The sequence below is a fragment of the Homo sapiens genome, chromosome 2, assembly GCF_000001405.40.
Source record: "Homo sapiens chromosome 2, GRCh38.p14 Primary Assembly".
NCBI classification, from domain to species: domain Eukaryota; kingdom Metazoa; phylum Chordata; class Mammalia; order Primates; family Hominidae; genus Homo; species Homo sapiens.
The window spans coordinates 73130001-73617587 of record NC_000002.12 but is presented as its reverse complement, the minus strand read 5'-3'; the positions used below and the strand labels follow the sequence as shown (position 1 = coordinate 73617587).

Sequence of the window (487587 nt, the reverse complement as noted above, 5' to 3'; positions counted from 1 at the left end):
TACACCCCTTGGAAAGAGTGATCAGGTAAAAATGACAGGAGGCAAAAATAATATCAGGAATAAAAATGGAACATCATTACAGATCCTAGAACCTCCAGACATTAACAAAAGGATATTATAACATTGGATCAATCAATTTGTAACTATGAAATGGACAAATTCCTTGAAAAACAAAACTTGCCAAACCTTGGCATAAAAGGAAAACTGAAATCTGAATAGCTACTGAAAAAAATGATTTCCACAAAAGAAAGTTCAGGCCCAGATGGGTTTCACTGGTGAATTCTCCTAATCATTTAAGCAATAAACTACATTAAATTCTTCTAGAGAATAAAAAAGAAAAACCTCATCCCAACTCATTTTATGAGGCTTGCAGATGTATCCCTCTTTGCCAGGCAGCACCACTCACCACTCCCCTTCTGACTGGTGGCTGGCTTACTTCCCTCATGCCTCTGAGCAGCATATTCCCATAATGATCTGGCTGTTGTTGATCCCCATTATCACTGGGGTCACACTTTGGGTTGTGTTAGGACTGACACCTCAGTAGTCAATAGATTTGGTAGCTCAAGTTACCAGCATAACAAGTTCCCTGAGAGGGAACCCCAGAGTGGGATGGTTCCCACCCAGGCAGGTGTGTGATGGAGAGGGAGGTTTTGTTTGGGTCTATGTACCTCTTACAACTACTGATTTGTACAATGAGAAATCCAATATTAAAGGCTTACCAGTGAGCCCATGAGAGTTCAGAACTCTCAGAAGGGGAATATTCTTCACACATAACCTCACCTGGTCAGACATGCAGACCTTAATGGCAACTCTGCTCGTGGTGGAAAAGAAATCTACCATCACGGGCAAAGCTAAGGAAGAGGCAGACAAAATGTAGGCTGATAACATGGGCTACCAAATCTACTTGGCTGCTGAGGTGTCAGTCCCAACAGCCGACCCAAACTGGGACTCCAGTGATAACAGGGATCATTGTAGCAATATGCTACTCAGAGGCATGAGGGAAGTAAGCCAATCAATTGGGGAAAACTCCAGGAAACAGAACAAGACCCTAATGAAAATCCATCCCCATTCCTAGAGAGATGAGAAGTATGCCTCTGGGATTATCCCCCTTGGAACCATGACTGTGGACAATAAGGAGATAAGGCGTGCATAAGAAATATTACAGCTGTTACAGGTAGTACAGTTACCTAAAAGGTTAGTGGCGGTCCACTGCTGGGGACACCAGAGGGGAATTCTGAGGTTATAAAAGGAAATAACCTAGCAGACACAGCTGCTAAGAAGGCAGCATGAACAGTTCAAAGTTTGCAAATGACCCTGATCCCCAGATTTGTCACTCCACAAGTTTTGGCCCTACTACTCAGAAATTAGAAAAATCCAAATGGGAAAGGTATCTCCCACATTTGGATTTGGAAGGATGAGCTATCAATGACAAAGGAAGACTCCAGATTCCAGAAAACCTAGGCTGGGCTGTAATTAAATATGTCCATGAATCATCACATTTTGGTATCTGTTCTCACACTGCTGTAAAGAAATACTTGAGACTGGGTAATTTATAAAGGAAAGAGGTTTAATGGACTCACAGTTCCGCATGGCTGGGGAGGCCTCAGGAAACTTACAATCATGGCAGAAGGCAACCGGGAGGCAAGCTTAGGCTTTCTCACACGGCAGCGGCAGGAGAGAGAAGAGTGAGGAGCGAAGGGGAAAGAGCCCCTCATAAATCCATCAGATCTTGTGAGAATTCACTATCACGAGAACAGTATGGGAGAAACCTCCCCCATGATTCAATCATCTACACAGGTCTCTCCCTAGGCACGTGGGGATTACGAGGATTACAATTCAAGATGAGATTTGGGTGGGGACGCAAAGCCTAACCATATCAAAACCTTACACAATTGGTTGATGAGTGTAATAAAGGTACCCGATCCAAGTGGTCAAATAGACTAAATCTCTAACAAGTGCCACAAATATGTACAGAATAATGCTCAGACCAGGCTCTCTGTGCCTCAACTAAGGGGCGGAGGCGGGCATACCAGGAGAAGAATGGCAAATAGACTTTACAGTGATGCTCCAGGCACCTGGAAACCTCATGTACCAGCTGGTTTGTGTGGACACCTTTACTGGCTGGATAGAAGCCTTACCTTGTCACACAGAAAAGGCAAATGATGCCAGAGCTTTACTTAAAGACATCCTCTTGAAGTGTGGCTTACCTTGATTGATCCAGAGTGACAATGGAGCTGCCTTCATTTCCAAAGTTAGCCAGGGGGTATTCTCTGCCTTGGAAATCAAATGGAGACTACATGCAGACTGGAGGCCCCAGTCATCTGAAAAGGACAAAGATACTAATAGAACCATAAAGGTCACTTTAGCTAAACCATGCCAGGAAACTCATGAAAGCTGGCTGAAGTGCCTCTCCATCACACTAACATGACTTCAGCTGGCACCAAAAGGGAAAGTGAGACTTAGCCCTTTTGAATTACTATATGGAAGAGCTTACCCTGGCACAATGGAACCTTTGACATGCCCTGATGGTGAGACTGAGAGGGATGTAAAACATATTGTGTATTTAGGAAAACTAACACAAGCTCTCAATCTAATATGTGAACCTGTCTTCCAGTTCCCACTGATGTTAAGCTTCACCTATATCAACCTTGAGACTGAGGTCACCTTAAGACTTGGAAATCTAAATCACCTCAAGACCAGCTAAATCCTGTCTGGACTGGGCCCTACCCTGTGGTGATAACCACTCATTCTTCTCTTAAATTGCAGGGACTCACACCCTGGATCTGTCATTCCTGAATGAAGCCTGCACCAGCGCCCTCAGACCAGGCTTCATTAGATCCAACTTATTCCTATGAACTGGCCTCTGATCTTAAGCTCCTCTTCCAGAGAAAGGACATAGATAAGTAAAATGTGCCCTTGCAATGCTCTCGATGTATCAGGAATTTCTTCATTCTTAGAGGAATCTCTATGCTCTTTTACATTCTGTAAAAACTCTTAACTGGTGCTAAATCACCATGTAGTATATACAATGAACTTGGTCTCTCTCTACTGGTTAGTCCCTTTTATTACCATGGCCAGTGGTCTCCGGGAAGACAATACAATAGTCAGTTTTCCCCACATCACAGTGAAGGGAAATAGCCTGTTCCAATGCTGGATATGCTATAGGCACCCATGAACTTGGTCTGCCCAAGTGACAGAACTTGTGGCAATCTTCACATTTCACTTTCACCCACAGAACTGGAGCAAGCTCCCCTTCCCTGTGGTTACGCTCTTCCTGGAGAGTGGGGAAATCCCTTGCATCACCTTGACTAGCATCTCTATAGCAAATGCCACCTAGGTGTCAACCTTGCTAAATGGCTCAGCTATACAGCAAGTATGCAGAAGCTGTGCAATTCCTCCAGGGCAGACTTACTACACTGACACAGGACCAGACACAAAAGGGAGGTAACCGGTCTCCTTGAACACTACCTACCACCTGCCACCCCAATATTACTTACTGGTGTCCTGACATGAACATCACTAAAAAATATTGAGGACAGAGCAGTAAATGCAGTTCATGGTGAGGAATACCAAGCCCCAGTTTCTGGTACACCCAGGTAAACAGGCCAACACCTTATAAGAATAATGTCTCAGCTGACTGCAGGGACAGGGACCACCTGCGGGGTGGGCCGGTCTCCCTTTATGTAAAACTAATGGCACCTGGAGCCAAATAGCACCACTATTAAATGTCTTTTTTTTTTTTTTTTTTGAGACGGAGTCTTGCTCTGTCACCCAGGCTAGAGTGTAGAGGCGCAATCTCAGCTCACTGCAACCTCCGCCTCCTGGGTTCAAGCGATTCTCCTGTCTCAGCCTCCTGAGTAGCTGGGATTCCAGGTGCACACCACCACGCCTGGCTAATTTTTTTATTTTTAGTAGAGACGGGGTTTCACCATGTTGGCCAGGTTGGTCTCGAACTCCTGACCTCAAGTGATCTGCCTGCCTCGGCCTCCCCAAGTGCTGGGATTACAGGTATCAGCCACTGTGTACAGCTAAATATCTTTATCCCCAAATGAGTATGTGCCCCTCAGGGGGAATGTGTTCATCTGTGGGTCCCCCACAAATATCTACCCCACGCCTGTTTGCCTTGAGGTTCCTTCCCTTTACCCCACTTGACATCGCTCATCCCTGCACGGAGGACGTTTGGATGGAAGGACAATGTACAATTGGCCTGCGAGAGCCTCTGATATTGAGGCTGTTGAGGCGGGTCTACTACAAGTCAGGTCAAAAAGAGAAATGAGTTGGCGCTGGGCGCAGTGGCTCACGCCTGTAATCCCAGCACTTTGGGAGGCCAAAGTGGGCGGATCCCGAGGTCAGGAGATCGAGACCATCCTGGCTCGATCATGGTGAAACCCCGTCTCTACTAACAATACAAAAAATTAGCCGGGCATGGTGGTGGACGCCTGTGGTCCCAGCTACTCAGAAGGCTGAAGCAGGAGAATGGCGTGATCCCGGGAGGCAGAGCTTGCAGTGAGCTGAGATCCCGCCACTGCAATCCAGACAGGGTGACAGAGCGAGACTCCAACTCAAAAAAAAAAAAAGAGCAAGGAGTTTAATTTTGGGGGAGATGGGAGCAGCATCCAGGATGGCTGCTCTTTGGGGATTTGCTTATCATGAAACCACCGTAAAAAACTTGACTAGAAAACTTGAGTCTTTAGCATCCTCAGTTGACTCCTTGGTTACTGTGGTGCTAGGTAATGGTACAGTATTAGACAATCTTTTAGTGGAACAGGGAGGAGTGTGTGCAGTTACTAATTCCTCTTGCTGTCCCTGAGTAAACACCTCAGGGGAAATAGAAGTTGACATTAAGAAGGTCTATGCCCAAGCCTCTTGGTTACACGGCTTTTAATCCACAGGGCCATAGTTCTGACTATTTGGGAAGCTATCAAATGGGCAATACCAATTACTTGGTAATATTCTGCCCCTAGTAGAACTACTAACTTTATTGTTTGTACTACTGTTGTTTGGTCCCTGGATCTTAAATCTCTTGGTAAAATTTGTATCTTCCAGATTAGAAAAATTACAACTGCAGCTTCCAACAATACCAGCCTTTGCAGCCTATCTTGGGAGACCTCAAAACACATTTAGATTTAGTGTCTAGAGATTTTCACTCCCCTAATATCTCTGGACACGGCATCCCTAATCAGCATGAAGTTACAGAAGAAGGACCTCTCAAGAATGAGGAGTGACATATCTCCAGGGAAGGAAATTTGTAGGCCAACAGGGAGGGAATCCAGGGAGTATAGGAATTTTGTCAATTCAAGCAGTCAGCCTGTTTTACAGCCTCTTGCCTTGAAGCCAGTTTTATCCCAAACCCTGTGTGAAATGTGGTCACCTAGTTGGTTGGAACCAGCTCCTGAAAGACCCTGACAACTTACAGATGAACCCCAGTGAACTTTCCTCATGACCAAGCTAAAGCCTGCACCTCAGGAGACCTGTAGATTCATTACCATAACATGCAACCTATGTGCTGGCACCATGACTCACTGCATCTGTGCCACTGGGAACCCTCCTCTACATGCGATGATGCACCCTCTCCCCTCTCCAACACCACATAAAGTCCTCCTGTCATTTTCTCTCAGGAAACATTGCTTTGGAGAACACTCCCAGTGCCCTCCTTACTTGTGAGAAGTAATAAAACTCCTTTGGTCAAAACCTGCATTCTCATGGAAAGTCATTTGTTACTTGCCAGGGGTATAAATCCTGGTTTGTTTTTGTTTTGATAACATCCAGACAATGTTCCAAACAATCATTCATTTGATCATTCCAAACACTCATTGGGAACATACAAAACACATTGTGATTTACAGTTAAAAGACTGCTTTCTTCATATATTCTCTCCCCTGAAAATACTTGCACTGGTGGTCTTTGCTGGGAGGGGCTGAAACAGAAGCTGCCCTCAGGGAAGAGGACTGACTGAATAGGCCGGAGTCTCACCTCCAGGAGGGAAGAGGGCGGAGCTTCCCAGGTTAGGTATGATCTAGGCCTAGGATGAAGCAATTCAAAAGTGAATCCCACCACAGTTAAGAACCAGGGGCAATGATGCAGGCTCCGCTTGGGCTTCCCGCACCTGTGCAAGAACAAAAACCAAACCAAAACAAAATAAGAGGCTCAAGGTCCTCCCACACACAGGGAGGTCTGATGGCTGCAGGAGTGGCTGCACGAGGTAGTGACTCTGTGGTTTGTAGCAGGTGCTCTCAGCCCCCACAGAACTGTGCAGTGTGGGAAGCCATCCTGAGCTCTGGGGCAGAACGGACACTGAGGGAGTCCCTGGGATTGTGAGGTTGATGCCTGGATTCTTCAGCCTGCACTCAGCCAAAGGTCTCCTGGCATAGGACAAGCAGGTAGACTGCAGTTGTGAGACTCTCCACAATATGTCCCCTTCCTGCCACCTTCTGTGCGTTGACATTGCCTTGGGAACATGCCCATGGCTGGTGGCCTGGGGGAATACTGTTATAATGTGAAAGCAAGTCCATAGATTTCTGGTTTAAAGGAACCCAGTGAAGATGCTAACAAGTTCTCCTGAGGAGGTGCGCCCTGGCTGGGAATGGGAGGAGCTGGCTGGCACCTGCCACCTGGGCCTCCCAGGACCAAATCTAACTGCCCTTGGAAGGTGTCTGGATGCCACAGCCTTGGGCCTAGAGAGAATCATGCTCATCATTCCTCATCAGACTCCATCTTGCCCTGGGTTCTTTGCAGACCCAGGTTTGAGACAACAATTTGTTTCTATTCTGAATAATAATGTCTCACAAGAGGTGGAAATAGTCACATTGTTTTAGAGTTTATGTAAAGAGGGGCTTAGAGGTATTAACCCTCTCATTTTACAGGTAAATTGGCCAAAAGTGCTTCATTACCTTGCCCAGCAAGAAAGGGAAGAACTATGAGTTGACCTCATGCACCATGGGTTCTTTTCCCAGTGTCCTCTTCATGGCAGGGAGCCCAGGGGGCAGGATCTGAAAGCTCTGAACCGTGCTTGAGGGCAGGGCCTGCTCTTGGATCCAGCCTCCCAGGAAGCCTTCTCGGTGGATGACTGGCCCTTGCCAATCTTTGTACTGGGGTTTGCTGAACTTAGAGTGAGGCTGTTGAAAACCTTCCTCCATTACTTTGGGCCTTAGCTATAATTCCAGGCCACATGAAAAAAAAAAAAAAAATCCTGTTACATTCTGATCCAGTTACTGGGTTAAATGCTTTATCTCATTCATTGACTCATCTTTTTCACAAGTTGTCCTTTATGTTGTAAGTGTTGGTTTCACGTGTAATGATAAATGGTCTGAGGCTTTAATCCCAAAACCGAGTGTGGGTGGAGGAAGATCCATCAGCCAAGGCTAGTGGCCTTTCTCCCCAGCCTACACAGAGAGTCCCTGGGGGAGCTGGACTGGGGCTGAAAGGAGGCTCTGGACCCAAGACACCTCTCCTGCTGCAGTCTCTGGGTGCACCCGGTGGGCATCTAACCAGACACCGTCTCCTCAAAGCCCACAACAGTGCTCCCACTACAGCACATTGTGTTTCTAAAGATACAGGCTACATTTCCTTCTAAGAGCCCATTTCCCTCAACTGATGCATTTAGACACCTCGGTGGAGACAATGCATAGCTCCTTGCATCTCTCCAGATGGGAAAGAATTGTTTACTATGAGTTAATCTAAAGTTTTTATTTTCTAAAAGTATAAAAACACATACAAAAAGGGACTTATTCTTGAGAAATGATCATATCATTGTAACACACAGGCCATTGGACAAGGCCACTATGCAGAAAGTATTGCTCCCAAACCATTAGGAATTTTAATCACCACTTTGTTCCAGACTCTTTAGAAGTTACTATTTCTAAAATACACATGGACAAAGAATAAGCTTTATTCAACCAGACTCACAAAAGTAAGGATTCTGCTTCTCTAGGTTCATAAAATAGAATTCCAAGGCTCTGAGGAAAATAAACTTGTGTCAGTCCCAGGGAACTTTTCTCCCCAGAAGTTGATTGGTCACTCTCTGTAGAAGAAAAGAAAGGCAGGAAAGAAGTTAGATATTACTGCCATCAGAGGCAGATGCCTCTCCTCCCTGCATCCATGTCACCAAGGAGAATCAGTGTGGTCCTATTCAAATCTTGTTCATTTTACTCTGCTTCAGAAACTATGGTCGTCATATAAAAAATACTTCACGAAAGGTTCAGGAAAGAGGATCTGTAATCAATATCTATTATTTCTATAGAGACACAGATAATCCATCAGTTCCCACATACAGTAGCATAAGGAGAGGCCTGGCCCTGCGATGCTGACACACCAGACAGGTGGTGTGGTGCCTGGGGCCTCCACCTGAGGCACCCGCCTGGGTTCTGGGGCCTGCTCCAGAAGCAGCTCCCATCCCACATCAGTCTGGTGACTGACAGGGTGAGAAGGAAACAACTACAGTGAAGTATATGGCCCTTCAGGCATAGGAGCCGGTCTGGTTTCTCAGAGAATTAACTGGTAACACCAACCCTGCCCCGTGAGGTTCTTGGACTTGCAGCAACGCTGACTCTACTGGGACAATGGGCAGGGCATGGTGACAAGTTGGAGGCCTCTGACCATCCAAGTGGACAACTCTTATGCCGCAGTTACACATTTTCCAGTTTAACAGTTCTAAAGGTATCTGACTCACCAATGAGGGGCATGAAATCACCACCTGGGACTCTGGAATGGAAACCTGATAATTCTGGTATTTCTACCATGATATGTCAATGAACTCCTGTGTGTGAAATTTGGTTTCACTGCAAACGAATGCATGGAAAGGGCCTTACACCATTATGGATGGGGAGTTAAACCTGATTTGAAGTCTAATTACAGATGCCTTCTTCCAAATTTCAACACTGGTCCAGTGCATTCTAAGTTCATTCCTCAAATGCGGTTCATTCTGACTTCACACTCAACAGGCAACGTGTTTTCTCCATTTCTCTTTCCGCCAATAAACCTGATCCATCCCACTCTAGACAGAGGACCCACTGACCTTTTTATATAGCTGGGCTCGCAGCCGGTATGACTTATATTCTGATTTTCTCTTCTCTTCTTCTCTCTTTTTCTGTACTTCTGGAAGCTGCTCATAAATCCTTAGAAATGGCACCAGTGAAAGGACAGAAATCGGGGAGGTTACCAGGGTGCAGAGTCATGAGATCTCCTCTCATCATCCCTCCCTATACCTCCCACTCTCCAGGAGCTCATCCCTCTCAGAAAGGCCCTGGGCCCCGTTAGATACTCCAGCACAGAAAACCCTAGCCCGGGGCTCACAATCTGGAAGGGGAGATAAATACAAACACAATAAAATCCTAATAGTGCTTACATGTGGAAAGAAGTGGGATAAAGGGGGGAAAGGAGTGAGATAAATGAAGGAGAGCTGAACTTCTACTTTCTGCTCTACATGCAAAAATGGACTGTTTCAATATAAGATAATGAACAGCGTTACTATTGTGTTTGGAAACACAAGTGAAATTATGGAAAAGTACTAAAATGGTCACACCTATAAAATGTTCTAGAGGAGAAGAAACTTGGTCTGGTGGAAGGAGGTTCGGAAAGGCTCCAGAGAGGAAATTATAGGTAAGTTGGGTCTTAAGAATAGATAGGAGCGCTGGGTGCAGTGGCTGAAGCCTGTAAACCCAGCACTTTGGGAGGCTGAGGTGGGTGGATCACGAGGTCAGGAGTTCAAGAGCAGCCTGGCCAAGATGGTGAAAGCCCGTCTCTACTAAAACCACACACACCAAAAAAAAAAAAAAAAAATTAGGTGGGCATGGTGGCAGATGCCTGTAATCTCAGCTACTCAGGAGGCTGAGGCAGGAGAATCGCTTGAACCTGGGTGGCAGAGGTTGCACTGAGCCAAGATCAAGCCACTGCTGCACTACAGCTGGGTGATAAAGTGAGACTCCATCTCAAAAATAATAATAATAATAAAAAAATAATAATGATGGATAAGAGCAGAAAGGGAATGGGGAGAAGGACAGAAGACACTCAAGGTGGGGAAAATGAGTGTTGGTAAAAATGGACTCGAGGCTTCCCAAAAAGGAGCGTAAAGGAATAGGTGGGAAACAGATGGGGGTGAGGGTGAGGTGGGCTGCAGAGAGGATCTTGTGGCCATGTGAAAAACATGGGATCTGTTCTAGCAGGGGTTGGGTGGCAATGATTTTAAGTTGGGAGAAACACAAATGTGCATTTGATAAATGCACTCTCATTGTAAATACGTTTCCAACAAAACAACAGTTAAATAGATTATGAAGTATAATGGAATGTATATGTTACAAGTATGTTTCATGTATACCAAACAAAAGTTTCAGAATTTTTAGTGTCATAGGAAAGGTTCACAACATAATGTTGAATAAAATAAAGCAAGACACAAACCTGTATATGCAGTATGATTAACAATTTGAGGGAAAAAAGTGTGTGTTATGCAGGTCTCTGCAAAATTCCCACGCCTCCCACCAAAAATTCCCATCCTCCATTAGATGGAAGGATGATAAGTGATATTCATTTTCTTTTTTCTACTTTTCTCTATATTTCCTAAAGTTTTCTATAATCTGGAAAAAAAATCACTAGATTCATGGAGGGCTCTGCGGGAAACACATTAGAGAAGGTGAAGGTGTCTCCTGAAGGCCACTCTGGAACAAGTGCTTCCAAATAAAAGAGCTATGTTCTTTCCTCTTGAAATCTTTCCTTCTCACGGGAACCTTTAAATATCTTTGGTAGAGATAGGTGATAACAAAAGATGAGTAACACAGGCTCCAGAGACACAAATCCTTAATAGGACACAATTGAAGGCCAAACACCAGGCTCTAACTCCAGCTGTGACCCTAACTTGCTGGGTTACTTCCCCTCTCTGGGTTGTAGTTTCCTAAATATTAAGAGTTACTAGATGATATTGAAGATTCTCAGATGGAAACAGATCACTCCCTTGAAAAGAGGCCACACAAGAAATAAACATGAACAGAAGCAACCTAATGAAAATGTACCAGTTTAAAAACAGTTTAAAAAGTCTCTCCAGAAGATGGGCACTAAATCCACTCATATATTTCTCGTCGAAAGCATTGATACATTTTAGGAGATGTCCTGGCTGTCTTCCTGTAGGCAAGCTTCCTAGTCCCTTACAGCAGGGACTGCTCTTGCTGAGGTGAGAGTATTAGTAGCTGCCCCACAACAAACCCTGTATGATTTCCCCTAATTCCATTTTGTGACTGAGTTAGAATGAAGCAGTGGTTCAAAAATATTTTAGACTTAGGGCCCCCTTCACACTCCCAAATGCTGAAGATCCCAATGTAGGTTTTATCTATTGATACTGTATCAAAAATTAAAATTAAAAATTAAGCAAAACTTTATTTTTTTATTCACTTGAAATAACAATAAGCCTGTGACAGGCTAACATAAGAAACCTGTATTTTTAATGGGAAATAAAGACTTTTTGAAAACAAAAAAATGTTAGTGAGAAGAGTGGCACTGTTTACATTTTTTAGAAAACTCTTTAATGTCTGGTTTAATGGAAGACAGCTGGACTTGTATCTGCTTCTGTATTAAGTCTGCTGTCCCAACCTGCTCTGGTTAAAGTATACATTAAAAAATCCAGCTTACATATAGATTTTCCACGTACTTGGAAACGAGAGAAGTTACTGCAATACTCTTTTCAGGTAACTCTTGATCTTCTTTGATACTACACCCAAACTTGATAAGTGATAGTTTCTTTTCTTTCTTTTTTTTTTTTTGAGACAGAGTTTCGCACTTGTTGCCCAGGCTGGTGTGCAGTGGCGCGATCTTGGCTCACTGCAACCTCTGCCTCCCAGGCTCAGGCAATTCTCCTGCCTCAGCCTCCAGAGTAGCTGGGATTACAGGTACCCACCACCATGCCCAGCTAATTTTTGTAGTTTTAGTAGAGAAGTCTTTCACCATGTTGGCCAGGCTTGAACTCCTGACCTCAAGTGATCTGCCCACCTTGGACTCCCAAAGTGTTGGGATTATAGGCGTGAGCCACTGTGCCTGGCTGACAAGTGGTAGCTTCTTAAAAATTAGTTGCAAGGTGGAATCTGAAAACATGTCATAAACTTTTCCTATTCTGTTACATAAAAATCCATCAGTCTATCTTTCATTATTTGAATGAATCTTCTATCTATTCCCTGATTTTGTAACAAAAAGCAACAATCATTTGGAAAATCCTGGTCCAGGGAGTTGTGCAGATCTTCCAAATGTTGACAAATGTATTTAGATAACATGAAAAACATCACATTTGTTAATGCCACCGCTTATCTCGTCAGAAAGGTCTAAGTACTAAGAGGTCATCAAGCCCATGGAGGTGAATACAAGTTTTCTAGATTTCTATTGTTGGCTTGAAAACTCACATTTTCTTTGGCAACAGATACTGTCAGACATTTTCCTGAAGTCACAGACCCACTTCTTCATTTTCAAGAAAATGTCTGCTACAAACACAAGTCAGAATAATTGGTTTTCTGTCAGTTACTCTTTCAAGTAAAAGTCATGTTCCATGAAAAAGGCAGCTGGTTCAGCTCACGACACAAACCATGGCATAAGTGCTTTTCCTTAAAACAGTCATCATCCTTCACGGTGCAAAGGAAGTGCTTCCCGTGTACCTCCATTTACACTGCTTCCTTGTTCTTCCATCACACTCCTGGCGGGAGGCTGTGCAGGATACAATGCCTACTAGACTACTACAGTTTGGTGCCACTGTCTTGAATAGTGGTAAGACACCAGTGATTTTACTCCTCCCCATTTCTCTTGCATCATCAGTGCAAATAGCCAACACAGCAAAAAAGGCACAGAACATCCTGGTGTCATTCTGAAATTAGTTTTGAGCTTGCAAATTGCCTGAAAGGGTCTCAGCAACTTCCAGGACTCCACAGACCACTCTCTGAGAACCACTGGACTAAAGCATCCAAAGCATCCCTTTGGATTGCCTATAAGGGCTGACTAGATAGAGTAAAAACAAGATTTCAAGAGGAATGCTTAAAGTTCATGAGATAAATTATTTTAAAGTACCATTACTTCAGAAGCATTATGCCAACTAAGAAACTATTCTTATTAAAGCAAGTGTCCAATGAATGCCTAAAAAAGTCAACCTTATTCTCTGGCATTCTCATGATCAATATATGAATATCTGAAATGAATTAATTTTTAAAAATTGTATTTATTATTTTTTGAATACAGAGTTTCAGTCTGTTACCCAGGCCGGAGCGTAATGGTGTGATCACAGCTCACTGCAGTCTCAAATTCCTGGGCTTAAGAGATTCTCTCACCTAAGACTCCTGAGTAGGTAGGATTACAGAAATGTACCACCACATTCAACACTCAAATGAATTAATTAACGAGTAGCTAATGTTCGTTCATCATGGCACAAAATTCAAAAATTATAAAAAGTCAAAAAATCTACTGTTATCCTTTCCAAAGGCAATCAGTATTACCAGTTTTTTCTGTCTTCCAGAAATATTCTATGCATATAAAAGTACACACATCTACATAGGCACAAATACTTATTTTTAAAGACCACAAATGGAAACAGTGTTCACATGCTTCGAAATTTTAATCTTTTAAAAAAGTTTAACTTACTGTGTTCTGGAGAACACTGTTCTTTCTCACCCTATGGGATCAATTCCTAGAAATGGGATTGCTAGAATAAAAGATGTGGTCTAAATACATATTTAATTTTATTTCAAAATAATCTTTTTTTTTAATTTTTTTGAGATGGAGTCTCGTTCTGTCGCCCAGACTGGAGTACAGTGGCACCATCTAAGCTCACTGCAACCTCTGCCTCCCAGGTTCAAGAGATCCTCCCGGCTCAGCCTACTGAGTAGCTGGGATTACAGGCGTGTGCCTCCACACCCAGCTAATTTTTGTATTTTGAGTAGAGATGGAGTTTCACCATGTTGGCCAGGCTGGTCTCGAACTCCTAACCTCATGTGATCTGCACACCTCGGCCTCCCTAAGTGCTGGGATTACAGGCATGAGCCACCGTACCTGGCCTAAAATATTCTTTATTTACATTTAGGTTTCTAATAAAGAGGAGCCTAAGACATGCAAATTAGTGAGAAGTTTTTCATCTTTTGCATATGAGTCATTCATACCATGATGTGCTTTTTTTTTTTTCAGTGCCATAAGTGAGAAATGACTCTCACAACTTTCTCATAATGTTTAAACTTGAGTATAATACATTTATTCTGGGTGCAAGCCAGAGCTCCCGACCACTTGGTGGCCTGGTTTACACTTGTATACGTACTCTTGTTTTCTTGGTCTTACCGTTTGGACCTCTGAATCATTTCCTTCTTGCTGATAGGCTTGTTCTTCTGGATAGCCAGGAAGACTAGGCAAGAGAAGAAAGGGTTTTCAGTGGACAGTGACTTAACCCAGAGGGTGTGGTGCAAGAGCTGGGAGAGGGAGCTGCTAGGACTTGGTGCCCCTACCCTGAGCTGGCAAGACTGAGTGGGGAGCAATGACCAAGGCAAGCCAGTGTAAGACTAGGGTAACAGGGACAGCAGCCTAAGGCCCTAAGGACCTAACACTCTGTAGCAAAGACTAGGCTTTGAATTAAAAATCTGGCCGGTTTCTAAAGTTGGATAAAAGAATTAGGTAGTGCTTTGTAGTTTTCACAGCTTTCATTATTTTATCAAGATCTGCTTATCATAATTGTTAAGAATGCAGACTCCAGAGGAGCACACCTGGGTTCAAATCTTAGCTTTTACTTACTAGGTATGTCATCTTGGGAGAGGTACTTAATCTCCCTTTGATTCAGTTTTCTCACTATAAAGTAGATATATTAATAGTACCTACTGAGAGTGCTGTAAGCGCTAATGTGAACAGTGCCTGGGCAAGATGTAAGGACTATGTGTTTATTATTATTATTATTACCATCCTAAGAGGTAGGCAAGCCTGGAATCAGCCCCATCTTTTCAGGAAAAATCAATATACTTTTGGAACTAACTTGCTCACAGACACAGAGCTGGTTTACGATGCAGTGACAGGGCTTAGAGTAACTGGGCTTACTTGGATCATGAATGTGCTGACGGCTAAGTTGGGGAGATTCTGCTAGCTAAGAAGGTTTGAGTCTTGGCAAGCAAAAGGTCACTGTCTGCCCAGGTAACTGGCCTGGGCTGGCCTTTAGCAGGGCTCTGCAGCAGAGCAGCAGACCTTGCCTTCTCTATTCCACTCACAGGAAAGTGAACGGGCAGGGCGTACCTCTCTTGGGCAGCGGGCACATGCGATTCTGGTGGCCCTGCCGTTCCCTGTCAATGTTGAATAGTGCATCCCGCTCGGTCTGTAACATGCTCTGCAGCTTCCTCTCCTGGACTATTAACTTCAGGCGCTTTATCCGCTCCCCAGAGCGGGAGATGAAGTCAGGTCTGTGAAACTGAAGCGATTCCTAAAAGAAAAAAAAAAGAGAAAATGCCCAGCCTCAGATTAATGATGCAATCTACTCTCCATATGCCTGGAGACACACCACCTGCCCAAGAGGTTTGGGGAAGTCTGATTCAAATGCCGAGAAAGTATCTAGCGTTGAAGAATCCTCTGACATCTCTCTATGGGGGAGAGCTGCAGCTTGGAAACCGCAGGGATCAAAGACATGCCTTCAGCATAGGCCAGGAACTAAGACTATGGCGATTACAACTCTTTGAAATGTCAGTGCAATACAGCTCTTCCCACAGTGCTATTTTAAAGATCTATTCAGACAAATACATCATTAATAACATTTCCTTTATCCCCCAAGGGACACATCAGAAGAGACCTGGTTTCCTTTAAATCCGACATGGAGCAGAAACAGGAGCTACGGACATGGAGGAACACACATGAGGCCGCACAAGCGTCAGGCCTCCGGGCCCTCCACACACAGGGACCCACAGGCCCAATAAGCAGAGATGCAAATCCTCCCTCCTGCGGCCTTGTCCCCAGATCCCGACGGTGATGCACCATCTATGGTTAGGAGTAAGGCAGCCTTTGACAGATGATGAGAAACCCAACCCTCGTGCGTGAAAACAGGTGAACTGCGGAGGTGCTGGAAAAGAGCGTCTCAGGCCTACACCTCAGCTCACCAAGTCACAGAGCCAGCTTCTCTGCGCCTTGCCCTTCTTCTCCCTACACGTAGCATTAAAGTTAAGTCAACGTCACTGCACCTGAAGGGTTGCTCTCACAAATGGCCTCAGTAGGTCTCTGCCAGCCTCTCTGCCTGGGCCTGCCAGGTAGCCCCGACCGTCCAGGTGCTGCCCCTGACAGTTCTGCTCCCGCAGTGGCTCCCTCCAGGGTCTGGTCTTGGTTATTGGTTCAAACCAGGAGATGCCAGGGCCACAAGTGTTAGGCACGTTTTCCTTCTTTGATCTAGACTCCACATTTTCCACAGGAACAAACCAGGAAACTCCTACAGGAAACAGTTTTTAGAAGGAACACAGATTTTTCACTTTTTTACAGCCCCACCCAGCTCTTATCCAGGATATGCATATAATACAGGTTCTCAGGGGTCTCAGCTGTCAGAGGCCACAGGGTGCCCTTGAGTCTGGTTTTGCTGCAGGGATGACTGTGTAACTGCCATGCTGGACTCTGAAAACCTGACAAGGTTGTGGCTGGGGGTAGGTGGGGACCACATAGAGTCACTTGGAAACACAGAGTCAGCATCGCAGGGGACTTGAAATTCACTAGTTTCTCTACTACAAGATCTGGAATGAGAAACTGACCTTCATGGGAATTCTTCTTGTTCTTTTTTAACTTTCTGTCCTCAGGATAACCGGTAAAGAGCATTTTCTCTTCACGTTTTTCTTCTGACCAAGAAGTCACATCACTGTTCTCTTCCAATTTAGCCTCGCTGGAACTTGGAGTTGGGAAAGTTATCCCAACATCTCGAGTGTGTTTTTTGGCACCGTTCACAATCTCCAAGTTACCTGAGGGGAAGGATCATAGGTGTCTCTGGGAGTAACCTTGAGGCTGAGTTGACAGATTTATTCAAGTGAGTACGTGAACCCTTTTTAATGTTTCAAAAATACAATCCCTTTGTGTGGGATGGAGGGATGCGAAGAGAGAGGAAGAGAAAGAAGGACAGGGGAGAGTAGGAGGGAAAAAGAGGGCAAAGAAAAAAGAAAGGGTTTTATTTGTAACTCATTTTAGGTATGAGAGGGAAAGAAGAATGAATATGGGTTCAAAGGGTAAAGGATTTCAACTCTGATCCCAAGTTAGAAAGACAATAAATACTTAAGAGTCCTTTTGGTAGTCACGCAGGTAAGGAAGAGGCTGACAGAAGACAGGATTTGAGGGGAAGAAACAAATCAAGATGAAAGTTTATTTATTTTTATTTTATGAAACCAAAAGGTATAGAAAGGCAATAGCTAAAAATCCTCCTTCCCACTTCTGGTCTCCATTTATTCTGTTCACAACCCCATATGGTTCCAGAGAATTCGTTTTGCACATTTAAGCAATTCTCTTCCCTCCTTTCTTTCTTTTATTAAAAAAAATTCATATTGTAGTATGCTATACACTGTTCTGTACCTTTTCTTAAAATCAATTACATGCCTTGGAAATCTTTCCATGTTAGTACAGAGAGAGCTTCCTCATTCTATGTAGAATTTCATTCATTATCTAGACATACAATAATTTATGTAATCATTCAGCTACTGAGGAACACCTAAATTCACTTTAATCTCCTGCTATAAACAATGTTTTAGTGGTTAATTTTGTACACTATTTTGCACATATGCAAGTATATCTATAGGTTAAATTCCACATATTCATAGTATATCTATAGCAGACATTTCAAAAGTAAAAATGCTGAGTGAAAGTAATTTTGATAGGAACTTTCAAATTGCCTTTCACAGTGAATCAACTTCTACTCCCACTGAAATATACAAGGGAACCCGCTTCCCTACACTCTTGCCCACAAACTTGCCATCAAACTTGAATTTATGCCAATCTGACAAGATGAAAATTGGCAGTTGGATATAGTTTTATCTTCATGTCCTTTATTATGATTGAGGTTGAGTATCTTACATGTTTAAGAGCCATTTCAATGTATTTCAATGAAAAAGTTTAGATTCAAGTAATTACCTGCTTGTATGCCCTTGTTTAACATGTGTACATTCTGCTTGTTGCAAAAAGTAGAGTTTGAGCTCAGGAAACTACTGGCAGAAGAGGAAATAGAGTCAGAAGAAATCACATGGTTTGCTACCTAGAAAAATAAAAGAGATCTTGTTATTATTACCTGCAGTCAATGTCACAGTTATCCACAGGATAAGCAAGCCAACAAGTCCTCTTTCTAATCCAATTCAAACTGTTGAGATGCATTTGGAGGAAGCTTGAGATACTGTGAACTTGCTGCCTTGTATCTGTGATAGGGAGAATGTTGTAGGTGGATAGGACTTAAGCTGTTATAAGGTGGTAAGACAAAAAAAAGCCTGGCTATTTTCACTGGGCTTGGAAAAACTCTGAAGAGAATGCTAGCCAAACATTAGTCTGATGCATCTTCAGAATGAAATTCTGAAGTGACACCTGCACATAATTTTCATGTGAGATAAAGAGGCCTGGAGATAGCTAAAAAGAGTGATGAACTGAAGAGAGCGCTCTCCAATTAAGAGCTGACTCAAACACGTATACTAAGACAAACACCAAAGACCTACAAGGCTCGTGAGACGTCCTGATGAGTAGAGCATTGCAAAAAGTATTAGAGAGTCCCAAAGGCCTTTTAAATTACGTTCAGAGCAAGTAGAGCAATGAAGGCAATTTCAGGGATTGCAGCTGATGGTGGAATGTCGGTGGATGACAAAATGATTAACAAGATATAGCTGAACAAATACTATAGTGTAAAATAGTGCTTCTTAAACTTGTTCATTGTTAATATCTCCATCGTTAATAAGGACAGAGGGAGGCTAACCCAGAATAATGAATTGGAATCTCTAGGGGAGGGGTCTGGTAATCTATATTTTGAATAAATGTTAGGGAATTTTCTACTTAGGCAGGTCTGGTGGAGGTAAATTAAAGCCAGGGTAAGGATAGGAAACTGAGCATATCTGATCCCTTGAACTAGATAAACCATATTCCAGAGTCACAAAGAAACTTGTAACAGAATTTTGGGGAGGAAGATCTATGTTAGACACTTGAAGAAAGGAAATACTTTGATTTTCGGAAAGGTAGGCATTGCAAACTAGTGGGCTGAACACTGATGACATGTAAAATTTAGGATGCATCACGAATCAGATAATTTGCAAGGAACTGGTGAAAAAAAAGATGAGCAGATTTAAGCCAGGCTCAGTCAGGCAGGCAGAGCATGCCCTGCCAGGTTAGCCTTGTTTTCTCTAGTACATAAGGTCACTTTACTGGCTAACCAAAAGAATACATAGCATACCATACCTAGATTTGAACAAAATGCCAAAACATTTAATAGCATCTTTGAGGGCAAGATGGAGTTATATGGGTTGGATGATAATACAAGTTGATAGAATCATAACTGATTGAACCAACCTTATCCAAATATAATTTCAAAACAGATGTCTTTACTGAGTGGTACATCTTGCATTTGACAACAAATATTTACTAAGCAATTACTGTGTGCAATCACTGGGTTTGGTGCTGGCTATTCCTTCTTAAGATTTTAGACATAAATGTCTTAGATATGGAAAGCAGGAGAATTTACATACAATACTCATCAGAGAGAGGGCCTCTGTCAGGATCCCAAATAATAACAGGAATGATGGGCTAAATCAGAGCATGTTTAGTAGGGGCAATTGTAAAGTCCTGCTCATTAGGCAGGAGGAATGGCAGCAACTTTGATGCAGGGAAAAAAAAAAAAAAGCTCTGTGTCAGGATTCCAAACAGCTAGGCCAGTTTCAGGTCTTCCCTTTATTAGCGGTCTCTATTTAGGCAAGCCATAACCTCTTTGTGTCAGTTTCCCCATCTAGAAAAGGAAACGAAATCTGCATTTTAGAAATAACAGATGATTTAGATGGTAAAATATAAAACACTGATATAAAACTAGAGACTAAAATGATGTTAAAAAATATATTTTTATTTTCTCCTTAAAAAAGGGAACATAAAAAAGAAGTGACTGATATGAAATACATTATACCTTCTCTGCAGCTATAAAAAAGGGGAAGAAAGCATGTTAGGTACTAAAAAAGTATATGTAGGTGTTTGCTTTTTTATTTATAAAATGTCTCTGAAAGAAAAGAATCCAGATTGAAAGGAAGAGGTAAAACTGGTTTTATTTACAAATGACATGATTTTCTTTGTAGAAAATACTAAGGAATCCTCAAAGAACTAGAACTAATAACCAAGGTTACCCAGGTTGCAGAATATAAGATCAATAAGATAAAAAAATCAATTGTATATCTACATTCTAGCAAGTGACAACCTGAAAATAAAATTAAGAAAACTATCTCACTCACAATAGCATCAAAAAGAATAAAATATTTAGGAATAAAGTTAACAAAAGAAGTGCAAGGTTTGCACATTAAAAACTAGAAAACATTGCTGGGAGACATCAGAAGTCAATATAAATGGTGAGACACTCACCATACATGGATTGGAAGTCTCAAAATTGTTAGGATGGCAATAATCCCCAAATTAATCTGTTGATTCTACACAATCTCTATCAAAATTCCAGCAAGCATTTTTCAAGAAATCTACAAAATGATCTCAACTTTATATAGAAATGGCAAGGACCACAAGGGCCAAAGTTACTGAAAAAAAAAAAAGAAAAAAAAAAAAAAAAAAGAGGTAGAGGGCTTATATTTCCTGATTTCAAATCTTATAAAGTTACAGCAATCAAGGCATTGTGGCATTGATATAAGGACAGATCTAGATTGGCCAGGCACAGTGACTCATGCATGTAATCCCAGCACTTTGGGAGGCCAAGGCAGGCAGATGACAAACTCAGGAGTTCGAGACCAGCCTGGCCAATATGGTGAAACCCGGTCTCTACTAAAAATACAAAAATTAGCTGGGTGTGGTGGCACGCACCTGTAGTTCCAGCTACTCGGAAGGCTGAAGCAGAAGAATCGCTTGAACCCAGGAGGCAAAGGTTGCAGTGTGCCGAGATTGTGCCACTGCACTCCCGCCTTGATGACAGAGTGAGACTCCGTCTTAAGAAAAAAAAAAAAAAAAAGATACAGACATATCAATGGAACAGAATGAAAATTCCAAATGAAGCCTTACATATGTGATCAATTAGTGTTCAACAAAAGGGCCAAAGCAACTAATTGGAGAAAATAATACTCTTTTGAACAAATGATGCTGGGACAATTAAATATCCCTATGCAAAGAGATGAAGTTAGACAACACACCGTACACAAAAAATGCACTAAAAATGGATTTCAGACCTAAACATAATAATTAAAACAATAAACTTTTAATGAAAAACATAGGAGAATATCTCTATGACTTTGGTTAGGCAAACAGTTCTTGAATATAACACCCCAAGTACAATCCACAATCCATAAAAGACAAACAGTTTAAATGGGACTTCATCATTACTGTATTAAAACCATTTGCAATTCAAAAGCCACAGCCTGGGAGAAGTTACTTACAAAAAATACATCTGATAAAGGACTTGTAACCAGAGTATATAGAGAGCTCTTTCAACTCAGTAGGAAGATAACCTAATTTTAAAATGGGCAAAAAGATTTAAAAAGACACTTCATCAAAGAAGATGTAAGAGTGGCCAATAAGCACACAAAATGTTCAACATCATCAGTCATTAGGGAAATTCAAATTAAACTCACAATAAGATACCACTTCACACCCACTAGAATGGCTATAAATAAAAAGGTGGACAATAGCAAGTGTTGACAAGGAAGTGGAGAAACCGAAACCCTCACACATTGCAGGCGAGAATGTAAAATGATACAGCCACTCTGGAAAACACTTAGGCAATTTCTGATAAAGTTAAACATAAACCTATCATATGACCTACCAATTTCACTCCTGAGTAAAAACCCAGAAGAAATGAAAATGTATGCCCACACAAAACTTTTACAGAAGTATTAATAGCAGCATTCACATCCAAAAAAATCAAACAATCCAAATGTCCATCAACTGAAAGATAAGCAAAATGTGGTATATCCATAAAATGGAACACTATTCAGCAACAAAAAGGAACCACTGATGCATACTACAGCACGGATGAACCTTGAAATCATGATGTTAACAAAAAAAGGCAGATGCAAAAGACCACATCTGATGCTATATACATAAAATCTCCAGAAGAGACAGAAGGCAGATGAGAGGTTGCCTGGGGCTGGGAACAAGGATTGACTGCAAAGAGGTACAAGGGCACCTTTTGGTAACGACAGAAATGTTCTAAAACTGGATTTTGGTGATGATTGCAAAACTCTGTAAATTTACTAAAAGTTAACTGTACACTTAAAATGGATGAAATTTTATTGTATACCTCTGCGAAGGAGGGCTGGGTGCTGGGGAACAGGAGTAGGAAGGACACTCTTGATCAAATATTTTGTATCATGTGGTTGTACTGTATTACCAGTTCAAGAAATGAGAATAAACAAAAACTTGTGGGGAAGGGTGTGGCAGAAAAGATTTAAGGAGTTCAAAAGGAATAACATACGTTAGGCCACAGACATGGTCCAGTCACTGAATGGAAGGTGGTAAGTTGTGTTGGTCAATACGCTCTCACTACCTGAAGCACAACAAGCTTAGCTGAGAGGGACATATTTAAAAACAAGATACCAACAAACTTATACCCAGGAAAGCTGCCAAACTCAGAAAGGAGAGTAGATACCACAGCCCATGTGGAACGGTTCATGGAGTGAAGACCTGAGAAAAAACACATCAGGAAAGGAGGTGGGGGTCCGAGAGGCAGAGGGCTAGGTCTGTTTCCTGTGCCTTCAGAGAGCAGCTCTGGGAGCAGAGCCAGGTATTCCAATGCAAGGAGATATTGGATTTAAGTTAAAGCCTTTGATAACTGAAGCCTTAGGCAAATGGAACTGGCTGCCCCATAAGTAGCACGTGAGAGGTGGAGCTATTAGAGGGTGGCCTGTCATTTGGTGCAGATGCAGCAGAAGTGTTGATGGGAGTGGGTAGGATTCACAGGACTCCAGTGGTCCCTTCCAAGTCTGAGGTTCTGTGAACATCCTGCACTTCCAAAGGACACAAGTAGTCATGGTGTGCACCACAGGGTGTGAAAAAACACACAATTACACTGGATTATATGAGGAGCCTTGGAATGTTTCCGTTTTCATTTCAAATTCTTTTTCATTTAGTAATGCTTGCCTATAAAAAGGTAAACATTTAAAAATAGAAAAGTCTAAGAATAAATTCTCTCTCAACCCAATATAATTATCCAGCCCAGTAGGAAGATGACAATCAAAGACAGAGACAAAAACAACTGTTCACTAGGATGTGGAAAAATTGGAACCCTCACATACTGCTGGTGGGAATGTAAAATGGTGCAGTCATTTTGGAAAAGTCTGGCAGTTCCTCAAATGGTTAAACATAGAGTTGTCATATGATTAATTCCACTCCTAGGTATATACCCAAGAGAAATGAAAACATATGCCCTCAAAAAAACTTCTACATGAATATTCATAGCAGTTTTGTTCATAATAGACAAAAAACAGAAACAACACAAATGTCCATGAACTGATGAATAGATACAATGTGGTATATTCATAGAATGGAATGTCCTTTGGCCATTAAAAGGAATGAGCACATGCTATGAGGTGTACGAACCTTGAAAATACTATGTTAAGTGAATGAAGTCAGTCACGAAAGACTGTGATTCCATTTATATGAAAGGTCCAGAATAGGCAAATCCATAGAAACAGAAAGTCATTAGTGGTTGCCTGCAGGCTGTGGCAGAGGTGGGAGGCTGGGGAAATGAAGATTGATTGTTAATGTTTACAGGATTTTTTTGGAGGGTGTTTAAAATATTCTAAAATCAGAATACGGTGATGGTTGCACAATTCTGTGACTAAATCAAGACCCATTAAACTGTACACTTTAAACAGGTAAAGTTTACGGCATGGAAAATATGTCAAGAAAGGCATAAAATGCACTTATTTATTGTATGCCAACTGAAAAAAATGTGGACTATGAAGTCTTGTTTGGAGAAAAAAGGTTATACTCTATAGTTCTGCATCTCCTATGTTACCGAAATCAGAAAAAGATCAACCTTGGAAAGTGATAAACAGTGTTGCCTTCATGTAATAAACAACAAACAATCCTAAAAAAAGGTGGGCACTGGATGCTATAGGAGTGATGGAGCACTACTCTAAAGCTGGGCCAAGCACAAACTGTCAGAACCGTGCCATGTGATGTTGAATCCATCCACGGATTCACAATAATCACAATGCACACATCTGCACTCATGTCCCACAATTTGTGCTGAGGACCCATCATGGGATGGAACTTTTTTTTTTTTTTTTTCCTGAATCCATTTATATATGCGGTCAGTAAACCAAAACAGTTCACTTTCCTTAGTCCGTGGGAGAGTCCCACGCATCTCTAATGATCTCCTCATCCCTCAGGCTTGGGTGTGGAGTAGCCCACTGAGTCCTCTGCAATGGAGCTGACACATAAAGATTTAGGTGACTATATATTAAATGGCATTATCAGCCACCATGGGTTAGGCTTTCTCTTGTACACAATCTTGGAAGGAAATATATGCTGGCTGGCTGCTTCTGTTTTAATTTCCACTATGAGAGCAAACTCACCTGTTGCTGTCTTATACAAGAGTAACAATGGAAAGTAAATGTACCATCTCAGAGATGTTTCAGGGTTTTTGTAGTACTCTTTAGCTTAAGAACTAAATGAGACTCATTCCCGTATTTATTAAAGACATGAGACAGACCTAGAAATAAAAGCTTTTCAATTAAAAAATTACTTGTTAGGTGGAAACTGATCTTAGAAAAACATATCCAACATAGGAAAAGGGCCATGTTTTCTGATATGACCCTACACTGCTATTCTTCAGGCAGGAGGATTGGTACTGCTGGCCTTCAGCTAGCCAGGTGCCTGCTGGGAGATGCTTTTCCTTTAGAGGCATGGGTTTACGCTAATTCATTTATAATCACTCAGGCTTAGGACCAGAGACACACATTGATAAAACAGTCAGAGTCAAAATGAGAAATATAGTCTATGGCACCAAAAGACTGTCTTTTCTTGTGAAAAGTTTATAGAACTGTGTCAATCAAACAGCAAGTATATTTTCAATAAAATTTACTCATCACCAAGGGGTGACACAATGACCAAGTGTCTGTCCAAAAAATAATGCTGTGACATACATTTAATTCCTAGTGAAAAAAGGTTGCAGAAGCAGAAACTCAGGTGGTAACTATCTATTACTTACCTTTTGGAAATTAGAACTAGTTATCTATTTCTGCCAGTGTGGTTGATCAGAAAACTATGGAAAATCTTCCTCAGAAAATTAACAATGTACTGTGCCTGCATAACAGGTTCTTGAAAAATTTATTTTGGTATGTGAAGAAGTAAAGATTGCAGAGAACAAATAATTTTGAGTGAATCCAAAATTCAAACAATAGTTAAGAGAATGTATGGCTAAAATGCAGTGGAAATTATTACAGTCAATGATCATTACAACTAAGGTAAAAAAAACTCTAATGGGATAATAAAATTTCCCAGATAATGGTAGGGCTTTGGGTTGGACAGAAAGAAAATGAATCAAGAGCTAAAACACTCAATTAACTCACAGGAAAACCAGAAGGTTGACAAATGATCATACAATTTTGTAGAGGGTGATAGAGCGAGACAGCATGTTTCCCAAAGGTTTTTCTATCAGCTTTGAAAAACTACAGCCTGGAAGTAGCCCTATACATTTATTTATTCTTTGCATTCTCCCAAATATGTTTCCTCTTGGCTTTAATAACTATAAGAATTACCACCACCTTTACATGGATGACTCTAAAATCTTCATCTCACTCATGATATCCTCATGGGGTCAGATCCATCTAGCTTGTTAGATATTTTCACTTGGATGATCTGATCCAACTTCAAGTTTAATAAATAAAACTCCTTCATGTTTCAGTCAGAATTAATTTCCTCTTCAGGTCTGTCAATTTTTATAAGGTGTCCATATGTTATTTCAGTTGTTTTGAACGGAAATTTCAAAAGAACCATGCCAATTATTTACCAATTCTAACTGATTGGAGTCTAGCTTAACAAAAGAACATTAGATTTTTCTAATAAATTAATTTATTGACATTACTTTATTTAAAAATCTTTATTGGCAACTAGCTACCATTTGGAAATAAATTTATACCTATACACACAAAAATAAATTCCATGTAGATTAAAAGCTTAAGCTTAAATTAAAGCTTAAAGCTTCCATATCCCTCAAAAAGTATCAAAAGTAAAGCAGGATAATTTTTTAAAAACAAATCTTGAGGTTGGAAGATCTTTTTTAGCATGAACACAGAAATAAAGAAATACATAACAATATTATTTATTCCAATATTAACACAATGTAATTAAGCTTAAAAATCAATAGGAAGCCAGGCACAGTGGCACATGCCTGTAGTCCCAGCTACTCAGAAGGCTTAGGTGGGAAGATTGGTTGAGGCCAGGAGTTTGAGATCAGCCTGGGCAACATAGCAAGACCACATCTCTAAAAAAGAAAAAAAAGGGGCCGGGCGCGGTGGCTCACGCCTGTAATTCCAGCACTTTGGGAGGCTGTGGGCAGATCACAAGGTCAGGAGTTTCAGACCAGCCTGACCAACATGGTGAAACCCCGTCTCTACTAAAAATACAAAAAAATTAGTCAGGCGTGGTGGTGCGCACCTGTAATCCCAACTACTCAGGAGGCTGAGGCAGGAAAATCGCTTGAACCCGCAAGGTGGAGGTTGCAGTGAGCCGAGATCTTTCCACTGCACTCCAGCCTGGGTGACAGAGCGAGACATCTCAAAAAAAAAAAAAAAAAAAAAAGTAATAAAACAGAATTTAAAAAAACAGCAACTACAGTGGTCTCCAAATATGTTTACAAAAATGAATAGGAAAAAAACCTTCAGAGAAAAACAGGCAAAGGATACACAAAGGTAATTCTCAAAGTAAGAAATGTAAATGGCAAATCTGAAACCTAATAGAAATGCAATTTAAAGCATTAGCAAAATTAAAAATTATAGTTGTTAAGTTCAATTTTACTGCATTACAGTTACAGAATATGGGCTTACTTATAAAACTTCTGCTTTGAGAATTCATCAATATTTTGTCTAACGTACAATTAATTTTGTAAATATTCCATGGGTATTTGGAACAAATGTGGATGCTGTGTTTTGACAATGAAGTTTTACCAGATATTTAAATCAAGTTTTTAAATATTGTTATAAAAATTTTCCATATATTTTCTCACTCATATATATAAATCTGAGAAAAGCTTATTAAAGTATGTCACTCTGTGCTTTTGTCAATTCTATAATTATGTTTGGATGAATGAACAAACGAATGTATTCTGGTTGAAAGCACTGTAAATTATATGAAAAACTCTCTTCCCACGGAAATTAAAGAGATACTCTAGATGTTCAAGACAAGTATCATCTCATTAAAAAGAAAAAAAAAAAACACCTATCTTCCCATGGTATAGAAACTTGTTTTACTAGTGTTCTGATAAAAATTAGAAATAATTGGCAGAGAAGTAGAAATGGAAATTTTCATGCACTGCAGGTAGGAATATGAACTGGAAAGCAATTTGGTACTAATGTAGGAAATTAAGTATACGAGCCTGTAAGCCAAGAATTCCACTTCTGGGTATATATGCTAAAGACAGTTTCAGACAGACGCATAAGGGGACATGGACAAAGACAGCACTGCCATGTTCTGTGGTGCTGGGGAACTGACAGGAACCTGGGTGCTCCTGGGTGTTCATGCGTAAGTGGGTAGATGCACTCCATGGAGCATTATGTGATTAGATATACTTACAGCAATGTAGATATATACTTACAGCAATGTAGGCAGACTTTGAAAATACAAAACTTAGCCAACATAACAAAAATAATGGTACACCTTTTATATATGATGAAAGTTCATGCATACTTAAAAAATATGTATTTTGTAAGAACTCATGTAACCTGAAAGATATTTACATAAGACTGGTTTCCTATGGGGAGACAGAAATGAGGATGGCATATGGTGATAAAATTTTAAAAAGAGGGGTCATGAACTGAGGAGTACATTTAACTCAACCCTTGGCACTGGAAGTTAAAAGAAAACTGTACTTTATCATGACACAGAAACCATGTATACTAGTTCTCTAATCCTATTATTTCACTATACTTCTAGAAGGGTTCATTATGACTAGTTTGGGAAGCTCAAAATGGTCTTTTACACCCAAAATAGAAGTCAATGAGAAATTTGGGAATTCACCTTCTAAGCTTATAACTTTTTGTGTTTATCAATCTGGCTTACCTTATTCTATTATTGTTAAACAAAAACAACTTTTATGGTTTCTTATTAGAACATAATTCTTGTAAAAAATAGACAAAAATATAAAAGAAAAAATCATAATTCATATTTTTATAATAATTTCAGTTTTTTGTTCTATGTATGACATATATTTTGTTCCGGTGATACTGATATGTATACGTATATATATATACACATAGGTATGTATATTTGGATTATAATATGTATACATAGTTTTATATCTTAACTCTTTCTCTGTAAACGTATAAAAAAATTTACGCTTTGGATTTCAGGATGCTGCTTTTGAGTGTAATTTCTCTTCGTATATAGGCATGTAAAGTCTGATATGAACTCCATTTTACAAAAATATATGAAACATTAATAAACATTTAGTTGGACATAAAGCTCTCATTTTCTTTTCTCATGGAGGTCTCTCTGTTTGGTAGTTTGCTTGTGTTGTTTATTTGCCCACCTGCTGGAAACATGAGCTAATATAAATAAGGAGAGATCTAAAATACAGAGAAATCATTCACCATCTTCAGCTTTTTCTTCATAAAGGAAAACTACTGAATGACCTTTTTTCTTCACTTTTTGTACTGACAATAGTAAACTATCCCTTCTCCCCCACCAGAAGACAACCAGACACCAAGAAACAGAACTGCAGAAGGGAGACAGGAAAGAAAAAGAGTGAAAACACACAGAGAAAGCACAGAGACAAACATAGCAATAACATTAAAGAGATAAGGGTGGGGGAGGAAAGAGTAATCAGAAGAAGAATAGAGACACACAACAGACACAGTGGGAACCAGAGAGAACGAGGGTGGGGCATGTGGGGCACAAGTGCACGTGTGGGTGAGCAGAGGCAGACAGAACAGAGAAACAGACAGAGTGCAAAGAGATCATAGAGAGAGAAGAGGGCCTGGACTGCAGAGACTGCAGGGGAGACAGCACGGGGCAGAGAGAAACACAGAAAGAGCGAGTCAACAGTTTCTTTGTTATGTCCCTTCCTGGTTTTGGTATTAGGGTGATACTGGTTTCACATAATGATTTAAGGAGGATTCCCTCTTTATCTTTTGGAATTGTTTCAGTAGGATTTGTACCAATTCTTCTTTGAATGTCTGATAGAATTCAGCTGTGAATCCATCTGGTCCTGGACTTTTTTTTGTTAGCAGTTTTTTAAATTACTGTTTCAATCTCACTACTTGTTATTGGTCTGTTCGGAGTTCCTATTTCTTCCTGATTTAATATAGAAGGGTTGTATATTTCCAGGAATTTAATCATCTCCTCTAGATTTTCTAGTTTGTACATGTAAAGGTTTTCATAATAGCTTTGAATGATCTTTTGTATTTCTGTGGTATTGGTTGTAATATCTCCCATTTTGTTTCTAATTGAGTTTACTTGGATCTTCTCTCTTCTTTTCTTGGTTAATCTCACTAATGGTCTACCAATTTTGTTTATCTTTTCAAAGAACCAAAAGACCAATATCCCTGATGAACACAGATGCAAAAGTCCTCAACAAAATACCAGCTAACCAAATCCAACAGCATATCAAAAAGATAATCCACCATGGTCAAGTGGGTTTCATACCAGGGATGCAGGGATGGCTTAACATGCACAAGTCAATAAATGTGATACACCACATAAACAGAATTTAAAATAAAAATCACATGATCATCTCAAAAGATGCAGAAAAAGCATCTGGCAAAATTCAGCATCACTTTATAATTAAAACCCTCAGCAAAATCGGCATAGAAAGGACATACCTTAAGGTAATAAAAGCCATCTATGGCAAACCCACACCAAAATTATACTGAATGGGGAAAAGGTTAAAAGGATTTCCCCTGAGAACTGGAACAAGACAAGAATGCCCACTTTCATCCCTGCTATTCAACACTGTACTCGAAGTCCTAGCTAAAGCAATCAGACAAGAGAAAAAAATAAAGAGCACCCAAGCAGGTAAATAGGAAGTCAAACTGTCACTGTTCACCGATGATATGACTGTATACCTAGAAAATCCTAAAGACTCATTCAAAAAGTTCCTAGATCTGACACATGAATTCAGTAAAGTTACAGGATACAAAATCAATGTACACAAATCAGTAGCACTGCTATGCACCAACAAAGACCAAGCTGAGAAACAAATCAAGAACTCAATCCCTTTTACAACAACTGCAAAACAAACAAATAAACAAACAAACAAAAAAAAACACAAAACCTTAGGAATATACCTAACCAAGGAGGTGAAAGATCTCTACAAGGAAAATGAGAAACACACTGCTGAAAGAAATCATTGATGACACAAACAAATGGAAACCTATCCCATGCTCATGGATGGCTAGAATTAATATTGTGAAAATGACCATATTGCCAAAAGCAATCTACATATTCAATGCAATTTCCATCAAAATACCATCATCATTCTTTGCAGAACTAGAAAAAACAATCCTAAAATTCATATGGAACCAAAAAACAGCACACACAGCCGAAGCATGACTAAGCAAAAAGAACAAACCTGGAGGCCTCCTTATTACCTGACTTCAAACTATACTACAAGGGTATAGTTAACAAAACAGCATGGTACTGGTATAAAAATAGGCACCAAGACCAATGGAACAGAACACAGAACCCAGAAATAAAGCCAAATACTTACAGCCAACTGATCTTTGACAAAGCAAACAAAAATATAAAGTAAGGAAAGGACACCCTATTCAACAAATGGTCCTGGGATAATTAGCAAGCCACATATAGGAGAATGAAACTGGATCCTCATCTCTCACCCTTACAAAAAAATTAACTCAAGATGGATTAAAGACTTAAATCTAAGACCTGAAACCATAACAATTCTGTAAGATAACACTGGAAAAACTCTTGTAGACATTGACTTAGGCAAAGAGCTCACGACCAAGAACCCAAAAGTAAATGCAACAAAAAACAAAAATAAATAGATGGGCCCTGCACATCAAAAGAAATAATCAGCAAACAACCCACAAAATGGGAGAAACTATTTGCAAACCATGCATCCGACAACGGACTAATATGCAGAATCTACAAGGAACTCAAACAAATCAAGAAAAGAACAAATAATCCCAACAAAAAGTGGGCAAAGGACAAGAATAGACAATTCTCAAAAGAAGATATACAAATGGGCTAGGTGCGATGGTTCATGTCTGTAATCCCAGCATCTTGGGAGGCCGAGGCAGGTGGATCACTTGAGGTCAGGAGTTCAAGATCAGCCTGGCCAACATGGTGAAACCACTACTAAAATACAAAATACAAATACAAAAAATTAAATACTAAAAATACAAAAAATTGGCCAGGCGTGGTGGTAGGCACCTGTAATCCCGGCTACTCCAGAGGCTGAGGCAGAAGAACTGCTTGAACCCGGGATGCAGTGGTTGCAGTGAGTGGAGATTGTGCCATTGTACTCCAGCCAGGGCAACAAGAGCGAGACTCCGTCTCGGGGAAAAAAAAAAAAAAAGGCCAAGAAGTGTATGCAAAAATGATCATCATCGGCCAGGCGTGGTGGCTTATGCCTGTAATCCCAGCACTTTGGGAGGCTGAGGTAGGCAGATCACGAGGTCAGGAGATCAAGACCATCCTGGCTCAGACAGTGAAACCCCATCTCTACTAAAAATACAAAAAAATTAGCCAGACGTGGTGGCACCTGCCTGTAATCCCAGCTACTTGGGAGGCTGAGGCAGAAGAATCTCTTGAACCTGGGAAGCAGAGGTTGCAGTGAGCCAAGACCATGCCACTGCACTCTAGCCTGGGCAACAGAGTGAGACTCTGTCTCAAAAAAAAAAAAAAAAAAAGCTCATCATCATTAATTGTAAGGGAAATGCAAATTAAAACCACAATGAGATACCACATTACTCCTGCAAGAATGGCCATAAATAAAAAAATAAAAAATAAAAATAGATGTTGGTGTGGACGTGGTGAAAAGGGAATATTTTTACACTGCTGGTGGGAATGTAAACTAGTATAACCATTATGCAAAACAGTATGGAGATCCCTTAAAGAACTAAAAGTAGAACTACCATTTGATCCAGCAGTCCCACTACTGGGTATCTTCCCAGAGGAAAATATGTCATTATATGAAAAAGATACTTGCACATGCATGTTTATAGCAGCATGATTCGCAATTGCAAAAACATGGAAGCAGCCTAAATGCCTATCAACCAATGTGTAGATAAAGAAAATGTGGTACATATACACCATGGAATACTACTCAGCCATAAAAAGGAATAAAATAATGGCATTTGCAGCAATGTGGAGTTGGAGACCATTCTTCTAAGTGAGGTAACTCAGGAATGGAAAATCAAATATTGTATGTTCTCATTTATAACGGGGAGCTAAGTTATGAGGATACAAAGGAATAAGGATGATATAATGGATTTGGGAACTTAGGGGGGAAGGGTGGGAGCGGGGTGAGGAATAAAAGACTACACATTAGGTGCAGTGTATACTGCTCAGGTGATGGGTGCACCAAAATCTCAGAAATCACCAGTAAACAACTTATCCATGTAACCAAAAACCACCTGTTCCCTCCAAACTATGGAAATAATAAAGAAAGAAACAAAGCAAGCAAGCATATGAAACATTAAATACTGGTAATCCAGAAAAGAGGAGCAAAATTAACAGTTTTGAATTAAGAACTGTTAATCAAAACTTTTATATCCAACTCAGTTGTTGTTCTGGTACATAAAGGTAATAGTCTCAAATTTGCAAGAACATAAAAGATGATCACTCCTGAACATTTAACAGTCTAGTCAAACAACAGATTGAAATTAACAAACTCATAAATAGGTATGTGAAAAGACTCCTGGTAAATACTGACCCTATATTTAAATACAACTAATGTAAAATAACTCATGATCTTATAAAATGTAAGTAAAATGTTCTAATTCTTGAAACAGAAGCTAGTCAATATAGTAATACTACTACTATAAATGAGCTGAGACAAAATTCACAAAATATAACCACTATTGGTTAGTTGGGGAAAATTATGTGGGGGATAGGTGGGAAGAAGTAAAATCAGTTTCTTAATTTTTCATATAATAGAGCCAATAGATAGTTTCATATCTGACACTGACAGATTGAGAAAGTGGTTGAAGCATATTAGTTAATTAGATTACATAGTTGCTAAGTTATCAAAAAACCAACTCGAAGAAACATGCATTACATAGCAATCAACAAAAAAGATTGGAAATAGCAAGAAATCATTAAAAATGATAAGAAATCCTGAATAGCCAAAACAACTTTGAAAGACAAGAACAATGTTGGAGTATTCACACTTCCTGATTTGAAAACATATTACCAGAGGAACAGTAATCAAAATAGTGTGATATTAGTATAAAGACAAACAAGCAGACCAATGAAATAAGAAAACATGCCCAGAAATAAACTCTCGCATATATGTTCAAATGATTTTTGACGAGGGTGCCAAGACCACTCAGTGGGAAAAGGATAGCTTTCAAATGATGCTTGGATAACTGGATATCCACATGCAAAAGAATGAAATTGGACCCTTATCTTATACCATGTACAAAAATTAACTCAAAATGGGTTAAAGACCTAAATGTAAGACCTAAACCCATATAACTCTTACAGAAAAAGCTTCATGACATTCAATGTGGCAATAATTTTTTGAATATTACACCAAAATCACAGGCAACGAAAGCAAAAATAGACAAACAGGACCACACTAAACTTAAAAACTTGTACATCAGGGGACACAATCAACAGAGTGAAAGACAACCTATTGAATGGGAGAAAATATTTACAAATCATGTATCTGAGAAGGGGTTAACATACAGAAAATATAAAGCAGTCGCAACAACAACAACAAAAATCAAATACCTAACTAAAAGATGGGCAGGCCAGGTATGGTGGCTCATGCCTATAATCCCAGCACTTTCGGAGGTCAATGGGGAAAGACTGCTTGAGCCCAGGAGCTCGAGACCAGGATGGACAAAACAGTGAGACCCCACCTCTAAAAAAAAAAAAAAGTAAAAGTGGACTTGAATAGACATTTCTCTAAAGATGACATACAAATGGCCAAAAAGCATATAAAAAAATGCTCAGTATCACTAAGCATAAGAGCAATGCAAATCAAAACAGTATTACCTCACACCCATGAGGATGGCTACTATAAAAAAAAAAAACAAGTGTTGGTAAGGATGTAAAGAAATTAGAACCCTTGTACATTGTTGGTGGCATTGCAAAATGGCACAACCACTAGGGAAAACAGTGTTGAGGCTCCTCAAAAAGTTAAAAATAGAACTACTATATATGATCTGGCAATCCTTCTTCTGGGTATGTATCCCAAAGAATTGAAAGCAAGGTCTCAAAAAGACAGTTACATACCCATGTTCACAGCAGCACTATTTACCATAGCTAAAAGGTGGAAACAACCCAAATGTCCATCAATGAATAACAGAAAAACAAAATGTGGTATATGTAAACAGTAGAATATCATACAGAATTAAAAAGGGAGGAAATCCTATAACATGCTACATGGATTATATGGATGAATCTTTAAGATCTTATGCTAAGTGAAACAAGTCAGTCACAAAAAGACAAATCTGCATGATTACACTCATATGAGGTATCTAAGGTAATCATTCATAAACAGGAAGCAGAATAGTGGTTACCAGGAGCTGGGGGACGGGGACAAGGGCAGTTGTTGTTCAATGGGTATAGAGTTTCAGGTTTGCAATATGAAAAAGTTCTGGAGATTGGTTTCAACATAGTGTGAATACATTTAACATTATTGACTTGTACACTTAAGAACAGTTAAGAAGGGAATTTTTTGGTATGTGTTTTTTACCACGCACAAGAAATTCACCCCTCTCCTTACTTTGAAATGAAATTTAGTTGAACACACCTTTATTTAATAAATACATCAGAATGAAAAAAAGCCAAAATAATAAAATTTAAACCAAACATTTACAACAGTAAACTTAAATGGAATAAATTTGTTTCAAAAGAGAGACCTTCAGATTGGGTGGGAAAAAAGTTAAATTCAGATGTTACTAACACTTGAGTAAAGTGACTCAAAAGGCTAAAAGGATGGGCAAAGAGCAATAGTGCAAATGCAAATTTAAAAAAAACTGTACTGGATGAAGTAAAATCAAAGGCAAAGATATTAAAAATGTAACACAGGCTGGGCACAGTGGCTCACGCCTGTAATCCCAGCATTTTGGGAGGCCAAGGCGGACAGATCACGAGGTCAGGAGATCAAGACCATCCTGACCAACGTGGTGAAACCCTGTCTCTACTAAAATACAAAAATTAGCCAAGCATGGTGGTGCACACCTGTAGTCCCAGCTACTCGGTAGGCTGAGGCAGAAGAATCGCTTGAACCCAGGAGGCAGAGGTTGCAGTGAGCTGAGATTGTGCCACTGCACTCCAGGCTGGGCAATAGAGACTACGTCTCAAAAAAAAAAAAAAGAAAAAATAATTGATGTCACTCTAGTTATTTTGATGGTCAGAGGGACACACAACTCCACCTGGGAACGACAAGCAAAAATGGTAGAGTAGAGACCTCCAAGGGAGAAAGTGCCTTCTCTAGAAACACCAAAAAATACGGAAAACTGTCAAAGCCAACCTTATCTGAACTTTGGAAGATAGTCAAAGGTTTATAGTAACCAAGTGTTTGCTAAACCAGGAGAAAGGCCATCAGCACAAGGTAGAAGAACTTTGTAGCATTTTAACTTAGCCTTCTGCTATCCCCTTACCCAGCATGGTGGTCTTAAAGACGGCAGCCCTTGGTCCTGATGTAGGTACCTGCTCCCAAAGACAGCACGGAGTAGTACCTTGTTCCCAAGGAATTGTGTTTGTTTTGACATGTCTGAGTATTAGCCGTGGACTGACACAAGGGACCTGCCTTAGTTTCACCTAACATAACTCTCTTAGAGTGAAAAAGTAGTTTTATAGGGGAAGAATGTTCCTTGAAAATACTGAAAACCAAATGAACAAGGCACTACTGCCTGGAGCAAAAATTAACAGTTCAAGGGAAACAATAGACATACTAAAAGCAGGAAAGAAAAACTGAGAATCTTTGGGGCATAAGGGCTTGGAAAATTTCCCATGTATACCAGGGAAACTAGAAAGTGCATGCACAGAGCAAGATGCATGTTCAGAAAAGACCTGAGAAGACCAGACACTTTCACCACTGGTTGACCTTTAGGCTCAGTACAAGTAGGAAGCAAGGCTAAGGCAGAGAGTTGTGAATGGCCTGGCTAAGCATTGAAGGAGTGTCCGAATGCAGAAAATCTGCAAAGACTTGGGGAATTTTCTTTTTTCTTTTGCTTTTTTCGGCCCCAGGCATTTAAGAAAATCTCTATCAAACAAGTAGCCAGCTACTAAGCTAAAGGAACAGAAATATCACACAACAACAAAGAGTACAGTCGTTACAAACATAATTTAGAAAAGTCACTAAATAAACCAACAACTTTAACTTACAACAAGCAGTAACTACAAACCCTAGAGAAGGGGAGGAAAATCTGATGTCCAGAGTTATCACATCATAATATTCAAAATGTCAAAATTTTAACATAACATTATGAGGCATGAAAAGAAACAAGAAAGTATGGCCCATTCATGGGTTAGAGGAGAGAAATAAATAGAAATTGTCCCTTAGGAAGAACACACAGTAGACTTACTAGGCAAAAGCTTTAAATCAACTGTTTTAAATGTGCTCAAAGAGCTAAAGGAAACCATGGATAAAGAACTAAAGGAAATGAGAACAATGTCTCAACAAAGAGAATATCAATGAAGACAAAGAGGAATCAAATAGAAAATATGAAGCTGAAAAGTACAAGAGCTAAAATGAAAAATTCACTAGAGCAGTCCAATACCAGATTTGATCACACAGATGAAAGATCAGTGAACTTGAAGATAGGTGAAGATAGGTGAAATGAAATTACGTACTCTGAGGGACAGAAAGAAAACAGAATGAGATGAGTGTGGTGGTGCATGCCTTGTAGTCCCAGCTACTCGGAAAGCTGAGGCAGAAAGATTTCTTGAGCCCAGAGTTCGACGCCGCAGTGAGCTATGATTACATCACTGTACTCCAGTCTGGGATAGTGTGAAACCCTACTCTAAAAAAATAGAAAATGAAAGAAAACAGAATGAAGAAAAATGAACAGAGCTTAAGAGACTTGTAGGATACCATCAAACTTACCAACAGATGCATATTAGGAATCCCAAAAGAAGAGAGAAAGAAAGGGGCAGAAGGAATATTTGGAGAAATAATGGTTGGAAACTCCTCCAACTTGATAAGGGGAAAACATTAATCTAAACATCGAAGTAGCTCAATGAACTCTTAGTAGGATAAACTGAAAGAGAGCCACACTGAGACATGTTATAATGAAAATGTCAAAGCCAAAGACAGAGAATCTTGAAAGCAGTAAGAATAAGGGCGAGCACAGAAGGGATCCTCGGTAAAATTAATTGCTAATTTCTCACCAGAAACCATGGAAGACAATAGGCAGTGAAATGACATATTTGAAATGATGAAAGATAAAAAGTGTAAGACAAGAAATCTACCTCCAGCAAAACTTTAAGAATAAAGGAGACTTTGGGAGGCCGAGGTGGGTGGCTCACCTGAGGTCAGGAGTTCAAGACCAGCCTGGCCAACACGGTGAAACCACGTCTCTACTAAAATACAAAAATTAGCTGGGTGTGGTGGTGTGCACCTGTAATCCCAGCTACTCAGGAGGCTGAGGCAGAAGAATCACTTGAACCCGGGAGGTGGAGGTTGCAGTGAGCCAAGATCACGCCACTGTACTCCAGCCTGGGCGACAGAGTGAGACTCCATCTTAAAAAGAAAAAAAAAAGAAGGCCAGGTACAGTGGCTCATGCCTGTAATCCCAGCACTTTGGGAGGTCAAGGCAGGTGGATCACCTGAGGTCGTGAGTTTAAGACCAGCCTGGCCAACATGGTGAAACCCCATCTCTACTAAAAACACAAAAATTACCCAGGCATGGTGGCAGGCACCTGTAATCTCAGCTACTTGGGAGGTCGAGGCAGGAGAACTGCTGGAACCCGGGAGGTGGAGGTTGCAGTGAGCTTAGATTGTGCCATTGCACTACAGCCCAGGACGACTCCGTCTCAAAAAAAAAAATAAATAAAAAAAGAATAAAGGAGAAATTAAAGACATTCCCAGATAAACAAAAGTAAATTTGTTACAAGTAGACCTTCCCTATAAGGAATGATAAAGAGAGTACTCCAAGGTGAAATGAAAGGACATTTGACAATACCTTGAAGTATACATAGAAATAAGGCTTAAGGCATATACATAGAAATAAGGCATAAGAAATAAGGGTAAGACAATTACATAGGTAAAAATAAAGTCCCTATTATACTTCTGGTTTGTAACTCTTCCCTTTTCCCTTATCTGATTTAAAAAACGAATGCATAAAATAATTATAAATCTATTTTAGTGGGGACAAAATGAAGATGTAATCTGTGACTATAACAATTAAAGAGGAAGGGATGGAGATGTCTACCCACAGTTTTTGTGTATTATTAAAGTTAAGGGGAAGAATAGAGATGTATTAACAACAGTGTTTGTATATTATTGAAGCTAAGTTGGTTTTATTTCATATCAGGCTGTTACATGTTTAAGATATTAATTGTAATCCTCAATGTAACCCGTAAGAAAATAACTATGAAATGTTAAAAAAAAAATGAAAAGGGAATAAAACTGGTACACTACAAAAAATCAATTAGATACAAAGAAGGCAGTAGAAATGAAAAACAAAAAAGATATGACATAAAGAAAGCAAACAGCACGGGGAAAGTAAGTCCTTTCTTATGAAATTAAATGTAAATGGATTATACTCGCCAATTAAAAGGCAGAGAGGGCAGAATAGCTTATAAAAAATGACCATCTATGTTATGTCTAAAAGAGACTTACTTTACATCCAAAGACACAAAGAGTTAGAAATTAAAAGGATAAAAAAGGTATTCCATGCAAATAGTTACCCAAAAGAGAGCTGGGGTAGTTACCCTAATATCAGACAAAACAGACTTTACATTAAAAATTGTTACAAGAGACAAAAAGAGGATTTTGTACTGATAAAAGGATCAATCCATGAAGAGGATATAACAATTATGAACATACACACAACTGACAACAGAGCCCTAAAATATATGAAGCAAAAAACTGACAGATTTCAATGGAGAAATAGATAGTTCCACAGTAATAGCTGGAGACTTCAATAATCCACTTCTGATAGCCATAGAAAAACTGGACAAAAGACTGATAAGGAAATAGAGGACTTGAACAACATTATAAACCAGCTAGACCTAACACAATAGAGAACACTCCAAACAGCAACAGAATACACATTCGTCTTAAATGCACATAAAATTCTCAAGGACAGATCATATGCAAGGTCATAAATGAAGGATTGAAATAATACAAAATATATTCTCTGATCACAATGGAGTAAAACCAGAAATCAATAACAAAGAAAGGTGGGGAATTCACAAGTAGAAATTAAACAACACTGTCCTAAACAGTCAATGGTCAAAGAAGAAATCAGCAAACATTTTGAATGAAAAAGAAGACAAACATACCAAAACTTATGGCAAGCAATGAAGGCAGAACTTATCTACAAAAGCAAGGCTTAAAGAGACATTTATAGCTACAAATGCCTACATTAAAGAATAATCCCAAATGAATAACCTAACTTTGAATCATAAGAAATGAGAAGAAAAAAAAACATACTAAATCCAAAGCAAGCAGAATAATGTAGATTCAATGGAGATAAATGAAACAGACTTTAAAAAAAAAGATAAACAAATTTCTAGAAACACAAACTACAGAAACTGACTCAAGAAGAAACAAAATCTAAATAGACTTAAAAGACATTGAATCAGTAATGAAAAAAAATTTCCCCAAAGAAAAACACAGGGCCAGATGGCTTTACTGGTGAATTCTACCAACATTTAAAGAATTAACGTCAATCATTAACATTAATCCTTCTCAAACTCATTATCAAAAACCAAGAGGTGGGAAAACTTTCTCATTCTATAAGGCCAGTAGTACCCTGATATAAAGGCAGTAAAGATATCACAAAGAAACTATAGACAAATATTCCTTGTGAATATAGATGTAAAAAGTCCTCTTCAAATTCTAATAAACTGAATCCAGCAGCATATGAACAGAATTTTATGATCAAGTGGTATTTATCTCAGGAATGTAAAGTTGGTTCAAAATATGATTATCAATAAATATACACCATATTAACAGAATAAAAGAAAAAAACAGGCCAGGCACAATGGCTCATGCCTGTAATCCCAGCACTTTGGGGAGACTGAGGGGGGTGGATCACCTGAGGTCAGGGGTTCAAGACCAGCCTGGCCAACATGGTGAAACCCTGTCTCTACTAAAAATCCAAAAAAATAGCTGGGCATGGTGTCAGGCACCTGTAATCCCAGCTACTCGGGAGGCTGAAGCAGGAGAATTGGTTGAACCCAGGAGGCAGAGGTTGCAGTGAGCTGAGATCACGTCATTGCACTCCAGCCTGGGCAACAAGAGTGAAACTCTGTCTCAAAAAAAAAAAAAGAAAAAGAAAAAGAAAAAACTAGTAATCTCAATAGATGCTGAAGAATTTGGCAAACACCAAAATGCTTTGATGACAAAAACACTCATCAAAATAGAAAAAGAAGGGAACTTCCTCAACATGAAATCCTAGAGATCCTTAAAAATCCACACAAAAAAAGAGTTAATAAATTCAGCAAAGCTGCAAGATACAAGATCAGTATGTAAAAATTATTTATGTACCTATACATTAGCAATGAATAATCCAAAAATGAAATTAAGAAAGAAATTGCACATATGGTAGTATTAAAAACAATAAAATATTTACTAAAATTCATGAAATCTCAAGGGAAACCAAACAGCCAAAATAATTTTGAAAAAAGAACTAAGTTACAGGTTTCACACTACCTGCTTTCAAAACTCATTTTAAATACACAGTAAATCAAAACAGTGCAGTAGTGGCATAAAGAGAGATATATAGACTAACAGAATAGAGAGCCCAGATAAAAACCCTCACGTATATGGCTAAACGATTTTTGGCAAGAGTGCCAAGAACATTCAATGGGGAAAAAAAGTCTTTTCAACAAACGATGTTGAGAAAACGGGATATTCACATGCAGAAGAATGAAGGTGGACCCTTATCTTACACCATACACAAAAATTAACTCAAAATGGATCAAAGACCTAAAAGTAAAAGCTAAAATTATTAAACTCTTAAGAAGAAAACTTTCACGACACTGGATTTGGCAAATATTTCTAAGATATGACACCAAAAGCACAAAAAACAAAAAAAAAATAGCTAAATTGGACTACATCAAAATTTAAAACTTCTATATGTCAGAAGACACGGTCAGCAGAGTGACTGTGAAAGAGGCAACCTACAAAATGGGAGAAAATATTTGCAGATCATGTATCTAACAAGAGATCAATATCCAGAATATATAGAAAATCCCAACAACTCAAAAACCAAAAAATCAAACAGCCAGATTTAAAATGGCCAAATGACTTGAAAAGACATTTTTCAAAAGAAGATATACAAATGGTTAAATAAGCACATAAAAAGATGTGCAACATGAATAATCACTAGGGAAATGCAAATCAAAACCACAATGATACTAACTCACACCCAACAGGATGGTTAGTTTATATATTAAAAAATGGAAAATAAGTGTTGGCAAGGATGCAATAAAATTGAAACCCTTGTGAACTGCTGGTGCGAATATAAACTAAAGCAGTCGCTGTGGAAAAAAGGAGGAGGGTTGGAGGAACCCTTATACACTGCTGATGGGAATGCAAAATAGTGCAGGTACTATGGAATAGTCTGGCAGTTCCTCAATAAGCTAATCCACAGAATTACCATATGGCCCAGCATTTCCATTCCTAGATATATACCCAAAAGAATTGCAGACAGGTGTACACAAACGTTCTATATCAATTCTATTCACAATAACCAAAAAGTGGAAACAACCCAAATCAATAAATGAATGGATAAACAAAATGTGGTATATACATGCAACGGAATAATACTCAGCTATAAAAAGCAACGAAGTATTGATACATGTTATGTCATGGATGAATATTCAAAACACTGTGTCTAAGAGAGAGAAGCCTGATACCAAGGTCATATATTAAATGATTCCATTTATATGAAACAACCAGAATAGGAAAATCCTCAGAGACAGAAAATAGATTACTGGTTGCCGGGGGCTGGTGAGAAGAGGGAACAGAGAGTCACTGCTTAATGGGTACAGGGTTTCCACTGGGTTAATTAAAAATTTCTGGAAATAGATAGTGGTGATGGTTGTAAAACACTGTGAATATACTCAATGCCACAGAATTGTATACTTGAAAATGATCAAAACTGTAAACTTTATGTCATGTGTATTTTACTACACACACACAAACCCTCTCCTGGATCCATTTATCTATCTCCCCTATGGAACAAAAGCCTTACTCTGTACCATTCCCAATTCTTCACTTACTTTAGAAAAAAAGCATACTCTATTATTTATATATGTAAACACTGCCAAAAGCTCAATGAGGAGAAATAATATTTATAATAAATTGTCTGAACATCTCATGCCTCCCTTTCTCTAGACCAGTGGTCTCCAATTTCTTTTGATCATGTAATCTGACAAAAATTTTTTTAGCACAAGTTGTCAAAATAGATATTTATTTATATGTTATGTCACTACTGTACTCATAAAATATACACAAAAATATAAATTTTAAAAAGTTGGGGAAAATGAATATAAATTCAAATATTTTTCGTTCCATACTCCACTGAACCATTTTGCAAGCATCCTTCTTTGGAGAGCATGTCTAGTGATACTTGAAATTTTCCTCTTGGGTTAAAGCAATGGCCTACATTTATTGACCCCTTGAGATCTCCCTTATTAACACCCTAAACTAAGGAATGTGATAATGGCCTTATAGGAGGATACTCTTTGTTGCACTGTGGTGCCTTCTTTAAGAAGACAGATGAGAGAAATTTATTTTAGGTCTCTTATCAGAAATCTGTAATGTTTCTAAAAATTTTGTTCTCTTTTTATATTAAAAAGTGAATGTTATTGATCACAAAATTCTAGCAACACTAAGTGCTAGAAAACATAAAGCCAAATTTGTAGCTCTTTTCTAGCGACCACATCCACAAGGCTTATTTATCTTCCTCCTGGCTTTGACTTGTCTTTCCATTATTCACAATTCCTTATTTACTCATTTTTAAAAAATCATATTGTAGCTCACCCCAGCTTCAATTTTTCAAATCAACTCCATTCTTCAATTACAAAAAAAAAAACCCTGTATTATTTATGTGTTTGTCTGTGTGTGTGTGTTTAAAAGAACCTCAAATATATTTCCTGAAAGACAGAGAGGAATGAATTAAAAAAAAAAAACCCAAATAAACATAAACCCAGCAATATTGTTCAGGATAGAGATCATTCTAACCTCAAAGCTCCCCCATTTCAGGGGTAAACTTTGCAGACTGTGAAGGATCTAGCAGCAAAGCCCTTCATTCAAAAGGTAATTCGTAAATGAATGTTGATGAAAATAATGACAACTCACAATAGCACTGTACTACACTTTCTCACTCTTTTCCAGTTGGTAAGAAATGGTATAGAGAGGAAAGGGCAAATGGCTTGTTTTTTTCACCTGTGTGCAAAGCTTAACTAAAAAGTCCATGAAGAGGGCAGTCACATTGCCAGATGGAATCTGTAGCCATGTACCTGGATGTGTCTCCTTCTGGTGTGCTCAGAAGTCACTAGGGGATGACCTGTATTCAGCACTTTCTTGCTGTGTTTGCTCCGCTTCTCAAGGTATCTCCTCTGTTGGTTGGTGATGCTGCTATATAATTTAATTCGTCTGGGTGACAAGCATACTCTTTCATGGCCAAAAGCTTGAATCAGCCGGGCAGTGTCAATAGTGGAAACAGAGCTACTCCTTTCGTGCAGAGCCACCTCTCTATCTGTTTGGGTCAATATATCTGATTCGACAGTAGAAGTGGTGCCGGAAAGGATGTTGGTGGTAGTATCTGTGAGCAGCTCACTCTCCTCTGAGGGCCGACAATCCGAAGAAGTGTTGCTTATATAATTAAAACCTGGCTGTTTACTCAGAATATATTTATCAAATTTAATCTGTTCAATTTTAATTTGATTAGACCTCCCAGCTCGATGATGAGAAAGCACCTTGCTTTTTTTAAGCTCGCCTGTATTTTTATGGCTTTTCTCTAGGCTTTTAAACCGCTTCTTTTTCTGAAGCTTATTTCTCTGCTGTTGTCTACCACTCCATTCCTTCACACTTCGTTCCCCTCTGCTATCATCATGTGTACTTTCTGAGACCTGGAGAGAATGTGTGATTGGATTCTGAAGAATTTTAGCCAAACGATCAAGTCGGTCCACCAAGGACAGTTCTTTCCTGTCACCCAACTCAGGCTGTCTCTGTTGCCTCTGTCGCTCCCGATACTTGTTCCACAGTTCATTCAAACTCACAGTGTGCTGAGTTGTTTGCTCTGGGGTGACCTTCTGATCCCTTTGTGGATCACTAATTTGTCCATTATGTTTTGGATAATCTCTAACTTGACTTTTAGTAGTATCCATCACTTCTTTGTTTCCCAAATTCACATTGATGCTGAGGCTCTTTATTCTGGTATAATCTGTCTTAGTCTTGTCCATGTTTTGATAAGGAAGAGGAAGACACATGTGTTCTCTATGTTTGTCTGGATGATGCTGAAAGAAATCTTTCCAAGAATGTCTCATGAAAACACTCTTTCCCAAAGATTCATGGCAAATATCTTGATCACTTGGTAGGTGTACGGGATGATGAATGTAAAACTTTGCTGACCTGAAGACAGAACGGGTAGTATTTTCAAATTCTGAATGACATTCGGACTCTGAAAAGGAGAAAAAAAGATTTTGAAAGAACTTAAAAAATTAGCATTCTGTTTAGAAATACTATTCACAATTCTTTAGATACAGAACAAAGACTAAAGGAAAGAATAGTTTATATAAGGTATCAGAAAATTCACTGCCTGCACAAAAGACTGATGCCTTGTTCTTAGTAGCCTCGCTGGTACAGTAAAAGTTTAAGAGACATGAATTTTGGCCTGGGCTCTGCCACTGACCGGCTACGTGACCTGGAGGAAGGCACTTCAGTTCTCCAGATCATAAAAGCAACTGCTATATGTATTTACCACCTGTTCTGTGTAGGGTGTTATGACATATGCTCTGCATCTGTTTTTTTTTTAATTAATCCTGCTATTAAACCTGACAGATATTGGTAACCCCATATTCAGCTAAGAAACCTGACACTTCATTCTCATAGTCAGTAATTAAATGGATAAATTTTTTAAAAAACCCTTTTTACATGTTTTAGAGCCCTTTGAAATTCCTTTTCTGTGGACCATCTTGACTTTTTTTCCAAATTTTTTTTTATTGTGGTAAAAAACACATAAAATTTACCACTTTCTATCTTCATTTTTTGACATTTTTAGATGTAATATCTTACAATTTTCTATGGTTTGAATGTTTGCGTCCCTCTAAGATTCATGTTGAAACATAATCCCCAATATAATAGTATTAGGTAGGAGGTGATTAGGTCATGAAGGCTCCACCTTCATGAATGGGATTAGTGCCCTTTGGCCTGAAGGCTCCTGTTTGGCCTTTCCCTGCCTTCCACCACGTGAGGACAAAGCAACAAGACACCATTTTGGAAGCAGAGACTGGGCTCTCACCAGACACCCAATCTGCTGGTGCCTTGATCTTAGATCTGCAGAATTTTGTTACAGCAGCAGGAATGAGCTAAGACACAATCATAAACCCTAATTCTAATCTCTGATATGACATCAAAACACTGTTTTAGAGTTCTACATCATGGGCAGAAACAAAGATACACACATGCAATGATGGGATCCTTTTCACCCACACTATAGATTACTGGCAAGCAGAGTTTTCATGAAATACTCTAGGAATCCCTACGGACTTCCCCAGAGTAGAGTGGGACACACAGGGCCTGCATTTATACCTAAAGTATGTAGACTATACAATTTTAGAATTATCTAGCAACATTTAAAAATTGGGAGATTTCATTTAGATTCTACAGGTTCTTGAGATTGCAGCTTCTGCACTGAACAAATGCAAACAAATATATAATTCTAAATTAGGGGCTACAAAGAACAAAAACAAGCTGATATAAGAGAAATTTTACTGGGAAATGGTAGCTAGAGAAGAATTCTCTGAGGAGGATGAGATGTGAAGTAAAAATGAGAGCTAAACAAACAAACAGGAAGAAGAACATTCTGGGCTGAGGGATCACTTTCTGTGGATGTCCTGAGGCAGCTGCCACCTATGCCAATCCACCTGCTCCCATAACCTTTCTGGATACAGAGACAACACCACCTCTCCCATTCTTTTAAAGGCAAGTTCCTCCAATGCTGCTCTGGAACCCAACTCATCTTCCCTTCCAGACCTTGCTTCCTTTCCCTATCATATCTCTCTTCTATCTTTCAGGGTCATTTCCATTGGCTTGAAAACATCATTTAGTATGTATGTTTAGAAAATCCTCACATCTTCCTCCAGGTACTGGCCCACTTCTCTGCTCCTCTTCATAGCCAAGCTTCTAAAGAGGAACCTATTTTCCTCTCCTTTACCTCTCTCCCTACCCCAATTCCCTCTTCAAATTACTGCAGAGTACAGCCATACTTCTGGACTAAAAGTGCTCTTGCTAATATGATCAATGACCTCAATGTATGGCCAATTTCCAGGAAATGTTCTCAGTCTATATTCTCTTTCTAGGTAATCTCATCTCTCCCTGTGGCTTTTAGTACCATTTCCATGCTGTTACTTATTTTCAAATTTGCATTTCAAGCTACGATTTTTCTTGAGTTCCAACTATATACATGATATATCCACTTGGATGTCACAGCCATCTAACTGAGCTCTATTCTAGCCTCCTTGACAACTGTACCTTCCCTAGTCTTCCACATCTCTGTGAATGGCACATCATCCTACTGCCCAAGCCAAAATCTGGGAGTTATTCTTGATAGTTCCAACTCCCTCCTCTTCCTGTTCCTGTCATTAATCCTTCACCAAACAATCACACATCTATTTCTATTTCCTGTCACAATACTGCAAGTCTCTAATAGGTCTCCTGTCCCTTCTTGTACCTTTCCAATCTATTTGTCAAATAGTGGTCAAAGTAGTCTTTTTAAAATGTAAGCTGGACTTGTCATTTTCTATTTAGCAATTTTCAATGACCTTCTCTTACACTAAGAACAAAGCCCAAACTCCTTAACAAGAAGTACAAGTATACATAACTTTTCTTCCTCATTTTGTACCACTCTTCCTGATAACTATACTATAGTTGTGCTGGCCTTTCCCCTGCTTCATCAAATAGCATGAGCAAAAGCATAAAAGTAGGAAAGAACTGAGGCAATAAGGGAGAGTGCAAATATTCAGTATGTATGGCTTATTTCATTTATAAAGCAGAGGAAAGTAAGGTAGCAAAGGTTATTTGGGGCCAAATTCTACAGGGCCTGGAACACTAGGCCAAGGACTTTAAATTTTATTCTTAAAAGAAATGAAGAGCCAGTATACCATTTTGAACAGGCGAGTAACATAATTATGGCTGTATTTCAGGAAGGATACCTTGGCAACAGAATAAAGCAAAAATTTGAAGGCCTATCTAGAATTCATTAAAGCAGTAAGTAAAACAATAAGGAAATAGATAACATTGCTCTAAAATGTTTATTCCCTAATATCAGTATTTTCAATGAACATAGTCCTCCCAGCCTGGGAATGAAGTAAAATACAGAAAGGATAGTAGAAAATAAGCAAGCTGAAGGCTGGGCACGGTGGCTCAGGCCTGTAATCCCAGCACTTTGGAAGGCCAATGGGGGTGGCTTACTTGAGGTCAGGAGTTCAAGACCAGCCTGGCCAACATGGTGAAACCCCATCTCTACTAAAAATACAAAAATTAGCCAGGTGCGGTGGTGCACACGTGCAATCCCAGCTACTGTGGTGGCTGAGGAAGGAGAACTGCTTAAATCCAAAAGGTGGAGGTTGCAGTGAGTCAAGACCGTGCCACTGCACTCCAGCCTGGGCGACAGAGCGAGACTTCATCTCAAAAAAAAAAAAAAAAAAAAAAAAAAAAAAAAAAAAAGAAGCAGAAGCAGCAGCAAGCAAGCTGAATTCCTTAAGTATAAAGGGCTTTATAAAACAACAGGATTTGATAATCACCATCATCTCATGGCACTTTGTTAAGAGTAAAGGTCAAATAAGTTGAAGTAGTTATTTACTTCTGATAATGGAATTAATTTTACTCATAACATTTGCAAAATTCTCCCCGAATATATAAAAGTACATGAAAATATCATTTACTGCTTTTCATTTATTTTTAAATATTTCTTTCATACCTAGAACTGCAGACTTTTAAAAATTAAACATGCAAAATATTCAAATAATGCAGACAAATTTAATATGAACAGTAAAGTTCTCCCGGTTATCTCTGAACCTCCTAGTTCCACTTTCTGGTGATAACCAATATTAAACAAGTTTTCTTATAGAAAAATTCCTGCCAAGTAGAGTAAAACTACTTGTTCAAAGCAAGATTTTGTGCATCTACAAACATTTTATATTAAACTGATTTACTTTACCAAAATTTAACTAAATATTTAGGTTGTTTCCAATAGTTTATTCTTCCAAAGCATGCTGCAGTGAACATTTGTTTGTGCGTTTATGTGTAGCTTCATTTTATTTTTCTAGGTACAACTTTATCTGTGTATCTGTTATTCCCTTAAATGGAAGTCTGGGTGAAAAGGGAATATTTATTTCAACATTAGTTAGATATCATCCAATTGTTCCACACTTTCAAAAATGTTGCAACAAATTTGCACTTCTAATAATAGTCTTATAAGAGTACATGAATGTTTCCCCATGTACTCAACAATACTAAGGATAATCAAATCTTTTCATCTGTGCTATTGTGACAGGTAAAACAAAATTTGTGGCTTAGTACATTCTTTATTAAGACAGTTAAGTATTTCTTCATATCTTTAATGGCCATTTGCATTTCTTTTACTATAAGCTTTTTGTTCAGGTCCTTTGTTTTCCTTTTAGGCTGTCATTGATTTGTAAAAAGCTCTTTGCATAGTAAGAAAATTAGCCCCTTTTCTCAGTTTCTCAATTTTTTAAAATTGTTTTCCCATTATTCATTTATAAATTGATTTTGCATTATGATATTTTCTACCATGAAGACACTTTAATTTTAATATATACATTTATCAAATCTTTGGCTTTATGACTCCAAGATTTTGTCAGACCTTGAAAGCCTTCTTCTGCTCAAATTTATTAGAAAAGTCAGAAAACCAGAACTTTTATGATCTCTTTTTTATACTTGGATCTTTTATACTTGCATTTTGGTGACAGGAGTAAAGTAGGGCTACAACTTAAAATTCTCACGATACTCTAAATGGCTAGCAAAGCATCTTGGCATTATTTGTTGAGTAATCCATCTTTTTACAAATGGATCTGAAATGGCACCTTTATCATAGAGTAAGTGCCCACTGTATTTAAGTATTTTCACTGATGTATCAGTCTCTTGTCCCAGTAGCATCCTTTTACTATTATCACTGTATAATTCATTTAAATACCCTGTAAATTGTAATACTGTGATATAATAAATACATATTTTGCCTTAACCCTAGCTCCTGGCCAGAACTACTAAAACTCTTGTAATTTCCATTTAGGAAAACGGGATAACAGCAATAGGGGCATCTTTTATTATGACATTTGGTTTTTGTACTTGGTTCTTGAAACAGTTCAAGAGCGAGTGATAAAGGTTCAAGGAGGGTCTGTTATTCAAAACAAGTCACTTCTGATTGCACTTGAGTTTACATTAATGAGGTGAATTTTGGAAAGCCCCTTAGGATGGGGGGCCTGTTTACCAAGGGAACAACCATATGTTTAGAGGGCTGGAACTTCCAGCCCCAACCCCTGATCTCTGGGGAGGGGACAGGGACTGCAGGTTGAGCCAATCACCAATGGCCAATGATTTAATCAATATTGCCTATGTAATGGCACCTCCATAAAAACCCTAACAGACAGAGTTTGAAGAGCTTCACATCTGGTGAACACAGGAGAAGCTGGGAGGATGGCAGGCCCAGAGAGGACATGGAAGCTCTGTGCACCTTCCCTATACCTTGCCCATGTATCTCTTCATTTGGTTGTTCGTGCGTATCCTTTGAAATATCCTTCATAAAAAATCAGGAAATGTAAGAAAATGTTCCCTAAGTTTTCTGAGCCATTCGAGCAAATTACCAAACCTGAGGAGGGGGTCATGGGATTCTCCCCACCACCCCAATTTGGAGCTAGTTGGTCAGAAGTATAGGAGGCCAAGCCATGCAATTGGTATCTGAAGTGGTGGGCAGTCTTGTGGGACTGAACCCATAACCTGTGGGGACTGTGCTAAGTACAGGTTGTCAGTGTCAGAACTGCTTAACGTGAGGGGAAACCCCACACATTAGGTGTGAATACAGTAGTCCCCCTTATCTGTGGTTTTGCTTTCTAAGGTTTCATTTACCCATAGTCAACCATGGTCCAAAAATATTTAATGGAAAATTCCAGAAACAATTCATGATTTTTAAATTGCACGTCGTTGTGAGTAGTATGATGAAATCTCTTGTCATCCTGCTCCATCCCACCCTAGGATGTGAATCCTCCCTTTATCCAGCATGTCCGTACATTTACACTACCTGCCCCTTAGGCACTTCATAGCTGTCTGGGTTATCAGGGTGACTGTCATGATACTGCAGTGCCTGTGTTCAAGTAACCCTAACTGTAGTTAGTAATGGCCCCAAAGTGCAAGAGCAGTAACGCCAGCAAATTGGTTATGCCAAAGAGAAGCTGTAAAGTGTTTTCTTTAAGAAGATGAAATTTCTTATTTATCATTTATCTATCCACCTGTTTTAATGTCAGAATGCATTAATTTTTTAAAATAAACTTTTAATTTTAGAATAATTTGGATTTACAGAAAAACGGTGACAACAGTACAGATGATTACCTATACCCCATACCCAGTTTCCCCTATTAACACCTTACATTAATACAATATATTACCATGAATCAATCAATAAAGTTACATTATTATTAACCAAAGGCCATACTTTGTGTTGCCTTGTTTTGTACATACTGTTCTTTTTCTGTTCCAGGATTCTATCCAAGACACCACATTACATTTAATTATCATGTCTCCTTAGGCTTCTCTTAGGTCTGTGAGAATTTCTTAGGCATCCCTTGTTTTTCATGACTCTGACAGTTTTGAGAAGTACTGGTCAAGTATAAATGTCCTTCATTTGAGTTTGTCTCATGTTTTTCTCATTAGACTGGGGTTATGGGTTTTTGGGAAGAAGATTTCAAAGTTAAAATATATTTCTCATTACATATTAAGGGTACATACTATCAACATGACTTACCACTATTGATGATGATCTTGATGACCCGGCTGAGCCAGTGTTTGCCAGAATTCTTCACTATATAGTTATTCTTTTTCCCCCTTCCTATAAAAATACACTCTTTGGAAGGAAGTTAAGTTACTATGTGCAACCCATTAGTTAAGAGTGGGAGTTATGTTCCACCTCCCTGATGGTGGAATATCTACATACATTATTTAGAATTCTGCACAGATTTGTCATTTCCCCCCATTTATTTATTAAATCATTTACTTTTATCAGTACAGACTCATAGGTATTTATTTTATACTTTGGTTATGATCTAATACTATTGCTATACTACAGAAACTGTCCCAGCTTTAGCCACTGGGAAGTTTTTTACTTGGTCCCTGTGTTCCATTGACATATTCCCCATCCCTGTGCATTTTTTTTTCTTTACTTTCTGGCACCACAAAAGGGTTCAGGCTCATCTAATATATCTCCTGTCCCAGTCTGAGAATCAGGCATTTTGCCAAGGAATCCTGGACATTTGTAATTGTGGGTCTCATTTCTGTTTCTTGTTGTTGATACTGTTTCTACTAATAGTGCCTTGACTATGAGCTTGGTATTTTAGGGAATTTAGGGTATTTTAGGTCTGGGTTGAAGTTTCTTCAGAGAGATGTGCATTTGCATCCGAAAGGCATGTGAGTCTGCAATACCAACCTACTGCCATTGTTAAATTCTCGGCTTGAGATTTTTCAGAACACACCTGTAGTTTACTGCACTAATAAATTATACCAGTACAAAATTAATGACTGTAAATCTGTGTGAACACTAGTTTGTGGTTATAAATTCTGAGGATAAATTTTGTCTTCTTTCCCCAAACTCATTATCAAGGTTAAAACAGGCAGTTTTCTTACTGTCCCCTTCTACATGGACGTGTTTATCTTTTATTCTTATAGTAAGAGTGTAGCCCACTGGAGGCCTACTTTACATGGGAATTTCCTTTAACATTTTTCATTATGGGCGGGCCCTAAGTTTCATGTTATGTCCCCAACTTAATGGTCCCATTTGTATGAAAGTCCAGAATAGGGAAATCTACTGAGACAAAAAGTGGATCAGTATTTGCTTAAGTCTCAGGGTTTCTTTTTTGAAGTGAAGAAAATATTCTAAAATTGATTATGGTGATGGTTGATTGCACTTATCTGTGAATACAGTAAAAATCATTGAATTACATGTTTGATTTTTTTTTTTTTTTTTTTTTTGAGACGGAGTCTTGCTCTGTCGTTTGGACTGAAGTGCAGTGGCGCGATCTTGGCTCACTGTCGCCTCTGCCTCCCAGGTTCAAGTGATTCTCCTGCCTCAGCCTCCTGAATAGCTGGGATTATCGGCATGCACCGCCATGCCCGGCTATATTTTGTATTTTCAGTAGAGACGGGGTTTCGCCATGTTGACCATGCTGGTCTTGAACTCCTGATCTCAAGTGATCCACCCACCCTAGCTTCCCAAAGTGCTGGGATTATAGACATGAGCCACTGTGCCCAGCCTTACATATTTTAAATGGGTAAATTATATCTGAATAAAGCTGTATGAAAAAATTTTCTATGGTCTTTTGGAAAGGGTTTTTTTTTTAAGTTTAACCCATATAGGCTTATGCATGCATGCACACACACAGACACACACACACAGCCACACACACCCCACATCAACCTCATTACTTGTATTATTCCCAGGTGTTTTTAAACTTCACTTACAAAAAAAATTTTCATCTCCACGATCTGTCATAAGCTAATTATGTGTGTTCAAGCTCCCCAGTATTATTTTGTATTTGTCCATTTCTCTTTGAAGATTTCCTAGGGTTGTCTGTTTTATTTTTTTTCTCCCTACAAGCAAATTCCACCGTCCAATCCCCCTGTTAAGCACCTTTTGCCTCACAATCCATCCTAAGAGTTGTTTTCATATAATTCCATACCTTCATTTTTTATTTTTATTTTTTTTTTTTTTTTTTGAGATGGAGTCTCGCTCTGTCACCCAGGCTGGAGTGCAGTGGCGTGATCTCGGCTCACTGCAAGCTCTGCCGCCCAGGTTCATGCCATTCTCCTGCCTCAGCCTCCTGAGTAGCTGGGACTACAGGCGCCTGCCACCACGCCCGGCTAATTTTTTTGTATTTTTAGTAGAGACGGGGTTCCACCATGTTAGCCAGAATGGTCTTGATCTCCTGACCTCTTAATCCGCCCGCCTCAGCCTCCCAAAGTGTTGGAATTACAGGCGTGAGCCACCGCACCCTGCCCTCCTTCATTCTTTTTTAAGGCAACATAAATTTCCTTATTGATTGAGCTCCTGGTTTTCGTTTTATGAATTTTTTATGCTAAGTTATTTGATGTTTAAAGATTTATGCAAAATATCCTCATTGTGGATTGCAAATCAGTATAAAAATATACCTCTTCAATTCCTGCAAAACTTTTGGTGAATTTAACCTCATCTATATTAATGTCCCCAAATTTCTTTTTGATACATCTCTAAGTTTTCTTTTTGCTTTCCACCTTTCTCAGTAATTTTACTTTTGATATGTTTGTTATATAGCATGGAACTGGGTTTGTTTTTTAATATAATCCAAGAAGTTTTTTTTTTTTTAATATAGGTGAATTTAGTTTACTTATATATAGACTTGCATGCTTTGCTGTCTTTCATTTTATGGCAATTTTTTGTTTTTGTTACAAATTTACTGTTTTCTTTTTCCCTCCCTTTACCTCCAAGCTAACCTGTTTTTCTAAATATTTTGGATGTTTTATAGTTTAATTTTAACTCTTTTAGGGGTAAATTTTATAATTTTCTTTTTTTTTGAGATGGAGTTTCACTCTTGTTGCCCAGGTTGGAGTGCAATGGCATGATCTCAGCTCACTGCAACCTCTGTCTCCCGGAATCAAGCGCTTCTCCTGCCTCAGCCTTCTGAGTAGCTGGGATTACAGGCATGCACCACCATGCCCGGCTAATTTTGTATTTTTAATAGATATGGGGATCCTCCATGTTGGTCAGGCTGGTCTCAAACTCCTGACCTCAGGTGATCCACCCACCTCAGCCTCCCAAAGTGCTGGAATTACAGGCATGAGCCACCGCGTCTGGCCTATAATTTTCAACCCTATAATTACTTACACATGTATTTTTTGATTTTACAACTTTAAAGGTGAAGTTTGCTCATTTATACCTCCTTTAACCTCCCTGTCCTCTGCCTGTCCCCCTGTCTTTTAGCATTTTCTACTTGTTTTTTTCTGTATGGAGGCCTGCATGATTCATTCTTTTTCTTTAAAGTTCAGTACTATCGCAAACATACATCTCAGTATTGAACACTATATACAAAATTTTCCTAGGACTTGGTACGTCCTTTTAAATTACAGGTTCAAGCCAGGTGTGGTAGCATGTGCCTACAGTCCCAGCTACTCTACAGGCTGAGGTGGGAAGATCACTTGAGCCCAGGAGTTTGAGGCTACAGTTAGCTATGATCACACCACTGCACTCCAGCCTGGGCAACAGAATGAGACTCCATGTCTAAAAATACATACATACATACATACATACATACATACATACAATTGTAAGTTCCATTCTTCCTTATATCTTTATTTTTCTATTATCTTCTTTAGAGGCAACAACAGATATCATTGTGTTGGATTTTCACTGTCAGCCTTCAAATTCCATCATTTTTTTTTAATTGCTTTCATCTCTTTCTTCTAATTGGTACTTTTTTTTCATTTCATTTTGTTCTATCCCCTAAATCTCCCTTTTCATTTCATTATTCTATCAATTTTTATTTCATATACTTCATGTCTTCTAAAATTATTCAGAGTGTAAAACATTTAGAAAAATTTTTCTTATCTTCTAGAGTATGCTTTTACAGATTATATTTCCATCTTTCTTTTGCAAGCTATGTCTCCCACACTAACCCCTGCAAAGTTGCAATGTTATATTTCTTCATCTTATGTATTATTTTTGTGTGTGACAAATAGTATGACATTAAATTAACCACCTTAGCCATTTTTAAGTGTACAGTTCAGTAGTGTTAAGTATATTCACATTGTTGTGCAACAATCTCTAACTCTTTCATCTTGTAACACTGAAACCCTACACCTACTAAACACTAATTCTCTGTCCACCCTCTCACAAGCCTGGGCAATCACTATTCTACTTTCTGTTTCTATGATTTCAGCTACTTTAGATATTTCATACTGAGGTGGGAAATTAAAGAAAAATAAAATTAAAAAGAAAGAGAAATAAGTTTTCCTGCATTAGGCTGACTTGTCCCAGAGGCAGCAACAGGCACAGCCCAGACCCAGGAAAAGTCTTGATAATATTATGTAATGTGCTCTGGAGACTCTCCCAGCACTCCTTCAACACAGGGAGAAGAAAAAACAAATTTTCCTTTGTTTTATGGAATGAGTTTATAGATTCCTGTTCTCTGTAACTAGTGACTTCAAGTATTCTGTTTTATCTAAGAAGTACAATGAAGGTCATGAGAAGCCTGAGTAGGCCTGAACTACAGCTGCCTGGGCACCATAGTGAAGGTTATGGGATAAGCCCGTGCCTAGACAAACCTAGATAATGGACATCTGGGTTGCATAGCAACGGTTATGTGCAATCCTGAGTTATGAACCTGTTACAATTTGATTAACTGTCTTTGTCCTGCTTCTGTATTCCCGCTTTCACGCCACTGTAAGCTTGCTTCAAGCTAGCCCATCCCCTTTTGTGAAGTGTGTATAAAAGTCAAGTGCTGTCTTTGTTCTGGGCCCAGCCTTTGGACGTGAGTCTGCTGGGCCTGAGTGCACTCAATAAAAGACTCTCCTGTTTAAACCCAAGGTCTCTCTCATCCTCCTAAATCCCTCAACATTTGCGAGAAACCATATGGTATTTATCTTTTTGTGACTGATTTATTTTACTTAGTATAATGTTCTTGAGGTTCACCTACCTTGTAGTATGTGATAGGATTTCCTTCTTTCTTAAGGCTGCACAATACAAATATGTATGTAACATGCTTTCTTTATTGACAAATAATTCCCATTTTCTTAATACATTCATCTGTTGATGGACATGTGGGTTGCTTCCACCTCTTGATTATAAATAACGCTGCAATAAACATGAGTATACAGGTAGCTTTTTGAAGTCCTGTTTTGAATTCTTTAGGTTATATGCCCAGCAGTGGCAGTGGGATTGCGGGATCATATACTAATTCTTTTTTATTATTCTGAGGAACCTCCATAATATTTTCCATAATAGCTACATCATTTTACATTCCCACCAATGGTGAACAAGGGTTTCAATTTCCTTGCATCCTCACGAACATTTGCTATTTTTTCTTTTGATAGTGGTCATCCTAACAGGTGTGAGTGATATCTCATTGTGGTTTTGATTTGCATCTCTCTTATGATTAGAGAGATTGGGCATCTTTTTATATGCTTGATATGGCATTTGTATATCTTCTATTGTCTATTCAAGTCCTTTGCTCATTTTAAAATAAGTTACGTGTTTTTAAAAATAAGTTGTTTGGGTTTTTCTTGCTATTGAGTTGCATAAGTTCTTTATATATTCTGAATACTAATCCCTTATCAGATCCATGATTTGCAAATATCTTCTCTCATTCTGTAGAATGCCTATTCACACTCTTGTCTACTTTGTCATGCAGAAGTTTTCAAGTTTGATGTAGTTTCATTGGTCTATTTTTGCTTTTGTTGTCTGTGTTTTTGGTGTCACATCTGAGAAATCACTGCCAAGTTCAATGTCCTGAAGTGTTCCCCTTATGTTTTCTTCTGGGAGTTTTATGGTTTTAAGGTCTTACATGTATGTCACTAACCCTTTTTGAGTTAACTTTTGTATGTGGTGTAAAGAAAAGGTCCACCTTTATTCTTTTAAATGTGGATATCTAGTTTTCCCAACACCATTTGTTGAAGAGACTATCCTTTCCCCATTGTGTAGTCTTGGCTATTGTCAAAAAATCATTTATTTTGTATATTCTTGATGTAAGCAGTTGAACCCAGACTATTTCCAAAATCCAGTATGGGTAGTTTAGCTCCTTGACTCTTTTCTCTCCTTATGTAGGCTGTTCCATCTTCCTCTAAGAGGTAAAGCTTGATGGCTAGGTAGTAATGTCTTGTGTTCTATACGCTTTTATGTCAGAAAAAGAGACCCATGGACAAACAAAAATAAATGTGATTTTATTGTAATTTTTTAAAAGTTTGTATTGATGGTCTCACTATCTTTGCTATAGTCTTCTGGAAGGCCTTTAAGGTTGTCTCTGGGGACTGAGACAAGATACTTCACTTCTAAAACTATCAGCCTTAGGTATTTATTTATAATCCTGTTTCTAAGTTGCTAATATCTTTTCCAAAAAGTAACAATTACTTTTTGGAAATCTATATATATATATAGTAACCTAATAGTAGCATCAAAGTACTTTACACAAGAAAGTTTTAAAAAAAGAAAAGGAATTTTTGTTTAATCATGAGGCTATATTCTCATCAGAATGAAATGGAAACACTAACACTGACCCTCACATACACACAAAGACACACACACTCATACACAACCCAATCCCATTACCTTCAATATTGATCTGTAGGGATTCTTTATTGTTTGGCCAGGCTTCCTCGGGAACTGTCTTCTTCCTATGGATCTCCTCTTTCTGTGTAATGGCTTTAGTGTCTGGCAAGTTCTTCATTTCTGGGTCTCCTACTTGAGCTGAGTGCTCTGCAGCAGCAGCAGCACTGGAATCTACGAAAGGGAAATTAACACACTATACAGACAGGAACTTGACATAAAAGATTTTTAAATGTCTCTCAAGTACGTATTATGTGAAAGGCTTTGTTACTGATATTGAAGAAAAAAGATGACTCAGAAATGCGTTTAGAAAATAATTGAAAATTGGGGCAAAAAATCACATACGTAAACAGATATACTGTAAGAAACAGTCAGAAAAAGAGGTAGCGGTATTCAAAGAAAGAAAAACTAATTGCAGGTGGGAGTACCATAGAACTCTAGACAACTGATTTTGGCATTAGAAGAGAGCTAAGATGGGATACACATTAAGATGGAAAAAAAAGGTGACTACATAACACAAGAATGGTGTCAGGAAAGTAACTTAGCATCTAAGAAACAGAGCAAGTATATAGCATTTGATTATAGAATTTATAAGGAAAAGAGGTGAGAACTAGTGTTAGAAAGTTGTTTGAGAGTGGACTCTACAGTTCTAGAAGACAGTGCTAAAAGAGTTTAGATTTTATCCTTACAGGCAATGAAACACTAAAGTTTTTGATTAGGAGATTAACATGATCAAAACTGTTTTTGGAACATTCATTTAGTAATAGTAAAATGGGGTAAAATTCAGAAGTGTTGCCCAGAATACAATCTAACCTTTTTAAACAAGCAATACCTAAAGAAGAGAAGCAGCTAATCATGTTCTAAAATGTTTTAGTTTACAATTGTGGCAGAAACTATCAATACTATCTGTCCTCTAATATCCACTTTCCTTTTCCTCTAAACAGAACCCTAACTTTAGCTGGGCACATTGTTATTAGAATAACAACTCAATTTCCCAGCTTCCCTGGTACATGTGACCATGTGTCTAAGTCTGGCCAATAGAATGCAAAAGGAATGGTATATATAGCTTCTCAGAAGTATCCTTAAAGGAAGGAATGTGCTTTTTCCTTTCCTTTCTTCCTGCTGGTTGCAATATGGGCTGATGGCTACAGCTTAAGAATGAAGGCCAAAAATGTTAGAGTAACAAGAGAGCAACAGCTTTGTTCCGATACTCTGGAGTACCAGGTCAACTCTGGATGCTTACCTCTGGAGTTTTACAAAAAAGAGAAAGAGTTTTCTGTCTTCTTCAAGCCTATGTTATTTTGCTTTTGTTTTCCTCTCTGAGTCAAAACTAATCCTAACGTAAATACACTATTAGGGTTATTTAAATCAGCATAATCCCTTTGAAGTAAAGTAACTGATAGGTAGGAAGTAAACAAGCTGAATTCCTAAATAAAGGATTATGTACAAAAATGGTATTAGAGGGTCCGTGTCTCACAGAATTGAGAGATTTTATCAGCGGAGGTAAAAAGTCCATTAAATGAATTTCTGGAAATTAGATTAATTTGTTTACTATATTCAAAACCCTCCAGAAATATCACAAAGAACTTTAAATATGTTAATTTTACCTGCCAAAGTATATAAAAAATATAGCTAAACATACCTTAACTATTTCATATATACATGAGATAGAAGAGAGCTGAAGACAGCAAGAAGAAAATAGAGAATATATTTCTGTTTCTGTTCTTAAGGGAATAGTCTCATTTTAGAAGACCAGAAGAAAATAATACGCAGACAATCCAGTTTAGCTACCTGCAGTATCTTTCTGCAAAGATTCTTTTTCTTTAGCCTGGGCAGCCTCAGTCACTGCCCTTGTACTGTGAATCTCTTGCTGTTTTTTGTCTGAGAGGTTCTCATCCCCAGTGATTAGCACTTGAACTGAGGCATCTGGAATAACGACATCATTTGATTTCAGAAAAGGAAAGATAATAAACACAACAGACAAGTAATCCTCCCCCACAATTACAAACAAAACCCCAAACCCATTTACATATTAGGAAAAAAGTACCTCTTAGGCTCCACCTGTGTAAAAACTGTGACATGAATTGAAAAATTTTTCATACTTTACTGTGTACAACAACAGTTTAAATAAAATAACATTCTAAAGCCGGGCGGGGTGGCTCACACCTGTAATCCCAGCACTTTGGGAGGCTGAGGCGGGTGGATCACTTGGGGTCAGGAGTTCGAGACCAGCCTGGCCAACACGGTGAAACCCCAACTCTACTATAAATACAAAAACTAGCAGGCGTCGTGGTGCACGCCTGTAGTCCCAGCTACTCAGGAGGCTGATGCAGGAGAATCACTTGAACCCAGGAGGTGGAGGCTGCAGTGAGCTGAGACTGTGCCACTGCACTCCAGCCGGGGCGACAGTGAGACTCTGTCTCAAAAAAATAAAATAAAATAAAAACATTCTAAAAAAAATCTGTTCCTTGATGGTTTGATGCAACAGTAAAAAAAAAAACAAAAAAAAAAAGGAAAGATCAGGTATGTTTTTTCAAAGGAAAAAAGATGTGAACAATGCTTTCAAGTTCTTTGGCCTATTCAAAGTTTTTACCACTTATGGAGTCAATTTTTATATTTCATATAATCCAAGAAAAGCACTTTTATCATCTAGATTTTAAATACAGCATTCTCATACAATTTTTTAAAAATTTCATGCAGTTATAGCCTTTTAAACTTGTCTAATACTATTTCTCTTTTCTACTTTTTTGATCATTTTTGATTTTTTTATCTGTAAGTATATTTTTCAACAAAGAAATCAGAAAGGCAATAGAGATTGCTAAAAATGCAAAGAACCAGTTAACTCTTGCTACCTCTTTTAAATTCACACATTTTTCTTACTTCTTATTACTTCAATCCTCCTAATCTCTTTTCTCTAAATGTCTTCTGAAATTTTTAGATCATTAAAAAATGTTTTAATGTTAATAAAATATTTCAGGCATACCAAAAATATAGGCAACAAAATGAACACCCAAGTATTTACCATAGAGCTTAAGAAATAAAATATTACAAATATAATGTTTCTTGTGTAAAGTGTTCCCAATGATGCCATTCTCACTTCTCAGTAGCAGCCTTTACACCAAATTTACAGTTTATCAATATCAAGGATGTTTTGTAATTCTTTACCACATTGCATATATTAACCAACAGTGTACAGCATTGTTTTGCAAGTTTCTTTAAACCTTATACGAAGGGTACAATACTGTCTGTACCTTTACGCACCATGACTTTTTCACTCAATATTATGATTTTGAGAGTTAGTCAATTAATATATGTCTTTGATTCTGAACGTTATGTATTATTCTACTGTATTAATATATACGAATACACCTCTGTTGATCAACTTAAGGCTATTTCCTATTTTGAAAAGCACTGCAATGAACATTCCTGTGAAATGTCTTTGCAGGTGGTGTGCATTATAAATATCTTCTCCCAGGCTGTTTCATGTCTTTTAATTGTTTGATATCGTTTAGGCAAAAAGTTTTTCAGTTTAATAATGGCATATTTATTATATTTTCCCTTTAGGGTAGGTGCTTTGCGTGTCCTGATTAAGAAATCTTTTATTATCACATGGTCATAAGGACAGACCATCTAAATTCTAAAAACTTAGTTATCCCATTTACTTTTAATATGCCTGGTATACTATACATTTCTGTTTAGTGTGTGGCAGTGATTTATCTGATTTTATTTTTTCCAGATATATATTCATTGGTTCAAACTCTATTGAATAGTTCCTCTTCATCCTTTCTCCACAGATTGTTATGCCATCTCTGTGTATGTTAGGTTTCCACATTCATGGATATGTTTCTGGGTCACCATTCTGTTTCATTTTTCTTTCTGTTTATTCCTTTGTAAATGATGTCTTAAATAAGCTACACATGTAATAAGTCTTGATGTCTGGTATGGCAAGATCCCTTATCTTATTCTTTAAATATACGTTTTTTGATTTTCCATAAATATTTTAGAATCAGCCTGTCAAGTTCCACGAAAAATCCTACTGGAATTCTGAGTAGCAATGCATTTAATTTAGAAATTAATTTAGTGACATCTTTATTATTACAATTGTGTAATTTTCCAACTATTTAGGTCTTAATATATTTCAATGTAGTTTTATAATTTTCTCTTAAAATAGTTTTACATGCCCTTTAAGATTCATTCCTAAGTACCGTATTGTTTATCTTACAGACCCTTTTAGATTCATTTCTAAGTACCATATTGCTTTTTAAAATATCTTTTTAATTGTACAGTGGAAAATATGGGGGAAAACGTGCACATAAAGAGTTCAGTGAATTACAAAAAGCAAGTGTATATAACCTTACCCAGGTTAGGAAATAAAATCTGGCTAGAAACTTACACGCTCCCCTCATTCTTCCTTCCATCTCCCCCATGCTGAGGGTAACACCTGATTTTAAATACGACAGGCTGGAGTGCAGTGGCGTGATCTTGGCTCACTGCAAGCTCCGCCTCCCAGGTTCATGCCATTCTCCTACATCAGCCTCCTGAGTAGCTGGGACTACAGGCGCCCGCCACCACGCCCGGCTAATTTTTTTTTTTTTTGTATTTTTAGTAGAGACGGGGTTTCACCGTGTTAGCCAGGATGGTCTCGATCTCCTGACCTCGTGATCCACCCGCCTTGGCCCCCCAAACTGCTGGGATTTCAGGTATGAGCCACCACGCTCAGCCCTACTTTCTCTATTTCCTGGTCTTTCACATTTCTGAAATGTACTGTTGAATTTACCTACACATTCCTGTAATTTTTCCTGAATATATTTGAGAATATACATATAAGCTCACAATTTTATCTTTCCTGGTATATTTGACCCTTTTATTACTATGAGATAAACTCTTGTATCTACCTTTAATTTTTTTTTTTTTGTCCTGGAATTATATTTTGTCCATATCAACACTAGCTTTTCTTTAGTCAGTATTTGCCAAATGTATTTTTTTCTTCTTACTTTTTTGAGGTGAAGGACAATATAAATTCTGATTTAATAAAAATAACAATGTATATGTTTTAAAAGTCAAATAGTTTCACGAGGCTTACAAGAAAAGTCAGCAGTTCCCTCTCCTATCCACTACAGATCCCCAATTTCTAAAGGCTACCATTTTCAACTTCTTTAGCCATTTATTCTAGGATCAATATCCTTATTTCCTAATAACATGCTTTATACTACCATATCATTTTATGTTCCAGAAATTATCTATTGATTTCCTTCTAAGATCAATTACAATCTCACATCTTTCAGTTCTGGGATTTATTCTTATACTATATACTAAGATCTATGGATTTATCTCATTATAAAACCCTCCTACCCATATATATCCTTTCATCCTATCTTCTGAAAAGTTTTAGCCCTATATTAACATTCAGTGTTTATATGTCACATAAATAATGGTCTGAGTGATTAAATCAATATTCAATTAAGTTTATATTTAGTATTTACATATGATTGTTTATATAATTATTATTCACAGCTAAGCCAGCTAGTATACTGTAATTACATTTATTTTCTATTACAAACTTCTGCTTTCCTGAAGAGTTAATAACCGCTTTGTTTTTGCATTTTCTGAGTTTCTATGTGCCAATCCCTACTTCATCCTCATAGCTGCAAATAGAACTGAAAACCTCCTCTAAGTATAGTCAATCACATAAGGTATCCTACAAATTCGACTTTTTCCTTGCAGGCTTCAAACTGAATGGGTTCTAGGCCTTGTGTACCACCGCCACAGTGAGAATTCGTTTCCCATTTCCTGTGTTGGCCCCCTCCATTTCCTCAATCCCACCATGTTTTCTTTCTTTCCTTCTTTTGTAACTTAAATAAACTCCCTTGTTTTAGTGAAATAATTTTCTCTCAGAATTCTAAGGTATTACTCCTTTGGTTTCTAACTCTGTTTATCACTTTTGAGAAGTCTGATGCCAGTCTCATTTCCATTTCTTTATATGGAATGTATGTTTTCTTTTTGGAAGCTGTTAGAATCTCTTTTCAAATCAGTTTTAAAATGTCAAGGTCATGTGCCTCGGTGTGTATTTTTATGTACATGGTAGTCCCTTTTAGTATGAAAACTCACATCTTTCAGTTCTGAAATTTATTCCTATACTAGTCCTTTGGTTCTTTCTTTTTTGCCTTCTCTATTGTCTTTACAGAATACCTGCTTTGAATGTTGAAACTTTGGGGACAATCTTGAATTTTAAAAAATCTTTTCCCTTCTCTTTATGTTCTATTTTTGAAGAGATTTTCTCACTTTTATATTCCACCCCTTCCACTGAGAATTTTACTTATGATATGATATTTTATGAGCTCATTTAGCTATTACATAGGTCATTGTTCAGTTTCCCAGGCAGGCATTCTCTCCTCTATTCTTCTTTAATTCTCTAAGGCAAGAGGTTCTGAGGCTAGGCTTCTCTCAAGGTGAAATGGCTACTAAGGACTAAGCCAGGAGGAGGGCTTTTCCTTAGGATGCAAAGTCTGTAAGTAGACCAACAGATGGGAGATTGTAGAGGTCCTCAGATAACTGAGCCTGACTTTATTTCAAATGTATCATCCTTACCAAATGAAGCCTGGGAGTGAGGTAAAGCTGGTGAGTTCTTTGTGCAGACTTCTGACAGAGTTCACTTCTTTCCTGCCAATTTTTCCACATCTACACTCACCTGAAGTATCTGACACTGGGATCTTAGGCTTATCTGTTTCAACCAAACTGCCACTAGCATATGGATAGTGGAAAACACGTAACGGATTCCCTGGTGCAGAAGAGTTTTCATTTATGAACTATATTTTGTAAAATTATTTCTTTTTATTTACTTGGCAGTCTCAATGTTAGCTGGTAGATATGCTTCTCTTATTTCAAAAGGGATTTATAAAAAGACTTCACTGTGTTTTGAAGTAGAACGAAATTATCTAAAAAAATGGAGGGATAGCTTTAGGAGATATACCTAATGCTAAATGACGAGTTAATGGGTGCAGCACACCAGCATGGCACATGTATACATATGTAACTAACCTGCACATTGTGCACATGTACCCTAAAACTTAAAGTATAACAATAATAAAATAAAATAAAAAAAACCATGCAGATCTCATTTATTTTTCTCACAAAGGCACTGATGCTATCACACAAAGTCATTAACACTATGCCAAAACTAGAACATAGAGCCACCCTACATTTAAAAACTGCCCTGGGATCAGTAGCACCTATTTAGCTAATAGTTATACACAGGAATAAAAAAGTATAAATGTAACAAACACAGGCAATTATACACACAGAATTTTCAGTGGCTACTGGAGTTTTCATTTAATAAATATTATCATCTATCAGCTACAAAAGTATAATGGCAGGGGTGCAGAAGAAAAAAAGCTTTTATAAAACAGTGGGGGCCAGACACGGTGGCTCATGCCTGTAATCCCAGCACTTTGGGAGGCCGAGGCAGGCAGATCATCTGAGGTCTGGAGTTCAAGACCAGCCTGGCCAACATGGTGAAACCCCACCTCTACTAAAAATACAAAAAATTAGCTGGGTGTGGAGGCGGGTGCCTGTAAACCCAGCTACTCGAGGCTGAGGCAGGAGAATCGCTTGAACCCGGGAGGTGAAGGTTGCAGTGTGCCAAGATCGCGCCATCGCACTCCACCCTGGGCAACAAGATCGCAACTCCAACTCAAAAAAAAAAAAAAAAAAAAAAAAAAAAGATTGAAACTCAAATACCCACAGTGATCAGCAGACAGATAAGGTGGATGAATGAAGCAGACTGGGTCTCAGAGCTGTGGAGATGGAAGCAAACAAGAGAATGGATGTCCTGCCTGCAGGGGGACAGCCATGGCTCAGCTGCAGCTGATTACCACCATGAATGAATGCGAGCCAAAGGGCAGTCAGATTTTCTGATTTTTCAAGGAAAATCAAAAATCTTAGTTTTGAATGTTGGTGGAAAATTTTAAAAATTTTAAAACAACATGGGGGCTGGATGCGGTGGTTCATGCCTGTAATCTCAGCACTTTGAGAGTCTGAGGCTGGTAGACAGCTTGAGGCCAGGAATTCAAGACCAGCCCAGGCAACATAGCGAGACCCCCATCACTACAAAAAACCCCCCATCACTATAAAAAAATTATTAGCCAGGCATAGTGGTGTGTGCCTCTGGCCCCAGCTAGTCAGAAGGCTGAGGTGGGAGGATCACTGGAGTCCAGGAGTTCAACACTGCAGTGAGCTATAATTGCATCACTGCACTCCAGCCTGGGTGACAGAGTGAGACCCTGTCTTTAAAAAAATTAAAAAAAAAAAATCATGTCAGCTACATATCTCCCTACAGAATCCAGCCTATAAGACATTACTTTGTAATATCTGACAGAGATAAACTAATGTGGCATTTAATCAAGATTTTCTGTGGATCTTAGTATCTAAAACATACTTGATTGGGTATTATTTCATTTCAAAAGTTGTATCATATTTTATTATCCGTTGTGAAAATGAAGTTTATAATTTTCAAAAATCTCTGAAGCTTATGCTTCCTTTATTATTAAAGGATTTTATGAAATTTTGCCTTCTTGTATATGCTCAATATAACAGCAAGGAGAAAAGCTTGTATAACAAAACAGAAAAAAAGGATAAAGATTGGATAGTAATCTCATTTAGGATGAAAAGGGGAGAAAAAGCTACAAAGTATACAAAGCCAATCCAGTTACCTGCATTTTCATTCTGCAAGGGTTTTTCTCCCACTGGCAAGGATGCCTTAGTCACTACCCTCTTACTGTAGATTCCTTCTTTATGTTTAATGTTAACAGTGGCTGAGAGGTCATCATCTCTTGTGCCTAGCACCTGAGCTGGGAAGTCTGGAGCAATGGCATCATTGGATCCTACAGAAAAACGGGGAAGTAATACAAAACACAAATAGCGACATGAGATTGAGAAAGACTTTTTAAAAATTTGCCTCTTAGACCAATTCTATGAAAAAAGCACTACAGGCCAGGCACGATGGCTCATGCCTGTAATCCCAGCACTTTGGAAGGTGGAGGCAGGCGGATTGCCTGAGGTCAGGAGTTCAAGACCAGCCTGGCCAAGATGGTGAAACCCCATTTCTACTAAAAATACAAAAATTAGCCAGGCGTGGTGGCAGGTGCGTGTAATCCCAGCTACTTGGGAGGCTGAGGCAGGAGAATCGCTTGAACCTGGGAGGCAGAGGTTGCAGTGAGCAGAGATGTTGCCACCGCACTGCAGCTTGAGTGGCAGAGTGAGACTTGGTCTTAAAAAACAAACAAACAAACAAACGAACAAACAAAAAAACACTACACTACAATGGGTAGGATAATCAGAAGGAAACGTCAGTCAAACTGAAGTTGTAAGCCATGTAAAATAAATTCTAATAATACAAGGCAGAGATGCAAATGATATAAAAGAAGATGTAAAATGGAGAATCAGTTCAGGAGAGAGAATATTTCCAGCTCATGATGGTTTTGGAGGAAGGAGAAAATGGATTGTATCTTGGAAAAAAAGTAGTTTTTTGATATAGAGAGGAAGGAAGAAAGGCATTTTAGGCAGAAGTTATAGCATAAGCAAAGAAAAGAAGTATTTAAAAATAGTGGACACTTTATGGTCAGGTTGGATTGCAGAATACATTAAGGACAGTGGTAGAAGATATTAAAAAATAGTTGTTTGGGACAAAATTCACCAGTGCATGGGATCCCAAGCTGAAGAGTATAAACTTTATTGTATATAAAATGCAACATAACGGAAGATTTTTCAACAAAATAATAATATATTTAGCTATGTTTCCAGAAGATTAATCTGACAATACAAAAGACAAAACACTGAATGGAAAATGACAGATGATAAGTAAAAGATTTGAAAGTATTTAATTTTCTTTTAAAATATATTTCAATATTCCCACATTCCTTGATAAAATAAATTAATCTATAATCCATGCCACATCTAACAGGCAAAAGAACATTTCTGGACATATAAAGGCTTATACTAATCTCCTATGAGATGATTTTTCTAAGATCCTCTATTTCCTGAGCTCCTAGTATGTATATGGCAATAAGAGCTGGGTAAGTACCTGTATCATTAGTACAGTGCACAGTAAGCCCTGAAGAGTTTTGCAGGACAGACTGCAAGGAAAACACCAAGCCTTCTGGGCCAAATAGATTATATTGGGTTCTTCTCAACTTCTGTAACATCACTTTCTCTTATTTGCCTCTTACCTCTCCGGAAACTTATTTTTTATATTTTCTTCTACCAAATCTCTCAATGGTGGAGTTCCTTAAGGAGTCGGAACTGGCCTCTCTTCTCTTCCTAGGTAAACTTATCGACCACCAAGGTATATGCTGATGACCAACAAATAATGTACCATTGCCCAAGAGTACCTTTCTTCTGAGCATCCGACTCCAGCATTCAGGGACACGGCTAGCTCTTACAGCACTTTTATGGAAATTAGAAAAGATGTGTCTTCTTCAAATCAAAATGTTTAAGTTACTATATATTGTAGTACAACACAAACAACTGTAAATGGTGGTCATTCTTTTCACAAATTCTCCCAGGGAGTACACACCAGCAGCAGCATGTGCACGCACAGTCTGCACCACCACCCCTCGTTCTCCAAGAGAGATGACCCTTTCAAGTTCAGAGTCAGGTGAGGAACAATTACATCCCTGAGAGCAGTGGGTGAATAAGCAAGAGAATCAACCTCAGAGGAGGTGAGAGGCAGCTGAGAGAGTGCAGCCACACATGTGTGCGTGTCAGTGAATGTACATATACTTATTTTCCTGTACCTGTGCATAGCTATAGTATGTGCGAGTATAGATTTATGTTTGGGGCAGCACAAGAGTTAACATTATTGCTCCAGAACTCTAACTAAAGATCTGGAATATTCATGCCCATCTGTATGTTTTCATAAAAGTATATATTTATAATGTGAATAATGCCACCTTATATGTGGCACTATTACCTTAACATGTGTAAATTAACTCTGCCTACATTCAATTGTAGACCCAACATCTCTATGTGGATGTATAATAGGAATCTCATTTTTAACATGTCCAAAGCAGACATTTTGATCATCTTCCCCAAATCTGCTTTTTCCTCAATCTCCACCTCAGTAAATGGCACCTCTATTCACCTAGTTGCTCACGCCAGACATTTTTTTCACGCTCTTCTCCCTCACTCTCCATACTCCTATCACCAAATCTAGGAGAAACTATTTCTAAAAGGATGCTGACTGTCCATTTCTCCCTATCTCTATAGATAACACTGTGATACTCATGCTACCATCTCTGGTACTGTCTAAAGCAACAGCCTTCTAACTAACTGGTGTCTCTACTTGCACTCTAACCCGCCCCGCCATGGCTCTCCGCCTTCCCATCTATAAACCATTTCTCCATATAGTGGCAAGAATAAACTTTACAAGTATAAATCAAACCATAATTGCAGTAGTACTAGAATAAAATCCGAACACTTTAATACAGTTGATAAGATCCTGCATGATCTTGAACCCACCTATCTTTAACCATATCTACCCATCACTATGCTCTACCCTGTTAAATAAAATTTATGGGAGTCCATTGTTTTAGACTGAGCTCCTGCACTAAGCCCCAAGAGACCAAACCAAAATGTAGTCACTTGTACTAAATGCCATACAATCCAACTGAAACTTTAAGAAAGAAGGAAAGTTCCAAAATGGACCAGTTTTTTCTAAAAACAAGAGATTCACAGCAACTAACTGAAAAAGGGGCCAGTCACCCTGAGCTGGCGTAAAAAGGAACTTATCTCTGCTTTAATCTTTACCAGGTAAGTAACCTGATGTTAATCAATATGCTTTTTTTGGTATTACAGATGATCCACCACTTACAATGTAGTTATGTCCTGGTAAGTCCATCATAGGTTGAAAATACTGTTAGTCAAAAATGTATTTAATGCCCCTAACCTACCAAGCATCATAACCTAGCCCAGCCTACTTTAAACATAATCAGAACATTTACAATAGCCTACAGGTGGGCAGAATCATCTAACATGAAGTCTATTTTATAATACAGTATCAAATAGTTCATATAGTTTATTAAATACTGTACTGAAGTACGGTTTCTACTAAATGTGTATCATTTCCATACCATCATAAAGTCAAAAAATAGTTCAACGGAACCACTGTAAATTGGGGACTGTCTGTATTGTGTTTCCTTGTTCCTGGTCTGGCTACCTTACCAGAACCAACTCTCTCCCATGCCCAGTGCACCCTTTCCATATTATAGAATGGGATGTTGCCTGATTCATGAATCACTACAAAAACCAATCAGATCTTTAAATTTGTTGGAATTTCAACCCACGCTGCCTTCTTTCCATTTGTCAAATGCATCAAGCTCTTTTCTGCTTCAGGGGCTTTCCCCATCTTCTTCCCTCTCGCCGGAACATTCTCACACTCCACTCTCTGCCTACCTAATTCATTCCCATCCTCTAGAGTTCAGCTCAAAAGTTTCTTCCTGGAAAAGATCTTCATAAGTTCGTAAAACAAAACTGGGTCTACTTGTTTATCTTGGAACTCTTCTTATTTTCTTAGCATTTATCACTTGTAATTACGTACTTATTTATGGTTTATTTGTTTAATATCTGTCAACCAACGTGAACATAAACTCCATTATAGTTTATTTTGAGCAATACTGAAATTGTAACACCTACCACAGTGTATCTGCGTGGAACACAGTAACATCTTTAATACCTATTGTTTGAATAAACAAATGAACGTGAGCTGACAGCTTCCCATCATTAAAAACAAACAAACAAACAAAACAACCTGATCATTGTAGAAAATTCAGGAAAGTATGAAGGAAACAATAAAAGAAAACCCAACTAAACCTTGGTTATATATCCTACTAAGTGAACATTTACAGGGATCATACCATATACAGTCTCATTACTATTTTTTCACTAAAGTAGAGATACATTTTAAATGGAATTCAGGGTTTAAAGTCAGCATGTGAGGTGAAAACCTTGCTATAGAGGGTCAAAATCACCCTTGAAGGTACCTTAGGAAGGCATATGTTGAAATTGACATCGTGTCTGCTCAAGAAACCCATGAGGGTCCACTTTTTCCTCCAAGCTTGTAACATAGCACTGCACCTGAATCTGAGCACCTGATGAAGTATCTGATATTGTACCAAAAAGACATTTCTTCAAACTCTAGAATCATACCCAAATAAGCAAGATAAGATGCCTACACTACAAAAGGCAAACGAGGACTACAATTAATTTTGAGAATGAAGTTTCCCATCTTTCATTACATATTCTTCCGTAGTCATATGTTCATAAAGGGTAGAGTGCATGCACAAAACACCTGCACTTTTAAAATTCTTTCTCTCCTCTTTTGTTAAGTATATTTATTTGAACTTGCTTAAGTTAAATACATGCATGAGACAATATCAACATATGCTAAAATTATTTATCACAGCTAAAGACATCTCACCGAATTCCACTCATCTGATTTAACTGTTTATGCTATCTTAAAGTTTCCTGTATTTCTCGTTCTGTTACTTTGCTAATTTCGTATACTCAACCCTGATTTGGAACATAGACATCTACTTTTAAAATTCAATTAAGATTTTTGGTAACTTCTTAAGTTTTTTTAACTGTGGTAAAATATACATAAAATGTAACCATGACCACGTGCGGTGGCTCACGCCTATAGTCCCAGCACTTTGGGAGGCTGAGGCAGGAAGATCACTTGAGGTCAGGAGTTTGAGACCAGCCTGGCCAACATGGTGAAACCCCATCTCTGCTAAAAATACAAAAATTAGCTGGGCGTGGTGGTGGGTGCCTATAATCCCAGCTACTCAGGAGGCTAAGGCAGGAGAACTGCTTGAATCTGGGAGGCGGAGGCTGCAGTGAGCTGAGATTGTGCCACTGTACTCCAGCCTGGGTAACAAAGCAAGACTCTGTTTCAAAAAAAAAAAAAAAAACCACAAAAAATTAATCATTTTTAAGTGTACACTTCAGTGGCATTAAGTATATTCACACTGTTATGTAACCATCACTACCATCTATCTCCAGAACCTACTCATCTTCCCAGACTTAAACTCTGTACCCATTAAATAGTAACTTCCCACTCCCCCTAGCCCCAGCCCCTAGTAAACACAATTCTACTTTGTGTCTCCATGAATCTGACTTTTCTAGGTACCTCATATAAGCAGACTGGCTTATTTCAGTTGGCCTAATGTCTTCAGAGTTCATCCATGTTGTAGCATGTACCAGAATTTCATTCCTCTTTAAGGCTGAATAATACTCCATTACACATATATGTCACATTTTGTTATCCATTCATAGATCAATAGACATTGGGTTGTTTCCACCTCTTGGCCACTGTGAATAATGCTGTTATGAACATGGGTGTACAAATAGCTCTTGAAGATCCTACTTTCACTTTGTTGGGGTATATATTTAAAAGTGGAATTACTGGATCATACTATAATTCTATGTTTAATTTTTTGAGGAATAGCCACAATGTTTTCCGTAATGGCTATACCATTTTACATTCCCACCAGCAATAAGCAATGGTTCCAATTTCTCCATGTCCCTGACAACACTGATAATTTTCCATTCTTTGCTTTTTTATTTATTTATTTTTTTACTATACTTTAAGTTTTAGGGTACATGTGACAACGTGCAGGTTTGTTACATATGTATACATGTGCCATGTTGGTGTGCTGCACCCATTAACTCGTCATTTAACATTAGGTATATCTCCTAATGCTATCCCTCCCCGCTTCCCCCACCCCACAACAGGCCCCAGTGTGTGATGTTCCCTTCCTGTGTCCATGTGTTCTCATTGTTCAATTCCCACCTATGAGTGACAACATGCAGTGTTTGGTTTTTTGTCTTTGCAATAGTTTGCTGAGAATGATGGTTTCCAGCTTCATCCATGTCCCTACAAAGGACATGAACTCATCATTTTTTATGGCTGCATAGTATTCCATGGTGTATATGTGCCACATTTAATTAATCCAGTCTATCATTCTTGGACATTTGGGTTGGTTCCAAATCTTTGTTATTGTGAATAGTGCCGCAATAAACATACCTGTGCATGTGTCTTTATAGCAGCATGATTTATAATCCTTTGGGTATATACCCAGTTAATGGAATGGCTGGGTCAAATGGTATTTCTAGTTCTAGATCCCTGAGGAATCGCCACACTGACTTCAACAATGGTTGAACTAGTTTACAGTCCCACCAACAGTGTAAAAGTGTTCTTATTTCTCCACCTCCTCTCCAGCACCTATTGTTTCCTGACTTTTTAATGATCGCCATTCTAACTGGTGTAAGATGGTATCTCATTGTGGTTTTGATTTGCATTTCTCTGACGGCCAGTGATGATGAGCATTTTTTCATGTCTGTTGGCTGCATAAATGTCTTCTTTTGAGAAGTGTCTGTTCATATCCTTCGCCCACTTGTTGATGGGGTTGTTTGTTTCTTTCTTGTATATTTGTTGGAGTTCATTGTAGATTCTGGATATTAGCCCTTTATCAGATGGGTAGATAGCAAAATTTTTCTCCCATTCTGTAGGTTGCCTGTTCATTCTGATGGTAGTTTCTTTTACTGTGCAGAAGCTCTTTAGTTTAATTAGATCCCATTTGTCAATTTTGGCTTTTGTTGCCATTGCTTTTGGTGTTTTAGACATGAAGTCCTTGACCATGCCTGTGTCCTGAATGGTATTGCCTAGGTTTTCTTCTAGGGTTTTTATGGTTTTAGGTCTAACATGTAAGTCTTTAATCCATCTTGAATTAATTTTTGTATAAGGTATAAGGAAGGGATCCACTTTCAGCTTTCTACATATGGCTAGGCAGCTTTCCCAGCACCATTTATTAAATAGGGAATCCTTTCCCCATTGCTTGTTTTTCTCAGGTTTGTCAAAGATCAGATAGCTGTAGATATGCGGCATTATTTCTGAGGGCTCTGTTCTGTTCCGTTGGTCTATATCTCTGTTTTGGTACCAGTACCATGCTGTTTTGGTTACTGTAGCCTTGTAGTATAGTTTGAAGTCAGGTAGCGTCATGCCTCCAGCTTTGTCCTTTTGTCTTAGGATTGACGTGGCGATGCAGGCTCTTTTTTTGTTCCATATGAACTTTAAAAGTCGTTTTTTCCAATTCTGTGAAGAAAGTCATTGGTAGCTTGATGGGGATGGCACTGAATCTATAAATTACCTTGGGCAGTATGGCCATTTTCACAATATTGATTCTTCCTACCCATGAGCATGGAATGTTCTTCCATTTGTTTGTATCCTCTTTTATTTCATTGAGTAGTGGTTTGTAGTTCTCCTTGAAGAGGTCCTTCACATCCCTTGTAAGTTGGATTCCTAGGTATTTTATTCTCTTTGAAGCAATTGTGAATGGGAGTTCACTCATGATTTGGCTCTCGGTTTGTCTGCTATTGGTGTATAGGAATGCTTGTGATTTTTCTACACTGATTTTGTATCCTGTGACTTTGCTGAAGTTGCTTATCAGCTTAAGGAGATTTTGGGCTGAGACAATGGGGTTTTCTAGATATACAATCATGTCATCTGCAAACAGGGACAATTTGAGTTCCTCTTTTCCTAATTGAATACCCTTTATTTCCTTCCCCTGCCTGATTGCCCTGGCCAGAACTTCCAACACTGTGTTGAATAGGAGTGGTGAGAGAGGGCATCCCTGTCTTGTGCCAGTTTTCAATGCTTCCAGTTTTTTCCCATTCAGTAATGATATTGGCTGTGGGTTTGTCATAGATAGCTCTTATTATTTTGAGATATGTCCCATCAATACCTCATTTATTGAGAGTTTTTAGCATGAAGGGTTGTTGAATTTTGTCAAAGGCCTTTTCTGCATCTATTGAGATAATCATGTGGTTTTTGTCTTTGGTTCCGTTTATATGCTGGATTACATTTAGTGATTTACGAATGTTGAACCAGCCTTGCATCCCAGGGATGAAGCCCACTTCATCATGGTGAGTAAGCTTTTTGATGTGCTGCTGGATTCGGTTTTCCAGTATTTTATTGAGGATTTTTGCATCAATGTTTATCAGGGATATTGGTCTAAAATTCTGTTTTTTGGTTGTGTCTCTGCCAGGCTTTGGTATCAGGATGATGCTGGCCTCATAAAATGAGTTAGGGAGGATTCCCTCTTTTTCTATTGATTGGAATAGTTTCAGAAGGAATGGTACCAGCTCCTCCTTGTACCTCTGGTACAATTCGGCTGTGAATCCATCTGGTCCTGGACTTTTTTTGGTTGGTAAGCTATCGATTATTGCCTCAATTTCAGAGCCTGTTACTGGTCTATTCAGAGATTCAACTTCTTCCTGGTTTAGTCTTGGGAAGGTATATGTGTTGAGGAATTTATCCATTTCTTCTAGATTTTCTAGTTTATTCGCATAGAGGTGTTTGTAGTATTCTCTGATGGTAGTTTGTATTTCTGTGGGATCGGTGGTGATATCCCCTTTATCATTTTTTATTGCGTCTATTTGATTCTTCTCTCTTTTCTTCTTTATTAGTCTGGCCAGCAGTCTATCAATTTTGTTGATCTTTTCAAAAAACCAGCTCCTGGATTCAATGATTTTTTGAAGGGTATTTTGTGACTCTATTTCCTTCAGTTCTGCTCTTAGTTATTTCTTGCCTTCTGCTAGCTTTTGAATGTGTTTGCTCTTGCTTCTCTAGTTCTTTTAATTGTGATGTTAGGCTGTCAATTTTCGATCTTTCCTGCTTTCTCTTGTGGGCATTTAGTGCTATAAATTTCCCTCTACACACTGCTTTGAATGTGTTCCAGAGATTGTGGTATGTTGTATCTTTGTTCTCACTGGTTTCAAAGAACATCTTTATTTCTGCCTTCATTTCGTTATGTACCCAGTAGTCATTCAGGGGCAGGTTGTTCAGTTTCCATGTAGTCGAGCGGTTCTGAGTGAGTTTCTTAATCCTGAGTTCTAGTTTGATTGCACTGTGGTCTGAGAGACAGTTTGTTATAATTTCTGTTCTTTTACATTTGCTGAGGAGTGCTTTACTTCCAACTATGTGGTCACTTTTGGAATAGGTGTGGTATGGTACTGAGAAGACTGTATATTCTGTTGATTTGGGGTGGAGAGTTCTGTAGATGTCTGTTAGGTCTGCTTCATGCAGAGCTGAGTTCAATTCCTGGATAGCCTTGTTAACTTTCTGTCTCATTGATCTGTCTAATGTTGACAGTGGGGAGTTAAAGTCCTCACATTATTGTGTGGGAGTCTAAGTCTCTTTGTAGGTCTCTAAGGACTTGCTTTATCAATCTGGGTGCTCCTGTATTGGGTGCACACATATTTAGGATAGTTAGCTCTTCTTGTTGAATTGATCCCTTTACCATTATGTAATGGCCTTCTCTGCCTCTTTTGATCTTTGTTGGTTTAAAGTCTGTTTTATCAGAAACTAGGATTGCAACCCCTGCCTTTTTTTGTTTTCCATTTGCTTGGTAGATCTTCCTCTATCCCTTTATTTTGAGCCTATGTGTGACTCTGCACATGAGATGGGTTTCCTGAATACAGCACACGGATGGGTCTTGACTCTTTATCCAATTTGCCAGTCTGTGTCTTTTAATTGGGGCATTTAGTCCATTTACATTTAAGATTAATATTGTTATGTGTGAATTTGATCCTGTCATCGTGATGTTAGCTGGTTATTTTGCTCGTTAGTTGATTGATGAAGTTTCTTCCTAGCCTCAATGGTCTTTACAATTTGGCATGTTTTTGCAGTGGCTGGTACCAGTTGTTCCTTTCCATGTTTCGTGCTTCCTTCAGGAGCTCTTTTAGGGCAGGCCTAGTGGTGACAAAATCTCTCAGCATTTGCTTGTCTGTAAAGGATTTTATTTCTCCTTCACTTATGAAGCTTAGTTTGGCTGGATATGAAATTCTGGGTTGAAAATTCTTTTCTTTAAGAATGTTGAATACTGGCCCCCACTCTCTTCTGGATTGGAGTTTCTGCTGAGAGATCAGTTGTTAGTCTGATGGGCTTCCCTTTGTGGGTAACCCGACCTTTCTCTCTGGCTGCCCTTAACATTTTCTCCTTCATTTCAACTTTGGTGAATCTGACAATTATGTGTCTTGGAGTTGCTCTTCTCGAGGAGCATCTTTGTGGCATTCTCTGTATTTCCTGAATGTGAATGTTGGCCTGCCTTGCTAGATTGGGGAAGTTCTCCTGGATAATATCCTGCAGAGTATTTTCCAACTTGGTTCCATTCTCCCCGTCACTTTCAAGTACACCAATCAGACGTAGATTTGGTTGTTTCATATAGTCTCATATTTCTTGGAGGCTTTGTTTCTTTTTATTCTTTTTTCTCTAAACTTCTCTTCTCGCTTGATTTCATTCATCTGATCTTCCATCACTGATACCCTTTCTGCCAGTTGATCAAATCGGCTACTGAGGCTTGTACATTCGCCACGTAGTTCTCTTGCCATGGTTTTCAGCTTTATCAGGTCCTTTAAGGACTTCTCTGCATTGGTTATTCTAGTTAGCCATTCGTCTAATCTTTTTTCAAGGTTTTTAACTTCTTTGCCATGGGTTCGAACTTCCTCCTTTAGCTCGGAGTAGTTTGATCATCTGAAGCCTTCTTCTCTCAACTCGTCAAAGTCATTCTCCATCCAGCTTTGTTCCATTGCTGGTGAGGAGCTACGTTCCTTTGGAGGAGGAGAGGCGCTCCGATTTTTAGAATTTTCAGTTTTTCTGCTCTGTTTTTTCCCCATCTCTGTGGTTTTATCTACCTTTGGTCTTTGATGATGGTGACGTACAGATGGGGTTTTGGTGTGGATGTCCTTTCTGTTTGTTAGTAACAGTCAGGACCCTCAGCTGCAGGTCTGTTGGAGTTTGCTGGAGGTCCACTCCAGACCCTATTTGCCTGGGTATCAGCAGCAGAGGCTGCAGAACAGCGAATATTGGTGAACAGCAAATGTTGCCGCCTGATCGTTCCTCTGAAAGTTTTGTCTCAGAGAAGTACCCGGCCGTGTGAAGTGTCAGTCTGCCCCTCCTGGGGGGTGCCTCCCAGTTAGGCTACTCAGGGGTCAGGGTCCCACTTGAGGAGGTAATCTGTCCGTTCTCAGATCTCCAGCTGTGTGCTGGGAGAACCACTACTCTCTTCAAAGCTGTCAGACAGGGACATTTAAGTCTGCAGAGGTTTCTGCTGCCTTTTGTTTGGCTATGCCCTGCCCCCAGAGGTGGAGTCTACAGAGGCAGGCAGGCATCCTTGAGGTATGGTGGGCTCCACCCAGTTCGAGCTTCCCGGCCGCTTTGTTTACCTACTCAAGCCTCGGCAATGGAGGGCGCCCATCCCCCAGCCTCGCTGCCGCCTTGCAGTTTGATCTCAGACTGCTGTGCTAGCAATGAGCGAGGCTCCGTGGGCGTAGGATCCTCCGAGCCAGGTGCGGGATATAATCTCCTGGTGTGCCATTTTTTAAGCCCGTTGGAAAAGCGCAGTATTAGGGTGGGAGTGACCCGATTTTCCAGGTGCCTTCTGTCACTCCTTTCCTTGGCTAGCAAAGGGAATTCCATGACCCCTTGCGCTTCCCGGGTGAGGCGATGCCTTGCCCTGCTTCGGCTCACGCTCGGTGTGCTGCACCCACTGTCCTGCACCCACTGTCCTACAATCCCTAGTGAGATGAACCCAGTACCTCAGTTGGAAATGCAGAAATCATTCGTTTTCTGCATCGCTCACACTGGGAGCTGCAGACTGGAGCTCTTCCTATTCGGCCATCTTGGCTCTCTCCGCTTATTTTTTAAAATAACAGTGATTGTAATGGGTGTGAAGTGGTATCTTACTATGGTTTTGTTTGGTATTTCCCTCATGATTAATGATATAGAGAAGATTTTCAGGTGTTTATTGGCTATTTGCACGTCTTCCTTGGAGAAATGTCCATCAGATTCTGTGCCCATTTATGAATCAGATTGTTTGGGTTATTGTTGTTGAGTTGTAAGGGTTCCTTACATATTTTAGGTATTAATCTCTCAACAGATAAATGATTTGCAAATATTTTCTCCTATGCTGTGAGTCACCTTTTCATTCTTTTGACTGGGTTTTGTGTACAAAAGTTTTGAATTTTGATAAAGTCTCCCATATATATTTTTCTTTTGTTGCCTTTGTTTTTTTGTTTTTTTGTTCTTTGAGACATGGTCTCACTCTGTTGCCCAGAGTGGACTGCAGTGGCGCAATCATAGTTCACTGCAGCCTTAAACTCGAGGGTTCAAGTGATACTCATGCCTCAGCCTTCCGAGTAGCTGGGACTACAAGCGTAGGCCATCATGCTTGGCTGATTTTTAATTTTTTGTAGAGACAGGGTCTTACTACATTGCCCAGGCTGATCTCAAACTCCAGGGCTCAGGCAATCCTCCCATCTTGGCCTCCCAAAGTGCTGGCATTACAGGCATGAGCCACCGCACCCGGCCTGGACATTTAAGTAATACAATGCGCCAACTCTGGAAACCAGATTCTACTTCCATCTCAGGGTTTGGTGTTGTTGCTTTATGTTGTTTTAATAACTTCTCTGAATTAATTCTGTAAAGTCTATATTCTTTTTATATATGGCCACTGAAGTTACTACTCAATTAGCTTAATGGTCAGCTAATGCCTGAACAGGGATTTCCTTAAATGCCTAGAACCAATAAATCTCCCGGCCTTCATCAAATGGCTCCACACATATGTTGGGATGTACCTTCAACACTGACCTAGGCAGCTGTCAACTTTACCTTAGCCTTCCCTTTTCTTCTTGTACAGATCCTCAAGGTCAGCCAGAGATAAGACCTAGCGCCTTGGGTCTTTCCTGAGCATACACAGGCCTACGCATACATGGGGTCTCCCAGAGTCTTAGGAATATGTCAGCGCCTTTCAAAGAATCTATCAACATCTTATCCTCGGGTGTTACTTTTAAGCTTTCCAGTTAGTTTACTGTTTACCTCAACTGCTAGTCCACACCTCAGCCATTATGATATTAAAATACTTGTCTGTAAATGTTTTTGATAAACATCTTTCCCTCCCCTTCACCAGAGGCCTTTAGCACTGGATGGCTCCCAGTCAGGTCAAGTAAAGATAAGCCTTTTGTGTGGAATCTTCACGGAACCACTAGATAGGTCAAATATTAACAATTCTTTGGGAAGGAACTTTTAAAAGAGGCCCAGCTCCATTTTGCATCCTCTGGTCTTGGAAAAGAAAGCTATATTTCTGAAGGCTATCACTGAGCTGAGGTACTGGGAATGGGACTAGGGCAAGTTAAAATGCTAACGCTTACTGTGCTTAGTGGGATTTGGCCATTTTTCTTGAATAAATACTCCCTGGGTTGCTATTAAGACTGGTTTATTTGCAGACATTTATCTCTTTCTTTGGATGGCTGTTTCCTTTGCCCCAGTTTTTTGCCGTCGTTGTTTGCATCAGTTCTATTATTTACTGATTCTCAACTGAAGAACAGTTATTTGGCCCAAATATTTGCTAACAATGATGTATGTCTTGCTCTTGGCCCCAAACTCTAATTGGCTCCTCTCATAGCTATAGATGTACAACATATTCATAGATAACGGCTAGGAATTAGAACAATTTCTAGGCTTTCATCCAGTGTAGGTCTACTGGTCTAAGAAAGGATTATTTTCTATTCCCAACTTCCTCACTCTCAGAATAGATGAAAACATGAAAAAACAATCTCAAGTGTGTATGGCAACTAGATCTCTTTTTGTCGTACTGATGCATACAGTACTTTATTACAGAAACTATATTTATCAGGATACAGTGTGCCAGTCCTGAGTCATTTTCTTCTCCCATCACCTACACTGTTCAGTCTTTCTCTAAGTTAATCTCTCCAACCAGATGGAAGTGTTAGTGACGTATATCGATAGCAGGACACTGGAGGCCTCAGAAAGTACTGGCACATCTGACCAGGTTTCTACTGTTTACAGACATTCTGTCTTCTGAACTATGAGTAAGTGGGACAGAAGATTTTCCTACCTACAATCAATTAAGTGAGCTTGTTTTCTTTCTGGTAGCCATTAACAGTGTTTTTAAAACCATAGCCTTGCAAGGAGTAAACATTTCTTCATTTATGGCTATAAACTTAACAATCTTAACTTGTGGTGAGTATTTTTGTGGTTCTTTTTTTTCAATGCCATCATTGTGGGAAATCAGGCGAGGTTGTATCAGAGGCTTTAGTGCAGTTACTATCAGAAGCTAGTTTGGTTCTCTTTCATATCAAAGTAACAAAAATGTCTGCCTAAGACCAGGGGCAACTTCTCCTTTCTTTGTAATTTCTATATATATAATGACATTTATAGACAATCATGGAAAAAACAATTTGTCTAAAGTGAATCAAGTCATATCCCGTCGACAACTCAAAATACTGTCCCACCAATCAAAACCCTACACCACACTAACTCTGCACCCTTAACTTAAAATCTCCATAGGAAATATTTATCTAGTGCCTCCATGGGGTATTATTCATTTCCTAACTCTGCACCTCCTCTGTAGTGGATTCACAGGGATGCTGCAGGATAGTTTAAAATTCTAGGGAAAGGACAGTGATAAACTACTAGCTCAAGGTCAAAGTGTCAACATCAGATAGTGCTATGTTCTTTTCAATGCTGTTGTGCCTTGGCAAAAGCTGGATTTTTGGCAGCTGCTGTAATAAAAGGCAGAAAATAAGAGGGTCCAATCTCATCTCATGGTTTGGGAAGTTGCACAGTGTCCAACAGCTACACATATGTCATTAGTAAGTCATCATTGTTATTTATGAACAAATTTTTTTTTCAAAAACCAAAACCAAAAATAAATAACAAATTTGTTAAATTAGTTGTCAGAGGAAAACAATTAGTATTTATGTTCTAATTCCTTAGTTGCTATTTGAAAAAAATAATTGCTTATTATATATAAAGCGGAGAAAATAAATCAGTGAAACAACTAAGGGTACTGTGAACCAAGAAAGCTTAGAAACTTTGCCCTAGATGGAGCCCACTAACCCAAATAATGATCCATACAATTTCCTTCATCAAATATTTATAAATGCTTATGTGTATATATCTGATCAAATAACTCACCTATCTGAACCAGAGATCAAGGTATGAAAAGTTCCATATTTCACTGAAAAATTAAAGAGCACTGGACTTTTGTCACTCCAGAATCAACTAGCCAATACACAAATAAAATATCAAACAATAAAACTTCGAATAATTTCTGCATAATACCTGAATGGGAGCTTTCAACGGTGGTATCTGATTTGGAATCCGGAGATGGAGGAATTTGTCTTAATTGTGGAACATAATACATCTTGGTACTACCAGAAGGCTTATATGGCAATAATAAAGGCTGGCCTAAGGAGGTAAAAATCAGAACAATTAATATGAAAAACATTTGTTAATTCATTGAACAAATATGGAATGCCTTCTATGTTTCAGGCAGTGTTCATGACTTTTGGAATTTATGAGTAAACAAAGAGAAATGTATCTCTGCCTTCAAGAAGAATGAGAATTCTAGAGGAGGAAAATATACAGTAAATAATTAACATACTAAATGAGTAAATTATCTAGCATTTTAATACATTATAAGTGATACAGGGAAAATATAGAAATGCTGAAGGTAATTAAGAATACAGGAGAAATTGGGGTTTAAATGCAGGGGAAACAGTTTAAGTAGGATGGTAGGGATATGTTTCATTGAGATGACTTTTTAGCAATCCATTCCATATATAGATGACTCTAACTAAAAAACATGTTATCTTACATCGAACCCTAACCTGGTCATAATTAAGCCCTTATACTGGTCTTATTCTGCTTCCAGAGTCATAGAAAATAAGTCTAATTCTCATCTATGTGACAGGGCTTCAAAACATAGTTTCCACTGCAAGAGTATGAATTTTCAATATTAAGAAAATATATAAACGTAAAAATTACAAGGTCCTACCACTCAAGGATAATTATTGTTAACATTTTAATGTATAACTTACCCATCTTTTCCTGTTTTTTATTTGTTTACAAAGTTGTCTGCATATAGTATGCATAATTTGAAATTCAGCTTTTCTATTATTTATAATAAAAATATTCATTTTACTTCCTATTCTTCACATTTTTATGGTTATACCAGATTAAATATAGTCAACTCTTAGCCTAATGTTGAAAATGCAGGTTGTGTTAAAATGTTCAATTATAAAGAATTCTGTGAATAAAGATTTTCCTGTTTATACTTATTCTCCCCCATCACCCATCCAAGGTAAATTCTTTTTACAAAGTGAAAAATTACACCATTCATGAAGTTTTCAAAAAAGTACTGACTGCTAAATTGCTTATTAATATGTCTGCGACAATTTACTCTTCCTCCAACAGCACGTGTATAGTCATTAAGAAATGATTAATTGCTAATAGAGGTAAATGGAATCTCATTTTAAAAATATGCCCTCATCTTACTATTATGGACATTTTTTTTCTATATACTAGTTTTTCTTTCATGATTGGTAGAAACTGTCAAATATGACCTCGTGTCCAACTTCCCTACCTCCTTACACCTATACATCTATATACACTTCCAATCTCCCTTACAGCCATGTGTGAACATATGGGTAACTTTGTTCAGCCCATGGGAAGAGTGCAAGAATGTGTGAAACTTCCAGGCATTCCAGTAAAGGTATCCCATTAAAGCCCCCCACTTCCTAGATACTGCAGATCATGATAGCTGTAGCAGTTACTCTAGACCCAGAAATGGAAGTCACACTTCCAGAGATGGAAGGATGCCACAGCCACCAGATATGCAACTCAGCTATCTGCTCTAGACTACTTACCTGTAATTTAGGGTTTCTGTGATAAAATAGCATATACCATAGCCTAAAGCAATAAGAAACACAATTCCCAGGAAAGTCTTGGTGATGTGCTGGAATCAGAGCCAGCTGACTTGGGCGTATGCAACCTAGTAAGACACCAGCCAAAATGGCCAAGGGAAGCACTTGCACCACTCCATACCCAAACCTAGACAGCACAGCTTGCTCCAGGAGAGGGTCCTTCCTTTCACTTCGGAAGACGGAAGATTAAACAGACCTTTCTCTTGCAACCTGGATACTAGCTCAGCCACAGAATGATAGAGATGCCAGGCAGAGTCCTGAGGCCTCCATTCCATGACCTAGTTCCTGGACATTTCTAGACATACCCTGGGCCAGAAAGGAACTTGCTGCCTTGCAGGGAAGGACCCAGTCCTGGCAGGATTCATCACCTGCTGACTAAAGAGTACTTGGGTCCTGAATAGTGAGCAGTGGTAGCCAGGCAGTACTCACCTGGGTGAGACTCAGAGATGTGCTGGCTTCAGGTGTGACCCAGCACATTTCCCAGCTATGGTGGCTATGAGGAGAGACTCCCTTTGCTTGAGAAAAGGAGAGGGAAGATTAAATAGGACTTTGTTTTGCAGCTTAAGTGCCAGCTCAGCCACAGAGGGGTAGAGTACAAAGTAAGCTCCAGGAGTTCCTGATTCCAGGTGTTGGCTTATGGATGGCATTTCTGGACCTGCCCTGGGCCAGAAGGGAGGCCATTGCCCTGAAGTGAGAGTTCCAGGCCTAGAAGCATTCACCCAAGGTGACGAAAGAGCCCTTGGGCCTTGAATGAATATCAGTGGTAGGCAGCCAGCAGTCACCACAAGCCTGGGGCAGTGGTGGCCATGGGGAGTGACTCCTCTGTTTGTGGAAAAGAGGAAAGAATAAGAACTTTTTGTCTTGTGGCATGGATGCCAGTTCAGCCACAGCAGAATAAAGCACTAAGGTTTCTGACTTCAGGTCATGGCTCCCAGACAGCAATTCTGGACCTGCCTAGGGCCAGGGGGAAATCGCCACCCTGAAGGAAAGCACACAAGACTCCCTGGCTTTGCCACCTGCTGATTGTAGAGCCCCAGGGCCTTGAACAAACATAGGCAGTATCCAGCAAGTGGTTCCTGTAGACCTCAGGCGAGAACCAGTGTGTGCTGGCTTCAGGTCTAACCTAGAACAGTCCCACTGGTGGTGGCCACAGGGGTGCTTGTGTCACAGCAGCTCCAAGCAGCTCAGCACAGAGACAGACTCCATTTCTTTGGGAGAAAGTAAAGGAAAAGAACAAGAGTCTCTACCTGGTAATCCAGAGAATTCTTCTGGATCTTATCAGAAACTTCTGATATGGTTTGGCTCTGAGTACCCAACCAAATGTCATCTCAAATTGTAATCCCCATATGTTGAGGCAGAGACCTGGTGGGAGGTGATTAGATTATGAGTGTGGTTCCCACCTTGTTCTCACGATAGTGAGGGAGTTCTCAGGAGATCTTGATGGTTTAGAAGTGGCAGTTTCCCCTGAGCTCTCTTTCTCCTGCTGCCACGTAAGATGTGTCTTGCTTCCCCTTCACCTTCCGCCATGATTGTAAGTTTCCTGAGGCCTCCCCAACCATGTGGAACTGTTAGTCAATTAAACCTCTTTTACTTATAAATTACCAGTCTCAGGTAGTATCTTTAAAGCAGTGTGAAAATGAATACAAAGAATTGGTGCCAGAAGTGGGGCACTGCTATAAAGATAACCTGAACATGTGGAAGCAACTTGGGAACTGGGTAACAGGCAGAGATTGGAACAGGCTGGAGGGCTTAGAGGAAGACAGGAAGATGTGGGAAAGTCTGGAACATTCTAGAGGCTTACTGAAAGGTTTTGACCAAAAATGCTGACAGTGATATGGACAATGAAGTCCAGGTTGAGGTAGTCTCAGATGGAGATGAGAAACTTGTTGGGAACTGGCATAAAGGTCACTTTTGCTATGCATTAGCAAAGAGACTGGCAGCAATTTTCCCCTGCCCTGGAGATCTGAACTTGAAAGAGATGATTTAGGGTATCTGGCAGGAGAAATTTCTAAACAGCAAAGCATTCAAGAGGTTACCTGGCTTATTCTGAAAGCATTCAGTTATGTACATTCACAAAGAGAGGGTTTGAAATTGGAACTTATGTTTAAAAGGGAAGCAGGGCATAAAAATTTGAAAAATTTGCAGCCTGACTATGCAGTAGAAAAGAAAAACCCATTCAAGGAATTCAAGCTGGCTGCAGAAATTTGCATAAGTAACGAGGAGCCAAATGTTAATAGCCAAGACAATGGGGAAAATGTCTCCAGGGCATGTCAGAGATCTTAACGGGAGTCCCTTCCATCACAGGCCTGGAGGCCTAGGAGGGAAAAATGGTTTTGTGGGCCCCGCCTAGGGCCCAGCTGCTCTGTACAGCCTTGGGACTTGGTGCCCTGTGTCCCAGCTGCTCCAGCTCCACCTGTGGCTAAAAGGACAGCTCAGGACATTGCTTCAGAGGGTGCAAGCCCCAAGCTTTGACAGTTTCACGTGGTGTTGGGCCTACAGATGCACAGAAGACAAGAGTTGAACTTTGGGAGCCTCCACCTAGATTTCAGAGGATATATGAATGCCTAGATGTCCAGGAAGAAGTCTGCTGCAGGGGCAGAGCACTCATGGAGAACTTCTACTAGGGAAATGCAGACTGGTAATGTGAGTTGGAGCCCCCACTAATAGTCCCTACTTGGGCACTGCCTAGTGGAGCTGTGAGAAGAGGGCCACCATCCTCTAGACCTCAGAATGGTAGATCCACCAACAGCTTGCACTGTGCACCTGGAAAAGCCACAGGTACTAAACACCAGCTCATGACAGTAGCTGTGGGAGCTGTGCCCTGCAAAACCTCAGGGGTGGAGCTGCCCAAGGCTGTGGGAGCCAACCCCTTGCATCAGCATGCCCTGGATGTATGACATGGAGTCAAAGGAAATTTTGGAGCTTTAAGATTTAATGACTGCCCAGCCAGGTTTTCAACTTGCATGGGGCCTGTAATCCCTTTGTTTTAGCCAGCTTCTCCCGTTTGGAATGGGAACATTTATCCAATGCCTGTACCCCCACTGTATCTTGGAACTAACTAACTTGTTTTTTATTTTACAGGCTCACAGGCAGAAGGGACCTACCTGCCTTGTCTCACATGAGACTTTGGACTTGGACTTTTGGGTTAATGCTAGAATGAGTTGATTCTGGGGGACTATTGGGAAGGCATGATTGGTTTTTAAATGTGAAAAGGACATGAAATTTGGGAGGGGCCAGGAGTGGAATAATATGGTTTGGCTCTGTGTCCCTAGCCAAATCTCATCTCAAATTGTAATCCCCACATGTTGAGGGAGGGACCTGGTGGGAGGTGATTGGATCATGGGGGCAGTTTCTCTCATGCTGTTGTTGTGATAGTGAGGGAGTTCTCATGAGATCTTGATGGTTTTAACGTGGCAGTTATCCCTGAGATCTCACTCTCTCCTGCCCCCATGTAAGACGTGCCTTGCTTTCCCTTCACCTTCTGCCATGATTGTAAGTTTCCTGAGGCCTCCCCAGCCATGCAGAACTGAGTCAATTGAACTCCCTTTCTTTATAAATTAACCAGTCTCAGGTAGCATACTTCTAGGAGTTTGAAAATGGACTAATACAACCTCCACGGTGGTACCTCTACAAGTCTGCAAGAGCCACAGTGTTACTAGGCTTGAAGTGCCCCCTAATGGAGATATGGCTACAGTGACCAAAAACTCAGATCATAACACCCAACTCCCTTTGAATTCCTTGAAAGCACTCCCAAGAAGGATGGGTATAAACAAAGTCAGACTGTGAAGACTACAATAAATACCTAATTCTTCAATGCTCAGACACCAACAAATATCCACAAGCTTCTAGACCATCTATGAAAACATGACCTCACCAAATGAACTAAATATGACACTAAAAACCAATCCTGGAGAAACAGAGATGTGGAACCTTTCAGACAAAGAATTCAAAAATATCTGTTTTGGCTGGGTGCAGTGGCTCACGCCTGTAATTCCAACACTTTGGGAGGCCGAGGTGGGCAGATCACCTGAGGTCGGGAGTTCAAGACCAGCTTGGCCAACATGGTGAAACCCCGTCTCTACTAAAAATACAAAAATTAGCTGGGTGTGGTGGCGCACCCCTGTAGTTCCAGCTACTCGGGAGGGTGAGGCAGGAGAATTGCTTGAACCCAGGCGGCAGAGGCTGCAGTGAGCTGAGACTGCACCACTGTACTCCATCCTCAGCGACAGAGCAAGAGTCCATCTCAAAAAAAAAAAAAAAAAAAAAACTGCTTTGAGGAAACTCAAAGAAATTCAAGATGACACAGAGAAAGAACTCAGAATCCTATAAGACAAATTTAACAAAAAGACTGAAATAATTAAAAAGAAGCAGAAATACTGGAGTAGAAAAATACACCTGACACACTAAAGAATGCATCAGACTCTCTTAACAGCAAAATTGATTAAACACAGTGAGTTTGAAGACAGGCTATTTGAAAATACAGTCAGAGAAGACAAAAGAAAAAAAGGAATAAAAAAGAATAAAGCATGCCTACAGGATCTAGAAAATAGCCTCAAAAGGGCAAATCTAAAATAAAAAATAAAAAGCAGTAGACTAAATCCTCCTATCCAAAGACATACAGTGGTTGAATGAATGCAAAAAAAAACAAGACCCAACCATCTATTTCCTACAAGAAACACAATTAACCTATAAAGACCATGAATAGACTAAAAATAACAGGATGGAAAAAGATATCCCACGCAAATAGAAACCAAAAGAGAGGAAGAACAGCTATACTCATATCAGACAAAATAGACTTTAAGACAAAAATTATAAAAACAGACAAAGGTCATTATATAATGATAAAGAGGTCAATTCAGCAAGAGGATATAACAACTGTAAATATATATGGACCCAACGGTGGAGTACCCAGATATATAAAGCAAGTATTCTTACAGCTAAAGAGAGAGATAGAACCTAATACAATAACAGCTGTAAACTTCAACACCCCGCTTTCAGTATTGGACAGATCATCCAGACAGAAAAATCAACGAAGATACATTGAATGGACCTAATAGATATTTACAGAACATTTCATCCAACGGCTGCAGAATACACATTGTTCTCAGCACATGGATCATTCTCAAGGACAGGTCATATTTTAGGCCACAAAACAAGTGTTCAAAAATTCAAAAATAATTGTAATTATATCAAGTCATTTCTCTGATCACAATGAAATAAAACTAGAAATCAATAATGAAAGGAACTTTGGAAACTATACAAATGCATGGAAATGAAATAATGTTTCTGAATGACCAGTGGGTCAAGGAAGAAATCAAGAAAGAAATTTACAAATTTCTTGAGACAAATGATAATGGAAACACAACATACCAAAACCTACGGGATACAGCAAAACCAGTACTAAGAGGAAAGTTTATAGGTATAAGCACCTACATTAAAAAAACATAGAAAAACTTCAAATAAACAACCTAACAACGTATGCTAATGAACTAGAAAAGAGCAAATGAAATCCATAATTAGCAGAAAAAAAGAAATAAAGATCAGAGCAAAAATACATAAAATTGATATGAGAAAAACATCGCAAAATGAAACAAAAAGTTTGTTTGTTGAAAAGATAAACAAAATCGACAAACCTTTAGCCAGACTAAGAAAAATAGAAGACTCATGTAAATAAAATCAGAGATTAAGAAGGGAGACATTACAACCTATAGCACAGAAATTTAAAGGATGATGAGACACTACTATGAGCAACTTTACACCAATAAATTGAAAAAGCTAGAAAAAAATGGACAAATTCCTAGAAACATACAACCTATCAACCAGGAAGAAATCCAAAATTGAAAGAGACCAATAACAAGCAACAAGGTAAAAGTTGTAATAAAAAGTCTCCCAGCAAAGAAAAGCTGAGGACTCAATGGCTTAACTGCCGAATTGTACCAAATAGTTAAAGAAGAACTAATACTAATCCTACTCAAACTATTCCAAGAAATGGAAGAGGAGAGAATACATCCAAACTCCTTCTACAAGACCAGTAAACCAAAGACACATCCAAAAAAAAAAAAGAGAAAAAAGAAAAGAAAACTACAGGCCAATCTCCCTCATGAATATTGATGCAAAAATCCTCAACAAAATACTAGCAAACCAAATTCAACAACACATTAAAAAGATCATTCATCATGACCAAGAAGTATTCATCCCAGGGATGCAAGGATGGTTTAACATATGCTAATCAATCAATGTGATGCCTCATCAACAAAATGGAGGACAAAAACCACATGATCATTTCAATTGACGATGAAAAAACATTTCTTAAAATTCAACATCTCTTCGTGATAAAAACCCTGAAAAAACTAGGTATAGAGAACACATACCTCAACATAATAAAAGCCATATATGACAGACCCACAGCTAGTATCATACTGAATGGGGAAGAAACTGAAAGCCTTTCCTCTAAGATGTGGAACATGACAAGAATGCCTACTTTCAAAACCGTTATTCAACATAGCACTGGAAGTCCTAGCTCGAGCAATCAGACAAGAGAAAGATAGAAAGGAGATCCAGATTGGAAAGGAAGAAGTCAAATTATCCTTGTTTGCAAATGATACAATCTTATATTTGTAAAAACCTAGAGCCTCCACAATCAATAAATTCAGTAAAGTTGCAGAATACAAAAATGAACATACAAAAATCAGTTCACATTTCTATATGTCAACAGTGAACAATGTGAAAAGGAAATTTAAAAATAATCCCATTTACAATAGCCACACATAAAATCAAATACCTAGCAATTAACCAAAGAAGTGAAAGATCTCTATAAAGGAAACTATAAAACACTGATGAAGATAATTGAAGAGGACAACAAAAAAATGGAAAAATATTCCATGTTCATGAATTAGAAGAATCAATATTGTTAAAATGTCCATACTACCTAAAGCAGTGGGGTATTCCACTGAATCTGTATTCAAGGCAATCCCTATCAAAATACTAATGACATTCTTCACAGAAATAGAAAAAATCCTAAAATTTATATGGAACCACAAAAGACCCAGAATAGACAAAGCTATCTTAAGCATAAAGAACGAAACTGGAGGAATCACAATACCTAACTTCAAATTATACTACAATACTATAATAACCAAAACATCATGGTACTGGCTTAAAAACAGGCACATAAACCAATGAAACAGAACCAGAGAACCCAGAAACAAATCCACACACCTACAGTGAACTCATTTTCAACAAAGGTGCCAAGAACATACACTGGGAAAAAGACGGTCTCTTCAACAAATGGTGCTGGGAAAGCTGGTTATCTACATGCAGAAGAATAAAGCTAAACCTCTATCTTTCATCATATACAGAAATCAAATCAAAATGGATTAAAGACTTAAATCTAAGACCTCAAGCTATGAAACTACAGGAAGAAAACACTGAGAAAACTCTCTAGGACATTAAATATTGGCAAAGATTTCTTGAGTAATATCCCACATATACAGGCAACCAAAGCAAAAATGGACAAATGTGATCACATCAAGTTAAAAAGATTTCACACAGCAAAGGAAACAACACTGAAGAGACAAACCACCGAATAGGAGGAAACATTTGCAAACTATCCATCTGACAAGGGATTAGTAGCCATAATGTATAAAGAACTGAAACAACTCTATAGGAAAAAAAAAATCTAATAATCCAATTTAAAAACGGGCAAAAGATCTGAACAAACATTTCTCAAAAGAAGACATATAAATGGCAAACAGGCTTATGAAAAGGTGCTCAACATCAGTGATCATCAGAGAAATGCAAAGCAAAACTACAATGAGATACCATCTCACCCCAGTTAAAATGGTTTTATTCAAAAGATATACAACAACAAATGTTGGCAAGAATGTGGAGAAAAGGGAACTCTTGTACACTGTTGCTGGGAATGTAAATTAGTACAACACTATAGAGAACAGTTAGTTTGTAGATTCCTCAAAAAACTACAATTAGAGCTAACATATGATCCAGCAATCCCACTGCTAGGTATATAACCAAAATAAAGTAAGTCAGTATGTCAGCGATAAATCTGCACCCCATGTTTATTGCAACACTGTTCGCCATAGCCAAAATTTAGAAGCAACCTAAGTGTCCATCAATAGATTAATGGATAAATTAATCTATTACATATACACAATGTAGTACATATACACAAAGGCAGTACATGCACAATGGAATACTATTTAGCCAAAAAAAATAATGAGATCCTGTCATTTGCAGCAACATGGATGAAACTGGAGGTTATTATATAAAGTGAAATAAGCCAGGCATAGGAACAGAAACTTCACATGTTCTCACTTATTTGTGGGATCTAAAAATTAAAACAACTGAATTCATGGACACACATGAGAGAGAAAGATGGCTACCAGAGACTGGGAAGGGTAGTGAGCAGTGTGGGGGAAGTGAGGATTGTTAATGGGTATAAAAATATAGTCAGATATAATCAGTAAGATATAGTATTTGATAGCACAACAGGGTCTACAGTCAATAATTCACTGTACATTTTAAAATAACCAAAAGACAGCTAGGCATGGTGGCTCACATCTGTAATCCAGCACTTTGGGAGGCCAATGCAGGCAGATCACTTGAGATCAGGAGTTCGAGACCAGCCTGGCCAACATGGTGAAACCCTTTCTCTACTAAAAATACAAAAATTAGCCAGGCGTGGTGGCGGGTGCCTGTAATCCCAGCTACTCAGGAGGCTGAGGCAGAATTGCTTGAACCAAGGAGGCAGAGGTTGCAGTGAGCTGAGATCATGCCACTGTACTCCAGCCTGGGTGACAGAGCAAGACTCCATCTCAAAAAAAATAAATACTTAAAAAATAAAATAACCAAAATAATGTAACTGGATTGTTAACACAAAGAATGGATAAATGCTTGAGGTGATGGATATCCCATTTACCTTGATGGGATTATTATACACTGTATGCCTATATCAAAATAGCTCATGTACCTCATAAATATCTATGTCTACTATATACCCAGACAAATTAAAAATAAAAATAAATTCATAAAGATAAATTACACAGTTCAAAAGAACAGTTCCATTAGAACTTTGTGCAGAATTACTTTAGAGTATAAATTTATGTGGGAATAAATGATACCTTTACAATATTCAGCCTTCCATTCTAGAATCATACCTTTTAATTTAGTAAATTATTATTTTCTATCTTTACAAAAAGGATTAGTGTTTCCTGCATTAGGTCATTTAAAATTTTTGTTTAGGTTATTTCTGAGCATTTCATAGGGTTGTATTGCTCATATGATTATGAATTTTCAATGTAGCTACCATTTCTCATGGCCGAATGCCTCCAGCTCCTTCCGTTTATCTTTATTCTTATAGACCACGGTTTTCTCTTATATCCTGTAACCATTTCTAGATGGACTCCTAGTTGCTCATCTCTAGTTAATAAAACCCAAAATCCTCTAGACTGATTCTGATAGTCCTGGAGTAGAATGAGCTCTCCTCTGGAAACAATAATCTTTTTTTTTTTTTGGTGGGGAAGGGGGAAGGAGTCTCACTCTGTCGCCCAGGCTGGAGTGCACTGGCACGATCTCTGCTTACTGCAACCTCCACCTTCCGGGTTCAAGCAATTCTCCTGCCTCAGCCTCCCGAGTAGCTGGGATTACAGGCATGTGCCATCATGCCCGGCTAATTTTTGTATTTTTAGTACAGATGAGGTTTCACTATGTTGGCCAGGCTGGTCTCAAACTCCTGACCTCAGGTGATCCACCCTCCTCGGCCTCCCAAAGTGCTGGGATTATAGGTGTGAGCCACCACGCCTGGCCAGAAACAATAATCTTTATATTACTTAGAACTGTGTCACCATCTTTGGCAACTCTATCATTCTGATGACATTTTGGCAATGAATTCCACATTGTTAGTAGCCTGCTTCTAAGGAAGAAACTCACTTCCAAATGAAGGAAATGAGACAAAAGGTTGATGCCTAAAGGGATTTACTGTCCTTATCCATGCCTTATGGACCATAACTATGCTAAACCTAAAAAATAAATAAATAAATAAAGTGAGCAAGCTATTTACTGAAAAGTGTTATGGCATAAGCTGGGGAACACCACTTTCTGAGTCTACAATGCTTTCTTATGGGATTTGGGATATGCTCTGAACCATAGATGGTACTTGCCTATACCGAGTACCAGATAGAATGCATGCATTTGGGAACAAACAAGCTTTTTAAGAAGTTTTTGCTTTCAACCTTTGTGACTATGAGTGTTGTTAGATGGAAGATCTTAGAAATAAGAAAGGGACAATTCTACCAGGGACAGGAGCCACCTAGCTACTTAACATTTTTTATATCACTAAAGCAAAACATAGAGCAGCTTACAGAGTGCTGACTAAATCTATGATAGACCTGAATTATCCACAAGAAATAAGGTTACTTTTTAAAAGGAGTATGATTAACACCTAGAGGCATTAATTTCTATCACTGGGCATGGCAAAGTGACCTCTAAAGAAAGTCCAGTCAAGAAATTAATAAAAAATGACCTTGGCCAGGCGCAGTGGCTCACGCCTGTAATCCCAACACTTTGGGAGGCCAAGGTGGGCGGATCACAAGGTCAAGAGATCGAGATCATCCTGGCCAACATGGTGAAACTCCATCTCTACTAAAAATACAAAAATTAGTTGGGCGTGGTGGTGCGCGCCTGTAGTCCCAGCTACTTGGGAGGCTGAGGCAGGAGAATCCTTGAACCCGGAAGATGCAGGTTGCAGTGAGCCAAGATTGCACCACTGCACTCCAACCTGGAGATAGAGTGAGACTCCATCTCAAAAAAAAAAAAAAAAAAAAAGGACCTCAACCTTAGTCTGAGACAACTTAGGAATATTTGTACCACTCTATCAGGAAAAAAGGAAAAAGAAAAAGAAAAAAGCTGTAGCCTCCAATTCTATTTGGTCGTTCCCGTAGTTATTGTTAGAATACTGATTTATTAATTTTCTTTCTCCATCGGTATATATTAAGCTTGATAGCAATGGCTGAATATGCCATGCAGTTCACAGGTTGGAGAAAATTAACAGCAACGATTGGACAAAATTACAATGGACCCAGAGCAGAAATGACTATCACATGGCGATGGACCTGAGACAAATAAAGAATTTTTTGAAGTTCTCAAGAACTTTGTTTGGATGCAGTAGTCTTAAGGTTACACTGGACTGCCTGTCTAGGGGAAGAAGTGAATACATAGCAAATAATGGCTGCTTCCGGGAAAGGAAAAAAGCACTGGAGAGGGGTAGAGGAACTTGTTAATTCAGACTAATGGGTAAGCAGTCATGTAGTTAACATACGATTTTTTGTACCTTAAAATGTTTTGTACAAAAAACAAACAAACAAAAAAAAACACCTCATAAAATTTTACTTTTGACCCACAGTGTTGAAAATAACACTTATTACTAAACCAAATAATATCGATTCTTTGATAAAAAGTTTATATGAACCATAAATCATGGCCTCTATAAATTGATCCGTTTGATGACAGTAGAAGTTTAAAATATGCTTTTTTTTTGTTTTTGGAAACGGAGTCTCGCTGTGTCGCCCAGGCTGGAGTGCAGTGGCACGATCTCGGCTCACTGCAAGCTCCGCCTCCTGGGTTCATGCCATCCTCCTGCCTCAGCCTCCCAAGTAGCTGGGACTACAGGCACCCGCCACAGTGTCCGGCTATTTTTTTTTTTTTTTTTTTTTGTATTTTTAGTAGAGACGGGGTTTCATTGTGTTAGCCAGGACGGTCTCGATCTCCTGACCTCGTGATCTGCCCACCTTGGCCTCCCAAAGTGCTGGGATTACAGGCGTGAGCCACCGCGCACTGCTTTTATAGCTGTTTCCTCTCTTGTGTTTCTGCCACCACCATGAGAACACCACACTCTAGGATAGCTATTGACCCATTAGCCTGAGTCTCAGAAAGAAGTATCTGGAACAGACCCAAACCATTTCTGCAGCTTACAGCCAGCCCAGCCAAAGTCCAATTGACCCATAAGCCTGTGAGTAAGAAAAACAAATGTCTGCTGTTATAAACCATAGAGATTTTTTAGGTTGTTTGTTATACTGTACCACTGTAACAACAGGTAACCAACACATAAAGGTGTTCTTCGTGATAATTTATTAAACTATATATATATTTTTGGTATGCTTTAATTTCACAAGAAAAATGTTCAAGAATTATAACCATCTTAGTATATAAATGCACTTACTTAAATTCAATGCAATTTAAATGCTGAACTAAACAATTTTCTTTACATTTAGGTATATTCCATCTACGTGTGTAGGTGGACAAGTTTTTTGTATAAGTAGAGAAACTTAAGATGTACTTTGAGTAGACTTGTCCAAAATAGTAAATATTTTAAAAATTAGTAAAGTCTCCATCTTCATTTGGGGAAGAATGGAAACTTAATTGTTAATTTTCCTGCTACTTACTCAAAAAAAGAAAATAATTTACAATTTGGTCTAATTCTAAATGTTACATGGTAAAAGTACTATCAAAATATCACTGAAACTATAGCATATAAAACACTCTAAATGTTCACCTTATGGTAGAGACTGCTACCTATTCACCAAAATCCATTTCTTCTTCATTTTGGAAAACACAGCTAAACTACATTCCTGGCCAGTGGAAAGTGATTTGGGTTACTTCCAGACCTGACCTGTAAACATCTCCTATATGTGCTCCTCAATGCTTTTTGTTCCTTCCTGTTGACCATGAAGGTAAATCCAACATAACCTTGGGTTATATATTTTAAAGAAAACAGAGCAAGAAGACAACCTGGGTCTCTGGTGATTGCTTTATAAGTAAGAGATAAACTGCTATTGTGTTTGCACTATCACATGTTTATGCATCTATTTGTTATAGTATTTAGTATATACATACTCTCCCTATATACGCACTATATAGTAATAACATTACTGTTACTGTAATACAAGATAATTTATCCGCCATTTTAAAAGCAGACCTCAATTACTTTCAAGTTGTTATGAACTACTTGCATTTTTATTGCAAATATGATGAGACAAAACTAAGTTTTAACACAAACAGCATGAGTTCTACATGTTAACTGTGCTTGAAATTAAGATAAAATATAATAAATCATATTCTGTTGACAGCTATGCAAATAAAAGACAGATATAATCATATGGACCCTAATTCTTAAATTAAAATTAGGTTTTCTGACTAGAAAGACACAACCACAAATTTCTAAGATAACTACACAAAAGAGCTGGTCTAACAATCTAAAATGCAATCACATTCTCTTACCATCTGTGCCGCGAGAAAAAGTAACCTGTTGGACTGAAGATGATGAGGCAAACTTGACAGGAGCTTTGCGTAGCTTCTGGTTACCAGGCTCTATAATTTCATGTCCACGATCTTCAGCATTAATAAAAATCTCAGATGAAAATAGGGTCTTTTCTGGACTTTCTGTTGTTATCTGAGTGACTGCATCAGATGACAATTTTTCAGAGAAAGCAGAAAGTGGGGTCTTCATCTTCTCTGGTAATCTGACCAAAAAAGAGAAAGAATACAGCAGATTATATCCTTGGCCATTAGAGACTGAAATCTCTTTCCAAAAGTGGTTTCAAGGAATATTTAAGTAGCTATAGGAATATATTGTGGACACATCAATGTCAAACGTTATTAAGGTAAAATTTCAGCAGTACCCTTTATTTTGTTTGATACAATGTTATCACACATGTTTACTTTTATCTTAAAACCTACTTTTAATTTAGAATGTTAAATTATATAATTTAGTTGAGGAAATGCTATTTTTCAGCTGAATTGAAAATACATTTTTTTAAATTACTAGATGTCCACCATAAATTAGGGGACTGTGCTAAATACACACAGTGTACAAAGATAAACAAGAAACAGAGCATTCTGTCAAGGAGTTCTGGGAGAACTAGGAGTTTTCAAGGTTGCAGTTATATCTTGAGATCATAGGGAATTAATATTAAAACAGAGTGGAGCAAGTAAATAATTGAACACATAAATAATTGGAAAGAAGAAGCAAATTTTGCTTTAAGAAGAAGTCCAGATAACAGATGTGAATACCTCCCACCAAAGAAGGTTAAGCTTAACCTTCCCCTCCTCCTTTGTGTATGCACTGAACTAAGTGACTGGATTTCAAAAAACAGAGTATAAGAAGGAAGAAATAGTAACTTATTTCCATCTTGGAGACACCTAGCAAGCACTGCCTTATCCAAGTGATCAGTTAACATCACCAGTGATGATGTGGATACCACATATGCAACCTAGACAATACCATTCCAGACACAGAAACAGGCAATTTCACGACGAAGACACCAAAAGCAATTGCAACGAAAGCAAAAACTGACAAGTGGGATCTAATTAAACATAAGAGCTTCTGCACAGCAAAAGAAAAATTATCAACAGAGCAAACAGACAACCTATAGAATGGAAGAAAATATTTGCAAACTATGCATCTGATAAAGGTCTAGTATCCAGCATTTACAAGGAACTTAGTGGGCAAAGGACATGACAGACACTTTTTAAAAGAAGATATATATGCAGCCACCACGCATATGAAAAAAGCTCAATATCACTGATTACATAAATGCAAATCAAAACCACAATGAGATACCATTTCACATCAATCAGAATGGCTGTTATAAAAAAGTCAAAATATAACAGATGCTGTCAAGGTTGCAGAGAAAAGGGAGTGGTTATACACTGTTTGTGGGAGTGTAAATTAGTTCAACCATTGTAGAAAGCAGTGTGGCAATTCCTCATAGAGCTAAAACCAGATGCACCATTTGACTCAGCAATCCATTGCTGTGTACATACCCAAAGAAATATATGTCATTCTACCATAAAGACACGTGCACACAAATGTTCATTATAGTACTATTCACAATAACAAAGACATGAATCAACCTAAATGCCCCATAAATGACAGACTGGATAAAGAAAATGTGGTACACTTACACCATAGAATACTATGCAGCCATATAAAAGAACAAGATCATGTCTTTTGCAGAACATGGATGGAGCTGGAGGTCATTATCCTTAGCAAACTAATGCAGGAACAGAAAACCAAATACTGCATCCTCACATTTATAAGTGGGAGCTAAATGATGAGAACTCATGGACACAAAGAGGGGAACAACAGACACTGGGGCCTACTTGAGGGTGGAGGGACAGGGGAGACAAACAGAAAAAAAAAAAAAACTACTGGGTACCACGCTTAGTACCTGGGTGATGACATAATCTGTAAAACAAACCCCCATGACACAAGTTTACCTATAGAACAAATTGGAACATGTACCCCCTGAACCTAAAAGTTTAAAAATAAAAAATAGGTCAGGCGTGGTGGCTCACGCCTGTAATCCCAGTATTTTGGGAGGCTGAGGTGGGTGGATCACCTGAGGTCAAAAGTTCGAGACCAGCCTGGCCAACATGGTGAAACCCCATCTCTACTAATAATACAAAAATTAGCCAGGCGTGGTGGTGCATGCCTGTAATCCCAGCTACTCAGGAGGCTGAGGCAGGAGAATCACTTGAACCCAGCGGGCAGGGGTTGCAATGAACCGAGATTGCGCCATTGCACTCCAACTTGGGCAACAAGAGCAAAACTCTGTCTTCAAAAAAATAAAAATAAAAATAAAATGAAAAAAAAAGATGTTAACAACAGGAGAAGCTAGAAGAGTGGTATAAGGAACTCTACTATACGTGTTTCTTTTTTGTAACTCTAAAATTACTTGAAAATAAGGCCTGGCACAGTGCCTCACATCTGTGATCCCAGTTCTTTGGGAGGCTGAGGCAGGAGGATCACTTGAGCCAAGGAGTTAGAGGTCACCCTGGGCAATGCAGCAAGATCGTCTCTACAAAACATAAAAAAAATAGGCACAGTGGCATGCGCCTATAGTCCCAGCAACTGAGGAGGCTGAGGCAGGAGGACTGCTTGAGACCAAGAGTTCGAGGCAGCAGTGAGCCGTGACTGCACCACTGTACTCCAGAGCCTGGGTAACAGAGCAACACCTTGTCTCTATAAGAAAAAAAAAAAAAAAAAGACTAAAACTTTCAAAAAATCACTTGAAAATAAAGTTTCAAGAAAAGAGAATAATGTCATATTGTATTAGAGTAATATCTAGAATATATCACAAAAGTAGAACTTTTGAGTCTCTACCGTATGTCTACCATTCACTAATTGAAAAGGACAATTATGAGAAAAGAAAAAAAAGGTCAATTTCCCTTTTTTTGGTGGTATGGGAGGCTGGGGGCTGAGTCAGAGTAATAGACTGAAATCTCATTCATACTCATGGCACTATAAGAAACCAAGTCCCACTAGATGGAGAGGCCTGGGACAAACACACATCAGCTCTCCTCCTTAAAACATTTGCCAAATGTTGTACCTGCTTAAGGCAGGGGGCTTAATAACTAATGCTTGAGGGAGAGAACTTTTAAAGGTAAGGAATTAAAGACTCACTAGACTCTCAGTCAAAAGTCAGAAGGGCCAACCCCAATAAAGGGGCTGAGTCAGAAAAACAGTAAAATTATTTGCAAGAGTACTAATGAAATGAATTTCCCTTGAGAAAGTTTAACTGCAAGAAATGCATGACTGTTGTTCCCCTTACAACATTTACCATATTCTAAAGTTGTGAGGGCAAAGAGTCTAAAGAGCTGAGTTCAAACACCTGAAAGCCTCAACTGAGTTCTTACAATATTTAGTTGTTGAAAAACCAAAGATCTGTCAGGCTTAAAGCAAAAATTGTTTTTTGTATTCCATGTCTTTGCTATTGTGAATAGCAATAATATGATATTGATTATATGTGTTTTTTCAGTAGAATGATTTATTTTGTTTTGGGTATATACCCAGTAATGGGACTGCTGAGTTGAATGGTAGTTCTGTTTTAAGCTCTTTAAGGAATCTCCACAGTTTTCCCCAGTGGCTGAACTATGTTATGTTCCCACCAACAGTGTACAAGCCTTCCCTTTCTTCTGCAACCTCACCAACACCTGTTATTTTTTTTACTTTTTATTAATAGACATTCTGACTAACATGAGATGGTATCTCATTGTGGTTTTCATTTGCACTTCTTGAATGATTAGTAATGTGGAACATTTTTTCATATATTTGTTGGCTGCAAGTATGTCTTCTTTTGAGAAGCGTCTGTTCATGTCCTTTGCCCATTTTTTAAATAGGGTTGTTCTTTGCTTGTTGAACTGCTTAAGTTCCTTACAGATTCTGGATATTAGACCTTTGTTGGATGCACAGTTTGCAAATATTTTGTCCCATTCTGTACGTTGTTCATTTACTATGCTGACGGTTTCTTTTGTCGTGAAGAAGTTTTTTATTACTGACTCAATTTCAGAACTCATTATTGGTCTGTTCATGATTTCCATTTCTTCCTGGCTCAATCTTGGGAGATTGTATATTTCCAGGAATTTATCCATTTCTTCTAGGTTTCCTAGTTTGTGTGTGAATAGGTGTTCATAATAGTCTCTGAGTTTGTGTGTGTGTGTGTGTGTGTGTGTGTGTGTGTGTGTATTTCTGTGGAGTCAGTGATAATGTCACCTTTGTCATTTCTGATTGTACTTATTTTGTCTTCTTTTTTCTTTAACAATTTAGTTAGTGGTCTGTCAATCTTGTTTATTCTTTGGAAGAATCAACTTTTGGTTTAGTTAATCTTTTGTATGGATTTTCGCATCTCAATTTCATACAGTTCAGCTCTAATTTTCGTTATTTATTTTCTTCTGTTAGCTTTGGGGTTGGCTTGCTCTTGTTTTTCTAGTCCCTCTAGATGCAAATACCCTCAATCTCTATTATCCTCTTATTTACAATATCCAACACACAAAACATTATGTAACATATGAAGCAGGAAAAAATGATCAAAAATTGAGAGGAAAAAATAGACAAGAAAAACTGATTTACAGGGGATTTAGCTACTAGTTAGCACAAAAAGACTTCAAAATGGTTATTAATATATTGAGAGCAAAAGATAAAGGGAAATAGATAAAATATGGAAAATCTCAACAGAAAACTACAATCTATTAAAAAAAGAAATGAATATTTCAGAATAAAAATACATTATCTAAAATCTGATTCAACTGTAGTAGAAGCAAATAGACACTGTGTAAAAATAATTTGTAAATTCAAAAAGTCTACAGAAAACTGCCAAACATAAAAAGAACGAACGGATGACAGCATAAGAGACTCACGGGGCACAGTCATATAATCCAATACATGTGTAATCTTACTCCTAGGAGAAGAGGGAAGAGTGCAGAAACAATATTTATGAGTTAATGGGTAAGAATTTTCCAAAACAGGTAGAAGACTTAATCTACTGAGTTAAGAAGCTCAGTGAACACAAAGTAATACTAAGAAAAACCAACTCTTGGGGCATCAAAGCCAAACTGCTGAAAATCAAAGGTGCAAAAATAAGAACGACACTTGGCCTTTCAACAAAGATAGTAGCTCTTTAAAGTGCTGAAATAAAAACCTACAATTCTATAACCAACTGAAATACATTTCTTAAACCAAACAAATAAAAACTAAGATAATCCCCAGAAGACTTCAGGAAATACTAAAGGAAATTTTTTAGGCTGAAGGAAAATGATCCAACATAGTACAGAACTGCTAGAAAGAATGCAGAACACTTAAAGGATGTGTGTATGTAAATATATACATGTACATATACATACATACACTCTTGTGTATATATACATATTTTACGTTGCTTTATATTTCTTATATACATATATATGGAAAAGAATGTTGTTTGTTCAAAGCAACAATAATAATGTCCTGTGGGATTCAGAACATGTAGAACAGAAATATATGACAACAAAAGCACAAATAGGAGGAGTGAGTAAATAGAGTTCAACTGTCCTAAGATACTTTGCTGCTCATAAAGCGAAAAAAGTACTAATTTAAGGTAAACTATACAGTCAAGGAAGTATATTATAATCTCTAGAATAACCACTAAAAGAAAAAAAAGTAAAAGAAGCCAATAGAGAAAATAGCATGGAATAAAAATAATTAATTAATCTAAAATAATAGAGGATAGCAAAATCAACTAGCTCAATAATTATATTAAATGTAAATGAACTAAATATCTCAGTTATAAGATAAAGATTAACAGACAAGATTAAAAATGAATAACATTCAACCATATGACATTGACAAGTGATGCACTTTACTGTGAGGTCACAGATAGGTTGAAAGTAAAAGGAGAGAAAAGATATATTAATCACAAAGTAACAAAAAATAAGCTTCCTATTCTCTTTCCCCTCTCCTGTGTTTCTATTCTCCCTTTCTTTTATCTTTCCCATCCCAAACAATACAATCTTAAAACCATTAGGTAGGCAGAACAAGGCGGGAATCTGTAGCAAATGGAGTGACAACGGGCCAGAGCAAGGTATCAGAATCTCATTAGGGTAAGGAAGGTGCCCATGTAAAGAAGTGTCCTAGCACAGAGTATTAGAATTCAAGCAGGGCAAGAAGACAGTCTCTGCAGACGTGTGGCTTAGTGTGCAATAAAAGCACCAAATCAGGATATGGAGGGCTTCCATGAAGAGGGAGGTCCACCAGACATGTGGAGTTAGAGCCCAAGCAGAATGAGGTAGGTGTCTCCACACTGGGGTGGCCTTACATGGAGTGGCAGAGCTGCAGTAGAGAAGGAAAATACCTACACAGAGAGATAGCCTAGGCTGGGAAGTCAGATTTCCTGCAGGATGAGAAGGGTGTCATACAGGGTAAGGGCAGTGTGGTGAGTCACTACTCAAGCAGGGTGACAGGAGTCAGTCTGACCTTGAATGTCAGAACCTGAGTGAGGAGGCTGTCTAAATGGCGTAGCCTGACATCTTGAGTCAAATCCTAAACAAGATGAGGGCATCCAAGTAGAGGGAGACCAATGTGAGGTGTCATGAGCCTATGCAGCATGAGGAAGAAATCCATGTGAGGGGGTAGTTCAGCATGGGGAGTCAGAACCTACGTGGGGTGGGGAGAGTGTCCATACGTTGAGGGTGATGAGCATTCTGACACAGGGAAGTCAGAGACCAAGTAGGGAGGGGTGCTATACATGTTGAGGAGTGGTCTAGCATGGAATGCCAAAGCCCAAGCAGGGTGAAAAGAGCATCCACCCAAGGAGACAGACAATAAAGTGTTTGAATCCAAGTGGAGCGTTAGGGTCATCCTTGCTGGGGAGAGGTTGGCAAGAAATGAGAGAATTCGTTATATAAAGCACACTGGAAGTGAGGTTACTCACTATTAGATATGAAAGTTACAAAAACAAAGAAAAAAGTAAAAAATGAGATGAACATATGGTTTTTAATATATACAGATAGAGAAATAAATATTAATGTAAATAAGTGTAGGGCTGGGAGCAACACATATGCCTAGTGTTTAAATCCTAACCTCTAAATAGCACATTCCACTGGAAGAACAGGCTTCTTGGAGAAGTAGTTGATTCCAGAGCTGGAGAAAGAAAAGTATAAGATGAGCCTGAAATATCTTGTGCCAGAAAGCAAAGACATGATCAAAAGATGACGGGGACATACAAAAAGGATATAGAGCCAGCTTGAAGGGGCTGCCACCGGCCACCAAATCTGTATTTTGAGCATCAAAACAAATTACAATAGTAACAATAAATAGAATAAGAAAACTTGGTTTTGTACAATGTAAAAATTTGCAAGTCTGAAATCTAATAAAGAATTTGTATCCAGAATATATAAAGATTCTCTAAATTCAACAGTAAAAAAAATGCAATTAGAAAATGAGCAAAACAATTTTAATAGAAAACATATAGATAGTAAATGGGCATATTAAAAATGTTCATTGTCAGTAGTAGAGAAATGCAAATTAAAGCAATAATGAGATAACCCCTATATACCAATCAGGAAGGCTAAATTAAAAAAAAAAAAAATCTGACAGTGGACAGGCGTGGTAGCTTACGCCTGTAATCCCAGCACTTTGGGAGGCCAAGGTGGGCAGATCACAAGGTCAGGAGTTCAAGACCAGCCTCACCAATATGGTGAAACCCCATCTCTACTAAAAATATAAAAATTAGCTAGGCGTGGTGGTACGCACCTGTAGTCCCAGCTACTCGGGAGGCTGAGGCAGGAGAATCGCTTGAACCCGGGAGGCAGAGGTTGCAGTGAGCTGAGATCCTGCTACTGAGCTGAGATCATGCTACTGCACTCCAGCCTGGGTGACAGAGTGAGACTCCATCTCAAAAAAATAAAAATATAAAAAATACTGACAGTATAAATGCTGATGAGGATGTGGAGGAACTTGATCTCTCACACATTGTTATTGGAAATGCAAAATGTTATAACCACTCTGGAAAACACTCTGGCAGTTTCCTATAAAATTAAACATATACTTACGTACAACTCAATAATCACACTCCTGGGTCTTAATCCTAGTGCAGTTTCTCAACCTCAGCACTGACATTTTGAAACAATTCTTTGTTGTGGAGGACTGTCTTGTGCATTCTAGGATATTCCACAGCACCTCTATGTTTTATTTACTAGACACCAGTAGCATTTCTTTCCTAGTCATTACAATCAAAAATGTCTTCAGACATTTCCCATGTTCCCTGAGAGGTAAAATCACTCCTAGTTGAGACCCACTGTCATAGAGAAATAAAAAACTTATGGTCATGTAATAACAAGTACATGAGGGATTCCCGGGCAAGATGGCCAAATAGAACAGCTCCAGTCTGCAGCTCCCAGCAAGACCAACGCAGAAGGCAGGTGATTTCTGCATTTCCGACTAAGGTACCCAGTTCATCTCATTGAGACTGGTTAGACAGTGGGTGCAGCCCACAGAGGGTGAGCAGCAGCAGGGTGGGGGTGTCGCCTCATTCGGGAAGCACAACGGGTTGGGGAACTCCCTCCCCTAACCAAGGGAAGCCATGAGGACTGTTCCAGCCCAGATACTAGGCTTTTCCCACAGTCTTCGAAACCCACAGACCAGGAGATTCCCTTGGGTGCCTATACCACCAGGGCCCTGGTTTCAAGCACAAAACTGAGCGGCCATTTGGGCAGACACCGAGATAGTTGCAGGAGTTTTCTTTTCATACTCCAGTGGCGCCTGGAATGCCAGCAAGACAGAACCGTTCACTCCTCTGGAAAGGGGGCTGAAGCCAGGAAGGCAAGTGGTCTAGCTCAGTGGATCCCACCCCCAAGGAGTCCAGCAAGCTAAGATCGACTGGCCTGAAATTCTGACTGCCAGCAGAGCAGCCTGAAGTCGACCTAGGATATTCAAGCTTTGTGAGAGGAGGGGCATCCACCATTACTGAGGCTTGAGTAGGCAGTTTTCCCCTCACAGTGTAAACAAAGCCGCTGGGAATTTCCAACTGGGTGAAGCCCAGACTGCCTCTCTAGATTCCTCCTCTCTGGGCAGGGCATCTCTGAAAGAAAGGCAGCAGCCCCAGTCAGGGGCTTATAGATAAAACTCCCATCTCCCTGGGACAGAGCACCTGGGGGAAGGGGCAGCTGTGGGCACAGCTTCAGCAGACTTAAACGTTCCTGCCTGCCAGCTCTGAATAGAGCAGCAGATCTCCCAGGACAGCCCTCGAGCCCTGCTAAGGGACAGAATGCCTCCACAAGTGGGTCCCTGACCCCCGTGCCTCCTGGTGGGGAGACACCTACCAGCAGGGGTCGACAGACACCTCACACAGGAGAGCCCTGGCTGGCATCTGGCGGGTGCCCCTCTGGGACAAAACTTCAGAGGTAGGAGAAGGCAGCAAACTTTGCTGTTCTGCAGCCTTCATTGGTGATACCCAGGCAAACAGGGTCTGGAGTGGACCCCCAGTAAACTCCAGCAGACCTGCAGCAGAGGGGCCTGACTGTTAGAAGGAAAACTAACAAACAGAAAGCAAAAGCATCAACATCAACAAAAAGAACGACCACGCAAAAACTCCATCTGAAGTTCACCAACAGCAAAGACCAAAGGTAGATAAATCCACAAAGATGAGGAAAAACCAGTGCAAAAAGGCTGAAAATTCCAAAACCAGAATGCCTCTTCTCCTCCAAAGGATCACAACTCTCACCAGCAACAAAACTGGATGGAGAATAAGTTTGACAAATTGACAGAAGTAGGCTTCAGAAGGTGGGTAATAACAAACTTCTCCGAGCTAAAGGAACATGTTCTAACCCAATGCAAGGAAGCTAAGAACATTGATAAAAGGTTAGAGGAATTGCTAACTAGAATAACCAGTTTAGAGATGAACATAAATGACCTGCTGGAGCTGAAAAACACAGCATGAGAAATTCGAGAAGCATACATAAGTATCAATAGCTGAATCGACCAAGTGGAAGAAAGGATATCAGAGACTGAAGATCAACTTCATGAAATAAAGTGTGAAGACAAGAAATATGGGACTATGTGAAAAGACTAAACGTACGTTTGATTGGTGTACCTGAAAGTGACAGGGAGAATGGAACCAAGTTGGAAAACACTCTGCAGGATATTATCCAGGAGAACTTCCCCAACCTAGCAAGACTGACCAACATTCAAATTCAAGAAATACAGAGAACACCACAAAGATACTCCTCAAGAAGAGCAACCCCAAAACACATAATCGTCAGATTCACCAAGGTTGAAATGAAGGAAAAAATATTAAGGGCAGCCAGAGACAAAGGTCAGGTTACCCATAAAGGGAAGCCCATCAGACTAACAGCAGATCTCTTGGCAGAAACCCTACAAGCCAGAAGAGAGTGGGGGCCAACATTCAACATTCTTAAAGAAAAGAATTTTCAACCCAGAATTTCATATCCCGCCAAACTAAGCATCATAAGTGAAGGAGAAATAAAATCCTTTACAGACAGGTAAATGCTGAGGGATTTTGTCACCACCAGGCCTGCCTTACAAGACCTCCTGAAGGAAGCACTAAATATGGCAAGGAAAAACCAGTACCAGTCACTGCAAAAATAATAATAATAATAATAAAATGTAAAGACCATCAACACTATGAAGAAACTACATCAACTAATGGGCAAAATAACCAGCTAGCATCATAATGACAGGATCAAATTCACACCTAACAATAGTAACCTTAAATGTAAATGAGCTAAATGCCCCAATTAAAATGCACAGACTGGCAAACTGGATAAAGAGTCAAGACCCATTGGTGTGCTGTATTCAGGAGACGCATCTCATGTGCAAAGACACACATAGGCTCAAAATAAAGGGATGGAGGGAGATCTACCAAGCAAATGGAAAGCAAAAAATAACAACAACAACAAAACAACAAAAAAAAACAGGGGTTGAAATCCTAGTCTCTGATAAAACAGACTTTAAACCAACAAAGATCAAAAAAGACAAAGAAGAGCATTACATAATGGTAAACGGATCAATGCAACAAGAAGAGCTAACTATCCTAAATATATATGCACCCAATACAAGAGCACCCAGATTCATAAAGCAAGTTCTTAGCGACCTACAAAGAGACTTAGACTCCCACACGGTAATAGTGGGAGACTTTAAAGCCCCATTGTCAATATTAGACAAATCAACGAGACAGAAAATTAACAAGGATATTCAGGACTTGAACTCAGCTCAAGGATATTCAGGAATTGAACTCAGGTCTGGACCAAGCAGACCTAATAGACATCTACAGAACTCTACACCCCAAATCAACAGAATATACATTCTCCTCAGTACTACATAGCACTTATTCTAAAATTGACCACATAATTGGAAGTAAAACACTCCTCAGAAAATGCAGAAGAATGAAAATCATAACAAACAGTCCCTCAGACTACAGTGCAATCAAATTAGAACTCAGGATTAAGAAACTCACTCAGCCGGGTGCGGTGGCTCACATCTGTAACCCCAGCATTTTGGGAGGCCGAGGCGGGTGGATCACAAGGTCAGGAGATCGAGACCATCCTGACTAACACAGTGAAACCCTGTCTCTACTAAAAATACAAAAAGAAATTAGCCAGGCGTGGTGGCAGGCACCTGTAGTCCCAGCTACTTGGGAGGCAGAGGCAGGAGAATGGCGTGAACCCAGGAGGCAGAGCTTGCAGTAAGCCGAGATCGCGCCACTGCACTCCAGCCTGGGCAACAGAGTGAGACTCGGAAAAAAAAAAAAAAAAAGAAGAAGAAGAAAGGAGGGCAGGGTGGAAAGAAAAGAAAAGAAAGGAAAGGAAAGGAAAGGAAAGGGAAAGGGAAAGGAAAGGAAAAGAAAAGAGAAAAGAAAAGAGAAAAGAAAACTCAAAACCGCACAACTACATGGAAACTAAATAACCTGCTCCTGAATGACTACTGGCTAAATAACGAAATCAAGGCAGCAAGAAATAAATTCTGTGAAACCAATGAGAACAAAGGCACAACATACCAGAATCTCTGGGACACATTTAAAGCAGTGTGTAGAGGGAAATTTATAGCACTAAATGCCCACAGGAGAAAGCAGGAAAGATCTAAAATCGACACCCTAACATCACAATTAAAAGAACTAGAGAAGCGAGGGCAAACAAATTCAAAAGCTAGCAGAAGACAAGAAATAGCTAAGATCAGAGCAGAACTGAAGGAAATAGAGACACGAAAAACCCTTCCAAAAAAATCAACGAATTCAGGAGCTGGTTTTTCGAAAAGATTAACAAAATAGATAGACCACTAGCCAGACTAATAAAGAAGAAAAGAGAGAAGAATCAAATAGACACAATAAAAAATGATAAAGGGCAGATCACCACTGATCCCACAGAAATACAAACTACCATCAGAGAATACTGCAAACACCTCTACGCAAATAAACTAGAAAATCTAGAAGAAATGGATAAATTCCTCGACACATACACCCTCCCAAGACTAAACCAGGAAGAAGTCAAATCCCTGAACAGTCCAATGACAAGTTCTGAAATTGAGGCAATAATAGCCTACCAACCAAGAAAAGCCCAGGACCAGATGGATTCACAGCCGAATTCTACCAGAGGTACAAAGAGGAGCTGGTACCATTCCTTCTGAAACTATTCCAAACAATAGAAAAAGAGGGACTCCTCCCTAACTCATTTTATGAGGCCAGCATCATCATGATACCAAAACCTGGCAGAGACACAACAAAAAAGAAAATTTCAGGCCAATATACCTGATAAACATCGATGCAAAAATCCTCAATAAAATACTGGCAAACCTAATCCAGCAGCACATTCAAAAGCTTATCCACCAAGATCAAGTCAGCTTCATCCCTGGGATGTAAGGCTGGTTCAACATACACAAATCAATAAATGTAATCCATCACATAAACAGAACCAATAACAAAAAACCACATGATTATCTCAATAGATGCAGAAAAGGCCTTCGATAAAATTCAACACCCCTTCATGCTAAAAACACTCAATAAACTAGGTATTGATGGAACATGTCTCAAAAAAATAAGAGCTATTTGTGACAAACCCACAGCCAATATCATACTGAATGGGCAAAAGCTGGAAACATTCCCTTTGAAAACCGACACAATGCAAGGATGGCCTCTCACCACTGCTATTCAACACAGTATTGGAAGTTCTGGCCAGGGCAATCGGGCAAGGGAAAGAAATAAAGGGTATTCAAATAGGAAGAGAGGAAGTCAAATTATCTCTGTTTGCAGATGACACGATTGTATATTTAGAGAACCCCATCATCTCAGCCCAAAAACTCCTTAAGCTGATAGGCAACTTCAGCAAAGTCTCAGGATACAAAATCAATGTGCAAAAATCACAAGCATTCTTATACACCAATAATAGAGAGCCAAATCACGAGCAAACTCCCATTCACAATTGCTACAAAGAGAATAAAATACCTAGGAATACAACATTCAATGGATGTGAAGGATGTCTTCAAGGAGACCTACAAACCACTGCTCAAGGAAATAAGAGAGGACACAAACAAATGGAAAAACATTCCATGCTCATGGATAGGAAGAATCAATATTGTGAAATGGCCATACTGTCCAAAGTAATTTATAGATTCAATGCTATCCTCATCAAGCTACCATTGACTTTCTTCACAGAATTAGAAAAAACTACTTTAAAGTTCATATGGAACCAAAAAAGAGCCCGTATAGCCACAACAATCCTAAGCAAAAAGAACAAAGCTGGAGGCATCATGCTACCTGACTTCAAACTATACTACAAGGCTACGGGAACCAAAACAGCATGGTACTGGTACCAAAACAGATACATAGACCAATGGAACAGAGCAGGGGCTTCAGAAATAACACCACACATCTACAACCATCTGATCTTTGACAAACCTGACAAAAGCAATGGAGAAAGGATTCCCTATTTAATAAATAGTGCTGGGAAAACTGACTAGCCATATGCAGAAAAGTGAAACTGGATCCCTTCCTTACACCTTATACAAAAATTAACTCAAGATGGATTAAAGACTTAAATGTAAGACCTAAAACCATAAAAACCCTACAAAAAAACCTAGGCAATACCATTCAGGACATAGGCATGGGCAAAGGTTTCATGACTAAAACACCAAAAGCAATGGCAACAAAAGCCAAACTTGACAAATTAGATCTAATTAAACTAAAGAGCTTCTGCACAGCAAAAGAAACTATCATTAGAGTAAACAGGCAACCTCCAGAATGGTAGAAAATTTTGCAGTCTATCCATCTGAAAAAGGGCTGAGATCCACATAACTGGAAGTAAAACACTCCTCAGCAAATGCAAAAGAACAAAAATCAAGGAAACTTAATTTACTTAAGAATGAAAACAAGGAACTTAAACAAATGTACAAGAAAAAAACAAACAACCCCATCAAAAAGTGGGCGAAGGATATAAACAGACACTTTTCAAAAGAAGACATTTATGCAGCCAACAAACATGAAAAAAAGCTCATCATCACTGGTCATTAGAGAAATGCAAATCAAAACCACACTGAGATACCATCTCACACCAGTTAGAATGGCAATCATTAAAAAGTTGGGAAACAACAGATGCTGGAGAGGATGTGGAGAAACAAGAATGCTTTTATGCTGTTGGTGGAAGTGTAAATTAGTTCAACCATTGTGGAAGACAGTGTGGTGATTCCTCAAGGATTTAGAACTAGAATACCATTTGACCAGCAATCCCATTACTGGGTATATACCCCAACGATTATAAATCATTCTACTATAAAGACACATGCACATGTATGTTTACTGCAGCATTATTCACAATAACAAAGACTTAGAACCAACCCAAATCCCTATCAATATTAGACTGGATAAAGAAAATGTGGCACATATATACCATGGAATACTATGCAGCCATAAAAAAGAATGAGTTCATGTCCTTTGGAGGGACATGGATGAAGCTGGAAACCATCATTCTCAGCAAACTAACACAGGAATAGAAAACCAAACACTCCATGTTCTCACTCATAAGTGGGAGTTGAGAATATATGGGCACAGGGAGGGGAACATCACACACTGGGGCCTGTTGTGGGGTAGGAAGCAAGGGGAGAGATAACATTAGGAGAAATACGTAATGTAGATGACGAGTTGATGGGTGCAGCAAACCACCATGGCACATGTATACCTATGTAACAAACCTGAACATTCAGCACATGTATTCCAAAACTTAAAGTATAAAAAAAAAAGTACATGAATGTTCATAACAGCTTTATTAGTAATAAGCATTGGAAACAATGTCCTTCAACAGGTGAATGGATAAACATACTGTATAAATTCCAAATAATGGAATGCTGACCAATACAAAGAAATTAACTACTGATACACACAAGTTGAATGGATCTCCAGGTGAGTATGCTGAGTAAGAAGAACACATCTCAAAGTTTACATGTTATGTTCCATCTATGTAACATGTTGGATTCCATCTATATAACTTCTCAAAATGACAAAATTATACAGTAGAAAAACAGATCACTGGCTTTCAGGGGTTAAAGAAGGCTGGCTTGAGGGAACAGGGTGTGACTAGAAAAGGGAAGGCACAAGGGAATTCCTTCACAGTGACAGAGCACTTCTGTATCTTGATTATGATGGCGGTTACATAAAGCTATACATGTGTTTAAATTTTACAGAATTACACATATATGCATTAGAATAACTGAGTGCATGCAAAAACTTGTGAAATCTGATTAGCGTCTGTAGTCCACTTGACTGTATTGTGCCAATATCAATTTACTGGTTTTGATAATGCATTATAGTTATGTAAGGACATTATCAATGGGGAAGCTGAGTGGGGACCTCCCTTGGCTATTTTTGTAACCTCTTGTGAGTCACATATTTTTCTTGTGAGTCTATATGTATTTTCAAATAACAAGTTAAAAAGAAAAAAGGTAGAAATTGATCATAACTCACTGAATAAAATAAGGAAGATTCTGTACAGATACAAATTAATAAGTAAGTTTGCTGATGAATAAGATGTTTACATAATTTAAACATACCTTCCATAAAACACTTAATTACAAAAGGGAAAAGAGTATCTTGTTTGGGGTATTAAGGTGCCTAAGAGCTTTCATGCCTACTGTGGGATGAAAAGGTACCTAACAGCCACAACCTTATTGAGTTTTAAAATGATAAAGGCACCTAACAGCCACAACTTTATTGAGTTTTAAAGTGATAAAGAGGACATGGAAAAATAGGAACACTTTTACACTGTTGGTGGGACTGTAAACTAGTTCAACCATTGTGGAAGTCAGTGTGGCGATTCCTCAGGGATCTAGAACTAGAAATACCATTTGACCCAGCCATCCCATTACTGGCTATATACCCAAAGGATTATAAATCATTCTACTATAAAGACACATGCACACGTATGTTTATTGCGGCACTATTCACAACAGCAAAGACTTGGAACCAACCCAAATGTCCAACAACGATAGACTGGATTAAGAAAATGTGCCACATATACACCATGGAATACTATGCAGCCATAAAAAATGATGAGTTCATGTCCTTTGTAGGGACATGGATAAAATTGGAAATCATCATTCTCAGTAAACTATAGCAAGAACAAAAAACCAAACACTGCATATTCTCACTCATAGGTGGGAATTGAACAATGAGAACACATGGACACAGGAAGGGGAACATCACACTCTGGGGACTGTTGTGGGGTCGGGGAAGGGGGGAGGGATAGCATTAGGAGATATACCTAATGCTAAATGACGAGTTAATGGGTGCAGCACACCAGCATGGCACATGTATACACATGTAACTAACCTGCACATTGTGCACATGTACCCTAAAACTTAAAGTGTTATAAAAAAATAAAAATAAAAAAAAAGACATTACTGGGAGAACTGGAGAAATCTAAATAATGTCTGTAATGCACTAGTATGAATTTCCTAATTCTCATGGTTTTATTGTGGTCCTATAGGAGAATGTCCTTTTATAGGAAATGAGACTATATTACACGAAAGTGATTGTGCAGCAGGTCAACAACGTATTCCCAAATAACTAAGGAGAAAGAGAAGTTCCTTGTGCCATATTTACCTTTTCTATAACTTTGTTATTGTTCCCCTCCCCACAAAATACTCCAAAGAAGATCTAAAGGAGAAACAGAAAACACACAAACATAACTGGAGATGTATGCTGTTTTCAAATGCTGATTAAACAAGCAGATAAAAATTCAGTAAAGATGACAATTTCAACAATACAGTTGATCAACTGGACCAATGTAATTCACTACATCAGTAGAAAAAAGGAGAAAACATGTATGATCATATCCATAGATCAGGAAAAACATCTGAAAAATTAAACACCCATTCATGATAAAACTCACTTAGAAAACATCCTCAAGCTGATAAAAGGCACCCATTAAAAATCTACAGGTAATATTAAACTTAATGACAAAACACTACTCTACTCTCCTGCCCTCCAGGAATAGGGAACAGGGCAAGATGTCTGCTTTTACTACTTGTTTTGGTATCATATTCAATGTTCTAGCCAGTGCATTAAGCAAGAAAAAGAAATAAAAGGCATGAGAACTGCAAAGGAAGGAGTAAAACTGCTCTGTTCTCTGGTGAAATGATTATGTATGAAGAATAGACTTTATACCTGAGGATCCCAGTAAATTTAAAGAAGAAACTCTTGAAATCTTAGAGGAGTTACTGAACATAAAACAGAGAACAAATAGATATATGTCAACCACTGGAACTTTTGCCTTGTATAAATTCTCTACAGCACTCATTGCCCTAAAACATCCCACAGTAGGCATGAAAGCTCTGACCCAAAGAATAATAAATTAAAATTAAAATTAACTTGTTGGGACCTACAAATTGGCATGACAACAGTATTTCTATATATAAGCAATGAACAATGAGAAAACTTAAATTTTAAAATGCCATATACCATAGTATATTAACTACTTAGGAATATATTTAGTAGATGTGTAAAATCTACACAACGAAAATTACAATATGTCACCGGGGGACATTAAAGATGACTTAAATAAGTGGGGAAGAAAAATCTCACCATGTTCATGCATAGGAAGACTGAAAATTCAAATGTCAATCTACAAAATTGATCTACAGATTCCATACAATCCCCAAAAAAATCCCAGTATGCTTATTCTAAAATTTGTATGAAAATGCAAAGGACTTGAAATAGCAAAAATAATTTTGAAAACAAAAACAAGGTTGGAGGACATAACCTGATTTCAAGACTTACTATAAAGCTACAGTAATCAAGACATTGTGGTACTGGTGTAAAGATAAATAAAAAGAACAAAGAAACAGAGTAGAAACTCTAAAACTTACACATATAAGGCCAACTAATTTTGACCAAGGTTCCAACTAACTTCAATAAGGAAATAATCATTTTTGAAAAGTGGTGCTAGAATATTCCTAGGAAAGAAAATGATCCTCAACTGCATAACTTACACCACAAAGGAGAATTTGGAAACAGATCACAGACTTGATCACAAAGTTAAGACCATAACATTTCTACATGAAAATACAGGAGAAAACTTTTACAACACTTGATTAGGCAACATTTCTTAATCAGGACACAAAAAAGTACTAATCATTAAAAAAAAATTACCAAAGTGGAATTCATCAAAATTAAAGCTTTCTGTTCCCCAGAGACACCATTAAGAAAACAAAAATCACACCACAGACTATGAGAAAATATTCACAATACACAGAGGATTTGTATCTGGAATATATTATAAAAATTCCTATAATACTGAGACAAATAATCCAATGGATAAAAGTGAACAGATACTTCATAAATAAAATCATGCAAATGGGCAAGAGACACAGAAAAGATGCTCAGCATCATTAGTCATCATGGAAATACAAATTAAAATTACAATACCATACTGTTTCATACTCACATTTAGAATGAGTGAAATTAAAAATAACTGTTAATACCCAGTGTTGGCAAGGATGTGGAATAACTGAAACTCACATATGCAGTTAATGGGAACAAAAAACAGTAGAAGTGGTTCCAGTTCCAGGTTAGCGTATCTAATCCTAGATGAGATGAGCTATAAAACCTAGATAGACTACATGGAGCAGCTATTGGAAGACTGTGGAAAATAACAGAAGCAGGCAGATTGAAGATCATAAAATCTGAAATATCATCAAAATGGTAATGAGTTTGCCATCATTTTTGTTTCCTCTGTCATTCCTTGGCCTGAACTCAATATAGCCTGAAACCTAAAAGTGGATATTAGCATAGAGAGAAAGACTTCACAGCGAAGCCTTCTAGTTCAGGCTTCAGGAATGAAAGAAGGGTCTCCCAACACTCTATATAGAGTGTGGAATCCCCTTTTTCCTTATCTCTGTATATTAGTCATAGCATCCCAGTAATCTCATGGTGGCAATGGTACAAGCAGTAACAGAGGCTGGCAGGAGCCTAAAGTTCTGAAGAAGGGAAACCTTCAACTTACACCAAAGGAAATGTGGTCTCAAGAGTGACCACTCCTGGTTGGCTTTTTCTCCTTCTGTCCTGTGCCACTCAGCCCTGACACAATGTAGTCACAGAAAGTACATAGAAAAGGGATAAAAGTACCTAGAAAAGGGCCACTAGGCACACACACAGACAACAGATGTGAACAGCACTGCAAAATCTTTGAAAACTGAATGGACTTGGAACAACAACCTACAGAAGGCTGGCTGGAATTTTTAACCTGAAACTAGTTGGGTCATTGTCTGCTAAAACAAAAACATCAACATTCTCTATGGCATTTAAACAAGACTTGTCATTTCATAACACGTCATTATGAAATACAATCCAAAATTATTCATCATATTTAGAACCAGAAAAATCTCAGCTCAAATGGTGTCTTAGTCTGTTTGCACTGCTATTAAGGAATACTTGAGGCTGGGTAATTTACCAAGTAAAAAGGTTTGTTTGGCTCACAGTTCTGCAGGCTGTGTAAGAAGCATGGGACCAGCATCTGCTTCTGGTGAGGAACTCAGGAAGCTTCCAATCACAGCAGAAGTGTAAGGGGAGAGCCCACATCACACGGGAAGAGAAAAGAAGTGGAAGGTGGGGAGGAGGGGAGTCATTCTTTTTTAAACAACCAGCTCTTGGGTGAACTACGAGCCAGAACTCACTCATTACCACAGGGAGGTCACTGAGCCATTCATGAGGGATCTGCCCCCATAACCCAAACATCTCTCTTTAGGTCCCACCTCTAATGCTGGGGATCAAATTTCAATATGAGATTTTGAAGAGACAAATATAAAAACTAAATCACATGGGAACAGACACCAAGGCTAGGATAAAAGAGATATCAGAATTCCCTGACAAAAACTATAAAACAGCAGAAATAAATGAAAACTGGATACTTACATGCAGAAGAATGAAGCTAGAACTCTATATCTTTCGCCATATACAAAAATCAAATCAAAATGGATTAAAAACTTAAACCTAAGACCTCAAATCATGAAACTACTACAGAAAAACATGAGGGAAAATCTTTAGGATATTGGTCTGGGCAAAAATTTCTTGAGCAATACCCCACAAGCACAGGTAACCAAAGCGAAAATGGACAAATGGGATCACATCAAATTAAAAAGCTTCTTTACAGCAAAGGGTACAATCAATAAAGTGAAGAAGACAACCTACAGAATGGAAGAGAATATCTGCAAACTACCCATCTCACAAGGGATTAATAACCAGAATACATAAAGAGCTCAAACAATTCCATAGGAAAAAATCTAATAATCCAATCAAAACACTAAAACTAAAAACTACAATGAGATATCATCTCACCCCAGTTAAAATGGCTTATATGGAAAAGACAGGCAATAACAAATGCTGGTGAAGACGTGGAGAAAAGGGAACCCTTGTATACTATTGCTTGGAATGTAAATTAGTGCAATTGCTAAGGAGAATAGTTTGGAGGTTCCTTAAAAAAACTAAAAACTGAGCTACAATATGATCCAGCAATCCCACTGCTGAGTATATACCCAAAAGAAAGGAAATCAGTATATGGAAGACTGATTTTGTTACTCAAAAGCAATCTACAGTTTCAATGCAATCCCATGTTTGTTGCAGCAGTGTTTGTGGTAAGCTAAGATTCGGAAGCAGCCTATGTGTCCATCAATAGATGGGTAAGAAAATGTGGTACATATACACAGTGGAGTACTATTCAGACATAGAAAATGATGAGATCCAGTCATTTACAACAATATGGATGGAACTAGAGATCATTACGTTAAATGAAATAAACCAGGCATAAAAAGACAAACACTGCATGTTGTCACTTATTTGTGGAATCTAAAAATCCAAACAATTGAACTCATGGACATAGAGAGTAGAAGGATGGTTACCAGAGGCTGAGAAAGGTAGTGAGGGGTTTGGGGAGAGATGGGGATGGTTAATGGGCACACACACACACACACACAAAATAGAAAGAATGAATAAGACCTACTATGTAACACAAAAGGGTGACTATAGTAAATAATGACTGTACATTTTAAAATAACTTAGTGTAATTGCATTGTTTGCAACTCAATGGATAAAAATGCTTGAAGGGATGTACCCCATTCTTCACAATGTCCTTATTTCACACTGCATGCTTGTATCAAACATCTCATGTACCCATAAACATATACACCTACTATGTACCAATGAAAATTAAAAAGAAAAAAAAAAAGAAATTTCTACAGCCACCTCAATCTTTAGCAATCACCACCCAGAGCAGTTAGCAGCCACCAACATCAAGGTAAGACTGCCACCAGCAAAAAGTAACTCACTGAAGGTTCAAATAATTGTTAGCATTTTTAAACAATAAAGAATTTTTAAATTAAGGTATGTACTTTTTTTAGACATGACACTATTATACACTTAATAGAGTACAGTATAGTGTAAACATCACTTGTATTATCACTGGGAAACCAAAAAATTCATGTGATCGGCTTTATTGCAGTGGTCTGGAACTGAACCTGCAATATATCTGAGGTATGCCTGTAAACCTATAGGCTTAAAAAAACTCAGCAAACCCCAAACAAGATGTACCAAAGAAATCTATACCTAGAAAAAGAAGACATTAAAAAGACACGTGCACACACTTGTACAGCAGCACAATTTGCAACTGCAAAGACATAAAAACCTAAATGCCCATCAACCAATGAGTAGATAAAGAAAATGTGGTATATATACACCACGGAATACTACTCAGCCATAAAAAGGAATGAAATAATGTCTTTTGCAGTAACTTTGATGGAGCTGGAGGCCATTATTCTAAGTGAAGTAACTCATAAAAACCTAAGTGCCCATCAACCAACGACAATTTTTAAATTAAGGTAGGTACATTTTTTTAGACATAACGCTATTATACACTTCATAGAGTACAGTATAGTGTTAACATAACTTGTACATGCACTGGGAAGCCAAAAAATTTAGGTGACCGGCTTTATTGCAGTGGTCTGGAACTGAACCTGCAATATATCTGAGGTATGCCTGTAAACCTATGGGCTTAAAAAAACTACATATTGGGTATGGTGTGCATACTACTCGGGTGATGGGTGCACTAAAATCTCAGAAATCACCACTAAAGAACTTATCCATGTAACCAAAACAACCTTTATCCCAAAAACTACTGAAATGAAAATTTAAAAATTAAAAAAAAGAAGAAACCCATATCTAGAAGCATAATCAATGTGCTGGAAAAAAATTAAAATAATCAGAGAAAAATAACACATTGTTCTTACATAGAAAACAATGACTCAAATGACTATGAATTTTTTGCCAGAAACCATGGAATCCAGAAGGAAGGAGCATATTTTTTAAGTGCTGAAAGGAAAGTATTGCCAACCCAATCACACGATCCATTTAAAAATCAATTAATTGGACTTGATCAAAAGGAAACACCTTTGTTTTTTGAAAGCCTTTTTTAAGAGGATAAGAAGACAAGTCGCATACTGTGAAGAGATATTTGCAAATAACATATCCAGAAAAGACTCGTATCCAGAATATATTAAGAACTCTCAAAACTCACCAATAAGAAAGCAAACAACCCTATTTAAAAAGCACTTCACCGAAGAGGATGGCAAATAAGCTCTTGAAACGGTGTTCATAATAATTAGCCATTAAGGAAGGACATGCAAATTAAAACTATGTTGAGATACCACTGTACAACTATAAAAATGGCTAAAATATATTGACAATTTACACATCGGTGAGGATGTGGAGTAACTAGAATGCTCACCCATTGCTAGCAGGAATGCAAAATGATACAGACACTCTGAAAAACCAGTATTAGTTTAGCTCTGAATAATTCTTACAAAGTTAAATATACACCTGTACCATATAACTCAGGAATCCTCTTTCTTAGTATTTACTGTAGAGAAACAAAAACCTGTATATAAATGTTTACAGCAGTTCTAATTTTAATGGTCCCAAACTAGAAACAACTCAAATATCCTTCAGTGAGTGAATGGATAAACAAACTCAATTACAATAAAATATTACTGCATTTAATAAAGCAATAAAAAAGCACTACTGATCCACACAAGATGGATGTGTCAAATGCATTTTGCAAAGTAAAAAATTCAGACCCAAAAGGCTGTTACATATTTTATGATTCCATTTGTGTGACACTCTAGAAAGGCAAAACTCTAAGGAAGAATACAGACCAGGGACTGCCAGGGGTGAGGGATCAGAGGAAAGACTGTCTCCAAAGGAACGGCATAGGGGAATTTGGGGATTGATGGAACTGCTCATATGAAACTGTAGCAATGGATAGAATTGTAAAGCACAGAAAGTGAAATTTATAAGTACGGAAATTTTCAAAGGTGAACCAGGATATGAGGCAAAGATGGAATGCAGAATGTGACTAATGAATCTATATTATAAATGAATCACGTACTCATACTGAAGAATATGGGGAAGGGAGATGCTGACTTAAGAAACTTTAGCAAACAGCATTTTTGTCTAGATATTTTAATGATAACTTCGAAACTGCAGATAAACACTGTACTCTAGATGCAGAATTTGTTTTTCATGTGGGTAGGGGCTATGAATTCTGAAACTATTTATATATTAGGGTAAATATATTACAGATAATGAGAGCCAGTTTTATCGCTATTAGAGACAGAAGTTACAAATAAAGAAAGGGGAAAGGCTAGAATCAACCTTGTGGATCTGTACTAGAGTCAGAGGTATCAATATGGACACATGATTTAAAACACACACACACGTTAAAAGATACAGATATGAGTATACACATAAATTTACAAATCTACCTATATTTCTTAGCTTTATTCACTGAGAAAGGCTAGACACAGCAACATCCCACCAGCAATGAGCATGCCAGGTCCTTACATCTTGCTTTCTAAATACTGTACTCCTTCCTCCCTTCAAAAATAAGAGGGTTTTTTGGCTGGGCATGGTGGCTCACGTCTGTAATCACAGCATTTTGGGAGGCCGAGGTGGGCAGATCACCTGAGGTCAGGAGTTCAAGACCAGCCTGGCCAACATGGTGAAACCCTGTCTCTACTAAAAATACAGAAAATTAGCTGGGTTTGGTGGTGCAGACCTGTAATCCCAGCTACTCTGGAGGCTGAGGCAGGTGAATTGCTTGAACCCGGGAGGTGGAGGTTGCAGTGAGCCAAGATCACGCCACTGCACTCCAGCCTGGGTGACAGAGCAAGACTCCGGCTCAAAAAGAAAGAAAACAACAACAACAACAACAATAAAAAGAGGGATTTTTAATGAAACAGTTGATTCCAGCTCTGGGGCAGGGTACAGGAGCCAACCTAAAAGTGCTCTAAAGAGCTAAAAAGAGAACTTGAGCAACAAAACAGTAATGGTAGCATTGGATTATAATCCAAATAATGAAATAAACACTAATGAGTCTACAGTAATGTAAATAAATAACCTAGGGCGGAATAAATGAGGGAAGAACAATTCTCCTTACAGAAGAATTCCAATTAACAAATGTAAAAGAGATGACAGACATAAAAAAATTAAAACACCAGAGTAATAACTGCTACAGCCAAGATCCACTCATGAATGCTAAAATTAGTAGTCAAAGTTTAAGCAGAAACAGGTTATTTGTATAGTCTAACAAAATCTCCCTCAAATGTTTAGTATCTCCAAAGGAAAAACAATAACCTTACAGTGGAGAATCCTAGCAGATACCACTTTAGCCAAGTGATCAAGGTTAACATCACCAGTAATGTATATCAACATAATGTGCTCTCTGTTGTGACGTGTTGAGAATGCATAACCCTAATCTAACCTTGAACCATCAAACAATGCTAAATTGAAGAAGCTTCTTCAAAATAACTGATTAGCACTCTTCAAAGCGTCAAGGTCATGAAAGACAAAAAAAGACTGGGAAACTGTCATAGATTGGAGGAGTCTAAGACATGACAACTAAAATGCAAGACGGAATCCTGGGTTGGATCTGAAACAAAAAAGGTTCATTTGTGGAAAAACCTGGTGAAATCAATGTTAGACTATATAGTTTTACACCAATAATAATTTCTTATTTTGATAAATATTTTATGGTTATGATGTTACGGTAAGATGTTAACATAAATGGAAGCTTCAGTAAAGGTTACATGGACAACCTCTAACATATCCCCCAATGACATCTACCTCCTGGTATTCAGGACCTTGTGGAATTCCCAACCCTTGGGTGAGAGCTTTAGACAGTGACTCATTTCTACTGAAGAGAATGTGGCAGAGGTGACGAGATGACACATCCAAGGGTAGGTTACAAAAAGACTGTGGCTTTTGTTTTGGGCACCCTCTCTTGCCCTCTCACTGCCTCACTAAGGGAAGCTTAGGTGTCATATTATGAGTGCCTTATAGAATCAAAAAGCCCATGTCTCTGGCCAAAGCCATGGCCATGTGAGTGAGGCTGGAAGCATATCCTCTCAGGCAAGCCCTGTGATGAGACCACATTTGCAGCCAATACCTTGTTTGCAACGTTCTGAGACAACCTAAGCCAGAAGTACCCAAATAAGCTACATTTAGATTTCTGACCTACATAAATTTTCACGTTTATTAAGTTGCTATATTTCAGGGTAACATGATACACAGCAATAGATAATACAGAAACTCTCTGTGCTATTTCTGCAACTCCTAAGTCTAAAATTATCTCAAAATGAAAAAGTTTGAATATATTTTATACACATATACTTTATAAATATTTTATACATACATACTTTATAAATTTTTTTTTTGAGGCAGAGTCTCGCTTTGTTGCCAGGCTGGAGTGCAGTGGTGCAATCTTGGCTCACTGCAGCCTCCGCCTCCCAGGTTCAAGCGATTCTCCTGCCTTAGCCTCCTGAGTAGCTGGGATTACAAGCATGTGCCACCATGCCCAGCTAATTTTGTATTTTTAGTAGAGATGGGGCTTCTCCATGTTGATCATGCTGGTCTCAAATTCTCAACCTCAGGTGATCCGCCCACCTTGGCCTCCCAAAGTGCTGGGATTACAGGTGTGAGCCACCGCACCCAGCCCTTTATAAATATTTTATAAGGTATTATATATATATTTACTTATATATATATGTTTTATGCATCTGTGTGTGTGTGTGTGTGTGTGTGTGTGTGTAGTTTGCCTTATTTATGGACTGTGGAGTTTGATAAACCTAGGTTCAAATGCCACCTCCAATGCTCAATGGCCATGTGATCTTGGGCAAAATATTTTCTCTAAGTCTCAGGTTTTTTAAATCCACAACTGAGGTAATAATATCTATTTCTGATTATTACACTAAGTATAATATAAGCATCCACTACAAACGTACACCCTGAACAAATGGCATTATTGTTAGTTCATATATATAATCATCTATTACTTTCTTCTCATTCATAGCTTTATCTCATTTTTAAGGTATTCAGTACAATACCTTAGCATTTAACCTTTGAAGAGTTTAAAAATTGTATATGAAATTGTCAATGTTTTAATTTCTAAACTTTTTTTTTTTTTTTTAAGTATCAATACTGACCAGCCTTGCCAACATGGCAAAACCTCGTCTCTACTAAAAATACAAAAATTAGCCAGGCATGGTGGTGCACGCCTGTGGTCCCAGCTATTCAGGTGGCTGAGGCGGGACGGGAACCCAGGGGGCGGAGGTTTCAGTGAACCAAGATCACATCACTGTACTCTGGCCTGGGTGACAGAGCGAGACTCTGTCTCAAAGAAAAAAATTTTAAAGGTATCATTACTGATCTCTATGGCACTCTACTATTTTTAACATTGAAATCAGAGATTGACCTTGTTTTTTTGCCCCAATCTATTATCTCAATCCCTAACTTTTAGAGCTATAAGGGACTTTTCAGCATTCCAACCCTTTCCTTCTACATATGAGTGCCAAGGATATTAAATCAGTTGTCCAGCATCATGGTTGGAAGTGTTGGAATTAGGGTTCAAATTCTAGGACAGAGTACTGTGTAGAGGAACAAATCCTTACTCTGATTAAACAGAATGCATTTGAATGCTCTTTCTCTTGCCCACAAACAACATCTTTTGGCACAAAAGATTTCCCAGTAGGAAAATAGAGATATCATCACCTGCTTCATAGGATCATGATGAGAACTAAGTAGGATAGCATATCTAAGTTCCTTATTGCCATGACTACTACCACATGTAGATTATGAATAAACATTTCTTTCTTCCTCCTTTCCAAGCCTAGCGCTCTCCACTGTGGTACGATGCCTCTTCAACTATAAGGTAAAATACTAAACATACAGGTAGTTCTGCTTCACCATATCATAAGAGGCTCATTAAGTAAAACTGAATTAATGGCAATGTGCTAAAATTGGGCTGAATAATATAAATCTAACGAACTTATCCCTGAATTGGGTTTCCTTTCCTACAATACTCTATGAGGTGGGGCATCATATCAGGGAGCACATTATGTTGACAGATGTTTTACTGGCGATGCTAATCTTCATCATTTGACTAAACTGGTATCTGCCAGGATTTTCCACTGTAAAGCCACTTTCTTTGTAAATACTAAATATTTGAGGGAAGTCATGAAATGGAACCAGAGAGCTGGAGAAGAGAGAGAGAGAGGGAGAGCGGGAGAGAGAGTGACCAAGCACCCATGTATGTGTGTGCAACCTCCAAAGGAGATCTTCAGCATATGTCCAACACAGTAAATAAATTCGTAATTGTATCATTGGATGATCAAAGATTCTTTTCAAGGTCATTCAATTTTTAAAAACACTTGATGTCAAGTCTTGCCAAAAGCCCTCTGAAATATAAATGCATTACTGTCACATGTTCTCTCTTACTTAACACATTTATTCCTTGAAAGACTTCTAGTAATTAGCCAGACACAACCTCCACTCAGAGAAATCACACGGCCTTTCCCCCAAGAACCGATATCTACTTAAGTATTTGAAACCCTTTATTACAAAGTCCATCCAGCTTGCTTGTTATCACAATGAGACTCACCGATCTGCAAATACTGGGGTCCCCTCTGGATTGGAATGTCCTTCGAAATCTGAAATGTTCACTTGTATTTGCCTGGAGGTTACTATCTGGCTATTCTGAGAAGGTATGGTTTTCAAGTCCTGAGTAATAGTGTTACTGTCTGGAAGAGAAGGCTGTACGACTTGGAAATCCAGTGAAGATTTAGGTCCTAGAAAACCTAAAGATTCTTGATCCTGTGCTACAGGTTTACTGGTCAATAATTTGGAGGTTGGTTCCAGTGATCTCGAAGATACAGTATGTAAGTCAAAGTTAAACTCACTATTCATCCTCGCTTTAGAAGCAGCATCCAATGAATGGAATCTTTCATCTAAAGTTCCACTATCCAACTTGGAAGAAGTCTTGGGACAAAGAGTTATATGAACACAAGAAAGTGCTTTTCTATTTGAAGGAGGAGTAGATGCAGATGCTGCTAATGTACAGTGATTTGGGGCTGACTGGGAGACCACAGTATTGAACTTGGCTTCAACATTTATATTAGAAATGTGTGATTTAGGCTTATGTTGATTATTCTTTTCCACTACACAATCCTGACCTTGAGGAAGGGGAAAATGGTGTTTATTCATTTGGTCATCTACACCTGGCGCTTTGCTTTGGCATTGTTCAAGAGAAATGGGAGACGGAAGGTCTGAAGCTATAGAATCCTGACCTTGAGGAAGGGGAGAATGGTTTTCTCTCATTTGATGATCTACATATGGGGCTTTGCACTGTTCAAAGAGTTCTCGTTGTTCAAGAAAAATGCAAGAAGGAAGGTCTGGAGCTACATAATCCTGATGTTGAGGAGAGGGAGAATGGTGTTTCCTCACATGGTCATCTGCACGTGGGGCTTTGCTTTGTTCAAAGAGCTCTCGTTGTTCAAGAAAAATGCAAGAAGGAAGATCTGGAGTTATAGTTACATTCTTCTCTTTTACTCCTAGTCTGGAACTCGATCTGTTTACTCCTAGGGTGGAACTTGGTCTGCCCATGCTAATAAGGGTATGGTTATCAGAAATCTGAATTTCCTTGAAATTGCTACAATTTGCCCTGGTACTGGGCTCAGAATGACTGCCTGTAAAATCTGATCTTTCTAAGGGTTTTTCTTCTTGAAAAGAACGCTCAAAATCAACAGGTAATTTTTGGCTTTGCCTTCTACCTTCTGCTAAAATAGTCACTTCTTTATCTTGTGAATTACTATGCATTTTAAATGATGAAGGGGAAGAGGTTTTCTGTTTAAGATCTCTGGGAGGATTTTGTTCTTCAGTGAAATGAGAATTAAATACCCCCACAGATGCTCCAGTACACTGGCTACCTTCAGTAACACCAACCTTAACAACAGAGGAATTGGAAATGCATTTAGAATGTCGGTGAGATGAAAAAGTGATGGAGGTAGTAAACTTTTTCATGGGTTCTGGGGACGGCATTTGTGATGAAGAATGAAAATCCACTTCTTTAGGTGGCACAAAAGCAGGTTCTACTAATTCTGACAGCCAAGGGTCCATCTTTTCATCGAATGGCATTCGAAGACCTTTGCTGATTTTGAATTCATCAGGTATAAAGTTCTGAAATGGGGAATGACTTTTTAACTGCAAGGAATTCCAAACTTTGAAATGGGAGTTGTTCTGGTCTAAGGATGCAGAAAGGTTGACATGCTTGGCTCTGCATGATGATGGGTTCTGCCGTCCTCTGGTCATTTCTGAGGGTCCAGCAGATCTGAAAGCACAAGGGTGTCTATCTAGTTGTGGATGTTCAGAAGTTAGAGTCCGGAAACATCCCTTTTCATGGCTCTCAATAATAATGTGACTACATACAGCTTCTGGCTTGCATCCCATTCCCCGTGGACTCTGTAAACCCTAGAAGATACAAACAAACAGGTTCTTATTTGAAGTAGTCCAAGTAGTTATAAACAAATCAGTTTTATACAAATCAGTTTTATACCCACGCTAAGATTAGACCATGAAGGTCATGTCATTCTTTTATAATATAACAGGACAAAGAGCACAGCAAGCAAAAAAGACAGTTAACTACAGAATAAAATGGCTCACAATGATTAAGACCACTCAGAGAGTTCTTCTAAAAAATTTCCACTAAAGTAAACAGCAAAGATTACTATTGTCCACCAGTAAGTATTCTCACCTTTCTTTTAATAATAGAAATGCCTTACTCAAATTTTTGCTGGCCACATAGCCACCAAGTGGGAGACATTTCCTGTTTCTTCTGCAGCTAGTTGTAACCACATTACTAGACTGACACCAATGGGATATGAATGAAGGCATCAAGTACAACTTCTGCTTCCTGTCCTTAAAATCAAGTTCTTGACCTGCATGTTCCCCCAATATCACCACCACTATCATCACTATTTTTCTTGCCTCCTGAAAATGGTAATGCATGGAACAACCTTGGAAGTCATGTGTAAGACAGCTTAGTTGTCCAGCCAGCTTGGGTCCCTGGATGACATCAAGGAACAGAGCTCACTTTCCTAACATGAACAATGACGTGAAAAAATAAAATTCTATCTTATTTGAGCCACTCTATGTTTGGCTATTACAGAAGCTTGACCTACATCCTAATATTTTACCCCTAACAATGGGGGGAAAAAACCAAGACCTTGTTTCCTGGCGCATAGGATCAGTACTCAAAGCTACCATAAATATAACATTTCTTTGAGATTTCTGTATTTTACCTATACAGTCATTATAACTTGGCATTCTATTTGATGATATAGCAACATCTGATTTCAGATAAAAATATTTTAAATTATGCTGCATCTCCCCAGGTGATGGAGTAGATATATTTTTGATGGCAGCGGCATCCCATCTGGAGTGGCTGCTGCAATGATGCCAGCTGCAGTGGGGAAGGAACAGCTAGGGCTACTCGCTGTACTGAGGTGGTGGGAGCCAGGAACAGGCAGAAGCCCCACTCCCTTCTGAGTTGGAGGGGCAGGAACCCCACCCTCCTGGGCACAGCTGCAGCTGCCCAGTCACAGCTGTAGACCCAGGCACCACTGCACTTTCGGGGATCTGGGAACTCCCCCTGCCCCTGCAGGCTCAGAAGTGCCTGCTCCCACTGCCAGGCCTCTCCCCACTCCTGGTTCCCGCTCCAATTACACAGCAAAGTTGAGGCCAAGTCCAGGCACTGTTGCGACCCAGCCAGGTGTGCGCACACTTGGGACAGCACTGTCACACCAGCCCCCTGCCGCCCCTCCAGACACTGGGCACCCACAAGCACAGGAGGGAGGTTGCAGGGGCAGGGAGGGCTGAGGGCAGCTCAGAGTGGGCCTGCAGGCGCCCCCTGACATAAACAGCCTGGGTGTGCCATGGGTACCGTAGATGGCAGAGATGGCAGACAGGCTCCTGGGCAGAAAGGGGCAGGTCACCAGTGAAGCTCCACCTTTAAGCCAGGGATGGGTTGAAGGGCTGCCAGTTTCGCAGAAAGGAGAACTTATAGTGCTTTTTCCGGGCCTGCCCATGGACCAATTGGCATGCATCTCCTCCCCTTTGAAGCCCATAAAAACCCTGGACTCAGCCAGACTTGGAGAGACAATGGAATGACCTGCCTGCAGATAGGAGCTAGCCACTCCGGGTCTCTTCTCTGCTGAAAGATGCAGATTATGGGATGACCTGCATGCAGGTAGGAGCTACCCACTCTAGGTTCTCCTCTCCACTGACAGATGGACAGTCATCAGGATGACCTGCCTGCAGAAAGGAGCTACCCACTTTGGGTCTCCTGAAAACTGTTCTGCCACTCGATGAAACTCCTCTCCATCTTGCTCACCCTCCAGTTGTCCACATACCTCATTCTTCATGGATGCAGGACAAGAGCTCAGGATCCACCAAATGGTGGGACTAAAAGAGCTGTAACACAAACAGGGCTGAAACATGCCCCCTCCCCGCCTGCCATGTTGCAGGGAACAAGAAGAAGAGACAAGCTGTGGCCTTTCGGGAAGCCCAGACCTAGGGGGTCCCTGAGCCAGGACTATGACACCCTCTTTGGGGTTTTGTGGTTCCTGGTGTCTTCCAAGCTTCCAGTTGCCACCACCACATTTCCCTCACCCAGATGTGGGTGCCCACAGCAGAAGCCACGCACAGTACATCTGGTCCAGCTGCAGCCTTGCGTGGCGCCAGCACCAGTGCCAGCACTGGAGCTGCCTGCCCTACCACAGCCGTCAGCATGCCTGGCTGTGTACAGTGGCTAGACCCCACACTTGCTTGCCCACACACCCCTCACCACTCCACACCTGGCTCATGCTTGGCAGGTGTAAGACATAGCATAGTAGTGCGAGCCAAGCACAGCCTGCCAGGCCAAGTGCGGAGAATGTGCCCAGCAGTGTGAACAATACTCAGGCAGAAGGTGCTGCTGGCCACAGTGGTTTCCAGCTTGCAAACTGACACCCTGAGGATCCTGTGACATTTTTCTTTCTTTTCTCTTCTTCTTTGTTTAAGACAGGGTCTTGCTGTGTCACCCAGGCTGGAATGCTGTGGCACTATCACTGAAGCCACGACCTCCCAGGCTCAGGCGATCCTGCCACCTCAGCCTCCTGGATAGCTGGGACAACAGGCACATGCCACTACACCGGGCTAATTTTCTTATTTTTATTTTTGTAGAGACTGGGTCTCACTTTGTTGCCCAGGCTGGTCTCCAACTCCTGGATTCAAGGGATCCTCCTGCCTCAGCCTCCCCAAAGTGCTGGGATTACAGGCATGAGCCACTGCGCCTGGCCAGATGTACTTTTCCCTATTTCTCCTGCTAAGTATAATTCAGCCCACTGGAAAATATATATAAAACAAATGTAAGAAGAATCTGAAAGATGTAGAGAAGAACGTAGATTAGCTAGAGATCTAGGGACCTGAGGAATTATGCTGTGGTGCAATCACTGGGTTTTCTTTTTCTCTTGCATATACAGACTTGGAGCTGAAGAAGTCAGCTACCCAGGAACAATGGACACAGACAAAAAACCCTAACAAGAGCTTTTCTCACTAGCTAAAAACCCAGTAGAGGTGAAGCCTAGCAAAAGAGAGAACTTTTAAATAATAACCATTCTACTCCAGCCAACCATCACAGAAAAAACTAGACCCACTCACACCAACACCAGCAAAGGCCAAGTGAGGAACCCAGGACTTACTTTCATCTCTGCTGGCTGATAAAGTGCTATCCCTTCCTTGCGGCGTCAGTGAAAGTCTAGCGAAGCCTACCTAGACTATCCAGCAAAACAAAATGCCCCTCTCTCTCCCAGCTACAGGTTACAAGAAAATATTTGCAAACCTCATATCCAACAAAGGTCTTGTATCTGCTAGCCTTACATCTAACATATATACTAACATATATATACAATTCACAACAGTAAAAAGGGAAAAAAAAGACAATCCAATTAAAAAATGGGCAAAAGAGGGACAGGAGCCAAGATGGCCGAATAGGAACAGCTCCGGTCTACAGCTCCCAGCGTGAGCCACGCAGAAGACGGTGATTTCTGCACTTCCATCTGAGGTACTGGGTTCATCTAACTAGGGAGTGCCAGACAGTGGGCGCAGGTCAGTGGGTGCGCGCACCGTGTGCGAGACGAAGCAGGGCAAGGCATTGCCTCACTTGGGAAGCGCAAGGGGTCAGGGAGTTCCCTTTCCTAGTCAAAGAAAGGGGTGACGGACGCACCTGGAAAATCGGGTCACTCCCACCCGAATACTGCGCTTTTCCAACCGGCTTAAAAAACGGCGCACCACGAGATTATACCCCGCACCTGGCTCCGAGCGTCCTAGGCCCACGGAGTCTCGCTGATTGCTAGCACAGCAGTCTGAGATCAAACTGCAAGGTGGCAGCGAGGCTGGGGGAGGGGCGCCCGCCATTGCCCAGGCTTGCTTAGGTAAACAAAGCAGCCTGGAAGCTCGAACTGGGTGGAGCCCACCACAGCTCAAGGAGGCCTGCCTGCCTCTGTAGGCTACATCTCTGGAGGAAGGGCACAGACAAACAAAAAGCAGCAGTAACCTCTGCAGACTTAAATGTCCCTGTCTGACAGCTTTGAAGAGAGCAGTGGTTCTCCCAGCACACAGCTGGAGATCTGAGAACGGGCAGACTGCCTCCTCAAGTGGGTCCCTGACCCCTGACCCCTGAGCAGCCTAACAGGGAGGCACCTCCCAGCAGGGGCACACTGACACCTCACACGGCAGGGTATTCCAACAGACCTGCAGCGGAGGGTCCTGTCTGTTAGAAGGAAAATTAACAAATAGAAAGGACATCCACACCAAAAACCCATCTGTACATCACCATCATCAAAGACCAAAAGTAGATAAAACCACAAAGATGGGGAAAAAACAGAGCAGAAAAACTGGAAACTCTAAAAAGCAGAGCACCTCTCCTCCTCCAAAGGAACACAGTTCCTCACCAGCAATGGAACAAAGCTGGATGGAGAATGACTTTGACGAGCTGAGAGAAGAAGGCTTCAGACGATCAAATTACTCTGAGCTACGGGAGGACATTCAAACCAAAGGCAAAGAAGTTGAAAACTTTGAAAAAAATTTAGAAGAATGTGTAACTAGAATAACCAATACAGAGAAGTGCTTAAAGGAGCTGATGGAGCTGAAAAACAAGGCTCGAGAACTATGTGAAGAATGCAGAAGCCTCAAGAGCCGATGCCATCAACTGGAAGAAAGGGTATCAGCGATGGAAGAAGAAATGAATGAAATGAAGCGAGAAGGGAAGTTTAGAGAAAAAAGAATAAAAAGAAATGAGCAAAGCCTCCAAGAAATATGGGACTATGTGAAAAGAACAAATCTACGTCTGATTGGTGTACCTGAAAGTGATGGGGAGAATGGAACCAAGTTGGAAAACACTCTGCAGGATATTATCCAGGAGAACTTCCCCAATCTAGCAAGGCAGGCCAACATTCAGATTCAGGAAATACAGAGAACGCCACAAAGATACTCCTCGAGAAGAGCAACTCCAAGACACATTAATTGTCAGATTCACCAAAGTTGAAATGAAGGAAAAAATGTTAAGGACAGCCAGAGAGAAAGGTCGGATTACCCACAAAGGGAAGCCCATCAGACTAACAGCGGATCTCTCGGCAGAAACCCTATAAGCCAGAAGAGAGTGGGGGCCAATATTCAACATTCTTAAAGAAAAGAATTTTCAACCCAGAATTTCATATCCAGCCAAACTAAGCTTCATAAGTGAAGGAGAAATAAAATCCTTTACAGACAAGCAAATGCTGAGAGATTTTGTCACCACTAGGCCTGCCCTAAAAGAGCTCCTGAAGGAAGCACTAAACATGGAAAGGAACAACCAGTACCAGCCGCTGCAAAATCATGCCAAAATGTAAAGACCATCAAGACTAGGAAGAAACTGCATCAACTAATGAGCAAAATAACCAGCTAACATCATAATGACAGGATCAAATTCACACATAACAATATTAACTTTAAATATAAATGGACTAAATGCTCCAATTAAAAGGCAAAGACTGGCAAATTGGATAAAGAGTCAAGACCCATCAGTGTGCTGTATTCAGGAAACCCATCTCACATGCAGAGACACACATAGGCTCAAAATAAAAGGATGGAGGAAGATCTACCAAGCAAATGGAAAACAAAAAAAGGCAGGGGTTGCAATCCTAGTCTCTGATAAAACAGACTTTAAACCAACAAAGATCAAAAGAGACAAAGAAGGCCATTACATAATGGTAAAGGGATCAATTCAACAAGAAGAGCTAACTATCCTAAATATATATGCACCCAATACAGGAGCACCCAGATTCATAAAGCAAGTCCTGAGTGACCTACAAAGAGACTTAGACTCCCACACATTAATCATGGGAGACTTTAACACCCCACTGTCAACATTAGACAGATCAACGAGACAGAAAGTCAACAAGGATACCCAGGAACTGAACTCAGCTCTGCACCAAGTGGACCTAATAGACATCTACAGAACTCTCCACCCCAAATCAACAGAATATACATTTTTTTCAGCACCACACCACACCTATTCCAAAATTGACCACATACTTGGAACTAAAGCTCTCCTCAACAAATGTAAAAGAACAGAAATTATAACAAACTATCTCTCAGACCACAGTGCAATCAAACTAGAACTCAAGATTAAGAATCTCACTCAAAACCGCTCAACTACATGGAAACTGAACAACCTGCTCCTGAATGACTACTGGGTACATAACGAAATGAAGGCACAAATAAAGATGTTCTTTGAAACCAACGAGAACAAAGACACAACATACCAGAATCTCTGGGACACATTCAAAGCAGTGTGTAGAGGGAAATTTATAGCACTAAATGCCCACAAGAGAAAGCAGGAAAGATCCAAAATTGACACCCTAACATCACAATTAAAAGAACTAGAAAAGCAAGAGCAAACACATTCAAAAGCTAGCAGAAGGCAAGAAATAACTAAAATCAGAGCAGAACTGAAGGAAATAGAGACACAAAAAACCCTTCAAAAAATTAATGAATCCAGGAGCTGGTTTTTTGAAAGGATCAACAAAAGACTGCTAGCAAGACTAATAAAGAAAAAAAGAGAGAAGAATCAAATAGACACAATTAAAAATGATAAAGGGGATATCACCACCGATCCCACAGAAATACAAACTACCATCAGAGAATACTACAAACACCTCTATGCAAATAAACTAGAAAATCTAGAAGAAATGGATAAATTCCTCGACACATACACTCTCCCAAGACTAAACCAGGAAGAAGTTGAATCTCTGAATAGACCAATAACAGGATCTGAAATTGTGGCAATAATCAATAGCTTACCAACCAAAAAGAGTCCAGGACCAGATGGATTAACAGCCGAATTCTACCAGAGGTACAAGAAGGAACTGGTACCATTCCTTCTGAAACTATTCCAATCAATGGAAAAAGAGGGAATCCTCCCTAACTCTTTTTATGAGGCCAGCATCATTCTGATACCAAAGCCAGGCAGAGACACAACAAAAAAAGAGAATTTTAGACCAATATCCTTGATGAACATTGATGCAAAAATCCTCAATAAAATACTGGCAAACTGAATCCAGCAGCACACCGAAAAGCTTATCCACCATGATCAAGTGGGCTTCATCCCTGGGATGCAAGGCTGGTTCAATATATGCAAATCAATAAATGTAATCCAGCATATAAACAGAGCCAAAGACAAAAACCACATGATTTTCTCAATAGATGCAGAAAAAGCCTTTGACAAAATTCAACAACACTTCATGCTAAAAACTCTCAATAGATTAGGTATTGATGGGACGTATTTCAAAATAATAAGAGTTATCTATGACAAACCCACAGCCAATATCATACTGAATGCCCAAAAACTGGAAGCATTCCCTTTGAAAACCGGCACAAGACAGGGATGCCCTCTCTCACCACTCCTATTCAACATGGTGTTGGAAGTTCTGGCCAGGGCAATTAGGCAGGAGAAGGAAATAAAAGCTATTCAATTAGGAAAAGAGGAAGTCAAATTGTCCCTGTTTGCAGATGACATGATTGTATATCTAGAAAACCCCACTGTCTCAGCCCAAAATCTCCTTAAGCTGATAAGCAACTTCAGCAAAGTCTCAGGATACAAAATCAATGTACAAAAATCACAAGCATCCTTATACACCAACAACAGACAAACAGAGAGCCAAATCATGAGTGAACTCCCATTCACAATTGCTTCAAAGAGAATAAAATACCTAGGAATCCAACTTACAAGGGATGTGAAGGACCTCTTCAAGGAGAACTACAAACCACTACTCAAGGAAATAAAAGAGGATACAAACAAATGGAAGAACATTCCATGCTCATGGGTAGGAAGAATCAATATCGTGAAAATGGCCATACGGCCCAAGGTAACTTACAGATTCAATGCCATCCCCATCAAGCTACCAATGCCTTTCTTCACAGAATTGGAAAAAACTACTTTAAAGTTCATATGGAACCAAAAAAGAGCCTGCATCGCCAAGTCAATCCTAAGCCAAAAGAACAAACCTGGAGGCATCACGCTACCTGACTTCAAACTATACTACAAGGCTACAGTAACCAAAACAGCATGGTACTGGTACCAAAACAGAGATATAGATCAATGGAACAGAACAGAGCCCTCAGAAATAATGCAGCATATCTACAACTATCTGATCTTTGACAAACCTGAGAAAAACAAGCAATGGGGAAAGGATTCCCTGTTTAATAAATGGTGCTGGGAAAACTGGCTAGCCATATGTAGAAAGCTGAAACTGGATCCCTTCCTTACACCGTATACAAAAATTAATTCAAGATGGATTAAAGACTTACATGTTAGACTGAAAACCATAAAAACCCTAGAAGAAAACCTAGGCATTACCATTCAGGACATAGGTGTGGGCAAGGACTTCATGTCTAAAACACCAAAAGCAATGGCAACAAAAGACAAAATTGACAAATGGGATCTAATTAAACTAAAGAGCTTCTGCACAGCAAAAGAAACTACCATCAGAGTGAACAGGAAACCTACAAAATGGGAGAAAATTTTCGCAACCTACTCATCTGACAAAGGGCTAATATCCAGAATCTACAATGAACTCAAACAAATTTACAAGAAAAAAACAAACAACCCCATCAAAAAGTGGGCGAAGGACATGAACAGACACTTCTCAAAAGAAGACATTTATGCAGACAAAAAACACATGAAAAAATGCTCATCATCACTGGACATCAGAGAAATGCAAATCAAAACCACAATGAGATACCATCTCACACCAGTTAGAATGGCAATCATTAAAAAGTCAGGAAACAACAGGTGCTGGAGAGGATGTGGAGAAATAGGAACACTTTTACACTGTTGGTGGGACTGTAAACTAGTTCAACCATTGTGGAAGTCAATGTGGCGATTCCTCAGGGATCTAGAACTAGAAATACCATTTGACCCAGCCATCCCATTACTGGGTATATACCCAAAGGACTATAAATCATGCTGCTATAAAGACACATGCACACGTATGTTTATTGCGGCATTATTCACAATAGCAAAGACTTGGAACCAATCCAAATGTCCAAGAATTATAGACTGGATTAAGAAAATGTGGCACATATACACCATGGAATACTATGCAGCCATAAAAAATGATGAGTTCATGTCCTTTGTAGGGACATGGATGAAATTGGAAATCATCATTCTCAGTAAACTATCGCAAGAACAAAAAGCAAACACCGCATATTCTCACTCATAGGTGGGAATTGAACAATGAGATCACATGGACACAGGAAGGAGAATATCACACTCTGGGGACTGTGGTGGGGTGGGGGGAGTGGGGACGGATAGCATTAGGAGATATACCTAATGCTAGATGACAAGTTAGTGGGTGCAGCACACCAGCATGGCACATGTATACATATGTAACTAACCTGCACAATGTGCACATGTACCCTAAAACTTAAAGTATAATAATAAAAATAAATAAATAAAAATAAAAATAAAAAAAGAAAATGGGCAAAAGATACAGACATTTCACTTAACAGGAGAAAGAGACTGGAAACAGAAATATTAAAAAATGTGCAACATCAAAAACCATTAGGGAAATACACATTAAAAACTTAATAAGATACCACTACATACCTATTAGAATGACTAGAATAAAAATAGTGACAGTATCAAATGCTGGTGAGGATATGGAGTAGACGGATTACTCACACACTGCTGGTGGGAATGTAAATGATATAACCACCCTGGAAAAAGGTGTGGCCTGTCTTTCAAAAAACTAAACATGCAACTACCACATGACCCAGCAATTGCAATCCTGGGCATCTACCCCACAGAAACAAAGACATATTCACACAAAAACTTGCATATGAATGTTTACAGCAGCTGTACTGGTAAAGCCAAAAACTGGGAAACAACCAAGATGTCCTTCAATAGTGAATATTTAAACTGTGGTGCATTCATACTTTGGAATACTATACATCAATAAAAAAGAAAAACTACTGATACATAAAACAGTCTGGATGAATCTCCAGATAAGTATGCTGAGTGAAAAAAAGGCCAATACAATAAGGTTGCATACTATATGTTATCATTTATATGACATTCTTGAAATTACAAAGTTATAGAAACAAAGGAACAAATTAGTGGTTGCCAGGAGCTCAGTAAAAGGTGGGGCAGGAGAGAAGTGGAAGTAGCTATTATAAGGTATCATGAGGCACCTTTGTAGTGATGTAAATGTTCAGTATCTTGGCTGTATCAATATCAACGTTGTGGTTGTGATATATCACCACAGTTATGCAAGATGTTACCACTTGGGGAAATTGGGTGAAGGGTATATGTGATATCTCTATATTATTTATCACATGTGAAACTACAATTATTTCAAAACAAAATGTTGACTTAAAAAAAATTAAATACCACTGGACAAAACTAACACTTTAAAAATGCCACTTTTTGCCCATCAATGATAGACTGGATAAAGAAAATGTGGCACATATATACCATGGAATACTATGCAGCCATAAAAAAGAATAAGACCATGTCCTTTGCTGGGACATGGATGAAGCCGGAAGCCATCATTCTCAGCAAACTAACACAGGAACAGAAAACCAAACACCACGTGTTCTCACTCATAAATGGGAGTTGAACAATGAGAACACATGGACACAGGGAGGGGAACATCACACACCGGGGCCTGTCGGTGGGGTCAGGGGCAAGGGGAGGGAGAGCATTAGGACAAATACCTAACGTATGCAGGGCTTAAAACCTAAATGATGGGTTGATAGGTGCAGCAAACCACCATGGCACATGTATACCTGTGTAACAAACCTGCACGTTCTGCATATGTATCCTGGAACTTAAAGTAAAATAAATAAATAAATAAATAAATAAATAAACGAATAAATTACTAAATAAATAAAAATATTCGTCATTAGCTGATAAAAATAGATGTAAAAATTTTATTTGGGCAAAAAAAATGTTGTTTTTATTCTGTGGCTTCTTATTGCCTTGATACCTCCTGACATATCAGTGGGAAGCAAATATCCGAATTTGAGAAACATAAACCTATTCCAGCCTCTTAAAAGTATGCATGAGTAGATTTATACTCATCCCAAAATATATTTCTCTTCTTCCTTTCCAACAATTATATCTTACAAATTTTTTAACACTTCATGCTCTACCTCCTCCCATTGCATCTTTCAAGCTTTCATAATAACCTTTCCATTTTAAAAATTCTTGTAGCTTTAGTATTTGCCAAGTAAATTTCAGTATTTTCACATAACCATTTCCAAGTAATTTTACAACAAACCAACCACATGTCATTAGATATGTAACAGGCTCTTAAAAGCTACTGTTCAGTTCAACAAAACCCAATACGTTTTTGTGATAAAATTTCTCAGCAAACTAGGAATGGAAGGGATTTCTTTAACCAGATGAAGAGTACCTATGAAAGACTCAGCGCTAACATAATACCGAATAATGAAAAGCTAGATGCTTTCTCCCTACAATCAAGAACAAGACAAGTATGGCCATTCTTACCTCTTCTATTCAGTATCATATTGGATGTTACATATTGCCAGGGCAACCAGGTTAGAAATTAAAGACATCTAGATTGGAAAGAAAGAAGTACAACTATATCTATTTGCAGATGACATGAACTTCATACAGGAAATCCCAAGGAAACCAGGACAAACCAATTAAGACTAATAAGTTCAGCAAAGCTGCAGGATGCCAGTGCAATATACAAAAATCAACTGTATTTTAATACACTAGCAATTCACAATCCAAAAATAAATTTTTAAAAAAAATTCAATTTACAACAGCAAGAAAAAGAATTAAATACTTGAGAATATATTTAGCAAAATAAATATATGTCTAGTATACTAAAAAACATAGAATGAAATGGAAGAAAATCAAAATAACTAGAAAACTGGCTCATGTTTATGGACTGAAAGATTAATACTTCCTAAACTAATCTAGAGATTCAAGTGGTAATATTTCCCATAGTAATCTAGAGATTCAATGCAACTCTTATTAAAAGCCTAGCCTTTTTTTTTTCAGTAATTGACAAGCAGATCATAAACCCAGAACAGCCAAAATAATCTTGAAAATGACAAACATCGTTGGAGGACTCACTCTTTCCGATGTCAAAACTTACTCCAAAGCTACAATAATCAAGACAGCACAGTGCTGGCATAAGGACAGTCATGTAGATCAATGGCATAGAACCGACAGTCCAGAAATAAACACTAACATTTATGGTAAATTGATTTTCAGCAAAGAGGTCATGAAAATTCAACAGGGAAAGAAGAGTCTTTTCAACAGTGCTGAAACAACTCAATATCTATATGCAAAGACGAATTTGCATGCCATACATAAAAACTGACTCAAAGGAGAAAGGCAACAAAAGTAAAAGTTGATAAATTGGACTAAATCAAAATTTAAAACTTCTGTTCACCAAAGGACACCATCAACAGAGTGAAAAGGTAACCTAGAAAATGGGAGAAAATATTTGCAAATCATGTACAATAAGTCTTCACTTAACATCATCAATAGGTACTTAGAAATTGCACCTTTAAGTGAAACAATGTACTGAATACCATAGGAACTTAACTCTTGTTTTATCAATTAACTTATATCAGTTTGTTTTGCTATGCTATACGTCACTTCACTTACAGGTCAGTTTCCAAGAACTTAACAAAGATGTGAGGCAAAGACTCACTGTATCTGATGCAAGGTTAATATCCAGAACATATAAAGGACACTTACAACTCAGGAACAACAACAACAAAACCTGATTCAAAGATAGGCAAAAATAATAGACATTTCTCCAGAGAAGGTATACAACTGGCCAACCAAAAATGAAAAGAAGCTCAATATTACTAATCATAAGGGAAATGAAAATCACCACCACAATGAGACATCAATTCAGACCTGTTAGAATAGCCATTATTAAGAAGGAAAAAAAAAAACAAAAAAAAACAGAAAATAACAAGTATTGGCAAGGATGTGGAGAAATCAGTACCCTCGAATACTGCTGGTGGGAATGTAAACAGTGTAGCCCTTATGGAAAACAGTACGGAGCTTCCTCAAAAACTTAAAAGTAGAATGACTGTATGATCCAGGAATTCCACTTTTGGGTCTGTACCCAAAAGAAGTGAAAGCAGGACCTTGAAGAGATAATTATAACAAGCATGTTCACAGCAGCACTATTCACAATAGCCAAATGGCAGAAGCAACTCAAGTGTCTATCAACAGATGAATGGATAAACTTTTGTTTGTGGCATACACATACAATGGAATAATATAATCTCAAAAAAGAAGGAAATTCTGACATATAGTACAACATGGGTGAATTTTAAGAATATACTACTGAATGAAATAAACCAGTGGCAAAAAGACATATACTGTGTGATTCTGCTACTATAAGGTACCTAGAGTAGCCAAATTCATAGAGACAGAAAGTAGAATGGTGGTTGCTAGGGCCTAAGGGGAAGGGGAAAATGGGGAGTTGTTGTTTAATGGATATAGAGTTTCAGTATTACAAGATTTAAAAAGCTATAGAGATTGGTTAAACAACAATATGAATGTACTTAACGCCACTGAACCATATACTTAACAATGGTTAAGATGATAAATTTTATGTATATTTTATCACAATTAAAAAAATAAAAATTTTAATTGCCTCAAATAGAACCACAGATCTAAATATAAAAACTAAAACTAAATCTCTCAGAAGAAAACACTAAATCTTTGTGACCCTGGGTTATGCACTGATTTCTTAGATATGTCACCAAAAGTGCAAAGAATAAAAGTCTGATAAGTTAGAGTTCATCAGAATTTAAAACTTTTGCGTATCAAAGGTCACCATCAAGAAAGTAAAAAAGTCTACAGAATGGGAGAAAATATTGGTAAGTCCATAAATCTGCTAAAGGTCTAATATCCAGAATATAAAAAGAATGCTTGCAACTCAACAAATTTGTACAGTGATAAATTTATAAATGGGTAAAGAATTTGAATAGGTATTTCATCAGAAAAGATAAATGACCAATAAGCACATGAAAAGATGTTCAACACCATTAGTTGTTAGAAATAGGTAAAAAACACAATAAATACCCCTTAACACCCAACCAGGCTATAATCAAAAAGACAGAAAATGACAAATGTTGGAAAGGACGTGGAGAAACTGAAACCCTCATATACTGCTCATGGGAATGTAAATAGTGCAGCTACTTCAGAAAAAAGTTTAGAAGTTCCTCAACATGTTAAACATGGAGTTACTGTATGTCCCAGTAATTCTACTGTTAGGTATATAACCAAGAGAAATGAAACACCTACCCTAACACATAAACACTATGTTCATAGCAGCACTATTCACAATGGCCAGAGTGGAAAATCCAAATGTCTACCAACTAATGAGTAAACAAAGTATCTATACAATGAAATGTAATTTGGCAATAAAAAGGGATGAAGTACTGATTCACATTACAACATAACATGAATGACTCTTGAAAACACTATGCTAAGTAAAAGAAGGCAGTCACAAAAGATCATACATTACAATTCTGTTTATATAAAATGTCCAGAATTGGCAAAAAAGAATTGGGAGAGAAAGTGGACTGGTGTTTGCCTAGGGCTAGGGAATTGGGGGAGAGGGGCTAATGACAACAAAGTTCTAAAATTATGCTATTGTAAAATTCTATAAATAAACTATACACTTTAAATGGGCAAACCTTATGTATTATAGTAAATTATACTGAGATAAAGATGTTATGAAATTACTGGTTAGCTAAAATATGTCTTTTACTGATTTCCAGATGCTATTTCACAATTAAAATTATCTCTTCTCAAAAGATCTACATGAGTTTTATCAGGTTATATTATTCTCTCATCATCCAGCTTAATGACACATCAGCCAGGTGCAGTGGCTTAAGCCTGTAATACCAGCACTTTGAGAGACTGAGGTGGAAGGATAGCTTGAGCTCGGGAGGTGGACATTGCAGTGAGCTAAGATCCAGCCACTACACTCCAGCCTCGGTGACTGAGCAAGACCCTGTCACAAACAAACAAACAATGTCAAAGACTTCATGTAACAAACCAAAAAAGAAATAAGTAGTTCTTCACCGTCATGTAAACCAATAGACACACACACACACACACACACACACACACACACACACAGAGTCAACAAGCACTAAAAAGTAAAAATCTACTTTCTACAAATAAAAGAAACGTATTACCATGTGATACAAAACTTACTTAAAAATCAATAAGCTTTTGGAAACACTTGTTTTAAAAAAATTCTCAATTTTTTAAATATATAAATTACCACAGTATTTACGGCAGGAATAACTTTGTAAGAAGCTCATAGTTTTGTATTTTATGACTTCAAAACCAGATTTAAAAAAAAAATCTGTTAAAGCTGACTTCATTAAGGAAAGTATATTTCTACTAATAGAACCAACATCTATGCTAAATATTTAACAATTTGACTATAATGTGACATGGTGTGGGTCTCTTTGAGTTTAACCCATTTGAAATTCATTTTTCAACAAATTAGGGAAGTTTTCAACCATTATTTCTTCAAATATTATTACCGCCCCTTTCTCTCTCTCTCTCTCTCTCTCTCTCTTCCCTCTAAGAATCCCATAATGCATATGTTGGTATGCTTGGGGATGTCCCATAGCCCTGTTCATTTTCTTTATTCTTTTCTCTTTCTTCTCCTCGAATAAATAAATCATCTGACCTTTCTTCAAGTTCACTGATTCTTTGTTCAGACTACTCAGCTATTGAATCCTTCTAAAGAATTTTTGTTACTGTACTTTTCAGCTGCAGAATTTCTATTTGTTTCCTTTTTATAATTTCTCTTTGTCGATATTTCTTTTTGGTGGGAAATCCTTTTCTTGGTTTCCCTTAGTTCTTTGCTGATGGTATTGTTCAGCTCATTGAGTACATTTAAGGTGGGCTTCCTCAGGGATAGTTTCATTAATTTCTCTTTTTTCCTTTGAATGAGTCACACTTTTTTACTTCTTTGCATGCCTTATAATTTGTTGAAAACTGGACATATTGAATATTATAAAGTGACAACTCTGGATACTGGATTCTCCCCCTTCCCTGGAGTTTGCTGTTACTGCTTGTTGTAAGTGTTGTTTAGTGACTATTTCATAAAGCTTACATTCTTTGTTGTGCATGGAACTGAAGTCTGTGCTCACTTAGCTTCAGGGTCAACTACTATTTTGACAGGTTCCTTAAACACCTGCAGCCAAGGAAAGAAAAAAGGTAATAGGAAAGAAAAAAAACACTCCCAGTCTTTTTTGCTCTGTGTTGGGGCATTCCATCAACACTAAGCCAGGCTGTTTACAACTATATCTTAGCCTTCACATCCTACTTAGTTAGGCAGAGCCTGAAGGTCAGCTAGTGGTGAAAGCTTAGGGTCTTCTCAAGCCTTCTCTGAGGAGTTGTCCAATCCTAGGCATGTACGTAGCATTCTCAATTTCTCAGCATACAAAAAAGCATTTAAAAGTCCTTATACCACCCCGTATCTCCTTTTCAACCGTTCCTTCCTGGCTTTTTGTCTACCTATTCATTGTCCTAATTTTTATCCCCAGACTCAGGCTTCTACAGCTGATACTCTGGCTTTTAAATACTTTTGACACGTGATGACAGACAAGCCACCCCAGTCCCAGGAAAGCTCTGAGCTGTGTAAAACAAAAGGAAGCTCTATACTGGTCCTTCAGATACTTCAGACAGGTTAAAACGATCACAATTTTTTGAGAGCAAGATCTGTACTAATCCTTCTCGTGCTAACAGCCTGCACCATGAGTATAAGCTGCTGTCTTCAAAGTCATTGTTCATCTAGGCACAAGGAATGGTAGGTGAGCAATTTAAGGTGCCATAGTGTTCTGTTTCTGCAGCGCTACAGCTCCCTACTTTTCCTGGTTTTTAATGTTAACTAAATTCCAGAGTTCTACGAAAACTAATTCTGATAGTTTCTGGAAGCTTATTAGGTGTTTTTGCAAGAGCCCTAGAGTTCCCTACTCCACCATATTATATGACTTTTCTCACAAATGTTTTATATGCATAACAAAAGTATTTGACTTTGATTATGCTGATTGCAAATTTCAAATACATATTCTTTATCATATTTGAGGTATTATTCTACTATAAAGAAATATTCTACTCTAAAGAAATATTTTTAATTACAGATTTTATTTTTATTCCCAAATACTTTTTGGAGCTTAATGAAATAATCATTTCTCCATTAGATCTACTAATGTAAAAACTTGTTTATAAATTTCCCAATATTGAACTATCTGCTTTGCCTGTGATACCTACCTAACATCAATTCCCAATTTCCCCTTCCTCCCAGTCCTTGGCAATCACCATTCTACTCTCTGTTTTCTGAATTTGACTATTTTTAGATATTTCATATAAGTGAAATCATTCAGTATTTGTCCTTCTGTGACTGGATTCTTTCACATAGTGTAATGTCTTGCAGGGTCATCCATGTTGTCACATACAGCAGGACTTCCTTAAGGTGGAATAATATTCCATTGTATGTATATACCACATTTTCTTTATCCATTCATCTATAGATGTTTATACATCTTGTTTATATATCTTGGCTACTGTGATTAATGCTATTGTGAACATGGGATCTCCTCAAGATTCTGATTTCATTTCCTTTGGATATGTACCCAGAAGTGGGATCATATGGTAATTCTATTCTTATTTTTTAAGGAATCTCCATACTATTTTCCACAGCAGCTACACCATTTTACATGACCATCTACAGTGTACAGGGTTCTAATTTCTCCACATCCTCTCCAACACTTGTTACCATTTGTTTTGTTTTGATATCAGCCATCCTAACAGATATGAAGTGTTCAGTCATTGTGGTTTTGATTTGCATTTTCCTGATGATTAGCGATATTGAATATCTTTTCATATACAGCACCTTACACATTTGTATGTCTTAAGAAATGTTCATTCAAGTCCTTTACCCATGTTTTAACCAGGTTATTTGTTTTTTGTTTTGGGGATTTTTTTTTTTTTTTTTGGCTGTTGAGTTGCAGGTGTTCCTTATATACTTTGGATATTAACCCCTCATTAGATACATGGTTTGCAAATATTTTCTCCTATTCCATAGATTACCAGTTCAGTCTCTTAACTGTTTTCTTTGCTGTGCAAAAGCTTTTTAATTAGATGCAGTCCTGTTTGTCTATTTTTTTAAATTGCTTTCGCTGTAGCTATAAGTTGTTTTCTGTTAAGACTTTGGTAACCACAAAGAAAATACCTATAGAAGATACACGAAAGAAAAAAAAAAAAGGAAGGATCAAAGCAAAATCAACAAATCACAAAGGAAGACAGCAAGAGAGGACAAAAGGGACAAAACAACTACAAGAAAGAAACCAATTAACAAAATGGAACTAGTAAGTCTTTCCCTATCAATAATTACTTTAATGTAAATGGAGTAAACTCCCTAATCAAAAAACATATAGTGGCTGAATTAATTTTAAAAATAAGATCTAACTATATACTATCTAGAAGAGACTCACTTTAGATTTAAGGACACACAGGCTAAAAGTGAAGGAATAGGAAAATATATTCCATGCAGATAGCAACCAAAAGAGCACAGGTGTGGCCACACTATCAGACGATATAGACTTTAAATAAAAAACCATCCCAAGAGACAAAGAAGGTCATATGATAAAAGAGTCAATTCATTAGGAAGATATCACAAGTATAAACATATATACACCCAACATTAGAGTACCTAAATACATAAAGCAAACACTGACAGAACTGAAGGGAAAAATAGCAATTAGCAATACAGTAGAAGATGTCAGTACCCCATTTTCAATAATGAACAGAACACACATATACTGAATATTCCACCTAACAGTTGCAGAATACACAGTCTTCTCAACTGCACATAGAACATTCTCCAGGATAGATCACATATTAAGTCATAAAACAAGTCTGAACAAATTTAAGAAGACTGAAATGATACCAACCTTTTTTTCCCAAGCACAATAGACTAAAATTAGAAATCAGTAACAGAAGGAAAACTGGGAAAATCACAATTATGTGGGAATTAACAACACACTCTTAAAACAACCAGTGGATCAAAGATGAAATCAAGGAAAATTTTAAAAAAGACAAAAACACAACAAATGAACACTTACAGGATGAAGCAAAATCAGGACTAAGAGGGAAGTTTCTAATGATAATTGCCTATTTTTAAAGGAAGAAAGATCTCAAATAAGCAACTCAACTTTACATCTCAAGGAACTAGAAAAAAAAGAACAAAACTAAGCCCAAAGTTAGCAGAAAAAAGGAAAGAATAAAAATTAGAGCAGAAATAAAAAATAGAAAAACAGGAAGAAATCAACTAAATTGTTAGTTTTTGAAAAGGTAAAAACAATGTTAACAAACATTTAGCTAGACTAAGAAAAAACTAGAAGACTCAAATAAATAAAATCAGAAATAAAAGTGGAGACATCACACTGATGCAAAAGATTCATAATTTCAGGTATGTCTTCTGAGGTTTTTGTTAATGTCCTCAAGTAAATTAGGAAGTTTTTGTTAGTGTATTGGAACTGTTTATATGGCACAGGAGTTATCCATTACTTGATAGCTTGAGTCACCCATATAAACATCTAAGTCAGGCATTGTTTTTTTCTTTTTGTTAAGAGTATACCAAAAAGTTGATAGAATGTTAAAATAAACATGTGAATTCCTTCTATTTAGATTCAACAATTGTCGAACATTTTCCCCTATCCCTCCACAAAGCTTTATCCCTCCACAAAGACACTGATTTGACACTTCGACCCTAAATAATTCACCTATCATATAACCACAATGTCATTATCATGCCCAGGAAATACTTCATAATGTTACCTAATATTGAGCTAGGTCAGGTACTTTTCTTGGAAGCCAAATGTTTGATCAATAAAGTTTTTCTCTCTCATAATGTTTAATCTGTTACACGCTTCTGTTTAATTATATTATCTAAGAAAATCAGTCATTTCATGAAAATTTTATACCTAACGAGAGTTATATGTTATACATTATATTCTCCTATTATTTCAAATTTTCTAAGTGGTATATCTGGCATGCTCCTTTTCATTTACCACATTGTATGTTTTTCCTTCTCATCTTCTAGCTAGTCAGAACTTGTCTGCTGATTTGGAATTTTTCCAAGGTCCAAATCTAGATTTTAATGCTCAATTCTATCATTTTTCTGTTTTCTAGTTCATTAACTGATAGATTTTATTTTATAATTTCCTCCTTACTACTTTCGTAGTTTGGTTTGGTTTATTTTAGAGTATAAGTAAAGTTTACTTCATGGTTTTTTTTTCTAAACTTGTTGAGTTATTGGTCCATATACTAAATGATATAAAGTACTGACTTCAAACTTTTCTTCTCTTCATTACCAAACAGAAGAGAGAAGGAGAAGAGACAGTATTCTGCCGAGAGAAGTCAGTAAATCATTGGGTACAGTGTGGATCTCGTTCTCATAGCATGGAAGGGGCCAAAATGATCTCAACAGTTTTTGACAAGCAATCTAAGAGAGTTTCCTTTAGGAGCCTACAAATGTGATTTGTTGGCCTCTGCATTTCTGTGGGGTAGAGGACAGTTAAGATAAATCCTCATCGTGGTTTGGAATTGTATCTGAACATAAAATTTGTACCTTGATGTAGAAAACAAATAGAAAAAGGACAGAAGCAGGTTCCTCCTTATTGTTAATTACTTTAAAAGTAAATAAATTTAATCAATAGAGATTGGCAGAATGATCCAACTATATACTGTCTACAACAGACTCACTTTACAAAATTATAACATATGCTACAACATGGATGAACCACATGAGGCTAAGTGAAATAAGCCAGTCACAAAAAGACAAATATTGTATTATTCCATTTATAGGAAGTACTCAGAGTAATCAAAATCATATGAGACAAAAAGGAAAATGGTGGCTGCCTGGGGCAGATGGGAAGACAGAATGAGAAGTTATTATTTAATGGGTATAAGTTTCAGTTTTACAAGATGAAAAGAGTCTTGGAGACGGATGGTGGTGGTGGTTGCACAACAATATGAATGTACTTAACACCAGTAAACTGTACACTTAAAAACAGTTGAGGTAAATTTTGTGTTGTGTATTTTACCATGATAAAAAAAATTTAAAGAAACATCTGCCTTGATTCATTGAAGCAGTTTGTGCTAGGTGGATATAGAGTCTTATTAATAAATACAGTGTATTTCTCTATGTACTTAGGACTTCTACTAGCCTTTCAAAATAAATTTTACTATTCTCCAATAAAAGATCTCATAAATCTTGTTAGATTTATGCCTTGATGCTTTTTATAAAGTTTTTGCTATGATTAGAAATGGTTGCCTTCTTAAAGTTCCTTTTCTATGATTTCAATTGTATCTCTTGTTCAATGTTTCCTTTTAATTAATATATAATAAATCTTTAATAAGGTGTACAAATCTGAAGTCAGGTAGTTTATTTTTTATATGTGATGACAGCAATGTAAATGCTGCCCATATCCAGATATACAAAAACTTCCTATACCTGAGAAGACCTCTTGTGCGTCTTCCCAGTCAATACCACACACCTGACTCCACCAGAGGTAACCATTCTTATCACTTTTCTCACCATTGATTAGTTTTTGAATTTCATATGAATGGAATTATTCAGTATGACTCTTTGTGTCTGGCTTTTTTGCTAACCATAACGTGTGTGACAGCTTTCAAGGTTGTTGAGGCAGTAGTAGTTTGCTATCTTTTATGGCTACACAGGATTTCACTGGATGAATAAAGCATAATTGATTCATCTATTCTACTCTTGATATACATTTATGTAGTTTTCAGTTTGGGGCTATAATTATTATTGACCATGTCTTCTACTGAACATATGTACTGATAGTTCTTGAGTACGTACCTAAAAAGAAGTAGGAATGAAGTGTCCCAGGTAAGGCATGTTTACCATTATGAAATAACTATAAATTATTTTAAGAGTTGTGTACCAGTTTACCTTCCCATCAGCAATAAATGACTATTCCAGTTGCTTCATAACTTTACCAATATTTAGCATTGTTCTTTTTAATTTTAGCTACTCTGATATGAAGCAGTATCTCATTATGGTTAACTTGCATTACCAAACAGGCAGTGATATTGACAATGTTTTCAAATGCTTACTGTCCACTTGGATATCTTCATTTATGAGACACCTAGTGAAGTCTTTGGGTAGGAATAATTGATTTGCATGACTTCCTTATATATTCTGAATTTATGTCCTTTATCAAATATATGTATCCGAAATACCCTCTTCCACTGTGTAGCTTGACTTTTCACTCTTCATGCTGCCTTTTGATTACCATTCTTAACTTTCATGAAGAGCAATTTAGCAATCCTTTCTTTTATGAAGTGTATTTTTGTTCTTGTTTAAGAAACCTTTGCCTAACCCAACATCATGAAGAGATTTTCAAGAAACTTTATTTTACCTTTCAAAGTAAAGTCTATGATCCATCTCAAATTAATTTTGTAGTAAGGTATGATGTAGGGGACAGGGTTATTATAGAAATTATAACACATATAGTTATCAAGCTAAAGTAAATAACAGCTTTTTCCCAAACACTTAAGAAACTTGGAAAAAATTAACTCCATTTATGCAGCTTCTAACCTGTAAGATATTGTTGTCATATATTTTAAGTTTATAACATTTCATCTCAGTCATGAAGGTCCTAGTATTTTTGTTTCATATACTTAAGTATTTAGCTTTATTTATCCACATACTTAACACATCTTTTGCTCTTTAATATTTCCTACATCACAAATTTCCCATATTAGATTATTTCCGTTTAGTCTGAGGTAACCACTTAGAATTTTTTTATTTTATTATTATTATACTTTAAGTTTTAGGGTACATGTGCACAATGTGCAGGTTTGTTACATATGTATACAAGTGCCATGTTGGTGTGCTGCACCCATTAACTCGTCATTTAACATTAGGTATATCTCCAAATGCTATCCCTCCCCCCTCCCCCCTCCCCCCACCCCACAACAGGCCCCAGAGTGTGATGTTCCCCTTCCTGTGTCCATGTGTTCTCATTGTTCAATTCCCACCTATGAGTGAGAACATGTGGTGTTTGGTTTTTTGTCCTTGAGATAGCTTGCTGAGAATGATGGTTTCCAGTTTCATCCATGTCCCTACAAAGGACATGAACTCATCATTTTTTATGGCTGCATAGTATTCCATGGTGTATATGTGCCACATTTTCTTAATCCAGTCTATCATTCTTGGACATTTGGGTTGGTTCCAAGTATTTGCTATTGTGAATAGTGCCGCAATAAACGTACATGTGTATGTGTCTTTATAGCAGCACGATTTATAATCCTTTGGGTATATACCCAGAAATGGGATGGCTGGGTCAAATGGTATTTCCAGTTCTAGATCCCTGAGGAATCGACACACTGACTTCCACAGTGGTTGAACTAGTTTATAGTCCCACCAACAGTGTAAAGTGTTCCTATTTCTCCACATCCTCTCCAGCACCTGTTGTTTCCTGACTTTTTAATGATCGCCATTCTAACTGGTGTGAGATGGTATCTCATTGTGGTTTTGATTTGCATTTCTCTGATGTCCAGTGATGATGAGCATTTTTTCATGTGTTTTTTGCCTGCATAAATGTCTTCTTTTGAGAAGTGTCTGTTCATATCCTTCACCCACTTTTTGATGGGGTTGTTTTTTTCTTGTAAATTTGTTTGAGTTCATTGTAGATTCTGGATATTAGCCCTTTGTCAGATGAGTAGGTTGCGAAAATTTTCTCCCATTTTGTAGGTTTCCTCTTCACTCTGATGGTAGTTTCTTTTGCTGTGCAGAAACTCTTTAGTTTAATTAGATCCCATTTGTCAATTTTGGCTTTTGTTGCCATTGCTTTTGGTGTTTTAGACATGAAGTCTTTGCCCATGCCTATGTCCTGAATGGTATTGCCTAGGTTTTCTTCTAGGGTTTTCACAGTTTTCGGACTAACATGTAAGTCTTTAATCCATCTTGAATTAATTTTTGTATACGGTGTAAGGAAGGGATCCAGTTTCAGCTTTCTACATATGGCTAGCCAGTTTTCCCAGCACCATTTATTAAATAGGGAATCCTTTCCCCATTTCTTGTTTTTGTCAGGTTTGTCAAAGATCAGATGGTTGTAGATATGTGGCATTATTTCTGAGGGCTCTGTTCTGTTCCATTGATCTATATCTCTGTTTTGGTACCAGTACCATGCTGTTTTGGTTACTGTAGCCTTGTAGTATAGTTTGAAGTCAGGTAGTGTGATGCCTCCAGCTTTGTTCTTTTGGCTTAGGATTGACTTGGCGATGCAGGCTCTTTTTTGGTTCCATATGAACTTTAAAGTAGTTTCTTCCAATTCTGTGAAGAAAGTCACCGGTAGCTTGATGGGGATGGCATTGAATCTATAAATTACCACTGGTAGCTTGATGGGGATGGCATTGAATCTATAAATTACCTTGGGCAGTATGGCCATTTTCACGATATTGATTCTTCCTACCCATGAGCATGGAATGTTCTTCCATTTGTTTGTATCCTCTTTTATTTCATTGAGCAGTGGTTTGTAGTTCTCCTTGAAGAAGTCCTTCCATCCCTTGTAAGTTGGATTCCTAGGTATTTTACTCTCTTTGAAGCAACTGTGAATGGGAGTTCACTCATGATTTGGCTCGCTCTTTGTCTGCTGTTGGTGTATAAGAATGCTTGTGATTTTTGTACATTGATTTTGTATCCTGAGACTTTGCTGAAGTTGCTTATCAGCTTAAGGAGATTTTGGGCTGAGACAACGGGGTTTTCTAGATATACAATCATGTCATCTGCAAACAGGGACAATTTGAGTTCCTCTTTTCCTAATTGAATACCCTTTATTTCCTTCTCCTGCCTAACTGCCCTGGCCAGAACTTCCAACACTATGTTGAATAGGAGTGGTGAGAGAGGGCACCCCTGTCTTGTGCCTGTTTTCAAAGGGAATGCTTCCAGTTTTTGCCCATTCGGTATGATATTGGCTGTGGGTTTGTCATAGATAGCTCTTATTATTTTGAGATACATCCCATCAATACCTCATTTATTGAGAGTTTCTAGCATGAAGGGTTGTTGAATTTTGTCAAAGGCCTTTTCTGCATCTATTGAGATAATCATGTGGTTTTTGTCTTTGGTTCTGTGTATATGCTGGATTACGTTTATTGATTTGCATATGTTGAACCAGCCTTGCATCCCAGGGATGAAGCCCACTTGATCATGGTGGATAAGCTTTTTGATGTGCTGCTGGATTCAGTTTGCCAGTATTTTATTGAGGATTTTTGCATCAATGTTCATCAGGGATATTGGTCTAAAATTCTCTTTTTTGGTTGTGTCTCTGCCTGGCTTTGGTATCAGAATGATGCTGGCCTCATAAAATGAGTTAGGGAGGATTCCCTCTTTTTCTATTGATTGGAATAGTTTCAGAAGGAATGGTACCAGCTCCTCTTTGTACCTCTGGTAGAATTCAGTGTGATTCCATCTGGACCTGGACTTTTTTTGGTTGGTAAGCTATTGATTATTGCCTCAATTTCAGATCCTGTTATTGGTCTATTCAGAGAGTCAACTTCTTCCTGGTTTAGTCTTGGGAGGGTGTATGTGTCAAAGAATTTGTCCATTTCTTCTAGATTTTCTAGTTTATTTGCATAGAGGTGTTTGTAGTATTCTCTGATGGTAGTTTGTATTTCTGTGGGATCGGTGGTGATATCCCCTTTATCATTTTTAATTGTGTCTATTTGATTCTTCTCTCTTTTTTTCTTTATTAGTCTTGCTAGCGGTCTTTTGTTGATCCTTTCAAAAAACCAGCTCCTGGATTCATTAATTTTTTGAAGGGTTTTTTGTGTCTCTATTTCCTTCAGTTCTGCTCTGATTTTAGTTATTTCTTGCCTTCTGCTAGCTTTTGAATGTGTTTGCTCTTGCTTTTCTAGTTCTTTTAATTGTGATGTTAGGGTGTCAATTTTGGATCTTTCCTGCTTTCTCTTGTGGGCATTTAGTGCTATAAATTTCCCTCTACACACTGCTTTGAATGTGTCCCAGAGATTCTGGTATGTTGTGTCTTTGTTCTCGTTGGTTTCAAAGAACATCTTTATTTGTGCCTTCATTTCGTTATGTACCCAGTAGTCATTCAGGAGCAGGTTATTCAGTTTCCAGGTAGTTGAGCGGTTTTGAGTGAGATTCTGAATCCTGAGTTCCAATTTGATTGCACTGTGGTCTGAGAGATAGTTTGTTATAATTTCTTTTCTATTTGCTGAGAGTGCTTTACTTCCAACTACGTGGTCAGTTTTGGAATAGGTGCGGTGTGGTGCTGAGAAAAATGTATGTTCTGTTGATTTGGGGTGGAGAGTTCTGTAGATGTCTATTAGGTCTGCTTGGTGCAGAGCTGAATTCAATTGCTGGGTATCCTTGTTAACTTTCTGTCTCGTTGATCTGTCTAATGTTGACAGTGGGGTGTTAAAGTCTCCCATTGTTATTGTGTGGGAGTCTAAGTCTCTTTGTAGGTCACTAAGGACTTGCTTTATGAATCTGGGTGCTCCTGTATTGGGTGCATATATATTTAAGATAGTTAGTTCTTCTTGTTGAATTGATCCCTTTACCATTATGTAATGGCCTTCTTTGTCTCTTTTGATCTTTGTTGGTTTAAAGTTTGTTTTATCAGAGACTAGGATTGCAACCCCTGCCTTTTTTTGTTTTCCATTTGCTTGGTAGATCTTCCTCCATCTCTTTATTTTGAGCCTATGTGTGTCTCTGCACATGAGATGGGTTTCCTGAATACAGCACACTGATGGGTCTTGACTCTTTATCCAATTTGCCAGTCTTTGCCTTTTAATTGGAGCATTTAGTCCATTTACATTTAAAGTTAATATTGTTATGTGTGAATGTGGTCCTGTCATTATGATGTTAGCTGGTTATTTTGCTCATTAGTTGATGCAGTTTCTTCCTGGCCTTGACAGTCTTTACATTTTGGCATGTTTTTGCAGTGGCTGGTACCAGTTGTTCCTTTCCATGTTTAGCGCTTCCTTCAGGAGCTCTTTTAGGGCAGGCCTGGTGGTGACAAAATCTCTCAGCATTTGCTTGTCTGTAAAGGATTTTATTTCTCCTTCACTTATGAAGCTTAGTTTCGCTGGATATGAAATTCTGGGTTGAAAATTCTTTTCTTTAAGAATGTTGAATATTGGCCCCCACTCTCTTCTGGCTTATAGGGTTTCTGCCGAGAGATCCGCTGTTAGTCTGATGGGCTTCCCTTTGTGGGTAATCCGACCTTTCTCTCTGGCTGTCCTTAACATTTTTTCCTTCATTTCAACTTTGGTGAATCTGACAATTAATGTGTCTTGGAGTTGCTCTTCTCGAGGAGTATCTTTGTGGCGTTCTCTGTATTTCCTGAATCTGAATGTTGGCCTGCCTTGCTAGATTGGGGAAGTTCTCCCGGATAATATCCTGCAGAGTGTTTTCCAACTTGGTTCCATTCTCCCTGTCACTTTCAGGTACACCAATCAGACGTAGATTTGGTCTTTTCACATAGTCCCATATTTCTTGGAGGCTTTGTTCGTTTCTTTTTATTCTTTTTTCTCTAAACTTCCCTTCTCGCTTCATTTCATTCATTTCATCTTCCATCACTGATACCCTTTCTTCCAGTTGATCGCATCAGCTCCTGAGGCTTCTGCATTCTTCACATGGTTCTCGCGCCTTTGCTTTTAGCTCCATCAGCTCCTTTAAGGACTTCTCTGCATTGGTTATTCTAGGTATCCATTCGTCTAATTTTTTTGAAAGTTTTTAACTTCTTTGCCATTGGTTTGAATTTCCTCCTGTAGCTCGGAGTAGTTTGATCATCTGAAGCCTTCTTCTCTCAACTCTTCAAAGTCATTGTCCATCCAGCTTTGTTCCGTTGCTGCTGAGGAGCTGCGTTCCTTTGGAGGAGGAGAGGCGCTCTGCTTTTTAGAGTTTCCAGTTTTTCTGCTCTGTTTTTTCTGCATCTTTGTGGTTTTATCTACCTTTGGTCTTTGATGATGGTGACGTACAGATGGGTTTTTGGTGTGGATGTCCTTTCTGTTTGTTAGTTTTCCTTCTAACAGACAGGACCCTCAGCTGCAGGTCTGTTGGGAGTTTGCTAGAGGTCCACTCCAGACCCTGTTTGCCTGGGTATCAGCAGCGGTGGCTGCACAACAGCAGTGACTGTAGAACAGCGGATATTGGTGAACCGCAAATGCTGCTGCCTGATCATTCCTCTGGAAGTTTTGTCTCAGAGGAGTACCCGGTCGTGTGAGGTGTCAGTCTGCCCCTCCTGGGGGGTGCCTCCCAGTTAGGCTGCTTGGGGGTCAGGGACCCACTTGAGGAGGCAGTCTGCCCATTCTCACATCTCCAGCTGCGTGCTGGGAGAACCACTACTCTCTTCAAAGCTGTCAGACAGGGACATTTAAGTCTACAGAGGTTACTGCTGCCTTTTGTTTGGCTATGCCCTGCCCCCAGAGGTGGAGCCTACAGAGGCAGGCAGGCCTCCTTGAGCTGTAGTGGGCTCCACCCAGTTCGAGCTTCCAGGCTGCTTTGTTTACCTAATCAAGCCTGCACAATGGCAGGCGCCCCTCCCCCAGCCTCGCTGCTGCCTTGCAGTTTGATCTCAGACTGCTGTGCTAGCAATCAGCGAGACTCTGTGGGCGTAGGACCCTCCGAGCCATGTGCGGGATATAATCTCCTGGTGTGCCGTTTTTTAAGCCCGTCGGAAAAGCGCAGTATTAGTGTGGGAGTGATGCGATTTTCCAGGTGCCGTCTGTCACCCCTTTCTTTGACTAGGAAAGGGAACTCCCTGACCCCTTGCACTTCCCGAGTGAGGCAATGCCTCGCCCTGCTTCGGCTTGTGAATGGTGCGCTGCACCCACTGTCCTACACCCACTGTCTGGCACTCCCTAGTGAGATGAACCCGGTACCTCAGATGGAAATGCAGAAATCACCAGTCTTCTGCGTTGCTCACACTGGGAGCTGTAGACCGGAGCTGTTCCTATTTGGCCATCTTGGCTCCACCCGAATTTTTTAATGAGTGCTGAATGAACTGTTTTTGTCTAAAATCATTTTTATATTACCACATTCTTAAAACAGATTTTCACTGACATGCAATTCTAGATAGATATAATTTATTTTCTTTCAGCACACTGAAGGTATCATCCTAATATATCACCATTCATTGTTGAAAGAAATCATAATGGAAATTTAAAAATATCTGGAATGGTATAATAATAATTATATTACATATAAAACTTGTGGGTTGAAAGAGTTGGGGCTGGGAAAGAAATTCAATCTGTTGCAGGCATGAAGAGCAGTGGGGCTGAGGGAGAAACATACAAGGGAGTTTAAACAAGTAAATATATGGAGGATAATGGGAGCCAAGTTTCTTACTATCAGGGAAGTGAGTTACAAATAAAGAAAGAAAAAAAGGCTAGAATAACCCTGTAGTACTGGAATGGAATTGGATGTACTAGTATAAACTCAGCTCTCATTTTATAATAAAAGTAATAGATAAGGAAACAGGCCTACAGGGGAGAGGGGGGTGCGTGTAATTATGTACACACACATTGTCTGCTGAAAGGGCATAAAGGCAACAGCATCATAGTATCAATAAGCACACCAAGCATACAGATCTTAGTTTCTACATGCCACTCTCTGCTAAAAAGAACCAGCGCCCCTTGGAGAAATGGACAGCTCTAGGGTTGGTGAAAAGAAAATATAAGATATTCCTAGAGTGTCTTCCTAGCTCAGAAAGTGGGTGAATGCTCATGAAATGATGGGATCATAAGAACACACAGGAACCAGCTTAAAATGGTTCCAGTGGGCAAGTGTGGGATAATTTGAGTATCAAAATAAACAATGATAGTGATAGGTTGTGACCCTTTGAGTAAACGAAAAATCCAAGAGTCCATAATGATATAAATAAATAAATGGAGAAGGGACACTTTTAACTTACCACAGAACTCCAATGAAATGTTGAAGCAATGATGGAATTTTTTTCAATAACCAAATTAAAGCTATTTTATTAATAAATTATTCAGGCAAGTATAAACACTAGATCCTAAACTAGAGATATTTACAGTCTCAAAGAATCTCTCCCTAATATTTATTAACTTATTAATTAATATGTAAAACACACAAACCAGCAGATACCACCTTAACTAAGTGGTATGAGTTAACATTACAAGTATTGAGACAAATCAACATAATGTGCCTCCTGACAAGCATGAAAAGCACATCACTTCTGTGGCTTTCCTACATAAAAATCAAATCTGAATCAAATCATGATAAAACACCAGATAAATTCAATTTGAGGGAAATCTGCAAAGTAACTAGGTTGTACTCTTCAAAAATGTCAGTCATGAAAGAAAGAAAAAACAGAAGAAACACCCTATACTAAAAAAAAAATCATTTAAAACATGACAAACACTGAAGTAATTTATAACAGGTTTTTCATCAACATTAATATCTACAGGGACATTCAAAAGCTGTATGTGACAAGGGACAACTCTTCATTGTGTGGAACTGTCTTGTACATTATAGAAATAGTAACATACCTGACACCTATCTACTGCATTCCAGAAACAATCCCCAATTACAGTGATGACCCAAGAAAAATCACATAATTTTCCAAAATATCTCTTTGGGAGGCATTTACTACCCGTCAAGAACCACTGCCTTCCACAATCTAGTCTTCTCCCTTTCACTCTCACTCTCCAAACACACTGGCCTCCTCCCTTTCCTTTAACACTCCCTTTCCTTTCACACACTTTACCTCAGCAACTGTGTGCATGCTATTTCTGTCTGGAATGCTCTTGTCACTGTTAACTGCCTTACTTTCTCACCTTACTCAGATATTTAATTCAATACCTCTTTCTCAGGTTCTGTGTTGACCATTCTGCTTTGTCTCCCTGGCTCTTATCCCACCATCTGACATTTATTTTACTTGTTTGGTTGTTATTCATATACTCTTCCTTAATGTAAGCTCATGATGAAGAAATGTTTGTCTATTTTGTTCAGTGGTGTGTCCTCAGGCTATAGATGAGGATGGCGCATATCAGGCATTCAATATGTATTTTTGGAATGAATGAATAAATGTCCAACAGTAGGGTAGTGAATAAATTGTTATGTTCATACAATGGGATATTACATACCTGTGAAATTATGCTTTTAGAGAAGTTTTAAAGGGAAATCCTAATATATTTAAGTTAAAAAAATAAAAGGTCCAAAACCGTACACAGTGTGGCCAATATGGGTTCCCTAAGGACAAGGCATATCTAGACAAACACTATTTCGCAACTACTCAGTTAATAGACTGAAAAAAGTCAATCATAAGATGGTGAAACACAAGATGGTTGAATGACAGTATAGTGAAGTACTCAAAATAGGTGTGAGAGTAATCTTATTCAAAAGTTTTAGACCTTTTTTTTTTTTTTTTTTTTGAGACAAAGTCTCCCTCTGTCGCCTAGGCTGGAGTGCACTGGCACAATCTTCGGCTCACTACAATCTCCACCTCCCAGGTTCAAGCAATTCTCCTGCCTCAGCTTCCCGAGTAGCTAGGATTACAGGCATGCACCATGACACCCAGGTAATTTTTGTATTTTTAGTAGAGACGGGGTTTCACCACGTCGGCCAGGCTGGTCTCGAACTCCTGACCTCAAGTGATCCACCCACCTTGGCTTCCCAAAGTGCTAGGATTACAGGCATGAGCCACCGCGCCCAGCCAAAAGTTTTAGACTTTTTATCCATAGCCCTTAGTAAACATTTTTATTGCTAATTTGGATAAAAATACTTATCAAATATATAAATGGCACAAAGCTGAAAGGGATATTTTAATAAAATAAATGATCAAATTTGATTAAAAATCATTCCAATAGGCTTGAACACTGATATAAAAGCAATAAAAAGAAATACAGGAGAGTTAAAAAGTATTACATAGGGCGAGGCGTAATGGCCTGTAATCCCAGCATTTTGGGAGGCCGAGGCAGGCGGATCACTTGAGGTCAGGAGTTCAAGACCAGCCTGGCCAACATAGTGAAACCCCATCTCTACTAAAAATACAAAGATCAGCTGGATGTGGTGTCATGCGCCACTCACACAGCTGTAATCCCAGCTACCCGGGAGGCTGAGGCAGGAGAATCACTTGAACCTGGGATGTAGAAGTTGCAGTGAGCCAAGATCATGCCACTGCAGTCCAGCCTGGGCAATAAAGTGAGACTCTGTCTCAAAAATAAGAAGATTTTTAAAAAAGTATTATATAGATACAAGAAATGAGAATAGGAATCTTGGCAGCAGTTCATGGTTTTTGTTTGGTTTGTTTTGCTTTGCTTTTTTCCTACAGCTTTAAGTTTTGAAAGCAGTACATGGTTTTTTTTAATGCCCAATTATGCTGTGACCATTAAAGATCTCACAGTACATTGACAGAAAGAGAATTACTGAATATACTTCATGCTGGTCAGATCAGAAGTGAAATTGTGTTTCATCTAATTCAGGACACCTTATTTTAAGAAAAACACAGACAAACCAGAGTCTACCCAAAGGAAGGCAACTTGCTTGCTGAGGGATCTGGAAATATGAACGCAAGAAAATAATTTTTAAAAATAGGGAAACACAGATCACTGAGAAAACTATGTAATTTTAAACAAATGATGCTAGGATAGTGCTCACTTTGGCAGCATATATACAAATGGTGCTAAGACAACCAATTGCCCATTTTATTATTCTTATTATTTTGTCAATTTTGTTTTTCACAAGCATATACGTAAAACCTAAAATCCAATCTAATTTGTACTTTTCAAACTTTTCCAAAATTGAGATAATCCAAATAAACTATATCACTGGAGAATAGTTTTCTAAGAAACTTTGTATGAATCAGGCCATGAAATCCTTGCATGATAGCTATATCAATTCTTTCAGGATTAATAATAGTAATAATAGCTGCCAGTTACTGAGTACTAACTAGACATCACACGTTCTACTAAGCATTTTATAGGCATTATCTCACATAATCCACACCAAAACCCTCTACGATAGGCATTATTATACCCTATTACTATGCAAAATAGCAGACAAAATGCCTTATCCACAGGAGAAAGAATAAATTATCATGTAATCACACACTGGAATACTGTACAGTAATAAGGAACAAATGAAAACTCTGCACATCTACATAGAAGCAGCTCAAAACCCTAACACTGTGTGAAACACCTAGTTCTCAAAAGAATATGTATCATATTGATTCCATCTTAGAGTTCAAAACCATACTGAAGAGAAGGAAAATCATTATATATCAAAATAAGAAATAAAAAAGATATGACTGGGAAAGGAGAAACAAAGAACTTCAACAGTATTTGGTAATGTTCTATTTCTCAAGCTCGATAGTAAATATATGGGAATTATTTTTACTTGCTGCTATTCTTTACATAAATGATTCATATATGCTCTTTTCTACATATGAAATAGTTAATAGAAGGAAAATATGTACTATTAAAATGAAAGCCATTTATACATAAGCTATTATAGCTGTGTACTCAAGTATTTAAAATAAACATTTGAAAATAGCTGGATTTCAAGATACCACTTTCAAGAGAAAATAAGGGTGACATTTAGTCTTCTCTGTTCTTAAAAAAAAAATTGATAAAACAAGCAAATCAGTTCTTATTTTTCTAAGAAGATAAATTTTTCAAAATATGAATTTGGAATCAATAAAAACAACATATCTAGACTGTAAGAATCTAATACTTATATCTTAACTTTTGAAAAATTAAGATGCCTGCCTAGGCACAGTGGCTCATGCCTGTAATCCCAGCATTTTGGGAGGCCAAGGCAAGAGGATCGCTTGAATCCAAGCGTTCAAGACCAGCCTGGGCAACGTAGAGACCCTGTCTCTGCCAAAAATTTAAAAATTAGCCGAGCAGGGCGGTACACACATGTGGTCCCAGCTACCTGAGAGGCTGAGGTGGGAGGATTCCTTGAGTCTAAGAGTTCAGGGCTGCAGTGACCTGTGATTGCACTGCTGCACTTCAGCCTGGGCAACAGAGCAAGACTGTCTCAAAAACAAAACCAAAAAAGGCTTTAGCCAAATATTATCAGCAACTCAACTGATGCCCAAGTAAGAGATCCTAATTCCATCACCCATTCTTTCATATTTACTTTCTTCATTTCCAGATTTCTTTTATACCTTGGACAAGTCAGTTGTTCTTCCATGACCAAATAACTCTGCCTTGATCTCTTCTACTTTCCTCCTGTCATCTTCATTTAATTCTGAAATGGAGTATCCACAATCATGTGCTAAATTGAACTTCATATTCCAGGCTGGAGAGAAAGCATACACTTGAGATAATACAATGCAAAAGTGATAATTTGTCAACAATTGCAACACAGAAGATCATCAATATATGCAATTTAATACCCACTGCAATGCTTAGTATGTCTTCTTCTCAATTATGACAACCTATTAGAAATTCTTGACAGAGATCCTTTCACTGCAAAGTCTGATTTTCTTAAGTCATGCTCTATAGATAATTCTACAAAAAAGCCACTTTAAATCGGGTAATCAATCATATTTATCTTAATCCTCCTTTTAATCATGAGTTTCTTTACCTCTCCCTTTAGTTCCTGCTACAATTACTCATAATTCCATGACAGCTGATATTTAAAAGTAATAAATACAACTTGGAGGTTTTTTTGTAGAATAAAAATGTGCAGGGAACAGCGTAGGAAGTTAACCTCAAGGGACGATTTCTAGGTAGGCCTAAATTGCTTTTAAATTGCCTCCCAAAATATATTCCCCATATTGTCTTACAGATTTTTGTTTTTAATGGAATTCTATTAGAAATTAATGAGATTTGTAAATATTCTCTTTTAAACCTCTAACCCAAGTTTTAGTATAAAATACATTGATTTTTTTTTCAAATGTCTGAGATCAACACCAAGAGTTCTATTAGAAAAGGGAAAGAGAAAATATATGTAGTTTTAGGACAAAAAGCAATTTAGAGCACAGCAAATTGGAGGCTCTTTCTGCCTTCAGAATAAGGATACTATAATGGGAGGATTAGAGAAACGTGATAGCTTTAGGAGCTCAGGAGCCCAAGCGACCTCTTTACTCTCTGTCATACATCAGAATCTACTTCTCCTAAGAACAAGAACGTAAACTCAGGCTGGTACTATTAATACTGTAACTTAACTACATTATTGGTTAAATAGGCTTTTTATGGATTGTTAGAAGAAATATAGTCATTCTAACAATTCTATTGGAAAATACATTTAGAACTCCAAATATCTAACTTCATTTTTTTTCTTGATCTTGCTTGTATTTTTCATTGGCTAAGCTTCCTCAAAACATAAATATCTAACTTTAAACACATTATTAAACTATAACGTTTATAAGCCTGAAACTTTCTTCTTACCATGTGCTCGTACCCGGCTTTCCTCTTCCTCTGCATTTCTGAGTATTTCTTTAGCATGATTCAGTGAGGATTCACATTGCAGAAGGTTTTTCACATGTGCAGCCAGTGAATCTACACTGCTACCACCACCATCCTCACTCTCTGACACACCCTCTTCCTCCCTGCTATCTGTTATACTTGTCTTGGGTGAAACATATGGAAAGAAGTTTAGAAGAACATCAGAAACTGATTCCAAAGACTCTGGTAAATTACTGTCCCACGAGCAGGAACCATTTCCATCACTGGCATCACTACTTGAATCACTTTTTATGACAGTCATCATAGGGATAATAATTTTATTCCCAATGGTTCCACTACACCCTTCAGGTTCAGACCTCATTACAGATTTGGCTGCTTGATATTGCCTAAGAGTTTCTTCTAATGCCATACTGACTTTGCTCTCTGCTTCCTGTAGAGGACTTCTAACTGTAGTTGAACTAATAAACTCCCAATTTTCAATGCCTCTCCGGCATTTCAAATTCGTCTGTGTGCCAATATCCTTCTGTATGCACCTGCTGCTTGGGCTTTCCTCTGTGAATGGCTGTCTGTGAAGCAAATCACCATTAGATACACCCGTGGAAGAGGGTTCTTTGAAGCAAACCACCTTCTTAGATTGTATAAATGAAATATCACTAATATCTCTGAAACGGGCAAGGGGAGCAGGAAAATTGCATCGTTTCAGTGCCATATTTTCTGCCTCCATCAAAAGTGTCCGAATTTCCTTAAGAGTTTTAGCACTATTTTCTGCATCCTGGATTTCTTCAGAGCCAACATCTCTAAAACCTGCAGATTCTGGTTTATTTATTACAACTCTGTCATCAGCCTGAGAATTTAAAAGCACATTATTTGAGCTAACACTGGAGTCAGAAGAATTCAAATTATCTATTAGCCTTTGGACATGTTCTGAAACAAGCTTGTGATTCTCACCATGTGAGTAAGTACCAGAGGGAACTGTTTGTAATCCGGTAATTTGATCAGCTTGCCCAAGAGCACTTGAGATCTTTAGAGCATCTTCAGTTAGATGTCTATCTGGCAAATCCTTTTGATAGAAAATATCTGGTTTCTCTCGATGTGAAAAGGAACTAGGAAGAGCTGTTGGTAATACTGTTTTCTGGCCAGCTGGTCCAGGAATTGTTGAAACCTTCAGCACATCTTCAGTTACATGACTACCTGGCAATTCCTGTGGACTGAAAATATTCGATTTCTCTCTGTGAAAATAAGAACTAGAGAGAGATACTGGTTTTCCAGTATTCACATCAGTTAGTTCAGGGACAGCTGAAATCTTTAGAATACCTTTACTTTGATCTCTATCTGGCAACTGCTGTTGAAATAAAATATTGGGCTTTACTGTTTGAGAATAGGAACTATGAAAAGCTGTCTGGGATGGAGTCTTCTGGTCATTTGGTCCAATCACAGTTGAAATCTTGGGCTTCTCTATTTGTGAGTAGGAACTAAGGGTAGCTGCTGGAAACTCAGTTTTCTGGTCATCTGGTATATGCACAGTTGAAATCTTGAGTTTCTCTTTATGTGAATGTGAGTAGGAACTAGACAGTCCTATTGGTATCCCAGTCTTCTGCTCTGCTGGTATAGAAACAGGTGAAACTTTCAGAGCCTCTTCTGTGAGATGACTGTCTGGCAACTCCTGTTGAGAGATAACACTGGGCTTCTCTCTACGTGAGTAGTAACTTAAAGGTACTGTTGGTATCTCAGTCTTCCGGTCACCTTGTCCAGGAACAACAAAAACATTTAAAGCTTCTTCAGTAACATCTGGCAACTCCTGCTGATGAAAAATACTGGCCTTCTCTCTATTTGAGTAGGAACTAGAGGATGCTATTTGTATCCCAGTCTTCTGGTCAGCAGGCCCAGGAACCCCTATTGCTTTCAAAGTTACTTCAGTAAGATCTGGCAACTCCTGCTCATAAGAAATGACAGAGTGCTCTCTCTGTGGGTAGGAATTAGAGGGCAGGATGTTTATTCCAGTCTTCTGGTCAGCTGGTCCAGGAACTCTTAAAATTTTCAAACCTGCTTCAGTAAAATGCGGCAACTCTCGCTGGTAGGAAACAATGGGCTTCTCTCTGTGTGAGTAGGAAGTAGAGGTTACTGTTGATACCCCAGTCTTCTGGTCAGCTGGTCCAGGAACATTTGAAACTTTCAGAGCCTCTTCAGTTAGATGACTATCTGGCAACTCTTGCTGGTAAGAAATATTAGGCTTCTCTGTATGTGAATAGAAAGAGGAAGTTACAGTAGATAACCCAGTCTTCTGGTCAGCTGGTTGAGGAACAGCTGAAACTTTCAGAGCTTCTTGAGTTAGCTCACTGTCTGGCAGGGCCTGTTGGTAGAAGACAATGGGCTTCTCTCTATATGAGTATAAACTAGAGGATACTGATGGTGTCTCAGTCTTCTGGGCATCTGGTCCAGGAACAGGTGGAACTTTCAGAGCTTCTTCAGGTAAATGACTGTCTGATAGGGTCTGCTGGTAGAAAATGACAGGCTTCCCCCTATTTGAGTAGCTAGTAGAATGTACTGGTAATGTCTCAGTCTTCTGGTCAGCTGGTCCAGGAGCAGCTGAAACTTTCACAACCTCTTTATTTAGAGGACTGTCTAGCAGAGCCTGCCGGTAGAAAGTAATGGGCTTCTCTCCAAGTGCACTGGAACCTAAAGGTCCTGCTGGTATGTCAGTCTTTTTTTCAGTAGGTCCAGAAACAATGGAAACTTTCAGAGCCTCTTCAGGTAGATGACCATCTGGAAAGGCCTGTTTGTAGTTAACAATCGGCTTCTCTCCAAATGAGTAGGAAGTAGAGGTTATGGTTGGTATGCCAGTTGTCTGGTCAGCTGGTCCAGGAGCAGAAGAAACTCTGAGAGCCTCTTCAGGTATTTGACTACCTAGCAATGCCAGTTGGTAGAAACTGCCAGACTTTGCTCTATGTTGTGAGTAGGAAGGAGAGGTTATAGTTGGTGCGCCAGTTGTCTGGCCAACTGGTCCAGGAGCAACTGAAACTTTCAGAGACTCTTCAGGTAGATGACCCTCTGGAAAGGCCTGTTTGTAGATAACAATGGGCTTCTCTCCAAATGAGCTGGAAGGGGAGGTTACAGTTGGTGTGCCAATCGTCTGGTCAACTGGTCCAGGAGCAACTGAAACTTCCAAAGCCTCTTCAGGTAGATGACTATGTGGCAAGACCTGTTGGTAGAAACTACCAGGCTTCTCTGTGTGTGAGTAGAAAGTAGAGGGTAAAGTTGGTATCCCAGTCTTCCGGTCACCTGGTCCAGGAACCGCTGAAACGTTCTTAGCCTCTTCAGTTAGATGACTACCTGGCAACGACTGTTGGTAGAAAATACTCGGCTTCTCTGTATGTTGTGAGTAAGAAGTAGAGGTTACAGTTGGTGTGCCAGTTGTCTGGTCAACTGGTTCAGAGGCAACTGAAATTTTCAGAGCCTCTTCAGTTGGATGACTATGTGGCAAGACCTGTTGGTAGAAAACACCAGGCTTCTCTGTGTGTGAGTAGAAAGTAGAGGGTAAAATTGGTATCACAGTCTTCTGGTCAGCTGGTCCAGGAACCGCTGAAACATTCTTAGCCTCTTCAGTTAGATGACTACTTGGCAACGACTGTTGGTAGAAAATGCTGGGCTTCTCTCTATATTGTGAGTAGGAAGTAGAGGTTACAGCTGGTGTGCCAGTTGTCTGGTCAACTGGTTCAGAGGCAACTGAAATTTTCAGAGCCTCTTCAGTTGGATGATTATCTGGCAAGACCTGTTGGTAGAAAATACCAGGCTTCTCTGTGTGTGAGTAAGAAGCAGAGGTTGGAGTTGGTGTCCCAGTCTTCTGGTCAGCTGGTCCAAGAACAGGTGAAACTTTCTGTGCCTCTTCAGGTATGTGACTACCTGGCAAGGTCTGTTGATAGAAAATACCAGGTTTCTCTCTTTGTGAGTAGAAGGTAGAAAGTACTCTTGGTATCCAAGTCTTCTGGTTACCTGGTCCAGTAACAGCTGAAACTTTCTGAGCCTCTTCAGGTATATGAGTACCTGGCAAGGCCTGCTGGTGGAAAATGCTGGGCTTTTCTCTATGTTGTGAGTAGGAAGTTGAGGTTACAGTTGGTGTGCCAGTCTTCTGGTCTGCTAGTCCAGGAGCTACTGAAATTTTCAGAGCCTCTTTAGGCAGATGACTCTCTGGCAAGGTCTGTTGGTAGAAAATACCAGGCTTCTCTCTTTGTGAGTAGAAAGTAGACGGTACTGCTGGTGTGTCAGTCATCTGGTCAGCTGGTCCAGGGAAGGCTGAAACTTTCAGACTCTCTTCAGGTAGATGACTGTCTGATAACACCTGTGGGTACAAAACACTAGGCTTCTCCCTCTGTGGGTAAGAACTAGACTGTACTGCTGGTATCTCAGTCTTCTGGTCAGCTGGTCCAGGGCCAGTTGAAACTTTCAGAGCCTTTTCAGTTGCATAACTATCTGGCCACTCCTGTTGATAGAAAATACTGGGCTTCTCTCTATGTGAGAAGGAACCTGAAGGTACTGTTGGTGTTGGGACAGTCTTCTGGTCAGTCAGTCCAGGAATAGCAGACATTTTCAGAGATTCTCTAGGTAGATCACTGTCTGGCAACTCTTGCTGGTAGAAAACACTAGATTTCTCGCTATGTGAGTGAGAATTAGAGGACACTGTTGGTGTCCCAGTCTTCTGGGCAGCCAATACAGAAACAGCTGAAACCTTCAGAGCTTCTTCAGGGAAAAGAAAGTCTGGCAGGGTCTGCTGGGAAAAAATAATGGGCTTCTCTCTGTGTGAGTAGAAACTAGATGGTGCTGAGGGTATCCCAGTCTTCTGATCACCTGGTCCAGGAACAATTGATACTTTCAGAGCCTCTTCAGTTAGATGACTATTGGGTAAGGTCTGCTGATAGAAAGCACTGGGCTTTTCTCCAAGTGAAGAGGACGCAGAGGAAGTAGAGGTTACAGCTGGTGTCCCAGTCTTTCCGTCAGCTGGTCCAGAAACAGCTGAAACTTTCAGAGCCTCTTCGGGTAGATGGCTGTCCAGCAAGGCCTGTTGGTAGAAAACAAGGAGCTTCTCTCTGTGTGAGTATGCACTAGAGGGTACTGTTGGTAGGCCAGTCTTCTGGTCAGCTGGTCCAGCAACAGCTGAAACTTTCAGACCCTCTTCAGGTAGATGACTGTCTGCTAAGTCCTGTGGGTACAAAATACTAGGCTTTTCTCTTTGTGAGTAAGAACTAGACTGTACTGCTGGTATCTCAGTCTTCTGGTCAGCTGGTCCAGGAGTGGCTGAAACTTTAGTAAGAGTCTCTTCAGTTTGATGACTGTCTGCGAACTCTTGTTGGTAAAAAATACCAGGCTTCTCTCTATGTGAGTGGGGAGTAGAGAGTACTGTTGCTGTCCCAGTCTTCTGGTCAGCTGGTCCAGACACAGCTGAGACTTTCAGAGCCTGATCAGTTAGATGACCATCTGGCAAGGTCTGTCGATAGAAAAAGAGGAGGTCCTCTACATGTGAGTGGGATGTAGAGGATACTGTAGGTATTCCCGTCTTCTGCTCCACTGGGCCAGGAGCAGCTGAAACTTCCAAAGGCTCTTCGGTTAAGTTACTCTCTGGTAACTCTTGTTGGTAAAAAGTACCAGGCTTCTCTCTATGTGAGTAGGAAGTAGAGGTTAGAGTTGACATGCCAGTTGTCTGGTCAGCTAGTCCAGGAGCAGCTGAAACTTTCAAAGCCTCTTCAGTTAGATGACTGTCTGGCAAGCCCTGCTGGTAGAAAATGCTGGGCTTCCCCCTATGTGAGTGGGAACTAGAGAGTACTGTTGGTGTTGCAGTCTTCTGGTCAGCTGGTTCAGGAATAGCTGTGACTTTCAGAGTCTCTTCAGTTAGATGAGTATCTGCTAATGTCTTTTGGTTGAGAGTATCAGTGTGTTGACCAGTAGTAGTTTCTAGAGGAGAACTTACAGCCAACTGAGACAGGTCCTCAAGGGACAAGGATAAATGAGATCCAATGTCTGAATCAACAGGAGTGGTAGTGATGCCTGACTTCAAGTTGGATTGAGTAACTTTAGCTATGCCTCCTTTAGAAGTGTCTCCTAAAGAAAAAGAGATTTGTTAATAGTATATAAAATTTTCTATTTTAAAATTCTATGTGCTGGAAAAAAGCCAGCTTTGAGCCTTTAAAAAGCTTCTAGAAATGAATCCTAAGGAAACAGCCATCAAAGGAGATAAATATTTGCACACAAAGATATTAATTAGAAAACTAAAGTAAAAACATTTTAATCTTCAACAACAGAGTAATGGTTATAAACAACAGTATATCCAGTGGATGAAATATTATATGGATCTTACAACTTGGATTTTTAAGAGAATTTTCAATGAGATGGGATAATGCTATTGGGTCTAGGATTTGATTTCACCCTACTTACAATCTGTTATTGTGTCTTGCAGGCTGGCAGAAGACATAAGGTCTTCAGTCAGAGACAAAAGACTTCATGATCCCTGGTACAGCAAAGGCTCATCAGCTTATTTTCACGGGTTCCTCCTGCCCCCAAGTCCCACAGGGGCAGTACAATATGGCCTAGAGGGATGCTATGCGTGCAGTGAGTTTGAAGGACTCTCCCAACAAATGCACCCTGTATAATATATATATATTTAAGTACATAAAACTGAAAAAACTCTAAAGGTTACTCTGAAGAGTTTTAACTTAATTCTGTATAGCATGGCAAGTTGTTTACAGTTTTAAAGTTTTCAAGATGAGTGAGAAGGGAATGTAAAAATCTAGGTTGCACAATCCAACAAACATTTCTATAGAAATGTTCTATATTTGCACTAATACAATAATTCTAAATGAAAGCAGTTTTAAACAGCAGTGTAAAGTAAGTGACTGCAACAGAAATGACAGGATTTGACAAGCTGTCCCTTCATTCATTGTTCATTCAAAATACATGAATGCTTACTATGTTCCAGGCACTGTTCTACATACAGCAATAAACAGACAATAATCCCTACCTCACAGAGCTAATTTGTATTCTAGCAGGAGGAGGCTGACAATAAATTGGTAAAACATATGATGTGTCAGATGGTGTTAAGATGATTGATATATAGAGCAAGTATTATCTATTTTTTACGTATAGGGAAACCGAGTTGCAAAGATGACCATGTAACAGTGCTTCTCAATGTTGGGATCTTGTTAACTTGCAGATTCTGACTCAGTAGGTCTGGGTGGGACCTGAAATTCTGCATTTCTAACAAGCTCCCCAGGGATGCCCAATGTTATTGGTCCTCAGACCACATTTTAAGTGCAAAGATACATAGTTTTTCTAGAATTGTAGGTGGGTAAGTGACAAAAACTGGTACTTTAACCCTTAAACTCTAAATCCAAGTTCTGAGCTCTTTCCACTACAACTGACTGGCTTTCTATGGCCACTGACGAGCTTCAAAGGAGCTGAATATAGAATGAAATGGGTTGAGGAGTGAATTTCAAAGTAAAGAACTAGAAGTATCAAGTATTAACTCTTCAAGAAAAGTAAAAAATTTAAAAATGTAACATGCATTGTAACCTGAGAAGGAATATGAGTTACAAAATTTTGTGAGGTTCTTGCCTGCTGGGTCTAAAGAAAATAAGAAAAGTTTTTGTGAGGAAACAAAACAGGCTCAAGAAGCTAATAAACCAAAACAGATTAACAAAACAAAACCTTGTTTTTCTAAATGATTTCCTGATTTCTCAAAGTTTTTATATCCCTTTGGCCATTACAAATTATTAGTGACACCATGAATGGGGACAAATGAGATAAATAGCTAAGGAGTTAAGATGTACAGCCCAGGTCCTTGAAAGATCCAGGTTACATAAGATAAGGTCTTTTTAACCTCAGGGGTAAAGGAAAAGATTAGTAAAGAAAACTGGAAGAACGACTATAGGTTAAGCTGTTAAAAGCGAGGGAGGAGATGCACGATGTTAAAGAAGAATTCTTGTCAGTTCTATATAAAGTTAAGGACATATATGTCAAACTGTCAGAAGAATGGTGATCACAAATCCATTAACTATGATTTATAAAATGTGTCTATGTACATAAGGAGTTCATGATGAAAAATGGTATGTTTTTAGAGTCCTTATTATTCTCTCAGCCCTGGGAAAGAAGAATACACTAAGTGTGAGTGTTAACAATATTACTACATACTGATATAATCTTTGGAGATTCATTTTCAGAACTAGGGGTGAGTTGAAGAGGTAAGTTTCGACCAAGAAGAGGAAGATGGCTGCCAGAAAAGACTATACTACACCAAAGTTGTATATTGGGTGGGAACTGTATGCCTCTTAGAGATGACATTAAGACTAACAACCTGGGTACAATTTACTCAAGAACTCTTCTCCATACTAAGGTGCTTAGTAACACAGAAGGCTTCCTAGGTGACGAAGACAGCACGGTTTTATTTCCCCAAGTATATTCTGACATAAGAAGAATAAGCAAGCCCTTTATTTCTCACAGACAAAATGAGGTACAATTCCATACTTCCATTTTACATATGACTAAGAGCCTCTTACTAGTAATCGTTCCAAGTCAATTATTATGGGTTTTAATACTAGCACACACAAATAAATTACTATAGCTCTCATTTTGAGCCCTCTAATTCAGTCACTAATAAGTCTGTAACGGGGCTGGGAAGGTAGTGAGGAGGATGGTTAATGGGTACAAAAATGTAGTTAGAATGAATAAGCTCTAGAATATGATATAGTACAATACGGTGACTACAGTCAACAATTATTTATAACGCATTTTAAATTAAAAGAGTATAACTGGAATTTTCACAACATAAAGAAATAATGAATGCTTGAGGTGACAGATACTCCATTTACCTTGATGTGATTATTACACATCGTATGTTTGTGTCAAAATATCTCATGTACCCCATAAATATATACACCTACTATGTTCTCATAAATATTAAAAATAAAAAAGATTTTTTTTTAAAAAGTCTGGCAAAAGCACCTATTGTGTGTACAGAGAAGTAAACTCAAATTCATGTTTTTTTAAAAAGACACCAGTGATATTTTAAATGGGTCTTTGTCTTCATTGTTGTTATTCTTGCTTTCTAATTAATTACTATATCATTTTTATAAGTTCCTAATTATTAATTATTGATAACTAAATAATTATAATTGTGTTGTATTTCGTTAATCCCTCAGTTAACTCATAGATGTTTATCTCTACATTCATTATCTTAAACTATATTCTCTCATAACTAAACTTAACACAATATATCACAGTTCAAACAGGATTTTTGATACCCTTATTACCACAGTGGACGTAAATATAACCCTTCCAAAGTTCCTGCATACTGATAATTCATTAACGTTGTCCTGTTGATAAATGTATGCCATTTAAATAACTTGCAATACAAAATCAAGTTAAATGTAATAAAATTGCTTAGTTTCAAAAGATAATAGGGCACTGTTTTATAACACAAAAATCACATACACGAGCTAACATTATAGCCTGTAATTTAATTCCTAATTTTGTTGTTGCTATCACTAAGTTCTTTTTCAATGCGAAAGCAGGAATTGTTAGGTAAAGTGCGTTATAGACTCTTCCTCATTCCTAAGTGGGCAGAGGTTTCAAAAAGCTAATGAACTGCTGGTGTTGTGAAAAGTTCATGAACTCTGTACTCAAACATCAAATCCCAAACACTATTTCCTAACAGAATAACCCTGGGAAAGTTATAACCTGGTCATAGTAATACCCAGTCATCAAACCACCCTGATAGGTGCACCCCTACTCAAAGAAATTCCCTCTGGGACAGGAGAAGATGTAATTTCAGATCTTGCTTCCAGGCTCCTCATCTTTAAGAGAACCCTTCAAAGTCCTGCCCCAAACTAAAGTCCTCCCTTACTCTGAGCCACACGCAGGTTCCCTCCCTGCCCTGAGTAACTTGCATCTTCAAGGGAGAAGATATCCAACAAATAACAACCTAAGGTAGTAAGGTTAAACAAAAGACTGGGCGTCAATAAAAATTATGGCAGGAAAACTAAAAGATAAATCAATTAGGTTTAGAGGCAGGGAACATAAACCCCAATACCCACCAAAAAACATAAAGAAAGACATATAGGCCATTCAAGTCACAGAGACAGCCTCATGTTAACCAGAGATCAATAAAATAGTGATAAGACACTAATCCATAGGCCTTCATTACAACTGACATATAGTCAATGAAATATGATACTTACATTTATTTGATCCACTTTCTTGAGAACTGATCCCTGCCAAAATACAAAGCCTACCATCTTATTCTACCCCTCCCCCAGTCTACCCAGGCATGTTAATTCATTTAATATTCATCAATTCATAAAGTCATTCAACAGATATTTATTGAGTAGCTTTCACAGCCAGGTGCAAAAATATATATATTAGCAAAGCCCGAGCTCTACCCTCAAAGAGCTTAAAGTCCTGTGGGAGACAGAAACAAGTAAAAAAAAGCAATTACTAAATTCAGTGTAAGGGCAGTGATTAGGGAGGCTGTTTACAGGATACTATAGCAACATATGTAAGGAGTATCTGGCTCTTTCTTAAAGAGTCATGGTGAACAGTGAAAAACAGAAACATTTTCCTGAAAGACAGCAAAGCTCAGAATGAAAGGATAAAAACCAGAAATTAGGCAAAGATGGGCATATAAAAAATAGGGAAGCATTCCAAGTAGAGAAAATAGCATCTATGAGATCAAGGAGACAAGAGGGTCTAGCATCATGAAGAAATGAGAGTAGTTCACTATGAAAAAAGAGGCAAGTATAAGGCTAAGAAGGTAAGCAGGGACCTTCTACTATGTACTAAGGAGTTTAGAATTTACCCCAAGGTTAACAATGGAAAGCAAGAACTCCAAACTAGGAAGTGACATTATCAAGTCTGCCCTGTAAACAGACTATTTTGGCTTAATACTGAAAATAAGTGGCAGAGAAGATGATCAGTTTTCCATTACTAATGCAGTAATTCAGAAAAGAGAATGGGAGTCTGATAGAATCAACGAGATTAAGTGATTGGGCAGGGATGAGGGTGAAAGAAGAATACAAGTTTCTAGCTTGGCTAATAAGTAGACACTCATTCACTGAGAAGAAATAGAGAAGGAAGAGTAGGTTTAAAGAGATGATTGGCTCCATTTTTAAAGTTCTGACATTAAGATACCTATGGGACATCCAAATGAAGACATTTCATAGTAGTCAGATACAAACATTTGGAGTATGAGATATATCTAGATAGAGTCCTACAATTGGAACTCATCAGTCATAGGAAATAACTGAAGCCCTGGGTGTTGATATTACCTAGGAAGAAGTTAAAATCCTTTCTTGCACAAAGCATTGTTTCCTACTATGTCACTACCTGATGCTGTAAACAAGCTGAGGCAGCCAGTACTGTACCACTAACTGATGAACTCTTCAGTTAGCAAACAATCATCGAGACTCTTTCATGCCTTTATCATATGCCAAGATTAGTGTTAAGTATATAATAGAAATTAAATTGGTGCCCTCTCTGAGAAAGAATTTGGAAAAACTGATGGTGTGATATGTTTATGGTAAGGTTATAAAGGCATTTAAAACTTGAGAAACAGAGAGAACAATATGGAATGAAGCTATCAAAATCCTCTTAGAGAAAGTGGGACTTTGGGCAAGTCACTCTAAGTTTCATTTTGCTCAGATAGCAAATAGAATAATAGCAGTGCCCATCATCATAGGTCAGATTAAAAATATAAAACAATATGGCATAATAATAATATGATAAAAGAACATATTGTGCATACCTAATCCAAAAATCTGAAATCCAAAATGCTCTAATGAGTATTTCCTTTGAATATCATGTCAGCAGTCAAAAAGTTCCAGATTTTGGACCATTCTGGATTGTGGTTTTTCAGATTAGGGATGCTCAACCTGTATTATATAATATACATTATAATAATAATACATAAAATGCTTAGCAATGTGAACAAGCAATAAATGTCAGCTATTATTAATAGTTCAGGACACGGGCTGCAGATTTTAGAAAAGTTAGGAAAGTTTCATGGCATAGGTGTCCCCATCTTCTGTGGCTTGAGATCCCTGAGTTTATTCAATATTGCCTGAGAAAGATCTTTACCTCACTTCCCCCATATGATTATTTCTACCAACAACCAAAGACAATAGCACATCTAAGTCAAGTTTTCAAAACTCCAGTTGTCTTCTGGTCCCTGACAAAATGATATAAATTTGCTTTTCCCTCCACTTCCCTAGAAACCAAAAGACAAAAAAAAAACTGAAAGGTAGAAAGTGAAACGCAGACTAGCTAAGGACCTCCAGACTGGAGAACAACATGGCAATGACTTCCTTAGTTTTCTTTTTAACTCTCTTATATCTGAGGCTGGACCCTGGAGAGGCCTGCAGTGTGGAACTAAGACCAGAAATAGGAATAGGAATAGGAATAGTGGGAAGGAGAAAGGGAACAAAGGAGGGCAGAAAGAAGTCCAAGAAAAGCCTGCTGTCTGTGGGCCATGGACCAAGAAACGGGCAGCCCAGCAGACTTAGCAGACAGTCCCATCTCCCCACACCCTACTCCAACCCAGCAGCAACAGGTAGGCTTGCACCACCAGAACTGTAGTGCCAGCAAAAACCAGGCAGAGAGTCCCAACAGGTTTGGCATCTCCCTGTCCTCTAGCCAGTAACAAAAGAAGACCTAGGTCCACCATCTCCTAACTCTCCTGTGGTAAAAGACAGCTCAGGTAGGCACTTTCCTTCCCCAGTGGCACTGGCAAAAATTGAATGGGAAGTCCACCAGCATTGAGAAACCCAGAGAGTAGGTTCAAGGAAATGTTCTCCATCGCAGGGGCCCAGCATCCTACCTAGATGCATCAGGAGGCCTAGAAAAGCATTTTCTACCCCCATGAATGCCATCAACAAGAATCAAGTGGGTGACCCACTGACACCAGTTGGTCCAGGGGCAGGCCCAGGGAAATGTTCTCTACTCTGTGGGTTAGCATCTCCCCCTTCCCACACAGCACCAGCAGGCCTTGAGGAAGACCATTCCACCCACATAAGCATCACCAACAGGGACTGAGTGGGAGCCTCAATGGTACCACTGAAGTAGACCAGAATGCAACTCCCCTGAAAACTAAATTATCTTTGGGATCACAGCCACATAAATAGGCCAGAGCCTATATGGAAAACCTAAATAGAGCAACTGCCTGCTAAACAGAAGATTATAAATAGGAATCAAAGTCTCCTAACATAATATCCAAAATGTCCAGGATATAATCAAAATTCATTTTTACCACTAAGAACCAGGAAAATCACAAACTGAGAAAAGACAATCAAGGCTGGCTGTGGTTGCTCACGCCTATAATCCCAGCACTTTGGGAGGCTGAGGTGGGTGGATCACTTAAGGTCAGGAGTTCAAGACCAGCCTGGCCAACATGATGAAACCCCGTCTCTACTAAAAATACAAAAAATTAGCTGGGCGTGGTAGCACACGCCCATGATTCCAGCTACTCAGGAGGCTGAGACACGAGAATTGCCTGAACCCCGGAAGCAGAGGTTTCAGTGAGCCGAGAGAGAGAAAGAGACAGCAAGAGAGAGAGAGAGAGAAAGACAGCGAACGCGAGAGAGAGGGAGAAGACGATCAAATGATGCAAATAAGATGAGTCAAATTCAAAGAAACAAAGTCTGAAAACATCCCAAATTTGATGAGACATAAACTTACAGATTAAAGAAAGTAAGTCAGCTCCAAACAGGAAAACCCAAAGAAATCCACACCAAGGGCCGGGTGCATTGGCTCACGCCTGTAATACGAGCACTTTGGGAGACTGAGGCAGGTGGATCACTTGAGGTCAGGAGTTCGAAGCCAGCCTGGCCAACATGGTGAAACCCCGTCTTTACTAAAAATATAAAACAATTAGCCAGGCGTGATGGCACACACCTGTAATCCCAGCTACTTAGGAGGCTGAGGCAGGAGAATGGCGTGAACCCGGGAGGCGGAGCTTGCAGTGAGCCGAGATAGCACCACTGCACTCCAGCCTGGGCGACAGAGCGAGACTCTGTCTCAAAAATAAATAAATAATTTTTAAAAATTAAAGTGAAATTCTAAAGTATGTTCATGAAACCCATAGTAAGGCAAGACAAGAGAAACAGGAATAAAGTGAAAATAAATAATAAAATTGCAGACTTAAGGCATAATAGACCAATATTAACTTTAGGTATAAATTGTATAAATAAACAAACTACACCTGTAATCCCAGCACTTTGGGAGGCCAAGGCGGGTGGATCACAAGGTCAAGAGATGCAGACCATCCTGGCCAACATGGTGACACCCTGTCTCCACTAAAAATACAAAAATTAGCCTGGTATGGTGGTGTGCACCTATAGTCCCAGCTACTCAGGAGGCTGAGGCAGGAGAATCGCTTGAACCTGGGAGGTGGAGGTTGCAGTGAGCCGAGATCACACCACCGTACTCCAGCCTGGTGACAGAGCAAGACTCCATCTCAAAATAAATAAACAAACAAACTAAAATACAGATATTAGCAGACAGGATTTTTTTTAAATGACCCAATTATATGATGTCTACAAAAAATTCACTTCAAACATAATGACATAGTAAGGTTGAAACTAAAAGACAGATAAAAAGGCCGGGTACGGTGGCTCATGCCTGTAATCTCAGCACTTTGTGAAGTCAAGATGGGAGGATCAGGCTTTGAAAGGCCAGGAGCTGAAAACCAGCCTAGGCAACATAGCAAGACCTTGTCTCTACAAAAAAAAAAAGATTAGCTGGGCATATTAGTGTGCATTTATAGTCCTAGCTACTCAGAGAGTGAGGCAGAAGGACTGCTTGAGCCCAGGAATTCAAGGCTGTGGAGCTATGATCATATCACTGCACTCCAGCCTGGGCAACAGAGTGAGACTTTATCTTTATTTAAAAAAAAAAAAAAAGAGGAGGAGGAGGAGAAAAAGAAAGAAGAAAGAAGAAAAAAGAGGAAGAAAGAGGAGGAGCAGGAGGAAGAAGAAGAAGAAAAAAGAAGAAAAAAAGGAGGAGGAGGAGAGGAAGAAGAGGAAGAAGAAGAAAGAAAAGAACTATTCTATAGGAGTGGCTATATAAGATAATCTTCAGAACAAAGAAAATTACGAGGGACAAAGAGAATTCTTACATAATTGTAAAGGATCAATCCACCAAGAAGACAAAGCAATCCTAAATGTTCGTGCAACAAAATCCAGTGTGATATAGTAAAGGCACTAAGAAATTGGAATGGAAACTGAAGAGGTAAGAACTAAATCAGAGTAAGAATTTAAACAAAATATCTGTCTTTTTTGATATTTTCTATTGGCCTCTTTCTGCTATTGTATTCCATGAGGTACCATCCTTGACATTTTGCTTTTCTCTCTACCCATGCTCCTTCAGAAAGCTTAACTACTCTTACGGCATAATTTTAATCACAAATTATTTAAGATCTTCCAAATTTGTATTTCCTATTTCCCATTTGTTCAACTGGCTTTGAAGACACTTCAAACCAAATGATCTCCCGACAAATCAAACTCAGTATGTCCAAAACTAAATTCACTACCCTACTTTCTAATGGTGTCACCGATTCTTTTTCAATAATCCAGATCCAAACTTGTTTCCAATTTATCTTGTAATCTAAACTATTCAAATTATGTTAAGTGTGTCTACTTTACCTGATATGTAAATTATCTTGACTCATACTTTGGAGCCAATTTGAAATGAAGCTTGGCAGTTACTTTCTGCTTGTTATAAAATAGGACCCAGAGGTTTGCCAATAAAAAAATAAGAAATCAGGGCAACTAATATCAAGGGACCATTTCAATACAATATGAATCAAACATGGACACAAATATTTCTTTCTTTTGCCTCCTCTTCACCCTATTGATGAGGGAGGGATTGCTGCCTGATAGATCTGGATTGGCTAAATACAACACTGCACAGAGGAGACTGACGGTAGTTTATTAGTCACATATACTCACAGCTGGGGAAGACACAGGACATGCAGGGCCACACAGGGATTGTACATGGGAACAGAACGAGTAAACAGGAACCATAGGAGGCAGGCTTGTAGTAGCAAGAAAAGAGCGTGATTTTTTTTATTTCTGTAGGAGGGTGTGATTGGCTTGTTTGAATAATTTCACAGGTTAGCATGGGATGGAAATCTGAGGTTGAGTACCAGGTAGAATACAGTTGGTCTCGTTGATAGAAGAACTGGCTGTGTAGGAAGCCTCTCCACTGAGTAGAGGGCATATCTGGCAGGTAAACTTGTGGTTAGGCCCTTTGAGGACCTCGCAGTTTCAGATGTCAAGACTGTGCATAATATTAAATCTTTAATGTCAGCCCATACAGCACAATACTACTCTGAGAGATAAGTGAGGAGCTCAGGATCTTACTGGTAGAAATGAGATGTACCATTTTAACCAAATAATTAAAATGGTACAACTGGGTACATCAGTAGATACGATCCATAAAGTAACAAGGCAGAATGGAAGGGATGTCATGGGAGAAAGGCTGTAAAGAAAGAACACTGGCTGTTGATGTTAGCTAATAAGTGAAAAAGAAACAACACAAGAAGCAACCTACCTTCACCCAGTCCCCACTTATAGAGTGGAAGATTTATCCCAACCTGAGAATACCAAGCTCTAATCATCCCTACCCCCAGCTCACTTGTAGGTGGAGTGAGGGTCCACTCCAGGAGAGGCAATCCAAGAACAGGGACTAACTACTACCCCTTTCAGCATCACAATCATAGAGAAGGGGTGTGTTATTCCAAGAGAAGTAGACCAATGAACCTGCCCCCAGATACAGAGCAGTGCCACAAAGCTTCTGCCCAGCAGAGGCAAGCCATAAGAACAGAGAGCTCCACACATCTCCATAAGGAGAATGACTTTGTTTGAAACAGAGCATAAAAAGCTCAAGCCTAAGGACACTGACAAAAACAATGGAGATCTTGGTGGTGAGCAATTAAGAACTAATCCAAACCAGACACTAAATAACGAAACAACAAAAATATCAAACGTTACCAGCCCAGAGAAGGGATCAATATCCAGAGCTGCAACAAGATATTATCCAAAACGTCCAGTTTAGAACAATAACAGAAAAGTAAGATGTGCAAAAGAAAGTGTGACCCCTTCACAGGGGGAACAAAATAGGCAAATTTACCTTTCAGAGGGCACACACATTGGGCTTAGCCAGTAACAATTAAAAGCAGCTATTATAAACATATTCAAAGGGAAGAAAAGGATGCTTAAAGAATTAAAGATAGGTATGATGGCAAAGTCACATCAAATACAGAATGAAAGACAGAACTTAGAAAATAACAAAATGGAAATTCTAAGGCTGAAAAGTACAGTAACTGAAGTGAAAAATTCACTAGAGGCTCAACAGTAGATATGGACAAGACAGAAGAAAAAAATCAGCAAACATCAAGATAAATGAATAGAGACTATGCAAACTGAAGCAAAGAAAGAAGAAACAAAAACAAACAAAGGCTTAGAGACCAGTGAGACAAGATTAGGGGTGCTGATATATGTGGACTGTGATGCAAGAGATGATAACTGGGCAAAAAAGAGAAAGAAGCAGAAAAAATCCTCAAAGAAATGATGGCTGAAAACTTCCCAAATTAGACAAAAGATATTAACTATACATCTGACAAGTTCAGTGAGCTCAAAGTAGAATAAACACAGAGATTCACATAGAGACATATCATAATCAAGATACTGAAAGTGAAAGACAAAGAGCATATCTTGGAAGCAACAAGAGAAAACAAATTACATACAAGAGAACATGAATAAGATAACAGCTGACTTCTCATCCAAAACTATGAAGGCCAGAAGATAGTGAAGAGACATATTCAAAGTGCTGAAAAGAAAAAGACTGTCAACCAAGAATTCCAAGCCCAGCAAAACTATCTTTCAAAAAGATGAAATAAAAACACGCCAGATACATAAAACAGGGAACTTGCAGATCCATCTTACAAGAAATAACATAGGAAGTTCCAAAGGCTGAAAAACAAGTAACACCAGATAGTAGTAACATTTTCATAACAAAACAAATAGTGCTAGTAAAAATAACTACATCGGTAACTACAAAAAGACATACTTCATTTCCTGTATTCTGTTAACTGATTTAAAGAGCAATTTGAAAATATATAAAGCAGGCTGGCATGGTGGCTCACACGTGTAATCCCAGCACTTTAGGAGGCCAAGGTGGGAGGACTGCTTGAGCCCAGGAGTTCAAGACTAATAACATAGTGAGATCCCATCTCTACCAAAAAAATTTTTTGAAAAATTAGCTCAGTGTAGTGGTACACACCTGTGGGCCTCACAACAGAGGAGGCTGAGGCAGGAGGATCACTTGAGCTCAGGTTAGAGTGAGCTATGATCATGCCACTGCAATCCAACCTGGGCAACAGAGCAAGTCCCCGACTAAAAAAAAAAACAAAAACTTAAAGGCATTTATATACGTGTGTGAGTAGTATGTATAACAATAATAGCACCAAAAAAAAAGAGGGAATAGAGCTATACGGGAGTAAAGTTTCTGTACCATACTAGAATTAAGTTAGTATAAATTGAATCAGAAGTATATTCTGATAAGATAAATATTATAAGCCCCAGAGTAATCACTAAGAATATAACTTTAAAAAAAACTACCTAGAAAATCATTTTAAAAATTAAACTGAAAGTGTCATACTAGAAAATATTCACTTCATGCAATAATAAAAGGGGAACAGAAAAAGGACACAAGACACATGAAAAACCAAACGTAAGCCAGAAAATGTGAATCCAATCACATCAATAATGACATTAAATGCAAACAGATTAAATAATCACATCACAAGGCAAAAACAGATAGAATTTTAAAATTAAAAACTCAAGATTTAACTATATGCTCTTTACAGCAGATACATCATTTTTGATAATACAAATAGGTTGAAAGTAGAGGGATTTTAAAAGATAAACCATACAAACAGCAACCATAAGAGCTGAAGTGTCTATTCTAACCTAAGACAAAACAGACTTTAAAACAAAAAGTTACTCAAAATATGGAGGAACAATTTATAACAATTAAAAGGTCAATTCTAATTAATTGGGCATGGTGGGCACACGCCTATAGTCCCAGCTACTCAGGAGGCTGAGGCACGAGAGTCGCTGGAACCCAGAAGGTAGAGGTTGCAGTGAGCCACGCACTGCATTTCAGCCTGGGCAACAGAACAAGACTCTGTCTCCAAAAAAAGGTCAATTCATCAGGAATATATAACAATTATAAACATATATGGATCTAACATCATAATGTCAAAATATGTGAAGCAAATCTGAGAGAAAAAAGGGGAGAAATAGACAATTAAACAAAAAGAGTTGAAGACTTCAGTACCCTTCTTTTGAAAATGGAGAAAACAGCTAGTCAGAAGACCAACAAGGAAACAGAAAATTTGAACAGCTAAACCCACTAGAGCTGAAAGACATCTATAGAACACACCACCTAACAACAGCAGAATACACATTCTTCTCAAGTACAAACTGTACATTCTACAGAATAAACTACATGCTAAAACATAAAACGAGCCTCAATAAAACTTAAAGACAGAAATCATACAAAGTATGTTTTCCAACAAAAATTGAACCAGATGAAACATAATAACAGAAGGAAATTAAACAACACATTCCTAAATAACCAAAGGGTAAATGTAGAAAAATCACAATGTAAACTAGAAAATAAGTTTAGATGAACTAAAACAAAAATATAATAAACCAAAACTTAGGACATGCAGCTAACACAGTGCTTAGGAATTTATCAATTTGTATACATATTTGTAATAAGAAGAAGAAAGAGCTTAAATCAATAACCTAACTGTCCACCTTAAAAAACAGAATAAAAGCACAAACTAAACCCAAAGCAAATGGAAGGAAGGAAAAATAATGACTAGAATGAAAATAAATGAAACAAAAATCAGAAAAGAAAAATAAAGATTAGAAAAAAATAAAGAAACCAGTTTATTTGAAAAAATCAGCAAAATTGACAAAATTTAACTAGATTCACCAAAGGGAGAACAAAAGAAGGGAAAACTTAAGTTACTAAAATCAGGAATGAAAGAGAGGGCATTGTAACTAACCTTACTGAAATGAAAGAGATTACATGGGAATATTATGAACAGATATATGTAAACAGATAGCCTAGCTAAATGGACAAATTCTATTTAAGACACAAATTGCAAAAGCTGATTCATGAAAAATATAAAATCTAAATAGACTTATGGCAAGGAAAGAGATGAAATTAGCAATTTAAAAACTTCCTACAAAGAACAGCCCAGGTAGTTTCACAGTAAATTCTATTCAAAAACAATTAATACCAATCCTTTCCAGACTCTTCCAAGTGATCCTCCCACCTCAGCCTCCCAAAGTACTGAGATTACAAGCATAAGACACTGTACCTGACCCAAAATTTTATTTACTCCAGTAATTTTTATTCAATTTCTACCATCCAATCCCAGGGCTATTTAATGGATTTCATCACCCTTCAAACTGATCCTCATTTAAATCTACTTATTCAATCTGACCAAAATTACCTATTCTTCTAGTGCTCTCAGTAACTTATTCCCACCTCATCTAATCAACTTCATAAAGAAATCTCTGGTCCTTCTATTTTCTCCTAGAATAACAACTCTTCTGGCTTCTCTTTCCCTATGTAGGCTGAAACCAATAGGTGATCAACTCTTCTCTCTTTGACTGCTATCCTTCTACCATACCCATTCAATGTATTCCTGAACCAAGGATCAATACTGTAATTCATCATCTCCATTCCTGAGTGTTAGCAGGAAAAACAAATCAGAGATTCTATACAGGCTGACAATATTATAAAATCATTATCACTAACCTGAGCTGACTTCTCAGAACTGCCCTCCAATCCTTTTACTTTCCCTTGGTCAGCTCCATCTCAAATTCACTTCAACATAAACTGTAAGTCTTCACCAAACCACTCTCCTCAATGCCTCTAACCTAATTCCACCACTACTCACCTCCCTCAGCAGATAATCTTGCTTTTACCTCAAAACTGATTTCTCTCAATTTCCTCTCTACAAACTTATCTGCATCCACTCTTGTCATCTTGGGCTCAATCAATTCCTTTTTCCCTTCAAGTCACACAAAGGAATAAACAGATTCTAACATCAGACTCCTCCATATAATTCAGTTCTAAACACTGCCATGTAGAATGCGATGAAAAACCAAATGATTCCTCTAATAAAACATCAGGGGACTTGTGATGGTCTGAATGTTTGTGTCCCCCCTGAAAAGTATAGGTTGAAATCCTAATCCCCAAGGTGATGAAATTAAGGAGGTAAGGCTTTTGGAAAGCAATTAGATCATGAGGACACAGGCCACATGTTTGGGATTAGTGCCCATTACAAAAAACGACTCCAGAGAGACCCCCTGCCCCTTCCACCATGGGAGGGCACAGAGGAACATGTCATCTATGACAAACAGGCCCTCACAAGACACTGAATCTCCCAGCACTTGATCTTGGAACCAGCCTCTAGAACTGCAAGAAACAAATTTCTGTTGTTTATAAGCCATACTTAAAGTACTAAGATATTTTTGTAATAGCAGTCTAAAGAGACTAAGACAGGATTTATAAACACATCTAATCTGAAGTATAATTATTATAGATATTAAAAAATACAAAATTAGATAGACCTAACAAGATATTTTTTCACAAGGTATCCGTAAGTAGGACATTTACTATCTCCTTTTTCTACGTACCTGCTTTTAAATGTTTAGGAGCCTTTGGCACAGTGTCAGGAGACATCCTCAACATTCTGAGATCTGAAGAGTGATATTCCGACTCTCTTGTTGGCTTATGTGGAACAAATGAAGGCAATAAAAATGAAAAAGACTCATTAATGCCCAGATTAGAATGACCCACCTACGAAGAAATGAAGAAAATAAGATATTAATTTCAAACCTCATCTGCTAAAAATAATCCTTCATTTTTACAAAGAGGAACACTAAGAAGTTATACTAGTTACTTAAGATCATAATCTCAAACCTTCTGAATTCATATATAGGTCATATTTTATTGGGTCAACTCTAGAAGACTAAATCATCCTGAGGGCTTAGAAATCTGTCTAGATAAAATATTATAGATAGTATGCTTAGAAGTGTTCTGTTACTCAGAAGTTTGCTCCTTATGATCATCGCAGAATTTGAACCATGGGATTATTCTGGACAAGCTCAGGTATTTCTTTTTAAGGTAGAGAGGTGCACTGTGGACAAGAAACAGTAAGAAGGAAAAAGAAAACAGGAATATTTTCTAGAAACTCACAAATGTTTAGAAGAAAAATGAGAGTATCAAAGAACTATAACTGTGATCGGTTACCAACAAGCATAAGTCCTCAAACTTCTTAAAACAAAAGTAGTGGAAACTATAAATTGGTAGTGAAGTAAAGGGTAACTGCTCAAAAAGAAGTTCCTAATGTTTCATCAAGTCACAAGTTCTTGCTAGAAAAGAAATTAGAAACCAATATTGGTGACATTAATACCTAAACATGTACAACTTTTCACCAAATTCACAGTGCACCCTCACATAAAAATATATATCATTTTTAGATTGTCTTTATTTCCCTAAAAAGATTATTTCAGTCACATCTTCTCAGGATGAAGTCTAAAAATGTACATAAGCATGAATTTTTCTATCCTCTTTCATCAATTTTTCATTGTGTAGTAATGAACATTCTTAGGAAGCCATGTGAAGTGTGGAAATGAACATTCCATATCTATTTCTATATCTACATCTACTGCCCATACAGGTTTCTCTACTTTTCAACTTGTGAAGATTTTGTACCCATCAAGGGACATTTGACAATGCCTGGAAACATTTTTTGCTGTCATAACTTGTGAGGGGAGGGGATGTTACTAGTATCTAGTGAATAGAGGCCAGGGATGGATGATGCAAAACATCCTACAATACTCAGGAAACACGCCTCCCACCATAACAAAGAATTATCCAACTCAAAATGATAAGGCTGCTAAGAAGCCCTGCTCTCCACATAGCACAAAGTTCATAGTTTTCAATTACCTCACTCCTACAGGAAACTTCTCTGAAGTACAGGCTATATATATACACATATATACATACACATAAATATATATAAATATATATGCATATATATAATATGCAGTCATAGATCACTTAATGATGTGGGTATGTTCTGAGAAATGTGCTGTCAGGCAATTTTGTTGTTGTGCAAACATCACAGAGTGACTTACACAAACCTACAACTGTGTAGCCTACTACACACCTAGGCTATATGGTCTAGCCTACTGCTTCCAGGATACAAACCTATCAGCATGTTACTGTTCTAAATATTGTAGGCAACTGTAACACAGTGGCATTTGTGTATCTAAACATAGGAAAGGTACAGTAAAAATACAGTATTTTAATCTTATGGGACTACCATCATATATGCAGTCTGTCACTAACTGAAATATCATTATGTGGCATGACCATATATAATATATAGACACTTGTGAGAGACAGTGTGTGTTTATAGTTTACAGCAGTTTTTCTTCTACAGCTTTCAAACACAGAAAGAAAAATTTTTATTACAAGCTTGACGTCAAAAAAATTTCATTATGTTAAAGTTTCAAAATATAGAACTATTAAAGTAGGTAATACCGGCCAGGCACGTTGGTTCACGCCTGTAATCCCAGCACTCTGGGAGGCCGAGGCGGGCGGATCACGAAGTCAGGAGATCGAGACCATCCTGGCTAACACGGTGAAACCCCGTCTCTACTAAAAATACAAAAAATTAGCCGGGCATGGGGGCGGGCACCTGTAGTCCAAGCTACTCAGGAGGCTGAGGCAGGAGAATGGTGTGAACCCGGGAGGCGGAGCTTGCAGTGAGCTGAGACCGCACCACTGCATTCCAGCCTGGGCAACAGTGGGAGACTCTGTCTCAAAAAAAAAAAAAAAAAGTAGGTAATACAAAAGAAAATGTAAAATGAAAAATATGAGAAGTATTTATTTAAGAAACCAGCAGATCTTCATTGCTAATTGAAAATGGAAAGAACCAGGAGAAAACAGAAATCAAGATTCGTTTATCTTCCCAATGTTTAATCAATAATGAAGAAAGAATGAAAGATGACCAAGAAACCAGAAAAATACTAATACCTTTCATAAAAACTCAGGAACTCTACAAGTCAGTCTAATTTTAGGAAAAACATGAGTTATTTTGCTATAGAGCAAGTTGAATTTGGGGTGATGACAATGTTCACAAGAAAACATGCAAAATAAATTAGACAAATATTAGGGTATAAAAACAGAGGTGATAATCATCCACACAGAGACAGGCAACTAGGTCTCCAAAGGTGGGGGGATATGAAGGGGAGAGAAAAGAAATCTAAGGCTTAAACCTTAAATAATTTTTAGAGCTAAATGGCCAAAACAAGAGGTACTAAAATAGCATATTAGGCCAGGCACGGTGGCTCACGCCTGTAACCCCAGCACTTTGGGAGGCTGAGGCAGGTGGATCACCTGAGGTCAGGAATTCGAGACTAGCCTGTCCAACATGGTGAAACCCCGTCTCTACTAAAAAGACAAAAAATTAGCCAGGCATAGTGGCAGGCACCTGTAATCCCAGCTACTTGGGACGCTGCAGCAGGACAACTGCTTAAACCCAGGAGATGGAGGTTGCAGTGAGCTGAGATTGTGCCATTGCACTCCAGCCTGGATGACAAGAGCAAAACTCTGCCTCAAAAAAAAAAAAAAAAAAAAGCATATTAATTATGTGCTGCTACCAAGAAAAAGGAGAAAGAAAAACAAAATAATGATAGAAAGTAGGAAACCACCAGAGACTCTAGTAGTCTAGTTTCAGCAAAGTGAAGAGAACTAACAACCAGGCACTATATAAATGCTACATAACTTACCCCATTTAATAGTACGATGTATAAGGTTATTACTATTCCTATTTCCTTATGCAGATCAGGAAAGTGATCCTCCGAAGTCATTTGCTCAAGACACAAGGCTAACAAAGTAACTGAACTGGATTTTGACTCAAAATCTCTATGTTCTTTTCACAGTTCCAAGCTCCATCATACATACGTGGATACCCAAATAATCATTTATGAGGAGTAGATATAAAAGTGAACCAAGTAACTATGAATGACTCTTCTGTGACACAGATGAGGAGCATAAGGAAAAACCAAGGAGTAAGCAAGCCCCTGAAAGCAAGCTAAGCCATGCAGAAAAAGTACTACCACATCTGGCTCCTTGCTTTTCTGATATTGACATTAAATAACTCCTAGATCTAAGACTAAGACAGATAGAGCTACAACTGAAAGACAATACAGGGAATAATAGCATCTTCCTTAGATTGAAAGAATAATACTTCAGGCTATATTTAAGGACAGATTAAAATTTGGAGCAGTGGTCAAAGCTAGTCTCTGCACATTAACTGAACCTATATATCTTTATTTTTAAAATACATTTTATCTACATGAAAGGTTGATGTAAGTCACAAAAGTAGTATTAAAAATTTAGAACACTTTAAAAGTTGTTACTTTGTTTCTCATTGTTATTGAACTCAACTTTAGGCAATCTCCTTCAAAACCTCTACTCTTGCCAAAATAATGCAAAATCTTAACCTTAGTTTCACCAAGAATAGTTAAAAGGTGGGGGGAGGGGGAACAGTTTATGGTATGGTGGTTAAGTACACAGATATGGTTAGTTTCAAATACTGGTTCCCCCAATTGCTGAATAATTATGAGCAAGTTCCTAAATCCTCTAAGTGTCAATTGCAAAATAGGGATGATAATAATCTCTAACAATTCTATTTGATAGGATTGACAGAGGACAAAAACGAATTGATATATACATGTAACCTCTTAGCACAGTACTTGAGCACAAAGTGTTAACTATCATTTTCATCCCCAGTTATCAGATTAAAATTAAAAAATGCCTAGTTTGGAATACTGAAGAAAATAAACCTAGTGATTCTGTGTTAAAAAAACTTTAATAAATGTAATAAATTATAAATAAAAGTTCATCATAATATCTTTGTTCATTTTCTACCAACAATCTGAACCTAAAGGTCTAAATGTGGTTGTAACCCAAACTAATAGAGCTTTACAAAAACATACCAATCTTATACATAGGAAAAGAGAAGTAACATTAAGTACATCACTATTTTATCTAACTGTATTTAATGAATAACAGGATATAAGGCTATATCACAAGGAAGTAGGGCCCACCTTGGGACTTACAGTACCAGACAACAAAAGAGGATATTCATTCAACGGGACCAGAGGAACATTAATGCCAAGGGATCCAAGGATCCAAGCAAATAAAAGCCTTCTATAAAAGAATGACACAGGGAGGGGAACATCACACACCAGGGCCCGTCGCGGGGTAGGGGGTTAGGGGAGGGATAGCATTAGGAGAAATACCTAATGTAGATGACAGGTTGATAGGTGCAGCAAACCACCATGACACCTGTATACCTATGTAACAAACCTGCACGTTCTGCACATGTGCCCCAGAACTTAATTTAAAAAAAAAAGGCTGATATAAAATTTTTATGACATCCTAGAGTTGCCAGTTTCTAGTACACACACACACAATGGTAATAATGATATAAATAGAGAGAGGGAAGAGACATGTATATACATTAGTATGTTGCTCATTTGGGAAGGAGATACTTCCCTTTGAAGAGACACTGGCCAGTTTGGACGTTAAGCACTTCATTATCCTTCCTGGTCAAACATGGGTCTTACAATTTTCAAGACACCTCTGAAGTCAAGTCTTTCAAGAGCTTCTAAACAGAAATACTTAAATATTCCAGGGACTGTTTCAAGGCTTGTGCATTGAAGACCAGAGGGAAACATTCAAAGTACAAGCTTTTGGATGTTCCCATGAATAAGCCTAATCTTAACACTGTCTAAAGACTCTTGCTGGCACAACTAGGAAGAGTTAGGCTGCCTCAATATGAAAGGCCTGGAGCCCCATGGGATGCCTTTTCCAAGACACCACAGAACTAAGTCTTACAGTCTATGAAACATAAACATTTCTTTTATACCAACCTCTAATGGAACATATTCCTGGATATCAGATGAAGAACAGGTACAAGTTACAAGCTGGTACTGAAGGATATAATTTTTCAAATAAAGTATTTTCAAATAAAATTTGGAAATTTTTCAAATAAAACATTCCCTCCCCGCCCAGAAAAAAATGTCAAATAGAAAAACTTACAGGCTTTTCAAAATTGCTTTCCTTCTCAGATGGTAGTTGTAAAGTAGGCTGCCAGTGCAGGGAGCTGTCATGCATCTCTAGATCACCATGAAATTTCTCTAAAGCTGCTAGCTCAATGTACTCACCAGTCAAATGACATTGGTCATGTACCCAGGAAACAGTAAAAAGTAAAATAAAAACAAACAATACCATTTCCTGAAACAATACTGAAAAAGGCCACGTTTCTTACAACTATCATTTTATTGTGTCTCACCTTTCTTTGTAGTTCAGCAACTCTTTCACTGCATACAACAGCATTTTCATTTAGGCCATCCAGAGTAATGACGTCAGACTCAACCTTCCCCTGCAGGCCCTCTACAAAATAGGAGTCATTTTGCATAATTGTATGTATAGTAAAACTAGGCTCAGCTCCCACACACGAAGGACTTTCACCTTGGCCTATATCAGCTTTCAGCAATGTCTCTTGGGCGACTGCAATTAATGATGCATCACTGGTCAATGGTACAAGCACCTTGTGACTTTGCATCACATGCCACCAAGTTTGCTGAAAAGCTGCTTCCTACAGCTGCAGGTGGACCTTTAATGGCATTTCTACAGTTAACATCCTTACCCAAATTAAAGTTTGAGTAATCTGCAACTTCTTCAAAGGTTGGCTGCTTTAAATCTTGTAAAACCAAAGATTCTGAAGTTAATACTTTCACATGATAAATAACATCTGAAGATCCTACCTTCTCTGCAAGGTCAAGAGAAGGAACAGACTTTATCTTCCCAAAGGGAAGAAATGGTTCATTGCCTATATCACACTGAAATAAAGCTGACTGTGTTTTGCCAAGACCAACAGCCTGGTTGTAAGATTTTTCACTCAAAGAAGCAGATGACTTAAGCTCTGGAATAACACAAAGTGGCTTAATGAACATTTTCTGAAGAGCATTAGGGGGTAATTTTAAATTTGGATGCCAGTATAGGAAGCTATCATTATTACCCTTTTTATGCAACAATGGTTTTGAAGCTGCTGGTTCAAACACCCCAGGAGTAGACTGATAGCATGGATGTTTAAGCCTATCAAATAAAGAGGTTTCATCATTATAATTTAATGGAGAAAGATCTGGATTTTTTGGCTCTCTCTCGGCTGTCATCTGTTAAATATTTATTGATGTCAGCTTGGATTTCATTTACTGTACTCTCTTTCTTAGAAGGCTCAATAGAGGCAATAACTGCCTCAAAGGCTATATTTTCAGCAGCATCAATATTTTTCTCACCAAAAAGAGAAGTTCCCTTTTGGTTTCTTTCCTCTTGAAAATACAGTTGTTCTGATATCTCATCCAAGTTGGATATAACAATCCAACCAGAAGCCTCCATTTTAGAGGTATTATGTCCCCTGGAGAGTACATGTGCTTCTGAAACTTTTACAGAATTATCAGGAGCTATAACATTCCTAATATACTGTATTTCTAAGAATCTGGGTTGCACTTCTGAAGATACTAAATTATTTCTAGTCTCCGTTAGTTCAAAACATTGAGATGATTCTTTCTGTAAACCTTCTTCATTTCTTTCATAACCCTCCAAAGAATCCATCTTTTGTTTCACCTCAATCTCAGCTGGAGCCCTTAAATAAACATTCTCAAAATAATGACTATCAGAAGTCAAGGGAACCCCTTTTCCTCTTCTTTCCAACAAACAACACAAGAAAGAATATGACATTTTATGATGATGATGATGAGCAGCAACTTCACATGGAAAGGAAAAACAGTCCTTACTGATTACACACGTTTCTGGGTGGTGCAAAGTTCCCTCTTTGTTCCATGGCACATAGGAAAAGGGGACACTAAAATTGTTACTTCCCTTGGGAATTTTATTTTTATCAATTGTGTCAGATGAATCTGAAAAAGAATCAGGGTACTTACTGGTTAAATATGTTTCTGCCTGCTTAGATGAATCTTCCTGTGTCCAATACTGCCCATATGAACGAGCAGCATCAAAATGGTCACTTCTTTTAGTAGCTATGTTTTCATCAGTTATGTCAAATGAAGTTGCAACTGAAACTTGATCTTTATCAGCTAAATTGTTTTCAGGCCACTGTGTATCTTTTCGTGTCTTCCATGACATATATGAACAAAGATCATCATAACGATCACAGTCTTTGGGAATTTTCAGTTCATCAACAGACGAAATAGTCTCTTCATTATTCCCTTGTTCAGAAGGTAAAAAAGGGCACTGAGACCCAACAGCTGTGCTGCCTATAAGCGGGTGCTGAGATACACTAAAGCGACTGCTTGCTAAGTCTGAAGCTACTTCTGCAGTAGCCTGGAATAAAGCTTCACTAACTTCCGATGGTCGAGAAGACCATTCAGTATCTTCAGACTTATCAGGAATTCCCCTGAAAATATATAGTTAAAAATAAATAAATAAATAACATTAAAAACATTTAATTTTTAAGTACTAACACAAAAATACATATGTCACTGAAATCAAGTTTATTTGAAAAGTGTATTGAAAAACACAGCTCTCCTAATTTCAGACTCTTCTAAGATGGCTAATGACTGAGTAAAGCAAATTCTTTTTAACTAAAAGGTGAACTACCACCCTATAACCCTGATATTATCTCAGACTTCTCCTAAAACAATAGACACAGAATGTGATTTTCATAATGACGCCTACCATGATTTTTCATTTAACCTGCGTTAACTTTTTTACTAGTCATCATTTATTGTGCTCTTGAAACCATGCAAGGCCAGGCACAGTGGCTCACACCTATGATCCCAGCACTCTGGGAGGCTGAGGCAGGAGGATCACCTAAAGCCAGGAGTTCAAGACAAGCCTTGGCAATACGGCAAGACCCTATCTCTACAGAAAAATTAAAAATTGGCTGGGCATGGTGGCACATGCCTGTAGTACTAGCTGCTGTGGAGGCTAAGGCAGGAGGATTGCTTGAGCCCAGAAGTTAGAGGTCACAGTGAGCCATGATGGCACCACTGCACTCCAGCCTGGGCAACAGAGCAAGACTCCATCTAAAGAAAAAAAAAAGCAAACAAACAAAAAGAGAAAGAGAAAGAAACCACTTAAGAAGTGATCTATTCCCAAAACACAACAGTAACTTAATCATTAGTTGATGATCTAATGTGTATAGATCACTTTTCATAAAAGTGATATCAGGTAAATATATAGTATAAGGACAGAGGTTACTTTTTACTTTCTAAACATCTATAGTTTTTAATTTAAGGTGGGTTTTCAATTCTAAAAGAAGAAAACATATTCTTGAATAATTCCAAATATGTTTTGAAAATTCCAGACTTTTCTCCCATTATGACTATTCTAAAGGACATGAATTTGGAGTATCTGTTCATTTGGATATGTCTGTTCATAAAAATCTTCTTACTTCATATTGACACCTCCTATAAGGTAAGGAGAGCTAACTAGTCTCATTCAATAACAGCTGAACAAAATGAGAGTGCCAAACAAGTTAGTGAACAAGAAATAAATGCTTTTTGCAGAATAAGGGTGAGAGGGAGGAGAGAGATGATGGGCAGCAGATGGGGAGGTTTATAAGAAGGAAAATCCAGTGTGTCTTCTAAATTAAAATATGCCTGAAATGCCTGAATATATTAGGAATTATTTTTAAATAAACTACTGTCATCTGGTTCATCTCTACACATACGTTACTCTGCCAAATTAATATGCATCAAGTCTTAGTACAGGACTTTGTTACCTTCAGGGCGTGTCCTAAGAGTATCTAAGCCCCACCTCAAAGTCCCACCTTAGCCTGAAGTCACTAATATTAGTAAAAACATAGAACAAGAAGTGAGAAAGGTTACATGCAAATAAATCATCCTACCTCAGAGGTGCAAAACTTAGTTCACTTTGATGAAATAAAGAATCAGGCGCAAATTCTTGGTCTTGTGTCAAACAGGTCAGCAAAGGCAAATCAGGAGAAGCAAAGCTATCTTGTATGACTGTAAAGTTTCAAATATTAAATGCTGGGTAATGCTGAAAATTGATTATTTACTTACGTATATAATACTTTAAAGCACCTACATATGCTGCCATATGGAGAATTCTACAAGCATTAGAATAATAATATAAAAGCAACAGCAGTAGCAGCTACCATTTATTGAGAGTCTGACAAGGTCCAGGTGCTTAACACACAATATTTCATTTAATCCTCATGACAACCTTGAAAGATAGGTATTATTATATATATCTTATAGGTGAGGAAACATGATTACAAAACTTACAAAGCATTAAGTAACTTGTCCACATTCAAGTAGCTGAAATGCCAGAGTGAGATTTGAACCCAAGCATTTCAACTTTTAGCAAACGCTCTTAACTATTATGAGTGTTTCTTCCCATCTTACATAATATAGACTACACCCGTTATGTCAAAGCATAGCACAGGAGCTCCTGGGCCCTAAGACACTCTTAGGGGGTACCTAATGTCAAAATTTTATTCAAAATAATATTAAGATATCATATGCCTTATTCACTCCCATTCTCTCAAAAAGATACAGTGACATTTTCCAGAAGCTACAGAATATATGATACAGCAACAGATTGAATACAGAAACAGACATGAGAGTCTTGATGTTTTCTATTATGTCAGACATTATAGAATTGTTTAAGTAAAACATGGCCATACTTCTAAACATTTTTGTATTGGAAAAGTTATTTTTTATAAAATATGTACTTTTTCAATGAATTAATAAATACATTTTAAATGTTTCAGTTTTAATTTCTAATGTGGGAAATATCAATAACCCAAATAAACAAAAGCTCTTTGGAGTTGTCAGTAATTTTTAAAAGTGTAAAAGAATCCTGTTACCCAAAAAGTTTGAACTGCTGCTTTAATGAAAAAAAAATTCTTGTGATTTCCTGAATGTTGACTTAAATCATTCTTATTTTAATCAGTATACTTTCTTGATTTCAGAATGCCTGCAACACTGTGTACAAAGTGAGGACTCCTCTCTCACATTACTGTTCCCCCTGAAATTACTGCAAATCTAGAGTTCACAGAGCTCACCATGTTGTCATCTGTCCTTTACTTAGTCAAAACACATACTGTCACTGCTTATATACCCTGCATACCTTCCATATAATTCATCACCCTCTTGTTTTAATCTTCAGTCTATCCACTTCCCATCTAAATTGTCAACTGTGTCTACTTTATCCATAGCTATATCCTCAGTGCCTAGCAAAGTACCTGCTACACTTAAAAGGTACTCAAAAGAGAGTTATTTATTTACTGAATGAATTAATTAAAAATGAAAAACTGATATGTAACAATAACCTTTGCCACCAAGGAACAATTGGTACAGTTCCTCTTTGGTCTTGGCACAGAGAAGCAGTCTTAAACCTCCGTAACAGTCCTTCACCCCTCTAAAACTCATGAAGAGTTTTTAACAAAGTCCCCAAATACACTAGAGCTGATGCTACAAGGGGGACCTTTGGGCAAGTAAAGCAAATTTACTATTTCCAGTTAACTGCAGGCTGAGTATTTAAAGAATCTGACAGTCTTTTCTCAAAAAAAATTAGAGTTAACCCTAACTAGGTTTCAGAACCTACAGAAATCCTCAGTACCTAAAATAGCTATTTAAGTATAAGTAAGGAATAGTAAGTAACAAGTAAGTTACAAGCAGCATTTCAGCATCTCCTTAAATATTTAAGAATATCTCAGGGTGGAGTTGGACAGTTAAATCACATAAATAGGCAAATGTATTTGCTAAAGGAGCAGGCCAAAGCTGAAGAGTTAATGATTCTCAAGTGTACAACATTATCTGTGTGTGTGTGATGGGAAGGTGGTGTATTTTACTTGCCATGCCTTTTTCTTACAGCTTTCAACTGCTTCTTGTTTCCTCAAGTGTGGATATCTGTTACTGGCTTGCATCCCTCTTTTTTGAGGTATCTAACCATTCTGGCACCAGCCATCATCAATTACATTTGCCATTGGCGAGAGCCTATTTATCACAATGTTAGTACTTATGCGTAACAAAACAGCAATGATAAAATTTCCTCTGCCTATGAGATCCAGGAATCTACTCCAATAATTTAAAATGTTCTGCCCTAACTATAGTAAATGAGAAGCCAGAGTTATAAAACTTTACATTAGAAAACATTTTAGGTCACGAAGTACAATCTCCTCCCCAGTGCTAAAATCCTAATACAGAATTTTGCTAGACATTTTGCAGTGACATGAAGCTCACTTTTTGTTGTTGTTATATAGCCTTTTTTAGTATTAAATGGCTCTATTAGAAAGCTCTTTTTTACATCAATTTGAAAAATAGCTTCCCTTTAAGTTATGTATCCATTTTAAACTCTAGGAGTTAGCAAACCTTTTTTAATAAAGGGTCAGATGGTAAATATTTTCGGTTTTGTTGGTCATACATACTACTGTTGTTTGTTTTTACAATCCTTTAAAAATGCAAAAATCATTCTCAGCAGATGGACAGTACAAAATCAAGACTTGGCCTGTAAGCTATAGTTTGCAGACTCCTGCTCTACACCATTATAATACAAATCCCATGGTACTGTTATTTTCTGTTTACTGGATTGCCTTCCCAGAAGAGGAGGTAGCTTTCATCTATATACCCCTAGCATCAAACACATAGGAGGCACTTAGATATTTGTTACATGAATGAATAAAAAATAAGTTGCTTCCTTTTTAGCATAACAGCCCTTCAAATATTTGACCATAGCAAAGTCTTCTCTTTTGTCTATCAAAAGATAGTCCTCTCCTCCCACAAAGGTACTCTAATTTTGTCAACCTTTCTTAAAATGTGGACCTAAAATTGACTTTAATAATCCACATCATAGAAAACGTTGGCACTAATACCTTGATTTGGATAGCATTAGTTTATGTTGGCAAAGAACTTGCTGAATTAAGTTCTATTCATGCTTCTCTACAAAACTATAAAACCATCTTCATAATTGAATCCCTTAATGATTTTAAAAGTACTTAAAGTTTATCTTTTATAAAGAGCTAATAAATCAGTTCCATACTAAACAGAGGAAAGCAGCAAGATCTACCTCAGACAAGCCACTCAACCTCTTTATCTCAATTTTTGGTTTGAAAGCTAAGGATAATAACATATGCCTTAATTAATTCTAAAAATCAAAAAGGTAAATATGAACATTTGTTTTTTGTTTTTTGTGGGGGATCATGGAGTCTCCATTGCTGAGATAACCAAAGTATACTATTCATCCCAAAAACTCTGCAAATTCAAGACTGAGGAGGCACACACAGTAGACAGTTATCACCTTTCTGCCTTCTGTGAGCAACGGGAAGTGATAAAATGAGAGGCAACTGCACACTTAATATAATTAGATCAGCTAGCCAGTAAAAAACAAACAAACAAACAAAACAGAAATAAGCTAATCCCTCTGAGTAGGTCTCTACAGAGCTCCTTAACTCAAAAAGGGGAAAGTTACAAGACTTGCAGTCCCCGCAAAACTTACAAATGTGAGGTATTACTACTAGTTAAAATAAACAGGCATTACCTAGCAGTGGAGAACAGAAGAGATCTCTGTTGGGTTCCTTTACTTGATTTTCTGATTGCGTCAATATGCCCTCCTCCAGAGAGGGGAAGTCTGTCACTTCAGTATCTTCCGTTCTCACATTAAACCTAGTCTGGGATGTATCCAAGGTTTGGGAAGAGTCCATTTCTTGAGGAAGACAATGCCAAGATTCTGTTTTCTAGAAAAATGTTAAAGGAAAACATGCTAAGTCATTAACTGAGTTACCATACATATTAATATTTAGATGAAAATGTCCACTCATGTATTATATAGCTTCCTATTTAATGACATTCTCATCAAAGTATAGAAAATGTAAAGCTGTTGTTCTCACAATATTAACTACATTTTAGACCTCTTCCCATTACTACACATCTTTTTTTAACACAAAAAAACCTTTTATACTAAGTTGTATTGTACGCCGCTGCCAGTGTATATAAAACAATTACCCTTGTGAAATAGAAATTCATGAAAATTCAGAGAGGTAGATATTAAGGACTGACAAAAGTAGAAGTTTGTATATTATGGCACATGTGTTCCGGGGATAAGCTTTTGTACAGGCTTCAAATGTAGCTCTCTTTTGAATATTCACTGTATCATGAGAAGTGGCTTGGGAAACCTCTGAAAGATTCATTTTACTACAAAAAGGAACAGACTTTCTGGGGTATGAAGGAATTTGTACTTGAAGATACTCCAGTCAGCAGAGAGTCATGTTAAGCAATCTGCAGACAGAATTGTTTCAAGTCTGCAGCTGCCTGGGAAATTTTTACACAGTTGAGCCGGGCCTTCAGCCAAAGCTGTTGAGCCACTTTCTTCGTGGCGGCGATGCTAGAGGGGCCAAACTTGGTGCACGCAAGGGCTGGGCCGATTCATGGGACCTACTGAAGCATTCACTTCAGCTTTAGCTTGGGAATTCACTTGACTGAATTTTTATTAGCTCTACTAGTTTCTAAACGATCCCTGGCTCTTCTCAGTATATATAACATTATCATATCACCCATGAATGTGATACACTTGTCTCCTTCAAATATTTACTCTTAAATTAGTGGCAAGATCCAGAGAACTGCTTCTCAAACTACCTATAGGGAAGAACCAGTTTTTCCTACTTCCAAGTCATCACATACTGACACTTTACTAAAATGCTAACAAAAATTAATGAGAAATAAGCTAATTTTTAAAACCAGTAAAAATAACTAGAAAAATGAAATTAAAAGTCTTACTATAAGCCCAAGATATAAAACACAAGCCCAAATGTTTGATTTCTAGGTCTAAAAAAAGATAAAATTACTCTATCCAACTACTATAAAAGTTTCTAAACACTTCCTCTCAATTTCTATACTTACCTCTTGACAGACCAGTAACAAGCAAATCATGGACTGGCACCAATCTACAGATCACACTAAATAACAATGCTGAATTAAAGTCGTATTAAATACTAATGGTGACAAGTTTAAAAGGTATTTTCCTTTTGAATTTAATATTAGTTAATAATTAAGTATAGTCTATCATGATATGAAAGTATTTTCATTTTCAAATAATTTGATTAGAAATGAACACTAAATTAGCTCAAACTATGTTATAGCATCATTTTCCCCAATTAAACCTGATAAAGGATAGCAATAATTTTTTTTTTTTTAGACAGGTTCTTGCTATGTTGCCCAGGATGGACTCAAACTCTGGGCTAAAGCGCTTAATCCTCCCACCTCAGCCTCCCAAGTCACAAAATTTCTTTATATTGAAACATGTTCACATTTCTTACACAGTAGTGGTAGATCAGACGTTTAAATGTTTGCTAGCATATTCTTTAACATTTTCACACATATATGGTCACAACTAAGATTAATCAGTATTTTAGAATGCCCTCATTTTCTTGTTTCATAACGTTGTTCTGTATTTATTTAAGCAACTTCAATTTTCTTTAAAAATGTAAAAGATTTATCAGCAAATCTATTAGTTCCAAAAATCTTTTTGATAGCTGGTACTAACATAACTTTCTCAATTTCCTCCTCAGTAATCCTAGTCTACCTCTATGAAATACTCATAGTTTTGTAGAAAGTCTATTTCATTGAGATTTTTTTCGCAACTCTATTTACTAGGAATATATCTATTTTTTCTCTATTTCTTGAATTTAACAACTGTATTATATTTTATAACTTGTTTTTCTCTTTACCACGTTTCCTCTATTTGCAGTTTTTCTTTTTTTGTGTGTGTGAGACAGGCTTTTGCTCTGTTAACCAGGCCAGAATACAGTGGCACAATCTCAGCTCACTGCAACCTCTGCCTCCAGGCTCAAGTGATCCTGTCATCCTCAGTATCCTGAGTAGCTGGGACTACTGGCAGGCACTCAGTTAATTTTTTAAAAATTTTTGTAGAGACAGGGGTCTCACTATGTTGCCCAGGCTGGTCTGGACCTCCTAGACTCAAGCGATTCCCCTGTCTTGGCCTCCCAAAGTGCTGGGATTACAAGTTTTTGAGTCTTTATGTAAAATCTTTGGTTAAATAATTCATTCAATTTGCTTTATTTATTTAAATAAAAACATGAGAAAGTGGCATTATATTGACAGCAACTTTAGACATATAATGTATTTTCATTATTTTGTAAGTATTCCACTACTGGACTCTTCTTCCTTGATCAACTCAAATGTTTCTAAGAGAATATAGGTATCTTTTAATTCCCGGGTGGTACAGAATCCATAAAAAGAAGATGTATTACAATTTACAAATATTTTCGCAAACATTTTCCAGCAAGACTTTTGTCTTTGAAGAGACATTTCTAATATTTAAAATTCATTAACAAAATGTTCATATAGTAAGTTTAAGAAAAAAGATACCCACTATCCACTACATAATATCAGTTATACAAATACATGCAAAGAAAAAAATGTGGAGAGAAATATTCTAGAATATTAATGCTACATTTATGGAATAGCAGACTTTTGACATTCCAAAATACCTCAATCCCTTCTACACTGAATAAATTAATCAGATCTATAACATCAAATTGCTACTGGAAACATGCTTTTCACCTTTCTGATACTTGAAAATAAAAGGAATATGAGAATGATTAATTTTACATTTTTTCTTTAGAGGGCACTCCTTTCTATAGGGGACAGGTTAGTGAGCCAACAAAAGGTTTTAAAGCAGAATTCCAATCATCTTGTGACTCACTAAAGCAAAAATCACTGGTCCCGAGTCATCTCTTAGCCTCTCTGACCATGGTTTGAGCCTGTATCCCATAGTTCACTCCTCTCTAATAGTGACAGATGTATCCATTAGTCTTTCTGTCCATCCTCTGACCTCCACAGATCACTTACTCTCTAGTTCCTCTACTGCAATAATTTTTTAACTTCACGGAGACAACTATCCTATCACATTTATACTTTTCTTTATTCCTTTCTTATCTGTATTTCCTTCTTTGCCCCTCTGAGAGTTCAGAGCCATCCTTATAATCACTGCCTTGCAAACACCCTTAACTTTCTTGCGTTTTTCTCCCATTATCCTATTTGCTCAGCAAAAGCTAACACTGATGGAACCGTCTCCTTGCATGAATCCAATCAGCAGCACGTTGCTGGAGAAATCACACTCCCAAACTGACTGGCTTTTCTTTAAATTGATGTCACTAAACCTGAAGGGCACTCAATATTGCCTGGAAATCCTACTACATTTTCCTGGTGAGTTGAGATTTCATACCTTCCCTCCTCAGAACTATTGAACGCTCCTAATTTTCAACTGATGACCTTCAATAATTGTAGAGCAGGAGAGAGGAACTCCCTTGTCTTCAACCACCAGATCTACAATCCCCATTACCAGATTTCTATCTTATGACTTGAAAATAAAAAAAAGTCACTCTGCCTCTCAAAGGCCTTCCTATCTCATTCAAATTTTTTTCAGTGATTTCCTTCCTATGTGATTCTCCCACTTTCCTTCACCCATTTTTCTCTCATTACTGAATCATTCCTCTCCTATGCAAACATATTCTTATAATTTCCCATTATAAACTGAATTTTTAAAACAACCTCTGTTCAACCTTTTTTAACTTTCTGCATTATGTATTTTCTTGATACATTTCAATCATCAAATATTCTTTGTGTTATACCTTTTAAATCAATATAAAAAGGCCAACAAATCTCTAAATATTTTTGACAGATGTGGGGAGGGACAACATATAAGCATTCTGACAAATACAAACAAATTTTGAGGGAGAAAAAAAGTTTGAGATACATCTTTGGGATTTATCAGTATACAGATGTATTTAAAGTCCTGGATCTGGATGAGACCGCGAACATTCCAGCGTTTCAAGCAGAGGTTGAAAACTAAATGTGTATAGGGGTATGGGGGTAAGACAAATGAAGTAATCCAACCTGGAATTGGAGAGTAATGGGATTTGTGGCTAACTATGCATGTTCACTTTAAAGTATTCTATTTCAAAAGTGTTAAAACATTATGCCAAAAAAAATGGTTTTTGAAAACCACATTTGAGTCATACTTGGGTCCACAGCTTACAAATTCTGATTCTAAGGTTTAACAAAGGAAGATAAAGCAGCAAAGGATACTGAGAGAGAACAGCCAGATGAGTAGAAAAAAAACCAGAAGAACCCAAGAAAGGAAATAATTTAAAGAAGTTATGTAATGATTAATAATAGTGTCAAATGCTATTTATCGTACCTAAGAGGAGGACAGAAAAGTATTCACTGTATTCAGCTACATAAATATTGCTGGTGATACTTCCTTTCAAAGAATTGGGGTCAGAACACAAAGTAGATCAAGTAGAAGAATAGGCAGATCCTAGCCAGTGTAATAAAGCAAAAAAAAAACAAAAAAAAAAAAAAACGGAAAAAAAGAAATGACATATCTATTTAAAAGTAAAAAACAAAGCATAGTTAATATAACTCTGCATATAAAGTCCTAAAGGAAATATTTTTTTAAAAAAGCTACTAAAACTAGTAAGTGAGATTAGCAAGGTAATAGGACACAAGGTCAATATAAAAAGTCAATTATATTTCTATACACTTATAATGAATAATAGGAAATAGAAATTTCTAAAAATACCAGTAAGTCTAACAAAACGTGTAAGATTGGCACACTGAAGACAGCAAAACATTGATGAAGACATTAAAGAGAAATAATAAACTAAGAGAACTGTCATGTTTATGGATTAGAAAACTCAATATTGTTAAGATGTCAAAATTATTTTCAAATTGATTTATAGACTCAATGAAATCTTAATAAAAAATTCCAGCAGGCTTTTAAAATATAAATTGGGCGAGCTAATTCTAAAATTTATATAGAAATTCCAAGAATCTGAAATAATCAATTTTTAAAAAGAGGAACAAAGTGGGAAAAATCACACAACCTGATTTTAAGACAGTACAGTTATTAAGAGTGTAATATTGGCATGAGGATACATATGTAAATCAATGGAATAGTGTGCAGAAATAGACCCACATATACAAGGTCAATTAATTTTTTTACAAAGATGTCATGAAATCCACTGGAAAAAAAGATAGCAAATGGTGCTAGAATAACAATTACATATTCATATGTAAGAAAATACAGCTTGGATGCTTCCTTCACACCATATACAAAAACCAACTCAAAATGGATCTTAGACATAAATGTAAAACGTAAAACTACAAAACTTCTGAAAAAGCGGTTCTCAGTTGGGAGAGATTTTGACACGCCTCTCCCTTCAACCATGGAACATTTGGCAATGTCAGAAAGCATTCCGGATGGTTACAAATTGGGGGACTATTACTGGTATCTAGTGGGAAGAGGCCAGGAATGCTGTTAAACATTTTAGGACACACAGGACAGACCCCCACTATGAAGAATTATTCAACCCAAAATGTCAATAGTGCCAAGGCTGAGAAACCCTGGTCTAGAAGAAAACATAGAAGAAAAATCTCAGTGACATAGGATTAGGCCAAGATTTCTCAGATAGTACACAAGAAATATAAACCAAAAAAGGAAAAAAAATCAATAAACAAGTTTCATCAAAATTAAAACTTCTGCCTTTCAAAGACAGGAGAATACAAAAACATGCCACAGACTGTCTCTGCAAAAGAAACAACTGATAAAGGACTTGCATCTAGAGCTATGAAGAACTCCCAAAGCTCAAAAAATGAAACAAACCAGCCACAAAAAATCAGGCAGAGATTTTAACAGATCTCTCACTGAAGAAGAAACATGGAGGGCAAATAAGCACACAAAAAGATGCTATATATCATTAGTCATTAGAGAAATGAATGTTAAAATCACAGTGAGACACCAATAATACATCTCCTAGGGTGTCTAAAATTAAAAAAAAAAAAGAAAAAAAGAAAAAACTGATGATACCAACAGCTGCCAAGAATGCAGGGCAATCAGAACTCTCATATACTACTGGGATACAAAATGGTACAGCCACTTTGGAAAAACAGTTTGGTACTTTCTTATAAAGTTAAACATACAATTACCTTATCACTCAACAAACCCATTCCTAGGGTTTTGTTTTTTGTTTTTTGTTTTTGAGACAGAGTCTCATTCTGTCACCCAGGCCAGAGTGCACTGGCGCCATCCTGACTCACTGCAACCTCTGCCTCCCAGGTTCAAGCGATTCTCCTGCCTCAGCCTCCCGAGTAGCTGGGATTACAGACATGTGCCACCACACCTGGCTAATTTTTATATTTTTAGTAGAGACGGGGTTTCTACTACACCATATTGGCCAGGCTGGTCTCAAACTCCTGACCTCAAGTGATCCACCCACTTCGGCCTCCCAAAGTGCTGGGATTACAGGCGTGAGCCACCACGTCCAGCCATTCCTAGGTATTTGCCAAGAGAAATGAAGCAGTATGTCTACCGAAAAACCTACACACAAATGGAATACTACTCAGTAATAAAAATTAAAGTGGACAAATTATTGATACATGCAACAACATGGATAAATCTCAAAAGCTAAGCCAAGTGAAAGAAGTCAAATTCAAAAGTCTACACACCGTATTATTCTGAAAAGGTAAAACTAAAGAGAAAGAAATTGGATAAGTAGTTGCCAGGGACTAGGAGTTGGGGAAGTGACTGACTACAAAGGGGCACACAGGAACTTTTTGTGACGTTCCTTTTTGTGAAGGCAGTGCTGTCTATCTCAAATGTGGTGGTGACTGCATGACTGTATACGTATGTCAAAGCTCACTTGACAAACTGTACACCTAAGAGAGTAAATTTTGATATGTTTAACCTATACCTACAATAAACCTGACTTTTTAAAAATGAGCATAGGATATCAGGAAACAGAAACAGAAAATGTATAGACAACTCTTGAAAATTTCACTGTAACAGGGAGCAGAATATTGACCGAAGCAGTAGCCGGAAGGGAAGAGAGGACGAGACATTTGTAGTAAAGTAGCTGGTGATGACAAAGTCTAGATAGACTGTGATCATGGGATGAGTAACTACATACAGGTAGGAGAAGACTGGAAGGAGGTACGGAAGTAAAGATCACTGGAGATTAGATGAAATATATGAGAACTTCAGGCACTGAATGGGAAATGTATGCTGAAGTGAAAGAAACCAATAAAAGAGAGGAAGACAATGTAGCAAGAGCTAGTTTTCCATGAATAAATAAAGGTAACTCAGATGACAGTAACAAAGATGAACGACGAAAGAATAAGAAGGAAGTGAACTAGAAAGCGGCATAATATTCCAGCTATTCTGACGAACCCAGGCGTAAAGGATGAAATGAAGTGCTTTAGGGTCCATCATGGTTCGTATTGTGTGAAACAGGAAAAAAAGGAAGACATCAATTTTTGGACTGTGCTCTACCAAAAATATGCCCTCAGAGAATATTATTTAGAAATATGACCCGGTATTAGTTTCCTAGGGCTGCTATAACAAAGTGACACAAACTAAGTGGCTTAAAACAACAGAAATTTATTATCTCGCAGTTCTGGAGGCCAGAAGTCTGAAATCAAGGTGTTGGCAGGGTCATGCTCCCTCTGAAGCCCCTAGGGGAGGGTCCTTCCTTGCTACTTCTACCTTCTGGAAGCCCCAGGCATTCCCTGGATGTGGCAGCATAATTCCAATTTCTGCCTCCATCTTCACACGGCCATCTTCTCCTTGTATGTTTTTCTCCTCACATGGTGCTTTCCTCTTTCATAAGGACACCAGTTAGATTGGATTAAGAGCAAACCCTACTCCAGTGTGAGCTTAAATAATTACACCTGCAATCACCAATAAGGTCACATTCTGAGGTATTGGGGATTAGGACTGCAACATATAATTTGGGAGGGCACAATTCGACCCAAAACAATCCTCTTCCATTTAATGGCCCCAGGTACTATGTTTTTTATGGTCAGGGATTGTCTTAACTACTTTGCCTCAGTGATAGTGTATCTCCCTTCCTCCATATCTTGCATCTAACAGGTAATCACTGCAATTTAAAGAAAACTGAAGGTAATAGGAGAAATCTGATACTCAAGTTATTAATCAACCTTAAATATTTAACCATTATTAGTAACACTAATAACATTTTTCCTCCAATAACTCTACATGAGCTTTTTTCCTATCTGCTCATGATCGTTTCATTTCTTCAAAGTTTATAACTATGTTCTAGAAAAGTGGTTCTCAAAGTGTAGTCCAAAAATCCCTGAGGGTCACTGACACCCTTTCAGGGACTGAATGACAGCCTCCTTTCCCTAACTCCTTTTTCATCTATGTAAGGCAAGATTGTCTTCATATACTTCAACCAAAACAATACATCCCAACAAATGAAATGCAGAGCAGACTGAGAATCCAGCTATGATAGGTAATTTATGTATCAAAATGACTGGATCATGGAGTGTCCAGATACTTGGTTAAACACAATTTTGGATACGTCTGTGAGGTGTGTGTATGTGTGTGGTATTTTTTGTTTTGTTTTCTTGGGTTTTTTTGCTTTTTTTTGAGACAAGTCTTGCTCCATCGCCCAGGATGGAGTGCAGTGGCGCAACCTCAGCTCACTGCAACCTCCACCTCCTGGGTTCAAGCGATTCTCTTGCCTCAGCCTCCCAAGTAGCTGCAATTACAGGTGTGCACCACCACGCCTGGCTAATTTTTGTATTTTTAGTAGAGACAGTGTTTCACTATGTTGGCCAGGCTGGTCTTGAACTCCTGACCTCAGGTGATCCACCCACCTCAGCCTCCCAAAGTGCTGGGATTACAGGCGTTAGCCACTGTTCCTGGCCTGTGAGGTGTGTATGAATGAGATTAACATTTGAATCTGGAAACTAAGTAAAGCAGGTTACCCTCTCCAATGTGGGTAGGCCTGATCCAGTACCTTGAAGGCCTAAATACAACAAAAGGCTGAGCAAGAGAGAATGTGTTCTCTCTGCCTGATGGTCTTCCAGCTGGAGGGTATTCTACCTGCAGATTCAGATCAAAACTTACATCACTGGTGCTCCTGGTTCTCAAGCCTTTGGACTTGAATTGGAACTATACCATCAGCCCTCCTGGGGCTCCAGCTTGCAGATCTTGGGACTTCTCAGTCTTCATGATCACATAAGCCAATTCTATATAATAAATATCAATAAAGATATATATATACACATACACACAGATGTGTATAAATAGATAGATGTATCTATCTCCAACCTATTGGTTCTGTTTCTCTGGAGAACCCTGAATAATATACCAACTGAGTTCTAGTAAGCCGGAATTTAAACAATGCTATTCTTCCAACTAATTTTTTTGTTTTGGAAAACAGTCATTTTTTACTTTAAAATATACTATTTATGGTAATATGTAATAGGTTTGTTCTTTCAAAATAAATTTTAAAATAGTTTTAAATGTTTTAATTTCTTGTATGCTAAATATCTATATAGATAATCCACATAAACAAAAGCTCTTAAGAATACTTGTGAAGAATATAAAGAGTCCTGAGGACAGGCACAGTGGCTCATGCCTGTAATCTCATAGTTTTAGGAGGCCGAGGCAAGAGGATCACTTAAGGCCAGGAATGAGAGACCAGCCCAGTAAACACAGAGACTCCCATCTCTATAAAAAATTTTTAAACTAAAAATAAAAATAAGAGTCCTGAGACCCGCCTTCAAAAAAAGTGAACTGCTCTTCTACATATACATAAAGTTTACAACAATCTATTAGAAAAATAGAATATTTGGCCAAGAGTGGTGGCTCACTCCTGTAATCCTAGCACTTTGGGAGGCCAAGGCGAAGGATCATTTGAGGCCAAGAGCTCAAGACCAGCCTGGGCAACAAAGCGAGACTCCATCTATAAAAAATTTTTTAAAAATAATTAGGTGGGTTTGATGGTATATGTCTGTAGTCCCAGCTACTCAAGAGGCTCAGGCAGGAGGATCACTTGATCCTAGAAGTTGGAGGGTGCAGTAAGCTATGATCATGCCACTGCCCTCCAGCCTGGGTGACAGAGTGAGACCCTGTCTTAAAAAAAAAAAAAAAAAAAAAAAAAAGACAAGAAAACATAATATTAATGAATATTAATTTATTTTTCCATTCTTCATAGCTAAATCAGAATTTCTTGTGCTGCTTATCAAAAAAAAAAAGTTAGCCAGTTACAGAAGACATACCTGATCATCCCCAGAACCCCGCTGAGCTGTTGTTTCCAAACAGACCACATTAGTATCAGAAATTTGTGTTCTACTATTGCCTTGATATACTATCTGTTGCCATACATGACAGGTCAATGGAACAATCTGAAAATCAAAAGCAGGCTTAAATAGAGTAATAACACAATCACTATGATTATACAACAAAAATAAACTAATATTTAGACCATACTTCCCAGTTTATAAAGCCCTTTCACATATACGACATTTTGATTTCACAACCATTATACAAGCTATTATCCTTAAGGTTACTCAGTTAGGACACAGCATACTTTTGCATAAACCACAGCAGTTCCTTAACCTCCTTTACCCATAGAGGTAAAAGCAGCAAACAGAAACAAGCAAGTTGTCTATTTTTAAATCTTACTGGTTGAGACAGTTAAAAATCAACCCCAATAATAGGGACTGAAATCAACTCATAGCACAAGAAGTGGGAACAAAAGTCAGAATCATTTTGTGAAGTAAGGGGTTGGAGCAGCGCTCTCCTACTAGTGAAAGAAGGCAATAAACGTTGTGACCATAGCCAAAGGCTGAAGGAACACAAATGGACAGATTACAGGCAATAAAACAAAAATGACCTGGTCAAGCCACCCACTGGTTCAGGGACTGGTTCTTGAGATTTTTCCCAATAACCCTGAAGAATAAGAACCCAGAGCTTCCAATATAAGATTTCCTTCTAAAGAAGATGCCATAAAGGACAAAGCAGAAACAACCACAAAAAGAGCAGGTAGAGAAGAATGCACACAAAGAGAAAAAAAAAATAACCCTCTTACTAAAAATCCGATTACAAACTATACTTCCAAAGGACTTTAAAATAGTATCTCAGATCCTCGAACAGACAAAGAAAGATACAAGGTGCACAGTGGCTCACACCTGTAATCCCAGCACTTTGGGAGGCCAAGGCAGGAGGATTACCTGAGGTCAGGAGTTCCAGACCAGCCTGGCCAACATAGCAAAACCCCGTCTCTACTAAAAATACAAGAATTAGCTGGGCATGATGGCATGCACCTGTAAAAGGGAAAATTAAAACATTCACAAAAGCTGAGAGAGTTCATTACCACTAGACCTCACCTGGAAGAAATGCTAATGGCAGTCCTTCAAGCTGAAATTAAAGGATGCTAGATAGTAACTTTAAGCCATAGGAAAATATAAAGTTCTCTGGTAAAGGTAAATATATGGACAAATATAAAAACATTATTTTAATTCTGGTGAGTAACTCCACCTTAATTCTTTTATAGGATTTAAAAGACAAAAGCATAAAAATTAACTATAAATCTACATGCTATGATTTGAGTATCTGTCCCCTCTAAAACTCATGTTAAAACTTAATCCGCAATGTGGCAGTACTGAGAGGTAGAACCTTTCAGAGGTGACTGGGTCATCAGGGATCTGGGCTCTCATGAATGAATTAATCATGAGGGCAGATCTGAACGGCTTAATGACTTGATGGATTAATGGATTAATGGCTTATCATGAGAGTGGACTGGTAGCTTTATAAGAAGAGGAAGAGAGACCTGAGCTAGCATGCCCAACCCCCTCACCATGTGCCCTGCACCACCTCAGGATTCTGCAGAGTCCCCATCAGCAAGAAGGCCCTCATCAGGCCCTCACCCTTGACCTTGGATTTCTCAGCCTCCATAACTTTTTAAAATAAACTACCCAGTTTCAAGTATTGTTATAAGCAAGAGAAAACAAACTAAGAAAGTATGTTAATGGTTAAACAATATATAAACATGTTACTTGTGACACCAGTAAAATGTTGTTAACAGGGTACTAATAACTTTGGCCAGGTGCGGTGGCTCATGCCTGTAATCCAGCACTTTGGGAGGCAAGGCAAGTGGATCACTTGAGGTCAGGAGTTTGAGACCAGCCTGGCCAACAATGGCGAAACCCCATCTCTGCTAAAAATGTAAACATTAGTCAGGCATGGTGGCCTGTGCCTGTAGTCCCAGCTACTTGGGAGACTAAGACAGGAGAACCACTTGAACCCGGGAGGTGGAGGTTGGGGGGCAAAGCTATAAAGGACTAGAGTTTTTATATGTGATTGAAGTGAAGTTGTTACTAGTTTAAACAGGTTGTTATCCTCCTAAGGAGTTTTATGATATTCTCATGGTAACTACAATGAAAATAGCTACAGAATATACACAAAAGGAAATAAGAGAATCAAAATATATCCCTACCAAAAAAATTGACTAAACACAAAGAAAGAAGGGGAGGAAATGAAAAACAAGCTATGAAAGGACAAAGAAATTACCAAAAAAAAAAAAAAAAACCCATAGGATTAAAAAACAGGACCCAACTATATGCTGTTTAAAAGACACTTTGGAACTAAGGACACACACAGGCTCTAAGTAAAAAGATTCAAAAAGATATTCCATGCAAATGGTAACCAAAAGAGAGCAATAGCGGCAACACTAATATCAGAGAAAATACATTTTTAAACAAAACTGATACCATAGACAAAGGAGAACACTATGGGGTCAATGCACAAATAAGATATAATAATTATATATGTGTCAGACATTGGAGCTCCTAAATACTTAAAGCAAACATTGATAAAATTGAAGGGAGCTCTCCAAAAACAGTGAGAGACTTCAATAACCAACTTTCCATGATGGATAGAATGAGATCAATAAGGAAAGAAAAGACCTGAACAGCACTACAGACCAATTGGACCTAACATACATATACAGAACACTCCACCCAACAACAGCACAATATACATTCTTCTCAAGTGCACGTGAAACATTCCCCAGGATACACCACATGTTGGCCACAAAGTATTAGGTATCTTTTCTGATCACAACAGAATGAAACTAGAAGGTAGCTGCAGAAAGAAAAGTGGAAAATCAAGAAATTTATAGAAATTAAACAACAAACTCTTAAAAAGACAATGGGTCACGACAGAAGTAACAAAGGAAATAATACATTAAGACAAAAATTAAAGCACAAAATACCAAAGCTTATTGAATGTAGCAAAAGTAGGACTAAGAAGGTAATCTACAGTCGTAAATGCCTATATTTAAAAAAAAAAATTCATGTCAATAATCTAACATTACACCTTGAAGAACTAGAAAAAGAAACTAAACCCAAAGTGATCAGAAGGAAAAAATAAGATTAGAGCAAAGATAAAGAAAAGAGAATAGAAAAACAGTAGGAAAAAAATCAAGAAAACCAATAGTTATTTGAAAATATAAACAAAACTGACAAACCTTTAGCTAGACTGACTGAGAAAAAAAAAGGCCTCAAATAACTAAATTCAGAAATGAAAGAGGGGACATGACAACCAATGCCATAGAAATAAAAAGGATCATAGGAGAATACTATGAACAACTGTACTCCAACTAATTGGACAGCCTAGAAGAAACAGATCAATTCCTAGAAACACACAGCCTACCAAGACTGAGTAACATGAAAAAATAAGAAAATCTCAACAGACCAACAACAAGGAAATTGAATCAATAATCCAAAACCTCCCACAAAAGAAAAGCCCATGGCCAGGCGCAGTGGCTCACACCTGTAATCCCAGTACTTTGGGAGGCCAAGGCAGGAGAAATGCTTGAGCTCAGGAGTTAGAGACCAGCCTGGGCAACATGGTGAGATCCTGTCTCTACTAAAAATACAACGAAAATAGCTGGACATGGTGGTGCTTGCCTGTGGTAACAGTTACTTGGGAGGCTGAGGTAGGAGGACTGCTTGAGCCTGGAGGGCAGAGGTTGCAGTGAGCTGAGATTGCACCACTGCACTCCAGCCTGGGTGACAAAGTAAGACCCTGTCTCAAAAAAAAAAAAAAAAAAAAAAAAAAAAAAGGTCCAGGACAAGAAAGCTTCACTGGAGAATTCTACCATACATTTAAAGAAGAATTAACACCAATCCTCCTGAAACAATCCCAAAAAATTGCACAGGAGGGAACATTCCAAATCATTCTATGAGGCCAGCATTATCCTGATACCAAAGTCAGACAAAGACATTAGAAGACTATAAACCAGTATCCCCGACGACTATTGATGTAAAAATCCTCAACAAAATATTACCAATAAGAATTCAGCAGTACGTTAAAAGGATTACACACCATGACCAAGTGGAATTCGTGGAATACAAGGATGGTTCAACATACAAAAATTGATCAATGTAATACACCACATTAATGGAAGGACAAAAACCACATGATCATCTCAAATGAAACCGAAATAGCACTTCACAAAATTCAACACCCTTTCATTATTTAAAAAAAAAAAAAGTCAACAGACTATAAACAGAAGAAAACTACCTCAACATAATAAAAGCTGTATGTCCCACAGCTCATATCATACTCAATGGTGAAAAACTGAAAACATTTCCTCTAAGATCAGAAGCAAGACAAAGATGCTTGCTCTCACCCTTCTACTCAACATAGCACTGGAAATCCTACTAAAGCGATTAGGCAAGAAAAAGAAATATAAATTGAAAGGAAAAAGTCCTATATACTGAAAACCCCCAAAGACTAAAATCGACACTGTTAGAATGAATAGGCCAGGCACAGTGGCTCACACCTGTAATCCCAGCACTTTGGGAGGCCAAGGCGGGTGGATCACTTGAGGTCAGGAGTTTGAGACCACCCTGACCAGCAATGGTGAAACCCCATCTCTGCTAAAAATGTAAACATTAGCCAGGTGTGGCAGCGCGCCTGTAGTCCTAGCTATTTGCGAAGCTGAGGCAGGAGAATCACTTGAACCCAGGAGGTGGAGGTTGCAGTGAGCAGGGATCGAGCCACTGCACTCCACCCTGGGCAACAGAGTGAGACTCTGTCTCAAAAAGAAAAAAGAATAAACCCAGTAAAGCCGCAGGATACAAAATCAATATATGAAAATCAGTTGCACTTCTGTACACAAATAACTACTTATATGAAAAAGAAATCAAGAAAACCATCCCACTTATGATAGCATCAAAAAACAAAATAAAAAGACTTAGAAATAAATGTAACCAAGAAGGCAAAAGATCTGTCTACTGAAAACTACAATACTAATGAAAGAAATTAAGGACACAAATAAATAGAAAGATATTCCATGTTCACAGACTGAAATAATTAATATTGTTAAAATGTATGTACTATCCAAAGCAATACAAAGTCAACACAATCCTTATGAAAATGCCAATGGCATTTTTCACAAAAATAGAAAAAAAAATCTAAAATTCATATAGAACCACAAAAGACTCTAAAGAGCCAAAGTAATTCTGTAAGACAAAAACAAAGTTGGAGGAAGCACACTTCCTGGTTTCAAATTATATTACAAAGTTATAGTAACCCAAACAGTGTGGTACTGGCATAAAAAGTAGACATGTAAACCAATGGAACAGAATAGAGAGAGAAAAATAAACCCAAGCATATATGATTCGCTAATTTTTGACAAGGGCACCAAGAAGACACAATAGGGAATAGAAGATCTCTTCAAATAATGGTGCTGAGAAAATTAAATTTCCTCATGCAAAAGAATGAAATTGGACCTTTATCTTACACCACCAGCAAAAATCAACTCAAAGTTGATTAAAGAACTCAACATGAAGACTTAAAACCATAAACCTAGAAGAAAATATATGGGAAAAACTCCTTGACACTTGTCTTGGCAATGTTGTTTTGGATATCACAACAAAAGCTCAGGCTACAAAAGCAAAAATAAATAAATAGAACTAAATCAAGCTAAAGAGTTTCACATCTAAGTAAACAATCAACAAAATGAGAAGACAGTCTACTACAGATGAGAAAATATCTGCAAACCATATATCTGATAAGGAGTCAGTTTCCACAATATATAAAGAACTTGTGCAACTCAGTAGAAGAAAAACAAACAACCTAATTTTAGAATGGGCAACGGACCTGAACAAACATTTCTCCAAAACAGAAAAAAAGAAAAGAAAAATGGCCAATCAGCATATGAAAAGATATTCAATATTACTATCATCAGGGAAATGCAAATTAAAACCAAAATGAAATATCATCTCACACTTGTTAGGATGGCTATTATTTAAAAAACAAAAAGATTCAAGAGATAAGTGTTGGCAAGGGTGTGGAAAAAAGAGAACCCTTGTACACTGCTGGTGGCAATGTAAACCAGTGCAGCAATTGCGGAAAACAGTATAAAGTTTTCTAAAGTAATTAAAAATAGAACTACGACTGGGCGCGGTGGCTCGTGCCTGTAATCCAAACACGGTGGGAGGATCACTGAGGTTAGGAGTTTGAGACCAGCTTGGCCAACATGACGAAACCCCGCCTCTATTAAAAATACAAAAATTAACCAGGCAGGGTAGTGCACACCTGTAACCCCAGCTACTCAGGAGGCTGAGACACAAGAATCGCTTGAACTCGGGAGGCGGAGGTTGCAGTGAGTTGAGAACACACCGCTGTACTCCAGCCTGAGCAACAGAGCGAGATTCTGTCTTAAAAAAAAAAAAAAAAAAAAAGAGAGAGAGAAAGAAAGAAAAGAAAGAAAAGGACTACTTTTCTTGTATGACCTAGCAATTCCATTTCTGGGTAAAAACCTAAAGAAAATGAAACCACCACCTCATACAGATACCTGCACTCCCATGTTCACTGCAGCATTATCACAATAGCCACGAACACAACTACAGCATCCATTGATGAATGAATAAACTACAAGACACACACACATACACTCACACTCACACACACACACACATAACACACACACACATACACACGAGGAGGGGAAGGGGGAGGAATATTATTCAACCTTAAAAAGGAAGGTGATCCTGCCATTTGTCACATGAATAAACCTGGAAGATAGAAAAATACTGCATGATCTCACTTACATATGAAATCTATTTTTTAAAGTCAAGTACAAAGAAGTAGAAGTGAGGAACAGGGGAGGAAATGGGGAGATGCAGGTCAGAGGATTCAAAGTTGCAGGTATGATGGATCAGCAAGTTTAGCAATTCAACGTAAAATATAAGTACTATAGTTAATAATATTGTATTATATTTAGGATTCTTGCTAAAAGGATTTTAGAAGCTCTTGCCACAAAAAAAAAAAGGCAGTAACTATGTGAGATCACGAATATGTTAATTTGCTTGACTATGGCAACCATTTCACTAGGTATATGTATATCAAAACATCATGATGTATAAATATATACAATAAAGGAAAAAATAAACTAGAAATCAATAACAGAAAAATAGCTGGAAAATCCCAACATACTTAAGAGGTTAAACAGTGTATTTCTAAATAGCATGTGGGTCAAATAAAAACTCTCAAAAGAAATTTAAAAATATTTCAACTAAATGAAAGTAAGAATACAACTTATCAAAATTTGTGATGCAGCAAAAGTAGTGCTTACTGGGAAATTTATAACACCGAATGTATATATTAGGAAAAAAATCTGAAATCAATTATCAAAGCTTCCAACTTAGGAAACTAGAAAAAGAAGAATAAATCATATTTAAAGTGAGGAGAAGAAAATAAATAAAAAGTAGAGCAGAAATCAATGAAATTGAGAATAGCAAATAAAGAGAGAAAATCAGTAAAAGCTTAAATGCTGGTTCTTTTGAAAAGATCAATAAAATCAATAAACCTCTGGCCAGGCTAATAAAATAAGATAAAGGATGCAAATTATGAACATCAAAAATGAGGCCAGGTATGGTAGCTCACTCTTGTTATCCCAGCACTTTGGAAGGCCAGGGTGGGCAGATCACTTGAGGCCAGGAGTTTGAGACCAGCCTGGCCAAAGTGGCGAAACCCTAAATCTACTAAAAATGCAAAAATTAGCCGGGCATAGTGGCACACACCTATAATCCCAGCTACTCAGGTGGCTGAGGCACAAGAATCGCTTGAACCCAGGAGGCAGAGGTTGCAGTGAGGGAGACTGCGCCATTGCACTCCTGCCTCGGTGACACAGCAAGACTCTGTCTCAAAAAAAAGAAAAAAGAAAGAGAGGACATCACAACAGATCTCATGGACATTAAAAGGATAATAAAGGAACACTATAAACAACTCTATGCCCACAAATTTGATAGCCTAGATAAAATGAACGATTTCTTAAAAAAGATAATCTGTCAAATCTGACACAAAAATAGACAAAATGAAGAGGCCTATATCTATTCGAAACACTGAATCATAAATTAATAGCCTTCTAAAACAGAAAGCACCAGACCCAGACAGGTTCACTGGTAATGCTACCAAACCCTGAAGGAGGAAATTGTACCAGTTCTCTAAAATCTCTCAGAAGACAGAATCAGAGAGAATACTTCTTAATCATTCTATGAAGTCTGTATTACCCTACTGCCAATACCAGACAAACATATTACCAAAAAAGAAAACAACAGACCATTATCTCCCATGAATATCAATGTAAAAATTCTCAGCAAAATATTAGCAAATCAAATTTAACAATGTACAAAAGTATTGTACATCATGACAAGTGGGTTTATCCCACGTACGCAAACTTGATTCAACATTCAAAAGTCAGTTAAGGCTGGACACAGTGGCTCCCACCTGTAATTCCAGCACTTTGAGAGGCCAAGGTGAGCAGATCACTTGAGCTCAGGAGTTCGAGACCAGCCTGGGCAACAAAGTGAGACCCCCCTCTGCCACCTCTAAAAAAAATACAAAAATTAGCCTGGTATGGTGGCACATGCCTGTGGTCCCAGTTACTCAGGAGGGTGAAGTAGGAGGACGGCTTGAGCCTTGGAGGCAGAGGTTGCAGTGAGCCAAGATGGCAACACTGCACTCTAGCCTGGGTGACAACGCCAGACCCTGTCTCAAAAAAAAAAAAAAAAAAACAATTAATATAATCCATCATGTTGACAAGCTTTAGAAGAAAAACCACATGATCATATAACAGATGCAGAAAAAACATTTGACAACCTCTTCACGATATTCTCATTAAAATAGGAATAGAGGGGAATATTCTCAACTTGACATAGAGTATCTACAAAAAATCCTACAACTAATATCATACCTAATGAAACTCGAAGCTTTGCCTCTAAGATCAAGAACAAGGCAAGGATTCCCTCTCTGATATGATTTGGATATCTGTCCCTTTCAAATCTCATATTGAAATGTAATCCCCAGTGTTGGAGGTGGGGTCTGGTACAAGGTGACTGGATCATGGGGGCAGATCCTTCATGATTAGTTTAACACCATTCCCTTAGTGATAAGTGAGCGCTCACTCTAAGTTCACACAAGACCTGGTTGTTTAAAAGAGTGGCACCTCCTCCCTTGCTCTCTGGCTTCTGCTCTCGCCATGTGAGACGCCTGCCCCCACTTCACCTTCCACCATGATTGTAAGCTCACCAGAAGCAGATGCTGGCACCAAGCTTCTCATACTCTGCAGAACCATGAGCCAATTAAACTTCTTTTCATTGTAACTTACCCAGCCTCAGGTGTTTCTTCATAGCAACACAATGACGACATAATACACCCTCTCACCACTGTCCAACAGTGTATTGGAGGTCATAGCTAATGCAATAAGACAAGAAAAGGAAATAAAAGGTACACAGTCTGGGAAGGAGGAAATAAAACTCTGTTTGCAGATGACATGACTGTCTGTCTATACAGAAAATCCAGGCCAGGCGCAGTGGCTCACGCCTGTAATCCCAGCACTTTGGGAGGCTGAGAAGGGCAGATCACAAGGTCAGGAGTTTGAGACCAGCCTGGCCAACATAGTGAAACTCCATCTCTACTAAAAATACAAAAAAAACAAAAATTAGCCAGGCATGGTGGCAGGCGCCTGTAATCCCAGCTACTCAGAAGGCTGAGGCAGGAGAATCGCTTGAACCCGGGAGGCAGAGGTTGCAGTAAGCTGAGATCACACCACTGCACTCCAGCCCGGGTGACAGTGCCAGACTCCATCTCAAAAAAAAAGAAAATCCAAAAGAACTGACAAAACTTTCCTGGAATTAATAAGTAAAACTAGCAAAACTGCAGAATATAGGTTAATATATAAAAGTCAATCACTTCCTGTATACCAGCAATCAAGTGGAATTTGAAGTTAAAAGTACAATAATACCATTTACATTAACAACCCAAGAAATAAAATATTTAGGTATAAATCTAACTTAATACATGTAAGATCTATATGAGGAAAACTATAAAACTCGATGAATGAAATCAAAGAACTAAATAAATGAGAAGGTATTTCAACTTCATGAAATACTCAATATTGTCAAGATGTCAGTTCTTCCCAACTTGATCTATTAAGATCAACGCAATCCCAATCAAAATCCCAGCAATTTTTAATACACATCAATGAATTCAATCTAAAGTTTATATGGAGGGGCAAAAGACTCCGAATTGGAGGACTGACACTACCTAACTTCAAGACTTACCATAAAGCTACAGTAATAAAGACAGCATGTATCAACGAAATAGACACATTGATCAATAAAACAGAATTGAAGGCCCAGAAATAGACCCATATAAATGTATTCAATTGATTTTTTGACCAAAAAACGAAGGCAATACAATGGAGAAAGTCTTCTCAACAAATGGTGCTGGAACAACTGGACATTTACATGCAAAACAATGAACCCAGAAACAGATCTGACATCCTTCACACACAAAAATTAATTCAAAGTGCAAAAGTATAAAAAGACCTAAATGCAAAGTGCAAAAGTATAAAACTCCTAGAAGATAACATAGGAGAAAATCTAGATGTCCTTGGGTTTGGTGATGGCTTTTTGGATACAATACTAAAGGCATATAATCTATGAAAGAAATAATTGATAAGCTGGATTTAATTAAAAACTTATTCTGCTTTGTGAAAAACACTGTCAAAAGAATAAAAAGACAAGCTATAGACTGGAAGAAAATATTTGCAAAAGACACATCTCTGATTCAGGATGTTAACAGTGAGGGAGGCTATGGAGAGGGGCAGGGCACAGATGGGAACTCTGTATTGCCCATTCAATGTGGCTGTGAACCTAAAACTGCCCTAAAAGATAAAGTCTGTTTAAAAGCAAAACCGCACGCCTGTAATCCCAGCACTCTGGGAGGCCGAGGCAGGTGGATCACCTGAAGTCAGGAGATCGAGACCAGCCTAACATGGTGAAATCCCATCTCTACTGAATACAAGAAAAATAATTAGCTGAGCGTGGTGGCATATGCCTGTAAACCCAGCTACTCAGGAGGCTGAGGCAGGAGAATCACTTGAATCCGGGAGGCAGAGGTTGCAGTGAGCCAAGATAATGCCATTGCATTCCAGCCTAGGCAACAAGAGCGAAACACCATCTCAAAAACAAAACAAAACAAAAAAACCCCAAAACAGAGGTCTGGTGAAGCATATAAAGAGCTTGGAAGTAATCACTCCCATCCCCATCATAAAAAAAAAAAGCTGAACAAACTAAAAAATCAAAACTCTTCTTATATCCATCAGAGAACTGAGATGAAGGGCAAACTATTGTTCCAAAAATTGGAGAGGTACATACACAGAGAATCACAACTTACCAGAGCAGAATCCCAAGAACAGAAACCACTGTGGGAACTAACTAGTACTAGGGAAGAAAAATCTAGTGTAATTGACAAATTGCTGGAGGTGCAATGCGACAACTTTGAGAATTAAAAGCCGCAGGGAAACCAGTCTTATGAAGGGCCTCCATGCTTCTGTAAGTTTTATCTCCACAACCCCTAGCATGTTACCACAGTTAAGATGAGAGAAAAATACCTACCCCCCAGTTAGGGGGAGGGGGTTGGGGATAACCATTTTGAATATTCCCAGAGTATTTTGTTCTTCTTAGAAAACTTGCCCTCAAACTATTTTACCAGAGCCTAACCAGGCTGGGCGCGGTAGCTCAAGCCTGTAATCCTAGCACTTTGGGAGGCCGAGGAGGGTGGATCACGAGGTCAGGAGATCGAGACCATCCCGTCTAACACGGTTAAACCCCGTCTCTACTAAAAATACAAAAAATTAGCCAGGCGTGGTGGCAGGCGCCTGTAGTCCCAGCTACTTGGGAGGCTGAGGCAGAAGAATGGCATGAACCTGGGAGGCGGAGCTTGCAGTGAGCTGAGATCGCGCCACTGCACCCCCAGCCTGTGCGACAGAGCAAGACTCCGTCTCAAAAAAAAAAAAAAAGAATGGACAATCTGAATAGACCCATAAGAAGAAAAAAGAGTGATTTAGTAATTAAAATACTATGCCCCATCCTGCAAAAAAAAAAAAAAAAAAAAAGAGCTCAGACCCATTTGATGTAACCTATCGAACTTTCAAAGAATTAATGCCAGTCCTTCACAAACTCTTCCAAAACCAATAGGAATACTTTCAATTCACTTTATGAGGTCAATATTACCCTGATACCAAACCAGACAAAAGCATCAAAAGAAAACTACAGACCAATATATCTTACAAATATAGATGGAATAACTCTAAACAAAATACAAGCGTGTGTGTGTGTGTGTGTGTGTGTGTGTGTGTGTGTATTTCTATGACAGGCAACACATAAAATGTTTATACACTGTGACAAAGTGAGTTATTTTCACAAGGCTGGTTTAATAACCTAATATCAATTAATGTAATACATCGATTAATAATTTGACAAAATTATTATTAAAAACACTTAAGAAATTAGGGATAGAAACTTCATCAATATGATAAGGGCATCTATTAAAAACCCACAACTAACATCATACTCGGGGGTAAAAGACAGGATGCTTTCTCCCTAAGACAAGTTTGTCCAACCCACAGCCGAGGACCATGAATGTGGCCCAACACAAATTCGTAAACCTTCTTAAAACATTATATTTTTGCAATTTTTTTTAGCTCATCAGCTATTGTTAGTGTATTTTATGTGTGGCCCAAGACAATTCTTCCAATGTAGCCCAGAGAAGCCAAAAGATTGGACACCCCTGCCCTAAGATCAGGAATAAAAAAGCATATACACTCTTACCCCTCCTATTGAATATTTTACTAAAGGTTCTAGCCAGGGCAATTAGCCATAAATAAATACATAAAAGGCATCCAGATTGGAAAGAAAAAATAAAGCTATATATATTTGCCCTTGACATGATCTTTACAAGAAAATCATAGAGAACCCACAAATAATCTACTAGGATGAATAAACAAGTTCAGAAGAGATTCAGAAACAATATTAATATATATAAAAATCAAGTGTTTTTAAACATCTACAACGAATAACCCAAACATTCAATTAAGAAAAATAATTCCACTGACAATACCATTAAAAACAGTATTTTGAAGAATTTAAGAAAAAAAGTGCAATTCTGAAAACTATAAAACATTATTGAAATTTAAAGAAGATCTAATTACAGTTGTATGCCACATCAGAACATTTCCATCAACTACAGACCACATACATAATGGTGGTCCTATAAGATTATAATACCGGCCCAGCATGGTGGCTCACACCTCTAATCCCAGCACTTTGGGAGGCCAAGGTGGGCAGATCACTTGAGTCAGGAGTTCGGGACCAGCCTAGGCAACATGACAAAACCCCATCTCTACTAAAAATACAAAAATTAGCCAGGCATGGTGGCACACACCTGTAATCCCAGCTACTCAGGAGGCTGACATGAGAATCACTTGAGCCTGGGAAGCGGTGGTTGCAGTGGGCGGAGATTGTGTCACTGCACTCCAGCCTCGGTGACAGAGCGAGACTCTGTCTCAAAAAAAAAAAAAAAAAAAAATATATATATATATATATACACATATATATATATACACACACATATATATACACATATATATACACATATATATACACATATATATATACACATATATATGTAAAATACCATATTTTTACTATACCTTTTCTAAGTATTTGTGTTAGATACACAAACGTATCCAACACAAATACTTACCACAGTGTTACAACTGCCTACAGTATTCAGTACTGTAACATGCTGTACAGGTTTGTAGCCTAGGAGCAAACAGTTAGACTATATAGCCTAGGTGTGTAGTAGGCTATGCCATCTAGGTTTGTGTACGTACACTATATGATGTTTGCACAACAATGAAATACTGTAATGAAACATTTCTCAGAATGTATCCTCATCATTAATTGACACAACTATAAATGAAAGGATATCCCATGTTCATGAACCAGATGATTAGGCCAGGCACGGTGGCTCACGCCTGCAATCCCAGCACTTTGAGAGGCCAAGGCAGGTGGATCACTTGAAGTCAGGAGTTCGAGACCAGCCTGGTCAACATGGTGAAACCCCGTCTCCACTAAAAATACAAAAATAAACCAGGGATGGTGGTGTGCATCTGTAATCCCAGTTACTGGAGGCTGAGGCAGGAGAACTGCTTGAACCCAGGAGGCAGAGGTTTCAGTGAGCTGAGATTGCACCACTGCACTCCAGCCTGGGCAAGACACCATCTCAACAACAACAAAAAAAAGGACCAGATGATTTAATATCAAGATGACCATACTCCCAAATTGATCTACAGATTCATCACAATCTCTATCAAAATACTAGCTGGCTTCTTTGCAGAAACTGACAAGCTAATCTAAAATTCATATGGAATTGCAAGGGGCTCCAGAATGGCTAAAATATCTTGAAAAAGGAAAGCAAAGTTGGAGAACTCCCCCATTTCAAAACTTACTATAAAGCAATATTAATCAAAAGAGTGTCTCCTAGTCAGGCATGGTGGCTCACGCCTGTAATCCCAGCACATTGAGAGGCCGAGGTGGGCAGATGGCTTTAGCCCAAGAGTTTGAGACCAGCCTGGGCAACATGGTGAGATTCCATCCCTACAAAACCTACAAAAATTAGCCAGGCATGGTGGCATGTGCCTGTAGTTCCAGCTACTTGGTAGGCTGAGATAGGAGGTCCACTTGAGCCCAGGAGGTGGAGGTTGCAGTGAGCCGAGATTGCACCACTGCATGCACTCCAGCCTGGGCAACAAAGAGACACCTATCTCAGAAAAAAAAAAAAAAAAGTGTTTCCTGGAATAAGGTGGGCATATAGATCAATGAAATAGAATTGGGAATCCAGAAATAAACCCATATATCTATGGCTAACTGATTTTCTACAAGGGTACTAAGACCAATCAATGGGGAAAAGAACAGCCTCTTTAACAAATGGTGCTGCAGAAAGACAAACTGCCTATTCTTCCAAGTGGGAGCTAAACAACAAGTACATGTGGAAGCAGAGTATGGAATGACAGAGAGTGGAATCTTGGAAGGGTGGGGAGTGTGAGAGTGGGGTGGATGAAGAGAAATTACTTAATGAGTACAACGTAGGCTACTCCAGTGATGGATACACTAAAAGCCCTGACTTTACCGCTATGCAATATATCAATGTAACAAAATTATACTTGAACTCTATAAATTTACACAAATCAATAAAATTTAAAAAAAAAAACAGTGCTGGATAGTCACATACGAAAGAATAAAGTTTGAACCCTTTCTTCATATCGTATACAAAAATTAACTCAAAATGGATCAAAGACCTACATGTAATAGCAATACTATAAAATCTCAAAGAAAACATAGTAGGTCCTCATGACCTCACATTTGTCAAGGGACTGTATCTTGTCAATCCCTTGATTGATAAGGGATTATATATGTAATATGCATATATATAAAGAATTCTTACAATCCAATAGTAAATAGACAAATAACCCAATTAAAGAATGGGCAAAAGTTTGACCTGAATAGATATTTCTCCAAAGAAGACACACAAATGGCCAAGAAGCACATGAATAGATGCATGAACCATAAGGGAAATGCAAATCAAAACTACAAAAAAGTCAGGTAATAACAAGTGCTGATAAGGATGTGGAGAAACTGGAACTCTCATACACTGCTAATAGGAAGGCCACTTTGGAAAACAATCTGGCAGAAACTTAAAAGGTTAACAGAATTCCATATGTCCCAAAAATTCTACTCCTAGATATACATCCAAGAGAAATGAATCCATATGTCCACACATACACTTATATAAGAATGTCTACGGTAGCATTATACATAATAGCCAAAAAGGAGGAAAAAAAACATGTCCATCAACTGATGAATGGATATACAAAATATCACATATCCATATAATAAAATATTATTCAGCCATATAAAGTAATGAAGTACTGATACATGCCACATCACAGGTGAATCCTGAAACCATTAAGCTAAGTGAAAGAAGCCCAGTCACAAAAACACATATCATTCCATTTATATGAAATGCCCAAAATAGGTAAATCTATAGACAGAAGGTAGATTAATAGTTGCATATGGGGAATGGAAGACGGGGGATATCAGCTAAAGTGTATGGGGTTTCTTTTAGAAGTGATAAAATGTTCTAAAATTGACCGTGATCATGATGGCACATATCTATGAATATACAGAAAATGACTGAATTGTGCACTTTAAATTAAAGGTGAATTGTACAGTATATGAATGATATCTCAAAAAAGCTATTAAAATGTTTTTAAGTAAGTCAATTAAGCACTCAACACAAGGAAATACACACACACACACACACACACACACACACACACACATCAAAGTAAACCTAAGGAAATAGTAAAAGATGAAAACTGAACTTATTATTAAAATTAATAATTTTTAATAATTAAAAAATAAACAGCAACAGAAACTTAAATCAAGAGCTGTGTCCTTGAATGAAAAATAAATTAAATAAACCCCTACCTAGTCAAATCAGGAGAAAAATAAAGCATAATTACACAAAATTGGGAATGAGAAGTGAAAATAACCACAGAGGCAAATGAAAAAATAAAGAATACTGTGTAGCACTCCATTAAAATTAACTAGAAACCCTTACTGAAAAGAATGATTTCCTAGGAAAACCACCAAAATTAACCCAAGAAAGGAGAACATATATAGACTACAACCCTGAAAGGAATACAGAGATAGTTTAAATGGTGATATCTTTCAAACATACAAGAAAGAAAAATTCCTTTGTACTTACACTGTTCCAGAAAAACAAAAATCATCCAAGTACCTTTTATGAAAATGGCATAATATTGATGTCAAGTTTGATAAATACTGGCCAAGAAAACAAAAAACAAACAGAAAAACATTTAAAACCATTATCAAATATCTGCAAATAAAATCTAGCAGTTCCTCAAGAGAAAAGCACACTACGACTAAATAGTTTTTACCCTAGGAACACAAAACAGGATTAATATTAAGAATAAAACGTATACAAGGCCAGGCACGGTGGCTCAAGCCTGTAATCCCAGCACTTTGGGAGGCCGAGGCGGGTGTATCACGAGGTCAGGAGATGGAGACCATCCTGGCTAACACGGTGAAACCCCGTCTCTACTAAAAATACAAAATAATAGCCGGGCGTGGTGGCGGGCGCCTGTAGTCGCAGCTACTCGGGAGGCTGAGGCAGGAGAATGGCATGAACTCGGGAGGCTGAGTTTGCAGTGAGCCGAGATTGCGCCACTGCACTCCAGCCTGGGTGACAGAGCGAGACTCCGTCTCAAAAAAAAAAAAAAAAAGAATAAAACGTATATGAATAGGTTAAAAAAATAAATTGTGCACTGTAGATAAATTTGGAGATGGGGAGCAGAAACGGGAGAGGTTCAGCCTGTGTTCTCTTCTTTGAAACTGTAACCTGCTTATGGGGGGATGTTGAACTCTGGGTGGGAGACAGAAGTTAAGAGGGAAGATGGGGAAAGAAGCTGACAGAGAGGAAACTAAAGATTTCCAAACACTGTTGGGCCGGGCGCAGTGGCTCATCACATCTGTAATGCCAGCACTTTGGGAGGCCGAGGCGGGTGGATAACCTGAGGTCAAGAGATCAAGACCATCCTGGCCAACATGGTGAAACCCCATCTCTACTAAAAATACAAAAATTAGCTGGGCATGGTGGCGCGCATCTGTAGTCCCAGCTACTGCGGAGGCTGAGGCAGGAGAATCACTTGAACCCGGGAGGCGGAGGTTGCAGTTAGCCAAGATCGGGCCACTGCCACTCCAGCCTGGTGACAAAAGCGAGAGACTCCATCTTAAAAAGAAAAAAAAAAAAGATTTCCAAGCACTGTTGATGACCCAATTAAAAGTTGGAGACCAAGAATTTCTAGTGATGCCAACCCAGAGAACTGAATTATCTTCCCCAGCACAACTCAGAAATTCAGGTTAAGGAATTACAAGAAGTGCCTGAATGGTCTGTAGGACCAGCATAAAAACAACATAAGGCTCTGAATCACTCACTTCCCTCTTAAAAAGACTTAGTTATAAGACTGGTCATATTTTGCTTCAAATTTAAACAGTATCATAGTTTAACTCAGCCTTAGTAACAGGACTACAAACTTAATCACTGCCTTATATAACACCACTATAACTCCCTTATTATCTAGTGAGATATGAGAGTAAATTGAATAACACAATTTTGTCATTTAACTTGAGAGTAAACTGGATGAAATTAATGTTTCCTATTATTTGATCTCATCCTCTAAATACGCAGCATTAGATGTTATACAACACATCTAAGAATTTCATAGTTCATAAATTTCTAGCAAGAAACATACTAAGCATTTTTTCCTTAAACACTTTCCAACCTATGCCAGTAAGTTTCAATATGCCAGTGAACTAAAGGAAAAATTATCTGAACACTCCTTGTATCATTGTAAATCTACCTTTAATACAGAAAATCATCTATATATTCTATATATTATCATATATTCTCTCAGGTAAATAAGAAAATATCTAATTTTTCTCAGGGGAAAGAAAAAACTGTGGGGAGGAAAAAATACTCTGGGCTCTCAGAAGTAAGATTTTCTATTACCCATAGATAGTTCACGATTAGAGGCCGGGCGCGGTGGCTCATGCCTCTAATCCCAACACTTTGGGAGGCTGAGGCAGGCAGATCACAGGTCAGGAGTTCAAGACCAGCCTGGCCAACATGGTGAAACCCCATCTCTACTAAAACTACAAAAATTAGCCAGGCGTGGTGGTGGATACCTGTAATCCCAGCTACTCGGGAGGCTGAGGCAGGAGAATTGCTTGAACCCAGGAGGCAGAGGTTGCAGTGAACCAAGATCGTGACACTGCACTCCAGCCTGGGCAACAGAGCAAGACTTCATCTCGGCGGGGGAAAAAAAAGATAGTTCATTATTAAACAGGAAAATAATTTTCTCACATTGGCTGTAGTAAAAGAGGGTTAGCTTAAAAATTCCTCCTCTGGGTCCCTATCTCTCACCATATGCAAAGATTAACTCAAGATAGATTAAAGATTTAAATGTAAGGCCCGAAATTATAATAATCCTAAAGAATACTTAGGAAAAAAGTTTATGATTAAGACCTCAAAAGCAAATGCAACAAAAATAAAAACAGACAAATGGAACTTAATTAAACTAGAAGAGCTCCTGCACAGCAAAATAAACTACCAACAGAGTAAACAGACAACCTACAGGATGGGAGAAAATATCTGCAAACTATGCATCTGACAAAGGACTAATATCCAGCATCTATAAGGAACTCAAACAAATCAACAGGAAGAAAAAACAAATAACCCCACTAAAAAGCGGGCAAAAGACTGAACAGACACTTCTCAAAAGAAGACATACGAGCGGCCAAAAAACATGAAAAAATGCTCAACATCACTAAGCATCAGAGAAATGCAAATTAAAATCACAATGAGATACCATCTCACACCAGTCAGAATGGCTATTATTAAAAAGTCAAAAAACAGATGTTGGCAAGGATGAGAAGAAAAGGGAACACGTATACACTGTTGTTGGGAATGTAAATTGTTCAACTCCTATGGAAAGCAGTATGGAGATTTCTTGAAGAACTCAAAACAGAACTACCATTTGACCCAGCAATCCTACTACTGGGTATCTCTCCAAAGGAAATTAAATCATTTCATCAAAAAGACATCTGAGCCAGGCACACTGGCTCACACCTGTAATCCCAGCACTTTGGGAAGCCAAGGCGGAGTATCACTTGAGCCCAGGTGTTCTACACCAGCTAGACGCCATTAAAAAAAAAGAAAAAAATCTGTGCTCATATGTTTATCACAGCACCGTTCACAATAGCAAAGTCATGAAATCAACCTAAGTGTCCATCAACAACTGAATGGGTAAAGAAAATGTAGTATGTATTAATATACATTGTGGAATATTATGCAGCTATAAACAGAATGAAATCCTGTCCTTTGCAGCAACATGGATGGAGCCTGGAGGCTATTTATCAAGTGAAACAATTCAGAAACAGAAAATCAAATACCACATGCTCTCACTGGTAAGACAAGTGGGTACAATGGGTACACAGAGGCATAAAGATAAATGGGTACAATAAGTACCCACAGACATAAAGATGGAAATAAACAGACACTGGGGGCTCCAGAAGGAGGAGAGAAGGGCTGAAAAATTACCTATCAAGTACAATGTTACACTATCACGTACAAAGGTATATTATTTGGGTGAGAGGTTCACTAGAAGCCCAAACCTCACCATTATGCAATATATCCATGTTAATTACGTGCATATGTACCCCCAAATCTAAAATTAAATTAAAATTTTGTTTAAAAAACTCCTCCTCTAGGCTTCAAGATAAAGTTTGAATATTAATAGTTATTCAAGCAAGAAGTCACAGGACAAAATAAAAGTTAGAAGACCTAGTCAACAAGTGTGGCTTTAATTATGGTCTCTATGTAAATGACTTACAACTTGAAATCTCTAGCCCAGCCTTCTCCTTCAATCTTCAAAACCAAACTCATAATCTTAAGACTCACCCAACCAATTCCACCACCCACTCACAGCCACCACCTCCACCATAAATCTGGCCATATCTTAATATTGGCACAACCATTCAAACAATAACCTAACACCTGGCTACTTCACCTTTCACATCCCATCCGTTATTAAGTATGATGATTTTGCCTCTTAAATATCTCTCAAATCAGTCCACTTTTCCCTGTATCCACCAACACTTCCCTATTCCAAACTTTCATCATCTTTTGCCGGGCAATGCTGCAATGGTCTCCTAATTTATGCCCTTGACCTATGGCTACTGCTCCCCATCCCACCTTGCTATCACAGCTGTTCCACACTCTGCTATACACCTGACCTTTCTGAAACACCTAACTTATCATACATCCCCTCGTTTCAAATATTTTCTTCAACTCCCCAAAGCTCCAGAGATAAAGCCCCTAAATCCTTGGCATAGCACACAAAGCCTTGCAGTCTGTGCTCAAACCACGTTGGCTTCTGGGTCCTGGAAAATGCCATGCTCTCTCTCATCAACAGTACCTTTTCATGTGTTTTTCCCTCAGCTAGACGGCTCTTTCCCTCCCCTTTGCCTGATTAACCTTAAACTGTCTTCAGATATCAGCTCTATCATAACCTCCTCAAGAAGGCTTTCCCAACTTCACTGACAAGGCCAGATTATCTTACTTTATGCTTTCATAGAATATTAGCACATATATTAGTTTCACTTTATGTGATCATCTGAAATCTGTCTGCCTCCCTGTCTAGACCATGAACACAAGGAAGGCAGAGACCAAAAATGTTTGGGTTCACCAAGCTTTCCTTAGCACCCAGCACAATGTGTGGCACATGGTGAATTCTAATAATACATGTTCAATGAATTAAGTACCCCCTGGAATATTCACCAGACAAAACAACAACTACTGCTCATTAGTGACAAAACTCTACACCTTCACTGTCTGTGATGATGGAACTGTTCCATTATCTGCTCTGTCCAACATGGTAGCCACTAGCCTAGTGTGGCTGCTGAGCACTTGAAAACCGGTAAGAACAGACGCATGGAATTTTTCATTTAATTTATTTTTAACTCTTACTCAAAACTATAATAGTTTTCTCTTTAAGATGTAAAAAGCCACACGTGGCCAGTGGCTACTGTACTGAGCAGGGCAGGTCTTGCTCCTCGAAAAGCAGTAAGTTAAAAAAAGGGGGGTAAGGGCAGCAAATTAAATGGAGAGTTATTTTCAAAATGATCTTCGGGGGTCTACCATGAAATCGGCTTTCTCCATTGTGTATTATCTGTGCTTTGTAGTTTTGCAGACTGTTTGGAGCCGCATCACAAGCCTCCTGCATTCCAAGCCCCTCCTATCGGCTGGGGAACCCCTTTATTGCTACAAATGATGGTCCAGGGGAGGAAAACCCGCGGGGAGCCTCTCCAGACTAAGTGATCGCGCGGTGTACATTATCCACATTACTCCCTCAGGGGAGTCCTGCAATTCAGTCAAGCTCATCTGTTCACTGTCTCCCCAACAAGATGCTCCCCAGGCAACCACTCGCTCCGGTCCTACACCGCCTTTTCCCTCCTTCAAGGCTCGACACACCCGTGGTCCTCTCTCAGCGTTTCTCACGGGGAATGCAGGCTCCCCTGAACGTCTACGGGAGTTCAAAAGGCCCAGGACCCACCGAGGGGGAGGAAACGAGAAGTCTTTGCCACAAAGCCTGGGAGACGCGGAGCAGCCGGCCGGCACCTGGGCTGGAGTCTGGGCCGCCTACTAGCCTCAGCTGCGCGCGTTTTCTCCGTCAGGCGGCGTGACCTGCGGGCGGGCGGAGCGCTCGGGGCCCAGCCTCCACCCCCAACTCGCCGCGGCTCCACACCCCTCCCCGGCCCGCCTCACCTTCTCCAGGGAGGTCCGCTCGCCCTCCGAGTAGCGGTGCTGCGGGGGCGACAGCGGAGGCAAAATCCTGCCGGGGTGCGCCTGCAGCCAGGCCTTGGCCTCCTCGTCCTCCTCGTCGTCTATACTTTCCAGATGCTGGGGCCCGTAGTGAGAGTCGGAGTCCAACTCCCGCCCCGCCTCTTCCTCCACCTCCTCCACGACCACTACGTCGTCCACGTTCGCCGCCGCCGCCGCTGCAGCCTCCTCCTCTTCCTCCTCCTCCTCCTCCTCCTCCTCCTCCTCCTCCTCCAGCTCGCCCGGCCATGGCAGATCCTCGGGCTCCATGTTGGTGTCTCGCTCTGGGCGGCAGAGGAGGAGGAGGAGGGGGGGAGGGAGGGGAAGGGGAGAGCCCTGACTGGCGGTTGTGGCCCAGCTTAGGCGCAGTGCCGCCCGCCTGGGCGGGGCCGGAAGACCGCGCGCGCGTTGCTAGGGACGCCGCGCGAGGCCCGGCGGGAACGCCTTAGGGCGGAGGTTTGCTACAGGCGACGTTGCCGCCTCGCCGCCGTCACCGGCCGGGACCTTGCGAACTGTACTGTAAGCTCACAATAAACCGGGACTGGGCGCCTTCCGGGGCGCAGAGGGCCCCGCGCAAGGACAGTGTAGTTCTCGGCTGGGGTCGAGTTTCGCCCCTGCACAGAGAAGAGATCAAACTCTAGGACGTACCCGTTATAATCACACATGCAAATTATAAAGTTTTAAAGGTTGAGTATCTCCTAAAGTGTCAAGCTGTATGGTGGGCGCTTGAACCTAACCGTGGAAAAGTGTCACGGGTTGTTAGAGGGATTAAGAACTGGGCACTGGCATCAGAAAGATCGGAGTTTGAATCCTGGCATCACCACTTAAAGTGGTGTGACTTTGTGTTTATAAAACGATGATAATAGGCCATCGCATAGGATGGGTGTGATAATTAAAGGAAATAATCAATGTGAAGGACTTAGTGATAGGTTGGTTATTGTACAATAACTCATTAGATGCTCACGGTTCTGTGAGACAAGTATTACTATTTCATGTATGAAGAATCTGAGGCTAAAAAAATTAATTTGCCCAAAGTTTCTTACCTAGTAAGTGGCTGACTCAGTATGCCATCCCAGGTCCTCTGTTAGTGTAGGAATTGCCCTGGCCTAGACCAACCAGCTGTTAAAGGATAACAGAGCAAATATTTATACTGATAGTACATATGTTTTGGTGGTTCGTCAATGACTTTGGAGTGCTTTAAAAACAAAGATTTCCTGACCGCTTCAGGAACCTCTACGAAATGAATGGCAAATTAAAGTATCTTAAGATGCCATGTAACCAGACACCACCTGTACCCCCAATAACCTATGGGGAAAATTTTTAAATTAAAATTTTAAATAATAATTATAATCTTGAGATGCTTCACTGTTACCAAAGGAAATAGCCATAATTAAAGTGGAGTCCAGCAAAAAGTCTTCATGGTATTACCCACAATAGTAGAGATACATTGATAATGATGCTGAACCAATGTTGGTGGGGCAATTTTAGGGTTATTGCCAAGGATGTATGTCCTGCCTACCTGTCAATGACCCAATCCTGGCAAAACTTTAAGGGTAGAACATGAACTGGAGCCCAGTCTTGGAGTTCTGTTGAACACCTCTAAATGGACTATGAGTACATTAGGGTTATTTATTCTTAAGGGGTTTAGGGGTTCTCCTTGCCGGAGACCTATTACTGTAATAGTAGAAAAGAATTTATTAATTTTGTATTCCTGAATGTGAAATCTCAATGTTTATCTCCAGTAAGAGGACACACATTTCACTGATATTAAATAACTGTAAAGCTTTACCTTTTTAGAAACTCCGCTATCTTTTTGCATCCACAAATTTCAGGAAAGATAAAGAGAACTAATAGAATTCTAAAAAATAGCTTTCAAAGTTCTCTAACTTCCATCTAACTTCCAAAGCCCAAAGTACTTCTATTTGCCTTGATGGCAATAAGGTCAGTCCATTCTAAGGCCCATAAGTTATCTCCTTCTGAGTTAATAACAGGCTTCCTCATGTATTTGTGAATTACTTCCAATACTAGATGCTACTAATATAAGCTGTTATCACTAATTGCTGCAGGAGACTTCTAAGATTAACTCCTGCTTTATCAACAACAGATGGAAGCTGCATTCTCAAAGCACCCACCTAAGCAGCTTCTGAAGTTAGAGATTTGGTCTTCTGAAAAAGCATTAGAAAACAATTTCCCTTGAGCCTCAATGCAAGAAAAAAAAATGTCAGGTACTATCAACAACTGACCCAGGAGTAAAACTAGAAGACATTGATCCCTGGATTCATATTACACAACTAAAAAGACATGCATCATTTTCTCCTGGCTACCGGACATCCCATACTATTGGAAGACCTCAAACTGAAGATTCCTGGGACTTCCCCAGAAGCTGCTTACTGCAGAAATGGGCAGTTTATACCCAAGACAACAGGACAAGATTAATTTCTGATTCCTTGGCATCTCTTACCCTACCACTAATCTTGCTTATTGCATTTTGACACCCTTGATTAACTAACAAATTGATTTCTCGGGGAGATAACCCTTATCTTCATCCTGTTACTTTTGACTCCCTATGTTCTACTACTTAAAGTAAACATTATTTGGCCAGGTGCAGTGGGTCATACCTGTAATTCCAGCACTTTAGAAAGCCAAGGTGGGAAGATCACTTGAGACCAGGAGTCTAACTAACGTAGGCAATGTAGCAAGACCCCCATCTCTAAAAACAATAAAAAATTAGCTGGGCATGGTGGCACGTATCTGGAGTCCCAGCTACTCAGGAGGCTGAGGCAAGAGGGTCCTTGAAGCTCAGGAGTCCAAGACTGCAGTGAGCTGTGATCGTGCCAATGGGCAACAAAGTGAAACCCAATCTAAAAAAGAAAGAGAGAAAGGGAGAAGAGAGAAAGAGAAAGGAAAGGAAAGGAGGGGAAAGGGGAAAGGGAAAGAGAAAGGAAAGGGAAGGAAAAAAAGAAAAGAAAAGAGACACTTTCTGGAGTGTTTTTCTCAAACCGTAGCTACTGCTTTTAAGGAATTGTTGACAAAATTTAATAACTGTGCTTTCATAGACTTCATCAAGTAGATTTTCTTCTGTAGGTCACTTCTGGTACTTAAGCATTCCCCACAAAGTTCATCCCAAACCTCAGTCTTCTAAAAATTGGACCTTGACCTACACTTCAACAGAATGTTTCCCTGAAGTCATTACAATCCTATGAGAAAAACCTAGCCCTTCAGGAATAGAAACTAATATTGGGGCTATTCTTTATACACTACTCAGGTCATTCTCTTCCAAAACATTCCAGCCTGCTTTGGAGAAACCTGTTTAACTTCATCCAAGAAATCTGCTTATCCTGAGGGAAAGAAAGTTGGCTTGTCCCTGATGTGCTAAATAGCCCTTATCCTCCCAATGCAGTCTGTACTCCCCTAGGGTACTACTTATTTATGGGAACATCTGGCTTGCCCACTAACTTACCCTTTATATTGAAGCTAATTGTTAGAGACCCTCCAGTGCTTAAAATTACCACCCCTCCAGTAGACTGTGTTTCTTTGAAAAGAACACCCAGAAACCAACAAAATGAAGCAAGCACACAATCACAGACTACTTGGGAGAACTCCCAGGAGGGATAACTGACTCATTTTTCATGTGTACTCTGTGAATGAAATTCCTACAACAAAGATAATACAACAGAAAGAGATCAGATCCAAGAGAGGTATTTGACCTTAGCAGACCCCATAGATAGCAAAACTTCTGCTATAGCAGCTCAGAAAACCACTTAAATTTGAATTCCTTAGCCAGAGTTTTCATGGATAATTATATAACCCTTGATTTCTTCTTAGCTGGCCAAGGAGGAGTTTGTATTTAGCAACACTTGTCACCATACTCACATACTACTGGGCCAGTAGAACATACTACAGAGTCAGTAGAACATGAGTAAACTGAAAAGAGAAAATCCTCCTGGCTCCCTAAAAACAGACTCAGCTGGATTCTGGGGCATGTTTTCATTGCCAGGACTTTATAATCTGGGTCCCTGTCTTCAAGACTTTTTACAAAGATGGATAATCATTTTGTTTCTGGTAATTGCTTCTTTTGCACTTGGTCAACGTATCCTATCCACAGCCCTAGTTTCTGCACAGCCATTGTCATATCATATGATTCAACAAATCCTACAACAGAAGGCGGAATTAACCCAACTACAGACTGCATCCTCCAGATCAGCATAAATTTAGCAATAGTGAAAATCTGAATATCATAGATTAATGGTCCTGTGGCCTGACTTTGTCTACCCTTGACCAACTGGAGGACTCACTAAATAAATCTAGGGTGCCTGGGAACTGGTCTGACACAGGTAACTAAGCCTCAGGGTTGTCACATGCTGGCCTGGCATTCACCATCATCCCTCAATATTCTCCTGTTGAGCATAAATAATCTCACAGAACACCGACATCACACATGGTCTTTCTGTGACTGAAGAAACGAGACATGACAAGACCATTTCATAACCTTGCCTAAGCACAGACAAAAACAACGTTACTGTGCACATCAAACACCCTCCTTTTCCAGTTAATTTGATGGCTGTTTTTTTAAATCAATTATAGCTCTACCATCACTGTGGTTTGTTTTTTTTTTTTTTTTTGCTGTCACCTAGGCTGGAGTGCAGTGGCACGATCATGGCTTACTGCAGCCTCGACTTCACCAGCTCCAGTGATCCTCTCACCTCAGCCTCCTGAGTAGCTGGAACAACAGGTGTGTGCCACCGTGCTCAGCTAATTTTTTTTTTTTTGGTAGAGATGGAGTTTCGCCATGGTTCCCAGGCTGGTCCTGAACTCCTGGGCTCAAGCAGTCCACCCGCCTTGGCCTCCCAAAGTGCTGGGGTTACAGGCTTGAGCCACTGTGCCCAGCCCATCACTGTATTCTTTTCCTCTGAATAAAATTTATTAAGATGCCCAATCATAGAATTACTCCCTCATCTTGACAGCATCCAATACACAGAAAAGCACTGGCCTTTAAAACTTGCCCCCTAAAATCACCTAACACAAGGCAAATCCTATAACTCCTAGTAACATCCCAATATGGAGATCTCTCATGATCTCCCATGGTGTGCGTTCTCCCTTGTTGCAATGAATAGTGAAACCAACACTGGGTTGCTAGAGAACATTGACACATTAAACTAAAGGAAGCAATTATGTAAGTTCTAGTTCTACCCTGGTTTTAATTTTTTATCTTTTTTTAGGCATAAGGTCTTACTATTGCCCAGGCTGGACTCAAACTCTTAGGCTCAAGCAATCCTCCCACTCAGCCTCTTGAGTAGTTGGGACTACAGGCACATACCTACACACAGCTTGCCAGTTTTAAACTTCCCATGAGTGGAATGTATTCCTAGTTACCAGAATCCTGGTTTCTGTCCTGAAGCACAGTACCTCCTGATCAAAGGTTTACTGAGTACTTTCTAGGTTCCAGGCACTGTACTAGGAAACAGGAATGTTGCCTGCTGGTACCAACCTACTATGGCCAAGCAAGTGCTCCTAATGATGTTTCCCTCTAGTAGCAGCAGGTATTAAGATGCTGCTGCCAAAAGGAGCTGAGGGTCCTGAGAATGGGAAAAGATAGGTGGAGGCCCATATGGAACATGAGACCTACCCATATACTTTGAACAGAGGATCCTATACCTGGGACTCATGGTGCAGGTTCCTGGCTATCAATCCCCATAGCAGGACTGCACCAAATGAGTACATAAAAACGCCAGACAACTCAAAATGGAGCAGATTCCTGCTGCCCCACATCTAACTTGCCCACAGGCCCAAGAGACTGCTCAGACTAGAATTGCCTCTCTCGTGGTGCAGCCCTTTCTTCATCTAGGGGCCAAAAGGCAATGAAAGAAGGAGCAAGGGCAGCATGCCCTCCTTTCCCCCTCCTACATCCATTGTTATTGCTGCCACCTTCTTCTCCTCCTCCTCCTTTTGCTTCTCTTCCTCCCCTCCTTGTCTTTCTTCTTCTTTTCTCTCTGTTTCTGGATAAACAAAGATGATAGATGAAAAAACCTGTCAGTTATAGAAAAAAATCTTAATTGAGGTTTGAGAAGGCAAGCATAAGACAAAAGGCAGACGACAGGAAAAAGTGAAGGAACTGGTCATTAAAACCATAAAACACTGTAGCATGTGCACACTGCTACAGAGTCTGCATTTGCTATGTTCCCACATATCCCCCATTGCTCACGCTTTTATTTGATTAAGTTTCCTGATCAAATGTCAGAGGTCTTCTCTGATCATCCAGTCTAAGATATAAAACAGCAGACATACCCGACATACTCCATCATTCTCCAACCCATGACTCTGCTTTATTCCTACACCTATTATTAGCTGACATTACATATGTTTGTCTATATTCTGTCTCCACCCACTAGAATGTAAGTGTCATGAAAGCAGGGAGCCTGTCTTTTTCACTTTAGCTCTAACGCCTGGAATTATGCCTGATGTATAGTTGCCCTCAATGTTTGTCCAATGAATAAATACATAAATGCCCTTTTGGTACTCCTCTCATAAAAGAGATTTAAAGAGAAAAAGAGGCATTCTCCTCCCCCACTTTACCTTAAATGTCTGGAAAATCCAGGCACTTTGAGGGCTCTAAGACTTTGGTGGTGGTACCCAGAGATTTCCCAAGGCAGCTTGGACATCCACAGAAGAACATAAGGTCTGTCAGGCAAGAGCAGAAGCACCTGTAGAGGCTAATGGAGGAATTAGTGCTTCAGAGATAAAACCACACATGAGAAACCTCAGTCATGCCCAGCGGAGGCCAGTGTACCTGCAGGAGAGGCTGTCCACTGCTGGGCGGGTGGATCACCTGAGGTCAGGAGTACAAGACCAGCCTGGCCAACATGGCGAAACCCCATCTCTACTAAAAACACAAAAATTAGCCAGGTTTGGTGGCATGCACCTGTAGTCCCAGCTACTGGGGGGCTGAGGCAGGAGAATTGCTTGAACCCAGGAGGTGGAGGTTACAGTGAGCAGAGATCGCACCACTGCACTCCAGCCTGAGCAACAGAGCAAGACTCCATTCCAAAAACAAAACAAAAGAAAAACCTCATATGTGGAAGGCCTAACCCCCAGTGTAATGGTATTTGTAAGTGGGACCTTTGGGAGATAATTAGATATAAATGAGGTCATAAGGGTAGAGTCCCAGTGATGGGATTAGTGCCCTTTTAAGAAGAGGAGAGAGAGATTGCTCTCTCTTCACCATGTAAAGACATAGCAAGAGGGTAGCCCTCTACAAGCCAGGAAGAGGGCCCTCGCCAGACACTGAGTCTGCTAGTGCCCTGATCTTACACTTCCCAGCCTCTAGAGCTATGAGAAATAAATGTTTAAGCCACCCAGTCTAAGGAATTTTGTTATGGCAGCCTATGTTGAATACAACAAACTGACAACTCCCAGAAATATGTGAAGGCAGGTCTGACATTCATCTGGTGTGCACGAATGCTGTTCTGGTTGTTAAAATACTGAGATACTTTCATATTCATTGGTAAATAGCCAATGCCCCCAAGCACCCTTCCCCTCTTCACCCCCATTACCTTCTACCCAGACCTCCCCAGGATCCAAAAACTAAAGGGTTAATGCCTGGTACGGCTTGAGCCCCTGTTTTGATTGGTCCATGCACTTGTCATTCCAGGTGCTAAATATTTTTAATATCACCACTACCTGGAGTAAAGGAGAGATGAGGCCCTATTTGAAGAAGAACCAGAGCCAATGAACTGGAAGATTACTTTTATGTGTTTGTTTGTTTGTTTGTTTGTTTGAGACGGAGTCTCGCTCTGTCGTCCAGGCTGGAGTGCAGTAGCGCGATCTCGGCTCACTGCAAGCTCCGCCTCCCGGGTTCACCCCATTCTCCGGCCTTAGCCTCCCGAGTAGCTGGGACTACAGGCGCCCACCACCATGCCCGGCTAATTTTTGTATTTTTAGTAGAGACGGAGTTTCACTATGTTGGCCAGGCTGGTCTCAAACTCCTGACCTCATGATCTGCCTGCCTTGGCCTCCCAAAGTGCTAAGATTACAAGCATGAGCCACCGTGCCCGGCCGAGAGGTTACTATTAACATAGACTTACCTGAAGCCAAAGTGCAGGTTCTGGTGACATTTTTTAATTTGTAAAAACATTATGGGCTGGGCGCTGTGGGTCACGCCGGTAATCCCAACACTGTGGGAGGCCCAGGCGGGTGGATCACCTGAGGTCAGGCATTCAAGACGAGCCTGGTCAACATGGCAAAACCCCTCCTCTACTAAAAATACAAAAATTAGCAGGGCATGTGACATATGCCTATAATCCCAGCTACTCAGGAGGCTGAGGCAGGAGAATTGCTTGAACCCGGGAGGCGGAGGTTGCAGTGATCAGAGGTCGTGCCATTGCACTCCAGTCTGGGCAACAGAACAAGCCTGCATCTCAAAAAAAAAAATTATGAAACTCCAGCTTACTGGAGCTGTGCTAAGGGCAACCCAGGGAAGGAGTCTCTGAGGACCCTTGAACATGGACCAGCATGGCAGTGACAGGAGTCATCAAATTGAGCCTACTACCTGTGAAAGATGAAGCTCAGGGGGCCACTGGGAACTGCAGAGTCAGCTGGCTGTCTCTTGTCAAAAGATTCTGCTTTCAAACCCAAGCCTTGAAGGTTCAGGATTTTTTTTTTTTTTTGAATGGGAAAAGAGGGTGTAGAGGCAAATAACCTGAGAAAGTCAGGTTCCAACAGCTATCCAGATTACGTTTCTCCGTAACCCCTTTCCAATCCTAAGGTTCTGCCGTGTTACCATGGCGGGTCCAGGTCTGTCCTAAGTCTCCAAAGGCATTTACTTGTGAAAATAAATGAAGACTAATCAAATGAGAACAAGCAAAGTCTATTTATTCTGAACTTGCTGTAGCAAGGGAGTCAGCCACTGTTATTTGTGTTTTGGCAGACTCAAAGGCAGGCAGAGGAGTGGGAAAATCTTATAGTGGAAAAGAAAGGAAGGCTTCAGGTGTGCCCTGATTGGAGGCTGTTGGCACAGGAAGCTGTTGGAGGGCTAACTGGAAACTGGGCATCTTACAGGAGTTGTTTGGGGGGGAATATCTGGTTTTCTCTGGTTAGTCCTAAGTTGCAAGCAAAGACAAAACTTAGGGAAGCTGTCAAGTTATTAAAGTCCTAGCCATTTGGGGCTGATTATTATAAGGATTATTGTTTGGCTTCTTAGATTTTTATTAGAGACGGCAATCTGGCTTCCTACAAGTCTGGCATAGCAGGCTAGCTTCCTGGACTGGTTATTGTAGATATGGGTTGATTTCCTGGGAAGATTACTACTGGTTGTGGATCAAAGTTCTGCTTTTTTAAAATAGAGACAGGATCTTGCTCTGTTACCCAGGCTGGACTGCAGTGGCATGGTCATAGCTCACTGCAGCCCCAAACTCCTCGTCTCAAGCAATCCTCCCACCTTGACCTCCCAAAGGGCTGAGATTAAAAGCATGAGCCACCACATGCAGCTGAGGGTTCTATTCTTATATGTGATCTGGCTGTTATTAGTTTGTATATTCAGTCAAATATACAAATACTCAACAAATATTTATTAAGTAGCTACTAAATGCCAGTCACTTTGCCAGATGCTAGAGTAACAGAAATTAAATGACATCTTCCTGCTTTCAGGATTTACAGTCTCATGGGGAGACATAGACAGAGTTTCCCCTTAGAAATCAGTGACCAGGTTTGCTTACATTGGATTCCTAGAATATCTGCCTGGAGGCAACCCTGGGAATATTTTTCATGAAGCCAGTAGTAAAATTATTTTCTTAGCCTGTTCAGAGTGGTATAACAAAATACCATAGACTAGGTGGCTTATAAATGACAGATGTTTATTTCTCACAGTTCTGGAAGCTGGGAAGTCCAAGATCAAGGCACCAGCAGATTCAGTGTCTAACAAGGGCCCGCTTCTTCATAGACAGCCATCTTCTCACTCTACTCTTACATGGCAGAGGGAGGGAGGGAACTCTCTTAGGCTTTTTAAAATAAGGACACTAATCACTTTCTGATACAATCACCTTGGAGTTAGGATTTCAACATATGAATTTTGGAGGAATGCAAATATTCAAACCATAGTAATCATGAATTGAGGAATTTCAGCAATCCTTATAATAAAAACATCTTATGCCTGGTTATTAAAATGTCACTTTAATTGCTGCTGTTCTCTGTAGTGTATGAACCAAGATTGGGATTGGTGGATATGGCAGAGCCATTACTCTCATTGAATGAATTGTTTACCTGAGGTTCCTGCTGTGATTGGATGCAGGAATGACTTTATTCCAAGATAATTCTTCACCAAGGTATAAAGTTAGGTATAGGTAAGGTAGTAATTAGATCAACTGGTGCAGACAATCCCAGTGTCTACAGCTGAAAATACTTAAGCTGTCCAGCAGCTCTTATATTGCAAGTGGACAGTCTGAATGCCAAACTGATGTCTCCTGAGGCTTAGCCTTCCAGAGAGTAACCAGGAATCATTCTTAAAACACATCATCCTTTAAACAAATAGTTGTGTTTCTGAATTACATCAATATGTCACTATATGTCTTAACCCATCCTCCTTAGAAACCAAAGTACACAATGATGTGGAGGAGGACTCTGGTAGAGGAAGGGAGGTCAGAGTAAGGAGGTTGCAACCCCACTCAGATGATGAGTGACAGGAGTGGATAGTGGCACGGACAAGAAAGATGAAAACACAAACTGAAAAGAAACTGCCAGAGAGATAGGAAGAGAACACAAAAAGAGTGGTATTGTAGAATGTAGGTGTCTTAGTCTATTTTGTGCTGCTGTAACAGAATACCACAGACTAGGTTATTTAGAAAGAAAAGAGATTTATTTTGCTCACTATTGTAGAGGCTGGGAAGTCCGAGAGTATAGTGCTAGCACCTGGTGAGGGTCATCCCAAAGAGGATGGACGGAAGGCAGAAGCAAGTGCATGAGGCAGAGAGAGGAAATTAGGCTGAACTCATTGTTTTATCAGAAAGCCAGTCCCAAGATAACTAACTCACTCCTACAATAATGGCATTAATCCATTCGTGAGGTTCTGGAAGCTGGGAAGCCCAAGATCAAGGCACCAGCAGTTTCAGTGTCTAACGAGGGCCTGCTTCCTCATAGACAGCCACCTTCTCACTCCACTCTTACATGGCAGAAGGAGTGAAGGGTGAAGCCTAACCATCTCTTAAAGGTCCCACCTCTTAATACTGTTACTTTTTTATGTGTAAGAGATCTGAATATATTAGTATGCTGAGGAAATAGACCCAAAGGAAGGAAAGAGATTGAAGGTAGAAAACAGGGAGAATTAATAAAAACAGAGAAGATGATGAGTGATTCAGGTGGAGGGATTACTCTTAAATAGGAGAAGTATGTGGCTTTCTCATACAGCAGAAAAAAGAAAGGTGCCAGGCCACAAGCATCTCTCACCTGGACTACTGACACTCTCCTTGTTGGTCTCCTGCTTTCTATTCTTGCCCTTACAATCCGTTCTCCATTCAGTGGCCTAAGTGAGCTCTCAGAATATGTATGGATTCATCTGCTGTTACTTAAATAGCCTCCAATGCTCCCTGTTATGTTCAGAATAAAATCTAAATTTCTTAGCTTTCCCTGTTGCTTGGCCTTTGACTACTTCTCCACCCTAATTCAACACTTCCCTCCCTCTTGCTCAATAACCCTAGTCTCACTGGCCTCCTTTCTGTTTTTCAAGCCAAGACCTTCCCTGCCTCAAGACTTTGCATTTGGTCCCTCAGCCTTGAACATTTTTCTTTCAGCTATTCTCTGAGCTCATAATTCAGACTTCAGCTTGACTTATCTCATGTAAGCTGCCCCTAGTTACTCATCATGATATTCTCTTCATAGCACATTTAGCACCCTGGATTCATTAAACTTATTTTTTTATTTGAGAATGTCTGTTTTTTTCCACTAGAATATAAGCCACAAGAGGTAGAATCTTCATTATTCTTTTTTTTTTTTTTTTACCAAATTATCCCTGATGGCTGGCATATTATGGGAATTCAGAAAATATGTTTTAAATGAATGAATAAGTTGGTAAAAGTGATGAAGGTAGCCAGGGGATTGATCCAAGATCAGGAGTTGCAGAACAAGTGCAATAGCAGGACCAAGAGCAAGAGAAGGGTTAAAGTGATTTAATAGGGAGCCTGGATAGACATTTGTAATATTTTTAGCTGCTCTTCTTATTTCCCATTGAATAGCACTACTGGGATACAGTGCTCCCTGACCCATCACAGAAGGGTCATCCCTCTACCTGTCACCTAACAGTCAAGGCATGGACATGTGACCTAGATTCACCCATTTGAATATTCCCGTCTGTCTGGGGCCAGTAGCATTGGCATCACCTGGGAGCCTTAGAAATGCAGAATCTCAGGGCCCACCGAGATGTACTGAATCTGCATTTTAACAAGATCCCACATGATTCATACATATTAAAGTGTGAAAAGCACTGGCTTAGAACACATTCATACTGGTGGAATTGAGAGTCCAGCAGTAGCAACAGCCAAAGGAGCAAGGAGACATATCCTTATCAATTAGTTCTTATGGCATGCTTAGTCATGGGTCCTGCTCCCCGCCCATCCTTGGTTCTACCAGGACTACTTGGTTCACCAGCTACTCACACAATGCTGTGTAATAAACAATCATAAAATCTCAAGGACCTATAATAAAAAGCATTGTTTCTTGCTTATACACAAGCCAGTTACCTGGGGATATCTGTTTCAGGCTGCAGTGTACAAATTGGCTAGGATATCTTTACCAGTCTTTCATTCTTCTGGGACTAGCAGGTTACCCAGAGAATGCTTCTTTTATGATGGAGGTCCAAAGCTCTCAGGATGAGTGGAAACACAAATGCTTCTAAGGCTACAGGCATACTGTCTCTTCCTCCAATGCTTCAATGTCCAAAGAAAATCATGTGGGAAAATCCAGCATCGTATTTCTCCCATGGAGGTTGATGGAGGATAGGAAATAAATATTTACCGAATGACAAACCTAACACATGCCACCCCTTTTCCAAGCCTGGTTTCCAACTTTCCCACTGGTTCTTGAAACCCCTCAATATGCTTCCAGTAGGTTCCTTTTCTGCTGAAGTTAGCCAGAGTCAGTTTCTATCACTTGAACTCTAAAACTCTCGCTGATTCACAGGAGGAAGTCCAGGTCAAATAAGGAAGGAGGTAGAGCCCAGGGATGCAGCTGTCAGACCTTGGAGAAGGAGCACTTGGAGACTAGAGTGCACAAGATGGCTCAAAAGGGATTAAGGATGAATGGAGAGATGGGAGATTTTGACCAGAAACTAAAATACTGGAGTTTAAATGGCTCAAGGTATGGCTACAGGAATGAGTTCCTGAAACAAGTCTCCCATGTGGTTATGAAAACTCTTAGGATTCTCCAGCAATACACACCAATAGGCTATATAGATGTAGATATATGGATTTATGAGAGGAGATTTACTAGAATTGGCTCATGAGCTTATGGAGGCTGATGAGTTCCACAACAGACCACCTCCATGTTGGAGACCCTGGGATGCTGGTAGCATAGCTCAGTCCAAGTCTAAAGGCCTCAGAACTAGGGAAGCTGATGGTATACCTCTCAGTCTGAGGTGTAAGATCTGAGAACCTGGAGGACTGCTGGTATAAGTTCTGGAGTCCAAAGCTGGAAAACCTGGAGTTCTGTTGTCCAAGGACAGGAGCGGAAGAGTGTATACCCGCTGAAGCAGATAGATAGATACATTAGCCTTTCCTCTGTTTTTGTTCTCTCAGGTCCCCCGGCCAATTAGATGGTACCTGCCCACATTGAAGGCAGATCTCCACCTAGTCTACTCAGATTCATACTCTAATCATTTCTGGAAACACCCTCACAGATATACCCCCAGAATAATGCTTTACCAATTTTCTAGGCATTCCTTAATCTACTCAAAGTGACACCTAAGATTAACCATCACAAATGGGGATGAAGTCTGGATTAGCGAGGTGAGTCAAATGCCACATTCTACCTGCACACTATACAGATAAGTGACAAGAGGGTCATATGGTTATCAAAGGGACAGGAGGGAAGAGAAGAGTAAGGTTTTTTGAGTGCTAGGCACTATAATGGGTATTTTACAATCATCGCTTCCTGTAATCTTGACAAAAATTGTCCAATGTATTTTACAGGTGAGGAAACCAAGGCTCATATTAAGTTAAATAATTTGCCCAGTGTAACCCAGCCAGTAAAAGGGGGTGCAGTGGAGATTCAAGTCCAGCCTGACTACAAAGTCTGTGCAGCTTCCCATTAAACCAAACAGTGTAGAAGCTTCCAGTGGGTCAGTGGGAGCAGGCAAGTCTAAGTGCTGGTTCTGTTGTATAATAAGTAGAACATGGGAACATGTCAACCTGCCCTGCAGAGGTTGCAAGGACAGTTGTGTCCTCAGGGGAAAGAGAGGTGTCAGTTAAGGATGGGATAAGGTGAAAGGCTATTTAGGCAGGGAAGTTTGCCTACAATTGCAACACAAGTTTGGAGAAAGGAGGTCAGCAGTGGAAGATGAGCCCAAGAGAAAGACTTGCAGAAATAGGGAGATGAAAGCCTTTCAGTGAGAGGAAATGGGGGGAGCTTGCATTTTTATATGGCTGAAGATGAAGAAATGTAGAGGCATGGAATTGGTTTGCATCAAAGACCAAGACCATTCTCTACAGGGGAGCAAGAGTGATCCCACTAAATCATTAAACAGAGCATTTCATGTCTCTATTCAAAATGCTACAAGGGTTTTCAACCACACTCACAATAAAATTCAGAGTCCTAACCAAAGCCTACAGGAGCCTACATGATCTGGCTTCCATTGAAATACCTCCAGATCTAAACTCCTACTCATGCCCCTTGCTTACCCCACTCCAGCCATGCTGGCTTCCTCACTGTTCCTCAACGTGCAGAGCAAACTGCCGCCTCAGGGCCCTTGCATGGGCTGTTCTCACTGCCTAGAACATATTCCAGAGTCTCTGCCCTACTAGAGGCCTTCTCTGATAACCCAACATACCCATGCCCTTGCCCATGTCTTATTTTTTCTTTGCACTTATTACCACCCAAATTTATTTATTTAGTTATTGTTTGTCTCACTTCCCACCATGAGAATGCAAGCTCCATGAGAAGCGATTTTTGTCTTTTTGTTTGATTGTTTGTTTGTTTATTTTAGAAAATGATGTTTATTTTCCACCAGCCTTATTTCCATGTTGCTTAAGAGCCTGTGGAAGAACAGCTTTAAGCCCATTCAGTGGTTGTTCCTATGTATTCAGTGGCCTGAGCAGTGGGAGCTGCAGACCAGTCTTCCGTGGCAGGCTAAGCACTCTAGTCTTCAGTAGGCAACTTCTGAATAGGCACAGAGGGCAGCTGCATGCCTTCAGACCAGCCTGCAACCTCAGGCTGAGCAGCAGTGAACTCAGGAGCTAGAGCAGTCCATTCAACCTGAAATTCCTCATTGGTCACAGCTTTTTCAGCAGCAGCCTGCTCTTCCTTCTCAAACTCTTCAGGATCTCTGTAGAAGTAAAGATCAGGCATGACCTTCCATGGGTGTTCATGGGAGATGGTGTCACGCATGCTCAGAACTTCCTGGGCCAGCCTCCACCACATCAGACCCACTGAGTGAACTCTCTTGTTGCAAGGAATGCCATTGTCTACATAGTGCAAAGAAGAATGTGTTACACAGAACAATGATAGGCAGGTTAACATAAGATGCCTCTGAGAGGCTGGTGGTCAGCCCTAGGATCAGTAAACACCCGAAGATGTGGCTCCCGGAAGGCTGCCAGTGGATCTGGTTAGTGAAGGTTTCAGAAATGAAGTGGCCGGCAATTGGAATGGCTCCCGTGGCAGCAGCAAACTTCAGGATGGCCTGCTGGCCAGGATTCCTGGAGGATATGACACTGACATCAGTAGGGTTTTCAATGGCATGAGCTGCCAGCAGAAGCCTCTCCCAGGTCCTCTTCAGATTTATGATGTAGATGCCATCACTTTTCCTTTTATAGATGTGCTGTTCCATTTGGAAGTCAAGGTTGGTGCCACCTAAATGGGTTCCTGCTGCAAGGAACTTGATGACATCCTCCTCTTTCATTTGCAGAACATTAAGGACTCCAGACATTGTGAACATTTTCCTTTAAGTTATGATGGCAATCCAGAACAACACTGTATGGACCCCTCTCTAGGTAGTGTGAAAAGGGATTTGGTGTGTTTTTTGTATTACTGCATGCCTAGTCCCTAAAAAAGCCTCTGGCATATAAGGAGGTGCTTGGTTAACATTGTCGAAAGAAATAAATGGACTTCAAATTGAACTGGCTGATCAAAAGATTCTGAATAGAACACTGGAATAAATGTGGTTTCACTGGAGCTGATATAGATGTCTGCCTATTGGAGAACTTTTAATTTCCTCTCCCAGTTGGCTTCTGGGGGCATTAGGTGGGCAGAAAGTGAAGGGCATTTCCAGGTGCTTGAGTGGGTGGCAGGGAAACTGATTATAACCTGCCATTGACTCCTGGTGGCAAAGTCTTCCTTAGGATGAGTCATTTCCACTAAGGGCTAAGTTGATCCAATAATAGCTTCATTTTTATAATGATTTTATAATCAGAAAAAATTATAAAAGTTAATATATGGCATATGTAGAGAGAAATCTTGTGAGTTTTTTTGTTGGTTGGTTTGTTTGTTTTTTGAGATAGAGTCTCACTCTTATCTCCCAGGTTGGAGTGCAGTGGCACTATCCCAGCTCACTACAACCTCTGCCTCCCAGGTTCAAGTGATTCTCCTGCCTCAGCCTCCCAAGTAGCTGGGATTACAGGCACCTGCCACCACTCCCAGCTAATTTTTGTATTTTTAGTACAGACGGGGTTTCACCATGTTAGCCAGGCTGGTCTCGAACTCCCAACCTCAGGTGATCCGCCCGCCTCAGCCTCCCAAAGTGCTGGGATTACAGGTGTGAGCCAGGGATGTTGTTTTATATATCTATATGTGTATGTATATATTTGTGTATGTATAGCTAGATAGGCAGCTAGATAGACGTAATATATTTAGTATACAATGAACCAGTGAGCACAACATGAAATATGCAATAAGTTCCCATTCCTGTGAGTCCAAAATTGCTGTCTCATCCATGGTGTAATGGGACCCCATGATCTCAGCTCACTTATCTTCTCAAGGCGTTGTTGCTATCATCACTGGTTCACAGCTGGATGCTGTTGTCAGCAATTGTTATGTAACAGAGGTGGTAGTGAGCTCAAATTTAGTGAAAGGAAGTTCATAATTTTTAGTTCATATATAGTATCCATCCCTGCCACCAGGGCCACTTTGTTAAGGTGCCCATTTGAGCAGGCTCTGGGGTGTATTGTAGGCAACTGCTCCCAAGTTCCCTAGAAATTTTGGAATTTCTCCACCGGGTTCCATGAGCTATTCATTTCCTTGCCCCAGTTAGAAATTGGAGTGTAATTGCCTCTTGTCTTATCTTGGCCTGATAATCAATTCAAAATACACCATATTTCTTTGAGGGCCTTTTGCTTAGAACACACTCTCAGATACCAATTTCTGTTCCAATTAGTGTTCTTTGGTTGTAGGCAATAGAATTACTCCTCTGGTCAACTTAATTTTTTAAAAAATTTATTGGAAAGATGTACTCTAGCTCCCATGAGTACCCAGTAATCTCACAGAGTTGTGAAAGCTAATAAATTGTTGTTTTAACACATTAAATTTTCAGGTGGTTTGTTATACATCATCAGATAACAAAAACATCTGCCTTATATAAAATAGTGGAAGAAAGATACAAGGAATATTAAAATGCATAATTGAAAATAAATATTTAATATATATGTGTAATTACATATGCATATGCATAATTTGAGGAATCATAAGATAGCTCCTAAAGTCCTCATTTCTGCAGCTAGGCACAAGTTACAGAACATTACTGAAATGCTGTGATGTCAACATCATGTTCTCTTTTTCTCAGTCTGTGTCTCAGCCAGTTGAGCCATTTTATCCATGGGGTGATCCAAACCATAGGGGTACTGTAGCCTCCCACTAGATTTTATTACTGGATATTCCATTCTTACGGAGTGTTCTAGAGGCTCACCTGTGTTCAGATATATTTTTTCCTCACTCAGTTTTGTGGCAGTATTCCTATTTCCCTTTGATTATCTGGATCAATTACCCCAGCCAAATGGTAATCCCCTTTTGGGCCTGTTAATCCAGGTGCATGAGGAATACAAAATGATCAGGTGACAGTTTCAGTTTCCCATTCAGTGGAGCCCTTGCTTTGTCCCATGGTGGAAACATTAATTCTTTGGGTACAGAAACCTCTAAATCAATACAGCCAAAAATTGAAAGAACAGGAAGCAAACATTTGGTAAGTTGTCCTAGTCCATTTTTGCTGCTATAGCAGAATACCACATACAGGATAATTTATAAGGAAGAGAAATTTATTTGACTCATGGTTCTGGAGGCTGGGAAGTCCAAGAGCAAGGTGCCAGCATCTGGTGAGGGTCATCCTATGCTGGAAGGCATCATATGATGAGGAGACATGCATGCAAGAGGCAGAGAGGGATGGAGGCTGAACTTCATGTTTTTATTGGGAGCCCACTCTCATGATAATTAACCCTCTCCTGCAATAACAGCATTAATCCCTTAATGAGGGTAGAGCTTTCGTGGACTAATTGCCTCTTAAAGGCAACTGCCTAAATCACCTCTTTAATTGCTAAAACATATTTAACAATTAGATTTCCAGCTTGTGAACTTTTGGGGGACACATTTGAACCATAGCATGGGTCATTAGACATAATATTTTAAAATAACACTACCACTTTCACCCCCTTGGTTCCCAGATCCATGAGTTCTGACTGTAGGAGAAACAGCACCATATATTATTAATAGTTACTTGTTCAGACTTTTGAAGCACCCACTCCCCTCGCCTAACTTCCCCAGTTGTCTTCCAGCTGTCTCAGTACCTGAGTTTATTAGGCCATTTAACCATTCTATATACTCAGTTGTTTCTGGGTAATGAGGCACGTGATAAGATCAGCAATTTCTGCATGGGCCAGCCCATTGCCTTGCTTCTTTCTTAGCCAGAAACAATGTTGTACAGAATACCATGGCCAGGAATAAGGTATCCAGTAATTTCAAGGATGGCATTTTTAACAGAAGCATGTTCGTTAAGCAAGCAAGACAAATACATATTTAGAATAAATGTCTATTCTAGTATGGGCAATACATTGACAGGGATCCAATAAAATCAACCTGCCACCAGGTGGCTGGCTGATCTTCTTAGATTATGATACTATATTAGGTGCTTACCATTGGATTTTGCTGCTGAAAGATTGGGTGCTCAGCAAGTGGAAGCTAGGTCGGCCTTGATGATGAGAGACCATAGAATTGAGCACAAGCACAGCCTCTATCTCTGCTGTCATAGCCACTTAGTTCATAAACTCATTGTGCAAGCTGGGCAAAAAGGCTGACTGAAACCCAGAGCAGCTAATCTTGTCTGCTCAATTATTGAGAGTCTCATCCCCTGTGGAGGTTTTCTGGTGAGCATTCATGTTTTACACAAATATCCTCACATTCTGAAACCACACCTCTTTCTCAGACTCCCTTGTCCCCTGCCCTCTGGAGCTGTTTCTCCCAAGTCTCTTGTCTGGCTGGCCAGACAATTAATCACTACTTATTAACTGCTGTACATTCATACTTCTCCTTCCAGGCAAAGAGGAAATAGAATGTACTAATATAAGTTCTGCACATTGGGCAGATTTCTCTTCACCACTGTCTTGAAGGCCCACTCTGAGCAGGGCTCTAATGCTGCTGATTTCATTTCTCGCTACTGACAGAATATTGTCTGGTGCCAGCTATAAACTAGGCTAAGGGTTTTCCTCTTCAGTCAGCTGGCCACAAGGAACAACCCAAGAGTCCAAAGGTGTGGCTTGAGGGATAGGTGGATATGCAATAGAAGTAGAGAACTAGGTTAGTTACTCTGAAATGCATCCAAAAAGCAAGATGAATTTGTGGATACATACAGGAATGAACAGATAATGTGCAAAAATATATATATATATAAGAATATGGGCCAGGCACAGTGACTCACACCTGTAATCAGGAGGATCACCTGAGGTCAGGAGTTTGAGACCAGCCTGGCCAACATCTCTACTAAAAATACAAAAAATTAGATGGGCGTGGTGGCGAACACCTGTAATCCCAGGTATTTGGGAGGCTGAGACAAGAGAATCACTTGAACCCAGGAGGCAGAGGTTGCAGTGAGCCGAGATCGTGCTATTGCACTCCAGCCTCGGCAACAGAGCAAGACTTCATCTCTCTCTCTCTCTCTCTCTCTCTCTCTCTCTCTCTCTCTCTCTCTCTCTATATATATATATATATATATATATATGAATATGTTAATGGTAGAATCTACGTGGTAGGTATATGGATGCTCACTGGACAAGTCTTTTGTTCTGTATGTTTAAAAATTTCTATAGAATGTCAAAAATAAGAGCACTGTAAATACTGAACAACCCCTATTCATTCAACTGAATTGTGCCTCTTAGAGCTGTTCAAGCCCAATTTCATACATACTACTACTGCTTGATGATGAACTCCTGCTAGGCATACTCTATGTCAAGGCATGGTAAATCAGATAATACCCAGTTTATGCTGATAATTCAGATCTCATGGTCATTTAGTGTACTATATTCAGGTGCTCAGTCTCTATCAGCCTCTAGCAAGCCACAGCCTCGCAAGGAGAATAGTGATTTTCCTAATAGAATTTTATTTTGCTCCAAAATCCTAAGGGGCTATGCTGTGATTCTTCTATCTAGGCTTTTTGCAACCTTTATACATCACCCCAATCTGCCACAAATACTTCGAGGACTATTTCATACTTTGGATCATAAAAGCTGGGTGCCAAGCAGCTTCAACAAGCCAGAATTTCTCTTATTCTGCAGTTCATTGAAGTCTGGCCCCCTTACAGTTTACTTAGTCAACGGGCTAAAGTAAAGGTTACTCAGTAAATGCACCATATGTTGCCTCAAAAATCCAGAATAATCTGCCATGTGTTGTACCTTTTTCTTAAAGGTAGGAATGCAGGGTGTTTTTCATTTTACAACTTGTTTTTCATTTTGAAGGTGTCAGCTAATGTTCCCCAGGACATTAGATTCCCAAACATTTCCATGAGGGAACACATTGGAATTCTTGTGGGATTTCACAACCACCTTTCAGCAGGCATGTATCTCATCAGGGAATTGAGAATACCTACTATTTCCTGCTCTCAGTTCCTATCAGAATGAATGTCATCAATATATTGGCTCAAAGTAATATCCAGTAAGACAGTGAGACACTCATGCCCATAGGGACCAAAGTATGACCACCTTAAGCCAAGAAAATAGAGATAGATAAGTGACCCTTACAGGTAAAAGCAATTTCCTCTACTATTATCTGCTTATTAGGAGATAGAAAAAAAGACAATTTCACCTTCCAGGTATGAGGCTCTGGGTTAATTTTTCTCCAGTAAAGAGAATCAGCAACTCTAATTGAAATTACTACCTGATTAAGCTTATAGTAATCCAATAAAATTCTCAAAGACACACACCAAACAGGTGAGTGAAATGGAGATGTGGTAAGAATCACTACTTATAAGTATTTTAAGTGTTTGATGGTACCTCATCACCATAATTCCAAAGGGATATGATATTGTCTTTAGTTTATAACTTTGGTAGGGAGAGGAATCTCCATGTACTTACACTTGGCCCTTTCTACCATAATAGACATGATTCCATGGGTCAGAGAACAATCTTTATTTTTCTACCAGTAGCTGAATATTTCTACTTCCACTATGAACTCCAGAACTAGGAAAATAAACACGGTATGGATATAAGATTCACTGGGCCACTGTGAGAAGAATGCTAGCCCAAAATTCATCACTTAGCTCTCATAAATCCCACCCTGACTGGGGGACGACAGTGGAATTCAGTTTTCTCAGGGATTAAGCTTGCTTTGGACCCAGTAGCTAATCATTCCTGAGAGATCTGAATGTTTGTCTTCCCTGGGGCTCAGTTTCCATGGTAAATAGGCCTGAGTCTTCTTGGGAAACAGGAGGAATAAGAGTTATATATATCTAAGTTACCACAGGGTTCCTCCCCAGGGTTCCTGATCTCTCCTTCATTCAAGGGGTGCTGGGTCATTGAACTGACTCAGAAATGGAAAAAGGGTGAGAGGACATGACTCTTCATTGGGATAGCTTAAGTCAGGACTCTTTCCATACACGTAACAAATTTTTTTCTTCTAGTTTTACAGTTGAGTAGAATCTTAGTGGTCTGTCTATGTATTTTGGCCCTGAGTACCTCAGGTTAGCCACCATCAAAGTTTCCTATGGGTCAGACAATTCTGAGAACCACTCTATCACTGATACCTATTGTGTAGCCATGCTGCCTTTCTCCACTGGTTAAGTGCTACTTCATGGTCTCCGCCACTGTGGGATAGGATCATTTCACCAAAATCCAGGTATACATTTCTATAGCAAAATCCCTCATCCAAATTTTCCTTCTCCATTTCCACTTTTTTACATTTGTACTTTTCCATGTCATGGTGAAAGAAATATTCTCTGAGCCTTTTTGGGTAATTTAATTTGGAAGGGAGTGAGTGAATGACAAATCCACATTTGATAAATCCACTCCAAAATTTCAAAAACATGTCTTTTGATTTCCTTTTTTTTTTTTTTTCGAGACAGAGTTATGTTCTTGTTGCCCACACTGGAGTGCAGTGGCTCGATCTCAGCTCACTGCAACCTCTGCCTCCTGAGTTCAAGCGATTCTCCGGTCTCAGCCTCCTGAGTAGCTGGGATTACAGGCACCAGCCACCATGCCCAGCTAATTTTTTGTATTTTTAGTAGAGACAGGGTTTCACGATGTTGGCCAGGCTGGTCTCAGACTCCTGACCTCAGGTGATCCACCTGCCTCGGCCTCCCAAAGTGCTAGGATTACAGGCGTAAGCCACCACACCCAGCTGATTTCTTTATATCATACTTTGATGTGTTTCTGGTATGAGTTTCTGGAATCTCAATTTCCCATCACATAGGCCACACCAAGTTTTAATCAAACTAAAGAAGCAATTAGGTCCTCTAAAATTAAGTAAATTCAGGCCAATGTAAAAGTGTGTCCCTAATCTCTTAGACTCCATGTCCATATATATATTACCCATGTCTTGTTGAAATAAATTAGCAAAACTTTGCAATTATTTTGCTAAGGTTTAACTTTGTGATTGGTCCCCTGGGACACAGGACAATATGACTGCTTGTATGTTTCAGTACAATGAGCAGGGACAGGAGGGGGATAATGAGAATTGTCATCTGCTGACAAGAAAACTATCTTAGGTGAGATCACAAGAAGGGCTTAAAGTAGGACAGGAACAGGCATATAAGATGGGGTAGGGTAAGGGTGAGAGGGCTTCTGCTATCAAGAGAAACTCACTGGGGTTTGAGGTACTTGGTATCCTCAGATCTTCCCAAATTTCCCCAAATTCTCATGGTGCCATCCTTTCCCAATTGATGCCCTAAGTTTTTACCTAAAAGATCAGGGAGGACTATGAGTTCAACCTATATTAATCCAGCAAGCCAGTTAACCTCAGTCATGTAGGACTACATGGAGAGATTATTTCAGGGCAGTCATAGGAATTCCCTGGTTCTCTAACCATGTCTTCAGGCAAGAATTTAAAACCCTGAAGCTTTAATTTTCTTTCCTTAAGCAGTTAGAAATAGCCCACCCAAGTCACAACCTTTATATTCCTTATGGCCTTCACATCATCTGTCACAGCAGCTACTTTGACTGCCAAGGCATTATCTTCAATATGTACTTCACTCCAGGTATCCACAGATGATAGTTGAAGTAATCGTCCACCACTGTGTACCATGCACTGCCAGCAACCATTCTCTGATGTCAAACAGATTGTCACAGCTTTCAATTGCAACGAAGGCAGATAACCAATCCAACCTCCCCATTTCACTGAAGTACTGTTTACTGCAATCACAGCTGGTAGGGGTTAAGGGCACTTGTTTTAGCCAACAGAATCTACTGTAACATGTTTTAATGAACAGGATTTGTTACAGAATATTATCTTAATAATTTCCAGGCAATTTTGGGTGATGATGCAGCCAGGAGAAACACCCAATCCCACCATGGAGGGTCCCACACCACTACTTTTTACAGACATGAATGAGATTAAGGACAAGACAGTAGGGAGAAACTTCACTACACCTTCTGTGCAAAAAAGTCAAATGCTTCAGTGACTTATCACATAACTCACTTCTAGCAACTAAGTCCTGCACAAGTGCTATTTACTTGGCTGAACTAATTGGAGTCTGGGGTGTTGCTTTTTTAGCTTTACGCCCACTCTTCTTTGGGAAAGTGTGCTTTAAGGGGGATGCCATGGATGTTGAATGCCCCAATCTCCATTCCTGCAACAATCAGAAACACATTTTTCTCACTAAATATACTCCCAGAAGTCTCTCTCACAGAAACAAAAGCAATCACTTATAAGGATCTGTATAAGGGTGTTTATTACAGATGCATTTGTAGTGGCAAAAAATCTACAAAGACCAACACTAAGAACATGGTTGAACTAATCACAGATCATGCACATCTCTGAATATTATGAAAAAGAGGGAAATAGAGTTCTATGAGTTGGAGGGATTTCCGCAGGATGTTGTTGACAGAGAAAATCAAGATGAAGAAAAGTGTATACTATGTGATCTTTTGTTTAAAAAGAAAAAAAAAAAGAAAGAAGAGAAAAGAAAAAACAGGCCGGGCATGGTGGCTCATGCCTGTAATCCTAGCACTTTGGGAGGCCAAGGCGGACGGATCACCTGAGGTCAGGAGTCTGAGACCAGCCTGGCCAACATGATGAAACCCCATCTCTACTAAAAATACAAAAATTAGCTGGGCATGGTGATGCACACCTGTAGTCCCAGCTACTTGGGTGGCTGAGGCAGGAGAAACACTTGAACCCGGAGATGGAGGTTGCAGTGAGCTGAGAGTGCGCCACTGCACTCTAGCCTGGCCAACAGAGTGAGACTCTGTCCCCCAAAATTAAAATAATAATAATAATAATAAATTTAAAAAAAATTAAAAAACAGAAAACCATATGTAATGCTTATAGGCATGTATGATTAAATACATGTAATAAAAATTATAGAAAAATGCACACTAGGTTTAGAACATGGATTATCTGAGGAGATACAGGGTGAAATATGTGTAAGGGAAGCGAGAAGTACACCAAGGCGGTAAAAGAAAGGAAAGAAGATTACATTTGAAAATTATGTGGCATATTCTGGGAAAGTGGCAACAGCAGCAACCACATAGTTTTTCAATCTCTGCAAATCTCTACATAAAAACAGCAGAACTAGATTGCAAAACCAAAGCACATGGAAAATATTTACAACTAGTGTTGCCAGATGTAGCAAAGAAAAATACAGGATGTTCAGTTAAGTGCGAATTTTAAATAAACACTAAATAATTTTTTAGTGGATGTATGTCTCAGATATTACATGGAAATAGAAACGCTAGACCTAAATGGAGAGGGGAATGGAGCCAGAAAATCCCAGAAAGCAAACCACCATATTTTTGAACACTACACAAAAGCAACAGAAGAGGGAGCTCTGTGAAATTAGAAAAGCTCTGTGGAATTCCACCTTATTTTTTCAAAGTACAGGGAAACAGATTTCACACAAAAACAAAAACACAGTAGTATCAAGGTCAAATCACATGCAAAATTATAATAAGAAAAAAGAAAATGGGAAGCTAAATAACATCCCAAGGATAATGAAAGTATGCCAAAAAGACATGCCCACAAAAGAAAGAAAAATTGTAGCCTATTATTTCAAGATGAGCTAAGAGACATTAACAACAACCTAACTCAGAATCAGGAAGCCTCAGAAACAAGGTGACACAGCTCAAGAAAGAATAAGAATAAGAAGAGGAGAAAATCAGTTCATAAATGAATACTAAACCAGAAAGAATACAAGCAAGTAAATGCAACAAGTACCTGTAGAGAAATTTCTAGAAAGTGAAAAAGAGGAAAACTTTTTAAATCAAAAAGAAATGAAGAGAGATCAAAAGGAAAAGAGAAAGGTAAAGTAAATTAAACACACAGGTAATAGAAATTCCTATAAAAGAAAACCAAAGCAAGGGCATAGGACAAATATTAAACTGTATACATTTACTTTAAAAAAAAAAAACACTTTCCTGAAAATAAAAAAGATTCTTAATTGCATATTGAAAGAGCACACCACATAGCTGATAGTATTTTCCCAGAACAGTCAACACCACAGTATATTGCAATTTTAAATCCTACTGGAAACAATATCTGTGCACTTAAATATGTATGCTTATGTGTTTGCACCACATATGATAAAAAAAGTTTTCAAATACAATATTATGTAAAGAAGATAGAGAAACTAAAATTGATTGGTTACAAAATAAAATGTTATTGCTCTATTTATTCTGTGGGATGAAAATTAAGATCTTTCAAACATAGCTTAATCTCTACTTTTAGGAAAATATGAAATTACAAAAGTGGGATTTTACTTGTAAGATTTTCCTTTGCTTTGCTCTTTCTATTTGCAGCATCCACATAAATTCCCACAAGGATAACTGGCTTGAAATTTTAAACATTTATTTTCTTTTATAGAATTTTAGGTATTATAACACTTGCAAATTTAATCCAAGCATATGTTTTGTTGTTGTTTTGTTTGTTTTTTGACGCAGAGTCTCACTCTGTCACCCAGGCAGGAGTGCAGTGGCTCACTGCCACCTCCGCCTCCCAGATTCAAGAGATTCTCCTGCCTCAGCCTCCCAAGTAGCTGGGATTACAGGCGCGTGCCACCACACCCGGCTAATTTTTGTATTTTTAGTGGAGACAGGGTTTCACCATGTAGGCCAGGCTGGTCTTGAACTCCTGACTTCAGGTTATCCACCTGCCTCAGCCTCCCAAAGTGCTGGGATTACAGGCGTGAACCACCGCTCCCGGCCGCATATGTTTTTTAAACGAGGAAATTGACACTTGGGAAGTTTGTGATTTGAAAAATAAAAAGTTTTCCTGGATGGGTTTCACCAAACCTGTAATACCAGAACTTTGGGAGGCTCACACCTGTAATCCAAGCACTCTGGGAGGCCAAGGCAGGTGGATCACTTGAGCCCAGCCTGGCCAATAGAGTGAAACCCGGTCTCTACCAACAAGAAAATACAAAAATTAGCCAAGTGTAGTGGTGCATGACTGTGGTCCCAGCTACTCGGAAGGCTGAGGCATGAGAATTGCTTGAGCCTGGGAGGCAGAGGTTGCAGTGAGCCTAGATCACGAAACTGCCCTCCAGCCTGAGTGGCAGAGCGAGACTCTGTTTCCTGCCCCCCCGACTCCCAAAAAAAAAGTATTAAAAAAAGTTTCCTGTCTGAAAATAAATAAATAGACTTCAGAAAAAAGGGGCCGGGCACAGTGGCTTACGCCTGTAATCCCAGCACTTTGGGAGGCCGAGGCAGGCGGATCACCTGAGGTCAAGAGTTCGAGACAAACCTGGCCAATATGGAGAAACCCGGTCTCTACTAAACACAAAAATTAGCCAGGCGTGGTGGCGGGCGCTTGTAATCCCAGCTACTCAGGAGGCTGAGGCAGGAGAATCGCTTGAACCCCACAGGCAGAGGTTGCAGTGAGCCAAGATCGCGCCACTGCACTCCAGCCTGAGCGACAAAAGTGAAACTCTGTCTACAAAAAAAAAGAAAAGAAAAAGAAAAGAAAGAAAGAAACATTTTCTGGGCACCTAGAAAAAGGCTCATTTGACTCTTAGCGAATAGAAAATTGGATTATCATCAGAATTTTTGACAACAATGCATAATGCCAAAGAAAATAAAAAGAACTAACATATTTAAGACTTTCAAGGAAAGACACAATAATTTTATATCCAGCAAAAATAATTCGCAAGTATAAAGGATATAAACTGTTATCAACATGTAAAAACTCGGGAATATTGTTTTCATGAGCCTTCCTGAGAAATTTATCACAGAATTTCCAACCAGCAAAATAACCAGACTGACATAAATATATCAATATAAGGATACCTGATGGGCATTCTTTTTTTTTTTTTTTTTTTTGAGACATAGTCTCTATTGCCCAGGCTGGACTGCAGTGGCACAATCTCAGCTCACTGCACTGCAACCTCTGCCTCCTGGGTTCAAGCAATTCTTCTGCCTCAGGCTCCCGAGTAGCTGGGATTACAGCATGCGCCACCACGCCCAGCTAATTTTTGTATTTTTAGTAGAGATGGGGTTTCACCATGTTGGCCAGGCTGGTTTCGAACTCCTGACCTCAAATGATCCATCTGCCTCATCCTCCCAAGGTGCTGGGATTACAGGCATGAGCCACCGCACCTGGCCCATTCAATTATAATTACCTGTAGAACTACAAATAAATAAGGGCTAAGAGACAAAAAAAATTGAATATATATATATATATATGACTATGTGGTCTGACAAGACAAATGTAATACAACTTTTTAAAATTTTTTACTTTTTAAACACAGCTTTACTGATATATATTCCACATCATATAGTTTACCCATTTGAAGCATACAATTTAGTGGGTTCTCATATATTTAGAGAGTTGTGCATTAATCACTACAATCAATTTGAAAACATTTTCATGACCCCCAAAAGAAATCCCACACCCCCTAAACCCTTCACCCTTGCCCCCAGCCCTATGTAATCACTACTTTACTTTCTGTCTCTGTAGATTTGCCTACTGTGGATATTTCGTACAAAGGAAATCATATATTATGTGTTTTCTTTGTGGCTGGCTGCTTTCACTTAGCATAATGTTTTCAATATTTATTCATGTTGTAGCATGTATCAGCATTTCACTTTGTTTTTGTGGTTGGACAATATCCCATCATATGGATATACAGTGTTTATTGTTTATCCATTCATCAGTAGATGGGCATTTGGGTTTTTTCTACCTTTTGGCTATTGCAAATCACGCTGCTATAAACGTTTGTATACAAGTTTTTGTGTAGACACAAACATTTCATTTCTCTTGGGTAGATACCTAGGAGTGAAATTGCTGGATTGTAGGGTAAGTCTGTTTAACTTTTTGAAGAACTGCCAGACTATTTTTCAAAGCAGCTGCACCATTTAACATTCCCACCAGCACTGTGTGAAGTTTCCAATTTCTCTACATCCTTTTTTATTAGAGCCATCCTAGTAGGTGTGAAATAGCATCTCATTGTGGTTTTCATTTACATTTCTCTATTGGCTAATGATGTTGAACATTTTTATGTACTTACTGTCCTTTGTACACTTTCTTTCTTTCTCTCTTTCTTCCTTCCTTCCTTCCTTCCTTCCTTCCTTTCTTTCTTTTTCTTTTTTTTGAGATGAAGTCTTGCTCTGTTGCCCAGGCTGGAATGCAGTGGCGTGATCTTGACTCACTGCAACCTCTGCCTCCTGGGTTCAAGCAATTCTCCTGCCTCAGCCTCCCAAGTAGCTGAGATTACAGGCGCACACCACCATGACTGGCTACTTTTTATGTTTTTTTAGTAGAGATGGGGTTTCATCATGTTGGCCAGGCTGGTCTCAAACTCCTGACCTCAGGTGATCCACCTGCCTCGGCCTCCCAAAGTGCTGGGATTACAGGCGTGAGCCACTGCGCCTGGCTCTTTGTACATTTTCTTTCAAGAAATGTCTATTCAGATTTTTTGCCCATTTTTAAATTGGATTATTGTCTTTTATTATTGAGGTGTAATCGTTTCCTATATATTCTAGATATAAGTCCTTTATTAGAGGGATGACTTGCAAATATTTTTCCCATTCTGTGAGTTGCCATTTCATTTTGTTGATGGATGGTATCCTTTGAAGCATGAAAGTTTTTAATTTTAACTTTGCCCAGTTTGTCTATTTTTTCTTTTCTTGCTTGTGCTTTTGATGTCATATCTAAGAAACTGCTGCCTAATCTAAGGTCAAAAAGATTTGCACCTATGTGTTCTTTTAAGAGTTTTATTGTTTTAGCTCTTACATTTTTGTTTTTGATCCATGCTGAGCTAATTTTTGTCTAGGGTGTGAGGTAGGGATCCAACTGCATTCTTTTGCATGTGGGTATCTAGTTGTCCCAATAATACAACTATTTTTAAATGATGAGAGAGAACAGAGAAAATATATGCAAAGTTTAAAATGTTTTCAATAATTATGTCAGTGGGAGTATTAGCACTGTTATTCTGATACTCTTGGGTGGGTAATATGGGATAAAACAAATACACAATTACAACATATTCTAATTCTATCATCCTCAAGAACAAGTATTCTCAGTAGAAAAGAAAGAATACACAGGTATAATAGAGAAGGGGTTAAACAAAAGTCCTATTGATACAAAAACTATCTAACTGTAAATATTAAACTCATGGATTATTTCACTTTGTCCACTAAAAAAAGCATAAAGACAATAACTAATGATGTACCATTGAACATCTCTTAGCACCCAGATTGGGGCCTTGAAGTATTGTTTCTCACTAAAAGAAACCAGGACTTCTCAAGAAATGGGCGTGATACTATGATTTTATGTATATATATATAAAATCTATGTTTTCGTCCACAGTTCCTGTCTCATAACTCCCATAGCCCTTGTTACAGTCTTTTGTTATAATGTTGGGGTGCTTTAGGCCTCAGGAGCAGGCCTCAGGAAACAGAATCTCTCTCACCTTGTCCTGTCCTCCTTTTACCTGCCCAGTCAGGACTCTAATCTGATTAAGGGTCAAAAGGCCCTCAATCCAGAGAGGGTTTCGTCCCATACTTTACCAAGAGGCCAAGAAGAATCCGAACAAACAGACCTTACTGGATTTCCCCACTCAGTCTATTAGTATGAGATCATATCCTTTTTGTCCAATCACATTTCCACACAGTTGTCAATGTAATGAAGCCTCCATAAAAACCCAAAAGGAGAGGATTCAGAGAGCTTCTGGACAGCTGAACAAGTGGAGGTTCCTGGAGGGTGGCATGGCCAGGAAGGGCCTGGAAGCTCTACAACCCTTCAACCATACCTTGCCCTGCAAATCTCTTCATATGCTTCCTTTGTAATATCCTTTATAATAAACTGGTAAATGTGTTTCCCTGAGTTCTGTGAGCCACTCCAGCAAGTTAATCAAGCCCAAAGAGGGGGTCATGGGAACCCCAACTTGAAGCTGGTCAGTCAGAACTTTCAGAGGCCCAAACTTGCAACTAGTGTCTGAAGGAGGGGGCAATCTTGGGGTCTGAGCCCTCGACCTGTGGAATCCGATGTTATCTGCAGGTACATAGAGTCGGAGTTGAATTGGAAGACACCCAGCTGGTGTTCACTGCTTGTAGTTGGGGGAAAACCCCCATATATTTGGTCACAGAAGTCTTCTGTGTTGATTGTTGTGGTGTGAGAGCAGAGGAAAAGCATGGTTTAAGAGTTTACCCAAAGCAATAGTTGATCCCAAGTTTGGGGCAGGAAAAATACAAGATGAACCTGGAGTATCGTGTAATACCAGATTGCAAGCAAGCCATCAAAGACTACTAGAGTTATGTCAAAAGGACTCAGAGGCCAACCTGAGGAGGCTCCCATTGGCCATAGGTCAACAATTTGTTATTTGAATTCTCTTGGTGCAGTTCAGTGTGTTTCCCTAAACTCTGTATTTCCTGCAAATAGCTGATCCAGAGGTGAATTAGACATAGGTTCAATCCCTATGGCAAAACTATGGGTATTGTATGACAGGACTATAGTAGGCACACATTGTCCAGTTGTCACTGAAAAGCTTCAATAATTATAATAGCTGTAATAGCTTGAAACTCATCAAATGTGTCTAAATCTAAGATCAAAGTATCTGATATTTGTTTGAAAAAAGGAATTAGTCACCTTCAAAGGATGATAGGGAACCAATATTTTGCCTTGAAAACTGGTAAATATCTCATTGTGGTTTTGATTTGCATTTCTCTGATGGCCAGTGATGATGAGCATTTTTTCATGTGTCTGTTGGCTGCATAAATGTCTTCTTTTGAGAAGTGTCTGTTCATATCCTTTGCCCACTTTTTGATGGGGTTGTTTGTTTTTTTCTTGTAAATTTGTTTGAGTTCTTTGTAGATGAGTAGATTGCAAAAATTTTCCCCATTCTGTAGGTTGCCTGTTCACTCTGATGGTAGTTTCTTTTGCTGTGCAGAAGCTCTTTAGTTTAATTAGATCCCATTTGTCAATTTTGGCTTTTGTTGCCATTGCTTTTTGTGTTTTAGACATGAAGTTCTTGCCCATGCCTATGTCATCATTCTCAGCAAACTATTGCAAGGACAAAAAGCCAAACACCGCATGTTCTCACTCATAGGTGGGAATTGAACAATGAGAACACTTGGACACAGGAAGGGGAACATCACACACCGGGGCCTGTTGTGGGGTGCGGGGAGCGGGGAGGGAGAGCATTAGGAGATATACCTAATGTAAATGATGAGTTAATGGGTGCAGCACACCAACATGGCACATGTATACATATGTAACAAACCTGCACGTTGTGCACCTGTACCCTAGAACTTAAAGTATAATAAAATATATATATATATAAAAAAAAAGAAAACTGGTAAATAAAAGGAATAAATAGAACATTTATCCTGCTCTTTCAGTCCACTTGGGCTGCTATAACAAGACACTATAAACTGGGTGGCTAATAAACAATAGAAGGCCAGGCGCAGTAGCTCACGCCTGTAATCTCAACATTTTGGGAGGCCGAGGCAGGAGGATCGCTTGAGGCCAGAAGTTTGAGACCAACCTGGACAACCTGGTGAGACCCTATCTCTACAAACAAAGAAAACATTAGCTGAGAATGGTGGCCTCGGCCTGTAGTGCCAGCTACTTGGGAGGCTGAGGTGGGAGGATCACTTGAGCCCAGGAGTTCCAGGCTACAGTGAGCTATGGTTGTGCCACTGCACTTCAGCCTGGATGACAGAACGAGACTCTGTCTCTAAAAAATAAATAGGTCAGGCGTGGTGGCTCAGGTCTGCAATCCCAGCACTTTGGGAGGCTGAGGTGGGCAGATCACGAGGTCAGGAGTTCGAGACCAGCCTGGCCAACATGGTGAAACCCCATCTCTACTAAAAATACAAAAATTATCTGGGTGTGGTGGCGTGTGCCTATAGTCCCAGTTACTCAGGAGACTGAGGCAGGAGAATCACTTGAACCCGGGAGGCGGACATTGCAGTGAGCTGAGATTGTGCCACTGCACTCCAGCCTGGATGACAGAGAGAGACTCAGTCTCAAAAATAAATTAATTAATTAATTTAATTAAATAAAGAAATAAATAAACAACAGAATTTTATTTCTCACCATTCTAGAGTCTGGAAAGACCAAGATCAGGATGTCATCATGGTTGGATTCTGCTGAGGGCCCACCTCTGGATTCATAGAATGGCACCTTCTTGCTGTGTCCTCACATGGTCTAAGGGACTAAAAGCCCTCATGGCCTGACCACCTCCCAGTGGTCACACCTCCTAATACCATCACTTTGGGGGTTAGGATTTCAATATATGAATTCCGGGGAGACATAGACATTTAGACTATAGTACCTGCCTTTTCTATATGAACTTTACTCCTGGAAAACAAAACAGTAGATGAGAGAATGTGTGTTTTTATGAAAGTATTCCAACTCAAATAAAACAGAAATGATAGAATATCAGCAGTTGACAACTCTGCAGTGAATGATAGATACTGACACTTTGCAGCTATTAAGATCATTAAAAAATGACAACAGGACAATCTGTGCCTCCTACAGTCCTGCCATACAGTGTCCATAGTTTTGTCAAAGGGATCGAACCTGTATCTAATCCACCTCTGGATCACCTGTCTATTTACAGGAAATACAGAGGACAGAGAAACACATTGAACTGTACCAAGAGAATTCAAATAATGAAATCCAGACTGTGGGAGAGTACAGGTCACAAAGCTTGTATGCAAAATAAAGGGTGGAGGAGGAACCCACAGATTCAAAGATACTTAAAAAGATATATCTTCTAATGGGCAAGAGCAAACTACAGTGTCTATGGATGCACATTCCTGTCATAAAACTAAAGGAAAACTTCAAGGAAGCAATCACTATAAAAGTTAGGATGGCTGGGCACGGTGGCTCATACCTGCAGTCCCAGCACTTTAGGAGGCCAAAGCAGGAGGATCGCTTGAGGCCAGAAATATGAGACCAGCCTGGGCAACATAGCAATATCTCATCTCTAGAAAAAAATTAAAAATTAAAAATTAACCGAGGACCGGGCATGGTGGCTCATGCCTGTAATCCCAGCACTTTGGGAGGCTGAGGCGGATGGTTCATGTGAGATCAGAAGTTCGAGACCAGCCTGGCCAACATGGTGAAACCCCGTCTCTACTAAAAATACAAAAATTAGCCAGGCTTGGTGGCACATGCCTGTAATCCCAGCTACTTGAGAGGCTGAGGTAGGAGAATGCTTGAACCTGGGAGGCGGAGGTTGCAGTGAGCCAAGATCGTACCATTGCATTCCAGCCTGGGCAACAAGAGCGAAACTCCATCTCAAACAAACAAAAAAATTTAACTGAGAATGGTGGCATGGGCCTGTGGTCTTAGCTACTCAGGAGGCTGAGGCAGGAGGATCACTTTAGCCTAGGACGTGGAGGCTGCCGTGAGCCATGATCTTGCTATTGCGCTTCAGCCTGGGTGACAGAGAGAGACTCTGTGTCTAAAATAAATAAATAAATAAATAAATAAAACAAATCAGGATGTTATTTAGGGGAGGAGGAGAGATTGTGGTTGGGATGGGTTACACTGAAGGGGCTTTCAGAGTGGCTGGCAAAGTTCTATTTTTTAAAAAATCTGGGTGGTATTCACCTTAAAATAATTCATTAAACCAGGCATTTGATTTGTGTGATATTCTATTGTGATGTTTTATTTTATAATAAAAATTAAAATATTTATAATACAAATATCTTTAAAATATGTTTTATTAAAATGTTAAATCAAAATCAATTAAATCAAGTTCTCTGGAGGTGGGACCCAGGCATCAATATTCTTTAAAGCTCTCTGGTGATTCTAAAGTGCAGCCAAGTTTGAAAGCCAGCGTGTAAGAGAAATGGCACTTCACTGTGCTCCGTATCAGGGGATTGGGTTCTAGTCTTCACGTAGCCACCCATCCAGCTGTGTGACCAGGAACAGGGGGTTTAACCTCTCTGGCCCATAGTGGCCCATCTGTTACATGGTGAAAACAATTGATCTACCCAAAGTTGGGATTAGACAGGTTGACTTTTGAAGTCCCTGTGAGTTTCAGAACCTGGTAATCTAAGAAAAGGAAATAGAATTGTATTAGAATAATTCAATTGTATAAAACTTTTTAATAATTGTATGTATAATACGATCATGCGTATGCATCCACATGAAAAGTGTGTGTGTGTGTGTGTGTGTGTGTGTGTGTGTGTGTGTGTACGTCATTCAGGGTCCTGGCACCAAACAGAATTCACCATGTATGATCCAATTAAGAGATGTTATGAAGGAGCTGTGCACAGAGGTGTGGACAGGATTACTGTCAGAGCACACTGACTTGAAACAGTGAGAAACTGTTACCACCCCCTAAGCCTGAAAAGCAAGAGAAAGAAATGTGTTACTGAATCCCAGCAAGAGGTGAAGCTATGGAGGAGCCGCCCCACAGGCACTGTAGTTGCAGAGGAACACAGTCTCTTACACTGGATCCATTTATTTACGTGGCTGTGTAGATGAATACACCACAATACATTAGTCCATTCTACTGTTGAAGGACATTTGGGTTATTTTCAGATTTTTGTTCCAAAAAATATGTCACTAAGAATATTCTTATACATGCCTGTTGGTGTACATGTGGACACATTTCTGTTGGGTATGTACATACGAGTGGAATTTCTGAGTCATAGCATATATGAATCTTCATCATGTACTGCCAAACTGTTTTTCAAAGTATGTGTACCAATTTACATTCCACTAACAGTATATAAAAATTCCTTTTTCCCTTTAGTCTTATCAATACTTGCTGAAGAAAGAAAACAAGGTGGGATAACAGACATAATCAGATATCAATATTTATCATAAAACTATAGTAATTGAGGCAGGGTGGTCTGTGTGAAAAGATAGACAAATAAACCAATGGAGAAGAATAGAGAGTACAGAAACAGTCCCACACATAGGCAGATGCTCAATTAGTGACAAAGGTAGAATTTCAGAGCAGTAGAAAACAGGCATTCTCTTCATTAAATGGTATTGGATCAATGGAATATACACACCCAAAAATGAAATTTGACCCCACCTCACACCATACCTAAAAATCAATTCTAGGTGGATTGCAAATCTAAATGCAAAAGGTGAAACAACAGATTTAGAAGAAAACATGAGACTATCTTCATGACCTTGAGGTAGACAAAACTTTCTTAAATAGGACAAAAAAAAGCACTTATTTAAAAAGGAAAAGATTAATAAACTGGATTTCATTAAGATTAGGGACTACCGTTCACCAAAGGATACCACAAAGAGTGCAGTAGCATAAGTCACACACTGGCAAAGATATTTGCAACATATAACTGACAAAGGACTTACATCCAGACTGTACAAAGAACTGTTAGAATAAAAAAGACAGCAACCCAATGGAAAAATGATGAAGTCTTGAATGGGCACTTTACAAAAGAGATGTCCAAACATTCAATAACCATATTTAAAAGTGCTCAACCTCATGTAAAGTAAAACCATGAGATATAACCTCACATCCACCAGCACGGCTAAAACCAAAGTGACTGACACTATAGTATTGCAGAAAATATGGAACAATGTGAATTCTCACACATTGCTGGGGGGAGTTTAACTGATACTACTCCAGAAGTGAAAATAAATTGAAAGTTGAAAATATACTATGACTCAACAATCCTATCCTATACTCCAGAAATGTGTACATATGTGCACAAAAATAAATGTAGAAGAATGTTCACGAACAATATTTTTCTTAATAAATAAAAACTGGAAACAATCCAAATGTCCATTAACAATAAAAGTGGATGAATAAATTATGTTATACCTGTGCCATGAAATAATATACAGCAATGAAAATGAACAAACCAAAGCTACAATATCATGAATCAATCTCACACTTATAATGTTGAACAAAGGAAGCCAAGCACAAAATAATACATATCATAGAATTCCAAGTATATTAAGTACAAAACCAGGCAATAATAATCTATAGTGGTAGACAGAAATCAGAATAGTAGTTAAGACTAGGGAAGAGAAAAGGGGTAGTGATTGGGAGGGGCACAAAGGGAGCATCTGAGATGCTGGTATTGCTCTATCTCTTGAGTTGGGAGGTATTGCCTGGCTATATCTATTTTTCTATGACTTATCAAGCTATGTACTTATGATTTCTGTATTTTTGTATGTATATCTCAATTAAGGTTGTATTAATGAAAAATATGTACATACAGGAATGTTTATCATTGCATTGTACATAATGTCATTAGATTCATCAGTTACAGTATTAGTTAAATAAATTGGTTGTATCCATGAAATGAAATATTTTATCATATGAAATAAGGTCTATGGAAAACTTTCATAACATTTTGTTGAATGGAAACACCAGGTTACAAAATGGTATATTCGGTGCAAATTGATTTGTTTAAAAAGTGTATGGAGGCCGGATATGGTGACTCATGCCTGTAATCCCAGCACTTTGGGAGGCCAAGGTGGGCAGATCACCTGAGGTCAGGAGTTTGAAACCAGCCTGGCCAACATGGTGAAACCCCGTCTCTATTAAAAATACAAAAATTAGCCAGGCACGGTGGCGCTTACCTGTAATCCCAGCTACTCGGGAAGCTGAGGCAGGAGAATCGCTTGAACCCGGGAGGCAGAGGTTGCAGTGAGTGGAGATGGCGCCACTGCACTCCAGTCTGGATGACAGAGTGAGACTCTGTCTGAAAAAAAAAAAAAAAAAGTGTATGGGATATGTGTTTCTGGTGTGTGTGTGTGTGTGTGTGCATGCACGTGTGCATGAGCACACATTGAAATAAGTGTTAACTGAAAGGATTCACTACAAAATATTAATAATGGTTTTCTCTGAGTAGTGTGATTACAAGGTTGCTAAAGTTTTTGATGCTTTCTTCTTGTTCTTCTGAATTCTTCTATTTTTCTACAATAAACATGTTCTATTTATGTTTTTAAAAAGTTTAAAAAAAGAAAATCTATTCAGAGCTTTGTTAGCACTCCATTAAACACTCTTTTATGTATTCTCTGATTCTATCAAATTAATCTGTTATTCTCCCCATGGCATCTGAATCAGGCAGAATGGCAAAATCAATCCACTATGTAAAGCATTAAACTAAAACTCAAAAATGGCTTCAGTTCCCAGCTTTCCTGTTGTGTGATCTTGTTTCTCCCATCTGATCTCTCTGCACCTAATATTCTCTTCCCAGTGTCTTGCTGGAACTTGGATTTAAAATCATTCTGTTTCTCTGTATATTTTTTCCAGCATTTAGATTTCATTTTTCTGTCTACAAGAGACACAGCCACAAAATCTCCAGACATAAAGCAAGGTAGATACTTCTTTTTTTAAGTAATGATGATCAACTTGACCCCATGTATGAAGTACCTACTATTTGTCAGACATGATGCTAAATAACATTAGTTAATCCTCACAACCGCAAGAAGTAGGTGTTTTTATGTCCACTTTACAGATGAAGAAACTAAGGGACAGATTGGTTAAGCAACTTGGCCAAGGTCGCCGGGTTAGTAAGAGGCAAAGCAATATTTAACAGCAGGGAAGAGGCTGGGCGCGGTGGCTCTCGCCTGTAGTCCCAGGACTTTGGGAGGCCAAGGCAGGCAGATTACTTGAGGTCAGGAGTTCGAGACCAGCCTGGCCAACATGGAGAAATGCTCTCTACTAAAAATACAAAAATTAGCCAGGTGTGGTGGTGAGCACCTGTAATCTCAGCTACTTGGGAGGCTGAGGCAGGATAATTGCTTGAATCCGGGAGCCGGAGGTTGCAGTGAACCGAGATTGAGCCACTGCATTCCAGCCTGGGAGACAGAGTGAGACTCTGTCTCCTCTGAAAAGGGATTACCTGTAAAATTAACCAGGAGATAGATTCATGTAATAAGCACCTTGGCTGCACAAATTGTTGGCACCTCCCTTCTTAAGATAATCCAATATCGGGACAATGAAGATGAAAATGTCATGAATAAACCATCAAGAGAATCTGGCAATCTTCAGGAATCTCTGGTTGACTTTGACACTGGAGGATCCACTCCAAATCACCCCTTTTTCTCACTTCTTAGCTGGACAGAACAAGACCCCTGGAACTGTATCTTGAACTACCAGACACCGACTTCCCCAGATTTGTCCAGAGAAAGCACTTTAGCAGGCAGCAAGGATTGCGTGGAATACGTGACTACTGAGACATCAGTTTTGGTGAATGCATAAGGCTATCATCTGGATGAACTATGGACATTCAAAATGCTGACAATTAAGTGCCAAGAAAAATATCCAAAGCCCTACCTAAACTAAGTAGCATTGTGGCAAAGCCAAAATGGTCAAAGTCATCTAGCAGTTCATCTTTTAATCATTGCATTCCGAGATACTAGTTGGAAATACCCCAAGAAGTATCACCACATAAATAAAGACATTTTAATTGTGAGTTGAGAGCTAGAAGTCAAGAGACCTAAGGTAGTAGTTCTCAAACTTGAGCTTGCCTCAGAAGCACCTGGAGAGCTTATTAAAACACAGTTTGTTCAACCCTATCCCCAAAGTTTTTGATTCAGTAGTTCTGGGGTGGAGTCCAGTAATTTGCATTTTAACAAGTTCCCAGGTGATGCTGAGGTAGCTGGTCCAGGACCACAGTTTGAGAGTCATTGGCCTAAGAAATTGGTATAATTGGCCACAGCTTTATGGATTTTAAGATTGTAATGGGAGCCCTTTCCTTCATTGTCAGAGTGAGGAGGAAGGTTTTTACGGATGCTTAGTTGGTTCAAACAGGGGGAAGGAAAATCAGGACAGTGTGGTATGATAAAAACCAAAAAACCAGACCGGGCGCGGTGGCTCATGCCTGTAATCCCAGCATTTTGGGAGGCCGAGGCAGGCGGATCACGAGGTCAGGAGATCAAGACCATCCTGGCTAACACGGTGAAACCCAATCTCTACTAAAAATACAAAAAAATTAGCTGAGCGTGGTGGCACATGCTTGTAGTCCCAGCTACTCTGGAGGCTAAGGCAGGACAATGGCATGAACCTGGGCGGCAGAGCTTGCAGTGAGCCAAGATCGCCCCACTGTACTCCAGCCTGGGTGACAGAGCGAGACTCTGTCAAAAAAAAAAAAAAAAAAAGAGAGAATTTCAAGGAGGAATAAAGTAATAGAGAAGTCACATAAGAGAAGGAGAAGGAAAGATAATGGTCCATTGAATTTGGCATCCTGGAAGTAATGGATGATCTCAAGGAAGAGAGTTTCACCAGCATGGTGGGGACAGACACAGAGCTGCAGTGGTTTTTGAGTGAAGTAGTTCTTGCAGCTGACTCTTTCAAATAGCCTGGCTATTAAGTAATGGAGAGTTAGAGGATAGGAATGAGACAGGATTTGGCTTGAGCAAGTGCTGAAGGAAACGCAGCATGTATGAAAAGAGGCTGAAGATACAGAGGAGACAGGAGCTGTAGTGAGCAGATTCCTGAGAAGGTGAGAGGCATTCCAAGCCTAGATGGGAGAGAAATACCTTTCACTGAGGCAGGAGGAAAAGATAAGGGATGGGTCAAGAGGGAGGGTTTGGGGCCAGATGCAGTGGCTCACACCTGTAATCCAAGCACTTTAGGAGGCCAAGGCAGGAGGACTGCTTGAGGCCAGGAGTTTAAGACCAGCCTGAGCAATAGAGCAAGACCCTATCTCTACAAAAAAAAATATAAAAATTAGCCAGGCATGGTGGTACACGCCTATAGTCCCAGCTAGTCAGGAGGCTGAGGCAGGAGGATCACTTGAGCCTAGGAGGTTGAGGCTGCAGTGAGCCATGATTATGCCACTGCACTCTAGCCTGGGTGACAGAGTGAGATTCTGTCTCAAAAAGGAAGGAAGGAAGGAAGGAAGGAAGGAAGGAAGGAAGGAAGGAAGGAAGGAAGGAAGGGTGGGTTTAGTTTCTAGTTGGGAAAGTTCTTGCCTGATGGCCTCAATTTTCCCAGTGGAATAGGCAAGTCCTTACCCGAGAGGGAGTTAGTACGGGAGGGGATGTGAGAAAAAGGCAAAGAGGTTAGATGAACCACTGGAGAGATGGGTAACGGCATAATTTCTGACATACAGAAGGATTAATTAAGGAGCAGGTATGAGGGGCCAGGTGAAGCTGGAAACCATGATTGGAAATTACTCTTACATGAATATTTTCAGCAGCATTCGGCTGAGCAAGGGAATGCTTGAATCAACTGAGGCTTAAGGTTCTGGAGGCCAAGCACACTGGTGGGACAAGAGGCAAGAGGGTCTGGCGAAATGGAAAGGACAGAAGGGGGCATTCTGGGGGTCCAGATTCAATAGGAAAGAAATGACAGCATGAGGGTGTGGATTTCATTGGGAGAAAATGTAGTGGACAAGAGACGGAGGGTCCAATTGTGGCCAAAATGGGAATATAGTGGAGCTGCATCATTGGAGGGCCTGGATTCAAAATTTAGCCAGCACTTGGGGCATACATTTTAGGTGGTCAAATTTACCTTTGGAAATGCCTTAAATCACCCTTAATATATTATTTGCACTGACACCCAATATACTGTTTTCCAGTCAGAACTACATGGCCAGCATTAGCCCAGAACTCTGTCATTGGCTGAGCAGCCCATAAAGCAGTTGGCATGTGTTTAGAGGCCATATTGACAACAAGAGGAAGTGCTCTTTAAACACTGGAATCACAGTGAAGGCCGTGAGACAATCCCGCGATAAGAGGTACAAGGGAACTGAGGTCAACCTAGGAAACAGCAGACTCATGGCTCCCACCTCATCCTCACTCCCCAGCACACACTCTTGAAAGGAAAGTCAGTGAGGCAACTGTGCTATTTAAACTGTTCTGTCTTACCCGCTGTCATTTTTTCCCCAGACTGTAGAACCGAATTTAAATTAGTTAAAAACATGAATGATGTGATTCCACTATTTTAGGAATAAGAGAATGAGTGAGCTTAAATAGTTGGAGGCTGTGGTCTATATGAATCATGAGAGTTTAAGATTTCAAAGGTTCAGATGATCGATAAGGCCAAAGGACAAGTATCCAAATAGCTGTCATTATGGATCAATGTGCTGCCTCCAAATATCTCAATTTCAAGCATCTGTCTCTCTGACTGCCACCCATCCTTTTAGCTTCCTAATTCTAGTAGCCCCACTTCAGGCAATTTTTGACTGATTGAGACCTCCAATCCAGTGACTCTGGCCCTCTCCCACTCTCCCTCCCTCTTGTCTTACTCACAAACCTCTGTACCCACACTCCTCACTACACAGACTCATTTATAACCTTAATTCCTCAACCCTCTCTTCTTCCACTGCACTTCCTGGACAAGCTCGACTATCTGCATGTTTATGCACCTGAGGAATTGAAAATTATGGTTTAACCTGATTCTCCCCAATGTCTGCTGTCTTGCTGTTTGGGCTGGTTTCACTTTAAATTCATGAGTGCAAATCTAAAGTGGGATTGTAAATCCATACTGCCTGATAATCCTGTATCTCTCTACTGAGATGGGGGTACCTCTCCTAAAGAAGGCTACTTTAAAGCTTCTCCTATATCCTCAAAACTCCAACACCTTTTCCACCCCCTTTTCTCAGCTGATGACCTCAACTAATCATATATTACTAATCACTGTGACAGTCAAACAGGAATATTCTCCCCTTTCCACCACCAGATCTGCCGCCTCCTATCTATATCCATACACTGACTTCCTCCCTCTCACAGTGGGTGAATCCCTAAACCCATCTAAGTTCAACTCTTCCATTGAGCTCTCAATCCCAGCCCCTTTTGCCTTAAGAGCTTGCTCTTGAAACCATTCTCTTGTTCTCTTGCATTATTAATTTCTCCCTCTCTACTAAACTATTCTCATCAGCTTACAAGCATGTCTTATGATCTCCTATCTTTGAAAACCCTACCCTTGTTCCTATATCTTTCTCCAGCTATTGACCCAATGCTCTTTCTTCAGAATAAAACTTTTCAAACAAATTGCCTATATTCACCCTTAGCAGCCCCTCACCTCTTATTAACTCCTCATCCCTCTCACACCTGGTTCTTATTTCACTTCTCCATTCCACTGAAACTGATTTTTTTTTTTTTGGAGACGAAGTCTCGCTCTGTCACCCAGGCTGGAGTACAATGGCACAATCTCGGCTCACTGCAACCTCCGCCTCCTGGGTTCAAGCGATTCTTCTGCCTCAGCCTCCTGAGTAGCTGGGATTACAGGCTCCTGCCACTACGCAGAGCTAATTTTTTGTATTTTTAATAGAGATGGGGTTTCACCATGTTGGCCAGGTTGGTCTCGAACTTCTGACCTCAAGTGGTCCACCTGCCTTGGCCTCCCAAAATGCTGTGATTACAGGTGTGAGCCACCATGCCTGGCCTGAAACTGATTTTGTCAAGGTCACCAGTGACCTCCATGTGGCCACTTCTCTATCCTCATCTTACTGAACCCCGTATTAACATTCAATACAGATACGATTCCTTCCTTCTTGTCTATCGGGACACTACAGTTTCTCGGTTTCCCTTCAACCTCTCTGGTTAATCTTTCATCTCCTCTGATTGCTCCTCCTCCTCTGATCAACTGCTAAATGCTGGTGTACCCCAGTGTTCAATCTGGGCTCTCTTCCTTTTTGCCCTTCACTTTCTCTGTAGAGAGCTCATCTAGTTTCATGACTTTAAATGTCATCCTCTGATGACTCCCAAAATTATATTCTAGTTCTGTCTCTCCCTTAAGCTCCAGGGTTACATATCTAATTGCTTGCTTGACATCTCACTCAGATACCTCCTAGGAAGCTAAAATTTAACGTGGCTAAAACAGAACTTTTGATTCCGTACCACTTCTCCAACCAATTTCTCCCATGTTTCCAAAAATGCTCCCACCATCCAGGATGTATTAGTTATCTATTGCTACAGGACCAATTACCATAAACTTAGTGGCTTACAACAACACAAATTATTACCATACAGTTTCTGTAGCTCAGAAGCCTGGGCATGACTTAGCTGAGTTGCTCTGTCTCCAGGCCTCACCAGGCTACAATCCAGATGTCAGCTGAGGCTGCAGTCTCACTAGGAAAGGACCCACTGCCAAGCTCCCACAGGTTGTTGCAAGAACTCATTTCCTTGCAGCTGCAGGACTGAGGGTTTTGATTTCTTGCTGGGGGCTTCTCTCAGCTCCAAGAGGCTACCCAGAGTTTTTTGCCACATGTCAGCCTCCTTCTTCAGAACCAGTGACAGGGAGTCTGTCAGTGTGAGTTGGCTAGCAAGATGGAGTTTTACATAATATAATGTCACAAGTATGATATCCCATCATCTTTGCCATATTTTATTGGTTAGAAACAAGTCACAGGTCCCACCTACACTCAAGGGAGGTATTACAAAAAGTGTGGATACCTGAACAAGAAAATCATGGGAGTCTTAGAGTCTGTCCACCACATGGGGTGAGATGTAGCTATTCCTTTTTGTCTTCCGATGTCCGACAGGTAACTATTGATGAAACACACATACACACTCACATATATTTCCAAAGGGTAAGAACTAATTTCTTGGAGACAGCACAGTCCAAATTTATATTGCCAAAGAAAAGGTTGTCGTTAGTAGCACATAAATCTAATGACAGTCCCTAGTCACGGGAGAGAGAGCACCTGACACTATGCAGAACAGTGTGACTTCCTCCTGCTCACCTCACTCTCTCAATAGGTCTTCACTCCCTTCAAACCACTAGTGTTCTGGGCCCAAGATCAAGGCCCATTGTTAAACTATCTGGCTCTCAAGAACCACTGCTTAGCTACTCAAAGGACTGTCTTCACAGTTGCCCGTTCCCTTTACCCTCAGCCAAGTTCAATGATTAGCCAAGGCCTGCCCTCACTCCAATCTCTGACAGTGAAAGAGAGGATAAGAAAGGGTGTTTCCTCCTCCAATTACATAACCAATTCCCATGTGATTGACATTTTAATAATTTTGATTTCCTTTTCTAAATCTGTACTCTATTCTGTCATGAGAGTTTTGCTATTTCAATCCATCTTCAACTGGTTTTAGAAGTAGGTGAACCAAAGGAAATCAAGTAAAAATAAATAAACACGTAGACTCACAACTTCCCTGAGTCTTAGATGCTTTGGGTAAGAACTGAAGTGAAATCATGAAGCTGTTGTTCAATAATGAAAATCAATGAACTGAGATTTCAGGACAGTTAAAGAATTGCTGGGGCTGGGCGCAGTGACTCACCCCTGTAACCCTAGCACTTTGGGCAGCCGAGGCAGCAGGATCGTTTGAACCCGAGTTTGAGACTGCTGTGAGCTATGATCATGCCACTGCACTCTAGCCTGGGTGACAGTGAGGCCTTGTCTCTAAAAAAAAAAAAAAAAAAAAAAAAAAATTTAGGGCTGGGTGCGGTGGCTCACGCCTGTAATCCCAGCACTTTTGGAGGCCAAGGCAGGTGGATCACTTGAGGTCAGGAGTTCGAGACCAGCCTGGCCAATATGGTGAAACCCTGTCTCTACTAAAAATACAAAAATTAGCTGGGCATGGTGGCACGCCCCTGTAGTCCCAGCTGCTCAGGAGGCTGAGGCAGGAGAATCACTTGAACCTGGGAGGCGGAGGTTGCAGTGAGCCAAGATCACGCCACTGCACTCCAGCCTGGGTGACAGAGCAAGACTCCGTCTCAAAAAAAAAAAAAATTAACAATTAAAAATTTAAAAAAAAAAGGAATTGTTGGAATGGGTTACTAAAGCAAATGCACTGGAAGGATAGGAGGTGGTAATCAAAAAGAGGTATGCTTGAGGCCAGGCGTGGCGGCTCACACATGTAGTAATCCCAGCACTTGGGAAGCTGAAGTGGGCGGATCACTTGAAGTCAGGAGTTCCAGACCATCCTGGCCAACATGGTGAAACCCCGTCCTACTAAAAACATACAAAAATTAGCCGGGTGTTGGTGACGCATGCCTGTAATCCCAGCTACATGGGAGGCTGAGGCAGAAGAATCGCTTGAACCTGGGAGGTGGAGGTTGCAGTGAGCCGAGATCGTACCACTGCACTCCAGCCTGGGTGACAGAGTGAGACTCTGTCTCAAAAATAAAAACAAAAATAAAAAATAAAAAGAGATATGCTTGAAATCAAGATATTGGAGGTATGCAGAAATCAATGGTGACAGATGTTTAGACACTTGTCCTTTCACCTGTCATTGGCTACTAGCTCTTATTATTTTTGAAGCAAAGGAAATTTCTCAAAGCCTGCTCAGTTCCCTTTTGGTTTTACTGATTATCTTCATCTTGTTCCAGATACTCTGGTTACCAAGGCAAACTCTCTCTGGGATGGGTGGTTCAAAGAAATGGGTCTTTTCTTTGGGGAAAGGTTTATGGGGATTCTGTGGGTCTTCCCAGCTAACCTTTGTGAGAGGGAGGAATGTGGATGCAAGCCTTACGGTCAGGCAGTTGCTTTTCTCCTATCGCACCATGTGACTTCCTACTTCCCACACATCAGCCCTGTAGTGTGCTGGCACTGAAAATGTTCAGAACCATTATCATGGTTGTATAGGCACCTCTCATTGGGTCCTTAGGACAATTCAGGAAAAAGTGCCTGGAGGAAAATTAGAGCTCTAATTATGGCTTGGCCTGCTGAGATAATGTTTGCAGGCATACTTTTTTCCATGAATAAATCAGAGGCACACCACGGAAAGCAGATATTTCTGTTCTTGCCTCTTTGAAAGTAGCTTTTCTGTCAGTAAATTATCTGTCCCAACAGATCCTCTTTGAGTTCAGTAAAACTGTATCATGAGGAGTTGAGTTTTTTTTTAAATTTGAAAATTACTCAGCTTAGGTTAGGAGAACATAAAAATGAAGTTATGTTACTAATTGTAACCATGCTAATGAAATTTGCATTGCTTCAGCAAGCATGGGCACAGCAGACACAGCCACTGGAAACACAAAGTTTTTCTCCCCAAAATCGGCTCTACCTTCCACTGAACAGCCACTCCCCTTCCTTTAAGTTGTGAGACCTCTACACTCTGGATTCACTTGCCCCATTACTTCTTTGAAAACGATGACTTATTTTTATAAAAATTAATTCATGTTCCTTATTTTAAAATGTAAGTGATATATAAAAACAACAAATCACCTCAAATTGCATACATTTGGTGGACATTATTCTAGATACATTTCTCTGCATATGTGCAATTTTTAAATAACAGTTTTACTGAGATATAACTCACAGCCCATACAATTCACTCTTTCAAAGTGTACAACTCAGTCATTTTCAGTGTTTTCACAGAACTATGCAATCTTCACTATCGTCTAGTTTAGAGTGTTTTCATCACCCCAAAAAGAAACCCCACACCCATTAGCAGTCATTCTCCATTCTCCCCCGTCTGCAGGCCCTTGTAACCACAATCTACTGTCTCTATGGATTTGCCTATTCTAGTCATTTCATATAAATGGAATCATCCAATATGTGATCTTTCGTGACTGACTTCTTTCACATAGCATAATGTTTTCAAGATTCACCCATGTTATATCATGTATCAATACTTAATTCCTTTGTATTGCCAAGCAATATTCCAATGTATGGATATTCCACATTTTGCTTAGTTGATGAACATTTGGGCTGTTTCCACTTTTTAGTTATCATGAATAGAGCTGCTGTGAATATTCATGTACTTGTTTTTGTGTGGACATACGTTTTCATTTTTCTTGAGTAGATATCCACAATTGCCATTGGTGGGTCCTATGGAATTCTATGTTTAACTTTTTATTTAATTGTGGTAAAACATACATAACATAAAATTAGCCACTCTAACAAATTTTAAGTGTACAGTTCAGTGGCATCAAGTACATTCACACTGTCGTGGAAACATCACCAGCATCCATCTCCAGAACTTTTTTCTACTTGCAAAACTGAAACTCTCTACTCATTAAACGGTAACTTCCTGTTTTATCTGCCCCACCAACCCCTGGCAACGACCATTCTACTTTCTGTCTCTGTTAATTTAACTATGTTTAACTTTTTAAGATACTTCCAAACTGTCCCCCAAAGTGGCTGCATCATTTTGCAATCCCACCAGCAATGTATGAGGGTTTTACTTTTTCCACATCTTCATCAATGCTTTTCATTGTCTGTCTTTTTAATTTTAGCTCTCCTAGTGGGTGTGAAGTGGTGTCTAATTGTGGCTTTCATTTGCATTTCTCTGGTGGCTAATGATATTGAGCATATTTTTTTAAGATAGGGTCTCACTATGTTGTCCAGGCTGATCTCAAACTCCTGGCTCAAACAATCCTCCCACCATGGCCCTCCACAGTGTTGGGATTACAAGTGTGAGCCACAGTGTCCAGCTGATATTGAGCATCTTTGTATGTGTTTATTGGCCATTTGTACATCTTCTTTAGTGAAATGTCCACTCAAATCCTTTATTTAAATACAAGTAAATTGGGTTATTTGTATTTTCATTATTAAGTTGTAACCGTTATTTATATATTCTAAGTACAATTCTCTTCTCAGATATATGATTTGCAAATTTTTTTTTCCATTCTGTGGGTTGTCTTTTTACTTTCTTGATGGTGTCCTTTGAAGCACACAAGTTTTTAACTTTTGTGAAGTTCAATTTGTCTGCTTTTCTTTGGTTGGTTGTAGTTTTGGTGTCACATCTAATAAACCATTTCCTTAAAAGAGATTATATATTATGACCAAGAAGGATTTGTCCCAGGAAAACAAGGTTGGCTTAACATCCAAAAATCAACATTATACAGTATATCATGAGAATAAAGGGCAAAACCCCATGATCATCTCAATAGATGCAGAAAAACCATTTGATAAAATCCAATGTAATTTCATGATAGAAACACTCAACAAACTATGAATAGAAGGAAACTTATTTAACCTCATAAAGGATATCTATGAAAAATCCATGGATAATGGTGAAAGACTGGATGCTTTCCCCCTAAGATTTGGAACAAGACAAGGATGTCCACTCTTACCACTTATCTTCAACATTGTACTGGAGGTTCTGTCAGGTAATTAGGTAATTACAAACAGTAGTTAGGTACACAATGAAATAAGAGGCATCCAAATTGGACAGGAACAAGTAAGGTTATCTATTCACACATGACATAATTTTGTATACAGAAAATACTAGGTAATCCACTAAAAAAAAAATCACTAAAACTAATAAGTTCAGCAAAGTTGCAGAATACAACATGAATACATACAAATCAATTGCATTTCTGTACATTTGCAATGAATAATAAAAAAGAATTTAAGAAAACAATTTCATTTACAATAACTTCAAAAAGGGTAAGATCCTTAGGAATAGATTTAACAAAAGAAGTACAAACTTATATCCTGAAAACTACAAAACATTGTTTAAAGAAATTGAAGAAGATCTAAATAAATAGAAAGACATCCACGTTCATGGATGGGAAGACTTAATATGATTAAGATGGGAATATTCCCCAAATTTATCTATCTATTCGATGAAATCCCTATCAAAATCTCAGCTGGCTTCCTTATAGGAATTGACAAACTTACTAAAATTTATATGGAAATTTAATGTAGCTCTTACATTTAGGTCTATGATCCATTTCAAGTTGATTTTTGTATATATTGTGAGGTAGGGGTCCAACATCATTCTTTGCATGTGGACATACAGTTTTCCCAGCACCATTTTTTGGAAAGACCATTCTTTCTCCCATTGAATTATCTTGGTAGCCTTGTTGAAAGCAACTGGCCATAAATATGTAAGATTTCATTTCCAGACTCTCAATTCAATTCCACTAATCTATAAATGTTAATTGGCTAATTCCTTTTTTTTTTTTCAGACAGAGTCTTGCTCTGTTGCCCAGGCTGGAGGGCAATCATGCTCACTGCAACCTCAAACACCAGGGCTCAAGCAATCCTTCCTGCCTCAGCCTTCCAAGTAGCTGGGACTACAAGTGTGTGCCACCAGGCCTGGCTAATTTTTAAAAATTCTTTTAGAGGCTATGTCTTGCTATGTTGCCCAGGCTCATCTCAAATTCCTGGCCTTAAGTATTCCTCCTGCTATGATCCCAGCACAAATTGGCTAATATTTAATGTAATTTTTTTTCAAGTTTTTTTTTGTTTTTGTTTTTGTTTTTTTCAGACAAGGTCTCACTTTGTCACCCAGGCTGGAGTGCAGTGATGCAATCACGGCTCACTGCAGCCTTGACTTCCTGGGATCAAGTGATCCTCCCACCTCAGCCCCCTGGAGTAGCTGGGGTCCTCTTGCCTCAACACCCCGGAGTAGCTGGGACTACAGGTATGCACCACCATGCCCAGCTAATTTTTGTATTTTTTGTAGAGACAGGGTTTTGCTACATTGCCTAGGCTGGTCTAGATCTCCTGAGCTCCAGTGATCCACCAGAGTGCTGGGATTACAGGTGTGAGTCACTGTACCAGGCCCAATGTAATTATTGATATGGTTTGATTTAGCTTATTATTTTATTATTTGTTCTATGTTGTTCCTTCTGATTTTTGTTCCTCTGTTTCCCTTTAACTGTCTTTCACCTTCATTCCTGAAGAATATTTTTGCTGAATATAAAATTCTGGGTTGCCAAGCATGGTGGTTCATGCCTGTAATCCAGCATTTTAGGAAGCCAAGGCAAGAGGATCACTTGAGGCCAGAAGTTTAAGACCAGCCTGGTCAACATAGCAAGACCTTGTCTCTACAAAAAATGAAAATAAAAATTAGCTGGGCATGGTGGCATGTGGCTATAGTCCCAGCTATTCGGGAGGCTGGGGCTAGAGGACTGCTTGAGCCAAGGAGGTCAAGGCTGCAATGAGCTATGATCATGCCACTGCATTCCAGCCTGGGCAACAGAGTAAGAAACCCTGTATAAAAACAAACAAACAAACAAACAAAACAAACAAACAAACAAAAATTGGGTTGATGATTCCATTATGTTCACGCCTCCATAATTTCTAGTGAAAAACCTGTAAACATTCAAATCATTGTTCCTCTGTGGGTAAAGTGTTGTTTTTCTGGTTGGTTTCAAATATTTTCTTTAGTTTTTGGTTTTGAGTACTTTTATTATGAAGTTTCTAAGTGTGGTTTTCTCTAAGTTTATCTTGTCTAGGGTTTGCTAGGCTTCTTGAATTTGTAAATTTGTGTCTTTCATCAAACTTGGGACATTTTTGGCCATTATTTCTTCAAATAGCTTTACTGCAACAATCTCTTTTTCTTCTCCTTTTGGAACTCCAACTACACATATATCTTTTTATATTTTTTCACAGATCCCCAAGGCTCTGTTTATTTTTTTAATCTAGTTTTGATTGGTTCTTATTAGATAATTCTATTAATCTATCTTCAATTTCACTTATTCTTTCCTCTGTCTTGTCTATCCTACTATTGAGCCCATCCAGTGGTTTTATTGTTTGTTTCAGAGATTGTATTTTTCAGCTCTGAAATTTTTATTTGATTCTTTTTATAGTTTCTATTTCTTTGCTAACAATACCTCTCTTTTCATTCAAGTTTGTTTTTCCTTGCCTCATGGAGCATAGTTATAAAAGCTGTTTTAAAATTTCTATCTGATAATTCCACCATCTAGGTTATCTTCAGGTTGGCATTTGTTGATTACGTTTTCCCTAGATAATTATTCACATCTCCTAGTTTTTCTTTATGTTTAGTAATTTTGTATTGTATCTTGAAAATTGTGAATTTTGTATTGGATAGACTGGATCACGTCATCATTCTCTGGAGGATGTTTATGTTTTTGTTTTAGCAGGCAATCAACATTATTAAGCTCAGAATGTAATTTCTACCTTGCCTTCTGTGGTAGTTCAGTTTAGTTCTCTAAGGCTTTGTTATGCTGCTTCATGTCTATCTTGTTCATTTACACTTACAGGTTATTCTGAAAGTTGTGCAGGTGGTTCAAATCCTGCTTCAGTCCTCTAAGCCTTTGTCACCTTTGTTTGCATGTATCCTGCACATGTCCTCTTCAGCAGTTAGACACTCTAATATTTAATCATTTAGTTCAAATATTTGTATTTGTCCAAGCATCCATAGCTCAGGGCTTATGCTGAGACTGGTATGGGCTCATATGCCAAATTAGTGGATCCCCTTCTATGGTTCTCTCCTCTATCCCCTACTCTTAGGCCTGCAGGAGCTCATTTTCCTGGTTTACTTAGCCATAAACAATAGGTTTCTGTTTGAACTTTAGCCACAGATGTCTTTGCACTGCTCTACAACCACAGCTCAGCCTTGAGGCAAGGCCACAAGAGAAGAGGAGAAACAAAAGGAAGTTCACCTCCACATTGGTTGTTTGTTCAATTTTTGACTCCCCTCCATGATCTACCTGCCCCCCTGCCAACTTTTCAGAGTCCTTTGGTAGTGTTGTTTTTTTTTTTTATTTGTCTTGCAATTTTAGTTTTAATTGGCAAGAGAGATGGCCTGTAGAGGCTTACACCACCACGCTGGAACTCAAGTTCTGTTATAATGTTTTAAACATTGAATACTGATCTAAAACTCATGTTTATTCAGTTTGTATTCTAACATCACCACTTACTGGATATGAGCCCGTGGGCAGATTATTTGATTTATCTGAATCTCAGTTTCTCCATCTGTTAAGTGGGATTATACTGCCTGCTCTAGAAACTGTTTTGAAAATTAATTGGAATAACACATGTATAGCACCTGGCTTGTGGTATTTGCTCTATACATGTGAGATATCTTTCCCTATCCTAGGATAGCAAATAGATTTCAATACTCAAGCCAAATCTGTTTTTAAAAGAATCCTCAGGAAAATTTTATTTGCTATTGATGAACAATTTCAAGGTCTTTAATAGGGGCTTATTTTAGTCATTGGGTACAACAAAAGTAAATAAGTATAATAAATAAACGTACAGTTTAAGATTGGTGTTAAGCCTTTATGAAATTTTAAAATCTGAACATTTTTGTTTCTTATTGTTCACAGGGCTATGCATATTTGGGCAATATTTCCTTGACTGCAATGTAATAGGAGGAGCCAAATCAATTACATCAATTGATTATGTAGTTAAAATGAGATACAAATCATAGACAACAAATGCTTTTGCAAAAATAGCTATACCAAAAAAATTACCAAAAGATGAAATACAACATTATAATAATGTTTAAACTGTAATTATCAGACTATAACTGCTAAATGGGCAGCCAATTAAACATCAGTGCACTCAGAGACAAATGAGTACAAGTAGTTGAAAACACAGTACAGCTGGTCTGTAACATTCTGGACCTCAAATGTAGAGTTAATCATTCCCATCGGTTCCTGGCCATTATCATACTTGTTCTGGGCAAGGCATTTCTTGAGTTTGTTATTTTTTTTAGCCCTATTCCCCAAAGCCTGTTTTCCCACCCACACCACCACCCTGCCTGTGTAGACACAGGCAATAATTCTAATGAGTTTTAAGTGTATCCTTTAATTTATATATATCTCACAAAACACAGCCACACATATTCACTTATGTATTGTCTACAACTGATTTTGTGCTACAACTGCACAGTTCAGTAATTAAGGTAGACACTCACAAAACCAAAAATATTTACTATCTGGTCCTTTACAAAAAAACAAAAAAAATCCTGTATAATATTGATTCTGTAGAATTAATTGAGGTTTCCTTTGTTATTTAGTATATGGTAAATGTTTGTAAATATTACATGTGAACTAAAAAAAGAATGTATTCTCTGTTTAGTGTAGAATTCAATATATATTTAGCAGCTAGGTATTTTTTATTTTCTTGAGACATGGTCTTGCTCTGTCACCCATGCTGGAGTGCAGTGGCTCACTGCAGCCTCAACCTCCCACCTTGGCCTTCTAAAATGCTGGATTACAGGTGTGAGCCACTGTACCCAGCCTGGATATTATTAATAATATTATTCAGATTTTATATTTCTCTGCTTAGTTTTTATTTGCTGATATATCAGCTTGTAGTTAAAATCTCTATTATTGATAATTGATTCCCCTCTGAGTGCAGTCAGTTGTGATTTAATATATCTTGAGGCTATGTTTTTACTGTATATATATTCTTAATGACTATATGTTCTTGTTCTGTGGTTCCTTTTCTTAGCATATAACAATGCTTTTGTCTCTTGTTATGATTTTTGTCAAGGATCTGTTTCATCAGATAGAAAGACTGGTACCCAACTTTCTTTTTTTCTTTTTGTCCATATCTTTTTCTTTTTTTTTTTTAGACGGAGTTTTGCTCTTGTTGTCCAAGCTGGAGTGCAATGGCATGATCTTGGCTCACCACAACCTCTGCCTCCCGGGTTCAAGCGATTCTCCTGCCTCAGCCTCCCAAGTAGCTGGGATTACAGGCATGCACCACCACATCTGGCTAATTTTGTATTTTTAGCAGAGACGGGGTTTCTCCATGTTGGTCAGGCTGGTCTCGGACTCCTACCTCAGGTGATCCACCCACCTTGGCCTCCCAAAGTGCTGGGATTACAGGCTTGAGCCACCGCGACCGGCCTCTTTTTCTATTCTTTACTTTTCTTTTTTTAGAGAAAGAGTCTCACTCTGTCACCCAGGCTGGAGTGCGGTGGCTCACTGCAGCCTCAACTCCCACCTTAGCCTCCCAAAATGCTGAGATTACAGGCATGAGCCACTGCACCTGGCCTAATTTTCAACTTGTCATTTTACTTTGCTTTCAGTACATTTCATGTAGATGGCACATTGTTGGATCTTGTGTTTGGGTTTTTTTCCATTTTATTCAAGGGTGTCTAGAATTCATTGATCAATTTTACTCATTTAAAGTTATTAACATTTCTGGGACTTATTTTATATTATCTATGTATTGTACTTTATCTTTTTTCCTTTTCTGTTTTCACTGGATAGACAAAATTGAATGCTTTTGCTTTTCGTTATATAATTGCCCTTAAGTCCTATATTTATGTTCATTTACTACTATGAATTTATTTATCAACATATTACTCTTCAAGCAAAACAATAATTTTAACATATTTTTATGTCTATCATGACCATGAGCATTTTGATATTGTGCAGAAAATCAATTCCAGATTGTTATAGGTATACTTTCTCTCTTTTTTATTTTTGGTTATTAAGTTTTTAAACAATAATATTTGCTAAGTTACATAAATGCCCTCACATTTCCTAATACCTTGCAGCATCCTCTTGGTTTCCCTTCCTATTTGAATACTTCCCCTAGAGCATTTCCAAAGTGTTTTTTTATGTGGTAATTTTCCAAGGCCTTTGTGCCTGAGAACATCTTTATTAAGGTCTTACATTTAGGCTATACCTTTTGCATAAAAAATTTCTGGACTTGAAATTATTTTCTTTTCATGTTCTAAAATTATCACTCAACTGGCTTCTTGGATCCACTTTTTCTGTGGGAAAAGCAATGTCAGTATGGTTCTTGTGCCTTTTGCAGGTAATCTGCTCTGGAAGCTCCTTGTCTTTGATGTTTTCTGGATTTTAGAATTCTCTTTATCTTTGCCGTTCTTAACTTTCACCATAAAAGGTCTAAATGTGATTTTGTTCTTACCTATCCAGCTTCACATATAATGAGACTTTTCAGTTCTGGGAACTTTATCATCATTATCTCTTCAAACATTACTTTCCCATAATTTTATTCTTCTCTTATTCTGGGACTCCTGCTATCTGAATGTGAACATTTCAACTTCTATTATTCACATCTCTTAGCTTGTATTTTATATGTTACATTTTCTGATACCTTCTATGGGAATTTCTTAATCTTATCTTCTGATTGTTCTTTGGGTAAATACATCCTGCTGTTTATCCCATCTATTATTTCAACAATTATGGTTTTTATACCTAATACTTTCATTTCATTCTTTTTTATGACTTTTTTCTTTATTCATATTATTAAATAAACTTTTATTTTTCTCAGGCTTTCTCTCCTCATCTATTCTCCCTCTTTATTTGAGAATATGAACTTTATTGTCATTAAAAATAATGACTTCACTACAACTTAAAAAGTTCTGTTAAGACAGTGAAGAAAGAATAACATAATCCTTAAGCAAAATAGGTATGATCTTTTATTCCAAGTCAAGCTGTCATTCAAGTACACAGACAACAGATGAACAACTTTGAACCTAAAAGAATTCTGAGAATTCCAATGATTTGAATGGAGGAATCCATTAGAGGATAAACTTAGGCCTACCAAGAAGTGACTGGAAAAATTGCAACTAAAGAACTGGCAGAGAGCACTAAATTTATATTACGGAGACCAAGACAAAACTCATTGTATTAGTTCGTTTTCATGCCACTGATAAAGGCATATCCAAAATTGGGAACAAAAAGAGGTTTAATTGGACTTACAATTCCACATGGCTGGGTAGGCCTTAGAATCATGGTGGGAGGCCAAAAGCACTTCTTACATGGTGGCGGCAAGAGAAAATGAGGAAGAGGCGAAAGCAGAAACCCCTGATAAACCCATCAGATCTCATGAGACTCATTCACTATCACAAGAATAGCATGGGGGAAAGACCAGCCCCTATGATTCAGTTACTTCCCCCTGAGCCCCTTCCATAAAACGTGGGAAATCTGGGAGATACAATTCAAGTTGAGATTCAGGTGGGGACACAGCCAAACCATATCACTCATGCAGTGACTATGATGTAAGAACAGATTATGGATGACCTAAAACTGATATAACTGACAAAAATTCAGATGGGAAGAGAGAACAAAAGTAACATAAACTACAAACATGTTGTGGTATAAATGTGTTTCTTCATCTTTAATAGTTTAGGCTACAAAGCTGTCAAATCAAACGGGAGAAGGAAGTATACTTAGCAATACTAAGTTAAATTCTAAGCAAATAAGACTATCAATTAATATTAGGTGGGGGAAAAGGGAGAGTAGAGAAAAGGAGAAGGAAGTAGAAATATTCCAATTTCACCATTGCTCATAGTGGGTAATTAATAGACTCTCTCTAAAGAAATAGAGGATTAAGGTAGTTACATAAAATTACAAAGCTAAAAGCTAAAATAAAGAATAGAAATCTATCATCTCATCCTAGTTAGAGTGGCTATTATCAAAAAGACAGAAAACACATAAACAAAAACAAATTCAGGCAAGGAGGCAGAGAAAAGGGAACTGTTATACACTATTGGTGGGAATGTAAATCAGTACAACCACTATGGAAAACATTATGGAGGTTCCCGAAAAAATTAAAAATAGAACTATCATGTGATCCAGGAATCCCACTACTAGGTATATATCCAAAGGAAATGAAGTCAGTATGTTGAAGAGATATCTGCACTCCCATGTCTATTGCAGCAACATTCATAATAACCACAGTATGGAATCAACCTAAGTGTCCATCAATAGATGAATGTATAAAGTAAATGTGGTACATATAATCAGTGGAATATTACTGAGCCATAAAAAGGAATGAAGTCCTGTCATTCACAGCAATATTAATGAGCCTGGAGGACATTGAGTAAAATAAATCAGGCACAGAAAGATAAATGCCATATGTTCTCACTGATATGTGAAAGCTAAAAAAGTTGTTCTCATAGAAGCAGAGAGTAGAATAATGGTTACTAGAACCTGGGAAGGACTGGGGGAGGGGACAAAAGGAAAGCTTGGGTAATGGATACAAAATCACAGCTTTATAGGAGAAATACTTCTAGTGTTCTATAGCACTGTGGGGTAACTACAGTAAATAAACACTTACGTATTTTTTCCAATAGCTAGAAGAGAAAATTTTGAATGTTATCAACACAAAGACATGATGAAAGTTGGAGGTGATGGGTGTAATACTAATTACCCTGATTTGATCATTACACATTGTATACACGTATTAAAATGTCACACTGTACCCCATAAATATGTATGATTACTATGTGTTGATTTAAAAATAGAAATCTTCCAAATTATTGGAAGAAACACACACTCAAAACAAAGCAAACAACTAGGGAAATTTGATTAAAATAGATGTTTATATTCATGACAATATCTTGCTAATAATATTGTATTATAGCTTTGTAAAACATTACCACCAGGGAAAACTGAGTTCATAGGCTCTCTGTATTATTTCTTACAAGTACATGTGAATCTACAATTATCTCAATAAAAATTGCAATGAAAAAGAGACAACAGGCTGGGCATGGTGACTCATGCCTGTAATTCCAGCATTTTGGGAGGCCGAGGTAGGCGGATCACCTGAGGTCAGGAGTTCGAGACCAACCTGCCTAACATGGTGAAACCCCATCTCTATTAAAAATATAAAAATTAGCCGGGTGTGGTGGCACGTGCCTGTAATCCCAGTTACTCAAGAGGCTGAGGCAGGAGAATCACTTGAAATCGGGAGGCGGAGGTTGTAGTGAGCCGACATCATGCCACTGCCCTCCAGCCTGGGCGACAGAGTGAGACTTTGGGAAGCCAAGGCAGGAGGATCACTTGAGGCCAGGAGTGTGAGACTAGCCTGGGCAACATAGCAACACCCTGTCTCTACCAAAACTTAAAAATTAGGCTGGCATGGTGGCACAGACCTGTAGTCCCAGCTACAGGAGGCTGAGGTGGCAGGATTCTTGAGTCCAGGAGTTTGAGGCTGCAGTGAGCTATGATTGTGCCACTGCACCCCAGTCAGGGCCATACAGTGAGACCCTGTCTCTGAAAAAGAAAAAAAAAAGACACAGAGAGAGAGAGAGACAGTATAAAGCAATATATTACTGAAACAGAGCCAAACAAGTAATATTAATTAATGTAAATGAGCAAGATTTTTATTAAGTAAAAATCTTTTTGTATCAAGACAAAAAGATCTTCAGATTGGGTCACAAAGCAAACAAAGCAAAACCTAACTATATGCTGTATTCTAGAGACACACCTAAAACAAATTATCATTATAATACTTCCTCCTGTGTTCTGACTTTTTGTACATTTTATTTTCCATTGTCAAGGTTTATAACATAGACATTTCATTTTGTAACCTTGTTTCTTTAGTATTTATTTCTAGTTCTATGTTTAAATTGGCACTGCAAATAACCCTTACAAATATCATTTCTAGTTCTTATTTTGATTCTCTTCTTGATTCTATTTCTATTATTAGCATATTTTTTTCAAGAAAAGCTTATATAACAATAGTAACAACAACGATAGCAGTACAAAACATTTTCACATTGGTTCGGCTCTTGCTATGTACCGAGAACTCTGCCCAGGCACTTTAAGTCATCTCATTTAGCACTCAAAACAATCCTATATCTTGAACTGTTATTATTTCTATTTTATAGTTCATTTTTCCTTAAACACAGTAATTTTGCTTTCTTCTAGCTTCTACATCTAAAATGTATATCCCTTTCCCACCCCAGAATTAAATTCTTTTTTCCAATCTACAGAGGTGACAAGACCACCATTAAATTCTACCCTCAAGAATGTACAAAGTGTGCTAAGATTTCATAATTTAAAAAGGAACGTACAAGGTTATTATACTAAGAACAATGGCTTTATTTGAAGTCAGCAAACAAAAGACACCACCACCCTTAGAGTGAAGTGAAGGGTTAAAAATGATAGTAACATTTTGTTCTACCACACTTGGGAGTCCCACAGAATGAGCCATGAAAATTTGACTTCAGAAACCCTTATTTACTGAACAGTGAAAGGAGAAATTGGGGAGGAATGTTACAGCTGGGAGCAAGGTGTTTTCTTACATAAGTAGGATGTAAGTGTAGCCACAGGAAGAATTATATCATGACTCTAAAGTCCTCAAGGCCATGTGAGAAATGAACAAAAAGGATTACTTTATCTGAAATTATAATTCTGAAAAAAAATTCTGAATAAATATTGTTTTTAAAATTAATGGTTGTTGGAATCATCCCCAAATCCTGGAGGTTATATATTTCCCCAATTGTGGTAGTGACAGAGAAAAAAAAGACAAAATTCATTTGTGTGGATTACCATATTCATAATCAATTGCATATTCCTGTACTGCTTCTAGAGTATTTGAAGAATGAATACTTTCCCCTTTTTCTTTCCTTTAAAATACAAGTTGTGGTAAATTTTTTCCTCTTACTTGTTCTCACTTTTCACTATTGTAAGTGGGTGTGTAGGTGGTAGTTAAATTTATAATTCATTCCATAGGTTGAAGAAAATGAAATTATGATAGACTAGATGAGAAATGGGCATCGCTTGGAAATTGCAATCTCCAAGATCAACTGATGGCTCTGAAAATGAAAATAGTAAAGCATGGTGGTTAAGACCAATGAATTTGGGAGATACATGGCTTCAAATTCTAACTGCCACGTTACCTGTGTGCCCTTGTGAGGATCAAATGAGGTGATACACATAAAGTACTTAGAACAATGTCTGGTATGCAATATGTGCTCGAGAAAAATATATTAATGGTCCCATGCTTTCATTTCAAAGTGCTGAACATGACTTTTAGGGAGCTGTTCACGTTATCCCATGAATAAAGCAAGTTTTTGGAGCAGACATTTAAATGTGTTATGATTCTGCCTCCAGTATCCAAGAGTGTCCTTGAAACATTAATTTTCTTAATGACAAGGCACAAGGTGAAGCAACTTGCCTTTCATCTCGGGTGGAATATCCCAACATTTCCCAGATCTCTGCATATTCCATCCATCCAAGAACTTCTCTCAAATGGAAAACTTCTGCATTTTCACAGGATATATCCCTTTGCTCCCTTTACACAGGTTTTAACAAAGCACCCAGTGTACTTATGACTTTTAGTTCTCCAGAACCCTTAGTATGATGCCATCATTCTTGCAAAGAAGCATGTTCTCCTTTGAGATGAAGATGGGGTCAGGGATGCTGCAGCGTTCCAGAGCCCCATTTGGTCCTAGGGTCTCCCAGGCTCTGCTCCTGACTCATCACCCACCTGACTCGTCAGCCTCTGGCTTAGTTTTTCTGTTTGTGAAATTGAGCAAGGTTGGTATGTGGAAGGGGACAAGCAAAATGATGGCAAAAGACCTGAGATGCATGGAAAGTCACAACCAAATAGGCTATCCAGTGGTGAGTGGCAGAGTGATAAATGCCTTGGATGTCAGCTGCAGCACAAACAGGGTCCACGGTGTACTTAAAAACAGGCATTCTCAGCAGATTGAGTCTGTTTTCATTCTGTTTTTAAAAGTGGCAGTGAGGGTGGGGGTGGTAACGAACAACCAAATAGATGAAAAAGGAAAAAGCAACCATTTTATTCCCTTTTTTATGCAGCTTCTGGAACCCACTCAAGTGGCAAGACATCCTATTTCAAGGAAGAGAAATGCTATTTATTAGCCTCTATGTCAACATCCCAGACATCTCATGTAATGACAGGAGAGGGTGATCAACATTTACGGAGAAACATTTAAGAACTTTCATAAATTTGTGTTTCCTATGCAGAGCACTGACAATCCGGAGATGTAATGACGATAATGAAATCTGGGTTTAGGAATTCCTTTGAAACCATTCCAAGCTTGTCAGAGCCTTTGAAAAGCATATGGCTGAAGGCAGCAACGATAATAAAAACCCAAGGAGGCACAGCTCAATCACTCTGCTGCTTTTTCTCCCCCTCGCTGCCTTTGCTATCCGTCCATTATATGCTCTCCGGGCATTGGCAGGACGTCTGTAAATGCCAACGTGAGGCGTTTCTGGTGCATTATTCTAGAAGGCAACATTATTGTTTTTTTCTCCTTTAAAAAAGATTTTGGCAAGATACCTGAGACTCTGGAATGGGCCGCCAAATCTCAGTAGGATTCCAGATGGTTGAGATTCCGGCTCCTGATGCCCTGATGTCTCCCCTCCCTCCTCTCTTAGATATTTTCATTTGTGTTCTCCTCAGAGATAAATATTTTTATGTCAACGAGCCTCAATAGTGGTCACTATTTAACACTTCCAGATTAACATGGAGGTGAACAAGCTTGCTCACATATCCTTGTGAACTTCAGCCTTCACGTCACCCCTTTCCATACTCCTCTCACCCCTTTCAGCCTCCTCCTCTCCTCCCTCCCCTGCTGAGGTGTCCTGTGCAGACCTGACCTACTAATGCTCCCTCTTTCTTTTCCCCATTTAATGGGCTGCTCCCTAATAGGTCCTCAAGCATTCACAGAGCGATGTGTGAGCTTCTCTGTGATCCCCCTGACCTCTGCCTCCAGTAACTGCCATTCTCTGGGCTCCTAGGGCACCCCATGTTGTCCTCGACCGTAGGAATATCACGCAGTGGTTACACACGGACACTTTAGGCAGAACACTTGCTGCAACTCCCAACCCTGCCTCTTGCTAACTGAGTGACCTTGAGCAAGCTACTTAGCCTCTCTAAACTTAAGTTCCCTCATCTGAAAACTGGTAATACTAAAGTTACCTTATAGGATTATTGTGAGGATTGAACAAGATGAAGCCTGTGGTGTGCTGGGTGTAATACCTGTACCTAGTAAGTGTTCCCTGAACACTTAGCTATTGTCATTGTTATCAGAGCACTTCATTTCAACTGTTAGGCGGCTGTCTTCCGTTCTGGATGGTGTGTCTTTATTGTCTCTGATTCCCAATTTCTAGCATAGCAGGTATCAATATATCCTCATAGAGTATTTGCATGTTTAAGTGGGGAGGTTGGGAGGACTGTGCCCGAAATAAAAGCGGTCATTTTAAAAGGGGAAAATTCTGTTATGTGTAAGGCAGGGACCTTTCTCCCACTTTCCTTGTATGCCCATCTTTGCCTCTTGGGGAATAAACACCACATTACCAGTCCTCTCTCAGCTTGGAAGAGATGCTCAAAGCCAAGACTGTGTTTCCTGAGCAGTGTTTTACTGGTGGGCAGAGCAATTATATTTTATGAAAGGTGAGAGTTTAGGCTCCATTCGCTTTCACTCTCTGCCTCCATGCAGTGAGCAGAGCAGGCTTGGCCATCCTTCTAGTCAACCTCCCCTGTCCTAGCTTCTCTGCCTGGATCTGTGGGAGGAAGGGGAGTGGGTAGGCTCTGTAGACTCAACTAGCCTCTCAGAAGAAAGGGCATAGGAAGCATTTTCTAGGCTTTCACACCTAAGCCTTGTGCTCCAACTCAGAGAAGCCCTGCTTCTGGCAGGGAGCATCTACTTGTACACTATTAATAAAGTGATGCTGTGTTTCCCACTTTCATGCAGAGCTGAGGGAACCCTGAAGTGGAGAAGGAACAAGTGCTGGAATTCAGATACCAATATTCCACCCCAGTTGAAATAGAGGATGTGGCTGGGCACCAGTGGCCCATGCTTATAATCCCAGCACTTCGGGAGGCTGAGGCGGGCGGATCACTTGAGCCCAAGAGTTCAAGACCAGCCTGGCCAACATGGTGAAACCCCGTCTCTACAAAAAATTCAAAAATTAGCCAGGCATGGTGGCGAATGCGTGTGGTCCCAGGTACTCGGGTGGCTGAGGTGGGAGGATTGCTTGATCCCGGGAGGCAGAGGTTGCAGTGAGCCGAGATCGCACCACCGCACTCCAGCCTCGGCAACAGAACGAGACTCTATCTCAAAAGAAAAAAAGAATAGAAAATAAATAGAGGCTATGTGGGATAGACTGTGCCTCGGCCGTGCCGGGGACTATGGAAAGGATGGCAACTCTATGCAGACACACTCGAGACATTCCAAGAGGGTGCGTGAGATGGGCCAGAGCAGAGGAATCTTTCTTCTTACTCTCTCCCCTTCTTTTCAGATTAAATCATTTGTGATGACCATGTACTGCTTCCAGAGTTTAAAAAAAAAATCAGGCTTCTCTGATTGAAAGAAACAGAGGCATTAAGCCTGGCTTGGTGGGAGTGAAAAGAAGCCAGGGCAGGGCAACCACCTCTTCCTCCCTTCTCCTTTGAGCCTGAATTCAAGTGTCCTTTGTTTCCCATTCCGTTCCCCACACTGAGCCACACTGTCTTCTCCCAATACCCCCTCAATGTTATAAGTAAATATCCTTTGGCTGGAATTAAGGTGACCTAGATTCTTGCCCAGCTCTGCCCCTAAGTCAGCAGACTTGGGACCTTGGGTCCTTCTCCAAGAGTCAATTTCCCATCTGGAAAATGGCTAGAAATACTTGGCTCTTAAGAGACTGTCAGCTGGGCACAGTAGCTCATGCTTGTGATCCCAGTACTTTGGGAGGCCGAGATGGGCGGATCACTTGAGGTCAGGAGTTCAAGACCAGCCTGGCCAACATGGTGAAACCCTGTCTCTACTAAAAAAAAATACAAAAATTAGCTCAGTGTGGTGGCATGTGCCTGTAGTCCCAGCTACTCAGGAGGCTGAGGCATGAGAAGCATTTGAACCTGGGAGGCAGAGGTTGCAGTGAGCCAAGATCGTGCCTCTGCACTCCAGCCTGGGTGACAGAGTGAGACTCTGTTTCAAAAAAAAAAAGAGAGAGAGAGAGAGACTGTCAAGTTTTGGCGAGATAATATACGTAAAAGCTCTCTCCAAAGTGCACAGTGCTATAAACAATGTCCCAAAGGTTTGAAAAAGTCTTGAAACACTCAACATCCCATAGCCCAACCCCACAGAGTCAAGAGGAGAACAGAGCTAAGGAGTCAAAGACAATAAACACATTCCAATCTCAAGCAATAAGACTCGAATCTAGAAAGGGGACCAGGAAAAGCAGATTTAGCAACCAACTACCTCATGCTGTGACCCCTAGTAAATCACAAATCTACAATTCCACGATTTAGAGTGAGAAGAAATCTTAGTTTATACATTCCTGTCCCCTCACTCTATAGATGCAGAACCCAAGGCTCAGGAGGTCTAGTAATCTCTCCTGGTTCTCAGTCCAGTGCTCTCAACACTACACACACCTCTCTAGAAAATAAGCCTTCAATTCTCAGCTTCTGTAATGTGATAAAACTGTGACTTGGAGAAACTAAGTGAAATTCCCAGGGTTAGAGATCTTGGTGGCTGTAGACCCAGAGGAGAAGCCTGATCCCCCACCTGGTCCAGAGTTGGTGTTCCTGGTTGTCACTGCCGCAATGGGAAAATCCGAATTTCAGTCCCCGTATCCCCAGCTGAGCCCATGCCCATAAGGTGTTCAGTCTTGACAAGGGCTCTTTTGCTAAAAGCCATGACTTCTGAATGATATAACAGACTCAGGAGTATGCCAAGGAGGTCATGGAGTCCAAGCTATGAACCCTTGTGGGACACTAACAGCAAGTTTGGGGCTGTATGAACAGAGCAGGGTGGCGGTTTTTTGTTTGTTTGTTTGTTTGTTTGTTTGGGTTTTTTTTGAGATGGAATCTTGCTCTGTCACCAGACTGGAGTGCAGTGGCACGATCTCAGCTCACTGCAACCTCTGACTCCCTGGTTCAAGCGATTCTCCTGCCTCGGCCTCCCGAGTAGCTGGGATTACAGGCAAGCACCACCATGCTCAGCTAATTTTTATTTTTATTTTTAGTAGAGACGGGGTTTCACTATGTTGTTCAGAGGGTCTCAATCTCCTGACCTCGTGATCCACTCGCCTCGGCCTCCCAAAGTGCTGGGATTACACGCGGAGCCAACGTGCCCAACCCGGCCTTCTATATATCCAGGCCTACACCCTAAAATTCCACCATCCTTCTTAATTAGAAGACAACAGAGTAAGAAGAGGATTGCTGAGCTCCGGTGGCCATTTAGCATGGCACAGGCTTAGAAGTCACGGGTGTTTCTCTTTCTAATCTTTGGGACATTGCAGATTCTATTCAACAGCTGTCTACTGAGTGCTGATATTGTATCAACAGTTGGAGGCTCAGGAAAAAAGGAATCTGTGGAACAGCCCTCAGATAGGACATCAGACAGACTGGTTGGGGATGTGAGACTCAAACCATGAGAGGATGAACTAACAATCCAAGACAGTGTGAGTTTGTAGGCTAAAATTGTGAAGTAGACCATATGTTCTATGGAAACTAAAGGAGAAAGGGAAGCAATGAAGGCTGGAATGGTCCTGGGAAGCTATAGCAGACAGACAGGAGGTGGAGAGATGAAGATTATATCTTTAAAGTCGAAAATTAACAGAAACTATCCAGCTCCCCTGAGTAATCAAAGCTGCAGTAGAAGATGCTCTCAGACAGATCAGCATCACCCCTTACTAAGAACTAGTTGTATGGCCTGGCAGATAGATGTTCTTGTGCCCATATTACAGCAAGGCATGTAGAGAGATTGGCAGCTTCCCAGAGACTCATTACAAGGAAAAGGACAGAGCCACAAATGAAGTTCATGTAGTGCAACTGACTTCCACTTCACATCTATTTCACTCTCTCCGCATGAGGTGGAACTCTCCAATCTTCTGGGAGAATATCAGCTGTATCTGGCACAGAACATCTGGGACATCCACCATATATCTGGGATGCCTAGGGCCAGGGTTTGCCTTGAAGGGCATGGGCTCTAGAGCAAGGACAACACTGAGAGTCTTGCCTACTGCATACACAGACTAATCAAGTAGGTAAAATGCAATCTGAAAACACATACACATGAAATAGAATAGCATTTTGAGCTATTTAGATATGAAGTGACCATCCCAGGAAACATTATGCATATATTCACTCAAAGCAAGGTAAATAATCATATAAATCATATAATGTTCATATGGCAGACACTGTTGGTTGGATAACCCAGCAACCAATCCCAGTCTGTTCCTGTTTTGTCTTCTACACTGTAGAGGTGAGAAGCCTGGCACTCACTTTCCCAGCCTTCACTGCAGACAAAGGTGACTAAATAACTTAATTCCAACCAAAGAGACATAAGGAAAGTCTAAGGGGATGGCTGGAGTGAGAAAGATGCCGCTTGCCCGATAATAGGGTTAAGTGTGAAGGAAGGTTGTGCTGGGACCACCCTTTCCTCTCTTTGTCCTGCCTTGATTGAGGATGTAATGACTGGAATTGTGGCAGCCATTTTTGAAATAACAAGTATGAGAGAAGCTGGGCACGGTGGCTCATGCCTGTAACCCCAGCACTTTGGGAGGCTGAGCCAGGCAGATCGCTTGAGCCCAGGAGTTCAAGACCAGCCTGGGCAACATAGAGAGATCCCATCTCAATAAAATTTTTTTAAAAATTAGCTGAGTGAGGTGGCTCATGCCTGTGGTCCCAGGTACTTGGGAGGCTAGGGCGGGAGGATCGTTTGAGCCCAGGAGTTTGAGGCTGCACTGAGCTGTGATCGTGTCACTGCCCTCCAGCCTGGGTAACAGAGTGAGACCCTGTCTCAAAAAAGAAAAAAAGACCCCAGCAGACACTCAGAAGTAACTGACTGGAAGACAGAGATAGAGACTGTGAGACCGTTTCCTTGGTTTTGGCCTCACCAGAGTGCTGGATTATTCCAGTTGTCCAGAAACCATTAAAGTCCATAAATTTTGAACTTACAATCAGCCAGAAGATATCCTAGCATAAGGTTAACTTGGGGACTATGCACTTGCCATTTATTTGAGGAGAATGCGTCTACATATAACCCTTTAATTTCTTTTTTTTTAATGTTATTTTATTTCAGATTCATTTCCCTTTCAGCCCTTCCTTAGCCCAGGTTTCCTAGCAGAAAGCATGGGAGGCAAAGCTTCTGTGCTGGTGCTTTCCTGAGAGGGACAAGCCCCAGGTCAGCAAGAGGGAGGGAAGTGAGAAGTGAGGGAGGTGAGGAGGGGAAGCAAACCCAAGCTGGTATACAATCAAGTTGGCCACAGCTTCACAAGCAAGCATTGCTGTTACTCGGCCACACAGGATATCTGCCAGGTAGGACTCACCGGCTTCAGAATAATCCCTCAGCGGAAAGAGAAGAAAAAGATAGGACCTAGAAATCTGTGTTTTAACAAGGCCTTTGGGTGATTCTATTCACATTCAAGTTTGAAAACAAGGCAGGGCTCAGTGGCTCAAGCCTTTAATCCCAGTACTTTGGAAGGCCGAAGCGGGAGGATCACTTGAGCCTAGAGGGTGTTGAGGCTGCAGTGAGCTATGCTTGTGCCACTACACTCCCACCTGTGTGGCAGAGTGAGACCCTATCTCAGAGAGAAAGAAAAGAAAGAAAGAAAGAGAGGGAGAAGAAAGAAAGAGAGAAAGAAAGAAAAAGAAAGAAAGGAAGAAAAAAGAAAGAGAGGAGGAGAGGGGAGGGAAGGAAGGAAGGAAGGAAGGAAGGAAGGAAGGAAGGAAGGAAGGAAGGAAGGAAGGAAGGAGCACTGCTTTATGGAGATAGTCACTCACCTATGGACAAAACTTCCATAAGCTACAGTCACATTAAGAGCCAAACACTATGTAGGCAGCTGAAAACCTGTCACCTGGATCACAGAATTAAAAGCCAACTGCAGAAAAATTCCTTCTTTTTAAACCTCAACTACAGTACAAACCTCTAAGCCACACATCTGGCCCTACCAAAAAAATTTCCATATGAATATTTTTTCCTCTGCATCCCACTCTCAGGTTTTTATTTCTTAGTATTTCTGGCCAATGCACCAAATGTTGAAGTTTCTGAAACTGCACACTCCCAACTTCTAAGTTGAAGCCCACTCAAGGGGCAAGGCCCCTTCCCATATAAATCTAACGTCATGAGGGAGAACACTGAAGGGCACATGTCCCTGCTGCTGGCAGCTGTCTCCCAAGAGGAAAAGAAGTCAGAGCTGAGACGGGCACACCCAGCTCACCCTCCCTAACTTTACTGAACAGAGAAGAAACTTCATTTTCCCTGGAGAAAGGATAGGAATTTCAGTAATGGGTATCCCCGCTCATGGAGGAAAAAAAGCAGAAGTGGAGAAAAAGAATCCTCCCCAAAATGAAGGATGGTGGAGAAGAAAACTAAAAGGAGCCTGCATCTTTGACGGCATCCTATAGCTGCCACACCAGCCCTGAGACTTCTGCCTTCAGACTTCTTGACACATAAGCATTTGCTATGGGTAGAACCGTACACCCCAGGAAAAGATAGGTTGAAGTCCTGACCCACCGTACCTCAGAATGGGAATTTATTTGCGTCTTTAACAGAGGTAATCAAGTTAAAAAGAGGTCATGATGTTAGGGAAGCAGGAGCCCAGGAGAGCCACAGTGATATCATTTTAAAATCAACTCCATCTTAAACCTAGCAAGGCACATTCCTTGCCAGTCACAACCCATGGTGCTAAGATGTTTACAGCTGAGGAAGCAGCTTGGTAATGCCTGCAAGGACAAACTCCTACAACAACAGAAAGTCCAGATGTCCCAACACCCAAAACAACATATCCTTTCAAGATAATAATAGTTATGTTTTGATGTACTCACACACAAAAAAATGTCAAGGATCGTTTTCTTGAAATCAATAGGATGATACATTTTGTCATGCTGTCTGCTCACCTTCACGTAGTCATGGTTTAGTTTCGTCTTTATGTAGACAAGACCCCTATATAAGAAAAATAACTTAAAGACAGTGCATTCCTCTGCTTGTTTTGTGAGGACACCCTAGTCTGTAATGTAGTCATTTCTAATAAGCTTGCTTCTTTTACTGTGCTCTGTGGCTCATCTTGAATTCCTTCCTGCCTGAGATCCAAGAACCCTCTCTTGGAGTCTGGATGAAGACCCCTTTTTCTGGTAACAATTAGAGTGGGTCCTGATCCAATATGACTGTTGTCTTTATAAAAAGGAAAAATTTGGACCCGAGGACAGACAGATACATGCACAGATGGAAGATGATGTGAAGAGACACAGGGAGAAGACAGCCATCTACAAGACAAGGATGCCTGAGGCTACCAGGAGCTGCAAGAGAGACCTCAACAGATCCTCACCAAGTACCTGCAGAGGGATCATGGCCACCTGAACAGATCCTCACCAAGTACCTGCAGAGGGATCACAGCCCTGCCAACACCTAGATTTCAAAGGTCTAGGCTCTAGAACTGTGAGACAATAACTTTCTGTTGTTTGAGCCAACCAGTTTGTGACAGTTTGTTATGGCATTCCCAGGAAACTAATACACCTTGGATCTATATACATATCTGTTCCACTTATTTATTGCTGTATAACAAATTAGACCCAAAACGTAGCAGCTTAAAACAATAAACATTTATTATCTCACACAGTATCTGAGCTCAGTATCTGTGAGCCACAAATTCGGGAGCAGCTTCAGTGGATATTTCTGCCTCTCATGAAAGTCTCAGGAGGGTAAAGTCAAGATGTTGGCTGAAACATCCAGAAAGCCTGGCTGGGGCTGGAGGATCCGGGTCTAAGTTGGCTTACTCTTATGGCTGGTGCTGGATGACAGTGAGAAGCTCCAGTTCTTCTCCAGATGAGCCTCTCCAGAGGGCTGCTTGAGTGTGCTCATGACATGGCAGCTGCATTCCCCTAGAATGAGTGACCCAGGCAGAAGCTGGAATACCTTTCATAACCTAGGCTCAAAAGTCACACACCACCATTTCTACAACGTCCTGTCATCACACAGATTAGTCCAATCACTGTGAGAGGGGCACGAGCATCAGGAGGTCAGATAATTGGGAGCCATTCAATGACTTCTATGTCATTGAAGTGAATAATATACCATTTTAATGTTCTTGTTTATAATTTACCTTTCTAGACGTGGAAACTGGACATTCCTTTTTTTTTTATTTTTTTGAGACAGGGTCTCATTCTGTCACCCAGGCTGGAGTGTAATGGTGCAATCATAGCTCATTGCAGCCTTGACCTCCTAGGCTGAAGCCATCTTCTGCTCCAGCCTCTAGAGTACCTGGGAGAGTGCAGGAGGATGGAGGATAGCAAGAGGATAGAAATATAAATTTGGTCCCTAAATCCCAAATACCAAATGTGGCACATCAAGGGCTGGGCAGCAGGGTATGGCTAGAAAAATGAACAAAGCAATTCAAAGCAAATAAAAAGCAATCCTGTTGCACCCACTAAGACTGCAGAATTCATCTCTATGAAAGGCAATTCAAGCAGGAAAATCAATACAAGAAGGATGTATAGAAATTTAAAGATGATTAGCAAAATCACAAATTAATAAAGGAAAATGGAAATTTGGTGAGCGTGTCAGTTAAGATTTTCTTGGTTCTAGGCCGGGCGCAGTGGCTCACGCCTGTAATCCCAACACTTTGGGAGGCCAAGGTGGGCGGATCACAAGGTCAGGAGATGGAGACCATCCTGGCTAACACAGTGAAAGCCCGTCTCTACTAAAAAATACAAAAAAAAAGAGCCGGGCATGGTGGCTAGCACCTGTAATCCCAGCTACTCGGGAGGTTGAGTCAGGAGAATCACTCGAACCCGGGAGGCAGAGGTTGCAGTGAGCCAAGATCACACCATTGGAATCCAGCCTGGGTGACAGAGCGAGCCTCCGTCTAAAAAAAAAACAAAAAAAACAACAACCTGACTTGTACCAGTTTAAAGGGAACCTATTGGAAGAACACTGGGCACCTCACTGAATACAAGCCTCAAACATGCTAGGCCCCAGGCAGCTGTGAAGACCCCAGCAGGGGAGGATTGTGCAGCTTCCCTCTAGAACATTACCACTGATGGGACTCTGCTGTAGGGACTCCCAGCCCATGAGTCTCTTGATTCCATATTCCAGTTCCTCCCAGAAGAGAGAATATGGCTGGCCCAACCTGGACCAGTTCTCCTCCCCTGTACCAATTACCTGCCTTGGGGAAGATTTAAAGAGCACAGACCTGGCTGCTGTGATTTGGGGGCAGTTCTCAGGCAATTGTGAGCAAAGCATCACCCAGACAGCTCCCTACCACAGGGCCCATCGTAAGTCATTTCTTTTGGCACACATCTCAGGAGAGCTCTGGCCTGCAGTAGGCCAATCCACACCTTTGCTGGTGATTGTGAGCTCCCTTACATTACCCTGTTCTTATGTTCTATAACATCTTGACCAGAAAGAAAACAGTCTTTCCTGCGGCCAGCCACAATGACACCCAGAGCCCAGAGAATGATGTAAAGCCTGTCCTTACTTTTTGCTCAGTAAAGCCCTTCAGGCAATCCAGACAACCTCAGGTGGGAAAGTTCAAGTCCCACGTTCTTTCTTCCCCTAGTTCCCTCCCTCTTCTCTTTTCTACTCCTCTGTCTCTATCTATTCCTTCCTAGCCCTGTTCATCCTGCTCCCAGGCTCCAGATTCTGGGGTCCATTCTGACAGAGACCCTTGTGGACAATGTCTTGGAGACAATTCTCTCCGTGGCAGAGGGAGCCTCCTTATAGCACTCTAAGTCTGGATAACTGTGGGTCTTGTAGATTCTTCAGAGTAAAATATCTTAAAAGACAAACAGGCCTTTACCTTGCTAATTCAAATCACCTCCCAGAATACATTTTTAGTCTAAGAGACCCTCTCCACAACAAGGGTGAAGATGAACCAAGAGGGGTCCACAACATGGGTCTTTTTTTTTTTTTTTTTTTATGGAGTCTCACTCTGTCACTAGGTTGCTAGAGTGCAGTGGTGCGATCTCGACTCACTGCAACCTCCGCCTCCCGGGTTCAAACGATTCTCCTGCTTCAGCCTCCTGAGTAGCTGGGACTTCAGGTGCGCACGACCATGCCCGGCTAATTTTTGTATTTTTAGTAGAGACGGGGTTTTCACCATGTTGGCCAGGATGGTCTCGATGTCCTGACCTCGTGATCTGCCCACCTTGGCCTCCCAAAGTGCTGGGATTACAGGCGTGAGCCACCGCTCCCAGCCCCATGGGTCATTCTTTATATCCCCTCTTCCGTCTAGCTGTGTGTCTTACGACTCCTATTCGCTGTCTGTAACTGCTCAGAAACACAGATACAACTCAACACTGGGAGGAGTGAATAATGGCAGCGTGTGTCACTGCACCCAGCAGCCTCTAAATTATGAGACTAAAAGAAAAATGTCACTGAGGAGCCATTACCTCCCATGGCAGAAGCTGAGGGAAAAACACTAATCAGTACGGGCAGACAGTGTGGGATGCAGACCTCTTAGTCAGCTGCCCTGGTCCTGTCCTAGAATAAAGAACTTCTGGAATGCGACCAAGAAAGTTATATCCAAACTGGTGGGGTGACGCCTTCAAGGTGAATAGTATCTCAGCCATATTTGAGCTCCTCTTAAACACAGAAAATCATGCTATAAGAAGCAGCATTTAATCTGAGTTTTACTATCTGCCAAGGGAGGCCATTTAAAGATTTTTGTTTTAAAATTAAGCCTACCAAAGCAGATTCGTCCTATTGGTGACAGTGGGTGTAGATGAAAAGGTGATATAACAGGACAAGCCCTGGACTCTAAACCCGATTTGAATATAGTATGGAAAGTCACCCTGGGTGAGGGAAGGCAAAGAATGGGATGGGGACCATATAGTCAGATGTGGGTTACTGCCAAAAAGAGTCTACCTTTGTTTCGGGGTTGTTTATTAAATTATTAAATTAACTAAATAAAAGTAATTTATAAATGAAGGTGAGAAATGGGGCAGGAAAGTCAGTAAGCCCTTAGCGATTTTTATGTACCTATTTTTTAAATGAGATTTTGAAAAATGTTTAGAAAATACTAGATTCACAAAGAAGTAAACATCTGTATAACTCTATTATATTTTGAATGTTGAAATTATATATTTCTCCCACTAGCCCTCTAAGTCCCAAAGGTGATCTCAGTAAGTTTGGGGGAGTTGTGGTATGCACATCCTAACTTATGAAATGGCAATATCATAGAGAGCTCTTCAGCTTCTTCAACTCCCCACTCTGATCCACTTGGTAAAAATATCCCTTTAAATGTCCTCAAAAGTGTTCAGCCATCCCATTACTGGGTATATACCCAAAGGATTATAAATCACGCTGCTATAAAGACACATGCACACGTATGTTTATTGCGGCTCTATTCACAATAGCAAAGACTTGGAACCAACCCAAATGTCCAACAATGATAGACTGGATTAAGAAAATGTGGCACATATACACCATGGAATACTATGCAGCCATAAAAAATGATGAGTTCATGTCCTTTGTAGGGACATGGATGAAATTGGAAATCATCATTCTCAGTAAACTATTGCAAGAACAAAAAACCAAACACTGCATATTCTCACTCATAGGTGGGAATTGAACAATGAGAACACATGGACACAGGAGGGGGAACATCATACTCTGGAGACTGTTGTGGGGTGGGGGGAGGGGGGAGGGATAGCTTTAGGAGATATACCTAATGCTAAATGATGAGTTAATGGGTGCAGCACACCAGCATGGCACATGTATGCATATGTAACTAACCTGCACATTGTGCACATGTACCCTAAAACTTAAAGTATATTAAAAAAAAGTGTTTACCTACATATAGCTGCCCTGGTATGAGGCTAAGTGATGATCAATGCAAGGTGAATGGACCCAGATCCTGGAACTCCCATGAGCTTGCAATTTTGGGAATGATTAGGAATAACTGGAAGCACAAGTTATTAAATAAATACACAAATGTAAAGAAAGTGACTTTCACCCCAAATAGCCAGAGCAATTTTAAGCAAGAAGAAAAAAGCTGGTGGCATGACACTTCCTGATTTCAAAATGTCTTACAAAGCGACAGTAATCATAACAGGATAGTACTGGCATAAACACAGACATATAGACCAATGGAACAGAATAGGGAGTCCAGAAATAAATACATGCATGTGTGGTCAACTGATCTTTGACAAGGGTGCCAAAAACACAATGGGGAAAGCATAGTCTCTTCAGTAAATGATTCTGAGAAAACTGGATATCCACACACGGAAGAATGAATTTGGACCCCTAGCTCATGCCATATACAAAAATTAACTCAAAGTAGATTGAAGACTTAAATGTAAGACCTGAAACCATAAAACTACTAGAAGAAAACAGGGAAAAAGCCTCTTGATGTTGGTCTGGGCAACGATTTTTTGGATATGACATCTGAAGCACAGACAACAAAAGCAAAATAAACAAGTGGGATTGCATCAAACTAAAACGTTTCTGCACAGCAAAGGAAACACTCAACACAGTAAAAAGGCAACCTATAGAATGGGAGAAAATATCTGCACATCATATGTCTGCTGAGGGTTTAACCCCCCCCCATACACACACGTACACACACAAATAACCCAATTTAAAAATGGACAAAGAACCTGAAAAGACATTTCTCAGAAGAATGCCCAACAAGTATAGTACATGAAAAGGTGCTCAACATCATTACACATTAGGGAAATACAAATCAAAACCACAATGAGGTATCACCTCATACCTGTTAGGATGGCTCTTATTGAAAAGACAAAAGGTAACAAGTGTTGGTGAAGTTGCAGAAAAAAGGGAACCCTTGCACACCATAGTTGGGAATGTAAATAGGTACAGTCGTTAAGGAAAGCGATATGGAGGTTCCTCAAAAAATTAAAAATAGAACTCCCATATGATCCAGCAATCCCATTTCTGGGTATATATCTAAAGGAAATGAAATCAGAATCTCAAAGAGGTATCTGCACTCTCATGCTCACTGTAGCATTATTTGCAATAACCAAAATGCAGAAACAAATGTCTGTTGATGAATGAATGGATTTAAACATTGAGATAGATAGATAGATAGATAGATAGATAAAGGTGATATTTATTTACATAGATATAGCTTATTCAGTCTTTAACAAGAAGGAAATCCTGCCATTTGCAATGTGGATGAACCTGGAGGACATTATGCCAGGTGAAATAAGCCAGGTACAGAAAGACAAATACTGCATAATCTCACTTACATGTGGAATCTAAAACGGTAAAACGCATAGAAGCAGAGAGTAGTTGCCAGGGTGGTCACCAGGGCGAGGGGAAATAAGAAGATGTTGGTCAAAGGATCCAAAGTTTCAGTTACACAGAATGAATAAGTTCTGGAGACCTAATGCACAGCATGGTGACTATAGTTAGTAATATTGTATTAGATTCTTGAAATTTGCTAAGATCATAAGATCTTACGTGTTCTAACCCTAAGGAAAAAAAAAAAGAAAACGTTAACTATGTGAGGTGCTGGATATATTAATTAGCTTGATCATGGTGATTTTTTCACAGTGTATATGTATATCAGAACATCAAGTTGTATACCTTAAATATATACAATTTTTATTTGTCAGTTATACAATAATAAAGATGAAAAAATAAATTTTTTAGCATATCTCCCCAATTTAGTATTTGTGTTTATGTACAAGTTATATATCAGCACTAGTTTTCCAATATATTGTATATGTTATAAAACGTACATAAAATTTTGAGGGATGAGGTTTTAAATAATTATTATATAATAACATCTTAGTAGGAGTAAAGTGATAGAATAAGCTTCATTATTTTTGAAAAGTTTAGATACTGACCTGGGAATTCTACAATCATTAGGCAAATACTAGCAAATTAATAAGTGTTAATGTTATTTTGGCTTACAAATGTGATTTCTGATTTGTTAAAAAGTTTTGAAAAGCATATTTGTAAATAATCAAAGGAAATGTTCAAGTATTCATTTTGCAGAATTGTAATGTTTAATTAAAATTTGTTATGAAATGTATCATATATAAAAGTACACAAAGATAATCAGTTTAAAAGAAAAAAAGAAAGATTGTTTTCATTTGGTTCAAGCAAAAAATAATTGTAAAAAGGTAAAGGGTGTTTAACGGATAGTGAATAACTGTGGGGCCAGGAATAATCTGTACCCCGCTGGCAAGTCTCCTGGATAAATGTGCATTGCATCTAATGTATGTCAAGCCCTGGGTGCGGAAAAGATACAAAGATGAATAAGAGCTGATGCCTGCCCACAAGGAGCTTGGTGTCGAGTAGGGGAGATAGGTGTCTATACAAATAGCTAATTTATACAAAAACACAGAATTTGACCAAGGCTTAATAACAATAACCAAAAAAAGATACTGAGAGCACAGTGACAAGGGGAAGGACAAGTCTATTTGAGAATTTGAGTCACCTTGAGCAAGGCCTGGAGAAAAAGCCAGGAAAAGCCTCATTGGAGAAGACTGTGAACAAGGGACTTAGACAAAAGAGACTTGAAGGCTTAGGAAGGGTCGGTGAGAAGTAGTAGGGACAAGGGGCATGAGGAAGGGCAGTGTCTAAATCTGGGCCTTGCTCTTAGACTTCCCAGAAGGCCCAAGAGCCCCTAAGGATGAGGCTAATGTGGCCAAAGTGATAGGAAGGTTGGGCACAGATGCTGGGTCAGGTAGGGGCTCTTGAGGGAAATCTGGAGGGCAGCCTCAGCCCTAGACTCACCATCTGGGGAGCTGTCTCTGGAGGACCAGGTCTGCTGTGGGATAGGCGGCTTCCTGCCTGGATAGCCAAGTCAGGGGCTGGATCAGGAGACTGATAGGAAGGCAATGCGGCCGACGTGAGAAAGTAGAAGCAAGAGAGTAAAGTGGTTAGGGGCACAGTACCGGAACCCAACTTCTGAGTTTATGTCCCAGATCTCCACCTTCTAGCTTCTTAATCCTGGATCAAAACTTAAACTCTCTGTTCCTCAGATTCCTCTTCCATAAAATGTGGACAATAAAATCACCTACGTCATAGAGCTGCGGTGAGCAGCAGGAAAGGAGCTGACAAATAGAAACTGCTAGCACAGGGTTAGCACCCATCAGTGTTAGCTGGGAGTATTCTCTAGGCATTTGACCAGAGGGTCCTTCCATTTCTCTATCCCCACTGATTTTTTCAAAAATCCATTTCATTGTCATCGAGGGCCAATTCATTCAGTTGGTCAAAACGTGGACTACTGAGGCCAGTGGGTTGAGGCTCAGTCTCTCTATGGATCCATTAATGCTTCTTGGTTCCACATCAAAGATGGAGACTGCTTCCAGCATAGTCCCCAGGCTGGGGGGCCAGCCATCTCAAAATAGGTGCCCTTGGTTATGGGAGGGCCTATGGGAAAGCAGGGGTGGGCCAAGGACCCCATCCCCCATTGAACAATCAGTGTGGACCCCACCACTCCCATCCTTTAATTTTCTAAAACAAGGAGAGAGACAAAATAGTTTCAATCACAGGCTTCAATTCCTCTTTTTCCCAATCCTACTTCCCATATCCTCCAGCCCCTCCCACAAAGCTAACACCCCAATGAAGAGTCCTGGCATTCCTGATGCTCTGGAGAAAGGCTCAGCCTCTGATAACCAAGGGACATAAGGCTCTTAAAGGCAGTAGAACCACCACAGAGCCCAGGAGCTCCGAGGCAAAGGTGCTGGCAGCAGGCACCCAGCAGCCTATATATGGAGCTGCCAGGAAAGCGACTTGTTTCCAGGGTGAGCCGGCACAGGCTTTCAGGAAACTCGGAACCTAGCAACTCAGAACCTAGCAACGTAATTGAAGCCTGCCACGCTCACCTCTCAGCCCTCCACCTCCAGCCCAGCTCCTGCTCAGCGCGGAGCTGCTTTGGAGAACTTGCTGCTGGCGCCCAACAGCTGGGTGAATTCTGCTTACAGTGTTTTCCAAAGAGGCCTGTAGGACATCTGGGTCTTCCATGGTGGTGGGGGTTTTGGCCTCAACAACAAGGCTCTGGTGGCAGAAATGATAGCAACCCAGTGAAAAGAGAGGGACAAAAGGGTCAAAGGAGTCAGTGCAAAAGCACTGTCTGGGAAAGCGAATCAACCCAGATTGTCCCCTCGGGAAACATGGCATGTGCTTGGTGTGACAGCTGATTCTCCCCTTAATCACTGCCATGAAAACAAAATAACCATAAGAACAATGGCAGATTAGACAAGGGAAATTAAGGAACCCAAATACTGACAGGACGCATTTTTGAAGATACAGCAGACTCCTGGGTCCTTGTGACAACCTTCCCACACCAATTCTCAGACCACCTTCTACCCGAACCTGCACGGTGTCAAAATGGCCTCCACAAGAAGCAATCCAATGGGGCTCTGTTCTCTCCTTGCCAAGACCACGATGATAACGCAGTTGTGATGGCCACAGGACTAGGAAGGACCATGGATATAGGCAGCAAAGTCTAAGGAAATTTTCTTAGACAGAAGTCTGAAACTAGCATGGAGAATAAATGGTTAAGGAAAGAGAGAGAAAGAGAGACAGCGAGAGAGAGCGAGAGTGAGAGCGAAAGCGAGAGCGAGAGAGACAGATCAGAGATGGGACCTCCAAAGCCAGGATGTAGCAAGGTTACCAGCAGCAGCCCTGTAAGGTAAGTCTGGTCCCACAGGGCCTTTCAAGAGGGACTCCTCGTGTCTAGGGCCAGAAATGACTTCTAACTGGCTTCTGGTCATTTTTCCTTATTTTAACAAAGATCTATTTGATTTAATAGGCTTTTGTCTCAATGCTATTTGAACATACTTTGCTGACTCAATGAGGGCTGTTTTAACCATTCTTCTTATACTATCCTTACCCCTATTTCATTGCTTCTTTTCCTAATTTTCAGGCTTCCAGTTCTACCTTCTTTCTATTATTTTCCCTTACCTTTCCATCCTATGTATTAAACTTTATTCTTTTTAAAACTATTTGCTTCTATGTTTTAGCCTTTTTATTTAAGAAAAATTTAACCTTAAACAAATCTTCCTTCACTTATATTTCTTGTATATTCCTTTAAAATGTTGTTTAGATATTTACAGATTTAATGCTTGTATTAAATTAAATACTTGTATATTCCTTTAAAATATTATTTTGATATTTACAGATTTAATACTTTCTATTGTATTTAGTTTTAGTTCAACCTTTTATGCTTAAATTGTTGAGGGCTTTAAATCCTTGTTGTTAACTGTATCAGTCATGATTCAGAGCAGGCATGTGGCAGATTATACTTCCTAAAAATGGCTGCAATATTTCCATCCCACTTGCTCTTCCAGAATTTTGTCACTCCTCCATCAACAGGTGGAGTCTAAGTCCTCTCCCTTGAACCTAGATGAGTCTATATAACTGCCTTGACTACTAGAGTATGGCAGAAGGGATGCTATGGGACTTCTGAAGCTAAGCAATAAAGGTGATCTCTCTCCCTCTCTGTTTTTGTCTTTCTCTCTCTCTCAAAAAGCTCTCCCTTGTAACCCAGCAACTATGTTGTGAGGAAGCCCAGGTCGCCTGGAAAAGTCCACATGGACAGGAACCCAGGAACTCAGCTGACAGCCAGCACCAGCTGGCCCACCTGTATGCATGGGCCCTCTTGGAAGTAGACCCTCCAGCCTTCAGTAGAACCCCTCCAACTGATTCAATGTGATACAAAGATGAACCTTCCCTGCCAAGCCCTGCCCAAATTGCAGGTTTGTGGGCAAAATAAATTATTGTTGTTGTTGTAATCTACTAAATTCTGGATGGTTTGTTAGACAACAATAAGATAACTGAAACTAGGAAACAGAAACTATGTGTTTTAAAAAGGAAGAGGTTTACTAGAAGATATCAAATACTTACAAAATCTTTGGAAAGGCTAGAATTAATCTCAGAATATAAAATTATTAAACTCAAAAATATGCTATAGTACAGGGACCAGGAAGTCCCTGCTGGCCAACACACCCACTTTTCAACACCTAAAAAGCCAGGGAGTGGGCACTGGAGCACCGTTCATGTCCCTTGATATGGCTTGACAGCAGAAAAACCACCCAAAGAGACAGGGAGATGACTCTGCCCTGTGCCCACCTTCTAAGTCTCACACAAGGCATATGCTTGGTATTACTTAATTTGCATTCAAATTCTAGCTGTAAAGGAATCTGAGAACTGTAGTTTTCAGCTTTCCAGCCTCTGCAGTACAAGGAGGCCCTCAGAAGCAAGGAGAAATAGAGATTAAGCAAATCAGCCAAAAATATCCATGTCTACCTTCTGCCCAATTGATTATACCAACTACCATATTTTCAAACTGTTTTTATTTCATCTCCCCTTTTCCATATTTATTACTTCATTTTTCATGATTTGTTTTTATACTGGCTAGCAGAATTAGTGGGTGTAATGATGATAGCTTTGAGGAGACTGCACTCTACAAGCAGGGAAGTTTAAAACCTCTGTCTCCAGATGCACCTGTGGCATTCATCTGGTCTCGCCTAATAGATACCCAGTCCTTGAAGTTGGCTCCTTGTTGTGCCTAGCATACTGTCTTCCCTCAGTCTCACTCTGCAAAGGTTTCCAGGTTATTAGTCTGAAATGTATCCATCCAGCTCATTTTCTACACATTAACATTTTTATACTCACTATATCAAATTTAATGGACTAAAAATATATACTGTTCTGCAATTCATTTTTGTTATGTTACAATATATCAAAACAACTTTCTAACAGTATATATGGATCTATCTCATTTTAAACAGCTACAGTTTTTTCAATCACATAAATTACTATAATTATTTAACTAATCTCCTCTTGATGGATACATAGCCATTCTTTTCCAATATGGCTTCTGAGTTTTAGTTCATTCTTGCAAAGGCCTTCTTCATTCCAAAATTATAAAAATTACCTGATACATTTTTTGGTTATTTTATAGTTTGGGGTTTATTATTGTATTTTAATATGTCTGGAATTTACTTTTGAGTGTTGTGTAAAATATATATTCTACTTTTTCTTCCAGAGGTCTACCCAGTTCTCTTAATACCATTTATTCAATAATCAAATGTTTGCATTACTGTGAAAAGCTACTTATATTCTAAATTCCATATACATGTGGGTTGGTTTCTCAACTCTGTTCCACTGGTTCATTTGGGTATCCCTTGCACTAGCACTACATTATGTTAATAGGTTTTGATATTTGATAGAGCTTTAGACATCATTTTCAAAATTCTCTTGATTATTTTTTCCTATTCTTCCAAACATATTTTAGAACTAATTTGTCAAATTGCACTCCAATTGCACAAAAAAACCACAGATGTTATTGGAATCTTTACAGAAATTGCATGAAACTTACAGATTGATTTGGGGAACTGACTGTGGCAGCTATGGAGGTGTGGCCACTCAAGTCTCCCTTCAACAAAGGATTTGCCATTCAGCTGCAAGCAGTGCAGTTATCCATGAGCCTACAGCTGTTAGCACCTTTCAGGTTCACCTTAGCTTTCAGGCCAAGACCATGCTCTTTCCAGCTAGGCCTCTCACCAACGACTGAGAGCAAAGAGGGCATAGAGACTGGCCGCTTCTTCCCAATGCAGGATTCTTCTAATGGGTTATTTGCTCTGGAACTCGCCACTGGGTTGGCTGAGACTGTCAGATGCTCATTGCAGTGTGAGGCTCTTCTATCCAATCTTGCCTTTATCTCTCACATGTGTAACTCCCAAATAAACTCCCTGTAGCCTTCCCTCTCAATGTCTGCTTCACAGAGAACCCACCAACACTGACACTGACATATTCATAATATTGAGTCTTCCCATCCAATAAGACATATGTCCCCACCTAGTCTATTGTTCAATGCCCTTCAGAAAAAATTTTTATCATTTTCTTCATATTCATATTGCACATTCTTAAGTTTATGACTAGTAATTACTCAATTTTTTAAAGTTTTTTTTGCTGAAGTAAATGACATCTTTGAAGTGTGATAAAATATATCAATCACACTTTAAATTGATATATTTTAAAGGTATGTAGTAGGTCATAAGGGTTTATAACTGTTATGTCATCGCCTTGTCATTCATTTCTAAGTTGTCTTCCTTTTGACCTCCTGAAAACAAACATAGAATTAAACAACAACAATCTACTTCCATCAGTAGGAGAATGGATAAACAAATTGGTATATTTAAACAATGGAAAGTTAGTGACTGAGAAAAAAGGATTGATACATACAAAACATTTATTAATTGATACTGATGCATGAAAAACATGGAGTGGGTAAATCTTACAGAGATTATGTTGAGCAAAAGAAGCCAGACACAAAACAGTACGTACTGAATTATTCCATGTATATGAAGTTCAAGAGTAGGCAAAACTAATCTATAGTGATATACTGAGAAATATGGTTACCCGAAAGAGGGGGTATCTACTGACTGGAAAAAGGTACAAGGGAACTTTTTGGAGGATGTAAATGTTCTATATATTGATTTGTGTTAAAAAGTCATCAAATGGTAGATTCACTTAAGATTTGCTCCTTTCACTGTATATAAATTAAAGCTCCATAAATAAAACGTAGTGGGTCAGAGGAAGACTCTGTTTCTCCTACTGATTCTCCACCTAAATAAATGACCACTGGCCAGGCACGGTGGCTCATGCCTGTGATTTCAGCACTTTGGGAGGCTGAGACAGGAGAATTGCTTGAGCCCAGGAATTCAAGACCAGCCGGGGCAACACAGTGAGAGCCCCATCTTTACAAAAAAAAATTTTTTAATTAGCGGGGTGTGGTGGTGCGTGCCTGTGGTTCCAGCTACTTGGGAGGCTGAGGTGGGAGAATTGCCTGAGCTGGGGAAAGTTGAGGCTGCAGTGAGCCATGATCGTGCCACTGCACTCCAGTCTGGGCAACAGAGCATGAGAGCCTGTCTTGAAAAAGAAAAAAAAAAAAACGACTAACCCATGGTCAAAACTGAACCCAAGAGTCAACCTTGACTCCTTCCTCTCTCTTTTGCCCCAAGGGTAGCTATTCACCCTTGTGTGTGTGTTATAAAAGAGCTCCTAAATGGCTGCTGACTCTGAAAGCTTCTCCTTTCCTGTTGCCACCCACTGTTCACGTCTGAGGGCCCACTGTCAGTTGATTTGCCACAGTGGCCTCCTAACTGATCCCCGTTCCAGGTCACCTTCCACGCTGTATCAGAGCATGGAAGGTGGTCTTAGAACGCTGGTCATTCTAAGATAAAAATCGCATCGCCTGTACAGCTTAAATCTCTTCAATAGCATCGTATTACTCTAGGGATAAAGTCCAAATGCCTATGCATAGAAGCTTGTGATCAGATAGGTGGGGAAAAAAAAAAAAAAGTCCAAATGCCTATGCATAGAAGCTTGTGATCAGATAGGTGGGGGAAAAAAAAAAAAAAGTCCAAATGCCTAAACCTGCTTAAAAGGTCTTCTAGGATCCTGAGCTCACCAGTTTCTCCAGCCTGACCCCACTTGCCCTTCCTAGCCTCTTTCCCTCCTCACACTCCAGCCATCATGGGCTTCCGCCAGTTCCCTGAATCCTTTTCTCCTCCCTTGTCTTTTTTCTCTCACCTTCTGGCTTTTGTATATGCTGTCCCCTTTGCCCAGAACATTCTCCCCACTCAACCTTTCCCTTTTTCTGGCTAACTTTTACTTAACCTTCCAGTCTCCATTCAAATGTCACTTCCTTGGGGAAGCCTTCCCTGAATATCTTGTTGAGCTAACGACCTCCTGCTTCCTTCTATGATCTCAAACCATCCGGTCCTTCTCCCGCTGGCACATGCATCACACCTTTCTGTAATAAGTTGTTGAACTGGCTGATGTATTAAGTCCTCAACAAATATTTAGATGAATGAATAATGAATGAATGAGAGCAAGGATTGGAAGAAAACAACTAGTCATGAAATTCATGTCATAGTGACCAATTCCACCCACATACACATAGATGCCCAGAAAACACAGGGCACACATTTGGGGTAGGAAGAATTACTCATCATTTCTTAACTGCATATATTGTTTCTAACCTCGCCTTTTTTTTTTTTTTTTTTTTTTTTGTAGCAAGTGCCTGTGCTTCAACCACCACTTAATTTGTTAATTCTGACTCTTAATCCTGAGACTATAGGTAGAGAAGGTAACATACTCCCATTTCACAGGTGAGAATGCACAAGCACAGAAAGTATTTCGAATTTGTTCAAGGTCACAGAACAAACCAGTGGCAGAACTGGGTCAGACTCAGTTCCTCTGACTCCCTGGCTTGAGGTTTTACTCTATTGTCAGATTCTCTATGTCTCCTGCAGGCCATGTGTCCCTACCAAATGTAGGGATCACCGGTTTGGCCTTTGTGAGAGCAGGTGCTTAGAAATCCTGTTGAACTTTCTTCCTTCGCTACCTACCCTGTACCAGAAACCTGCTGCACAACATTGATAAAACCAGTTCTATTCTAGGCCCTGACTTGCTGCTGCCTGGGGAGGTGACCCCCAGGGCATTCCCCCTCATGCTTAACTGAATAAAACTCCCTGCTGAAGTCTTCACATGGCACACCGCATGAACATGTGGGACCCACTGGTTGCCAAGCCAAATGTGGCTCCAGATTATTCTAGGAAACAAATAAATTGTTTTGCTCTGGATTGAAGGAATTGCTAATTAGGGATTTTTATTTTGAGCAGTGTTCCTTGGAGCTGGCAGACAGATGGAGTAGGCGACTTGCTCCAGGGGCATTGTTAAGCAGAGGGAACTATTTCTGCCCCTGGTTATGAGAACGTGCCAGAGCTCATTGCTGCCCAGCTCTTGCCCTCAAGGACAAGGGAGGCTTCCTGGCTCACAGTTATTTCCTCTTCTCTGGGCCTGGCCCTCAAAGCACAAGCACAAGACCCTAGTGGTGGTGTCAACCGGATATTACCCTGCCTGCTAACCATATAATTGTCCTAAGGAGAAGAGGAGAGGTCTTTTCTAGGATTCCCTACCTGTAACTGGGAATGAGAATCCATTTATCACAGAAGCTGAGGTGTAGAACACACAGTCTGCTAAAGGCCAGGTTTTCAGTTATCAGGGAGAAAAAAAAAAAAGGAGCTGAGAGCATTCTGAAAACTCTTAGCCTCTGACACCCAGTGTGTCCCTGATGCCCTCACAGGTTGGTTGTTTGACACTTTTTTGGATTCCCCATTCCCTTGGATATGCTGATAATTTCTTCTTTCCTCCCCTCTTTCTTTCTTTCTCTTTCTTTTTTCTTTCTTTCTTTTTCTTTCTTTCTCTCTTTCTTTCTTTCTTTCTTTTTCTTCCTTTCTTTCTTTCGTTCGTTCTTCTCTAAGCTAATTGAGGTTGCATTTCTGTCATTTGCAACCAGAAGCCCAGCCTGATGATGATGGACAGGATTCAAGGACACACAGAGGACCCAGGCTATGGCTCAACAGACCTAGCTGTGGATAAATTGCCTGGGCATTTCAGAGTTATATTGTCCAATCTCAGTACGATGACCAATCTACATCAAAGAGGTTTAAAGAAAACTATGGCAAGATGGGGGAGGAGAGACGGTGAAAAGACAGTGAGATGAGCTCAGATAAGTGAAAATAGAAGGAGGCCAGAGAGAGAGAAACATGCCAGATAGATAGGTTAAGAAGGCTTGTTTCTAATTCCATTTCTGTTCTAGAGCTATAGGTCTCTCCGTCTGCTCACTAATCCTCCTTTTTAACTTCTTAACACATGAATTGGAAATTAGTGCTCTGAACACCATTACTTAATCAAATAAAAACATTTAACAAGATCCAAGTCCGTTATTACCCACAAAGGGATAACCAGGCTTAGATCCAAAGGGCTGATGGGAGGCCGATTCCAAATCACAGGGCAGTAGCAGTGTGAAGTCACTGTAACCGTCCACCTACCTCTGACCCTCCTAGAACCCACCCTAGTCACGCCTCTTCTGTGATCATCTACCTCTCGGCTCTGTCCAGTGTTGCCAAAGGAAGGCTATAGAATGGAAGATGAGAGAAAGAATAACCTCCCTCTCTCCTGTAGGAGAACAGCTCAGAAGCCAAGCCACCTTGGAAGAATCCACTTTTCCTAATGGCATGCAGCCACCTTGTTCTCCTTGCCACCTCTCCCCATGATCCAAAAGAGAAAGAACAGGCCCGGTGTGCTGGCTCACACCTGTAATCCTAGCGCTTTGGGAATTCATGGTGGGAGAATCACTTGAGCCCAGGAGTTAGAAACCAGCCTGGGCAACAGAGAGACCCCATCTCTACAAAAAATGAGTAAATAAAAATAGAAAGAATTCAAAATAGAAAGAACAAAAGTAAAGAGGGTACATAAGCCCCCTATGTACCTGTCCCCACCTAGTCCTCCCAGTCTATGCCACAGCAGAGCAGCCTCACTTTCAGTGCCCACTACAGGGATGTGAGGAGCATAAGGAAGGCTTCCACTCAAAAAAAGTCTTTGGGTGAGGAGGCCAAAGGTACGTGGGTCACTCAGGTCAGGAGTTCAAGACCAGCCTGACCAACATGGAGAAACCCCATCTCTACTAAAAATACAAAATTAGCAGGGCATGGTGGTGCATGCCTGTAACCCCAGCTACTTGGGAGGCTAAGGCAGGAGAATCACTTGAACCTGGGAGGCAGAGGTTGCGGTGAGCCAAGATCACACCATTGCACTCCAGCCTGGGCAACAAAAGTGAAACTGCATTTCAAAAAAAAAAAAAAAAAGTATTTGGGTGAGGTATTAAGCCTCTATATCACGGAAAAGGAAATACTAAGGCCCTGTGAAAAGATTCTCATCCTTACTGATAATTTTTACAATAAAAATTAAAATATCACTGGGATGCCTCTTTCTGCTTACCAGTTGGTCCTCATATACTGCTAGTTGGCCCAGAGATTGGAACAATCTTTTTAGAGAAATATTTAACAATATATATAATTTTAAGTGTTTGTACCTTTGTCCTAAAACCAGTTCTATTTGTCCTAAAAAATTTCACTTTTTTTAAGGACCATACTAATCTTCCCTGTATCATTCCAATTTTAGTATATGTGCTGCTGAAGTGAGCATGAAATTTCACTTTTTGTAATCTAGCCTATGGCTATAGTATGAGTTCAGATCCCGGCATCATCACTAACCTGGTAAGCTTGGGCAAATTTCTTAGTGTTCCATGCTCAATTTCTCCATCTGTAAAACAGAGATAATAATACTAATCAGGTTGTGGTGAGGATTAAATGATGAGTATAGGTAAAGCTCTCACTACCTGTCAGATAGTGCCCATAGTAAATAACGTGCAAATGTTAGCTAGAATACTGTAGTATTATTACCCCATCAATGCACCACGTATACATAAAAGACCATATATAGCCAGATCCTTTATAATAGTGAAAGACAGGAAACTATAAAGTTAAAAAATTATATTCATCTACACAATGAAATATGCTGGTGAAACTGTTACCAACACTATAGATCAACACTGTAGATGGGTATCATTATGGAAAAAATTTTAAAAAAAACAAGGTACAGTGTTAATTAGTTACAAGAGTACGTATAGTATGAAAATGATGTAAATAAGAATGATGATAATAATGTGATTGTTGACTAAATGGATGTTGACTAAATGGATGTTGCATGAATATGCATGAAAAAAATCTATAGGAATCAACCTAAAACGTGTTCGTGTGTGTGTGTACAGGATAGTGAAAGGTATTCTCGTTCTTTGCATTATAATTTTTAACATTTGTTTTTTTCAATAAGCCTGTTACTTTTGTGGGCATTAAAAATAATAGCCATACTCATAATCATAATAATGACCCAAACCACAAACTAATGATGGGCCATGAGCAGGGAAGAGAAAAGAGACGGAGAAGGACCCTGACAGTTGGCCTCTTGCCTCAGGGGCCGATGATCACACTACTTCTGCCCTACTGGCTGTGGAAGCCCGGGGGCACTGCAGAGGTCTTGGGAGTGGAGTTGGGCACTGCAGATGCTGCAACTGGATGCAGACTTCATCTCTGCTGCGGCTTCATTAGCCATGTTTTTTGTTACTCTGATGGCTGGCCCTGCCTCTGTCCCTGCTTTTAAATAAATCCTTTAGGAAGAAAAAAAAAAGAGGGAGTGGAGGGAAGGGGTAGGAGAGAAGAGAGGAGAGGAAAGGAAGGAGAAGAAAGAAGCAGAGAGGAAAGAGGAGTGAGAGATGCAGTGCCCCTGCATCTCCATGGCCCCAGGAAGTGGGACATGGAACTGTTCCTCAGCTCTCGCTGTCAGGAGTCGCCATGGAGACAGAGTGCTGGCCTCTTCATGATTAATACTCCCAGGCAGCTGTCTTCTTGGAGTCTTTTAAAATACACACACTATTATTTGAACACAATGATATTTAGAGCAGAAAGATCAAGGTAGGGTGTGGAGGAGGGAGCAGTAGCATAACCAGAACTATGACAGGGGCTGAGCCCTCCCCAGAAGAGAGAGCAGGGAGGCTGCCTCTACCCTCCCTCTGCCCCTCCCCACCTCCTTCCCTGGATTCAAAGCTTCCAGTCTCATGCACTGCAGCATCAGCATCTGAAGGGCCAACCCAGCACCTGGCACTGGGCTGTGCTCAATGAATATTTGATGAATGAATTTCTTCATTCATTAATTCATTCAGCAAATGTTTGTTCAGTGCTTGTCTAGAAAGTGATTCTCCTTTGCACCTTTTCCCATGGAAATAGAAAATTCGCTCTCACCTTCCCCAAGATCACACATACACACACACACACACACACACACACACCAACTTACACAACAGCTCCAAAGAACCTTATATGTGCTACTTCTCAGCACTAGTTGTGACCCACTGTTTTCCTATCCATGGCCATCACTCCAGGGAATTCTTGCAGGGATGGGCACCAGCCAGCTCAAGTTTGCACATCACATCCTATTTGAAAGCTACAGGGAGATCCTCCATCTAAAGCCATCCAACAGTGAATCCTTTTGTAAAATTAATTATCTTTTCCTAAATTGTCTTATAGAGTAGGCTAGCCTGGACTTGACTCTCAGCTCTACCACTGACTAGAAGTGTGGTGTCGATCACGTCATTTGACCTTTTTGAATCTGTTTCCTCATCTGTGAAATTGGTCTCCAATTCCTTACTCCATAGAACTTTTGTGGAGATTGAATGATAAAATATTTGTAAAATGCTCAATGTATGTGATTTCCCTTTTTTCCCTTGTGTACATTTGTGTTTTTATATTTGAAGTGTGATTTAAATGGAGCTCATAGATCTAAGCTCTTCTCTCTTCCTTCCCTTCCCAAAGACTTTTATTTTATCTGGGCCCAGAATCTCTTTGTAAGCTGTTAAAACGTAGGGAGAAGAAGGGACGAGCTGGGAAGAACTACAAAATGCTCAGCCCCCTTTATATTCCCTCCCAGTCTTCAGAGAGCCAAAGGCAGATGCAAATTGCCCTCCAGAGGTAGCCATCCTCTGTGCCTGTGAGTGTGTGTATGTGTGTCCATTGGAGGTAAGTAGCATAGACATGGGGGTGTGAGCCATCCCACACCCAGAGCACAAGCTGTCTCTTCCCTATCTCCTTTCCTAATCACTCCTACCCACCCCCGAGCCCTGCCCCCAGGTCTGGCCTCTAACACAAGAAACTTTGGTGACTTGGACCCTTGTCCTAACACAGACCTAGTCCAACAGCCCTTGGCAGAGAGAAGCAATGGCTTGGCAACTCACCAAGAGAGTAGGGGAATTATCTGTGACTAAGAAGGAGGAGGAATGCTGTGGCAGAGGGAAGAACAGCAGAAGGGATGGGCAACCTGGGGCTGACCAATCTGGCCCGACGGGGCGACCTGGGGAGACCTGGACACCAGCCCAGTCAAACTCCTCCCCTCCTCCTCCCTCTCAGGCAGTAGGATGCCAGAGTGGATTTGAGACATGTGTGCCCTGTGTGTCTGGTGTGGGCTCACCTGGCCTTGGCAATGCATTTGGATTAGAATCAAACCCTGGATCTGAAATAGAGTATAAGGAAAATCGTGCTTGGTGTGTCCAATCTTTACAGACATCTGCTGGGTTTCTGCATTTCCTACATGCTCATATATGTGCTACTAACACAGAACCATAGGTGTAGCCATTTAGTAAGACACACTGCAAGTGCATGACCCTGTGAGAACCTTTATATGATTTGTGGACTTCAGGAGAAGATGCATACAAGTGTGTCAGCATATGTTTTGCAGGTGATTGTGTGAAGGGACATATTCTGTGAAAACACTTAATAAGGTCACTGTGGGATGAGGAGTGGGCACCTAGTGCTGGAGATGGGGCTCAGGGTCCCAGCAGACATAAAACCAAAGTCTACCTTCTGGCCTGTAATAGGCACTTAAGAAATGAATACTGAATGAATGAACATTGAGAAACTGAATGGATGTTTGGATAATGGACATAGGGTGAAAGGACTGAGAATGTGGTGGGGTTTGGGCATTCTTGGGCTCTCTCTCTCTCTCTTGAAAAAGAGGGTACAGGGGTGGAAGAGAGGCTGGGAGCTATACTGCCCATGATGCTGAGTCCACCACCCCCAAAGGGCTTTGTTTCTATTTCAAAAAAGGAGAGAAGGAAGGAGGAGCCCTAAACCTGCCCACCTTACCCTCCAGCACACAGAGTCTCAGGAATTGATGCTCTTCATAAAGAAGAACATGCTATTCCATGTATTTATTTAATCCTTCCCCCCCATGTATTTATTTAATTTGGTTCCAGAAAGGAGTTAAGTGAGCTATAATACAAAATAAAATAAACATTTTAAAAAGAATGAGAGAATGAGACAGAGGGAAAACCACAGCAGAAGAGAGATGAGACTAGGAGAGTAGGCAAGCTTCTTTGCTGGAGTTGGCTCTGATGCTTCTGCAGCCAAGATTCACAGCCTCCTTAAGGCTAGGATTTTTTTTTTTTTTCTCAAAAGAAGCCCAATTATTTCAAGTACTGATTCCAGGGAGATATTTCCCACGGATTCCCTGTGTGTTGCTGGGATCAACATCCTTAGAGCGAAAGCCATTTGTATGAAGGCAGAAAAAATGTTCTGCAGAAGCATCTCATACCCTGTGGGTGAGGGAGGAGTGAGCAGGAATTGGCCCTACTTTTCTGGAAGACAATTTGCCAGTTGTCTATCAAAATTTTACATATACTTTGGCACACAATTACACTCGTTGGAATTTATCTCACAGACACATTCACATTTATATAGTCAAGGATGTTGACTCCAACAACATTGGTATAAGTAAAAAGTTGGAAACTGCCTACATGCTCATGGATAGGGGACAAATCGACTAACTCAAGGTCCTCCCTTACAATGGAGTACTATACAGCCTTGAAAAAGAATGACAAGATCTTTATGTCAGGACATGGCACAATCTCTAAGTTATTTCAAGTGAAAAAATAATAATAATAATAATATTGCAGAACAATGTGTATGGTTGGATATACATAAAATTCTTCTGAAAGAATACCCAAGAAACTTAAATGTGGCTACCTCAGGAGCTAGGAATGAAGGTAGGTGGAGAGGAGGGACTTTTACTTTTCAATTTAGAATATACCCTGTTGTGCTAGTTGACTTTCCTCCTACTGTTAACAAGTATTACAGTCCTTTTTAATTTAAATTATTTTTCCTAGCACAAATTTAAAAAAAAAAAACTTAAAATGGAAAAACACACAGGCGTGAGCAAAAGAAATGAATGGCAATAATCTCTGTGGTTTACTGAGTGCGCCTGGACATTTATGTGCTCTCAGTTTCTCTCCACAGGAAATGCACAGGTGAGAAACTGACGTTAAGGGGGACTGAGTGTCAAGCTAGTTAGTGGCAGAGGGCAGATTCAAACCCAACACGGTCCTCCCCTGCTGCCCCTCGGCCTCTGCCTCCAGGTGGGAAGCGCATCTACCGGACGGTCGGCCCGGTGAGGCGCAGCGCCCCAGACTGGCGCATCCGCGGCCCCAGCGCTCCACGCCTGGGGAGCGCGCGCGCACGCAGCGGCGCGAGCCTGGCGGCGGCGGCGACAACAACAACGTCACAGCTCGAGCTTTCCTTTTCGGGAGTCCCCGGCACACATCCTGTGTCCATGTTTGGGCATTTACGTCACGGCGGCAGGGCCGGGGCCTCCCAAAATGGCAGTGGCCCGGGGAGTCGGAAGCCCGGAGCCAGCGCCGCCGCAGCTATATAAGTGGGGGGGCTGTGGGCTGGGGGAGCCCGGCAGCGCTTTGGAGAGGCGAGGAGCCGCCGCCCGAGGCCGGTGCGGGCGAGCGAGGGCGCCGCGGCTCCCCGACTCCTTTCCCAGAGGTGAGTGCCCGAAGCCAGGAGCCCGGGCGCCTAGGTCTGTGCGCTGCGGGGAACCCCTACCGCCAGCCTCCCCGCCACCCGCGCGCCCCCAAGCCCAGCGGGCGAGGCCCCGGGCGCCCCACAGCCGGCGCCGCGCCATGCTCCACCTTAGCGAGTTTTCCGAACCCGACGCGCTCCTCGTCAAGTCCACTGAAGGCTGTTGCGCCGAACCCAGCGCTGAATTGCCCCGGCTGCCTGCCAGGGACGCTCCCGCGGCCACCGGCTACCCTGGAGGTAAGGAGGGCGAGCAGGGGTGCTCAGACGACGACGGCGCAGCGCGGGGGCGCACCATACCTGAGAACCAGGAGGGACTGGGACATTGGAGCTATGAGAATAGGGGCGATGGGAAGCTTAGGAGTCCTGGGGTGCGCACCCCCATTCCCACCCACACTGGGCCGCCAGCGCCTCCGCAGGAACCTGTGCGGTTATCGGAGCGCCCTTTTGCCTGTGCACGTGTGTTTTGCGTGTGCATGTTTCTATGTGCTCCTTGGGACGTATGCGGGCCCCTGCTGAATCAGAATGTGCAAAAGGCACTTTGTGTATATCCGTGGGCACCAAGAGTTTTGTAGGTAGGGGCTGTGGACTCAGGTGCACCCTTTGATGTGCCCAGAGCTGATTCCTGCTCCCTCCTCAGCAGGCGACTTCTTGAGCTGGGCTTTGAACAGCTGCGGCGCAAGTGGGGACTTAGCCGACTCCTGCTTCCTGGAGGGGCCTGCGCCCACACCCCCTCCCGGCCTCAGCTACAGCGGTAGCTTCTTCATTCAGGCAGTGCCCGAACACCCGCACGACCCGGAGGCACTCTTCAACCTCATGTCGGGCATCTTAGGCCTGGCACCCTTCCCCGGTCCAGAGGCAGCAGCGTCCAGATCCCCGCTGGATGCCCCTTTTCCTGCGGGGTCCGATGCCTTGCTGCCGGGTCCGCCGGACCTTTACTCCCCGGATCTGGGCGCTGCCCCTTTCCCAGAGGCGTTCTGGGAGGCCTCGCCTTGCGCGGGTGCCCCCTCGCAGTGCCTGTATGAGCCTCAGCTCTCCCCGCCCGACGTCAAGCCCGGCCTCCGGGCGCCTCCCGCCTCGCCAGCGCTGGACGCTGTCTCTGCCTTCAAGGGTCCCTACGCGCCCTGGGAGCTGCTTTCTGTGGGGGCCCCAGGGAACTGTGGGTCACAGGGAGACTACCAGGCCGCCCCGGAGGCTCGTTTTCCCGTAATAGGGACCAAGATTGAGGACTTGCTGTCCATCAGCTGCCCTGCGGAACTGCCGGCCGTCCCAGCCAACAGACTCTATCCCAGCGGGGCCTATGACGCTTTCCCGCTGGCCCCGGGTGACTTAGGGGAGGGGGCTGAGGGCCTCCCTGGGCTCCTGACCCCTCCTAGTGGGGAGGGAGGGAGTAGCGGCGACGGCGGAGAGTTTCTGGCCAGTACGCAGCCTCAGCTTTCCCCGCTGGGCCTTCGCAGCGCCGCCGCGGCGGACTTCCCTAAACCTCTGGTGGCGGACATCCCTGGAAGCAGTGGCGTGGCTGCACCACCCGTGCCGCCGCCGCCGCCCACCCCTTTCCCCCAGGCCAAGGCGCGACGCAAGGGGCGCCGCGGCGGCAAATGCAGCACGCGCTGCTTCTGCCCGCGGCCGCACGCCAAGGCCTTCGCTTGCCCGGTGGAGAGTTGTGTGCGGAGCTTTGCGCGCTCCGACGAGCTCAATCGCCACCTGCGCATCCACACGGGCCACAAACCCTTCCAGTGCCGCATCTGCCTCCGCAACTTCAGCCGCAGCGACCACCTCACCACGCACGTGCGCACCCACACCGGCGAGAAGCCTTTTGCTTGCGACGTGTGCGGCCGCCGCTTCGCGCGCAGCGATGAGAAGAAACGGCACAGCAAGGTGCACCTCAAGCAGAAGGCGCGCGCCGAGGAGCGGCTCAAGGGCCTCGGCTTTTACTCGCTGGGCCTCTCCTTCGCTTCTCTCTGAGCAAGAGATGGGTTTATGGGTTGGGGCGCCGCCGTTCGGCGCGCACGAGTTCCGGGCCGTTCCCCTCCCCGCTCTTCTTCCAACTCCTCCTCGCACGCCCGAGGGCCGGCCTCCGGTCCCGCTTCCAGTTTCCTTGAAGCGCCCGCCGCACACGCCCTATTCAGCACCAGCTCCGCGGACAGTTCCCGCGGTCCAGGCGCTGTCACCCTTGTCAGCCGCGCTTTGGGGGAAGTCTTCTGAGACCACCCAGTGAATAGGCACTACCCTGGGATTCAAGACAGTCTTTTGTAACTGGCACACGCCCCACGCCTTCCTCTATAACCCCCAGAGACAGGCTGGGGCAGCGCCAAGGCGGTCTCGCGCGGGACTTTGTACAGCAGTGTCTTATCCAGCAGCCATTGGATGTAACGTTTTGCTTTGGGTTTTTTTTCCTTTTGTTGTTGTTAATTTTTGTAAAGCAGACGCTACTCTCAAGCAGTTGACAAAACTGTTTATTTTTGCAATTAAAATTATTGTGCTAAAAGCTTACTGAATCTGCCATGTAAGCTCCTGACCCTTCCCCTTAGCTTCTCCCCCAGGACCATATGTGCCAGAAGATAAAGGAGATCCCCACGCTCATGGGATACAGACCCTGAACATATTACACACCCACTGTCAGGCACACCTGCCAGGAACTGCGGCACAGAGTAGGCATTCAGTAAATGTGTGTTGGGTTAATGAACGAATTTAATCACAGCTCACCTAAGGGCTGGAGGTGTTTCTGGAACTTCAAAGTGGTTAAAAGGCGTAGGTGTTCAACATTATGTATATATTATTCTCCTTAATCCTCGCATTCCCAAATAAAGCAGGCATATACCTCATTTCAAAGATGTGGAAGCAATGTAGATAGCTTGCTGGAACAATGTAGTTAACCCAGGCTAGGAACAGACAGGTCAAACAAATCTGTCCAACTTCAAAGCCAACCCTCATTTTCCAACCCCAGAATGGAGACACCTAAACTTAATAGCACTGATTGGAAAGGCTTCCTACCAGAAGGTGAGAAACAGGTTTGGCAGCTAGAGGGAGCTCCAGGCAGTAGCGACAACAGCAAAAGGCTGCAGTATTTTGGTGCTGTTTGTGAAAGCCCAGAGTGTTCAGTGTCACAGAGGCTCCAGACAGTATCTATGCATCTGTTCAAGAGTCACATGATGTCAGGACCCAAAGGGTCTCAGCATTTAGCTAGAGCACACCTGAATATAGCTGGGAGCAGGCACTTGCCAGAGACTGATGGTCACCTTAGTTGCTCTTCCCACAAAAAGGATCTTCTCCAGGTGGCATCAGCCTACTTACCATTCAGCCATGCGCCTGCCACAGCCACTTTTCTCCAGCTGTCCTTCCAAGTGAACTCTTCATGGCTTTGGGATCAGAGGAAGGCTAGGAGGGTGATGAGGAAAGCATGACCTTGTAATGGTGAAGGTGGCCCCTTTTTACTCTTTGAACTCCCCACCCAAAGCTTTTCCACTCTTTCTGGCCACCTTGGGCAGACCTTGGAGCATAAAAAGGCCGCTGTGCTCTCCATCTCTCTGCTCCAATGACCCCTCTCTGATAAGGAAGAAAGAAGGCCTGTGTCTGAGGACTTCATTGTTTTCTCTTCTGAGCTGAGCTGTTCTTGAATTAAGAGACCTTACAGCCCTATGATGCCAGATCAAACCAGCTTCTGATACTCTTGCTGCTTTCTTCACTCCTTCACTCTAAGATATGCTCACCCTCCACCCCACAGTCCAGCTGACCAGAGACAAAATGATCAACTCAGAGAATTCCATCCTTTTCTCTCCCTAGGTTTTAAGTGCTTTCATGTGGCCAAGTATCTTGTATCTAAGAAACTAATTTGTGGTAAAGGATTTAATATTACCTCTTCTAGGAGAATTAACATTTTAGAACAGTAGCCTGCAGAGGGCAATGTTTAACCCAATGAAGAGGCTCAAATTGTGGACTGTCAGGCACTGTGATAAGTGGTAGATTCATGGAGACACAAGATAATCATGACCCTCATTGTCTTACTATTTAAGTCACCACACCTTTCACTTATTAGGCATGGGCCACCTGACTTCACTTTTCATGAAGAGTAGGGCAAGAAAAGCATAATGGCCCATATTTCAAGCAACTGGTCCCAAAACACACAAGCTGAACAAAGGAGGAAACGCAGACAGTGGGTGGCTGGCCTCTGATCACCCCTATCTTGCCCTCTCCAGCAGCATTCCAGCAAGTGCCATCAGCTCTATTATTCTTATCCTCACACCCACCTAGGCCTAACATCACTGATGAGAAAATTGAACCCCAAAGAAGTGACTTAGTAGTAGTCCTGGTACCAGAGCCCAGTCTGGCTCTATAACTCCTAGCTGAGAAGTTCCTGCTATGTCCCAAGGGACACTGCTCCCATTTATTGGAGCTTCCCCTAGGGATTGTGAGGGATGAGAATATTAGACTAGAGATGGAAAGAATTAAAACCAAACAATGTGAAAATCCAAACCCAGGACCCAACCAGAATTGGAGACCAAAGAGCTCATTTTCCTTATTTGCTCCTCTTTTTCAACTGGTCCTCAAAACATGAGTGTTTTCCTGGACCAGTTCTTAGCTCTCTTCTTTCCTATTTCAACACTTTCCTTACAGAGTGCATTCATTGCCAGGCCTTCAGCTATTATTCCTACGTAGATGGCTTCTAAGTCAGACAGCCCCATGGTTCTAATGAATACCCCCATATGGATGTCCCACCACCATTCCAAATACAGTCTGTCTAAAATCAAATCACCCTTCCATATTTCTGGTAATAGCAACATTATTTGATTCCCTGGATTCATCTAAGTAACTACAGCTCTGTGGGATTCACTTTTGCTTCTTCCCACCCCACACATCCAGGCTGTCACTTAGACTTGTTGAATCTTATTGTAATTCTTCAGGGTCTTCTCTACTCTCATTCACGGTACATTGTTCCAGGTTACGTATTATAATCTTTAGCTTGTGAGCTCAACTTCAGTGGGGATTTACTTGGGCAGCAATACTCTGTGGCCTTGGGTGATGGTATGTTTCTCCTGAGCAGTTTCCTGTTTGCTTCTACCAGACACTCCAAGAGTATCACCTGATGGAGACCAATCTTTTGTTAATTTCTTGGTTTGAGGTTCTTGTAACATGCAGATGTTTTGAGTTCAAAGTCCAACTCAAGTAGTTATAAATTCTCAGAGACAGTTCCCACTTCTCTAACCAGGATCCAGGTCAGGACAAACAAGCAATATGCCTCCCTTCCCATACCTTCTGGGGTTAGTCACAGCACATCTCATGCTTATATTTCTTGGTCTCAGTCCCCCTATTTTGGTCCATGTAGATTTTTTTCCCTTTCTTGCAAGCTCAGCCAAGCATTTCAGGAGATGTCTGTTACATTTTATGAAGCAATCCACATATTTTGTAGCAAGAGAGTCTTTGGGCTATCTAGTCAACAATGTTGTTGAAAACTGAAGCCAGATGATATTAATTCTTCTATTAAAATATTTCCCACATTTATCCTCTCTGTGCCTATTGCCAGCACCTTAGTCCATGCCACTCCCTCCATATACACACATACCTTGGCTATGTCAATTTCATAGAATCACATAATAGCGTTGCAGTTGGAAGGAGTTTGTAAGAACATCCTGTCCAGGCCAGGAATGGTGGCTTACGCCTGTAATCCCAGTACTTTGGAAGGCCAAGGCGGGTAGGTGGCTTGAGTCCAGGAGTTCAAGACCAGCCTGGGCAACATGGCAAAACTCTGTCTCTATTTTTTTAAGTATTTTTTTAAAAAGAACATCCTGTCCAAACCCACACTCTATAGAAGAGAATACTGAAGCCCAAGATGTTGGGGATTTTCTGAAGGGCACACAGATAATAAGAGAATGAAATGGGCCTTGAACCTGGGCCTTCCAGTTCCAAGACCAGTGCATATCTAAATATCCACTCACTCCACAGATACTGAGTGCTACTACATGCTGGGCCAGTGATTCCCAACTATTTTACTTCCTGGGGCACCTGAGAAATTCGACACACACATCAGTAACAGAGGCTCACTCAAGTCCTGATTCTCACACCAGAAAGGTGGGAAAAAGTAATACAAATCTTGATGAGGTGGGATATGGGGGGGAAGTTTGAGAAAGCAACCCAGAATGTTTGCTATTTTCTCCCTCTTCACCCCAACTCCTGTACCCTATTTGAGACAAGCCTACACTATGCCAAACTGCGTCCTGTGGTCCCTCTGCCTCCATTATGCCTCTTTCATTCCACATTGCCCAGCATTAATGATGAAAATTTCCTAATACACCATTCACAACAAACAAGAGCTTCATCCCAAACTGACCAAGGTTTCCACCCTCCTATAAAAACAATACCTATTTTTCACCCTTGCTGTGAAAGCCCTCTATATCTGATCCAAATTCACCTTCCAACCTCCTCTGTCATCTCTCCCTTTGTGCTTTGCTCTGCCACCTCCCTTCCCCCACCAGTTATCCAAATGCTCCCACCTTTGAGCACCTTCAAGGGCAGAAACCTCATTTGATCCACATGTGTGGTCCCCATATCACCAAGTCTAACATGAAAGTGCTTAATTATTGTGTCAATTAGTTGAACAACAACAACAAAAAAAACCCAAAAGGAGAAGGGAAACAGAAAGGGGAAGGAGGAGGGAAGGAAGGTGGTTGGAGAGCATGAAGCTGGCAAAGAGAGAGGGAGGAGAAAGGATCAGGAGGGAAAGATGGGAAAAAGCAGGACTGAGGACCGAGTCTGCAGCAAGGGGCCCTGATAGGCACCATAGGCCTCATGAGTGGGTCTACACCTCTGGCTAGTCTGGGTCTTTCCAGCTCTTGCTGAGCCCACAATTCTTTGCCTCAGCTCTGGGACCCCAGAGGTGTCTCCGTCACTGAGCTCTCTCTCTCTTTTGGTTTCTCTGGTTCACATGGAGTGGGATTCAGTTTAACATTTTTAGAACTGTGGTTCCCATAACAACCAAGCAGGAACTGTTGTCTGTGAAATGTAGCATGGGCACACAGGCGCACAAATACACATGCATACATTCACAGACATATGCGCACACACATGCACACAGGTGCAAATACACATGCATGAACTCTTACCCACACATACATGCATGTGCTCACAGATACACACATGCACCTATGTACACTTGCATATGCACAAGTGTACACCTGCATACACACACACATCCACACACTCATGCACACATGCACAAAAGCACCCACATACATAGCCATGCATGTCCCAAATTGTTTTGACACATTCACAGGATGCACAGAGTGAGGAGAAACATCACAACAAAGGTGAAACCAAGACAATATATGGACATTTTTGGCCATCTGCAAGAGCAGATGGATTTGGGGAATCTGCATTTTGACATGTGAAGGTCCAGTGGACTGTATTATAGCAGAGAAGGCAGGAGGGCACTGTGGTTGAGCATAGACTTTGGAGTTTGATGACTTGAGTTCAAGTCTTGACTATGCCATGTGTTGAGCTCTGAATTTTAGCGTCTTCATCTGCAAAGTAGGGATAATAATAATATTAGGAAGAGCAAATGATATGCATAAAAATTATTAGCATGATGCTTGGTGCCTGGTTAATAGGAGCTGTTATCGTTTGGGTATTAGGAAAAGTGATTTCTCATTTGTCCAATCTCAGAAGACCTCCGCGAGGAGGAAAGAAATTCAGGAGCTACAGAGAGGAAGAGAAGATCGAGAGAGGGGGAATTCAACCTGATTGGCCACTGTACAGCCTCTGTCCTTATTAAGTTTGCCATTCCCCCAAAGCCACTGACAAGTTTACAAATTATCCTTCCTGATACTGAATGTCCCAATGCCTCTGCCTTCACAGGAATGGGATGGGGGTCAAAGAGAATTCCCATGAGCCCGAGTTACTGGAATCCTGGGACTAAGTTGGGTTTCTGCTCTCCTGCAACCAGATTGCCCCTCAAGGCACATGTGCACAGCCCTACCCAAGCACCACCCTCAGGCTGAAATAACACTTCCCCCTCAAGGCACATGTGCACAGCCCTACCCAAGCACCACCCTCAGGCTGAAATAACACTTCCCCCTTTTCTCATCCAAGCCTCAGCTCTGCTCTGGCCTTGGTTGCCTCCAAACCCTGTGTGGTTTCTCAGCCCCACTGCAGCCCTGTGGACTTCCTCCAAGCGTACGACAGCCAGATTGTTTCTGCCTCACCAGCTTGGTAGGCCTTAGGCCAAAGGTGGGGCCGTCTAGGTGCTCCAGTCCCAAGAAGCCTGGCTGCTATCTTAGCCAAATGGTGGGAGTGGGTAGGAGGGAACCAGGGACCTGGAGGCCTTTTCCTCCTCCTCTAGGTCCGGGATGGGATTTGTGATGGGTACACGTGTTCCTAGGCGGCTCTTTAAGAGCAGAATTGGGTCTCCGGATGGGGTCCAGCAGCAGTTCCGCGGGTTCCCTAGGAATGCCCAGAGGGGATCATCCCAGGCGGTCTCCGCGGAGACCAAGCATCTGACCCGAGGTCGCCGAGTGCACGACCCAGGCGCGCTGCCCATGAGGCCGCTTAGGGACCGTGGCGCATGTCTCAGGAGTAGCGCCTGCGCCCGCCCCCTTCCGGATTCACAGAACCACCCACCCCCGGATTTGCCCCCGCGTGGAAGCAGGCCCAAGCCAGAGTGCTAGGGTTAGGGCGGAGAGGCCCTGATTCAAGGTGGGCAACAGAAGCCACAGCTGGAGGTGCCCAGGGCGGGGAATGCACTGGGCGGTGCCGGGAGCCGGGAAGACTGGGACCCGGGAGGAGCGCGGCGCGAGCCATCCCTACACCCCTAGGGCGGCGCCGAAGACCCCTCCCCCATCGAAACCACCTTGAGCGGAAAACGTGGGGTCCCGGCGCAGCCGCTGCTGGGCGCATCTGCCGCTCCCCAGCTCACTGGAGAGCCCGCCCCGGAGGAGGGGCCGGCTCCGCCCCACCTCGGTGCTGCCTCCCTCCCCCTTCCCTTGCTTTCCTCGGCCCGCGCGCCCCCTCCTCCCCCTCCTCCTCCTCCTCCTCCTCCATCCTTCCTCCCGCCGGGTTCGTGCGCCCCTCCCGCTGCGACTGGCTGGGAGGTTCGGCCGCCCCCGCCCCGAGAGGGAGGCGGGGGCGCTAGCCGCGGCGGCCACCCAAGGCTGCGGAGGGGAACGAGATCCGAGGCCCCAAGGCGGCCCTGCGTCTGGACCGGGCACGCGGGGGCTCTTCTGCGTCCCCAGCCCTGGGCCGCTGGGCCTGGCCTCGCCGCGGGGTGGAGGAGGTAAGGGCGAGTCGCGGGCACGCTGCGGGACTGCTCCCGGAGAGGGAAGGAGGGAGGACCCCAGCCACTGTCCCTTCTTCCCCTTCCGGCTCCTTCACAGCCCTCCGGAGGCCCGCGAGGCCGCCCAACGGGGAGGGATTCTGGGCAGGCCAGACCAGAGGCAGGGAAGGGGTTAATTTAAGAAATTAAAATCAGAACGTTTCGAGACCAGGCTTCCCCTCCCCCCTCTCGCCTGTCGCTCCCTGAGCCAGGTTTTGGGGCGGGGGCGGGCTCCAGAACCCCACTGGGACTCTGGACCTTGGAGAACAGGGGCCAGAGGGAGGGGGGAGGGGAAGCGCCCTGAAACCCCAACCCTCCCTACCGGTTTCTGAGGGGCTGGGGGAGGGGCCTGGTGTTGAGGCCTGGCTGGGCACCTGTGCGGGTGTCTGTGCGTGCCGGTGTGCACGTGTGATAGTCTGGAGGTGTGCATGTGTGTGCACGCATGTGTCTGTCTCTTCACATCCAGTGCCTGTACTGGTGACAGTGCTCACAGTGTCTCTGAATGTGTGCGCCCCTCCGCATTGCCTTGCATGTGAGTGTGTGTGACACGGGGCCTGTGTGCACTGCCCACAGTCGGCCAGCGAGTACTGTGTGGGCCTGCTCTCTCCTTAGGTCTCTCTGCAGCGAGGGGCCCAGATGGTTTTCTGGGTATGGGATCCAGGTTCTGGAGCCTGTGTGTGACCTTGGGAGGTGTATGCCTGTTTGCAGGAGCAGGAGAGTAAGGCAGGGCTTAGAACAGAAAAAGCAGTGCCAGGGCTGCTAGAAGGCAGAGGACTGGATGCATTGACCCCTGAGGGTCTTCGCCAGGCTGGAGTGACTACTCTGGGAGGTATACATGTTGGGGCCACAGCCACAGGTGTGGAGAGCCAGAGCCCCAGCCTTCTTGGGGGACTCAGAGGGATTTATAGAGGCAGTGGACATTCCTTTACTCCCCACCCACAGGGGCCTAATAGGGGTATAATGGGGACAACTCCGGCTGCCTCCCCCATCCTTAGGATACCTCCACCTGCTGGCAGATGCCTCCTAAAAGTACCGAGCTTAGAGCTTCATTTCTTTGGCTTGTAAATCCATCTGTTAACATCCAAACCTTCCTTCCCCATTTCTGTAATTTCCACCTTCTCAGCCCCTTTTCTGCATGTGGATTTTATATGGAAAGAGAGGGAAAGAACTGTTGGGCCCTGAAGGCCAAGTGGGATGAAGAGAGAAGATGCCATGAATGTGATGGGGAGGTGGGGACCGGGAGGCAGGGCCACCAGAAAACAAACTCTATTACCTTCTCAATTTTGCCTGATCTGAATTTAACAGAGAAAGAGACAGACACAGAGAGGGAGTTTGGTGATATCCACACAGTTGTTTCTAGATTTAGGAATGCCTAAATGGCTTCATTTTTGTTTTTGTTTTGGAATATTTGTTTGTTTTAGACAGGCTCTTGCTCTGTCACGAAGGCTGGAGTGCGGTGGAGTGATCATGGCTCACTGCAGCCTTGACCTTCCGGGCCCAAGCAATCCTCCCACCTCAGTCTCCCAAGCAGCTGGGACCACAGGCATATGCCACCACACCTGCCTAATTTTTTTTCTTTTGGTAGAGACAGGGTCTCCCTATGTTGCCCAGTCTGGTCTCAAACTCCTGGGCTCAAGTCCTCCTGCCTCAGCCTCCTGAAGTGCTGGGATTATAGCCACTGTGCACAGCCTTGTTTTGGAATATTTGTAATGGGAAGGGGGTGATGGTTGTTGAAAAGTAATTACCATCCTGCCTTTGAATTCCCTAGATCTCTTTACCTCTCTAGTGGCCTATCATACCCTTTATCCATTCATTTAACAAATATTAGGCCAGGCACGGTGGCTCACGCCTGTAATCCCAGCACTTTGGGATGCTGAGGTGGGTGGATCACCTGAGGTCAGGAGTTCGAGACCAGCCTGACCAACATGGAGAAACCCCATCTCTACTAAAAATACAAAAACTAGCCAGTGTGGTGGTGCATGCCTGTAATCCCAGCTACTTAGGAGACTGAGGCAGGAGAATTGCTTGAACTTGTGAGGCAGAGGTTGGGGTGAGCCAAGATCATGCCACTGCACTCCAGCCTGGACAACAAGAGCAAAACTCCATCTCAAAAAAAAGAAATTTATTGCATGCTACCATGGGCCAACCTGTGTGTATTACACTGTTAGTATGATGTTCCACTCTCAATCAGAAGGAACACAATGTGGAGACCAAGGGCATGAGCTTTGGTAGTCAGGTAGTACTGGGTTCAAATCCTAGTTTATCATGGTTTTAGTTATTCATTAGGTTGTAACAGACCACCCCAGAATTTCTGGATTTAAAACAACAGCGATTTATTATTCCTTCATGGTCTGTGGGTCAGCTGTGACTGTGTCTGTGGCTGTGGGCCCTGCTGGTCTCACGTAGACTCTCACACAGCTGCATTATGTTGAGAGCCTAACAGGAGAGGGACATCAAAATAGCCTCTCATTCTTCAGGGTCTTAATACACATGGCATCTAATCATTTGCTAGTCTAGCCCAAGTTTCTTATGTGGCAGCTGGATCCCAAGAGGGAGTATTCCAAGAGGACAAGTCCTAAGTTACTGCTGATGGAGCCTCTGCCTGCATCAGGCTTGCAAATGTCCAGTTGGCCAAAGCAAGTCACATGGCCAATCCCTGAGTCAGTGTGGGAGGAGAGCACATAAGGACAGGAATACTGGGAGGCATGTCTCATTGGGAACCACCAAAGCAACAGTCCATTACAGGCCTTCCTTGGGCAAGTGATTTGGACACTGAGCCTCAGTTTCCTCATCCTAGTATGGAAGCAGTACCACCTACTTGGCAGCATTGTTGTGAGGACCAAGTGAATAGCATGATGTCTGACCAGAATCATTAGTAGATAAGTATTCACTGTTTTGATTGTTAAACTACAGGCACCCTAATGGCACAACTCTCATTCATTTATGTGTACCCAGTGCCTAACATGGGCCTTGTGCTGGACATCGTTTGCTGGGTGGATAAAATGGAATGAAGCAGACAAGCCCTAAGCCTAAGAGCTCAGCTAGAGCAAAGCTGCAGCATTGAGAAGACACAGCAAGCTCTTACCTCCCAGTAGGTGACCAGCAGAACCAGGAAGCCACCTGTTATTCAAGGTGATTCTTGGATTTACTTAATTGTAACCAGTTCATCCAGTTCCATGATAACAAGTGGTGGAAATTGCTTTGGTTACATGAAGTCAATCAATTTCTCCATTATTCAGTGTGATTCCTCTAACAACATACTGATATCTACTGTGTGTTAGGATGAATCAGTTGTATTGTCTCTGCTTCCAGTGTATGTGTTAGGAGGTATTTGATGTGCAAACATGTCCATGATTATCAGTATGTGATGTCTGCTACCACATCCTTGAAGAGGTGCAGTAAGGAGTGATTCATGCAGTGATGTGATTTGAGCTGTAGAGGGAGAGGTCAAGGAAGGCTTGATGGAAAAGGTAGCATTTGAGCTGGGCCTGCAGAATTCAGGCCCAGGAGTCCCAGGAAGAGGGACCAGCATGAGCCTAGACTTGGCATTTCCCCATGGAGCAAAATCTTGTAGGGCACCCTAAGAACACACATGGGAGAGAAGCAGAGACAAAAGCTAGAGTGGGCGGAGCTCAGGGATGGTTAGATTCCAGCCAGTCTTGAGGGTGGGCAAGCCTGGGTGGATGTCACCTCTCAGAAGATGGCCAGCCTTCTGAAATGTTTTTAGAATAAAAGTGACATGACTGGATCAATATATGCAGAAAACTTTGGAAGCTGTGAGAATTCAAAGCTGGGAGATTTATAGACTCCAGTTAGACAATATCAGTGGTCCAGATAGAAGGGGATATAGGTCTGAACTGGGGAAGTGGCTTTAGGAAAAGTAGACAAAATCAAATATTTAGAAGTTAGTGTGGACAAAAATCAGTGATTGATGAGATCTGAGGGGGACTGAGAATTCTGAGATGGCTTGCCAGGGTGGCGTTTTGGGGTTGAGGGGCGGGGGCAGGGGGGGTCGCTATCCAGGGTGCTGAGTATATAACATGGGTATTGGTTGAGATGGGAGCCATGAGAAAGAATGTTTGAAGGCGGGTGTTGGGGCATTGTGAGTTCAGTATTAGTCACGTTAAGCTTTGAGCCGCCAACATTGAAATAGCACCCTTTTCATCCTCTCCCTGTCTACTGGCTGCTTCTAAGAAGCATTTTTTAAAAAAGAATTGTTATACATTTCAGGTCTAAGGCATTGAATTATTCGTGCCTCGGGCCTGCGGAAGTGAAGATATACAGTAAAATTAGGTTAGCCTTAAGAAGCATTTAAATATGTTCAGGTCACTCCCATCTTAGAAACTGCTTCTGGATTCTCCCATGCTGCCTCCTCCTCTTCACAGTTGAGCTTCTTGTATTCACTCATTGTCTCCTCACGTCCTTACCTCACTCACTCCTCAGCCCACATCAGCCAGGCCCATCAAAGCAGCAGTCTTGAAAGTCCCCAGTGGGCCCTTCCCTCTTCTGCTCTTACTTGAGTTTTCAACATTATTTCCACTGTTGCTCACTCCTCTCCTGGACATCCTCTCTTCCCTAACATTCCTTGCCAGAACTCCCATTTCTGCTGCTGGTTCTTAGGAACCTCTTTGTTCTTCTGCCTCTCTGAGGGTCCATCTTTTCCCCCAGCTCCCCTCTCTCTGAGCCCTCTCCCTTGGACTTGCTCATTGATTAAATACTTTCCTTTTTACCCTTAAGTTGCCAAAACTGTATTTTTGGCTCCGTGTTGCAATTCATGTACTGAATATCTCTACTTCCACGGCCCACTGGAACCTCAACCTCATGGAATCCACAGCCAAAATTATCTCCCTTCAAAACTTGCCTTCCTCCATTTTTCCTCCTTACTGAGTCACATCCTCATCTCCCCAGTTGCTTAAGACCCAAACCCGAGCCTCATCCTTGAGTCCTCCCTTTCTTACCTGCCACAGTCATTCTGTCACCAGGCCTTCTTGACTCTCCTTCCTTAATTGCTCCCATATCCATCCTTCTCCCCATTTGCACTCCTGCTACCGTGGTTAATAGTTTCCACTTCCGGTGTTCCAACAACCTTCTTCCTGACCTTGGCTCTCTGTATTTTGTTCTCTAAACTGTAAATCTGATCAAGCCCTTGCCATTCATTCATTCTACAAACACTACCCCATGAGCACCTGCCCCATGCCAGGCACTGTTAGAAGTGTTGGAGAAACAGCAGTGATTGAGATATACAATGTCTCTATCCTCAAGGAGCTTACATTTTAGTTCCCTGAAGGAGGAATACTCTTTCTCACTTCCTTGCCCTTATACATGCTGTTTCATGTGCTCCGATTGTCTTTCTTCTCCTACCCCAACCTCATAATTGCTCTTCCTCACCTGGCAATTATATTTTGCTCTTCAAGAGTCAGCTTAGATGCCACCACCTCTGGGGGTTCCCCAGTCCCCCAATTCCTCAAGTTAAGTGTAGAATCCCGTGCCTGCCTCTTGCATAATGTTTATTTCATAATTGTATACTCTAACACCTCAGTCAGCCCTGGGAGACAACAAACTGTTTGCAGGCCAGGACTGGATCTTGTTTGTCTTTGTCCTCAACAAACCTAGCACAGCACCTGGTATAGCTCATGGCACAGGGTAGGTACTCAGTAAATAGATATAGAATAAATTCGTGTTTGAATAGAGCTTAGGAGAGAAATCTAGGCTAGAAATGCAGATTTGGGAGACTATTAGTTAGGACACTTGATTGCAAGGGACAGAAATTCAGCCTGAACTACTTTAAGTAAATTTACCAATTCATATAACTGGAAAGAAGGGAAATGAATGAGTCTTAGACACCTAGGTCCTCACAGATGTGGTGAGGACTTTACAGCTCTTGGCTCAGCTTTCCTCTGAGTATTGCCACCTTGTTCCCCACCATGCATGGGCTTTCTCCATGTGATGGGTGGAGGTTGCACAAGGCCATAGACAGCTTCACTGTCCTAGCATGGGATCCCAGAGGGACAAGAGGACTACTTTATCTTTCATATAAACTCCCAATAGAGGACTCTGTTGGCTCAGCTTGAGGAATGTGCTCAACCCTGGGTCAATCACTGTGGCCAAGAAGATAGAAATACTGTGATTAGCCAGGCCTGGGTCATGTGCCCACCTACTAGGATTGACAACCCGGCCACAACCACATAAAGTACAGAGGGGCAGCTCACTAAAGAAAGGATGAGATGTTGCTATTACCAAAAGGTGAAGAAGACTTGCTGAGCAGATGAAAATCGTAATGCCCACTGCAGGGACTATCAGTGACCACATGATGGTGGAAGCCATAGAAATGCAAGATGATCTGTGTTGCTGGCAAAGCCAATGTGTGAGAATGTGACAGGAAACAGGAGCTACAGAAGACACACATCTTAAGATGGTTGGTCTTGTTTGAAGAGGTAAGACTCACATACCTGTAAGCCTTAAAAAAAAAAAAAGTACCTCTGATTAGTTCAGCCTGTAGAATCCTTCTATCCAAAGAAAACCTTGATGAGGACTTGAAAGAGAGTAGGCTTGAGATAGGCATTTCAGATACGAGGAGCATCACAGGTCTGGAGGCAGGGCCAGGCCAAAAAAGGAGGCAAGTCTTAGGGCTGCAGAGGTTGCTGATTTGGGGACACAAGAATGCAAAGGAAAATCTTCAACTGTTCTGTCATGGTGCTCATAGTACAGACCTGTGATGAAATTTGAACAACACTTCTGTTTTCCTTTTTCCTGCTGTCCTACCTCCCCCTGCCTTTATTGCCCTCTTGCCTGCATTCAAGCAAAGCTTCAGGCTCACGCTTAGGAGGTGCATAAATCTAGACAAAAATTTTCCTAAGATTTATAGTCACTCCTCAGCTCCAGCAGATGGAGGGCAACTGTGGAGGAGGGCTGGCCTGGGGTGAAGAGGCACCTGGACCCCAGAAGTCCCTCTCCTCCTCCACCTTACACATCCATCCACAGGCTGATACCCCCAGACTTTCCCCTTCCCCTGCTGTCTGGCAGCCTGGCTAGCAGGATGCTGTGAGGCAAAAAGGGGCACTTCAAAAGTGTATGGTGAGAGAGGGCAGGGTGGGGAGAAGGCTGGCTACTTCTGGGGCCCTGAAAGATGCCCCCCACAGGAAGGACCAGCACTTAGTTAGGATGAACAGATACACACAGATACCCTGACACCAGGCTCACCATACATTATAGAATATCCTTGTTCTTGAACAGTTCTGTATGTGTGTGAACTCTAGAATATCTCTGGTCACTTTGCCAACTTCTTCAGTTTTGTCTATAGTTATTAGTCTATTCAAGTTTTCTATTTCTTCTTGAGTCAATTTTGATAATTTATATTTTCCTAGAAAAGCATTCAGTTTACCCAGATTTTCAAAAATTTTGGCCAAGAGTTGTACCTGGTAGTAATTTAAGAAAATCTTCTCTGTGCCAGCAGTTATCTTTTTTTTTCCCCCATGTGTTATATATAAATGCATTCTCTCCCTCTCTCCCTCTCTCCCTCTCTCTCTCTCTCTCTCTCTCTCTCTCTCTCTCTCTCTCTCTGAATAGATTTGCCAGAGAGCTGTTTATTTTGCTGGTCTTTTCAAAGAACCATGTTTTGGATTTACTTCTCAAGGCTACATTTTGGGTTTTAATATACCTAAAGGATGGTGATGTTGAAACAATTACTACACACCATTTTTTTTGTCTTTTTTTGAGATGGAGTTTTGCTCTTGTTGCCCAGGCTGGAGTGCAATGGCGGAATGGCTCATTGCAACCTCCACCTCCCGGGTTTAAGTGATTATGCTGCCTCAGCCTCCTGAGTAGCTGGGATTACAGCCACCTGCCACCATGCCCGTCTAATTTTTGTATTTTTAGTAGAGAGGGGGTTTCACCCTGTTGGCCAGGGTGGTCTCGAACTCCTGACCTCAGGTGATCCACCCACCTCGGCCTCCCAAAGGGCTGGGATTACAGACGTGAGCCACCACACCTAGCCTACTACATATCATTTTTTTAAAAAAAAAGAAAGTTAAATCTTGGCCAGGTGTGGTGGCTCACGCCTGTAATCCTAGCACTTTGGGAGGCAGAGGCAAGTGGATCACCTGAGGTCAAGAGTTCAAGACCAGCCTGGCCAACATGGTGAAACCCCCCTCTACTAAAAATACAAAAATTAGCTGGGCCTGGTGGCATACGCCTGTAATCCCAGCTACTCAGGAGGCTGAGGCGGGAGAATCACTTGAACCCAGGGCGTGGAGGTTGCAGTGAGCCAAGATTGCGCCACTTCACTCCAGCCTGAGAGACACAGCGAAACTCTGTCCAAAAGAAAAAAGAAAGTTAAGGCTTGTCTCACATATACTAAGGTATTTATGGATGAAATAATATGATATTTAGGATTTGCTCAAAATTATCCAATAGTGGGGACAGGGCAAGTGTGACGCAGGGAAGTAGTGTGCAGATGAAAAATAATTGGCCATGAGTTGAGAATTCTTGAAGCTGGATGATGGGTACCTAGGAGTTCATCATAATACTCTCTCTATTTTTGAACATGTGTGAAAATGTCTATAATGGAAAGTTGGTTTTTAAAAATTCCTATCACACCATGCACACCAAAAATTTCTAGCTGGGTTATAAAATGCAAATGGGCCAGGCGTGGTGGCTCACACTTGTAATCCCAGCACTTTGGCAGGCCAAGGTGGGCAGATCACCTGAGGTCAAGAGTTCAAGACCAGCCTGGCCAACATGGTGAAACGCTGTCTCTACTAAAAATACAAAAATTAGCCACGTGTGGTGGTGGGTGCTTGCAATCCCAGCTACTTGGGAGGCTGAGGCAGGAGAATCACTTGAACCCAGGAGGCGGAGGTTGCAGTGAGCCAAGATCGCCACACCACTGTACTCCAACCTGGGCGACAAAGTGAAACTCTGTCTTAAAAAAAAGGGCCGGGCGCGGTGGCTCATGCCTGTAATCCCAGCACTTTGGGAGGCTGAGGCAGGCAGATCACGAGGTCAGGAGATCGAGACCATCCTGGCTAACACAGTGAAACCCTGTCTCTACTAAAAATACAAAAAATTAGCCGGGCATGGTGGCAGGCGCCTGTAGTCCCAGCTACTCAGGAGGCTGAGGCAGGAGAATGGCGTGAACCCAGGAGGCAGAGATTGCAGTGACTGCAGTGAGCTGAGATCGCACCATTGTACTCCAGCCTGGGCGACAGAGCGATACTCCGTTTCCAAAAAAAAAAAGAAAAAAAAAATCCAAATGTAGGCCAGATGCAATGGTTCAGGCCTATAATCCCAGCACTTTGGGAGGTTGAGGTGGGTGGATCATTTGAGCCTAGCACTTTCTGACCGGCCTGGGCAACATAGTGAGACCCTGTTTCTAAAAACAAACAAACAAAAAAAAATCCAAAAGGAAAAAGGAAATCATACAGCCTAAAGTATTTAATACTACCAAGTCATTGTCAGTCTATGGTATTAGGGCTATTTGTTTAAAGCCCTTAATTCTAAAAAATATTCTGGAATTTTAAAAAAAGGAAATCACAAGTATCGAAAGAAAACATATGTAACTGTTTATAATCTCTGGGTAGGGAGAGATTTCCTAAGCATAATAACAAAATCCGATTTTACGGCGGCATAATTTAAAACTCTAGTATATCAATAAAGACCATAAACAAAAGTAAAAGCCAATCAACACACTTGAGAAAAATATTTGAGGTATATAAATGACACAGGATCAATAATATTAAAAGCTTTTGTAAATCGATAAGAAAATATGAATGTTCAGTATGAAAATGAGCAAAGTAGTGCACAGGCAAGTTACCAAAGAGATAGAAATGGCCAGTGTATGTGTGAAAAACTGTCCAGCCATCACAATCAAGGACATGCAAGTGAAACAGCCAGGCCACTTTCCAGTTTCAAATTGGCAAGAGCACAGGGGCCAGATCGTGAAGCTGAGGAGTTTGGCTGCAGTTGGTAGTGGATGGGGGTGCCCTTGAAGGAGTCTGAGCAGAGGAATCCGATGCCTTTACAGATGGAATGGAGCTGCGGGACTGAAGGCTGGGCCAGCAGTCTAGATGTGATGAGGTTGTGGCCTGGAAGAGTACAAAGCATGAGAAAAGAACAGTTGGGTTGAAAGCACTTGGAAGGAAAAACCAGTAGGTCTTGATGGTTAGCAGAGAGAAAAATCAAGATGGCCAGTGCTGTGGCTGGGAGGACAGTAACACCAAAGGAAACAGGGGTGCTGGGTAGTAGGTGAGGAGAAGTCTGGGATTTGTTTTTGACACTGTGGGCCATTGTGTTAGTCTGGAGTCTCATTACTAGAGACTGGCAACCGACCCAAATGATAAAAGCTACAAAAACATTTGCAGCCCTTCTCAATGGTCAAGTCCTGGGTTAGAGCTTCAGGCACATCTGGATGTGGATGCTCAAATATCATCAGGGGTCCTTTACTTTTGTCTCAAAGACAGGGCAAAAATGGCCACAAGAGGCTCCAGGCTCACAGCCTACCAACTGAGCACAGCTCCCGAAGTGACTGTATCGGCCCAGACTGAGAAATGAGTCCATTACTGACCTGACCACTGTGATTCTAATGGAACAGACTGAGGTCATGTGTGTTCCCTGGGAGCCAATGGAAGCTGTCAGCCCTACCCAAATCTATTCAAAGTGCAGGCAATGGTTCTCAAAGGGAAAATTGGGGATCAATTCACAATAAAGAGGGACTAGAGCCGGGCAGCAAAAACAATAAAAGTCCACTGTATTTCACTTCTTAGATGTCAAAGATCGACACAGACCCCCTTTACTGTGTAATTTTAAAAAATATTTTCCTGTTTATCATAATGCAACTATCCCTCACCAAACTTAAAGCACAGTTATCCCACTTCTGGGAGGAGACATTCCAAGTTTTCACCCAGTTACCACATCTATCCCCAATTCAACATCTTGGCAATGGCAAGGGGCTGTTTGTTTGGTTAGGTACTAAGGTCATGGTCTTTCCATTTAAGGCCCAACTACAATGATGGAGAGAAAACTGTATAGCTGGAAGAAGAAAAACCCTCCTAGTTGAAGAGGGGGGTGAGGAAAAAAACCTGGACCGTGGTCCACATGCTTGACTGAATGGTGAGGAAGAGGTTTCCTGGTACACCAATCTCACTGCTCTGATTTTGCTGTCTCTGTGAGAGGGGCATTGAAGGGTGCATGTTTGGGGAGGTTCAGGGCAACCATAGGGGCTGAGCAATCCTTTGGTTTGTGGGGGCTTTCTGGCAATACAATCCCCTTAATCCCTGGGAGGCTTTTCAGTCAGTTTGCATTTGGTTATCCCCAGAGCTATTAACCAAAGCTAGAGACCTCTATGAAAGTTATGGTTCTTGAATGAAGTCCCTGGTGGTGGTGTAGAAGGAGGGAGGGGTTATCTCTTAGCAACAGGCCTCAGTGTTCTGCCCATCCCAGGAGCCCTTGGTTCTGCAGCCTCTAACTGGGCCTCTGCCACAGGGCAAAGCAAACTCCAACTTTGGGGAGGGAGGCAAAAGGTCATCTGCCCCTTCTCACTGAAGCTGCATCCCAATGGAAGGCTGCTTATAATGGAAGCTTCTGTCCAGCTGGGAGGGCACAGCAGGAAGGGTTCAGCAGGGCCCAAGGAGTTGAGTACCTGTCAGGCCCCAGGCTTATCTCCCTCTTAGTTCCCAGCCTCTTTGTCTTCGCTTGAGCTGACTTTAGCTTGAAGCAAAGAACTGGCTCTTAATTATCTGACTCTCAGCCATATTGAATTACTGGCTGCAGGCAGAAAGGGCCTCTCTGGGCAAGCCCAAATTTTCTTCCTCTCTGCTTTCAGATGGGCTCCTTTCAACCAGAGTGTGTCTCTTGCTTGTTGGACCTTACTGAGGCCGTTGGAAAGACACTCCCAACATCCTGACATTTTTCTACAAATCCCCTAATGTTCCAGCCATGGTAGGTACATGGCCTGAGCTCCAGGGATGGTGGGAGACAGTTTAATCATCTGCTTTGCTGCTGCTCTGTTCACCAACCTGTGAGTGGGGAATGGGGGAAGTAGTGCCAGCTTATGTCCCCCTCCTTAGTTCAGCTAATTTCTTTTGTGGATCTATTAAAAATTTCCATCTCTGATTCTAATTTCTTGGTTAGGATATTTTCTGGGTGCAAGTAACACAGATCCAACTGTAACTAGCTTAAGCAAAAAAGGGAAATAGGGGCTAGGTGCAGTGGCTCACACCTGTAATCCCAACACTCAAAGGCTGAGGCAGGTGGATCACTTGAGGTCAGGAGTTTGAGAGTAGCCTGGCCACCATGGTGAAATCCTGTCTCTACTAAAAATACAACAATTAGCTGGGCGTGGTGGCACATGCCTGTAGTCCCAGCTACTCGGGAGGCTGAGGCAGGAGAATCGCTTGAACTTCAGAGGGGGAGGTTGTAGTGAGCCGAGACTGCACCACTGCACTCCAGCCCAGGTGAAAGAGTGAGACTCCATCTCAAAAAAAAGAAGTTGGGGGGGGGGGAGTGCAGAATTGATTGGCTTGTGTAACTGAACAGGCCAGGCTCTCAAACAGTGTCTGTGAGGAATGTGTTTCTCCATCTAAGTTTTGCTTCTTTGGGTTGGCTTCATTCCCAGGTGTCTCCTCCCAAAAGGAGAAAGGATGGCACCAGCAGCTCTGGCCTTCTCCATCAGCTTAGAAACCTGATCCCAAAGACAATGCTTTCCCTCAGTCATTCCAGAACAGTCCTGGGGCTCACTGGCTCAACTTTGGTGCTCTATGTTTACCCCACGACTGATTTGCCAGGTCTATGTCATATCCCCAAGACCATGTGGACTGAGAAAGTGGGGAAGGATGGTTCCCTATGGTCAAAGCAGGGTGCTGTTACCAGGAGGAGGACTGGATGCTGGGCTGGCAAAAGGAACAGACATCCACCCATACATCCTGTGGAAATGCCAGAAGGCAACACAACTATGCGGCAGGTCAGGATGGAGAAGTAGAGCTTACAGGTGCAAGTAAACCTGTGTGAGGGAAGCTGACTGCCTTCCTAGGGGGAGAATAGAGATGGAGGGCTCCAGAGGCAGACCTCAGGGAATGAGGACGTTTAGGAAGGCAGCAAGAACAGGAAGTTGCAGAACCCAGGGGAAAATCCAGACAGGAAAGCTCATGGCAGCTGTGAAGATGGAGGGGTCAACAGTATCGGCCATGGGACCAAGTAGGTGAAGACCCTTGATGACAACTGGCTTGTCTGATCAGCAGGTGGTCTGTGACCTTGATCACAGGGCAGTGGAAGCCCTATTGCAGGCAGTTAGGAAGAGGATGGCAGTGAGGAATGGGATGGAGACCCCACAAGGTAGGAGAAGAGTGACAAGAAGCCAGAGATGGAGGGGCAGCAGGAGTTGACAGTGAGGAGGGTTGGGATGCCAGAATTGGTGGGGGGATGGAGGGACCTTGTGCCAAAAGGGGTGTGGGGAGGATGGATAATAAAGCCCTTGGGGTAAAGGCAGGGCAGGGACACTTACTGGAAGCCTACCTCACCTTTTCTAGGTCTGAGAAAAAGACCTAAGGGCCTGGAGTAGTAGGGATAGGAGGATGTGGTGCAGAAGTCGGGACAGAACAAACAGCGACACATGCGATGTCATTAGGTAGAGTGATGTCTTGGTCACTGCAACATGGTACCAATAGTTCCAGCCTGTGTGGGGGTGCAGTCTGCAAAAAATGAAAATAAGCATGCATGTTCTTTCCAAGGATTTTTACACTCATTTTAAGTATACAGCTTGATGATTGTTTAAATATGTACACAACTGTATAACCACCACTCAAAGCAGATAGAGAACATTCTCCGCATCACATAAAGCTGCCTCCTGCCCCTTCCTAGTCCATGTAGCCCCCAGCTGGGGACCTCTATGCTGACTTCATCATCAATTGTGTCTGTTCTTGAACTCCATCTCTCTGGAATTCTACAGCATGCACTCTTTGGTCTGGCTTCTTTCATGCAACATAATATTGGATGGACTCATCCATGTCACTGTGTACCAATAGTTTCTTTTCTTATTGCTGGGTAGATTCCATCATGAATATGCTACAGTTTAACCGTTCTACCATTGATGGGCACTTGGGTCGTTTCCAGGTTGGAACCATTATAAATAAAAGTGATTACGCGCCTGCCCCTTTAAAAACAGATTATCTCATTCTCTCGCTGTCTCTTGCACACATACAGGCCCTCGCACAGGTGCCAGAGCAGGCCAGCCTCCTCTGGGAGGTCTCCCCTTGCCCCTCAATGCTGATTTCCTCATGGCTGGGGGATGAGGGCTCCGGGCTGGGAGCCAGGGTGGGAGCAGCGATACCCTCTTCCTAAGACTCATCGCGTCTCTTCCAGCCTCCTCGCCCCAGGCCGCGGGCGCCCTGAGCCTTCCTGACCCCGCAGGGGGCCTCGCCCGCGGTCCCCCATGAGCGCGCCCGGCTGACCGGCGGGGCGGCCGCGGTGGAGCCCGCGTGCCGCGGGGGCGGCGGGGCCATGGCCTCGCTGGACCTGCCGTACCGCTGCCCCCGCTGCGGGGAGCACAAGCGCTTCCGGAGCCTGTCGTCGCTGCGCGCGCACCTGGAGTACAGCCACACCTACGAGACGCTCTACATCCTCTCCAAGACCAACAGCATCTGCGACGGCGCCGCCGCCGCCGCGGCCGCCGCCGCCGCTGCCTCGGGGTTCCCGCTGGCTCCCGAGCCCGCCGCCCTGCTGGCCGTGCCCGGCGCCCGGCGAGAGGTCTTCGAGAGCACTTCCTTCCAGGGCAAGGAGCAGGCGGCCGGGCCGTCGCCCGCGGCGCCGCACCTGCTGCACCACCACCATCACCACGCTCCCCTCGCCCACTTCCCCGGCGACCTGGTGCCCGCTAGCCTGCCCTGTGAGGAGTTGGCCGAGCCGGGCCTTGTGCCCGCCGCAGCAGCGCGCTATGCGCTGCGCGAGATCGAGATCCCGCTGGGGGAGCTGTTCGCCCGCAAGTCCGTGGCGTCCTCGGCGTGCTCGACGCCGCCGCCTGGCCCCGGCCCCGGCCCTTGCCCCGGGCCTGCCTCCGCTTCGCCCGCGTCCCCCTCACCCGCTGATGTGGCCTACGAAGAGGGCCTGGCGCGCCTCAAGATCCGCGCGCTGGAGAAGCTGGAGGTGGACCGGCGGCTGGAGCGGCTGAGCGAGGAGGTGGAGCAGAAGATCGCGGGCCAGGTGGGCCGGCTGCAGGCCGAGCTGGAGCGCAAGGCGGCCGAACTGGAGACTGCGCGGCAGGAGAGTGCGAGGCTCGGGCGCGAGAAGGAGGAGCTGGAGGAGCGCGCGTCTGAGCTCTCCCGCCAGGTGGACGTGAGCGTAGAGCTGCTGGCCTCACTCAAGCAGGACCTGGTGCACAAGGAACAGGAGCTGAGCCGCAAGCAGCAGTGAGTAGACCCTCGGGGCCCTGTGAGTGGTTGTGCCTGTGCGGGTCACTGTGCCACCACCACCACCGTGGGCGTGCCTGAGTGTGTCTGTATGTGGCCATGGCTTTGTAATAGAGGATCCGTGGCCAGGAGCATGCATGTGGGGCCAAGAGTGTCATGATGATATGTGGTACTGTGAGGACATGGCAGTGTGACCCTGTGCCTCTTTGTGAAGTCTGCCTTTCTCGTTCTCTGTCCTAGACAAGCCAACCCCTGCATTTTGGCACCAGATCCTCTTCTCTTTTGCCTAGCCAAAGATATAGCTCAACTCTCCCCTCTCCTTTTCCATCACCCGATTTTTTGTTTCTGCATATTTCTAAAAGCATACAGACATGTCATTTCTCCCATCTGCCATAACCCCCTTCCCCTTAAGCTACTGCCCCTTTTCTCTCCTCCTTACAGAAAACTCCTTGTATTTGTTTATACTTCTTGTCTCCAATTTCTTTCCTCACTTTCTCTCTTGAACCCAGGCTGATCGGGTTTCCACCTCTACCAGGGTCCCCATGTCACCAGCGACCTTCCTGTTGCTAAGGCCTAGCCATCGTCTTACTTGGCCCATTGGTGGCATTTGACATAGCTGATCCCTGACATGCCTTCTTCACTTGGCTTCCGGGACACTCTTGGGATTTCCTTCTATCTGTCTCAATCTTCTTCATTTCTCTGGTCTTTAAATGTAGGATTATGAACTACAGATGGCCCCTGACTTACAATGGTTTGACACAATTTTTTGATTTTCCGATGCTACAAAAGCATCATGCAGTCAGTAGAAACTGTACTGTATGAAAATGAAAAACAGTATGTACAACCATACTGTTTTTTTCAGTACAGTATTCAACAAATTACATGAGATCAACACTTTTTTTTATAAAATAGACTTTGTGTTGAGTGACTTTGTCCAACTGTAGGCTAATATAAGTGCTCTGAGCACATTTAAGGCAAGCCAGGCTAAGCACTGATGTTCAGTAGGTTAAGTGCATTAAATGCATTTTTGACTGATGATATTTTCAACTTACAATGGGATGAGGGGGATGTATCCCCATTGTAAGCCAAGGAGCATTTGTATATAGATGTTATTTATGTGTCCCCATTGTCATATAAACTCCATAAAGACAGGAGTTGTTCACTGCTATTTCCCCAATACCTAGAACAGTGCCTGGCACCTAGAGGGTGTTCAATAAATGTTGAATGGATGCACAAACAACCGGGAATGCATTTGGGAGTAAGTATGCATGTGATTCTAAGTGTGCCATGTGTTCACGCAGCTCCTACAAGTTGGTGCAAACTATCAGTATGCTTCCACATTTGAGTGTATTCCTCTGTGGGTTGATGTGACTTAGTGTGTATTTTTGAAGGTTCCTGCAAGTATGTTTGACTGTGTCGGTGGTACTGTGCCTCAATGGTTCTTTGCGTGTCTCACACGTAAGCACATGCCCAAGCTGGAACATGATGTGACTACACAAACATGAATGTGTGAGGCTGTGCCTGGGGCTGTGTAATGAGCCTCTGTGTGGGGATATGTGACATGGCTGGTGGCTCTAAGTGTGTGCCTAGGAGTGTTCTGTGTTGGGATGCTGGGTATCGAAGGACATGCACATGTGACTGAACATGTCTGTGTTTCTGTATGAGAGAGATGTGTCTGGTTATGGCATATGGATGTACATGGGGTACATGTGTGTGGGGATGTATGTATGCCTGGGGTTGTGTGGGACTGAGTATGCCTGATTATTTCTGTGGAGAGCAGGGTGTGCAGTATTTCTGTGGAGAGCAGGGTCTGGGGCCAGGTGGGTGGGGTGTGAGTGTGTGGCTCGGAGTGCATGCATGCATTTCTGTATGTGTCATCGTGCGGGGCTGTGTGCTAGGCCTGTTCTGCAGGAACCCATGTGACCATAAGCAGACACCGCAGGCAGCTGTGCCAGTGTCTCCCCGCACTGGCCAGGCTCTCCTCCAGAGGGTGGGTGGGCAGGCAGGCTGAGGCTCTGGGGTAAGAGACTGCTCTGGGCCCAGGGAGGTGGTGCAGATCGACCAGTTCCTGAAGGAGACGGCGGCGCGGGAGGCCAGCGCCAAGCTGCGGCTGCAGCAGTTCATTGAGGAGCTCCTTGAGCGGGCTGACCGTGCCGAGCGGCAGCTGCAGGTCATCAGCAGCAGCTGTGGCAGCACGCCCAGCGCCAGCCTGGGCCGTGGAGGTGGGGGCGGTGGTGCTGGACCCAATGCCCGGGGCCCAGGCAGAATGGTGAGTGCCCACCTGCCTTCCCTCCTCTACCTGCACACCTGGCCCCCCACAACCTCACCTTTCACATGGCTGGACATCTCCCCCATGATGCCGCATTCGCCCCTTCTTTGGCTTTTACCCCACCAGCAGATGCCAGGAACAGGGGAGCCCCTTTGATTGGGCAGGAGTGCCAGTGCCAGCCCCCGAGGCTGTAGTGAGATGTGATTCGGTGGCCCCAGCCCTCGGGGGCTATCTCTGCCCATCCCTGCAAATGAGAGTCCAGGAGCCACAAGCTGGGGTCCAGGGTATTGTGTGGGTGTGGGGAGGGGCTGGTAAGCCTGCCTCTCTGGGCTGTCTGTCTGTCCATTTGTCCATCTTTCCCAACTATTTTCCCTTCTCTCTCCTCTCCCCCATCTCCTCTCCATCTTTTGCCCTGTTTCCCCTGCTATTCCTGCTCATCCTCTTGCCTCCTCCGCCCCTCTCCTTTACCTCCTGCTCTGGGGGCCCACAGCGAGAACACCACGTGGGCCCGGCCGTGCCTAACACATATGCAGTGTCACGGCATGGCTCCTCTCCGAGCACAGGGTAAGCCTTGGGCCCAGCCCACCCCATGCAGCCCACCCTCACCCTGGAAGGATCCGCTGGCCTGTCTGGGGCTTGTGTCACCCTCCTGCCCCTACCCTCCCTGGGTCACGTATGTCTGCCTTTCCACACCCAGAGGGGGCTTTTGGAAAGCAGGGCGGGTGGGTTGCCCTCAGCTGATGGTAGGGGCAGGATGGGGAGTTTGGGTAGGCCTGGTGCCTCTTACCCCTTACTGTGTGGTCCACCCTGCCCCAGGGCCTCCAGCCGTGTGCCAGCCGCATCCCAGAGCTCAGGCTGCTATGACAGTGACAGTCTGGAGCTGCCCAGGCCAGAGGAGGGGGCCCCTGAGGACAGTGGCCCTGGGGGCTTGGGCACACGGGCCCAGGCTGCCAACGGGGGCTCAGAGCGGTCCCAGCCCCCTCGCAGCTCAGGCCTGCGGCGCCAGGCCATCCAGAACTGGCAGCGCAGACCCCGCCGACACAGCACTGAGGGGGAAGAGGGTGATGTCTCCGACGTTGGCTCCCGAACCACTGAGTCAGAGGCTGAGGGCCCGTTGGATGCGCCCCGCCCCGGGCCTGCTATGGCTGGGCCATTGAGCAGCTGCCGGCTCTCAGGTAGGTCCCGGAAGGCTGGGCAGGGGGACACAGGTCTGAGGCAGTGAATCTCCTGGGCTCCTGCACCCCCCTCCCCTTTCCCCAGACTTGCCCACCCCTCCTACATAGCGCCCTTCAAGCCTGGGGCAGGAACTCTTGTGACAGGGCAGGGCTGCAGTGGCACAAGTATGCTCAGATTGTCTGTTGCACAAGGATGCCACATCTGGGGGGCAGGGGGGCCATTCACGTGGTAGGCTCATCAACATTTACAGGAGAACAGTTGAGTGTTGCCTCCAAACTCTGAAGCCCCTGGTGCAGTGGGGGAGAGGCCCCCCACCGTATTCACAGAAGGCACCACACATATGTGGGTGGTTTGGGAGGTGAGAGGGCTAGGGTCAGGGGTGTAGCCACACCCCATCTTCTGGGCAGCCCCATGCCTGCCTTCTGTTTCCAGAGGCCTGGTTTATACTCCAGCACCACCGCCCCCCCAACCCCTTTCACTCTCCAAATCTGATGTGTTGCCTCTTGTAGGGGGTGAGTTTGAATGATATATAACCTTAAAAAGGAAGTTTACACAAGGGATGCCTTTTTGTAATTTGTAAAACTGGAGATGGGGTACCGCAAAGGACAGGGAGGCAGAGGCCCCTTTTCCTTCCTCCCTAGGCCCTGGTACCACAGCATGTCCATTCCTCTGCAGATCCTACCCTGCCCCAGCTCCCCACACACATCCCCACACCAGCCTTGACCCTCCACGCTCACTTTTGAACCCCTGGTATTCTGCAGCCCGCCCCGAGGGAGGCAGTGGGCGGGGTCGGCGAGCAGAGAGGGTCAGCCCCTCACGCTCCAATGAGGTCATCAGCCCAGAGATCCTGAAGATGCGAGCTGCCCTCTTCTGCATCTTCACCTACCTGGACACGCGCACACTGCTGCATGCTGCCGAGGTCTGCCGGGACTGGCGCTTCGTGGCCCGCCACCCCGCAGTCTGGACAAGGGTGCTGCTTGAGAATGCCCGTGTCTGCTCCAAGGTACCTGCCCCTGCCTGCCTTCTGTGCCCTGCTGTGAACCCACCTTTCCCCCTGGGTAGAATCTGGCCCCTTGAGGTCTGGTCCTTGCAACCCTTACAACACTGTAATGCCAACCTGGCTTCCCTGAAATGCTCTCATGGGGCCTTCTATCCTGGGGCTGGCCCACCTCCAGCCAACCAAGTTCAGACCCCTTCATCTCCAAATGTCCTTCCCCTCCCCCACAGTTCCTGGCAATGCTGGCTCAGTGGTGCACCCAGGCCCACTCTCTGACGCTGCAGAACTTGAAGCCCCGGCAGCGGGGAAAGAAGGAGAGCAAGGAGGAGTATGCCCGGAGCACCCGGTGAGGCCTGCGATGGGTGGGTGGTGGGTGCTGTTGGGCCACAGACCTGGAATTAAGTTTCCCAGAGGAGGAGGTTGCCAGCTCTCTGACCTCTTGGTCATCCCCAGGGGCTGCCTGGAAGCTGGGCTGGAGTCCCTGCTGAAGGCAGCTGGGGGGAACCTGCTGATCCTGCGCATCTCCCACTGTCCAAACATCCTCACCGACCGCTCGCTCTGGCTGGCCAGCTGCTACTGCCGTGCCCTGCAGGCTGTCACGTACAGGTGGGTCAACCGACTAGAAGCATGGCCTGTTCCCTCTAAGCCCAGGGTCCTACCGGATCCCTAGGTGCTGCATAGCCTCCCCCAGGGTTCTCAAGCAAAGGGATCCAAGAGCTCTATGGCTGAAGGAAAGGAAGCCTTGGCAAGAGCAGAGGCCACCACTGTGGGCGACTCCAGCTTTGTCTTGTATATTTTCTTTTTCTTTCTTTCTTTTTTTTTTTTTAAATGGAGACGGGGTCTCGCCGTATTGCCCAAGCTAGTCTGGAATCCTGGGCTCAGGCGATCCCCAACCTCGGCCTTGACCTCCCAAAGTGTTGGGATTACCAGTATAAGCCACCCTGCTGCCTGACTAGCAGCTTTGTCTTTTCACAGGAGTGCCACAGACCCCGTGGGCCATGAGGTCATTTGGGCCCTGGGCGCAGGCTGCAGAGAGATCGTCTCCCTCCAAGTGGCACCACTTCACCCCTGGTGAGCCCTGGCAGGTTTGGGGGATAGGAGGGGGGACACGGTTGGGCCTGGTCTGGGGCTGAGGACTTAGCAGATCTGAGCCCATTCCACAAGCTATTAGGACAGATCCACACACATTAATCTGTCCATTGAGGCATTAGGAGCAGGGCTTTAAAATCAGACCTGGTTGGTCGAGCACGGTATCTCACGCCTGTAATCCCAGCACTTTGAGAGGCTGAGTCGGGCGGATCACCTGAGGTCTGGAGTTCGAGACCATCCTGACCAACATGGAGACACCCTGTCTCTACTAAAAATACAAAATTAGCCGAGCGTGGTGGTGCATGCCTGTAATCCCAGCTACTGGGGAGGCTAAGGCAGGAGAATCGCTTGAACCTGGGAGGCAGAGGTTGCAGTGAGCCGAGATCGTGCCATTGCACTCCAGCCTGGGCAACAAGATGGAAACTCCGTCTAATAAATAAATAAATAAATAAATAGATAAATAAAATCAGACCTGGGGTCATGTCCTGGCTTACTGGCAGTGCCACCTTGGCAATCTCAATCATGTCTTAGTTTCTCAAACTGCAAAGTAAAGGTGGTATTAGGAACTATGGACCTTAGGGCTGTTGCTCGCCCAAATGAGATCAGGTACACAAAGCCTGCAGGGTCCACAGTAATTGTTCAGTAAACACCAGCTAAAAACCACCAGCTTTGTTTGACATATGAAAGGTGGTTCAGGGAGGTCAGTGTATGAAAGAGCTGGTCATTGGAGAATCCAGGTTATGAAATCATTTCTCACTCTGTTTGGAGTTCCTCTAACACACCAGGCTCTTTTGCTCCCTACATTTTGCCTCTCTCCACGCGACAGCTCCTCCCAGTCATCCAGTGTGCCTTCTGTAACACCCTGGGTAGAGTGTGTCACTGCTCCCCTGCCTCAATCCCCACTGCATGTTGCCCTGACCCCTCTGTCATCTACTTTGCAATAATTTCTTTTTTTTTTTTTATTTAGTTTTTGAGACAGAGTCTTGCTCTGTTGCCCAGGCTGGAGTGCAGTGGTGCAATCTCAGCTTACTGCAACCTCCACCTCCCAGGTTCAGGCGATCCTCCTACCTCAGCCTCCCAAGTAGCTGGGACTACAGGCATGGGCCACCATGCCCAGCTAATTTTTGTATTTGTAGTAGAGACGGGCTTTCACCATGTTGGCCAGCCTGATCTCAAACTCCTGACCTCAGGTGATCTGCCCGCCTCGGCCTCCCAAAGTGCTGGGATTACAGGCATAAGCCACCGCGCCCAGCCCTACTTTGCAATAATTTCTTTATATTTCTATCTCCTCCACCAGATGGGTTGTTCTCAAGGCAGAATCTAGGAATGTCCATTTCTGTATCCCTAGTACCAAATGCATAATAGATGCCAGAGAGATGTTTGTTGCCTGGGCAAATGTTGAGGGTTGAAATGTTTAGGGAAATGGCATTTGGTGTGAATGGAAAGGAAAGTTGGGGCAATCAGGAAGGGCCTTGCTAAGGAATTTAGGTTTTTTTGCATTTTATCTAGAAAGTATTGGAAGCTATTTGGCGGGATTTTAGATTTTAAGAAAGGGATTAAGATCAGACTGTTAATGTTCTATGCCCCCCACAACTTCTGCCACCAAAGAGACTGTCCACTCTTTGAGGGTAGAGACCATGTCTATGTTGTCACCGCTGTACCCCCAGGGCCTAGCTCAGTTGTTGTTGACTTGATAACCACTTGCTGAATGGCAGAGTGAGTGGATGTAGGAATGAGGGGCTCCCTATCTGCAGTGTGGAGGATGAGATGCAGGGAGACTAGTGCTAACCCAGAGAATGCCAATGGTGGTCTGAACTGTGGGTTCAAGAGTACTTAAGGCCGGGCGCAGTGGCTCACACCTGTAATCCCAGCACTTTGGGAAGCCGAGGCAGCAGATCACTTGAGGCCAGGAGTTTGAGACCAGCCTGGCCAACATGGTAAAATCCTGTCTCTACTAAAAGTACAAAAAAATGAGCCGGGCATGGTAGTGCATGCCTGTAGTCCTGTCTACTCGGGAGGCTGAGGCAGGAGAATTGCTTGAACCCAGGAGGCAGAGGTTGCAGTGAGCCGAAATTGCACCACTGCACTCCAGCCTGGGTGACAGATTGAGACCCTGTCTCAAAAAAAAAAAAAGAGTGCTTGGGAATCAGAATCTGCAGGACTTGGTGGATGAGATGAGGGCAGAGGAGTCAGGGATGATCCTGGTTCTCTGACTTGACCTGCTGGGTTGTTGGAGGAATGCTTGCCTGAGTCAGGGAGGGGTCCCACAGGAGGAGCATGCTGGGTTATCAAGCATCCAGAGACTTCCCTGACGGCTCCCCCTTCCCATTCTCCAGCCAGCAGCCCACACGCTTCAGTAACCGCTGCCTGCAGATGATTGGTCGCTGTTGGCCCCACCTGCGGGCCCTGGGGGTCGGGGGTGCCGGCTGTGGGGTGCAGGGCCTGGCATCACTCGGTGAGTCTTTCCTTGGACTGGGGTGGTGGGTAGTGGGAAGCAGGCATGGGTGCAGTGCTGCCTTGTGAAATCCCACAGGGGCTTGGGGCTGCAGCCTGGGTGGTGGCAGGTGGCAGGGTGGTAGCCAGGGTGCTGGCTGCAGGGGTGACCTGGGGAGTGTGTCAGCAGGATCCCCCTTCTTCCTCTTCCTAGCGAGAAACTGCATGCGGCTGCAGGTCCTGGAGCTTGACCACGTGTCAGAGATCACCCAGGAGGTGGCAGCAGAGGTCTGCCGGGAAGGCCTGAAGGGACTGGAGATGCTGGTGCTCACGGCGACTCCCGTCACCCCTAAGGCCCTACTGCACTTCAACAGTGAGCACTGGGGGAATGAGGGGCAGGGTACGACTATCACCTGCCACGGGGCCCTGTCAGCAGGTATCCTAACTATCACTGGGGCAGATGGATCAGAGTCTCCAGCCAAGGGCAGAGGCAGGGGGACAGGTTAAGAGCACTGGTTCTAGAGCCTGACTGACCTAGGTCCCAGGTCTGGCTCTGCTACTTATTAGCTGAGTGATGTTGGGCAAGTTACTATACCTCTCTGAGTCCTGTATTCCCATCTTCTAAGCTGACTTTCTAGGATGGGTGAGAGGATTAAATGAGATGATATATGGAAGCCCCCCCAAGGACAGTTCTCAGGGTGAAGACTCCTCTCTCCCTGGACTCCAGATCATACCTCCTTGGCTTCCACACCTTTCTCAAACCACCCACTCCACTCTCAGTCACTACTCCACCTGCACTGAGGACCTGGCACCCAGTGTGGGCTGCTCCTGCCCAAGGAGACCACCAGCCAGGACCCTTTGGCTCCTGAGAGGACCCCATGCCAACTGCGCCAAGGTGCCTTGACCCTCTTTCCAAGACCTTCCTCCCCCTTCAGCCACATGGGATACCCTGGACTTTACCACCAGAACTAACTGCTCAGCCTCCAGAATCATGACCTCCAGGCCCTTCTCAGTCGCCTGATCTTCCTCTACCTCCCCCGACTTCACGACATATCCAGTCCCTGAAGCCCTCTGTCCCCAAGTATTTGCCCCACCTCCCCCTCCTTTGTGCTTCAGCCTGGATCCACGAGCCCCACCTCAGCCACTCTGTTCCTTGCCATTCATCCCCAAATGCCCAGACCATGGTATAGCTGCCCCCTGTGTCAGGGAAGTTCCTAGAGGCTTTGGACAGCTGGTGGCTGCCCACTCACCCTCCCAGAGGCCAATGCAGCCTCTCCTGTGCCTCAGCCCCATCTACCTCTCCCCGCATCCGGTCGCCAGCCCCCAGGTGGCATGAGTCTGCTCTCCTCTGTCGTGTTCCCGGTAGCTGGCACCTGATTGTCTGATTTCATTAATTAGTGAGAGGAGAGGAGGCAGCTCCACAGCCCAGGCCAAACACGCCCCTACTTTGCTCACCTTTTCTCAGGCATCTGCCGGAACCTCAAGTCCATTGTGGTCCAGATTGGGATTGCGGATTATTTCAAAGAGCCCAGCAGCCCTGAGGCCCAGAAGCTGTTTGAGGACATGGTGACAAAACTCCAGGTGAGGGGTCAGCTCTGAGGCTGTCCAAGACCCCAAGTGGCATCCCTAGACTGGGGCTGGTGACCTGGGTGAGTGTGGCAGGAGGGCCCCACCTGCCTGGCACGGAGGGAGAACTAACCCAGGGTTCGGTCCGCAGGCTCTGCGACGGAGGCCCGGCTTCTCTAAGATTCTGCACATCAAGGTGGAAGGCGGCTGCTAACCCGGGTAGGGGGCGGCAGGGCCCCTGCCAGCCCCACACCAGGGCACTCTCTTTGGACCTCAGAGGGACCCTGGTTTGGACTAGACCTTTGGAGGCCGAGTGTTATCCCTGGCTTCTGGAGGGGGACTGTCAAGTCTCCTGTCCTCCTCCTGGAGCAGCAGAGCAACAGGCCTGACCCAGGGCACTGCCTCCCCAGTACAGGGGCTTGGACAGAAGCTGCCCTCCGACCCCCACCCTACCCCGGCTGGAGTAGCCTCTGGCACAGCCAGTGAGGAGCTGTCACCACCAGCGCCTGGTGTCATCACCTGGAGGATCTGCAATAACCACCCAGTGGCTCCTCAGCTGTTCTGGCTGGCCTCTCCTTCCTGAGGCCCAGCCTCCTGGTCAGGAGCATCTGGGGCCCCAAGCCAATGGGGGCTCCACAAGGCAGCTCAGACTTGGCAAGGAGGGCTCTTCTCCTCAACCTTGCTGCAGCCTTCTGGGGGCACCCCTTCAGACAGCCTGCCCAGGCTGTGGATCCACATTTCCTGGGGGTACCACAGCCAGACCTAGGGGCCTGGGCACGTGGTCAGCCAAAAGCTGGGGGCAGCAGTACAGTGGGGTAGTGGGGGTGGGTTTGGAAAGGAAACAGTCACCCAGAACTTCTCCCCAGGATGAGACCACCCTTCCAAGGTGGGGGATTGCCAGGGGGAGAAAACTTATTTATTGCTGTAAGACAGGACCCCTCCTCCCAACCTCATACCCCACCGCACACCAGAGCTAAATTCAAAGCTGAAAGGCGCACGTTTCTATACCTACATTCATTCCTGAGGGACCCTCCAGAGGGTCAAGGTCCCAGCCCCAGGCAGCCCTGTCACAGTGAGAAGTAGTTCCTGTCCTTAAGGAATTTCCTTCTAATCCAGGTGCTTGGGCAGGAACCCGATGGCCTTCGGGTCACCAAGGCTGTCTGGGAGGGAGGCACAGGGCCGCCCTCTGTGCTGAGGCCGTGGAGGAAGCCAGGAGGAGGGTGGCTTGCTTTGCTTCCTTGTCTAATTAGCTTGCTTGAAGATGTGGCCTTGGCAGGGAGCCAGACCCATGGGGCCAAGGAAGAGGAAGAGCATCCTCAATAGACTCACTCCCCCTTCCTTGGTCTCCACGGGCCCCGTGGACTGAGGGCTGCATTGGGGTCTTCTGCCTAGGGGAAGTGCTGGACCTGAGCTGGAGCCACTTGGCTTAGAAGCCACAGGATTCACTTTTCACTGGCCTTTGCAGTCCCCAAAGGATCAGGTCTCAGAACCAAGGCTCCAAAGGCTGAGGTCTCCCCAGTTCCTCCTCTCAGAACTCCCACAGTAGCTCAGAGGCCGGGGGTCCTGCCAACTTTCATTTGGAAAGTTCTTTCGAACATCTAAACTAGATCTATCTTAGGGTTTCTTTCTCTCCTAGATAGGATCAGCTCCCAGCCCTAGCCATTAGGCTGCTGGTCCTGGCGGGGGATGGGGTCCCCTCGTTACCCAGTCCTTCCCAGGGACCCAACTTCCTAACACAACCTGGCTTGGACATGAAGACCCTCCCCCAGGTTACCTTGTAAAGAGTCCTCCAGAGCTGGGATCCCATGGGCGCAGCAGCACACCCAGCTCCCATGGCGTCACTCCCTAGCTCTGTCCCAGCTTTTGCTATCATTGCTGACTTTTCCTCCTGTGGCTCATTCTGTCCCTGCCCTTTGAAAACCTAAAATACCAAGGGTGTCATGCTGGCAACTCCCTGCCCAGTCCTGCACAAAGCCTTGGCTGTGTGTGGCACCCCTTGCCTCCTACCCCAGAGCAGCTGGCTCCATTGGCTTCTCCCTGCACCAGCCCTGTCCTCAGGGGTCAGGAAAAAGCAGCACAGCTTTCTTTCCTCTCCTCCAGAGGCCTGGAAGGGAGGTGGAGGTCCAGTAAGGGCCTGGCTGCCTTGGATTTCTTGGTCCTGCCTTGCCAACTGCACCCTGTAGCTCCTGCTCCCTGTGACCCCAGAACCAGAGGTGCTGCCTTCCCTGTCTCCTAGACAAAGCACAAAGGGATGCCCTGCTTGGCTTGAGCCTGCCCAACTGAAGGATTTTCTCTGCCCCAGGGACCTTCCATCCCTGAATACAAGGCTCTAGGCAACTTCTCTCTGGGTGGTACACACTAGAATGCCTGGCATTAGCCCTAGAAAGGAGGTTGGGGTGTATGGGTAGTGAGCTAGGGTGGGAGAAAGGTGGTGCTGAAAGGACAGATGCTAGTTGTAGTTTCACTCACTCATTCATTCATTAGTGCAACAGTACTGAGCACCACCTGCACTAGAGGCAGAGGGGTGAACAAGATACCCTTCTGCCTGGGGGGACGTCCACTTCCCATGGGTTTGGCTATTTCCAGGAAAGCCCCTCAGTCCTCCACCCTGTTCTGGCTGTGTGTGAAGGATGTGTGTGAGCAGGCCCAATCCTTTGCAGCAAGAATGAGAGGTCAGAGTATTCCATTGCACACGCACCCTGGGGCTGACAGACTTGTGCCCCCTAGCCTTCATGCATGCCCAAGCACTGGCAGCTTTGCAGCCCCTGCCCCACCAGCCCCTTGACGCTCTTCTTTTGTTCTCTCCTCGGGGATGAGCTCTGCTGCTGAGTAGGGAGCTTTTGCTTGCTGGGAGGCTCTATGCATGGATTTTTTTGGTGACCATACAGCTAGGGCTGAGGATGGGAACAGGGACAGAGGGCCTGGCTATCCCTAGAAGCACTTCATCCATCTTTACCCACCCAAACGGGATCCCTTCACATCTCATACCCAGTAAGATGCAAGAAAGGAATATCTGAGAGCAAGCAGCCCTGCTCCAGGGGCCCCAGGTATGTGTAGAGGCCCAGTGGGGGTGGCCACTTGGTGTTTCTACCACCCCCTGCCATCCAGTCTGGCCCCAGTACCTACCTGGGAGGTTGGTGTACTTGGCTTAAGTACTTCATGCTTTATTCAGGCTGCTTCCCCACAGCACCGGCAGGAAATGAAGGTGCACTTATATGCATCCCTGCAGGAATAAAGAGTGGGTGGCCTGCCCAGCCCAGCACCACAGCCTTTCCCCAGCCAGGAGAGACCACCTAAGGATCAAGGCAGCTCCTGTTTTCTTGGTTCTGTGACACTCGAGTCTGAGCCAGCCCCTCAGGAATTGCCTCAAAAGAGAAAAACAAAAAAAAGTCCTCCTTCCCAAGGCCTGCTACTCCAAGGTTTGGCTCCATCCCTTGCCTTTGGGTCCTGCCTATTTCCCCACTCCTGGTCTCTTATCTTTGGGGCCACCAGTGGGGAGTCACCCGGGCCCCAATCCCTCTAAGGCGCTAAGTTGAAGGAGGCCTTCCCAGAGTGACTATTGGTGCCAAAGTCCCAGTTCCTGTTGGACTTGGGGTAAAAACAGGAGATGGTGAGTGGGTGTAAGGCCCAAATGCCCAGAGAAGTTAACTCGAACCCATGGGACCTGTCCCAGCCTGTCAGTCCCTGATGAGTGTAACTTCCTTCCCCTGGGGGCCTGGCCCTTCTCTCCAACCCAGTGGCCATGCTTTCTCACCCAGCCTTGTGCCCGGCCTGCATTTCTGTATATATTGCTGTGTATTGTGTGTATGTATGTATTCCTGGACAAGTGTGTTCATCTGCAGCCCTTGCCTGAGGATAAGGTTTAGGATTGGGTAAAGATCAGAATACCAGGGCCAGCTAAGGCAACGACTCCCTCCCCAAACCCTTGGGACCTCAGCCAGTCCCAAGGCTGCCCTGACAATCAGGCAGGCTCCCCACCGTGAGGCCAAGCCTCCTCTGCCACTGCCAGCATGGCCCAAGGGAGGCTTGGCCTTGGGCTTGCCAGCCTCAGCTCTGCCCTGACAAGGGTCTTGTATCCAGGGCAGAGGCCTGAGGTGACCCAGGCTTGCTTTGTGGCTGATGCCAGCAGGCTTGGTTCTAGTGGGCACCACTGGTGGGCAACCTCCATAACTGGCCCTTAGGCCCTACCTTCCTACACAGCTAGGCTATAATGGGCCTGAGTGAGAGGGTAGCTTCCCCAGCCCCAAGCACAGGCAGAGGGGTGGAGAGCAATTTTTGGTTTTATTTTTGTTTCTGAAGTGGTGCCTGTACCTCCAGCCCCCAGGGGGCCTTCCCTGGCCACACTTCTCTGCCCCACCCAGGCATCGCCATCCCAGCACTTTGCTCCATGTCACCCGTAAGATGCCCTTTGCTGAATGTACCTGAGTGTATGTATTTAAAAGGACTCACATGGGCATCAGAGAATTTATGGCTCTGTATCCAATAAAAAAGATGGTGAAACTGGTCTATCTGCCCCAGAGAGGTAAATGGTATGTGGCCACACTTATCATCTGTGTTATCATGGTCTTTCTGCAGCTCAAGTGCAGAGAGGCAGGTAACCCAGGGGAATGAAGTATAACAAGACTTGCCAGCGGGCACAGTTGCTCATATCTGTAATCCTAGCACTTTGGGAGGCTGGGGCGGGAGAATCACTTGAGCCCAGGAATTCGAGACTAGTCTGGGCAACATAGTGAAACCCTGTCTCTGCAAGAAAAACTGAAAAATTAGCTCGGCATGTGCCTGTATTGCCAGCTCCTTGGGAGGCTGAGGTGGGAGGATATCGAGCCAGGGAAGTGGAGGTTACAGTGAGCTGAGATCACACCACTGCACACTCCAGCTTAGTTAACTGAGTGAGGCCCTGTCTCAGAAACAACAAAAACTTGCCTCAGGACTGCAGAAAAGCCACCTAGGGTGACTGTCCTGCCACCGCTCAACCCTGCTTTCAGTGTGTGTATCCAGAGGAAACGCCTTGAGATACATCATTTCTGACTCTCAGCTAGGAGAGACTACCTTCAAGGACAAAACCAGTACAACAGGGCAGCAGGCACTGCCCAGCCCCTCCCTGGCTTGACTGCCTACTCAGGAGGCTCTGGCCAGCCAATCAGGCTTTGACTGCGGGAGACCAGGTTGACATCATGGCCTGGCCTTGACTTCCTCATTTTACAAAATGTCCTTCTGCCCCTGACTTGATTCCTCAGGTCCTGAAATATTTAAAATCAGAAAAAAGAATAAGTGTTTTTAGGCTTAAACTGTGTCTCTAACATAAAAATAAACATTTAAGTCTCACTACTCTTTGAGCCAGCTACTCTTACCCTGTCATACAGGTAGAATAGCAGAGGCTCAGAAAAATTAGTCTACCTAAAGACCATCAAGTTAGGAGGAATGCCAGACTCCAAAGCCTGGACCTGCCTGCCATCCTCTGTGCTTTAGAGTCCATCTAACCAGGAGTGGCTGGGTTCAGAGAATTTTTTTTAAAAATCACTTCCCAGTTTTAGCTAGCAAGTCTCAATGGCTGACAATGACATCATCATTTACCTCCAGCTTTTAACAACGACCAACTACAGCAGGGTGCAGGCCAGCTATCAGGACCAGTGTAAATCAGGAGGATGTTAGACACTGCTGGATTTCCAGCTCATCTGTGCCAGCCATTCCAAACTCCCATTGGTCACAAGAAAGCAGAAGGACCAAGATCACTGGGGGCTGAACTGAAAAGACTAGGTGGGTGCTTTCAGTCGTCTCCTTAGTAGACTTCCAAGGGATCACTAGAGTTTAGAGAGCATAAGCCCTCCCTAAAACACCCTTCTCACAGTCTTGAGTAAGAGGGAACAAAAGACTAAACCAAAAGAATATGGAGATAGAAGGGGCAGACAAGGTAATGTAACCCATTTACTCAAACCAGAGAAACCCTGAGAGCAGTGTCTGGCTAGGCCAGGGCTAAATAAGATGATGCCAGAAGAAAGCAACTGCGTGTTGTCCAGCCACTTCTGGAACAAAGAATGCAACCACAGTGAAACTTCCAGACGGGCCACTCTAGTGGAGCTCACCCCAGGATGCTCTTGTCTCCCTGTTGGACAAGTGCATGTAAAGCTAAAATTCTGAGCTACAGCCAGACATTTATGAGTACCATGCCAAAATAATTTACAAAGTTATCTGAAGTCTTACATTTTATTTAAATAGCCTCCAGTAAGAAGAGAGTGGGCCAATTACTACCCCTTCCTTGTAAAATGAAGTAACCAAGCCAAGGAGGGTAAGTGCACCCAGCAGCCAGCCAGCCATGTGATGGGTGGGGTGCCTCTCAGTGGGGGCGGCCACGACCACGGCCCCGGCCTGCTGCTGTGGGAGCATCCACAGTCGAGCGGGGGTTCTTGATGGTTTCATCTACAGACACGATCAGGCACGCAGCCTCAGAGGCTGCTGTCAGCGCATTGATCCGCACCATAGCTGGCTCCCACACGAAAGCTTCAAAGTTGTCAGCAATGTCCTCGTTGTTGATGTCTACTCCATACCATGTACCCCCCTAAAAGAGTAGGAAAAGAAAGGAGGTAATATGGAACTACTTTCAACTTTCCTCTTGTAAACTGGTACTCCAAAAGACACTGCTAGGAACCCGCAGACTCTCTGAACTTGGTGGCATTTCGCTGAAGAATACTGCATCTTCCTATGAGCATGCCAGGAACCTGGAAACACCCCTACTCCCGCCAACTCCTCCCCTTAGCCCTGGACATACCACACAAGACCTCTGGGATCTTCTCCCAGGCAAGCTGTTGTGTTTTGGGGCGGCCCCATCCTCAGGTCACCTGAGGACTATATATATATATATATATATATATATCAAACAATGAGTTCTCAAGATAAACAGGAATAACAAAAATACTATCCCATCTTTCATCTCATTGCTTCAAATAGCCCGATTTTACAGATGAGGCAAGTGAGACACAGAGGTAAAGTGACTTTAAGCAAAAGTCCTAATACAAGCCAGAAGCAGGGTCATTCACTGGGTGCTAAGCACTTAACAAACCTCTATCTATTTAACAAATGGAGAAATTAAACTCTCAGAGAGGTTGAAGTAACTAGCCCAGGGTCACACTTGTAGGGCTCTGGAGAGCTTCACCACACCAGTAAGCCCACTCCATGTGGTCAGTATGTGCTTCCAGGAAGGTGGATGCAAGGTTCCTCCTGTGGTACCATAAGAAGCAATCATACTCTTTTTTTTTTTTTGAGATGGAGTCTCACACTACCACCCGGGCTGGAGTGCAGCGGCACGATCTCTGCTCACTGCAAGCTCTGCCTCCTGGGTTCAAGCAATTCTCCTGCCTCAGCCTCCTGAGTAGCTGGGATTACAGGTGCCCACCACCACGCCTGGCTAATTTTTTGTATTTTTAGTAGACATAGGGTTTCACTATGTTGGCCAGGCTGGTCTCGAACTCCTGACCTCATGATCCGCCCACCTCGGCCTCCCGAATGTTGGGATTACAGGCGTGAGCCACCGCACCTGGCCACGATCATACTCTTGGTAGAAGCAATGAAGAAACCCTGGATCTCCTGTGCTAGCACCATGGCTTTCCTTCTGCCCTCAGAGGAGGGAGTTGGTCAGGCAGACAGGCTGGGGGGAGTTGCAGCCTATCTCCTGGGCCAGGCGTGCACAGCTTGAGTAAGCACAGCTCACATTCAGAATCTAGCCCCACCCGCCCAAACCCTGAACCCTGGGGAGAGAAAGGACCCACCTGGGCATGCCGAGCCCGCAGCTTGTTGAGAATGTTTGTGGCATCAAAGCCAGCATTGTCACACAGCTGGCGTGGGATAATCTCCAAGGCCTTGGCATATGCCCCAATCAACAGCTGCTGTTTTCCTGGAATAGTCCTTGAGTAATCCCGCAGGTACTTGGAGAGTTCCATCTCAATGGCCCCGCCACCAGCCACCACTGAATCATTCTGCAGAGATCAGACCACCTCTCAATGTAAGAGGGCCCCTGGTCCAAGCTTCCATGCTGGGCCACTCAGTAGGTCCCTTCAGCCCAGAAAGAGTGGTTCTTCATTCCTTCCTCCATCCCAAGCCCCAAACGCCCAGACACAGCCCCTATCTAGAACATCCCAACTTCAACCTGGTGAACCTTATGGTTTCTGACTATTTTCAAGGTCACCTGCAGCTCAAGGACACTGGCACAATTACTGGAATATCTGACTACATTAGCTCCAGTTTGCTAACAAAACGAAGTCTTTTTCTTCTGCTTGCTCTGTTGCCCAGGCTGGAGTGCAGTGGTGTGATCATAGCTCACTGTAACCTCCAACTCCTGGGCTCAAGGCATCTTTCCACCTCAGCCTCCCGAGTAGCTGGGACTGACTACAGGCACATGCCACCATTCCTGGCTAATTTTTTTATTTTTGTAGAGACAGGATCTCGCTATGTTGCCCAGGCTGGTGTCAAACTCTTGGTCTTATGCAACCCTCCCATCTCGGCCTTCCAAAGTGCTGGGATTACAGGTGTGAGCTACCACGCCCGGCTAAAAGAACAAGTCTTAGCTTTCAAGGCAGGATGACCTATTTTTGAGAAACTGAGGCTCAGTTTCTCTACCATTTGTGGGGCAAATCAGGGCTCACCACACCACCCAGGAAAGGGCAGGTTATATAGAGAAGGAATCACCACACAAATCCAAGGTCTGATCAGCTAGGGAGATAGGAGAGAGTAGGCTGTGCAAGCAGGAGGATATCAGCCCAGTACCTTGATGGCCCTCCTGACGATCATGATGGCATCATGCAGGGACCGCTCTGTCTCCTCCATAAACTGCTCGGCGCCGCCACGGAGAATGAAGGTGCATGTCTTGGCCTTGGGGCAGCCAGTAAAAAAATTGTACCTATGCCCAGGATTAAACAGTACACACATGAACTCTTGTCTGCCACCATCCTACTGTATTGTCCTCACTGCCAGCCCCCCCAACACTCAGCAGCTGCTCTTACATTCTTCACTCAGGTTACCCAATCCCAACCTTATAGACATTTTCTTGGAAAGGTCTGCAGCTGTACCACTAGGGCATAAAAGATTGTGGAGTCAAGGCTTTTAGATCTTCCTGTAATCCTGTATATTATCTGAGCTCTTTATGGCTCAAAGGTGAGACTCTGTAAAAGCTGTATACCACTTTGTACACAAAGGTGAGACTTTGTAAAAGCTGTATACCACAGCCAAAAGATGGCAGAAGACCAGACCCAGGCAGGTTTGTGAGCTCGGCCTGGGCCCACGGCTCACCTCTCGCCTCCAATCTGGGTCTCTTCAAACACCTGGCATCGACCCAGCACATCTGCTGACAGAGCATTCACACTGGTCTGGATTGAGCCTCCACAGGCCTAGGGAGCAAGGAAGGCAAGATCTAGCAGTGAAGGTTCCCGAGGCCAGGCAGCTTCCTGCCACCTCGTCTCAAAGCCAATTCCCACGCATGCCCCCAGAGCCTCTACATTACCCGCCCTTTCCCTTGACTTCCAGGCGACCCTTCCCCCTCTCTGAAAGAGCAAAAAAAAAACAAAATAGAACTAAAACACATCAAAGGCAAACAGAAGAAGTTAAAAGGAGATAGGGACCCATTCAATTCAGCTTATACTCCCTCCCCTAAACTAGGGTGGCACTGGGTCCAGCAACTGAACTCAGGAGTACTTTAAACCTAAAAGTATCTTTTGTGGGATGCTCATGAAAGGGAAAAAATCTGGCTGGAAGAATCAATATTTGAGTTTGTCCAGCTAATCATAGCATTACTGCTAGGTTCTCTCACAAACCAGATTTCTGGACTTGTTTTGGTTAGACTAAAGTAGTTTGTGCTACTGGGCACACACACATGGAAATGGAATGTGTCCTGGAAAAAAAAGAGTTAAAAAAAAAAAACAGGGCTCAATTCACACGCCAACCTGACAGTACACTCTGTTATACCAGGGGTCAGTGAAAACCCTTCAGGGCCACAAAGGCCGAGAAGCAGCCTGTGAAAATCTGGTTACCATCATTGTCCTCTTCAGATCCTCCTCAGGTACTCGGCCAGCACAGAACATGTCCCTGTCAGCAAAGTACTGGGTGGCCACATCCCCAATGGGGAGTTTGGACAAGACAACTTTGGCTCCAGAATGATGGATCTTCTCTAACTTGTCATAGAGAATGTTCCACTCAGCATCAACAATTGCCTGATAATCCTGGAGAGACCCAGAAAAGGATGAGAATGCTTTGGGGTGAAGGTTGACATATACGGTAGGGTAAAATATACCCATCTGCCCCCACCAAATAAAACATGCTGATTCATCTGGGAATTAACAGAGATAAACAGAATAGCTACTCCTCAGTCCAAGCAAATAAGGACCCCATGAGATGACTTAGGAATCACCTGAAACTCCCCAACACAAAAGCAGAAAGTAACCCCAAGGCTGAGAACCACAGCTGGTGCTGTCCAGATGCGAGAAATAGTTTAAACTGGCTGAGGTCTAGACTCTTCTGAGGTGCTGGATTCATGGAGTTCCCAATAAGACCCCTTTGGCCGGGCACAGTGGCTCATGCCTGTAATCACAGAACTTTGGGAGGCCAAGGCAGGTAGATCACCTGAGGTCAGAAGTTCAAGACCAGCCTGGCCAACATGGTGAAACCCTGTCTCTACTAAAAATACAAAAAAAAATTAGCTGGGCATGGTGGCACATACCTGTAATCCCAGCTACTCAGAAGGCTAAGGCAGGGGAATCACTTGAACCCAGGAGGCAGAGGTTACAGTGAGCCGAGATTGCACCACTGCACTCCAGCCTGGGCAACAGAGCGAGACTCCGTCTTAAAGGAAAAAAAAAAAAGACCCCTTCCCCAAGAACTGCTCAAAGGTGGGTGACATGGCTACCTCCAGAGGTAGCCTGGGTAACATCAACAATGAGAGCACACCTGTCTCTGCAGCACTAGGTCTAGTCTAGAAGTGGAGGAACTCACACTTGCACCAACAAGAGGAACCAAAATACCGGGCAGGCTATGTAGCTAGAGAGTCCCTGCCATCCCCTTCCCCAGGACCACAGCGTATTTCAACAGGTGTTCCCTATCCAAATTTCCTCAGGTCAAGGTCACTCAGGGAGAACACAGAGTATGGAAAGAAGGGGGCCTAGTACTTAGACATCAATATTCAGGGGGGCAGGAAGAGAAAGGGGCCCACAATAGCCATGAAGACCCAGGGCTCTGGCTCAGAAAGCTGCCCATTTCCATGCCCCCACCAACTGGTGAACCCACCTACCTCAACTGTGTGGACTCTTATCTCAGCATTGTCTTTCTCAGCTTTCAACTCGAGCTCGACATTCAAAAGGGCAATCTTGGGATTGTGGTACTTTTTGGGTTGCATTTCAAACCCAGCGTAAGAGAAAGTCTTCTTGAATGCAACACCAGCTACCAGCTGAGAATCCTGTTTTAAAAAAACAAACACTTTAATGGTTTGGTACTAACATGAAATAAAATCAAGCTAGTTGTTTGCTGGCTAGTGCTTATCCATTCCTGTGAGCCTGAGCTAATCATGTCTTTATTTCACTGCTGTAACACAGCCTTTCTGTTATCATAAAATCGAAGACAAATCCTTTTTTTTTTTTTTAAATAACACAACATATTATTTCAGTCACCCCTTAAGCATAAGGAAAATCATCTGGTTAGCAGAGGCAAAGCATGGTAAAGGCCTACTGGGCTGTCCTCTAAGACTGGCCTCTGCAGCACTGGCCGATGGATAATGCTGTACAAACTTCCAAAAAGTATGCCAGAAGAGGAGCCAGGTGTTTACAAAGAAGGCAAAACAAAAGCTGTGCAATGCTACCCTCTTCTATGCCCCAGCTCCCAAATCTCAAGTATCCTCCTGTACACCTCCATGTACCCATAATTTGCACTGCACCCTCCACCCCCACACCCCCAACAGCATGGATACTATAGCCTTGACGCTTCCTCCCTCCAGAAGATGATGCCAAAAGGTCTTAAGAATCAGAAATCCCCTGCATAATTTCTAAGCTATCACTGCAGCTCCTCAGACCTCAATCCCTCAAGGTAGGGATCTTCTACCACTTGTTCTGCAACAGAGCTTCTCTGTGGGTTGGATTTAACAGCAGGGCATAATAGAAAGCACACTGCACCCAGGGCTGACTCAGCACTACCGTGAGACTTAGGTTCCAATCTCAGATCTTTTCCTTACTAAATGACCGAGTCATTTCCCACACCATAAAAAAGGGTATTCAGTTCAATAACCTTTAGTTTCTCTGCCAGTGCTCATCTACAATTCTAATCTATAATACTGTAACCCATGGGTGAAGAGTATCTGTCCCCAGTTCCTGCATCATTCAAATCCACAGCTTCCTAAAGGGAGTGATGCCTGAGCTGAATGACAGATGAGCAGAAATTAGTCAAAGAGAAAAAAGGAAAAAAGGGGTTCTCCTAAGAGGTGGGAGGCAGTGTTGTGGAATCAGAGAATGAAAAGCCATTTGAAGTTGCTAGAATTTAGAGGGTAAGAACCAGCCAGTGAAGAAGAGAGAGGGGAAGTAGGCAGGGGCCAGTTTAGAAGGATCTTACAGGCTTTGTTAATGCCTGGCTTTGTATAGGGAATGTAGATATCAGAAGGCTTTACGCAGAAGAATAAAGTAGGAAACTTCACCCTGCAAATAGTAAATAAGTACAATGGATTTAGGGGATCCAAGACTGGAAGAGGGGTGGCAATAGTACCAGAAAGAGTAAAAGAGACAGACTCAATAAATAATTAGGAAATCACGAGGTAAAATGGAACAATGGTAATTGACAGGCTGGAGTCAGAAGGGTTTTCAAGGATGATCCCAGATTTCTGGTTTGAGTGACTGAATAAACGGTGGTGACACCAACTATGACAAGAAATACAGAAAATGCTATCACAGGAGTGGAGGACAAGATAAAGCGTTTAACAGCAGTTAGACACAAGAAAGAGCATGAGGCTCAGAGGAGAGGTGAGTACTAAAGATATGGATCAGAAAATTCCCAGTTAACCCTGGTAACAAGTAAATAATCACTACCACTATTTATTGAATTCTGGGTCAGGTTTGTATGTATTTAACGAATGTAGGACAGTCTCGGAAAAACGCAAGTGTGGCTTAGAGTCCCTGGCTCTCTTGCCAGGTAAGATTATTAGTCCTGATTTCTAATCTATGTAGATTAGAAATGGATGCCATTTCTAGATTAGAAGTGGATGCCAATCTAATCTCAACCATTTATGGAAGTAGGAAGGCCCAAGAGAAGATGAAAAATCGCTACTAAAGCAGTGAGTAAAGACAAAGTCAGCAAGCCATGATGAAGATAGGGAAATGGCTCAGATGACCTCCAGGTTCCTCACAGCTTTATTACATACAGAGAATCTCAGCCCACTGGTCTGACATGTGCCACAATAGGAGGGGAAATGGCAAAGTGGGAATGCAATTTGGGAGGGTAAAATTTAAAGAGAAGGGCCAGGCTATCTTTCAAGCTGGTCCTCCTCTATCCAAATCGCTTCAGTTGAGGTCACTGACGAAGAGTAATAAGTAAAGCAGGCCAGAGACTGAAAAGGCCAAAAGCAGCATGGAGATACCAAGGACGTTTCCAGACAGATACTACTGTGTTAAAAAGAAGGAGTTGTGCTGTCCAAGACAGTAGCCACTAGCTACATGTTGCCATTTAAATGGAAATAAAATTAAGATTCAGTTCTTCAGTTACATTAGTTGCATTTCAGGTGCTCAGTAGCCAAGTGTGGATGGGGCTATCATATTGGACAGCGCAGATATGTAACAGTCCCACCACCCTACAGAAAGCTCTACTGGAGGGTGCTGAGTTAAGAGCTACACACGCTAATGTGGATCAATTTCTAAAATATGTTGTTAAATGGACAAAAGCAAGCTACAGAACACTATATAAGCAATCTTTTGTCTTTAAAAAACAGTATTTACATACATGTTCATATATGCACAAAGTAATTCTGCAAGGATACACACAAACTAATAGTGGCTGTATATGGGGCAGGGGTAGTGCATGAAACACTTTTAACTTTAGGCCCCTTCACAGTTTGAAATATGTATCATCTATTCAAGATAAATGAATGAAAGAAGGGCAAGCTTAACAGTATCACTTAGGAGTAAGCAGTGAACTGAAAAATCCCTCTCAGATGTATTAATTGGGAGGTCATTGATGATTTGAGCTAGTCCTACTACCCCTCCACCACCCACTGACACAGAGAACCTGAGATTCTGAAAATCATACAGTCCAATTTTCTACTCTGCTGACAAATAATATCCACAGAGGTTACCAAGTTCATCTAGTAACAGCCTCTAATGGCAGTATGGAAAGTACAATGTAAGTCTGACTTCCTGCCTAACATGCATTCTCTTTATTCCTGTAATGAGTACCCCTCTGCCATATGAAGCTGTCTGAAGGGTCAATATGAAAGCAAGAGCTGTCTAGGAAGGCCACAGCAGGCTTACCTCGAGGGCTCCACCCTGTACCTTCTTGATTCCAATCATTTTAAGCTGCAGCAAATCATCGAGCATCATCACTGCATCCACCACCATCTTAGCAAAGAAAGCTTTCTGCTGGGAGATCAGCTTGGAGCTCAGAGCGGTCATGGCACACTTTTCCAGCAGCTTCCTCTGCTCCCTGGGACACAAGGGCAGAATCTGCATCAGGTCTTGAAAACCAAATCCCTCTTATCTGATTCTACTACAGTGTGGAGGTAGTTCCCTTCCAGTCTCTAAACTCAGCCCTCTCCAACTTCACCTTTTGTATCTTTAGGGCAGATTATCAGTGACAGATGGTGACTGCAGTCAAAGATCTCATATGTGGCAGCTTTTAAACTACAGTCGACAGCTTCTTTTGTGCTCTGTGGGCTGGGACACAGCCAAGGGTCTGGCAGGAGCCAAACAGCCCCAGGCACATAGAGGGATTGCAGCATGCTTCTGCATCCAATTTGGCCACAGGAAGTCAGTCAAGGTTCTGACAAAGGCCTGACACGGTGACTCACACCTGTAATCCCAGCACTTTGGGAGTCGCAGGTGGGAGATCACTTGAGCCAGTAGTTCAAGACTAGCCTGGGCAATACAGCAAGGCTCCGTCTCTTTAAAAAAAAAAAAAAAAACCCACTACAGACTTACACTTTATCTGCCTTCTTCACGGTCACAGCAATCTCTTTGATCTTGTTAACTGCCTGCCAAGAACAGAAGTTGAATGAGTCTCTCATGCTAAAGACAAACTGCTGAAGTGGACCTCAATCTCTCAATAGTCCTGAGTCTGTTCACTCCCAAATCCTAAGCATTTCTACTCTACAGCTGAAAAAACACTTCTAGGTCTTGTAACTGCTCAGAAAAATGTAAAACTCTATAGTTCAGAAAATTCCAAGTCAGAAATGCAGAGTGGGTATACAGTTCTGAAGAATCAGGGTGCTTCCAAGATTTTGCTCTGGGTCTGCAGGTAACACGCTACAACGAATGAGTGGAAACAGCTGTGACACGAGATTAAGCCAAACCTCCTGGTTTACTAAAAACACCTACGACAACTTCTAGCACTTTATATATTAGTTATATATAAAATATGCATACAAATATATAAACTTTTTATTTTTTTCCAAAGTACTCCTCATATATTATTTCATTTTAATGTCACCACTCAAATTAGAGATAGCAAAGAAAGTAAGGCCTAGAAAGATTAAATGACTTGCCCCAGATCACAAATGAAGGTTAGAGGGCAAATAATAGCTAGGTCTCAATATACACCATGAGGTGCTTGAGTATAGCATGTAGTAGTAGTATGCCATGAGTCTCTTAGTCCTTACTAAAAGACTATGTCTACATCATAGTCTACCAGGCTGACTCTAACCTGAGGCTTAAAGAGATTAAGTAATACACCTCATCAAATGGCTACAGATTAGTAGAACTGAGATTACTAAGGAGATGTCAGAAAATGCCCAAAGTACCCTGTTCCCCAGTCCCTCCACACTCCTGAAAAGAAATTCCCCTTCCTAAGAGAAATGTGAAGGTGTCCAGGCCCAAGAGAAGGTTAATCAGTACTGCCATACCAGCTGGGTGGCTGTGCGGAAAGCTCGAATGATGATCTGGGGGTGTAAACCTTCCTCCACATAGGGTTTCACCTGCTTCAGAAACTCTGCAGCCAGCAAGGTCACTGAGGTGGTGCCATCACCCACCTGGAAGATGATGACAGGAAATACACGTTTTCTGATGTTCAGGGAATAAAGCCCTGAAACTCCATTTTTAGGCACGCTACCCATTTAAACTGAATATTATTTAAATGGATGTCAAGCTTTTTTCTGGAAGCACAGGTTTTTGCAATAAGTAGAAAGAAGCTAATGGTAGTTACATATCCATCATGTCAAACAGTCCTGGGCTACCAAATTAATTCCCCAGACAGCCCCATTCTCTAAAGAGGGCTGATGTGGACAATCAAATGTCCTCAGGGTAAAAAATTACACACATGAACTGAGAACTTATGTTACGTACAAGGCATTGTGATGAATAAAACAGTCCTTGTCATGCTTATTGTAATACAATACTTAAAATAATCATGGTACCAAGAAGCAAGAGACAAACATTGTTTAAGAAGCAAAAGGTGGCTGGGCACGGTGGCTCACACCTGTAATCTCAGCACTTTGGGAGGCTGAGGCAGGTGGATCACCTGAGGTCAGGAGTTCAAGACCAGCCTGGACAACACGGTGAAACCCTGTCTCTACTAAAAATACAAAAATTAGCTGGGCGTGATGGCGGGCGCCTGTAATCCCAGCTACTCAGGAGGCTGAGGCAGGAGAATTGCTTGAACCTGGGAGGCAGAGGTTGCAGTGAGCCAAGATCGCACCACAGCACTCCAGCCTGGGCGACAGAGTGAGACTCCGTCTCAAGAAGCAAAAGGTACTGCAGGAGTTCCTTTCTTTTTTAATAGAGAAAGGGTCTCCCTATGTTGTCTAGACTGGTTTTGAACTCCTGGCCTCAAGCAATCCTCCCACCTCGGCCTCCCAAAGTGCTAGAATTACAGGCATGAGCCACTGCATCTGGCCAGGAGTTAAAAAAAAAAAAAGGTAACTTTCAGTCAAATCACACTAAAACAAACGTCCTAGGACCAGCCAAAGTTCTTTATATTTCAAAAACTATGAGGAGGCCAGGCACGGTGGCTCATGCCTGTAATCCCAGCACTTGGGGAGGCCGAGGCGGGCTGATCACCTGAGGTCAGGAGTTCGAGACCAGCCTGGCCAACATGGTGAAACCCCGTCTCTACCAAAAATACAAAAATTACCCGGGCGTGGTGGTGGGTGCCTGCAATCTCAGCTACTCGGGAGGCTGAGGCAAGAGAATTGCTTGATCCCAGGAGGCGGAGGTTGCAGTGAGCCAAGATCACACCATTGCACTCCAGCCTGGGCAACAAGAATGAAACCCCCTCTCAAAAGAAAAAAAAAAAAAACTACTGGGAATAAGCAGATTACTAGTCTGCTAATCTTTTTTAGATGGTGCTTTTCTGTGATGGGATCTAAATCCTATTTAATGAGGGTGAAAAAGAAAAAGAGCTTTCTAAGAAAATTGGATAAACTCTAAACTGGAAGAAATTTATTTCGGTAGAGATGGGGTCGTGCTGTATTGCCCAGGCTGATCTCAAACTCCTGGACTGAAGGGATCCTCCCACCTTGGCCTCCTAAAGTAATGAGACACAAGCATGAGCCACCATGCTCAGCCCAGAAATTTATTTTTAACTTCATGTATGTTCACTGTGTAAGGTAAGAAATTCTCAAGGGGCAAAAAAAAAAAGGTTACTATAGAGAAGGTTTAAGTGGGCAGATTTCTGGACCAAAAGGCATTATTCCCTCGTTGAAGACAAAAACAAATCAAATCCAGACTCTTCTCTCTTTAATTTTATATATGCTATACCTGTTTTATAGGCTTGGCTCCTAATAAACCTTTTAACGTAACTTCAAGACATACCTGTAGTATACATATTTTGCAGTACTCTAAAATACAAAACCTATCTGTCAACACATTTATTAATACTCCAGTGTTAGAATTTATTTTTAAAAGATAGACTGGTTAATGCCATGAATTATACACTTAAACATGGTATTAAGAATAAATATTATGTCTGTTTTATCATCAGTTTAAAAAAAAAAAAAAAAAAGCCTGGTGTAGTGGGGAATGCCAGTAGTTCCAACGACTAAGGAAGCTGAGGTGAGAGAAGGCTTGAGCCCCGGAGTTCAAGGCCAACCTGGGAAACATAGTAAGACCCTATCTCTTTAAAAAAAAAAAAAAAAGAAAGAAAGGCAGATTGGAAGTCTTAGTTTACAGCCCCATTTTGTAAGAGATGAGAAGTCAAATTATTTAACCTAGCAACTCACACAAATGACAGCACACAACCTGTTAAGATCTCAGGCAGTAGACTTATATCTAAAGACTGTTGTCATTCACCAATGTATTAATGGATATGAAAAGCTACATGTAACGAAATAGTATGAATTTTAAAAGGCTGTTAATTCTAAATACTTTTATAAGCATGTATTACTTGTACAATTATAATTATATAAAATCTTAAAAAAATTTAATAGAGGAGAACTAAGGAGCAAGCAAGCATGTGTTTCAACCTCCATTTAAACACACAACTATTTTCCTACCTCAGCATCTTGGGATTTGGCAATGTCTACCAAAGTCTTTGCTGCAGGATGGACAACATCAAGAAGTTTCAGAATTGTGGCCCCATCATTAGAAATTGTTGCTTTGCCTTAAAAGAAACAAACAAAAATCTAAAGCCCCTTTCTTAAATGCTGTCTTCAAGTGGGACCTAGAACCCATCTACACTTTACTGGGATGGGGCAGAGGGGATCACGGCAGGGCTGAAGGGAAAGGATACCTATCTGATCTTTCTATACAGAATTAGCTCTGTACACAAAGGGTCTAAAATCACAAGCTTTTGCAGACCACAGACTCCCAATTTTCCTTGAAGAGCAATTAATACAGGTCAACTGGATACAGAAAAGATTTTTTAAATAAAAGTAACCACTTAGATATTCTTACCACAGTTGATACCCTCACACATCAATTAATATACCAAGATATAAACAGGAATTTTCTCATCTTGATAACAATGGAAGTGAACACAGGAAACTCCAGATGGTTCTATTTCATGTTTCTAGGCCACGTCTCCCTATGAGGCAACAGGCTCCTGAGCCTAGGTTCTCTCATATAGTCCCACACGGGCTCAGCAGTCAGGACAATATAAGAATTGGAACTGCTTCAGAGTGAGTCATCTTTCAACGATCTTAAAAGCAGTGGGATTTCTGATACCAACCTATGCTAGTCCCAAACACCCCCTCAGGAGCCTCCTTTCCTGCACACAGGCCTGAGGAACTCTGTAGACTTACCTCTGCCATCTACAATAAGCTTGTCCATGCCACGGGGACCCAGGGTAGTTCTTACAGCCTCAGCAATCACCTGGCAGGCACTGATGTTACTCACAAGCTGGGGGATGCCTTGGGAGCTATCAGTCCCCTCTTTCAATAGGATAACTGGTGTGGGCTAGAAAAGAAAGAAATTAACTGCTTTTAATAATCATCTATTATAATGAGACTGGCAGGGGAAAGGGGAAAATGCTCCCATCTCTCCCTTAACAGAATTATCTAGAGGTCTTCTTAAACCACATTCCCCCAACTGTCTACCACATCCATTCCCCAACCAGCCTCTACCTCCAGAGACACTATCAAATTTAGCCTACCCTGCAGGTATGCTAGACAGGAAAATGGTTTGAGAAGCACTGACCTAATCTAAAAGAAAAAATCATGAGTTCTCCAGTACCCAGCTGAATGACCATGGCCTTTTCAACTTCTGACCTTACTCCCTGTGCTGAGGAATTGGGTCACAACACAGGAGGAAGAGGCAGACCCTGCTAAGTGTTCATTCCGCAGCAAAACATCCACTTGTCTGTGTTACAGCTCAATCTTAGAGAAGCAGATGGGACACTGATGCAAAATGCAAGATGCCAAGAGCTTGAGGTGTTGTCCTAGAGATGCCTAGGCAGTCAGCTTTATGTAACAGTGATGTTCAGCTGCAGTGTAGGAAAACAGGCAGAGAAACAAACAGCACCTTTGCCCTGTTTTGAAAAATGATGGCAAATCTAATTCATACAGCAATGTTTCCATCTCTCATGCTGGCTGAATAAAGCTTCTGTGTGACTAATTTCCAATCAGATACCCCAAAGAAGTTTTCCTCTTTCTATATTGCATTGGTCTCCAGAACATTCCCTATCCCCGTAAGGGCTTCATTTGCAGACCTGCTTTAGAAACTGAGAAACAGGGATACTTGCTTGTTTTAAAGGGCCCGCTCAGATATCTTTGCTCTAGTGACCACCATTATTAGCAGAGAGAGCAATTTCTCAGCTTAGCAAACCAGACTACTTTCTCTCCACATTCAAATCTGAGCCTTCAGAGATAAGCCCACGAACTAGATCCAGTCTTCTCAAGTGTTTCTGGCTAATTTTGTGTGTGACACAGAATGTAGTAAGGATAAATACTATTTCAAAACTTTTATTGTGTTAAATTTGTTACTAGGCTATGATTAAAAATGTATTTCTTACTGTGGAATGCAATAAAAAGTTTGAAAGCCATCACCTAGTCCTTAGAGGTACGTGGATGTCTGAGCAAGGAAGGCACAGGAAAGCACAGAGCTTTCCCAACCTAACAATGAGGAGTGAGGAATTCCTGCCAAAGACAGAGTCTTGCCACTCATGAGGCTGATTCCTTATTAACTGGTCAATTCCTTAAAAAGTTCAACTCTTTTGGCCAGCGCAGCTGGAGGGTAGTAAGCAAGAGGAAGACTGGAATAAAGCTGAAGAGGCAGGCAGGAACCAGATCACATACACACTCGTAGACACACTATGGTGAGGAGTTCAGATTTCATTCCTAAAAAGGAAAGCCCTGGGAAGCTTTCAGCAGAGGAATGGCATACTGTGATTTACATAAAAAACAAAAACCACTGTAGAAAAAAGAGGATCACTTGAGCTCATGGAGTTCAAGACCAGCCTGGGGAACATGGCAAGACCCTGTCTCTACAAAAAGAAAACGAAAAATACCCAATAAACTCTACGGAATAAGAGAGTGGGAGTAATTTAATATATTATTCATTTTTTAATATATATTTCTAAGAGACAGGGTCTTGCTCCACCACCCATGCTGGAGTGCAGTGGTGAGATCATAGCTTACTATAAGCTCAAGCCTCCTGAGTAGCTGGACCGCAATGCATGAGGTACCACACCTGGCTAATTTTTTAAATTTGTATTTAAAAAATGTTGCCCAGGCTGGTCTCCAACTCCTGGCCTCTAACAACCCTCCTGCCTCAGCCTTCTGAAGTGCTAGGATTACAGGCATGAGGCACCATGCCAGGCCCTCATTAAATTTTTTTAAATGCTTGTCAAATAATCATACATTACTCCTTTTATTTTTTATTTTAAAAAGAATGCTTGTCATGTAAACCCCTACATTTGGGATCAGGCGTCAACTGAAGGGAAAATTCCTTCCTTTTGCTGGAGTGTCCCAGGTCTGGTGGCAAGAAATGGCTTCTCTATACTCCCAGCATTCTTTCTGGCTCTTCAGCTGGCCCAGTCCCTGGCACCTTCTGTAAGGGAAAGATGTGTGTCCTGAAAGGCCCTACCATCTCCCAGTCTTGCTAAATCATTCCTTATGGCAGCCCCAAGTCTTCTCTGGTCCACCCCTGCCACGGATGGAGTCTTACACTTTAAATCAAAAACTAACATGAGTCTCAATCACTTCCTATCACCTTCAACAGGTTCTTTCACCTCAACAGGTTAACTTACCCAATGCTTGTGTATACTTTTTCTCACCTCAACCTGCAAAGTGTACCCCCATCTAAAATAGTCACTCTGCCATCTTCTACCAAAACCACTTTCTCACCACCAGGCCACCAATTCCTCAGAGCTCCAATTCTTCCAAGAAGTTTTCTCTACAGTAATAAACAAGGGCATCTGAATAGGGGAATCCCATAACTTTCTCTTCACTTGCCCTTGCTCGCAACTTTTTATCACCATCCAGCTTAAGTACAAGCTTTCCAAAGACAAGGACCAAAATAACCTTAATTTGAAGAGTGCCAAGATTTGGCCACACATGAAGCAATATTCAGCAGCTTTTGGGGCTGAAAATCCAACTGCTACTTGTAAGTGCTTGACAGCACTGGCTTCTTGACTTTTGGGGAGAAAAGCACTGGCACTACAGTAACACTACATTTACTGAGAGTTCTTAAGCACAATGCAAGAAGAGCTTGGAAGCAGCTAACCACAGATTCCCCAGGTTCCCTATGCTTTGCAGGCCCTGAAGAAACAGCAGGCTGGGTAGAGAGCATCTATGGGGTGGAAAAGGTGGCAGAGCTGGATTGAGTCAAGCCAAGACAAGCAGGATAGGTCCTCTTCTAACAGTTCCCCAGCAGCAGGCACTGTATGCAAAGTCCAGTTTCCATCCCTTAGTTACTTTCAACCTCGCTCCTTTTTTTTATTCCTCTAATAAATAAGAAACAAGGTCGGGTGCGGTGGCTCACGCCTGTAATCCCAGCACTTTGGGAGTCCAAGGTGGGTGAATCACAAGGTCAGGTGTTCGAGACCAGCCTGGTCAACACGGTGAAACCCCGTCTCTACTAAAAATACAAAAATTAGCCAGGCGTGGTGGCGTATGCCTGTAATCCCAGCTACTTGGGAGGCTGAGGCAGGAGAATTGCTTGAACCTGGGAATGGAGGTTGCAGTGAGCCAAGATGGTGCCACTGCACTCCAGCCTGGGCAACAGAGCAAGACTCCATCTCGGGAAAAAAAAAAAAGAAAAAGAAACAAGAGCAGACTCCAGTAATTGGCCACAGGTATAATGGAAGGTTTTGGAATTTCAGCTTACTGATCTTCCTCTTCATCCTACTTTAAAACTTTCACTAAGCATCATTAAGCTTAATGGCTTACAAAACAAGTGTGTCTATGCCAAGGCACACAGCGCTCAACGCCACAAAGGCAAGGACATACATTTTATGCAAGCTGTACCAACATCACAGGACTGAGGTTTCAGGGGACCTTTTCACCTCTCTTTCGATTACAGAAGTATTCTAGAATATCAGGGGCCAATTTGAAGACAGGAAGACTCTTGGAGATAGAAGTTTCACATTCCAAAAATGGGGAGGAGATATCAAGAGCCAATACAGCAGGGAAACGTCAATCTGACAGAGGAGGGGTCAGTTCAGGGAAAATCCAAGTGTGATGATCTAGAGCCCACTGGTGAAGTTTTATCACGGCAGAGAATGGCGGTTCTGATCCCTAGCTGTGTGAATGTGAACCAAAGCTCTTACGGAAGCCCTGGCAGCGGGATGGACTGATTTCAGAGATGAAAGGAAGCAAACAACCACCTCGCCGAGTAAGAGCTAACATTGCTGAGTGCTTACTATCTGCTAGGCACACTGACAAACTGAGAACCAGAAATTAAATAACATGCTCAAAGTCACACAGCTAGTAAGTGGCAGAGCTAAGTTACAAACCTAGGCATTCAGTGTAGCTCCAGAGGCCTTACTCTCAACTGCTGTACTATGCTGCCTCTGCACAGAAGATGAAGACGACTTCAAGAATGAGCAATGCTAGAGACATAAAGGGGAGAGGAAGTACTGTTAAATGCTAATTTCCTTCTACCTTGGGTACAAGCGGGATTCATAGGGCATTTGGTAGAACACCTAAAAGGTGTCTGCGTCCCTAACAGGACAGAGAAAAGCTGCAGGAAGCAGGAAAAGAGCAGAAGATAGAGTCGGACAGGCCAAAATGAATAAGTGAACTGCCAAGTGCACAGAAAGCAGTATCTCAGTCAGGGTCAAACACCACCTCGGAAGCTGGCCCTACTCAATAACAACCCAGGAGATACCATCGAGGCTTGGGACCCACGGAAAGTATCTAAAGCTCCGAGAGACAGAGAAAAGAAGTGTGGGAAGTAGGGCTACAAGGAGCACTTTAGGTGGCTCCAGGACTCACAGCAACTCCCTCGCCCCAAATTTCAAGAAAACGAGACCCAGAGTTAGGTAGCCAACTAGAAAAGCCTTTCTTATGTCACCAGAGTCCGAGCCTGGGTCTTCCCACCTCCGATACAGTGTCTCCATCTACCTTTCCCGTTCTCCTGGCTGAGAGGCTGCAACCCCCAGCAACCACCAGGGCCTGGTACATTCAGTAGGCACTAAAGACGCGTTTATTTAATGACTGAGCGAATGAGTGAATGAATTAAAAGTACTAGGGAAGGCGTCTGCTTCTCTGCACGCTGCGGTGAGGGTCAGCGAGTGAACATAGTGAGTCCCTAGGCGGGCACAATATGAGGTCCCCAATGTGCCTGTGCCGGTTCCAAGAAGCACACGTCTTTACAGCCCGCAAATCTCAGAGCAGCCCCAGCTTCCAAGTCTAGCTGCCGACCGCGTAACCACGGCCGACCTGCACTCGTTTCACGCAAGTCCCGATCATGCGGGGCTAAAAAAGAGGTCCCCGACGTGGGTTCGCGGGCCCGAAGCACCCTGGGACTTGTAGTCCCCAACCGGCCAGCCCAGAGACTCCTCTAAAGCCCCACGCAGCCCTCGCCAACGGCTCCAGCGCCGTGCTCGGGCCGAGCCAGGCCGCGGCTGGCTGGGGTCGCCCCTAAGCTGGGGATCTGGGCGAGGACAGAGGCGGCAAGCAAAAGAGGGTCCTACAGAGCAAGCCCAGGCCGAGCGGCGCCGGCCACCGGCCAGATGGCAGCTGATGGCGACGGATGCGCGAGACGCCACTCACCATCATTTTGGAAGCTTATTCAGCGGCCCGCCACTCTCCCCTCTTCTCCGAGACCGGGCCGCCCAGCAACCCACAATGCCTCGCGCAATAGAAATACCCAGAAGCTTGGGCCGGGAGAGGAAGAGAACGGACCACTTCCGCTACTCTATGGTTCGTTACCACCGACTCGGTGCGGCTAGAAGGACCTGAGGCTGGGCTTCGGGGACTCTCTAGTGAGGGGCGTTCATTAAAGAGGGGTCGCCGCATTTCGGTCGTGCTTCTTAGAGCACGGAGGGTCTTTGCTCGGCCCGCATCACCTACTAACTTAATTCCACCCTCCTCCATCCCCGGACGCCAGACCAAGGAATGCAATAAAGGCAAAAGTGTGGGACGCAAAGTGTGGGATAGGCTGGTGCCAAAGCACTTTACGTGAGCGATCTCATTTAATCCTCACAACCCTATTGCGTTGGTCCTATTAAGGCCATTTTACTGATGACAGAAAGGAGGCTGAGAGGTCAAGGTGTCCAGTGTCACAGTTACATAGTCAGTGTCAACGGGACGAGCGTGGGAAGCTGCCCCCAATGCCCGTTTTCTGGCTTTGCACTGGCCAGAGGCTCCTCGTGGATGGCGTGCGCCAGGCCGCGGCCCCAGCGCCTATCCACGGTGAGCGCGCAAGCGTTGGTGGCACTGGGCGGAAGACCCCCTGGCGCAAGACGAGTGCCTTCCCGTGAAGGCGTGGGGAGGAGGGAAGCGCAGCTGGGAGGAGGGAAGCGCAGCTGGGAGAAGGCTAATCGTCGTCAATCGAGGCGGCCTTGGAGTGGACAGGACCGAGACCGCAAGGGTTAACGGCCTCGACTATCGACAGCTGAAGCAAGTCCGGCTACGGGCACACCTCCAGTGCTTGTCCTCCCTGGCCCGCCCACCGCCAGCGAGGACCCGGAGAGTATGCTGGGGCGGGGCTGAGGCGAAGGCCGGTTGTAGCTGTTAAGAGTTTAAGCCAATCAGCCCCCGGCTCCACTTCTCTCGACCAATAGGAAGTAGGCTAAGGCGCAGAGGCGGAAAGTGTGGCTACATGAGCAGGCGTCAGAGCCAATCAGCCTTGAGCCTCGTTCCCGTCGTCCAGCCCGCGGCGAGAGCGGGTATGTGGGCGGGAGGCCGGAGCAGCTGTCAGGCTGAAGTCCTGCGAGCGACGCGCGGCGGGGCGGCGAGAGGAAACGCGGCGCCGGGCCGGGCCCGGCCCTGGAGATGGTCCCCGGCGCCGCGGGCTGGTGTTGTCTCGTGCTCTGGCTCCCCGCGTGCGTCGCGGCCCACGGTGAGCGGCAACGGGTGGGACTGCGTTGCAGGGCGGGGCTGGCCGTCCAGCTTGCGCGCGTCTCGGGTTGGGGGCCAAGGGTCACCTTGGGGACCCTGCGAGTTCAGAGCAGGACAGGTCTGGGAGCGGGCGGCCGGAATAAGTGGGTGGTGGTCCAAGGACATAAAGTGGGCGCAGCCTGAGGCTGAAGCTCTGACTCCTCACCTTCCCACGACAAAGCAGATCTCCCCACTCGCCCCTCCCCGCCCACTAGCGCCGACCCAGGTGACTTAGGGTGCGACCAGAAGGGACAGCTAAGGAAGGATACTACAGGCTGGAGATATGTATGTGAGCATTCACATGTACACAGGAGCACACATTCCTACACGTGGGCACACACGCACAAACCGTTTACACCTACACAAGCACATAAATGTATACATCTATGCACATAAGTGAGCACATACGTATACCCACAACTTACACAAATAAGCACACACAAAGGCAAGCAAGGGTTGGGGAGGAGGGAGTGAGTTTGACGCTAGTCCAGGAAGGCTTTCTGGGGGTGTATTTGTATCCGAGAGGGAGTCCCCACTCCCAGGACTGTATAGCCCAGTGCCAAGCCATGGGAGCTCTAACTGATGGCTGTGATTTGGGCAGTAAACAAAGACAGCTAAAGCCTTAATGCCATCCTTGGTACACAGTAGTGACTTGGTAGTTTGTTGATAGACTAACAGACTTGTGACAGCAGTTTTCTTTTTTTCTTTTTTTTTTTTTTGAGACGGAGTCTTGCTCTGTCGCCCAGGTTGCAGTGCAGTGGCCCGATCTCGGCTCACTGCAAGCTCCGCCTCCCGGGTTCACGCCATTCTCCTGCCTCAGCCTCCCAAGTAGCTGGGACTACAGGCGCCCACCACCACGCCCGGCTAATTTTTTTGTATTTTTAGTAGAGACGGGGGTTTCACCGTGTTAGCCAGGATGGTCTCGATCTCCTGACCTCGTGATCTGCCCGCCTCGGCCTCCCAAAGTGCTGGGATTACAGGCGTGAGCCACCGCGCCCGCCCATGACAGCAGTTTTTATCTTTCAACATTCCGCAGTCTCTCTGGGTTAAGGAAACCAGGGACTCAAGTCCAGGTACAACATTAAACTTTGGTGCTGAGGAGAAGATCCCATGCCCCAGAAAAATCTAGTGGTCTGGAAATTCTCTTCATCGGTGCTGTGGAGCTAGATATAGTTGTTCACCCATTCAGGAAAGTTTATAGGGCTATCCCTATATTGTAGCCACTGTGCAAGACACTGGTGACTCTTCACTGAATGAAGTTACAAAGTGGAAGAGGCAGATATTTAAAAATTATGAATCCAGGGCAGGTGCGGTGGCTCACGCCTGTAATCCCAGGACTTTGGTAAGCCAAGGTGGGAGGATCACAAGCCCTGGCAACAAGGCGAGACCCCATTCCTATTTAAAAAATGAAAAAAAAAAATCAGCCTGGTCAACATGGCGAAACCCTCTCTACTAAAAAATACAAAAAAAAATTAGCCAGGCATGGTGGCGCACGCCTGTAGTCCCAGCTATTTGGGAGGCTGAGGCATGAGAATCGCTTGAGCCTGGGAGGTGGAGGTTGCTGTGAGGCGAGATGGCGCCACTGCACTCCAGCCTGGGTGATAAAGTGAGACCCTGTCTCAAAAAAAAGAAAAAGAGGCCGGGCGCGGTGGCTCACGCCTGTAATCCCAGCACTTTGGAAGGCCCAGGCGGGTGGATCACGAGGTCAGGAGATAGAGACCATCCTGGCTAACACGGTGAAACCCCGTCTCTACTAAAAATACAAAAAATTCTCCGGGCGTGGTGGCGGGCGCCTGTAGTCCCAGCTACTCCGGAGGCTGAGGCAGGAGAATGGCGTGAACCCGGGAGGCGGAGCTTGCAGCGAGCCTAGATCGCAACACTGCACTCCAGCCTGGGTGACAGAGCGAGACTCCGTCTCAAAAAAAGAAAAAAAGAAAAGTTATGAAAGCTGTATAATTACAAATTATGTTGAAAGTCCCCATTTATTAAAAAGTACATTTGAATGGGTATGGGAGGGCAATCATGAGGCAGAAGCTTTCTCTGAGGAAGTGACATTTAAGGTGTGACCTGAAGGATGACTAGGAAAGAGTCAGGTAAAGGGGTGGAAGTAGGGTGGCGTGGGAGTAGGGGGCCTTCCAGGCTCAGGGAACAGCCTGCAGAAAGACCCAGAGAAGTGAAGACACTGAAAGGCCAGTGTAGCTTGAACACAGGATGGAGGAGATGAGGTTGGAAGAGTGGCCAGGGGCCACAGCAAACAGGGTCTTGTAGGCCACAGTTTAAAAAGAGTTTAAATTTTAAATGCAAAGGGCAGTTATTGAAACCCTAGGTATGGTGATGTGCTCATAATTGCTAAGATGTTTTCGATTTCTGGTTGTTGCTTGGGGAGCAAGAATGGAGGCAGGGAGGCCAGGTAAGAAGCTGAGCTGTCAGGACAAGAGATGATAGTGACTAGACTTAAGGGGATGGCAGTGGGACCAGAAAGTCAACTTTTAAATTTTAGTGAGAATTGCTTTGTACGCAGGCCACTACATCTCTACCCTGAAACTCCCAGGTCTTCAGAGCAAAAATACTAACCCTGGAGCTCTCAGTTTTCCTGGCTTACTGCGTAAGCAGCAGCAGCAGCTGATATAAGCCTCTGGGGTTAATGACTCTGCATCAACTCTATCCTCCCCAGGACAGAGGCCATCTAGCCCCCAACCCTGCCACTAGTGGACCCCGTTGGCTGAAGCCAGGACCCTGAGCCCAGACTATAGCCAGCCCAGCTGAAGACACAGGGTCTGGGATCTGAACCTGAACCAGCTTGTTCCTGGGAGGCTTCTTACCTGTACTCTTTATCCTTCAGGCTTCCGTATCCATGATTATTTGTACTTTCAAGTGCTGAGTCCTGGGGACATTCGATACATCTTCACAGCCACACCTGCCAAGGACTTTGGTGGTATCTTTGTAAGTTAAGGGAGGCCCCTGATCTCTGATCCTCAACCTCCCCCTTCCCCTCACTGAGCTGCAGTGACCCTCTCATCCCACCTGAGTGCTGGGACAGGGAAGGGAGCAGAATCAGCTCTGCCTTCCATGAGCTGCAGCACAGAAAGGAAGCTCTTCCAGCTACTCCCCTGAGTATAATATAAACCTAGGCACCATGGAGGGACAAGTTGTCTTTTTAGGGGACATGAAGTGAAAAGCCAAGAGCACCAGCTTCCTCTGCCAGCTCTACCTGTGAACTATGTGACTTAAGGCACATCACTTCCTCTCTCTGGATCTACAACCAAGTCCCCTGCCTATCTCATAGAAGGGTAGGGTGGTGTAGGACAACCAGATAGGCCTTTGCGAGAATTAAGTAAAAATGTTTAAGTGTCTGGCGATACAGAAACCACTCCATGTTTCCTTCACACTTTATAAGGTGCCAATAAGATGGGATTGTCAGCCCAGTCCTAAAGCAGGTGTGTCTCATTACACTCTCACCTGTCCAAATGTTAAATGTTTTTCAGCACACAAGGTATGAGCAGATTCACCTTGTCCCCGCTGAACCTCCAGAGGCCTGCGGGGAACTCAGCAACGGTTTCTTCATCCAGGACCAGATTGCTCTGGTGGAGAGGGGGTAAGGAGTGGGCAGGCAGGACACGAGGAGTGGGCAGGCATACGGCAGATTCTGAGATTATTGGTAGTAGTGCTTTGAAAGAGCTGTTTTTGAAAATTTCATCTTTTTAAGCGTCTTTAAGAAATGTCTAGCCTGGGCAACATGGAGAAACCCTGTCTGTACAAAAAATACAAAAATTAGCTGGGCATGGTGGTGCACACCTGTGGTCCCAGCTACTCGAGGCTGAGGTGAGAGGATTGCTTGACCGCATGTTAAGGCTGCAGTGAGCCGAGATCACGTCACTGCACTCCAGCCTGGGCAACAGAGCAAAACCCAGTCTCCAAAAAAAAAGAAAAAGGAAAAAGAAATGTATTTAAATTATCCATGCTTTTAGCTATTTACTTATGAGCCTTTATAACAGATTCTTCATAGTCTGCCTTCTATACTCCCAGGGTGATGGTCTGGGGAAGGGGGAGCTAGGACCTGTCTTTCCTTTGGTCTTATCACCACCTCTTCCAGGGGCTGCTCCTTCCTCTCCAAGACTCGGGTGGTCCAGGAGCACGGCGGGCGGGCGGTGATCATCTCTGACAACGCAGTTGACAATGACAGCTTCTACGTGGAGATGATCCAGGACAGTACCCAGCGCACAGCTGACATCCCCGCCCTCTTCCTGCTCGGCCGAGACGGGTGAGGGCTCCTTGCCTCTGGCTTTATCAGCACCAGGCTGGGCGCCATGACTGGGTCAGGGGTAATCACCAGTCCCTTCTTGCAGGCCTCAACTTGGGGTGCTTCAGTTAGAGGGCAAAAAAAGATCTCGGGCTTTGGAACTCCCAGATTGATGGGGACAGTGGGGCATGATGGGGTACCAAGAAAGTGACCGTCACCACCTCTCTTCATGCCCTCCCAGCTACATGATCCGCCGCTCTCTGGAACAGCATGGGCTGCCATGGGCCATCATTTCCATCCCAGTCAATGTCACCAGCATCCCCACCTTTGAGCTGCTGCAACCGCCCTGGACCTTCTGGTAGAAGAGTTTGTCCCACATTCCAGCCATAAGTGACTCTGAGCTGGGAAGGGGAAACCCAGGAATTTTGCTACTTGGAATTTGGAGATAGCATCTGGGGACAAGTGGAGCCAGGTAGAGGAAAAGGGTTTGGGCGTTGCTAGGCTGAAAGGGAAGCCACACCACTGGCCTTCCCTTCCCCAGGGCCCCCAAGGGTGTCTCATGCTACAAGAAGAGGCAAGAGACAGGCCCCAGGGCTTCTGGCTAGAACCCGAAACAAAAGGAGCTGAAGGCAGGTGGCCTGAGAGCCATCTGTGACCTGTCACACTCACCTGGCTCCAGCCTCCCCTACCCAGGGTCTCTGCACAGTGACCTTCACAGCAGTTGTTGGAGTGGTTTAAAGAGCTGGTGTTTGGGGACTCAATAAACCCTCACTGACTTTTTAGCAATAAAGCTTCTCATCAGGGTTGCAACTGTGTCCTAGAATAAGAGCACACGGGTGGGCAGGACCTTCAAACTCACTCGTATCGTCCCATACTGTCGTTCTGAGGAAAGGAAACACCCACAGAGGACAGTGACTGGCCTAGGTCATTTGGGACCAGTGCTCAGACTGCTAGTCTTAGATCCCAGCACAGCTTCCTGCTAGGAGCCAAGGAAGCCCTGGGAAGCCAGAGTTCAGCCCCTCAGGAGAAGACTCATCTTAGAGCCTGGAACTGGGGGTCCAAACTGGACCTCAGGGCTAGGCATGGTGGCCCATGCCTGTAATCCCAGCACTTTGGGAGGCCGAGGTGGGAGGATCAGTTGAGGCCAAGAATTCAAGACCAGCCTTGGCAACAACATAGCAAGATCCCATCTCTACAGAAAAATTAAAAATTAGCTGGGTGTGGTGGTGTGAGCCTATAGTCCCAGCTACTCAGGAGGCGGAGGTGGGAGGATCACTTGGGCCCAGAAGTTCAAGGCTGTAGTGAGCTATGATTGCATTGCTGCATGCCAGCCTGGGTGACAAGGTGAGACCCTGTCTCAAAATTTAAAAACCACCCAAACTGGACCTCAGAGGACCCTTGCTCTTGGGCATTAGAACATTTGCATAGCAGGGTGTAAATAACAGTAGAGGTGAGCCCAAGCTGGTGAGCCTGGAGCTCCCATCTCCTACCATTACCTGGTCTAATTGGTATTCCTTTGCACCCACCTGTGCCTGCTGCACGCCCGGGGCAGCCTGCCCAGCCACTTGCCACAAAGCATTCCTGCAGAGGCCTCTCACCACTCACATTTTATTGAGAACAGTGGGCAGGGGGGCTGGGAGAGGAGTGCTGACCGTTGTGAAGGAGTAAGAACCCAATGGGTAAGGGGCCAGACAGGTTTCACCTGGCTCCATGGTCCAGGAAAGGGCCTGTGGGGTGGGCACCTGCCCTCTCTGGGATCCCTCAGCAGGAGAATGCAGCAGGCTCCTCCAGGAAAGGGAGGCATTGGGAGTGATGGGTTGTAATTCCCATAGCATCCAACCCAAGAGTGAGAGGGGTGGTGCTAATCTGGGGGTAGGAGGGGACAAGACAGGGCTACTCTCGAAGTATCTAGCCCAGCTCCTCGAGGTTTCTGGAAGACTTCAATGTTAGTCTGTGGAGACCCTAAAGATGGAGATTGAGGCCAGGAGAGCCCCTCACTGACCCATTTTAACTGGCCCCAGGAATACCAGAGCATCCTAATCTAAGGAGCGCAGGCCTGTCAAGCCCCAGGTCTCAGCCATGCTGCTGAGTGCTCATTGGGAAGCAGGTGTGAGAAAGGGTGATGACCCACTATGTGTCCCTCCTGAGGAAGGCAGAGGCCTTTTCCATACTCCATAAGGCCAGCCACTGTGCCAGGTCCTGAGAGGCAAGGCACGAGTCTGGGGGAGGGGTTAATCTCCACTTCCCCAGATGTCCAAATGGGGGTGTGGGTGGGGGAAGTAATCCCCCTGGTCCAGCATTCCCAGGAGACAGCCTCAGGGAAGGGGCTCAGGATGCCCAGATCCTCCTGCCCGCCTCTGCTTGCTGGGCCAGTGGTCAAGCAGTTGCCTTACCAGCCACAGCTGTGGTGGGGGGAGGTGAGGACGCCTCACCACCTCCCATCTCTGCTTCAATGAACTCGGTCTTTCTTTTACCCCTCAAAAGAAATCAACAGCAAGTTGAGAGGGGAGAAGCCTCAGGTGAAGGGGTGAGTATGGGCCGTGGGGCCGAGGGGAAGAAACACTGTTAGGCCCTGGCCCTGATTCCAGCCCCTCAAACCCTAGAGTGGAGGAACCTCAAGGGGAGGCCAGTTGTGAAAGGCTCAGTGCCAGTGCAGAGTCTGAGCCAACTCAGCAGCAGTGTCCAGGGCATGAGGTCTGGTGGGGGTTGGGGCCAGAGATCCAGGCTCTCTCCTACCCTCTAGCAGAGAGGGCTGGAATGGGGAAAGCAGGCAATGGGAGTGGGAAGTTCCCTCCAAGCCACTTCTCTGGGGGAAGAGCCCCCTTTTCTGGCAGGGTCTAGGGCAGGGCCCTTTCTGGGCAGGGCAACATCACACATCAGTCATCTCATCCCCCAGCTCTGCATCTTCTGGCTCTCCTTCCTCCTCCTCCTCCTCTTCCTCTTCCTCTTCTGAGGTCACATTGGGTTCATCAGCCTCTGCCAGGCATTTGGGACAGGAACAGACAAATAGATAGTTCTCCCTGCAGCGGTGGGGGATGGTGAGGGGGAAAAGTCAGGGAGCTATGGGTAGAGGACCCCAGAGCCCAGCTGCACAACCATGTCCCCAGCTGGCACCTGAGGATCTTGTGGCGGCTGTGGCGGCTGCGCTCCCGCTGACAGCAGTCCAAGTAGCTGATACAAATTTCCTGTAGGGCAGAGAAGTGCAGTCTGATGGTCTGTGCTCTTTTAAATGGCATAAGGACCTCCCCAACAGCTACCCTATCTCCAACCACTGCCCCATCTCTAGGAGCCAAGTTTGCGTTGCCCTTCAGTGAAGGGGCTGGCTGCCCTCATCCAGTTCCCAGTGCCTTCAGTAGGCAGGCCACTATAAGGCTCCAACAGCCTGTGCCTGAGACAGAGGAGACTGGTTGGCCTCAGGCCGTGGTGAAAGCCAGTCAATGGCCAAGGTCTGCAGCTGGGATCAGAGGTCTTGGTATGATGCTACTTGCCCTCAAGAAGATTCAACCAGGCACTGTGCCTGCACTAACAGACAAGACCCTAAACCCACAAAGAGCTATCTCCTGCTTTCTTAGAAATTACATATCTGCATTTGACCAAAAGATAGCTGGGGACAAGAATCTGAGCACATAGGTGTCCCTCAAACACTGTCCTGAGGCTTTCTGGAGTCATATTTTGAAAAAGCGAGGTAGGGTTAGAACCTAACCATGAGCTGAAAGACTCAGACCCTAAGGTATGTGGGGATTCCACCCAACAGCCTGAACTTCAAGGTGCTCTAGCCACTGCTGCTCCTGATCCCTGCAGAGAACTTCCAAGGCCTACTGCCCACCCATCCCGACGGTTCCTGGTCCCCCTCACCTCTCCTGGCTTAATATCCTCCAGAGCAGTGACATGCAAAAGGAAGTTGTTTTCTGGAAAGGAGGTCTCTGCATTGGGCACACAACTGTGGTTGCCTGGATCATAAGAGGCAGGTAATGAGGATTATTGACTAAAAAAAATAATAGCCTCAATTCTGCAGAGCACTGGGTCCTTTCTTGCTCGTTCATCCCTGCCAAGGCTGAGCACGTTTTGGAACCCAAGTTTCTGGACTCTGCATCCAGTGTTCTTTCCTGAAGACCATATAGCACAGCACAAATGAACTCCACAGCACTCCCACTCCAACTCGCTGTGACTGGCCAACTTCATTCTCAGTCGTGTTCCCACTGTCTCGCAAAGGGAGGGACAGGGCTCTGAAGGAATGCCCACCCCAGACCACTTAACTCAGTTCTGCCTGCTATTGGACATCTAGTAACAGCTGACACAGGCCCTCTGAGAATCCAGTTTGGGAGGGTAGAGTGGCCCTGGAGCCTGGGAGGAGGAGTTTGCAGTGAGGAAACCAGGGGGTGGGAAGCTGAGGTCTGGAAAAGGCAGTTGTCTGAGCTGAATCTGCCCCTTCTCATCAGGTGCTGATGAGACTCGCCCTGTAGCCTGGGCTCCCAGTACTCCCAAATCTCACAAGGCAGTGACGGTGCAAAGCCCATGCATCCCTTTGCAAGAATCAGAGCTCTATGCCTGCCTTAGTACAGGGCCTGGCCTATTGTAAGGTTTTATATATAAGCAGGTATTATAGCACAAACAGTTGGATGAACAAATGAAAAAAATGATAGAACAAAAAGGCCCAGGGGAATTCCTGTGGGAGCTCAGACCTAATGGGGCTCCCAGACTCAACCCTACCAGCCTAGAAAGGGCCAACTGAGAAAGATAAACTGTGGCTGCAAGGCCACCTGGCAAAGGCAGAAGCGCCTGGGACCATCCCTCCTCAACGCCATGACTCACAGCAGCTCTGAAGCACAAAGAGGCCAGATCCTTCACAGTTAAGAAACTCTCCAGTTGCTGTAAGACAGTAATACACACACATTATTCTACCCATTTTTAAAGGCAGGAAAAGGAAACGAGGCTTACACGGACAGGCACTGTCTCCACTGTCCTGCAACCCCACCACACTAAGGCATCAGTCCCTACCATCTTACCTAAACTTGCCTCTCCGAGACAGAAGCCTTGCTTTTCTGTCTACAAGACATCCTATTTATCCAGCACCCCCCTCCTCCCAGCATCAAGCCTCTGGATACATCTTGGGGCTGTTTCTCACCTGTGTGCCCTGTGGACAGATCTGAAGCTCCCCACAGGCACAAAGGGATTACCTTCCCCCACCATTAATTCAGAGCACCCTGGGGAAAGACTTTGTGTCCACCATCTGACTGGGGGGGTCGCCATGGCTGGGTGAGGCCAAGGCCCTATCTCACCAACCTGCCTCGATGTCCTTGTATAGCTGGTCAATGAAGGCGTCAAGCTGCTCACGGTCCTGAGGCTTCAACTCCAGAGTGTCACAGGCATGGACCCACTGGCTTAGGGAGCTGGGGGGTCCCAGGCAGCCCATGGTTGGGGAGGCAGAAGCCCAGGTCACAGGGCTCTCCACCTCCAGGTAAGTTAAGCCCAGGAAGAAGGGTCTCCCATCCCCACCCCACTTCATTCTCCAGGTGGGGGCCCATCTTCCCCAACAGAGGCTCCCCAAAACAGATTCCAATGCCTCATTCTGATTCCCACCACTGTGTCCAGTTCAGTGATCTGTCCAGAGTCCCACCCTACCCCATCCCAGTCTTGAAAGGAACTGTGGCTACCTTCCTCAGTTTCCCACCCCTGAGAGTAACTTCAATAGCTCTGGAACATTCTAACCTGGTCCCGATTCCTTGGCCATTGGTCCCAACAAGAGCAAAGAGAGACCGGAATCCATCTGGAGTGAACCACTGTGGGGGGAAAAAAGAGATGAGTGCTCATTACAGCCACTGACTTTTCTTCCAATTGGACTCTCTGTTTGGGAAGCCTTCTGTGAGTCAGGCTCATCTGAACTCCAGAAGACCAAGTCGGCTTTGGCTCAGCTGTCCCAGTAGGAGATGATGACCTGATTGCTCCTGGAGAGCTGGAGTAACAAGGAGGCCACTGGTCCCACCCTCTCCTCACTCACCTGGCTGACTGCTTCCTCATAGAGGGCCTCTGTGAAGAGTCTCCGCAGAAGTTCCAGTTGGCCCTGGATTAGAGGAAGCAGGGAGAGACTTGTATCCCTGGGGATTTCCCATTAGCACCCAGGCAGGGCCCAGGCGACTAGGGGAGGGAAGGAAAAAGGGCCAGCTCTGTAGACTGAGCTTTCCGTAGGGGCAAAGGAAGGCCACAGAGTCTACCTCCAAAGAGCTTTGGCAGTCTGCCGGCCTGTTCCAACCCGGGGTGGCAAACCCAAATTTCTCTCCATTTTCCAGCACTTGTACCAGCAAGGCTGAGGCAGCCTGAAATGTCTATCCACACCACCACCATCAAATCTCCCTTGACCTGGCCTCCAGACCAGCTGGGCTCTCCCACTCCCTTCCTATAAAAGTTCAGTGCAAGAGGGCCCACCCCAGATGCAAACCTTGTACACACCTGCCTCCACCCTCAGGCAGCTCCTGCAGGGAAGTCTGCTGTCCTCAGTGAGGACCCATACTCTTTGATTGGGAACGGGTTCTCAGGACATGGGCAGTTTCACACTGCTCTCTGATTCTGCGGCCCCATTCTACCTGATTTGCCCACTGCTATCCTATGACGAGTCCTGCCTTCTAACACCAGTTAGGGAGCACTTTCAGGGCAAGGCATCTGACATGCCCTTCCTCTGTTGTCACCCCACTTCCCAACTGTAGGTCCACATGAGGTCATGAAGTAAACAGTGGCAGGAATGTAACTCCTCTGAATCGATTTCTGGACCCAAGTTCTAACTCCTTCCTGTAGCTCAGAAGTGATCAAATGTGGTGCTCCCCACAGCTGGCCAGAGACATCCTAGGATATTTGGGGAGGGAAGGAGACAGGCCACGGGAGAATAATAACCTTGAATTTGTCTCCCAGAAGTTTATGGACAATTTCCTCCTCTTCATTGGCTGTTTTGTTACAAAACTGGGAAAAGAGTCTGATCCAACGGTCCTTGTCCTTCGCCTGCAGTGAACAAACATACTTAAGGGTCACAGATACCCACCTTCTCACTGGCACTCCCGCCCACTTGGGAAATACCACTACACAGGAACTTATAGGGGCCCTTCCTCTGCCTGAGGCTTCCTCCCAATGCTGCCCACCCACAACCATCTCCCCAGTTGTAGCCAAGATAGCCAATTCAACAACACTTGGAAAACAGGAGAAAGAGGCTGAGGAACAATATTAATAGAAGGGTGGTTAGAGTGGCTTCTCTCGCTTTATGTAAGACATAATCCTGAAAAAGCGGTGCTTATAAATCAAATGCATGAATTGCTACTGCACAAGGCATCTTCTATATCAGAAACTACAGGCATACTATCACACTGGTCTTTAAGTTACAAAAAAAAAAAAAAAAAAGACTACAGGCAAAACGAGCTCTCCACTCCCTATGCCTTCAGAGTGCATTCTGAAGGTTTTACATAGCAAGGAGCTCTCCTTTGGGAAGGCCAGGAAGAACTCTGCATCCAAGCTAGGGCTTTGAGGTGAGGAAAAGACTGAGACCAAGGGTTGAATGGGGCCAAAGTCAGCTTCCCCGAGAGGGTTGGGTGGGCTCACCTGCTTCACTGTGGCCACCATCCTAGCCATCAACATGATGCTTGCAGTCTCAGGTGGGTAGTGAATACTCCTGGGGAAAGAGAAAAAAGATTGGCCTAGAAATTCTCTCCCTAGTAGCTGAGCTCAGGGAAGCCGAGTCTGACTGGTACAGAGAAAACTTCCTACCAATTCCATCAATTACCAGGAAAGTCATAGACAAGGACTTAGGCAAGACTTTGCATCCCTATTGGCTTAATGGGGCTCTTTCTGGGAGAGCGTTAAATGCTAAGGACAGAAAGACTGACAGCCCAGATTAAAAGCAGGGGATAGGGTTATGTGACTTCTGTTTAACCCTAAGAAAGGAAGAAAAATCCGGGGAATTGGAACTTAAGAAAGACGGCAACACCTGATGAGCCCAGGCAGGCAACCAGGGAGGAAAGGATAAAGGAAAGAAGAGAGGAAAAGAAACCTACCTCCATGCCTCCTGAAGCTTATTGAGAGGATGCAAGGGGTCATCCTGGGAGGGGCCTGGGCACAGGACCTGGTGGTATTGCTCAGTGGCTGCCAACCGACATTCTGCACTGCAGTACATCACCTGTTAGGTGGGATAGAGGTCAGTACCCAAGGATCTGGCCCTAGAATCACCTCCTCTAACTGCATTCCTTCCACAAATAGCCCCTGAGCTGTAGCTCAGATGTATCATGAGAAGAGAAAACATAGGGTGCTCTGGGGATATGTGAAAGGCACACCTAGGCTTGCAAAACCACAGAAAGGGAAGAGAACTTTTCAGGTAGAGGGGAGAGCCCCTGCCAGGTCCCCAGGAAGAAAGCAAGCTCCCACCAAGCCCATTTTCCAGCTCCCACCAAGCCCATTTTCCAGACAATGTAACTGTGCCAGGGAGGATGAAACTGGAACAATAACCAAGCCTTTTCAACATCTTATCCTACATTGTAGTTTTCAAGGGCCATGACCAGGTCTGTCGCTGCTCCTGTCTCCCCACTGAGGACTCCAGCTAAGGCCTCCCTCACCCACCCCCTTCCAGGTACACTCCCCAAGAATACTCACTTGGCAATGGGGACAGTTCTGGTGGAGGTCTTTGCGCACAGTGCACAGCTCTGGGTGAGGCAGAACCTGGCCTGGTTTCCCGGTCAGCCTCTGGGCATTCTCCTCTGCCTTCTCTAGTGCCCTAAGGCAGTGGTCACAGGCTGACGGTGAGAGCCAGACACAACAATATCTTGAGAGCAGAGGCCACATCTATCCCTTTCACAGCCCTACAGAGCAGCTGCTATGTGCCAGGCACCATTCTAGTGTTTCATAAAGGTTTGGAAAGTGAGTAAATGAATAATTACATGCATGGATGAATGGATGAATGAATTTATTTCATGTGCATCCCAAGGCAGATGATCCCCTCCTCCCTCTCAAGGACCTCCTGGCCCTTATTGTCTAACTTTCCTTGCTTCTTAATCAGACTCACTCTGTGGGGCTCCCCTACCACCCCCAAACTGGGCTTTTCCCATACTCTGGGGCCAACTGACCCTCCTTTCATTGTGTCTCTCTAGCTTAAGAAATGTGTGGGTTGGGCACGGTGGCTCAAGCCTGTAATCCCAGCACTTTGGGAGGCCAAGGCAAGTGGAGCACCTGAGGTTAGGAGTTCAAGACCAGCCTAGCCAACATGTTGAAACCCCGTTTCTACTAAAAATGCAAAAATTAGCTGGACATGGTTGTGTGTGCCTGTAATCCCAGCTACTCGGGAGGCTGAGGCAGGAGGATTGCTTGAACCTAGGAGGCAGAGGTTGCAGAGAGCCGAGATTGCACCACTGCACTTTAGCCTGGGTGACAAGAGCGAAACTCCGTCCCCCTCCCCCAGACCCCAAAAAAAGAAAAGTGTGAAAAAAGCATGTGGCCAGCAAAGCTAAGGGCATCGTACTTGTGCTCACCCCTAACTCAGCCTTCTTTGAACAAGGGCCATGTAGCCTCCTCTTGGTGGAGGACTCCACTTTGGCACTGGGCCTTCAGCATGATGTCCCTCATACCATGGAATCAAACTCGCCTAAGTCCTGCTGTGCTCCCTCAGGGAGCACATCTGAAGAGCCTCCCACCACAGGAATAAGCCTCAAACACCTGAGACTGGACAGAGGCATGGTTCTCAGGCACAGTCCTTCAATGGAAGACAGCATTTCCTCCCAACACCCAGAGTTCCAGAGACGTCAGCCAGTAGGGATGTATGCAGCTCACTTCCATGCACAAAGACGACTGGGCCATGAGGAGTAGGAGAGATGTACTCACCTCGGTAGCGATAAAGTGCATTCCAGAGAAACTGTGCAGCCACCAGGGGCCGTTCTACGAAGATGGTCTCCCCCTTCCGGATGAGCTGTGTGGCAAACAGCCCCTTTCCCTGAGAGGGCAGAGGGATAGGATGGCCATAAAAAGGAACAGAAGACATAGCTCCGAGAGCTTCCAGGAGGCTGTCCAGCCTCACTCCCACATGCCTCACTCTTAGGAGAGGCCTCTGCCTCTGTGAGTTCATGGAGAGTGGTTAGCACCCTCCATAACTTTCTCCTCTGGAAATACAGCTCTGACCTATTTTCAGTTGCATCCCTTTCAGCCCATTCAGAGCAGAAGGCCTGGAACAGGGAGGCAGCCACCATGGCAGCCATCTCAGATTACTGAGAGAATTTTTCTCAGTATGGCCAGAGCAGGGCCAAGGCTTATAGCAGGCTGGGGCCTCCAGTACCAGGAGCTGATAATGGCAGGGCACTCATCTCTGAGTCAGCCACATGCCACTCCAGGATCCTGGCAGTGGTGTTGCTACACAGGGTTGCAGAGAAATCCTACACCATGGGACAGGGAAGCCTTGTTTGGGGGAGAATGTGCCTTCTTCCTTGGTCAGCTGAATACCCACAGCACCTAGCACAGTGCCTGGCATCCAACAAGTCCTTGGTGGTTGCACTGAAAGAAAGGAGCTAATACTAGTACCAGTCCTAACATTAACTTGCTGTGAACCTTTGAGCCAACTGCTTCACTTTACATCTGTTTCCCGTTTGAAAAGTGAGCATTATAATAATACCTACAAGGTAGTTTCCAGGGTGTAATGATATAGCACAGATGAATGGACCTTATGAGCTCTAGCTTCTTCCTACTCAATGAGGGTACAGGGACTGGCAACATGGGCATCACCTAGGACTCTGTCAGAAATGCAGACTCTTGGGCCCCACCCCAGACCTGCTGAATCAGAATCTGCATCGTAACAAGATGCCCAGGTGATTCATATGCATGTTAGTTTGAGAAGCACTGGTCTAAAACACTATATACATCATGTAAAGGATGAAGAATGAGAAAAAAACCTCTGAACTGCCATCTCTCAAATGTGCAAAAGGACTCAGCAGATGGCTTCAGAACCCAGGCAGTTACTGGCCTTATTGGGCACATACTCCCACTACTCAAAGAAGACGTGTGGAGCCCTGTCAACACTGAGCTGCCACAACAAAAGGAGAGGAAAAAAATGCTTGACACTGAAGCAAAATGACCTGTCAGTGTTGCCTCCCAGGTAGCTCCCTGCCTCCTTAGAAGGCCAGATACGGTTGCCTCTCAAATTCAGAGCGAAAAATCTCAACCCTGTGAACAACTCTGGAAGCTCTATCTCACAGTAGAGTGGGACAGGTGAAACAAAACCAGGAGGCAAAGCCCTGGGCATACCCTTGCCTGGTTTCCTGGAAGCCCTTCTCCCCATGCCTTGTATCCCATCCCAATCTAGCAAATTGAAAACTTGGCCTTCCTCTATGGGACACGACAATATGAACAGGGACTCACATTATTTCTGACAATCTCAAATTTCAATATTGGACAAATATAGATCTCCCTCTCTTTGTGAAGGACTAAATGCAGAAAATATTTCGTAATCAAAACAAAGAGAAAAGAATCAGAGTTGTTCCTTTATAAAGTCATTCCCAAAACTGATGACCATATTTCAAGGAAAACAGAGCTCTAACTCATAATATTAAGGTTGGGCCGGGCGCAGTGGCTCATGCTTGTAATCCCAGCACTTTGGGAGGCTAAGGCAGACAGATCACGAGGTCAGGAGTTCAAGACCAGCCTGACCAATATGGTGAAACCCTGTCTCTACTAAAAATACAAAAATTAGCTGGACATGGTGGTGTTCACCTGTAGTCCCAGCTACTCGGAAGGCTGAGGCAGGAGAATCGCTTGAACCCAGGAGGCGGAGGTTGCAGTGAGCCAAGATTGTACTACTGCACTATAGCCTGGGCAACAGAGTAAGACTCCATCTCAAAAAAAAAAAGAAGGTTGGAGAGCACTGAACCTGAATGGAAAGGGGACAAACCATACATACTTCCAATTTGAAAAAAAAGTTTTAAGAAAAAATCGTGCAGGCCGGGTATGGTGGCTCACACTGTAAATCTAGCACTTTGGGAAGCAAGGATGAAGGATCGCTTGAGCCCAGGAGTTTGAGACCAGCCTGGGCAACACAGCAAGACCCCATCTCTATAAAAAAAAATAGTGCAAAACTCTTAAGACTATGTAATAGATTTTTGTTGTTGTTGTTGAGATGGAGTCTCCCTCTGTCGCCCAGGCTGGAGTGCAGTAGCACGACCTCAGCTCACTGCAACTTCTGCCTCCTGGGTTCAAGCAATTCTCGTGCCTGGCCCTCAGGTAGCTGGGATTACAGGTGTGCACCACCACGCCCGACTAATTTTTGTATTTTTAGTACAGATGGGGTTTCACCATGTTGGTCAGGCTGGTCTCGAACTCCTGACATCAAGTTCAAGTGATCCGCCCCTCTCGGCCTCCCAAAGTGCTGGGATTACAGGTGTGAGCCACCACGCCAGGCCTAATTTTTGTATTTTTAGTAGAGACAGGGTTTCACCATGTTGGCCAGACTGGTCTTGAACTCCTGATCTCAAGTGATCAGCCCACCTTGGCCTCCGAAAGCGCTGGAATTAAAGGAATGAGCCACCATGCCCGGGCAGACTATGTAGTAGATTTTAAAATCTTGATTAAAAGAAGAAAGCCCACAATAAGCCATGCTGCTATCCGGCTAGTGCACCAGTATGGTAATCCAGCTGGCTTCCACTGGACCTGGTGAGGTTTCTGTTCTGACTGGTCATGTCTCTGGCATAATAGTTGATAAATTTTTGAAAAGTCATTCCTATCCACAGAAGCAATAAACAGTAGTCAAAAACTACTCCCACTTGAGGCCCCTGGTCTATATAGTTTCATGACCCAATTCTCTCAAACCTTTAAAGAATAAATAATGCTCATGCTATTTAAACAATGTAATGACAGAAAGCATTTCTGTTTTACCAAAAAAAAACAAGTATAACCCTCATGTGGCAACTTGAGGAAAATAACACAGAGAAAAAAATCACAAACCAATCTCATTTGAATAGAGAAGCAAAAAGCCCAGGATAATCCATGCTGTTACCAAGTCCAGGCAGGTATGTTATTTTCTCCAGCAGCAGATCAGATGTAGGCAAGGAGAGGGCAATCAGCTAGGGCCTTGATAGAAGCCTGGGACAGGAAAACTGTGCAAGGAGAGTGGCTGAAGTGAAGAAGCGAGAGGGAAGAAATGAAGAAAGGAAGGGGCTGAGAGACTGGGGGCTAATGAAGAAAAAGGTGAAGAATATCACTGCAAACCAAGAATGATGGAACTGAGAGGCCTTCAAACTGTGGCCACCCAGGAGCACTAGAGACTATGGAGATGGAGATAGGAACAGGTAAGGAGACCAGGGATGTAGGGAAGCTGATTTACCAGGGAAGGAGCAAACTGCTCCAGATACCTCTAGAGCAGAAAGGGGGCACGGAAGGTTGAGCTGGAAAACTAGATCAATATGATGACGCTGAGAGCAGACAACAGACAACTAGAGGTCTTACGTCTTGGGCAAGAACCAACCATACACACAGCCACTACACAGGATAAATTATTCAACCTCACTAGTAACCAAAGAAACGTAAATGAGAACAAATATAATTTTACACATATCAATAGGCAAAGATAACTAGGAAAAAAATACTGCTGGACAAAACAAGAGGATGTTTGCACAGAAAATGAGCTCTAAGACTTTTGACTCTGGGGATGAAAAATACCATACAACAATAAAGGGTCCATTAATAAGGGGTTGGTTGAGTGAACTGTGACCCTCTCACGGAAGAAGCTACTACTCAGCTCTTAAAACTTAATATGTAGAAATAGGCTTGATATTGAAAGATTCACTGCTGCATCAAAAAGCAGTTTCTAAAAATGTAATTTTAACGTACTCATCTTTGCACAAGTATAGAAGTATGGGTGATTTTTGTATTTTCTTTCCTTACATGCATTTTGTATTTTTTTCTACAATGAACTTTTGGAACACAATAAAAACGACAAAATCACGTCACCTTCCTGCTAAAAACTCTCCCAATGCCCCCACGGCCTTTGGACTCTGGTCCAAATTCCTCAGCACTCCAAGGACCCTCGTGAAGGATCTTGGCCTCTCTCCTCATCCCCTCACCCAAATCTCACACATGAAGTTCGTGAGGACTCCCTCTTTTACACCTCAGTTCTCTCTGCCCGGCACATCCCCGCCCACCGTTCCAGGGATACAGCAGCAAAGCCCCCTAGCCCCGCCCCGAGCAGCCACAGAAGGGCCTCCCGCGGGCTGGCCGAATTCCGCTGGGAGGAAATGCGCACGGAGACTCCGGAGGCCCGGGTCTATCGCGTGACCGCGCCACGAGCCTGCGCGCAGGGACAGACTGGGAGCCCCCGGGCCGCGAGCAGGGGCAGGGCCGTAGCGTCCGAGCGGCACAGAAGCCTCTGGGCTCCGGGCATGGAGTCCGGCCGGGCTGTCTCCATGGCCGGACTGGGGAGAGGCTCCCGGCAGGACCCGCCCCGACCTCACCTTGGCGCTGCTCACGAAACGGACTTCCACGGAGACCCGCGCGCGGCCCGCCACGCCCACGCAGAAGGAGAACACGTCGCACATGGAGGCCGCCATCTTGGGCGCGCCTCCGCCTTATGACCCTTAACCCCGCCTCGACCTGAGAGGCCACACCCCCTTCTGGTCCCGCCCCCGGCGAGAGTGCCCCTGAGGCTGCGAGGTTTTGGGCTCCACCAAGTCTGAATTTAGGTTCCGTGGTTTGTTGACGGGAGTGTAACTGGGCCTGCCTTTGTGCTTTTACATCGGTGCCTTTTTGTGTCTGTACCTCTGTATCAGAGTCTGTGTGCGCGTACAGTTTTGATGTGTGTATCTTTGAGTCCGTTGCATGTTTTGTTGTGGTTTTTTTTTTTTGAGATAGTCTCACTCTGTCGCCCAGGCTGGTGTGCAGTGGCGCGATCTCGGCTCAGTGCAACCTCTGCCTCCCAGGTTCAAGTGATTCATTCTCCTGCCTCAGCCTCCCGAGTAGCTGGGCGTACAGGCGTGCGCCACTAAGCCCAGCTAATTTTTGTATTTTTAGGGGTTTCACCATGTTGGCCAGGCTGGTCTCGAACTCCTGACCTCAAGTGATCCGCCCGCCTCGACCTCCTAAAGTGTTGGGATTACAGGCGTGAGCCACCTCGCCCGGCCTCCGATGCATGTTTCTATGTATGTTGTCTCTGTCCACACAGTGGCCTGTCTTCACTGAGTAAAGCGCTCTTTGGACCCAGCCCTAGAGTGGGACAGCAGAAGGCCAACTTACTCCTATCCTGTCTAGCTCTCAGCCTGAAGGGAAGGACTAGCTTATACCCCGGAGCTCACTCACCCCACTTGAAGAGTCCAGGACAAGATTTCCTTTCTCGGTAATCCCTCTGGCAGCAGAACAGTCCTGCCAAAGGTCAGGGTGGACTTGTGCCTCTGTCAGATTCTTCAATGGCTTAGGGACCTTGCAACCGGGGGTAGCGGAGGAGTCCATAGGGGACCTCAGATCTGAGAACCTCTGAAACTGGATACAGAAGTGAGTGTGCATATGCACACACTGTCGTGAAAAGGGGGAGGGGCCTGTTCTCTCAGGACCCCAAGAAGCTGCAAACCACAGACCTATGGCATTTGTCCCCACAGCTAGGCCTGACTATCAAGCCTTGTTTTGTTTCCTTGTCCCCTGATTTTGTGAGTTTTGTTTGAGACAGGGTCTCGCTTTGTCGCCCATACTGGCATGGGGCGATCTCGGCTCACGGCAGCCTCCAGCTCCCGGGCTCAAGAACAGACTGGGCAACGTAGTGAGACCTTGTCTCTCCAAAAAATAGAAAAATTTGCCGGGCGTGGTGATGCGTGGGAGGATCACCTGAACCTGGGGAGGTCTAGACTGCAATGAGCCGTGATCAAGCCACAATTATCTATCAAATAATTATAGATAGATAGATAGTTGGCAGGGACAGAGAAAGGTTCTTGAAACTGACCCTGCCTCTCCTCAAGCTTGCAACCTGGTGTCAAGGAGCGAATAGTCCACGGACTTGGGGGAGATAGATAGTTGGCAGGGCCAGAGAAGAGGCTCTTGAAACCGACCCTGGGTCCCCTCAAGCCTGCAGCCCGGTGTCAGGGAGCGAATAGTCCACGTACTTGGGGGCAAACCTACCCGAGAGCAGCTGGGGGCCGTGCCCTCACTCACCACCAGGTGGCAGGGCAGGCTTCCTTCCATCCCTCAGCTCAGTCCCCAAGAGCCATTCTAGAATCTGAATGGTCTGTGCTACAGAAATCAGCTCTGCAAATCCTGGCAGCAGGCTTCTTTCAGAGAAATCGAGCACATTCTTGAGAAGAAAAAGGAGCCATGAGTCAGAGTCATGAAAGGGGGAAATTATAACTGTCCTGTGAAAACACAGCAGAGTTTATGACAAAATGCCAGCCTTGGCATACACAAATTATTCTATAAAAAGATGGGGCTTTGGGAGGCCAAGGCAGGAGAACCACTTGAAGCCTGGAATTCAAGACCAGCCTGGGCAACAAGTGGACGTTGTCTCTACAAAAAATGTTAAAAATTAGCCAGGCGTGGTGTCACGCGCCTGTAGTCCCAGCTGCTTAGGAGGCTAAGGTGGGAGGATCACTAGAGCCCAGGAGGTTGAGGCTGCCGTGAGCTATGATTGCACCACTGCACTCCAGTCTGGGTGACAGAGCGAGTCCTTGTCTTTGCTGCTGGGCCTGAGCTTCTTCTGAGAATGGTAACAGTTCAGACAAAACAAGAAAACGTTGGGAAACTTTGTGAAGTGGGCTAAACAGTCTACCTTCTCTTCTTTGCTCTCAACTCCTTCTGATGGTGAAGAGTCTTCTATGCCCAGATGCTTATTCAAAGAGGTTCCTTCTCCACAGCCAGGCCAGGAAAATATTAATTGCTGGTACAGGTATTACTCCCCCAGGTGAGGGGAGCTGTGATATTATGAAATATATATTTGGTCTTCATCTCGATTTCCTGGCATAGAACTCCTAAAATCCCTAGAATCTCTGAAGTGATGTCTTTTCATATGCTAATGAGTTGACTGATGACTGGTAGACCTTAAGACTCCATAAAAAACAAAAAGGGCAGGGTTGGGCCGGGTGGTGGCTCACACATGTAATCCCAGCACTTTGGGAGGCCGAGGTGGGTGGATCACAAGGTCAGCAGTTCAAGACCAGCCTGACCATATGATGAAACCCCGTCTCTACTAAAAATATAAAAATTAGCCAGGCATGGTGGCATGCGCCTATAGTCCCAGCTGCTCGGGAGGCTGAGGCAGGAGAATCGCTTGAACCCGGGAGGCGGAGGTGGCGGTGAGCCAAGATCGCGCCACTGCAGTCTGTCTCAAAAAAAAAAGAAAGGAGGGGCTGCCATGTGGAATGAGCCCTGAATCTGTGGGGTCAGACACTACCTGCAGGTAGATCATGTCAGAATTTGCTGAACTGGAGGTTGGAATGTGGGGTACACCCCTATACGTTTGGTCACAGAAGTGTTCTGTGTTGATTGTTGTGGGGTGACAGCAGAAGAAAAAAACTTTTTTTTTTCCAGTTGGTCTTCTCTACTCAGGGGCCTACAAGCCTTAACAGTAACCACACACTTTGCACTGTGCATGGCACATTATTGCTTTACAGACATCTTCTCACCCCTGGGTGATCTAAGTTATGAATGCACCCATTATACAGATAAAGAAAAAAGGCTCGGAAGTTCCATAGGTTGGCCAAGGACATAGCTGAAGGCCAGAGTCTGTGCCTCCAATCATTACATTATTCCAGTTTCCAGGAATCAGTATAGAAAAGGGGGTCCCTGCTTGACAGCTCAGATTCTTCTGGTTGAGGAGGCTTTTCGTTGAGGTGTGAGGCAGGGAGCTCCAGTGGGTACCCCCAGGAGGAACTAGTCCAGGCAGCCTGGCTAGGGCCTCTGTCCCAGTCTTCAGCCGTCCACTCCTGACTCGGCATCATCACTCTGGATACTGGCGATGGAGCTGCTGGAAGGCTCATCCAGGGAGGCAGCCTCGGCAGATGTAACTGCTGCCCTCAGCTTTTGCTGCTTCTGATACTTGACCCTGCGGTTCTGGAACCAGACTCTCACCTATAATTGGAGAGTGGGCAGAGATCAGAATGTGACCATCAGGTCCCACTGCTTCCTAATTCCTGGAGTGAACACCCCTCTCTGCCTGGCCAATATTTGCTCTTCCTTCTCAGGGAGGTACCTCCTCCAAAACACCCCTTTCTACAATTCCAGACACCATTCATTCATCTGAGTATTTACTGAGTTTCCAGTATGTGCTAAGCACCATCCTAGGTGATGCTGATACAGTGGTGAGCAACAGAGGCAAGCTGCCTGCCCTCGTGGAGCTCATGAGCTAGTGAAGAAACACTGGCAAGAAACATGTAAACAAACAAAGAGCTATGTAAACACAAAAGGGGGTACAAACAGGGGTTTGGGCAGAGGAGGCCTCCCTAAGGAGCCAGCATTAAAGCTGAGGCTCAAAGAGAGAGAGGCCCACCTGATGGGGACAGAGAAGAGCAGGTCTGCAGGGCAGGGAACAACCTGTAGGAAGGCTCTGAAATGGAACCAAGCTTGGAGTGTTTGAGGACCAGGAAGGAGGAGAGCACGGATGACAGTGAGAGGAGAAAGTCAAGGGAGGGAAATGGGAGAGGTCAGCGGGTGCCAGATCACCCAGGACCTGGAAGGCCATAGATAAGGAATGTCACCCATGAGGCTTTTACGTGGGCCCACATAATCCTATTTACATCTGAAGTGCACTGTGCACCTAGCTGCTGTGTGAAGCATGGATGGCAGCAGAAGCAGGAAGACAGGAGGGAGGCTACTGCAGCGGCCCCGGGAGAGCTGGGGCGTACATTAGGGGTGACAGAGAGAAGTGAAGCCACTCCAGCTGTATTTTGGAGGTAGAGATGACAAGGCTCAATGATGGTTGGAAGCGGAGGAGAAGGAGGAATCTAGGATGATTGGGTTTTTGAGTAACCAGGTGGACGGTGGGGTCATATATGGGAAAGGAACATATTTGGGCAAGAAAAAAGTCAGGAATTGAGGTTTAGACTTGGGTTTGAGATATGTGCCCATGAGACATCTAAGTGGAATCACCAAGAAGGTAGTTAGAGATATAAGTCAGATGAGATGGTTGTGCTGAGGATACAAATTTGGGAGTCATTGGCTTATAGATGGTATTTTAAGCCACGGGAATAGATGAGACCAGCTGGGAAGAGATTTCGAGGTCCCCAAGGGAAGAGTAGCCTGCCAAGGAGGCAGAGCTGGGAGGAAAACTAGACAGCATGGTGTCTGGAGGCTATGAGGAACATGTTTCAATAAGGGATGGGGTGGCTGACTGTCCAGTACTAAGAGCTGCTGAGTGGTGGACTGAGCTGAAGAAAGGAAAGTGTCATATTGTTGGCTCTGGCAACATGGAGGTTATTAGAGACCTTGCTGAGAAGTTTTGATGGAATGGTAGGGAAAAGTCATGTTGGAATGTGTGAAGCAGTGAGTGGGAGGCGAGGACACGGACAAAGTGAACATGGCAAGTTGTTGAGAAGTTTGCCTGTAAAAGGAGCAGAGAAATTATATAATAGCTAGAGAGGAATATAGGGGTCAAAGAAATATTGATTATATTGACTCTTTAATATCTACTTAATTTTTTTCTTCTTCTTCTTTTTTTTTTTTTTTTTTGAGACGGGCTCTCCAAATGTTGCCCAAGCTGGAGTGCAGTGGCGTGATCTCCGCTCACTGCAACCTCTGCCTCCCAGGCTCAAGCGATTCTCCTGCATCGGCCTCCTAAGTAGCTGGGATTATAGGCACCCAGCTGATTTTTTTGTATTTTTAGTAGAGACAGGGTTTCACTATGTTGGCTGGGCTGGTCTTGAACTCCTGACCTTGTGATCTGCCCACCTCAGCCTCCCAAAGTGCTGGGATTAGAGGCGTGAGCCACCGCACCTGGCCACATCTACTTAATTTTACTGGCAGGTCCTTATTTAGCATGGAAATCCTTTATTATCAATTTTTAGACTAATAATCTAAGTTAACATTCCAAGTTGTTCACATTATGTGACTTCAAATGGGACTTTTTTTTTTCATTATATAGAGTGTGCAAAAAGTCAGGGCCTGTCCCCTCAACAGCCTGGCACAGGGAAGAGGGCCCATATCTTCCTCCCACCCTCCTTTTAGGGCCTTGCTGAGGTAGTGTTTGTCCCCAGGTGCAGCCCAGGCCCAATAGGAGTCCCTACTCCCACCTGGTTCTCTGTAAGTTTGAGCCGAGCTGCCAGCTGGGCTCTCTTCTTCCCCACCAGATTGTGCTGTTTTGCAAACACTTTCTCCAACTCTTCCAGCTGCTCCAAGTTAAACATAGTTCGGACTCTCTTTTGCTGTCTCTCAGTGTCCTGTAGGTCCTCCGTTGGGGCCCAGTCTGGGAAGGCCCAGAGTCCTGAGCAGTGAGCCAGCTCCAACCCTAAAGAGCAACCAGCAGCAGGGGAGGTTATCCAGCAGCAGGGGAGGTTAGCCAGAAGCCCCCTGCACTCCCATCTGGGCAAAATGAGAAGGCACACACAGCTCTGCTACCTTGCCTTCCCCTTGGCCAGGTAACAGTGCAAGAAGACAGTGGAAAGAGACTGTGCAGAAATAACAGGAAACAAACAAATGGGAAAGAAGGGACAATGCAATGAGACTGTCTGCCACCACTACTCTCTAGCCAAGTGGCTTCACTTCTGGCCCCTAAGAGGAGTTGCCAAACCTCCCTTCTCTTTGCCTTCCTTTCCTCTCCTTGACTGCTTCTGGCAACGCCATGGAATGGGCAGAGAAGAGACCCCCAGGGGTTCACCCTTTTAATTCACTGAACAAATATTATACTTTTTGAATGTCTACTGTGTGTCATGCATGGTTTCAGGACAAAACAGAAAATCTCTGTCGTTATGGAGCTTACATCTTAGAAATGAGGTCAGAAGAGATAGAAGTCAGAAGAGAGGGTTGAGCTGAGGATACAAATTTGGGAGTCATCACTGAGCACGTTGGCTCATGCCTGTAATTCCAGCACTTTGGGAGGCTGAAGGGGGCGGATCGCTTGAGATCAGGAGTTCAAGACCAGCCTGGCCAACATGGTGAAACCCCGTCTCTACTAAAAATACAAAAATTAGCCAGGCATGGTGGCACATGCCTGTAATCCCAGCTACTCAGGAGGCTGAGGCAGGAGAACTGCTTGAGTCCGGGAAGCAGAGGTTGCAGTGAGCCAAGATAGAGCCCACTCTACTCCATCCTGGGTGACAGTGCAAGACTCTGTCTCAATTAAAAAAAAAATTGGGAGTCATCAGCTTATATAGATGGTATTTTAAGCCACGGGAATAAATGAGACCAAGCTGTGGGCCAGTGGAGATGCATCAACCAAGAGCAGTTCCTAAGTCAAATCTTGATGGGGATGAGGGAGTGAGCCATTGGGCTATCTGGGGGTATAGTATTCTAGGCAGAAGAATGGCAAGCATAATGCTAAGGCCACTCAGCCCCCACTAGCCTTGGGGAGTCCTCAGGGCTGGCAGACAGACTGCCCCAACAAAGGGAGTGTATCTGGGGTCCCGGCTGCTTAGGACTCCAACCACTGGGCCCACTAGGCTTACACTGTGCCTGCCAAGGTAGACCAAAAGATCAGGAAAAGCCCATCAGACATACAGCCTGGTGTATCTAGTCAGCCTTGTTTCAGAATCAGAAATTGACCTTTGGAGAAGAAAGTAGGCTGTACTGTGTGTTCCTTAAGAGCTCTAGTTGAGGCCGGGCATGGTGGCTTATACCTGTAATCCCAGCACTTTGGGAGGCTGAGGCAGGCGGATAGCCTGAAGTCAGGAGTTCAAGACCAGCCTGGCCAACTTGGCGAAACCCCGTCTCTACTAAAAATACAAAAATTAGCCAGATGTGGTGGTGGGCACCTGTAATCCCAGCTACTCAGGAGGCTGAGGCAGGAGAATCGCTTGAACCTGGAAGGCGGAAGTTGCAGTGAGCCAAGGTTGTGCCACTGTATTCCAGCCTGGGTGATAGAGTGAGACTCTGTCTTAAAAAAAAAAAAAAAAAAAAAAAAAGCTCTAGTTGGAATCCTAGCTCTGCCACCAATTACCAGCCAGAGGACCTTGGGCAAGACAATGTACTTCTGTGAGCCTTGATTTCCTCACATGTAAAATGGTGATAATAATCCCTACTTCCAGAGATGTCAGGATTTTAACATGGTGCTGTCTAGGCACAGTGGCTCATGCCTATAATCCCAGCACTTTGAGAGACTGAGATGGGCCCATCGCTTGAGCCCAGGAGTTTGAGACCACCCTGGGCAACATGGTAAAACCCTATCTCTACAAAAAATACAAAAATTAGTCAGGTGTGGTGGTGCACAACTGTAGACCCCGCTGCTTGGGAGACTGAAGCAGGAGGATCACTTGAGCTCGGGAGGCAGAGGTTGTAGTGAGCCAAGCCGAGATCACTCCTTGCCAATAGAGTAAGACCCCGTCTCAACAACAACAACTACCACAACAACAAAAACAAAAGCATATGATGCTTACAGGGTGCTTAGCACTGTGCCAGGCACAGAGCAAGAAGAAAGTCAATGGTTATTATAAAAATTAAAACAGAAGTGATAATCCAATGGGGAAGAGGGATTATTTCCAGATCTGGGAAAAATTAAGCTGGATCCATACCCAATACCTTGCACTAAAAAAAATCTAAATGGAGGAAATATTTAAATGTAAAAAGGTAAACCCACAAAAATTTAGAAAAAAATGGGGAAGTTATTTTATGACTTCACAGTGAGGAAGTTCTTTCCAAGTATCATATAAGATGTGGGGCCAGGCACAGTGGCTCATGCCTGTAATCCCAGCAGTTTGGGAGGCTGAGGCAGGAGGATCACTTGAGCCCAGGAGTTCAAGATCAGCCTGGGTAACATTGTGAGATTCCATCTCTACAAAATAAATGTTTTAAATTAGTCGAGTATGGTAGCGCATGCCTGTGGTCCCTGCTACTCGGGAGGCTGAGACAGGCATTGTGAGATTCCATCTCTACAAAAAAAAATGTTTTAAATTAGTTGAGTATGGTAGCGCATGCCTGTGGTCCCTGCTACTCAGGAAGCTAAGGAGGAGTGCTTAAGCCTGGAACATTGAGGCTGCAGTGAGCCGTGATCGCACCACTGCACTCCAGCATGAGTGACAGAGAACCTGTCTCAAAAAAGAAAAAAAAAAGGATTTGTAAAAACACATCAAACATAAAAATTAAAATTTTTTCTATGTAACAAAAGAATACCGCCATAATCAAAGTCAAAGGCCAATACACAGAAAAACATTTGTAGTTCATTACAGTTAAAGGGCTAATTTCTTTTTTAATTTTTTGAGACAGTGTCTTGTTCTGTTGCCCAGGCTGGAGTTCAGTGGCTTGACCTCGGCTCACTGCAACCTCTGCCTCCCAGGCACAAGCAATCCTCCCACTTCAGCCCCCGCCAAGGTGCGCACCACCATGCCCAGCTAATTTTTGTGTTTTTAGTAGAGACGGGGTTTTGCCATGTTGCCCAGGCTGGTCTCAACTCCTGAGCTGAAGTAGTCCACCCGCCTTGGCCTCCCAAAGTGAGGGAGTTACAGGGGTGAGCCACTGCACCCAGCCAGGGCTAATTTCCTCAATAGAAAAGAGCATCTACAAATAGATTGTTTTAAATAACCAACTATACATATGGGCAAAATACAAGAACAGTAGTTCACAGAAAAAGAAATACATCACGAGGTCAGGAGATCAAGACCATCCTGGCTAACATGGTGAAACCCCGTCTCTACTAAAAATACAAAAAATTAGCCAGGTGTGGCGGCATGTGCCTGCAGTACCAGCTACTCGGGAGGCTGAGGCAGGAGAATGGCGTGAACCCGGGAGGCGGAGCTTGCAGTGAGCCGAGATTGCACCACTGCACTCCAGCCTAAGGACAGAGCAAGACTCCGCCTCAAAAAAAAAAAATAAAAAAATAAAAAAAATTAGCCGGGCATGGTGCTGGGGCTTGTAATTCCAGCCACTCCAGAGGCTAAGGCAGGAGAATCACTTGAGACCGGAAGGAGGAGGTTGTAGTGAGCAGAGATAGCGCCACTGCACTCCAGCCTGGGAGACAGAGTGAGACTCCGTCTCAAAACAAAACAAAACAGAACAAAAGAAAACAACTAACTTGAAAATGAGGCAACTGTAACATGAAGTAGTAAACTGTAATTCAGACCTCAGGTGTGTGAAGAGCTCAGAGAAAGGTGACTGGGAGTGATGGGCACAGCTCCCAGATCCAGTGGTATTGAATTTAGATGGGGCTGCGAGTCCAAGGGTTAATGCACTGCTGAAATGGGGTGAGGAAATGCAGGATTGGGGTGGGTGCCACGGAGTAGGAACCCGGCAAGACTGTGTTACAACTATCTTTGTATGGGTTGATAAGGCTTGGACTAACTTTGCTCCTGTTTTCTTCGTGGGGACATGGGGAAACATGAACCTGGCAACCAAAAATGGCAAAAGCACGTGTAGGTGGATGTTTAATGCTAGAAGGCAAAGTTCCCTCTATAGTTACTTTTTTTTGTTGATTTGTTTGTTTGAGACGGAGTCTCACTCTGTTGCCCAGGCTAGAGTGCAGTGGCGCAATCTCGGCTTAATGCAACCTCAACCTCCCGGGTTCAAGTGATTCTCCTGCTTTAGCCTCCTGAGTAGCTGGGATTACAAGCGCGCGCCACCACGCCCTCCTAATTTTTTGTCTTTTTTTTTTTTTTTTTTTTTGAGACGGAGTTTCGCTCTGTCGCCCAGGCTGGAGTGCAGTGGCGCGATCTCGACTCACTGCAAGCTCCGCCTCCCGGGTTCACGCCATTCTCCTGCCTCAGCCTCCTGTGTAGCTGGGACTACAGGCACGCGCCACCATGCCCGGCTAATTTTTGTATTTTTAGTAGAGACGGGGTTTCACCGTGTTAGCCAGGATGGTCTCGATCTCCTGACCTCGTGATCCGCCCGTCTCGGCCTCCCAAAGTGCTGGGATTACAGGCGTGAGCCACCGCGCCCGGCCAATTTTTTGTCTTTTAAGTAAAGATGTGGTTTCACCATGTTGGCCAGGCTGGCCTTGAACTCCTGACTTCAGGTGATCCACCCGCCTCGGTCTTCCAAAGTGCTGAAATTACAGGCGTGAGCCACCGCGCCCAACCTTACAATTACTTTCTCATGAGATTTAAGTGCCTGGCCCTTAAGCACTACTTAAGAGCATTGCATGCACGCAGGCTCAGAGCGAAGTGTGTAGCTCAAGTTCACAGACGTGAGCAGTGGAGGCGGTAGTGGGGTGTGAGCCTTGACCAGCTCCTAACAGCTCCTCGCTCAACAGCACCGCCCGGAGCGTCCACTTCCCCCTACCCCGTAAAAAAAAAAAACAGGGCCATTGGTTCGGGTCGAGAGCCGCTTTGGGAAGCGTCTCTGTCACTAAGCGCTACCCCGGGGTGTGCGAGGGAGTCAAGGGACGCGGAGACCGGGAGCAGGGCTGGGTCCCCTTGCAGCCCCAGCGCTGGCCTCCTGCCCACCGCATTCAGGCGCTGCGCCGCCCTCACACCCACCCTCTCCCACCTCAGCAGCGTGCGGGGGAAGCCTCGCGCCGGGGTCTTTTTCAGCAAGACTGTCGCGGTCCTCGGCTTCAACTGCAAGGTAAACGGTGGCAGAGCCCCTTCCCACTCCAGCCGTGTGTGATTCTCACACTCAGTGCCCTCTCCTGCACTGGGGCGCCGGCAGTGGCGACCTAGGCTCTCCAGCCCCCGCCCAGTCCCCCGCGTGCGGGCGCCGGGACCGCAGTACCTGTGACGCCGAAGCCCAGCAGGCCGCAGACGGGAGCCACGCGCGGCCCTGGCACAGGGTAAAAACCTACGCTCAGGTAGGCGGGCAGCCACGATGTCGGGCAAGCCCAGGGCAGACCCCCGGTGGCGCACAGGGAAGCAGCGGTCCAGAAGGCCGGGTGGACGCAGGCGGAGCCCGACGGCTGGGAGGCCGCCGGCGCGCAGGGGTCGGGCCTCGCCAGGATGGCCTCGACCGAGAAAGGGGACTCGAAGCGTCCGGGAGCGCGGGGCGTGTTCGGGCCAGTAGGGGACCTGGGCGCCGGAGAGCGGCCAGAGCGCGGAGGTCGGACCCGAGAGCCCGAGGGAGCGGGTGGCGGGCTGCCTCGCGGCCTGGGGCTAGGCATGACGCGGCCGTTGCCCGGACGGACGCAAGGAAGGGAGCTCGGGAGAAGTGAGAAGATTCTGCAAAAGGCAGCGAGCAAGACCGGTTGTCTGGGAACCTCCTGGCGCTCGGCGAAGGCTCTTAAATTTGGCGGGGCGGGGCATGGGGCGGCCTCTCCCCACTGCGGTCCGGGCGGGGCCCCCAAAGCCTGTGAGCGCCCGCTCTGTGCGAGGCAAGGTGGGCACAGCACCAAAGAGTGTGTTCCCTCCCTTCCTCCGCTTTTAAAAATGCCCACCCTGGGGCGGTCGTGGGGAGGACTCTGAGCTCGCTGGTGATCCTGGGCGAAACACCCAGCCACCGGGCTCCGTCTTTCTCCTTTGCTCACTGAAGAAGGGATGCCCGTTTCCCCGGGGCCTTGCAGAGGCGGAGCTGTGATCTGGAGAGCGGTAGGGCAGTGCCTGCGGTCTTGGCCTCAGCTGACCCGCGCCGTCCTTGACGCAGAAGCCTCGGCCAGATTCACCTAGGACCGCGCGGACTTTTTGTTTGTTTGTTTTAAAATGTAAATATTTTATTTATAAGCACAGTGATAAGTACATTTTCCATCTGGCCTCAGCCCTTTAGTTTCCCTGCCTTGAGATGCGCTGTGATTACCAATTTCGTTCTTTCTTTAATATTTTTTTTGGCCAGGTGCAGTGGCTCATGCCTGGCATCCCAGTACTTGTGTGGGAGGCCGAGGCGGGAGGATCGCTTGAGCTCAGGATTTGATTTGATTTGATTTGAGTTGATTTAGGGGTAAAAGATATGGCCACTATGTCTCTAACCTTGGACTTTTAGTATATAATTCTGTGTTTCCATACATAATTATCAGTTTTCTGTTGTGTCATTTATTCCTTCTTCAGACTGTAAATTCCTGAGCATAAGCATTAATATCTCCAATTTACATATTAGTAAATACAGCAAGAGAGGTTAACAGAACTGCCTTGTTTCAAATCCCCTAGGTATGTGGTTTTAATTTGCATTTATTTCCCTGAAGACCGTTCATTGTGAGCATCTTTTTACATGCTTATCAGCCACTTGGATATCCTCTTTTGTGTGAAGTGCCTGTTCAACTGGTTTGCTTATTTTTGTATTGGGTCACTATGTTTTTCTTATTGTAAGAGTTTTATGTATAGATAATTTGGAATCAAGTCCTTCGTTGTAATATACATAGAAGCAGATAACCTCTGTCACTCTGTGGCCTGCCTTTTCATTCTTTTAGTAGTCCTTTTTTTTTTTTTTTCTGAGATGGAGTTGCCCAGGCTAGAGTGCAGTGGCACAATCTTGGCTCACTGCAACCTTTGCCTCCCAGGTTCCAGCGATTTTCCTGCTTCAGTAGCTGGGATTACAGGCATGTGCCACCACACCCAGCTAATTTTTGTTAAGTATACCAAAAATAAAGCCAAACGAATAACAGACTTTATTTTTATTCATTTATTTATTTATTTAGAGATGGAGTTTCACTCTTGTTGCCCAGGCTGGAGTGCAATGGCACTCGGCTCACTGCAACCTCTGCCTCCTGGGTTCAAGCGATTCTCCTGCCCCAGCCTCCTGAGTAGCTGGGATTACAGGCACCCGCCACCATGCCCAGCTAATTTTTTGTATTTTTAGTAGAGATGGGGTTTCACCATGTTGTCCAGGCTGGTCTTGAACTCCTGACCTCAGGTGATCCACCCGCCTTGGCCTCCCAAAGTGCTGGGATTACAGGCGTAAGCCACCGCACCCAGCCCTACAACAGACTTTAAAAAGACCACTGAGATGGGTTAGTACATGAACTAGGCACTTTATAAAAGGAAATATCTGAATAGCTTAAAACCATATGTGGCTGGGCGCGGTGGCCCATGCCTGTAATCCCAGCACTTTGGGAGGCCAAGGCGGGCAGATCACTTGAGGTCAGGAGTTTGAGACCAGCCTGGCTAACATGGTGAAACCCCATCTCTACTAAAAATACAAAAACTAGCTGGGTGTTGTGGTGGGTGCCTGTAATCTCAGCTACTCGGAGGCTGAGGCAGGAGAATTGCTTGAACCTGGGAGGCGGAGGTTGCAGTGAGCCAAGACTGCACCACTGCACTCCAGCCTGGGCGAAAGAGCGAGACTCTGTCTCAAAAAAAAAAAAAGTATGAAACATACTGAACTCTGTGAGTCATCAGGGAAATGCAAATTCAAATCACATCGTGATCCACTATACACGCACCAGAAGATGGAAAATACCAAGGGCTGGCTGGGCACGGTGGCTCACACCTGTAAATCCCAGCACTTTAGGAGGCCAAGGCAGGTGTGAGGCTGAGGCGGGTGGATCACTTGAGGTCAGGAGTTCGAGACCAGCCTGACCAACATCGTGAAACCCCATCTCTACTAAAAATACAAAATTAGCCAGGTGTGGTGGTGCACACCTATAATCCCAGCTACCTGGGAGGCTGAGTCAGGAGAATCGCTTGAGCCTGGGAGGCGGAGGTTGTAGTGAGCCATTGCACTCCAGCCTGGGCAACAAGAGCAAAACTCTGTCTCAAAAAAAAAAAAAAAAAGAAAAAGAAAAAGAAAAAGAAAAAGAAAATACCGAGGGTTGATGATAATATGAAGCATCTGGAACTCTTATCCACTGAGTGTGGGCATATAAATTGGTAGAAACACTTTCGAAAAATGGATAAGCAGTATTTACTTAAGCTTAACCCTCTGATCCAGCAGTTCCTATCCTAGGTATAGTGTATACCCAACACAAATATACATATGTGTTTAACAAGAGACATGTTTCAGAATGTTCACAGCAGCATTATTTGCAATAGCCCCAAATCAGAAACTACCAGAATGTCTACCAACAGTAGAATAAAGTTGCGCCACTGCACTCCAGCCTGGGTGACAGAGTGAGACTCTTGTCTCAAAAAAATAAAAAAATAAAAAAACAAGGCAAACTTATCTATGCTACTAGAAGTCAGGAGAATGCTTGGGGGTGGTTAATGAGTGGCAAAGGGCATGACGGGAACTTCTGTGGTGGTAGCAGTGTTCTATTTATTTTCTTTTTTTTTGAGATTGAATTTCACTATTGTTGCCCAGACTGGAGTGCAGTAGCATGATCTTGGCTCATTGCAACCTCTGCCTCCCAGTTCAAACGATTCTCCTGCCTCAGCCTCCCAAGTAGCTGGGATTACAGGCATGTGCCACCATGCCGAGCAAATTTTGTATTTTTAATAGAGACAGGGTTTCACCATGTTGGTCAGGCTGGCTGGTCTCAAACTCCTGACCTTGGGTGATCCACCCGCCTCAGCCTCCCAAAGTGCTGGGATTACAGATGTGAGCCACCGTGCCCGGCCAGTGTTCTATTTCTTCATCTGGATGCTGGTTACACAGATCTTTATACTTTGTGAAAATTCAGTGCCCACTTGTTCCTGGTCTGGACCATTATCAGTCCTTCCTTTATTTAGTTGTAGTTTTGCTATTGATTTTAATCACAGGATATGGAAATACCATGTTGTTCCCATTATCCCCCTGACAGTCAGGATCAGTCACCCAGAGAGTCTGATAATACTCTTCAGTGCCTATTGATTCACTGGTGAGAGAAGCCCAAGTAGCCAGCGACAGTCTTAACTGCCAGTTCAGTGAAACCACTGCTGTGTCTCATGTGGAAATAGTTCACTCTTGGGAACTCTAGTATCTCTAGATCAGCAGAGCACAAAGTTACCGAGATAGGAAGCAAAAATTTTGCTAGAGAAACACTATGTGTTATATTGAGGAGATCTGTTCTCATTTCTACCCTCTGACCCACAAATCCTGGTTTGGGATTTCTCCCAGCACCATATGTTGGTTGCCGGTTTAGAGCACATCTTGCATCTGAAGGACATTACCCATGCCCTGCAACATGTTACTATCCAGCTAGTGCCATAATTAAGTCTTCAAAAGGTCATCCTACTGTTCTTTCAAGCCAGCTGCTTCAGGGTAATGGTAAGACCAGTGAATACCATGAGCCTGAGCCCATTGCTGTTCTTTACTTGCTGTGAAATAATTCTTTTGTCAGAAGCAATGCTATATGGAATGCCAAAGCATTCTATAAGTTCAGAGATGTTGATTTTGGCAGAAGCATTGTGGGCAGAGAAAGCAAATCTATGTCACAGTAAATGGATATTCCAGTAAGAACAAAGTAATGCCCCTATGTGATTACCCTGGCACTAGGTGGCTAGTTGGTTTTCATATTGGGGGCTCAGTGTTGGTCTCTGCTGTTGGCAGGTTGGGCACTCAGCAATGGCTGTAGTCAGATTGGTTTTAGGGAATGGAAATCCATGTTACTAAGCCCCTGTCCAACCTCCATCCCTCTCGCCATGTTCACATTTTTCATGAGCCATTATGGTAACCACACCTACTTGTCACATCATCCCCATTGAATTTTGGGAGCCCAGCTTGATAGCATAAGTTCCCTCCGTCATTTCGGGCCTACAGAGAATAGCCACCATCGAGTTCTTCAAGGATATCAGGGCTTTCCTCTTGAATGCATTTCTCATAGGCTTGATGAAGGAAGTGTCTTCTAGAACTAACCTGGGCACATATTACAGGGGCAGGTAAATAGGTCTTCCATGGCAAGTCTACCCTAGCATTCTAGCCTTCCTTAGCCATTTGATACCTCTTCTACAGTGTGCCAACTTCATCTAGAAGTTGATATCAACCAACTGAACAAACTGTTAGACTCACTCAAGCTAGGACATTGAATCAGGAATCTCTGCTTAGTTGGCCCTTATAAATAGATTCAGCCTAATATGACTTTATATTTCTTCTGTCCTCATCTCACACCTTTGGGATCCATGTCCATACATTTCCCCAGGTTTCTGTATATGTAAATTGGCAACATCATGAAATTGTTTTGGTGTGTATCATACCACTGTCTCATGGGAAAGGCTTTGTACTTCATTCTCTGTAGCCTGTTTGAACTTGAGTCTACCAGCAATGAGAGGCAGTGGAGGTAAATCCAGAGGGCCACCACTTCAAGGAAGGCCATTACAAGACCTTCAGGCAAGGGGAGATTCACTTCTTTTTTTTGAGACAGGGTCTTGCTCTGTCACCCAGGCTGGAGTGAAGTGATGTGATCATATCTCATTGTAACCTTGAACTCCTGGGCTAAATGGATCCTCCTGCCTCATGCCCAGCTAATTTTTCTTTTTCTTTCCTGTTTTTTTTTTTTTTGGTTTTGTTATTTTTAGTTCTTTTTGAAACCAAAGAAACCATTGGCTAATTTTTTAAATTTTTTGTAGAGACAGAGTTGCACAGGCAGGTCTTGAGCTCATGGGCTTAAGCAATCCTCCTGCCTCAGCCTCCCAAAATGCTGGGATTACAGGCATGAGCCACTGCGCCTAGCTGAGATTCACTTTTTCAGATAAGAGTGGAAAGTTACTTCTACTGTGAAAAGAGATTCAGCAGAATTTAGGGGCTCAGATTTGTTGGAACCTGGCCATATATATCTTCATCGCAATTTTTACAGTCTCTCTTCTTCCCAATCAATGACACAATTTTTAGCAGAAGAGACCTGAGAGGTTGGGAACATAATTTACATCATAGGACAGCCACAAAACTTTCAGGTCCTTTCCATGGACCTTGAGATGGGAATTCAAAATCCCGACTCCTCATATTCTTTCCCTAAATTCTTCAGGGCACTTAGAAACAACTCACCAATGTCATCATAATTGTTATATTCAAGCAAACATTTGGTCAATCAAAGATTTGACTTCTATAGACACCTGATTACAGTGTCTGCAAGTGATCATTTAAATAACTTTTTTGGCTGAGTGCAGTGGCTCACACCTGTAATCCCAGCACTTTGGGAGGCCGAGGCGGGCAGATCACCTGAGGTCAGTTCGAGACCAGCCTGGCCAACATGGTGAAACCCCATCTCTACTAAAAATACAAAAATTAGCCGGTCGTGGGGCTGGGTGCCGGTATTCTCAGCTACTTGAGAGGCTAAGGCAGGAGAATCGCTTGAACCCAGGAGGCAAAGGTTGCACTGAGCCGAGATCTTGCCATTGCACTCCAGCCTAGGCAACAAGAGTGTCAGACTCTGTCTCAAAAATAAATAAATTAAAATTAAAATTAAAATTAAATAAATAAATAACTTTTTTTCCTATGGCATACCATGAAGAACCAGTGATCTCTTTACCCCTGACAACCTCTGGTAAGGGTTATTTATGCCTTTAAATCTATTTAGGTCACAGAATCAATTCTAGATGACCCAGACTGAACCCATCACCCACTAAGGTTCTGTTATTCTTGGAACCATGTCCAGTAGCAGATTCTCTATTAGTCATGATCCAATCGGAGAAGCAGGACCCCTAGGAGTGACAAAGAATAAAGGATTTTTTTTTTTGAGATGGGGATCTTGCTCTGTTGCCCAGGCACATCTTGAACTCCTGGACTCAATGATTCTCTTGCCTCAGCCTCCTGAGTAGCTGAGATTACAGGTGCACACCACTGTGCCTAACAGAATAAAGGATTTTTTTTTTTCATCATACTCAACCCCAAAGAATAAAGGATTTTATTATGGGAATTTGACCTTACACAACTGTGGGAACTGGTAATAGCTCTCTGTGAGGATGTTACTTCTTTGTCTGGGTCTGGGACTAAAGTCCACAGGCAGGCATTGGGGAAGGAAAGATGGATGTGAAGTGGGAAAATTAGGACAAACTGGAACCCAGGAAGAAGGGCAAGAATGAGCTAAAACCTGCCTCAGTCTCACACCACCTCCAAGCCTCTCATTTTGTTAATGCAGGTGACTTGCAAGGAAGTCTGGTGTCCTTCATTCTGAAACTAAGCACATACTCGGCTCAGGAGCTGGGAAAACAGAAGAGGGTCTGGTGGGAGCTGAAGGACCTACACGCCCAGCTGTGGCCTCCATCTGCAAAACGAGCCAGTAGATCTGCCATAATGCGTGTGAGCTGCCATAGCACCTGCTCTGCACTGCTAAACACGGCTGCTGCTTCACTTCTGTGTCCTAAGCATCATGCCCAAAACCATTCAGGGAAGGAAATTCCGGGAAATGTAGTTCCAGCTTAGCTAAGTTGACACAACAAATTTATAATAAGGTTTAACCGGCCAGGCGCGGTTATCCCAGCACTTTGGGAGGCCAAGGTGGGCAGATCACGAGGTCAGGAGTTCAAGACCAGTCTGGCCAATATGGTGAAACCCCGTCTCTACTAAAAATACAAAAATTAGCCGGGCATGGTGGCATGCATCTGTAGTCCCAGCTATTTGGGAGGCTGAGGCAGAAGAATTGCTTGAACCCAGGAGGTGGAGGTTGCAGTGAGCTGAGATCGGGCCACTCCACTCCAGCCTGGGCAACAGAGTGAGACTCTGTCTCAAAAAAAAAAAAAAAAAAGTTTAACCATGTATAACATAAAACATAAATACCTTGGTAAAAGTCTAAAGGCATTCTTAGGCATGATAAACATGACAATCAAAATAAAGATGAGCTCCGGGTAGGGAGAAGGGAGTAGGATTAGGGAGGGTCACTTGGGCTGTCAACTTTCTGTATTGTTTTATTTCTTAACACAAAACAACCATAGTAAAAATGTTTGATGAAACTGAGTAGTGGTGGGTATATGGATATTCTTTTTATTATTCTCTATACTTGTCTATAGGCTTGAAATGTTTCATATTTTTTTCCTACCCCTCTGTATTTAAAAAAAAATTTTTGGCCAGGCCCAGTGGCTCACGTCTATAATCCCAGCACTTTGGGAGGCCGAGGTAGGCAGATCACTTGAAGTCAGGAGTTCCAGACTAGCCTGGCCAACATGGTGAAACCCCGTCTCTACAAAAAATACAAAAATTAGCTAGGTGTGGTGGTGGGTGCCTAAAATCTCAGCTACTCAGGAGGCTGAGGCAGGAGAATCGCTTGAACTCAGGAGATGGAGGTTGCAATGAGCCAAGATTGCACCACTGCACTCCAGCCTGGGTGATAGAGTGAGACTCCATTTCTAAATAAATAAATAAATATTAAAAAAAAAAGTTTTTTTGTAGTGATGGGACATTGCCATGTTGCCCAGGCTGATCTCAAACTCCTGGCCTCAGGCAATCCTCTTGCCTCAGCCCAAAGGGCTGGGATTATAGTCTTGAGCCACCTAGCCCAGCTGCCCCCTGCCCCTTGCCCCCTTGCCCCCTTCCCACTGTGTTTTTTAAAAGACAAAATACAATTTGAGAAAATGTCACAAAAGAAGAGCCAGTTGATAGACAAATTTCCCTAGCATAAAAAAATTCTTAAAAGCTGGGCACAGTGGCTCATGCCTGTAGTACCAGCACTTTGAGAGGCCGAGGTGGGCAGATCACCTGAGGTCAGTTCAAGATCAGCAAGACCAACATGGCGAAACTCCATCTCTACTAAAAATATAAAAATTAGGCAGGCATTGTGGTGGGTGCCTGTAATCCCAGTTACTTGGAAGGCTGATACAGGAGAATTGCTTGAACCCAGGAGGCGGAGGTTGCAGTGAGCTGAGATTGCGCCACTGCACTCCAGCCCGGGGAACAAGAGTGAGACTCTATCTCAAAAAAAAAAAAAGTTCTTACAAGTCAATAAAGGCAGATAGCCCCAAAGAAAAATGAGCAACATAAGTCACAGAAGACATACAAATAGATATAACCACATTAAAAGATGCTCAATGTGTTTAAAAGATTATAAGCACATTAAGATGCTTAAATTTATATAAATATAATAAATGATATTTTTGACTATTTGAGTCCCAAGATTAAAAAGATTAATAATATCCAGTGTTGGTGAAAATGAAGGGAAATAGGCCCTCTCATATATTACAGGGAAGCATGTAAATTAGTTCAAATTTTTGGAGAAATTTTTAAAATTTAAAACCTTTTTCTTTTCTTTTCTTTTCCTTTCTTTCTTTCCTTCTTTCTTTCTTTCTTTCTTTCTTTCTTTCTTTCTTTCTTTCTTTCTTTCTTTCTTTTTGTTGTTGTTGTTGTTGTTGTTGGAGACAGGGTCTTGCCCTGACACCCAGGCTGGAGTGCAGTGGGTGATCTCAGCTCACTGCAACCTCCACCCTCTGGGCTGAAGCCATCCTCCTACCTCTGCCTCCTGAGTAGCTGGGACCACAGGCACGTGCCACTGTGCCCAGCTATTTTTTTATAGTTTTAGTAGAGATGGGGTCTTGCCATGTTGCCCAGGCTGTTCTCAAACTCCTGAGCTCAAGTGATTCGCCTGCCTTGGCCTCCCAAAGTGCTGGGATTTTTTTTTTTTTTAATAGAGATGGGGCCTCACTATGTTACCCAGCGTAGTCTTGAACTCCTGGGCTCAAGCGATTCGCCTGCCTCAGCCTCCCAAAGTGCTGGGATCACAGGAGTGAGCCGCTGAGCCCAGCCAGGAGAATAATTTGCAATAGCTACTAAAATGTCAAAAGATTCCTTTTCAAAGATTCCTGTATAAGGATGTACATTGTAGCACCTTTTATAGTAGCAAAAGCCTGGAGGCAACTTAAGCATTCCCTAGATCTCCAGTGCCTAGAAGCAATCCAGGATTTTCTGATGAAATTAATTTTGGCGCTCAACCTTGAACAATCAGTTTTCTTTTTCTCACTTAATTGTGGAAATTCCTCCAAGCTACCCAGTTTAGACCTAACTCATTCTTTTTAGTGTCTGCTTAATGTTCCACAGTATGGGTGTGCCACAATTTATTCAACCTTTCTTCTGTTGAAAGGCATTCAGGTTGTTTTCTGCTTCTGCCCTACAAACAGAACTGGTAAGAAACATTATTTTAAATATATATTGTGTACTGGCTCTTTTATTTCTATACAAAAAGATCCCTGAATAGTATTAATGGACAGAAACCTGTAAGAGTTTATATTTTTAAATTGTAATTGATATTACCTTATTGATTTCTAAGACACTGTAAAAATTCACATGGCCCTTGTGACCTGCTGTATCCTCAGGGCCTAGTCCATGCCAGGGACTCAGTTGGCCAAACTAAAATAAAAATATTTAAAAAGAACAAATAAATTTGTCCAGGAGCTCTCGAGCTGTCCTCCAGCCAAATTCTTCCCCACTTCCCAACCCTCTTTCCCCACTAAAGGATTTTCCTTCCTTTTTTTTGTCTAAACCCATTAATATGCAAGTGAGCTGGGTAGCAAGGAGGAGAAGGAGGGAAAAATGGTAATAATAATAATGGGTAATATTTACAGATCACTTAAGCTTTGCACTTGGGTTATCTCACTTAAGTAGAGAATGAGTTTCCTTCTCTGGATTGAGGGAAGAAGAACGTTTTGAGCACTGGTTGAGATCTCAGAGTCACTGGGGAAGATGTGTTAGGAAGCCCCTTTGCTGCCCTTTCCCAACACCCTGTGAATCCTTGTCCCTTTTCTCCTTTTTCACTCTCCTTTTGCAGGGTCTTCATCTCTCTTTCTTTCTTTCTCTCTCTCTCTTTTCCCTCCCCTCTCTTTGTCCTTCCCTCTATTCCTTCCTTTCTCTTTCTCTCTCTTTTCTTCTTCCTTGTCTTTCCAAAGGGAAGCTTTTTCATGCAGAAGAAAGGTGCTAAATGGTGATGATGGAGTTTGTTGGACCTGGATGGAGGGCTGCCATGCAACGTGCCCTAAGTCAAGCCCAGCTTGCAGGGTCAGAGGGCCCCAGAGCTGCCTTGGGGAGGCCCCATACCACCTCCCCCTACCCCCTGCCTGGGCTGTCTCAGCTCCAGCCCACACCTGCTCTCCCCTCCCCTGCCCCTCCTGCTTCCCCTGCACCTGACAGGCCAAGAGCAAACAAGGTTGGTTGTTTGTTCCTCCCTCCCTGGAATGCACAGCTAACACATTGCACTTTGCAGTTACCTAGTGTTTCCTAACTTTTTCTTATGTATGCTGCCTTTAAGATTTTCTCTGAAATTCTATGCCCTTCAATTAGACTGAAGTCGACAAACATTTACTTGTTTGAGGCCTATTCTGTGTTGGGTTTTATGAGGGGTACAAAGTGCAATGAAATATACAATTCCTGCCCAATGGGAGCTCAGAGTCTTACGGTGAGGGTGGAGGGAGGGGACAGAGAGACTCATCCACAACTAGCTAATGCAACTGCCAAACCAAAGGGATGGATTCTATGGGAGTACAAAGGATGGAGAGATTAGTAATAACTTCATAGGCCAGGTGCAGTGATTTATGCCTGTAATCCCCACACTTTGGGAGGCCGAGGCAGGCAGATCACCTGAGGTCTGGAGTTCAAGACCAGCCTGGCCAACATAGTGAAACCCTGTCTCTACTAAAAATACAAAATTAGCCAGGCATGGTGGTGCATGCCTGTAATCCCAGCCACTCAGGAGGCTGAGGCAGGAGAATTGCTTGAACCCAGGAGGCGGAGGTTGCAGTGAGCCGAGATCGTGCCATTGCACTCCAGCCTGGGCCACAGGTGAGACTCCGTCTCAAAAATAAATAAATAAATAAATAAATAAATAAATAGATAAAGTAATAACTTCATAGGTCCAGGAGGGCTCTGTGGAGGACACTTTCCTCTGCAGAGGCATCTGAAGAGAGGGAAGTCTATCAAGGGATGAGAGTGGGTGAGATCACACGGAGAGAAAATGCTGTAGTAAAAGAGAAAGGGGCTTGTATGGATCCCTTGGGGACTGCTATGTTTAGGGACAGCAAGGACAGAAGAAGAAGGATTAGTCAGAGAGGAAGGTTGACAGCCAGGGCAAATAACCCTTGTGCAGTGAGATAAGTATGTTTTCTATTCACTTGGAGCACTTTATACAGCTGGTTGGGACTTTAGCAGCAAACTAGTCAAAGCCCTTTCTTTCTTTCCTTCCTTCCTTCCTTCTTTCTTTCGTTCTTTTTTTTCCTTCCTTCCTTCCTTCCTTCCTTCCTTCCTTCCTTCCTTCCTTCCCTCCCTCCTGCTCTCCTTCTCTCTTTCTCTCTTTCTTTCTCAGAGTCTCGCTCTGTTACCAGGCTGGAGTGCAGTGGTGCAATCTGGGCTCACTGCAACCTCTGCCTCCCGGGTTCAAGCGATACTCCTGCCTCAGCCTCCCGAGTAGCTGGGACTACAGGTGCGTGCCACCACACCTGGCTCTTTTTTTGTATTTTTAGTAGAGACAGGGTTTCACCATGTTGGCCAGCATGGTCTCGAACTTCAGACCTCATGATCCGCCTGCCTTGGCCTCCCAAAGTGCTGGGATTACAGGCGTGAGCCACCATGCCCGGCCTTTTTTTTTGTTTTTTGTTTTTTTTTTTGAGATGGAGTCTCACTCCATCACCCAGGCTGGAGTGCAGTGGCACGACCTTGGCTCACTGCAACCTCTGCCTCCCAGGTTCAAACAACTCTCCTGCCTTGGCCTCCCAAGTAGCTGGGACTACAGGCACCCACCATCAGACCTGGCTAATTTTTGCTTTTTTAGTAGAGACGGGATTTCACCATGTTGGCCAAGCTGGCCTCAAACTACTAACCTCAGGTAATCCACTCACCTCAGCCTCCCAAAGTGCTGGGATTACAGGTGTGAGCCACCGCCCCAGCCCTGGCTCATTTTTTATGTTTTTTTTTTTTGTTTTTTTGCAGAGATGGGCTTTTGCTATGTTGCTCAGGCTGGTCACGAATTCCTGGCCTCAAGCAATCTTCTTACCTAGCCTCCCAAAGTGTTGGGATTTTTGATATGAGCCACTGTGTGCCTGCCCTGACAGCCCTTTCTTGTACTGAAAAGGGAAGACATTGAAGACCCACTAAGTGTGGAGTGACTTGCCCAAGAGAAAACTCAGTTCAGGACTGTGAACTTCCAGCTCACTCTGCACACCCCTGTGACAACCCAAGACCCACTTCAGTGCCGTATTCATCTTTTTATCCGCTAGTCACACCTTCCACGGTGCTTAGCACATATTGGTTGAGTTGAATTCTCTCTCTCCCCTATCATTCTAGTTTCTGAAAAAAGGGAAAAGAAAGAGGGATGGTCCTCCAGTGAACCCCTGTTATAGCATAAGCACATTGCAAGGGGCACACCTGTGCATTCTTTTTGATTCCCACAATCATACTGTTATCCCCATTTTACAGATGAGGAAACTGGATCTTGGGCAGTAATGTGATTTCTTTTACAACTAGTGACCTGCCAGAATTCAAACCCATTAGGTTGGTGCACAAGTGATTGCAGTTTTTGCTATTGAAACTAATGGTAAAAACCACAATTACTTTTTTTTTTTGAGACTGAGTCTCTGTCACTCAGGCTTGAGTGCAGTGGCCCAGTCTCAGCTCACTGCAACCTCTGCCTCTTGAGTTCAAGCAATTTTCCTGCCTCAGCCTCTTGAGTAGCTGGGATTATAGACGCGTGCCACCACACCTGGCTTTTTTGTATTTCTAGTAGAGACAGGGTTTCACCATGTTTGCCAGGGTGGTCTCGAACTCCTGACCTCAGGTGATCCGCCTGCTTTGGCCTCCCAAAGTCCTGGGATTACAGAAAGGAGCCACCACGTCCGGTCTAACCACAGTTACTTTTGCACCAACCTAATAGTTCTGTTGACTCAAATCATACGATGAGAGTGTTTATTTAATGGTTGAAATGGAATTGAATTGATTTTTCTTCTGTGCTCATAGCCCTTAGAGAGGAGGGAGGATTTTTTTTCTTTTGTGGGTAAGCAGGAGATGGAGTTATAGAAGGAGAGTGAGTGAGTGAGAGAGAGAGACAGAATCCTTTTAAGGGCCCTTTTTTTTTCTTTCTGTCTTTCTTTCTTTTTGAAACAGAATCTTGCTTTGTCGCCCAGGCTGGAGTACAATGGCACCATCCTGGCTTGCTGTAACCTCCACGTCGCAGGTTCAAGCGATTCTCCTGCCTCAGCCTCCTGAGTAGCTGGGATTACAGGTGCCGCCACCAAGCCCAGCTAATTTTTGTATTTTTAGTAGGGGCAGAGTTTCGCCATGTTGGCCAGGCTGGTCTTGAACCTGGGACCTCAAATGATCTGCTCTCCTCAGCCTACCAAAGTGCTGGGATTACAGCACTGCACCCAGTGGGGGCCAATTAATTTTAACTACTCATAACTGACCAAACTTCCAATACCCATAGGAGAGGCAAACAAAGGTATGAGTTCTTCTTTAAAAATCACCACCTATCTTACACCTTAGCTCCTTTTTCAGCATTTTCACCATTTGAACCTGATCTGAGGGGCATTGTTGAAATGGACAGACACAAAGAGAGTTGGGTTGTGTTGTGTGTGTGACCTCTCCAAGTGCCATAAATAGATGGAGTCAGAGAGGGGAGAGGATGCAAGAACCACCTAGAAATAAGTTTCTGTGCTCAGGAAAAACAGGCGGTGGTGGTTGTGGTGGTGGTGGTGGTGGTGGTGTGTGTGTGTCTGTGTCTTGCAGGTAGATAGTGTTGGGCAGGGGAAGAGGACAATCTTGCCATAAGCTCAGCTCAGACCTTCCCTCCTCCCCTGGTGAGCTTTTTAGAGCTCTTCCACAAGTGGGTTTCTAAAGTTGTCACTGAGCCTTTGCCACTCACTACTAAGGCTAGAGAGGTTGAGTCCAGGAGGAGGGCAGGTTGGGAGAAAATAGGTGGCGGAGGGCACTGGAAGTCCTGGGAAACCTCATTATTCCGGCCAAGAACAGAGGCTGGACCTTGCCACCACTGGGGGTCTAAGAGTGGGATGGGGGCTCTGGCTGGCTGTTTGTTCAGCACCAAACTGAGGTTCCTGTTAGGAAGTTTGTGTCCAGATGGATTTGTTTGCTGTTCACACTTGCAGGGAGAGCTGCCCCTTGGAGTCCTGGCTTCAAACATAGGCATTAGTGTGGGAAGGGGGATTATGGGCTGAACTCAGAGTCCCCATAATCCAGGGAAAGTCAATATCTATAAGCTCCTTTTTTTCCTCTCCATCCCATCTTTAGAACCTGTGAATACAAGCTCCTGAAGAGGAGAGTAAAGGGATGGACCCCACTGGAAGCTGCATAAGATGGCAAGGGGCTCAGACCTGACTTCCTCTTTTCTGGAGAGGAACCACGTGGGGGCTAGTCCCATGAGGAGTCCTGAGTCAGGAAGGGTTTGAGTTTGGCTTTCCCACTCACCAAGGGAACTCCTTACTGAGGAACAAATTATCCTAATGCTGGCGTCCACCTCTGAGATTCTGACTTGTTGGTCTAGGGTGTGGCTGGGTGTTGGAAGCTGGAAAAGCTTCCTAGGTGATTCCACTGTGCAGCCAAGGCTGAGAACCACTGCTCTAGAGGCTGCCAGCTCCTCAAACCTTAATGTGAGCACAGATCCCCAGAGGGTCTAGTTCAGTTGTAGCTGCTGACCTGGGAGGTCTGGGGTAGGGCGTTAGGTTCTGGATTCTAACACTCCCAGGGGATGTTTGTGCTCCTGGTCCAGGGACCACTTGTCAGGTAGCAAGACTCTGTCCTGCCTTGGACTCCTCATTCCATTTGTCCTTGCTGCACAGAGGGAAAGGGACAGAGCCATCTCTCCAAGTTTCCTGCACCTGTTCACCTAGCCCACCCTTTCCCTCCACCCTATTTGATGAAGTGATCAACAGACCTCATAGCCTCTTTGGCCAAGGCTGGTCTTCTAGGCCTTCTTCAGGTCTAAGTGGACAAAACAGATCCCTGACCCTGCCTTGAAACAAACCAATTCAACTAACTCCAGTTGGGGAGTGTGGCAGAATGGGGCAAAGAGCGGGGAGCAAAAGTAGTAGATGCTTGGCAGGGCATGGTGGCACCTGCCTATAGTCCCAGCTACTTGAGAGGCTGAGGTGGGAAGATCTCTTGAGCCTAGGGGTTCAAGGCCACAGTATGCTATAATCGTACCTGTGAATAGCAACTGCACTCCAGCCTGGGCAACATATTGAGAGCCTGACTCTAAAAAATAAAATAATAATAATAAAAAGTAGCAGGCATATCTTTCCCTAGTCCTTTTGGGAACTTAGGCCTGCAGGGAAGGTAGGACATAAACATTGTGTGGTAGGGTGTGTTTCCAAAGATGGCTGCAATAAAATCTTCCTTTCCACATGCTCTGTTACAAAATGACCTTGCCATTTCCCCAACCCCTTTTCTTGAATCTGGGCCAGCCCTGTGGCTTGTTTTGGTTAATAGAATGTGGAGAGAGTGATGCAGTGTAACTTCTGAGGCTGGCCCTTATGACCTGAAGCTTTCCCTCACTGCTTGGGATTTTCACTCTTGAGATCCAGCTGCCATGTGAAGAAGCCTAAGCTAGTCATGCAGAGAGAGACAGAGAGGTCCCAGCCTCCCACCCAACTCTACCAAGACCCTAGACTAGTGAATGAAGCTATCCTGGATATTCCAGCCCCAGCCACCATCTGATTCTAACCAATACCAGCTACATAATTTGCAGAGCCCAATGCACAATGGAAATGCAAGATCCATTGCTCAAAAATTATTTTGAAATTTAAGATGGCAACAGCAGAGCATTAAACTAACTGCAGGGTCCCTCTGAGTGTGGGGCCCTCTACAACTACACAGGTTGCTTGCCTGTGAAGCTGGCCCTGATTGCAGCCTTATAAGATATCCCAGCTGATACCACATGAAGCAGAAGAACATCCCAGCTGAGCCCCGCCCAAATTCCTGACCCCCAGAATTGTGAATAAAATAGTTGTTGTTTTCAACCACAAAGCTTTGGAGTGGTTTTTACAGAACAGTAGATAACTAAAACAAATTGCGTGGTATGACTTTTATAGAATGGGAGAACCCTGAGAAGAGGCCCTGGCAGGTCAATGGCTTGGGAATCTCAAACTATAGGCCAAATTCCAGTCTCTTAGTAAACGATAATACTTGTTCACTAAATCTTCAGATCTGTGAAGACGAAGACAGTCCACAAAGTGCAATAGAGTCAAGAACTAACTATAATTTGGCTGGGCACGGTGGCTCATGCCTATAATCCCAGCACTTTGGGAGGCCAAGGCAGGCAGATCACCTGAGGTCAGGAGTTCGAGACCAGCCTGACCAACATGGTGAAACCCCATCTCTACTAAAAATGCAAAAATTAGACAGGTGTGGTGGCATGTGCCTGTAATCCCAGCTACTTGGGAAGCTGAGGCAGGAGAATCGATTGAACCTGGGAGGCAGAGGCTGCAGTGAGCAGAGATTGCACCCCTGCATTCCAGCCTGGGCAACAGAGCAAAACTCTGTCTCTGTCTCAAAAAAAAAAAAAAAAAAAAAAGAACTAACTATAATTCAGTGTTTGAATGTGTAAATTTCCCAAAATATGCTGACCTCATTGAAGACAGAGAAATGCAGGGATAGGACTACCACTCTTGCTCTGCCTTTTCCTTGGAGCAGGCAACTTGAAGAAGCCAAGGAAGGAAGGTCTTGAGTCAGGCAGACATAGGATTACATCAGGCTTGTGTGCATTCACCCTGTGAGAGTGACATCCTCCTCATCTGTCCCCATCCTGCTCCTCCGGCAGCCTTTCCCACCCCAGAAAATGGCATCTTTATCCTGCCAGCTGCTCAGGGCAGAAAACTCAGAATCATCCATGGATGTTCTCTTGCTCTCATTCTCACAACCAGTTCAGCAGCACCATCCTCTTGGCTCTACCTTCAAAATACATTCAGAAGTTGGGTGCAGTGACTCACACCTGTAATCCCAACGCTTTGAGAGGTCAAGGCAGGCAGACTGCTTGGGCCCAGGAGTTTGAGACCAGCCTGGGCAACATGGCGAAAACCCCATCTCTACAAAAAATACAAAAATTAGCTTAAGCCGAAGAGGCAGAGGTTGCAGTGAGCCAAGATTGCACCGCTTCACTTCAGCCTGGGTGACAGAGCAAGACTTTGTCTCAAAAGAAACAAAAACAAAAACAAAATACATTCAGAATCTGACTTCCTCCATCGCCTTCCACTGACACTTCTGTGGCCCAAGCCTCCTGTCTCTAGCTGGGATCAGTGCAGTAGCTATCTGCTCCCTTGTCTTCCCCTTCTCTCTCAGCACCCTTCAGCGCAGCAGCAGCCAGAGTGGCTCTGGTAAAGAGAGTCAGATCATGTCACTCTGAGCAGAGGCTTAAGACCCTCCAGTGACTCCCCAAGTCAGCCCACATGAGAGCTGACAAGGTCCTACCCTCTTTCTCTCTAACTTCACCCACTGTGATCCCATTCTCTTGCTCTGCTCCCCCGACAATGGCTCTCTGGCTTTCCCCTGACCGTGCATGCTCCTGCCTCAGGACCCTTGCATTTGCTGCCCCTGATGCCTGGAGTGTTTGTCCTCCAGATATCTGCTCGGCTCATTCTCTTACCTTCTTTGAGTCTTTGATGAAATGTCACCTTTTAAATGAGGTCTGGCTGGGTGCAGTGGCTCACGCCTGTAATCTCAGTACTTTGGGAGGCTGAGGTGGCTGAATCACCTGAGGTCAGGAGTTCGAGACCAGCCTGGCCAACATGGTGAAACCCCCGTCTCTACGCCGCACACCCCACCCCCAGCCCCGCGCCGCCATCTCTACTAAAAAATACAAAAAATTAGCCGGGTGTAGTGGCACGTGCCTGTAATCCCACCTATTTGGGAGGCTGAGACAGGAGAATCACTTGAACCCGGGAGGCAGAGGTTGCAGTGAGCTGAGATCGCTCCATTGCACTCCAGCCTGGGCAACAAGAGCGATATTCCATCTCAAAAATGAAAATAATAAATAAATAAATAAATAAATAAATAAGGTCTCTCTTGACCTGACCAAAATGGAGATTTTGGCCTACATTCCTTATTTTCCTCTATTGCTTAATTTTTCTCCGTATCATCATCCAACAAACAGATATTTATTTTTATTACCTTTTTTCAACAAGAATGTGTGCTGCTTAAGGGCAGAATTTGTTTTGTTTTGTTTTGTTTCTAATAAAGACAGGGTATCCATGTTGCCCAGTTTGTACTTGAACTCCTGGGCTTAGGGGATCCTCCTGCCTCAGCCTCCAGAGAAGCTGGAACTACAGGTGTGCACCATCATGCCTGGCCAGGATAGAGAATTTGCTCTACTTTCTTTACTGCTTTTTTTCCCCTGGTGCCTAGAACTGAGCCTAGGAACCCCACAGATATTTGTTAAATGAATAACCAATGAATGAACCTAGCTGATATTAGCTTCACCTGATACAGCCCACTTCACTGGATTGAGTGGAGTCTAAAGGAGGTAATAAAGACACAGTTGTGGAGCAAGGGCTCACGTACACATACGTGTGGGAATCAGGGAGGGGACGTGAGCTGGGCAGCAAGCAGCTCATCAGTTTAGTGTCTGCATCTTTGGCCAGATGTTCCTTTCAAGGAGCCAGGTTAGCCATCACCAGCCTGGGATTCTGGTCTAGGATTAACAGGGCTTCAGCCTTCATCTAGGGAATTCTGGGTGGGGATTGATTTGGCCCAAATATATTGTCATATCACTTGAAACTTGTAGCCTTTCTTTTTCTTTTCTTTTTCTTTCCTTCCTTCTTTCCCTTCCTTCCTTCCTTCCTTCCTTCCTTTCCTTTCCCTTCCCCTTCCTTCCTTCCTTTCTCTTTCTTTCTTTCTTTGTTTCTTTTTTTTTTCGAGACAGACTTCTGCTCTTGCTGCCCAGGCTAGAGTGCAATGGCATGATTTTGGCTCACTGCAACCTCTGCCTCCTGGGTTCAAGCCATTCTCCTACCTCAGCCTCCCACGTAGCTGGGATTACAGGCATGCGCCACCACACCCGGCTAATTTTTGTATTTTTACTAGAGACAGGGTTTCACCATGTTGGCCAGGCTGTCTCAAACTCCTGACCTCAGGTGATCCACCCACCTCGGCCTCCCAAAGTGCTGTGATTACAGTCGTGAGCCACCACTCCCAGCCAAATATATTTGTTTTTCTTCCTTTCTTTCTTTTTCTTTCTTTCTTTTCTTTCTTTCTTCCTTTCTTTCTTTTTCTTTCTTTCTTTCTCTTTTCTTTCTTTCTTTTCTCTCTCTCTCTCTCTTTCTTTCTTTCTTTCTTTCTTTCTTTCCTTCTTCCTTTCTTCCTTTCTTTCTTTTTTTGGATGGAGTCTCACTCTGCACTCTGTCACCCAGGCTGGAGCGCAGCAACACAATTTCAGCTCACTGCATCCTCTGCCTCCCAGGTTCAAGTGATTCTCCTTCCTTAGCCTCTCGAGTAGCTGGGACTACAGGTGCGTTCCACTATGCCCAGCTAATTTTTGGTTTTTGTTTGTTTGTTTCTGAGATAGCGTCCCACTTTGTCATCCAGGCTGGAGTGCAGTGGTGCGATCTCTGCTCACTGCAACTTCCACCTCCCAGGTTCAGTCAATTCTCCTGCCTCAGCCTCCCAAGTAGTTGGGATTACAGGTAGGTGCCGCCCGCTCGGCTACTTCTTGTATTTTTAGTAGAGACAGGGTTTTGCCATGTTGCCCAGGCTGGTCTCAAACTCTTGGGCTTAAGTGATCTGCCCATCTTAGCCTCCCAAAGTTCTGGGGCTACAGGCATGAACTTGAGCTACCGCACCTGGCCAAAACTTGTAGCTTTTTTTTTTTTAAATAATTGTATGTGCTAGACTTTTTTTATATGTATACTTTAAGTTCTAGGGTACATGTGCACAACGTGCAGGTTTGTTACATATGTATACATGTGCCATGTTGGCGTGCTGCACCCATTAACTCGTCATTTACATTAGGTATATCTCCTAATGCTATCCCTCCCCGCTCCTCCCACCCCACAACAGGCCCCAGTGTGTGATGTTCCCCTTCCTGTGTCCAAGTGTTCTCATTGTTCAATTCCCACCTATGAGTGAGAACATGTGGTGTTTGGTTTTCTGTCCTTGTGACAGTTTGCTGAGAATGATGGTTTCCAGCTTCATCCATGTCCCTACAAAGGACATGAACTCATCCTTTTTTATGGCTGCATAGTATTCCATGGTGTATATGTGCCACATTTTCTTAATCCAGTCTATCACTGATGGACATTTGGGTTGGTTCCAAGTCTTTTCTATTGTGAACAGTGCCGCAATAAACATACGTGTGCATGTGTCTTTATAGCAGCATGATTTATAATCCTTTGGGTATATACCCAGTAATGGGATGGCTGGGTCAAATGGTATTTCTAGTTCTAGATCCTTGAGGAATCACCACACTGTCTTCCACAATGGTTGAACTAGTTTACAGTCCCACCAACAGTGTAAAAGTGTTCCTGTTTCTCCACATCCTCTCCAGCACCCCTTGTTTCCTGACTTTTTAATGATTGCCATTCTAACTGGTGTGAGATGGTATCTCATTGTGGTTTTGATTTGCATTCCTTTGATGGCCAGTGATGATGAGCATTGTTTCATGTGTCTGTTGGCTGCATAAATGTCTTCTTTTGAGAAGTATCTGTTCGTATCCTTCGCCCACTTTTTGATGGGATTGTTTGATTTTTTCTTGTAAATTTGTTTAAGTTCTTTGTAGATTCTGGATATTAGCCCTTTGTCCAATGGGTAGATTGCAAAAATTTTCTCCCATTCTGTAGATTGCCTGTTCACTCTGATGGTCGTTTCTTTTGCTGTGCAGAAGCTCTTTAGTTTAATGAGATCCCATTTGTCAATTTTGGCTTTTGTTGCCATTGCTTTTGGTGTTTTAGACATGAAGTTGCCCATGCCTATGTCCTGAATGGTATTGCCTAGGTTTTCTTCTAGGGTTTTTATGGTTTTAGGTCTAACATTTAAGTCTTTAATCCATCTTGAATTAATTTTTGTATAAGGTGTAAGGAAGGGATCCAGTTTTAGCTTTCTACATATGGCTAGGCAGTTTTCCCAGCATCGTTTATTAAATAGGGAATCCTTTCCCCATTTCTTGTTTTTGTCAGGTTTGTCAAAGATCAGATGGTTGTAGATGTGTGGTATTATTTCTGAGGGCTCTGTTCTGTTCCATTGGTCTACATCTCTGTTTTGGTACCAGCACCATGCTCTTTTGGTTACTGTAGCCTTGTAGTATAGTTTGAAGTCAGGTAGTGTGATGCCTCCAGCTTTGTTCTTTTGGCTTAGGATTATCTTGGCAATGTGGGCTCTTTTTTGGTTCCATATGAACTGTGAAGTGAAAAACTTGTAGCTTTTCTAAGCAAACATAAATACCTGCACTCTGGCAAGCTCCTCTACCTACCTGCCTACCTCCAAATCTTATATTTAGTTCATCATTTACTTCAGTGATGCGCAACCTTTTTCTGCATTTAGGAACACCTTTTTTTCTTTGAGACGGATTCTCGCTCTGTCGCCAAGGCTGGAGTGCAGTGGCACGATCTTGGCTCACTGCAACCTCTGCCTCCTGGGTTCAAGCGATTCTCCTGCCTCAGCCTCCCAAGTAGCTGGGATTACAACCACCACACCCAGCTAATTTTTGTATTTTTATTAGAGACAGAGTTTCACCATGTTGGCTAGGCTGGTCTCAAGTGATCCGTCCACCTCAGCCTCCCAAAGTGCTGGGATTACAGGCATGAACCACCGTGCCCATCCCCTATTTTTAAACGATTTTTTTTTTAAATTTTGGATCTCAGAAGCAGAGGGCTGAGATATTCTCTCCTGCTCTTTTGTGGGCATTGCCATCAGAGGTCCACACTAGACCCCACTCTTCATTCTGGCTTTTTCTCTTTCCCCCTATTTCCTCCTCCTCTCCTAGTAAGCCCTTCTCTTGTGTATTTGCTATTATTTATGGATCCATGTAAAATGTGCAGGGCTGTTCTGTATTTGTTTTTAATTTACATAAATGGTATTGTGTATAAATCTCTTTTTTAAAACTATTTTTAAAGTCTCTCTTTGGTGCTGTATGCATGGAAGTTTCATTGCTTCTAATAGCTGTTTTCTAGTATTTCACGTTGCAGATGAAAAGTCGGCTGTCAGGTTAACTATTTGCAGAAAATCTTTCTGTTGTTAAAAAGTTTGGAAGGTTTTTTTCTTTATCATCAGTATTCAAAAGCTTCAGGAAGATGATTGGGTGTGTATCTTCTCTCCACATGCCTTTCCAGCTGTAGGCAACAGGCAGTTGGAGGGGGTAGTTATCAATTGAGTTTTGCTTGTGTTGAGTCTGAGGTGTCTGAGAAACATCCTAGTGGAGATACCTAACCAGAAGTTAGATAACAGAAGTTGTCTGGACTGGATATAGATTTGGGAGTCATCTGCATGTGGGTTCTAGTTTGAAAAGAAAAATGAATGGATAAGCTCAGAGATGGAGGAGAATTGGTCAAGCAGGAAGATGAGTGGGCCAAGTTGCCAAAAGCAGAGGATCTATTACTATCAGTGACCAATGGTTTTCCTCCCCTTTCTTCTTTTTTTAAAACCATAATAAAATATTTCGAACACCAAGAAAGTTATAGATAAAAATGTAAGTACTCAAGAACTCACCATTCATCATTCTTGACTGTAGGTTTTGCCACTTTTACATGAGTTTTTTTTTTTTTAAATAAAAGCACATTGCAGACACATATGGGGCCTTTTGTACCCCTCTCCAGTCCTATTTGCTGGAGTCACCTCCAAATCTAATTTGGTATTATTTACACTCACAGACTCATACAATTCCTCCATATTTATTGACCCATAAGTAGCTTATAGAAGTATTTTGTATGCTTTTAAACTTCATATATGGGGCCAGGCACGGTGGCTTATGCCTGTAATGCCAGCACTTTGGGAGGCCAAAGCAGGAGGATTGCTTGAGCCCAGGAGTTTGAGACCAGCCTGGAGAACATAGTGAGACCCTGTCTCCAAAAATGTTTTTATTAAAATTATAAATATAAATTTAAAAAAGAAAAAACTTCATATATGTAGTATCATACTGTACTAATGCTTCAGCTTGCCTCTTTCACTCAGACTGTTTGCAAGTTTTATGTACATAACCCTAGTTTATTAATTTTCATTGCTATAGAGTATTCCAAAGATGAATATATTACACTTTGTTTATCCAGTTATACTGTTAGTGGATATTTGGTTGTGTCCAGTTTTTGGTTAACAGTGCTACAAAGGATAGCACCTGCTGCTCTGGGCTGACCGCCACACTCAGGCAGTTCTGGGAGTTGATTGGAGATCCCTGAAGGAGGTAAGGGCTGCTTCAGAGACCGCTAATGGAGCATCTGCTATATGCTAGATATTGCAAAATTGTAGCCCTTAATCCTCTCCACAACCTATGAAAATCACAACACCCCCCCCCCCTTTTTTTTTTTTTTTTTTGAGACAGAGTCTCACTGTCAACCCAGGCTGGAGTGCAGTAGTGTGATCACATGGCTCACTGCAGCCTTGACCTCCTAGTCAAGCCATACTCCCTTAGCCTCCCAAGCGATTCTCCCACCTCAGCCTCCCTAGTACCTGTGACTACAAGACGCATCACCATGCCGGGCTAATTGTTTTTTTTTTTTTTTTTTTTTTGGAGAGACAGGGTTTCGCCATGTTGCCCAGGCTGTTCTCAAACTCCTGGGCTCAAGCAGTCAGCCCTCCTCGGCTTTCCAACGTGCTACGATTACGGGCAGGAGCCACCGACCCCGCCGAAAAATCACCAATCTTTATAAGGAACACAAGGCTCAGAAACAGGGGTAACACAACTAGTCCAGGTCACGCAGCTAGTAAGTGGCAGAAGGGGGGGGGCACCCTCTCATCCCTCCAGGCTCCTCTGGCCCTGACCTTGCATTGTCCCTCCTTCCCCAGCGAACGCACTGCCTCAGCTCCCCTCTTACAGCCGCAGCCCTGGAGGAAGGGATGCTTCTGGAACTGCTGGGGTTGGTGCTCCGCAGTTGACCGGGACATTCCTGGGTTTGGTGCTGGGATGGAACCTGTCAGTGCCTACTGCCTGGGTATACTCCACCCAGGGGCAGAACAGGTGACTCACAGCACTGCCCAGCACAGAGCTAGGCCTGTGCCTGTTTTGGGGGTCCAGGTTCCTGGGTGCCAGAACCCCATTTTCTCAGTCTCCACAGAGCTGTACGAGGGGTACAGTGCCCTGGAGAATTTAAGCCCTTCATTAATGGTTTGTAAAAGTCTGGACTTCCTTTTGGGAAACCTGGGCTCCAGTCCTGCTGCTTGATGCAGGAACGTCACTGAGGTCCCCTGAAAAGTGGGGTGATAGTGTCAGGTGGTACTGAGCCCAGTGATGGAGGCAGCAATTTGTTTTGTAAGTGCCTGCGGCTCCTGGGCGCAGTCCCAGCGAGGACGCGAGAACGCGCGGGGATGTGAACGGTGGGGGGCGCCCGGAACCGAGGAGCTGAAGGGCCCGGCGGACGTAGGCCGTCATTTCTCGCGGCGAGCAGCAGGGGGCGCGCGCAGACTGTACAATGCTGGCGCCCCACCTCCCGGCAGCGGGCGGGGACGCATCCCGCGGGTCTCTAGAGCGGGAGATCGCGCGGGAAAGGGCCGTGCCGGGAAGGGGCTGTGCCGGGAAGGAGCGGAGGGATCAGTGCTTCGAAGGGATCTGTACGCCAAGATGATCCTAACTCCTTAGGAGCTTCGAAGCTACGGGAAATGAAGCTGGAACGGGGGAGAGGGGGAAGGGCGCTGTGCCCCGGGGGCGGTAAAGGATGGGTGGTGGTGGGGAACGGGGACACTGTCGAGCGCTGACTACCGCTGCGCTCGGGCTGGTGGAGTCACTGCTTCCTAACTGTGGGGAAGAAACAAACATTCCCCGCCCCTCCTCCCAGGAGGAAGAGCCGGTCACTTCTGGAAGTCCCAGCAGCTCACTACGGAACTTAGGGGAGGGTGAAGAAGAGAAGGCGTAGAGCGGGGAAGTGGCTTGGTCAGTTCAGAAGCACCAATAGCATAGGACTTCATAACCTTCCAAGAAGAGGGCTGGTTACAAAGCGTCTTCGCCTCCCAGGGGCTGGGTTGGGGGTGTCCCAGGAGCCAGAGTGAGGCATGAGTGGGGAGTCCCTGCGTCACTCCAGAGAGGAGGCCCGCTTGGGCACAGGTGCCCCAGGGACCAGCCTACTGCGCTTTCAAGCCCCTACGTCTTTCTAAGGGATGAGGGATCCTATCCTAGACCAAACCTGCCAGCCCATACTGAACATACCGCCTTTCTTTGAAAGAAAAGTGGGGGGGAGGCTAAAGACCTTCGCAGAGGGACCCTGAGATGGAATCAGATGCTAAATTTGCGCACAGCCCTCTGAGCTGGAAAACTGGAGAACTTCCTGGAGGAAGAGGCTGGGAGCTAGCTGTGCCTTGATAGGTGGGCAGAATTTGGAGAAGCCAGGGCAAAGTCTTGTTTGTAGGAATGAGCAGTCCGCCTGGGAAACGGGAAAGAGTTGGAATTTGCGGGGCGGGAGGGCAGGGGCAGGGCCAGAGGAACTCTAGCTGGGGGTGCGGCTACCAGGAGAGGAGCTGGTTCTGGAGTTCTAGGCTGTCCTTCCGACCTCTGGGGGCCCTGAGATCTGGTTTAAGACTCGGTCTTGTACCCTGGGGCTGCTGGATGCCTGCCGAAGTCTCGCTTCCCGGAGCAGCTGAGGACTCAGCCCTGCGGCTGAGGTCCGCGAGTTCCCTGGACATCACCGGGTGTCGTGCCCGCCGCCCCGCCCTGCGGTCGCGGGCACTGACCCCCAAGTACGCACCGGGCGGGGCCCCGCCACTCTCCAGTCTTCACACCTCCGCCTTTGGGTCTTTTTCCTTCCCTTCCCCAACCGGTTCCCCTTCCCCTCGACCCACTAGGCAGACGGGGAACTAGGGGTGCGGGAGACGGGAGGGTTAGAACCAGGCCTCAAGACGGCGCGGCGAGGTGTGCCTGAGGATGGGGCGAAAGGAGACCGTGCCCGGGTGGCCTCTCCCGAAGGAAAAACCCGTCGCTCCCCATCCGGTGCCTGCCTCCCCGAGTATCCCCCGGGGTGGGCGTCGAGGGCACCCGGGCGCTGGGAGCCGGGGCCGCCCCCTTCCCCCACCACCGAGTCACTGCCGGGCAGGCACCGCCGCGGGCGGAATCGAGCACTGGGGATTGAGGCGGCCGCCGCGTGTTTGCCCAGCGCCCGCCCCCGCCGCCGCGGGCCCTAATCTCCGATACACTTGCGAGTTGGCTTCCTGCCCCGGGGCCCCGGCTCTGCAAGCAAACAGGCCGAGCGCGGCGCTGCATCCGAAATGCGGCATTTGAGCAGCGCGGCGAAGGCGAGCGGGGGAGCGGCCCACCCGGGTAATTGCCCTTCTCGGCTCCTAATCCCCCCGCCGGGCCCCTTCCGCCGGCTGCAGCCCATTGATTAGCTCAGGAGCCGCCGGCTCAACCCAGCTCCCGAGGGGCCATCACAATCCCCACCCTGGGCCCGGGAGGCTGTCAGGACCCCCGCGGGGTCCTTCCGGACTCAGAGCGGGAGCGTGCTCCTGGAAAGGGCAGTGAGATCGCCAGGGAAAAGATGGGGTGGGGGAGAAAGGGGACGTCCAAAAACTTGCAATGGAGCCCAGGCCATGCACGCCCCAGGCCGAGAAAGGCGGGACCTCAGACCCTGCTGTCCCGGTGAAGGAGACAGTGCAGAGGGCCCTTGAGCGCGACTGGGCTTGACACCCCTGAGAGCTCACTGTGGAGCCCGGGTTAGGAGATCCCCAACCACCCAAACACAAATCACCCTCAAGACCCCGTACTTATGCGGTGGCCTGAGCCTGCTTCCTGTGGTCTGCCCAGAGAAACCTGGGCCTCACAGGAGAGGAATGCCAAGTGCTTCAAGCTGGGAAATTGACATGGTCCATTCTACAAAATAGAGCTCAGTGCAGATGAGGAGAGAAATAGGGTTCTATGGAGCCTTTCGGGGCAAACCCACTGATGACTGGGTGATAGCTTCACAGGGACAAGACCCAGTTGCCATCTGGGGTGAGTTTTGTTTCTTCCCTCCCACCTTTCAGCTTCCTATCTGAGCCTGAACTTACACCCCTTCCCCCTCCCAGAATAGCCACCCCAGGCCAGGAAAACTGAGCATTTGCCTACTGAGTCGACCTCCCTGAGTCTAGGCCCACAGTTCAAAGCCTGACTTCTCTGTGCAGGGGCAAGGCTTGCTGCGGGGCCCTCTGGGATCTGGTGAGCAGGGGCCTTCTCTGACACCCTGAAACCTGGGAACAAACACTGGGGTTGGGGGCAGAGGCTGGGCCAATGTAGAACACAACAGCAGAGACACAGGAGAGAAATCAGGCTTCTGGCTAAGAGGAAACCATAGCAAACTAGACCCTCATGCCTCAGTGACCTCCCCTTGTATACCCTTGAACACGGCTGCACTAGGGTGAGGCAAGTGACGTTCCACTGAGGCACACATCTTAAGGAGGCACTCCCTCTCGAGGCCCTGTAAATGCAGGGCTAGCACCTGAGGGAGTGCGTCCTCCCCTCACTCTCATCCTTGGCCTGCCCTCATCTTGCCTAAGAGAGCTGTCCCCTGGCCTCAGATAGCTCCAGTCACTCCCATAACCTGTTGATTTGCCTCAGAGCCCCCCCATCACCTCGCCGTCATCCTCACTACTCACTCGGTTGGTACTGACTATATCTTAGGTGGAACAGCGCGAGGCAGGGACGTCATGCTTTGCAGTCACTGCCAAGAGCAGTACCTGTGTTATTCAGACACAAAGCTAGGCTCTATTCAGACATGGAGTGCTGAATAATACCTGAGTGAGTAAATACCATGTGTCTGCCACCCTCTTCTCCCTGAGGCCTGCCTGAATACTTTCCCCTAGACACGGCTGGCTGCAGTGGGCACTTCTAGGTTGCTCGCTTTACCTCAAGCCCCTTTTAATACTCAGGCCCCGCTGCCTGAGCGTGAGTTTGCACAATTGGTGCGTGCTTGCTCTCACATCTAGTTCTATGTCCTGTTTCTCTTTCCAGCCAAATGCTGAGCTCCCTGAGGGCAGGGACCAAGCCTGTCCTGGAACTCCTTATCTGCCCTGTATGATGAACCCCAAGGCCCTCTCACCCACCTCTGAAGACTGGTCAGACAAGTCCTCCTAATGCCTATTTCTGGTTGAGGAGAGGGTGATCCAGGTCATGTGTTTCTACGTTGACAGAGATGTGTGGAAGCCAAGGTTCTGGGTCCTAGAAGCCTCTCTTTGTGCATGGACTATGAGATCTCGTCATACTCAGTAATCACATCAGGCAAATTATGAAGATTCGGCCGGGCGCGGTAGCTCACACCTGTAATCCCAGCAGTTTGGGAGGCTGAGGCAGGCAGATCACTTGAGGTCAGGAGTTCGTGACCAGCCTGGCCAATATGGTGAAACCTTGTCTCCACCAAAAATACAAGAATTAGGCCAGGTGCGGTGGCTCACGCTTGTAATCTCAGCACTTTGGGAGGCCGAGGCAGGCGGATCACCTGAGGTCAGGTGTTTGGGACCAGCCTGGCCAACATGGCGAAACCCCATCTCTACTAAAAATACAAAAATTGGCTGGTCGTGGTGGTGGGTGCCTGTAATCCCAGCTACTCGGGAGGCTGAGGCAGGAGAATCACTTGAACCCAGGAAACAGAGGTTGCAGTGGGCCGAGATCGTACCACTGTGCTCCAGCCTGGGAGACAGAGCAAGAGTCTGTCAAAAAAAAAAAAAATTGTGAAGACTCAATACTCTCTGACTCACTATTATGTAGGTATGGGCTGGCGGAGGTTTCTCAGCCCTTCTCATGGCCCCAACTCTAATGAATGTGAAACTGCACATGTGAGTGGGCGGGAGTGTGCATATCTGTTGGGGTGTGTGTGTGTGTGTGTGGTGTCTGCTATATTCGAATATGTGTGCGCCTGGGGAGCTGTGTGCGTGTGAGTGGTGTGTGTGGATTCTGTTGGATATGAGTGTAGGTTTGTGGAGGTGTTGGCGGGTGTGTGTGTCTGCTGAGTGTGGGTGTGCATGTATTTTCTCTGGGGCTGTGTCTGTGTTTTTGTAGTGTTTGCTAAGGGTGAGGGTAAGTGGTATCTATGGGGCATGTCTGCAGAGTGTGTGTGGTGCTGGCTGCAATGTATGCATGCAACGTCTGCTCTGTGTGCATGTATGGGGCTGGGGTGCCTGCAGGCTGCATCATAATGCCATAAAATGCCTGGTGAAATCCCCCTACCAGTGACTGTGCTGGCCAGAGGCTGCCCCTTAGAGGCAAGCAGGGAAGGTCTGGGAAGTCCCCTGTCTCAGGAAGCTGAGGGACCACAGTAATTGCTGTGCCCAGGGGCATGGAGACCCAGGCAGGGACAGGTGCTGGCTACAATAAGTAGACAAAGGCCAGTGCCTGGAAGTCTCGAATCCTATTGAATACAGATGGCAAGGCTGCATGCACAAAACAGATCCCAGGCAGGGGATAAGGATGGACATGTCAAGTCTGGGTCTCAATCCAGACAACATATTCAGGCTCAGGACAGTTCAGAAGGAGAGGAGCCCTGGGAGAAGGCTGAGCTCAGATGGTTGGGGCAGTTGGGGGAAAGAAGTGAGCTGGCTCTGGAGGGCCAGGCTACTCCATATGGCACCCTGCTGGGCAGAGGCAGCTCCATGCCAGGGCACAGGACTTGGTGAGGGGAACAGGAGCTGGACCTCAGTCCCATTGGCCCCCTGGCTGGGTGCCCTCTTACAGGGGCCCAACTGTACGTGGTGACCCTGGATGTTGGCCTGGGAACCTGTGATCTTCTACTACATCTGGGGCTGGCAGAGGACTCGGGGGCTGAGAAGGAGACATGGTCTCACGATTTGGAGGAGAGAGAAGGCTTGACCAGAAGGGACTGGCTGTGCAGCAGGATAGCTGGAGGCCTATTGGCTGGGCATCCTGTCTCCTGGGTCCTGGGCCGGTCTTGGCAGCAAAGTCAGGGCAGATAGCACCAGCAAGCCACAACCATCCTGCTCCACAGAGTGCTAGAACAGCCACTCATCAGTTACAGCAGGACTATAACGACGACCAAGAAGAGAAGACAAAACAGAAGAGGGTAGGTAGACCAGAAAGAGTGTTCAGAAAGAAGCTTGAAAGAGGAGAGGAGAGACACTCCTGAGTAGTAGCACCAACCTACCAGCTAGATTTGTAACTTCCAACTACTACTTTCTGGCCTCAGTTTTGTCACCTGACTAAGAGGGTTGGAATAAAACGAATTTAAGTCTCTTTTACCTTTGACTAGGACTGACCCAGGCTGGCCTTTCACCAGCTCCTGTCCCCATTTCCAAGGGAAGCTGGGTGGGGGGTAGAGGGTGTGGACGACTCAGTGTGGTCCATCCTCAGACCAAAAACCCAGCTAGGGGCCCACACATTACTGTCTGAAACACCATGCTCAGGTGTGAACAAAGATGCTTGGTTACTGTGGACTTTTAGTTCCAAGGAGGGCTGTGTCTTTCTTAACTCAATGGAAGAATCAAATTAGGAGCCTGGCTGGGCATGGTGACTCACACCTGTAATCCAGCACTTTGGGAGGCTGAGACAAGAGGATCACTTGAAATCAGGAGTTCAAGACCAGCCTGGGCAACACAGCGAGACCCCATCTCTTAAAAAAAAAAATAGGAGCCCACATCTTCAGATTCCCAGGGCTGAGATTCTGGGAAACTCAGCCAAACTCCAGAGCTGATGCAAGTAGCAAAGGACCTTTTTTTTGGTCACTGGAGCCTGGAGGACAGACAAGGGCAAGAGGCAGAGAATTCCAGCCTTTACAGGTCACAGAGAAAGTGGAGGAGGAGGAGGTAGCTGATGCCTCCACACCCAGGAGGGAGGGGGAAATGATGAGCAAGATTTTTCACCCTTTCAGTAAAACAAAAAAAATTATTTCTCCTATTTCCTTCTCTGAGATTAATGATAAACTGTCTATCCCCTAAAAGAAAATGATAAAGACTCTAATTTTACTTGGAGGCTTAGAAATGCCATTTCTACACAAAACAGGGAGCCCATAATCAGACTTGAGCGGGGCAGAGCTTTGATAGAAAATGTTTTCCTCTCTCCCTCTATTTCTTCCCCTCCTTCCCCTTGCAAACCAAGATGCCCGACAGCTAAGAACAATGCTCAATAAAATGAAATAATATTTTAGTCAAAATAGGCCAAGACTGCTCCCAGCCAACTGTAAATTAGCATTTTGAGGGCAAATATGCAGACAATTTGAGATAATGAAGCCTGATTATTCAATCCAATGAATGTTAACTAGGGAGCAGAGGCTCCACTGCCTTATCTCACTCCCTTCGATTTATTTTTTTAATCGTTTCACATTTGAACTCTTTATTTGTTTCTGTTTTATGCGCCCCCTCCCTTCCTCTGTCACACACACACACACACACACACACAGTCTCCCTCCCTTCTCTCCTCCATTCCTGCCCAGGCTGCAGAAGGGGACCGTTGCAGGGGCCGTCAGTCTTTCCACCCAGCCTGGCCTTCGGGTTGGGGTCAGCACGCCCCATGGAGCCCCTACTGTGTGCATGGTCCTTTGTAGAGTTGCAGGGATTTGGGGGTCAATGTGCACTAAACAGATGACACACACCCTGCTTCTCAGGGCTTAGAACAGGCCTGGGTGCAGGAGCTGGAGAATGGCAGGTTTATAAAGGAACATGCCAGGTACATGTGGGGCTCAGGGAAGTGGGGGTGGAAGGACATTGCCTTTCATGTCCTTCAATCCACCCTCCATGAAAGGTCAATGTGGAGCACGCCCTGTCCCCAGGAGTCATGGAAAACTTTCTTAAATTATCCTTTGTCCCAGGCAGGACTCACTGCATAATTTGCAGGACCCAGTGCAAAATGAAATGCAGGGGAACTTGCCCAAAAATCATTGAGAATTTCAAGATAGTCATGGCAGAGCATTAAGACACCAAGCAGGGGACCTTCTGAGCTCGGGGCCTGGGCAACTGCGCACGCCACACACCCATGCAGCTGGCCTGCCTCCAGCAGCTAAGGGGCAGCCTCAGGCCAGTGGGAGGTAACATAATGAGGCCTTCTGAAGGAGGGTTGAAGCCCTTCTCAAGTGAAAAGAGAGGTTTCTGAGACGCTGGGGAGGGTCCCAGCTGACTGGGGCTAGCCCCTGGGGTTGCGGGGTGCCATAGGCAGGAGCCCCAATGCCTGAACAGCTGTCAGCATGGTGGTTTCCCCTTGGAGGTACCCATCCTTCAGCCTAGAGATGATGTTTACTTGGTGGTGGAAAGAACAGCTCCCAATTGGGCGAGGCTCCCAGCTGTTACGGTGCTCACCTGGCCTCAACCTCCTCCTTGGGTCCTAGCCCTGCTTTTTCCCTCACCAGTATGGCCTCCCAGTCCCTGCCCTGTCCCCATGAGCTCCTGCCTGGGTCCAGCCCCTGCAGCTGCCCTTCCCTCGGGGCCCCCTTACCACTCCTTTCAGTGTGTGTAGCAGGAAGTCCCCGCCTGAGCATGGCCTCCCACCTTGTCTGCTCTGCTCCTCAGCTTGCCCTCTCCCCACCAGACCTCCTGCTTGTCGAGTGCCCTGTCCATCACTCTCATCTTCCCGCTGCCTCTGCTCATGCTGGGCCCTCACCTGGGGGGTCTTCAGCCCCCTTCCGCCTCCTATCTCCTCTCTTTCCACCCATTTCTTCACACCCAGCCAAAGAAGGCAGCTCTGCCTTTTACCGGATGTGCTCTTGAGTGGGTGATTTCACCTCCTTGAGCTTTAGCTTCCCTGTGTGTAAATGGGATTGTAGTGGGGCCTGTCTCGTGAGGTGAGTGAGAAGACCAACCAAGCTGGTGTAAGTAAAGCCCCGACCCCGGGCTGGCCCACCTGAATGTGCATACCTGTTAGCTTGCACTCTGGGGAGCCTCTGGGAAGCTTCAGAATGCTACAGCCAGTTGGAACAGCTGCCCTCCTAGAACTTCCGTAGCCTTTGGAATCCTGGTCACGCAGTGTAGCCTGCATTCTTACACTGTTTCCTCCACCTGATAGAAGTTTCCCAAGAGTAGTGTGGTGAGCACTTAGGACGTGCTCCCTCAGCCTCCCATGCCACCCTCCTTTTGTCTGGAGAGGCTGGAAAATTAAGAGCTGCATCTCCCAGATTCCCTTGCAGCTAGGCTTCTGGAAGTGAACTGGGTGATACTGATCAGATAGACTCCTGAAACTCAGAAGGTGGACATGAGACTCTTTCCTGCCCTGGGTTTCTAATGGCTATCAAGATAGTAGAAACACAATTGCCTTTTTCTGCACCAGATTCCCATTGTCCATCCTCTAGCTTCTGGGTGTCAGGAGTCAAAAGCTGTTGTTTTGGTTTCAGTAATGGCTTGATTCTGGTCCTTCCTACCCTTCCTTCCTTCTTTCCTTCCTTCCTTCCTTCTTTCCTCCCTCTCTCCCTCCCTTTCTTTCTCTTTCTTTCTTCCTTTCCTTTCTTTCTCTCTCCCTCTTTCTCTTTCTTTCTTTCCCCTTCCTTCCTTCCTTCTTTCCTTCCTTTCCTTCCTGTCCCTTCCTTCCCTTCCCTCCCTTCCCCTTCCTTCCTTCCTTCTTTCCTTCCTTCCTTTTCCTTCCTTCCTTCCTTTTCCTTTTCCTTTCTTCTTTTCTTTTTTCTTTCAAGATAGAGTCTCACTCTGTTGCCCAGGCTGGAGTGCAGTGGTGCAATCATGACTCACTGCAGCCTCAACCTCCTGGGTTCAAGCGATCCTCCCACCTCAGCTTCCCAAGTAGCTGGGACTATAGGTGCCACCACGCCCAGCTAATTTTTACATTTTTTGTAGAGACGGGGTCTCAGCCTTCCGCTTCAGATTACTAGTATAAGCCACTGTGTCCAGCTGATTCTGGGTTTCTTGATCTCTGTATTGCAGCTACAGTGGTTTCAAACTCAATTCAAGGGGTGGTCTCAGAGGTTGTAGTGCCACTGGGAGTTAGTTCAGAATTCTGGAATTCCTTCCTGGATGTTCAGGTTAGAACCTACCATTCTGGCTTTTCCAAAAATTTCGAAAGTATCTAATTCTCTATTAAGTCTCTCTTTGGTGGGTCAGTGCAGTGGATCATGCCTGGAATCCCAGCATTTTGGGAGGCTGAGGTAGGAGGATCACTTGAGCCCAGAAGTTTGAGACCAGCCTGGGCAATATAGGAAGACCTCCCATTTCTACAAAAAATAAGTTTAAAAAATTAGCTGGGGCCAGGCATGGTGGCTCATGCCTGTAATCCCAGCACTTTGGGAGGCCCAGGTGGGCAGATTGCCAGGTCAAGAGATTGAGACCATCCTGGCCAACATGGTGAAACCCCGTCTCTACTAAAAATACAAAAATTAGCTGGGTATGGTGGCACCTGCCTGTAGTCCCAGCTACTCGGGAGGCCGAGGCAGGAGAATCATTTGAGCCCTGGAGGAGGAGGTTGCAGTGAGCCAAGATCGCGCCATTGTATTCCAGCCTGGTGACAGAGCGAGACTCTGTCTCAAAAAAAAAAAAAAAAAATTAGCTGGGTGTGGTGGTGTGTGCCTGTAGTCTCAGCTTCTTGGGAGGCTGAGGTGGGAGGATGGCTTGAGCCCAGGAGATTGAGGCTGCAGTGAGCTATGATTGTGCCACTGCACTCTAGCCTGTCTCAAAAAAAAAAAAAAAAAAACAAATTAGCTGGGTTTGGTGGTGTGTGCCTGTAGTCCCAGCTTCTTGGGAGGCTGAGGTGGGAGGATGGCTTGAGCGCAGGAGATTGAGGCTGCAGTGAGCTGTGATCATGCCACTGCACTCTAGCCTGTCTCAAAAAAAAAAAAATCTCTCTTTGGTTAAAAATGCCCAGATGGGCTTTCTACATTAAATCCTGACAGGCACAAGAATAAACTAAGCCATTTCTTTCTCCTGCACCCCCACTGCACAGCACCTAGCGTAGGTCTCCCTCTTCCTAAGAAAGCCGCATGTCCCATACCAGCTGACCCGGCACCATGGCTGGCCTCTGAGCTGCCCGAGCACATGCTGGACATTTGCCTCTTTGTGCATCGTTCATTTCCTGCCGTTGCCCTGCTCTGTCCTGTAAGCAGGAAGCTGACTCCTGCAAATTACATTTCCCTTGTCCACATGCACAGTGCCTTGTCCACTGGTTTCTTGTTGGGTTCAACCAATGCAAAGCACTGGTGAGAAACCGGAGGGTGAGAGACGGGGAAGGCCAGAGTATTTCCTGTCCTCTCTCTGCTTCCAGTGGCATCTATTTTGTGGAGCCAGCTTCTGCCAGGCAACACCTGCACCACGGCCTCCCAGCTCCCAGCCATTGGCCCCTCCACAGTTAAAGCTCTGCCCTGGCACCCCAGCTCCTGGAGTCATGTAAATACTATCTCCCTGCTCTGACTGTCTAGATCTATGGGTAGTAGCAGCTTCCTGAAATTGCTAATCTTCGAGTTGCCTCACCCTCCCCTGTTTTCGGCTTTTCCAACACTGTTGTAACTGGGTTCTCAAATGAAATCACCTCTCTAGTGAGCTACCTGGTGAGCTGGGTTTTCCTGACAGTGTGGTTCCTCCTATCTGCTACAAGTGGGGTTCGGGGCCTTGAGCCACGTCTTCCCTCCTTGTGGACACAGTCTGTCTCCCCTGCGGCCTCCCTGGCCATTTTGTCCTGGCCCAGCCTGAAGAAACATCTGGGCAAAATCCTTCGGGGTCCCTTTCCCCAGCTGAGGAGTGGGGGGGGCGCAGGGGAGGAGCCAGGGCGAACGGCAGCTTTCGCCAACACCTCACTCTTCTCTTCTCGACATGTTTACTCACAGGCTGTCTGGGAAGTGAGAATCCTCCCTAATGGATGTTTCACCCAATTAAATAATTAACTCCAAGTGTTGCTAAGCATCCTCGCCTCTCGCCTTCCAGTCCTGGAGGCGTCCTCATGCCAGGCCGCGGCTGCTGCTGAGACAAGGAGCCTAGCGGGAGGAGCCAGGAGTGGGGGACAGTGCCCCTGATGCTTCTGTACAGGATGAGGGAGATAAATGCACCTGAGAGGGAAGGTAAGGAGGGCTGTTCAGATAGGAGGCTGAGGGGAGGCTGAGACTCACAGGAAGTGGCATTAGAACCTTCTGGAGCCTTTCTATTGAATATTAAGTCCTTGAAGGTTTCCCTCTCCCCCAATTCTTCCCATACGCCACAGCAGGGTCCTTGTTCCTTCAAAGAAGGGGAAAGGAAGGGACACAGGCTTCTTCCTAATGGGTAGTCTTGCGTTATGAGGACTTACAGAGCTGAGCTGCTCTACTAACCAGACAGTCACATAAGGAACCCCGAGGGGAGAGGCTAAATACATTCATACTGTGGAATATCACTCAGCCGTTAAAAAGAACAAGATACATTTTCCTGTATAGATAGGAAAAGATCTGTAAGATACTATAAAGTGAAAAAATGCAGATACCAGTAAATGCAGTTTAATTTAAGTAAAAATAATGTGCACATGTATGCATATACTTGTCTACCTGTGGAAGGAGGACTGGAACTAGGGACACCAAACTATTCCAAGGGGTGACCTCTGTGCCTTAAAATGGAGTGGGGAAAAGGCTAGTGCTCTCATTTTATTCTCTGCACCCCTGAAATGCCTGATTCTTGCAAGAATGTGTTATTATATCACTGCTACAATTAAAACAGCAATAGAGGCCGGGCGTGGTGGCTCATTGCTTGTAATCCCAGCACTTTGGGAGGCCGAGGCAGGTGGATCACCTGAGGTCAAGAGTTCAAGACCAGCCTAGCCAACATGGTGAAACCCCGTCCCTACAAAAATACAAAAATTAGCCAGGCATGATGGCAGGTGCCTGTAATCCCAGCTACTTGGGAGGCTGAGGCAGAAGAATCACTTGAACCTGGGAGGCGGAGGTTGCAGTGAGCCGAGATCGTGCCATTGCACTCCAGCCTGGAGGACAGAGTGAGCCGCCGTCTCAAAACAAAAACAAACCAATACCATGAGGAATATGAAAGGAAAAAAAGAAACAACTATGCTCTTAAAAAATGGCACAGGGAAGCATGTGCGAGTTATAGGACAAAGTGAAGAAAATACATTCTTAACCCTAGGGATTTTAGATTCTTGAATCAATATTTTTCTATCATTTTGGCCTCAAATCACAGTAAGAAATAGCTTTTCATCAGATCCCAGTATACATATGTATACTTGTATTTATGTATTTGAAACAGACTTTCCAGTAAATAATGCTCGCATTTAGTATGCATCATGTACCCTGGTATTTTCTATTCTTTTCTAATTTTCCCTTTAAAAATACTGGTTGTGGCCAGGTGCAGTGGCTCATGCCTGTAATCCCAGCACTTGGGGAGGCAGAAGTGGGCGGATCACCTAAGGTCAGGAGTTTGAGACCAGCCTGGCCAACATGGTGAAACCACGTCTGTACTAAAAATACAAAACAAAATTAGCCAGGTGTGGTGGCAGATGCCCATAATCCCAGCTACTCAGGAGGCTGAGGCAGGAGAATCATGTGAACCCAGGATACAGAGGTTACAGTGAGCCGAGATCATGCCACCACTGCACTCCAGCCTTGGCCACAAGAGCAAGACTCCAACTCAAAAAATAAATAAATAAATACTGGTTGTGACTTTATTTTATTTTATTTTTTGAGGCAGGGTCTCACTCTGCCACCCAGGCTAGAGTGCACTGGTGCAATCTCAGCTCACTGCAACCTCCACTTCCCAGGTTCAAGTGATTCTCCCACCTCAGCCTCCCAAGTAGCTGGGGTTACAGGCATGTGCCACCACGCCCAACTAATTTTTGTATTTTTAGTAGAGATGGTGTTTCACCATGCTGGCCAGGCTGATCTCGAACTCCTGGCCTCAAGTGATCCGCCCACCTCGGCCTCCTAAAGTGCTAGGATTACAGGTTTGAGCCACCGCGCCCGGCCTAAAAATATTGGATTGTAACCTTCTACATAGAGTTCATGAGCATTAATGGGTTCCAGACAGCAGTTTGAAGAAACTGCCTCAACTGATGGGGCTCTGGGCCCTCTTGGGAAAGGTTTGACCACCAAGTTCTCAGGGACCCAGCGGGTCAGGAGGGGATCCTGTAAGTCTTTTCAGCAAGTCCCTGAAGGAATGGGGAGAGTGGTCCTTCAGGACATGACCACTGGGTGGCAGTGCTGGCTGCATTTCCCACCAATCCAGGCACCAGCCCAGAGGCTTTTTCTTTTAAACCACTTAGAAACCAGAATTGAACCATTGCCTACCTCCCACCCCCACCTCCACGGCGCTCCTGAACTGGAAAGCATTACAGATGGCTCCCAAATAGGAAAAAAAGAACCCAAAGAACTTTGGATGAGAGGCCCAGACCTCCTTCTCCACTAGTGTAGCCCAGTCAAGAATGGAAGCTAATCTTACCCAGGTCCAAAACCCAAGTCCTCACTACTGGCTGTGTGGCCTTGGGCAAGTTCCTTAACCTCTCTGTGTCTGTTTCCTCATCTGTAAAATGGACATAGATAATAATACCTCCTTCCCTCAAGGAGTTGTAAAGGCAAAGTGAGCCAGTACATGCAGAGCCCCACACTCAGAGCCTTAGAGCCAGTAGTAAGTAATAACAAACTGTCATTAGACTGCTTTCCCTTCTGATTCCACCCTCTGTGGAGGTGGCATGGCATTGGGAAGTGCTTTAGGGGTCAATTAACTGCAGAAATGAATGAAACACTGGAGAGCCCATTTCTACCCCCTCCCCTAGGAGAGCAGTAGGCTGGAGCCGATGGGGTGAGAGGTGGTGGGGGTGAGGGGAGGTGGGGTGTGGCGGGCTCCGATGGAGCTGATAAGCCACGTCTCCCAACTCCCACTCCCTGGTGACCGAGCCCTGAGCCCTGGGGCCTGTGGCCTGGCCGCTGCCCCCTGACTTATCCTCTCCACCCCACCCCCGACACCCCCCAAACCCTCCCACCCCTTGGGAGCCAGGCCTATCTCTGCCATCACTGGCCCGAAAGCCAGGCCTACCCTTCCCCTGACCCCGTGGGGCGGGGCAGGAGACAAACTGAGCCCTGTAGACCCAGGGACGGCTCATTCCACCCTCTCTGTGTCACCTTAACTTCCCCTTCCTTCCTCCACACCTCCTCTAGGTGCACGGCTCCTGCCCATGGCCAAGGCTGCCTCCTCCGCAGGGCTCTGGATCCCCGGGTCAGCCTCCTCTCCCCAGCAGCCTCCCATTTCCCTTCTTCCCTCTCTGGCCCCACTGAAAAGCATCCTTAACGCACCCCTTCCCAAAAGTCTTCCCCTAACTCGAGTCCCTTCTTCATGCACACCCAGAGCCAGACCTCTCTCCACCATCATTGACCCCAAGGCCAGCACCTTCAATTTCCTCATCTTCTGAATATTAGGGCATGATGCTATCTATTTAGAAACCTGTAAACAGCTTCCAGAATATTAAAAGTATACCTTGGAAAGGGCCACTTTTCTTCTTTTGAAATTGCCTAATTTGACATAAATAATGCAAGGGTGGGAAACAAAGAACCAGAGAAGTAACCGCAACGTTAACATTTAAACACAGTAACATTCACTCTTTCTGGTATACAGGGTTATGAGTTTAGACAAATGAGTAGAGCCCTGGGCCACTACCAAAATCAAGATATAAGACAGTTCCATCCTTCCCCCACATTTCCTTTACTGTCTCATTTCAGTCAACTGCTCTTCCACCCCTAAGCCCTGGCAACCACTCATCTGCTCTCCTTCCCTATAGTTTCACCTCTTTCAAAAATGTTATCTAAGTGGAATGCTACAGTATGAAGCCTTTTGAGTCTGCATTGATTCAGTGCATTTGCAAATCATTCATATTATTGCATTGATCAATAGTTTGTTCCTTTTTATTGCTGAGTAGCGTTCCATTGTCTGTATGTACTATGGTCGATTTACTCATTACCGGTTGACAAATATTGGGTAGTTTCCAGTTGGGGGCTGTTATAAATAAAGCTGCTATATGTACATTGGTGTACAGGTTTTTGTAAAAATATACATGTTTGGACAAGCATGGTGGCTCATGCCTGTAATCCTAGCACTTTAAAATCCCGGTTATTTATTTTATTGTATTTATTTTTGAGACAGAGTCTTGCTCTGTCGCCCAGGCTGGAGTGCAGTGGCGCGATCTCGCCTCACTGCAATCTCTACCTCCTGGGTTCAAGAGATTTGCCTGCCTCAGCCTCCCGAGTAGCTGAGATTACAGGTGTGCACCACCATGCCCGACTAATTTTTTTGTATTTTCAGTAGAGACGGGGTTTCACCATGTTGGCCAGGTTGCTTGAACTCCTGACCTCAGGTAATCCCCCTGCCTTGGCCTCCACAAGTGCTAGGATTACAGGCATGAGCCACAGCACCCAGCCCCAGTTATTTTAAAATAAAGAGCAAGTCCATTTCCCAGTCTTCTAGCTCTCCATTATTTTTTTCTTTGCATTTTTCTAAAGATATTTTATGTGTGCCTGTGTATGTGTCTGAATGTGTATGTGTGAGAGAGAGTAAGAAAGAATGTCGTCTTTTTGGAGCTCTGATCAACTTCCTGCCCATGCTGTGAGACCAACATCCCAAAGCTGACTTAGCATCTTGTTACCCCCAAGAGCTGTTCCTCACCTGCCTGCCCCAGCTTTGTTTTTGGAGCTGCCATGCTGCTAGGAACCTGAAAGACTTTGTGTCCCTCATCCCATATTCATAAATGTACTGTTGTCCCTCTCTTCTACCACTAATTTGTCATCAAAAGTTCTCCTTCCCAAAATTTTTCCAATAATCAACCACCCTAGGGTTGGGCTGCTCTTAACAATACAGGATAACTTTTACTGACCATTTACTGTGTGCCAGGCACTGTTAAGAATTGCCAACCAGTTGTAAATTTCACACAAACTTACAAGAAATGTACTATTAGCACTTTATAGTGAAGATTTGGTAACACAGCTAAGGATGGACTCAGGATTTGGTCCCAAGCAGACTACAGCCTGTGTATGTGGCAATGCCCTTGCACCCTCTTACTCATTGAGATTGTCTTATAACAGGTTGTCTGGCCTTTAGACTTTACCAAATCTAACCTTCACTCCGCTCACAGATTGATCTTCCTAGAGCAGGGGTCTTCACCCCCAGGCCACTGACTGGTATGGGTCTGGTGGCCTGTTTGGAACCAGGCCACACAGCAGGAGGTGAGTGGTTGGCCAGTGAGCATCACCACCTAAGCTCTGCCTCCTGTCAGATAAGAGGCCTTGGATTCTCATAGGAGCGCGAGCCCTATTGTGAAGTGTGCATGCGAGGGATCTAGGTTGCTTGTTCCTTATGAGAATCTAATGCATGATGATCTGTCACTGTCTCCCATCACCTCCAGATGGAACCTTTTAGTTGCAGGAAAACAAGCTCAGGGCTCCCACTGATTCTACATTATGGTGAGTTGTATAATTATTTCATTATATATTGCAATGTAATAATAATAGAAATAAAATGCATAATAAATGTAACATGCTGGAATCATCCTGAAACCATCCCCCCTACCCTTCCATCCATGGAAAAATTGTCTTCCACGAAACTGGTCCCTGGTGCCAAAAGTTTGGGGACTGCTGGACTAGAGCACTGCTCTAATTACACAACTCTGATCAAAAGCCTTCACTGCTTCCAAGGAAAGCCCCGATGCCAGACTTGCCATTCAAGGCCCTCCATGCATGGGGCCCAACCTGCCCATCCTACCTCCCATGGGCACCCCACCCTCCAGCTGTCCTTGGTGTGACCCTCTCATTCTCGCATCTTCATCTCAGCTCATGCTGAGGAGTGCCATCACCCCTTGGCACCCCTCATCTTGGCGAGGCCAAATCCAATCCAGGCTTTGTGGTTCAGATGAATGCCGCTTCCTCCAGAAAGCCTCCACTTCACAAATAGTTGGCATAAAAAAGAAATACTGTCAATTTGTACCCCAAAACTTCTTTCCTCTCTCTTAACATGAATCCCATCCTCTGTGCTCCCACCCCAGCCATTCTTACCTTCTCAGAGGTCTCATTTTAGCAACTACGCTGGACTGAAACCAGTTTGGCCAAAATCAAGCTGAATAGCATAACAATTTTATTGATTTATTTATTTAGAGACGGAGTCTCATTCTGTCCCAGGCTGGAGTGCAGTGGTACGATCTCCATCACTGCAAACTCCGCCTCCTGAGTTCAAGCGATTCTCCTGCCTCAGCCTCCTGAGTAGCTGGGGTTACAGGTGCCCACCATCAAGCCCAGCTAGTTTTTGTATTTTTAGTAGAGATGGGGTTTCACCGTGTTGGCCAGGCTGGTCTCAAACTCCTGACCTCAGATGATCCACCCACCTCGGCCTCCCAAAGTGCTGGGATTACAGGCATGAGTGAGCCACTGCACCTGGCCAATTTTATTTTTTAAAAAGAAAATATTCCACAGTCATTTAAAATTTATTTACTTATTTCTGGATAGTTAATAGATTTACACTGTTAAAAATTCACTTTTTAAAAATTTTTTTGAGACAAGGTCTGGCTCTATTGCCCAGACTGGAGTGCAGTGGCACGATCTCAGCTCACTGCAACCTCTGCCTCCTAGGCTCAAGCCATCCTCCCACCTCAGCCTCCCGAGTAACTGGGACTTCAGGCATGCACCACCATGCCTGGCTAATTTCTGTATTTTTTGTAGAGATGGAGTTTTGCCATGCTGCCCAGGCTGGTCTTGAACTTATGAGCTCAAGCTATCTGCCCGCATCAGCCTCCCAAAAGAGCCACCTGCCCAGCCTCAGAAATCCTTAAGATAAAGTGAGTACAAAGTAAAATCCTCCCTTCTTCCCGTCTCCCAGCCACACAGTTCTTTTCCTCACAGGAACCAAATTTTATTAGTATCTTATGTATTTTCTCAGAGATCTTTTGTTGTGGTAGTTTTATTTTGTTTTGGTTTGGTTTGGTTTGGTTTGGTTTGGTTTGGTTTGGTTTTTGAGATGGAGTCTCTTGTCGTCCAGGCTGGAGTGCAGTGGCATGATCTCGGCTCACTGCAACCTCCGCCTCCCAGGTTCAAGCAATTCTCCTGCCTCATGTTGTGGTAGTTTTTAAATATCTCACATTTATTTGATACTCCTCCCTTCAGGAGATGGCACTTACTTCCACTCCCCTTGAGTTTGGGTTGGACTTAGTGACTTGCTAATAGAATAATCACACATAAACATTCTATTCTAGAATCTTCTAGAATAGAATATTCTATATTAGCAAATAGAATATAGTGGATGTGGTGGTGATACAGGCGTGAGCCACTGCCTCCGGCCTGGAATTCTGGTTGTTCTTTATGTAAGGTATTTTCTGACTTTTGCTGAAATGAGTATGTATTACTTCGTGATAGAAAAAAATGATAAAACATAAAAAAGAAAATATTTAAGATTATATCATTAGATATGTTTGTTCCAGTTAGTTACTTACTGTTAGAACATCATTTTGTAATAAATCTCATCTTGTTAGGCATTTATTTAGCCTAACCAATCCCTTATTGGACATGTAAGTAATTCCATCTTATCTTAAACCACATGACTTTTGCCCACATGTTAGACTAGCTATTCAATCACCCTTCTTTTGTCCTTCTTCTGCAACCTCCCTTCACAGGTTTTGGTTCCTTCCCATCTGCAATTAAACCCCCTCGGGTCTCTCCCATTAAAACAAACCACACCCCTCTTTGCCCCTTTCTCACTCCTAAACTCTGGTTCCACCTTTCTTGAACACTGGTCAACCTTTTGCCTTCCTCCATTGAGCAGAAGTGTTCTCCTGATCTCCTTGTGGCTAAGGTAACAGACACTTCTCAGGTCCCTTATTACTCAAGGACGCCATGCCATTGCTCCTTCCTGAAGCACTGTCTCTGGGTTTCCAGGTCACACACTCTCTCCCTACCTGTCTAACTGCTCCTCTGTGGGCTCCTGTGCTTCAGAGCCAGTGACCTTCAGGTTTGGCTCTGTTGTCCTCTCCTCACTCTACACTCCCTCTCTGGGGGCTGGCTCACCCCCATGGCTTCAGTGACCTCTGTCTGTCGAGGGCTCCCAACAGATCCCATCAGCTCCCTGCTGTCCCCCCTAGTGCTAACCTGAATAGCAGCCACCTAATGAGCCCCTCGCTGGGAAACACCCCACACACTCAGCTTGTCCCACGCAGGACCCATCATCGCACACCCCTAGCCTCACTCAATCTGTTCTTCCCTGTTCCCATCAGTTTCTCAGGCTAGAAGCTTGGGGGAGACTCCCCCCTCTTCCTCAGACTCCACACAGAGCCTGGCACTCAGGAGCAGTCAATAAATATTAACATTTATTTAGTGACTTTAATCAACCACCACATCCAGATGACTTTATCTTCTAAAAGGAGTCTGTTGGCCTCCTTCCACCATCTTCGCGTTTGTTACTTGTTTATCTCTCCATGAGGCTATGGGATCCATTTTAGAAGCGGCAGAGGTGTGAACCCAGGACACCTTAATGAGATGCTACGGGAGGCCGGGCGCGGTGGCTCTCGCCTGTAATCCCAGCACTTTGGGAGGCCGAGGTAGGTGGATCCCGAGGTCAGGAGATCGAGACCATCCTGGCTAACACGGTGAAACCCCGTCTCTACTAAAGCTACAAAAAAATTAGCCGGGCGCGGTGGCCGGCGCCTGTAGTCCCAGCTACTCGGGAGGCTGAGGCAGGAGAATGGTGTGAACCCGGGAGGTGGAGGTTGCAGTGAGCCCAGATTGCGCAACTGCACTCCAGCCTGGGCGATAGAGCAAGACTCCGTCAAAAAATAAAATAAAATAAAATAAGATGCTACGGGAGAATGAAATCCAGGCTGCTTTCAGGGCGTCGCGCTGCGGGACTTCACGCTGTCCCCCAGGCGTTCCCCCTTCCATCCAGGAGGAAGAGCGCCTTTTGAGTTGCACGTCCTCAGGGCTGCATCCGAAGGAGCAACTCTTTCTAAGCACCCGAAGGACAGGTGACAGCTGTCCACTCCCAGAGTCCAGGTCCGGCAGGCTGCACCCCCCTCACACTGGCTCAGTCTGACTGAGCCCAGGGGCGTGGGGGTCTTCTGCTTTCGGGAGGTACCCCTCAGGCTGTGAGCTAGGGGAGGGAGGGCCGTGCGTCTTGTGGATCAGTGGGGGCAGTGAGGTTGACCTGGGTCTGGGAAAGGAATGATGACCGACTTTCTCACTGCTCGCAGCCCGCAATGGGGGCGGCCTTCCTGGCTGGAGCCAAGCGACCTGATTTCTTGGAGAGAAGGAAGTCAGAACCCTGATCTGGCAGCGCCTCCGGGAGCCGAGCTGCTCACTGGAGTGGGAGTTCTGGGACAGCAGCAGAGGGCGCCCTCGGTTCATCACTGCGCCCTGCGGAAGTTGCCTGGTGGGGACTTGGGGGCGCACGTTCCAGTGGCAGCGGAACAGAGGGGTAGCGCCAGAAGACTGCAAGCCCCAGTCAGGAGACCAGGCAGGAGGCTGGAGCATGAGACCTGGTAGGAGGCAATCAGTGTTGTACAAAGACCGTGACAGCGGGGATGGAGCCGGGATAGGAGTTTGGATGTGATGGGAAAGTTCTGATAAGCCATTGCATGTGGGGAGCAACTGTGAGGGCCTGGGGAGCTGACTTCCACCTTTGTCTCCTGGATGACATCCAGAACTCGGATAGGAATACAGAAGAGGGGCCGTGTGGTGGCGGTCAGGGAAAGTGAGTAGGGTTTTGTGGAACGTGAGGTCCTGAGGACATCCTGTAGGAGATGTGTACTGGCAATTGATAAATAATTCTGGAGCTCTGGGGAAAGGTTGGGGTTAAATATGCAGATTTGGGATAATCATTTTGTGTGCAACCATGCAAGCTATGAAGTGGCTGAGAGTTCCCAGGTTTCGGGATAAAGGCAGGTCCAAGGCAGAAGCACTGGGGAGCATCAGCATGGGAGGGACTGGGGGTGTATATACCAGAGAGGTGGGAGAGAACCCAAGGGAGCGTGTGGTGAATGCAAGGGGCAGGAGAGTCTAAAAGTGGATGAAGCCGGGCGTGATGGCTCACGCCTGTAATCCCAGCACTTTGGGAGGCCAAGGTGGGTGGATCACTTGAGGTCAGGAATTAGAGACCAGCCTGGCAAACATGGCAAAACCCCGTATCTACTAAAAATACAAAAATTAGCTGGGTGTGGTGGCGGACACCTGTAGTCCCAGCTACTCAGGAGGCTGAGGCAGGAGTATCACTTGAACCTGGGAGGCAGAGGTTGCAGTGAGCCGAGATGGCACCACTGCACTCCAGCCTGGGTGACATAGCAAGACACCGTCTTAAAAAAAAAAAAAAAAAAAAAAATGTGTCCACTTGCCCGCCCTCTAAAGAAACTTTGCCAATCTGGTCCCAGGATCTTTTATCATGTATGGTCCAGAGTGGGAAAACAGACAAAATTAAGAGGCTGGAGGGAAGGTGGGGCCTTCAGCCAGAAAAACGAAGTTTATCTATACAATATAAACAGGTGTGTTGACGGGGTAGTTAGAGAAAGGAAGTCCATGTGGGGTGGGGCGGGGTCCCTGCATTGGGGCTTAAGTATGAGGGTTTCCAGAAGAGCTCTAGGGTAAAAGAGAACTGGGAGAGGGAAATCAAATGGGTCTTGAAAAGTGTGTTCTAGTGGAGTATAAGTTGAATTTCTTTTTGATTTCTGTTTGGAAGCCAAATAACACATATTTGAATAGGACTCTGTATCTATGTTGAACCACATAGGACCTCAGCTTTCAGTAGAATTCATTAAACTTTAGCAAGCTAGGATTAGAAAAAAACCTTAACATGACAAAGGGAAACAATCAGAAATCAATTGCATACTTAATGGTGAAATAGTGAAAGCATTCTCACAAAATCTAAGACCGACACATAAATGTCCACTGTCATTGCTATTATTCAACATTATACTGAAGGGTCTACTAAGACAACAAGACAAAAGAAAGTATACCTTCTGGGCCAGGCGCGGTGGCTCATGCCTGTAATCCCCCAGCACTTTGGGAGGCCAAAGCAGGGGATCACCTGAGGTCAGGAGTTCAAAACCAGCCTGGGTAACATGGCGAAAACCCATCTCTACTAAAAATACAAAAAATAGCTGGGCATGGTGGTGGGCACCTGTAATCCCAGCTACTTGGGAGGCTGAGTCAGGAGAATTGCTTGAACCCAGGAGGCAGAGGTTGCAGTGAGCCGAGATCGCACCACTGCACTCCAGTCTGGATGACAGAGCGAGACTCCATCTCAAAAAAAAAAAAAAAAAAAGTATACATTTGGAATTATTAACTGGAATTCACCCACTGGAAACTTTCCTTTATTAACTACTTGACCAAAACACAACTAAAAATATCATTATTTGCAGATGCTGTTACTGTACTATGTACCTAGAAAAGAGAGTTAACAGAAAAACTATTATAACTAACAAGATAATTAAGTGACCACATACAAGATTAACATATAAAAATCAACAGTTCTCCTACTTACCAGTAACAAGTGATTAAAAAACATCAAAAGTTCAAAAGATCAAAAATACCATAATTACTCAATACAGGCAACATTTGTTTACCTACATGTTACCAGTTGATTTGCTCACCATTCCTTCTTGAATCTCTGACATTCCTTCATTTTCCTTCTTCCTGAAGGAAGATCATTTTCCTTCTTCCTGAAGAATATTCCTTGGCAGTTCTTTAGGACAGGTTTATTGGTGCTAAATCAGTTTCTGTTTATCTGGATATGTCCTTAATTCACCTTATTCTTCAAAGTTGGTTTTGCTGAATATATGATTCTAGTGTGACAGTTATTTTCTCTTAGTCCTTTGACTTAGCCCTTTCTCTTAGTCCTGTATTATTCTGTTGTGTTCTGTTTTTGTTTTTTGTTTTGTTTTTGTTTTGCTCCTGAGACAGAGTCTCACTCTCTTGCCCAGGCTGGAGTACAATGGTGGGATCTTGGCTGGGATTACAGGTATGCACCACCACACTGGGTTAATTTTTGTATTTTTAGTAGAGACAGTGTTTCACCATGTTGGCCAGGTTAGTCTCAAGCTCCCAACCTCAGGTGATTTGCCTGCCTCAGCCTCCCAAAGTTCTGGGATTACAGACGTGAGCCACCATGCCTGGCCTATTCTATTATCTTCTGTTTTCTGCGCTTGCTGTTGAGAAAGTCAGTTCAATAGTTGTATCTTTATAGACGATACAACTTTTCTTTTTTTTTTTTTTTTTTTGAGATGGAGTCTTGCTCTATCGCCCAGGCTGGAGTGCAGTGGCGCGATCTCAGCTCACTGCAAGCTCCACCTCCCGGGTTCATGCCATTCTCCTGCCTCAACCTCCCAAGTAGCTGTGACTACAGGCGCCTGCCACCACGCCTGGCTAATTTTTTGTATTTTTAGTAGAGACGGGGTTTCACCATGTTAGCCGGGATGGTCTTATCTCCTGACCTCATGATCCACCCACCTCAGCCTCCCAAAGTGCTGGGATTGCAGGAGTGAGCCACCACGCCTGGCCAGGTGATATAATTTTTCTTCCTGATTACCTTTTTTTAAAAAAAAATCTTATGGAAAATTTTATAAATTTACCTCAAAGTAGACAGAACAGCATAATGAACTTCTACATTCCCAACATCCAACTTCAACAGTTTAACAACATTTTGCCAATAGTGTTTCTACATTCTGCCTCCCCTCCTCACAGGCATTCTTTGTTTTACTGGAGCATTTAAAGCGAATTTCAGATATATTCATGGATCAAGTTGTATTTCTTAGAGATAAGGACCTTTCGCCTTATTTTTCTGTTAATTTCTTAATATTATCTAATTCCTTATGCATGTTTAAAAGTGGATGAGTATCCCCATTGCCAGCCTGATTGTTCCAAAAAGCCCTTTTTACAGTTGGTTTGTTTGACTCAGCATCCAAAGTCTACACTGTGCATTTTGTCTTTTAAGTCTCCTTTCATCTATAACAGTCCCACTCCAGCCCTTTTTAAAGCTATTTATTTGTTGATTTAAAACAGGCCATTTGTCCTGCAGAATTTCCCGTAATCAGAATTTAGCTGATTGCTTCCTCATGGTGTCATCTCACTTGTTCCTCCAGCCCCTGTATTTCCCATAAATATCTATATCTAGAGCCTTAATGTAGTTTTTTGGGTTTTGTTTTGTTTTTTTTTTTTGGCAAAAACATGTCATAGGTGTCACTGTGTGCTTTCTATTATGTCAGTCTAGGAGGTACATTTTGCGTGGTTGTTGTGCTTTGATGTTAAATTCATCTGTTACTTGATTAGGGGTTTCTAAACGGTGGTTTCCCTCGAATTCTATCATTTCTTCTCTAATTATTAACTGGAATTCACCCATTGGAAACTTCCCTTTATTAACAACTTGACCAAGACGTAACTAACATCCCTTGATTGATGAGGTGTGGCAGCGTGTATGTATGTGTAATTATGAAAATTTTCTGTAAAATGCAGTTATTATTTATTATAATGATGCTATTATTATCTTGTCTTTAGCAAATGTCCCTTCAAGTTGGTTCCTGTGTCCTTTTATTTAATTAATTAATTAATTACTTTGAGATGGAGTCTCACTCTGTTGCCCAGGCTGGAGTGCAGTGGCGCGATGTCAACTCACTACAATCTCTGCCTCCCAGGTTCAAGTGATTCCCCTGCCTCAGCCTCTCGAGTGGCTGGGACTGCAGTTGTGTGCCACCACGCCTGGCTAATTTTTTTTGTGTGTGTATTTTTAGTAGAGATGGGGTTTTGCCATGTTGGCCAGGCTGGTCTCAAACTCCTGACCTCAAGTGATCCACCCACCTCGGTCTCCCAAAGTGCTTGGATTACATATGTGAGCCACTGCGCCCCACCTCCTGTGTCCTCAACCTTAGTCATTGCTGACAACTTCCTTCCTTTATGGCTCAATGAGATCTCCCAGGTTTCTCTTGTCCATTTCTTGCCCTAGAACTGGCACCAGCCATTTCTCCAGGGAGCACTTGTTCCTTTTAGTGAGCAAAATTGGCCACTAAGTGTGCTTATTGCTACTGGGTTGTCATTTCTTCAGAGGACAGAGCTGGAAAATACATATTAAAAGTAAGGCATGGGTCCATATTGATATTTGTAATTCAGTTGTAAGATGATAAGATTTTCTTTTCTTTTTTTTTTTGAGAGAGAGTCTCACTCTGTCACTCAAGCTGGAGGGCAATGATGCAATCTTGGCTCACTGCGACCCCCATCTCCTGGGTTCAAGCAATTCTCCTGCCTCAGCCTCCCGAGTAGCTAGGATTACAGGTGTCTGCCACCACGCCTAGCTAATTTTTGTATTTTTAGTAGAGACAGAGTTTCTCCATGTTGGCCAGGCTGGTCTCAAACTACTGACCTCAGCTGATCTGCCCGCCTCGGCCTCCCAAAGTGCTGGAATTACAGGCGTGAGCCACTGTGCCCAGCCAGATGATAAGATCTTTAACTGAACTTTTTTTTTTTTTTTTTGAGACGGAGTCTCGCTCTGTCCCCTAGGCTGGAGTGCAGTGGCGCGATCTCGGCTCACTGCAAGCTCCGCCTCCCGGGTTCACCCCATTCTCCTGCCTCAGCCTCCTGAGTAGCTGGGACTACAGGTGCCCACCACCACGCCCAGCTAATTTTTGTATTTTTAGTAGAGACAGGGTTTCACAATGTTGGCCAGGATGGTCTCGATCTCTTGACTTCGTGATCCGCCCACCTCGGCCTCCCAAAGTGCTGGGATTACAGGCTTGAGCCACTGCGCCCGGCCTTGAACTTCTTTTATTTTCAATCTCTGGCTGCTTTTACAACTTTGTCTTTAGTATTCTTCAATATCCTTACAAGAATCCCATGAGTGGAATTCTTTTTATTTATCCTTTTTGATATTATATTGTGCATCCTGTATGTCTGGATTCATATATTTTATCAATTCTGGAATACTCTTCCTTAATCTCTCTATATATTATTGATTTTCTGACATTCTTTCCATAATGTCTTTCTAGTATTTCAGTTAGACAAATGACAGGCCGTTTCATTCTATACCCCATAGCTATTACATCTTCTTTCACATTTTCCATCTCCCTGTCTGTCTTTGCTGCATTTTAAGTAATTTCTTCACTATTTCTCTTTTTAGCTGTGTCTAATCTGTGGTCCAATGTACAAAATAAAATGCTTTTGCATTATGGTATTGTTTGTTGATATAAAACTAGAGGAAAATTAAATTCTATCATGAGGTGAATGCTTAAACAATTATTATATGTCCATAGATGAATAATATGAAGTCATTTTCATGGTGTTTCACAAAGTTTTAAAAATGTACAAAATTGGCTGGGTGTGGGGTGGCTCATGTAATCCCAGCACTTTAGGAGGCCAAGGCAGGAGGATCACTTGAGCCCAGGAATTCAAGACCAGCCTGGGCAAAAATTTAAAAAATTACCCAGGCGTCGTGGCATGTGTCTGTGGTTCAAGCTACTTGGGAGGCTAAGTGGAAGGATTGCTTGAGCCAGGGAGGTCGAGGGTGCAGTGAGCTGTGATTGTGCCATTGCACTCCAGCCTGGGCAACAGAGTGAGACCCTGTGTTAAAAAATAAATAAGTAAATAAAATGTACAAATCACCTAAAATAATTTTAGGTGGAAAAAATTAAGATATCAATTATATATACTTTTATCTCAATTATATATAAATTATACACAAAAATAAAAGTGTGATACATTGAAAGTGAATAGATAAAAAAAAAATAGATAAGACCGTGGTCCACATGACACAATGGAGCAGTGAAAAATAAATGCCATATGGCTGCACAAATCAAAGTGAATGACTCTCATGACTATGAAAAAGCAAACTGCAGAAAAATACAGTATGCAGTAGGATTTAAAGAAAAGTCAAGACTAAACAAAATATGCTGAGAAGACTCTGGTAGAATAATTTTTTTAAAAAAATTAAAGGCTGGATGTGGTAGCTCAAACCTGTAATCTCAGCACTTTGGGAGGCCAGACAGGAGGATCACTTGAGTCCAGGATTTGAGACCAGCCTGGGCAACATAGCGAGACCCCATCTCTACAGACCCCATCTGTTTTTTTTTGTTTGTTTGTTTGTTTTGAGACATTGTCTCTCGCTCTGTCGCCCAGGTTGGAGTGCAGTGGCACAATCTTGGCTCACTGCAAGCTCCGCCTCCCACATTCACGCCATTCTCCTGCCTCAGCCTCCCGAGTAGCTAGGACTACAGGCACCGCCACCACGCCCGGCTAATTTTTTGTGTACTTTCAGTAGAGTCGGGGTTTCACCGTGTTAGCCAAGATGGTCTACAGACCCCATCTCTACAAACGATACAAAAATTCTCTGGGCGTAGTGGTGTGTGCCTGTGGTTCCAGCTACTCAGGAGGCTGAGGTGGGAGGATTGTTTGAATCCTGGGAGGTCGAGGCTGCAGTGAGCCATGATTGCACCACTGCACTCCAGCCGGAGCGATAGAGTAATACTCTCTCGAAAAAAAGATCTGAAAAAAACTGGGCCTGGTGCGATGGCTCACACCTGTAATCCCAGCACTTTGGAAGGCCCAGGCAGGCGTGGGAGGCCTAGGCGGGCGGATCACCTGAGGTCAGGAGTTCAAGACCAGCCTGGCCAACATAGTGAAACCTCGTCTCTACAAAAATACAAGAAAAAAAAAAAAATTAGCCAGGCATGATGGCGGGTGCCCATAATGCCAGCTACTCGGGAGGCTGAGGTGGAAGAATCGCTTGAACCCGGGAGGCGGAGCTTGCAGTGAGCCGAGATCGCTCCACTGCACTCCAGCCTGGGCGACAGAGGGAGACTCCGTCTCAAAAAAAAAAAAAAAAAAAAAAAAGACTGAACAAAACAATGTATTGTTTAGGAATGAGTACCAACTTGAATCATATGAAACTGCCTATTACATATGTGGTAAAACTATAAAGAAAAGTAAAGAAGTGAAAAGACAAAATTCAAAACACTTTAGGCCAGGCGCGGTGGCTCACGCCTGTAATCCCAGCACTTCGGAAGGCTGAGGTAGGGGGATCACTTGAGGCCAGGAGTTTGAGAAGAGCCTGGCCAACATGGTGAAACCCCGTCTCTACTAAAAATACAAAAATTAGCTGAGTGTAGTGGCGCACACATGTAGTCCCAGCTACTCGGGAGTCTGAGGCAGGAGAATTTCTTGAACTCGGGAGGTGGAGGTTGCAGTGAGTGGAGATCGCGCCACTGCACTGCAACCCGGGTGACAGAGCAAGACTCTGTCTCAAACAAAAAAACACTTTAATGTCATTGGGATGAAGGGGGCTGAGATCTGGGCAGGATGGCAGGGATTTCAAAAGTTCTGGTTTACTGAATGGTGGATCCACTGATGTTTGCTTTATTTTTGTTCCTTATATTTTACACATATGTAATGAATATTCTTTTGTATTTATTCAGTATTTCATAAGATCCTATGTTTAAAAGGGTAGAAGGAAATATATTACATATCTATATGTAATATGTGATGTGATACACATATGTGATACATATTCATATGTAATATGTATATGTGACATTTGTTGTTACGTCTGGACATGTTGATTCAGTGTAATTTTTTTCCTCTTCCATAGTTTTATGTCATAAAGAATTTTGTACAGTGAGCATGTATTATTTTTATAGTCAGGAAAAAATCTAGCTAGGTTGGAAAGTTGACAGCAAAAAGATTGAGCATTGTATTGGAATGTTAAAACAACAAAAAAATTAGGTGAAATGTTTCCCTAGTCTTAATGTATAAGAAGGCAACAATATGCATTTTTTGCAAGATGGTAGTAATATCTACTTCACAAGGCTATTGCAAGGATCTCAAAGTAATCACACTAAGAATCTTAATATTCTACAAGTATTAATTATGACTATGAGAAATGAATAGGAAAAACTACATATAAAATTGTTCAGTCCAAATTTATATAGCATTCTCTAAGGGTAAGGCTTGGGAGATTTTGTAAATGTTAACAAGATAGAGTATAATATCCTTCTCTAGAGATTTAAAAATAATTTATTATAGAAGACATCAAGCATGCTCTAAACGTGGGAAGAACAGTTGAATGAATTCCCATATACCTATTGCCGAGACTCAACAATCACCAAAATGTTGTCAAACTTGCTTCGTCTTTTCCTCTTATATGTGTGTGTTGTATTTGCTGTTGTCGGATTAACAATGAACAATTCTGTTAAATTGTTTGGTATTCTTACAATATCAAATGATTGGAATTCCTTGGTGCTCTTTATAGTATAATGCTAGGCCATATTCAAATTTCCTAAACTATCTCAAAGATGTCTTTTTATAGTTGGTCTGCATTAGGGGCCCATATTGCATTTAGTAATTATGTCTCTTAAATTTCTCTTAATCTAGAGCGATCCCTACCTTTTTTTTTTTTCTTTGTGGCAGTGACTTGTTGAAGAAACTGGATCAGTTGTTCTGTGGAATGTCCCAATTTCTGGTTTTGTCTCTCACCTTCTTCATGGTGTCTTTAACCCATTTTTCTCTCTCCTGTGTTGCTGTAAACCAGAACTCAGCTGTGAAGGCTCATTTAGATGTGGGTTCTTATTGGGCAACCCCACTTTATACACTGGGCTGTGTAGTTTATACTGCATCACATCAAGACACACATGGTGTCCACTTTTTCCATGTCCACTAAGTTGTTTTGTTTGTTTGTTTGTTTTTTGAGACAGGATCTTGCTCTGTCACCCAGGCTTGAGTGCAGTAGCACAATCATGGCTCACTGCAGCCTCGACCTCCTGGGTTCAAGCAATCCTCCCACCTCAACCTCCCCAGTAGCTGGGACTACAGGTACATGCCATCATACCTACCTAATATTCAGTCCACTAAGTTTACTTACTTTAGGAATTCTATTTTTTCTTTGCTAGACATTCTAATCTTCTGTAATTCTATTTTGTCCTTTCAGATAGGCTCTTCTTTGTTGCTTACTTCTGTGATTCCATGTTGTATTTCTGTAGACATTTCAGATGTAAGAGTGCTTATTATGTAGCTGATGATTCCCCTCTCAGGAATCTACATCTGTTGTGTAGGGTTTCTGCTGGCGCTCACCTGATGGAGTTTGTTTGGTTCTCTTTGAGAGCATGAGTTTAGGTGAATAGGGACACTCTCCAGAGAGGGCCAGCTTTTGTTTCCAGGGAAAACTGTGGGACTAAGGACTTGGAACCACTTTTGTTCCCTTCTAGAGTCCCCACCTTGCTGCAAGAGTCTTAGGTTCAGGTCCCCACCTGGGCTGGGTCTCACATATTGATTGAAGGGCTCTTGGCATTTGCTTCAGGGCAGCCTTGACTAGTAAGTTTCCATCATATACTGTTCTGGTTTCAGCTCAAGGTTTTTGCTTGTTTGCATTTTTTTTCTTTTCTCTTTTAGTATTTTTCTTGTTTCCAGTAAGTCCAGTAAAAATGTTATGCTTAACACATAATGTCTAGGCTGGTCTCGAACTCTTGGGCTCAGGTGATCCTCCTGCCTTGGCCTCCCAAAGTGCTGGGATGAGTACCTAATAGGCCATACTTCTGGGAATGGGAGCCTACAGCAAAATTTACAGAATTAAAATATGGAAACAACTTAAAGGTCAATCAGTAGGGCTAGAGTTTCATGAATTATAGAGCATCAGTACAATGGAACACTCTGGAATAATTCAAATCAAGAAGAGATGGATATATGTGTATGACATGGAAAATCTCTAATACATTGGGTTAGGCCATTCTTGCATTGCTATAGATCCCTGAGGCTGGATAATTTGTAAAGAAAAGGGGCTTAATTGGCTCACAGTTCTGCAAGCTGTACAAGCATGACAGCAGCATCTGTTTGGCCTCCAGGGAGGATTCAGGGAGCTTTTACTCATGGTGGAAGGTGAAGCGGGAGCAGGCACATCACATGGCGAGAGCAGGAGCAAGAGAGAGAGAGTGAGGGGAGGCGCCACACACTTTAACCAATCAGATCTCATGAGAACTGACTCACTATTTAGAGAACAGCACCAAGCCATGAGGGATCTAGCCCTGTTACTCAAACATCTCCCACCAGGCCCCACCTTCAACACTGGGGATGACATCTCAACATGAGATTTGGAGAGGACAGACATCCAAACTATATCATACATGTTGTCAAGTGAAAAAGCAAGCTAGGACTCTATGTGGCATGACCCAACTTATTATTGGCAAAACCAAGTCAATATATATGGAGGTAAATAAACAGAAAAAGGCTTTGAAGAGTCCACAGCAATCTGTTAATAATAGTTCTCTCTGGGGCAGGAGGATGTGGAAGTAGGGGGTGGTGGCTTCCTTCTAGCCACTCAGCTAAGGCTGAGTTTTACTCTTTATATATATTGGTATGGTTTGATTTCTTTTTTCTTTTGGTATCACCAGAATGTACTTACATATTAATTTTGTAAATCCTTTTAAAAAGGAGGTTGTTTACAATGTCACTTGCCTCAGTGAGGCCAAGAAAGGACTGCAAGAGTCCACTGACTTTGGCAACTTGGAGGATATTGGTGACTTCAGGAAGAGCTGCCACTGGGGTGGACACCAGACTGTAGGGGTGAGGAGAGAGCCAGAGGGGCATGGAAGTGGGAAGGTAGCCTGTGAAAGGAGGGAGAAGGGTGGAAGACACTAGATAGGAGTATAAAGCAGGGTAAGTAGAAGTTTCAATTGGATGGCGTTTGAGAACACAGGGAGCAGCCTGAGCCGTGTTTGAGGGGCAAGATATGGTTCTAAACAGAGGAACAAGAAACCAGAAGTTGGAAGTCTAAGGATCAGGAACAGGTTGGGAAGCACAGATGGGTCAGGATGATTTGTTCAGGAAAAAGGCTGTGAACATTATTCAAGGACATTAGTGGCTCATTTTTCTGAGTGTGTGTGCTTGTGTGTGATGTCTGGTGTGGGGCCTAGGGGTGTTGGTGCCAGATTAAAGGAGACCTGCAGAGCAGGATTGTTGAAGTTGGGTAGGGGACCCTTGTTTGGGGCAGGTGCAGGAGAAGCTTGAGGGGCTAAGTTGAGAGTCCTATGGGAGATGGCTTTAAGGATGTCCCTATGAGTCCAGTTGAATAAGAAAGGGAGTTGGGAAGGAAAGCATCTAATATTATACCTGGCACATAGTAGGTGCTTGATACATACTTGCTGACTGTTGCCAAGGCAAGTGTTGTGAGACTAATAGTGTAATAGGCTGGCCAGGCACGGTGGCTCATACCTGTAATCCCATCACTTTGGGAAGCCGAGGCAGGCTGATCACCTGAGGTCAGAAGTTCCAAAGACCAGCCTGGCCAAATGGTGAAACCCCATGTCTACTAAAAATACAAAAATTAGCCAGGCATGGTGGCACATGCCTGTAGTCCTAGCTACTCAGGAGGCTGAGGCAGGAGAATCGCTTGAACCCAGGAGGTGGAGGTTGCAGCGAGCCGAGATTGCGCCACTGCACTCCAGCCACTCCAGCCTGGGTGACAGAGTGAGACTTTGTCTCAAAAAAAAGAAAAGAAAAGAAAAGCAGAATATCGAGAAGTTAAGATTTCAACAGTGGGGTGGGATGGTTTTGGTTCAGCTGTGGCTTGATGGAGTGTGGTGAAGGATAAGGTCTTTGAGGCAATCACAGGACAGTGGAGATTTTAGAGTGCTGGAGAACTTAAAAATGGGGGTGCCCAACTCCAGGTTGTCTCAGCTTTTCTAGTGTTCAATTTCTGGCCTCCCTATTCATTTGTCTTTGATTATATGTACTCCTCTGCCCATGCCTTTACTGGCCCTTTAGTTAACTTCCTAGATGAGTTGAAGCCTGGCCAAGCTCCTAGGTATGCCTCAAACAATTACAACACCCTGCCTGAGTGCTCCCTTCTGCCTCAGGATTTGCTTTCACCTGACTTATAGATCTTCAGCCAATGCAGGGCTTTGTCTGTAAGGCTCTGAGCATCCTATGAGGATGTGAGTATCTATTTACTCATTCAGAGAGAAAGGGACCATTAGAATAGAAAGATTAGGTATTTTATCGTTGTTCAGAGCCTGTCAACTTTCCAAAACTTTTCCATAAGCACCATATTTACCTCTTGCATTATTCCAAGGAGTTAAAATGACACAGGAAATATAAGCAGAGGGAGTCTGGTGGTGGGGGCGGGGGATGGCACCTGACCAAGGAGACCCTATGGATTGTGGTCTGTGCATTCGATTTGCTGAACAAGACACTTGAATTTTGTGGGGTCTCCAAAGTGAATAGTCTCACCAGGACTGATTCACACTGGCCAGCTTGATAAGGGATTCACGTGCAAACCAGACCTAAATTTTTATTCACAGTAAGGAGTATATTGTTCAAAAGGTGCTCCCTGTATCCATACTTCTCCTTCAAAAGATCTCCTCTAGGCTCAGGGCTTTAAGATCTCCTGTGCCCTGATGACTCTCATATAGGTATCTCTAGCCTCAGCCTCTCTCTTTATTTATTTATCTATCTCTTTTTCAAGTTGACTAATAGGCCTCTCTTGGCTGCTCCAGTTTTTGCTAAGATGGGATTTTGCTTGGGCTGTTGGCTCCCTACCCAGGTTAAACACAAGAGAAATTATAGAGGGAAACATGAAAGCCAGGAAATAACAACAGAGAAGAAACTCCTGTGGAGCTGACAGGCTGTTTAGAACTGGGGAGTGTGTGCCTGCATGTGGGAGTGGGGGGTGGTTGCAGCCTGAGGGAGGTGGCTATGATGGTAAGGATGAAGGAAGAGAATAGTGATTGACTCTCTACTCTTGCCTCTCCTGCACCTTTGCATTGGCCAGTCATCACTTGCCCTCACGGCAGAACTGCAGAGGCTCAGACCACTCGCTGGTCAGGATGTCCATGGGGATGAACTCAGGGCAGCGTAGATCCCTGCCAGGGTGAGGAGTTGAATTAGGGAACAACCATTTTTGAGCAATCCCTCCACTCTTTCCCCTCCAAATCACCAGCCTGGCCCATCCCATCAGTGGAGACAGCTTCCTTCTAGCCACAGGGTGGAAAGTGAAACCAAGGCCCCTGGGCAGGATGAGAACAAACCTGTGGTTGTGCAGAGCCTGGGGTGCTCCACTCAAGATCCGAGTCCTCATCCTCTCCTTGAACTTAACAGACTGGTAGATACTAAGGAGTGGCCTTCTGCCTTCCCCAAAGGGCATTACAGGGCAATAATGAGACACTTGAAGGGCAAAACTAAACCAGAAGAAAAAAGGAATGCACAACATATGACACCAGAAGCAGCAGGACTGGGCAGGAGTATTAGTATCAATTGACCAACAATTTCAAATCAGCTCTATAGGCCAGGCACAGTGGCTCATGCCTATAATCCCAGCACTTTGGGAAACCAAGGCAGGCAGATCACTTGAGTTCAGGAGTTCGAGACCAGCCTGACCAACATGGTGAAACCCCATCTCCACTAAAAATACAAAAATTAGCCAGGCGTGATGGCAGGCACCTGTAATCCCACCTACTCGGGAGGCTGAGGCAAGAGAATCACTTGAACCTGGAAGGTGGAGGTTCCAGTGAGCTGAGATCATGCCGCCACACTCCAGCCTGGGCGATAGAGTGAGACTCCGTCTCAAAAACAACAACAGCAACAACAACAAAAACAAATCAGCTCTATAAATACACGAGAGATATGAGAAGTAAGGTATGAGCAGTGTAAAACAAGAACAAGAAAAAAATTAAAAGAATCAAATGAAAATATTAGGTATGAAAAAGATAATGGAAAGAAAGAACAAATAAATTAGTAAGTAATAGTTGAAAAGTAAATTAGAATATCATATTGAGAAACTGCAAGAAGAACTCACTGAAGAATGAGGAGGAAGAAAAAGCTAAGAAATAAGGAGACTAGAAGCAGAATACCCACATTCATATAATGGGAATCCAGAAGAAAACAATAAAAATGAATGGAAAAATACATTTGAAGAAACAATAGACATACATTTTTCATATTTAGAAAGAATGAATGACTTCAGATTGAAAGGGCCTACTGCATAGAAAATAAGAGAGAGAAGGGAAAACCCGCATAAGATATAGTATGGTGAAATTTAAGAATACCAAACAGGAAATTCTAAGAGAATTAGACTGACGTCAGACCTTTCAACAACAACATTTGGGTGTAAGAAGATAATGGAGTAATATTTCTTAAGTAAAAAAGAAAAATAAGTTTGAACCTACAATTTTACATCCAGCCAAGTTGTCATTCAAGTGTGAAAAGGTAAAAATAAAAATATTTTCAGGCAGGGGGTGCACAGTGGCTAATGCCTGTAATCTCAGCACTTTGGGAGACCAAGGCAGGTAGATTTCTTGAGCTCAGGAGTTCAAGACCAGCCTGGGCAACATGGCAAAACCTCATCTCTACAGAAAATACAAAAATTAGCAGGGTGTGGTGGTGTGCACCTGTAGTCCCAGCTACTCGAGAGGGTGAGGTAGGAGGATCACTTGAGCCTGGGAGGTGGAGGTTGCAGTGAGCCGTGATTGTGCCACTGCACTCCAACTTGGGTGACAGAGTGAGATCTCATCTCAAATAAATAAATAAATAAATAAATAAATAAATATTTGCAGGCAACGAGGCCTTAAAATGCTTGCCTTACAAAGAACCACATTGAAAACCATCCCTGGAGTGCCAGAAAACAAGGCCGCATTCAAAGGTCAATGGAGTAATTTCAAATGGTTTAACCTAATATATAAAACAAATTGTTTTAAAGATGTTGACAATTGTTATATCTAGGTGGAGGGATGTATTGATGTTCATTGTACTATCTTTTCTGCTTTTCTAGAAACATTTTACAATTAAAAAAAGTTAAAAACATTTTGGAGGAAATACTCAAGAAGAAAAACCTAGGAGACTTTGCAAGAAATATTTAAATAAAGGTGATTAAATACATTGGTAACATATTCTGTTGTCTAAACAACAACAGCAGGAACAGCAGCAGACTTAAGACCAAAGACAAAGGGAAAGCAAACCCATAAGAATCCCAAATTAAAATTCTGGACAATATTACATTGATAGTGGGTTGTGAGTATCTAGAAATTTGGGAAATCCCCAAATATTTGGAAATTAGCATATTTTTACATTATCCATGGATCAAAGAAGAAATCACAAGGAAAATTATTAAATATCTTTTGAACTAAATGAAAAAGAAAATGCAACGTATCAAAATGTATGGGATGCGGCAAATGCAGCATTTAAGGGAACTGTATAGCTATAAATACCTAGATTAGAAAAGAAGAATGGTCTCATATCAACAATCTAAGCTTCTACTTTAAGCAACTGGAAAAAGAAGGAACAATTAAATCTGAAGCAAACAGCAGAAAGAAAATAAAGATTAGAGTGGAAATAAGAAATAGAAAACAGAAGTCCGGGCGCAGTGGCTCACACCTGTAATCCCAGCACTTTGGAGGGCCGAGGCGGGTGGATCACCTGAGGTCGGGAGTTCGAGACCAGCCTGACCAACATGGAGAAACCCAGTCTCTACTAAAAATACAAAATTATCCAGATGTAGTGGCGCATGCCTGTAATCCCAGCCACTCAGGAGGCTGAGGCAGGAGAATCACTTGAACCTGGGAGGCAGAGGTTGCAGTGAGCTGAGATCGCACCATTGAACCATTGCACTCCAGCCTGGGCAAGAGGAGTGAAACTCTGTCTCAAAAAAAAAAAAAAAAAAAAAATAGAAAACAGAAAAATGATAGAGAAAAATCAATAAAACAAAAGGTCTGTTTTTTGAAAAGGTTAACAAAATTGAGAAATTTTTAGCTAGACTGACCAAGAGAAAGAGAAAACATAAATTACAAAATCACTACTGACCACACAGAAACAAAAATAATTACAAGGAAATATTACAAATTGAACAATTTGGATGAAATGGACAAATTCCCAGAAAGATACAGATTATTAAAACTGACTCAAGAAGAAATAAAGTCTGAATAGGCCTATAGCAAGTAAATAATGGGATTAGTACTTAAAATCTCCCCACAAAGAAAAACCCAGTCACAGAACACTTTACTAGTGAATTCTATCAAATAATTTAAAAACACATAATACCAATCTTTCACAAATTATTTCAGAAAATAGGGGAAGAAAGTACACTTCCGAACTCATTCTGTGAGGCCAGTATTACCCTGATTCAAGACAAAGATATCATATGAAAAGAAAGCTACAGACCAACATCCTTTTTGAACACAGATGTAAAAATCCTTAGCACAAAATTAGCAAATAAAACCCAGCAACACATACATAGAAGCGTATACCATGACCAAGTGGGCTTTATCCCAGGAAAGCAAGGTTGAGTTAACATCTGAAAACCAATTAAGATGAATCACTGTATTAATAAAATAAAGGACAAAATCATATGATCTCAACAGATGCAGAAAAAACATTTGACAAAATCCAACATCCATTGATGGTTAAAAAAAAACCCTTGAACTTGGAATAAAAGGGAGCTCTCTTAACTTGATAAAGCATATCTAACTGAAACCTACCATCAACATTACATATAATGATGCAAGACTGAATGTTTCTCCTTGAGATCAGGAACAAGGCAAGAATGTCAGCTCTTGCCACTTTCAATCAACATTGTCCTGGAGATTCAAGTCAGTGTGATAAGGCCAAAAAATAAGAATAAAGGCATCAACATTGGAAAAGAAGTAAAACTGTCTTTTTTTCCCACAGATGACGTGATCCTGTATATAGAAACAACAACAAACTACTGTTGTCGCCTGTAATCTCAGCACTTAGAGAGGCCAAGGCAGGAGGATTGCTTGAGCCAGCCTGGGCAACATAGCAAGACCCATCTCTAAAAACAAAACAAAACAGATAAACTATTATTGTTAAGATAGCAATATTGTAATATTGCCCAAATGGATCTGCAAATTTAATGCAATCCTGTGACATAACAAGAAATATATATTTGGTCTCTTCCCCGGGTTCCTAGCACAGAGCTGCTAAAAGTCTTGTGATTCCCCTGAGTGATAGGGGTGAGAGGAACACCTTTGGTTATTCATAATAAGCCCCTTTCAACCATACCTGGGTTTATGCTAATGAGGTGACTCTTGGAGGATGGGGGCTGGTTGACAGAGGAACCAACCTTGTAATTAGAGGGTTGGAATTTTCAGCCCCATCTCTTTGACCTCTGGGGAGGGGAGAAGGGCTGAAGATTAATGTCAGTCACAGAAGGTCAATGATTTAATAAATCATGCCTACATAATGGGACTTCCATAAAAACCCTAAATGACAGGGTTTGGAGATCTTCCAGGTTGGTGAACACATTAAGGTGCTGGGAGGGTGCGAGGCCTGAAAGGCTATGGAAGCTCTGTGCCCCTCCCTCCTCATACCCTGTCTCTTCCATTTGGCTGTTCCTGAGTTGTATCCTTTATAATAAACCGTACATGTAAGTGCTTCCCTGAGTTCTGCGAGCCATTACAGCAGATTATTGAATCTGAATAGGTGGTTGTAGGAAACCCTCACTTGTAGCTAAGTCACACAGAAGTGTGGGTAACCTGGGGACCCATTACTTGAGATTGGCATTTGAAGTCAGGGGCAGTATTGTGGGACTGAGCCCTTAAGCTTTGGGGTCTCACACTAACTCCAGGTAGCTACTGTCAGAGTTGAATTGAGTCATTGGACACCCAGTTGATGTTTGCAGAGAACTGAAGAATTGCTTGATGTGCGGGGAAAAAAATCCCAGACATTTGGTTTCGGAAGTGTTTTTGAGTATAGAAAACCTGTTTGTTTTCCCCTTTCAATACCTATCAAAATCTTGGTTGCCATTTTTGCTGAAATTGACAAGCTTATTCTAAAATTAATATGGAAATGCAAAGGATCTGGAATAGTGAAAATGATCTTGGAAAATAACAAAACTGGAGGACTCACACTTTCTGATTTCAAAACTTACTACAAAGCTACAGTAATCAAAACAATGTGGTATTGGCATAAGGATAGACATACAGGCCAATGGACTAGAATTTAGAGCTCAGACCTCACATGTAAGGTCTACTTATTTTTGGCCAAGGCAATTCAGTGGGAAAAGATATTTAATACAGTGTTGGTAAGGATGTGGAGAAACCAGATACCTCATACATTTCTGATGAGAATGTAAAATGGGCTAGGCACAGTGGCTTATGCTTGTAATCCCAGCACTTTGGGAGGCTGAGGTGGGTGGATCACTTGAGGTCAGGAGTTTGAGACCAGCCTGGCCCACATGGTGAAACCATGTCTCTACTAAAAATACAAAAAAATTAGCCGGGTGTGGGGGCGCATGATAGTCTCAGATATTCGGGAGGTTGAGGCAGGAGAATCAGTTGAGCCCAGGTGGCAGAGGTTGCAGTGAGCTGAAATTGTGTCACTGCACTTCAGCCTGGGCGACAGAGGGAGACCCTGTCTCAAAAAAAAAAAAAAAAAAAAAAAAAGAAAAAAGGAAAAGAAAAAGAGAATGTAAAATGTTACAGCCACTTCGAAGAACAGTTTGGCAGTTTCTTAAAAAGTTAAAACGAAAAACTTACCATTCCTAGGTATCTACCCAAAAGAAATGAAAACATATGTCCACAAAGACTTGTACATGAATATTCAGAGCAGCACTATTCATAATAACCCCAAACAGGAAACAGTCCAAATATCCATAAACAGGTTAATGGATCAACAAAATGTGGTAATGTGGTATATTCACACGACAGAACACAGCAATGAAAAGGAACTGCTTTTTTTTTTTTTTTTTGAGATGGAGTCTTGCTCTGTCGCCAGGCTGGAGTGCAGTGGCGCGATCTTGGCTCACTGCAACCTCTGCCTCCCGGATTCAAGCAATTCTACTGCCTCAGCCTCCTGAGTGGCTGGGATTACAGGCGCCCGCCACCACGCCCGGCTAATTTTTTTTTTTTTTTTGAGACAGAGTCTCGCTGTCACCCAGGCTGGAGTGTAGTGGCGCGACCTCGGCTCACTGCAAGCTCCGCCTCCCGGGTTCACGTCATTCTCCTGCCTCAGCCTCCCGAGTAGCTGGGACTACAGGCGCCCGCCGCCACGCCGGGCTAATTTTTTGTATTTTTAGTAGAGACGGGGTTTCACCGTGTTAGCCAGGATGGTCTCGATCTCCTGACCTCGTGATCTGCGTGCCTCGGCCTCCCAAAGTGCTGGGATTACAGGCGTGAGCCACCGCGCTCGGCCAAAAAGGAACTACTTTTTAGTAAAAAGGTCAGGCGTGGAAGCTCATGCGTATAATCCCGGCACTTTGGGATGCTGGGGTGGGAAGATCCCTTGAACCCAGGAGTTCAAGACCAACCTGGGCAACATAGAGAGACCCTATCTCTACAATAATAATAATTTAAAAAAGATGAAAAAGAAGGAACTACTAATATACACTGTGACACAGAAGAACCTCAAAAACATATTATACTAAGTGAAAGCCAGACATAAAGACTACATATTGTTGATCCCATTTACTTATATATATGTTTTGTTTGTTTATTTTGTTTATTTTATTTTACTTTTTTGAGACAGAGTCTCACTCTGTTGCCCCGGCTGGAGTGCAGTGGCGTGATCTCGGCTCAGTGCAACCTCTGCATTCCACATTCAAGCTATTCTCCTGCCTCAACCTCCCGAGTAGCTGGGATTACAGGCATGCGCCACCACACCCAGCTAATTTTTGTATTTTTTGTAGAGATGGGGCTTCGCCATGTTGGCCAGGCTGGTCTCAAACTCCTGACCTCAAGTGATCCGCCCACCTCAGCCTCCCAAAGTGCTGGGATTATAGTCGTGAGCCACCACGCCCGGCCATATTGTATGATCCATTTATATAAAGGGTACAGAAAAGACAAATCTATACAGAGAAAGTAGACCAGTGGCTGCCTGGGCTGGATCTGGTAGTAGGAACCAACTGCAGATAACCATGAGGGAACTTTTTGGGGTGATGAAAATATTCTAAATCTGGATTGTTGTAATAATTGCATAACTATAAACTTACTAAAAATAATCGAATTGTGTACTCACAATGGATGAGTTTTATGGTGTATACATTAAACTTCAATCAAGCCGTTGGAAAAAAAAAAATCATAGGATCATGGCCCAGAGTATTAGGATATTTTGGGTATATTTTACTATTCCACTTGGGGGAAAATCTGTCATGCTAGTTTCTGCCTCTAACAGGGTCCTAGTAGCAAAGATGATGTTTTCATGGATGTTTTGACTATCTGTGCCTGTATCAGGGAGTCCATGCAGATCCCGGTCATCACATCATCACCTAGGATCATTACATAGTTTCAAATCTGAGGGCTGCATCCTACTCTGTACTTGTGGTAGGCTGAATGATGGCCCCCAAAGATATTCAGATCTGAATCCCTGAAAACTGTGAGTGTATCCTCCTATGGCAAAAGGGACTTTACAGTTGTGACTAAATTAAGGATTTGGAGATGGGGAGTTTATTCTGCATTATCCAGGTGGGTGGGCCCTAAATATAATCACAAGTGCTTTTATAAGAGAGAGGCAGCAGAAGATTTGACAACAAAAGTAAGACATATGAAGATAGAAGCAAGAGGCTGAAGTAAGGGGTCACGAGCCAAGGAATGCAGGCAGAGTCCAGAAGCTAGGAAAGGCAAGGAAACAATTCTCCCCAGAGCCTCCAGAAGGAACGCAGCCCTGTAGACACCCTACAGCACTTCTTTCTCTTTCTTTCTTTCTTTTCTTTCTTTCTTTCTCTTCTTTCTTTCCTTCTTTCTCTTCTTTCTTTCCTTTCTTCCTTTCTTCCTTCCTTCCCTTTCTTTCTCTTTCCCTCCCTCCCTCCTTCCTTCCTTCTTTTTCTTTCTTTCTCTCTCTTTTTCCCTCCCTCCCTCCCTTCCCTCCCTTCCTCCCTCCTTCCTTCCTTCCCTCCTTCCTTCCTTCCTTCCTTCCTTTTTGACAGAGTCTCTGTCGCCCAGGCTGGAGTGCAGTGGCACAATCTTGGCTCACTGCAACCTCCACCTCCTGAGTTCAAGAGATTCTCATGCCTCAGCCTCCCGAGCAGCTGGGATTACAAATGTGTGCCACCAAGCCTGGCTAATTTTCGTATTTTTAGTAGAGACGGGGTTTCAACATATTGGCAAGGCTGATCTCAAACTCCTGACCTCAAGTGATCCACCCACCTCAGCCTCCCAAAGTGCTGGGATTACAGGTGTAAGTCACCGTGCCCGGCCAAATCTGTGCTGTTTTAAGTTACCAAGTTCATGGTAATTGTTATAGTGGCAACAGGAAGCTAATATTAATATAATATCCAACCTCAAACATATTTGATTTCTATTTTATAATTTTTGAATTAGTTGTAAATATAGAAAAATTCTAAACTTTTACATTAAAATCTGGATTTATAGTTCCGTTGTTGTGTTTAACTAGAAAATTAGACAGCATAGATCTTCCCCAGCAGCATGGCAGTACTAACTGCCTGGAGCTGAGCAATGATGCCCCAGGACCCTGGGCCCTGCTTGCCTCCCTGTGATGCCTGCCCGGCTCCTGCAGGCATACGAATGTGTGACTTCCACTTTAGAATGAATACCAGAGCTTCCTGCAGCCACATTTGGATCTGAGGGTGTGACTCAGTCACTTTGAATGAATGTGACTTCTTTTTTTTTTTACTAGCATGAATTATAATTATCTGCTTTTTGAAAGGTTCAAAAGGCGGACAAGAGGGGCTACTTCTCAAGCTACCTGATTATTTCAGCCTGTGTCACCTACACATCTTCTGGCTGAAAATCCTCTGCCCATGTTATTGCAGGGACTTTTTCTTTCTGTCAAGCTTCTGACCTTTCTAGAATATTTGGGGAGTGACGGACTCTCTCCTGTCCATACCTCGCTTGTATTTTCCGCTTTGCCAAGTACTCATGCTTACCTCCTGGAGCTCCAGGACCACCACACTCTCTTGAAAGATGAGAGCATCTTGGCACCCTCACCAGTGCAGAAGGGGGGCACTGGGAATGCTGTTCTCTGTCTGGGACAGTGACACAGACCTGTTTAATTATTTGCTTCAGCACAGGTGGAAGGTTAACAGACTTATCTGAAATCTTGGTGTGAATTACAATGCACAAAAAGAAATCTTAAAAGTATACATTAGAATGCTCCAGCACTCAGAGGCCAAGCTTCTCCACTGAAGTTCCCTCCTGGGCACTCCCTCTTCCCTATCCCTCAGGAAATGATACGCATAGCAACTTCCTCCACCATGAGTCCTGGTCTCTTGCAGCTTTTGTCTCAGGTCAGGATTCTGAGGCTGGTCTTTCCACACTCTGACCTGGCCCTTTCCAAAAGACTGACAGCCTTACCAAAACTGACCCACTGGCTGCACCCCCATCCCCACCCAAGAATACCACGATCCTCCAGTCTGCAATCTGGATCAGCAGCCTGGGCTTTGGCACTGCCAGCGAGGCCCCTCTGGAGTCTTCATGCTGAAGAGGAGTTCCCCTGGAGTCTTTCTGGCTGCCTTCCTGGCTCTCCTCCCATTTTCCTCTGGGTAATGGCCTTGACCAGGATATACCCACACCCTTGCCCAAAACACAGCTACAGAGACTGCCTCGTCTGAATTATATTTTTTAAAAAGAAGCATTTTACTAATCCTTAAATGGTTTTGCATTGCCCTAAGGAGGAAATCCCAAATCCTTAAAGTGGCCCACGAGGCCCTGAAGCGTTGTGCCTGCCTTTCCTCCTGCTCAGGCCACACCAGCCTCTTTCCTTACTTACTTCCTCCCTCCCTCCCTCCCTCCCTTCCTTCCTTCCCTCCTTCCCTTCTTCCCTCCCTCCACCATCTCTCCTTCCCTCCCTCCCCCTCTCCCTTCCCTTTTTTTTTTTTTTTTTTTTTTAATTGAGAGGGAGTTTCGCTCTTGTTGCCCAGGCTGGAGTGCAATGGTGCTATATCTCATCTTACTGCAACCTCCACCTCCTGGGTTCAAGCAATTCTCCTGCCTTAGCCTCCTGAGTAGCTGGGATTACAGGCATGTGCCACCACGCGTGGCTAATTTTGTATTTTTAGTAGAGACAGGGTTTCTCCGTGTTGGTCTGGCTGGTCTTGAACTCCTGACCTCAGGTGATCCGCCCACCTTGGCCTCCCAAAGTGCTGGGATTACATGTATGAGCCACCGCACTGGCCCCTCTTTTTCTTCTTGTTCTTCTTGTTGTTGTTCTTCTCCTCCTTCTCCTTCTTCTTCTTCCTCTTTCTTTCTCTGTCTCTCTTTTTCTTTCTTTCTCTCTTTCTTTCTTTCTTTCTTTTTTGATACAGGGCCTTGCTCTGCCACCCAGGCTGGGGTGCAATGGCATGATCATAGCTCACTGCAGCCTCAAACTCCTGGGCTCAAGCAATCCTCCTGCCTCTGCCTCCTGAGTAACTGGAACTATGGGTGTGTGCCCCCACTAGCAGCTTTTTTTTTTTTTTTTTTTTTTTTTTTTTTTTTTCTGTAGCGATAAGGTCTCACTTATTGCCTAGGCTGGTCTGGAACTCCTGGGCTCCTGAGATCCACCTACCTTGGCCTCCTAAAGTGTTGGGATTACAGGGATGAGCCATCATGCCCAGCATTGCTATTTTAAGTCATGCAGAAATCTACATACTTATATTAATACAATGTTCTTTGAACACTTGTGTGAGGATTTCCATAGGGTAAAGTCTTAGGAATGGAGTTGCCAGATTACAGGAACCAACCATTTAAAATTGTTGATAGTAATTACTGAATTTATTTCCAAAAAGGTTGTGCCAGTTTGTGTTCACATCAAGGGTATCCTTCCCCATCACTGCTGTATTAATTGCAATTTTAAACCAGTAGTGAGGTTAAGCATTTTTTCATGTGTTTAATTGCCTTTTGTATTTCACCTGTGAACTATTTATTCAAATTCTTTGAGCAGCTGAGATAGAATCCCAAATATAAAAAATAAACTCCTATAGTTTATTCTATTACTTTAGTGGGGTTTCATGTTTAGATCTTTATTCTATCTGACATCTTTTTTATGAGCTGGGACTTACCTTTATGTTTAATATTTATTACTATTATTTTTTACAAATAAAAACAAAATTGTCTTTTTCCTACATATTTGAAATACCATCTTTATAACAGATCAAATCTTATGCACATGTAAGACTATTTCCAGACTTTCTATTCTGTTTCTGCTGACTCTATTTGTAGATTTCTGGCTCCACCTCACATTGTTTTAATTATTACAGCTCAATAATACATGCCTGGTACCTATTACGCACTCAACAAATATTTGTTACCCTCTGAATCTACTCTTTTGAATATGCTTTGAAATCCATTTGTCAAGTTATTAAAAAACCCATTGAGATTTTAAATTCTTTTGCTTTCGAGTTCTTTATACAATTTTTTTTTTTTTTTGAGATCGAGTCTTGCTCTGTTGCCCAGGCTGGAGTGCAGTGGTGCAATCTCGGCTCACTGCAAGCCCCGCCTCCCAGATTCACGCCATTCTCCTGCCTCAGCCTCCCGAGTAGCTGGGACTACAGGCGCCCGCCACCACGCCCGGCTAATTTTTTGTATTTATAGTAGAGACGGGGTTTCACTGTGTTAGCCAGGATGGTCTTGATCTCCTGACCTCGTGATCCACCCACCTTGGCCTCCCAAAGTGCTGGGATTACAGGCGTGACCACTGCACTCGGCCACAAATTTTTTTTTAAATTGACCCACAAACCACACACAGATGGGGTCTTGCTGTGTCGTCCAGGCTGGTTTCAAACTCCTGGGCTCAAGTAATCCTCCTGCCTCCACCTCCCAAGTAGGTGGGATTATAGGCACGTGCCACCACACCAGGCTGCAATTGTATTTTAAGCATATCTTTTGTTGATAGCATATGTTCGCATTTAGTGTTTTTAAATCTCATTTGAAAGTACTTAATTGGTGAGTGTCCATCAATCAATTATTGCTTTACAGATAGATTTAGTCTGGTCATCTTTTGTTATTTCAGATTGCTTTTTAAGTACTCCCTTATTGTTTTTCTTGTTTTCTGTCATTTGCTTTCTGGCCTGTGGTTTCTTTGTTGCTTTTCCCCACTCCTAACAATTTGAAAAATGTAATCGTGTGCAATACACAATTTACCCATGTATCAAACCTGCACATGTACCCACTGAACATAAAATAAAGTTGGAAAGAAAAAAATATATACTTTTTCAAAACTATTATTTTACTTTTTTTTGGTTTTGTTTCTTTTCTTTTTTCTTCCCCTCCGCCCCCCCGCCCCTAGAGACAAGATCTCTGTCAATCACCCGGGCTGGAGTGGAGTGGCTCAATCACAGCTCACTGTTGCCTGGAACTCCTGGGCTCAAGCAACATGAGTTTCCTCAGTAGCTGGCCTATTTTTTAACTTTTAAATAAATATGCTTACGCCTGTGCAATTCCAAAAGTCACTACTTTTAGAGACCAAGAGAGCAATCAGAGAGAAAATAAATAGGGATGTTGAAGATCTAAACAATACAATTAATAAATTTGCTCTATTAGATATAATTGAACTCCACATCCAACAGAGAATTCACATGCTTTTTAAGCACTAGAGCACTAAATTGGCCTAAAAGGAACTGTAATAAATGTCACAGAATCAATAACATGTAGACTAAAATTAGAAGTGAATAATAAGGTTGAAAAGCACATGACTCTTATAATTTGCTGGCTCTGCTATCCCTCCTGATCTCTCTTACCTGCTCCTCCCTCCTGGATTGCTGGATGGCTCTGGGAAACTGGAAATTTTTACTCTACACAGCAATTCAGTTCTCCAGCATTTCCTCTCAAACTCAGCTCCCAAAACAACTGTCCTCATTGAGAACCCATCCATGTGCCCAGAAGAAACAAAAGGGTCATCTTCTGATTTACCAGGATCTGCCTTCCTAAGCAGATTTTATTTATTTTTATTTTTATTTATTTATTGTTTTGAGACGGAGTCTTGCTCTGTCATCCAGGCTGCAGAGCAGTGGCACAATCTTCGCTCACTGCAACCTCTGCCTCCTGGGTTCAAGCGATTCTCCTGCCTCTGCCTCCCAAGTAGATGGGATTACAGGCATCCGCCACCGGGCTAATTTTTTTGTATTTTTAGTAGAGATGGGGTTTTGCCATGCTGGCCAGGCTGGTCACGAACTCCTGACCTCAAGTGATCTGCCTGCCTCAACCTTCCAAACTGCTGGGATTATAGGCATGAGCCACCATGCCCAGCCCTAAGAAGATTTTAATGGCAACTTACACACT

At 42.5% G+C, this 487587-nt stretch overlaps 7 protein-coding genes, 5 long non-coding RNA genes and 3 pseudogenes across 27 annotated transcripts, besides 34 other annotated features; 5 read left to right on the top strand and 10 right to left on the bottom strand.

The window, feature by feature from the left end:
• ALMS1 (ALMS1 centrosome and basal body associated protein) lies at positions 7669 to 231830 on the bottom strand. Of its 2 annotated transcripts, none has more exon segments than NM_015120.4 (23): positions 7669 to 8020; positions 9014 to 9113; positions 14284 to 14347; positions 15220 to 15403; positions 16152 to 16393; positions 16707 to 16910; positions 18067 to 18187; positions 44164 to 45326; positions 58446 to 58616; positions 60234 to 60368; positions 67151 to 67321; positions 82639 to 82764; positions 97572 to 97813; positions 126090 to 127954; positions 162293 to 162426; positions 163521 to 169628; positions 185297 to 185390; positions 191035 to 191135; positions 192686 to 193158; positions 194614 to 194731; positions 198270 to 198465; positions 208841 to 208966; positions 231396 to 231830. In NM_015120.4, coding segments are annotated over 23 exon segments (12507 nt in total). In that variant the 5' UTR covers positions 231720 to 231830; the 3' UTR covers positions 7669 to 7975.
• Positions 15020 to 16219: an enhancer, noted in NCBI's record as "BRD4-independent group 4 enhancer chr2:73828496-73829695 (GRCh37/hg19 assembly coordinates)". NCBI's record gives its function as "activates an origin of replication core promoter dependent on BRD2, P300/CBP, MED14 and CDK7 cofactors, and independent of BRD4, by STARR-seq in HCT116 cells {active_cell/tissue: HCT116}" and the evidence as "EXISTENCE:reporter gene assay evidence [ECO:0000049][PMID:35650434]".
• Positions 15020 to 16559: a biological region, named in NCBI's record as "BRD4-independent group 4 enhancer GRCh37_chr2:73828496-73829695".
• Positions 15605 to 16559: an enhancer, noted in NCBI's record as "H3K4me1 hESC enhancer chr2:73828156-73829110 (GRCh37/hg19 assembly coordinates)". NCBI's record gives its function as "activates a minimal SCP1, AML or CMV promoter by ChIP-STARR-seq in naive H9 embryonic stem cells {active_cell/tissue: H9 hESC(naive)}" and the evidence as "EXISTENCE:reporter gene assay evidence [ECO:0000049][PMID:30033119]".
• Positions 106606 to 107428: an enhancer, noted in NCBI's record as "H3K27ac hESC enhancer chr2:73737287-73738109 (GRCh37/hg19 assembly coordinates)". NCBI's record gives its function as "activates a minimal SCP1, AML or CMV promoter by ChIP-STARR-seq in naive H9 embryonic stem cells {active_cell/tissue: H9 hESC(naive)}" and the evidence as "EXISTENCE:reporter gene assay evidence [ECO:0000049][PMID:30033119]".
• Positions 130249 to 130768: an enhancer, noted in NCBI's record as "H3K27ac-H3K4me1 hESC enhancer chr2:73713947-73714466 (GRCh37/hg19 assembly coordinates)". NCBI's record gives its function as "activates a minimal SCP1, AML or CMV promoter by ChIP-STARR-seq in primed H9 embryonic stem cells {active_cell/tissue: H9 hESC(primed)}" and the evidence as "EXISTENCE:reporter gene assay evidence [ECO:0000049][PMID:30033119]".
• On the bottom strand, positions 158106 to 160485 carry ALMS1-IT1 (ALMS1 intronic transcript 1). The gene is made up of 2 exons (NR_046762.1): positions 160262 to 160485; positions 158106 to 159647 (listed from the first exon to the last, which is right to left on the bottom strand). It is a non-coding gene; the product is annotated as an ALMS1 intronic transcript 1 (long non-coding RNA).
• GNG5P4 (G protein subunit gamma 5 pseudogene 4) lies at positions 198682 to 199160 on the bottom strand (annotated as a pseudogene).
• Positions 230964 to 231203: an enhancer, noted in NCBI's record as "active region_16029". NCBI's record gives its function as "activates an Ori minimal core promoter by ATAC-STARR-seq in GM12878 lymphoblastoid cells {active_cell/tissue: GM12878}" and the evidence as "EXISTENCE:reporter gene assay evidence [ECO:0000049][PMID:35858748]".
• Positions 231244 to 231993: an enhancer, noted in NCBI's record as "H3K27ac hESC enhancer chr2:73612723-73613472 (GRCh37/hg19 assembly coordinates)". NCBI's record gives its function as "activates a minimal SCP1, AML or CMV promoter by ChIP-STARR-seq in primed H9 embryonic stem cells {active_cell/tissue: H9 hESC(primed)}" and the evidence as "EXISTENCE:reporter gene assay evidence [ECO:0000049][PMID:30033119]".
• Positions 231264 to 231433: a silencer, noted in NCBI's record as "silent region_11646". NCBI's record gives its function as "represses an Ori minimal core promoter by ATAC-STARR-seq in GM12878 lymphoblastoid cells {active_cell/tissue: GM12878}" and the evidence as "EXISTENCE:reporter gene assay evidence [ECO:0000049][PMID:35858748]".
• Positions 231594 to 231993: a silencer, noted in NCBI's record as "silent region_11645". NCBI's record gives its function as "represses an Ori minimal core promoter by ATAC-STARR-seq in GM12878 lymphoblastoid cells {active_cell/tissue: GM12878}" and the evidence as "EXISTENCE:reporter gene assay evidence [ECO:0000049][PMID:35858748]".
• LOC105374804 (uncharacterized) lies at positions 231907 to 265268 on the top strand. 2 transcript variants are annotated; one of them, XR_007087053.1, is made up of 4 exons: positions 231907 to 232135; positions 244611 to 244787; positions 245362 to 245434; positions 264806 to 265268. It is a non-coding gene; the product is annotated as an uncharacterized LOC105374804 (long non-coding RNA). The 2 variants fall into 2 exon arrangements; XR_007087045.1 differs by lacking the exon at positions 264806 to 265268 and having other exon boundaries at positions 245362 to 245855.
• On the bottom strand, positions 246625 to 247637 carry RPSAP28 (ribosomal protein SA pseudogene 28; annotated as a pseudogene).
• Positions 273253 to 273547: an enhancer, noted in NCBI's record as "tiled region #5299; HepG2 Activating non-DNase unmatched - State 20:ReprD, and K562 Activating DNase matched - State 9:DNaseU". NCBI's record gives its function as "activates a minimal TATA promoter and a strong SV40 promoter by Sharpr-MPRA in HepG2 cells, with weaker activity in K562 cells {active_cell/tissue: HepG2 | K562}" and the evidence as "EXISTENCE:reporter gene assay evidence [ECO:0000049][PMID:27701403]".
• On the bottom strand, positions 301507 to 309640 carry LOC105374803 (uncharacterized). Its single transcript, XR_940242.3, has 2 exons — positions 308634 to 309640; positions 301507 to 301807 (listed from the first exon to the last, which is right to left on the bottom strand). It is a non-coding gene; the product is annotated as an uncharacterized LOC105374803 (long non-coding RNA).
• A 65-nt stretch (positions 309641 to 309705) lies between these two features.
• LOC105374802 (uncharacterized) lies at positions 309706 to 311642 on the top strand. The gene is made up of 2 exons (XR_940241.2): positions 309706 to 310536; positions 311377 to 311642. It is a non-coding gene; the product is annotated as an uncharacterized LOC105374802 (long non-coding RNA).
• Positions 318801 to 318905, bottom strand: RNU6-111P (RNA, U6 small nuclear 111, pseudogene; annotated as a pseudogene).
• Positions 323678 to 323757: a silencer, noted in NCBI's record as "silent region_11644". NCBI's record gives its function as "represses an Ori minimal core promoter by ATAC-STARR-seq in GM12878 lymphoblastoid cells {active_cell/tissue: GM12878}" and the evidence as "EXISTENCE:reporter gene assay evidence [ECO:0000049][PMID:35858748]".
• On the top strand, positions 324040 to 326659 carry EGR4 (early growth response 4). Of its 2 annotated transcripts, none has more exons than XM_047443603.1 (2): positions 324040 to 324406; positions 324810 to 326659. In XM_047443603.1, the coding sequence occupies exons 1-2, from the start codon at positions 324271 to 324273 to the stop codon at positions 326129 to 326131; spliced, it is 1458 nt and encodes a 485-aa protein (XP_047299559.1). In that variant the 5' UTR covers positions 324040 to 324270; the 3' UTR covers positions 326132 to 326659. The 2 variants fall into 2 exon arrangements, with proteins under 2 accessions (XP_047299559.1, NP_001956.4); NM_001965.4 differs by having other exon boundaries at positions 324807 to 326659.
• Positions 325754 to 326449: an enhancer, noted in NCBI's record as "H3K27ac-H3K4me1 hESC enhancer chr2:73518267-73518962 (GRCh37/hg19 assembly coordinates)". NCBI's record gives its function as "activates a minimal SCP1, AML or CMV promoter by ChIP-STARR-seq in naive H9 embryonic stem cells {active_cell/tissue: H9 hESC(naive)}" and the evidence as "EXISTENCE:reporter gene assay evidence [ECO:0000049][PMID:30033119]".
• On the bottom strand, positions 331469 to 333054 carry LOC124907840 (uncharacterized). Its single transcript, XR_007087013.1, has 2 exons — positions 333006 to 333054; positions 331469 to 331680 (listed from the first exon to the last, which is right to left on the bottom strand). It is a non-coding gene; the product is annotated as an uncharacterized LOC124907840 (long non-coding RNA).
• Positions 332084 to 332133: a silencer, noted in NCBI's record as "silent region_11643". NCBI's record gives its function as "represses an Ori minimal core promoter by ATAC-STARR-seq in GM12878 lymphoblastoid cells {active_cell/tissue: GM12878}" and the evidence as "EXISTENCE:reporter gene assay evidence [ECO:0000049][PMID:35858748]".
• Positions 332144 to 332323: a silencer, noted in NCBI's record as "silent region_11642". NCBI's record gives its function as "represses an Ori minimal core promoter by ATAC-STARR-seq in GM12878 lymphoblastoid cells {active_cell/tissue: GM12878}" and the evidence as "EXISTENCE:reporter gene assay evidence [ECO:0000049][PMID:35858748]".
• Positions 333054 to 333463: a silencer, noted in NCBI's record as "silent region_11641". NCBI's record gives its function as "represses an Ori minimal core promoter by ATAC-STARR-seq in GM12878 lymphoblastoid cells {active_cell/tissue: GM12878}" and the evidence as "EXISTENCE:reporter gene assay evidence [ECO:0000049][PMID:35858748]".
• FBXO41 (F-box protein 41) lies at positions 333110 to 362898 on the top strand. 7 transcript variants are annotated; one of them, NM_001080410.4, is made up of 17 exons: positions 333110 to 333428; positions 336423 to 336599; positions 339758 to 339901; positions 344459 to 344573; positions 345286 to 345401; positions 347820 to 348862; positions 350906 to 351131; positions 351622 to 351695; positions 351948 to 352306; positions 353069 to 353310; positions 353535 to 353650; positions 353758 to 353910; positions 354280 to 354375; positions 356730 to 356848; positions 357041 to 357199; positions 358292 to 358407; positions 358544 to 362898. In NM_001080410.4, the coding sequence occupies exons 6-17, from the start codon at positions 347958 to 347960 to the stop codon at positions 358604 to 358606; spliced, it is 2628 nt and encodes an 875-aa protein (NP_001073879.2). In that variant the 5' UTR covers positions 333110 to 333428; positions 336423 to 336599; positions 339758 to 339901; positions 344459 to 344573; positions 345286 to 345401; positions 347820 to 347957; the 3' UTR covers positions 358607 to 362898. The 7 variants fall into 7 exon arrangements, with proteins under 7 accessions (NP_001073879.2, XP_047299414.1, XP_047299415.1 ...); XM_047443458.1 differs by lacking the exons at positions 336423 to 336599; positions 339758 to 339901; XM_047443459.1 differs by lacking the exons at positions 336423 to 336599; positions 339758 to 339901 and having other exon boundaries at positions 346078 to 348862.
• Positions 333484 to 333573: a silencer, noted in NCBI's record as "silent region_11640". NCBI's record gives its function as "represses an Ori minimal core promoter by ATAC-STARR-seq in GM12878 lymphoblastoid cells {active_cell/tissue: GM12878}" and the evidence as "EXISTENCE:reporter gene assay evidence [ECO:0000049][PMID:35858748]".
• Positions 347387 to 348330: an enhancer, noted in NCBI's record as "H3K4me1 hESC enhancer chr2:73496386-73497329 (GRCh37/hg19 assembly coordinates)". NCBI's record gives its function as "activates a minimal SCP1, AML or CMV promoter by ChIP-STARR-seq in naive H9 embryonic stem cells {active_cell/tissue: H9 hESC(naive)}" and the evidence as "EXISTENCE:reporter gene assay evidence [ECO:0000049][PMID:30033119]".
• Positions 347883 to 347942: a silencer, noted in NCBI's record as "silent region_11639". NCBI's record gives its function as "represses an Ori minimal core promoter by ATAC-STARR-seq in GM12878 lymphoblastoid cells {active_cell/tissue: GM12878}" and the evidence as "EXISTENCE:reporter gene assay evidence [ECO:0000049][PMID:35858748]".
• Positions 348133 to 348232: a silencer, noted in NCBI's record as "silent region_11638". NCBI's record gives its function as "represses an Ori minimal core promoter by ATAC-STARR-seq in GM12878 lymphoblastoid cells {active_cell/tissue: GM12878}" and the evidence as "EXISTENCE:reporter gene assay evidence [ECO:0000049][PMID:35858748]".
• Positions 364583 to 383280, bottom strand: CCT7 (chaperonin containing TCP1 subunit 7). 6 transcript variants are annotated; one of them, NM_001166285.2, is made up of 13 exons: positions 383204 to 383280; positions 381943 to 382038; positions 377792 to 377945; positions 377045 to 377151; positions 374459 to 374584; positions 373539 to 373591; positions 372873 to 373044; positions 369662 to 369826; positions 368409 to 368597; positions 367672 to 367769; positions 367150 to 367282; positions 366156 to 366362; positions 364583 to 364948 (listed from the first exon to the last, which is right to left on the bottom strand). In NM_001166285.2, exons 3-13 carry the CDS (start codon positions 377817 to 377819, stop codon positions 364727 to 364729), a joined length of 1500 nt encoding a protein of 499 aa, NP_001159757.1. In that variant the 5' UTR covers positions 377820 to 377945; positions 381943 to 382038; positions 383204 to 383280; the 3' UTR covers positions 364583 to 364726. The 6 variants fall into 6 exon arrangements, 4 of the variants coding, with proteins under 4 accessions (NP_001159757.1, NP_006420.1, NP_001159756.1 ...); NM_006429.4 differs by lacking the exon at positions 381943 to 382038; NR_029402.2 differs by lacking the exons at positions 373539 to 373591; positions 381943 to 382038.
• Positions 383274 to 383805: an enhancer, noted in NCBI's record as "NANOG-H3K27ac-H3K4me1 hESC enhancer chr2:73460911-73461442 (GRCh37/hg19 assembly coordinates)". NCBI's record gives its function as "activates a minimal SCP1, AML or CMV promoter by ChIP-STARR-seq in primed H9 embryonic stem cells {active_cell/tissue: H9 hESC(primed)}" and the evidence as "EXISTENCE:reporter gene assay evidence [ECO:0000049][PMID:30033119]".
• Positions 383393 to 383462: an enhancer, noted in NCBI's record as "active region_16028". NCBI's record gives its function as "activates an Ori minimal core promoter by ATAC-STARR-seq in GM12878 lymphoblastoid cells {active_cell/tissue: GM12878}" and the evidence as "EXISTENCE:reporter gene assay evidence [ECO:0000049][PMID:35858748]".
• Positions 383583 to 383632: an enhancer, noted in NCBI's record as "active region_16027". NCBI's record gives its function as "activates an Ori minimal core promoter by ATAC-STARR-seq in GM12878 lymphoblastoid cells {active_cell/tissue: GM12878}" and the evidence as "EXISTENCE:reporter gene assay evidence [ECO:0000049][PMID:35858748]".
• Positions 384093 to 384302: a silencer, noted in NCBI's record as "silent region_11637". NCBI's record gives its function as "represses an Ori minimal core promoter by ATAC-STARR-seq in GM12878 lymphoblastoid cells {active_cell/tissue: GM12878}" and the evidence as "EXISTENCE:reporter gene assay evidence [ECO:0000049][PMID:35858748]".
• On the top strand, positions 384304 to 389582 carry PRADC1 (protease associated domain containing 1). 2 transcript variants are annotated; one of them, NR_144358.1, is made up of 5 exons: positions 384304 to 384494; positions 387375 to 387475; positions 388018 to 388127; positions 388648 to 388793; positions 389014 to 389582. NR_144358.1 is itself a non-coding variant. In NM_032319.3 (5 exons), the coding sequence occupies exons 1-5, from the start codon at positions 384428 to 384430 to the stop codon at positions 389132 to 389134; spliced, it is 567 nt and encodes a 188-aa protein (NP_115695.1). In that variant the 5' UTR covers positions 384349 to 384427; the 3' UTR covers positions 389135 to 389578. The 2 variants fall into 2 exon arrangements, 1 of the variants encoding a protein (NP_115695.1); NM_032319.3 differs by having other exon boundaries at positions 384349 to 384494; positions 388626 to 388793; positions 389014 to 389578.
• Positions 389583 to 390366: 784 nt separating this feature from the next.
• SMYD5 (SMYD family member 5) lies at positions 390367 to 403343 on the bottom strand. The gene is made up of 13 exons (NM_006062.3): positions 403226 to 403343; positions 398619 to 398727; positions 397398 to 397537; positions 396806 to 396927; positions 396354 to 396423; positions 395658 to 395762; positions 394771 to 394833; positions 394482 to 394552; positions 394056 to 394162; positions 393585 to 393641; positions 392628 to 392722; positions 391887 to 391957; positions 390367 to 391792 (listed from the first exon to the last, which is right to left on the bottom strand). The coding sequence occupies exons 1-13, from the start codon at positions 403319 to 403321 to the stop codon at positions 391642 to 391644; spliced, it is 1257 nt and encodes a 418-aa protein (NP_006053.2). The 5' UTR covers positions 403322 to 403343; the 3' UTR covers positions 390367 to 391641.
• Positions 403166 to 403405: an enhancer, noted in NCBI's record as "active region_16026". NCBI's record gives its function as "activates an Ori minimal core promoter by ATAC-STARR-seq in GM12878 lymphoblastoid cells {active_cell/tissue: GM12878}" and the evidence as "EXISTENCE:reporter gene assay evidence [ECO:0000049][PMID:35858748]".
• Positions 403166 to 403487: a biological region, named in NCBI's record as "Sharpr-MPRA regulatory region 2018".
• Positions 403193 to 403487: an enhancer, noted in NCBI's record as "tiled region #2018; HepG2 Activating DNase matched - State 1:Tss, and K562 Activating DNase unmatched - State 1:Tss". NCBI's record gives its function as "activates a minimal TATA promoter and a strong SV40 promoter by Sharpr-MPRA in HepG2 and K562 cells {active_cell/tissue: HepG2 | K562}" and the evidence as "EXISTENCE:reporter gene assay evidence [ECO:0000049][PMID:27701403]".
• Positions 404810 to 404879: a silencer, noted in NCBI's record as "silent region_11636". NCBI's record gives its function as "represses an Ori minimal core promoter by ATAC-STARR-seq in GM12878 lymphoblastoid cells {active_cell/tissue: GM12878}" and the evidence as "EXISTENCE:reporter gene assay evidence [ECO:0000049][PMID:35858748]".
• On the bottom strand, positions 405075 to 415014 carry NOTO (notochord homeobox). The gene is made up of 3 exons (NM_001134462.2): positions 414540 to 415014; positions 408974 to 409188; positions 405075 to 406817 (listed from the first exon to the last, which is right to left on the bottom strand). Exons 1-3 carry the CDS (start codon positions 414919 to 414921, stop codon positions 406659 to 406661), a joined length of 756 nt encoding a protein of 251 aa, NP_001127934.1. The 5' UTR covers positions 414922 to 415014; the 3' UTR covers positions 405075 to 406658.
• Positions 413620 to 414171: an enhancer, noted in NCBI's record as "H3K27ac-H3K4me1 hESC enhancer chr2:73430545-73431096 (GRCh37/hg19 assembly coordinates)". NCBI's record gives its function as "activates a minimal SCP1, AML or CMV promoter by ChIP-STARR-seq in naive H9 embryonic stem cells {active_cell/tissue: H9 hESC(naive)}" and the evidence as "EXISTENCE:reporter gene assay evidence [ECO:0000049][PMID:30033119]".
• Positions 422619 to 422788: a silencer, noted in NCBI's record as "fragment chr2:73421928-73422097 (GRCh37/hg19 assembly coordinates)". NCBI's record gives its function as "represses an EF-1alpha promoter that drives an FKBP-Casp9 reporter gene in an ReSE screen in K562 erythroleukemia cells {active_cell/tissue: K562}" and the evidence as "EXISTENCE:reporter gene assay evidence [ECO:0000049][PMID:32094911]".
• Positions 440026 to 440699: an enhancer, noted in NCBI's record as "H3K4me1 hESC enhancer chr2:73404017-73404690 (GRCh37/hg19 assembly coordinates)". NCBI's record gives its function as "activates a minimal SCP1, AML or CMV promoter by ChIP-STARR-seq in naive H9 embryonic stem cells {active_cell/tissue: H9 hESC(naive)}" and the evidence as "EXISTENCE:reporter gene assay evidence [ECO:0000049][PMID:30033119]".
• Positions 440124 to 440203: a silencer, noted in NCBI's record as "silent region_11635". NCBI's record gives its function as "represses an Ori minimal core promoter by ATAC-STARR-seq in GM12878 lymphoblastoid cells {active_cell/tissue: GM12878}" and the evidence as "EXISTENCE:reporter gene assay evidence [ECO:0000049][PMID:35858748]".
• Positions 440700 to 441373: an enhancer, noted in NCBI's record as "H3K4me1 hESC enhancer chr2:73403343-73404016 (GRCh37/hg19 assembly coordinates)". NCBI's record gives its function as "activates a minimal SCP1, AML or CMV promoter by ChIP-STARR-seq in naive H9 embryonic stem cells {active_cell/tissue: H9 hESC(naive)}" and the evidence as "EXISTENCE:reporter gene assay evidence [ECO:0000049][PMID:30033119]".
• Positions 441509 to 441728: a silencer, noted in NCBI's record as "silent region_11634". NCBI's record gives its function as "represses an Ori minimal core promoter by ATAC-STARR-seq in GM12878 lymphoblastoid cells {active_cell/tissue: GM12878}" and the evidence as "EXISTENCE:reporter gene assay evidence [ECO:0000049][PMID:35858748]".
• Positions 453554 to 453748: a silencer, noted in NCBI's record as "fragment chr2:73390968-73391162 (GRCh37/hg19 assembly coordinates)". NCBI's record gives its function as "represses an EF-1alpha promoter that drives an FKBP-Casp9 reporter gene in an ReSE screen in K562 erythroleukemia cells {active_cell/tissue: K562}" and the evidence as "EXISTENCE:reporter gene assay evidence [ECO:0000049][PMID:32094911]".

Excerpts from the sequence above, each read along its gene's own strand:
- NOTO (NM_001134462.2), bottom strand. The coding sequence starts at position 414,921 with ATGCCTAGCCCCAGGCCGCGAGGCAGCCCGCCACCCGCTCCCTCGGGC. Across the intron at positions 409,189-414,539 it reads GCTGGGCTTCGGCGTCACAG|GGTTGGAGCTGGCTCACTGC; the intron begins GTACTGCGGTCC and ends GTTGCTCTTTAG. Across the intron at positions 406,818-408,973 it reads TCAAACTTACAGAGAACCAG|GTGAGAGTCTGGTTCCAGAA; the intron begins GTGGGAGTAGGG and ends CTCCAATTATAG.
- PRADC1 (NM_032319.3), top strand. The coding sequence starts at position 384,428 with ATGGTCCCCGGCGCCGCGGGCTGGTGTTGTCTCGTGCTCTGGCTCCCC. Across the intron at positions 387,476-388,017 it reads AGGACTTTGGTGGTATCTTT|CACACAAGGTATGAGCAGAT; the intron begins GTAAGTTAAGGG and ends AATGTTTTTCAG. Across the intron at positions 388,794-389,013 it reads TTCCTGCTCGGCCGAGACGG|CTACATGATCCGCCGCTCTC; the intron begins GTGAGGGCTCCT and ends ATGCCCTCCCAG.
- ALMS1 (NM_001378454.1), bottom strand. The coding sequence starts at position 231,719 with ATGGAGCCCGAGGATCTGCCATGGCCGGGCGAGCTGGAGGAGGAGGAG. Across the intron at positions 208,967-231,395 it reads AGCGGACCTCCCTGGAGAAG|ATTGTTCCATTGACCTGTCA; the intron begins GTGAGGCGGGCC and ends TTTGATTTTCAG. Across the intron at positions 67,322-82,638 it reads CGTTGAAAGCTCCCATTCAG|GATCCAATGATGCCATTGCT; the intron begins GTATTATGCAGA and ends GTTTTTCTGTAG.
- FBXO41 (NM_001371389.2), top strand. The coding sequence starts at position 347,958 with ATGGCCTCGCTGGACCTGCCGTACCGCTGCCCCCGCTGCGGGGAGCAC. Across the intron at positions 348,863-350,905 it reads GAGCTGAGCCGCAAGCAGCA|GGAGGTGGTGCAGATCGACC; the intron begins GTGAGTAGACCC and ends CTCTGGGCCCAG. Across the intron at positions 356,849-357,040 it reads GCAGGGCCTGGCATCACTCG|CGAGAAACTGCATGCGGCTG; the intron begins GTGAGTCTTTCC and ends TCCTCTTCCTAG.
- EGR4 (NM_001965.4), top strand. The coding sequence starts at position 324,271 with ATGCTCCACCTTAGCGAGTTTTCCGAACCCGACGCGCTCCTCGTCAAG. Across the intron at positions 324,407-324,806 it reads GGCCACCGGCTACCCTGGAG|CAGGCGACTTCTTGAGCTGG; the intron begins GTAAGGAGGGCG and ends CTCCCTCCTCAG.
- SMYD5 (NM_006062.3), bottom strand. The coding sequence starts at position 403,321 with ATGGCGGCCTCCATGTGCGACGTGTTCTCCTTCTGCGTGGGCGTGGCG. Across the intron at positions 394,834-395,657 it reads TTCTGGGAGACAAATTCAAG|GGCCAACTGGAACTTCTGCG; the intron begins GTTATTATTCTC and ends CCTCTAATCCAG. Across the intron at positions 394,163-394,481 it reads GGCCAAGGAATCGGGACCAG|CTCCCTAAGCCAGTGGGTCC; the intron begins GTTAGAATGTTC and ends GGGACCCCCCAG.
- CCT7 (NM_006429.4), bottom strand. Across the intron at positions 368,598-369,661 it reads TAAGAGTCCACACAGTTGAG|GATTATCAGGCAATTGTTGA; the intron begins GTAGGTGGGTTC and ends GGGTCTCTCCAG. Across the intron at positions 367,770-368,408 it reads ATCTGAAGAGGACAATGATG|GCCTGTGGAGGCTCAATCCA; the intron begins GTAACCAGATTT and ends CTTGCTCCCTAG.